Raw genomic sequence first — 439,694 nt, 5'->3', positions numbered from 1 at the left:
TCAGCTTCTACGACTAGATAGATAGATAGATAGATAGATAGATAGATAGATAGATAGATAGATAGATAGATAGATAGATAGATAGATAGATAGATAGATAGATAGATAGATAGATAGATAGATAGATAGATAGATAGATAGATAGATAGATAGATAGATAGATAGATAGATAGATAGATAGATAGATAGATAGATAGATAGATAGATAGATAGATAGATAGATAGATAGATAGATAGATCGAAACATTATGGAAATTTGCATAAAATGATTTGATCCTTGGATATCTAAAAGGTTGCTTTACATACTGAATTCAATTTTACAAGGACTTTGAACTACTTCATGAATTGAACAACAAGACAATGGAAAGATAAAGTCCAAAAGCAGTCAATTGTCTTAAGTTGTCCTTCATGATTGTTACAAGTCTCTCTATTATTGGTCTTTTCTAAGAAAACTTAGGTTTTCTAGTACTTACAATCACTCAGGGGGTCAATGTGACTTGTTCTTCAGTTGGAGGCCCATACTCTGAATTAGTTACACACATTTAAGCTCATGGAGCCCAGGTGAAAGACTGACTGTTCAAAAGTAATTGCTTCGACTAATGAAGTGCTGGTGCTTGAAGGTGCCAGCACTGAGGAGTACGCCTGCCATTCTCAGGTCAGTAAACCCTGTTTTATTCTGCCACATACTGATAAAAAAAAACAACTTGCCACTTTTAAAAGACAATGTGAACACAAGCTTGCTTAAGTCACTGAGTTAGTAAGGCAAAGTAGTGGGAATCTATCAAGAAAGCAAACATTCCTTGTGGCAAACATTTCATTTAGTCATCTATAATCATTCACTCTTTCTGGGACTTCTACGGTAAATTATTGGAGAGAAATTTCTCATTCTAAAATGGAAAGCAGTGATTGAAATAATTTGTAAACTGTGCGGATTAAAGTGTCCAGGAGAAAGATTAGCAAAAGTAAAACTAATAGGGAATTTGGATGAAGCCCCAAATGTAACCATGAAAAGACAGATTAATTAAACAAAGCTGGACGAAATGCTCTCTCCAGTCTGGCTTGTTCTATGTTGTACTTTAATCACATTGTGAGAAGACTCCCCAGGGGAGGGCTCTAACACTTTATGCCATCCCTCTGCTCATGTGAGTACCTATGCTTCCTGTGATTTACAATGACATTATCTTTTACACAACAATGGAGGAAGAGTAAAAGCATATTTTGTAGCCTACATTGTTTTTATTGTCCTAGGGAACAACAACAAAGAAAAATGTTGACACAAAAGGACTTTTAGAGTTCGATCTAGCAGTTTCTCATTGTTAGTTCCCTGTGTGTTGTGTTTCATGGCAATTAAAGCTCAGAAAAACAAAGTTAAGGATTAATGAATAAGCAGGCAATGTCTGTATTCTAGGATGATTAGTAAAACTAGGCCTGGAGAAATGCTGGGCTGAGACCCCTAATCTATAATCTGCGATCTATAATGTGCAAACCGAAAGGGTATATAGAATTCAAGCCATGACGGAGTTTAATCTTGCCATATATGTTGGCTCATCTAAAAATGAATTTATTGCATGTGTAGATATGAAAAAACAGGACCATTTTGTGAAACATCAAGGGCTGTCTGATATATGAGGTATGTATGTTGCCTTTAATGTGCCCTTGTTTTGTATATTGAGTGTATATTTAGATGAAGGCAGCAACATTGTAATTTGATGCTATTTGAAAGGACTAAACAAGTTAATTTTGTTGTGGTATGGCTTTCTCATCTTCTACTTAATACTATTGACCATCTTGGGATTAAAGTTCGATGTAGTGTAAATAATGTAGGTAAACAAAGTATTGAACACGTCAATATTTTTCTACGTTTAAATATTTTTAATAGGCCTATTGAAATGATATTCACACCAGATATCGCAAACATCCCAAGTAATCCACGAGGACGGAAGCGCACTGTTGCCTTGCAACAAGAAGGTCCTGGGTTCAACTCTTGGCCAGGGATCTTTCTGCATGGAGTTTGCATGTTCTTCCTGTGCATGTGTGTGTTCTCACCAGGTACTCTGGCTTCCTCCCACTGTCCAAAAACATGACTGTTAGGTAAATTGGTTTCTCTAAATTGCCCTTAGGTGTGAATGAGTGTGTGCATGACTGTTTGTCCTGTATGTGTCTGTGTTGCCATGCAATAGATTGACGACCTGTCCAGGGTGTGCCCTCCCTTTGGCCTGTAGACTGCTGGAGATAGGCATCAGCTTCCCTGCGACCCACTATGGAATAAGCGGTATAAAAGATGGATGAACATGGTGTTCATGATGGACAATCCGTGTCTAGCACAGAAGTCCAATAACAAAACACCACTCGGATTCAGATTGGGGAGGCCGTTCCTCCCGATCACGCCTCTCCAGGTGTCACTGTCGTTTCCCACGTGGGTGTTGAAGTCCCCCAGCAGAATAATGGAGTCCCCGGGTGGGGCACTATCCAGCACCCCCGACAGGGACACCAAGAAGGCCGGGTACTCGACAGTACCGCTCGGCCCATAGGCCGAGACGACAGTCAGAGACCTATCCCCAACCTGAAGGCGCAGGGATACGACCCTCTCATCCACTGGGGTAAACCCCAACACGAGAGGCTGAGCTGCGGGGCAACAAGCAAACCCACACCAGCCCGCTGCCTCTCCCCGTGGGCCACTCCAGAGTAGAAGAGAGTCCAACCCCTCTCAAGGAGATGGGTTCCAGAGCACACGCTGTGTGTGGAGGCGAGCCCGACTATTTCTAGTCGATATCTCTCGACCTCCTGCACAAGCTAAGGCTCCTTCCCCCCCAGCGAGGTGACATTCCATGTCCCTACAGCCAGCCTAAGCATCTGGGAATTAAGTCTCCACCTTCGTCCACCATCCAATCCTCCTTGCACCGGTCCCTCATGGTTCCCCCTGCAGGTGGTGGGCCCACTGGAGGATGGCTTCGCGTCTCTCGTTTGGGCTTGGCCCAGCCAGGTCGCGCGAGGAGCAACCCGGCCACCAGGTTCTCTCTGGCGAGTCCCGACCCCAGGCCTGGCTCCACCGTACCGGGCAACATCACGTGCCTCAATATTTTTGTCCTCATGAGGACGAAAATATCACCCTCTCTTCAGGTGAAGAGATAGCCGGACAGACTTGGCAGGCCCAAGCGCATAGTGAGGGTCTGCTGGGAACACCTGGCGGAGCCCTCGGACAGGAATGTATTCAACTCCCACCTCCGGGAGAGCTTTGACCAGATCCCGGGGGATGTTGGAGACATAGAGTCCGAGTGGACCATGTTCTCCGCATCTATCGTCGATGCTGCTGCCCGTAGCTGCGGCCGTAAGGTCTGCAGTGCCTGTCGCGGCGGCAATCGCAGAACCCGGTGGTAGACACCAGCAGTAAGGGATGCTGTCAAGCTGAAGAAGGAGTCCTATCGGCTGTGGTTGGCTTGCGGGACTCTTGAGGCGGCTGACAGGTACCGAGAGGCCAAGCGTGCTGTGGCCCGGGTGGTGGCAAAAACTCACGCATCACACATTCCATTGTGGAAACAGAGGATGGGGACTCGGGGTTGGACTCTTTCATCACCCAGGCTGAAGTCACCGAGGTGGTTAAAAAGCTCCGCGGTGGCAAGGCTTCGGGGGTGGATGAGATCCGCCCTGAGTACCTCAAATCTCTGGATGTTGTTGGGCTGTCATGGTTGACACGCCTCTTCAACATTGCGTGGCGGTCGGGGACAGTGCCTCTGGACTGGCAGACTGGGGTGGTGGTCCCCATTCATAAGAAGGGGGACCGGAGGGTTTGTTCCAACTACAGGGGGATCACACTCCTCAGCCTCCCTGGTAAGGCCTACGCCAGGGTATTGCAGACTCAGCAGAGATGATAGTCGAACCTCAGTTTCTGGAGGAGCAGTGTGGTTTTCGTCCTGGCCGTGGAGCACTGCCCAACCGGTTTACATGTGTTTTTTGGACCCGGAGAAGGCATTCGACTGTGTCCCTTGTGATGCCCTGTGGGTTGTGCTCCAGGAGTATAGAATCAGGGGCCCTTTATTAGGGGCCATCCGGTCCCTGTACGAGCGGAGCAGGAGTTTGGTCCGCATTGCCGGCACTAAGTCGGACCTGTTCCCGGTGCATGTTGGACTCCGGCAGGGCTGCCCTTTGTCACCGGTCCTGTTCATAACTTTTATGGACAGGATTTCTAGACTCAGCCAAGGGCCGGAGGGGGTCTGGTTTGGGGACTAGTGGATTTCGTCTCTTCTTTTTGCAGATTACGTGGTCCTGCTGGCCCCCTCTAGCCAAGACCTACAGCATGCGCTGGGGCGGTTCGCAGCCTAGTGTGAAGCGGCTGGGATGAACATCAGCTCCTCCAAGTCCGAGGCCATGGTACTCGACCGGAAAAGGGCGGCTTGTCCTCTTCAGGTTGGAGGGGAGTTCCTGCCTCAAGTGGAGGAGTTTAAGTATCTCGAGGTCTTGTTCATGAGTGGGGGAAAAATGGAGCGGGAGATCGACAGACTGATCGGTGCGGCTGCTGCAGTAATGGGGGCACTGTGCCGGTCCGTTGTCGTGAAGAGAGAGCTGAGCCGAAAAGCAAAGCTCTCAATTTACCGGTTGGTCTACGTTCCTACCCTCACCCATGGCCATGAACTTTGGGTCATGACCAAAAGAACGAGATCCCGGATACAAGCGGCTGAAAAGAGCTTCCTCCATAGGGTGGCTGGGCACTCCCTTAGAGATAGGGTGAGGAGCTTGGCCATCCGGGAGGGGCTCTGAGTAGAGCCGCTGCTCCTCCACATCGAGAGGAGCCAGTTGAGGTGGCTTGGGCATCTATACCGGATCCCTCCTAGACGCCTTCCTCGGGAGGTGTTCCAGGCACGTCCGACCGGGAGGAGGCCCAGGGGATGGCCCAGGACACGCTGGAGGGACTATGTCTCTCGGCTGGCCTGGGAACGCCTTGGGCTCCACCCGGAGGAGCTGGAGGAGGTGTCTGGGGAGAGGGATGTATGGGCGTCTCTGCTGAGTCTGCTGCCCCTGCGACCCGGTCCCGGATAAGCGGAAGTAGACGAGTACGAAAAGATGGATGAATGAATGGTCCACAAATGAAGTTTTTTGGTGAAGAACTTGAAAAACTATAATTTTACAATAAACCAGCTGTCCCTTGTAAGACTTCTGACAGTAGAGTCAAAGAAATACTTAAAATACTCGCAAAGACCTCTGGGAAAAATCTGGGAATAACAGATAGAATGTTTCCAGTGGTCACTATGCACCCTCACAAAAATCCACTGCTATAGAAAAAGCATGTTGAAGATTGTTTAAAGTTTGCTGCAGAGGATTTGGATGAGCCAGTGAAATATTGGGAGAAAATACTGTCATATTTAATAAATCAAACAAAATCCATTGGATGAGTGTCAATTATGAGACTACAAGTAACTTTTGAAAAAAAAACTTTTTACAGGGAACATTTCTGTATTAAAATTGTTTATATTAGTCTGTTCTAATATTATTATCTTAAATGTTGTGTTTCATTAGCTGTTAGCGAAAAACATCATATTTAGGCTTGAAAGCATCAGTCTGTGTATAATTAATCTATACAATGTTTTTACTTAGTGAAGTGAGTTACTAAAATAACTGAAGCTTTAAATAATATTCTAATTTATGGAATATGATTGTAAGCTGGTTAAATGCAGCCATGGCTAAAACCCTTTGGTTCCTATTGCACACACTATGTTTTGAGGAAGAATGAATGTGCCCCAAAAACACCATGCCAAAAGGGAAGTTGGCATGTGGGCACATCATGGTGTGGGCTATCCTACAGTTTATGGTCCTGATAGACATCATATAAATGAAGGAAGGAAGAACTAAGAAATGTATAAGGACATTCTCAATTATGAATCTCAAGATGAAATGAGTGAGGATTTCTATGCAAGGCCATAGTTCCAAGCACATACCCAAGGACGATCTTAATTGGTTTCAGAGAAAGAAACACATTTTGTATTTTAACATATTCTTTTCGAAATAACTGAATATAAGGGAGCATAGAAAGGACCCCCGAATTTTCAACGTGTGGAAAATAAGTTAAAATCAGACCTGACCGATGCAACTGACTACTTTTTCCATAAAGAGGGTGTCTTCAAGTTGTCAATACTAAAAAAGGCTTCTCCACAAAGTGTTAAAAAAATTCTTCTGAGTGTGTGGCCTTAGAGCAATTTTGGTAGGACTGCCACTCCTTGAAGTTCACCACTGTTCCATGTTTTGCCCATTTCTGGAGAAAGGCTTTCACTTTGACTCACTGGGGTACTAAAGCCTTAGAAATTGCTTTGTAACCCTTTCCAGACTAATATGTGTCAATAATTTTGTGTCTGATCGGTCCTTAAATGTTTTGAAATTGGGGCATGGTGTGTTGCCCACATAATGGTCAGTCAAGTTCTGTTTAAGTGTTTTCTTGAATCAATAGGTCTGGTAGTAAGGATGCCTACAGGGGTTGGACAATGAAACTGAAACACCTGATTTTAGACCACAATAATTTATTAGTATGGTGTAGGGCCTCCTTTTACGGCTAATAGAGCATGAGTTTGTCTTGGGAATTGCATATATAAGTCCTGCACAGTGGTCAGAGGGATTTTAAGCCATTCTTCTTGCACAATAGTGGCCAGGTCACAAGGTGATAATGGTGGAGGAAAACATTTCCGGACTCGCTCCTCCAAAACACCCCAAAGTGGCTCAATAATATTTAGATCCGGTGACTATGCAGGCCATGGGAGATGTTCAACTTCACTCTTTGAATCAAAAGTCAAATTGCAATTATTACACTTAGGAGGTGTAGCAATTTTATTTTCCCTTTGCATTTTAAACAAAATTCCCTTAAAGGTTAAGAGTAGTGTCTAATCACTAGTTCTCCCAAAGAAAGGTGAAAAATTAACTCTAAAATCACAAATATCCTTAGAGAAAGGAGTAGCATTATAACACTTGGAGCATAGTGTTATCATAAGTCACAGGTTGAATGATCAACTGGTGCACCCATTTTACAATCAAATGTTTCCAATATATGTATAGTCAGATATACATATATAGCTGGACATACATTTGTTAGATGTTGTTGCTTTTAGCAACATTCTCATAACTTTGTTGTTGTTTTGTAGTGTCTGCCAGAATAATGGAATTAAACTCCATTATGAATTCGGCAGACGTGGAGATGCAGAAGGTGGTGGCTGCTGATCTCATCCGTTTGTCTCCAGATGAGCGGGATGCTTTAAATCAGTTTGACCTTGCCACATGTGATCAGAGGATTCAGGAGTTGGTAAACTTCATTAAGTATCCGACTGGAGATGCTCTGATTTCAGATGTTCTTTGTCAGCTTACCTTGTTGTATCAGCAGAAATCACAACTGGAAGCTAAAAGATATTCTCAGTTATAGGCTGACCATCAGATGGCCCTTCAAAGAGAGAATGCTGCAAAGGTTGAGCTCTCAAAAGCTGAGGAGAGGACCAAGAAAGCTGAAGCAAAGTTAGTGGACCTGAAGGCAGATGAGCTCAAGAAAGCTTCATCCCTAAAGGGGGGACAGACCCTCACCTCTCAGGTACCCAATTTGCATTTTCACTCACAGCAGCTGCAGCAGTCACAGCAGGGGGGAGACTCAGACAGCAGGCATCCTGCACCTAGGTCAGAGTCTCCCCCTCCTAAATTCAGCCAAAGTGTCCAACTTACTTCCACAGACCTTAACCGAAATGTTGGAAGTCAGATGGTCTCCAGTGGTTTCCTGCCACACCCCAGTGCAGTGAACAACCACCAAGATGACCAAGTGCCGGACTCAGCGTGCACAAGTGGCCCGATTCAGTGGGAGGAGCACTCTTCCAGCCTGATCGGCACCCCTCTCCTTTCTGACTCAGTGTCGAACCCTAGGGACCAGGAGAGAAGCACATGGTTCTCGGGTGACTCAATCCAACCTGACCCAGCACCACTTGCACGAGTCCATTCATTACAAAGCTCTCATTTAAATCATGAGAAAATTTGTTTCCTTCCCCAGAGGTTTTGTCATGATCTTCCACCATTTCATGAACTTAACCAGCATGACTTCTCAGATGGACGTGGTCCACCTTGGGAGCATGGTGTCCGTTTCAAACAGCTTGAATCCCTTGCTAAGGACATAGAAGTTTTTGATCCAGGTAGCCAGGAGTCAAATATTGATGCTTACCTGTGTGAGGTTGAACATTGTCTTCTTGACTTGCGTTTTCCTTCTGATCGTGAGAAGCTGAGGCTTATTTGGAAAACAACAGCTAAGAGTGTTCATGCGTTCATAAAAACTCTTCCTTCAGAAATTAGTGACAGCTATCCAGCTCTCTGCCAGGCTCTTAGAGAAGAGTACTATGTTTACAGAGATGAAGCCGCTGCCACTATTAATGCTTTGACAGTTTTGCAAAAACAGTTCGAACCTCCCAGAGAATATTTCCACCGTTTGAAGACAGCTTATTTTCAGGGATGTTGTGCTCCAGGTCTTGAAGAAGACCACACGTTTAAGTCGTTGTTTCTTCACAATCTCCACGTTAGCGTGCAGTATGACGTGACTATGCAGTGCATAACAGAGAATCTCTCTATGCAGGAGACTCGTAGATATGCTCAGCTTGTGTGGGAAACACGTGTCAGTTCAGACAGAGCAGGAAAAGGCAAAGTTAGAGTGTTAAACATTCAAACTGAGAACAGGCCTAAGAAGAGGTGCAAAGTAACTTCCCAAGTGATGCAACAGAACCAGGGGGGTGGTAACTGGCGTCAGCCAAAAGACAAGCCACCAGTTAAAAGACAAACACCTTTTCACAGTGCAACATCAAACTGTAAGGTTGGTGGTACAGAGTGGAGCCACTCCAAAGATGTCATCACAGAGGAGGAGTTTGAGATGATCTGCAGGCGTGTTATAACTGAGGTAACGGCGTTGCTAAAAGACCTGGCAAGCCGTTGCAGGCCAGAATCAACCCTGTAAATCTATCGGACAAGGTATGAAGATGGTAAATAATTTCCAACACCCTATATTCTGTTTTAATCGTTTTCTTTCTTATGGTTTGAACTTCAGAAAGTAAGGTTTAAAAGCAGTATTATTATGGTGTGAAAATTATTACGTGACTTTTATTTTTGTTTTTGTTTTTTTCTTTAAAACATTTTATTAGTATTAGTCTCTGCCCAAGCCTGCCTCACTCCTGTCCAAACACTAACCTCTGAACCAAAATGAACTGTTGAACTCTGCCTTGCTACAGGAACCCAGTGACTCTTTTCACATGGCTGAGGACGGATTGTTAGCCCCAAAGACTGGATTTCGTCCCATTCTTCGGAAATAAAAGGGGGGATGTTGGGACCACACAGCCATGGGTGTTCAACACTAAAACTCTGGTACATACTTTCCTGGAACCTTTCAAAATAAAGTGCATTAACCTTCTTCCAGCACAGCCAGGAAATGGGGTAACTGCGGATTTCCTGTGGCGCCAATACCCAAATAAAAGCCCCACCTTTCCACAAGTCTTTCTCTTCCACACCGATGACCATCGGGTCAGGAGGGAACACAGCGCGCTGAATGTCTTTTGCTGGCAAAAGGACATAAATTCAACTGGATCCAAGGACCGATCATTTGCAAACGTTAAGTAGAATGAAATACTGTCTGTGTATCCGGTATTTTCATTCAAGAACAGAGAAATTAAGGTGTAAGAGTTGCTTACATTTTCTCTTCGAGGCCCCACAGAAGCAAACGGTGTTCCGAGAGAAGCTGTTTCGACAAGCCTAGTCTGGAGGAAAGACGACGGCCGCAACCGTGTTTACGGTAACGAACAGCTGGTCACCTTCTGATCGGGAGAAACTGAGGAAGTTAGCGGGAAGCTAACTCTTTGTTCACGACGGATATCTTCTTCAAACTTCGCCTTGGGACGACATTCCCTCAACAGCTTCAGAGGTTTGGTTTTGGGCAGATTAACAGATTGGTTTAGGATGAAATGATCTAAACGTTTTCATGTTATGAAGTTTGTTTTGTGGAACTCGGCTATCTTGGTGCTAGCATGCTACCTGTAGCACCCAGGCCGGTTCGGGTTCTTTGTATGTTTTAAAGCTAAGATAAACTTTATTTAAAGGGTGGTTTTAACCAGAACATTGCTCATAACGCGCCGTCAGCGCTTATGCATTTTAACCCTGGTATTTTAAAGGTACAGGTCCTTCTCAAAAAATTAGCATATAAAGTTCATTATTTTCTATAATGTAATGATGAAAATGTAATGTTCATATATTTTAGATTCATTGCACACTAACTGAAATATTTCAGGTCCTTTATTGTCTTAATACGGATGATTTTGGCATACAGCTCATGAAAACCCAAAATTCCTATCTCACAAAATTAGCATATTTCATCCGACCAATAAAAGAAAAGTGTTTTTAATACAAAAAACGTCAACCTTCAAATAATCATGTACAGTTATGCACTCAATACTTGGTCGGGAATCCTTTTGCAGAAATGACTGCTTCAATGCGGCGTGGCATGGAGGCAATCAGCCTGTGGCACTGCTGAGGTCTTATGGAGGCCCAGGATGCTTCGATAGCGGCCTTTAGCTCATCCAGAGTGTTGGGTCTTGAGTCTCTCAACGTTCTCTTCACAATATCCCACAGATTCTCTATGGGGTTCAGGTCAGGAGAGTTGGCAGGCCAATTGAGCACAGTGATACCATGGTCAGTAAACCATTTACCAGTGGTTTTGGCACTGTGAGCAGGTGTCAGGTCGTGCTGAAAAATGAAATCTTCATCTCCATAAAGCTTTTCAGCAGATGGAAGCATGAAGTGCTCCAAAATCTCCTGATAGCTAGCTGCATTGACCCTGCCCTTGATAAAACACAGTGGACCAACACCAGCAGCTGACACGGCACCCCAGACCATCATTGACTGTGGGTACTTGACACTGGACTTCTGGCATTTTGGCATTTCCTTCTCCCCAGTCTTCCTCCAGACTCTGGCACCTTGATTTCCGAATGACATGCAGAATTTGCTTTCATCGGAAAAAAGTACTTTGGACCACTGAGCAACAGTCCAGTGCTGCTTCTCTGTAGCCCAGGTCTGGGGAATGCGGCACCTGTAGCCCATTTCCTGCACACACCTGTGCACGGTGGCTCTGGATGTTTCTACTCCAGACTCAGTCCACTGCTTCCGCAGGTCCCCCAAGGTCTGGAATCGGCCCTTCTCCACAATCTTCCTCAGGGTCCGGTCACCTATTCTCGTTGTGCAGCGTTTTCTGCCACACTTTTTCCTTCCCACAGACTTCCCACTGAGGTGCCTTGATACAGCACTCTGGGAACAGCCAATTCGTTCAGAAATTTATTTCTGTGTCTTACCCTCTTGCTTGAGTGTGTCAATAGTGGCCTTCTGGACAGCAGTCAGGTCGGCAGTCTTACCCATGATTGGGGTTTTGAGTGATGAACCAGGCTGGGAGTTTTAAAGGCCTCAGGAATCTTTTGCAGGTGTTTAGAGTTAACTCGTTGATTCAGATGATTAGGTTCATAGCTCATTTAGAGACCCTTTTAATGATATGCTAATTTTGTGAGATAGGAATTTTGGGTTTTCATGAGCTGTATGCCAAAATCATCCGTATTAAGACAATAAAAGACCTGAAATATTTCCGTTAGTGTGCAATGAATCTAAAATATATGAATGTTAAATTTTCATCATGACATTATGGAAAATAATGAACTTTATCACAATATGCAAATTTTTTGAGAAGGACCTGTATGTGTTGATTCTGGCGCTAAGCTATCTCTAGCTTAGCACTTTAGCTAGCTTCTTTGTTAGCCCAACGGCCAGCCGGTAAGAACACGTGTGCTAGCATTAAGGCTAGTCAACAGAAAGGTTGTTAGTTTTCAAGCTAGTGAATAATCATCCCTGAACATCATTTACTAAAGTTGATAACTAAGTAAACACCATTAAGCCCCATTTCTCCAGAAAGATTTGGCTCTTTTCCAAAATTCTCAATAATATTTCTTCAAATATTATTTTAATAAATGAAGGCAGCTAATTAGACACCGTTGAGAATTAGTCATCCAGGAGGTTGGTTTTATTCAAAAGATCATTAATTAAAACATTATTTTATTAAAATAATATTTAATCTGATCTTGCATTGTGAAGGGTTGTCTAAAGGTTGCTGATTATTTTCTAAGTTAGTTCCAAAACTAACTTAACTTCACTTCCAGATTCTTCAAGATAATCCGTGGTTCTCAAACATAAACATTGCATGGTAATGTTGCATCACTCTTTTTGGTCATGATTTCTAATCATCTTTAATCAACTTGTTTATATTGTACATAGTCCATTAGTTGTCATTATTCTTTAATTCTGCTAGGTAGTTTAGTTGGATTGTTTTAGCATAATAAAGAGTTTGTTGAATGAAATATGTTTGACTTTGAGTTGACTTATTTTTGTTAATAAATTCTTGTATTTTAAGAAATTGTGTGAATTCATTCCATATGTGTGCAGAGTTTATGCTGTTCAATAATGCCTGAGCTCGTCTCACACCTTTCTATTCTGTCCTAATACCATCGCCGTAATGGGGCTGGTATTCACAGGACAATCCTTAACAGTGGACTCATCAGAAAACAATACATGTTTCACATTGTCCACAGCCCAAGATTTGCGCTCCTTGCACCATTGAAACCGACGTTTGGCATTGGCATGAGTGACCAAAGGTTTGGCTATAGCAGCCGGGCCGTGTATATTGACCCTGTGGAGCTCCCGACGGACAGTTCTGGTGGAAACAGGAGAGTTGAGGTACACATTTAATTCTGCCGTGATTTGGGCAGCCGAGGTTTTATGTTTTTTGGATACAATCTGGGTTAGCACCCAAACATTCCTTTCAGACAGCTTCCTCTTGCGTCCACAGTTAATCCTGTTGGATGTGGTTCGTCCTTCTTGGTGGTATGCTGACATTACCCTGGATACCGTGGCTCTTGATACATCACAAAGTCTTGGTCACAGATGCGCCAGCAAGACGTGCACCAACAATTTGTACTCTTTTGAACTCTGGTATGTTACCCATAATGTTGTATGCATTTCAATATTTTGAACAAAACTGTGCTCTTACCTTGCTAATTGAACCATCACACTCTGCTATTACTGGTGCAATGTGCAATCAATGAAGACTGGCTACCAGGCTGGTCCAATTTAGCCATGAAACCTCCCACACTAAAATGACAGGTGTTTCAGTTTCGTTGTCCAACCCCTGTAGGTGTGGCTAGTTGGATTGAACAGAGCTTTCAAAAGCTTTTTCATCTGGCCTCAGGTTTCATTGAATTGCTTTTGTTTCCTGATAATAAGATAATTTATTATTTGAACTCTATTTTCTTTTTATCAAGGTTATTTTTGACATTACCTTTTTGATGATCTGATACCATTACATGGCATAAAAATTAGGAAATCTGTAAAGTATCAAATATATATTTAAAATATTCTAGATCAGTGTGAAAAAGAAAAACATACATAAGAAAATAAAATAACATTTAAACAGGGATCTAAACACTGGAAACCATCCATCTGATGCAATGAAAACTATATAATTTTACATACAAACTTGCAATGAGTGAATCAAATTTAATAGGTCTATATCTTTACTTTTAAGGTAATCTATTTGCATGTTCAAATAAATGTAAGTTACATTCATTTGAGGTATTGCATTTGCTTACATTATGAGCCATTTTTATGGGTAAAGGCAATGAGTATAAAATCTGCATAAATCCTTCAATCCACTTCTCAATTCAATTCTCCTTGGCCCATTCATGTCCTTACAGTTTTTTTTTTCTTCTCAAAAACAAGGATTAAACGGTCAGTCTTCCAAAGAAGATTATTTTTTTCTACATTCAGCTTGAAGTGAAGTTACGTTACTGTATACCTAACTGACAGGCAGAAATGTTTTAATGCAGCTACGTTGAAGAGGTTTTTGAGTTTAAGGTCATGCTACGGTATCTGAATTGGATTTAGGTCCAGTCCTTAGCTAGGGCACTCCAAAACCTAATTTGTAAAGTCATTCAGAGGAGGCCTTCCTACCGTGCTTTGGATCTTTGTTGTGCTGCATAAACAAAGTGTGATTGGGCTTGTCCTTTATTAATGGCTGGACATTTTCCTGCAAGATTCTCTTGTAGAGAATACAATGCAGGACAATTCTGTTACGATTTCTAGATGCTTGGGTTTTGTTTTTCTTTTTGGGTTGTTTTCTGCATCTCTTTGTTATTATTTTTGGGTCATGTTTCTGATCATTATTGTTTATGTTCTCCAGGTGGTGCTTTATTAGTTCATTCCTTTGGGTTTGGTTTGTTAATTATTCTTGTTTTGTTTTATGGTGCATTTTAGATTATGCTACATCTGTTAGATTAGTTCCAGTAACTATTTTCAGCTCATTCATTTTTATTTGTTTCTGCTCTCTGCCTAAGCCGTTAGGTAATCAACTTCATTCAGTCCACTTGCATCGTGCTTATCAGCTTCCTTGTCACACCTGTGATCTGCAAAATATATACTTATAAGATTGCATTGCCCTCCGCCAGAAAATCCTGTTCTATCATGCCTAGTCTCTCCATGCCTGTTATTACTTACAATAGTAAGTTATTACTTATTCATGAAACCTTTTAACTCTGTGCTGCTTCTGTCTACCTGTCTGCATTTGGGTCCTAACTAAAGAGTCTTCCTGACAAATTCAATCAATTATAGCAATTCATCCAAGTGTTGAGGAATGAAAGCATCCTCGAACTCTTACACTGCCACCACCATTATTGACTCAGTATGATGGTCTGTTACTGAAATGCTTTGTTAGTATTTAGTCAGCTTTAACAGGCTGCACACCTCCCAAAAATCCCACAATTCTCATAAGTCCACAGAATATTTTCCAGAAGGTCTTGGGGATCATCAAGATGTTATTTGTCAAAGGTGAGACATGTCTTTGTTCTTTTTGGTCAGCAGTGGTCTTACCTTTGACAAGTGAGGTCTGTAGTGCTTTAGATGTTTGTCTGTGTTGTATTGTGACCTCCTGGTTGAATCATCAATGTGCTCTTGGACTAATTTTGGTTGACTGGTCTCTCCTTGGATGGTTCCCCACTGCTGCCTGTTTTTCAGATGATGTGTTGCTTTTGGAGATCTTTCATCCATCAGAGAGTTTCTGTTTAAAATATACATTATGCCTTTGATTCAGGTAAAAATCAGTCTTCGGTTGGCTTAATGGAGTTTAAACAAAACTTCAGCATGGAAGACTCAACATTGCCTCCAGCTTCATCTAATTCCTCCTCCATGCAGCTCTGCTCCACCAATCAGCGTCAAGTCCGCATTTATCCCTGGCCAATCATCCTTCAAGGCTCCGCCTTAAAATATCTTCATCCATGGAACCCTCCATTCTTCAGTTGAACTTTGACCCTCCTCCACTCCATCTCCACCATCTGGCTTCCAAACTCCTTCCGAATCTCCTCAGGCCTCCACTCTACTGTCAGGATTGGATCTCAGGAAGGGAAGAGACCTTTAATTTTAACCCTAAGATGTTCATTCAAGCGCATGTCATCCTCAGCATTCATGTCTTCCACTGGGGTCCAAGCGCCAAAGAAATAAACATTCAATAATAAACCTTTCTAATTGCATTCCTGTCTTCTCTTTTGAGTCTATCCAGGTTGAATAAATTGAGCTCACCTTCCTATGACAATGTGTAAGATGTAGTTTAATCAGTCACTTCATGATCTGACAAGGGAGCAATTACCTTTTTAATCATAGGACTTTTTTGTCCCATCGGCACTTCATATGCTTTTCATGGACAATTTTTGGTTTTTAACCCTCATTGGTTGCCACTGTTGCATTCAGTGCCTTGTCTAGTTAAATATTGCTTCGTTTTTTCATATATTTTGTATTTTTATTTTGACATGCTGTAAACTTAATTGCCCATTAGGACATGAATAAACATGTGAAATCTGAAACCACAGGACCCAGTTGGTTTGAATAGCTTATTTTCCTTTCATGAATGATATCATCATTTGAATACTGCTTTTTGTGTTTGCTCAGGTTATGTTTATCTAATATTGACATGCATGTAGTGATTTGTAACTTTTAAGAGGGACAAAACAGAAGAAATCTGTTTAGGGAAAAACATTTTTCACAGATGTTTTATTCTGCAGTTGAAACAAATTATATTTTTTAGCCTTACCCTTATGCATTCTTAAAATTGTGCAAAGTATTTCAAACTATGTATTGTATTCTGTGATGTAAGCACGCACGTGAATTAATAAATGTTGCATTTGAAAGAAACTCAAACAATCTCTCACAATGTTGCTACACATTCTTTAATTTGACTCTCCATTGCACAGATAAAAATTACAATTTTTTTAAATAACCTCTAAGCAAGTATAAAACATACCTTTCAAAATTAATTAAAATTCTTTCTTTTTTAATCGTATTTTCATTATTATCATATATTAGCAAATGCAGCTCCTGCCCCTATATTTATCAAAGCCTCAGAAAATTTTGTTTTAGGGCTCCAAAATACATTGTTATCCCTTCTCCTACTCAAAAGAAAGAACTGGGTTGCCCTACCCCTTAAAACCTTAGGGTTTAGGACTAAAATTAGGCTGCAAGAAGGGAAATTTGATTCAGCCTAAGTTTACCCTTAAACATATCTAAGATTTTATCTTATCTTGTTCCAATGAAACAAATATTGTATATCACCTTGAAACTTTATTATTATATCACTACTTTAATGACTATAACAAAATTTTTTCTTGAGTTTTACTTGCCTATCAATCAGTCACTTGTTAATGCATCTATTTAGCAAGCATGCTAATTTGGTCCTGTTTCCAGATAAATTTATGGACACTAAGCAGCGGCGGATGCTGGTATTCATTGAGGGTAAGCTCAATTTCAAGATCGCTGATTCGCTCATTTCGCTGTCAATCAAAAAGGGATTCCTCCTCAGACAGATCATCTATAGACCCCCAGAGACGCTGAGCGTCCAATGGGCAGGACAAAGCTCAGCATTTTTGCTACGCTATTAAACTCACTGGCCCTGTCCCAATACTCGCACTTCCACCATTGTGTCCCTGAATTGCGCCTTCCCGTTGATGGGTTCGAGTGTGTAGTATGACCCAATTCTCCAGAGTGGTCCTTAGCCCCGCCCCCTTTGTGCCCTCGATCCACACTTCGGCGAAGTCCGCTTAGATGCGGGCTTCGCCGAAGTATATTACCCACAATTCACTGCTGTAGATGACGTTCTGAGCAAAAACCAATAACAACCATCAACGTAATCAACCATCAAATCAGAATAACAAGAACTGCGTAAACTTTAGACAGCAAGCTGACAAAATTTTTATTAATGGTTTTCCAGGCTCAACATTGTAAGATACCACTGGGTTCAGAGTGAGTCTGGGCAGTTAGTAGGTCATAACATTGAAGTTACCTTTCAAACAAACACTGGCGTTGTGACTAATCTGGTGTAAGAGCCTCCTTCGCTTCCTGCTCTTTCTTCTCCTCAAAACAATTGCTTGTTGCAGTTTTATACTATATTTATACTATAATAGTTTTTTTAACAGCAAGACTGTGAAAACAGCGTTGGTTCCCGCCCTTTTTCATGTTGCAGTTACGGTGCAGAGGTGCAAGTCGATGACGTAACCCCTACTGTCCCAATTCTCCAATTTTGCACGCTTGTAACCTGCGCACTTCAACCCCTACATGCAATTGTACAAAGTACACACTTCATAGAGGGGCGTAGGGTGTAGTGTGGGTATTGGGACAGGGCCACTGTTTAAAGCACTGTGAAGCTATGGGAATGAGTGAGAGGAAAGCCGCGTCGTTACCAGTGATAAGAAGCTGATTCTGAGCAAAAGTTGAGCGCGTTGTAGTGCATATTTAGTCAATGACATGTACACACAACAGTATATATTTGATCACTTATTTTTTTATATTTTAGGGGAAGCTGAGCTCCCCTTGCAGTCTTAGAGCAATCGCCACTGACACCAAGCATATACTATAAGCAGCTCTGCAGAGTTACAGCTGTTACTGTGGCTTTCCATTGTCTTTTGTCTTCCTCGTAGCAGCAGAAAATTTGTCCCGAAGAAGACAAAACCAGAAAACTTGAGGAAAAACAAAATAATGGCATTTTTTGACAGATACTGAAGCTTGATTGTGACTGCTGGCTCTGGTTAAAATTGCAATTGTTTTGACTTCAGCCAACATGGCCCAAACATAATGGGGAGGGAGAATGTTTCTTTTAAACTTGTGTAGTCTGTTTTGACATTAATGCTGCATGGCCTGCAAAGAGAACATGGTGCTGAGAAAAAGTAACACACTGATAGTTAAACACAATTAGACTGAAGTACAAGATGTTACTTACTTCTGAGACCAATTTGTTAGATTGAAAAGGTTAATTGGGTATCTTTCTTTGTTATTTTGAAGCTTTCATATATGCCAAGTTAATCAAGAGAAAAGAAATCTATTTTATGGATGCCAATTCCATAGTTAGCTGAGGTCCTTCAAACCACACTGACTACAGAATGGGATTCACACTGATGTCAGTATTTCCTTCACAAGCTCAGGAAGGTGCTCTGAGCAGACAGAGCTGCAAAAATGAGGAAAACCAAATGCGTAGAAAAATAACATTAATTTGAATCACTAGTGATCTGAAAGACTAAGGTGAAGGTCTGCATGCTGAAATCTGGTACATAATGTTAAAACGCTGGAGGAAAAGTAATATTACATGGGAGGGAGAGTTGCTATGTTCAGCTTTTATTGGCAAAGTTGCAGCAGTTCTTATTGTTTATTTATCCCTTAAGAATCAGAATCAGAATCAGAATCAGAAAAGCTTTATTGCCAAGTACGTTTTTGGACATACAAGGAATTTGTTTTGGCGTAGTCGGTGCAATACAGTACAAATTAAACAGTATAAACATATCTACAATATAATATAAATATATGTGCACAGTTTTAAGTGAGTGAGAGTAAATATAGAGCAGTATAAGATGCAAGAGCAATACAACAGTGCAGGTGATCATTGTGCAAGTAAAGCAGTGCAAGTAAAGCAGGAGTCCAAGCTGAGCGTTAATGTAACACATAGAGTTACAAGTTACAAGTGTCCTGTCAGCAAAAAAAGGGGGGGTGTGGGGGAAAGGGACAGTGTCAGGGTGGTTTCCGGGCTTTGTTAACCAGGCTGGTGGCAGATGGGAAAAAACTGTTCTTGTGGCGTGAGGTTTTGGTCCGGATGGACCGCAGCCTCCTGCCAGAGGGGAGAGTCTCAAAGAGTCTGTGACCAGGGTGGGAGGGATCAGCCAGAATCTTCCCTGCCCGCTTCAGGGTCCTGGAGGTGTACAGTTCCTGGAGCGACAGTAGACTGCAGCCAATCACCTTCTCAGCAGACCGAATGACACGCTGCAGCCTGCCCTTGTCCTTGGCTGTAGCAGCGGCGTACCAGATGGTGATGGAGGAGGTGAGGATGGACTCAATGATGGCTGTGTAGAAGTGCACCATCATAGTCTTTGGCAGGTTGAATTTCTTCAGCTGCCGCAGGAAGAACATCCTCTGCTGGGCTTTCTTGATGAGGGAGCTGATGTTTGGCTCCCACTTGAGATCCTGGGAGATGATGGTTCCCAGGAAGCGGAAAGATTCCACAGTGTCAATTGTGGAGTCACAGAGGGTGATGGGGCAGGTGGGGCTGGGTTCTGCCTGAAGTTCACAACCATCTCCACTGTCTTTAGAGCGTTGAGCTCAAGGTTGTTCTGGCTGCACCAGTCCAACAGATGGTCCACCTCCCATCTGTACGCAGACTCATCACCATCAGAGATGAGTCCGATCAGGGTGGTGTCGTCCGCAAACTTCAGAAGCTTGACAGACTGGTGACTGGAGGTGCAGCTGTTGGTGTACAGGGAGAAGAGCAGAGGAGAGAGAACACAGCCTTGGGGGGAACCGGTGCTGATGGTCAGGGAGTCAGAGACGTGCTTCCCCAGCCTCACGTGCTGCTTCCTGTCAGACAGGAAGTCAGTGATCCACCTGCAGGTGGAGTCGGGCACACTCAGCTGGGAGAGCTTCTCCTGTAGCAGAACTGGGACGATGGTGTTGAAGGCAGAGCTGAAATCCACAAACAGGATCCTGGCGTAGGTTCCTGTGGAGTCCAGGTGCCGGAGGATGAAGAGATTTCCAGTCAAAAAAGAGCAACATTGGCCAACATTGTAATGTTAAAATTATCTACAAAGTGATTCTTGAGTAAATTACTGCATGTGTAAGGTTTCCATTTTCGTTCATGAACATTAATCAAGATATTTGCTGAGCAATAGTCAAGTTTTGACAAGTTTCGTTGAAGTACAGGGTTTATTGTTAAAAGAACCAAGTTATAAATCAGATTTTTTTTACCTTTGCATGGTCTTACTCTATGATTAATGGGTTAGTCTGCCCAGTCACAGCAATACAAAGCACCTGCTGCTGCTCTGGCATGGAGAACCAAAGGAACAACAGTTCCAACCCAGTTGTTTGCCTGCATGTTGATGGGGCTTGAATCTGCACTAGTATAATCTGTAGTACTTACTTCTGCCCTTTTTAACTTATAATAGCAACATAGTAATTGTAATGGTGGCCAACGTTTGGCATACTAAAAATTACATACAAAATCTATCAACAGGCAAAAATAAGAAGGAAATGCATTTCGAAAACATCAGCAAGGCAGTCCAACATTAAAGAGGCTTTTCTGTCATTTAATGACATATTTGAAATTTAGAACACAGCTACTTTGTGCACTTTGAATCATCACATTTGTATGCATTTGAATGGACAGTTAAAATTGCTTTAAGTGTTGGTATGTTAAAAGTCTATAACTATTTAATATGTTCAGTAGATAATACTGTCTGCATCTCTGCTATGTTGAAACACCTCCAATCTCATACATATTTCCAGTTAATACAAATGCCAGGTTATACAGTTTTAAAGTGTGAGAACACAAACAACATAAACTATCTAATAACTAAAACTAAAAAGAACGTATGTTGTTTTCACAATCTTCTACATGGGGAAAAATCCAAAAAGTGCGCACTTTGTACAACCACCTTTTGCTACAGTTACAGCTGCAAGTGTTTTGTAGTGTGTTGAGTAGTGGATTTCACCAGATTTACACAGCTAAACACTGAAATATTTGCCCACTCTTCTTTTCAAAATAGCTCAAGCTCAGTCAGATTGGACAGACAGCATGCATTTAATGTATCAAAGTTTCTAAATTTGATTTGTCTGCAAACCTTTTCATTGTAGCTTTTGATTGAATGTTCACAGTTGTTTCCCCATTCTCTGTTTAGATGGAGAAGCCCAAATCTGTTTAAGGCTTGGTAAGGCAGTTGGTTACAAATTAGTAAATCCCTAGCACAATTTTCAGATTTCTGTTTTTTAAACCTTGAATTTTATAAGTCAGTCACTATGTACCATATTATTTTTTGCTTCACAATTATGCACTTATTTGCATCAGTCTATCACAGAAAGTGCCTTTAAAGGAGACCCATTATACAAAATTCACTTTTTTATAATTTTTATACTTCCATTTGGGTCTCTAATGCATCTACAAACAGTCAAAATGCAAAAAAAACAAACAAACAAAAAAAAACATCCAGCCATTTTTTGGCTATAAATTAATGTTTTACTTTTTCTAGAAAAAGCTGTGAAATTGTGATGTCACAATTAAATTACACTTGCACCTAGCAATGTTACCTGAGTCCCACCCCTGACTAGCAACTGAAGCAGAGCTTCACCCACTTGATTTTCAGTAGTGGATCACATCTCGCCAGGTGGTTTTACCTTACACACACTTTACAATGGCTACCCTCAAAGGCAGATGTTGTGTTGTTGGCTGCAAAGAACCACATGTGTTCATCAACATTCTCTCGCTGTTGGATAACAGAGATTCACGGTTTCATTTTGTTTTTATGGGCAATGTTCTAGTCACATTGCCAAAGACAGGACTAGTTTGCGTGAATCACTTCACCACTGACTGCTTTGAGAACTCATATCAGTACACGTCAGAATTTGCAGAAAAGCAGGCTGAAAAATAAATTCAGTCCCTGCTGTTTGTGGCAAATCTGCATATGACAGAAATGTACGTACTTATTCTTGGTTTGTAATGGGGCAAAATATGAAAAGGGGTATTACTACTTTTGTAAAACACTGTATGACCTTTATTAAATTGAAGTTGTTTCAATATTGCAGAAGACCACTTGGCACCTCTCTGACAAGCCATTTGATCTAAAGCTAATCTTTGTTTCATATTGACTTCTCTTAACTCTCAACAAAACCCAATCTCAAAGAAATCCATTCAATCTATCTAGTGACCTCTTGCTGAAATTTTTTTTTTTTTTTTTTGTGAACCTTTTATTTGTTTCCTAGCAAAGGTTTATCCATGTATTCAAAATACACTTTCTTCATCCTCATAATTCTTTCATGATGCAATGCTTTTATGTTGTGTATTTGTTTAATGGAACTGTGTAGCATTTTTCATAGATTCATCAATCGTTTTCATTGTTTTATAGCTCAGTAATGAAAAAGTGAACTACAGCTGAGCTATGCAGAATTAATAGGAGCTTTTAGCAGCCTGTATACTTTCCATTTCATGTTGTAATGCTGGGTAAGAAGTTTATGTCTTTGGCATTTCCAGAAGTCAACAACCCACGAGTATAGGCCTTGAATCACAATGCCGGTTCATCCACAGATGTGCACCAGACTTCAGCTTTGTGAACACAAAACGACTTCTGATCCTGGTCCAAAACACTTTTCCAAGTACTTCATTATCACCTCCTATAATGAAGGGTTTTAGTAAATTTAGGCCCTGCTTCTCTCCTTAAGTCATATGTATTTATTGTACACTGCTCAAAAAAATAAAGGGAACACTCAAATAACACATCCTAGATCTGAATTAAGGAAATATTCTCATTGAATACTTTGTTCTGTACAAAGTTGAATGTGCATGTGGCCCTCCAAAGAAATGCCACCCCACACCATTTACTGACCCACTGCCAAACTGGTCATTCTGAAGAATGTTGCAGGCAGCAGATCGCTCTCCACGGTGTCTCCAGACTCTGTCACGTCTGTCACATGTGCTCAGTGTGAACCTGCTTTCATCTGTGAAGACCACAGGGCGCCAGTGGCAAATTTGCCAATCCTGGTGTTCTCTGGCAAATGCCAAGCGTCCTGAACGGTGTTGGGCTGTGAGCACAACCCACATTTGAGGACATCGGGCCCTAATACCATCGTCACGGAGTCGGTTTCTAACAGTTTGTGCAGACACATGCACATTTGTGGCCTGCTGGAGGTCATTTTGCAGAGCTCTGGCAGTGCTCCTCCTGTTCCTCCTTGCACAAAGGTGGAGGTAGTGGTCCTGCTGCTGGGTTGTTGCCCTCCTACGGCCTCCTCCACGTCTCTTGGTGTACTGGCCTGTCTCCTGGTAGCGCCTCCGGACTCTGGACACTACGCTGAAAGACACAGCAAACCTTCTTGCCACAGCTCGCATTGATGTGCCATCCTGGATGAGCTGCACTACCTGAGCCACTTGTGTGGGTTGTAGAGTCCGTCTCATGCTGTCACGCGTGTGAAAGCACCACCAACATTCAAAAGGGAAAAAAACATCAGCCAGAAAGCATAGGTACCTGCAGAACCACTCCTTTATTGAGTGTGTCTTGCTAATTGCCAAAGATTTCCCCCTGTTGTCTATTGCATTTGCACAACAGCATGTGAAATTGATTGTCAATCAGTGTTGCTTCCTAAGTGGACAGTTTGATTTCACAGAAGTTTGATTTACTCGGAGTTATATTGTGTTGTTTAAGTGTTCCCTTTATTTATTTATTTTTTTGAGCAGTGTATTTAAACAGGGTGAAATGACCACAGAACAAATAACTTTTCAGCTTTTAAGACAAGAATACATTAAGGATAATTATGTTGTGCATGCTGTGTTCTTTTATTTAAACATGGTTTAAAAATTATACATGCAGGGCCCTGCTTTTAGGAATAGTCCACATATGTTCAGTATAGCTGAGGTCAGGATTTTCAAAAAGCTTGAAAAGCCTGTTTTATTATATTAATAAAAGAAAAACATATGATTATTGAAAATCACCAAAATAGCAATAAGAGCTGCACAAATCAGAAAGCACTAAGATGTTTACAAGGGAATGATTCTTTATATATGTCTCTTATTATCTGCCACTCTGGGAGGAATGTACTTAAAAGAGATACATTCAAAAATCTGTCACTAGCTGGACGTCACCACCATATTTTAATATAATCAACATTTGGTATCAGACACGTCAGGGTTATTGAGCATTTCCTTCCCAGTCAATTGGCTTCAGCCATTTAAAACAAACTCACCTAGTTAAACAAAAGTGTCACTTATTGTATAGGAGTTATACTAGATTGCTTTATTTTGCTCTGAATGTTGCAGTTTTGTCCACAGTTTTATTTGTCCACTGTCACTGAGTCTGCCAATAATGTGAAAGAGTGACCAAATTATTCCTTCAGAGACCATAAAGAACGATGATTGCGTATCGATTGCTTTCTATTAAACCAATCAGTGGAGGAGCCTGCTTCTGCTATGTCTCTGGAGATAATGCAGGGCCATTTTCTGCTTCTTTGAACGAACTTTAAAATCAGAAAGGATGATGAGATCACTAGATGTTGGGCTCTAAAGCCTTATTAAAACAATGAATGGTGCCATGCATTAGAAGCTGTTTAAACAGAGGAGACTGGCATAACATCAATATACAAAGGCAGTGCTGGTTGGGAAAAGTGATCGTTCACGACAAATGGCCACATACGTCCCAGGCTCAAACAAAGAAAGGCTTGAATAATGCATCTGGGTTTTGTTGCAAAGCATTTCAAGCATTGGTTTGCACAAATAAATATCAGGCTTTGGTAAATTGTGAGCTGCTGTTGAAGTTTAGTAACACAAAAATAGTTTTTAACTGAATGGTAGGAAAATAAAAAATGAATGGATGAATGCATTGAAGCCTTTGGATTTTCAAGCAAAACATTGTTTATTTCTGTTAGGTTTTTGTTTTAAGACATAAATTATTTATTTGTAGCCTACCTTTTTCATCTTTTGGTGTCTTTGAAAAAATAAATATTTGAAGTTTATGTTTTTGTATTGTTTGGAGGCTTATTTAAATTTCAAATCATATCAAAAGAAAATATTCACATTAGAACCTGTAGAAATTAAGAAGAGCCAGTAGGCCTTTCAGATTATTAGGACTTAGAACATGAATATAGTTTTTTTCTCAGTTTGAAGCTGCCACAAGCAGACAGTTCTAATTACACTAAATATGAAGGAATCTAATAACTAAATGCATTAGAAGCCCTACATTCCGTGCTGTTTACAGCTTCAAACGTTATTTATCGTACTGTAAAGCCTTCAGATTGAATTAGTGTTTTAATTTGTTGAGTACCGTGCTATGAACACTGTTTATGGTCCCATGTCAAGGAAATGGCAGAGTTCTAATGATAGGCCATGTTCTCAGTGGAAACGTCCCTTCAACTCAAAGAGAAATGGCCATGTATTACTGTCAATTAGTACAACTGCGAAATTAGCTGTTAACAACATGTATCTTGCTTTTTAGATGTGAGGCACAGATAGGATCTTGCCTTAAATTATGGGAAGCATTTAACCTTTGAGTTTCTACAAGTGCAAGTTAAACAGGTTGCTCAGATTTTATGTTATGGTTTTCTGTTGATTTTTTTGCTTGGAGTCAGATAACTTTCTGAATGACCTCAATTTGGAGATACAGAACTTAAGAGTCAAACTAAAGGTAGAATGACCCCAGTTCCAAAGCTTGAAATTACTCAAATCCCCATGACTTCCTTCATGGAAAGACTTCAAACTGCAATCATTTCTGCAGAAGTTGTTATTCATACAGAGGTTAGGGATGAGCCACTCAGAAATATTTGTCCTTGATACCTGTCCAAGTCAAGCACTTGTACTCATACTGTTATGATTTGGGGTTGTTTGGTGTTTGGTTTCTGTTTTTTTCTTATATGTCCTCACAGTTTTTGAATCATGCTTCATTATTTTCCTGGTCATGCTTTAGTTTTTGTTTTGTATTCAAGATTCTCTGTTTTTGCTCCAGCCATGTTTTGTTCTGTCTGTCAATTAACCTTATCCGGTTCACCTGCTCCAAGCTAATCTGTCTCCTTGCTCCACCTGTTTCACACTCCATATATACACACCTGTTCAGTTATTCATCGCGGAAACATTTATCAAATCATGTCTTGTTGCCAAATCATGCACACATCTTGTTTTGTGGATCATGCCAAGCCTGTCCTGCGTGTACGTTTATTGTTTTGTTCCTGCCTCTTTTGAGAGTGAGTTTTTGTTTTTTATTAAATCGTTTTGCACTTACCGTCATGCTGCCTGCTAGTCTGCATTTCGGGGTCCTCTATCTCGTAAGCCCTAACACATACTTGTTTTCGTCGTCTTCCTCTTCATCCGGGACCGATCATGGGGGCAGCAGACTCAATAGAGACACCCAGACTTTCCTCTACCCAGACACCTCCTCTAGCTCCTCCGAAGGGAGCCCAAGGCCTTTCCAGGCCAGCCAAAGACATATTCCCTCCAGCGTGTCCTGGGCCATCCATTCTCCCCTCACTTGTGAACAAGACCCCGAGATACTTGAACTCTTCCACTTGAGGCAGAAATTCCCCTCCAACCTGAAAAGGGCAAGCCACCATGGCCTCGGAGTTGGAGAAGCTGATCCTCATCCCAACCGCTTCACACTCTGCTTCGAACCGCCCCAGTGCATGGTATAGGTCTTGGCTAGAGGGGGCCAGCAGGACCACTTCATCTGGAAAAAGAAGAGACAAAATCCACTGGTCCCCAAACCAGACCCCCTCTGGCCCTTGACTGCGCCTGAAATCCTGTCCATGAAAGTTATGAACAGGACCGGTGACAAAGGGCAGCCCCGCCGGAGTCCAACTTGGACCAGGAATAGGTCCGATTTAGAGCCAGCAATGCAGACCAGACTCCTGGTGCGCTTGTACAGAGACCGTATTGCCCCTAATAAAGGGCCCACGACCCCGTACTCCTGGAGCGCCCCACACAGGGCACTACAAGGGAGATGGTCAAATGCCTTCTCCAGGTCCACCGGTTGGGCAAACTCCCATGAACCCTTGAAAACCCTGTAGAGGTCGTAGGGCTGGTCCAGTGTTCCACAGCCAGGACAAAAACCACACTGCTCCTCCTAAAGCTAAGATTTGTCTATCAGCTGGACTCTCTTCTCTAATACCCTGGCCGTACCAGGGAGGCTAAGGACTGTGATCCCTTGTAGTTTGAACACACCCTCTGGTTCCCCTCCGGGTCCTATGGTTCTTGTGAAGGGGAACCACTACCTTGGTCTAACAGTCCAGAGGAACTGTCCCTGACCACTACTCAATGTTGAAGAGTGCATGTCAGCCACGAAAGTCCCACAAAATCCAATGACTTGAGGTACTCAAGGCAGATCTCATCCACCACCGAAGCCTTGCTACCGTGGAGCTTCTTAACCACCTCGGTGACTTCAGCCTGGGTGATGAAAGAGTAACTCCGAGTCCCCGGTCTCTGCTTCCACCAGGTCCAAGTCATGTAATATAGAGGATTTCCTGATGGGGAGTCTCAGTCTGGAATTTCCCTACATTTACTGAATGTAGGGAAAGTCAGTTTATGCCTGAAAACTGTGAATCTTTAAAGTGCTGTTAACAAATGCTCCACGTTTCATCAGTGTTACACTCAAATCACTCACCAATGTTGTTCAGCACACTGCAGTTTCTCAAGTTTTGCTCTTGCAGATAATGTTTTGACCTACTGAAATGTTTCTCTGTTTTGATATGACTCATTGATAATCCAGCTCACAATATACTGTTGTAAAAAATAGGAAACCTTACAGCAGCCTGTGTGTTTAAATATTTGAACTTATGGATATTTAATATAAATTTTTAAAATATTATTATATTGAGCTAATGCACATAAACAATATGAACCGAAATAAATACTTATTAGATCTTTCTTACAAATGTAATAAAAAAAATACATTTCTGGTAAGGAATTTGGACATGGATACCCAGAAAAATGTTTTTGGACAGATAAATTTAAAATGGAATTGTTTGGACACCAGGACAGCAAACATGTTTGGCTTAAACCAAATACCATTCCTTCTAAAGAACATCTGTAAAGGATAGAGCTGGAAGTGTTATAGTTTTGAGATGATTTGTAGCAGTAGCACCTGGCCAGCTAACCATGATAAACTCCACCATGAATTCTACCATGTATCAGAAGGTACCAAAGGAAAATGTGAAATAATTTGCATAAAACTGGACTCAGCCACATGTGAATGACCTAAAACATAACAATGAATCCACCAAAGACTGACAGAGAATGAAGAAATGGAATAACCTGGGCCAAGTCACAGCTCAGGTCTCATCGTTATGAGATGTTGTTGGATGACTTGAAACAGGCCGAGCCAACTTTCCTCAGACCAATGTCATAGACTGGTAGATGGCTACACGAAGCAATTCACTGAATTTATTTCAGCCATTTCTCATGATTCCAGTTGCTTTAAATGTTATGGTATCACTTTAGAAGTTTTCATTGAGTAGCTATTTTCTTGTAACCCTGATTTGCAAAGATCAACAAACACCTGCCTTACTTGATAAGTGTTCTCTTGTCTTTCCCATCTTGATGAGTGGCCAAGGGAAATTGTCCTTTGTGTCAAGTCATATATATACACACCAGCTGTACAAATAGTACGGATTACCATTTTGATCTTCCTGGAAACTCAATTAAAAATATAACGTATACATTACAAAACTGGTTCAGCTACATTAATTTAATAGTAATTGTTAAGAGTGCCACTTATTGTTACTTGTTTTCTTTTGCTTGAAACTGTGATTTTTGATAAGAGGATTTTTTTTTTAACACAAGGGAATCCATGTACTTTAACAAAAGGTTGACTTCTTCTGAAATTCACAGTTTGAAATTATGCTACAGCAACTATGTTTAATTTGACCCTATTTTACATGTATCGTAAATACGTTGTAGTGCCTAATGCCTAAGTAAGAGCAGTGTAAATGTTAGAAATAACAGTGTTTTTTTGAGAAATAAATAAAAACAATTTACTTGTTTTAATACCACAAGAATCCAAACTGAGCATACTCTAACAATAACTTCATTCTCCAAACATCTTTTTTTCTCAAAGCTGTTTCTCATTACTGAGTTTAATTTCAGATTTATATACTGCAGGTTAGAGGTTTACTGTCAACAAAAACTCCACAAAATCCCACATCATAAAAATTCAAACCATTACTTCAATGCTAAGAAAGGAGCATAAAACAGATTTTCATCTCCAACGTTGTATTGAATTAAATTCTGTTCAGATTCCAACAACTATTTAATCACTTTTAAAGCAGACAATAGTGTTTTACTTGAAAAATGTTGTATCTTGCATGTCAAAGATTTTGATAGACCTTTGACAAAATTTTGTAGAAAGAAGTAGAAAAATGTTGGTTTGTAAAACCAATTACAGAAAAATGCAACTCTTAAATGTCATTACCAGCGAGTCAGATTTTAGTGCGTTTATTTAACACATTATACAGGTATGGGGTGATTAAATTAAAAAGTGAATGTTTAACATATTTTTGTCTAATCTTTTTCAATAAACAAGTTTCCTAATGATGTATAGAATTGATTTAACTTTGCTCACAGACATCAATAAATGATAAAATACACTCATTAAGAAGTAATTAATAATCAGTAAAATACAGAATTATAATCTCTTAATAATTTCCACTGGTAATTGATTATGACATGTTCTAAAACATACCTGAATATAGTATCCTGCTGCCTGTAGACCAACTTCTTTTTATGGTTGATTGGAGGCTGTAGAGGCTTTTAGGATAAGTCTGGTGAGGGATTATAAAACAAAAAAAACACCCAAGAGAGGAAATTAAGAAATAAGTTAGAAAGGTTTTTATTTAATAAAAAATAAGAAAATAGCCAATTTTGTCAATACATTAGACTTGTACCATTACATTATCCCTAGTTTTACACAATGTTAATCTTTTAGCAATGGCAAAAAATGGAATAACGTGTTACATCTTCAAAAAATCCTACTGTACATTTACACAATCAGGTCTGTGACGGTGAAAAATTAAACTTAATACAACTATTTGTTTAGCCACTATTATACAGTGAGGACTGCAGGGTTAAACTGAAGAGCATACACAAGTAGACATGTTTAAATTAATATACCTGTATGTTATTCTGGTATGTTGACTAGGTGTTAATACAAATGAGTAGAAAACACAACCTTCATATGCAGGGCAACCAAGCTTGATTGCAAATCAGTTGTTGACCTATGGCATGTCTTACATTCACTAATTTTGTATATAAAAGGACCTGTTGGGATTGTGAAAACTGATCTCAGCACGTGATGCTGCAGCCCTGAGCTCTAAAGCTTGGATTACAGGGAAATCGAGTTGTACCTTTTCATGCTGTATTTGAGAACAAGTGGTTTCTGTGATTCACCTCACCGCATGAAAGAAATGTCGATAAAAGGTGGATAAACTGGCTGGAGGATGTATGCAGGAGATGTTTGGTCTCTTAATAAGTACCAACAGCAGAAATCTGACTTAGAAAACCTCTGCTGTGTTTCACAGGTTGGTGCGTTGGTTAACTGCTAAATAAATTATACAGGCAGTTAAAATGAAATGTTTATGTACACTGTGTAAAAATACACAACTTTTTTTTTTTTTAGATTTTTAGATTTGGTAGAACTGCCACTCAAACTTTATGACTTAAGTCAAATATTCTGGGTCTCCTTCCACAAGCATCTTGCCACAGTTTGCTGATATTTTGGTCCATTCCTCCTGACAGACCTGATGTAACTGAGTCAGGTATATAGGCCACCTTGCTCGTACGCACATTTACAACAGCAACCACACATTTTCTCAGGAGTGCAGGCTTCTCTTTTTTTCCTCCAAATGTAGTGACAGTATTGCAAACTTTAATCGGTTTTTTGTTATTTTGCTTTTGGAGTAATAACTTCATACTCTTTGGGTGGCCTTTTAGACCATGTCAGTACAGAACTCACTTGAAAGATAATACTATTTTTTAGTAGAACAAGGTGACTCTCAAACACTATGAGATGCAAACCTTTCATACAATAAATGATCAGCTAACAGACAATTTCAGGTTCTGTCAGGTTCTTACTGAAAATCTTTCCTGTTTCTTGAAGACATGACTTTCCCTTTACTAATTGTCATTGTTATAGGCAGCTGAAAGGACTAGATGGAAAATTTGCAAAAAAACAGAAAAACTAAGGGGTGGTTAAAAACTTTTGCAAAGTATTGCATGATGGAAATATGAAGAAACTGCTGCTGCTGAGTTAATGCCTTTCTATAGGAGGTTTATGTGCCATCACAAATGCACTCCTCATTCTGCAAACTTCTTCAACTGTGTGGCTTCAAAAAGACGGATCATGTCCCTGACTCTTCTGGTTGAAGTTGTGTTTATTGTTGAAAATGTGCAGTGCATCATAAAATATATAAAAAAAAAATTGAACAATTGACTATATGGCAGCAAAAACATTGTTTTAAACAAGAAGTGACAGAGACTGGTTCCAAGAATGCAATCGTGATCCTCAGTTCCCAAGTGATAAAACAATACAGTTGAAAGAAACAATAATGAAACAAGGAAAATAACTTTCTATTTTTGCAAATGAAGCTGGCAGCAATTACAGATTGACCAATTGTTGATTAAAGATAGCCACTGGTTGCAAACCCCTGCTCTAGCTGCATGTTTAGGGTCATTTTCCTGATGAAAGGTGAACCTCTGCTACAGTTGTAAGTCTTATATTTAATCCAATCCATCTGCCAAGTAACTCAGACCAGCTTCCCTGTCTAAGCTAAGAAGCATCCTCAAAACATGATGCTGCCACCACCATGCTACACCATGGGGATGATGTTTTTGTGTGTCAGGGTGGCGTGTAGTGTTAGTATTCTGCCACACATTTTTTCATGTTGACCCAACAGATCGGTTTGGCTCTGATTTGATCAGAGCTTCTTCTTCAATTGGCATGAGTTTAGATGGACAACCATGTCTTGGTAGTTTTGCAGTTTGCCATACTCTCCATTTTTGAATAATACATAATTTTCTAACTATGTTTTAAAGTTCTTCACATCATTCTTCCAGACTGTTTTGCTGTGTTCTTGGTCTTCATTGGGCTGTTTGTTCTCTAGTGTTCTCCAACAAACATCTAAGATCTTTATAGAAGAATCTTCATAGAATTATGCTGAGATTTATTTACACACAGGTGGACTCTATTTACAAATTTTCGGAGATAGTTGGATGCCCTGGTTTTTATTTGGGCTTATCAGAGTAAACGTGCTTAATACAAATGTATGCCACACTTCAACCTTTGTGTTGATCTGTCACATAAAAAGCTAAAAAAAAAATAATTTGAGGTTTGTTGTTGCTATGTGCCTAAATGTGAAAAAGAATCAAATATAAATTTATTCATTTTCCCTTTATTGTCCCTCAGTGGGGAAATTCAGGTGCATCAGCAAGTAAATCAAAGCATGCAGATTCACAAATAAAGTGAAACATAAAAACAGAAACTACAAGTAAGAGACTGCCTAGTAGGCATAAAGTATAAAGAACATGAATACTTTTGCAAGGCACTCTTATTATGTTGATTATTGCTATGATGCAAACTTCACCCTGAAGAGTCATCAAACCACCACAAATGTGTAAAACAAAAAAGCCAGCACACAACTTCCATTAGAACAGGTCTGTTTCTCCAAGTATTTCTCATATTTTAAACAGCAAGGCTTCAGTTGACAATGGATCTCTGAAAGTTCTGACCTTGGATTTATTTCCAAAATGCTCTCTGTTCAAAGTCTGATTGGCATTTCTAAAAACAGTTCATCTATTTGCCCAGGCTCTTTCCTCTAACATCATACACACTATCCAGCAGATAGTTGACTGGAAGCTAAGAGTTAAGTATAGCTCCATAAGCTGACTAAAAGCCTCCATCTTACAAATTAAGATGACAGATGCTGATGAACAGCTTAAAAATAATGTACAACACAAATACAGAGGGATTTCTTGTATTTAGACTCCTATTCATACCAGGTAAATCAAGTATAAAACATCAAAATCTGTAAAAGTATGAAACGGTGAAGGGGAAAATTGACCAGCACTCATTAACTGTCATACAATGATAACACAATATCTTAAATTGTCAAAAATAAAGGAAAACACAAACCACATAATTTTGGGAAACATCTTTAGTCAGGAAATTTCACTCAGGACGTTCTTTTTTTATGTTTTAATGTGTGGTTAATGTCAACATTATCCCCACTGCATTTGTGTTGGAAATTCTGCATGCAGCATGGACAAAGATACCAGGTTCATCTCTATAAAGTAAAATATTATCAGAGCGTTAATTTCAGAAATTGGATTCAAAAACTGAAACACATAGAGACTCATTATACACAGAGTAATTTATTTCAAGCATTCATTTTGATGATTATGGCTTAAGTTATCTCTTTCATTATATTCCCATTTATTGAGATACACCTGTATTTACTTGTTGTGTTTACTTGTTGAAGTTCAAAGTGAGCATCAGAATAAGGAAGAAAGGGAGATTTAAAAGACCTTCAACATGGCATGTTGTTGTGCCAGACAGGCTGATCTGAGTATTTCAGAAACTGTCGATCAACAGGGATTCTGACACACAGCCATCTCTGGTTTATAGAGAATGGTTCAAAAAGCGAGAAAGTATCCAGTGAGCAATGGATGAAATAGCGTGGTTGTCAAATGTCAGTGGAGAATGAACATGCTGGTTTGAGATGAAAAAACAACCCGTTAAAACCAAACAATGCAGAATACCATATCTGAGCACCCAACATGTCGCACCTTGAAAGCAGATGGGCTACAGAAGCATAAGACCACACTGGGAACCACTACTGTAAGTTAATAACAGGAAGCCGAGGCTACAACTCACACAGGCCCACCAAAACTGGGCAAGGGCAGGTTGGAAAATGTTGACTGGCCTGATGGGACTCAATTTTGCTGCAACATTTATGTGCTAGGGTCAGATTTTGGTGTGAACAACATAAAAGCTTGAATCCATCTTGCATTATATAATTGGAAAAAAGCTAATGCAGCATGTCAAAACTGATTTCTTAACCATTACTGTAAGGATTAAGATTATTTATTAATGTCTATGAATATCTATCAAAAATTGTAATTAAAAATCCTAATTCAGGAAAATAGTTTTCTCAACCAAAAATCATTGCTTATGAATAGATTTAATAATTACAATAGTTAATTATCATTAATAATTATTAACCAGAACCACGCTGAATGTCACTGTTTAATCAGCCGCTTCACCAATCAGTTGGGGAACATTGACCTTATTTTGACAGATAAATCACTCTTGCACAAAATAAACACAACCGCTTCTCTTTATATATATGAACAATTATTGACCATATAGCCCTGATATAATTACTACTCTGGTCCAAAAACCTTCACCTAACTAACAAGCACTATTCTACACAAAAGTAATAAAAATGACTACCTAAAAATAACAATAAAAGAAAATATATGCACATAGAGTGTCTATGAAGATCAAACCAGCAGTTTTATGGACAAAATTTGTAATTTGGGTTAACTTGGAAAGAGAAGTCCACCTGGTGTGCTGATTGTCCCAAATCTCGAACAAAGTTATTTTAAAGAAATATTATTAAGGAAATAGTAAAATAATATTTAAGGAAGTATTATTTTGAATAACAACCAAATCTTTCTGGATAAATGGGTCTTAATGGTGTTTACTCAGTTATCAAGTTTAGTAAAATAATATTTAGGGAAATATTATTTCCTAGATTGAAACTATCCAACCTTTATGGGTAAATGATCTTTAGCTGACTCATGTTTTCTTAGCCATTAGCAGTTGGGGCTAACAAAAGAAGCGTATCATCAGAATTAAACACATACCTTTAAAATAATAATAATAATAATAAAAAGGGTTAAAAATGTATAAGCATGGACGATGTGTTATAGTCGATCTTCTGTGTTTAAAATCACCCTTTAATTAAAGTTTGTCTTAACTTTAAAAACACAGAACACATAAACTGAGCACATGTGCTAAACACTAATCTGCTAGCATTAAGATAGCTGAGTTTTCAACACAAACAAAAACAAACATCATAAAATGAAAAATGTTTAGATTATTTCATTCTAAACTACTTCTCTCTGCCCAAAACACTACCTCTTACATGAACCATGCTGAGGAAAAGTTGTCCAGGGCAACAAAGTTGAGGAAAGCATCCACAGTGAACAAAGGGTTAACTTGCAGCTAACCTCCGTAGCTGTGGGGAGGGGCGGCTTGTGCTGCCGGACCGGCTGAGCTGCACGTTACTGCTATAGTCATGGTGATGTGGTCCCGTTGTCCTTCCTTCAGACCGGGAAAAACTGAGCCACTCTGCGTTGTACTGAGTTTTATTCAGTATCATATCCCTTACTCCAGCGTCTCTCTGCCAGGCTTTTTTACCATACGAGCAGACAGAGATTTAAAGAGAAGTGTGAAATGTAAAGGAGGTGAACTGGCAGTACTTGTGAACAACAGATGGTGTAACACAGGTCATGTTACTGTGAAGTGTCGTCAATGTCTGGTGATTTTAACCATGCTTCACTCTCTGCTACACTTCCAACGTTTCAACAGTTTGTCGGCTGCTCTACCAGAGAAAACAAAACATTGGATTTGTTTTATGCAAATGTCAAGGACTCATACATCTCTACAGCAAGATCTGCTCTAGGCAAATCCGATCACAATCTTGTTTTTCTCTGCTTGAAATATAAGCCCCTTGTTCAGAGACAACCTGTAATAAAGAGGACTGTGAGAAAATGGTCACAGGAAGCTGAAGAAGCCCTGCAAGGTTGCTTTGAGGCTACAGATTGGGACGTACTGTGCCAGCCACATAGAGAGGACATCAATGCCATGACTGACTGTGTAACCGACTATATAAACTTCTGTGTGGATAACATCATCCCCACCAGAACCCTGAGATGCTTCCCCAATAACAAACCCTGGATCACCGGTGACCTGAAGGACTTGCTCAAAAAGAACAAAAGAGCCTTCAGAGAGGGAGACTATTGAGGAGTATACAGAAGCAAGTTAAAGTCAAGATAAGAAACAGCAAGGAGGTGTACAAGAGGAAGCTGGAGAGCCAACTCCAGCAAAACAATATCAGAGATGTGTGGTCAGGGATGAAGAAGATCACAGGCTTTAAGCAGAAGGATGATCAGACCGATGGATGTCTGGGCAGAGCCAATGAATTGAACACATTCTTCAATAGGTTCAGTTCAGAAACAAGCTCAGCATCCTCCTCTACTGCTCATAGCCAAACAGACATCCCACCGTCCTTTTACCCCCAGGACCCACAGCTGTCCAGTAACACCTCAAATGTTTTATCTTCCACGTCAGCCATAGACCCTTCTGCTTCTACATGTTTACCTTCAGCCATATCAGAAGATGCTGATGCTCCCTTTGCTTCCCCCTTCCACCTGTGTGTCTCAAGTCAGGTGAAGATGCAACTGGACATACTGACTCAGAATAAGGCGGCAGGTCCAGATGGTGTCAGCCCTAGAGTCTTGAAGGTCTGTGCAGAGCAGCTCTGTGGGATTCTGCAGCACCTCTTGAATCTTAGCCTGGACCAGAAGAAGGTTTCAGTGTTGTGGAAGATGTCATTTCTTGTTCCGGTACCAAAGAAAACTCACCCATCAGTCCTCTATGACTTGTTGAAGTACCTCTTTAAAGAGGCCTTCTGCGCGTTCGTTTATTCACCATAACCTGGAGGAATTCACAACACATTAGAATAAATCACACGGAGACAGCTGTATGTTATTCAAAGTACCTGGACCAGGGAAGTTTATATAGTCGGTTACACAGTCAGTCATGGCATGTAACTGTCATCTGGACAAAGCCACCAGCACTGTGAGGATCATGTTCTTTGATTTCTCCAATGCATTTAACACAATCCAACCTGATTTACTTTGTCAGAAACTCCAGAAGACTCAGGTGGAGGCCTCAACAATCTACTGGATCAAAGACTGAAGGATTGTGTGTCTAACCAGGTAGTCAGCAGCACAGGAACACCACAGGGGACTGTCCTCTCACCATTCCTTTTCACTCTGTACACCTCAGACTTCCAGTACAAGCCAGACTCCTGTCATCTGCAGAAATACTCGGATGATTCCGCAGTTGTGGGGTGGATCAGAGATGGACGATGTTGGGATTATGATTATTGATTAATTAATATTTATCAAGAATTATAACTAAAAATCATAATTTGACTAAATTAATTTCTTAAACAAAATCCTGATTTATGAATCGAAACCAGAGTTGTCCTCTGGTGTTGTAATTATGGCTCAAGGCCTTTGATAATTACAATTATTAAATGTCACTGTTTAATCAACCCTTTCTACCAAAACGTGGGGAACTTTAACCTTATTTTGTCTGACAAATCACTCTTGCGCAAAATAAACACAAAATGCCTTCTCTTTATCTACGTGAAAATTTATTAAACCAATGAGCCTGATATAATCAACTCTTTGATCCAATAATCTTCACCTACTCAAACATGCAAATTTCTACACAAAAGGGTAAAATATCTAACTAAACAAAATAAAGCAAAACAGCAGTGGGTGTGTATGGAATCAACCAGCAGTTATGGCAAAAGTGATAATATGACAAGGGAATATGGTGTTGAACAGAGTTTGAGATTGCCCCTCCCAAGCTGTAACTCACTTATACTAGGTCATAAAGCATCCCTCAACTCTGCGCGAGTGTCCACACACACATAGGGTTATAAAACTTTTGGCGGCAAGCTAGTAAGACATGAAACTGAAGACAAAGAAAATGGTAGAATTTCACTATAAGGTTATTATAGCAGTCCAGTTCTACTGCGCTCAGGTGTTTGCACGGTGAAGACAAACACTTGCGTGACACGGCAGCCTCAGAAATCAACACAGCACATCAAAGTTTCAATACAATGTTGCATGCACATATAATTCAGAAACACATCAGAATATAAGTGGTGATTCTAATCGCCCTAACAATCCTACTCTACCCTGCCCACGCTATTCCTAATAAAGAAATTAAAATAAAAGGTGGATTTTACTTGTTGAAGTCTTCCTTCTGGGGCAGCGAGTGAGAGAGAGAATGGGTTTGAAGAGTTCCATGCGTCCACGGATACTCAACGAAGCAGTCCGTTTTCTTCCTTGGTGGCCTCCGTGGCAGACAGGTAGAAAAATTATGACGGACCTTCACTAGTCAACTGGTACAAAACAAGGAGGGAATGTTGCGTCTCCTTGAAACTCCGTGATTTTTTTGGTTTCGTGTTAAACTCACGTCTTCGATCGGCAAAGTGAAAGTTCTGGCCCTCTTATTCCAGAAACCTCTTTCATGAATTTTTCGTTGGCCAATGGAGAGAAATAAATGAAAATCCACGTGGGCTTTTCTTCTCCAGAGAGAGATGCTTCAGATGTTGGTCCGGTATCCAACGTGAAAGCGCTTCTTTCAAACGTTCGCCTTCCTATATTAACTCTTGTGATGTTAGACCTGGGACGGCCCCGTCATATCAGCCACAATGGCTATCCTGCGGTACAAAATGGCCGATGACGTTGGAAAGGCATAGTCGCGTCCAGCAACGTGCAAATGGTCCAATATTCAGCAAACAAGTGGTCCAACAACAAGAAGGTGAGTACAGGAAGGTGATGGACCGCTTTGTGGCATAGTGTGGAAACAATCATCTCATCTTGAATGTGGCTAAAACAAAGGAGATGATTGTAGATTTTAAGAGAAACTGGAATAAGTCAAAAACTATTTCCATCATGGGAGAAGAGGTGAAGGTGGTGATGGAGTATAAATACCTCGGTGTTCACCTGGACAACAGACTGGAGTGGAGATGCAACTGTGAAGCCGTCTACAACAAGGGACAGAGCAGACTGTACTTCTTGAGGAAGCTTAGGTCCTTATATCTTCTATAAGTCTGTTGTGGAGAGTGTGATCTCTTCTGCCATCATCTGCTGGGGTTGCAGCATTAGAGCCAGGGACTTAAAAAAGCTCAACAAGCTGATAAAGAAGGCTGGCTCTGTCCTTGGGACTCCTCTGGAACCTCTGGAGATCATTGTACAAAGACGGATTCTTCGTAAAATGAAGAACATTATGGAGACACCTGAGCATCCTCTTTATGAGACTGTCCTACAATAACAGAGTGTCTTCAGTCAAAGCCTTCTTCAGATGTGCTATAAGAGAGCGCTACGGGAGATCCTCCCTGCCCACAGCCATCAGCATCTACAACGGCTCTTTGAAGAAACCTACATAATGATCTACAACATTTAATTTCCCTTTGGGATTAATAAAGTATTTTTTAATTGAATTGGGATTAATAAAGTATTTTCTAATTGAATTGAATTGAACAATCTCACAGAGGCACAAGTTAGAGAAAGGAATCACAGGATGATCCTCTTTTCATTTACCATTAATATGCTGGTGAAGTCTGCTGAGTGGCAGTCAAGAGGGCCCCTTACGAAGTCCGGAGTCCGGCAGCCCCCCATTCTACATTTGTCCCAGGGTGTAGATGGATCCTGAGTGGTCTCGTGGAGCTAATCTTCTGGGCTCACATGAGATTTAAGCTTGCAAAGTCAAGGTCTCTGGTGCCGAAGAAAGGGAAGGTTACTGACAAATTCCATTTCTCAATCGGCACTACCAAGATACCAACGCTTACAGAGAAACATGTGAAGATTTTGGGCAATGTGTTCAACTGCAGCCTGAAGAATGTTGCCTCCATACAAGCAACTAATCAAAATTTGGAGAACTGGTTAGCTGCTGTAGACAAATCATCCTTCCTGGTAAACTCAAGGCTTGGGTTTACCAACACGGGATTCTACCACTGATTCTCTAGCCACTCCTGGACTATGAAGTTCCCATCTCTACGGTGGAAGGCTTCGAGATGAGGGTTAGCAGGTTACTGAGAAAGTGGATGGGGATACCTCATAGCCTGAGCAGTATTGCTTTGTATGGGAAAAACAACAAGTTGAAGCTTCTCCTCAGTGTTCTGAATGAAGAGTTCATAGTTACACGTTCCAGAGAGGTGTTGCAGTACTGGCAGTCCAGAGACCAGGTCAGTCTTGATTGAGATCAAGAGAAGTGGAGGGCAACTGGGCCATTGGACACAGCGGAATCCGGACTTAGGCAAAGGGCACTGTTGGGTACAATGGCACAAGGGAGATCTGTCCTGGGTTACAGCAGAGCACCTTGTTACGATAAGGCACAGGGAAAGGATAGGAGATCGCTGATCCTACAAGAGGTGAAAGCAGGAGTTGAGGAAAAGAGAGCAAGTCAGATGGTGGGGATGCGACAAGATGGGAGTATGCGGTAAAGTGCAAGATCTCAAGGACTGACCTTTGGAAAACCCAATTAAATAAAATCATTGGTCCAGGCAGTTTATGACATTTTGCCAAGTCCTTCCAATCTCTTCACTTGGGGAAAAATGGAGTCACCAGCATGCCATTTAACCCAGAAGAAAGAAACTCTTGAGCACATCCTCAGCAGTTGCCTAACAACCCTCACCGAAGGGCACTATCACTTTATGAAGTCCTCAAGGCAATAGCAGATACCATTTACAATGGGGTGAGCCACTGTAAGAGCCTTCGCCCAGTAAAGGAAACCATGTTCATCAGAGCTTGGGAAAAGGCCATGACATCTGCCCGGAATACCTCCTCTGGACTGCTGGCAATGGTTACTGGGAGTTGAAAGTGGACCTGGGAAGGCAGTTGAAATTTCCTGAAGAATGGATGGTGGGCAAGGTGTGAACGTATCTAGATAGGATGTACAGGGTTTGTGGGACAGTCCCTCTGCAGGGTTTACGGGATACTGGGCATCACAGGAGACAGGCAGCGAAGGGCCATAAAATTGGCCACTGACACAGCAGACATAGCATTAAGGTGGCTTGTGGATCAAGAGGGGAGAGGCATGGGTATGGCAGTGCTTCTTGGACACAGCCTTGGGCTTAGTCAATCCCTGTTGGGTCACCTGGATGAGGCGGTCTGATTGTTGAAAAACCTGAAACCCCCTATGATTCCAGGAGCACCACAAGATGGTATATGTTGAAAGAAATAGATGCTATTACATCCACCAGGATCAAGATCTCTAAAAAAAAAAAAAAATTCTTGCACCTTGTTGAATCAATTGTAGGAAGAAGTAAGGCAGTTCTGATGGCAAAAGGACCCAACTCAGTATTACCAAAGTGTACCTAATAAAGTGGCGTGGAGGGGTCATGGGTGCATAAATAGACAAAAGTTTCCAACCAAATAACCTTCAACATATCATCTGTTTGTTGATTATGTAGAAAATTAATTTAAAATAAATGGCTTGTTTACACAATTTAAGTTTCATAAGATGTCATGAATTTATAAAACAACATCACTGCAAAGACATGTTAAAATTGCATTCAAGGTGTTTTAAAATAAAACCTGTCTGTCCTCCTTTTGACTTACAATAACACAAACATACAGAGAAGAGACATTTACCTGCTGTTTGGCCCTCCAGGATGCCGTTTTTAAATTTAAATCCAAATCCACCCTTCAACCACATTTTGTTTTCACTATTCTGCCTATGGCCACTCTCTTTATATTGGATATGTCACCCTCCATTGCCTGTACCATGAACCAATGTCAAACCCATTTTGCTTATGGGGATTCTCTTAAGCATGAGCAACTCCATTGCTTTTTGGGGATCACAGTGTCCATGGGAAGAGTTCCACAACAAGGTAACTACACTTTTATCTGGGCCTTAAAATATTTAGTGGTGCTGTGACTTATGTAAAATTTTTTTATATGTAATGATATATAATGCATGCCCACTCTAATTTAAAATAAATTAAGAGTTTGGTGATTCACGTCTTAAAGAATAATTAAAATAGTTCCTACACATATTACCTCAGCTAACTACAGGGCTACCAGCTAAACCATAATCCATGAATGTGTTTTCTATATGTGTGTATGCACATCAAGGTGATGAAAAACAAAAAATAAGTGCATTGGTAAGACCAGAGAACTAACACGATGAAAGGACAAGAAGTGAAATTACAGCACAAATACAATGACAACCAGTTTGGCAAAATAATCACTGCCTGGCTGCTGCAATACAATATTTCACCAAGGGAGAAGAATTTTACATGAAATGTCAGGGCAAACATTGACCGTGACAGGTTGACCATTAAGAGTATCCATTACTGGGCTCTGATAAAGGTGTCGTGCATGGTGTTCTCAGAATCTGTCTGATGCTCTCTCGACAGCCTCAGGAGGGGAATTTGAGGAGGGTGGGATTACTCTGAATGATGTAAGTGATGAATGTGAAGATGCATAGCTGTTCATGGAGCAAGCTGAGCCACAGGGAGCACACAAAGTTAATATGCTGTTTGTCCTTTGTGTCAGTCACTTAAGTATGGTATGATGCCATTTGGTGTCACTCTTATAAACATCTTAACAAATATGAGCGTCAGGTTTTTTGTTTTTTTTATTGTATTAATACAAAGTATATATGCATTTGTTCCAGACTGGTGCATGCACCACAGACAGCAAACCAGAGAAATAGTAGATAATGATAACATTTATTGCACGCTACATAGAAACAATGCAAAGTGAAAGTAAAAGATGTCACACAGGTGTATGAGGACCTGCTTGATTCTCATTAATCAGAAGTGTTAAAAAACACTTTTGGCAACTGTATAGGCATTTGCTGGAAATTTGGATGGCTGTCATAATGGTGGGTGTAACTGACTCTGGAAGTGGCACAAATATGGACACAGAACAGCAGGTTTAAAAGTTTATTAGTAATTTAAACAAAATGAGACTGAGCCTGGACTGAATCTGCTGGATCTGGAATGGCACTGAGGAGGAGAGGAGAGAGGTTATTGTTGCTGGGGTTGAGTTATGGAGAAGAGAGAAGAGAAGGATTGAGATCTGCCTACTGTTGGAGGTGGATGATGGCTTGTTGGAAGAGGTATGTTGGAATTATGATTATTGATTAATTTATATTTATCACTAATTATAATTAACAGTCATAATTTGACAAAATTAATTTCTTAACCAAAATCCTCATTTATGAATTGAGACCAGAGATGTCTTCTGGTGTTGTAACTGTGGCTCAACGCCTTTGATAATTACAACCATTAAATACTCAGTAATAATTGATAACTATTACCAGAGATGTCACTGTTTAATCAACCGTTTCTGCCGAAACGTGGGGAACTTTTAACCTTATTTTGACTTACAAATCACTCTTGCACAAAATAAACACAACACGCCTTCTCTTTCTCTATGTGAATATTTATTAAATCACAGCCTGATACAATCCGCTCTTCCGATTTAATAATCTACGCCTAGTCAAACATGCAAAGTTCTACACAAAAAGGGGGTAAAATATCTAACTAAACAAAATAAAGCAAAACAGCAGTGGAATCAACCAGCAGTTATGGCAAAAGTGATAATATGACAAGGGAATATGGTGTTGAACGAAACTTTGGGAGCACAGCCCGCCAGAAAGTGTAGCTCAGTGAGATGCACAGTCATAAACCTTTCCCCCCAGCAAGGTTGTAATAAAACTTTTGGCGGCAAGCCAGTAAGCAGTAAAGTTGAAGACAAAGAAAATGGTGGATTTTCACCATAAGGTTATTACAGCAGTCCAGTTTCACAGCGCACCTGCGCGCAGGTTTTCGCACAGTAAAGACACACTTGCGAGTCACGGCGGCCTCCGAAAGTACCAGCAAGTTTCAAAACAAAGGCATGCACATACAATTCAGAACACATTAGACTGTAAATGGCAACTCTAATCGCACTAAAACCTCCTCTACCCTGCTCAGACTATTTCTAAGAAATAAATAAAAATAAAGGATGGGTTTTACTTGTCGTTGTCTCCTCTCAGCAGTGGGAGAGAGAAGGAGGGGGAAAGTTGGAAGTTAACGTGCGTCCACAGTTAACTTCAGGAAGAGCGGTCAATCTTCGTCCTATGGCCTCCTTGGCGAAAGGGGAAAATCTGATCTGACCGTCAGGAGTCGACTGGATTAAACAAGGTGGCGATCCGTCTCCTTGAAACTCTGTGGTTTTAATTTGTGGTTACGTATTGAACTCACATCTTTGATCGGCAAAGTGACATTCCTGGCGTTCTTATTCCAGAAACCTCTTTTTATGATTTCTTTTTTGGCCAACGAAGGAGAATGAATGAAATCCACTTGGGACTCTTCTCCAGAAATGATGCACTTCAGTTGCTGGTCCGGTCTCCAGTGTGAAAAGCAGCTTCTTTCAAATGTTCGCCTTCCTATATTGCCTCCTGTGACGTCAGACCTGGGACAGCCCCATCATATCAGCCGCAGTGGCCGCTGGGTTTTGTAGGACAGACTATCCTGCGGTACAAAATGGCCGATGACATTGGAAAGGCATAGTGGCGTCCAACAATGTGCAAATGGTCCAATATTCAGCAAACAAATGGTCCAACAGGTACGTCTTCTCCAATAAGGCTGAGTTTGGCAGGAGAAGTGGCACGGAGATTTACAGTGCTGGTGTTCCCTCTGTGTGATCTTGGGGTGGCTGTGTTTCAGCTGAGCAGGCGATGTAGGAGGATGGACAGGCAAGTGGACAATGGTAAGGTGTTCCCACAAGGTGATCTCAGCTGTGGGGCTGAAGGTAGATGTAGAAGGGAGACTAACAGCTGGAGCAGCTGGGAGAAGGCTCCAATGCTTGCCAGAGCATGGCACAGAGGACAGGAGCTAGGAATGCAGGGAACAGCCTCAAAGACACCAGGGGCCTTATGTATGAAAGAAAGCCAGCTTTCATACTAAAAGTTGGTGTTAGGGATAAATTCTGAAACTTGTGACGCACAAAAAAATGTAGATGTACGAAATTGTGCGTAGACATGTCACTGCACACGAAGCCTTCATACATTCCAATTTGCAGTGAATTCTGCGCAGCTGCATGGCACTTGGACCGCCCGGTCCCTGCCCATAAATACATATGCAAAGTAGTTAAAATAACCAGAAGTCACCCATCAAGTGTCCAAATAACGATGGCAACAGTGCTGTTACAGTCCAAACCGGTTGCTTTCAGCGGAAAAACACTAAGAGAGACTGTATCTACACACAATGAGGGCTATTTGTTGTCAGTTACAGCAAACCAACAACTTATTGAATGACAGCATTGACTAAAACCTGGCTGAAAATAAAACATTTGTCGGCTCAAACCAGTTTAGTTCTACAATGTTTGCATCTAATCCATAGCTCTGATTACATTCAGAAATCGGCTCTGCAATTGAGAGTCACAGTTTAGGGGAAAGTTATATATCAGAGCAACATGCAGATATCGCCTACCCATATGGCTGGCATGGTCCAACTCCGGGAGGACTGTTAAATACCTGACCTGTCAGTCAGCTCCCTCTAAAAAGCTCCGGTTAAAAGGACCGCAGCGTAGGGAGAACTGTAACTGGCACTGGCCATGCATGGTTCCTACTGGTTTCCCTCTGTAATACTGAGGCCAGCTTCATGCAGAGCGCCAAAATAATTGCCCTGGGCAATCTAAAGCGGCTGATAAGCCATGCATCATCATGTTCCAACAGATCAGGAGGATCTCTCAAAACAAAAACACTCCCTCCAACTTCTTCCATTGGCAATGTCCTCCAGCTGTGCCAAAGTTGCCAATAACGCACAACTTTACGCAGTTATTAATGGACATGTGTGATTTTCTGCAGCTTGTCCACCTTAGAAATCATCAAGCCTGACTTGTTTGGAATTAATCTGCTGATCCGACACCGTGAAAATGAAAAGTTAGATAATTCACATGAATTTTATGCTCCTCAGCATAAAATGCAGACCGCATTTGCATCTCCGGGTGACAGAAACATAGGAAGTTTCACAGTTTACATCCGAATGAAGTGGTTTCCATCATTTTCTGAGGTGTGTTACTTTATTGTATGACGAGAAATGTGATTCAGTTTCATCGCTCTGGTTTAAACCATAAAATCTTAAACTCATGACAAAATATCAGGTTTGATGCTCTATGAATTAAATAAAGCTGAATGGAGTAATATTTCAGTGCATTTAGGTGAATGTTAGTTATCTGTAATTTATTATTGTTGACTGAAAAGGTTTTAGTGGCTTCCGCACATTTTCAGGGCAAGTCAAACATTTGTGATGATTTACGCGCATTTTCACGTGACGTTCCTTTTTGTACATGCCAAGTTGTGTGTAAAACATTGTGCAAGATTTTTGTGTGTAAGTACACTTCGTACATGAGGCCCCAGATCTGCAAAGCAGAAAAAGAAACTGGGTTAGAGCAAGTTTGGAGAAATGCAGAGAACTAGAAAGCGTAGTCAGGTTACCACGCTGGCAGACACAACGAGCTGATGCCTCCTCCAGGTTCCAGCTCCTAAATAAGCCCCGGTGATTGAGCTCAATAAAACACCTGTGCAGCTGCACCTGACAATCACACCCTGCAAGAGAGAGAAGAAAACAGCACAAACACAAAACCTGCACACAGCCACTGTGGGTATGACAAAGGCCAAAGGGTTTGCAATTTCTGGGCGTTGCAAAGCTTGGTAGATTTCAATAAATGCAGTTATGAGTGCAACACAGTGCCAAATGAGAACCACCTGATATTTAAACATTCTCACATAATGGGTGCAGTGAGTATTTATTTAACATTTCAGATATTTTGTATTTTTATATTGAGAGAGGTTATTCAGTTCAAAATAATAGTCTATTTGCATAAGGATTGGAAAAAATTCTTTAAATTTTTAAGTTATTTATATTTTGTCTTTGTGTTTTAGCCTGTAGGATACTGTTTAGTGAAAATCAGATGGATTTATTTTTTTACATACACTGCTCTGCAAAAGCAGTGTAGAAATTGTTCAATATCCATTGAACAATTTTCATTTTTTCATGTTCCAAAAACAATCTTCACTATGTTCTTTGATAGACCAAAACAGAGTTAGGCGGAATTATCCATTAGAAGACATGAATTTACAAGACTTTACAAATTTAAAAAGGGAAAAAAAAATAATCTGAAGTGTGGAGCATTTTATTTGTTTTTAGCCAAATTTATTGTGATACTGCTAAACATAATCCAGCACAACCAGTTGACTTGTAGAATCAACTGATTAAGTATCACCTGAAAATGTCTGAATGCAATTACAGCTGTTCTATGAAAGCCTGACCCATCCAAAGGAATATTTCAGACGGGTCAGGGATAAATTTGGAGAAAGACAAAAAACTTAGCATCATCGGGCTGTGGTTATTTTTTTCTTCAGAAGGGAGAGGGAGGATGGTCAGAGTTCATTGGAAGATGGATGGAGGTAAATTGATGACAATCCTAGAAGTAAACCAGTGAGAGGCTGCAAAAGACTTTGGACTTTAGACAGTTCCACCATGGAAACCTCTCGGGTCTCATACATAAGTCCTTGAAGACTTTAAGATGTGTCCCTGGTCTGCAGAGGTCTCCTAAAGACCTAATTATTTGATTCAGGCGTGCTGAAGCAGGGACACATCTAAAAGATGCAGGAAACGAGTCCTTGAGCACTGGAGTTTGAGACCCCTGGCTTAAATCAAAGCATATTTATGTGTTAGAGAGGCCTTTATCTCAATTGAATTGAGAATTTGTGTCAGGATTTGAAAATTAATATTCACAGACACTGTCCATCCAATCTGATTGAGCTAAAGTCATTTCACAAATAAAATTTTTCGAAATCTTCTCTCTCTACATGTGCAAGGCTCATGGAAAGATACCAAAAAAGACTTGCAGTGTGTGAAAGGTAGTTCTACAAAGTATTGACTCACGTGAGCCTTACTATGCTGCTCCAAAACTGGTATCGTGTTTTGATGAGCAGTGGGCCCAGAATGCAAGCAGAACCCAAGCATGTTAATCAAAGTTTTTAGACCCCCTAAAATTCTGTAAAAAAGCATTAAAAGGTGGGAATATCTGTAAGAGAAACAAAAAAAGGCTTGTACACGGTGAAATGGAAGAAAACTCTAGAAAAGCTAGCAAGAAATGGGAGTAGCCAAGGTTTATATGTACAGAGGAGGATGAATTATTGAAACAAGAAACATGCAAGACTAATTAAGAGAGTGGAGGCAGCTGAGAGAGACATATGACACTAAAGCAACTGGAAAATTATAATGAAAAGAATGAATGAGACATGGAAACTGGGGGAAATAACAATAATAGGATCACATGACCCATGAAGATGAAATATTAATCTTATGAACAAAATACACGGATTAAAGGGAAAAACAATCACCAAAATAAATAAATTTACCTAGAATGTGAAGCCAAATCAAAACACAAGGCTAGGGCTGCAAAACACAGAATAAATATAAATACCAGAAAAACTATAACACAAAACACAAAATCATTAATGCCACAGAGTTAACTTGGTTAAGAAAGCTAATACGTTCTGAAAATATGTCACAAGAAATGTGCACACGCTTATCATTTGTTTCTAAAGATATATCCAACTAAACACAAACAGTTATGTTCTGTCTCCTGTTGAAATACTAGGCTACATGGCTATTATTCAGTCTACCTTGTGCACATCTGTCACTGTGTGTTTTGGCTCATGCACCAAACAGGAAAGGTCCAATCACAGTGAACAATTACATCTGCAGAGAGAATCCTCTGGACTTTCCCTCCATCCAGGACTTGTACAGGTCTAGAGTCTTGAAAAGGGCAGCTAAGATATCTGCAGATCCCACACAACCTGGACACAAACTGTTTAGACTTTTACCTCCAGGTCGACACTACAGAGCACCATTTGCAAAAACGGCCACCACATAGGCAGTTTCTACCCAGGCTGTCACTCCGATGAAAACTTTGCAGCCTAAGCTGTCAGGTACTCTGCCATTAAACAAAAAAGCATAATTGCACTACAACAACCTGCCTCTTTTCTTTATATATTAAACGTCTGTACATACACATACAGTGCCTTGCGAAAGTACTCGGCCCCCTTGAACTTTTCAACCTTTTGCCACATTTCAGGCTTCAAACATAAAAATATAAAATTCTAATTTTTTGTGAAGAATCAACAAGTGGGATACAATTGTGAAGTAGAATGAAATTTATTGGATGTGTCAAACTTTTTTAACAAATAAAAAACTGAAAAGCGGGACGTGGAATATTATTCGGCCCCTTTGCTTTCAGTGCAGCAAACTCAGTCCAGAAGTTCAGTGAGGATCTCTGAATGATCCAATGTTGTCCCAAATGACTGATGATGATAAATAGAATCCACCTGTGTGTAATCAAGTCTCCGTATAAATACACCTGCTCTGTGATAGTCTCAGGGTTCTGTTCAAAGCGCAGAGAGCATCATAAAGACCAAGGAACACACCAGGCAGGTCCGAGATACTGTCGTGGAGAAGTTTAAAGCCGGATTTGGATACAAAAAGATTTCCCAAGCTTTAAACATTCCAAGGAGCACTGTGCAAGCAATCATATTGAAATGGAAGGAGGATCAGACCACTGCAAATCTAAAAAGACCCGGCCGTCCCTCTAAACTCTCATTTCAAAAAAGGAGAAGAGATGCAGCCAAGAGGCCCATTATCACTCTGGATGAACTACAGAGATCTACATCTGAGGTGGGAGAGTCTGTCCATAGGACAACAATCAGTCGTACACTGTACAAATCTGGCCTTAAGAGTGGCAAGAAGAAAGCCATTTCTCAAAGATATCCATAAAAAGTCTCGTTTAAAATTTGCCACAAGCCACCTGGGAGACACACCAAACATGTGGAAGAAGGTGCTCTGGTCAGATGAAACCAAAATCAAACTGTTTGGCCACAATGCAAAACGATATGTTTGACGTAAAAGCAACACAACTCATCACCCTGAACACACCATCCCTACTGTCAAACATGGTGGTGGCAGCATCATGGTTTGGGCCTGCTTTTCATCAGCAGGGACAGGGAAGATGGTCAAAATTGATGGGAAGATGGATGGGGCCAAATACAGGACCATTCTGGAAGACAACCTGTTGGAGTCTGCAAGAGACCTGAGACTGGGATCGAGATTTATCTTCCAACAAGACAATGATCCAAAACATAAAGCCAAATCTACAATGGATAGGTTCACAAATAAACGTATCCAGGTGTTGGAATGGCCAAGTCAAAGTCCAGACCTGAATCCAATCGAGTATCTGTTGAAAGAGCTGAAGACTGCTGTTCATGAACGCTCTCCATCCAACCACACTGAGCTCGAGCTGTTTTGCAAGAAAAAATGGGCAAGAATTTCAGTCTCTCGATGTGCAAAACTGATAGAGACATACCCCAAGCGACTTGGAGCTGTAATTACAGCAGAGGGTGGCGCTACAAAGTATTAACGCAAGGGGGCCCAATAATATTGCACGCCCCACTTTTCAGTTTTTTATTTGTTAAAAAAGTTTGACACATCCAATAAATTTCATTCCACTTCACGATTGTGTCCCACTTGTTGTGGATTCTTCACAAGAAATTAGAATTTTATATCTTTATGTTTGAAGCCTGAAATGTGGCAAGAGGTTGAAAAGTTCAAGGGCATCGAGTACTTTCGCAAGGCACTGTACATGTACATTCTGTTTGTTTATCCTTTTTTTTATTTCCTTTAAAGTTTATATATGTATACCTTTATTTCAAATTTATTGTTTGTGCACAAAACAGTGGCTAATAAAACTAAATCTGATTTTTAATGCAGTTCAGAAGTCTTTTACAGAATAAACTTATATCTTAGATATTTAATGTGAGGTTAAAATATGTGAAAAATGCCACCTTAAATGCAACTCTGAGTTAAGTAAAAAAAAAAAGCGGAACTGTGACAACAAGAAGACAGAGATGTGCAGAGAGGACAACAAATTAAAATATAAAGGACATTTGCAGTTGTCTTAGGTAAAAGAATAAATTTGTAAAAGGGCTGTGAGACCATCTGAAAATCTTGGACAGAGCTGCCACACAAATCCATTTTCCTCCCAAAGTAAAACAGCCATTTTAGAATAAAATACTTTCCATTCCTGCACATTTTCCTGTCACGGACGGTTGGAGAGATCAGCAACCAATACATTGTAAAGTGCCACAGGAAGCTTGGATGAGGAGGGTTAATGAACCCACCTTTTCCATCATCCCAGTGGGCGTTTTTTATGGAAGGAGAAATTAATTACTTGTGACAAATACACCAGTGCTCGGATGAGCTGCCATTTCTGCCAGGCAGCCTGTGAAGAAAAACATTTTTCCAATGCGGTTATATTGGACTTGTCTAATCAACGCTGCATGCAGAAACTTGTGTCAACACACACAAAATACGTTACCAAAGCTACATCAATAGGCTCACTTGACAAAACATGACAGGACATAAAAAATGAAATGTTCACGAGCTCTGACACTGATGGCACACTGTTTCCACACTAAAACGTTGAACACACCCTGCCATTACAGCTCCACTCTCAGGGGGAAGAGCCACGTGAAATGACAGACTTTCTCTCTTTTGAGCTTAGCACTCAACAATCTCGACGCCTAAGGCAGATGGTGCTTGAGCTTTTTCTTTTTGCAATGCAGCAAAATGCTTGAGAATAGTAATGAAATAATTTGCTTCAGAACAAGCACTGCTATGATTAAAATTATATGTTTTAGCGTCCCCACGTTAGCAGCATATTGACCCCATAAATCACGTCACTAAACGCAGTTTCCTTTTCCACATCGGCCAGTTTGATGAACTGTTTTATTGGTTTCCTGCGTCGGAGCCTCGTGAGAGTCTGAACCAGAACTATTAGGCTAATAAAGAATGCAGAGTTTCAATAATTAAGATCACGCTGCCTGATGATTGCATTTGCAGTTTGCAGCACACGCCTTGGAGACATGATATCGCATATAAACGAGCTATTAGTTGTTTTAACATCAATAGATATGCAGAGCAGCAGCTACAGACCTCAAAAACAACTATCTAAAAAATCCCTAAAAAACCAAAAGGTGTCTTACAAAAGTATTCGTACCCCTTGAACCTTCCCACATTTTGCCAGGTTACAGCCACAAACTTTAATGTATTTTATCAAGATTGATGACCAACTCAATGACCAACTCAAAGTAGTGCATATTTGTAAAGTGGAAAAAAAAGAATACATGCTTTCCATAATGCTTTACAAACAAAAATCAAAATGCAAACAAAATCTGACTAAGCTTGAGTTATTTCAAAGAAAAATCTGGTCTCCGGATATTTGAAGCTGGTAGTGGAATAACCTAAAAGTTGTAATAGCAAAGGTTTGTTCTACAAAGTATGGACACAGAGAGTGAATGCAATTTCATGCCAAACTTTGCATTGAAGTTTGTGGTTGCCACACAGCGAAAACATTAAAAACTTCAAATGATGTGTCAATATACTATAAATACTTTTCCAAGGCACTGTATGTCTACCAATAACAAAAAAATAAGCACTACAATGCACATCTGACTCACCTAATACCCTTTAAACCAGCCAAAAGGAAGAATTTCATGAGGGACACGCTTCACCTTTAAGTAATCCGAAAGCCAAAAAAAAGAAAAAAAAATGGAGGTGAGGAGGGGAAAGATGCAAGGAAAGTAATTGAACAAGGCTTAAGACAATACCATCAATAGAAAGTGCTGAAGTATGGCAGCAGTCAGACAATTAAAAAGCCATCCCTTTGCTCTAATGGTTGCATTTGGTGGAGGAATGATGAATTAGAATTCAATGAAGTTGTACTTATTATAGCTGGATGCTTGCCTTGTAACTCCTTGGTGCCGAGCGACCCTGAACTCAGAAACAAATTACTTAGAGTACCATAGGAATGAATTATTCATGTATTACTAGATAATACACACCTTGAACTGAAACTTTCACACAAAAAAGAAGAAGAAAATTCTTTAAACAACTTACTCAGGGGCTCAATTATTTTTCATACTAGATAGTTATAATAAAACCACCAAACAGTACTACTCTCAATAGAGCAGAAATGATTTGTTAGTTATTTTATCCTGACATGGGTAAACATTCAAACACGATCACTGTGATTACTGGACTACTAGTACTGTAAACTATTTGATTTAGTTGAAACCTGAAAATGTATCTCTCAAACATTTCCTTTCAAGAAAAAAGTTTGACAATATTTTAAATGTATAATATGATATACACACAAATTATTATAGCTGTATGAAAAAAGTCATTGTCTTGTACAAATACCACACACTCGCTCATTTTATATGCCTGTTTAGTTCTGCTCAGGGTCTGGAGCCTACAGAGCCCATGCAGCTTACATAATGTAATCACTTGATTTGTGTTTACCTGCATAGGAGGTGAAGGATAAAACATTCTTTGTTACTGGTCCATCTTTGTGTGGTTCCGGTTAGAAGCAGTATATGTTCCACTAAAGTCCTCAAGATATCATATTATCTCAAGCTGCAAAAACAAACTTTAATGAATTTTATTGGAATGGTATGCGACAGAGGATCATAGTTGTGAAAAGAATACATGGTTTTTACTCACAATACAAATCTGAAAAAGTGTGGTTTAAAAGTGTTTTCAGTTCTCCTGAGTCAACACATCACACCTGTAGATTTCTGCATCTCCTCCAGAGTTGCCATTGGTCTCTTGGCTGCGCCTCTGATTAATCCTCATCTTGCTCGAACTGACAGTTTAGGTGGACAGGTTTTTAGTTGGTTTATATTTTCCAATGATGGATTAAACAGAGCTCAAGCTAAGTTAAAATTATTTATAAAGCCTATTTCATATGACAATCATATACTCAATGGGCTAAAATGAATCTGTTTGTTCTATAATGTTCTCTAACAATCCTCTAGGCTTTTACAGAACAGTTTTATTTATGCCGAGATTAAATCACTCTGTAATTAGGTGACTTTTAATAATGATTGGTTGCACTGAATTTTATCTAGGGGTATCAGTGATATCACACACACACACACACACACACACACACACACACATTCGTATTATGTATTTCTATCGTTACAAGGACTTTGGGTTGACTTTCATTCATTTTGCTTTCTTTTTTATGGCCTCACCTTAACCCTAAACCCAACCTAAACTCAATTGACACCTTAGTCTTGAACCTAACCCCTAACCCAAAAACAGCACTTAAGGAGCAACTGGGTCCTCACAACATAGTATATGTTGGAAAAACTGGCCTTACACTGTAACAAATGTTGAACATACACACCCACCCATAGAGGCACATTCATATTTTGTTTTCCAGTTAACTTAACATGCAGGTTTTCAGACTAAAACCGGAGTGTCTAGTAAAATAGGCAACTCCACACAAAAAGGCAACAAAACAAGTTGCAAACTAACCCTCAAAAGAAAGTAGCAAATTAATAGTAAACACACACTGTTATTTTATTGTCGTTCCATCTAACATACAATCCAAAAACAAATTCACATGTAAAATTTAATCAATCCACTTACCAGTCAGGCAAAATCTTGGGAACTGAGCTTAATTGACAGTATATGTGCCGGAATACTAAATAGGCTGTGGCATAGATTTACAGCAGGACATGTATAATTATGAAAACACAGACGCAGATGCTCTGGGTGATGTGATAGCATCAGAGGGCTGTCTTAATTTAATGCAGGCATCATGTGGCCTGTGGGATCATCGTCATCACATGAATAATGTGGATACAAATTCCGGTAGGCCCTAATTGCTTTCATAAAGGGGCAAAGCTTGAATTGAACGTAGTGTATAGGGAGTACAGGGCTGTGTTTTCTAAATATGAACGACGCTTTTCTTTCCAAAGGCTGGAGGACAAGATCTGCCTCACACAAAGAAAGGACTGAACATTCGATTTAAATCTCAAGGTCTTGTTTGAAGACTTTTTCTTCTGGAGACATAATTTCTTCATTCTCAATGATTGATTATTATTTTTGACACAAAGCCATAGGGTTGACTTGGAGAGTTGTCACAGTTAGGCTATCCTGAAAAATAAACTTTCACAACAGTCCATAGAAAGAGATATAAGTGAGGCTCTGAACTAAGATATGTCTTGGTAAGCTTTGGGGTCATTACTTTCAGTTAGATGGAAGAAAGAGGAGCTCAAAGTCATATGTCAGGTTAAAATCTAAGGTCACGGCAGTCAAACAGATGCTGCAGAAACACAGGAAGAGCAGGGTATTAAGGGATCAAGAGGGAATGGTACCAGCTATTTGATGTGTTACAAACACAGCCTAGTTGTAGAGGGGGAAAAAGACTCAATAAAATTCAGATGAAGCAGATTTTTTTTAACAATGTCTTAATGTAACCAATGTACAGTGCCTTGCAAAAGTCTATGCCCCTATCAACTTGTGATGTTACTGCACAAGCCTCGGTGTGTTTTATTGGGATTTTAAAAGATAGACCAATAATAGAGCAACACACAATCTGAAAAGTGTATCATGCATTTTTCTTGTCACTTTTACTTTGATACTCCTAAAATAAATTAAGCGCAACCAATCGACACAAAACTCTTAGTGTGGTAGAAAATTAGACTGCACATCACCTTTGATATATTTATAATTTGTTTTACCTTTTTTCACAGTACAATTATTTTTATTGCCATTGTGTGTTACAGCAAAGTCTAATTGTGCAAACAAATACCTTTCTTTTTTTCAAATTAATCTGAAAAGTGTGGTATTCATGTGTTTTTAGTCCTCTTGAGTCAATACATTGTAGAATAATATGTTGCTGTAATTACAGCTGCTAGTATTTTGGTGTCAGCTTTGTACATCTAGAGACTAAAGTTATTGCCATTCCTTCCTTCCATAGTTACAAAATGTGAAAAACCTCTAAGCATATGAGTTTTGAGAGATACTTTATTTAATAAAAACAATCTTACCTAAGAAATAAGGTTACCTGCTTTCACCAGAGATTTGACCATAAAGCATGAATATATGTAAAATATATAAAAAAATGCATGGAAAATTCAAAAGTCCAACAATTTCCCACAGATTTGAGCAGGTCTATGCTAGAATTTAAACTATTGTAATAGATTTGTGAAATTAAGTGTTATTTTTCTGACTGGCTTTGGTTTTGACACAGCTGCTTGCTCTTTCAGAGGGCAGGAAAATAGAGCAAACTCTAAATGTTGCTTTTACAACTATTGCTCTCATGAATGAACAAATATGCATCTCCACTACTGCCCTGTTCTCTCGCAATTAATGTATTCAACAATGCATTCCGCCATCATGCACAGTGAATGTATTTGTGACTGATCTCCTCATGCAAATTCTGTTTGCTATTTAAAAAATATAAGGTTGCAGTTAGCATGAATGAATTCGTGCTTCAGTTGTACCTCTGCTGTATAGAAAAATTTAACTTTTCTCAATATGGTACAAATACTACTCAGTTTGACATTTGCACAAGTATACCCCCTAGTGTAACACTCAGCCATGATATAAAGTTCCTTTTCTCGCTCTCCATCTACAGTTCATTTTTTCTGTGTTAAGGTTTATTGTGGAACATCCTATCTGTGGTGTATCTATAATTTATGTCTTATAGGATCATCCCAGCATACAGTAGAAAAGGCCACAGAGCTGATTTTCATCTCAAATGTGATTTCTTGTTTTACCCTTGTTCCACTGCAACCAGAAAGCAGACAAAAGCTTATTTGCAGAGGTCATGTTTAACTGTATCCTCATAATAGAACCTCTGTTTTTTTTTTTTCCTAATTTGGAAATTTGTATCGTAAATGTAAAGCAGAAATGGACAAAAACACAAAAAGCAACTATTAAAAATGAAATAAAAAATAGCTAAAATATTTTGAACACAATAAAAAAGTTTAAAGCGAAACGCTACATTTTGTTTTTCATCTAATACAGGTCCTTCTCAAAATATTAGCATATTGTGATAAAGTTCATTATTTTCCATAATGTCATGATGAAAATTTTACATTCATATATTTTAGATTCATTGCACACTAACTGAAATATTTCAGGTCTTTTATTGTCTTACTATGGATGATTTTGGCATACAGCTCATGAAAACCCAAAATTCCTATCTCACAAAATTAGCATATTATTAAAAGGGTCTCTAAACGAGCTATGAACCTAATCATCTGAATCAACGAGTTAACTCTAAACACCTGCAAAAGATTCATGAAGCCTTTAAAACTCCCAGCCTGGTTCATCACTCAAAACCCCAATCATGGGTAAGACTGCCGACCTGACTGCTGTCCAGAAGGCCACTATTGACACCCTCAAGCAAGAGGGTAAGACACAGAAAGAAATTTCTGAACGAATAGGCTGTTCCCAGAGTGCTGTATCAAGGCACCTCAGTGGGAAGTCTGTGGGAAGGAAAAAGTGTGGCAGAAAACGCTGCACAACGAGAAGAGGTGACCGGACCCTGAGGAAGATTGTGGAGAAGGGCCGATTCCAGACCTTGGGGGACCTGCGGAAGCAGTGGACTGAGTCTGGAGTAGAAACATCCAGAGCCACCCTGCACAGGCGTGTGCAGGAAATGGGCTACAGGTGCCGCATTCCCCAGGTCAAGCCACTTTTGAACCAGAAACAGCGGCAGAAGCGCCTGACCTGGGCTACAGAGAAGCAGCACTGGACTGTTGCTCAGTGGTCCAAAGTACTTTTTTTGGATGAAAGCAAATTCTGCATGTCATTTGGAAATCAAGGTGCCAGAGTCTGGAGGAAGACTGGGGAGAAGGAAATGCCAAAATGCCAGAAGTCCAGTGTCAAGTACCCACAGTCAGTGATGGTCTGGGGTGCCGTGTCAGCTGCTGGTGTTGGTCCACTGTGTTTTATCAAGGGCAGGGTCAATGCAGCTAGCTATCAGGAGATTTTGGAGCACTTCAGGCTTCCATCTGCTGAAAAGCTTTATGGAGATGAAGATTTCATTTTTCAGCACGACCTGGCACCTGCTCACAGTGCCAAAACCACTGGTAAATGGTTTACTGACCATGGTATCACTGTGCTCAATTGGCCTGCCAACTCTCCTGACCTGAACCCCATAGAGAATCTGTGGGATATTGTGAAGAGAACGTTGAGAGACTCAAGACCCAACACTTGGGTCAGTGGATGAGCTAAAGGCCGCTCTCAAAGCATCCTGGGCCTCCATAAGACCTCAGCAGTGCCACAGAATGATTGCCTCCATGCCACGCCGCATTGAAGCAGTCATTTCTGCCAAAGGATTCCCGACCAAGTATTGAGTGCATAACTGTACATGATTATTTGAAGGTTGACGTTTTTTGTATTTAAAAACACTTTTCTTTTATTGGTCGGATGAAATATGCTAATTTTGTGAGATAGGAATTTTGGGTTTTCTTGAGCTGTATGCCAAAATCATCCATATTAAGACAATAAAAGACCTGAAATATTTCAGTTAGTGTGCAATGAATCTAAACTATATGAATGTTAAATTTTCATCATGACATTATGGAAAATAATGAACTTTATCACAATATGCTAATATTTTGAGAAAGACTTGTACAGTGCTTTCAAGAACTATTTGCTCCTTACAGATTTCTTCTGAATAATTGTCAACTTAAAAGTTTTAAATCATGAAACTAATTAAAAAATCTGATAAAGACAAAATAAACTGTTTACACATTATAGTTTTATTTATTAATGGGAAAAAGCAATCCAAACTAACCTGTCCCTATGTGATTGCTCCCTAAACCTAATAGCTAGTTCTGCCACCTGTGGCAACAACATTAAGGATTCGGGATTACTGGTAATTAGTCTTTTACATCACGATGGAAGAATGTTGGCCTAGCCTTTTTGAGTAGAATTGTTTAAACTGAACCACTTTGAAGGGTTATCGAGATTATATGGCCTGTTTAATATCATGCCACAGTATCTCAAGCACATTTAACCCTAGACTTTAGTTTAGCTTTCAGTTCGACCCAGATGCAGGCAGAACAAGAGGCAAAAAGGTAAAGTGAAGACCTTTTAATAATGAAAAAAAAAGGCATTACAGTATTACTACAAAGGGAACAGGACAGGACCAGCGTGGGAGAAACAGTGTAACGGAGCAACAGAGATACAGGCAGTCTAATGAAGGATCCATCAATAAACAATGAGAACGAAAGAGCTTATATACTGAGGGAAGAGTGGAGCATGACACTGAAAGCAGGTGAGTTAATCAGGGGATTATGTGGAGCAGCTGAGGCAGAAGGAAATTAGATAGGCTGAAGGAGGGATTAATACAGAAGGAGCTGAACAAGTCAATTTGGTTTGGATAGCTTTTTTCCTTTACTAAACAAAATAATAATCTAAAAACTGCATTTTGTATTTATTCAGTTTCAATAAAAATGTGTTTGATGTTCTGAAATGGTTGATCTAAGTGAACAAAAGGGCAAAAACAGCTAAATGTTTGCAAGGGGACAAATACTTTTCCACATGTTGGACCATGTTTTGCTGAATATTGGACCATCTGCACATTGCTGGACGCCACCAGGCCTTCCGGCGTTTTCGGCCATTTTGTATCCCAGTATAGTCCGATACTACAAATCCCAGCGGGCACAGCAGCTGATATGACGGGGCGTCCCAAGTCTGATGTCACAGGACACTATACAGGAAGGGGGCTCCTTTAAGGAGGTGCTTTTCCAGCTGAAACCGAGACGCGGTTATCTCGCAACTGGAGCATCAATTCTGGAGAAGAAATCCCACGTGGACTTTCATTCATTCTCCCCTTTGGCCAATGAAAAAGAAACATTTATGAAAGAAGTTTCTGGAATAGGAAGGCCAGAGATTTCACTTTACCGATTGAAGACGTGAGTATAACACATAACAGAAGAAAAAACCCTCACAGAGGTGTCAAGGAGACGGATTGCCACCCTTGTTTTTTTGTTCCAGTCGACTACTGACGGTCAGATCATGTTTTCCCTTTTGCCAAGGAGGCCAGAGGATGAAGACTGACTGCTCTTCTTGGAGTTAATTGTGGACGCGCAGTAACACCCCCCCGCCCCTCTCCCTCTGCTCAGAGAAGACTTCAACAAGTAAAATCCATCCTTTTATTTTATTTCTTTATTAGGAATAGAGTGGGCAGGGTAGAGTAGGTTTTAGTGTGATTTAGAATCGCCACTTATAGTTTAATGTGTTCTGAATTGTATGTGCATGCCATACATTATTGAAACTTGATTGCTGTGCGCTGTGAAACTGGACTGCTATAATAACCTTATGGTGAAAATCAACCAATTCTTTGTCTTCAACTTCATGCTTTACTAGCTTGCTGCCGAAGGTTTTGTCATCCTTTGTACTCTGGGTTTACAACTTTGCTTGGAGGAAGTTTTATGACCGCCCATGTCCCGCTGAGCTACACTTTGGGGAGTGGCCTCCCCGAGCTTCGCTCAACCATATTTCTTTTGTAATTTTGCCATAACTGCCATAACTGCTGGTTTGATTCCATACACACCCACTGCTGTTTGTTTGTTTGGTTTAGTTTAGTTAGATATCTTATGTTAGTAGAACTTTGCATGTTTGATTAGGTGAAGATTATTGAATCGGAAGAGCGAATTAATAAATATTCACATAGATAAAGAGAAGGCATTTGTGTTTATTTTGTGCAAGAATGATTTGTCAGTCAAAATAAGGTCAAAGTTCTCCACGTTTCGGCAGAAACGCTTGATTAAACAGTGACATCTAGTACATAGTTATCAACTATTACTGACAATTTACTAATTGTAATTATCAAGGGCTTTGAGCCACAATTACAATCCCAGAGGACACCTTTGAATTCAATTCATAAATTATGATTTTCAATTATAATTATTGATAAATATTAATTAATCAATAATCATAATCCCAACACACAGCAGTGTTTAAAGAAAGAGGTAGATTTCAAAACCATAAAAATAAAGAAAAGAAACCCTCTGGAAACACATTGCTGTGTATCATAGACAGGCACACACACACACAAACATGGCATTTTATTGATTGAGGAATGCCCTTAAAGTAATTGCCTTAAGTCAATCTAGCCAGATAAACTGTTTTCTTGCTTCATTAAAGGCAAACACGAGTTCTCCTTCAGTCACTCATTGTGAAGTATTAACTCCCAGTCCAATGACATTTTGATACAAAGCAGTCCCACAGATTTTAAATAAGGAGTTTTTTCCCTGCCTTTTGTCTTGTAAGATTTTTGTTCCAAAGCTGTCTTTTTCTTGTTCCTGCTACCAAGGATAGAAAAGCTGGTCAGAGTTGATTGGAAGATGGATGGAGCTAAATAGCTAAATGCTGGCCGATCCCGGGAGAAAACCTTTTAGACGCTACAAATAACTTGAGTCATGTCCAGATTGTCCTGTGGTCACATATCACATCATAGTGTTCCTTGCTCTTTGTTGTCCTAATCAATTTATGCCATTTTATTAATGCATATCTACCAAAAAGAATCAAATGCAATGATCCGACATGAATGCTCAGTTAAGAGTTTAGAAATGTCCAGATTTCTTGATAACTCTGCATGCAGTGGTGAAAATGTGCAAATGTGTGTTGTGTCAGAGTACTACTGAACAAAGTTAGACCAATTAAAAATCTGTAAGGAGGGCTAGGCATTAATTGTTTGAATGGCTTTCTCAGATAAAACTACAGTACTTAATCTCTGCACAAATCGTCTGACTCAGACAAACCAACTTTCAATGTATTATATGCCTTTACAGATTTAGGGTATAGAACTTACCCCTTGAGAGGTATAGAAAAGCACTCCTTACATATATGGTATTAGCAAAATAAGAATGTAATTTGAAGTAAACTGAATTTTCCTATAATAGTAAAAAAAAAAAAAAAAAAAAAAACATTCAGTTAAGGACAAATAAATGCATCAAAGATTTAAAGGTTTACCAAAAAATATATATATTTGCATTACTTCAGCTTTAGTTTCAAAGAGTATATCAGGTCATCCTAAAACTCCAAAGTTAGCCTTCCTGATCAGCCACCCAATTAGAAAATACTGCATTTTACAACTCAATCATTTATATCAAACTGTGCGCCGTTACGGGTAAGCACCATCTATTGAAGCTGGCATTAGTATCCAGTTATATGGAGCCAGAGTAATGAAAACAGATGTTTACACATTAGTTAGAGCATCCCTTTAGGAGACATCATTAACATGGTGGAATATATGGGTGGTACTGTACCTTACAGCTCATATTTGGCTTTATGTTTGACCAGCTTGTTCAAACCAGGGCTAGTACACATTCTTAGAGAGTATGGAACTTGATTTAAGTATTAAGTATTTTGAAAGAACAGTGATTCTATTCAAACAAGGTCAAGAGAATAAATCGAGATTCAGTGACTTGTTCATAGTTGCTTTGTTAGCTAGTACGACGAAGATACTAGCTATGAAACTGAATCACAGAGAAAATAACTGGTTTCAGCATGCAAAGAAAAACAGAAAGAAAGAACAGAAAGAAAGTATTATAAAATGCTGGTTGAGCATCTGGGAGCAGCCACCAACCCTGCTGTGACACATCCAATCGCCACATCCAATCTACAATATGCTGATTCTATCATAATAAAGAAAATTGGCTCAATCCCTGAGGAGAAGGGCCAAAATAGAAAATAATCCTGCCCTTGAAAACACTCCGGGCCTGTCTTTGATTAGATGATGCTATCTTTGTTTAGACTTGAGCATCTGGGACAGGACCATGTGTTCATATATTTAATTAAAATACCATTGGCTACACTGACAAAGGGTACTTATCTCATCAGAGTGCTCACCCTGGATTTTTTTCTCCTAATTCAAAAGATTATCTTTGCTGATTGGCCATAGAGGTGGGATGGATGGGGGCAATATATGGAATCTATTAGCCTGTCTGGCATCCACCTTGACTGAGAGCCAGATTTCATCATGCCATCTGGATTGGAGACAGAACTGTTTCACCTTTATTGCTGCACATATTTTTTTTTTAATCTTTCATCTGGAGAGGACTAAGGACTTAATTACACGTGTTTAACTGTCCAAACTTTGGAGTAACATTTTTATTTCTGGGCTATTGCTGAGCTATGTTGTACAGGTCCTTCTCAAAATATTAGCATATTGTGATAAAGTTAATTATTTTCCATAATGTCATGATGAAAATTTAACATTCATATATTTTAGATTCATTGCACACTAACTGAAATATTTCAGGTCTTTTATTGTCTTAATACAGATGATTGTGGCATACAGCTCATGAAAACCCAAAATTCCTATCTCACAAAATTAGCATATTTCCTCCGACCAATAAAAGAAAAGTGTTTTTAATACAAAAAACGTCAACCTTCAAATAATCATGTACAGTTATGCACTCAATACTTGGTCGGGAATCCTTTTGCAGAAATGACTGCTTCAACGTGGCGTGGCATGGAGGCAATCAGCCTGTGGCACTGCTGAGGTCTTATGGAGGCCCAGGATGCTTCGATAGCGGCCTTTAGCTCATCCAGAGTGTTGGGTCTTGAGTCTCTCAACATTCTCTTCACAATATCCCACAGATTCTCTATGGGGTTCAGGTCAGGAGAGTTGGCAGGCTAATTGAGCACAGTGATACCATGGTCAGTAAACCATTTACCAGTGGTTTTGGCACTGTGAGCAGGTGCCAGGTCGTGCTGAAAAATGAAATCTTCATCTCCATAAAGCTTTTCAGCAGATGGAAGCATGAAGTGCTCCAAAATCTCCTGATAGCTAGCTGCATTGACCCTGCCCTTGATAAAACACAGTGGACCAACACCAGCAGCTGACACGGCACCCCAGACCATCACTGACTGTGGGTACTTGACACTGGACTTCTGGCATTTTGGCATTTCCTTCTCCCCAGTCTTCCTCCAGACTCTGGCACCTTGATTTCCGAATGACATGCAGAATTTGCTTTCATCCGAAAAAAGTACTTTGGACCACTGAGCAACAGTCCAATGCTGCTTCTCTGTAGCCCAGGTCAGGCGCTTCTGCCGCTGTTTCTGGTTCAAAAGTGGCTTGACCTGGCGAATGCGGCACCTGTAGCCCATTTCCTGCACACGCCTGTGCACGGTGGCTCTGGATGTTTCTACTCCAGACTCAGTCCACTGCTTCCGCAGGTCCCCCAAGGTCTGGAATCGGCCCTTCTCCACAATCTTCCTCAGGGTCCGGTCACCTCTTCTCGTTGTGCAGCGTTTTCTGCCACACTTTTTCCTTCCCACAGACTTCCCACTGAGGTGCCTTGATACAGCACTCTGGGAACAGCCTATTCGTTCAGAAATTTCTTTCTGTGTCTTACCCTCTTGCTTGAGGGTGTCAATAGTGGCCTTCTGGACAGCAGTCAGGTCGGCAGTCTTACCCATGATTGGCGTTTTGTGTGATGAACCAGGCTGGGAGTTTTAAAGGCCTCAGGAATCTTTTGCAGGTGTTTAGAGTTAACTCGTTGATTCAGATGATTAGGTTCATAGCTCGTTTAGAGACCTTTTTAATTATATGCTAATTTTGTGAGATAGGAATTTTGGGTTTTCATGAGCTGTATGCCAAAATCATCCGTATTAAGACAATAAAAGACCTGAAATATTTCAGTTAGTGTGCAATGAATCTAAAATATATGAATGTTAAATTTTCATCATGACCTTATGGAAAATAATTAACTTTATCACAATATGCTAATATTTTGAGAAGGACCTGTATTTGCTACTACAGTAAACCTCGTCTTTAACTGATGCATCATTCAGTATAAACTGTATAAACCAATGAAGACGTGGACCTCTGCCAAAAAAAGAAAGTAAAAAAATAGTTGGGCATATATTGTACAGTTCATTTATTAAGTTCATGTATTAGTAAATTTATTTTTATTTCTACACTTCTCAGGCTTGCCTTCATAGTTTCTAATTTAGATTGTGTAAAGTGTCTGATGAATGCTAACATTTTTAACCTTTGTTAAGCCTGGAGTTAGGCCTTTAACGTCTGATACCTTTCTGAGGTTACATTACATGCCACTGTAGATGGGAGTGAATTCTAATCTGATTGCCCAGTAAATATGAGATGTTTTACTGGGCAAACCTTAGGTCCTTTGTGCAAAAAAGGGGTTGCAACATGTCATGATTTAATTCAATTTAATAATACTTTATTAATCCCAAAAGGAAATTAAATGTTGTTGAAGCACATATTATGCATGTTTCTTCAAAGAGCCGTTGTAGATTCTGATGGCTGTGGGCAGGAAGGATCTCCTGTAGCAACCTGTCTTACAGCAGAACCGAAAAAGCCTCTGACAGAAGATACTCTGTTGTTGTAGGACAGTCTCATGAAGAGGATACTCAGGGTTCTAAATAATGTTCTTCATTTTATGAAGAATCCTTGTCTGCACAGTCATCACAAGAGGTCCCAGAGGAGTTCCCAGAACAGAGCCAGGTTGTTAATTAGGTTGTTGAGCTTTTCTAAGTCCCTGGCTCTGATGCTGTTGTGTTGAAAGCAACAGACAAACCCCCAACTTTTCCTCAAAGTGTCCATTTTTTTTTAATGTACATCTTGAAAATGGCTTTACATCTGCGACCAAATCAATTTCTCAACCTCGGTCAGCCATTGAAGTTACCTTGCATATTTTCCTAGCTCTAACGTTTATGTTCACTGACAATCCAATCAAAGGCTGTGAAAATGCAGATGTCATTCTATGTCTGCTCGATGGCCCTGTTGTTACCAACTCGAAATCTGATTGGTTTTTGTTTTTTTAATTTACACTACAGCGCCCACACTATTATTCTGAAGGCCTCTTGGCAGGCTTCTTTGGCCATAGTGATACCCAATGGCTGACTTATGATTGATTAAAAGCTCTAAGATAAACTTACACTATTAGCAGCACAGCCCAAATAGTAAGAAATGAAAATAAAACATATTCATAAAAATATAATGAAACTTAACTCAGTTATTGAGAGAAGGCCTTGCTGATGACCAAACCCTGTTCTACATTATTTTGGCCTCCACGTCCATCATGAGAGGATATAAACATTAAGGAGGAACTGTAACTTTAGTTAAAAAGATATACTAATAAATCCCACAGTATTACAAAACACAAATACATCTGTTTTGTCTGTTGGATAAATAATACATTTTTTTTTTGTAATTCTTTTTTTTGTATAACCTTTTTGTGCATCTCCAAACCATCTTTTTATCTACAATGTTTCTGTTGTATATTTGTTTTCCTAAAATGTTTCATATTTTTAATGTTTTTTGTTTATTTTATTCTCTAGATATGTAAAATATATAGATGCATTTTGCATATGTGCTAAATTAACAAACACAAACAAAATAAATGGAGAATTAAACCATTCTAAACTGAAAGAAAAACCAGAGAAAAAACAACAGCACTGCAAAGTTTCTGGTAATGCCTCTAAATCAATTGAACCAAAACCAACTATTCAAGATCTGGATGACACAATTTATTCAACTAATCCCAGAACAAGATTCCAGCTGAAAAACGATTAGAAATACTGAAACCTTTACAATAATAAACTCTCAACCAGCTGTAGAAGTCACCTTGATTATGAGGAACACACTCCATGCTATAACCTGCAGTGGTACAGAAATTCCCCAGATAGCCATTATGGTTTTCCCAGCAACCATGCTCCATCTCCTGTGGCCTGCGTGCCTTGAAAATTATCTTTCAAATGAACTCGCGGAGGATTCTTGTGAATGCCACGTAACCTGTTTGCCTGTGGCACAAGGGACCTATTTCCTTCTCCTGGGTTAAATAAAATGTTGCGATAGAGCCTGGCATCACAGGGATTGGTTTAGAGGCTTTGCTGCTTACCCCCTCAATCATAAAACGAAACTGACAGGAAGAGATGAAGAATATTTATGAGCAACCAGGAGTCAGGGACAGGATATGCATGTGAAAGGAATAAAAATGCATGACGTGATGTAATTTATGAAAATATAGAACCCTTAAATGATACACAAAGTTACAAAACAGTTAATGTAGAAAACATATGTAAATGTAATCACTCTGGGAACTAGATGTTCAAATTATTAGCACAATTTACTTTCAACTGAAGAGGACTATGCTTTACTTAGCTACAGTCCAGTCATCTTTCTGTTTAGTCCAGGTAAGATGTTTTCAAAGTTGTCTGTAGTTCAAAAGAAAAACAATTAATGGAGTTGTAGCTTATGTCTTGTGTGTTGCATTAACACGTTTTACAGTGAACTGTAACCACATCCCAAAGGTGCTCTGTTGGATTGAGATCTGGTGACCATGGAGGCCATTTAAGTCCAGTGAACTCATTGTCATATTCAAGAAACCAGTCTCAGATGATTTGTGCTTTATGGCATGGCGTGCTACCCTGCTGGAAGTAATCATCAGAAGATGGGTACAGTGTGGTCATAAAGGGATGGACATGGTTGGCAACAATACTCAGGGAGGCTGTGATGTTGACATGATGCTCAATTGGTACTAAGGGCCCCAAAGTGTGCCAAGAAAATATCCCCCACACCATTACACCACGACCACCAGCTTGAACCGTTGATACAAGGCAGGATGGATCCATGCTTTCATGTTGTTGACGCCAAATTCTGACCCTACCATCCGAATGTTGCAGCAGAAATCGAGACTCATCAGACCAAGCAATATTTTTCCAATCTTCTATTGTCCAATTTAGCCCATCTGCCTCAAGGTTCGACGTGTTGTGCATTCAGAGACGCTCTTCTGCATGCCTTGGTTGTAACAAGTGTTTATTTGAGTTACTGTTGTCTTTCTATCAGCTTGAACCAGTCTGGCCATTCTCCTCTGACCTCTGGCACCAACAAGGCATTTGCGCCCACAGAACTGCCACTCACTGGGTATTTTCTCTTTTTGCGACTATTCTCTGTAAATCCTACAGATGGTAGTGCGTGAAAACCCCAGTAGATCAGTGGTTTCTGAAATACTCAGACCAACCCGTCTGGCACCAACAACCATGCCACGTTCAAAATCACTTAAATCACCTTTCTTCCCCATTCTGATGCTCGGTTTGAACTGCAGCAGATCGTCTTGACCATGTCTACATGTCTAAATGCATTGAGTTGCTGCCATGTGATTAGCTGATTAAAAATGTGTGTTAACGAGCAGCTGGACAGGTGTACCTAATAATGTGGCCGGTGAGTGTATAAGTCAAATATTTTTAACTGAATTATAGAAAAACCTTAAGTTTTACATAGTCTAATTTATTGAGCTTCCCCTGTGCAGCACCCACCCATGTTAAGAAATAATTTTTTTAAATAAAATTATCATTGCTTGAACTATGGACCTCCAGATTTTTGGGGGTGTAAAGATGATGTACACAGTGGAACTTTTCTCTGAGACATTTATCAAAATGGAAAACACAAATGAACATGCTATTCAGGAAAAGCAGATGTGTGCAACTGAAAAAATCAGCATTAACACCGGCTAAGCTGTGTTAATTTTATCAGAACTGGGATCTTGGGATTGCATTCATCCCCCTCTGGTCCAATTAGCATGATAAAACATTACATCTTAGCACCAAAATGCACTCTTCTTGGAATAATTAAAACTTAAGTTGTTTAAATCCTGACTTTCATATGTAAATATTTATTTGCAAAGCTCTATGGAAAACATCTGCATATATATGGTTCATTATAATCATCCGTTCTGGGTGCCAATATCTGAGTTACATCAACACTCCGAGGGCTTAAGACTCTTAAGTGACAAATAGTGCCAAAATCCAGCTCTGTCTTAAATCAATGCTATCTATACTTAATAAAATGTGCTGGGGCTGTCCAGTTGTTTCAATACCCATAGCTGGAGATGTCATCGATTTACCTTTCATTTGGGATTCTGCCAAGGACCCTGCTATTGATTTCACATGAATGGGTGAGATATGAAATGTGGCATTTTCTATCATCACATCTCATCTACTCACACACTGCTGCTCACTTGGGATGCAGGTGTTTCTCTGGCTTCAGACACATGCAGATTACCATCCGCTCTACCCCACACACATGCAGTACCTGAACAACATATTTACAGCTGCAGGTAATGATTTGTGCCGAGATGAGAAAAAAGACATTGGTTTTCCAATATCATTTCGTCAGCCGGACAGCTCACAAATGGAGTCGGTGTCATGATTTGTGGGTGTTTTTGGGTTCTTATTATTATCATTCTTGATAGTTTTGAATCATCCTTCTGTTATTTTCCTGGTCATGCTTTAGTTTTTGTCTTCTAGTTCATGTTTTGTCAAGTTAGGTTTTTTTTGGGATCTGGTTATGCTTTAGTTTCATGGTTTACTAGTTGTGTTTAAGTTTGTATTCAAGAGTCTCTGTTTTGCTCCAGCCACATTTTGGTCTCTCCTGTCTTCAATCATCTTAATTCGGTTCACCTGCACCTAGCATTAAGTCTCCTCGTTTCACCTGGTTCTTGTTCCATATATACACATCTGTTCTGTTCATTCCTCACGGAAACATTTTGGATCACCATCTCTGTTCATGTCTGTCCTTTTTGATCATGCCAAGCCTGTTTTGCCAGCCTGCCCATGTCTGTTTTTGCCATCACCCTCTGGTAAGTTTTTGTTAATTAAATCATTTCATTTACCGTCATACTGCCTGCTCGTCTGCATTCCACGGTCCTCCGCTACACAAACCCTGACAGTCGGGTCCTTATCAGGATATCCTCAGTGTTTCGCTTTCCTTTCTATCCCTGTGTAAAACTATACACAAGGTTCCTTCTGTGGATTTTTTCAAGTAAACCACAAATAAAAAAGCACCAAGTTTAAAGAACACAAACTTTGCCCCACACCATTAATTCCTTAAAAATGACAAAACCACATAGGAATATGTATGTAAATGTGGTACACTTGTAGTCTCAATTAAATCTGACCATTGTAGCAGCAACTGTCAAGCTTGAAATTTAAAGGACATACAATTGAGTTTTTATAATACATTTCTAAATGTATGAAACAGTTTTACTAACAGTGTTCAACATTACTGCACTCATGAAAATGGTAAAAATAAATAGATAAAAAACATTTGCTATAAGCGCATGCCCAAGCTGGGCTCCTGTAACTATGCTAAAATACATTCATGTTGGTCCAATCTTAATCTAAACATGTAGAAAGATTCATTTATTCAGTTGGGAAATAAATCTCATGCTCAACTTGTTGTAAATACTCTACATACAATACATTTACAAGGTTGGAGCATATAGGGAGGGGCCTCTTACTTTTCTTATTTGCACAGTCTCTGAAGATTGTACAGATTTCTGTCTTATTCCCTCTTTAGTTCACCAAATATATCCTGCTTGAAAACCCAATAATGACTCACTCTTAGTTTACTGGTAAATTGATGATGCCATGAACCCGGACAGGTTCCACAGGTTTTTGAAAGAGAACAATAAGCCCATAGCGTCCAAGATCCTCCACCACACTTTACAGTGAGTTTCACAAAAGCTTTACACCAGACCAACCTGGAGTGTTTATTGAGATTAATTTTGCCCTGAGCTGACCAAATCTTTTGCCCCAGGATATTATTTTGTGTTGTTAGCATAGAACATTTTTTTTTTTCCTGGTTGTGACTTTCAAACAACCAGTTGGCACAAAGATAACGTAATAATCGTTAGAGAGCTCAAGCGACCGCAACACCCACCTTATTTATTTAAAAGGGACAGTGCAAAAAAACTCAACACAAAGACTTAAGTCTGTCATATAACTATAGGTTTAACCATTGAAGCTAAATTTAAAGTCAATATTTGAATAATAGTACAACACAAGACTAAAACAATAAATCCACAAGTTTTCATAAACAGCAGCTTAAAAGTACATGATCAATATGCAACAGTCCCTTACCTTGAGTAATGCGACAAAGATGCCACTCTTTCCTACAGTTATCTGAAAAGAAGGCTTAAAGGGTTGTTTTTAAACCCATATTGTCCCATTCTAAATATTCTGTGTTTGATGGCAAAATAAACTACGGGTCCTCATCCAGCCTTGCCTATCAGAGTTCCAATTGTTTTAAAGCTTCAAATCATTGTCCCGGCACTAGGGTTTGGGAGGTTTTGGTGAGTAGCCTTTTTTTGTTATGTTGGGACCCACAACCATGGATTTCCACATTAAACTCCAGTACAGACTTTTTGGAACTTTCAAAATAAAGTGCATTAACCTTCTTCTGGCACAGCCAGGAAACGGGATAACTGTGGACTTCCTGTGATGCCGCTACACATATAAAAGCACAACTGTTGCTACATCCGCCCTCTTTCCACACGGCCTTCGAGAAGGACCGGTCAGGGGAGAACCAGCGCGGTGATGTCTTTTGCTGGCAAAAATACATAAACTCTTCAACTGGATCCAAGGAAGCCATATGATCATCGATCATATGCAAATATAAGTACGGATGAAATACTGTCTGTGTATCCAGTATTTTCATTCACGAATGGGGGTAATTAAGGTACAAGCATTGCTCGACTGTCTCTCCGAGCCCCCTGCAGATGCAAACGGTGTTTGAGAGAAGCCCCTGCAAAGACGCGGTCTCCCAGCCTGGAAGGAAGACAGCAGAGACCGCAGCGGACAGGACGAGCCGCCCAGCTACAGCTCCGGAGCTAACCCTTTTGTTCATAGAACGAATGCACTTTCAACCCCCGAGAGGTTAGCTGAAAGCTAACCGCTTGTTGACTGTGGACGTTTCTTCAAGCTTCGCCCCTTGGACAACGTTTCCTCACCACGGTTCATGAGGTTAGGTGTTTTGGGCACAGACAGATTTAGGATGAAATGATCTAAACGTTTTTCATTTTATGAAGTTTGTGTGAAACTCGGCTATCTTAGTGCTAGCAGGCTATCTGCAGCACACGTGCCGGTTTGCATTCTTTGTATGTTTTAAGGTTAAGATAAACATTATTTAAAGGGTGATTTTAAACAGAATATTGCTCATAACGTGCCGTCCGCGCTTATGCATTTTAACCCTTTTATTAACCCTGGTATTTTAAAGGTATGTGTTGATTCTGGTGCTGAGCTATCCACTTCTTTGTTAGCTTAACTGCTAACCAGTAAGAACACGTGCTTGCTACTAAACAGTATTCAACAGAAAGGTTGTTGGTTTTCAAGCTAGTGAATAATAGTTCCTAAACATCATTTACTAAATTTGATATCTAAGTAAACACCATTAAGCCCAATTTCTTCAGAAAGATTTGGCTCTTTTCCAAAATACTCCCTTGATAATATTTCTTCAAATATTATTTCAATAACTAAAGGCAGCTAATTAGACACCAATGAGAAATGGTCATCCAGAAGGTTGGTTTTATAAAATAATAGTTTATCTGATCTTGCATTGTGAATGGTTGTCAACGCTTGCTGATTATTGCCTAAGTTAGTTCCAAGACTAACTTGACTTCATTTCCAGATTCTTCAAGATAATCCTTGGTTAAACATTGCATGGTAATGTTGCATCACTCTTTTTGGTCATGATTTCCAATCATCTTTAATCAACTTGTTTATATTGTACATAGCCCATTAGTCTTTGTTATTCTTTAATTCTTCTTAGTAGTTTAATTGGATTGTTTTAGCATAGTAAAGAGTTTGTTAATTGAAATATGTTTGACTTTGATTTGACTTATTTTTGTTAATAAATTCTTGTATTTTAAGAAATTGTGTGAATTCATTCCATATATGTGCAGAGTTTATGCTGTTCAATAATGTCAAAACTCGTCTCACACCTTTCTATTTTGTCCTAATACCATCGCCTTACTGGGCTGGTATTCACAGGGCAACCGTTAACAGACCGAAATATTATTTGATAAAATATTAAAATATTAATATTAAATATTAAATAATATTCTCAGATTCATAATTACAACAGTTGTATGCGAAGTTAAGGATCAGCACATTAATGCCTCATTTATCCTGCTTGTTCTCTTGTCTTTACCTTTTTGAAGCATAAGAATAATGGATCTCTGTCCATCTGTAAACATGCAGTCACTGAATATTAATTAAAACTTCAGAGACATTAGTCAACTAAAAATAAGTATTTCATTTACATTTATTTTCTATGAGATGTTGAAAGCACCTGTCATCGCAGCACCAGCATTTTGTAAACAACTATTTCTTAAACTGGGATTGTTTTTCTCTACTAGATAAATGTACTTTATTTAAATGTTGGATTTAAACATGACATTTATATTTATAAATGTGCCAATAGGTGTAGAGGGTGTTGTATATTTGTTGATGTTCGGGTATATTAAAGATTAAATCAGTCAGTTTACAGGCTATTTGAGGTTTGGAGTCTACTGCAGAAGGGGCCTGAGTAAGGCAATACCCTTAACTGTCAGCAAGAAGGATATCACCCTTCACAGGGATTGTCCAGTGAAACAACTTGCAACTCTTTGACTCTCTCTCAAGAATCAAAATGTGGTGCTTCATCCATGGCAAGCATTTCAGTTGGATAAATTTAACATATAGTTACAATGTGTTTTATATAATAAAGTGAAATTAAAACTCACAAATAAGTACTGGCATTCATCTAAAATCGAAAACATGTTATACCCTTATTTTGACCAACTGTGTGAATAAGGTACTTCAAAATGCACTCCACTGATTATGTTACAACATGGCATTGAACATCTTTTTGGCATTCTCAGTATCCCCAGCCACTGCTCTGTCAGAGTGTTTTGTGCCACGTGAGCATGTTACTGGACATCACCAGGGCCCGGGGCAGCTTATGAGCTTGTGTAAGAGCTTATTTATAAAATGAGAAGGGTGCCAGAGCCACATCTTCAGCACATTTCATGAACTCAGGTTTGCAAATGCCAGGTTTGCAAATGCCAGTCAAGGTGATATGATGTCTAGAGCACTTTCCTTCCACCAAAGTAATGTCTCTAAGTAATGAGCCATGCTTGGTGTAAGCATATGGGCCAGAGAAAGTGCTGCGGCACACACTCTTCCCCCTCTTCTTCATCCTGTGACCCAAGGTCTTGGCTGTAATGAGAGGAGCCACACATCTCTGGCAATGGTTCACAATGACAGCCATCAATGACAGCACTACCTCTGTGTAAATAGACGAGATCTTTAATATACGATTTTTTTCATGATTTATACTGCATATGTGTCCATATAAAATAAATTCCAAATTTGGGTTCTCAGATTCAATTCAATTCAGTTTTATTTATATAGCACCAATTCACAACACATGTTGTCTCAAGGCACTTCACAACATTCAGATACATACATTCCAATTAATCCTAACCATTGAACAGTGCAGTCGGAGTTAGCTTTTTATTCAAATTGGATAAAAAGTTTTTCTATCTAAGGAAACCCAGCAGATTGCATCCAGTCAGTGACTTGCAGCATTCCCTCCTCCCAGATGAGCATGTAGAGACAGTGGACAGTGACTGGCGTTGACTTTGCAGCAATCCCTCATACTGAGCATGCATGTAGCGACAGCGGAGAAGAAAAACTCCCTTTTAACAGGAAGAAACCTCCAGCAGAACCAGGCTCAGTGTGAGCGGCCATCTGCCACGACCGACTGGGGGTTTGAGAGAACAGAGCAGAGACACAAAAAGAACACAGAAGCACTGATCCAGGAGTACTTTCTATGGGAAGGAAAAGTAAATGTTGATGGATGTAGCTCCTTTAGTCGTTTCACCTAGAAATAAAGAACAGAAAAACTCTGAGCCAGTTTTCAAGGTTAGAGTCTGAAAGAGAGCACATAGAGTTTGTAACAGTTAAGCTTAGTCAATCGCCGTGTCTAGGAGAGAGAAAGTGTTAAACACTAAAGGACAGGGCTATGTGGATCATTGGTAGAGGGTGAGCATTAAGTTGTTGCCAGCAGAAGCTCGGACGATTCCCCTCTCCAGAAAGGTGTCACAGGTAGACACAGAGCCAGGCCATGTGTAGCTTCTAGGAAGAGAATAGAGAGAACAAGGTTAAAGCTGAAGTAACAGCAAATAATGCAAAATTGGAGAGTAGTGTAAGAATGTAGCGAAGAGGTGAAAGTGGTCGTTATGTCCTCCAGCCGCCTAAGCCTATAGCAGCATAACTACACAGATAGTTTCAGTTCAGATTATTTAGTTAAACGGCGCTTATTTACAACAATGTCGTCTCAAGGAACCCCACAAAGGGTCCCACTGATGGTCATTGTTATACTAAAAACCACAAAGATTGGGATACCTCTCTCTGTCAGACTGATTATAACCATTGGAAAAAAGAAGGGGTCATACAGGTAGCAGAAGTGGAGGGTGTGTTTGCACCTCAACCATAACTGAGCCGGTTTAGGCTAAACCTGACTCCCCCTTACTCCAACCAACAGGGATGGAGGAAGGCTCCCTCTCTGAAAAACTAAGCTACTCGAACTATAAGCTTTATCAAAAAGGAAAGTTTTAAGCCTAGCCTTAAAAGTAGACAGGGTGTCTGCCTCACGGACTAAAACTGGGAGCTGGTTCCACAGGAGAGGAGCCTGATAACTAAAGGATCTGCCTCCCATTCTACTTCTAGAGACTCTAGGAACCACCAGTACCCTTGCAGTCTGAGAACGAAGTGCCCTTTTAGGAACATATGGAACAATCAGATCTCTGATGTATGATGGAGCTAGATCATTAAGGGCTTTATATGTGAGGAGGAAAATTTTAAATTCTATTCTGGATTTAACAGGGAGCCAATGAAGGGAAGCTAAAATAGGAGAAATATGATCTCTCTTTTTAATTTTCATCAGAAGTCTTGCTGCAGCATTCTGAATCAGTTGAAGGCTTTTAACTGCATTTTGTGGACATCCTGATAGTAAAGAATTACAATAGTCCAGCCTTGAAGTAACAAATGCATGGACTAGTTTTTCAGCGTCACTCCTGGATAGGATATTTCTAATTTTGGCAATGTTCCGGAGGTGAAAGAAGGAAATCCTAGAAACCTGTTTAATATAGGATTTAAATGACATGTCCTGGTCAAAAATAACACCAAGGGTTTTTACTTTATTACTGGAGGTCAATTTAATGCCATCCAGGTTAAGTGATTGACTAAGCAGTTTCTTTTTTAAAGACTCCGGTCCAAAGACAACAACATCTGTCTTGTCTGAATTTAGAAGCAAAAAATGTTAAGTCATCCAAGTTTTTATATCTTCAAGACATGCTTGTAGTCTATCTAACTGGTTGGGCTCATCAGGATTTATGGATAAGTAAAGCTGAGTATCATCAGCGTAACAGTGAAAATGTATCCCTTGCTGCCTGATAATTTGACCTATTGGAAGCATATATATAGTAAAGAAAATTGGCCCAAGTACTGAACCCTGGGGTACTCCACAATTAACCCTGGAGTTTAAAGATGATCTATCATTTACATGAACAAACTGGAATATGTCAGACGGATAAGATTTAAACCAGCCTAGCGCTGTTCCCCGGATCCCTACAGCATATTCCAGCCTTTTTAAGAGAATATTATGGTCAACTGTATCAAATGCAGCACTGAGATCTAACAGAACCAGAACAGACACAAGTCCATTATCTGAGGCCATAAGAATATCATCAGTGACTTTCAGCAGAGCTGTTTCAGTGCTATGATGAGCTCTGAAACCTTACTGAAACTTTTCAAACAGGTCATTGCTGTGTAAATGCTCACACATTTGATTATCAACTATTTACTCAAGAATTTTAGATTAAATGGAAGATTGGATATAGGTTTGTAATTTTTCAAGTGATCTCGATCAAGCGAAGGTTTCTTAAGTAAAGGTTTAATTACAGCTAACTCAAAAGCCTGTGGTACATATCAATTTACTAAAGATAGATTAATCATATCTAAAATGGGGCTGGTAATCAGAGCGAACACTTCCTTAAATAATTTGGTTGGGATTGGGTCTAACATACAAGTTGAAGGTGTAGATGAAGCCAATATTTCTGATAACTCAGGAAGCTTCACATGATCAAAACAGTCCAAACAGAAATCAGGTTCTGTAGTTATTTCCAATGTTGTCTCACTTGCTGAGGATGAAGTAATCATCTTCGGGAGTATGTCAAAGATTTTATTTTTAATAGAATCAATTTTATTTAAGAAGAATCCCATAAAGTCATGGCTGCTAAGAGCTAAGGGAATGGATGGCTCAACAGAGCTATGACTCTGTGTAAGTTTAGCAACTGTACTAAAGAGAAACCTAGGATTATTCTTGTTCTCTTCTATTAATGATGAGAAATAAGCTGTTCTAGCTTGGTGAAGTGTCTTTTTATACAACAGTAGGCTGTTTTCCAGATTAAGTAGTAATCCTCTAGGTGTGTAGAACACCATTTTCTCTCCAATTTTCTAACATTGTGCTTTAAAGTATGCAGCTCTGAATTAAACCAAGGAGCTAGCCTCCTATGAATGATTACCTTCTTTTTCAGGGGGGCTGCATTGTCTAATGCATCACGCAATGATAAAGAAACACTATGAACAAAAGAATTAATTTGTGAAGGGGCAGAAACAGAATTATTGCCCTCCATTGTGCTTTTCAGTGATAATGAGGAAATTAAAAGTGGAACAGATTCTTTATAGGTTGTTACAGCATCACCTGATAATGATCTACTATAATGAAATTTTCTTTCAGGTGTGGAGTTCTCGGTTAAATTAAACTCAAAGGTTATTAAGAAATGGTCAGACAGGACAGGGTTATGAGAGAATATTGTTATGTCTTTACACTCAATGCCATATGCCAACACAAGGTCCAGAGAATGAAGACAAAGGTGGGTAGGTTTGTTAATGTTTTGAGTAAAGCCAATTGGGTCTAAGATAGCATTAAACGCTATATTTAGGCTATCACTTTCAGCATTAACATGAATGTTAAAATCCCCCCCTATAATAACTTTATCTGTATTTAACACTAAATCAGATAAAAGGTCTGAAAACTGATCTAAAAATTGAGAGTAAGGGCCTGGTGGACGGTACAAAACAACAAACAGAAGTGGTTTTAGTGCTTTGCAATTTGGATGAGAAAAACTAAGGATTAAATATTCAAAAAAGTTGTAGCTATTGATTGTTCTGGGACTAATCAATAAATCGGACTGAAAGATGGTTGCTACTCCTCCTCCTCGCCCAGTATTTTGAGGAATGTGAAAATTTAAATAATTAGTAGGAGTTGACTCATTTATAGTAACATAATCCTCTTGCTGCAGTCAGGTTTTTGTGAGGCAAAATAAATCAATCTGATTGTCACAAACCAGGTCACTAACTAGCAATGTCTTTGAAGAGAGATATCTTATGTTTAGTAGGCCACATTTAATTGTTTTATTTTTCTTTTCGGTCTGAGTTGTGTTTATTTTTATGAGATTTTCCTGATATCCTCCTTTTAGATTATTTTTTTATCTATTGAATTTTGGCCGTGGGCAAGACACTGTCTTAATAGATGATGTTAGACCAATGAAGTTATTGTTTTTTATTGCAAAAATGTTATGTTATGTCAGTGTTGACTGCTGGCTTGACTGCTGTCCAGCAAACAGTCGTCTATACATCCATCAACCAAAGCTGCTTATCCATGCATGGTCTCAGGAGGTCTTATGCCTATTTCCAGCATTTAGTGGGCGACAGGTGAATGACACCTTCGACAAGTTGCCAGTCCAACACAGGGATACTTAAGACAAACTACCATGCACACACTAGGGCTGCAGAATATATTGCAAATATGTCAGTCCAATATTCATACTGCAAAGAACTGTTTGGAGTGCAATAATTGTTGGCTAATATATTCCAAGTGTTATAAACGTACATTTTACATGCCAGCATAGCTAGTTAGGAAAGAGTCTCACTGCAGCAACTGCTTACTCTGGACACAAATGTTAAAGAACACGAGTGATGGAAGCACAGATGAGTAAGAGAGGAAAAGGTAAATGGGTATTTATCACAACTGATATTATCACACCTAAGCACAATTTAGAGTATCAATAAACCTGACAGCCTTCTTTTGGAATGTGGGAGGCAACCAGAGTTCCTGAAGAGAACCCACACATGTATAGGGAGAACATGCAAACTCCATGCAGACAGAGCCGAGGCCCAGATTCGAACCCAGGACCTTCCCTCTGCAAGGCAACTGTGCAAACCACTTCGCTTCCAAGTAGCCCCATTAATATCAATATTGTAATTAGTTGTAATGTTACTGCAGTATGTGCATGCCACTTCCATCCTTCCACGCTTACCTTTATTCCCATGTCCTTGTCCAGCACAAAATGCTCTGGTTCACTGTGGAAGCTCCTGTTCATCTTATGGTTAAAAATAAGGTATCTAAAGAATGCATTGCTTTCATCTGCAATGGCATTGGGATATGAATTACAGCTTTTGAAATCACAGCTCCTCTATGGTACAGCAGAGTAGCGCATACAGAGCATACTGACCACTGCTGGGCCTGAATTGAGTAGCTAATGTGGGATATTACAAGAAACTGAAAGAGGAGGAAATAAAAATTAATTGTTAAATCATGTCCTTTACCCTTATCCAGAAAAAAAACAACACAAAGGAAAGCAGGGCCTTCAATGTTTTTAAATTATTCTGCAATTTATTTGTTTAAAAAGTTTGGCTGTTATTAGGTTAAAGCAGTGTTTTTCAACCCTGGTCCTCAAGGCCTCAATCTAAAACATGCAGGGCAGTGCACCTTGAGGACCAGGGTTAAAAAAGACTCGGTTAAATACTTTCACCAAGATAGACTAAATTTAAAATATTATTGTGCCATTTAAACTACTACCAGCTTTTGTTTTATTACTGTTTATTTAACAAATAAATAAATGTTATTTCTTCATTTCAGAAAAATAACAGAAAACACGTCTAGTTTTTCTCACTCCAAAAGCTCTTTCTTTAATAAGTAAAACAACAAACTTTCTTTATTTGTACAAGTGCCTGGTGCACATCAAGGCTCAGTTCGTCCCGTCCTCTAGTCCGAGAACGAGAGTTTTCTGAGTGTCGATACAAACGCAGAATGCACTATAAACCTTTCCAAGGGACTTTGCAATCCCGTCTCCTTGAAGTTTTGCTATCTACACAGTAGAAGAAAAAAAGAAAGTGGGAAAAAATCTCAAACAAGAATTGAAAACTTAGCCGGAAACAAAGCGAGCACGTTTCACAGCAATGCCGGAGTGTAATTTCTTTATATTTTTTATGTTTCTATTGAGATTTCTTGGAAAGTGATACAACAGAAAACCGGAGCAGTACAGAGCAAAATTTAGAGGCCAGCACAACAGAACAAAACTGTTCCTAAACACTAAATTTACAGAGAAAAGGTTTTCCCAGAACAAATTACAACAAAACCAATCAAATAAAGGTGAAAAAGCATATTATGTGCAATGCTAGTTATCTGTACAGTCATATAGAAATGTCATAATTCTCTCAGTTTTTTTCTCCCTCTTAACAAATGTTAAAAGAAAATAAATGACATAAAAACAGCTATGTTTGAAAGCATACAATCTATAATTCTTTCATGGCAAATGTCCAACGTGTAAGTTTTTTGTTTTGTTTAAATTTTTTTCTTATTTTGGAGGAACACTTCAGCAAACAAATGTGCTGTAACTGACCAAAGAGGAAGAAAATACTTCGAAAAGTTTATATAGATACAGAAGTATAATAAAATAGTCTTTTTTTTTTATTCCCCATTTATTCTGTTGAAGTCTATAAGTTCAGACTTTGGGAGTGTCCGGTTCCTCTTAACTATATCGCTGAAATCTAAATTTTTTGTGGGTGTCTCTTATTAGATTGAGACAAAACACACCAAACCGGAGAGGGGTTCGAAACGAGGGAGGTGGCTAGGGACACAACATCAACTTCTTTGAATATCTAACCAAAGATAGTCACTTCCGCTCCCATTGTATAGCAATTCTTAACCAGTTTGTGGTCATCAACAGTGAGCAGTGAAAGGACAGCTGTCTCAGTCTTCAGGACAACATTAAAAACAATGGGTACCACTGCCGACAATGGATGGACAAGAGTGAGGGAACGGGGAAGAGGACTTTGGGAAACAAAAGGAAATACAGGTTTGATGAGGGGTTTTTGGGCCTATAGGCTAGTGACCAGGTGCATGGGTTCTGGTTGAGCCTCTTCTGCAGAAAGATCCTCTCTGTTAGGGGTTGCGATGAAACCATCGCTGCTGCCCCGTCCTAGCTGGTAGTAGGAATGCAGCTGATGGAGGTGGTTACGGGAGCCCAAGTTGGGCATGCTCTTGTAGTAAACGTCATCCAAGCTTGCCTGAGGACTTTTGGCATCCCCACTCTCTCTGGAGCCATCAGTGGATTCTGCAGACACGTCGGGCAGCCCAGGCAACATTGGCATGCTATTGTAGAGGGAGTCTCTCTGGTGGCTGTGGCTGGGCAACGAGCCCTCGTCATGGGTATGCTCGTTGTTCAGTAAGGGGAAAAAGCTTTCACTGTTCTCCTGGGGGATCCTCCTTCGAGAAGATGAGGAGCTGGAGGCAGTGGAGAAGGGATGGTGGGGAAGTGGAAGAGGTGGTGACATGGACTGTTGGAGCTGATTGTGAAGGTTGTTGACTGCCTGAAGGTTTGGCGGTGGCCTTTGTGGCAACAATGGGGCATTGGACTCCTCGCGTATCAACTCCAGACCCAGGCCTTCGTCATGGTGGGTACCAAAGGTGATGTGATCATCAAGGTTAAGTGCAACGTTCATGCCTATCCCCACTCCTAATCCCATGCTATAGCCGCCGTCTTTGCCGCCGTTGCTAACATTATTGACCAGCTTGTTCATGAGGTTCCGGTTCTGCTCATTTGAGCGCTCATGGGAATTGTTAAGGTAAGAGGGGATATAGTTGGAGGTCAGCTCTTTCAGGATCTTCTTTTCCAGGGTTGTCTCCTTGTGGTTGTAGCCCCGATCAATGATCTGGACACAGTCGCTCATGTACTCAGCGCTGGCGATGCTGTAATTGTTTCCATGATTACCATTCAGTGGTAGAGTATCCATGACACTTGTATCCCGGGCATTGTTCAGGATTCCCTCTGCAATGAGAAACAAGGGTGTGGTGGGGTAGTGGTAAGGGATGGGGGTTGTTGGCAAATGTGAAAGGTAAAATCTGGTGAGTACAAAGACATGTTATTTTTGCAAAGGCAAAATAGCAAACAGCAAAGTATTTAGTTTCCTTTAATACTAGGACTCCCAGAATTCTAACTCTACTAGAACTCCCAAGACCGTCAATTTGACGGCGAGCATTCTGGATGCAAGGGCGGTGATAACGTCATCAAATTACAAGCAGTCAGAATGCTAAAGGTTTTCTTGCACGCTATAAAATTATGGTTTTGACAAGAATTAATAATAGTATTTGATCAAAACCTATAAAATGTTATTATTATTTATAAATAGTACTGAAAAATTATACAGAGTAGCGGGTACATTTAAAAAAAAAAGCTTTACTAATCTGACCAAAAGCGGGACAGCTCCATGTTACAACCCCCTTTCACTCCACGGACATAAACTAGTGCTAAAAATGCAATCATCTCCTAAATCTCTGCGGGCCTCAGCCACAGTGCAGCCCTGAATGTGGATGAGCATTTCAGCATCCACTAAGCAGAGGAACGCGGTCTGGGCATCTTGGATCTGGCGCTCTGTCAAAGCGTTCTGTCTCTGACGCCTCCCTCTACTTTCTTCCTCTCCTACCACTGTCCACACAGTGACATCCTTTCCTATCTCCCCTCCCTCCCAGGTGAGTGCTTGTCTTGCGATAAAAACGCTGTAAAGTGCAGAATAGATTGTTGTTACTGGGCTACTATATCTATGACCTTATTGTTTATTTCTTTGTCCATTATCAGTACCTTGATTTGTAGTTTCTCTCCTGCCAGGGAGCTGGATTGCTGGGTTTATAGCTGGGCACTGGGGACCAGGCTCGTCTCCCTATCTCTGAACCTGCACTGATTGTGGCACTGTTGCTATAGTTTATATATTATTAGTTCACTAATCTGTAAACTATAGCCTAAAATGATAACATTGTTACATAGGCTAGTCTTTTACTATCTTGAAATAATGCGCCACAATCTCCTGCTAATGGGATGACTCGTGTTTTTTTTTAGACGGGGGAGGCTCACTCTCTGACCCGCTGTCACTGGAACTGAATGCTGACCAAGAGCTGTCAGAATCCCTCTCGACCCAGAATCACGATCGTCTAATTTTTGAAGCATTTCCAATGTCTCTTGAGCAGAAAATATCCTTCTAGAAGCCATTTGTAGGATGCCAACAATCTCCTTCTCACATTGCGTTCTAGAGTGGCGGTTGCTAGGCAATGCTCACGCATATACTCAGCCGCGGGAAAAAAATATCAATGTAATTAATACGGCCATCAAAATAGCGGCTGTGGTAGTTAGAGGTAGAAATACTTAGATCTTTTATTTACTTAGTTTTTTTTATTTTTATTAAAGAGACATAGGAATACACAAGGTTTAGAAAAAGTCAGGATGCCAGGAAGATAAGAGTTTTAATAAACCAGAATTATGGCATGTCAAACTTTCAAAACCGTCTAATTGACGGCCCTGGGAGTTCTAGTGTTAAGAAGGAAAAGAAGCCTTCAGTAAACTTTAAATAGAACTTAAATAGTAAATAGATCTCGCAGATTTTGGATTAAAAAAGAAATGCATTACACATACATACTTCACAGGTGCATCTCAATCAATAAGAATATCATTGTAAAGTTAATTTATTTCAGAGTCAATTTAGGTCATTCTGTTATTTCGCCTTATTCTTGACAATAACCCATAGATTCTCTATGTGGTTTAAGTCAGGCAAGTCTGCTGGACAATCAGGCACAGTGATACCATGATCATTAATTCAGCTTTGCAATCTTTTTAAGGCTGTGGTTATACCTGCTGCCTGTGTATTCTTTTCTACTACATTTTTTTCTTCCTCTCAACTTTCCATTAATATTCTTGGACGCAGCACTTTGAAAACCCAGTTTCTTTAACAATGTGTATCAACAGCTGCCAACTGAATCCCTGAATTTATGTAATGGCCCTCACATGGCCATGACATAACATTTCTGTTTTTAATGTTCTTGTGAAATATCTTAATGTCCTAAGGAACTGAATTTGGGCTTTTGTTAGCTTTAAGCCAAAATCATCAAATTTACTTTACTATAAAATCCATCAGCCCATGAGTTATAAACAGAATTAGTGAAACAATTAACTTTTGATTTACATTCTAATGTACTGAAATGCACCTGTAGCATAGACTTACCTTGTTAAAAATTTTAAACTGAGTTTTACTCAGTTCAATTTTTGAGCAGGATATTCTATAGCAAAAATAAAACATGCTGTGTAACACAACAGAATACAAACATTCATCATGGCACATCAACTCAAAGGTTATGCAGGTAAACAGACATTAAAACAAAGTAATTCATGCGATTCCATCATCTCAGAGTTGTAACTTTTAACCTCATTAAAAAAAATAAAAAATTGAGTGAAATGTAAACATTTTTTGCAATTAAATCCATGCAAAGACATGGCACCACTTGAGCATCACTTTTTTACAGTTTATTTATATGTCATCCATCAGCACTTAACCAACCATCTCTTTAAAAATGAATCTGTTTCATTAAATTTCACCACTCTGACAGTGGAAGGAGACAGTCTGTTCTATCTGTTGCACGAACATGTAGCCTTCATATTTCATCACGTTAACTACACTGTTGACATCAAAGCGAGAAAATTTTGACTATAATTCAGACTACCTCAGACAAGGCCATCCGGCTTGTTAAAAGTGTCAAGTTCTCAGTCTGACCTCTTAAAATTTTGACAAGAAACATTTATCTGGCCTTCTTGAAGTGTCACGGCTTGATCAAAGTGAATTCAAGAGTGATTTAAAAAGAAATATATGGGTCACGAACACATGCAAGTTTCTGTGAGAAGATAGCAGATCAATTTGTGCTGGTGTGCTTAAAAGATATTTGAGTTATTCCAAATGTATACTGTAATTGGATTTCTTCACTAGTTAATAAATGCATTAAAAAGCATACAAATTTGGGGTGTAATTGTAAACCTTTGTGTTGTTTTGCTTTCATAAATGGACGTAATTATTTAAAAACTGAATTACATCGTTTTCACTATCCTTTTGTCAGCATCGAGTAAAAAGAAAGTAAAGCCAAAGTCAATTACATTTGATAAGCAATGTTTAGTTTGACTCCCATACTTGTCTCTCTGTAGGGCTCTTTTGGGGACAGCATGAGGAAAAGGAAAGAAGAAAACAAAATAAGCACAGCAGTGACAAGGAAAAAGAGAAAACTACACATATGGAACACTGATGGCATTTGGAAAATTGTTTAGTTTCACCATGTGAATTTTGTGTGCTTGCAGAAAAAGTACCATAAAGACATAATAAAAAATCTCTTGACAAATATATTAAAGATGTTTTGCTGTAACACGTTGCAGAATCCTTGGGGGTAAAACATAGGCAAAGGTTCTTGGGCGTCAAATGCGCCAATAAATCTTTTGATACATTAGCATTTTCATTCCTCCAGATATTCCTATTCCATCTGTGGCGATGTAAGTGAATTATAGCCCTCCATCACCAGCTCCAATGCAAACTACTTGAATCGCATACATAAATTATCCACTTATCAAAGCTATCTGTGAGTTTTTATCTCAGCTTTACATGGGTTTCTCTACTTTTAAGGACTTTTACAGACTCACAAAGTTATAGCAATCTCATATTGACTGCAGAGAGCAGGAATAAAATAATAACAGCTCAGCAGAGAGACGAAGGGGGCTAAAATTGCACTCCAATGTTTAGTTGGAGCCAGAACATGTGAAAAAAACAACTTATTTTTGAACACAGTTATGTCCTATAATTTTTTTCTGATGTGGTATTTGATAGTTTTTAAAAACTCTTAAAAAAACATTACAAAATAAGTTTCAGTGATATGTATTCTCACTATGAAACTTATATTTTGAATATTTAAGGGAATATTCACAATTAAAAGGTTTTTACCAGACAGTTTAGTCAGGAATTTACATACACTCATCATTTGGCATAAATGTTTAATGCAAATTTTCTATTTGAATTGTTCTTTTTCCAAGGTGGAATGAACACAACAGAAATGTCAAAGATTATTCAAAACAAGAATTGGTTTGGACTTGTTCTGATCTATACATGGTGAGTATTACACATACGAGCACCTTAATATTTGGTTAAATTTTATTTGGCAAGTTGTAAGTTAGCCCTATGCTTTTTGTTACCATCAATGAGCTTCTTGCACAATTCTGTTTGGATATTTGATCACTCTTTATCACTCTTAGAATAACAATGTCTGTTATTCTAGCATTTTATGTTTGGTAATGAGCCCCAGTGGTTCGAGGTTCGAAAGCATCCTTCCCATCCCCCTAAACTTTAGTTCCCTACACAGGTTCTGTATCACATTTAAGTAGGGGCTGTTGCTAGGCTACTTCAAAATGTTAATATGATTTCCAGTGTGATCAAGCATGGTGTTAAACCAAAAATGAGTTTGGATGTAAGAATGTTGTACCATCTCTGTAGATTTGGTGATCATTATTCTGCTGAAAGACCCAGTGATGACCCATTTTCAGTTTTATGGCAAGGACCATCGCCTTTTTAAATGTTTTTAAACTGGAAGTAGTATCTGTGTAGAAGTAGAAGAAGCTGTGAATAGTGTTGAAGATTAGGGTGATGGCAAGTTGGCTTTTTGACCTCAAACACGTGGAGTTCATCACCAAAGATACATTTTCAAAAGATCATTAAAAACATTAAAGAATCTACCTCTTTTTATTATTATTAAGAGGGTTAAAATTATTATTAAAAAATATTATTATTATATATCATTTATTGTAAGAATGTAAACAAAAACAGAGAGATTTGTTTTAATTTAGCATTCTCTGAATATTTTCTGGAAGATGTGTGTCATTTCCATCAGAAACAAACATCTTGACTGAATAAAAGAAATTGCCAGGGTTATGCATAGTTTTGGGCTACACTGTATATTTGAGTGTGTATGTGTAGTGTTTACCTTGTATGGAATAGGGAAAATCCAGGATAAATGTGAACTTTTGTAACCACATCATGATCTTTTAAAATCATTAATGTGATATGATTTATAATCATTCTACCCTTGAAAACAAATAAATCATTTGAAGTTTTACATTAATAACATTCAAGCCCATAATGAGTGTATGTAAACCCCTGACTCAAGCAATATTTTTGCTTTTTTTTGCTCACTTTAGAAAAGATGAAACGCAACCATTTTGTGTTGAAAGAACAAAACTCTGAAACTAAACACACAGAAACAGCAGACGCAGCATAAGAGGTAAACCGACAGCATCGTAGCACATTTGAAATCAATGACCTGTGATGTATCTTGCTTTTTGTGGGGTCATTTCAAAGGATCTTTAGAGTTTGATTTGGCCAAAACTGCCCAGAGAAGAGCATGACTTCTGGAACCAAATGGGATGAGCCAAACAGATGCCAAAATACACCGCCAATAAAAAATCCCACAGCTGACCAGATCTGTGGGATTTTTTTGTGATTGAGCTCTTTGAAAGCTAAAACAATATAATTAGAGCAGTGTTTTTTCCATCCAATTATCAAGACCATACAGGGTATTATTTTACTTTGCTGCTAATCTGAAACATTCAACAGTCCAACTGTTACCTGACTTTTAGGGCAGGAATAACAATATACCACCAGAAAAAAGTGAATAATAAAAAAACACTGCTCTAGCCACAATGGTAAATAATGAAAAGAAGCTAGCACACCTTGAGTGTTGTACATGCCCAGGGGGTTGTTATAAACGGCAGACTCCCCAAGCAATGTATTATAGGGATTGTTAGTGCCATGAGGACGTAGGAGTGCATTAGGTATAAGATGGTTAGCCATAGCCCCTGGAGCAGCCAGAAATAGACAGGGTGAGATAGAGAGAAACAGAGATAGACAAGTTGAGATATAAATACATATATATCCATAAGAACATACATATCAGCTGAGCAGATGTGACTGAGCAATGACATCCATTAACATCCAAATGATCACATGATCATTAATTTTGAAAGGGGGGGTTTGCTGTATCAGAGCGATAGAGCTGAACCGACATGGCTAATGGGGTCGATGAAAAATGTGTTGACTGTACTGTTACTGCCAGCCATTATCCTGTGTTATTTTGTGCTCCACATTCTGGCAGCATACATGTGTTGACAGACATAAACTAAACTACAAAAAGCAGCTATATGGGAAACTGAAAACAAATAATGAGGTGTGCTAATAAAGGAAGGACGGTTGGTAAACTAATACAATTCATATGTTCCAATTCATTTTGGTTATTAATCAGAGTGGTGTTAAAATGTTTTTTATATATGCTAAAAGTACAGGGGTTGGACAATGTAACTGAAACACCTGGTTTTAGACCACAATAATTTATTAGTATGGTGTAGGGCCTCCATTTGCGGCCAATACAGCGTCAATTCGTCTTGGGAATGACATATATAAGTCCTGCACAGTGGTCAGAGGGATTGTAAGCCATTCTTCTTGAAGGATAGTGGCCAGGTCACTACGTGATACTGGTGGAGGAAAACGTTTCCTGACTCGCTCCTCCAAAACACCCCAAAGTGGCTCAATAATATTTAGATCTGGTGACTGTGCAGGCCATGGGAGATGTTCAACTTCACTTTCATGTTCATCAAACCAATCTTTCACTAGTCTTGCTGTGTGTATTGGTGCATTGTCATCCTGATACACGGCACCGCCTTCAGGATACAATGTTTGAACCATTGGATGCACATGGTCCTCAAGAATGGTTCTGTAGTCCTTGGCAGTGACGCGCCCATCTAGCACAAGTATTGGGCCAAGGGAACGCCATGATATGGCAGCCCAAACCATCACTGATCCACCCCCATGCTTCACTCTGGGCATGCAACAGTCTGGGTGGTACGCTTCTTTGGGGCTTCTCCACACCATAACTCTCCCGGATGTGGGGAGAACAGTAAAGGTGGACTCATCAGAGAACAATACATGTTTCACATTGTCCACAGCCCAAGATTTGCGCTCCTTGCACAACTGAAACCGACGTTTGGCATTGGCATGAGTGACCAAAGGTTTGGCTATAGCATCCCGGCCGTGTATATTGACCCTGTGGAGCTCCCGACGGACAGTTCTGATGGAAACAGGAGAGTTGAGGTGCACATTTAATTCTGCCGTGATTTGGGCAGCCATGGTTTTATGTTTTTTGGATACAATCCGGGTTAGCACCTGAACATCCCTTTCAGACAGCTTCCTCTTGCATCCACAGTTAATCCTGTTAGATGTGGTTCATCCTTCTTGGTGGTATGCTGACATTACCCTGGATACCGTGGCTCTTGATACATCACAAAGATGTGCTGTCTTGGTCACAGATGCGCCAGCAAGACGTGCACCAACAATTTGTCAGGTGTTTCAGTTTCATTGTCCAACCCCTGTACATATCAGGGTCCAGCCAGTAATATTATTCAGGTTGCCTCCACCATAAATCTTAGCATTATTATTATTATGATTATTATTAGTAGTAGTACTAATAGTAGTAGTAGTAGTAGTGGTGGTCTTTAATGTTATATTAGCTTAATACCATGTGACTTAGTGGCATTATCTATGTAAATAAAATGTATACAAAATCTATACTTTAGATAAATGATACTGTCAATATATGTTTTTGCTTACAATTAAGACCGTGCATCTCAGTGAGATTACCTGTATAAACTATGTTAAATTGAAAAAATATATATACATACAAATGATTAATGATATGAATAATAATACAATGATAAAAATGGATTAACTTCTAGATTTGCAAACTTTCCATATACATGTTTCAGGACAGTGATATTGATCCCAGTAAACAATAGATAGGCTTTACAAAAAAACTGATTACTTTTCTGAAATGTGATGTTTTTCCTAGGATACTTAAAGTTAAATATGTTACATAAGTTACATGTTAAATATGTAATATAAAATATAATATAACAATTTTTATTTAAGGTTTGTTTAAAGTTAGTATAGTAACTGCTTAAGGCAGAGGATTTGCTTCGTTTCCATCTGCTTGCTGTGGAGACAAAAACATGTTTAAAAAACGTTCTTACGTAGTTATAAAGTCCAAAGTACAGCTTCATTTAACACTTAATGATTCCGGTGGCTAAAATATCCCTGCTTTACTTCCTCTGCCTTCTCTGCCTACGTTTGCAATGACACATCTGAAATGATGCATTTGACAATCAAAATAACCGAGTTATTTTAACAGTCTAGTTACTGAATTAAATGTTAAAGGCAAATGCTTTTTAAAGCAGTAATACTAACCATCAGAAATGTTATCACTCTCACCATCAAGGTTGTAACTGCTGTTACATAAGAAACCATGTGCTATACCTCATTCAGCGCCTCACACTCTTTTTTGCACATGTACTAAACATATGTAAAAAGCCTTACAAAAAGTCTCTGTAATCCAGTAGCTTACTCTCATGCTGAGAAATCCACTTTTAGTCGGTAGGGTAAATAAATGCAACGGTAAGGAACAAATACTTAAAACAAAATCTTTGCCACCACATTTATGGCTACTCTCAACAATTCTATTGCAGCTTTTATTTTATTTTATACTTTAAGTTTTTAAGTTGATCAGCACGACTTCCTGTTTCCTTGGGGTATGAATATGATGTGGCACAGACGGCAATTTCTAATAGCAACTATTGATATTTGTTTTGGAAAAAGACAAAAAGACAACACATCATGTCTTTAAAGTAAGTTGAATGCATGGTAATATACTTTAAAGACAGAAAAAAATAACTACAAAAAAACAGCCACTTGCCTAAGTGCAACAATTAAAACAACTGCAACTGTAAGAAAAAAAAGCCTGGGTGGGGACTGTTTTCTGTTGTCAGCGTACACAAAGCCCAGGATTGTAATGAAGGTAAAAAAATCTCAGAAGCTTACTGTTTTTACTTCTGGAAAGAGTGACAGTAAACGGCAGCAGAAATGGTAGAATTAGGAATATTGCGTTTTTTTCTGGTTCTTCTGGTTTAAACATTTACACGAATTGATCCTCAAATATATGGTAAAAAAAGTTCTAACTACAAAGAAAACCTCACCAATCCAGGTATCAGATGCACCACTGTTATTATTACTTCCAGCTTTGCCATTCTCCTGAGCTGAAGTGGTGTATCAAATCATTTTATTTCTCAGCATTCGCTCATTCTCTGTACACCTGCTGCTGAAATACCCTTTCAATGTATTGCTGTCGTCTCTTTAGTCAAGCTGGTCATTACTTCGCTCCAGCCGCGCCTCCTTTTGCACAAGCAGATCGCCCTTCTCATTTTCTTTTTAAGCAACACTGCTTGTCTTCAGATTCCTGCTGCCCGAGTAACTCATCAGTTTCTTGTGCACATACCGCCGCACCAGAGCAGCCTTCGCTGTCTGAGCCTGGTTGATAAGTTGCAGGATCTGAAAGCTCAACACAAATGACACATATTTGGGGGTTTTTCTTTGCAGATGATAAAAAATAATTCACTTTCATGCGTTCAAAGGCATTATGCAGAATATTGAGTGTGGTGAAAATATTTGCAGGCTGCATTCATTTCCTGTTTACAAGATTTCCTTCCTGCTCCTGTCAACACAATACGACGCTATTATTGTGAAAGAAGCCAAATGCAGGACTTGTGAGGGTGATGCATGCGTGTTCTTCAGCAAGAACGGGTAAACATCCTTTATCTGAGGTGCAAGTACACAGCAATTAGATCCCCCAGCAGAAAGTACTATTGTTTCCTGTGCTCTGAATCTGTCACACAGTGTGAAAAAGGTTTTATTCTACCTTTTATATCACACAGTCATATACAGAGTCTTGCAATAGTATTCATACACCACTGAACTTTTTCTGAATTTTGTGTTTTATCACGATTTTGGATGAAAGACCAAGACAAATTACAGTGGAACTGTTAAGTGAAAGGATTAATTATAATTGTACACACTCTAACATGATTTCTTTAATCTGAAAATTGTAGCATGCATTTGTATTTAGCCATTTGGAGTCACTACTCAAAAGAACCACTTTTACCTGCAATTACCTGCAGCTGTGCATATGTAGAGGTCTTAGGAACAACAATTTTAAAAGCTTGCCACAGATTCTCAATTACATTTAGGACTGAACTTAAACTGGGCCATTCTGACACCCAACAATGAGGCTTCTGCCATCATGATTCAGTATGGTAATGGTGAGTTTGGGGTGTAGTTTCCTGCCTCATAAATATTTTGCATGCAGGCCAAACAGTTTAGTTTTGGTCTCATCTGAGAGGAAAATTATCTTTCACATGCTGTTAGGTAAAACTGCAAACTGAACTTCTTACGTCGTTCTTCAACGGCTTTTCCTGCTGTCACTCCTCCACAGTTACCATGGGCCTTTAGTCTGATTCTTCTATCTGCTGTCAATGCACAACTTGTCAGTTTAGGTGGAGAGCCATGTCTTGTTAGATTCCCTATTCTCAGATGACAGTGCTCTGTAAGAGGCATGGGCAGTTCTAGACAGGGACCAACAGGGGACCCAACCTTGTAGAACTGGTCCTGGCCCCTCTTATTGCCCCTGTACTGAAGACTAAACACTAAATCTTTTTATTGTGATGATATGTGTTGACACAGAAACCGTAACCAATTTATAACCTAACCCAGCTTTAACACCTTACTGTCTGAATTACTTTCCAAATATCTTAAAACATATCGCTTTTGTTGTCAAGCAAAAGAGACTGTTAATTTAAATATAGCACAAACAATGTCATGATCTATGGGTGTTATTGTTTTGTTTTTTTCCTTTTACTGTACTTTGTTTTGGTTTTTTCCAGTGTTTTTTCCAGTGTTTTTTCCAGTGTTTTTTCAATTCCAGTGTAATACAATGAGATGTGTAGTTGTAAAGTAACAAAATGTGTAAACGTTCAAGGGGTATGAAGACTATTGCAAAGCACTGCGACTGTTCATGGAATTATAAGTTCCCTTTTATTTTGAAAATCCTCAATATAATAATATATTTTGATATATAATATAATACATATAATACATCTCATTTAATCTCATCTTTCAGCATTATTGAGATTTCTTTTGCTTGAATTCAGTATTAATAAGACACGTTATTATTTTTGCACAACAAACTGAATGTTTTGATACGGTAACAAGTAAGGAAACACTACTTAGATGTTGCTAGTGATGCTTGCCCTTATTACAGAGCATTTCTCAAACAACTAGCCTCCCTTTTAGAATTCGTACAATGACCGATCCCCAGCTTTGTCTGTGTTGAAAATAAACAGCTTCCAAAAAGAAATCCTGAATAACGAGATAAATTAAACGTGTGATGGCATCAAGATAATTGCACAACTCTGCTCCTGAGAAGAGCACAGCAAGGAGCGTCAGCTGTGAGCTCATTCTCTCGTGTTTGGAGCAGAGGTGGGGGGGACAGGGAAAGTTTGCCAGAGCGTCAAGACTGCAGAGGCCAGATCAGCAAGAAATATTTGCTCCCCAACACATTATTCCTTAATAAGCACACAGGAAAAGCTATGCATGAGTGCAATTCTATTTGCATCTGCTCCTGATGGTGCTTGGATGGCAGAACCCGACATGCTCTACAGCTACTTTGAGGGTTTTCTCCATCACTCATAACCTCGTAAGCAGCCATAAATAATTCCTGCCTCCGCTTTTTGTCTTTATGGAAGATCTGTGTAGACTTTTTTTTTTTCCCTTTATCCTCCAACTCCTGACCTTATACCCCCATGTCCACCATCTCTCTTCAGTCTCTGTACAATTGATAACAGTCACGTCTGTTGGCGATACTGAGCTCCTAATTACAGAGATCATGACACTTCCTCACTGTGTCGAACATTAATCCATCATTGTAACTATGCATTAGCGTCTTTGCGAGCGGGTGCCCAGAGTGAATTTAGAGAGAGAGAGCAGCGTGGAACCGGAGCTTTTCAATCAAGAGATGTGATGACTGCCGAGAGTGTTAGGGAGGCAGGCCAGCGAGAGCGGAGTTTGCAGCTTGATGTCAGATGTAGTCTGGTGTCTGTTTTCCCTCTCTTAGCTCAGAAGCCCTAAAGTGAACTCTCTGACTGTCACTTTCAAACACATTGCTCTAAAATACTTTTTATCAACTTGTTTTTTTATTTTTTAACTGACAATAAATGTGAAGACGTACATTTTTAGGTTGTTATCCACCACTTTCCTCAGATGATTACTAAATTTTCTCTTGTCTTTTGAAGCACAATGCCTGGTCAAAGAAGGTCACCTGATGTATGAAGGAGCCTCAATTTCAAAAAAGGACTGCAGGGGTTGTTACAGTGACCTCCAGCAATGGCACCACTAGTAAAATTGTTTAAAAAGTCAGTCAGTCGGTCATTTTCTACCGCTTATTCCATAGTGGGTCGCGGGGAAGCTGGTGGCTATCTCCAGCAGTCTATGGGCGGGAGGCGGGGTACACCCTGGACAGGTCGCCAGTCCATCGCAGTGTTTAAACAGTCTTAAAATAAATTTGGCTTTTATTGCAGCAGAATAAACTCACACTAAAAAAGTAAAAAAAAACAACTTTGATTTTAGTACATTTATTCAGTAAAGAAAGTGTTCCATATTAGGTATTTAAAGTATATATATATTATTTTTTTAATTACATGTGGCCTAACGGGGTGGTGCGGGGTGAAGCAGTAGAGTAGGAACTGCAAATGCATGAGTCAATTAGTCATTGATGGTGTCATCTGAGGTTCAATTCCTGATTATTGTGAACAAAGGCCACTTGCACCACACAATCTTTTAATGAAAAAAAAATGTCCAAAGGATTTCTCGAAAAAAAAAATTAACTAAAGCACTTTTTAAATTAATACTTCCTGTTTTTTATCAATCAGAGTGTCTAAAGAATTTTAACTAGTAATCTTTGACTTCCCGTTTAACTGGCATATAACTATAATGCGCCATGGGGAATTTCACCTGGCAACTATTTAAAATGGGAAGACAACAGCTATTTAAATTAGGCAAATGTCTGTTGATCTTTAAAAGTCTGGAAATGGTTAAAAGAAAGCAGTTATTTACCTAAAATTGCCCATAGACAGTCACAGCAATAACTCAAAAGCGTAAACAACAGGAACTGTAACAAAACGAATACATAGGCATCTAAGTTTACCTTGCCACTATGCACAGTGGACAGCATGGTAAGGGAGGTAAAAATGGCTACAAAGCTACCAGCTACAGAACTGCAGCAAAGAGTAGTTTTTAGGGTGACCAGATCTACATAACAACCAACCAGGTTGTTTTGAAAGTTAGCCAGGAAAAAGCCATTTCTTGCCTAATTTCACAAAAGTAAACATGGAGTTTTACTAAACTACTGGGCCTTTAACTGAAACAGTGCTACCACTGAACTGTGCTATGGTCCAATGAAGATATTATATTTAATGTTTAAACTGATAAACTTTTTTGTGTTTTTGCAAATCACTCATTTTGAATTCGATGCCTGCAACATGTTCCTAAAAAAAAACGTTATCTTGAGAGATTTAGCAATAAGGGAACAGTCAAAGAGTCTTTAGCCGTTTGAAAGGTTATAGAGGAAGACTCATTTCTCTCTTTTTAGCAAAAATAAGTTAACATAGAAAATTAACAGCAGGACAGCCGCTAAGTCAGGTACCATGAAACAAATGTACTATATGTAAACAAACTAATCAACTGAGTTATCCAAAGTTTTCTGTGTGAGATCATGCTACTCCAATAAAAGATTAGCTGGTGTCAAAGAATTTAACCATGGTTTAAGTCATCCAGTGGAAAAAAAAAAAAAAAGAATATTTAATTCGTTTGAATACTGGTCTATATCAGGTTAAGAAAAACATTGTGAAAAAGATTAAAACAACTAAAACTGGGTTAAGGTTTGCCAAGAGGAATATTAAAACCTGAAACATTAGTGGTGAACTGTCATCTAAGAGAAAATGTGGCATGTGTATCTATTAAAGGTCTGCTTGAAATCCAAGCCAGTTAATAGTCAAACTAAGGGCAATATCGATAGAGAAAGGTCAAGTTTTGGGCCTCAATAGCTGTGTAGTTTTGAGAAAAGTTACTCATTAAGTAGACCAGATTAAAGAAATGAGCCTTGGTTTGCTCATGCACATAAAGACTAGACTTACATAGCAAGATCATGTGGTCTAATGAAGCTAGGATTACCCTGTCCCTTTGTGACAGGCACATCAGGATAAGTGTATTTCAGATGCACCCATAATATCATCTGGTAGTACATGCACGTAGGAGCAGGGTTATGATCTCGGGTTCCTTCAGCTCATCTGCTTGACGTTCAGCAACAAATATGTCCCAAACAAGAAAAACAACTATGTGAATATGCTGAATGAAAAAGTCTTATTTTCCATCAATATATACCTTCCTGATGGCAAAAATATAATCAAACATGACAATGCCATGCTGGATCATATCACATTGTGAAAGAACAGTTCAAGGAGCAGGAGACACAATTTTCCATACATGCATTGGTCACCACAGTGTCCAGACATCAACCCCACTGAGGGGCTACTTAAGTCCCCCCCCCATAACTAAAAGCTATGTATCTTTTTTTAATGTATTATTAGCTAGAACCTATGAATTGTTTTCTAAATGTGTAGGCCATTAATTGTAAGATACCACAAATTAGTTACTACATACTTAAAATAAAATGTAACAGGTTGTTCAGTCTCAGTCTGGCATGGACAAACCCAATTACATTAATGTTATTGTTTTATATTTTGATCTTGATCACTTGTTTTTATTTTTTTTATCCTCTATAGTTTGCCTATTATTATGAAATTTTAAAATTCCTATAGTGTTCATTTGTTTTGTCTTTTTTCCATCCCGTAGTAAGCACTTTGTTAGACTCCACAAATACATTTTGACTGATTGATTGAAATTTTAAAAGAAAATGCATGAAAGTTGATTTCATATCTTATGCATCCAGTTTCCTCACTATAAAAACTTAAGATTGGAACTGTAAGTGTTAGGTGGTCAAGTAGAACATTTATATTTTGAAAAACAGATATTTTCTGATGTAATTAAGGCAAACTACTGGGAAATTACCAAGTTGCCTTGATGTCAAATGACATGTCTAAGAATGCTGTGTCACACATTAAATTGTAAATGCTTTGAAGCTTGTGAAAACCTTGCAGGATGTTAAAAGGAAATCATTTGTATTGTTAAAAAAGGACATCACAGTTTAATATTTTTAGCAGAAATGAAAGGGTGAAGGAATCATTAATGACAGAAATTCCTCTAGGACCAAGTACCTCTGTTGAGTGACGCTGAGCTGTTGATGTCTCCGGTCATAAAAGAGGACTCAGACTGTTTTCTGACTGTGTCGTTCCACATTCGACGGATGCGGCTCTGCAGAGACAAAAAAACATGCCAGAACACATCAGGATATTCGCTCTAAGAGCTGTCAGCGATGCAAAATTAATGTCGGTGCTCATGGAGGACCAGAGGTAGTGAGATGGAAGTAAATATCTGCTAAATTCCTTAGGTTTTAACCAGGTTTCTGCAACTGTATACCTGCTAAGTACAGTTGCTTGCAAAGGTGGTCATACCCCTGAAATTGTTGTGAAGTTACAGGCAAAACATTCTCTTTGTTTCATTGGGAGTTTATGTGACAGACCAACACAAAGCAGTGCACAATTCTGAACCGGAAGTTAAATTACAAAAGTTTTTTTTTAAAGCAATTAACGCATGAAAGAATGTGGCCGGCATTTTTGTTAAGCCCAACCTGATCAATACTGGGTTGATGCTCGTCAATCTTGCAGGTCAATTCTATAGCAACCATAGCTGCAAGTATTTTGGGAAATATCTTAACCAGTTTTGCATTTGCCTTTTTTTGACCATTCTTCTCTGCAAAATGGCTCTAGCTTATTTCAAGCTCAGTCAGACTGGGTGGACAGTATCTTTGAGCGTCAGCTTTCCAATGTTGTCATTTCTGCACTACGTTGTGTTGGCTTTTCACCTAAAATCCCAGTAAAATGCAATGAATATGAGCTTTTTTTTCTGGAACAGGCAAAGTTAAAAAAAAGTAATAAGTCATCCATCTGTAGAGCAGAAGACAAAGAGGCTTGGTATGGGATTTCAGATTTGTACAAATTCATTTAGGATGAATATATATAAAAGCTTGCTGACAATAGTAAACAGGCCCATATGAATCTGTGATCAACCACTGATTTATTTTCATCTTTAGTCCTGATTTTAACATGGCAATCTTTCCTCTTTTATCTGTTTGTCTTTGCCATTTTATTAATAGACCTTCCAACACCCCACCAACAACAGCATCAAGCATCAACTTATAGCACCCTCAAGGGATCTCTTTCTATATAAGAGTTGAAGGGTCCTAGCTCCATAAATCTTCCTAATCAATATAGGTCAACTGCAATCTTTTAATTAAATAAAACTTCCTCATTTTGATGACTTAACTGGACTGGCTCTTCTTGTCCTATCAGTATTTTTATGCACTATTGATGCACCTTGTTTTAAGTTTTACTACCAGATTAAGAGGGTTTTATATGGTAATCATGAGTTACCTTTTAGTTTTATTTCAGTCCTTCTGAACAACCATGTATTTTCAGAATATTCCAACTAATACGCTGCTAACAAGAAGATAAAAAATTAAAACAGAGCTATGTTTTGGACTAAAATTCTACTTTAAAATAATTGGTTGCTTGGACCCTGAATAAATCTGACAAAACTGCCCCATCATCCAGTTGCAAATTTCTGTTAGTCTGCAAAAGACTAACAACATGAGCAACGAAAACATTTTTGTTGTTTTATAAAGTCGCTATGAACAGTAAATGTAAGCAGATCATATCGTTTAGAAGATTTTCGTTTGGGAGAAGCACTACTTATAATGAGGTCAAGCTAATCATCATTGAAACTAACAGCTGAAATGTTGATTCATAAGGTATTTTACACCATGTAAAATGATTGTAATTTATCATTTTTGCAGTGTATTCTAATTTGGATTCTCTTTGTATGCCTTGTCTAAGTTGCAAGAGGTCATCAATAAGCCTATGGCATAATTCTGGCTGGGTATGACTATGTTAGTCCTCAGTCTTCAGTCCTCAAATGTTCAATTGAGTTAAGGTCATAGTCATTCTGAAACCCTAATAATATCCTAGGTTATCTATTCCAAAACTAGTTTGTTATGGTCAAGTTTTAACTAACTGTTGACTCAAGGTTAAGAAGAATTTGGAGGTAGTGAGTATTAATTTTAAGCTCTCAGCATGATGCTGCCGCCTAAAGCTTAGTGCTGCTACAATCATGCTGGAGGGCTGTTACACAGTCATTGCTTCTGGTGCCTGTTACTGGTGGAACGGGAAGGATATCAACCATCAGAAAAGTTTGATGGTTAGAGAAAATACATTTTAACTATTTGGCCACAATGGCAAAAAGAATGTTGGAAAGAGTCTAGGTTGGGCTTTCAAACAAAAGAGCTGTACCAACTGTCAAGCATGATGGTGGTAGCATCATGCTGTGAAGCTGTTTAACAGCAAGTGGTTAAAGGTGGATGGAATAATGAATAGGGCTAACTCAACCTATCTTCACATCAACAGCTTCACTCTCAGGGCATAGACGAGTTTTCCAACAGAACAATGATCCCAAGCATACTCAGCTCATCAACAGTGGAATATCTTAGCACCTGCAGTGCATGAAATTAGCATAGTGACAAGTATTTTGAAGTTGCAAAAAAAACAAATCCCTCTTAAAAAGCAAAAAGGTTTTGTAATACTCAGAAAAGGATTTGCTTTATCTGCTGTGAAGTTTTTGAGTTGAGAAAGAAATATAGAAATACGGTCTTGCTGTTAGCTTCATTTCAGAGCAAGGGAGATACTGACTTTTCAATATTACTCCACATAATTTCACCATGAAGGAACTAAACTATCTGCTTTGTGATGTATGTTTTTCCCTGTGCACCCTTAACACTTTACAGCAGTGTCAGCTTAATTATGTCATTGCCACCTTTATGAATATGAAATCGAACTGAAGCGACTCTCGCTGTTTTTATTAGTCTTTCATATAAGACAGAATGCATTTTTCTTTTGCGAAATGAATAAATGACTCCTATGTCAACTCAAGGTGGTAGACAGCACATATATTTTAATAACAGACACTGACCCATTGGATCTTATTAACATATTACACACCTACCTATTGGGACACATTAGTTGAAAATATCTGATGTTTCACAAGAACAAAAACGTGAAGACCTTATAGCCCATAGGTCAAAACACATGTTGCTGATTCAACATTCATTTGGGAGCTTTAGCGTTTGCCTGAGCAGCCACAACTTTCAGAGAGTTTCCATGTATGCAGCAGCTGAGGATGAGGTTGGAGCTTTCTTGTTGAAGCAGTGTGTATGATTAAACGCTTTGATCTATATGTAGAATCCAGCTTATATCGCGGGATCCTACTGCATGCTTAACTCTAAGGACTATTTTGATGCACCACTGAGAGTAAATCACACTCTTTGGAAAGATGTTCAATTGTTGTGTTTCCTGGCAATTCATGCAATAGTTCATGTTAATGTGGGAGGAATCCATTAGGGATTTACTTTTCACAGAGACATACCACTTACACGCAGAAACATGTCTTGGCAAAATTTTTGTGAGATTTGACAAATTCTTTACTGAGCTGGAGGCGAAATTTCAGTTACAGTCTTCGTATCAATGTGCATTCTAGACGTGTTCCTCTGAAAATAAACATCAAGGTGGCTGGTTTTACTTACAGGGTTTGGCTTACCAAGTGCTTCTCTGCTATCGCTATGAGACATGAGCAAACACTCTATTTCATTGAAACCTGTCCTGTATATTTACAGTAAACATCCACTGTACAAATAATTCCTCTAACCATCTGTAATCAGATGTTGTTCTCTATAATATCTAAGATTAACTCTCTGCCTCTAACTCTATTATGTGATGAGAGTGCTAGTAATTTTACTGGTGATAGATTAAATTCAGGAGAATCACAAATAAGAAATAAGCTTCGATTTGTGCGAATGTGCTAAAAAATAATCATCACAGAGAAGTGTATAATAATGGATACAGACCTACAGGAATACATTAAAAACTGGAAACATAAATAACTTTTTTTTAAACCTGTGACGCAGAAGAATACCGTCCTGGAGCCCGAGAGGCACTGCCCTTTGCAGACCCAATGGAGCTGTCCACGCTTTTGCGACTGCAGCAGTGAGTGCGCAAGCACTTCCCATACTCCTTACGCACCTGCAAAAAATGATCAAAAACAGGCAGACCACATTTGCAATTCATCATGTTTTATATTAAGATCTATATTTTATGTTAAGTGTACTTATTTATTAGCAACTCTACAGTTAATGCTTTATAGGACAATATACAGCAGTTGGTCTTCGCCTAAAGTAGGAGCTGGGGCTGCACGCCATCAAAAAAACATCTAATTGTGATCCTATTGCTGAAAAATGCAACCACTGAAGATATAGTTTTAGATAATCCTTATGAGTAAAGTTCTGCAGTAAAACCTAAGGAACAATTTACTACCTTCTTCTGCAGCACACAGTGGAAGATGAAGATAAACATCCCCTGCAGGGAGTTGAAGATGGTGAAGAGGTATGCCATGACCACCGTGCTCTCATTGACGTACATCAGCCCAAAAGCCCAGGTCAGCCCGAGTAGACACAGTAAGGCAATGGCCCCAATCACCCATGATCTGGAATTGAAATAGTCAAATAACAAACCACTAGACATTTAAATAATTCAGGCATTACAACTTCAACTGCATTTAGGACTTTTACAGAAGCTTATTTTAAAATTGGAAGGAAGGTTTGCTGATGATCTACAACAACTGATATGGAATCACAAAGCAGTTGTATTAGGGGGAAGGAACTTATGGAAAACAACAATGTGGCTGACCACTTGAAAAATATGCATGGACAAAAACAATTCATATGAATGAGAGACTAATGATACAGTATTTTCAGTAGAAGATGATACCAGGGTAAGTTACATGTTGGACTTTTAATGCCTAAGGTTATTCATAGGTGTCTTGCCAATTCTTCCTCAAGCTAAAGGTTTAACTGTGATAAATGCCCATAGGAACACGCCATCCCTTGAAGAAACTCTCTCACTGTGCCTGGGTGTAGAGAAAGTGTTTTTTTTTCCTCCAGCTGCACTCTTTTAGCACTTTGGTGACACGCTGTGTGCCGCAGTAGGTGAGGCAGTCGAGAAACATATCTGACTCATGTCTCAATCTGCCATCCAGAAGAGTTTCCACATTTAAAAATATTTTCCTTTATAGCATTTCAAATTAATCTCCACTCATTGTGACTGAATGACTACAGTGCAAATAATACTACAAAGTCCACATCACTTTCAAAATTATTTGTGCATAAATCATATGTCTTGCAAGGATTCTGTCTTCCACATGTATGCAATAAAAATTAGCAAAGATTTAAGGATGTATGTAATCTCTGGATGTGCTGCATGACAACAGTATGAGGTTAATAGAAATCATAGTGGGTCAAACACTACTTCTGTTATAAAAACCTATTTATTATCAGGAAAATTATGCATTTATTTCCATTGAAAATGTGCTGAATGCTTTGCACCTTGTGGTGCCATAAGTATATAACAGATCAACTCAACAATCATTTTACACAAGAAGGAGCAATAGTATTGTTCTTTTTCATGCAAACAAAACTAGTGTCAACTGTAGCACTGTTTTAGTAAAAGATTGACAAAATATAACTTGGCTAAATTAAATTATCCACTTGGTGTTAGCCTTGCAGTGCAGCAAGTTTCTACAATAGGTTAGAAAAGCAGCAGTTCAAAAGCACTTGAGTGATTGCTTTAAATGTTGTTTATGATGTATTTTTAATTTTTTTAAAGTGACAATGATTTTGGTGCATATTATTGCAGTGTGTGTTTAGTTGTTTTAAACTTTGTCAATGTCGACTCTGCAATTGTAAAAGTTTCCTCCCTAAAGGAATGGGCCTCCAGCTTGAACTGTGACCCAACACTTTGATACACATTTTGAATAGAGCCTTTATGTGCTTATAGAAAATGACTTCCACTTGATAAATGTGAGTGCCATATCTTCATTACAGTACTAATACATCCATACAGTGCACCGTAAAAATACAGGTACCAGTAAAACATTATCTTGCTTGTCACATCTGAAGGCAGTGTATCTAAGGCTGGAGGACTGTGGGCTCACTAATGTGGCATTCAGCATGAGTGAGTCCCCCCCTATTAATCACGTTAATGATTCAGAGAGGAAGCCAGATGGATTTTTGGTTCTGATTTTGTTTCATAGATAGGTTGAAATGAGAGATGCCGTTATCGGAAAAAGAGTCCTTCATGGTTTGTCTTACTTGATTTCAGGTGCATAATCCTGATAGCTGAGCAACATTACAAAAACAGAAGCATAAAAAACAGAAATAAATCAAAACACAAAGAAAATAAGACTGTAATATGTAACATGAGACTATAAATTCAATGTACAAATAAGGACATGGAGAGGGAACAATGCAGGAAAAGCAAAGATGGCATGTTTGTTGGCTACACAAACGAAACAAATGCAAACATTGTGACCAAGAAAAGAGGATAAACAATTTTTATAAATGAAAATGTGGTATCCAAATTTTCTCAGTTCATAGAAGTACAGGATCTTACTGACCTCATAATAATTGGCAGACTTTAGCATTTAGCACATTTATAAATGGGCCAGGTGCAAAGCAAAAAAATGATTTATGAATTGAGTGGCTCGAACATTAAACATAATTTTCCCAGGGCTGCCTTAATGACCTGGTGGGGGAGGTACTTCATCAAGACGACTGCCCTCAGATTGCACTGAAAAACACATGCTGCGGGCCTAAAAGGACCGAAAATATCTTCTTCTCGCTAGTGGTGGCTTTGTTTGAAATGGTGGTTGACAACACACAAAAGAGGTCACAAAGAAGACGACAGAGAGGACAGGAAATGAAGAATCTATATGACTCATAGAAACACATGGAATTTCTTCTTCTGGAGACATCGGAAAACTCTGGGATGGTTTTGACAATGCTTGGCAGGAGCCTCGAGGCAGTACAACAGTATCTAAAACATATTTTTCTTTTATCCTGACAGGATTAACGCCATCTTTGGGGGGGTTGGGCGCCGAAGGGGAGTTTTTACCTACAAATTTGAAGGGAGATTCTCCACCAGCATATTTTCATTGTCATTCATTTGTTACATTTTTAAACCTCAGTTTTATTTTAGTGAGACAATTATATTGATGAAACCGCAATTCTGCTTTCCAATATTTACTCTCCTTAATATTACCTTTTCTCCTAAAATAATATTTGTGCTACCTCGACATACATAAATGCCTCATTCAGTTTTTCATATGCAGCATTTAATTTGAGACGTTTTGAATTAGTTATTGCAATAAACCCCTGGAAAAAATGGCACATATGAGCCAGAGTAATATTTTTGCTTTCTCTAGAATAAAGATGCATTGCACGTGTTTGTGGATATATGTAAGGAATAGCATCATAAGTGAAGCGATATCCTTTGGGTTTTTTTAAATCTGGTTCTGCGGAGTCGTTACAAGCAGTCAGTATCTGCAAATTTGTCTGTATGTCATAGTGGGTGCAGTTCAAAAGCATATGTCTGACTAATTAAAACTGGTTTTAAAGTTTTATTTTGTTAATGCTATTTCTACATCATGAATATATATACTTCATTCTCTTTTATATTTGGAGTTATTTGTGTAAAACTCTTCGTCTGCAGTTTGTTACTACTTTTGTATCATTCTCTCTGCCAGATCTCAGTTCACACATTTTATATTACAGCACATTTTATATGAAACATTGTTAGTAATGGTCCACAGACCCACTCTGTCTTTCTTGTACATAACCACACCAGGGATGTGAAGTCCTGGTGATTCTGGCAGATTGACGGACAAGCGCATGTACAACACGTCGGTAGAACAGTCATGATGAGACAGAGACAGATACAAACAAATTGCTCTTTCTCTGAGAATCAGTTTGTGGTTTTTGAAATGAAAAACAAGATATAATAAATATATGTTTCTTTCAGTTCTACCAAAATACAAGAAATGGTTCTCTGTGATGTATACGACAGAAATCAAAGTTCCTCCTAAATCCAAATATGGTGATTAAATATGACTTATATCACTTCATAAAGGCTGCAATAGTGTGCTTTCAACTGAGAATAACAATATTGTTCCAGTTGGCGAACAGCCTGACCAAAAATAAGTAAATTTAGGCAGGGGACTATTACTTTAAACTGACATTATTACCAGTTTCAAACCAAATGACCTAATTTGCAAAAGTTCTGTTCACTGCAGTGTCACACAACATTAATGTATGAGACCGCAACTGGTTAATTCGACTTGTTTTAAACAATTTCTCAGAATACAGGAAGAGCCATAATCAGTCGAACAGGGTCTCAGAGTTCACCAAAAGTATGCTAAATATACTAATCATCTAAAAGTGAGTACACTTAAATGTTTTTAAGACAACACTGAAACTTTTTCAGTCTTGATACAATGTTGTGCGAGTATTATATAGAAAACATCCTGCAGAATTCACACCTGGAAATGTTTGGTTTATCATGTTTTATATTTGCTAAATATAGAGGTATGTGAATCTCAAAAGCATAAACAGCCCTGTGAAAAAGCTGATTTATGAAATAAAAACTGAGGCTATGCCTTGCCTTGCCTTATTATAACTACAAAAAAGTAAAGCTGCAATGAAATAAATTTGTGCAATAAATTAGACTAAATTTAGGACTACCAAAAATATATGTATTTTTTGTTAAATTCCAGAAAAAGAAATGACAGACATTTTTTTAAAAACCAGGGATCACAGGAATTCTGACCTGATTAAAATCTCCCAAAACCTTGTGAGCTAACAACATATTATGGTTAAACCAAGACTGAACTTTTAACCACAATTCCAAAAAGGCTTTGTCAAGGCGGAGGAGAGTATGAACAGTTCTAAATACGAGTTTATTTTGATCAGAAATAGCAGACAGCAGAACATGAAGAAGGATTTCAATTTTCTTCACTATGAGCTAAGCTATACTGTACATGAACAAAACAGTGACTTCTCCAGAAGAAAATCTTTAGGGTCACCTGAAGAAGGCTGTGGACAAGAGACGTGGTCACAATCTGATAGATTTGTTTAACCTTTGCAAAGTAAAGGTGTGACATTTTGATAGATTCGTACCAACAAAGATTAAATGCTGGAACTGAGTCTAAAAGTGTTTCAACAAATGTCAGATTAAGGGAGTCCACAAATGCAACCAGGTCATTTGTGAATTATGGTGACCTGATGGTTTACTCTTTTCCCTCAAACAGATTTGTTTTTCCTTTTAGTTGATTTGTCCCAGATACATATCACAATAACGTGGCAAACGTTTAAAATTGTCATGGCCTCAGTTTCTTATATTCCATGAATCTGGCATTTTAACTTAGGTTTGTTCACACTTGATCCACTTTATACTTGAAATTAAATACAAAGAGAGCAAATCCCGCACTGCAGTAGATGAATACCAGGACAGTATGTGTCTCTCTAAAGGGAAGAGGAAGGGGAAAAAACATTCAGCACAGAATCACTTCTACTTTTTACCCAGTACCAAGAAATGTTGTATCTTACCAGTGCCACTCCACAATAACACATCCATCATAATAACGGTAGCTAATATGAAGAGGGAAAAGAAACGTGAAATGAAAAACAGAAAAACATTTAAAGACCGACAGGCAAAAAAAGCAGGGTGTACTGTAAGTGCTAAAAGCAGTGAAACTGGCAAGCATTAATAGAAACAGATGAAATTAGATGAAATATTCTTATTAAATGAAAAAGGCAGAATGATGAAATCAGAACAGTAAACTTGACATCAAATCATAAAGAGGAATCAAAAAGCAGACAGATGAAACTAAAGACACAAAGAAAATAAAAACTAAACTGACAGAATAAACCAGTGCTGCCACATTATTATCAAACCAGTTCAACTTGGAGAGAAAGATAAGGCAAAAAGCATTTCTGTAAAGTTAAACTATGACATGTAGAAACTGTTTATGCTCATTGCAGAATAAAACTAAAAGCTCCACTTTTTTCAGTTTATTTTTATGATAAACTACAGGCTTATACAAGACATGCAGCTGATGACATTCAGACCAGGTTTGTGAACATGTTTGTGCAGTTGTAGCTTTAGTAATACCTCAAAAACAATACCAAGATGAACGAGCACTGACACAAAGCTGTGCCCAAGGAATCAGTTTCTTAGTGGCCACATAAAACATTGGTCACTCTCTTGAAATCGGTACAACTTGGAGTCAGGAGGTCAGCTGCTTGTTACACTTAGGAGGCTGCAGAGTTATAAATCACAGAACGATAAAAACAAGGACTGTCAATATTTCTTTTGGCAACAAAATAAACTAAACTGTATATTGTCCAGAAATAGAAAAATGGGGAACCCTAGATAGAAAGCTGTCCAAAAAGATGTCCAAAAAGGCCAAAGTTTAACAAATATTTTAAATTTTTATTATGTCTTGGTTTCTTGCTGCAGCAATTTTTAAATGTATTTTATCTGTGAGCCTTAACCATCGACATGAGTGGAGCTAACACTGCACTAGTCTATCAGATCATTTTCAGAGGTTGACTTTCTGTGTCGATTTACTGCTTGTTTGGTTGTATTTGATGAGCCATAATGACAGTTTGAATGATTTCATAGTTTGCTGTTACACAGGAGCCATGAAATCATAAAATAAATGCTGAAATGAATATGAATGATCCTCATATAACATAACATTGAATTGTAAAGAATTGATCTCACAATTAATTATAAATTCATAAGTTACCAATACGTACATATTAATAGATGCATCTATTTAGTATTAAATGTATTTAATTCCAATTTTATTGCAATTATAACAGAAAAAGTATAATTATAAAAAAATATATATTCATTTATTATTTCACTGCAGCACATCTGCCACTTGATTTAGAAGAACATGAAAACTTTTAAAATATTGCATTTTGTTGTCTACTTTTTAAATGAGCAACATAGCAGTGTAAAGATGCAGAAGGGTGGTGTTTGGAACGTGTTTCCTCTACAGGATATATATTCAGCATGGGTCATTTCTGAGTGTCTGCATTTACAGTATTTGTATCTGTGGTTCTGTGCTAGAATGTTGCACAAGCACATTTATTTGATAATCTATTTGTTCAAGTCTCTTGTAAACATAAGTGCTGATGGAAACAGTTCTTACAGTTTCAACACTGTTTTTATAGAATAGCTAGAACATAGTACAGCAGGGGGCCCGGAGTTTGAGAGAGAATTTATGAGAATGAATACTTAACAGTAGGTTTTTGACTGTGTAAGTATTACATTATGTAGTCACCGCAGGAGTCAAGTCTAGTTTGAATTACCAATGCAGTAAAGTATCGCAGCTTCGGTTTTCAGTTATAATATTGTGTAATTCCCTTCAATGTAATAAGTGTAACTTGCATTCTAACCAGGGTACCATAATTGCTTAGTATGTTTAAATTATGGTCATTTATGCCTATTTTTGCCACCTTTATGGACAGTTCTGATCATTAGCTTACATACACTGATTATGGCCTTGAATTCTTTATTCATTTTTAGCTTTTAATTATTTATTTGAACTGTCCTTTTACAACTTAAAACTTTATGACAAAAAACTAGGAAGATAAAAAAGCAAGAATTGAGTGCACAAGTTTGAGTTCATGTAGACTGTCCCTGATACACATAGGCTCAAAATTATACATGCAGGCTCTAGGATATACGAAACATTTTGTACATTTACACAAGTTGGAGAAGTCTTTTGTTGCTTTTTCTAAACAACTGCCAGGATCATTTTTTCAAATAATTGTTAATACGTACAAGTTATTCAAATGTGCCACCAATTTTCCAAACTGTCACCTTCAGATGAAAAGAAATGGCTTAAACCATCCATGAACTGGAAGCTGCTAAACCTGCAGTGTCACGGACCAGAGTCATGCTTGTTTAACATTGCCATGGACTGAAAGGGTGCCAAATCAATAAAGGCATTTTCTGCTAATAATGGATGTGCAGCTGCCCACATGTAAAAGCCAAACTTTTCTCCCCACCTGTAGAAGAATTATGTGATCAGAAGAGATGAAAATTGAAGTATTTGGGATGTATGTTTTGGAGGAGACATGGTGGAGCTTTGGATCCTAATAATACTGTACTAACTGTTGAGCACTGTGGTGGGAGCATCATACTGTTGAGCTGTACCACAGAATAAAGATAAAGACAGAATAGGACTCTTTAACTACACCTCAAATGAACAGTTAGAGAGTGGAAGCCAAGACACCATAATCCCATCCACACATCAAAACTGGGTTTTGACTGGATTTAGCAACATAAATATAATGGAATGAGCAAAAACCCCTGCAGAAAATGTGTAATGGATGCTTAAAAGCCGGGCCAGTGCCAGATAACCATCTGATTTCAATTAGTTCTACTTGTATTTACAAGAAAGGTCATCAAATATTCAGTCGGAATTATAGCAGAAGCTTGTTGACGGCCACAACAAGCATGTGGTTGCTCAGGAACTTTTAACCAAATATTGGTTGGAGTGTAGATCTTTGAGCCTGTATGCATAATTTTGACAATGTGTGAATTAAATATAATCTGCAATAAATTCTAACCTTTACAGCAAATTCTTGTTTTAAAAATGGTAAAACCATTTTGCATCAATCTTTATTAACCCAGTAGCATCTTTCTGAGAGCATAGACACTCTGATGATTTCATTTAGTTGTCTTTTCCTCTTGTGTTTTTACACATGCTTGTCTGTGCATCAAAAAAGTAGAGGGCAGACAAGGGTCGCTTTTCAGAGACCCTCGCAGTGATGTGACTCCACAAAAATACAGCCACAATACCAGCCATAAGGCAGACTAATGTGTCTAAAGTGGCTTAAAAATGTGAAGCAAACATACATACAATATACAGCCGGCATCCATCAGAACATAAAGGCAGCAAAACAACACTGAAACCATCTGCAGAAAAAGCCCGGCCTGACATCAGACAGTGCAGCATCATCCTGCAACCACGATTTTTAGTACTGCTCCTTTAAAGGTTATTCTTCTCACAGAAAATTAACTTATTTCTTCCATTAAATGTGTTAAATGTATTGTAAGTACTCAAAGTTTGGGTTTTCCTGCGAATGTTGTCCCTTAAGGATGTATTTTAGCTGACAACATGCAGGGATTGATATAGAAGCTTACACGCACACAATGAATATTTATCAGCTCCATGTTAACACCTAGATAACACCAGGTTATCTGTCAGATTGTCTCCAGGCCTTGTTCCTTGAGCAGATGACTGCTTCCTATTTAGATAATGATAGAGACACAACACAATACCTGTTTGATTTTAACCTGGACTGACATAACCTTTAAACATAATAAGAGGTGCTTACCTCTGCAGAGTAAGGCTCCCTCTACCCTCAGGCTGGGTGTTCACATTTTAAGTGCTTTTAATAATGGTTTAAACACATCAAGGAGATGGAACAAGGTCCCTGCACATTATTCATGTGAATATTCTAGACTACCAGACTTAGTATTCCAGAGTTCCTAGTCTATTATGCTCAAAATATAAAATAGTAAACATTACTAAGAAAATAAGGAAGATATTCGTACAGTGGGGAGATTTTAAATATGAAACCTGCAAAAAGAGGAATTAGATGGAAAAGAAGGCAAGGAAAGACAAGGAAGGGAGGAAGGAAAGTGGTAAAGAAATAAAGGATACAAGAAAGGATGAAAACAAAGTAGGAAAGAAAATGGCAAAGTATGTGGACAGAGGGAAGGAAGGACTCAAGGAAGGATGGAATAAATAATTGAAAGACAAGACTTGGGGCACAAAAATGTATGTACTGAGAGAAAGAAGGACACAAGGAATTAAAAAAAGGAAACATGGACTAAATAAAAGATGGACACCAGGATGGAAAGTAAAGAAGCCATGAAGGAAGGACATAAAGGAAGGAAGGAAAAACAGAAATAAACATTTAGTGCACAAGGATGGATGGATAAAGGAAGGAAAGAAAAAGGTGTGAGGGAGAGACAGAGGGAGGAAAGAAAGGACACAAATAAGAAAAAAAAAAAAAAAAAAACTAATGACAGTTGGAAGAGAGGCAGGTCCCAAGGAAGAAATAAAAAAGGAAAGGAAAAAAGTAAGGAGATATAGGGGTACGACACAATAATTAAAGGAAGGACAGAAAGAAGGTAGGGGACACCTATTTAGTTCATAAGAAATAAAGTCTAAAACTAAAAATAGTTTCTAGAACTCTTGTTTTCTTTTTTGGACCTAAAAGTTCACTGAAAATCGAAGAATGTCAGCACAAGCTCAACACAATGCAGCAGTGAAAGGCAGAGTTTAGAGGGAGCAAGCTCCCATCTTCACAACGAAGCATTCTTTCAACCTGCAACAAAGGCGCACAAGCAAGGTGCTATTTCTGGGGTGACTTTAATGGATATCTGGGTGATCAGAGTGCTCTTACTTGATGTTGTCCAGGCAACCGGAGTCTGGTTTCAGAATGGCCGTGTGATGGAACATCTTGTAGAGAGCGATGCCCAGGAAGATCACGTTGAGCTGGAAGAGAAAAAGAGAAAGAGGGGGTGAACAAGGAGTGTCCCAGTCCCATCCATTTTAAATCGGGGCACTTTGTAGCACAAAGCCGGAAAATTGTAGCCAGACTCGGTTTTCCACTTTGCCAAACAGAGCGCAAAATCCTCTGAAGACCTCCGTGGAGGTAAAACAGAGAGTGCAGGGACTAGTCATACGAGTCATACTCACACTTTCTTTTTTTAAATATATAAACATACCGACTGTGGTGTATCTCATTAATCTTCTCTTTGTCAGATTGGATTACAAGAAGCAGAAAAAGAGCCAATTCCAGTCACAGCATGAGTAGGGCCTATTTAGAGGGACTCCTCGAAAATTACAGCAATTAGTCTGATGGAAGTTTCCTCTTGTAAACAGGTGACATTCAGCTCGTATGAGGCAAGATTAAACAAATGATAACTTGAAACAAAATAGGATAAACCATTACTCGTATTTTTATAGGTTGGAATTATGTAGCTATTCTTGTTTGTTAATCAGAAGGGAAGAAATAAAGGAGTGAGTGATGGGATTACTCCAAACTGGTGCTTCTAAGTGGTTTGCATGATAGTATGTGTCGAACACATCACTGCTAGGCAGTTAGATATGTATGATTGTTGATTGGATCAGCAATTATTCACTTTTTACTTTCAGAGAAACGGATACTTGCACAATTATTCATACACTCCTCCGGTCATTTTTAATGGCTCTGAATAAATTTGACCAAAAAGGACAGATAAATAAACAAGTCTTTCTTTACATTAAAGGGAAACAGAAAGGGAAGTTTTAACAGTTATTCCATTTGTTGTTATGCAATATCTGCATAAAATGAAGGACACTAATGTTGCACAGGATTTATTTGTCTTTCATTTTTTGTCATTGCCATTAGGCTGCAGAATATGTGATTTATTTGTTTTGAGCAGTTTTCATTTTCCACTGCAAGGGGAAAAGACTGTGTTGGCCTCTCTTTAGTTCAGAAGATGTATTTTTTCCCTCATTGTAAAAGTTGTTTTCTTCTTTGGTCTTTGTGGATTTCTATTTGCATAATTTACAAAAAGAAGGTATATATATATTCATAAAACTAATATGATAATTATATTTTTCCACGAGTCAAATAAAATTTATTTTAGAGTGAGGGGAATTATGGATCTTGAGATTGTAAAGAGCCAGATGCTGATTGATTTCTTGTCACAGAGCTATGATACAGCAATTCATGAAAAAGGAGCTCCATCCCATCCATAAATCTTATGTAGTATTCTGATTTTCTAAGTAACTGAATTTGGGTTTTCAAATAAATTGCGATGAAACAGTTTGATCACTGATGACAAAAAAGTAACCACAGCTTCATATGATTATTCAGCCTTGCAGCTAATTTAAAGCAGCTGGATCAATAAATGCCATTTTAGAAGGAACAAGTTGCTGTCCTACTTGAGAAAGCATGAAACGAGTGTGTGTCCTCCTTGCATAATGCATGTGTATCTGCAGCCACAGAGCGGAGATGGAGAAAGGGTAGTGAAGTACGAGTTGGAACAGGAACAAAATCAATCATAATCGCTGTGCGGATTACTCCAATACTGCGTGCAGAGCAGAGTTCGCTCTCTCTTTGCTTCTCCAGCTCCATAACGTCGCTCTTAGCTCCCCTCCAAAATTGTCTTTGCCATTGACCGCGGTGCAGTGACAAGCAATATATATCCTCTATGCCCCTCATTCATTTTTCTCGATGCCTCTGTGCCTCACGGTAGCATGTGTGCTCAACAGAGGAACCAGGAAAAAAAAGGGGATCTCTGTGGACCATTTAAGCAGCGACCCGCGGGCTAAGTAGGGTTAATGAGCAGAAGGGGAAGGGGGGGGGGGATGTGGCAGTTATTAGAAGGAGGAAGCTTACCATAATTATCAAGGTTGCCGGTCCTATGAAACTCCAGATGAAGTACGTGTCCAGGCGAAGCCAGCAACTGCAACGAGAGAGAAAGAACAAGAGGTGAAGGGGACGTTAAGTTAAGGGGACAGGATGGGCAACATTAGCAGAAAAAGTGAGGGAGGAGGATTGAGATATAATGGTATAGCTTTATACTCCAGCTCAGGGGGTTATACATCAAGTCGGAGAATGGAGTGACACAGAGAAATAGGCACTTCAAAACATGCTGGCTTAAAGTGGCTTAGAGAATTATTACCATCAGCTGGAATCTGGAGGAGACTATATTCTAACTGTCAATAACCGCCATCATGACGCATAAAAATACAAAAAAAACAAAACCCATCATATCTGCTTTGAAAAAGAAAAGACAGAGCAGAAATGAGCTCCTTTCTGTTTCGGTTTGTAGGGTTAGAGTGGCAAATTACCATTCAATTAGTCATCAATTGAATCCTAATTGTCTTACTCTAATGGAATTGGATTGACCCTGACCCTGACAGTCCTTCAAAATTCTCACAGACATGTCCTACATGTCCATGTTAACTGTGAATACTCTGTAGGAGCCTCCATTATTGCATCAATAATATAATAAAGTGCTCTCTTGACCTCACGCTTCGTACGAAAACAATACGGAAAGTCAATCTCGCCCTCTGCCGAGTGGGGCCAGTGGAAGGTAACAGTGTTCTTTTGAAATAAGGGGAGAAAAAATGTGATTCATGACCTGTGGTTGAATTATTAATCTTTTAATCTCCGCTGCTAGAGCAGATAGACGCCTCCATTTTTGGCTGCTGAAAAATTACAGTTCTTGCTGCAGTGACTGTCGCTCAGACTGACGTGGAGTGGAAGTGGCAGGGAACGAGCTGTAATCCAACAGCATTTTAAGGCAAATTAAAATGTTTGTGGAACTTTTTAAAAAGTGAATTGGAAGGATAGAGAAATATTTCTCTCAAAATGGGTAATCTCTATAAAAGCGCCTTGAAAAACAAATATTTATACTTTGAAATTTTTACCATTTTGTCTTGTTGCAACCATAGAACTCCTTTGTATTTCATTTAGACTGTATGTGATACACTGAGACAAAGTTATGCATAATTGTGAAGTCAAAGGAAAATGATACATGTTTTTTATCTTCTTTGCAAACAATAATCTATAAGCTGTGGTGTGCATTTGCATTTAGCCCCCTCTACTCAGCACTTTGTGAAACCAATCTTTTTGCTGCAACTTTTAGATGTTAATCAACCTTAAAACACATGAATCAAATAGTCAGTGAGGCATTAGCAGGACTGTATAAAACTTAATGTCTTGCTGAGGTGCATGTTGGAGCAGGGACGCCACTAAATGTTGCAGGACATGTGCGTCTGACGTCGGGAGTTTTCTTCCATCGCCATAGCATGCTTCACAGTGATTAGGGTGATGTGCAATGTTACATTTCTACCGCATGTAGGACAAAAAGTCACATTTTGTCCTTATCTGACCAGAGCAACGTCTTCCACATATTTGGTGAGTCCCCGACATGGCTTGCAGCAAACTATAATCTGAGCTTCGGATTTCTTTATTTAAACAGTGGCTTTCTTTTTGATAATTTTCCATAAAGGCCATATTTTTAGCGCACAACAAATATTTGTCTTAGCAACAGATCTCCGCCACTTCTCCAGAGTTACCATGGAGACTTTCAATTGCTTCTCTGATTAATGTTCTCCCTCCCAGGCCTGTCAGTTTAGATGGATCGCCATGTCTTGGTAGGTTTGAAGTTGGGCCATATCGTTCCCAACTTAACTGCTGTGTCCCTGATCTTCAGGGTGTTATATGTTTTCTAATGTTCTCTAAGAAACATCTGATGCCTTCACACAAAACCTGGATTTATACTGAAATAAAACTACACACAAGTGGACTCGATTTACTAATTGGGTGAGTTTTTCCTAGGGGTATCAGAGTAAAGGGGGTTAAATATAAAGGCATGTCAATGTTTTGAGCATCATTTTCCATTCACTTTACAGTTATGCACAACTTTGTTTTGGTCTATCACACATAACCCCAATAAATTAAACATAGTCATGAAAAGACAAAATATGGAATATATATGTCAATGTATATCAAAATACTTCTGAATCAATTCAAACCCAACACAATATTGTCAACAAAGAGAACTAAAACAACAAATATTATTTTGCTTCGATAGCTGTGAAGGAAAAACAAAAAATAGCATCTCCAGTATTTGGAGCAATTGGCGCTTAATTGATATAAAAAGGTTAGCTGTCAGTGTGCACATTTTTCTCGTTTGCCTCCAAAAAACTCCGCAAAGTAGCAGACGCCGCTTTGACACAAGAAAAAACTCAACATAACAAGTGACATGACAAAAGTGTTGCTTTCATTTTACTGGGATCATTATATCTCCTGCTCTCTGGTATCAATGGATAAGAAGAGACAAGAAAGAGACAAAAAAAAAAAAAAAAAGAAACAACACATGAACGCATAAAACAGCAAACATACACAAACAAAAGCGGAACAATATTCACAGAAGTCTGGCATCTCATCTGAGCTCATGTTCCAAATGTCGCCGTTATAAATTATGTTCAAGGTTCCATTGTTTGTGTTTCTCCTTCTTCCTCCTCAGATCACAGTGAGATTTAAAGAGTTGGTAGGCGGCAGGAACTAGGGGCTGTCATTTTCTCTCTGCCTCCTCTTACCTCCTTCACACCACTCTTGTCATGCTTGTCTCTGGCTTTTGGTGCAAGCACAGCCAGTTTTATCTCACCTCCTGGCATGCTCTCTTTTTTGTTTTGCTCCTACATAATCTGAGCGATAATAAATGCAAATGTCTGCCAGTTTAGACACATGCTATTCCCGTGTCAGAACCGCGTGCTCTGGTTTTCTGGGACTGCAGGAAACAAATCTGCACTGAGTGGATGCATGATATTCTCACAGTAAAGGCAATGTCTTTGCATCTCTGCAACACAAGCAACAGTTTTATTGGAAAGCTATTGATTAAAGTAATGAAGCAAATCAATATGGTTTCTGACTTCTTCGGAAACCCTTAATAGTATTTTGATTTACAGACTGATTTTAGAGAACAGTGCAGAAGGTATGATAATGTTACTTGACATACTGTCTGAGCTATGAAATTGTTTTACAGAAGGCCTCAGTCCTTCTCTGCCAGTTTTAAAATTTAACAAGACATGTTTAATGCAAATATTTGGCAGACATGTCTACAGTCAAAAGGTTTTAAAGGCAGAAAATTGAAAGAAAATATTAAAAAAACAGACCAAAAGGAAGGAAAGACAGACATATGGATGGATGCAAATTGTAGATAATTGGATAGTGAATAACATCAAGAAATATTTCCCCATAATCAATTAAGTTGTGCTATATCTAGAAACCAGAATGCCTAAATTAAATTCCATACTTTCCATTATTGTGCAGAAACCGTTTAAAAAGTATGTGGGGGGACAGAAGAGGGCCAAATCCTCAGCTACCAGAAAAGATAACTGCTATAAAAGAATATAGATAGAAATATGTTTAAGCTTAGAGAGTGAAATCGGGTCAGGAAAGCATGATGGCAGATTACTTCACAATAATAATATTAATTCAGCAAAGCCCATTCTGCATGCAACCCTCATGCTGCAGTTCCTTTAAAAAGTCCAAATGGATATAGGAACGTAAGTGTGTGTTAACTGTTTCTCCTAACCACACACACCCTTCACTGCAAATGCTCAGGTAATCAGAAACGGCTAACACATCACTGCATCACCAACTAGACAACTGAGTCAACATACAACAGGAGCTTCCAGGAAATTCTAGGAAATTCCAGCTCCTTTCATGTATAATGTAAATTTAAAGTAGCAAAGAAACACAGGATCAAATTTCTTATGCTTTACCATGAGATCATCTGCTGCAACTAGGTCACTGAAATGTGTTGGATATTTCTGGTCAAAGTGATCCCATCCATGATAATGCAGTCACAGCACCATGAATCAATTTGCAACAGGACACTCTACCATACCTCCCATTCCCATTCCCACTCCACCCAACACCACCACTACCTTTTGCTATTCACCACGTGTCATGCTTTATCTGCCGCCTCATCCTTCAATGGCAGCATATAATTGTTCCACCGGTGGCAGGCTTTAATTATTCACATGATGCCTAGGCTCAGGCGGTGGCAGCTATCACCTCATCCATCACCAAGAACTATTGCGCTGCCAATCTACAAATGCACTGTCTTTCTAGTTCTGTGGCCGGCCCATGTGTGTGTGGCATATGTGATAAACATCTCAGCAAACTGCTGATGCTGGTCTTCATTATTCCCAGATGGGCAAGAGATTAACGGAGAGCGATCCCCTACTTGGAGATGCAGTGCTTTAGAGACTGCAGTATATTTTGCAGTTTAGAAAAGGAAAAGCATTCTTCAGGAAGTAACCCTGTAAAGAAGCCTCTGTCACGTCCAACTTTACTGGTAATTTGAGATGCATTGATCATACTTTTGTAGCAGATTTCTCATCTCAAATTTTTGTATAGCTATGAGCTGCCGATGGCGGTTTTAGCCGGTTCAGATTTCATTTAAAGAACTGTATCATCATCATGAGAAATCATTCATTTTTCATTTTTTAGGAGCAGAGGTGAAATTACGCCATGGACACAATGAGCAGTCAATGTAAAACAGTGTCTTACTATTATTTGACCACAAAGACAAAATGATTATAATTTGTAGCAATTATTCTACTACCACTACTACTAATGATAGGAAGAAGGAAAAGAAGAACAAGGACAAGAAGAAAGTTGATGACCTGACTGATAATGGATTTCAGTTTAGGGATTATCGCGGTCAGTCCAGCTATCATTCCTAAAACAACAGTCTCTGTTGATATTCTCTATAGAAACAGGCTCCTTGCCATCACCCTGAAAAATCCTGCTAACGTGCAACATGCTCGGTGACAGAGTTTGAAACCTTAAAAGACAAACAAAGCAACCTTGAGGTACTCTAATCAGCCTTCTTTTTACAGGACGAAGCCTCGCTCTGTCTCACTCTTTTGCAGCCTAAATGTGTGTCTGAAAATACTGAGGCCCTTATTAACCATAATAGCCTAAAATTATGCCTGGAAAGCTACCTACTGAAATAAAAATTATTCCTTGTCTAAACAATATTTAGTCCAACAATAAGGGAATTTATTCACAAAAATTTTCCCATTAAAAGATGATTGTCAGTAACAGCTATTAGAGTATCATTAGATATATCATATTTTAGATTACTGAAGCCCTTCAAACCAACATCATAACATTTCTAATTTTATTCAGATTATCATAATCCCTTCCTTTGAAGCAGTCACTGACCCTGCATTTGTTTTGTTGAGAGTCAGATAACTTCAGAGGAGGAGTGATTTGATTCAGCATATTAATGTCAGTCTTGGACAATGACATAACCTACGGGCAGGATATGAGGCAACAACCTATTATCTGATATTATCTGATACTTTGATGTTGTTAAAAATTATATCTTGGCTGTCTTGTAGTGGAATTTTTAGCTTGCAGCTAAAAGGTATACCCATTAGTCTGATACAACAGATAGTCACTCAAAAACGTTTTAATGACTGTAAATGCAGTCGTGGGAACCAGGTTAACCCATGATTGAACAGCTTGTAGAACAACTTTTTAGCAGTATTGTCATATTAGCATTTTGTATGACGTTCTTAGTTAATTTCACATTGATGTAGTGGAATTCTTAGCATATCCATTTGTGGCCTTCTGTTCTTTATGATTTGCGAACATTCATTTTAGCATCACTAAATAATGATCTTATCACAGTAGGTGAGGTCTGGACAAAATACTGGGCCATTGCGAGAACTTAATTATTTTCTTTTTCAGCCATTCTATTGTTGATTTGCTGCTGTGTTTGACTTTGATCTAAAGTCTTCCAAGCTCTTGCAGTAAGCCAGAGTGCCTCACATTAGAATACAACCCCAATTTCAAATAAGCTGGGAGGTTGTGTAAAACGTAAATATAACTGAATAAAATGATTTTCAAATCCTATTCTATCTATATGCAATTGAATACATTACAAAGACAAGATATTTAATGTTCAAACTGATCATTTTTTTTGTTATTTGGCAAATATTAACTCATTTTGAAGTTGAAGTTCCAAAAAAACTTGAACAGGGGAAACCAGTGACTGGGAAAGTTGAGGAATGTTAAAAAACACCTGTTTGGAACATTCCACGGGTGAACAGGTTAATTGTCATGATTGGGCATAAAAGAAGCATACCTGATAAACTCAGTCATTCCCAAGCAAGGATGGGGGGAGGTTCACCACTTTGTGAACAACTGCTTGAGCATCTAAAGGTTCAAGGTAAAACTCTACCATGCAAAGCGAAAGCCAAAGATCAACAACATTCCGAAACCCCACCAGCTTTTCTGGGTTTGAGCTCATCTCAGATGGACTGATGCAAAGTGGAAAAATATGCTGTGGTCTCATGAGTCAACATTTCAAACTGTTTTTGGAAATCATGGACTTCATGTCCTCCAGGCTGAAGAGGAAAAGGACTATCCAGATTGTTATTAGAGCAACATTTAGCATCTGTTTTATCAACAGATCTCTGCAACTTCTGCAGGGTTATCATGGAGCATCTGGGATAGTATGCGGGTGTGTTAGTGCACATGGCATGGGTAACTTGCACATCTGTGAAGGCACCATTAATGCTGAAAGGTACATACAGGTTTTGGAGCAACATATGCTGCCATCCAAGCAACATCTTTTTCAGGGACATCCCTGCTCATTTCAGAAGGACAATGCCAAGCCACTTTCTGCATGTGTTACAACAGCGCGGCTTCGTAGTAAAAGAGTGCAGGCACTAGATTGGCCTGCCTGCTTTCGAGACCTGTCGCCCATTGAAAATCTTTGATGCATTGGTGTGCAAAATACAACAACGAAGACCCCAGGCTGGAGTTGTACATTAAGCAACAATAGGAAAGAAATCCACCTACAAAGCTTCAACAATTAGTGTCCTCAGTTTCCAAACACTTACTGAGTGTTGTTAAAAGGGAAGGTGATGTAACACAGTGGTAAACATGCCCCAGTCCCAGCTTTATTAAAAAAACTTGTTGCAAGCATGAAATTCAAAATAAGTGAATATTTGCAAAAAGACAACTGTTTATCAGTTTTAACATCCCAACTTCCTTGCAATTGGGGTTGTACTTATTTACAGAGGAGCTCACATTCTACACAACATCTGGAAGGTACCCAAATCCTATGGCTGCAAAACAAGCCCATTCCTTCAGCCCTTCTCCGCTATCCTTCGCAGTGTTTGATTTTCAAAAAAACTCCACCGGAAATGGTTTTCTTTATTTTTTTTTAATAACTATATTGTTAACTTCTTTTTCCCAAAGAAGTAAACAAATATACAAATGATAACAATAAGAATATGGAAAATTGCCAGATTTATTCTCTGAAAACTAATAACACCCATAATTTTAAAACCCCATGCAGTGTTATAAAACACACTGTACGCCTGGTAGTACAGTAGGTTTTTCAAGAACCTCATAGTGAGGTTAAAAAATATCATGCTAAAGAACAAAAGACATTTCAAACAGCTAAAAATGTAGGAGGATTATATTTGTAATACATTTTTCCTTTAAACAATTGCACTGTCCTGGTTATGCAATTAACAAGACATTAATTTGAATTTGTACTCACATTCTATCTGTCCCATAGCTGCGATAGTCCACTGCCGCAGAGACGGCCACAATCAGAGCTGGCACACCGTAACCCACCAGGTAGAAATATCGTCGGCGTGAGTGCTCGCTCTCAAACACCTCCACCAGCATAATGTAGAGCTGCACCCCCTCGAGGAACATCCATGTAAAGGCTGCCAGGAAGAAGAAGTGAAGCAGGGCGGCGAAAACGGCACATGCAATCTGAAAAGGTTTCATGGTCACAGAGATAATGTGGCAGAGAGGGAGGGAGATAAAACAAACAAACAAAAAAAACTAGATTTAATCATTATCATAATGAGTCTCGATCATTTTACATTTTTTTCAAAAAATTATTTTTTGCAAAATTAGTCGTTCGAGTGACTCTTAATCAGCAGCCTTTTCTGACCTCCCTGAGTCAGCATTTCTGACAATTTGAATGACAAACATTGTTTGACTGAAGCCACTGGATGCTTGCCTGTGGCGACTGGCAGTCGAACACTGCAGCCCATGAGGTTGTGTTTGCTGTAGCTGGCATGGATGTAAGAGTAATCTGAAAATGTGAAGTCTGCTGTCAAAGAGTCATTTAGGACAACAACATTAACCTGGTGCAGGCCTATAATGTGGTTACACACGTTCTGTACTTGAAAGAAATACAGCAGAGAGCCCCCTCCTCATGTCTGCTCCCGCACTTACATGGATTGATCCAATTATCGGCACAGTTGGACATAACTAGGGTATTCTGTTACTGGAATGGATTCAGTTTAATAACTAAGAGGTTGAGTGGACATTAATTGCAGTCCAGGAAAGCGATTCTACCGCTGAGTTAAACTCATAAAACGTTATGGGAGGAAAAGCTGCAGGCACCAGAGCATTGTCTTTAACTTAACAGGAAGTTAGCTTTGTGGCTAAACTATGGTCTGTAGTTTTTAACTTCTGACAGTTATGCACCGACAGGAAAATATAGATGATAAATTAGAGGTGCATCATTTCCTTTCTGTTATATTTACATTTACAATCAATTATAAACTGCAAAATGATTGACAGAAGGTAATACACAATAAAGGTTAGCCTTGCAAATTATGACAAAGACTGTTAGCTACGTGTATTCCAGAAATGCAAAGCTAAATGCATTGTCTGCCTTCCTAACATCCAGACAGGGCAGGATGCTGGAGGAGCTTCATGTGGATTAAAAGAGTAGTTCAGAATTCTTAATAAGAGGTTCTCTTAAAAGCAGTTATTATCTAATCTGCAGTAAATAATTCTCTTGGCTTCTTCAATAAGGACAAATCCAGATTAGCTGGTCCCAGAGGTCAAAGACAACGGCCAGTCCAACAGTTTCCAAGACTAACATGGACTTCTACCATCTTAAAACAACTGTAATTTTAAAAACATCAGAGCCATTTTTCTGAAACACCCTTTTCAGTGTTCTTACAAATAGGCTCAATTGAAAGTACACATCTCTGAAGGATGAATTTAATAAAAATGTAAGAAAGAATTTAAAAAAACTGCAAATCTACAAATGGACGTTGCCTATTGTGTGGAAGCTTGTTTTTTGGAGGGCAGATTTTATCCTGAATAATAAGTGAATTACAACAAAATAGATAACAAAACAGAAAATGTTACTTTAAATGTTCTACAGGTGATAAATTATATGTTAAATAAGCTTGATTTCACTCAAAAGTGTAGCTTGTACCTTTACATTTTTTTTCAGTAGCTTTCGAAAAAAAATGCTACGACAATTTGACATTGGGTTGCTTTAAAACAGCAGAAGTCCAATTTGGTCTTGGCTGCCTTTTTAACAAACTAATTTGGATATGTACTAAATGAAGAACTCAAGAGAGGTATCTATTGCAGGTAAGATATTAACTATTTCTGAGCTTTTAAGAGAACCTCATTTTAAAAACTGTCTCTTTGAAGCCTTTTGCTGATCACTTAGCATGAACTAACTTCATAATGAGTGCAGTGACAGGGTGTTTACACCTGTTACCACAGTTGAGCTCTACCATAAAATAAATATCATCCAAACTCCAGTTCTTACACAAGAAGAAGGTTTAAGGTAGTGTGGATCTAATCCAGATTAGCCCGAAGTAGCTGAAAAATTAATTTAAGATGAATGTTGCTGTGAATGTGTTCCATATAACTAGGATCTATCAGTGAGTGAGTTGGAAGTTATTATGAGAGACTTTAAGTGAACTTTGAACCATGTGCGTAGTTCTGCACATCTACAGGAGGCAGATCCTGGTTAGTAAATGCCTCTCAGTTCTTTTCTCTCAGTATTTCTTTTCAGTGAGTTGAACAGAAGCAAAATAGTCCTGGGTCACTGACACTCAGCAGGGAGCCCCACTCTCAGCACAGCACGACATCAAAAGTTATAGCTTTTCCCAAAACATTTCAGGTTGGAAGATTCAAAATGGCGGCCACACTTAAAGGAGGAGATTCATTTTGACAGACATACACTGCCTGACTAACACAGCGAACACAACTGAATAGATGTTTCAACAAGAGTCAGCTGCAAGGGCTTGTGTACATACAGGTCATATTTTACCTTTGGAAATTACATTTTATTAAATTTTTCTGCAAATCTTACTGCAGGAATTAATTCAACTTGAGCTAAAAAGACCTGAGATCTTAGAAAGATAATAAATAAAATGTTTTTTCCAGCTTTTAAACAAATTTTTCTAGACTTTTATGATCAATTCAGTTTCAATTAAATATCACAATCCAATTGGACTGTATATATAAATTACATTTAAATCTTCCTAGAATTTGTACTCTGTGGATGATCTTGAAAAGCACTGAAGAAATTTTTATTTCAAGAAGCTTTCAGAACAGCTTGGGCTTATTCCTCAGCATTGCATGTATGTCTATAAATATACATATATAGATATAGGTATATCTCTATAGAGATATTTATACCTATATACATATATATATATACATATATATATATATATACATATATATATATATATATATATATACATATATATATATATATATATATATATGTATATATAATATTCTCTTAATGGGTCTCTTTAAGTTCATGATTATTTAAATTGTAGATTCTCACCAGAGACAACCTGCAGATGAACACACATGGAATTACGTAGTAAACAAAAAGTGTGAAATAACTCTAAACATTTTAATATTTTAGATTTTTACAAAATAGCCACCCTTTGCTCTGATTACTGCTTTGCTCTCTTGGCATTCTCTCCCTGAGCTTCATAAGGCAGTCACCTGAAATGGTTTTCCAAAGAGTCTTGAAAGAACTTCCCAGATATAGGTCCTTTTTATCTTGTAAAATTTGTCGAGATTACATTTTTGAATCGGCTTTATATTAATGCTGAGAATAGAACTGTAAGACCACAATGATTGGTGGTATGATCATCTTTTCAAATTAATATGTAATTGAATATGCAAAACATCCATACCCTCACATGGACAACAGTTCTCCCTGTTATTCTTACCGGCTGGTCCCCCCGGTTGATCCCCACCAGGAACAGGGACTCGGCTATGAACAGGCTGATGCACAGGTTCTTATGGATGGTATTGCGATCGCTCTGGAGGCCTCGGAAGAAGCAGAAGGTGAAGAGGCTGATAAGCAGGCACACCAGAGAAAGCAGGATGCCCACCCAGGTAATGACGTCCAGAAGCATGTCGTGAACAGGGTCTGTGTTCTGCAAAATAAATGAGAACAGAAATCGTTCAGCACCGTCAAGAAGAAATGGAAAATACTGTTCTACTACTCTTACTCCAAATAAGATTTCTGGGGATTAAGTTAAAAAAAAAAGAAACAACAGTTTCAGGATATATCTTATATTTATGGAACAGACACAAACAAGCAACTGTAGGAGTAAAGAAATAACCCTGAAATGGAAACAACGCTGAAGCTTTTATTTTCAGGATTGGTTTCTAGCAGTAAAGGGGAGCCATTCAGCCGAGCAATAAAGCAGTACACCGAGCCACAGGTGGCAGATATGAATCATGAATTAGTCACTCTGAATCAATTTAAAATGGCCCCCTGTTGTTTCATTTTGGTCATGTAACAAAGTGAAACAAAGTGAGCTGCCCATTGGGCCACAGGTGTCTTAGACCAGCACAACACGAATCCAATCAGACTGTAACATGGGCAATATCATTCACTGTTTGGTTTTGGGTAATTTTCTCTTTTCAAAATGTCATTTGGAGCCACAGACAGTTTTGGCCACTAAAAAGATTTTTTGTTGACCATAAATATGTACCTTTCAGGGAAAAACAAGAATTCACCCTTCAAAGTGTTTATATCCATTAATGGAAGACAGATGGACTTTGAACCAGGAAAGGAAAATATTTAGAGAATAATAAAGAATAGGCAAAATAACTTTACTGACTTGGCCCTAGACATTAAAAAGTTCATTAAAAATGTGAACATGAGTTTTCATGTCCAACCTCTAAAGTTAAGTAAAAAACAAAAAACAAAAACAATAAGAAGTAAATGCCAAAACCTTCAACAGAATCAGTGCTGAGTCCAGAACAACTTCTTACTCACCTAAAAAACATTTGCTAAGAAATTTAATTAAAAGTGATATATGAGCAATTAAAAGCTTCAAAACCTACAGTTGTGATCAGAAGTTAAGAATCTCATCATGGGCCTGAATTTCTTATTAAACTTGTTTTTTTAATGATTTATTTGGACCATTCTAGTTTTCAGGGTGGGATGACGATAGTACAAATGGCTGCAATGATTTTTAAGTTCTGGCTCTTCTTGGCGGAATTGGCAAAGTTATTTTACTTTGAAGCCTAGTCCAATCCAGAAGTGCAATGCTAGCCTGCATTATACATTCTAAAACAAATTTTCATGTGTTTGGTGTCATTGTCCAGTTCAAATATCTAAATGTATCCATGTTTCAACTAACAGTTGGATATAGTGATCTTAGGTTTGATACCATACCTCTTGTCATCGCAGCCAAAGAGCACAATCTTAGTCTCAAATGACCACAAATGATAAAGTTATGACCATTTAGGCACAATTTGTGATCATGGTGGCTTAGAAAAAAATCTAAAATAAATTAAAACACTTATTTTTACAATACATTTATGATGTGTGTTGTTACCATTCCAGATTTGAAATAGAACGGTTGTATGTAAAAGTGTATGGAATCTTCTGACAGCACCTGTGCATCTATCATATTTATTATTACCAAACTAAAAGTAAAGAAAAAGGCCAAATCTGAAATTTATGTAAAAATACTCAATATACTGCTTTATTTAATGAGTTTTCATAATAAAAGGCATTCTGGAGATGAACTAACAAGGTTGGTGTGGTTTCATCTACCAAGTTAGTCAAATATCATGACTTCCATTTCATGCAGGGATTGTCTTATTTCTCAGACAGTCCTATTTTTTATAGTTTGAGGAAATGTGTAGAACTTGAAAGTTGATTATTAATATTACATGAACCAGCCAACCATCTTTTAAGTGTATGTGCAAATTAAGTTCAAACCAACATTATTTTAAATCAGGGACATAATACATGTACAACCAGGCAGAGCATACATTTATGGTGACAAGCAGTGTAAAACAGAACATAAGGGAGAGTTAAAATACCCCCCCCAATTATGTAGGCTAATTTTACTAATATAATAGGGCTGACTTAACACATGACTCTTTGAAATTTAAGGCTACGTATGCAGCTTTTGGAATAAGCAAATAATACATGAGTCGGAGCTCCAATGTTGAGAAAAAACCCTGGCAAATGTTTGCATACATTGAGGAATAGGCCTACAAGAAATGCTAATATTTCTCCACAAATAAGCATTTTTTAAAATCACATTTCAACCGCCCTCAGCATTATTTCTACCAGAAGAAAAAAGTTAGTGGGAGTTTTGCACAAAAGCCTTGTTTAGAGGGAGCTGAGATAACGCTTGCGGAGAAGGGAACAGATGCTGATCATTAACAGGCTCTAGTATAATAACAACCGCAGTGCTCCTTGAGTCTGGGGAGAGCGGTCTTCTGATTTTCCTGCCTGATGAGCCGTTGTGTATACGTCGGAGGGGTGGCAAGATGTACAGAACAGACATCTGGGAGTGAATGTGCATGGATGTCTGCACACCATACTTTAGAGGAGATGAGGTTATGCAGGAGGTGGCTCCTTTGCGGCGTGTCATGCATGTGACACATTGGTACGCTCTCAGTACGCGGCTTGATACAGACATTGATGCAGTGGGTGGTACTAGCCGTGGTACATTGTGAGGGGGACTTTGAGTCCTTCTGGGCTATTCTGTGGCTGCAGGGTCTATCCATCTCCATCTCACCACCGACTGAAGAGGGGTCAGAGAAAGACGGCGAAGGGGAAGGAGAGAAAATAAGAAACAGGAGGAGTATGACAGGGAGTGTATCTACACCTGGGTGATGGATTTACAGTGGAATGATTTCTTTGTTCTAAGAGGTGGATAATGCCTCTGCACCACCAGACACAATGTCTCAACTGAAAAGGTTCCTTTTATAAGAGGTTTTGCCCAGGCAGGATGGTAAATGATGGGATCTGTACAGCTTCTTCACCTATTTTTAAACTGACAAACCTCCGCGATGGGAATGTCTGAAAAGGGTCTCTAAAGTGGGCAGATGTAATTCACTCTACTGATTCACTCACTGTGGGGTTGTCCAATCTTACATTGATTCTGTTTGCAGAGCCTTGCATAGTGTGAAGAGGGAACCATTATACAGATTTTCAAACTGTTTTACAAGTCAAGATCTGAAAAGTAATAATTCTATTTGTATGTTACACCCTCAACTCTGAAATAAACCCTATATAAAATCAAGTGCTACATGTTGCATCATGAGTTATCTAAGGCAATCATTGTGTAATTAAATCTCAGTGTAAGCGCAGCTATTGTTTGAAGGCCTCAAAGGTTTGTTAGAGAACATCAGTGAACAGCCTCATGAAGACCAACGAACACACCAGGCAAGTCAGGGAGAAAGGGGAAAAGAATAAGGCAGGGTTAGGTTATAAAACAATAACCTAAAACTTGGGGAAAAAAGCCTTGAGGCCCATGGTAACAAGAAGATCTGCAAAGATTAATGGGGCAGGTGGAAGAATCTGTTGCTGAAACAACTATAAGTTGTGCACTTTAAAAATCAGGCCTTTATAGTAGAGTAGCAAAAAGAAAACAAATGTTAACGCCTAAGTAAGTCCAATTTGCATTTTGTCAAACATGAAAAAATGTGTTTTGATTAGATGAGACCAAAGTTAAACAGTTTTGGCCTCTGTGCAAAATGCTATGTGTAATGGAATCTACCACTACTCCCTATAAGCACCCTCCCTACAATTAAACATGGTGGGTGCAGCAATATACTGTATGGACTACTTTTTTCAGCAGGGAAAGTTAAGTTGGTCAGAGCAAATGAGAAAATTGATTGAGCTATATATAGGGGACTCCCGAAAAAAAAGAAAAGAAAAACTATTGGACACTGCACAAGACTTAAGACTTGGGCAGAGTTTCACCATCTAATAGGACAACGACCTTAAACATACAACTAGAAGTACAATGGATTTGTTCAGGTAAAAACGTATTCTTGTGCTAGAATGACCCAGTCAATGTCCAGACATAAAATGTTAATTTTTTTTGAGTATGGTAGAATTAAACCATAATTATAAGTTCAAGTTGAAAGGGTGCATGAAATAATTTTTTTGGGAGTTATTAGTGATGAACAAATATGCTGGAAATCTAACATTAGTTATATACAAGGCAAAGTGTCAAGGGGGATTGCAATACTGAATAAAGCAAACAGGTTCTGGATTACAAACCCCTTCACATTCTATGCTGTTAAATAGTTTTTTTCATATTTCAATAATTGTGCAATGGTTTGGGACAATAATTATAAAAGTGTAATGCAACTATAATTCATTCAGCAAAAGAAAGCAATAAGGATTAGTCATGATGGTTTGTACAGGAACCACACCAACACTAATACTATTCAAAACAAAAAACAAATTATTATGAGAAAATATAAAAAATATACTTGGGGTAGGATTAAATAAATACTTTATTTTGTTTCACCCTTGTTTTATGTGTTTTATGGGTATTTATTATTATTATTGGGAGATAATTTTGTTAAATAAACGGCTTAATTATCAAACAAACACACGCCACACGTTCAGATTTTTATCTGTAAAAAAAAAAAAAAAAGAAAAAGTAATGCATTCCATTTACTTTCATACTATGCACTATTTTGTGTTGTTTTATCAAGTAAAAACCCAATAAAATGAATAAAGAGTGTTGATGTACCATGGCAAAATGGAAAATAAAGGGTTAAGGGGTATGGATGTCCTTTTTCTCTTACTTAAGAAACTCATGTTTTTCATCCAACATAGAAGGTCTAATGAGATTGACTTTGCCCCTATCTCCTGGAATGCGACATAAAATAAGTTTCCCAATTACTTGTGATATATAACAAGGAAGAAAAAACTTCGCAATAAGCCTCATGTATTTTGCATTGATCATTCTGGCCAGTTCATTAATACTTGATATAGTATCATAAGCCCTTAATTATCTAAATAACCTATATCTAAAGCCGTAACCTTCTAAAAAAGTTTGAAGAAATGTAAAAAAGCTGAACACCTGAACCAAGAGTCAATCCTTTATACCTCAAAGAAGCACTCCCAGCATGGGGGCCAGAGAGCCAATCCAATTAAAATGCATAAATCTCCCTGTGTGCCTCCAGACCCGGTCTTTGACTCATGAAATATGGTCGGGGAGGGCAGACTGTTGCGCTAAAGGGTGGTGGCCCGCTGCACGGAGTCATGTGACAAATCCACCTAAGGTATGGGACCAGGGATTTATGAGCTGCATGGAGATGGGGAACAGTTGCAGAGAGGGCGCATGAATCAGAGATGCTGGCAAATTTGTCACGTTTAAAAGGGCTCGGAGAAAGACTACAGCTTGTGTGGTGGGAGTTGGCATTCAGCTCATGCACCTAAAGTCACACTGTGTTCTAAGACACTGTCTCTACCACTCTTATGCCATTGCTTTTAGATAGATTTATCTGGAACGATGGCTTTCGGCATGTGCGTACATAAACTCTTACATCATGAAATACAAAATTAACCTTGACTGCCCTCATAGTTACTGTCTGATTGAATAATGAATGTGACCCAGATATTAGCCTCTCTATCATTTGTTAGGGCATGTCAGTATTTTGTAGTTGCTAGTGCACTGAAACTGGCATCACGTAACACTACCTTAGTACCTCACTGTTATATATTTGGGAAATACCTGCAGCTTAGTGGGTGAATAAAGGTGTCTTGAAGGAAATAAAAAAGATACACAGCTTAAAAGCATCACCTTGATTCTTCCAAACATACATTTAGACGTGCAATTGTGGCCAAAAGAGCTTCATTTTTTTATCATTAACCCAGAAGGTTTTTTTTTTTTCCACAAAGTAGCCAATCCTGCCAATTTTAGTATTTGTAGGTGCCAGTTTTGGAGAAGAGGTTTCTTTCTTGAACGACACACACTCACTCCATGGCAATGTAAAACTTGGATACCCATCCAAGTCTTCCAGCAGTTTCCGGTTTATGATAGGCTTTAGCCCTGGGAGTTTTCAGTTGTGTTTAAGATTCAATCCACTGCCCAGACTGTCTCCATGAGATGAAAGGTAATTGGTTAGGATGTCAAAGAACAATCCAAAAACCACCAAAGTTCAATCAAGCCTGGCATTAGACATGAGGGAACACCAGTGTTACTGTTCACATTGAAGAGAGCTTAATATTACCAGACTGAGGAAGAGTTGATCAAGAAAGAAGTCCCTGTTCCACAACCAACACCTTCAAGCTCCACTCAAATCTGCCACAATGACAAGGTAAAAAGTTTCTGGACCAAAGTTTAATGGTGAGCAAAACAAAATTTAGCATTTGGGCCAAATTGACAGGAAGAATGTTAGAGTGAAGGTGATGGTTTCAAACCTAAAGCTTTGTACCAACTGTCTGTTTAATAATGAAGGAGAAATACGTCCAAATTCTCCTCCTTCACCTAAAATCAACAACTAGATGTTGAATGTTACAGCAGATCAATAATCCCAAGGACTATTCAAAACTGGTCTGGGAATGGATAAAGCAGAATAACACTGAGCATCTGTAGTGAACCAAAAGTTAGTCATAATAGAATAATTACATGCAATATGTGTCGCTCTGTTGGTTAATTGATGACCCAAATAGCAGCAGAGACAGTGTGTGCAGCAAATAAATGTGTTTAGCAAGAAAGAAGGGCAAAAGAAAAAAACTAATCCAGGAGCTGCAAATAAAATAAGAAAAAACATAAATACTGCACCATTGGTAAACCAGACAGAGCAACAAGCACAAAGTGTATAACAGGAGGAACTATGCTGAGAGTAAATTGTGAAGGGGAAATGATTGTTGGGATTGGAACTAGGTGAGACTAACTGACTGAGTAAAAAGCCGTTAACACAGGAAGGAACAGAGGCACTGAAGGAAACACATTAAACAGAATAAAAGGTACAGAACAAACTATGAAGAAGCTATGACAACAAAACACCAGCACCAAAATGATCCACAATCAACACATTGTTTTTTAACTAATCTCTACAGTATCTCACTAACGTGAGTACACCCCTCACATTTATGTAAATATTTTATTATTTCTTTTGATGGGACAACACTGAAGATATAACATTTTGATACAATGTAGATTACAGCTTGTATAACAGTGTGAATTTGCTTTTTCATTAAAATATCTAAATAGAGAACCATTAATGTCTAAACCGTTATCAACATTATATATATATATATATATATATATATATATATATATATATATATATATATATACAGTGCCTTGCGAAAATACTCGGCCCCTTTGAACTGGTCAACGTCTTGCCACATTTCAGGCTTATATAAAATTCAAATTTTTTGTGAACAATCAACAAGTGGGACACAATCGTGAAGTGGAATGAAATTTATTGGATGTGTCAAATTTTTTTAACAAATAAAAAAAAGTGGGGCATGCAACATGATTCGCCCCCTTGCGTTAGTACTTTGTAGCGCCAACCTTTGCAGCAATTACAGCTGCAAGTCATTTGGGGTATGTCTCTATCAGTTTTGCACATCGAGAGACTGAAATTCTTGCCCATTCTTCCTTGCAAAACAGCTCGAGCTCAGTGAGGTTGGATGGAGAGCGTTCGTGAACAGCAATCTTCAGCTCTTTCCACAGATTATCGATTGGATTCAGGTCTGGACTTTGACTTGGCCATTCCAACACCTGGATACGTTTATTTGTGAACCATTCCATTGTATATTTGGCTTTATGTTTTGGATCATTGTCTTGTTGGAAGATAAATCTCCATCCCAGTCTCAGGTCTCTTGCAGACTCCAACAGGTTTTCTTCCAGAATGGTCCTGTATTTGGCCCCATCCATCTTCCCATCAATTGTGACCATCTTCCCTGTCTCTCCTGACGAAAAGCAGGCCCAAACCATGATGCTGCCACCACCATGTTTGACAGTGGGGATGGTGTGATCAGGGTGATGAGCTCTGTTGCTTCGCTTTTGGTTTCATCTGACCAGAGCACCTTCTTCCACATGTTTGGTGTGTCTCCCAGGTGGCTTATGGCAAACTTTAAACGAGACGTTTTATGGATATCTCTGAGAAATGGCTTTCTTCTTGCCACTGTTCCATAAAGGCCAGATTTGTGCAGTGTACGACTGATTGTTGTCCTATGGACAGACTCTCCCACCTCAGCTGTAGATCTCTGCAGTTCATCCAGAGTGATCATGGGCCTCTTGGCTGCATCTCTGATCAGTCTTCTCCTTGTTTGAGATGAAGGTTTAGAGGGACGTCCGGGTCTTGGTAGATTGGCAGTAGTCTGATACTCCTTCCATTTCAATATGATTGCTTGCACAATGCTCCTTGGGTTGTTTAAAGCTTGGAAAATCTTTTTGTATCCAAATCCGGCTTTAAACTTCTCCACAACAGTATCTCGGGCCTGCCTGGTGTGTTCCTTGATCTTCATGATGCTCTCTGTGCTTTGAACAGAACCCTGAGACTATCACAGAGCAGGTGCATTTATACGGAGACTTGATTACACACAGGTGGATTCTATTTATCATCATCAGTCATTTGGGACAACATTGGATCATTCAGAGATCCTCACTGAACGTCTGGAGTGAGTTTGCTGCACTGAAAGTAAAGGGGCTGAATAATATCGCACGCCCACTTTTCAGTTTTTTATTTGTTTGACACATCCAAGAAATTTCATTCCACTTCATGATTGTGTCCCACTTGTTGTTTATTCTTCACAAAAAAATTGAATTGTATATCTTTATGTTTGAAGCCTGTCAGTGCTCGAACCATATGCCACACACTGCATAAAATTGGTCTGCATGGCTGTCATCCTAGAAAGAAGCCTTTTCTAAAGATGCTGCACATGAAAGTCGGCAAACAGTTGAATGAATAAAGCATGCAGGTATAACATGTTTGTACAAATTGGTAAAGGGATTTCACCTAGAGCTGTAAGCTAAACTATAGAATTATGTTATGATGTCAAGCGTGTGTGGCTGCAACCAGGTAAAGAGTACAAAGACAAGTGAGTCTTGCCTGCAGTCAAGCAAGGCGGTGTGAGCGTCATGGTTTGGGGGTGCATGCATGCTGTCAGCTGTGGAGAGTTACAGTTACTGATCTAAACATTTATTAAGTTTTGTGTTGTTTTCAAAGGTAAGCCTAAAAAAGGAATGGTTCAAATGCCTGCTTAAAAGTCCCAAATTAATGTCATATTTCCAGCTGTATTGCTGTGTGTAAATTTCTGACTAAGGCTGCAGTCCTTATCTGAAATGTTTAGAATCTCAGTGCCAACTAGCAGTTCTCATGACTTTCAGGGCTTCATTAGCCTTGTATAGGTACTCATTATTTAGAACTAATAAAAATGTTAAAAGCAGTTCCCACTAAAATACAAGCAACTGTGCCTGACATTCACTGAAGTAATTTAATTTCTAGAGCAAAACTAATCAACCTAATAAAGTCTAAGCAACAAAGAGCCAAAAAACGTTGAACTCATCTTTTCCATCAGTTATTATACAAAGCTTTAAAGCATTTAATTAGAAAGGTTTATGTGGGGTCCGAGTTCATCACTGTTATTAGGGGTTAGCCTCTTAATATGAGGTTGAGTGGAATTAATTTATTTTTCAAAGATTTTAACCACAATAAACGGCTCCAGGCTAAGTAATGGGACATTTTAAAGTTGTAATAATTTGCACTCTTGAAAAGTCACTTTAAAGTACACCCGCTCCCATCAGTTCCTTCGAAAAGAAGTCTGCAATCATTCTTTTACACACAGTTGTCTTCTGCAAAAATGTTTTAATTTGTTTGTGTGTCCACTTGGATCTTCCTGCTGAGACAGTGGGATCAGACAGAGCCATTTACTATTCTGGCTTGACTATCCAGCCCAGTAGTTGTAAATTCAAAAGTGAAAGCACTCTGTGTCATTGTAATGGTCCATAATAATACTGTACACTTTATGGTAGTTAAATACCTCTATTAGTAGGAGTAGCTGTTCTAAAGAGCTGACAGAAGTAAATATCACGGTTAGGTGTTTTAAGCCAAAATATTGCAAAGGCTTTTTTAGCAGAGTTTATTTTACCAATATACCAAACTCAGGGTAGAACTTTCTCCAGTTGTGCGTAAAGTAAAACTCCTATATATCATTTTGCTGCAAGCTGTAAAATAGACAGGAGACAGCTGATCTGATACACCGGTGAGTGATTTTAGTCATTTTAACTGGAATAAATGTAGAGGTGTCCTACCTTATTCCTAACCAGAAATTTCAAATTTCACATAATATTTTAAATATTATTTTCATCCTTTTTCACTGGTTATTTACAATCATATTCAATTGATTAGAATATTATTTAAAAGTTTATTTATTTAATTAACTCACTTCACTTAATGGAACACATTATATAGATTAATTGCACACAGACTGATGCTCTCAAAACTCCTTTTTTTTGCTACAATGATTTTCTGCTCATTTTCAAAAGGTACTTTTAATCAGATAAACGAATACAATAGAATACATGTTCTATTTTTTTGAATATGACTGTATATTACTTGAATTTTCCAGTTTGCTAAACATTGATATTAAATATCCATATGCCCTTAACCACCTGATCAATGGCTACTTTTGCTTTTGTTCACCCACAAATCAACTGCAATGGAATAAATAATGTATACAAAAATGACATTAGGAAGGAATAAGGCATGCCAGTATAACATGTTGGTACAAACTGGTAAAGGCATTTCATTCACAGCTGTGATATAAACTACAGAATTACAGGTCCTTCTCAAAAAATTAGCATATTGTGATAAAGTTCATTATTTTCCATAATGTAATGATGAAAATTTAACATTCATATATTTTAGATTCATTGCACACTAACTGAAATATTTCAGGTCTTTTATTGTTTTAATACAGATGATTTTGGCATACAGCTCATGAAAACCCAAAATTCCTATCTCACAAAATTAGCATATTTCATCCGACCAATAAAAGAAAAGTGTTTTTAATACAAAAAACGTCAACCTTCAAATAATCATGTACAGTTATGCACTCAATACTTGGTCGGGAATCCTTTTGCAGAAATGACTGCTTCAATGCGGCGTGGCATGGAGGCAATCAGCCTGTGGCACTGCTGAGGTCTTATGGAGGGCCAGGATGCTTCGATAGTGGCCTTTAGCTCATCCAGAGTGTTGGGTCTTGAGTCTCTCAACGTTCTCTTCACAATATCCCACAGATTCTCTATGTGGTTCAGGTCAAGAGAGTTGGCAGGCCAATTGAGCACAGTTATACCATGGTCAGTAAACCATTTACCAGTGGTTTTGGCACTGTGAGCAGGTGCCAGGTCGTGCTGAAAAATGAAATCTTCATCTCCATAAAGCTTTTCAGCAGATGGAAGCATGAAGTGCTCCAAAATCTCTTGATAGCTAGCTGCATTGACCCTGCCCTTGATAAAACACAGTGGACCAACACCAGCAGCTGACACGGCACCCCAGACCATCACTGACTGTGGGTACTTGACATTGGACTTCTGGCATTTTGGCATTTCCTTCTCCCCAGTCTTCCTCCAGACTCTGGCACCTTGATTTCCGAATGACATGCAGAATTTGCTTTCATCCGAAAAAAGTACTTTGGACCACTGAGCAACAGTCCAGTGCTGCTTCTCTGTAGCCCAGGTCTGGGGAATGCGGCACCTGTAGCCCATTTCCTGCACACGCCTGTGCACGGTGGCTCTGGATGTTTCTACTCCAGACTCAGTCCACTGCTTCCGCAGGTCCCCCAAGGTCTGGAATCGGCCCTTCTCCACAATCTTCCTCAGGGTCCGGTCACCTCTTCTCGTTGTGCAGCGTTTTCTGCCACACTTTTTCCTTCCCACAGACTTCCCACTGAGGTGCCTTGATACAGCACTCTGGGAACAGCCTATTCGTTCAGAAATTTCTTTCTGTGTCTTACCCTCTTGCTTGAGGGTGTCAATAGTGGCCTTCTGGACAGCAGTCAGGTCGGCAGTCTTACCCATGATTGGGGTTTTGAGTGATGAACCAGGCTGAGAGTTTTAAAGGCCTCAGGAATCTTTTGCAGGTGTTTAGAGTTAACTCGTTGATTTAGATGATTAGGTCCATAGCTCGTTTAGAGACCCTTTTAATGATATGCTAATTTTGTGAGATAGGAATTTTGGGTTTTCATGAGCTGTATGCTAAAATCATCCGTATTAAGACAATAAAAGACCTGAAATATTTCAGTTAGTGTGCAATTAATCTAAAATATATGACTGTTAAATTTTCATCATTACATTATGGAAAATAATGAACTTTATCACAATATGCTAATTTTTTGAGAAGGACCTGTATGTTATGATGCTTTGGCAGCAGGAAAAAGTTACATAATTTTCTTTCTAAGTTAGTTTTAATAGCCTAACACAATAAAACTATTGTATTTTTGCTCAGTACAATAGTTTTGTAGGATAGAATGTCAGTGATGACAATATTCAGATAGTTTTGAATTCTCCAGTCTCTGTGCAATACATAAAAAACACTGAATGCTGTCATAACTTGGCGTTCAAGCTGTGGCACAAAGTTCACTTTGTTCCCAAAGAAATAAACAAGGATAAAACATAATCGGTAGCTCTAAGGGTTATAAGTAATAATGCAGAGATGAGCCTTGCTGTTTCCTGCTGCCATGGATACAAAAAGATTTCTTTATCGCCACTATTTTCTAGAAACAAAGACACATACATCTATTTTCTCTACACCATGCTTTTAGATCAAGCATGTTGACAGTTTGTCAAATAAAAAGCTTTCAAAGCTCCCATTTAGTGGCATTTTCCAAGGAGCTGTCTTTTATTTCGTCAAGGTAGAAAAGATAACGAAATAGAAAAGGTAAGAAGGGAAAAATATCACTCAGAATTAGGGTGCAACCACTGTCAACTTTTGTCTGATGTATGCAGTGGCACAAGTTAGCCAGGCTTTTGAAAATATTGGGGCATTGGCTTAACTCAAAGACCCATTTTTTGTCCTGCTCTGCTTTCATTGTGGAAGGCTCTCATTCTTCATCGCTGCCTCACTCTTCAAGAGTCGACTTCACCCCTGCAGGGAGCTTAGTGGGTCCAGAAGTCATGCTGCTGAGTGACAAACAGTGGCTCTCTGCAGCTGCCCCCACCCACCAGGAGAGGAGAGAGTTGTGTGGGTGTTGGGGAGGTGGAGGGAGATAGCATGCATATTATTTTGGTTCATTGTTTCTAAGAAGAAAAAAGCTAAAACTCGATTGAAGAGCAGAGACAGGTTAAACAAACAGAGCTACTGGTTTTTTGCACTGGGGCCAGCTGGGACGGCTTTCACAGAGGGAATCTCTTTTTCTTCCCCGATTCGGAAGAGAAACCAATTGCCATAACAGATCCCATATACTGCTTTACTCTGTCAGCAGCAAGCTCTTTAAACCTCCAGTGACAGAAACAATTTAAGTCATCTGTCCATATGAGAACGAAAACTCGTTTCCCCATGACCAATGATATATTTGATTCTTTTAACCTAATATTTACTCAGATTTATTACAATCAACCTCCCTGCCTGTTTACCCTTTTCTCAGAGGGTACCTCATTCCTATTGGCTGGACATGAAAATAAGCAACAGAAAATAAGCATAGAGGTGCAACTAAAAATGTCAACTATCAATACTGACTTTATTTTTATAGCACTTTATGACACATGACGCACATAAGAGCTGCAGAACAAGATCAATAAAAGTATATACACTACTCAAAAAAATAAAGGGAACACTTAAACAACACTCCTTGAGTACCTCAAGTCTCTGGATGTTGTAGGGCTGTCATGGTTGACACGCCTCTTCAACATTGCATGGCGGTTGGGGACAGTGCCTCTGGACTGGCAGACTGGGGTGGTGGTCCCCCTTTATAAGAAGGGGGACCGGAGGGTGTGTTCCAACTACAGGGGGATCACACTCCTCAGCCTCCCTGGTAAGGCCTACGCCAGGGTATTGGAGAGGAGAGTCCGACCGATAGTCGAACCTCGGCTTCAGGAGGAGCAGTGTGGTTTTCGTCCCGGCCGTGGAACACTGGACCAGCTCTATACCCTCTACAGGGTGCTCGAGGGTTCATGGGAGTTTGCCCAACTGGTTCACATGTGTTTTGTGGACCTGGAGAAGGCATTCGACTGTGTCCCTCGTGATGCCCTGTGTGGGGTGCTCCAGGAGTATGGAATCGGGGGCCCTTTATTAGGGGCCATCCGGTCCCTGTACGAGCGGAGCAGGAGTTTGGTCCGCATTGCCAGCACTAAGTCGGACCTGTTCCCAGTGCATGTTGGACTCCGGCAGGGCTGCCCTTTGTCACCAGTCCTGTTCATAACTTTTATGGACAGGATTTCTAGACGCAGCCAAGGGCCGGAGGGGGTCTGGTTTGGGGACCAGTGGATTATGTCTCTTCTTTTTGCGGATGACGTGGTCCTGCTGGCCCCCTCTAGCCAAGACCTACAGCATGCGCTGTGGCAGTTCGCAGCCGAGTGTGAAGCGGCTGGGATGAGGATCAGCTCCTCCAAGTCCGAGGTCATGGTACTCGACCGGAAAAGGGTGGCTTGTCCTCTTCAGGTTGGAGGGGAGTTCTTGCCTCAAGTGGAGGAGTTTAAGTATCTCGGGGTCTTGTTCACGAGTGAGGGAAGAATGGAGCGGGAGATCGACAGACAGATCGGTGCGGCTGCCACAGTAATGGGGGCCCTGTGCCGGTCCGTTGTGGTGTGCGACTTTCCAAGATGGCGCCGCAGATGGTCGCCTCGGCGTGTTGGTGCGCATTGTTTTGTTTTGTTTTTTGCTTTAAAACGCTCTTCTGTGATGGTACCCGGAGCTCTCTCACCAGAGAAGAACTCATGAACATCAGGGCTACTACACCAGAGGAGTTATTTCCAACTTTTCTGCCTACTGCTCTGGAATGTTTGGACATTCTGGTCAAAGGTGCGCTCACCTTTGTTCACGCGGTGAAACGCCGGAAGAGAGGGAAACGGGCTGGGGTGCTGGTACGACTTCGCCAGCGTGGACTACAAACACCGTTACCTGCAATATTTCTCTCTAACGTGCACTCACTTCCCAACAAAATTGAGGAACTACAACTGCTGTTGGGGAAAAACAGGGACTTTTATTCATCGGCAGTTTTGTGCTTCACGGAGACGTGGCTGTGTGGATTAATACCGGACTCTGCGCTGCAGCTGGCAGGATTCCAGCTCTACAGAGCGGACAGAGACACGGAACTCTCCGGCAAAGCGAAAGGTGGAGGAATCTGTTTTTACCTCAACAGTGGTTGGTGCAACGACGTGACAGTGATTCAGCAGCACTGTTCTCCAGACCTGGAAGCCTTCATCATAAACTGTAAGCCTTTCTATTCCCCCCGTGAGTTCGCTTCGTTCATCCTGGTCGGTGTTTACATCCCGCCGCAAGCTAACGTGCAGGTCGCACAGCGCATGCTCGCCGACCAGATACTGAGTGTGGAGCGGACCAACCCGGACTCCTTAGTAATCGTCGCTGGTGACTTTAACAAAGGTAATCTGACCCACGAACTCCCCAAATATAGACAGTTTATAAAATGTCCGACCAGAGAGGACAACATTCTGGATCACTGTTACACCACCATCAGAGACGCTTATCACGCCGTCCCACGTGCTGCACTGGGCAAATCCGACCACATCATGGTCCACTTGATTCCTGCATACAGGCAGAAACTAAAGCTCTGCAAACCTGTTGTGAGGATGACAAGGAAGTGGAGCAGTGAGGCTGTGGAGAATCTCCAGGCATGTTTAGGCTGTACAGACTGGGATGTGTTCAGGACTACTACCAACAGTCTGGACGAGTACACAGAGGCTGTGACTTCCTACATCAGCTTCTGTGAGGACAGCTGTGTACCATCATGCACCAGGGTGAGTTACAACAACGACAAACCCTGGTTCACAGCTAAACTCAGAAGGTTAAGACTGGATAAGGAAGAGGCCTTCAGGAGTGGGGACAAAGACATATACAGAGAGGCAAAGTACAAGTTTGGCAAGGCAGTGAAAGAGGCCAAACGACTGTACTCTGAGAAGCTCCAAATCCAGTTCTCAGCCAACGACTCTGCGTCTGTCTGGAAAGGGCTCAAGCAAATCACCAACTACAAGCCGAAAGCCCCCCACTCCATCAACGACCGACGCCTCGCCAACGACCTGAACGAGTTCTACTGCCGCTTTGAAAGACAAAGAGACAGTCCTGCAACCATCCCCCACGACGCCCCCCAACAGCTGCAGCCACAATCCACCACCCCCACCTCCCCAACCTCAAGAGGGGCCTTGGCACCTCCAACCCCCAACCTGAAGTTCCCCCCCACCAGCCCCCTACCCACGCCGAGGACGGCTCTTTCCATCCAGGAGAGGGACGTCAACAAACTCTTCAGGAGACAGAACCCCCGGAAAGCTGCTGGTCCGGATTCTGTCTCACCAGCCAGCCTGAAGCACTGTGCTGATCAGCTGTCTCCAGTCTTCACAGACATTTTTAACACCTCACTGGAGACATGTCATGTGCCAGCCTGCTTCAAGTCCTCCACCATTGTCCCTGTTCCCAAGAAGCCAAGGACCACAGGGCTTAATGACTTCAGACCCGTCGCCCTGACCTCTGTGGTGATGAAGTCCTTTGAGCGCCTTGTGCTCTCACACCTAAAAGACATCACCGACCCCCTCCTGGACCCCCTGCAGTTTGCCTACAGAGCCAACAGGTCTGTAGATGATGCAGTCAACCTAGCCCTTCCCTTCATCCTCCGGCACCTGGACTCCACAGGAACCTATGCCAGGATCCTGTTTGTGGATTTCAGCTCTGCCTTCAACACCATCGTGCTAGTTCTGCTACAGGTGAAGCTCTCCCAGCTGAGTGTGCCCGACTCCACCTGTAGGTGGATAACTGACTTCCTGTCTGACAGGAAGCAGCGCGTGAGGCTGGGGAAGCACGTCTCTGACTCCCTGACCATCAGCACCGGTTCCCCCCAAGGTTGTGTTCTCTCTCCTCTGCTCTTCTCCCTGTACACCAACAGCTGCACCTCCAGTCACCAGTCTGTCAAACTTCTGAAGTTTGCGGACGACACCACCCTGATCGGACTCATCTCTGATGGTGACGGGTCCACGTACAGATGGGAGGTGGACCATCTGTTGGACTGGTACAGCCAGAACAACCTTGAGCTCAACGCTCTAAAGACAGTGGAGATGGTTGTGGACTTCAGGCAGAACCCAGCCCCACCTGCCCCCATCACCCTCTGTGACTCCACAATTGACATTGTGGAATCTTTCCGCTTCCTGGGAACCATCATCTCCCAGGATCTCAAGTGGGAGCCAAACATCAGCTCCCTCATCAAGAAAGCCCAGCAGAGGATGTTCTTCCTGCGGCAGCTGAAGAAATTCAACCTGCCAAAGACTATGATGGTGCACTTCTACACAGCCATCATTGAGTCCATCCTCACCTCCTCCATCACCATCTGGTACGCCGCTGCTACAGCCAAGGATAAGGGCAGGCTGCAGCGTGTCATTCGGTCTGCTGAGAAGGTGATTTGTTGCAGTCTACTGTCGCTCCAGGAACTGTACACCACCAGGACCCTGAAGCGGGCAGGGAAGATTCTGGCTGATCCCTCCCACCCCGGTCACAGACTCTTTGAAACTCTCCCCTCTGGCAGGAGGCTGCGGTCCATCCGGACCAAAACCTCACGCCACAAGAAGAGTTTTTTCCCATCTGCCACCAGCCTTGTTAACAAAGCCCGGAAACCACACTGACACTCCCCCTTTCCCCCACCCCCCCTTTTTTTTGCTGACAGGACACTTGTAAACTGTAACTCTATGCGTTACATTAACGCTCAGCTTGGACTCCTGCTTTCCTTGCACTGCCATACTTGCACAATGATCATCTGCACTGTTGTATTGCTCTTGCATCTTATACTGCTCTATACTTACTCTCACTCACTTAAAACTGTGCACATATATTTATATTATATTGTAGATATGTTTATACTGTTTAATTTGTATTGTATTGCACTGACTACGCCAAAACAAATTCCTTGTATGTCCAAAAACGTACTTGGCAATAAAGCTTTTCTGATTCTGAGAGAGCTGAGCCGAAAAGCAAAGCTCTCAATTTACCGGTCGGTCTACGTTCCTACCCTCACCTATGGCCATGAACTTTGGGTCATGACCGAAAGAACGAGATCCCGGATACAAGTGGCTGAAATGAGCTTCCTCCGTAGGGTGGCCGGGCACTCCCTTAGAGATAGGGTGAGGAGCTCGGCCATCCGGGAGGGGCTCGGAGTAGAGCCGCTGCTCCTCCACATCGAGAGGAGCCAGTTGAGGTGGCTCGGGCATCTATACCGGATGCCTCCTGGGCGCCTTCCTCGGGAGGTGTTCCAGGCACGTCCCACCGGGAGGAGGCCCAGGGGACGGCCCAGGACACGTTGGAGGGAGTATGTCTCTCGGCTGGTCTGGGAACGCCTTGGGCTCCCCCTGGAGGAACTGGAGGAGGTGTCTGGAGAGAGGGACGTCTGGGCGTCTCTGCTGAGTCTGCTGCCCCCGCGACCCGGTCCCGGATAAGCGGATGACGACGAGTACGAATACTTAAACAACACAATATAACTCCAAGTAAATGAAACCTCTGTGAAATCAAACTGTCCACTTAGGAAGCAACACTGATTGACAATCAATTTCACCTGCTGTTGTGCAAATAGAATAGACAACAGGGGGAATCTTTGGCGATTAGCAAGACGCACTCAATAAAGGGGTGGTTCTGCAGGTGGGGACCACAGACCACTTCTCAGTACCTATGCTTTCTGGCTGATGTTTTGGTCACTTTTGAATGTTGGTGGTGCTCTCACACTCGTGGTAGCAGGAGACGGACTCTACAACCCACACAAGGGGTTCCTCCTAATGCAGGACAATGCTAGACCTCATGTGGCTGGAGTGTGTCAGCAGTTCCTGCAAGATGAAGACATTGAAGCTATGGACTGGCCCGCCCGTTCCCCAGAACTGAATCCAATTGAGCAGATCTAGGACATCATGTCTCGCTCCATCCACCAACGTCACGTCGCACCACAGACTGTCCAGGAGTTGGCGGATGCTTTAGTCCAGGTCTGGGAGGAGATCCCTCAGGAGACCATCTGCCGTCTCATCAGGAGCATGCCCAGGCGTTGTAGGGAGGTCATACAGGCACGTGGAGGCCACACACAATACTGAGCCTCATTTTGACTTGTTTTAAGGACATTACATCAAAGTTGGATGAGCCTGTAGTGTGTTTTTCCACTTTAATTTTGTGTATGACTCCAAATCCAGGCCTCCATTGGTTAATAAATGTGATTTCCATTGATGATTTTTGTGTGATTTTGTTGTCAGCACATTCAACTTTGTACAGAACAAAGTATTCAATGAGAATATTTCATTCCTTCAGATCTAGGTTGTGTTATTTGAGTGTTCCTTTTATTTTTTTGAGCAGTGTATGTCAAAGAGTGCAAACAACCAAAAAGGACTTAATAAACAAAATGCAAAAAAGAAATGTAGTACAATGAAAAGGAATGCAGTAATAAAAATTACAATGTCAAACTCTTTGATTCAAAGGCCAAAGAATAAAGTTGATGCTTTAAAGGAATCTTGCTTTAAAGGAATCATAGTCTCTAGACTATGAGATAGTATCCAGACTCGACAATGGATTGGTGAAGCATTCCAAGACAGAAGATTTGTTTTTTCCCCTGAGTGCCTGTGCCGCTCTCTGATGGAAAGGTGCCCTGGGAGGCTGACAATATTATATACATGTACAGTGCTGTGCAAACGTTTTAGGCAGGTTTGAACAAATGCTGTAAACAAAGAATGCTTTCAAAAATTGAAGTATTAATCATTTATTTTTATCAATCAACTAAATGCAGTGAATGAACAAAAGAGAAATCTAAATTAAATCAATGTTTGGTGTGACCAGCCTTTGCCTTCAAAACAGTATAAATTCTTCTAGGTAAACTTGCACATAGTTTTTGAAGGAACTCGGCTGGTAGGTTGTTCCAAACATCTTAGAGAACTAACCACAGATCTTCTGTGGATGTAGGCTTTCTCACATCCTTCTGTCTCTTCATACAATCCTAGACAAGCTCAATGATGTTGAGATCAGGGCTCTGTGGGGGCCATACCATCACTTCCAGTAAGTGTTGTTTACTTTTTTACCTTTACAAGCCAGACTACTGGTGTTTGTAACTATCCAAGGCTTTGAGAAAATGTTTATTTTTCACAGGTTCGGTTACAGTTGCTTGTAAAACACTTGCAACAATGTTTAAAAACGGAGATATAAAAGTAAAACAATATGTGCAAAATGGAAAGTGGTGATGTTAACAACGCCGTCACTACTTGGCTTTTTCTGTGAGGGAGGATTGTTGTGTGTTGAAGAAGAAACAGATGTGGCACTGAACTTCCTCTGTTTAGTATGTTTGGAGTTTAACTTTGAAACAGTGGAGCCTTATATTAGACATCAGCTATTTCCCTTATTGGGACAGAATACGAGTCACTGACCTAACCTCAGTGCCTTGCTAGAAACCACTGATTCTGCAGCTGCAATCAGTTTCCAGTGAAGGTACCTACAAATTAAGATCTTTCAGGTCTTTGTCCTTTTTTAAACCCAGAAAAGTATGTTGAAAATCTTACTTTTCTCATCCATAAGTCCTGTCCAAAGTTGGTCCAAACACAGGTATCAAATGTTGTATTTACAGTACAGACCAAAATTTTGGGCACACCTTCTCATTCAGAGTTTTCTTTATTTTCATGACTATGAATATTGTAGCTTCACACTGAAGGCATCAAAACTATGAATTAACACATGTGGAATTATATACTGAACAAAAAGTGTGAAACAACTGAAAATATGTCTTATATTCTAGGTTCTTCAAAGTAGCCACCTTTTGCTTTGATTACTGCTACGCACACTCTTGGCATTCTGTTGATGAGCTTCAAGAGGTAGTCACCTGAAATGGTTTTCACTTCACAGGTGTGCCCTGTCAGGTTTAATAAGTGGGATTTCAAGCCTTGTGGCTACTTTGAAGAACCTGGAATATAAGACATATTTTCAGTTGTTTCACACTTTTTTGTTCAGTATATAATTCCACATGTGTAAATTTATAGTTTTGATGCCTTCAGTGTGAAGCTACAATATTCATAGTCATGAAAATAAAGAAAACTCTTTGAATGGGAAGGTGTGTCCAAACGTTTGGTCTGTACTGTATATGTGTCAGGGAAACAGGGATTAGTCTTACCTTATTTTCTATGCTTGTTAAGAAATGATAAATGACCTGCACTTAAGCCGCTTTATCAAGTCCAAGAATCCAAAAGCGCAAAGAAATATAGAAAAAGTTCAATGTACCCAATTGATATAAATCTACTTTAATATATTATAAACATATATTAATTATAAAAAATATAAGATTTTTGATTATGTATTGCCATAACACAAACAACAAATACACAACATGTAATATAGTTTTTATAAAAACGCTTCCATTAGGTGCACTGATCTTATGACTAGTCTGATTCTAAATGTCTAAAAGAAAACTACTACACTTCTTTTGCACTTTGTATGTTGAGAAAAAAGCAAAATGAATGACATTCTAATGGATAAAATATTTCACATTGAAAAATATTTGATATTTGTATACAATTTTAAAATTAACCATAATAAACTTACTGTCCAGATTATATCTGAAGACATTCATATAGACATGTTTATTGGTTACTGGGCGTCATAAATGTTAACCAAGAAGAAGTAATTTTTTCTTCGATTAGTGTGCATATTTGCAAGTGCAGATCCTAACTTCCCTGCAAGAGCCTTCTAAAATGTCTCCCCCCTCCCTTCTCCACAGAAACAACTGTGACACCCTACCACGTTAGAAATGTAGGCTTCAGTACCAAGAATGAGGGGCAAGGGGTTGTAGGACACAAGGAAGGATAGAAAGGAAGAAAGAACTTAAGGAAGAAATGGTGGTTGGACACAAGAACAGAAGAGAGGTTGGACACAATGATGAAAGGACATTAGAAAGGAGGAAAAATATAAGAAAAATAAGTAAGGGCCAAATGAAAAAAGGAAGAAAGGAGGGAAAAAAAAGAGAGAGGGAGGAAGAATACTATAAATGTAAGGGAGGACTCAAGAAAGGAAGTCAAGAAGGAAGGACATAAGGTAGTAAGCTCAGAATGTTTAGAAAATGTTATAGGTAATAAAGTCTGGAAATCCAAATTTATATATTTCCAAACCTACTGTCTTTCTTTATATTTGTCCAGACTTTGTAAATACTGAAATCAAAATTCACACTGTTCTAGAATAATAAGGAACCCTGTTTTATGGATAAAAGCTAAAAAAGCAAATACCCTACCTTAACATCAACATGGGCCATCAGGACTGCAAAGTTGGTGAGATGGGTGCAAGAACAGGTGGTGTGTGTCCTATTGGTGCTCAGCAAGCGGCAGTCCTGTGTCGACCAGTAACCGGTCATGGTGCGCTTGGAGTAGCTCCAGAACGAGCAGTTGGGGTTGAAGTTTTCCTTAGATTGCTGTTGGAAAAACATTTTAAAAAAAGACTGCATAAGCAGAGTAAAAATTCCCCTCTCACTGTTTGAAACGCAGGTGTCTGAAACTAATCACACCACATTCATGTTTGATTTATTTTGTTTGCACAGTAAAAATCTGCCAAAAAAAGGTTAATTTACCCCCACTGCAGTCCACATCCATTCTACGTGAATAGCAGGTGCCTTCACTGTCAGAAAGCATCAAGCGGCCTCATGCCTGTTTTTCATTGTGTTTTTTGACCTTTCTCTTTAACTCTCGCTGCATGACAATGGACTGCCCCATTGTTTAATAGGCATTGCTGCCGTCTGTGCCGGGCTGCCACCCTAATGACAAGCGAGTCTCTCTGTGATCTTGCTCGCCATTTTATAAAAGTCATCCACAACACAAAGGCTTAATAACACAACAAATTGTAAGTGCTGATAAATGGATGCACTAAAAGCCATTCCCTCTCGAGTCAAATTTTCTTTTGCACTGTAGCTGCAGAAACAAAGAAAGTACACCCACATTTTCTTTAGTGACTCTCAGCATTCTCAGTGACTCTCAGCACTATCTCCCTTTTTACTGTAAACACTGTGACGATCTGGGGTTTTATTTCCTCCTGGTTTCACTTTTGTTCTTTGGTAATTAGTCTAATAAGATTTATCCTCAGTGAATGCAGGTTTTCCACTGATTGCGTTTACCCTTCACACATTCAGAACCTACTTCACTGCAAGGAGATAGGATGACCCTCCGTCACCATTAATGGCTTTAATTGGGCCCGTTAAATGGGAAGGCAGGGAAGCGAAACAATAACTAGAGGACACATAATCATCCCAGGAGACCAGCAGACCAAAACCTCATGGTTAAACAGGGAGGCAGCCAGCAGGATACCAAACCACCCCGAGATGCCGCCATACATACTGTACATGAGTTATACTCAATAGGAACATTAATTACATCTAATTTGAGATGGAAGCCAATATTTTATATGAACAACCTGCTCTGCAACAGCAAGCCAATGCACATTAGTACCATTTAACATTCATTTATGGCTTCAATCAAATGCCTAAAGCTATTTCTACCTATTAATGAGCACATTTCTATTATTTTTTGTCAGACATAATGTTGCCTTTTAAAAGAATTAGGTTAACTCCCATTGATTAAAATTAGCACAGATTACCAAACATTCTGGGCTAAATTCACGTACCCAGTGTCAGTTAATTCAAATTCATTTACCTATATTTTGTTAAATTAAGTCTGCAAAAAAAACCTAAATAAAAAAAAAAAATATGAAGACATCAGTGAATTCCTTTTAATTCAATATATCATAATAAATTATATATTAGTTATTAAAGGTTTGTTGTGATAAATCCATGACTTCTTAACCCTTGTTTTCATCTGGCTTTTACAATACCACCAAATTTGTGACATATTATACAAACCTAATTTTATTTGTTGCCTGTTGCAAGAAACTATTCTAAACATCTCTCTGTAATAGAGAGGGGTGGGAGTTCTAATTTAGGGGGAACATTAAATCTAAAGACGCATAATATTCTGATGACAAGAAGCTGTTTCCTACATATATTTTAGGCGTAAAATTGTGAAACAGTTGAAGGGTAGAATTGAAAACCCAAAAATATCATTTAGTTTAGAAAAAATATGAGGAGGATATGAGAAGGATTCACTGGGTTGTTAATTACAGGGTGGATAACTAACACTATTGTAATGAATGGTGTTTGTTGCTGTTGTTTTCTTGGTTTGTTATGTATATGTTGCTTAATGTGAGTGTGAGCTTATGTTTAGTTAATAATGTATGACGGTTTTTTATGTCGTATTAATAATTAATTGGACATTTAATAAATAGTACTAAAGGGGGGTGTGGTAAATAAGTATACATACTTGTATCTCATTATTTTTTTCTCTTTGTATTAATTGATGAATTTGATGTTGGAAATACTCGATCAAAAATTCGGCCCTCAATAAGGTCATGTGTAATGAGATAAATTATTTTCTGAAAAAACAATAACAAAACTGTAAAAAAGCAGTATCCCACCTTTGTTGGGCTTTCAAAACGTTGCCTTTGCCGTTGCCTTCTATCGAGTGGTGAGCCCTTGATTTGACGGCCCTGTTAATCTTGTACATCAATACTGCATCCAATAAGGTTTAGTTAATAAACTAAGAAATATTTAGAAGTCATGATTATTAAGTGAAGAAGAACATAAACCCAGTGTATACACAATATCTGCCATATGTATGAACGTTTCTGTGTTCATGACATGTTTCAGTTCTAAAAAGAAAACTAGTAGCTCTCTCTGTACATTTTCATTTGACGAGCTGGGGAAGGGTTAGCAAAAGGGCAGCTTTGTATTAAAGAGTTTTTATATGAGCATGAAAAAGTACCCCAACATCAGACCAATACTAAAATTAGTCTTCGATTTACCAATTTCTTCTAGGGCTGGTGATTCAGAACAGCAGCTGCTCTGACGTCGTCCCCCTGACATTTTCCCACCATTTAGTTTTAACATCCTTGAGCTATAGTCATTTTAGTCATCATCATCTTTCTGCTCTCTTTTCATTTTTTTTTGCTGTTGTGTGCTTTCTTTGAACAGACAAAATCTACTGCAGCTCTCTTATGGCTATTCAACATCTCTGATATTTGCTGAAGGCGCTGTTTTTAGACAAAACCGGGATATTTTGAGGAAGGTAGAGTGTGAATAAGAAAATGGAGTCGGGAGGGAGAAGTCATGGCGCCCCACGATGACTAAGCACCCTCCAGTAAGGCTGACTTGAACTGATATTTGCTCAGAAGATCAAGCTGGTTTTCAGGCCAATAAACAACAATGTGCCTTCATCGTGACCAACACCGTTTGTGACAATTTAATATGTGACACCTTCCCATGAATAAGACATTTTCAAATTTAATAATTTTTGCTGTCTAAAGACAGGATTTGCACATTTATGATGCGCTTCAGGGGGAGAGAAAATTATGATGAAAGGTTCTATCAAGAAGGCGCCACAGTAAGTGTGCTCTCTGTGTAAACAAATGGGAAGAGACAAAGAGCACATTAAATGCAGCTGCGCTGACATCTAAGTACAAACAAATCCCTCTCCCCTCAGGTCCAAATACACACAGACACACAGATACAGAAAGAGAAAATGTACCTGCAGATGCCTGATGGTAAAAATGACAGGGTCAGACAGATAGACTTTGTTAGAGTCCTTGTTGATGGCAGCTGTGATAACGGGTGAGTTGACAATCACGGAGTAATTGGTTGCCACAGCTTCGCTGCCCAACTTCATGCTGGCATTCTCCGTGGAAAGATAACTGCCAATGTGTTTGTACAGGACAAACGCTATTCGAATTTCGCCTGCAAGAGAAAAGTTAGGATAAATACTTTATAAAGGATGAACTGCAGTGTGTATTTCAGTAGAAGTATTTCCTCAAGATTTCTGTCAGCTTTGTCCCCCTTTAGTTGTAGGAACATGAAGGGATGGTTAGCTCCTTGCAGGGTAGTTCGAAATTGCAAAACTAAAACCGCCTTTGGTCAGAAAACAGTTGCTGTTGCCTTAAGTTTTTTAATTTGCTGCAGCTTTGAAAATATATGGAGCGTAGCTAGTGTAAGGTGCAAAGTAAAAATAGAGCTCCGGTAAGTCTCTTCTGTCATTTTATAAACTGTACTCTAAGTTTTATAAACAGTACATTCTGATTTGCACTTTCTTGTCTCAGTCCTGTAAACCGTGATCATTAAAGCATTTCAGGTTAGGCAAAGTTCAAAAGTCAAAATGTTTTGCACTTTCAGAATTCTTAAATCCTTTAACTTTTGCATGAATGGCTGCATCAGTTCAGTGTGGCGTGAAGGAGATCAGATTGTGGCTCTGTTGAGATGTTCAGGAAGTTCAGGTTGCTTTAATAACGTCCTTCAGCTCATCTTCATTGTTGGCTCCGGTGTCTCTCATCTTCCTCATGAATATACTCCATGGATTCTTTATGGTGTTTAGGTCAGGCCAGTTCACTGGCAAGTCACGATGATATCATGGTCATTAAACCAGGTATTGGTACTTTTGACAGTGTGCGCAGAAGCCAAGTACTACTGGAAAATGAAATCAGCATCTTCATAAACCTTGTCAGGAGAAGGAAGCATGGCATGCTGACTTTGGAGCTGATGAAACACAGTGGACCAATACCAACAGGTGACACAATCCTCACAATACAGCATTTTTTTCTTGCTGCTGGTGCATGAATTTCTAGCACATATTTTCCTTCCACTCAACTTTCCATTCATATGCTTGGATACAGCACTCTGGACAACAGATAGTGAATTACCCTCCATGTGGAGCATGTCAGAGATTGTTTTCCTCATGGTTTCGTAGGCAATAACATAATATTTTTTTTTACTTTAAATGTATTTTATTATTAGTCTTATGTGAAAAAACAAACAAACAAAAAAAAAGAATCTATAAATTGTAGTTATAGAGATATAAGTTTACACCACCTCCAGTTGACATTTGTATTTTACAGATTGGAATAACACTAAGACTGAAAAAGAAACAACAGTAGAAAGAACAATTAAAAATGATTCCACATTTAAAACATTTTAAATAAGGAATTGCACAATACTTTTTAGAAAAAGAGCGAAACATTAACATGACAGTAAACATTTCCTAAACTTTAGCCTTCAAAAATGTGTCCAAACCTTACGTAATTGCATTGGCAAAGGTATTTCCTTCAAATTTTTCTTGTTAATAATTTTCTTCTCTTTCTGCCCCCGTCTCCCCCTCTTGTGATTTTCACTTTTGAGAACAGATATCAAAGAAAGTTCCCGTCTGTGATCGAGATCACTCACTCCAATGAAAAGGAAACAATTTGGGTGCTGTAGCGCTGGATGATGGTGTCCTGCTGTCCTGATGTGCCTGTGCACGGCTGGACATGGACACGGGCCTCCAGCTGAGAGACAGCCAACAATCGACGCAGTCTATCTTGATTTAAATGAGCTGGCAGTAACATCTGCACTAGAAGATGGCTTAAGTATTGTCTTTTGGCTTTAGCTTTTCAACATTTTATGCATTTAGTTCTGTGAACTTTCCTCTAGCTGCACAACAGCAATAGAGACTTCAGAACACCAGTATAAGGTCTTGACGTCTTACCGTTTCTTCCGTGCTGCTTTAGCGTGTTTGCTGACAGGTGGATTGAGCTGCCTTGCCCTCCAGTTTGTGGGAACTTCAGATCAGGCAAATTCCCATCTGTGCTCATCCTTGCGACCTCCAGCTCTGCACAAAAACAGAACAAACAGGACAAAACTTTGAGGAATCAATAAAAGCCTGAGGATACTCTGAAAACACTGAGGTCATGACCTTTCTAATTTGTTTTGTAGATTTCAATGTAAAAACTGATATTTTGAAGTAAAACTTGAAGTAAAACTCCCAAAGGTAATCTTGGCAAATATGAGCTGAAACATGCAGTCACATGTTATGTTATTTTGGGCCTTTAACCATGCATTTACTCTATTAAGTCTTAAGTTTAGATAATGATTTAGGTATAATGAAATTTCTAAAAGATAATTTGGTATAATGTCTCTTAGCAAGTTGAACTGTGATCACTTGTTTTTTTTTTTTTATAGCTATCAACAACCATCTGGCATAAAAGCACTTGGCTGGATATTGGACCACAATTTTTTTTCAGAATTGATGGATTAAATTTAAATTGGTAGGTTATCTGGCATGAACCTGGAATTTGAACATAGTCCACACATTTTCAACAGGGTTGAGGCTGGGGCTATTTCAGAAGCTTAATGTTGGCCTCCATTCATTTCAGAATTATAGTGGCAGTATTATGCTGTGGGACTGTTTAGCTGTCAGAGATACAAGTGAATTACACAAAACAGAAAGAAAAAAAAAAAAAGAAAAATAACCTTCAAATTTCTCAACTTCATTTTAAATCAGTAGAAGGATGGTTAGAACCAGGACACAAATGTGTGTTCCAGTCAGAAAATGATCCAAAACACACATCAAAAGTGGTTTTGTGGTTGAGGTGCAACCTGCTAAGGTATATTAATACAAATATTGCTGGATGTGTGTGTAAATATTTCAGCCTGTATTCACAATTCTCTATTTAGGGGTTAGAGAAAATCCACAAAAAGCTAGAAAGTGTCACAACTATGCACCCAATTCCTGTTTTAACAAAATATTGAAGTTGGATGTTGCACAATTCCACCCTAAAAAACAATGCAAATAAATCACAGAAAGCCCAAAATCAGCGTTTGTGCTGATAGCCGAATGCAAACCTCTGATAGGACCTGCTTGCATGTTACTCCATCTATATAAGAATATATATACGTCTAGGCAAAAAAAATGTATGCACAAAAGTAGCAATTGGCGAGGTTCAAACACATCTCCAGTTGTGTCATACTCGAAAAAGTCTGCATCTCCCAGGATCATACAGCACATCACTACTCTGAGTGTTGCATCTTTAAAGACCTATCAAGCTTTCAAACTAGACTACAGGGGTTGTTAGTGTTTTTCTTTAGGAAAAGAGACTTTTGAATGCAAAAATGACGCTATCGATACATTAAAAAAGAAATCCTTTATATAATTTTTCTCATTATGAACCGAGACAGGTAGAGATATAGGTAGAAGATAAAGAGCAGTCTACACAGCATCCCAATAGCTGTTGTGTCTGTAGCAAGCTCCAAATTTATGGTTCAAAGATTTCCTGTGTCACACAGGAAAGGAAAATGAGCTGCTGATAGCGGTCTAGTTGAAATAAGGAGCCCATTCCATCAAAGTTATTATATTAAGATACAATTTAATAAAGCTATAGTGTCCGCTTATGTTATGTAGCTGCCAATGATGTGAAGTTTCAGCATCCCTAAACGTCAAAATTCCTGCGAATAAAGTAAAGAAACCAGTGATTCATCTATTGGTAGAAATAACATGCCCACTGCATTATTACTCAACATTTGGTCAAGAATTATGAACACTACTGTTGAATAAACACAGTTTAAAGGTGATGGGTCATATTACAGAAAGACTGTAAGACAGACTACTGTTCAAAACAGGTGGAACATATCAAACATGGTTTTGTCTTTCGGAAGTAGATCAACCAAGAAACCTGGACTTTCGTTCAAGAAATTATGGTAGGGCGTTTTTTTTTTGTTTTTTTTTTTGTTTTAAAGGTATCTGGTACCTATTAGAAAAACAATATTCAACAGAATTCTGACCAGTGGTAGATTTGTATAGTCCATTTAAAACAATGTTTACAAAACTGCAAAAAGAAAGCTTCAGATAATTTTTTTCTGATATTCTTTTTGATTTAGGTTCATTTTTAAAACATTTTATTTGTGTGTTTTCTACAAAGTACATAACGCCCACAGTGAGTTCCACAAAGGTGGTTTAGGCTCATCTAAACACCTTGAGACTGAGACCAAAATTCACACAAAAGCATTTTCACCAACAGAAGTTCAGGCTTCCTACCTGCTACATCTACATCATAGTTTACTTTGCGCCTGCCAAGTTCCTCGTTCTGCACACATTTGGCTCTGCATTCAGTCCTCAGTTCTTGAACAATCAGCTTACCAGATTGAGAAAACAGAGACTTTTAACTCGGGTACCTTATAGAAACCAACTGTTTTAGACAGGTACTAGCACCACATAAAAAAATAAGAAAAAATAAAAAATTATTCCAAGTCTTTTAGGCGACAAAAAATTGTGTGAACTAAATCCTACTTTAAAGTCTTAATCCTAACCTTACCCTGGCCTTCAGTTTAAAGTCATAAGGATTAGTGCTTGAAATGGTCGATGAAAAAATGGGACATTCCTTTGACAAGCTCCAAAAGTTGCTCACTCCTTTCACAGTAAAAAAATAAATATAAATAGGCCACATAAAATATCCAGTACCTTATTAAGAAATCTTAACATGTTGATATCACATATTCTTATTTATCAATGGGAAATAAAGTGATTGACCTGCTAATAAACAAGAAATATATATATATATATATATATATATATATATATATATATACACACATATATCAGTGGCGGATGCAATTTCAAGATCGCTGATTCACTCATTTCGCTGTCAATCAAAAAGGGATTCAGCCTCAGACAGATCATCCATCCAATCATCATGCAGAAGCTGAGCGTCTGGGCCGGCCGAGGCCAGCCTACTGCCCCATAGACCCCCAGAGACGCTGAGCGTCCGATGGGCGGGACAAAGCCCAGCATTTTTGCTTCGCTATTGAACTCACTGTTTAACACTAGAACTCCCAGGGCCGTCAATTTGACGGTTTTGAAAGTTTGACAGGCCATAACTGGTTTATAAAAGCTGTTATCTTCCTGGCATCCTGACTTTTTCTAAACCTGTGTCTTGTGTGTTCCTATGTCTCTATTTAAAAAAAATAACAAAGCAAATAAAAGATCTAATTATTTCTACCTCTAACTACCACAGCCGCTATTTTGACGGCCCTGTTATTTACATCGATATTTATTTTCCGCGGCTGAGTATACGCGCGAGCTATGCCTAGCAACCGCCACAGTCTGAGAAGGAGATTGTTGGCGTCCTTCAAATGGCTTCTAGAAGGATATTTTCTGCTCAAGAGACATTGGAAATGCTTCAAAAATTAGATGATCGAGATTCTGGGTCAAGAGGGATTCTGACGGCTCTTGGTCAGCATTCAGTTCCACTGACAGCGGGTCAGAGAGCGACCCTCCCCCGGCCAAAAAACACGAGTCGTCCCGTTAACAGGAGGTTGTGGTGCATTATTTCAAGGAAGTAAAAGACTAGCCTATGTAACGATTTTATCATTAGTTATATATAGTTTACAGATTAGTAAACTAATAATATATAAACTATAGCAACAGTGCCACAATCAGCGCACTGTTGCTGATTCAGAGACAGGGAGACGAGCCAGGTGCCCAGTGCCCAGCTATAAACCCAGCAATCCAGCTCACTGGCAGGACAAAAACTAAAAAACAAGGTACTGATAATGGAAAAAGAAATAAACAATAAGTTAGGTCATAGATATAGTCGCCCAGTAACAACGATCTATTCTGCGCTTTACAACGTTTTCATCGCAAGACGAGCGCACACCTGGGAGGGAGGAGGTGATAGGAAGGGAAGGGACTGTGTGGACAGTGGTAGGGGGAGGAAGAAAGTAGAGGGAGGCGTCAGAGCCAGAACGCGTTGACAGAGCGCCAGATCCAAGATGCCCAGACGGCGTTGGTCTGCTTGGAGGTCGCCGAAATGCTCATCCACGTTCAGGGCAGCAGGGTGGCTGAGGCCTGCAGAGTTTTAGGAGATGATTCCTTCTCGGACATGAGTGTGGATGAGCTAAAGGCATTTTTAGCACTAGTTTATATCCGCGAAGTGAAAGGGGGGCGTAACATGGAGCTGTCCAGCCTTTGGTCAGATTAGTAAAGCTTTTTTTTTAAATGTACCCACTACTCTGTATTATTTTTCAGTACAATTTATAAATAATGATAAAACTTAATAGGTTTTGATCAAATACTATTATTAATTCTTGTCAAAAACAAAATTTTATAGCGTTAATGTGATGACGTCATCACCGCCTTCGCATCCAGAATGCTCGCCGTCAAATTGACGGGCTTGGGAGTTCTAGTGTTAAAGCACTGTGAAGCTGTAGGAATGAGTGAGAGGAAAGCTGATAAGAAGTGATAAGAAGCTGATTCTGAACAAAAGTTGAGCGTGTTGTAGCCATTTTGGTGCATCCTGTAGCAATCTACCACTGTTTCCACCACTCCTCACTCAGCTTTGAGACGAGGAACAGGTCATCTCAAGTAATCCCAAAAGACCACAATAAGATCAAGATCTGAGCTTTGACAAATTTCAGGACTTTCTGATTCTTATTTATCCACCATGGTGGATTTAGTGTTATGTTTGTCTGCACACCACGTTTTGAGTCTCCCCCAAACTCTTGAATGGGCTTTGCTTGACAATCATGTCAAGGCTGCTAGTATTCATGCCTGTGAACCTTTTTCTACCAAAGGTTTTTCTTCCACTAAACATTCTGTTAAAATACACCACGCTACCTTACATTTAATGGCTTACTTTCCTTGTGGAGGCTATTATTGGCTGTCTGTGGGACAACTGTCAAGTCAGGAATCATATGTTGGCCATAACAAAACATTTCTATAGAATTTTTTATGATCTTATTGAAAATTTACATTTCCTGAGAAGCTAAATTTGTGTTTTTATTAGCTGTAAGCTAATCTATTCTAAGTGACTGAGATGAACTAGTCTAATGGTTGCTTTGACAATAAATTACTTTCAATGAAATATTTTTCTACCTCTGTGGGACCTTTGCTGGCACACGTCATTGTTGTTGTGTTTGAAGTCAGAAAGTTAAACATTTTGTACAAAAGTGGCACCTTGTTTTATCTCTCAATGTCGCCACTGATATAACAGTAGTAAGGCTAAAGGGACAATGCACATTTGTAATGATTCAAATTGCATAGAATAAGCAGAGAACAGCCATAGGGTTACTAGCAAGGCGCTTTAATATTCTTGCTGATCTGAGCAGCAAGGACAATAAAACCAGTGCAGTAGATGCAGTCATTGTTACAGCAGCAGTAAAGCTGCCTGATTAGTCTGAAGTGGTGACTCTCATCTTGAAACACCGCCCAAACAAGAGTAAGAGAAAGAAACTTAATTAAATCTGATAACGAATTCAGTTGGTGATCGGATGTTGCAGTGACACAATGACTTTGATAAAGGTTAGAGCCATCGGAGGACTTCGGAGAGGGCACATTTAATCCTCCCTTTGTATCTGTTTTCATACCATGGCTTTCCATCGTTTCTATTTTTAAAAAATCTTTTGTATTAGTATTCTCTTGTGCTTTTCTAAAGGCCACAGGGTTTTTGATACATTCCTATTCAACTTAGCTAAGACAATACCCCAGATAATGCAGCATTCCCTGGATTCCAAGCCTGCCTTTGGAATAAAGGAAGCATTTTTCTTCTCCCTCTGTACGCTCTCTTTTTTCCCCGCGTGGCTGTGTAAAAGAGCTTACGACAGGCTTTGGGGAATTTCTTTGATGCCATAGGAGCAGCCAGACCCAAGGGCTATACCTTCAAAGCAGGGTTTGAATAACATGGCTAATCGGCAGAAATCAGTTCATGAGATTATCTAGGATGGAGCGAAGTGAACTGCACTGCAGACAAAGCCCTCCATGGGCACACACACTAGGAAATGTAAACACAAACATTGTTATAATGGCTGAAGAAATACAGTACCTTTCCAAAAATATTAACCTCTAGAAGTTTTTCATAGTATGTCACAATTCAACTACACAGTTTAATGTATTTTATGGTGATTTCATGATTTATATGCACAAAAATCAAAAGTGAAAGGAAAGTGACACAAGGTTTTCGATTTATTTTCAAATAGAAATATAAAATGGATGGTGTGTATTTTTATTCAGCCCATCCTTTACTGCAATTACAGCTCTTACAAGTCTTTTGGGTTTTGTTTCTACCACCTTTACACACAAAGACTGAAAATGCTACCCATTCCTTGTTACCAAATAGCTCAAGCTCAGTTAGATTATATGAAGTGCAAAGGTGAACATGAATTTTCAAGTGTTGCCAAAATCTCCATTGGATTCAGGTCTTTACTTTGGCTGGGCAATTCTAGCACATGAACATACTTTGATCAAAATCCACTTTCCTCCACGTTTTAGGCGTCCAGGTGTGTCTGCAACCACCTGACTTAATAGGTGATTAGGAGGCTTCTGCAGCACTTGATGGCATGCTGAGGAAGTAATGCAATCATTTGAACCAGGTGTGCCATAGCAGAGTGACATCTAAAACATAAAGGACAGTGGGACAGGAGGACCAGGATTGAAAACTACTGATCTAAACCATTCCATCATATATTTCGCTATGTGAAGGTCTTTGTTCTGCTAGAAGAAGAAGCTCTGGCTTTGTCTCAAGTCTTTTGAAGACTCTAAGAGGTTTTCCATCAGGGTTACCCTGTAATTAGCTCCATCCATCTCCTCATCAACTCTGACCATGTCCCTGCTGAAGAAACACCTCCCCACCGCATGATCAAGATCAAGAAGCTTTATTGTACTTTTTAACATACAGAGCATGTAGTTGAATGATATTTCAACCTGGAAAGACTCACATAACGGAGAAACAACAAGAAGACGGTTAAAGAATTTATGAATGAAAGATTATTTATTTGGTGCTCAGACCCCTGAGGAAGACGTAAACGCTGAAGATGAAGTAGGTTTGAATAAACATCTTAGGATTATGATTAAGTTCGTCTTCCCCCACTGGGATCCGATCCTGGTGGTGGCGTAGGCCTTAGAATGGAAGGAGTTGGGAGACTATGGTGGAGAAGGGGTGGAGGAGGGTCGAAGCTCAGCAGAAGAGAGGTGTCCTCCATGCACAGGGTCTTTCAAAGTGATGCCCTGGGAGATGATTGGCTGAGGAGGAGTGCGGACCTGCTGTTGATTGGAGCAGCCAGTGAGTAGTGATGAGTCTTCCATGTTGAATTTTCGTTTAAACTCCATGTTGTTTTCGTCTAGACTCCTACTGCACATCAATTAGTGCAAAACAATTTAGAAGACAGGCGAAATTGTGCAGACAGTAACAGTCCAGCACTGTGAATGAGCAAGTGGATAGTTTTCTTACACACATAGTATTCTTAGTAAGTGAAAATTGTGGACCCATCTGACTAGAGCACCTTCTTCCAAATCCTTGCTGTGTCCTCTATCTGCCTTGTGACAAACTACAAACAGGACTTCTTATAAATTTGCTTCAACAATGGCTGCCTCCTTGCCACTCTTCAATGAACAACAGATATATATTTTCTACTAAGTCTATGAGGCTTTCGCTGGCTGGATTCATGCCAAGTTGCATTTACACCTAGGCGTACCCTATTGACTAATTAGGAGTCCTCTGAAGGCAGTTGGTTTTGCAATTGACTTTACCTCGGGATATCAGATTAATGGGAGCTATCAGAATTCTTTTGTAAAAATGGTGAAAACCATGTATCATTTTACTTTTACATCACAGTTATGCACTACTTTGTATCAGGTTATCACAGAATAACCCAGTAGAATATATGGAAGTTTGTGGCTGCAAAAAGAGAAATAGTTCAAGGGGCACAAATGCTTTTTCAAGCCACCATACCATGTGTTTAATACATCATAATCAGCTTCAGTCTAAAATCATAAAGAGCTCTTTAAAAATCACACCCACTCTGACGATGATGTAAACATGTCAGAGATGCAGTACATCTGCACATGCTAAAGCCCTTCACATCACAGGAATCCATCCTCGTTTAACACCCCTCGGTGACATGAAGGATTACAGGAGCCGAGCGGCTGAAAAAAATTTAATAAAACAAGCCAAGCAAACAGTAAGATAAGGCCTAGTAAACATGTCACCAACACATAATTAACCAGAATACCACAACGCGCTATAAAATCTCAGCCGGGCTGCACAGGCATCGTCTCAATTTCCCCCACGTCCACCCCTCTTTCTAAACGAGCTCAGAATCTCCTTAATACCCAGATGAATTGTGTGCCAGATACAATAAAACCAGTTTTTATTAATTCTCCTAATGCCTGCTTCCTTTTAAGTAAGTAGACCTATATTTTTAGGTTGCCATGGAAGCAAGAATGTGTTAAAAAAGAAAAACAAATCAGCATGTTAGAAATAGAGGGTTGTTCATCATGATGCTATTATTTTTTTTTTATTCCCCTTGCCCCTTGCTTCAGACTGACCAAAATATTCTGCTTCCCGCTTTAAAATAGCACATATAATTCACAATTTCAACAACCTGTGCTTCTAGGTTTGGATTACGCCACTAGGGAAAACAGTAGTCACATGAGTTTCATTTCCTGGTGCTCGTCTGATATTTATACACTGAATAATGAGCACTGATCCCTGATCTTCACAAGCGGCAGTTAATTCTGCCTAATAACTGACGTAAATTTAAATGTAATCTGACATGATAAATGTCTGTTTAAGCTAAACGCTATTGGCCAGGAGAAGTCCCGCGGAACTTAACCTCCGGCTGCAGGGGAGCGTTACTCCAGTGACCTTCACACTTGATCCAGTGGCTCTGAAAGCGAAGTCCTCGATAAGAGAGCACCCCCAGATCAATAGCTGCGTGGAGAAACCCCCGGCCCGTGTATGACGAGGGAGACGGGCAAGGGCAGGGATACAGATGCACAGAGGAAAACAGAAAAAAACAAACCAGAAAGATAAAACCAAACTGTTTGCTTCTAAAATCTGACTTGTTTTTGTTTAAGTGTCATGCTTGCACTAATAAGTCATCCTTATGAATCCAACTGTGTATTTAAAATGAACTTTCTATTAATCTGTGCAACCATGTTCAGGTTAACCATTTAAAACTCATATGATGCTTTTTTGCAGGTCTGTAACTTTAGGGGTTTTACTTAAGAAAAAAGGATAAACAATGACATTCATAACATTTGCATTAATTAATGTTTGTGTTCGCATGTGCAGCAATACATCCATATTAATGTCATGGAGTGACATTTTGGACTTTACTTTGTGGTTGCTTTCTTATTACTTTTTGTGGTATTATTAGTATTATTATTATTATAATTATTATTTCACCCTTGGATTCTTATTTAGTATCTCTGTGTTTAGTTATGGATTGGTATTTGTTTCACCTGTTCCTTCTGCTTCCCTGCCTCCTTGTCGCACCTGTTCTCAGTTTCTTTGATTACCTGCCTTCTGTTCCCCTCTCTGTTCTCCAGTATATTAGTTGGTTTGGTGTCTCTGTTCGTCGCTGGTTCCTTTTCTATGTCTGTGTCCCTACCACGTCTATGCTTTGTTTTTGCTTCGCTTTGATTTATGCTACGTTTTTGCCATGAGTACCTGCAGGTTTGCGCAAGTTTTGATCTTGTCCTTGTTTCATCCCTGCAGTGTGTTTTGTTACGTTTTGGACTTTTATGAATAAACAAGGCAGTAACTATGATGCGGCTACCGAGCTCTTGTCTGCACTTTGGTCCGACCCGAGATCCTTCCACGACAATTAAACAAGTTGAGATTTACAAGAACAGCTGTGAATATCACTATGTAAACTTGATTTTTTTTATCATGTTAAGCTAATAAGATCATATTTGAAACCAGTAACAATTAAATTAATCTCTGTGAAGTATGTTGATCTTCCTTGTGTCATACAGACATGCATAGATCTTAATGAAATAATTACATCCAACTCGGGTTTTCAATATAACTTTGAAAACAGAGTTCCTAAAGTTTATAGCCTCTGTAAAAACATTGGCCTGAGACACAGCAGTAGAGCACCCATTCCACGTACGGTGGCCTCAATCCTCAACGCAGATGTCTTGGGTTCGCATCCCTCCACTGTGGCTCTTAATAACTGTTGACCAAAAATGCTAAAGAACAAAACAATGTTTTAAAGTGTAAAAGTAATTACACTAGATATGCTAGCTTTAGCAGTTTTTGTCTTAGCCATTTTAGGGCAAAACATGCATAACATTTCCACAAAGATTGACACTAATAGTATAAGGAATATTATTTTTTGATGACAGATTGCAAAAAAATGAATGTCCAACTAAAGAAAGAATACTAAATCTAAAAACAGCAATAACATTCTTTACTTTAAAAATCTAAACAAATTTGCTGTAGTAGGTATTAAATAAAAAGAGTCATGTTGCTTTTGGACCAATGGAAAAAGTGGGGCTTAGGGTTGTAAAGGTTGTTGACCCCTGAACTAGTCTGTCACTTTATTTTACATGACATACTCTTAGCATGTCCTGGGGCTTTCTGGCTACTTAAAGTAGTATTCTATTTGCACAGTGGAGTGTTTTAATCAAAGCTTAAATAAAGACTGGGCTTCGTATTTAAAAAGTTAAATCACATAGGTTGGACTTGTTTTTAGAAATCGGGTTGTTTCTTTGTTTTATACAAGCTCCAGTAGGTACATCCTGTCAAGACTGTAGGTGAAACCAACATACAACCTTAAACCTGGGGAATAAAACAGAGCAACAGAGTTTCAGACGACAAGCAGCCATGTCAGCGGCATGTTTCAAACACTGTCATACATTTAGAATAAGGTCAGCAGAGTCCTGCTGTGAATGTAAACATGTGCTTTAGCAGTAAAGGAAGAGAGTTAAATGTGCTGTTAGTTATTCTTGACTTTTGAGATAAAACCAAGCTGAAAGCTGGAGCGACAATCTGGAACAGTGACAACAATTGCTGAATTACAAGATCACACAGACTGGCTCTAAGGGGAGCTGACTGTAAGACACACTGAATGTTTATGCCAAGTGGCCATTTTTATAGGAATAAAGCAGTATTCTGTTTCTAAATTTAACTCTGAGAGGATGAGTATTACAATTTCCCCAAGTATAATAAGCCAGAGTTTGTCTAAGCACATTGAATATACACGTGTTATTTTCATGCAAAGACACAAATATCTGTTGTGCTTTTTCACATTTTGTTCCTTAACCACAATTTCCAATAATTCTTAATAAAGTTTTGTGTGATGGATCAGCACAAAGTAATGCATAAATGTGAGGTGAAAAAATGATGTTTATCAAATTCTTTTTTCAAATAAAACATTGGTGTGTAAAAGTGTGGCATGCATAAGTATTTATCCAACTGATTTAATAGTTTTTAAAAAACCCTATAACTGTCTCTGCCAGCTTTTTTACATGTGGATCATAGTTACTATTTTAAAAATATCTAAACCTTAGAATAAATGGGGAGTGCCAGTGAAAAGTAATTTTCAAGCCTTGCCACAGACCGTTTCAAATGTCTCATTGCCTTTGGCAGGTGTTCTGAAACGACTGTCCTGTACTTATCTCTGGCCATCTTATCAACAACTCGGACCAGCTTTCCTGTCACTGCTGAAGAAAAGCATTCCCCCAAGATGATTCCACCACCACCATGTTTAAAATGCAGCGCAGTGTCTTCAGGTGCTAGTTTCCCATTATACAGAGTTTTAAATGTAGGATAAAAGTTCAAATTTCTAAACCTATGTATAATTTCCGCTACACTTTACCATTATGGGCCTCTTTGGGTTGGCTTATCACATTCAATCTCAATTAAATAGAATGAGCTATTGGTTGTAATGTGGCAAAATGAGAATATATTCAAGGTTTAATTACTTTTGTAAGCCCATGTACATAAAAAGGTGAGAATGTACTTACGAATATTGTCTGTGTTTTCCTGCACAATGTCCGTCTTCAGCAGGTTGTCAGCTAGGACGAAGGCCCCCTGCTCCACCGTGTCCAGCAGCATGGTGGCAGCCCTCAGCTGCTCGCCGGTGCTTAGCGCCCTCCAAGCCGCCTGGGCCTGTGGCTGCAGCAAATTGTTGACCGTCTCCACCATGGCCTGGGGATTGCAAATGATTAATTTAATGGGAAAAAGGAAAAACTGAGAAGGCCTGGGACTGTTGCTGTTTGACATGGTGATTTGGTAAATGGTACGAGTTAAGGGAGAACAAAGAGTTCAGCAGTGAAAAACAAACCCCACAATCCTGTGGGGTTTGTGTGGGATGGATTGTTGATTGTCCTTCTTATATTTAATTTGAAAGGAAAATGTGTGAGTCATTCACAAACTATGTGTATCATGGCTGAACGGTCATCTAGTTGCAGCAACACCTAAATCTCTAATGACATTATCTTGTTTTTGTGGCCATTACCATTTATTTGTAGGAGATATTAATTATGTAAATAAATCAGAGCCAGTGGTTACAAGACTAGAGGCCAGTTCTAGCATGACCTGAGGCTAAAGTCTTTAATTGGTGTGATAAATGATCTTCTACCATGCAGACAACCCTGGTACACAAATGTGATGAAATAAATAAAGTAAAACAACAATACGGAAATCCAATGGGTGTAAAAAGAATTTGATGATAGCAGCTATCTGCAAACATTCAGTACAGTTTTTCCCTGCATAATAATAATAGCATTGGATTACTACCACCTTCTTTAATCGGCCCAAAACAAAGGTTAAGCAAGTAAGTAAAGAAGAGAGTGGCAAATGAGTGAACATCCCCAAGACAAGATGAAAAATTAAGAGCCATTAAAGATTTAAAAATGCCAATGGCAAGATTTATGAATGGAATGCTAATTGGTCAACCACAGCATTTAATTCCTGGTACCAACACTCCAAAGACCACACTCAGCTCGGTGGCCCGTGGATATGAAAATAATTCCAAGTTTTTAAAGTACAGCTGGTGGTGAAACAAATTATTATCATTAGAAATTGCATGTGCAGCCACTGATAGCAACATTCCTTTAAAGGAAACAATGAACGGGTTGCGACAGTGATGCAGGGACAAATCGCGCAACCCATATTAAGAGGCTTCGGTCCTCGATGCAACTGTCGCGGTATGATTCCTGGCCCAGGCGACCTTTTCTGCATGTCTTCCCACTCTCCACCACTTTCCTGTCAGCTTACTGTGGAAAAAACATTTTTAAATAAAGGCCACTAGTGCCACAAAAAAAAAAAAAAAACATAAAAAAAGAAAATAATGATTGAAATATCTTAAAACTGCTATTACACATTTGCCCAATTAATTTTATAAACTTGTACTTGAAGATGTAAAAAAATTGGTGTATACAAGCAACAAAAGTCACTGTTGATTCATTATGTATAGGCTCAAGTAGAGTAAAGTGGTGGCTGGATCTTTATGAGCTTCTTGAGTACAGTAATATTTCATACTTTAAATTCATTTTCAGTGAATTTTCTAAAAATTATCAAATTGTCTTGCACAGACTAAGAAAGAAGGTAAAGGTCAAGATGAGGAATTGCTTTGTCTGGGCATAGCAAAATTATAGTTTAATTATTTCTCAGCAGTTTAGTAAGTCTGTCAGTAATTTTCTACCGCTTATTCCATAGTGGGTTGCGGGGAAGCTGAAGCTCCAGCAGTCTATGGGCGACAGGCAGGGTCCACCCTGTCCATCGCAGGGCAACACACACACAACCAAGCACACACTACTTCATAAACCTAAGGGCAATTTAGAGTGACCAATTAACCTAACAGGCATGTCTTTGGACTGTTGGAGGAAGCTGGAGTACCCGGTGAGAACCCACACATTCACGGGGAGAACATGCAAACTCCATGCAGAAAGACCCCTGGCTGGGAATTGAACCTAGGACCTTCTTACTGCAAGGCAACAGTGCTACCAACTGCGCCACCGTGCACCAATTTTAGAGCCATGGTTGGTGAGGATCCAATCAATTTCCTTTGTGGCATTACAACTTTGGTAGCTTTCCATTTAATTTTTCAGACACGGAATTCAAAATGTCCAACTATTGCATACTTGAACACCAGTTATATAGCATAACAAATCTTAAAGCATTTGCTTCAGAATGCAAAAAAGTATGAGCTTGCTAAATGTCAGTCTTGACCAATGTACTCTCCACACTTTTATTTTACCTTTGAATAACTTTCTAGTGCACTACACAGTTAAGAAAAATTGCCATATATTTCTTCATGTCATTTCAAAATGGCTGACTCACTGTATAGTGATTCCATCAATTTACTGTGAATAAGTGGAGAGGATAGTTCTGTCTGGATCATACTTACAAACCTTTGGTAATTAAGTAATTATGACAGAAAATAAGATTTTGACAAAAACAGAACAGAAATAAGGAAAAAGGTTGTAACGTGTCTCAATTTAATAACAAGATCAAATAAGTGCAAATGATTCAGGTCCTGAATCACTTGAACTTGAACTTTTATAAAAGGAATTTCAGGAGTCACTTCATAGCATCAGGTTTTAGGTTTGGTTAAATCAGTGTGATTGTGGGGGAGAAAGAAGATGGGTAGTTTTTAAATTCATGGTTCACCAGCTACAATTTCAGCATTCAAAGCATGCCAGCCACACACTGAACCTCCAAAAACCACATAATCAAAATCAAACGCACACAATAGAAGAGTCTGATGCAAGACTGAGCACACACCACTCCACCTGCTAGTCCACAAGAACATACATAACGTAGCAGACTTAAAGTGCACAGCAAAACCTACTCCACATGCACGGGGGAGTCTACCATCTTAGATGTAATTATTCATTATCAGCGCCCAATCTCCAATCACACCTTTTGACATTCAGCTAGAAGCAGAGGTTGGTTCGCTCTCAATTAAGGAGCTCTTTTTCTTCAGGCACTGACATTTTTTTTCTTTCCTTTGTTCACTACTTTAAGATTCTCTTTTCCTAGTTCTAGAAAAAATGGTTCTTGACAGAGTGAGGATTGATGGACCTGCAGAGGAGCACCTTGCCTTTTTCGCATACAGAGGAGATGTATAAAAAACGAGGAAATGTGGGAATAAGACCTCACAGGACAAAGGAGAAGGTCAGAAACTGGAGAAGGAGAGACCATGTGGAGAATAAACAAATGAAGGAAGTTTATATATAGTACCAGTCAGGTTTTGACACAGCTTCTCATTCAGTAGACTGTCTTTATTTTATTCCTACCTCTGTGAACTCCTTCAAGACTGTTGGAAAACTTTGTTAGGTGACCAACCTCATCAAGCTCAAAGAGAGAATGCCAAGAGTGTGCAAAGCAGTAGTCAAAGCAATTTGACTACTACCATTTTGAAGAATCCAAAATAAATAAGATGTTTTATTTCACTCTTTTCTGTTTGCTACATGATTCTATTATACTCTTGATTTATAGTTTTAATGTCTTAACCATGTATCTGCAGTGTGGAAGGTAATAAAAATAAAGAAAAGATACTGAATGTCAAAGGTGTGTCAAAATGTTTGTGGAAAGAAAATTATACATGATTTTAATTTTTTTACAAATAAAAAACTGAAAAGGGCATTCTGCAAAAGTATTCAGCCCCCTGAGTCAATACTTTGTGGATCCGCCTTTTGGTGCAATTACAGCTGTCTTTTAGGGTATGTCTCTACCAGCTTTGCACATCTAGTGACTGAAATTTCTGCCCATTCTTCTATGCAAAACAGCTCCAGCTCAGTCAGATTAGATGGAGAGCGTTTGTGAACAGCAGTTTTCAGATCTTGCCACAGATTCCCGATTGGGTTTAGGTCTGGACTTTGACTGGGCCATTCTAACATATTAATATGTGTTGTTTTAAGCCATTCCATCGTAGCCATGGCTTTACGTTTAGGGTCATTGTTCTGCTAAAAGATAAACCTCTGCCCCAGTCTCAAGTCTTTTACAGACTCCCACAAGTTTTCTTCCCATCAGTTCTGACCACCTTCCATGCCCCAGCTGAAGAGAAGCACCACCAGAGCACGATGCTGCCACCACCATATTTGACAGTGGGGATGGTGTGTTTAGAGTGATGTGCTGTGTTAGTTCTCTGTCACATATATCATGTTGCATTTTGGCCAAAAAGTACAATTTTGGTCTTGTCCGACCAAAGCACCTTGTTCCACATGGTTGCTGTGTCCCCAACATGGCTTCTGGCAAACTGCAAATGGGAATTCTTATGGTTTTCTTTTAACAATGGCTTTCTTCTTGGCACTCTTCCATAAAGACCATATTTGTGCAGAGGACGACTAAAAGTTGTCGTGAGGACAGATTCCCCCACCTGAGCTGTGAATCTCTGCAGCTTATCTAGAGTCACCATGGGCCTCTTGGCTGCATCTCTGATCAGTACTCTCCTTGTTCAGCCTGTTGTGCCATACCATTTCCATTTCTGAATGATGGATTGAACAGTGCTCCGTGAGATGTTCAAAGCTTGGGAAATCTTTTTATAGCCTAAGCCTGCTTTAAACGTCTCCACAACTTTATCCCTGACCTGTCTGGTGTGTTCCTTGGACTTCATGATGCTGTTTGCCCCCCGATATTCTCTTAACCAACGTCTGAGGCTGTCACAGAGCAGCTGTATTTGTAGATTAGATTAAACACAGGTGGACTCTATTTAGTCATTAGCAATTATTAGGCAATGTCTGAAGGCAAGTGATTGCACTCAGAGTAAAGGGGGCTGAATACTTTTGCACACCGCACTTTTTAGTTATTTTTTTTGTAAAACATTATTTAAATCATGTATAATTTTTTTTCCACTTCACAGTTGTATACCACTTTGTGTTGGTCTTTCAAATAAAATTCCAATAAAATATATTTATGTTTGTGGTTGTAATGTGACAATATGTGGAAAAGTGCAAGGATTATGAATACAAGCCACTGTGTTGAATCATTGGGTAGACTTTTCCACAGTCTTTTTTCATTGTGTTTTAGGTTTACTTATAGAATTATGACATGGTGGAATTTTTTTTTATCTTTTCTGCACATTTGAGGACTTTTTTTTTGACATGCTGCATAGGTTTCCGGGGTCAGAACTCGAACCCAGGACGTCTGCATCGAGCATTGAGGCCTCCGCAAATGGGTCATGCAAGCAAAGTCAGAATGATGGAGAAAATGCATTTTGTTTTTTGATAAAATGCATTAACATTGCTGGGGAAGATTCTCAGTCATGCAGGACATTGCAAAGCAAAAAAAAAAAAAGTTAAAAAACAAAGCAACTGGACTTCAGTTCTTGTAGTTGAAGACGTTTTAATCTTTACATAAAGAGCTTTCTCAATTCAAAGAAAGGCCTTCGAATAAACAGTGTAAGGTCTTCACCAATAAGAACTGAAGTCCAATTGCTCTGTTGTCTAACTCTTTTTTCAGATCATTAACAACATTATACATTTTCAAAAATTAGATCAAGTCTGAAGTCTCAACTAAAATCTAAAATCTCACATCAGATGCATGGCATCTATTCTGCCTAGAACATAGAGTAGATGCATTATTCATAACAATAGAAAAATATTATAATATTTCCTACAATCAATGAAAAAAGGAACATTCAGAAACTTTAAGAAGCAGACCATCTTGGTCTGTGCAAGTAAATCAAGGAAATGTGTGGTGATGCCATTTCTCTGCTACTAGCACACTGCAAATGTAGCATCTCTCTCTGCTGCTGCAAACTCCAAACAATTTTTTTTGCTGCAAATTCTGGCGGTAGTGCAATAGCATTAAATGAGTCCCCTGTTACATAAGGGATGTTTTGGTCATTAAACCGAAGTCATTGCTGGAATGTTCCACTTGGTACAAGGATGATGACCGGCCCTGAAACGCTGCAGTGCATGGTCCATTTATACCAGCACAGGAGAGGAAGGAAGGGAGAGGTGGACATTAGAGCCTGGCAGGAGTCCAAGCCGAGCTGTGGTGTGTTCGCCTCTATCTGTGCGCTGATTGATGAAATGAACTCGGGGTCTAGGAAATTGATTCTGGCTGAGGCTGATCTCCCTCTCTGCACACCCTCTGTGCTGTATGCACACACTGTATGTCCCCTCATCTCTCCCCACTCCTGCCTTCATGTTAACCAGTGGATTTCTGTCACTTGTTTTCTTGTTACTGAAACTGAAAGGGTAAACACAAAAATATAGGAAGAAAACCCGAATTTATATTGATCTTTCTGTCCTTGTCTGTAGTATCTGGGCACAGAAGAAGTAGTTACATCATTTCTTTCAGTTACCTGCTGGCCAATTTGACTGCTTTCTTTGGGAACCAGTGAAACCTGCTGCTTCAATATTTCATGAATCCATCTCCTTGTAATACGTGGGCGGTTATTTCTGAGTAGATGAGTTTCTATGGGATCACCTCTGTTCGTTTTACTTTATTTCTCATGGTTTCATTTTAGGAATTCCCATCTACCTCCATTGTATTTAGCTGGACTGCAGAGTAAGATCTTTTTGAAACTTTTTTGTGTTCAGTTGATATTTTAGATTTTCTGGTTATTCTGTACTTATTCACCATTATATTGTTAACTATTCTACAAAAACAACTACATAATTTCTTCTCTCAGGAATGAAGCATCCCATCCCTGCTTAGGTTGTTCAAAACAACCTAAATTTTCATAACACCTTTCCTGCTATTTTAAGCTCCTGTTCATGACATGGTAATGAAAGTAAGTTGTTTAACAAATAGTAGGACTCTCCCTTTCCCATTTGTTGCTGTGAGTTGTCAGTCAGCTGTGTATGACAGCTGAAAGAGGGAACACCCCCTCAACATTTCTACTATTTAAAAAGGTCCCTTCATTTGATATGTTTGGTGACAAAATGAGAGGCACCCATCACACTTTTCAGGACTGCAATGTTGGAAAAAACACTTGGAACAACTAAGTAATGAAAAATCTACTGGTTCATTACTGGTATAGACTAGCAACCAATCAAAGTTTTAGTTTCCTAAAGATATTTTACTGACTAAGACAGCATAGAGATATAGCCTTCTGCACTATAAATTATTAAACCATTATTTAAACCATTCATATTTATATTCATCCCAATATGCATGTGCTATAAAAAACAGGGTCACATCAAAGAAGACATACATACTTCATAGCCCTGTCAGGATCTAATGTTTCACAAATCTACACCCAAGAAAGATGCTTTTTTAGATATACTAACATACATTGTACGATAAAAAAGGGTGTGACAGAACTTAAAGCAAATTGCTAATGTTTGGGTTAGTGCAAATTCAACAAATCTTGTGTTAAGGTTAAATACATTTATGTTTATACAACATAAAGTCATGTTCTGTTAATTACAGTAATTATGATGCTTTAAATAGCACAATTACCTTTTTAGATAGGTACACCAACATCTTAAACGCTATGTATGTAATTGATTTCTTTTTAATATTAGTATAACTCAACAACCCAAGACCCCTTTTTGTCATGGCGCAGCAAAAACATTTTCAGTAGCCCCAAACTAAGTTTTATATTGCTTATAAAATGAATATAAAGTTTTTAAACAAATTTGTAAGCCTAAATAATCTCAGAGATAGTAATTTCACCACTTACACCAAAATTTGATTTCAAGTGTACTGCAAAATACAGAGAAAAATCACTAACAGTAATCAACTTAAACTGTTTTGCTTTAACTTGTATAAGAGTTTAAATGTAAGATTTGTTTTTGTTTTACTCTTAGAAGTTTAAAAACTACACAAACATTTTTCCTTTTGCTTCTTGCATTTTTAGCTCATATCAAATAGAGACTGAACTAGACATTCTCCCTATTTATCTTACATTTAACGTAGCCTTCAGCCACATCCAATCAGTTAAAGTCTATTTGTTTTGCTGAAACTTTGAAAGGGGAGCCCAGATAACAAAGATGACAAAGGATGTCCCTTGATGATCTCTTGCAGTACCTGTTTTATTTTATTCTTTGTTTCTGCCACTGCAATGGACAAATCAGATTGGTAGAGTGGTCAAATTCAAAGGTGTGCACTCAAGGATGGCAAATTTATGTTCTTTGAACCGTGTAAGATTTTCCTCTGAACTGCTTAAATTTCAAGGAAAATCAAGGGTGTTCTCTAAAAACTATTACCAGTTTTTATACTTCACTGACCAGCCGAGCACTCTCCATTGTGAGTAGAACTAATCAATAGTACTCTTCCTAACTGAATTGCAATCCAAATGAGGATGTCTCTGTTTATAAGGATGAGTTTATCTTTATATTTCAAGAAAACAGGAGTTTTATCATCTTGTTAAATTCCTGAACAAGGACCCTCCCTCTGTTCTGCCTGCTTCAAGGTCATCCTGCACTGCAACATTCCCCCTGGTCGTCTTTTTGAGCCAAATAAGTTGTTTTTATGAGTGTCACAGCTTAGTGTCCTCCCTGTGTCTTAAATACTCACACGTACTTGGTTCCTACCGAGGCACAAGATGTTACATTTTATATTGTTTATATTGTTATGAAATGTACTTCAAATTGTACAGTTCATACAACAAGAACAGATGTAATCACAATAATTGGGCGACCATAATGTTGCTGCCTTTAAACAAGCTGCCGTTAAAGTGACAAAAGGGGAAGGGAGACTGGGCAGCATTTTTATTGTGTTTGTTCAAAATCAAAGGCCACAACAGAGAAACATTCCTGCAGGGGAACACAAAACATAAGAGAGTGGATCATTATGCACTTTGTTGTCGTATACAGGCCAAATCTCTTTCAGTGGAATCAAATTGGCTGTGATGTGCAGCAGATGTGACTGTTTAGAGGAATCCAGAGAAGCTGGATTCAGCATTTTATGTGCACACGCTAAACCAAGGTAGAGATCCGTATTTAAATTCTGTGCTGATGTTTAGAAATTTAAGATCTCAAGAGAAAAATAAAAAAAACGAATCCCTCTTTATATGATTTATTCATCAAACAGTGCATTTTATTTTTGGACATGTCCCTCCTTAACAACACCTGGAACTCCCAGAGTATTCCCATCAGCGTCCTCCAAGCAGAGGCAGGTGCAGCTCTCTTTTGCTTTGTATTCCTCTGCTTATCCCACTTATGACAACCACAAGGGTCCTGTATAAGCAAACATTTCCCAATTTCCCTAATCAATAAAATCTCCTACTCAGCAGGCCTCCAGCATTTGCAGTCAATGCCTGTGTTTACGTCTAGCCACAGATGTTGTTCCATTGTGATGATTTGTTAAACAAAAAACACTTCATTGTTGTTTGAATTTGTCAAGCTAGCAAAGCTACAGCTAAGCTGTGTGTGCAGCCATCTATAATACTCTTGATTAAAGCCTCTAAGTATTTATTCTGCCACAGCTCAAATGTACCCAGAAAAGAAGGTAATGTGAAGAAAGTAGTCTATGAGGGATTTCTGTGCTTTTGTTCAGCCTATGTTGATAAGCTAATGGCTCAACTAAAGTGCTGAATGAAAAATTCAAACTTTCTATTTTTAAGTAAAACCCTAGAACACAGGGAGGCAACTTCTGTAGTTTAAAACAGAGTACTAATGTAAAACAATAAAGATGAGAATCAAATGATTTATATGCATGTAAAAGAATATGTGTTTTTACACTGGTTAGCCATCTTTTGAACATTGGCAACAAGTGATTTATTTAAACATCACTTTGGCTAAAAATTGTCAATATTAAATGAAGATCTACACCAATAATAAAGCCTGACACCAGCCTTTTTTTAGTATTTATCTGACACAACAAGTCCCAATGTCATAAATGTTTTCAAGCAATGTGAGCTTTGTGGGTACTACTTCCTGAAGCATCTAGTTGTTCTCTAGTGCTAATGCTAGCTTGAACATAAGAAATACAATTGAAGATTCTGTTTTAACTGTTTAATCTTTAAGTCAAAATTGTTGTAAGAATTTCAAATTATGAAAAAGGTTTATGTTTTTGTAGCTGAATACTTAGTTAAAACAGTTGGTTCTTTAGCCCCAAGAACTGGTGTTGCAGTGATAGCACCACAAAGAGTTATAGAATACCACAGGGTTTGGTGTTTGTGAATCTTGTCTGTACTACTAATATATTTCCACTGTGTGAAAATATTGGACAGGATGAAATGAATTTCAATATTATGGTGAAGGTACACATTCATATTTATCCATAAATATAACCCATCAATCATCCAATGGACCCAGTATGTTAATTAGACTACAAACATGTCTTTGAAACATAAAAGCCTAAGTGGCTTAATATTGTGCTCATAACAGAAGATGTCGTCTTTGGAACAGACCAGCTGAATAAACAAACAACGTAGGCCTTTACTGTGTATAAATCTATCCTCCAGAACTAATGTGGAGAACCTTTGTGTTATTGTTGACAAAAACCTGATTTCTAAATGCCATTTTAAACAGGTTTCATGGATGTCAACCTTTCACTTGTGCAGTATTGCCAAAAGTAGAAATACAGTTTCTTAATACATTAAACTGGAAAAACAGTACCTTGTCCTGGAGTGGTTTAGAAACCACTTTTATCTATTAATAAAATTAGCCTCCTTACAGGAGAAGGCTCTAAATTATTTAGGTTTTATTAATCACTGAGGAGTGGAAATGGGCGGTAGGAGAAACACGAGCGGGGAACTTTTGACCTAGCAGATACCCGTCCACTTTAGATGCTAGTGTAAAACTTTTTATAATTGTCAGTTGGACTTTGGCTTTTGTTCCATTTTGTATTTTATTTTTTAGCTTCTTCCATTAAATATAATATTCTGCTAAAAATAAATATACTGGAAATATTTTGTTTTTAAAAGTTCTAATTTAAAAGTAAAGCAAATAAGCAAAATACTGCTTTGACAGTAAGTTCTCCTAGTAAATCTTACAATTTCAATGCAATTAGGTGCACTGGAATAATCATAACTGGCCATTTAATTTTAATCACTAAGTATAAATCTATGTATTTTTGATTGCTTTTATCAGGAATAATGGTCTTTCTATCTAAACCATGGTCTAATTATCTATCACAAATGATCACAACTGGCAATAGCTAATTATACATTTTAACACTTCTTTCAGTCTTATCAGCAGACAATGAGAAAAGTCTTGAATACTGCAAAAATTGATCTTAGAGTTGCTTTTATCTTCAAACACAATATACACCTAAGTGCATGCAATCACACACCAGCAAACATGGCACCTTGATGTCTAATGTGCACAATCACTACAGAACAGAAAACAAGTGCCCTACAACACGCTTGTGTTAGGCAACAAAATACATGTTGCCTAACATAAGCGGTATGGAGTATGTATATAAAACCAACATCTGGCTCTTTTGTGAGGTGTAATTTGAGCCATCTGTATGGAAGACGGGATGTCAACTTCTTTTGTTTTATTGTCAAGACAGAAATTATTCTGATGACTGCTTAAATGTCACCACTGGGATGACAATACCACTCAGTAGCCTGAGGAAAACGCTAAGAAAGGCGAGTTCTCTTTCAACATTCGTTTCGGTATCTCACTATGGGACACGCCTCCAGCGCCTGTCCCCCAGAAGCTCTATTACATTACGCCAGTCTTGACTGGCAGGCGGAAGGGACGTCCGCTCCCATGGGAGGACTTCCTCCCAGTATAAAAGTCGACATCACGTAGGTGATCTTCAGTCTAACACCTCTTCTCGCTCCCAGAAGCACCTCTCAGACGGTCATTACAGTAACTTCAGCTAGCTTAACTGTTCACAGAGCGAGCTAACAACTCGGTCGCCGAGCGCTTCTCAATAACTGTGCTCGACTGTTCTGAGTCCCTTTCAACGCTGGTCTGTCGCCAAACAGCAGCGCTGCAACTGGTCACCAAACTAGCTGCAACCTTAACGGAGCTTACGAAGTTGTGTAACTTGCACTCGTTCTCACCATGAACAGAGTCAAGCCACCATCTAGAACCTGCACATGTGGCAATCTCATAGCTGGGGCAGATACCCACTCTGTCTGCGCTTCGTGTCTGGGGCTGCAACATGCCCAGGACGCGTTGGCGTCACCGGCGAGCTGCGAGCACTGTGCACGGCTCTCCCTTAAGTCTCGTCGGCGCAGGCTTGCACGCCAAGCTAGCCTGTCGGAGGTTGATCCTATGATGGGGGTAGCCAATCCCCCGCCACCGGAGCTTCCTGGTACTGATGAGAGAGAGCCCACTTTGGCTGGAGCCAGTTGGGGTGATCAGCTCGACGCTGTTGCGCCACTGACTGACCCAGAGGAAGACGAGGCCGCACTTCCAGTTTTCAGCACTCTTGCTAATGCCGAGTCCGAATCTGAAATGGAGTCCATCAGTCTCGGGTCTGACGACAACGAGCTGGACTGCGGGCCTTATGCCATCCAGTCGTTTGCAAAGCCCTCGGTGACGGATGACACCAGCCGCTGCGGTTCCCCAAACCCGACTGCAACGGACCTGCATGATGTCTGCAGAAGGGCAGTAAAGAAGCTGGGCATCGAGTGGCCGGAAACCCTCACCGAAACTACCACATCTCGATATGAGGGGAAGCGGCTTCCGAGAGCCAAATCTTCCGGCAGACAGCTGTTGCCGGTCTTTCCCGAGTGCCTCGAGGAAGCGACCCGGTCCTGGAGCAATCCTCTCACCGCCAAGAACCCCGCCCTGGGAGGGTCGGCGCTGGACTGGACAGGCATGGAGGCCGGCGGGTTTTCACATCTGCCTCCCGTAGAACCTCTGCTGGCATCTCACCTGCACCCATCGCAAAAGTCAGCCATGACAGCGGCAGGACCCACCCTTCCCTTCAAAGCTGACTCTTTTCAGTCCACTCTGAATGAGAAAAGCTACAAGGCGGTGGCTGCATCTGTTAAAGCCTTAAACGCTTCATCTCTTCTCCTCGCTTACCAAGCGGAATTACAGGAGCAGATGACTGGCACACCGATGGCCGATTTGTGGGACGAGTTGTGCGTGGTGACAGACCTATGCCTGCGTCTCCACAGAAGTGCTGTCCAAGCATCCGGGAGAGCCATGGCCCTGATGGTCACTCAGGAGAGAGCTAGATGGCTGAACCTCTCTAGCCTGTCTCAGAGGGAAAAGAACCAGCTCCTCGACACCCCCGTGGACCCGAAGAGCTTATTCGGATCCACTGTGGCAGCCATGCAAAAACGCTGTGAGGAAAAGAAGAGGGAAGGTGAAGCGCTAAAGCTGTGTCTGCCCAGGAAAGCGCAGCCTCCTCCCCCTCCAGCACCCCATGTGCCGTTCGCTCAAGCGGCGGCTCGACCGGCCTACCGCATCCCCAAACGCCAGCCTCAGCCGCAGTCAGCGGACCGTGGGAAACAAACGGAGCTCAAAGGTGCTTGGGGAAGGAAGCCATTCGCTCCCCAGACGACGCCGGGGAACCAAGCGACCCCTTCCGCTACTGTGAGCGCAAAGAAAAAGAGGCGCGCTACCTAGGGAGCCGTCTTCGGGGTGGGAGAGCAGGATCTGCCAGACACCTGCACCCCCCCTACCAGGACACGCCCTGTCCCAGTTCGAGTTCAGAACGCCACGTTCAAGGCAAACACATGCCAGTGTCTAAAAACACAACCTTCCCCCTTCACAACATGTTCAATAAAGTTGTTTTCTGGCTTGCATCCAGGCCTGGAGCCGAGGGCGCAGCCACAACACAAAAACATGAAAAATATGTTAAAAATAACACAAGGACAGGACATGGCCGTGCAGCTGCACATGAGGCCACAAGGGGGAGCTCTCGCTCCAGCTTTGGCACAGCGGCAGGCTGGAGCTCCCGCTCCACCCTTGCCACAGCTGCACATGAGGCCACAAGCGGGAGCTCTCACCCTACCTCTAACACAGCAGGCTGTTTTTTCTGTGGAAGAAGCAGACCTGGGACGAGCGCAGCTGGCAGTTGTAGCAGAACAGCAGATCCCTCAGCCGGTGTTGCGCAGTGTTTACACGGAAGCACCTTTAGGTCCACTGGCAAACAACACTCAGCTGTGGCGAGCGTGTGGAGCGTCAGATTGGGTGATAAAGACTGTATCCAAGGGATACAGGCTCCAATTTGTGACAGCCCCACCCCGTTTCAAGGGCATAGTACAGTCATACGCCCGGGGAGAGTCCGCTCGCGTCCTGCAGGAGGAAATAATTTCCCTGCAGCACAAAAGAGCTGTCCGGCTGGTACCGCAGGAGAAAAGCAGAGACGGGTTTTACTCCAGATACTTTTTCGTGCCGAAAAGGGGCGGGGGTCTGTGACCGATATTGGATCTGCGGGCTCTGAACACATATCTGAGACGGTATTCGTTCAGGATGCTAACACACGCAGCTCTGATAAAGTTTGCGCGTCAAGGAGACTGGTTTGTCTCCATAGACTTGAAAGACGCATATTTCCATATCCCTATATACCCCCCTCACAGAAAATACCTCAGATTTGCATTTCAGGGAGAGATATACGAGTACCTGGTACTTCCTTTGGCCTCTCACTGAGCCCACGTGTGTTCGTGAAATGCACCGAGGCAGCCATCGCGCTCTGAGGGAAAGGGGGATGCGTCTGGCGACATATATAGACAATTGGCTGATTGCAGCTCAGTCTTTAGAGGAGCTCAGGACGCATGCCGAGATGCTTACTTTACATTTGACAGCCCTGGGATTCACAATAATCTGGGAAAAGAGCATTTTAACCCCAGTACAAACAATCACCTTCATTGGCCTGTCCCTGAATTCAGTCGAGTTCAGAGCGCGCCTCTCAGCGGAACGAGTAAAAGCCTTTCAGGCTTGTCTGGCACTCTTTCGCAGTGGCACACAGGTGAAATTCAGGTTATGCCTCAGACTGCTGGGTCTGATGGCGTCTGCGCTGGCGGTCATCACACTCGGCCGTCTACACATGCGCCCGTTTCAAAGGTGGGTGGCGTCACTCAGCTTGAGCCCCACACGCCATGCTCACCGCAGCGTCCTGGTTTCTCTCATATGTGCACGCGCGCTGAGCCCGTGGAAGCATCCCGGTTTTCTCAACACCGGCGTTACCATGGGAACCATCCTGACGAGGAAGGTAATTACCACAGATGCCTCGCTGACAGGCTGGGGAGCCACTCACGAGGGGATGATGGTAAACGGCGTTTGGAGTCCACAAACACAGACAGCTCACATAAATTGTCTGGAACTCCTGGCCGTGATGCTGGCACTGAGACACTTTCTTCCCTTTATTAAAGGGCACCATGTTTTGGTCAGAACGGACAACACAACAGTGGTTGCTTACATCAACAGACAGGGGGGTCTGCGCTCACGTCATTTACACGAGCTGGCATACAGACTGATAATCTGGACCAGCTCACACTTGCTGTCGCTAAGAGCGACTCACGTGCCAGGGGTAATGAACAGAGGCGCGGATCTGCTGTCAAGGGGCAATCCCCGCTACAAAGAGTGGAAACTCCACAGCTAGGTGATGACCCAGATATGGAAGAGGTACGGCCAAGCGGAAGTCGACCTCTTCGCATCAGGGGAAAATGCTCAGTGTCCGATGTTTTTCTCACTGACAGAGCAACAAGCTCCGCTTGGGCTGGATGCTCTAGCGCACAAATGGCCGCCGGCCCTACTGTACGCCTTTCCCCCGCTGGAACTGATCATTCCTACTCTCGCCAGGGTGCGAGAGGGAAAACACTCACTCATTCTGATAGCTCCCCGCTGGCCAGGGAAACATTGGCTACCGGAGATTTTTCAGATGCTACACGGCGAGCCATGGCGGCTTCCCCTCCGCAGAGATCTCCTGACGCAGGCACGCGGAGAAATATTTCATCCGCATCCAGAGCGCATGGCCCTATGGGCCTGGCCTGTGAGGGGTTAAATCTGGCTGCCAGTGGGCTTCCCCAGAGCGTTATTGACACAATTCAAAATGCAAGGGCCGTTTCCACGCGTAACGTGTATGAGGGTAAATGGCAGGCATTCGTGGGTTGTTGCGCAAAACCTATGGTGAGCGTAATGCAAAGCCCTGTGTCGGACGTTTTAACTTTTCTGCAGGCACTGTTGGATAAAGGCTTGGCTTTTTCCACTGTGAAGGTGTACCTGGCTGCTATTTCAGCCTGTCACGTTGGCTTTGGTGACAAAACAGTGGGGCAGCACCCCCTGGTGTGTCAATTCATGAAAGGTGCACGACGGCTCCGTCCAGTGTCGAGGAGCCTCACTCCTTCATGGGATTTACCTATGGTACTCGATGCGTTGTCACGTGCACCGTTCGAACCGTTGCAGCAGGTTGAGCTCAAAGTGCTTTCCTTTAAAACGGCCTTATTGATTGCTCTGGTCTCTGCTAAGCGTGTGAGTGACATTCAAGCGCTCTCAGATAACCCGTCCTGCATGCAGTTTCTGGGTGAGTCAAGGGTTTTACTGAAACCTAATCCTGCCTTTATACCTAAGGTTGCTACGGCTCTGCCATGCCATGCCCTTGAATTAATGGCTTTCTACCCACCACCATTCTCCTCTCAGGAGCATGAACGACTGCATACGCTCTGCCCAGTACGAGCTCTGCGGTTATATGTGAAAAAAACTGCAGATTTTCGTAAATCAGAGCAGCTGTTTGTGTCGTGGGCTTCATCACATAAAGGAAAGCCTCTCACAAAGCAGTGTCTTTCGCATTGGGTAGTGGGGGCTATTATTATGGCTTATGAGAGCAGAGGCCTTGCACCCCCTGCAGGTCTGCGGGCTCATTCCACTCATGGTGTGGCATCATCCTGGGCACTGTTCCAGGGTATACCTGTGGAGGAAATATGTGAGGCTGCCAACTGGGCGACCCCTCACACCTTCACTAGGTTCTATAAACTGGATGTCACCAGGCCCACACTGGCTCACACGGTTCTGGGTGTGGGTTCCACATTGCCATGAATGCAAGATGCAATCTGTTGGTCTTCGAGTGAGCTTATCTGGCAATACGGGAGCAGAAATATCCCATAGTGAGATACCGAAACGAATGTTGAAAGAGAACTTTAGGTTAAGGATTTAACCCCGGTTCTCTGAAACATGAGTGAAGTATCTCACCAGATCACCCTCCTTGCAGGGAGCGAGGAAGAGGTGTACTTATTAAACTGAAGATCACCTACGTGACGTCGACTTTTATACTGGGAGGAAGTCCTCCCATGGGAGCGGACGTCACTTCCGCCTGCCAGTCAAGACTGGCGTAATGTAATAGAGCTTCTGGGGGACAGGCGCTGGAGGCATGTCCCATAGTGAGATACCTCACTCATGTTTCAGAGGTAACCTAAAGTTACCTCCCTTTCTTTGTAAATTGGGACAAATATCTATTATGCAGCAGGGAGACTCACAGCAAGTGATGTCTTTGGTTGATTTATTAGATAGAAGCTAACTGTATTTAGGTAATTTTTTGCAAATGAAGGAATGGTTTACATGCTCTGGTTAAGAAACAGACTATCATGAAGCATGAAGGGGACCGATTCTGTGAAATAAGCATCACACAGAAAGGTGAAGCAATGAAATTTGGCTTTGATTCAGGATTTAATCATTGTGAGACTGTGACTTTTTGCATCTCATATTTTCTGTTAATAAATTATGTCCCTTAAAAAGGCTAGATTTTCAAAAACGGTGAAAACAACAATGACAATCACAATGGGGTGATGATGGATGGGCGAGGAAAATTAAATCCAAGTACCTGAACATAAAATCGGCACGAGCGCTCTCTCTTCTGCAGCTGTAATCGGAAGGAAATGCAAAGAACAGTTAGCAAAACAACTCAAAGAAATTATACTTGAGATATTCATACTTGAGTCTTTACCATTAGACCTTGGCTTTAGATGGACTGCAAAAAACAGTGTATAGAGTACCGTGATGATTACTCTGTGTCTATATATTATCTAAGTTCCATGTTTGAAATCGAATCAATAAAATTAATTCCTTTCTCAATGACATTCTTAATTTATTGAGATGCAGATGCCATCTTTAGACAGAATCTTTGGACCATAGATATAATTATGTCTGTCTACAGTGAAAGCAAAGACTTAAAGCTTAGAGCTGACTGTGATTAACGGGGGACCCTTGTACTTACACCCAGATGTGTTTAAGCGAATTGCTTTTGGAACAGTCTCACAGTGACAGTTTGCAACCATAACTAGGAGACAGATGTTAAGACTTACCTAAATAATTATTTTCATCTCTTGGGATCTAATAATCATTTCCCTTATGCTCTGAGAGTCTTTTAAACACCACTTGAGAAAGTGTAGATTGGCTCTCATGTGTCTGCTTTCTGATTGATGAACTGCTGCTGTGATCTTGGTGGCATGTTCTCACATCTCCGAGGACAATCTGGAGCTCTGCTAGAGTGCGCACTGATAAAAATCCCCGCTCGCCCTAGTTTTATTAGACAGCCAACCTGAGGAGGAGTCCTAATGTTTTAAAACTCCCTCTGTTTAGCAATCACTGAGGTCTATTTGCTCCTGGGAGTACTCAAAGGTTCCGAAATGGTCCACCTGATCTTTGCCTCACTGCAGGGTTCTTGGGAGTTGATGATTTCATGTGTTGACAGGTTCTGTGAACTACAGAGGATACAGCTACACAGGAAGGTCCAATCCAGTTTTAGATACATCTAAGAAATTAAACCTAGCATGATGTGTGTGCTTCTAATGAAAAGTAGAAAGCATTAAGCATCTCCCAAAAAATATTGAAATTTTTTTGTAAATGAGAAAACATTTTGGGCATTGGCTTTATTATTTATATGTTTCATGAATTACAATAAAAAAGAAAAACATAATTCTTCTGTTTCAACAGCATGCTTAAGGGCATCAAATACCTCTATTTGCACCATATACACTTACTCTTTAATATAGAGCTTCTATCTATTAAAGCTTTTTTCTTATCTAAAAATCTGAAAATATTTTTTGATGCCTTAATATGCATCTAAAATATATTAGATCTACTAAATTAAAACATTGGACTAGAGGTGAAACAAAAAGCTGCAAAAATAGTTTTAAATGACCTTCAATTTATCTTTGGGTTCCCAGTTATAGTGATGTGAAAAATCAAAGACAAGAGATTTTTAGTAAGAGGCAGACCCTTATAAGCACTATGAGATTATCTCTAGTTTACAATCTATACTTAGACCAATACTTGGACCAATTAAAACCGCAGTTGACAGTCATACACTAAATGAAGCCTGTTTAAAACCTGTTGGGCGGTTATTAAAACTTTTATCTACCTTTGAAAAACAAACAATTGAAGTGAATTTTAAATTGTGTTTAGGTGTTTGAATCCACTTGAAATTCGTCAACAATAAAAACTGCACTAGTCAAACCTGGACTGGAATATTTTATGCTGTTTACAGATTATTCAAAACAGAAATTGTGATCTGTGAAATCTTTCCTTTATTTGTGAAAAACAAATGTTTGTAATGAACTAAGTATTCTGTATTTGTCTTCTAAAGAGCACGATGTATACATACAGCTGTTACAGACAGTTACTCCACATCTTTCCTAATTATTCAACATGGTAAAGGACACCCTTCCTAAACATATTTTCCATTATATCATGATGGGTAACTAAAAATAGAATAACTAGGAGGAAAAAAAACAACATTTTATTTATTTAAATGTGAATTCATGACACTACAAAGTGTAAAGTAATGCTGCGAAGCAACTGTGGTTTAATTACACACCATCTTGGAGAAACATTGTAAACCGTGTTAATTAGTCCAGAAATGAGACAGAGTGCAAGCAGGGAAATGCTTCTAAGCGCTCACAAACCTGATTTTGGTATCATTTATTCCATTTCCTGTGAGAGCACCAGAGAGCTAGTTAACATCTCAGCCTTGTCCAGCACTGCCGGAGAGATAACGCCCAGAGAAATTTAGAATACCTGAGAAATTACATCTAACACAGACTCATACATTAGTTGGGGCTGCACAGGGAATGAACGATTCTAATTGAGCCCTGATACAGACAGTCACCAGAGCCACTGTGTGGTTTTAACAGCTTGGGTTTGGTACCGTGCTAAATCCCAGTCAGATTAAGTGCAAAGACAACCACTTTCTACTAAAGGAGCCAACACTACGGCCCACTCCTCTGGAAATTGTCCCGTCTCTTCCGTTAGCCAGTTACCCTTTGATCACAAAAACAACACTGATCTTGACGTTTGCCAATTCAATCCTTTCATTATCAGCTGGCAGTTTGTCGTGTTTTGCTGCCCAAAGGAAAAAAAAGGAAAAGAAAAAAGATCTTTAATTCCTTTAGCTCACTGCAGATTGTGTCAAAATGATTGAACTTGAGAGGAAAACATCAACCACTGCCAGAGCAATGAAAAAGATTGCTAAAAGAGAGCTTTGAATGGCGATGGAAGCTCAACACAAGAAAAGGCTACAGGGTCATTTTTCTCCATAGAGCCATGGTGCAGCAACCATTGACGGTATATCTGTGGGCCGAGAATAATTTATCACTGGGTCGCCTCTGACCTTTTAAATAAATTATCCTGTCTGTAAAAGCTTTTTTTTATATAATTCAACTCAATACACCTGTTTTTTTCCTCTATTTTATAACACAATGAAAACGAAAACAATCTCCAACCTAGCACCTCTAGCTAAAATGTTTAATTTTATGAGAAACTTTTTTTAAGTGGCGTTATAAACTCCTCTTGATCGTCAATGTGAATTTACCCATCTTGCTTTACAGCCTTCCCTCTCTATTTGAGAAAACTGGCACCAAAGGCTCAAAGAGAACATCTGTGTCTGTGCAGCAATGAAATAAAACAATGCCCTAAAAAATATAGAAAGAAAGCTATCTAAGAACAGGTGTTCCAGCAAATTACTGAATTAGAGTCTCAGCTTCACTAAAGTTTGCTATTATTTACTCAGTTTAGTGGACTGTTGGGAATTATGGAATAAAATATGTAGCCTTAAGCCCAACAAATAAACAAAACAAAAAAACAGTTTACCTCTATTGTTTAGATCTAGCACAATTAATGTTTTGGCACTACAAGTAAAAGTATAGCTACTGCCTGAAATTTCCACATATACCATCTTCTCATGAACCTTTTGGAAATTTGGAGGACAAAAAAAAACCCCACTTAGTAAAACAGAGACTGAAAATGGTAGATCGCCAGTTGCTACACTGATTCTCGCCTTTGTGGAACATCTTTCCAGGCAGTCAAACAGAAACATATGCTTAAATCAAACGTCCACTGTGCGAAAACCTTTGGTCACTACAGGAAATTACAAAACCATGTGAGACAGAACCTACTGGTTTGTAACATTTTATGTATCTACGTTATTTTATTTAGGAAAAATGACAATGTTAAGACTAAAAAACAAAAATTAAGAGCTGAAAGATAATGGGAGTTAATTAGAGTTTGGCGGTGCACACTCTGCTCTACATGTGGGGTGATTCAACAAAACAAACGAAAGCTCTATCATTGTATGAGACACACTAGGTTTAAACTTCAAATGATGCTTCTACTTCATGACATGAATGAGCAATGGAGCTCCAAAGTGGACTGGGTTTTCTCACTTGCTTTAGCAAAATCCCATTTAATGTATGGGTGAAGTTTTTTGCACTTAACTTAACACCATAATGTTTTATAACCAAAGTCATGGCACACTATTCCTGGTCAAGCTGCATATTTTGTATTATTCTTGTATAGGTTTTTCAAATGTTGCATAAGTGGCGAACTGGGAATTTTGACAGAAACTGAGTAGGAAAAAGAAATGTTTCAAATTGCTGCGTTTGCATTGGAACCCTTAATTAAATTAATAACTTATTATTGGCTTTTGATGAAGTTACTGTGCGTATGCCTCAATTTTGGGAAAGTGTAAAGTTATCACAGTCAGCATACATTACATTTACCTTCAAACACAAGTGTTGCAACTGAGCAAACTTTCCAAAACTGTTTAATTTATAATTCTATCTCTTGGAATACGTTGATCTGAACAGTGTTAACAATAAGTGCAGTAGGTCACTGTTTCCTGTGGGTAATGTTTATCCAGCCTGTTAGACTGTCAGGGTTTATTCAAAGGCAAAAGAAACGTAAATTAAGTGGAGCTTCATTCAAAACAGGTTCTTTCACTACCTTGTTGAGGCTTCGAGCTGCGCTGTCCTTGCCTCCCGGCGTGAGGTTCCGCAGCTGGACGTCGAGCAGATCCACCAGCTGAATCATAGCTCTCACCGTATAGGTGATGTCGCCTGCCTGAAGGTTGCTCTTGGTTTGCTCTGCCAGCTCTCGGGCGATCACTGCGGCTGTCTCTCCTGCTTTTATCTGAAAAGAGAAAGAAAAGCCACAATGAATGAAGACACTATCACACATTATTCCTTAAAAAGAAATCAAAGGTACCCTCTTAGTATTCATGACCTGCACACTAGCTAAGGGAATACATGATAAATTGGAATCTACAAGTATCTACACCATAAAATAAATGCCGTTTGACCTAAAGGTTTTTCCCCAACTGCTGTAATATTGCAGACAATTAATGGGTGTACGCTGAGCCGTGTACTCACACAGCTGAGCGTACATCAGAGCAAAATATTATATCTGCACGCAATGAAACTATTGAGGAAATTTCCCCAGGCAGCATTATATCTTTATGAAGCTAAGGCATAATATAGTCTTTTGAGATATATATATACAGGGGTTGGACAATGAAACTGAAACACCTGTCATTTTAGTGTGGGAGGTTTCATGGCTAAATTGGACCAGCCTGGTAACCAGTCTTCATTGATTGCACATTGCACCAGTAAGAGCAGAGTGTGAAGGTTCAATTAGCAGGGTAAGAGCACAGTTTTGCTTAAAAATATTGAAATGCACACAACATTATCGGTGACATACTAGAGTTCAAAAGAAGACAAATTGTTGGTGCACGTCTTGCTGGCGCATCTGTGACCAAGACAGCAAGTCTTTGTGATGTATCAAGAGCCACAGTATCCAGGGTAATGTCAGCATACCACCAAGAAGGATGAACCACATCCAACAGGATTAACTGTGGACGCAAGAGGAAGCTGTCTGAAAGGGATGTTCGGGTGCTAACCCGGATTGTATCCAAAAAACATAAAACCACGGCTGCCCAAATCACGGCAGAATTAAATGTGCACCTCAACTCTCCTGTTTCCACCAGAACTGTCCGTCGGGAGCTCCACAGGGTCAATATACACGGCCAGGCTGCTATAGCCAAACCTTTGGTCACTCATGCCAATGCCAAACGTTGGTTTCAATGGTGCAAGGAGCGCTCTAAAGTGCTCTAAAAAACTACTATACTATACTATACTATACTATACTACTTACTTTCTTACCAACTACTGTTGCCAAGCTAAAAGCAGCATGTCTGAAAAAAGCAAATGTCCAATACATGAATAAATATTAAGTTTAACTAAAAGTCAGTTTAGAAGTTTAGCTCCTAATGTGAGAACGAAAAGAAAAAAATTTCCAGAAGACTCGAGGGGTCTGAAATTGCTTCTAGGCTAAATCAGGAAGACTCAAGAAAATCTCAAGAAAAATGAAAAAAACTCATTCCCTAAACAATGCACCTACAGGCCTCCTTATGCCAAATCTTCTCCATAGAAATTTGCAAATAAACCTGTTGGGTTTGATGAGGCTGCGATAAATGCTATTTACACTCAAATGGAAGGATGATACATTCTGGTGCAAAAATGCAGTCAGTCAGTGAGTCATTTTCTACCGCTTATTCCATAGTGGGTCGCGGAGAAGCTGGTGCCTATCTCCAGCAGTCTATGGGCGAGAGGCGGGGTACACCCTGGACAGGTCGCCAGTCCGTCGCAGGGCAACACACAAACAACCAAGCACACACTCATTCATACACCTAAGGGCAATTTAGAGAGACCAATTAACCTAACTGGCATGTCTTTGGACTGTGGGAGGAAAAATGCATTTTGTTTAAATTCTTTATGCAATTAAACCAAAATGTAAAACACCATGACAACAAACTTGTGGTTAATATTGTGGCTTGTTTCGAAACAAGCAAAACCGAACATTAACAGAAACTATTACGTAGCCAGTGCAACGGACATTGACCAAAAAAAAAAAAAAAGAAAACTATCTCATGCAGAGAGAGCAAAAACGTGGGATCTTTAAGGCAGAACTGCTTTCAAGTGTGATCTCCTCTGAAAGAGAATTGGACTTTTTTTTTTTAAAAGAGCTTGCCTTTCTGAACTTTAGCCATTACTCATCATGGTTTTGTCTGTTATTTTACCTCCTGTTGTTCAGTAAATTGTTGGTCTGTCTAAAAATAAACCCAAACTTTAACGGTACACGTTTATTCAGTTATCCATATGTATTCTTCATGACATTGATAATTTGTTCATTCAGTTGATTTTAGGCTTCATCATAACAAAATGTTTGCTCACATATCAAATAAATATCACAGGACTTTACATGTATTGGCTACTCGGGTAAACCTCTAGTCGTTCTCTTTTCATTCGTCACCATTCTCCTCAGTGGGCATGGTGTAAGCATAACTTTAGGTTCCTCTTTAGGCCTTGTTTGTCACAGGCTATTGACTGTAGATAGTGTAAGTCTAGATGAGTAGCTATTCTCTTTCTCTCGTAGCTATTTACTGATTTGTGAATATCATAACACATCTGCCACACTTGCCATGCGCCCCTCTCTTTCCCATTTTAAAGAGTGACTGAAAATAATGGGCATCTTTGTCATGCCACATTAAAAATTCCAGGGAAATAGAAAGTAATTAATTACTTATTAAACGTTCCTCGACGCTGTGATCAACTTCAGAGGGTGCTGTGTTTTTTTCATGATGTAACTCAGGAACAACATATAAGAGATTCAGAAAACTAAAATGCAAGGTAAAATTGGATTGTCCTGATTTACTGTAGTGTTACCTGCTATCTCTGCCTGTGAGTTTATCAAGGAAGTAATTAGGCATCCTAAATTGGTCCTCACAGAGGTGTGTGAGTGAAGGGAACATGTCTCTGGAAGATGTTTTCGTCCTCAGCTTCCCTGCGCTCATCACCTAATGAGAAGAGCTGTGGATGCTGGATAAATAGCTCTGCTTCCTCTTTTTGTCTCCTATTCGCTCTCGCTTTATGTTTGTCTGGTGTCATTTCATTTCTTTTTTTACCTTCTACATTATCCTTTCTCATTTTGTCTACCAAACCATCTGGTAATGAGCTGTGATACTCAAAGGACAATGGATATGGATATAAAATAACGAAGTGGCAGATGGGCATTTCAAATCCCTGATGGGTTGATCTTCATTAGAGACTTCCTTCCTCCAACAAGACAGGCATCCTGCTCAACTGTCATATCCTTTAAATTATAAAAAAAATAAATCATAGCCTTTTTCCCTAAAAATACATATATTACTTTTTCAACTTAGCTTTTGTGTTGATCTGAATAATACAGCAGCAGTCTCAGTACTTTTATTGAACAGGCTATAAAAGCGAACTCAAAGCAACTCCGCTACATTTTGTTTTTTTATTTTCTAGTTTTATTGCAGTCAACAAATGAAATACACCGTGCTGCTATTTCTTCTATCACTAGGTTTCTCGAAAATAAGCTTTCTCCATTCATTTCAGCAAACTACTGTTTGATGGGCTAGGTTTCTCCTGTAGGGTAAAACAAGAGGTGTAACATGTACGCCTCAGGGTCCAGCATGTTGAAGGTGGGACATTGTTACCATTCCTTTCAGTTCATAACCTGTAACAAAGATACTCCCTTACAGTCCCCTTCACATCTTTTGCTTTTTTGATTCAATAACAGATTGTAGTATAAGAAGGTTGAAATGAGGCGTTGTATAATAGACTGCAGAGCAAGAGATATAACTCATTTGTGTTGAGCAATATGGTGAGCCAATAACCACTGTAACAGGTTGTCGAGGAGACATAGCATGGATAGAGCTTTACCCACAGGAGTCCATTACACTGTGCTGTGTTGTTGGATTGGGTTTCACTCCAATCCAAACAAAAGTGCATGCACACAAAGGTATAAGCTTTCTATGGAATACACTGCCTGGCTAATCATATACATTAATTGATCAATAATGAACAGACAAAAAATGAAATTCACAAAAAATAAAGTTGACTGAGTGCAAGAGATATATCTGGACTAAGAGCTGCTGCAAATGTTACTAAAAGAATGGTGGAAGGTCATAGTCCATCCCAAACTTATAATAGGGTTCCTAAAAAATTCTGCATTTAAAAAATACTTTATGGTCAATTTCTGACATTCAAACATCTAATTTTCAATTTTTTTCTATACACAACTAATTGAAGGTTTTAAGACTTCTTTAGTGCAATATAAGATTTATTTTACTAAACAATGTCCCCTATTAGAGTAAAAGTGCAATAAGTTACTTATTTTTTGGTCAGCAGTAATTTTGACCCAGATGTTTGTTCTGTAAATGTTCAACATTAGATAAAGTTACACACTATGTTTGAATCTTCACGTGTTTAATAAATGCGAACAAATCACATGTGATGTTTGTCAGCATCCTGTTCTATCATATCAATATGCTTTCGCTAGCTCAGATCGTAGACTACTGCAAAATGTCTTAGCAAACCTGTGCTGATGCCACAACTATATAGTTCACCCCATGTACACAGCTCCTTACATTAACTCAGCAGAGTGAGTCCATAATACCAAAGGGGGTAGACTTTATGTGACAAGTCAAAAGGCACATAAAGTCTACTCCCAGCCAAATTAGCCTATCAACATCTTAATACATTGCCACAACAAAGGGTTTGCTGATAAAACAAGACAAAGAAAATTTGGGTCATGCTTTTATTTCCAGTATGTTAATTTATTTTAATGGTGTCTTTACTGTTCTCAGTAAAATGATCAGGACAACGCAGCTCATTCTAAAGGCTGTTTCCAAAGTCCTTACCAAAACCAGGAAAATGGATCAAATTACACTAGTCCTTAAACTGCTGTTTTAGTTCCGTGTTTGTAAAAGACATTTTGAAATCTTTAACAAGGCATTGAATAGTCTTGGGGAAAAAAAGATTTTTCGAGAAGAACCATCCAGAACCATTAGATCAGAGCGTGGTCACTCAGTATTCCCAGGATCACAATTTAACAAGGAAAGGTAGCATTTAGTTTGTATGCAACTAAGATTCTAAACCAATGTAATTAAAACAAAAGGTTTGCAGTAACTGTTGCTGGGTCCTTTAAATCACAGCTAAATACATTAGTTTTCTAGAGCTTTTCCATAAAGCCCAAATATATTATCAGTTATTTGTTATCACGACATTTATTTATTTTAGATTGCATGAATTTCTTGTCATTTGTTTATTTTTAATTCCAATATGTTTAGTATATATTATTTCCTCCCTAGCACTTTGAACCAGAGTGTAATTTGTGCTATATAAATAAACCTGCCTCGCCTTGCGTTTTTTGTGGCATTAATATTAACTAGGACTATGTCCCCGTCGTACGCATAGTTAAAACAATAAGTATTATGTTTATTTTAGTAATCCATTTCAAGATGGTGCTATTCTTTTCTTTTGGAAAGGGTAATAAGGAATACATTTGTAAACAGTTTTTTCCACATATTTCTTTTTGCACACATACAAAGTTGGAAGATGCTAAAATCAAATTCAATATTATTCTATAATTTTTCCGATGGTGTACAGTGAAAGTTGTTTTTTCTTACCTTTTGGTTGATAATGTTGACCCATGGGGAGGTGCAGTTGCTGAAATCAGGCCCCTGTAGGTTCCAGTATCCCTCTGGGTCCAAGCACATGAACGAAACCACACCTTTAGACAGAAGAAAGTCACCAGTTAAGTAGTCATAAAGACTCACAGAAACATATTTTGTTCTATGTGTGTCATTCTAACCAATCTTTCTGACACAAGCCTATTAGCATTTTCCAATTTTTCCTAGAACGTTTTTCTATTATAGACTGACACACGACACAATGCTTTATGATTCTTCATCTACTGCCCGAGTCTTCTGTATGTCAAGCCTTTTTCTTGTTTGCAAAAACTTGTTCGAGGTAACAACATTTCTAAGTGATCCAATTAATGGAATTTGCAGGACTGTAATTGGATGGTTTTATCTTAAACTGGCTAAAACGAATCTGCTTCAGTGGAGGCCTGCTGCCGGACTCATCCAGACACGGTTTGTATGTAGTCATTAAAAGTCAGACAGTGTCTGCTCGTGTAGCTGTTTAAGTGTTGCATAGGAAAGCAGATACAACAAAATTGGTGCCAATTAAGTCACCCGTGGATGAAATACTGAGCAAAGGTCAATTAAGAAAGCTGGAGGAAAGACTCTTTACTGATAGATGGGCTTTGCAAATGCATTTACAAATACTTATTATAAAGTCTTATTAATCTGTTCGGTTATCTGTTCAGCCTCTCTAATCTTGCTATACCTACTGATATCTATGATGAGAGGTTTTTATTGGTTTTAAAGCAAACCAATGACATCCTTACAAATACAGGTTGAACCATGGTATGTGATTTTAGATTGTTTAGCTGTGAATTTAAACATAATTTGCTTCTTCACCTTACAAATCCATGCATGCACCTTCACTTCTTACATCCTCAAAGCTGCATCCTGACATTAAATTAGTCTTTCTTGTATACAGAGGGGTCAGTGTTGTTGCAGGGTAACACAGCCTGCATTAACAGATATAAATTTTGACTGACATATAATTTATTTTCTTTTATAAGATAAGTTACTGTGCATCTCCCCCCTATGCTGAGAGACAGGATGAAGAAGCATGAAGAGGGTGGGGGTCAGGGGAGGGTCAGGGGGGAGAGACGGAGTGACAGCGAACGGAAAGATGTAGAATGTAGGGGAGCTCGGAGAACTTTCAAAGAGTGGCAGAGAAAGCTCACGCAGTCATGTTCTGCTTGACAGTGTTGTCTGAAGTGCGATGGCTTTGAAGAGAGCGCCAAGAGGAGGAGGTGTGGGGTACCAGTTCCTCTTATCTGTGCCATGTGTTGGCTGTTAGTGAGGTCTCAATGAAGACAGCATTTATATGTGCGTTCCCCTGTCTATGCACTGATTGTGAAAGGATTGGGCCCAGAGCTGAACGTAAGCATACTACAGCAATACAGGATTTTCTCCATTGCACGTGTCTGCTGACCTCACATGAAAAGTATATACCGGCAATGTAGTTGATTAATTTCTAAATGCATCACATGCATGCAAATGCTTTGGGACGCATAAAAGATCACAACCTTTTAAAAAAAGAGGTCAGTGAAAAGATTCACTCTCTGACTTATGTTAATATTATTTAAGCTGTATCTCTTTCCTGGAGGAAACTGCTGACTAAGGTATTGCAGCAATGAACTCTGTGTACTCTCTTTGGTTTTCTATAGATAGAAACCACTCCTAGCCCAGTGCTATAATATATAGCCATCTTTGGTCAAAGGCATTAATGAGGCAGTGGCTGCCATCTCTTTGTATTTCTTCATGATAGAAAGTGGTTCTGGTTCAGAGTTTCTGTGGTTAGGTGTTTTGTTTTTCCTGGACAGTCGTTGATGGCACCATTTATTCCATTAACGTTGTGGACGCTATGTTTTTCTGATTACTAAAAGTACTAATTGAACAGGGATTCTATATTTAGTTTCTTACCTGGACACAGTCACTGAATGAGCTATTGTGCCTATTCACGTAGTGAATAGTGAATCTTTGTTTTTCTCTTCATAGAAAGTAATCCTTGCCCAATGCTTCTCTGTTTAGCTGTATCTCTTTCCTGGAAGAAACCAATAGAGCTATTGCTTCCATAACCATTGTGTACATGCATTAATTTTCTTTAAACTGAAAGTAGTCAGAGTCCCAACATTGAGCTGTGTCTTGTCCATTGATGGAGCCATTGGTCAATATCTCTATCATCTTTTTGTTTTCCTTTCTTATAGAAGTACTCCCAAACCAGCGTTTGTGTTGTTACATTTCTGACTGTATAAAACATTAATTTATATATTTTGAGTATGATTGATTTTTCTCCCACAAAAAAATTTACTTGTATTTTTGAGTCAGAATAATTGCCATAAGGTTCACAGGCATCAACAGTTGGAAATTGATATTTCTAACTGTCCACATTTCCCTGCATTACCTTTTAAAGGAAGAGACTATGTTAAGATGTTCCCTTGACATGAATTACTCACAATGGACATGAAAGTTTGACCAAAACAGCTTCTTGTCAAAATATACCAAACTCAGGATTTTCTTAACTACACTTTCAGACAGATGAACAAACACACAAGACCTGCAGTTTTCTGATTTTATCAGTGAGATGCTCTTACAATCTAAGCTGTGCGAATATTCTTAACATAACGTTTTGATAAATTACTTTTAGCCAATTTTAGAGGTGAACCGTATTATTTTCTTAATCATTTTTGACGAATCCTGGCTGACAGCAGGCTTGGTGTCTTTGTCTAAAAATGTAAATGAACTCATGATTTTCACCTTTTGGAGAGAATGCCTTGAAATGCACAGCAGTCAACATTAATTTATTCTGAAAAGACACTTGACTTTATTCTGTTAGTACAGATGCAAAAACTTCGAGAAAACATCCACAGAAACAGAGGTCTAATGCCTGATAAGGACTATTGAGGTATAAATATTCACATGTATCCCACAGTGAAACACAGAATACAACTACCGCTGTGTGGCATTTAGTAACTAGTTCTTATACAAATTTGACATCATGCTACCTTTAGCCCTGCATCAATGAGTTGGGAATAAAGAGTCAGTGGGGGAAGACAGGAAGAGACCAAATGTGGGCTGTGCAGGGAGCATAAACATAAACAAAAAGGCACACAAGCAACTCACAGCAGACCAGGTCTCCTAAGGAGAATATTGACATGCTCACAGAGAGGAAATAGAGAAACACTATTTATTTTATAGACAGAGCTTCTCTGATTTAAACAGATGAATGTTTGAGTTTGTCTGGGATTATTCATAAATCTTACAAGTCTGTGGTTTTGTTATTACTGGCCTCTCCACACCACAATTCATTGTAGAGTTTTAGTATAGAACACTTTTGAGAAGTTACAAAATACAGGTGAATTGCAGCTTTGTGGAGGGACTTACAAACAAGACTATTTTACACCTTGGTTGCCTCAAATAGATAGTTATAAAACCGGCTTGCTGCCCTTTAGGTAATCAACACATGTCGAACAGAGACAAAAACAGCACCACATGCCAGCGCAAACTTAAAAGCTTCCACACTCTTTATCAAGTCTGAAGCTAACTTGAGCTCACAGAATCAAATACCTTCTTAGTTCTCTTCAAAGATCTGGCATTGATTAACATTTGTCATACCTATGGTTCCTGATGGACAGGGCATCTTGATGACAGTGCCCTGCCTGGTCTTCGGCCAGGAGATGTCCATCAACATCAAAGGATCACAATATTCCACCCTGATATTTGGAAGTCTGGAAGAAGGCAGCGAACTGTCTTCGTCTTCGGGGTCTAAGGTGTCCACTAGCGTGTGCATGGAAGATACTGTCATGGATGTTGTCCGCGGCCACACAGCCACTGTAGCTGTTGTGGTGGGCATCCTGGTAGTGGTAGTCCTGGATGTTGTGGTTCTCAAGGTGATGGTGGTAGGTCGAGTAGTGGTCCTCATTGTTGAAGTCATGGTATCCATGTATACCATAACAGATGAGGAGGTTTCTGTTGAATACAGAAGATGCTGGGTTAGAAAAAAGAGCAAAGACCACAGTTAAAGAAAGTTAAAATTATTTCTTCCTACCCCAGCTGTGTCTGAGTAGGAAATGTATTCTTTTTAAAGCCCAAATAAGGGTAGTAGACACATGGGAGCCCTATTCTTCCCCTTTTTTTCCATGTGTCAGTTTAAGAGAAGATAGTTCAAAGAGGATCAGTTGGAGCTGGCAGGTGTGACTAAAGTGGGCATGCATGGTGTCTAGTGTGGGACCCCTGCCAGTTAAGCCAACACACATACACACACACACACACGCACACACACACACACACACCAGGAAATACAAACTTCCAGCTGTGCATTCTAAATGCAGCTGCTAGTGGGGTCATATCTCTGCAAGTCAATAGCAATTTTTTAAGTACATGCTATTTCTGGGTCAGAGAGGACAAAATGGAATACCCATTTCCTGGATGTGGATCCTCCCTGTGGTTACACTCCAGGAGCTGTTTGCTAATGATGTTGTTTACCTGAGCTCATGGGACAAACGGCTATCATAATAACACCAACACATGCGCAAGAGATGGCCCCATACACCAGCTCAGCTATCTTTCCCCTCCCACTTGAAAACACTTGCAGCTACTAGAGTCTTAGCCATCAATCATGCCTTGTGCACCTTATTCATCTTCCACCGTGCCCCTGATTGGAAGATAGAGGTCCCAAATTAATTTAGCTGCAAGTTTTTTTATGAATCTGTGAACTCAGTGAACCCATAGAGAGTCTAAGGACACACACGGGATGAAACTTCATATTACACTGCAAAAAACCCAGAAAGACGAGAGTCCTAACTTGTCTTTTAACCCAACCATTGTACATTTGCATCACCATCTTTGCTCTGTTTATCTTTGCCAACGTTTCTATACAACATGATCTAATTGCAGCTCCTGTTTTGGAAGAGAACAGCTTGCGTTGGCCCCTCTAAATGGATGAAAGAGGCCTTTCTCACAGAACACAATTTGAACCTTTGCTAAAAATATAATTTGGGACAGCTGTCATTTCCTCCAAGCACTGAGATACAATCAAAAAGACAGAAGTGACAAACGATCCTAATCTTTGTATGAAAGGAGAGCAAAACAAAATTTAATGAAGGTCAATTTAGCATTGGCGGGTTTAATGGACGTGGCGTACCCTGGTGAGCTCAGATAACAAAAAAAACATTTCTCTGAGATTCAATTTGCAATGGGACAATATCTCGGTACGGTAAATTTCCAAAGGGTAAAATGAGACGGCATATATTAGCGCAGCAGTTCGAGACACAGAGGCTGCCGCAAGCTGTAATGACACCCTGACAACTATCAGCAGTCGATGCTTTCCACGCTTAACAGTATTCAGCGACAGCCAAGGTTGATTAAACGATGTGCCACCTCAGCAAGAGCACTGGTTGATTGAGTATTTGTTTTCCTTCCACCAACAAAAAGAGATTGTCGTCTTTTAAATAGCACCAGGTGCTTAGACACTCCTATGGACAGCCACATTTTATTTCATTGAACTGTAATGTGAACAATTTCAAAAAAGCATACAAAGTTACAAAAAGAACCAGGATATGAAGAGATGGTTAAGCTCTGAAATAAATAGTTTCCTGCTAAATAAATCCATGTATATCAATACTTAAGACTTTCCTGACACATAATATGTATGTATTTTTTCCATATGTTGGTAAAGTCAGAGAAAATGTAAGCCTTATCCGTGGCAACAACCGTTGCCAGTAGGAAACTGCCTAGACTACATTTACACCGCAACATACAGGGCCAGCCTAAGGTAGTAGCAAATTGCTTAGCGCATGCAGGCCTGAGGACCTAAAGAGACATTATAATTCACAATAGGCATGTAGGCAAATGTCCAAGTTTTTCATTCATAACGGTGCATATTAGACAATTCAAATATAATTTAAAAAGTAACATTCAGTATTTCAGTAATTCAGTTCCAAAAGTGAAATTCATACAGATTCATTAAACACAGTATTTCAAGTGTTTATTTCTGTTACTTTTGATGGTTAATTTGAATATTCTATGGAACGAATAAAAAAGGCTATGAATATAACCTATTCCTTGACTTAACTTTCCAATAATATGCTTGGAATGACCTTTTAGGGCTTATCCTCCATGTGGATGGTAACTGTTTGCTGTACTACTGTACTGCTACTGTAAAGTCAGCATGACTGTGTTGATCATAACATACCATTTATCAATAAAAAAACATTTTTATTGCTCTTATGTGATATTCTTATTTCCTGAGAAACTAAATCTTATTTTTCATTACATATAAGCCAAAATCATTATAAATGATCACAGAAATGCTTGAAATATATCATTCATTGACTTGAGTTTCTGTAGTTGATTGTGAGATTTAGTTTTTGATTTGAAAGTGGGTCAAATAATGAAATTCTGTTTGGACTATTCTACCATCTTGGGCTAGTTCTGCTATCCTGTAACACATTAGAACTGGACATTACTGCAAGCGTGTTCAGAACTTTATTTAGATACATAAATGTTGGTACGTATTACTTTAACTTATTCCTCATCCCACAGATGGGTCATCCATGCCTCACCTTTCATGACCAAATTGTACTCTATCTAAGAAGTCATTTCCATTTAATGGTTTATCAACAGTCGGAAAGAAAGTGATGTCGCATCTCGGGGGCTATTTGTAAGTCCAGAATATCAAAAGCATCTGATAGTTTTAAGATATGTAGAGAAAAGAAAATACAAAAACTGACAGCAAAACAATGCCTGTGTTATGCTAGTCACACTAAATATTGTGGTGGTTACATTTACCCTTCTCCAATCAAAAGATGCATAGAGGCAAATATTCACATTATATACTGTATGTATCAGCAGTAGACCCTTTAAAATATATGCACAAAACATTTGAGTTCTATCTGTTAAGATAATTAGACCTCGCTTTTCAGAGTTGCAGGCAGAAATAAATGTTTGTGTGGCCATTGATGTTTGTTACATGACATCACAACAGTTTAGAGCGCAGAACCTATTTTTTTTGGTTTTACAACATGTATTCATTATCCAAAACAACTATTTTGTTACTGTGCTGAACTAAACACAATATGCACTTTGAAAAGATTTTGTACCCACTTTGACAGCTAATGATTTTAATGTTGTATTGTTTACACTATTATTTACACTATTTACACAAAAATGAAACATGGTAGTGGGGCTCCTATAAGTAATATCCACAGGCAGGAGGTCACGGAGAGATATTTTGCTTTTAATAATAATATAGCATATTTCATAATATTCAACATGCCCAAAGGGGGATCAGAACTACCATCAATGGAAATAGAACGCCAAAACATTATTTTGGGTCATAAATAAGTAATAATGAACTAAGAGTTTGTTCCTGGTTGTTTCCCTGTTAGTTCATATTCAATCAGTGTGACTATTTGTGGCCATTACTAGGAAGTGTTAGCATCTTAAAAATACATACAATACAATTATTTATATTTGAAAATTTTTATGATTACTCAGCTCCATAGTTTATCAAAAAAAAAAAAAAAAAACTACCCATAAAGCAAAATAAACTGATCCTCTATGTTTCGGTACATGGGTATGAAACGGTTTGTTTACATGTACAAATTGAGAGTCGGCTGGGATGAAATGGAAATGCATAGATACAAAATGAGCGTGTGAATATGAATTATTTTTACAGACGTACCCATCAGTAAGATAAAAATCAGCCGAGCACTCATGTGGTGATTGACTATTTCCACCGTCCACCTAGACACCACCATTTACATTCTCTAAACGGTAGCAAACATCATCATCAATTTGTGCCACCTTCAACAGCAACTATCATGAAAGCGGGAGAAGAAAATATCCTCAAGGACACCAGTCTCTATATTTGATTGTTTGAGAAAAACAAATTTTTGTATTTGTGGCTTAGGGGAAATAACGACAAACCCAAAATTACACCCTGGCTTTAAAAAACTGTGGGAATAATGTCACTGCATGGGAAATTGACATATAGTAGGAAGGACACCATCAGGGTGTCTGATGAAAATCTAATCTGCCTATATCAAGGTCAATACCAGCCTCACTCTGCCAACCAGCAGACAAGCTAGTGACTAAACAGGCAAGCATAGGGGCCAATTAGGAGAAATGAATCTCTGCACAGATGAAGACAACTGATTTAGGTGTGATGTTGCTGAGGAAACATATGTTAATGAGGAAACACACTTGAAAGACATGAGGGAAAATTAAAATGGAAAAGATTGCAGTTAGACAGGTCATGAATGCATTTTCTCTGCTCCTCAGTAAGATTGATCCATCACTTGGATTAAAGAGCATTAAAGTAGGAGTGTAGTACATTATTGTCTGAACATTTTCATTTTTAATATTATTTCTTTATAATTAGCAAAAATGAATAATAGCCTTAAAAATTATAGGTTGACATTTCCAGTTATTTTAGAAACTTCAATCCTTCTAAATCTTGTTAAAGCATAAATATTTTAAATGCCACCTTCAGACAGATGATCTGTAGAAAAAGATGAACAATTCATTTATGTGTAGAATACCTTGCTCTGTGAAGGTTTATTGCAACTCAATGGCACATGTTGGTAGTATCTTGTGTATTATGTGAAATCTTGTGATTTATGTTTATCATCAAGTGTAGCTGTACTTTTATTTCCTTCTCTTTTATTAGATCAGTGCCCTAAAGGGCATTAACCTCTAAGCTCTGAAATGGTAGCCCCAAATCTCTGGTAAAAGTAACCAGTATGTTCCATGAGAGTTCTAGCAAAGAACCTGATAAGCTCAGGAATATACCTGGGAAGATCTGGAAAGTATGTAGGAATATTTCAGAAAGTGCCTGATAAGCTTCAGAAAGTACCTTGTAAGATCTGGAAAATTACCTGATAAGCACAGAGAAAGTAACTAGTAAGTTCCAGGAAAGTTTACATGTCAATTCCAGGAATGTATCTGGAAAGTACCTGGTAAGATCTAGAACATAACGAAAGTATGGGCTTTGTTATTCCTCTTCATGTATATGTCCTTTTAGAATCTGTGGTTAACCTTTTCATCTGGTAATTTCTCACGCCAAGCTGAAAGACAGTGAGATCATTTTGGTTTACCTCTCCTTCTAAGTAATAAAGATAAAAAATGTTCAATGCTTAAGGCAGTATGACAGTACAGAAGAAATATGACTTAGGAATATGTCTATCACAGCAGGAGGTTAATTCAAAGTCACTAGGAATCATGTTTAGAATGTAATTCTATCCTCCTGGATGATCCAACCGAGTCCACGGGTAAATTATTTTTCAGAAGGTTCAGTGTACATACGGCATGTTAAATACACCTGCAGACACACACAGACACAAAAGAGATGGAGAAAAGGGACAAAAGGGAGGAGTGTGCCCTTGAACAGAATTAAATGTCTTTTCCATGAAATGAGCACACTCAGAGAGAAGGAAAGCCAGCAGTGGACAGCAGCTATACTCTGTATGTACTATCACCTTAGAGACAAAACAAGGACATTTTGTTTTAAATTGCCAGCTTTGCCAATCTAGACAAAAGGATAAAAAAAGGACTCAGGACACAAAGGAGGTAGACTAGTCTTTTCAGAGGCCAAAGCAACAGATTTGTGAACTTAAAATCTGACTGAATCAAAAACATATTTTGTTGTAAGTTGTATAATATTTTTTGGTAAATAACACAATAAAACTCTACTGTGTCTTGTGATGGATGGGAGGTATTATCATGCAAACAGCTTTAATTATCCCACTATGGGTCATTAGTGAGGAAAAGAGCAAAACTATGTTTAATTAAAGTTGCACCAAATGCTAAAACAGAAGCATACATATTACAGGTCCTTCTCAAAATATTAGCATATTGTGATAAAGTTCATTATTTTCCATAATGTCATGATGAAAATTTAACATTCATATATTTTAGATTCATTGCACACTAACTGAAATATTTCAGGTCTTTTATTGTCTTAATACGGATGATTTTGGCATACAGCTCATGAAAACCCAAAATTCCTATCTCACAAAATTAGCATATTTCATCCGACCAATAAAAGAAAAGTGTTTTTAATACAAAAAACGTCAACCTTCAAATAATCATGTACAGTTATGCACTCAATACTTGGTCGGGAATCCTTTGGCAGAAATGACTGCTTCAATGCGGCGTGGCATGGAGGCAATCAGCCTGTGGCACTGCTGAGGTCTTATGGAGGCCCAGGATGCTTCGATAGCGGCCTTTAGCTCATCCAGAGTGTTGGGTCTTGAGTCTCTCAATGTTCTCTTCACAATATCCCACAGATTCTCTATGGGGTTCAGGTCAGGAGAGTTGGCAGGCCAATTGAGCACAGTGATACCATGGTCAGTAAACCATTTACCAGTGGTTTTGGCACTGTGAGCAGGTGCCAGGTCATGCTGAAAAATGAAATCTTCATCTCCATAAAACTTTCCAGCAGATGGAAGCATGAAGTGCTCCAAAATCTCCTGATAGCTAGCTGCATTGACCCTGCCCTTGATAAAACACAGTGGACCAACACCAGCAGCTGACACGGCACCCCAGACTATCAATGACTGTGGGTACTTGACACTGGACTTCTGGCATTTTGGCATTTCCTTCTCCCCAGTCTTCCTCCAGACTCTGGCACATTGATTTCCGAATGACATGCAGAATTTGCTTTCATCCGAAAAAAGTAATCTGGACCACTGAGCAACAGTCCAGTGCTGCTTCTCTGTAGCCCAGGTCAGGCGCTTCTGCCGCTGTTTCTGGTTCAAAAGTGGCTTGACCTGGGGAATGCGGCACCTGTAGCCCATTTCCTGCACACGCCTGTGCACGGTGGCTCTGGATGTTTCTACTCCAGACTTAGTCCACTGCTTCCGTAGGTCCCCCAAGGTCTGGAATCGGCCCTTCTCCACAATCTTCCTCAGGGTCCGGTCACCTCTTCTCGTTGTGCAGCGTTTTCTGCCACACTTTTTCCTTCCCACAGACTTCCCACTGAGGTGCCTTGATACAGCACTCTGGGAACAGCCTATTCGTTCAGAAATTTATTTCTGTGTCTTACCCTCTTGCTTGAGGGTGTCAATAGTGGCCTTCTGGACAGCAGTCAGGTCGGCAGTCTTACCCATGATTGGGGTTTTGAGTGATGAACCAGGCTGGGAGTTTTAAAGGCCTCAGGAATCTTTTGCAGGTGTTTAGAGTTAACTCGTTGATTCAGATGATTAGGTTCATAGCTCGTTTAGAGACCCTTTTAATGATATGCTAATTTTGTGAGATAGGAATTTTGGGTTTTCATGAGCTGTATGCCAAAATCATCCGTATTAAGACAATAAAAGACCTGAAATATTTCAGTTAGTGTGCAATGAATCTAAAATATATGAATGTTAAATTTTCATCATGACATTATGGAAAATAATGAACTTTATCACAATATGCTAATATTTTGAGAAGGACTTGTACATATTAGCATCGCTGTACTTTATTTAACCTCGGAAGGCTTAAGGCCATTCTGACAGAAATCTATCAACCTGTTCATTCATAAAAGCCAGCATTAAACTCTAGTACTACACTCTCACGCTTCCTGTCTTAATGAAACACCAGAACCCTCTCATGATTCACGCTCTGTTTCAGACCATCCCCAATCTCACAGAAATCATGAAGTATGTTTCTACCACACACAGAGCTTTGTTCTTCATTTCAAGGCATTCATTTCTAACTAATTAGCCTCTCTCTCTGCATCCCAGGGTTTGTGGCTTCCACAATTAGATAAGCCTGCTCTACTCCGCTCCAGGAGAGAAAATTGCAACGCTGTTATGAAAGAGATCCGGTTTATATGACTTGCCACTTCCACATGTAGAACAGGCTCGTCAGGCTCTGGGATACTTCGGCTGACTCAAGATCAAAAGATGTGTGGAAGGGGCTTTTGGGGTGAAATGGAACAAGCATTAGACAGTGAAGTGAGTCTTCCATCCTCATGCTGAACCCGATTACCTCCTAATTTTAGTTTTTGAACCTTTAAACATGGCTACTTTATACATGGAGACTTTTCATAGATGAGAGAAAAATACTTCAATGGTTTATGTGTTATGTCACTCAACTTGCTATTCGCCCATTTAAAATCCATTAAATTGGATATATGGGAGCTGAGACAGAGTTTTAGACACTTGAAGGCAAATCCACGATCAGGATTGGTATCTGACTGATACATAGTTGTGGTCAGAAGTATACGTACATTGTCCACAGTTTTACAAAGTCTTACCAGCTGCCTGTATATTCCTGGTTACTTATAAGGATTGTCTACAGCTAGTGTTTTCTCACAGTTTTTTGACATACTCCTTAGATTTCTCACTACTTAAAACAATGTGCAATCTCATAGAACTCGCTAAAGATATAAGGAGGAGAACTTTATATTTACATAAATTGGAAAAGTCTTTTAAGTCACGTTTTAAACAACCGCAGTTTTTTCAGATCAACAGTTCAAACAACAGTACAAAAGTAAATGTGATTCAAATGTGCCATTACTTTGCTAAGGTCTGGACGCTGACCCCTTCCACACAAAAAATCACTTTAGAGCAAATAAATGTGTTCAGGATGTTCAGGGACAGCCCAGCAACCCCCATGCCTCTGATGAAGAAAGAAACCCCAGCTCCAATGCTGACAAACTTCAAACTGAAATTTGCAGCTGTCCACATGCATAAACATAATACCTGCTGGGAAAATGTTTTACAGTCACAACACACAGACTGAGCTATTAGAACACAGTGGTGAGAAGTATGTTTGGACCAGTCAAGCTGAAGCTTTCATGCCCCAGATCATTATACCAAATGCCCCACAGCCCCACAGCCCCACAGCATGATGGTGGTACCATCATGCTGTGGGGCTGTTTCTCCTTTAGTCATACTGGTGTATTGCACAAAGTGATTAGAATAAAGAAGGGGGAGGACTACCACCAAATTATATAACGTTACCTCATATCAACATCCAAACTAAAATAAAGCTTCTTAAAGTTGCAATCTTAATCATTTTGAAAATGTGTGCACAATGCACAATTTGACAGCAAGGTCCATCACCAGAAACCAGACAAAAGTGGTCAAATATCCAGGCAGAGGTGTGTCAAAAGCTTGTTATTGACTACAAAAAGCATGTGGTTAATTTGCAACTTGCTCAGGACATTTAGCCCATATCAATAGAAGTGTTTAAGGCTGCATATGCAATTTCAACCATATGTGAAGTAAAGGAATGTCACAATTAATTCCAATTTGTGCACCTAAGTGATGTTTTTAGAAATTATTGTTGTATAATCTGTCCACCCCCAAAAAAAACACATTCAAAAAAATCACAGAATGCATAATTAAATTCCCCAAATTATTAACCTTTCATTTGGCTATTTTATATAAAAATCCTGCTTCTTTTAATTTCAAACAGCAGTGATTTTTATTTGTTTTTTAACATTGTGAATAGGAGATTAAGCAACTCTCACATGCACAAACCGACTTGAACTGTTGATGCTCCAAATAAAATAAATCATTCAAATGGTGTTTTGTTTTTATATATATTTATAGCTGAATAAAAAACGAATATTTAACTTCTATTTTGTTTTCAGTTTCAGTGCATGTCTCAAGCTGTGCTGGGCTGAGTGGCTTGTTGCTGTACCTGTTGAATATCATATTTGTCAGATTTGAGAATTAAATCTTATTCAATGCTTTTACTCCATCATATGTCATCTGTGAGGCGAATGTAGCTAGTTTGGCTATGAAGCATCAGCATTTTGAGTTAGCTAGCATGTTTTGGAAGTCTCTGCCTCTTCAACTGCACTTTTTTCAGCCTCATAGTTTGATTTTCTACAGCTGACACAAATGAGATTTCTAATGGTATTAAGAAGGTTTAAAAGTCTCATGAGTTTAAAAGGAGCCAGGCGATTCACTGGATCTCCCAATTTTTGCTAAGCTAAAGCTGCTTTGAACACATGAACATCTTTGACTTCAGAGTGAAGATTTGCATAAAATTATTTTTTCCATAATTGGTCTCATCCTCATGGAATACCCAGCAAAGGGACATTGAGGGAAATGAACTGCAAATTGTTAAATTGGTTTGCTTCACAGCCAACAAACATTTAAGCATTTAGTACATATTGAGGAAATATTTTCTATTTTGTCTTTCATAGGCCATTTTAGCACTGTGAGTCTTGGGCCTTTTCTAATTTCTTCATAATCTAATTTGTTTCCAAACAGATACTTTTTGTAACATTTTAAAGGGATTTTATTTCATAGTTATTGCTCCTTTTTTTTTTTTTTTTAGCTTTTTCAACCTTTTTTGTGTTTTCTACAAGTTTTGCTATCCAATAACCTTTACCTACTCAGGATATCATATTGTGTGGCTTGTGTACTAGGAAATTAAGAGAAAGGAGTTTTGCAAGATCAGGATGAAAAGCTCCTTTTCTATTGCTTATAGAAAGCCCAGGGCACAATTTGATACAAATTTACTGTCCCGGGGCTTTACTTTGACAGGTAAAAGGTCCTGGTCTGAGGTAGGTCTTTAAATATTTACCTAGGATTTTTGAAGGGGTTGGATTGTGTGCAAGAAGTCATTGCACTGACCGCAGGAGTAATGGCGGCGGTGACCATACAAATTTATCGTTTTATACCATTAATTTGTCACAAAAAGTAGTTTTAAGATGTTTTTATGCGGGAAAGTAGACCAAAACTTCATCTGTGCAGTCAGAGGTAACGGTTATCTGCTTGGGTCAGCTGAAAGTAAATATAAAGCATTTAGTAGATGAGTGTTGAATAACTGCAAGTACCGGAATATAAAATGTAATCATGTGTTTTTTGGACATGAATTTTTTGACATTTTAAGTTAATGCAGGCATTAATTATCGCCACAGTTCTGTAAGAAAAATATTTTAATGGACTACTGATGATCAAAAAGAGCACTTACAATTTCCCTTGTACATAAAGGTACACATTTTCCTAACATTGGCTTTTCATGTAAACCTAACTTAGTGGAGTGTGAATTCTTTATTATTTTTAATGGTTTTATGCAATCAGATCTGCAGGACAAGAGGCCACAGATCCAGGCTTAGATTGATTTTTAACTTGATTCTGAGCATATGACTGGATTATGCTGAAATGAACTGAATTGGATTCTTTTTTTTTGCAACACTAGTGGCCTTTATTTTTCCAGTATTTTTTGACAATAGTTAGACAGGAAATGGGGGTGGAGAGAGAGGGCAAATGTCACCAGGGCTGGGACTCAAACCCAGGACAGCCACGTCGAGGACTGAAGCCTCCGTATATGGGTCAGGCGCTTAACCCCCTACACCACCAGTGCTGCGGTTCTATAGAACAGTATATTATTTTGACCTATGTGCCATGAGATGTCCTGAGGTGCCATTTGTTCTGAGAGGGGACCTGCAAAGCCGGCCATCAGAGAAATCAGTGAAGTCCGACGTGTAAAAAATACTGAACTGCATTGAATGGAAGGAAAACTATAGAAGGTTCAGGTCTAACAATTTTTTGCCACACATGAACAGTATCAGAGTCATGTATTTCAAAAACTGAAAAAAAGGAAAAAGAAATCCTGCAAAGATCTGACCCAGAACTTGAGAGATGCACCATTCTGCAGTTGATCACCTACTGTGAGCCATGGTGGTTTCAGCTAATAATTTGAGTTTTCCTATGTGGAACTGTTAGGGCATTCAGGGCTTTCAGACAAGAACTCAATATATCCCAGAAATCAAAAAATAAGTAGACACATTTTTTCTAAATTCTCTTTTTTTTCTCTCTCTCTCTCTCTCTCTCTCTCTCTCTATAAATATACAGGTCCTTCTCAAAATATTAGCATATTGTGATAAGGTTCATTATTTTCCATAATGTCATGATGAAAATTTAACATTCATATATTTTAGATTCATTGCACACTAACTGAAATATTTCAGGTCTTTTATTGTCTTAATACGGATGATTTTGGCATACAGCTCATGAAAACCCAAAATTCCTATATCACAAAATTAGCATATTTCATCCGACCAAAAAAAGAAAAGTGTTTTTAATACAAAAAACGTCAACCTTCAAATAATCATGTACAGTTATGCACTCAATACTTGGTCGGGAATCCTTTGGCAGAAATGACTGCTTCAATGCGGCGTGGCATGGAGGCAATCATTCTGTGGCACTGCTGAGGTCTTATGGAGGTCCAGGATGCTTCGATAGCGGCCTTTAGCTCATCCAGAGTGTTGGGTCTTGAGTCTCTCAACGTTCTCTTCACAATATCCCACAGATTCTCTATGGGGTTCAGGTCAGGAGAGTTGGCAGGCCAATTGAGCACAGTGATACCATGGTCAGTAAACCATTTACCAGTGGTTTTGGCACTGTGAGCAGGTGCCAGGTCATGCTGAAAAATGAAATATTCATCTCCATAAAACTTTCCAGCAGATGGAAGCATGAAGTGCTCCAAAATCTCCTGATAGCTAGCTGCATTGACCCTGCCCTTGATAAAACACAGTGGACCAACACCAGCAGCTGACACGGCACCCCAGACCATCACTGACTGTGGGTACTTGACACTGGACTTCTGGCATTTTGGCATTTCCTTCTCCCCAGTCTTCCTCCAGACTCTGGCACCTTGATTTCCGAATGACATGCAGAATTTGCTTTCATCCGAAAAAAGTACTTTGGACCACTGAGCAACAGTCCAGTGCTGCTTCTCTGTAGCCCAGGTCAGGCGCTTCTGCCGCTGTTTCTGGTTCAAAAGTGGCTTGACCTGGGGAATGCGGCACCTGTAGCCCATTTCCTGCACACGCCTGTGCAAGGTAGCTCTGGATGTTTCTACTCCAGACTCAGTCCACTGCTTCCGCAGGTCCCCCAAGGTCTGGAATCGGCCCTTCTCCACAATCTTCCTCAGGGTCCGGCCACCTCTTCTCATTGTGCAGCGTTTTCTGCCACACTTTTTCCTTCCCACAGACTTCCCACTGAGGTGCCTTGATACAGCACTCTGGGAACAGCCTATTCGTTCAGAAATGTCTTTCTGTGTCTTACCCTCTTGCTTGAGGTTGTCAATAGTGGCCTTCTGAACAGCAGTCAGGTCGGCAGTCTTACCCATGATTGGGGTTTTGAGTGATGAACCAGGCTGGGAGTTTTAAAGGCCTCAGGAATCTTTTGCAGGTGTTTAGAGTTAACTCGTTGATTCAGATGATTAGGTTCATAGCTCATTTAGAGACCCTTTTAATGATATGCTAATTTTGTGAGATAGGAATTTTGGGTTTTCATGAGCTGTATGCCAAAATCATCCGTATTAAGACAATAAAAGACCTGAAATATTTCAGTTAGTGTGCAATGAATCTAAAATATATGAATGTTAAATTTTCATCATGACATTATGGAAAATATTGAACTTTATCACAATATGCTAATATTTTGAGAAGGACCTGTATATATATATATATATATATATATATATATATATATATATATATATATATATATATATATATATATATATATATATATATATATATATATATATATATATATATATATATATATAAGACACTATTTATTTTACATAAATTAAAGTTAACAAATGGAAACTTTTTGCAATACAAGGTTGTAAAAGGAGTTGATTCTGAGGTTTCTGTCTATGATCTGTGCCTTACCGTGATAGTATTACAGAAAGATGCACATTAGAAGATGCACATAAACTAATTCTTGTCCGTGCTCACTAAGCAGACTTTGTCAGCTTGAGGAGTATTTTACTTCCTCATCCAAATAACTTCAGATTTAAACTATAAAACAGAGTCAGTTCGAATAGATGGTTTCAATCAAATATTGATTTTTAGTAAGTGGCCATTTTCTTGTCCCGTCTGAAATATTTGCGCTCACCCAGTGAACTCTAGGGCTCTGGCCGGTTTTAGTAGCAGGATTTCTTTTTTTTTCAGCTGTTTTCAGGTTAATACCTAGAGAGAAAGTTGCCACTGCTTAGCATGTTCTGTTGCTGGGAAAAAGTCCCTGAAATGAGGCAGCCGTGTGGCAGCTTTGAGACTCAGTTGTTTAATTAAAGCTACACCAAATGCTAAAACACATTGTTTTAACATAACCAAAATAAACTTTGGAAAGCATATGGATGGATTACTGACAGATTAATGAATATGGACAAAGTAGATTTGGTTACACCTGAGCCTCTATTATGAATAAAAAAGTCATCATACTATGGAGGTGCAGTCTGTCTCGTTTCATATATGTTCCCATTCCCAAGGCTTGTCTGCAGGTTTTTGTGTTCTGTAATTCAGGACTTGTGAGTTGGTTGACTATGCTGTGGACATGTATTAACCTGCTTGTGTGACTTTTGTTTAAATCTGAGAAACTATAGCTGGTCTTTCTGGGCGTACTTGTATAAGCTATCAGTACAGAAATTTCAGTAGTTTTGCTTGGTGGTTGTGCTGCCTGTTTACCATAGCTCTGCCACAAGCTAAGTAAAGTTAGATTATTGCTTTATTTTCAGCTTAAAACATCTGTAGTTACAACTGCAACTTGTTTTGAGTGTGTGCTTGTGTACGTGCCGGTGTTTTGTGGTAGAGGTAGGTATTGGATTTCAAGTAGAGAAGGCCCAAGTCTGAGAGGCATGGCTCATCACTGGTATTTTTATATATTTTATTAAAGAAATAAGACTAAAATGTGCTGCTGTGACAAGCTCATGGTAAAGTGCCTAAAAAGCGTTCTTTACTAACTTGTTTGCTATCTGTAGACACAACACTGCTTCACCCCTTGGGTTTAGGGGACACGTGATAGCTGAATCATTCATAGGTCAACAAGAAAACATTCATCTGTAAAATTTCAGGAACTGAAAAAGCATATTAAGTTCAACGTGAAGTTTTCCTTCAGGAGGCACAATCACTTTCATCAACACAAAATAATCATTAGCGTTATAAGCTTTATACAATGAAATACACATATAAATATAAGATCAGTCAGTTTCCATATTTTTAGGTCATACACGCTTGCCTAAACTCAGCATCAGCCCTCACATGCTGAGTGGCAAGGCTGAAAAAAAATGATGAAAGTCCTGTCGTTTAATAGTATCTCATTGTGGCGAGCCCACAAATCCATCACAATGCGCAACTGGGAAGTGGAAAGGTTGAAGAGGTGCTGGTGGTGGCGGAGAGGAGGAGCAATAAATTATGCTGCCAGGCATCCGGTAAGCTTCGATATCATCTGACATGAGAGCCATAATGGATGGCAGCTATGCATTGTTTGGCAATTAATTTCTTATTCCCGAGCTCTCTAGAATTTGAGAGGGCATCAATGGAGGTCACACAGCACGGGGAGAGGGGTATGCACTGGGCTGATATGTATGCACATATGGACACGGACCTAGAGACACCCTCACTGTGTTTGCTTTAACTGACAGAAGAGACAGGAGCTGCCACAGGCACTGCACTGAAGTACTCTGGGGTCATTTTGCTGTACAGATTTGCAAAGACACACAAATAAAAAAAGTTTTGTTTTTTTTGTCTAATGTACAGCTGATTTCATTGGAATTAATTACATTTTATGCAATCAAATCTCTCAAACTACGTCAAAGTAAACAAAAGTCTTCAAATTACTCAAAAACCATCAGGTTTGTTTAAATATTGCACGAACAGCACTGCAATCACACAGTCCACAAAGTCCTTATTTACTAACCTCCAATACTTCTCTTTTTCACCTTAGAAAATACTCTTAGAGGAGAAGAGAAATATTTAATTTAGTTTTCACTTTTTAGAGCCCAATATTGGGTCTCTCAAGCAATTGACAAGGCCAAACATACTCAAGCCTGCCCAGGAAAGTGGAGGGTGGAGAAAAACATGGACAAAGACACGGTTGGAAAAGGAGAACATGAGTAAAGAATCACCATGAGGAACAGCACACTCCTCTGAGGTCTCGCCACTTGCCAAGAAAACAGTGTGGGACTTTTCAAAAGACCATCAACCAGGGGTGGAATAAGCCAAACGGGGAGAAACTCTGACTCCGATGATGAAGATAGTTAAAGACTCTTTGGAGACCTCCGCTCAGATTGACTCGGCTGATTGGTCAAAATAAATCACTTTGACCTTGTGGGCCACAGAGCCTGTTAAAGTTAATGTGGCAGTTTTTTTGGTAGGGTAAGGTAAGGTAAGTTTATTTATATAGCACTTTTCAGTAACGAGACACTCAAAGTGCTGTACATATAATTACATTACAATCACAAAGAAAATAAACACAGATACAGACACAGAAAAACAAATCAAATGATATTACAATCCTTCTGAGAAATCTAAAAATCTCTGGCCAAAATTACAATGATACAGATTTCTACCCAGAAACAAAGTCCTCAAATGTCAGGGGTCAAAAGTAAGAAAGCAGCTTGAGTTTTTTTTTTTTTTTCATTTGCGCAATTAAGATAATTTTTTTCAATAGCTACAATATTTGAATAGAGTTGTGTGGCTATTTTGCAGGGTTTTAGAGTATAATATGGAGGGTTGGTGTGCTTCACTGATTATTGTTGAATTTTGTCAATACTTTAGCTGCTTCTCTTTAAAGTAGATCAACACAAGCCTTCTTTTATGTCGAATAAGAGAGGTAGACGTTTGCTGTTTGGGCATTCGAAGGTATAATGAGCATGGGACAAATGTACAAGTCGCATGCCTGTCAGCTCAGATGTACAAAGGTTTTTTGCAGGTTTCTTATTAAAAAGGAACTAACATCCAAAACCTTACACATATTTACAAACAAGGTCAGAATGATTAGTCATGATAATACCACATTTCAGTCTTAAAAGAGGTAATAGGGGTTAAAGAGTTGCCCGTTTCATGCTGTAAAAAAAGTCTAAAGATGCATTGCCAACAGAGACCTATTTTGTTGCATCCTTAAAGCTTTTCTCACAAAAGCACTTGTGTATGTGTATCTGTGTGTCGACTATGCCGAAGTCTCTGCATGCACAATGAATCATTCTCAACTATAATCCTAAACCTTGCACTTTCCCTCAGAGAAAATTGCCCTCTCCAAGAGGTACAGCAGGCAAGTGATAAGTGCGTAGCTTGAAAATAAGCATTTAACCTACATTCCTAAGCCTCGACATCAAAAAAGGCTTCAGACAGCATGCAACGGCCAGTTTTTTGTAGGCTAATAGTACTTAGGTTTGAATTACATGCCACCATACTCCTCCAGGCTCGGTTAACAAGACAAACCTATAGCAACTGCAGGGTGGCACTTGAATTTGTATCACAGGTTTACGATGAAAGCAATGGCGGTTAATGTGTACATGGACGGAACCAAAAGAGGGCAACAGTTTGTGCCTTTCAGAGCACCCTGAGTCATATTCAGGTTTTTTGCAGCAACTCTGCCAATGGGCATTTACTGCTCTTAATCAATTTAGCATGTGTCAGGCTCCTCCAAACTGAGCCAGGACAGGCCGGAGAATCCAAACATTGGCTGATTTCTGCATGAAGGTCATAGAGCCAGCTATGGCATCTCCCTCCAGGCTAGTGATTGCTGGCAGCAGGCCCTGAACAGATGGCAACACGTGGCAAAATTATAGCACTGCTAGACAATGAATGTATCCATGATACTAATTGTGCCTCGATCTATACACCAGTCATGAGTCAACGAAAATATGATTCTACCACAGGCATAAGGAATGCCTGCAAGGGTGCCTCAGATAAAGCATTACTCCATACTAGTCTTTCACAGACTAGGACAATACTAACACAAGCATTTCATAATCTGAAAGTCTAATGTTACCAGATATCATAATATGGTTTGGAAAAATAAAGTTGAATTAAACTGACATTTCTGCATATTGGCTGTCAGGCAGAGAGTAGGGTAAAAAACAGCTCAGATTTTCATCTTACAAAACAATATCAGTGCTTCCAAGAGCAACAAAAGGTGATAGACACTGAGGAACATCATCTCATGCAGCTGCTGATATCTTTACAATGCACCCCATGCTCACTTTGACAAGCAACACGTAGGTTATTCAAACAAAGCTAAGGCTCAGACAAAATAATCTAACCAAAGCTGAAGATAAAAAAGTGGCTCAAACGTTTTTCCATCAGTAAAGTAATTCTCTAGAATTCAATAAGAGTTCTGGCATATTGATCTCAAGCAGAATTAATTACAATCAGAACAATTCAAAGACCGTCAAACAAAAGAGCATCACAACTCAGAATGAAATTAGTTCAAGCTGTGTCACTGAAAGAGTGACGGTTTGGTGAGTATTACCTGAACATATCTGAAATAAAAACACCCTAAATCATAATGTAAGTCTTATGTTTGTGTATGTTTGTTTTGCAGTAATTCAAGCTCAGCATATTTTAAGAATTCTCGATTAGATTTAATTTGGACTTTGAGTAGGCCATTCTAACACATATGTTTTGATGAGGTGACTTTCCAACTTTGGACTTTTATTTCCCATTTTACAATTATGCTCTACTTTATGTTGAATTATCGCATATAATACCCAGAAAATCCACAAACGTTTGTGTTTTGGGGGTGAAAAGGGGTATAAATACTTTTGCAAGGCATTATAGGTCACATTTTAAACCAGGTGTGCTAAAAGCTGTGCACTTTGTAATGAATCATTTAGGAACAAATTTGTTCCAGGTCTGTATGGGGTTAAAAGAACTTTGCATGCACATAAAACTGTAACTTCTTCATCAAATGTGCCTAAATAGCTTAGTCAAACTGTTTACTGCCAACAGTGGTATTTTTTGCAAAATTATATAAACCTTCATACCATAAAGGAGGCTTGAAACTTCAAATGTCTACCATAAAACATGAGACTTTACACAGAATTTCATGTCATTAGTACATGTTCTATACAGAAATAAATACAATATTTGTAGATATTTTTTTAAATGATTATTGCACGGTGGCGCAGTTGGTAGCACTGTTGCCTTGCAGCAAGAAGGTCCTGGGTTCAATTCCCAACCAGGGGTCTTTCTGCATGGAGTTTGCATGTTCTCCCCGTGCATGCGTGGGTTCTCACCGGGTACTCCGGCTTCCTCCCACAGTCCAAAGACATGCCTGTTAGGTTAATTGGTCACTCTAAATTGCCCTTAGGTGTATGAATGAGTGTGTGCATGGTTGTTTGTGTGTTGCCCTGCGATGGACTGGCGACTTGTCCAGGGCGTACCCTGCCTTTCGCCCATAGACTGCTGGAGATAGGCACTAGCTCCCCCGCGACCCACTATGGAATAAGCGGTAGAAAATGACTGACTGACTGACTGTTATTTTTTAACATTTTAAAGGTTGATTTTTTCCAGATGATTCTTCTTGTCATTATTAATAATAATAATAATAAGGACAATATTTTCTTTAAATGTAATGAGGAAAACGTGGTATGTGAATTTTTTCACTGGGCACAGTATGCATACATACATTGACCAGAGATGCACCAGGAAATCACCGGATAAATGGAATCTACTGATTTCCAGCTTGATCTGCCCTGACCGGACACCAGCTGGTAGGAAACCCCAAAATCAGATCTATTTATCAGCGAAGTTACCATACCTAAGCACTACCAGGTTGCAGTAGCAACACATTCTGGTATGGAAGCTGTTACCAAAAAAACTGCATTTGTATTTATTCAGTGTACGCTTGTCTTATAAAAAATTGTTTGATGATCAGAAACATTTAGGTACATTTTCACAGTATGACATTGTGCTAAATAGATCATCAACTGGATGATCAAGTTCTTTTTACAGTGGATTTCTTAATATTTTATGGCTACATTGTATGTTTTATTGACTCCAAACATCATTACAGTGCTCATGCCAAATGCCCGAGCATGTGCTGTACTGTGCCTCTTATTGTAGAATGCTGGCCTCAGCTGTGGGTCTAGCCTCATCTCTGCTGCTCTGCTGATCATCCACCGCGCTCCACTGATGTTGCAGGTCAGCCATGTGCTCACGCCATATGAAGCACAAGTGGAAATGAGCTAGTGTTATCCCAATCAGAGAACAACACCTTTCTGTGAGTGTTAACAGGCACAGTGGTCGTGACACCGGATCAAATTTCCCAAGCTCGTGCTGGCAGCTAAAGGAAAACGCTACATTAACTTTGGATTCTCTGGCCCGTTGGCTCTTTCCAGCCAAGTCTAGGGCCTTGCTCAATGAAAGTAACACAGCCAAATAATCACATAAGTGCTTGTTCTAAATTCCTCTTGAATAGCAGTATGAGAATGTTGAGCCTTATCTAGTTCTCTGATTTCCTTACATCAGCGCAGCAGCAAACAAATATGACAAAGCTGCAAATACAGACTAATTTGTGAGCAGTGAAGTGGTACAACGGATGCTGCTTCTAACAATTTGGTTGTAATTGTACTGCCATTTCCAAATTAGGCAACAAAGAAGATAAGTGTGCAGATAATGTGCACGGTTAGCAACAATAAGTGTACTTAGAATAGGTCTCAAAGTGGATAAAACTAGATGGTTCGTCATATTAGAGTCCATTCAATCACTCTTTTATTCCTCGTTAATCTGTTTATCTGACATTTATAGTTGTTTTCCGACTCCATCCATCTAGTTAATGCAGCATTTTACTATCTATATTCATGCAGCTGGCTATTTGGAGGGGAGCCTATTCAGCAACAACAGCTAAACCATTTTCAACAGAATGTCTGCGTCTCTTTAAAAAAAATGTGTATTGCTGTTAAAAGGTAAAGAGTAATTCAAACTAGAAAGCACATACAATTTTCCTGTCTTTAACCACAACAAATTAAAATGCAGGAGCTGTATATCTTCAAAACCAAACACTGTGTGGACTGTTTTTGAATGAATGAATATAGTATGGGGTGTGCTAAAGAGAGACTTTGTATAAAAAAATAAAAAATAAAAAACCCTGAGCAATTTGGGGAAAAAGTTGCAGCCAGTTAAGGGAAATAAATTCACCTGCCAGTTTGCAGGTATAAAGCGCCAGACAAGGAAAACTGGAGTAGGGATTTCACAGTCAAATAACTTGTGACATTTTTGACTAGAGCTGTTGATGAGATAGCACAAAGGATTACCTTGGTGTGTCAAAACAGTTTCTTTTTTCCTGTTATAAGCCTCCCAACATGCTCTGATTTATAAAAAGAACAATAGAGTGTGGAAATTGGACTTCTCAAGAAAGTTTTAAAAACATTGCTGTGAAAAAATTGTGCAAATTTGAGGGGAGTTTTTTTCACCTTAACGCCTAGAAAGTGTTTTTTCAGGTTTTATGTGAGCAGTAAGTATGGGTTGGTAGAAGATCATGAAAGTTTGTTAATCTTGGAAGCAAAATGAATGAGAAAAATTAACAAAATTTATTATTATTATGTTTTGCTTAAAAAAGAAATTCCATATCATACCAGTACCACTGCTGCTAAAAAATCCATGTTGATTTACGTTTTTTAAGAACAATATGTGCCTTCAACTGTTGCATCAGGGAAACTTCAGTAAATAAAATATTTCTAAATGAGTGATTTTGTTTGTCAGCACTGAACTAATGTATCCCAAATAAAGTTTGATTTCACAAAATGTTTAAATTGTAAAATTGTACTAATCAAATAACAGATTCATTCATTTTAAGGCTTTTTACACATTTTCAGCACATAGGTGTTGGGACCCAGCCATGGACTTCAACATTAAACTCCGGTACAAACTCTTCTGGAACTTTTCAAAATAAAGTGCATTAACCTTCTTCCGGCACAGCCAGGAAACGGGATAATTACGGACTTCCTGTGACATCACTGCCCAAATAAAAGCACAGCTGTTGCTACATCCGCCCTCTTCCACACGGCCTTCGAGAGGGACCGGATAGGGAAGACAAGCGCGCTGATGTCTCTTTGCTGGCAAACAGACATAAACTCTTCAACTGGATCCAAGGATGTCATACGATCATCGATCATGTGCAAAGTTAAGTACGAATAAAATACTGTCTGTGTATCCGGTATTTTCCTTCATGAACGGGGAAATTAAGGTGTAAGAATTGCTTACTTTCTCTCTGAGGCCAGCAGAAGCAAACTGTCCCAGAGAAGTTCCCTACAGAGAAGCGGTCTCTACGAAGCCGAGCGGAGCGGTCTCCCAGGCTGGAAGGAAGACAGCAGAGACCCCATCACCATGGTAACGGTAACATGCAGTGTGGTTGGCGAACAGAACTGGCCGTCTTTCATCCACAGCTACAGAGGTTCGCTACAAGCTAACCGTTTGTTCACAGACCGGCCGACAGAACAGCCGCCACTCCCCACAGCTAAGGAGGTTAGCTGTAGCTAACCGTTTAAAGATTGTGGACGTTTCTTCAAACGTCTCTGCCTTGGACAACGTTCTTCACCACAGTTCATGAGGTTAAGTGTTTGGGCAGAATAATATAGAAGTGATTTAGATCGAAATGATCTAAACGTTTTTCATTTTATGAAGTTTGGTTTTGTTTGTGTTGAACTCAGCTATATTGGTGCTAGCAGAATATCTGCAGCACACGTGTTCAGTTTGTGTGTTTTTAAAGTTAAGACAAACTTTATTTAAAGGGTGATTTTAAACAGAAGATTGATCCTAACGTGCCGTCCGCGCTTATGCATTTTAACCCTTTTATTGATGGTATTTTTAAAGGTGTGGGTTTGATTTTGGTGCTAAGCTACCCGCTTCTTTGTTAGCTTCCAATGCTAAAAGCTAAGGACATGTGCCTGCTGCCAAATAATATTTACCCAGAAAGGTTTAGTTTTCAATCCAGTAAATAATGTGTCCCTAACATCATTTTACTAGATTTGATAACTAAGTAAACACTTTTAAGCCCCATTTCCCCCAGAAAGATTTGGCTCTTTCCAAAATATTCCCTTAATAATATTTCTTCAAATATTATTTCAATAAATAAAGGCCGCTAATGAGACACCGTTGAGAATTCATCCAGAAGGTTGGTTTTATTCAGAAGATCATTCGTAAAACATTATTTTATTAAAATAATATTTTATCTGATCTTGCATTGTGAAGGGTTGTCTAAAGGTAAGCTGATTATTGCCTAAGTTGGTTCCAAGACTAACTTAACTTCACTTCCAGATTCTTCAAGATAATCCTTGGTTCTCAATCATATATAACATTGCATGGTAATGTTGCATCACTCTTTTGGCCATGGTTTCCAATCATCTCTCATCAACTTGTTTATATTGTACATAGCCCATTAGTCTTCCCTATTCTTTAATTCTGTTTGGTAGTTAGTTGGATTGTTTTAGCATAGTAAAGAGTTTGTTGATTGAAATATGTTTGAGTTTGAGTTGACTTATTTTTGTTAATAAATTCTTGTATTTTAAGAAATTGTGTGAATTCATTCCATGTGTGTGCAGAGATATGCTGTTCAATAATGTCAGAGCTCATCTCACACCTTTCTATTTTGTCCTAATACAATCGCCTTTCTTGGCTGGTATTCACAGGACAACCCCTAACAGACCGAAATGTTATTTGATAAAATATAAAAATATTAAATAATATTCTCAGATTCATAATCCCAACATACGTTAAAGTAAAAACTCTCAATGCCACCTGAAACTTATGTTACCGTGGTACCATGGATCATCTCCAGCTCCTGGACACTGTAAACACTATAAACATTGCTTGGTGAATGGTAAAAAAAGAAACGTATCGCAATGTGCAACCAATTAGAAGCCTGAACAATTCTCTACTATGAAACAGAAATATATGTAAAATGCTAACTAAACTGTATGCTTGCCCGGGCAACAGCAGTTGAATGCAACATTCTCTATGTATCTATTAGCTGAAGTAGATAGACTAAATTGCATTTTTCCAACCAGTTATTGCCAGTTCACACTCACCTTGAGTGCAGTAGTTTCATTGCATTAAATCCATGTCTATAAATTAATTTGGGAAAAAAAATGTTAAGAGAGAAAAAAATGTTTTACCAGTCTCTTCTATACAAACAGCAAAGGCCAGGAGCAACTACTGAAAATTCAACACTATAAAATAACTTGGACAAAGAGCCACTGCAAGTAAAATCATTTTTCTTTTCTTTTCTAAGCTCAACTTGGCTAAACTATAACAAAGATTATTTTGTATGAGTGCTTATTGAAGGTCCAAATCACAAAGAGGTGACATTACTCGAAAACATGACGCAGTTGTTTTACTGACGCTTTCTTTTCACTGTCCATTAGACACTTAGGAAAACGAAAACAGCTGTCAGAGCAGCAAATTAATGTAAAAAAATATGTTCTGCACTATCCTGAACCCAATCAGCTGGCTGTTAAAAAAGCAAACTTATTTTAAAACAATTCAAAAAAGAGCCAGGGCATTTCCCCTCAAGGCAAGCTTCATGCCTGCTCTGTATGTGTGACTGTGCAGCAACACAGATGTGATGCTGCTGACAGTTTTGCCCTCTTTATGTGGACCTAATAATGAAGCACAGGTGCTGTCTCTAATTTGCAGGATTAAAGATTTTGTCAGCTAATCTGCTTAAACAGTGTAAGGATTTTATCAACAACAAATACTGTAGAATTTTTAAAAGTGACCGTAATAAATGCATCTTGACCATTTTTAGTCCAAATTTTACACTGACAAAAGCATTGAAACATATGAATGAATGTATAATAAAATACAGTTGATGTGAAAAAAGAAAATAGGACAGCATACAACTGATGTAGGGCAGGTTACAAATACCAGAAGATCACATAATTGATATACTAACTGCAGGATTACATTATAACATGCATATATGTTTTGAAACTTTAAAACACATGACTAATAGCACAAGCTTTTCGATATGATGTGCCCTTTAAAATGTCAACTACAATTATTTTTTGGTTTTAAAATAATGGTAAAAACCTATTTTACAGAGACTGCTCTCTAAGACTGCTGCCCTACTCCAAATTCAAATAATTAATGATGGTTCAGGGAAGAGAAGAAAAAATAAATATATGAATATCATTCTCATATCTTCCTATATTATAGTTCTAAAAGAGAAATTGGAATTGGTTATGTTGGTATCGGGTCAAAGCTTTACAAAAACATTATGTTGGAGATCTGGCACTAAACTCTGATCAGTGCATCTATACATAAATAAAATGTCAACTAGCATTGAAAATGTTTTTTTATTTTTTTTTATTTACATTAACAGTATAGGTTGTTTTAGTTTTAAATTGTGTTTCAATTCTATATATATATATATATATATATATATATATATATAATTATGTTCAGGTTTGATAAGTCACAGTATTTAAAATTTTGAACTATGATTAAACCAAGTACAGATTTCTTAAAAAAAACATTAATAACCCTTTACTTTATCACTAAAATAGAAGTTTTGAAACAGCTTTGAAACCAGCTATCTGCGTTGTATGTCCATACTACCTGATGCTTACTAAGGGCACAACATGAGGGGCACCCAATCCCCAATGACTTGCCAAGCAAATAAGCAACAGAAAACTGGTCTATACTGTAACTGATAGATAAATTCATTGTTTTTCGACTCCTTCTGGTCCCCTCAAGGCTATGCTGCCCTGGGTGGTGAGTAACAGTGTCCACATACAATCACCATATATAAAGCTTTGGCTAGTATGATATCAAGTGATAGAATAAATTATGTTTTCTTACCAAGTCTGTTGTCTAGTGCTCCGAAGTCCAACGAATACTTGACAACATGATAGTTGTTCCACACATACAGCAGATTGTCTCTGGGATTATAATCCACAGCAGCAATGTATTGGTATGAATTGGGAAAAGGTATGTCCAGAAAGCCATCTTTACTGAGCTCGGTGTTGTAGATGTAATCAATCTTGTTTCCTGTTGCTTCATTGTCATCGTCCTCATAGACAGACTTCACTACATAGAGGATCCCACAGATCATGAAAGCATTGGACGCCGAGCGCTTGTCATAAGTCGTGTCCCAGGTCCCCTCGACTCGGAGCGTGTAGGGATTTAGCTGGCTGATGACAATCCGTCCGTTGTTCTGCTCGGTGGCGTAAATCACCCAAAGTCCATTCTCATCTACAGCCAGGTCAATGTCTGACTTTCCTCCCCAACGGTAGGGAGAAGTGTCGTGGTAGTTGGCGTTCGCAATGATAGCCTCACCGCTCTTAATGCGAGTTCGCAGGTCGAACTTGACGATATTGCGTGTGCGCTCCTTGTTGAAGAACAGTGCCCCATCATAGACCACAAAGCCTGTACCGTCGACACGATGTGGCAGCTTGTAAGTTGTTGTTGGCCTTCCAGCAATAAAGTCTTCCTTGGAGGAGTACTCGGTCAGGGTGTCTGTACGGTAAGGGGTCCACGGCATATAGTAGATCTTATCAGAAGCCTGGAGGGGATCCTTGCACCAGGCTCCGGACTGGTGGTCTGACTCGAACAGGTGCTCGCTCTGGTATACCTTGCGCAGAAGCCCTGGGCACAGGAATACTGAGGAGCCAAAAATGGGGAAAGACAATCACAGAGTTACATTGGCAGGAATTACTTCAATGAATATATATATATATATATATATATATATATATATATATATATATATATATATATATATATATATATATATATATACACACACACACAACACACAAGAAGCAACCTCTCAAACATCTCCAGATTTTTTTTCATTTTAACATTGCAAGCTTCAATGTATTTTATTGAGATTACATGTGATTTTCAACGAATGCAAGATTGTTTGCAAAAATACATTTTGAAGTCTTGACTTCAAAATTGATGAAGGTCTAGACTCGGATTGTGCCAGTCTAATACCTCCATCATTTTTTTTAATGATTTGGAAAATGTTCTCTGTTTCTGCTAATAAAAAGCAACCCCCCAGCCTGATGCTGCCAACCCCTTGTTTCATGATACAGTGTAGTATTAGTTTTTCACCACACATGGCATTTTGAACATAGGACAAAAAGAACAGGTTTCGTCAGGTAATACTACCTCCTTCCTCCCTTTTTGCTTTGTCCCCTGCATGACTTGTGGCAAACGTTAAACAGGACCTATTATGGCAACTCTTCCATAAATAGCCCAGGTTATGGACAAGCATGCAGTGGTGGTTGTTGCATGTATTGCACCAATGGGCAAAACTCACCTTTTGCTTCCCCCCAACTAAACTACAACCACCACTGAGTGCATGGTTTAAAGCTGTTGTGTCAACACATCTTCCTGCCTGAGTAGTGGACGTTTGGAGTTTGGAGCATGTCCTCCAAAGTTAACTGTCTGCCTTTTTAATTATTACTCCTCTTGTCCTAATTTAGTTGAACGGCCATGTCTTCATAGGTTGCCCATGTGCCATAGCCTTTATTCCCTAACCTACTTTAAACTTGTTCACTAATGTTCTTTTGTAAAGAATGTAAAAAACATTTATTCAAACAAGGATGTCAATTATACTGGATTCCAGGATTTCATATCGGGCCTTCAATAATTTACGGCAGTTTTCTGTAGTTTACTGTTTGCAGCGTAGGGAACATTTTAGTTCAGGTTTTTCCCTGACCCTGAAATAAATAATCAACACTGTTGCTAACTTGACTTAATGTTTGCAGAGAAGGGGATAATAAACTTAGTGAAGGTTATATCTCCTGCCTTTATGAGCACAGAGAAGTCAGAGACACTGTTAAAACTAACAACATGCACCATTACTCGCCTACACATAAACAAAAAAATAATTTTCTTTCTTTCTTCATGCAATGACCTTTGCTCACAAACAAACATAAAAAAACATGGAAGCAGTAATGAATTCATTTAATTCTCTGCTTTCTTGTCAGTTGCAGTTTGAAATAGAAAGCATTAAACACACACACACACACACACACACACACACACATTCCAAATTTTGATAAATGGTTATGTGGCAATTATTGGCCGAGACAGGCTTTTTGAGAAAATGAAAATGATTCAAAAGGAAAAATAAATAAATAAAAATGACAACATTTCCATAATGACAGCTTTTCCATTATTTCATCTAAATGACAGTTTTAATCTGAGGTATGATTTACAGCCCCCCCCCCAACACACTAAACTAATTATATGTAAACTGGTTTGTGCTCCAGCAAGGCCAAGGCTGTACAGCTGAGAGTGGTCAATAGAAGGCACCATTTGCAAAAAGCCAATTTCAGTTACCCATTGATTACTGGTGGACTGAGGCAATAGTAATTTTCTCTTTTCTAAAAAGGTGACATCTGAATTCTCGGTTACAATGGCTGCAAAGTCACAGTAATTTACCCTTTAAAATTTTGATTTATAAATACAATATTCAACACAAGAAAGATGATACTATGAAATTATTATTGGGCCCAGACTGCATGTGAGCGCGATGAGGTGGCTGATTTGAGTAAAAATGCGGCTGCAGTCTGAGAGAGAGCTGACAGCTTCGAGCTCCTGCAAGCCGCCCGATCTGAAGGGGGAGAAAGAGGCAGGGAAAACATGCCTTTTTTCCCCCCTCCCTTATGTAATATCCCAAGATTAAACATGTTGTCCACCTGCGGGGTGAAAAACGCGTCGAGATGCGTCCTGGTGACACAGATCACACATCTCAGCGTTTGCACAACTAAATGCTGAGGGAGCAGTTTTCTCACCTTGGTAGAAATAAAATAGAAAAACTCAAGACGTGCTAGGTTACGAGGTCAGAGTCTGTGTGCTTTGTTCTGACAGCACTCTGGGCTCAACGTAGGTTGTGAAAAAAAAGGTGCTGTTAAGTGATGTGATTGCAGAAATGGAGGCTGAGAACGAAGAATATTAAAGAAGCAAGACAGATGTGGCGTTCATGTTTTTCTCTCTTCACAACTAATATTTGTCATCATTTTCTGCCAGTATTTTAAAAACATATTTATTTTACCCTAAAATGTACTACATAACCATTGAAGTCTGATTTCATTCTCATCTCCAGCTTCAGTCCAGTTTTCTGTTGAGATTTAGAATCTTTAGACTATATAGTCCAGCTCTATATACACTGCTGATGATGTAAGATTGCAACTACAATAATCTATCTCCTGTATTGACTGGTGAGTCCCTGAAGGTTATAGCCATCGTCACATTAGAGCTATCTGAAATATGCTGACAGCTCATCGGACAAGCTATTGATCACGCCGTATAGCTTTCTGCTTTAATCGTATGCAGCTGATAAAGCAGAGATGGAATAATTTTCCGTTATTGCAGGGAATAAAAACATGTCGGTGTTATGGGATTTTCTCAGGGAGTAGGTTTGTAGCAGCGTCTTTCACATGAAGGCGTTTTCATAAACTGTATCTAACAACGTCAAAACTACTGATGATTAAAAATTCAACATAATAGCATGAATTTTGGCAAAAATTCCTAACTTCCTCAAACAGCACTTTTCTTCATTTGAGTTACAGTTTTGGTCCGACAAACACTAATTAAGGTCATATGAGTTTTTTTTTTTTTTTAAAAGATCTTTGTACAAAAAGTTTTATTTCTTCATGATTTACTCTAATCCTTACAAGGTGAAAATCATAGCTAAAAGCTACAATATATGCTTATACCCCTACTAAACTTTGGTTAAATGTACCTTAGCAAGTTGCATTTGAACAACACACATTTTGTTTCTACCAAGCTTCTGGCATATTTCTTGCTGGATATTTGATCAATCTTTTGTTTTAATTGGTGGATCTCCTGGCAGCGACCTGACTTTTAAGCATAATCGACACATTCTCACTAGGGTTTAGGTCACAGTCAATCCAGAGGCTCAATGCTGCCCGCTTTATCCATTCCAAAGCCAGTTTTGACATGTGTATGGTATTGTTGACCTGTTGAAACATCCAGCTGTGTCCAAGTTTCAAAAATCTCATCCAATCTCTCACCCTCCAAAAAGGAGAATAGGTTAAGATGTCCTAAAACACCAAATCAAGCACTGGAAGATGCTTGAACACCTGAATAGATGTCCAGTTATCAACATGGACTTAGAGGGAGTCAAACAAAAAAAAAGGCAAATTTGACACCTCCAAGCACCACAAATTTTGCAACTGCTCACATAGACAAGGCAAAGGCATTCTGGAGAAAGGTTTGAGATTTAGAGGGAACAAATATTGAGCTGTTTGACCATAATAAGAGTTGCTGTTTAAACTTGGTTTTATGATTAGAGGGGACAGAGATTGAAGTATTTGGCCGCAATGAAAATAAATATGTTTGGTAAGATTCATGATGAGGCTTCCAGACCCATGAGCATAACCATCTGTCAAGAATGGTGGAGGCAGCATCATGCTGTGGGGGCTTTTTCTCTGCCAAAGGTATTGGTGCACTGTAATAGGATGGAGTAATGAAGACTGATTTCCAAAATGTTCCAATTTCATTTTAAGTCAAGAGCTAGACAGGTGAAACATGGACACAATTAGTATGAGGGGTCAAAGTAACATAAATTAACTTAAAATTAATTGAAGGTGTGAAATACTGAACATGGTAAAACTGAGTGCCGTAAACAACAACCTGTAATTAATATGGCCTCTGTGAAAATTAGAATTTGTGAATTTGGAGGTCATTAAAATGTTAACATGGTAAATATTAATGAAATAAATATTAAGGTTATCAAATTTAACATTGCCCGTTTTCATTCACTGCCCTGATTTTAGCGCCCCGCGTTTTTACCACCTCAGTTTGCATCATTCATCTTCCAACCAGAAGTCACAACAATTACACTTTGAATGCGATGAATGATAAAAACTGAAGCGGTAAAAACGGGGGCGCTAAAATCAAGGCAGTGAATGAAAACGGGCAACGTTAAATTTGATAACCTTAATATTTATAACATTAATATTTACCATGTTAACATTTTAATGACCTCCAAATTCACCAATTCTAATTTTCACAGAGGCACTCAGTTTTACCATGTTCAATTCTTTTCAAGTTAATTGTTGTTACTTTGGCCCCTCATAAATTATGGGCCCCAACAAGACAATAAGACCACGATACACAATTTTGGAATTGACAACAAGGCCAAAATTGACCTTTGTAATGGCCTCTATCTATAAATAAAATGAGATGTGAAATATGTCAGAAACAGGCAACAGAACACCAGAACATGCACAAGCACAGAATGGAAAAGCAGGTGAAAAAACAAAGGTTGTTGGCATTTAGTTACCTTTTTGTTCCACTTCTATTTTTAGGCATGAAGGGGGAGAAAGAAAGAGAAAAATAAAGAACAGATTAATTACTGTAAGAACTGTTTTTTTTTTCAAAGTCAAATAAAAGAACAAGAGAAGAACTGGGTTAGTGAGGCAAAAAACAATAAATATTTGATCATAAGACTGCAGAGAAGAAGCAAAATGCGACACCACACATACGCCTGCTGAAAAGTAGATATGATAATACAATTTGAAACAACTGTAAAACTGTACATTCCTTATAATATTAGTTTAAGAGTTTAAAAGAAAATAAAGGAAAACGTGACAAAACAGGAGAAGTCTGAAATTCTGACATGATTTTAAAGTAATCCGTTTAGGTTTTCTGTTGAATATGACCAGAGATTCCTGATGAGTAAAAAATAATTTATCACAACACTCCACCCTTGAACAATTGTTGCCACCCCTGGTAAAACTTTGTAAAATCAGTCTCATTGAGACTCTGTGATCGCAAAATGCCACCCCTTTTGCAGTTCTCTAACAGAGAAATAGGAGAGAAACTAAAGTCTTCAAGTTTTTCAAAGTCCCAATTATTTTAAACTATGTAAATATTACTCAAATTCTATATTTGGGTACGTTCAGTTGAGAAGCTGTTTTCTTTTACCAACAAACATAGCTCTGTCTTACATGACATGTTCACTTGTCTTTACCATTTTGCAGAGTGGCTAAGAGAAATGGGCACATCATAATTGTCTGGTAAGTAAAAAAATATTAGATTTATTTTCTAATTTGATATGAAGCACAGTGATTCAAATAATTACAGCTAAGCAGTGTTTTTGTCTCTAAATCTATTATTACTACATAGAGTCAAAAGATTGGTCTAAAAACAAAATGTACCTATTGTAAAATGTTTTTCTTCTCCACACCCGTTTCGATGCACCTTAGCTGCTGAACACTCCATAATAATGATCCAAACACCCAACATTGAACATAAAACTTGTTTTTATACTTGCTTTTATTTATAGTCGAACGTCAAACACCATCATCAGTTTTCGGGGATCATCATTAATTAGATGAACTTATATTTTATTATTATAATAATACATAACTAGCTGTTATCATTTCAAATGCTATCACTGTTTAGTGTAAATGGGACAATATTGGCTATCCTTTAATATAATCCCAGTGGAAACAACTTTCTGTATGTCTGCCAAGTGTTGTTTCCATGTGGAAATTATTGCTCTGCTAAATGAAGCAATGTGAGTCGTAGACTAAATATTTACATGCAGCAGACAATAGAAAGTGAAAGAACATTTCATTTGCTCCAAACTATTGACTGCAAATAGGCTCAATGCAAGCTTTGCAGATTAAGCTTCAACATTTTACTTTGAAAACATGTTTTTGGTACTGACACCTCAAAAGCAAAATACAAAAAACAAACCCTTTGTGGAAATAGAAGTTTTATGCTCATCAGAAGTTTCAAAATGAATTTTGGCCCAAATATGACACCTTCCAAACCTACTGGCCCCTCTGCAGATCAGTAATCTCACACCAGAATATTTGCTGCTCTATTTAGTAAGGTTTTTAGTGAGGTTTGGAGATCTGTTTGACCTCCCTCATCATCCTCTTTTCTATTTGTGGTCCTTATCCAGCCTTGTTTGTCACAGTTCCAGCTGTTATATGCTTTTTACTTTAACCGTGGATATAGACAGGTAGGTGCTTCCTTGTACCCATCTGACTTTGTTGAACATGTTTTTTCCTATTGTAAAGAGTGGCTAAAAGAAATTGTGTCATGTAAATTATATTACCTATGGAACCAGGAAGACATGGATGATTATTAGCAAGATCTGGCAGCCCAGAGATTTTTGAAAAACAATAATTTTTTAGATTAATTTTCACCAGTGAGTAATGTAGTCCAACTAAATGTCGAATTTTTCAAATGTTTTTCTGCAATAAAGGATTTATTGATATAAAGGCTTCTAACACATCTTGGTAGATTTACCTACAACCAAACGTAGAGTCCAGAATCGAACGTGTGCTAACTAAGAGGACAAAAAACATAAAACAGGAGCCACAATGATACCAGGGCAGATGCATCAGTCTGTTGCCTCTATGCATGTTTCCTCACACAATGACCTGCAACATGCTTTAATAAAAAGTCTAATCAAAGGAATCCTGAGTGTTGGACTTCTGTTTCCAGCAAATATAACATCCACTATATCAGATGTAATGATTAGCTTAACCTTCATTCAAGCTGAGTCAATGTCAAAGGAACGCCTCAAGTGGAAAGTTTTATTTTATGAAAAGAAAATTATTTATTTGGTGTGAAAGTATGTTTCTGTAAAGATGATCAAATGCATTTACTTGATGTGGAAAGGTACATGTAGAGGGGCTCCAGGAAATAAGGTTAGGAATTACTGAACTAAAACAAGATAAACTATTGAAAGTGCACAATGTTAGGATTATTTCAGCTTCAAAAGAAAAGCAATTTGAATCACACTGATTGCTGTGGGTCACTACACAGACAGTAGCCTGTTAAAGCATACACAGCCCTAGAACATTTTCACATCTTGTTATGTTACAACCATAAACTTCAGTTCAACAATAAAGCTAGAAGAAGTGCCCTTTTCAGTTTGCCACAAAATGTAGGTGACAAAACATAGAAACATTTCTTTGGTCAGATTAAATCAAAAGTGAACTTTTGGGTCTAGACGCAAAACACTAAAATAACCTAAATGTGCCTTTCCTACCATAAAGCAAGGTGATGGCATCATAATGGCGGGTGGCTTAATGGAGGTAAATTAAGGGCAATACTAAAATAATAACTGTTAGATGCTGCAAAAAAGGGTCTGGAGTAGAGGTTCACTTTCCTGCAGTACAAAATACAGCCAGAGCTATAGTAGAAGGGGTAACATAAAAGCATACTAATGTGTTTCAATTGCCCAGTCAACGTTCAAACTTAAATTCAGTTTTTTGAAAAGAACATTTTGAAATGGACAGTTGTTGTAGCTTTAGAACCACCAGGTGGTTCTTCAATATATCAACACTGGGCTGAATAGAGTTATTTGTACAATGTTTTGTAAACCATGTATTGCTTTCATATGTATGGTATTGATACTTTTGGAAGGCACTGTGGATAAAGCCAGTAAAATCTTTGTATGTTTAATAGATGCAACTCCAGAAATTGGAACAAATTTGTGACAGATTGCTGCTAACAAAGAGCCTGATCTCTGTATGTCACTTAGACAAGCCCCTTAGGTCCTTCATAGCGCTTTGTCTATCTCTCCCATTTAAAGGTTGAGGTTTGCATCCAGCCAGCATTCCACCTCCAGTCCTTTTCCCTCCAGTTATCCTGCATCTAATAAGATAGGATTAACCTCTGTTACCAGAGCTTACAGGAGTGCTCTCCTCCAGACAGTGCAACAGGGTGAGATATGGAGGTCAGCAGCTAGGTGAAGGGAGGCTGAAGTTTAAAAGATGGGAACGTTATTAGATGAGAACTATATTATTGCGAGGCTGCGAGCCAATGAAATGGAGAGAATGAGGCAGACTATGGGGAAAAAAAGAGGGAGAAATAATGGGGACAACATCTCAACAAGTTGTCTGTTAGTCAGATCATAAAGTCCTGCACCGGTACAGTGCGACACCTCATTAACGGCAAACTCGAGCTGTCACTGAAACGGCTAGCACAAGCAACAGTTGCTCAGGGCTACAAACTGATTCACAGAACACCAAACTGCATGTGGACGCCATGCATCAAATCAAAGCAAACAGCCTAAACGTGCCCTGATCGGAGCCTCCTCACCAACCAGGGGCAGCTGCTTCACAGCAAGGACCACAGGGGAGGCCAGCGTTTCACATTGAGCGATCACTAACAGTGGCAAGGGGAGAGCGGGGGTAATGATCTATTAAAAAAAAAAAAAAAGAAGGCCTTAGCGGTGGGGATGTGAGAAGTGAGTATACGATGCAATCACCGGAGGAGATGGTGTGAGAAAAGGAGTAAAGTATGTGGATGAAATCCCCAACTAGGAAGCACAGCACTCCCTGTGCTTTGGTCCAGCCGTGCAAGTTCTTCCAATGACCGAAAGATGTCGAAATGGGTTGCAGTAAGGTCAGCCATCGGTACACCCAGAGTAATTTGTTCATGTCATGTCCGCTCATGTTTTCTCCTCAGACTGAGATATAACTGAGACGTACGCCTCAGGTGTCCACGTTTTGCTCCAGCCGGAGATGCAAGAAGGGCGGCAGAGGGAGGAGAAAAATAAAAAAGCAGAGAGGCAGAATTGATTTATTTGAAAAGCTTTTTTAGCCCACCCCACCACCTCCATTGTGACTCTAATACGATTTTGGTCACGGCTGTCACTGAGTCACCGAAAGGCACTCAGCTTCCTCATCTCTTCTGTCCCCCCGTAACACTCCTCATCTTTTCTGTGCCCCCTTTCGGATGCCAAAGACACTTAAAAAACACTCATATTTTTATAAAAAGGCCACTTCAGAGATATTTCTGCATCAGTAAAAAGGGTGTTGTCCTCGTTTCAACAAAACAGGTCTTTGAGAACTAATTTCATAAAGTTTATGTAGCAGAAGATTCTTTATCTACTCTCGCACTCAAATATTTCATAAAATGTTAAAAAATATTTCATTTCAGTGTTTCAGAAATCTTATGGCATGCAAAGAGCTGTGGTTTAATTCTAGGAACCAAAAATACTTGAAATGATGAAGACACATCTCTGTAATGATAACAGATTGAGATCAAGGTTAATCACTCACTGCTCCATCATTACTCATAATTAAATTTAAAACACTTAATAGTGTTAAGGAAAATTTAGCTGAACAGCATATTGTGAGCACTGAGTGGTCATTATGTAAATTCAGACTGGTCAGGGTTGGATTTCGAGTAGCTGTAGTCTTTACTTGAACTTGCTATTATTGCAGACTGCTCCCTAATGCAAGACAATATATCATCCAGCTTCTGCGGTGGGAAAACCAGATGGGTACTGCTCCAAGCACTGAGAATGTCACTTTTGCTAGAGAGGAAGGATAACCTGCTGTGATTATCAATTCTTTAGAGCCAAAACCAACTAGGTTGAGACTTGATAATGTTTCAGCTCATGATTGGTCAAGGATGAATAACAATATCTTGCTCAAACTGGTGCAAATAGGAACCTGTTTTGTCATCTCAAAAGCTCTAGTTTGCAATCTAGAAGCTGTTTCTGAAACTTCTGAAGCCCCTTCCTAGTTTATGCATGACTTTTCTCACTGTTAGTGCATGCACAAAATCTGTCCACATTCTTTACCAGTTTGTGACCGTACAAACAATATATGCTCACCAGTGACTTTATTAAGTACACTTGTTCAATTGCTTGTTAACACAAATAGCGAATCAGTTCATCACATAGAAGCAACTCCATGCATTTAGGCCTCTAAAAGTAAAGGGGACGGATTTGCTATAGTGAAGATTTGCCTCAGAATGGGGAAGAAGAGGCTTTTACTAAACTTTGAATGTGACATGGTTGTTGATGCCAGATAGGATGAACTGAGTATTGTACTATGTATAGAAACTGATGACCAACTGAGATTTTTACACAAAACCGTCTCTCTGATTTACAGAGGATGGTCCAAAAGAGAAAAATTCCAGTGAGAAGCCCTTTTGTTGACAAACATGTCTTGTTTTTGTCAAAGGAGAAGAACAATCTGCCTAGTTTCATATATGAGAAAGGCAACCGTAGCTTTAATAATCACTCATTGTATCCAAGCAAAATTCCATCTCTGAATGCACAACGCATCTCCCCTTAAAGCAGCAGTAAAGCAAAAGTAAGTAAAGGTTTATTTGTATAACATGTTTTCACAGAGATTGCAAAGTGCCTTTGAGGAGGGGTGGCGATAACCCCTGACACCTAACCCTATACATAATTTAGGGCTCAACTGTAGTTAGGAACCATTACTCTAACTAGAAAGTTGCATTTCAGATTTAGTGTGGTCAGCTTCCTACTAAAGATCCTTAGATGCCAACCTCGTCATGTGAGCGGCAGCTGTATGGATTTTCATTTGAATAATTAATGCTTCCCAATTTCACACTAATGGTTGAGAGGTATCAGAATGGTATCATTAGCCACTAATAGAGATTCATGGCAAAACGGCAGCAATATTTTCTGCAGCACCCTCCCCTCACAGACACCCAGTTCTTTCCTCCATCTCAAAGAATGAGCTGTAGAGTGAAATCCTACCCCCCTGCCTCTTTAACTTCATCCCATCAGCTTTTTAATTAATGACACAGATTACAGGGCTTTGAATAGCATGTGCCTAAGGATGGAGGAGGACACAGCGGGCCGCCATATCTCTTCTTCTGTATTCCCACTCATTTTACCCCCCCCCCCCCCCATCTCCCTCGGTCGGCACTCGCATCTCCCAAACCATCATTACAGGTTCCATTTCTCAACAGTCCTTTTTTCCTTTCAACCACTTGTCTGCTCTCTTTGTGCTACCTTCAGACTGTCAGGTTCTGCCATTTTGGGTTCTGGTTTGTGTTTTTGTTCTGTGGGGTTTTGATAGTTTATTTTTCTTAGTCATTCCTGAATTCTAGTGTTCTTGTGTGTGCTTTATTTCAGGATCATTAGTTGTTTGGGTTTGTCTACCTTTCAGTTAGGTCTTCCTCTATGACTTCAGGTTACCTTGTTAGTTCTTATTTTCCAGGTTCTTATATCTTAGGTTGTTATAGTTTTCTTAGTTTGGTTTCCCTGAGTTTGTTATTTAGTTCCTTCTCCCATGGTTTAGTTTTGTATCAGTTCACATGTTCTTCAGCTTCCCTGCATACCCGGTCCACACCTGTCTAATTCCTGCTGATTGCCTTGCCTCTCATTCCCTTGCTCCACATTCACTTCCCTCAGTTTAAAAGCTCAGTGTTTCCCATTACTGGTCGCTGGTTCCTCCCGTTCACTACCCTCTTATGTTTTCTGCTGACTTTATGTTTCCTTGTGGGGGAACTCATGTAAGCTTTGGAATCTATTCATGTAAAGCTTTAAGAAACCTTTGATTAATGAAGCTTGCTCTCATCATGCTGCTGCCCAGTGCTTGTCTGCATATTGGTCCTCTACAGCCACAGACCGTGACAGTAGGTACCAGACATAACCAGGACCAAGCAGGCAAAGCTGAGGGGCTAAGACAATGGGTGATGCAGCAGTCTTCTTCAGTCTTCTTTCTGTCTCTGTCACTTTACTGGCCCGTCCTGTGGGGAAAGAGCCCTGCTATCTTATAACCTTGACAATGCAGGTTGCGTTCAGTGTGCAAACACGTCCTCATCCTGTGAGATTGTATGTTTGCGTTCATCTTGATTTGAAGGAGGCTTGCAGGAACTGGACGTTAGCTGAGCCTGCGTAAAACCACATAGGGGCTGACCGGCACAGGGTAAGACAACATGTGGGGTCCAAGAGTATCAAAATTAAAAATTTTTTAGACGAACATAGCAGAAGCTGGAGGAATGATAACTTAACTAGAGCACCTAGAAAATGGCTCAACTTTTAAAGACCTTGAAACTAAGAAGGGAGTTATGGAGAAAACGCCTCACATTGCATTGTAAAATTGCTCATACCCCTTGAACTTCTTCCTGTTTTCACATATGGTATTTTACTGGACTTTTATGACAACACAAAGAACTGCAAAACTGTAAATCCAAAGTGAAATGATACATGGCTTTCAATATTTTTTACAAATAATAATCTAAAACGTGTGGCCTGCAATTGCATTCACCAACCCGACTAAAAACTTTGTAAAATCATCTTTCAGTGGTATTACCGCTTTCTTACAGTTGCAAAAAGACACTGATGTTTATTCCCATTCTGCTTAGCGAAACAACACAAGTTCAGTCAGACTTGATAGAGAGCATCTTCAAACTGCTATTTTCAAGTTTTGCAACCAACTCTCAAAGACAGGACTTTGACTAGGCCATTCTACTTTGATTTAAACCAGGAGTGTCCCACGCCAGTGTCCTGGATGTTGTATATGTTCCTCAGGTTTAACACAATGTTAAATTGTGTTAAATGTTTAATTACAAGGCCTCTCCAGAACTTGATGACATGCTGAGGAGGTAATTCTAATATTATTTCACATCTAAAACATGCAGTACACTGGTTGTTAAGGACAGACTTGGCCATCCTTGATTTAAACCTTCCCATTATAGCTCTGGCTGTATGTTTAGGGTTGTTGTCCTCCTGAAAGGTGAACATCCGCCACAACCTGAAGTTCTTTGCAGATTTCAACAGGTTTTTCTTTCAGGATTATCCTGTTATTAGCCCCGTCTATCAGTCTATCAATTTTGACCAAAATCCTTGTCCCTGCTGAAAACAGGCATCACCTCTGCATAATGCTGCCACCACCTTAATTTATGGTGGGAATTGTGTGTTTAGAGTGTTTTCTGTGACACAGTATTTTTCATGTAGATCAGAAAGTTAAATGTTGGTCTCAACTCACCAGAGCATCTTCTTCAACATGTCTGCAGTGTTCCTTATATGGATTGTGACAAACTGAAAATGGGATTTATTGTGGCTTTCTTTCAAAAATCGTTATTGCCGCGCTTTCTAGTTGTCCAGTTGACAGATTCTCCAGCCTGAGCCGTAGATCTCTGCAGCTCCTCTAGTATTACCAAGGGCCTCTTGGCTGCTTCTGTGATTACAACTCTCCTTGCCCAGCCTGTCAGTTTAGGTGGATGGAGATTTTTTAGATGATGGATTTCACACATGATCAAACCTTCGGATATTGTTTTATAACCTAACCTTACTTTGAAACGTATCCACAACTATTTCCCTGACCTGTCTGCTGTGTTCCTTCATGCTGCTGTTTGTTCACTAATGTTCTCTAACAAACATCTGAGTCCCTCACAAAATAGCTGGATTTATACAGATTTAATTACACATAACTTCTCTATTATACCTTCTGTAGGCAACTGGTTGTATTGAATTTTATTGAAGGGCATCAGAATAAAACTGCCTTTTATTTCACACACTTTTCCACAAACATTTTGCTTACAAAAGAAAAAAACTTACATAGCCTCTACCTTATATTTCACCATTTTTGAACAACTTTCTGGACACAAACAGTTTGGAAACAAATTGTTTCACTTTTAGGTCAGCACCATTTGCAAAATTGAGCCACCAGTTTCTTTAACCAGGCTGCCTGATAAACACTTAACAGTCAGAGCGCCCCATTCGATAGCATGCATATATGCACTAATTCAACCTTTTCTTCCTCTTTTGTAAAAAACTTGCATATATACATATTTACAAACTTTTTTTGTCCCATTTTAAATTCTGCTTCTTTATGTTCATCTGTCACATAAAATCCCAACAAAAAACATCTGCAGTTGTAATGTGGAAACGGTCCGATGGTATGAATACCTTTTCATGTCATGTTTCGAGGATGGAAAATATTAAATAAATTAAATAAAAGAAAGACGAGGGAATAATAAAGGAGCTATGATTCACAGGGTGATCATTAAAAAAAAAGCCCAGAGGAGACCAGTCTCTAATTAGTGCTATATCCTCGACACTTGGCGCTTTCAGAGGCAAGATCCTGAACGTGTTTGTCGCCCGTGGAGAAAAACACAAAGAAAAAAGCTTTCCTCACAATGTATTCAATCCTATTATTTATAGACATTTATATAGCTTGTACGCCATTTGTTCAGATTTTAGTCCATGCAAGGAAAAAAAAAGGTGTAATCTATATTTAGATTATTAGCAAATACTGGAGCAGCTGCTAGAAAATCAAGACCTGATAGATTACAGCAGTTTATTTAGCTATTAGTGGGAGAGAATAGTTTCTGTGTGTCCGGGTTCACCCCTTTATCACAGCTATTTATCCACATTGGTAATCACTGCCTAACCATGCAATTGCACCGCCATATAGAGGTATAGAGAAATCATGCTCTATACCATTGCTTCTTGATTTAGAAAGTCACTGATGATTGCGGTGTATCACCCAGACACTGGAAATAAAAGAAGGGAGGGTTTTATCTACCAAAAGTAGTTTCTTCTGTGTTAGGAAGAACAACTGTATTTATTACTGGAAAAAAGTCACAATATCCATGGCGGTAATTGGAGAACGCATCAAACTAAATCAACGACTGGTGATTTTCTAAAGAGAATTGTAGTTTATGATCAGATATCATCATTTAGCTTTGTCATAAAACTAAAAATAATGGCTTGTGTTGATGAATTACTTAAATATCTCCTGCAATTTGTGGAACATTTAGTTGCTGTTTTATGCATTTATAACCATTTTTCTCAAGCCCACTTTCATTCAAATTGGTGATTATGACAGCAACAAAGATTATGATGATTATTGCTCCCCATTGGCAGAAACATCATTCAGCACGATAGTGCAACTGTAACAGAAACATTTACCGTCATGTGAAAAATGTTCAGTTTTGTTTTAAGAAATGTTTATCTATAAATCTTTTTTAGATCATTCTTATACTTATATGTTTTGTTTAAGTGTATCTCTGGGGAGAAAAGTGATTTGACTGCACTACAATTCAGCTTGTTTTACCCAAAAAATACAAAAAATGTGTTTTCCAGTAAGGAAAAAGTTAGGACACCCTACCAACTGATAACAATAGTTAATCCTTTTGGCTGATATAGCTTTAAAAAGAGGCTTCTTGTAGCATCTAGCAGCTGTTGACATCCTCACTTTCATTCCTGAGATGTTCAAGGGGTTTCTTTAATGTACACTCTGTTTAAGATCACTTGAGATCACTTAATTATGGTCATAATCTTTGGGACTTAATTTCTGCTTTAAGTTGCAGTCTTTAGTTATGGTTACTCTCTCTAGATCTTAGATCTATTTTTCTTCTAAACTGGTCCATTAGCTCTGTTTATTTATTTTACATTTCCTGTTGCTCCTTTTTATGAATTTGTGACCTTTTGCTTTTAATTTTGACTTATTCTTATGTTAGTTTGTGGCCTGTTTGTGCTTTGTACTATATTCTGGTTTCTGTGTCTTTGTTTCCCTGGATCTCTCTGTTTTCAGTCAGCCATTTCTCCCAATACCTCAGTTTAACTTCAATTACTTGCCTTTCCTCACAGCTGTATGCTGTCTCTAACCAAACGTCTGTCCCTTGTCCATTAATCACACTCCCCAGTATTTAAGTCTCTTAGTTTTTGTCATTCTTTGCTGGATTCTACTGTTGCTCTTTCCCTGCATCCCGTGGGGTTTTTTGTTTTGTCAGTAAACCTTCTCTGAGCCATGCATATTGCTTTGTCCTGCTGCAATTTCGGTCCTCAAAAAACAACAATAGCATCTCAATGAGATCAAGATCTGGGATTTGACTAGGCCCAGGACCTTTCCATTTCTTAATTCTCAGTCAGTCAATGGAATATTTTGAATGCTTTTCAAATACATTTTACAGAAGTAGATTTTCTGTACTTTTTATTCTTAATTGAGTGTACTTACATTTTTCAGAATTGTTTAAATTTATATACAATATCTATGTGATCAAATTTGAAAAAAAAAAAATTATTTGCATTGTGGGCCATTTTTTTCACATGGCTGTATCTGGATACACTAGATCTAAAAGGAAATATGTTTAACACAACCACATATTAAAAACCTGAGATGTCACAAGAGCATTGCTGCAAATTCAGGTCACGGCTCCACTGTTAATCTAGTGTGTCAGATGTGTGACAGGAAGTCAAAGTCATGAAAGCATGCTGTGTGGGCTGGGGGTGGTCAACTGTCACTGAGTGATGAGTAGGCATTAGAGGCCCCCTTCACACATGGGAGGAAGCTGAGCTAGTCAGTCAGGTGGGGGGAAGGTGGTGTCTGAACAAGTTGGATAATGCTCACTGGCATTTCAGATGGAAGTAAGGTGAGAGGGGTTTGCTGATGCATCTGTTGTTACAGTGTTGACTCCACCACTAGATCTTATGAACACACTTTGGATAGCTTAAGGGCAAAAGAAAAAACAAAAAAGTGAACTTCCCGACAACCTGCTTAGTAGATTTAGTGATTACATCAAACAGGGGTGATCTGCAAGAAGCTTATAAGTGCCTGGGAGATTATCCAAGGCAGAGAGGGCAGACTGTGAGCTGGGGAAGGTAGAATGCTGCTGCTGATTATGATGAATTACTGATGTTGGATTTAGCAGAAGCAAAATCTGATATCAGTGTTTCAACATACGTCAGACATGATTTATGCAAAAAACCCATTGAAGTGGTGAAGCAAACGAAGCCCACTCTTAAGGCCTCAATGATTTACACATTTTGGTTTGTGTGTTTTCTCCAATAATGGGGGGTTTGTAGCAGTTAACTGCTGTGGCATTTTTAAAGTGCCTTGGAAAAGTATTCATATCCCTTGAACATTTGACATTTCATTAAATTTACACCCAAACACTTCAAGGTATTTTCTGTGATACACTAATAACTCAATGACAGTGTAAATGTTATGTGAAGGCCTCACAGGTCTGTTAGAGAACATTAGTGAACAAACAGCCTCATGAAGACCAAGAAACACAAGGGACAAATCAGGAGTGAGGCTTTAAAATAAGTCAGTTTATAAAAAGAAATCTCAAAATTTGAACATCTCAGAGTGCTATTAAATCCATCATCTAGAGGAGCTGCAAAGATTACAGCTCAGCTAGGAGAATCTAGACACTAGATAAGTAGGACTCATACACCACAAATATAGCATTTATTAAATAGTTGCAAGCAGAAAGCCATAACCATTCACAGTTTCTCACAATTCATGCAGAGGACACAATAACCACGTGGAAGAAAGTGACATGGTCAGACAATAACTTAAACTTTGTTACCTATGTGCAAAACACAGTAAGAAGGAAAGGTAACGCTGCACACCATCCTGAACACACATCCCCACACTGACCCACGGTGGTGGCATCATGCTAATTCTGCCAATTTCAATTAAATTGAGAATTAGGGAAGTACTTGATAAATGTATGTTCACAGAAGCTCTCAATCCACTGGCAGCAGGTTAGTGAAAACAGCCTCCACTGATAATGTTGCTATAGGGCAAATATGGAAAAACTACAATGCAACCATGCTGAAAGACTGTGCCCAATTAAAAACCAGTCCATGTCTCCCAGGTGGCTAATACTTGAGGTGTGACCAGTGCAGGACAAACCCTGTTATCACCCCACAGAAGGCCTATGATTTGATGTATGTGTTAGTCATGTGCAGAGCATCATTTCCTGGTTTGATCTACCAGTGCAGAGTGGTAGCAGGTACTCGGTAAAACAAGCCTAAATAAGCTGAACCATTATTCCAACAGCAGTCCCTGGACTTTCTTCATTGTTTCTAAAATGAATTATAAAACTATTAGTCAAGCTAGAAATAAAAGGAAAACATGACAAATTACACCACAACTTTCTATGAAGCATGAACCTGTGCAGCTTTGTGCATATCCGAGAACTGAGTGCGTGATTATATATCCAGGGTTAGCTTCCAAATTGTGCGGCATAGCCGACAGGGCTTAGCTGGATCCTACTGCGAGAGAGACGATTTTATATTGTCCTTATTAGCTACAAACAGTGGGGGAACTGGTGGCTTATGTATAGCACCAGACTGCCAGCAGGTTTTTCTCCATTCATTAACTCTCTTCCTGTCTTTCCCTTTCTTTTTCCACTTTTTCTGCACTTCGCTGTTGTACACATTGATGTCTTTCTGCAAAGCATATAAAACAAAAGCAGTTATCTAATGGCATATTTAATTATTCCTCATCTCATTTTGTTTTTTTTTCTTAAATTTTGATCACCTGCCTGGACAGAAATCTGGTAATTTGCCATGGAATCCACACACTAAATGTACAACTAATTAGCAGGGGAAGAAGTTTCGGGTTACAGATAGCCACAAGCTCTCAACATCTCAAAAAAAAAAAAAAACAACTACTTGAGCAGTAGAGCATGGCAACACAGGTCCAGATGCCCGATCTTGTGTGACAGGTTGGAGAGTCTGAGGGGCCACCGAGGGAATCTGAGAGCTTCATTAATGCTGAGGAAGAATGTGGGGGCTGTGTAGGAGGAAGACACAGTTGTCCTGACCTCTTATCAACTCGACCTTTGGGAGGAGTTGTTTGAGTGAAAGTTACACTAAGAAAAGGATGGAACAAGTAAGTGAGGAAGGTTTTTAATAAGCCACTAAGAGAATAGGCTGGCATCTCATCGCTGAACCGCTGAAAGTGAAGGTGAGAGGGCGGGGAGAAGACAAAGATGTCAGCCACTGGAGCAGAGTCATGTTTATGAGTCATCATAAAGGTTGAGTTATGCAGGAAGATGGCTGTGCTGATTTGTAAAGTGTATGCAGAAGCATGTACAGTCCCACTCAGAAAATAATATACACTCTGTTTAGGTAGAAATGTCATGAATTTTGTCATTTTTAATGATGTATCTGAAATATTCTTTTTCCAGGGTGACATAATTATATGACATATACCCTCAACAAATAGTGAAATCAAGAATCAGGTGTAAATTTATTTTTAATTTTTTCAAGTCCAGACATACTCAAAATCATACATACATGTCCAAATATACACATATACCCTCAACATGCCTCAACAACTTGCTGCTCCATCACATGCTTTTGCCTCCATCAATAAGGTTCTGGTATAACTCTGAATTTATATTTTCCTACTCTTCTTGGGAGAAATGGTAGAGCTCATAGAAATTGCTTAGAGACCCACCTTTTAAATACAGGAGCCTAACATTAACCTGCTTATAGATTCCAGCACCACTCTGGGAGCAATGTCTTATTGTAACACTTAACAAGATCTAAACTGCCACCATCTAACTGTTGATTTGAAGTAGAGGTTGAATGATTTTCAGGTAGTCCCACGGCATGATACTCCCACCATTCACTTGACAGTTTGTACTGTGTCTTTAGGCTTGAAGGCCTCATCTTAACCCCTCTAACATACTTCATGTGATTGTGGCCAAATAGCTTAACCTCTGCCCCATCTGACCCTAAAACGTTTCTCTAGAAGGCATTTGGCTTGTACATGTGGACAGCTGGCAGCTTCTTTTGAGGTTGAATTTGTTGACGTTAGAGCAATTCCTTCTTCCTTAGCATCGGTTTATGGAGATGTAAAATCTGCTTCACTGGGGACAGTAACGGTGTTTTAGGAGTTTTTAGCTCATGGCAGACTTGGTGAATACTAAGATGATTACCAAGGACATTTGAAGCAATTTCCTTTGATTTTAGGGGGACATATTTGGCCAGTTAATTAAAACTTGGACATTATCAAGCATTCCAACAGGACAATGTTCCCAAACACATTAAAACCCTGACCTTAACCTCACTTAATCCAACTTGTATACTGTATTTAAAACATGTGCCAGGAAACCAACCAGTTTACATGAGCTGTACCAATTCTGAAAATAAGATTAATAAAATATCCAACTAGAATTATGCTGAGTCTTGCTAAGGGCTGTAAAAGCTTGGGGTCAAGTTATCACTTGCCAGTTACCACTAAGCCAAATATTAGTAGGGTTGTATGCATATATATGGGTCTTTATGCATACTTTTGACCATTTGTGGGATTAAAGAAAATCTACAGGATCAGACAATTATTCAGACAGCAATCCAAATGGAAGTATGATGGATTACCCCAGCTTGTGAAACTGCCACACAGACAGCGCCACTCTTAGCGGTAATTGTTATAACTTTTTTCTTCCCTCCATTACAACAAATGGAGCGGATCAAATCACAAATTAATGAAATAAATATTGTATCTACGCTATGTGTACATCGATTTAGCACACTCCCCCCTGTGCCATTGTGAACAGCAGATCTGAATCTGCAATCACGGTGCTTTATGAAGATATCGGTGGAGAGAGGTGAGCGGTACTTTATCCCTAAAATAAAAGACTCCCTAAGCGGAATACAGATATAAAGGCTGTGAAGTGGTCGAAGGGAAGAGACTACAGGTAGGGAGAATAGAGAACAAAAAAGCAAAGGGATAGTAGAGGAAGGTGTGTAGGAACAGGAAGGGTACAGATAAGGGACAGAATTTAAATGAAGTAGAGGAAGACATGTAAGAAACAAAAGTATTAGGTCCGAGACTACCCAGCTTGTCAATAAAAAGGGGTTCCTTCACAGTCTGAACAAGTATGGAAAAAAAAACTGCATATTGAAAAATGTTTAGTTTAACTAACTTTATCGCTTGCTCTATTGCCTAAAAACTGAAGAGCTTTTAATATAAATTAATGCAAATTATGTCCTTTATTTTTGGTTCTCCACATCACAACTTAATATTTTTACCCAACTCAATGATCATTTTGATATCAGAGTCTGTAACAACCCACAGATACAAGCATGTTGGGCTCTATACCTTCTAGGAGTTTTAAAGCCTGACCTGTTGATCTGGCATTGGGTTCAGTTTAGATGCCAAAGAATGTGTTGACACTCCCATTGCTGAGTAGGTACCTGGCACCCAGATGAAGCATCCCCAATGGCCGATGGCTCTCATCCGGAACAGGGCATTTCCTCTGGCTCGTACTCTAGTTAAAGTTTTGGTGTCTTATTCATGAGCGATGGCTATATGGAGCGGGAAATGCACTGGAGAAGAACTTTGCACAGATGTTTTCACATATACTCAATAGTTAACAAATACCTGAGTAAAAACTAAACTCAGGTGACTCATTCCAGACAAAGAAGGATCTGGGTGTTTCATTTGGACAGTCACACATGAATTTTCTTTTCTATCTTACCCTCAAAAACATCTATAGATTGCAAATCCAGTGGTGATTTTAGGTTGCGTTGGTACAGTTTTCAATGTGTTAAAAATGCCTGGAAGACTTTTTCATGCAAACAAAGCTGATTAAATTTTTTTATCCAACAAGAAATTCTGGCCACCATCCATAGTTATACTACTGAAATCCAAATAGAAGGCAATAAAAGTATAGCAATTACATTGCTGGACCTTTATTTTTTGACTTTTGTCTTTTTTAAATTAGTTATGTTATATTTTTTTTTCCAAAGAAATACTGAACTAAGACTGAATGTGCACGCTTTGTGTACAATGGTTCTAGCAGAAATCAATTTACCCGAAAGGGCAACTATTATTATTGTTTCAACAGGGATCTGGGAAAAATTACTCTTTCCATTGACTGGAAGCCTTTTTTTTTTAAATGTAGTCTAATAATGTCCCTAAATATAACTTAAGGAAAGGCTAGAGTAAAAAAAAAGGTTGAATAATTGGCACAAAGTGCTTTGGGACTAAATATTTTTACTATATGTGATCAGACCGAAGTAATTTAGGTATCACAAGGACCAGCCAAAATCCCATTGGAATAGGGCTAAATTACACTTAATATCTGGGATGAAAACTGGCTGTCAATCAAGCCTCTGTGTTAGACTAAGTCTGTTACTAGAGCCACAACGTGAGACCCTGTCCAACAACATCAATTGGCAACAGAACATAGAGAAGTTTGCAACACAGAGATACAGTACTATGTAAAAATCTTGAGTTCTCCTATTCAAGAGTCTTTTTGTGCTTCAAAAAGGAATCTGGACTGGTTAAAATCTTTTGAATAGATATGCTAGGGTATATATATATATATATATATATATATATATATAATGAAAAAGCTAAAAGAACAAAACAGTGAGGACATTGTAATTATTTGAAATCTGAGTAGATGGTACAAAAGTTCACGCTGGTTCCGACAGGATCTGCTACAGGATATGAAGGACAGGATATTATGGAAAGCTGAGTTGGACAAGAGCTGTTGACAGCAGCTCAGATTAAGTTTGTCTCTGTCCACTGAAGATGGCTCAGCTGGGTCAGTGTTTTACACCAAGAAAAAGACACTGGGTGGCTAAAACGACAAAATTTGCAAATAGGAAGGAGTTAGATATAAAACAGGTGTTCGCAGGCTTTAGATCACTGGTAAAAACCAGCTCTTACATCATAAGATGAAAGCTACTGTCAGTCAAACTTCTGAGGGGTCTGTGTAAAGAGCTAAAATATTAGGAAGATGGTTTTGATTTGAATTTGAATTACTACAATTCTCTTCAATCCTGCGACTGCAGTGGACCATACAGCTGAAAGCCCGCAGGCAGATATTTTCAAAAAATCTTTCCATATCAGCCCTGACAGCACATCAGGATCTTGCCAGGCAATGTGACCCAGTTTGACAATCTGCTGAAAAGTCATCCTAAAACAATACCTAGGGTTATATGGCAATTTCCATTCCATTTCCGCTGACCTCATGTAGATTTCCTCTTTATGTCCTCATCCTGTGACCCTATTCTTACCCTTCCTGCCATGCTTAAACATTTCCACTGTAGTTTGTGACCTGAGAAAGTTCTTTATCTGATACAGTTGTTAAACCTTCTTTATGAACCCCTTTGAAAAATGCTTTAGTGTCCAAACATTTGCTTGGTTCCAGTGTTAAACAGAAAAAATATTTTCTATTTATTACAATGTGTGCAGACTTGATATGTTGCAACAGCACACCTAAGGAATTCTCATACTCATACTCGTACTCGCCTCGCCGTCTTCCGCTTCATCCAGAACTGGGTCGCGGGGGCAGCAGACTCAGTAGAGACACCCAGATGTCCCTCTCCCCAGACATTTCCTCCATGTCTTCCAGGGGGAGCCCAAGGTGTTCCCAGGCCAGCCAAAAGACATAGTCCCTCCAGCGTGTCCTGGGCCATCCTCTGGGCCTCCTCCCGATGGGACATGCCTGGAACACCTCCCAAGGGAGGCGTCCAGAAGGCATACGATACAGATGCCCAAGCCACCTCAACTGACTCCTCTCGATGTGGAGGAGCAGCGGCTCTACTCAGAGCTCCTCCCGGATGGCTGATTTCCTCACCCTATTTCTAAGAGAGTGCCCGGCCACCCTGCGGAGGAAGCTCATTTCAGCCGCTTGTATCCGGGATATGGTACTTTCAGTCATGACCCAAAGTTCATGTCCATAGGTGAGGGTAGGAACGTAGACCGACTGGTAAATCAAGAGCCTTGCTTTTCGGCTCAGCTTTCTCATCACCACAATGGACCGGCACAGCATCCATTCTCACCTCACTCGTGAACAAGACCCCGAGATACTTGAACTCATCCACTTGAGGCAGGAACTCCCCTCTAACCTGAAGAGGACAAGCCACGCTTTTCTGGTCGAGAACCATGGCCTCGGACTTGGAGGAGCTGATCCTCATTGCAGCAGCTTCCCACTTCACACTAAGGAATTGTTCAAGTGCTTAAATGAAGTGTTAAAAGTAGAGTTTCTTTTTCTTTCATGCTGTGATTCTGTTAATAATATATACAATATATATAAGGAAAAGCACAGATTTGTAAGCTTCACCTCCCAGTAACATTAAAATTCCTCCGCTCTGAACATTGTATATTTTCTTTATCCACTGTGATACACAATCATCACATTATACCCACCACTGGGTCCGCTCTGCATCACACACTTAAAACATCTTTAAACTTTAGAGAAGTACTGGCAAAGTAAGGATTACGTTGTAAACAAGTCATTATTGTTAAGAAGGCATTGGTATGACTGAGAGTATTAGAAATGTACGTAAAAGTGGGAAATACATACTGTAGGGCACACATTCATATTGGACTTCCAGGTATTTGTACGTTCCCGGACATGGGTCGGGAAACACGTCTGGTCCGGCCACCACGGCACACTGGGTCCTATTGTTACATCTGCAGAAATCACAGAAGACTGTAATTATTAAAAAGTACAAACATCAATGAGGGGCCACAATACATGACAGTGAAAATGCCAAATATTAAAAATGTACTTTCTCCTAAAGACGAAAGGAACGGTCATACCGCTACAAGTAAACAAGACAAGTATAGCAGGTAGCACGTAGCAGTATTTGAGAATATAATGAGGATTTATAAGAACATTGGACAGGCAGTGATGAGAAGAATTTTCGCACAGTAGTTAGTTCACAGAAGAAGATGCACCCATATGCATGAGCCACAGGTACAGTGATGAACCTTCTAGGCTGCTGAAGTTTGTTGATGGGTAGCTTCATTGACACAAGTAATTCAGTGTGCTAGAAGATAAAGCTTGATTCACTGGCCAGCCGGTGTGCTCTGGTACATGTCTCAAAGATGTTGGATCTTTAATGGGCACTAAAACAATTCTTCCAGGGTGTATAGAGGATTAAACTAAACAGCTACACCCCTGCTACCCTTGTCATGTGTATGTCCATCCCCTGGATTACAAGATTGATTATACATACCTCCAACTCCTTCTAAAGGCAACACATAGCTTTGTTTTTTCCTGACTTGATTGCAACCTCTCACACTGTGCAATCCAGCTGGAAGTTTTAGCAGTGCAAACAATCTTCTTGTGCAACCAATAAAACTGGATTGCTGCTATGTGACCGTCTTGGTAAAAGGTAAAAAAAAAGAATCTATAACCCTCAGCAACCAATACAGGTAAATCCCAGAAAACTAGAATTTTGTGTAAAAGTGCAATATTTTTCACCAGTCATCTCAGAAAGTGAAACTCATGTTATATAAAATAATTAAACATAGAGTGAAAAAGTTTTCGATGTTTATGACCCAAAAATCAGTGTGTCAGAAAATTAGAATACTGTGAAAAAGTTCAGTATTGGACACTCATTGTGTCACACCCTAATCAGCTAATTCATTCAGAACACCTGCAAACGTTTCCTGAGCCTTTAACAGCCGTCAGTAGGCTAAACAATCATGGGGAAGACTGCTGACTGGACAGATGTCCAGAAGAAAGTGATCAACACCCTTCACTAGGAGGGTAACCCTCCTTGGGTAAGCCACAAAAGGTTATTGCTGAAGAAGCTGGTTTTTCACAGTTCTGTATCTAAGCATATTTACAGAAATTTGAGTGGAAGGAAGAAGTGTGGTAGGAAAAAGTGCAGCAGCAATAGGGAGAACCACAGCCTTAAGAGGACTGTCAAGCAAAATTCATTGAAGAATTTGGGGGAGCTTCACAAGCAGTGGACTGAGGCTGGAGTCGGTGCCTCAAGAGCCATCACACACAGACGAATACTAGACAAGGGCTACTAATGTTGCATTCCACGTGTCAAGCCACTCCTGAACCAAAGACATTGTCAGAAGCATCTCACCTGGGCTAAGGAGAAAAGGAACCTGACTGTCGCTCAATGATCCAAGTCCAGTTTTCAGATGAAAGTATAGTCTGGATTTTATTTGGAAATCAAGGTCCCATAGTCTGGAGGAAGAGTGGAGAGGCACATGTTGCGTGAAGTCCGGGGTAAAGTTTCTACAGTTAGTGATTATTTGGTGTGCCATGTCATCTGCTGGTGTTGGTCCACTGTGTTTTCTGAAGTCCACAGTCAATGCAGCTATTTACCAGAACATTTTAGAGCACCAAAAGCTGGTTCAATGACCATGGTGTTCCTGTTTTTGGCCAACAAATGTCCCTGACCTGAACCCTATAGAAAATCTATGGGCTGTAGTCAAGAGGAAGATGAGAGACACCAGATCCAACAAGGCGGATGACCTGAAGGCAGCTATCAAAGCAATCTGAGCTTCCAATATGCCTCAGCAGAGCCACAGGCTGATTGCCTCTATGCCACAGCACATTGATGCAGTAATACATGCAAGAGGAAACCCCACCAAGTATTGAGAACCTAGAAATGGGCATACTTTTCAAAAGCCTGACATTTGTGCTTAAAACATCCTTATTTCATTGGTCTAATGTGATATTCTAATTTTGTGTGACAATTAATTTTGGGTTTTCTTTTACTGTAAGCCATAATCATCAAAATTACAAGGAATAAAAGCTTGAAATATTTTACTGTCTGTGTATTGATTCTATATAATATGAGTTTCACTTTCTGAAATGACTGACAAAAAATATTGCACTTTTGCGCAATATTCTAATTTTTTGGGATGCACCTATATTACGCTAGCAAATAGTCCTGACAATAATCCTTAACGGGTCCCTACCATTACATCCCTTTTCATTTAAGGTAAAGTGAGTGTTTGAGATCTGGTTCAGAATGTGATACAAAATATAGATTCCTAAAATACTTATCCTCTTATGTAAAATGTGTTCAAATGTGTTGAACAACTTTACCTAGAAGATGATCTTAATCCCTTGATCACACATAACAGAATAGTGCAGTACTGTTTTCTGAAATGTATGAGGTTATGACGTCTACCTCTTTTTAAGGTTCATTTGGCTTTGACATGGAGGAATTTATCTTTCTGTGGAGGAATAGAGTTGAAAGTCATGGGTGTACCAACCAGACCATGCACAGGTTGGAGCGTTATTGCCGCATGATTGATGGTTGTTGTGGTACAGGGGTGGTGGTTGAGGGGTGGGGTTGTGGGGAAGGGGGTAGACACAATCAACTGACTGCACAATCATCTCCAGCCTGAAATGCAGGTCTTCATTAAAGAACACAATTATGGTGCCTGTGGTGTTTTCTTGTGCCATCTTTTTTTTTGGCAGTCATCAATCAAATCTCTGCTTCATATGCACAGAGAACCTCTCGCCTTGCAAAACAGCAGCAGCACTTATCTAACAACATTAAAACTTAAACATTTTGACAGGTTCTGTTGGGGTTTTGAATGTGTTTAGAAAATGAAAGTAGATGTGCATCTCAATAATTATTATAATAAATATGTGTATTTTACTAATAGAGTAAAGCATGCAATTCCACACAGGTTTAAATATTTCAAGCATTTATTTCTATTGTTTTTAATGATTATGGGTTAGGGATGATAAAAAAAATTAAATTCAGTTTCTACAAAAACAAAATACAATATTACATAAGACTAATTATTACAGAAATGTCATGTTAGAGCCCATACAAACATTGTAAAGACTGCAGACAGTCAGAGACATACTGCACAATAATCCTAAGCCAAAAAAGGTTAGTGCCTGGCTATTGAGAGTGCTGTTTCCTGTTTCCTGTTGCAAAGATGAGTGGAGGAAAAAGATGTGGAAGAAAAATGGAAGCGCAATAGGAACTGTTACATGGCTACATCTCACTTTGGACTTCTAACATATCACATAGTTGACCAGCACCAGCAGAAGACATGGCTCCCCAGATCATTAACTGTGTCATCACTGACTCAGAAACACTAGATCACAAGCATCCTGGATATTGTGTCTCTCCACTCCTCCAGACTATGTTACCTTAATTTTATAACAGTCTGGTTAATTTTCATCTTAGTCCTTCCCTGGATACATACTGAATGTTTTTGGTGCTCTTAAAACACTGACTCCACCTACAGCCTATGCATTTGGAATCTTCCCTAAACTCTTACATAGACTTACATAGTAGGATGGAACAGGAGATGGACAGATGGATTGGGGATGTATTCTGCAGAAATGTGGGCACAGCTACAGTGTCTTGTGGTGAAGAAAGACCAAAAGACAAGGCTCTTGGTCTACCGGTAAGACTACATCCCGGCCCTCACCTATGGTCATGAGATAGATTATGACCGACCTGTCGCAGCAGCTTCCGCCAATGGGCGGCTGAATTCAACCATAGAGATGGGGTGATGAGCTCCTTCATCCTTTCGGAGCACAAAGTAGACCTGATGCTTCTCCCCATTGAAAGGAGTCAGTGGAGGTGAATCGGGCATCTGATCAAGATGCCTTTAGGGCGCCTCGATTTGGAGGTTTTCCAGGCACGTTCCACTGGGAGGAGACCCAGAACACCCTGGACAGACTATATGTCCTATCTGGTCTTAGGATCTTGCAGAAAGAGCTGGGGGGTGTTGTCAGTGAGAGGAATGTCTGGGTTTCCCTCCTGGACTCGTTACCAGTGCAACCTAATCTTGGATAATGGGAAGACAATGGATGGATGAACGGATGCAGATATCACTGTTGCTTGCTTTCAACAACTTTTTTTCTTCCACTCAACTTTTTGTTATTATGCTAAGATGCTTCTCAGGCCCACTGTCAATGATTTAGGGAGCCATGTCAATTGCTTCTGTTGGTCCAGTGTGGTTGATCGAGTTTCAGTTGATGTTGCTTTTGCATTTTTTCTACCACATGTTTTTCTTCCACAAAACCCACAAAACCCATTAATATGCTTGGATACAGTATTTTGAAGACCCAGCTTCTTTAACAATGCCCTTTTGTGGTTTTCCCTCCTTGTGGAGGGTATCAATGACTGCTTAACAGCTGTCAAATCAGCAGTCTTTCCTCACATAACATTTCTATATTCAAAATTCCCATTCAAATTTTGAGAGAAACTAAAATCAGTTGTAATCCCTTAAAAAACAATATATCATGGTGTGTAATCGATTAATATATTTGACTTTCTTTTTTCAATTTGAAAACCAGGAATAAGTCAACTTTTTCTAATATATTGAAAAGCTTTTGCAAAATAGTATGTCATGTCTCTGCTACAATCAACAAGAGGTATACCGCTGTACATTGCAGCAGATTCAGGTTAGCCATTCATCAAATCTATGCTAATTTAAAGAGTGCCATTATCCTGCAATATACAAACAGTATTTAGACCGTTCACAGTTTAAGTCCTGTGAAGGTCAAGGCAGGGTCTGACACTGTGATTCATATGCCACAATTAAAGGATTCTCTACACCTTAATTAACATTGATTGGCTGCTGACTAATCAATTGAAGCGCTGAGGGACAGGCAAAAAAAGGGACCCATCTCATTTCAAGCCCGAGCTGGTAATGAAATATGGTCCACCGACTTTCTCCCATGTGAGCTTTATGGGTGTATGAACCCAACTAGTTATTCGTCTCCCTCGCTCAGTCACTGCAGTCAGCTGTCTGTAAGCTCAGTACCTGCCTACTAAGAGTTAATGCAAAGGCAGTAAATGACAAATAAATAAGGGGTCAAGCCGATGAAACTGGGAAACAATTATCAGGGAAGGCTTTTGGTCTCCCTATCCTCTCCTTAATGCAATTTCTCCATCAATCTGTTTGGAGCTTGGAGGTTTGTAATCAGCAGGTAAAGTCAGGCTAAATTTAGGTGTGACGTTAATGTGGATGGAAGACAGAGAGATGAAACCAGTAAAGGTTTTAAAAGAGACACAAACCCTCAGACGAAACTAATTAAAACATATACAGTTCACATTTTTTTCTGTCTGACATCAAGTGCCTCTTGACTCATTTAGCAGCATCTTCACATTTAAAGGACAAACACAGATTTGACGACACATACCCTTTGAGGTTAAGGCTAGGAATAAATCTGGAGTTTTAATCACACGTCTTTTCACTTTAACATCCTCTTGGGGGATTAAACATCAGACTGTTTATTTAACATGGATTTCAAACTTAATCTGAGCCTATCGTGACCCATTTAAAAAAAAAAATAAAGAAATAAAATCAATGTCCATTTTTACCTCTGCACGTACACAAACAAACGGCCGCAGATGCTGTCTGATTAAATATTGTCTGGACAAATTTTCAAAAAGGGTATAAAATGCTGGGAAAAGTATGAGGTTCCACTAAATTTTTCATGCCAAATTCCATTTTGTCTCAGACTCAAATTTCCAAATTTCTCTGTCCAATTTAACCCATCTTTCAGATTAGACATACAAAAGTTCACCATGAATTTATGTCACATGTTTCTGCAGTGGTCAGGGCTTAAATGTAAAACCTGCACAAATCACAGGACAAAAAGGAAGGAGAGAAGGAGGGGATAGATGGCTAGATGGACAAACGAATGGATAGATGGATATTGTAGACAATAGAGCAGGGAATAAAGTTTGGAAGCACAAATTACCCTAAAACTAGAAGTTGGGTTAAATGATTGAAGCAGAGACCTGGCTTTTATAGACCCCTTTGAACTAACAGAGAGAAGGTGGGATAGTTCAAGTCTACATGTCGTTAGCCTCATAGCTTAATTACCTAAGTCATAGTTGAAAGTTTTCTAAACAGGAAGAAAAAACAAGATTTTCAGCAAGCACAACACATTTAGTTATTGCTATTGTAACAGTAAGCCAAAATATGACTCAGGCATTTATGCTATGAAGCTAAAGATATATAGAAATGTGTGGCTTTGATCTCCAGGCACCATAGAACCAGGTGGTCTAAATCTGATTCACAAACAAAGAATGAAACAAAAAGTGGCATTAACATGATGTAACTATTGTTTCTGTTCTTTAGTGGACAATGAGGCCACCACAAGATAAAAGATTATATGAATATGATGCATATAATCATTGGTGAGGTAAGTTATTTAAAAAAAAGGTCAAAACTTATGTTATATTCAACAACTTTTTCTCTTCATTTTTCTTTTTGATAATTTTTTTCCTAGCCATGTTTCTTACATCTGCTGTTTTATAATTTGCAGATTAGAAGTCAGCCTGCCAGCTGATGAGGGAAGATACAGCACAAAGCATCAGAGCGTCATGTAAGCACCAACTGCACCTGCTGTAATCACAGGTTGATCCCTACCCTGGGTGCTTTAGAAGTTCACTCTTCCTGGCCATATTACCTCTAATGGTAGGTGCAAATAACACTAAACATGAATGAGTGAATGAATGAAAGACTGTAACATTTCAGAGCCAAACAGATTTATGTCAAGAGGAGAAAAATGGTTTTAAAAATGTTTTTTAAGTTTGAAGGTTAAACATTAATGGCAGAATAGGCCTCCATGATGACAAATTGCTTTGAACCTTTTTCCATAAAACATATCCACAAATGTATCCTGAAGAAAGCCAAATAGGCACAAAGAGCTGGAATTCAGCATTTGAAGTGTTTATGTACTGGATACATCCCTATGTCTCAGCAATGGAAACACCGACACCGGCACCAGTTCACATTTTGTGAATCTCCCCCATGCTCTACAATGGACTTTGCCTCATAATTCTCACCAGGCTGTGATTGTTTCTATTGCTGGTCAACCACCATTTTCCTTCCACTCAACTCAACTAAGCTTGGATATAGTACTCTGAACAGTCAGCTTCATTAGCACTGACATTTTGTGAGTTATCTGTTTTGTGTAGTGTCAATGACTCGCTGTAGAACCCAGAAGAGCCTTTTAGTATAAGCATTTAAATGAAAGACAGCTTAGAACCTGTTGTATGAAACAGTCAAGTGTGCAGTCTTCTCCATACTTGTTAAGGCTAAACATTGGGCATTACATAACAGTTCTGACTTTATTGGTTTTATGTGTTATTTGAATGTTCAGAGAGTTTTTATAAGCTGTACATGATCATCTAAATGAACAGAAATTAACATTTCAAAGATATCACTGTGTGTAGCAAATCAATTTGAATTTAACTTTTCAAATGCATCGTTTTTTAAGTTGTTAATGTTAATAATAATGCAGTTTTTTTTTTTGAGGAGAACAGCCTGTTTCAGTGAAAGCAAACTCCTCTATAGAAAAAAACAAAACATCCCAGGCAGGATTTTCACACCTGGCGTTAGCTCCAGTGTCAAGAAAACAAATGGTGCTCAACATGCTTAAGTAACGTACTCTTTGCCAAGAAACAGCTCATGTTTGAACTGTGTTTCATGTGTTCAGTCCTGTGTTTGGCTTATTTGCATGCTGTGTACACACTTGTGAGAGTTTGTATTTGTAAGAAAGGAGGGGAGGAAAAGGAGGGGGAAAAGCAACAAAAGGGTCAATAATCTCAACCCTCTGCTGGGACCCATTATGCTTTGGTGATGGTCTTCGACACTCACGGTAGACTTCACTCATTATCTTTCCCAGAGACAGCAAACAGCATCCATTTTTCTTATTCGTTGGGTCTTTTTTTTGTTGGGCTGAAATGAATCCAATGAAAACCTCATGGAAAACATAACAAGAGGAGCAGTGTCTCTGCCACATAACTTACAAAACCATTTCTGAAACAGTCTAGATTGCATCTGAAATATTGAGTGTAATTCTTTACCTTATGTTTATGTCCGGATGCATGAAGATGTGCATTACTATGCATGTACCCACAATCAAAAACCCTGGGTTGATTTAGATAACTTCTTAGGCTTCCTTCACACTGGATTCAGACTGACCCATCATCTCCGGGATGTCAATAATCATTTGTATGTGGCTTTTCTCGAGCATCATGCTGCCATGGTACTGACACAGATCTGCACTTCCTACGCAATCTAAGGAATTTGCCTATAAATTTTGGAGATTTCTGTGCCTCCACTATCAGGTTTCTACCTTGCCAAAGGAAGAAATCACAATTAGGACCCATAAGAGGGTGCAAGGAGACAACTTTATTTACAGAAAGGTGATCACTGCTGAGTGTGCCGTCTTGCGGGATATTTGTAACCTGGAGCAGTGCTCTTGGTCACTACCGTAAAAAATAGGAACCCGGGATTTATTTTGACAGTTTGACAAATACAATTTGCGTTGAAGCTACAGCCTAGACAAACTCACAACTTCCTTTTATTAAGCAGACCATGCGCAGTTTGGAGCTGTGCGTGTTTCACCCGAACTGGAAGCCCTGCATATACCCATCTCTCTGTGGTAAGGAGAAGATTATTGACTGATTATTGACTCTTTTCCACTGTTTGCAGAGATCTCTCAGGTGGTTAGAGCAGAAGTGGGACAAAATGCACATAGCAGTAGCGATGACAAGAACATTATATTAAATTACAGGAAGTGCCAGCAGCCTGGTATGAGACTGGAAAGGTTCTAGCTATGTACTGAAGCCAGACTTTGGGTGCTTATTTAATTTCCTCCCAAGTATATTAGTGCCAGGCAAAAAGTTAATTACAATATTTGATCAAGGAACAGAAAATGACAATAACAATGATCAAGGTAGACTTTAAAATAAGAGAACATATGTGGCCTGTCAAGCAGTGTGTGGGACCACCATCACTTAGGCATTTTTACTAAATGAAAAAGTGCATGCAACCAGTAGTGTAAACTTAATTTGCATTATTTTAGGCTTGTATTGCAAATATTTGCACATTTAAACAATAATGCAGATGGATTTTGTACAACATTATAATGCCTGTTAAGAAATGTACATGTACTTGTTCATTTGAAGCCCATATAGCAATTTTTGACAATGAATCTCATTAATTAATAATATATTTTAATTAGTTTTTTTCAGTTCGTGTTGAAATTGATGTTATCTTATCTAAAAGTAAATTGTTAACCAGAAACTACGTGATAATCATCAAAATCCATGTATACAGAAAGAAAATATTGTGATACTGTTTTGGTCCATATTGCCTAGTTCTACGTATATACTCACTAGTTTGTTTCAATTGTTTCTCAGTTTGTGTGACTAAAGCTCTGAAGGGTTGCTTCCTCTGTTTGTGGTTATGTGTCTTCGGTATAAAAAAGCTCCTGATCATCAGCTTAAATGATTAAAAGCTACTGCTTTAACCATCGTTAGAGTTGTTATTGTAACACATCTAACAGGACTTAAGATAGTGCCTTTAAAAGTCGTTTTGTGTACTTACAAGCTCAGCTAAGGATCATTAAAACGTGTTACCTAAAAATGATCACAATAACCTACCAAACTCTCACTGCTGAATCCCGCTCACAGACTGTCCCTTTATTTTAAATCTGAACACTTTGCTTCTACAGCATCAAGAGATCCGCTTAGCACAGATTAAGAGGCAGAGGAGAAAGATCGGGAATGATTGTCTACAACATAGACACAATAGCCAAGCGTGGGCACAGAGGATTTGAAGTACGCTGCAAAAGGAACTCGCTGTACTTAAATGCTTAAGCTTGCATGCTGCTGCACAAATTTATGAACACATCTTTACAGAAATGGAAGTATGAACCACAGATTTGATGAATTTGTTGAGCAACACAAGGCAGTACAAGGGTGGCATTAACAGTAAGGAGCAAAACTTAAGAGACTTATCAAGCTCTGTCAGATGTGCATCGCTATAGGCAATAAAATATCAACTATGTTAATTTGTTATTGGATTAGCAGAGTGGAACTAAGCAGAAATGAATAAAGTGTTGACGACTGTTGTGCATAAGGAAATTGGAGTATTTTTCTGTATATCAATCTGTATGAGTAACCTTTATGAAGCTTAAGTGAAGCATAGAACGTTTTATTAGGGATGGTCAAACGGAGGTCAGTATTAATCACTCCTGATGAACCCCTTCCACTGCTAACAAAAAAGGCTATTTCAAGCTGTTTTTTTTTTTTTTTTTACCCGACAAGCTTAATCCCTCACAGCCATTAATACAGATTAGTAGGTTTCATAAGATTTTACATTACTCAGTTTGCTCCCTTCTCTAATATTGTGTTTGCAGGATAAGATGCAGTTTATTCCGGTACAATAACAAGCAGGAAAAAATAGAGAAGTGCTGAAGCTGGTTGACTGGCTATGACGAGAGATGACCAACCAGGCTGTAGACTCCTCCAATATTTTAAGGCCCCTAAATTGAAGCGGAGAGTTTATAGATTCATCCAGGAAGCTCTTTACTTGGCAACAATCATGAATTATGAATCAATAAGCCAGTTTATTTAATTTTTACTCTTTTCCACACAGGCTCTCACTGTTATGACTACACATTAACAGTTTACAAACAAACAACTGAAGTGAGCAGTTGTAGCCATGGTGTGCTTAAGCTTCTAATGTAATTTATTGTTGAAAAAGGCTGTAAATTACAGTATTATCATTTGATACACTATAGGTTTTGTGGTTTAATTATAAAAAATTATTTTGGAGGTATGTTTAATATTTTCATTGTATTTAATGAAAAGTCTGGAAGTGAAGTAAAGATGCATTCCATTTGTTGTGTTTTCTTTAGGTTTTCAGACAGAAATACAACAATAGCACCTCCTGAACTTTAGCATTTTGTAACATTTTACATGTTGTTGGTATACTTTCTTTAGTTTTCCAAAAGTCTAGCTGTGATTTTGTACCCAGATTTGGCCAAGTTGAATTCTTCTACACTACAGGTCCTTCTCAAAATATTAGCATATTGTGATAAAGTTAATTATTTTCCATAATGTCATGATGAAAATTTAACATTCATATATTTTAGATTCATTGCACACTAACTGAAATATTTCAGGACTTTTATTGTCTTAATACGGATGATTTTAGCATACAGCTCAAGAAAACCCAAAATTCCTATCTCACAAAATTAGCATATCATTAAAAGGGTCTCTAAACGAGCTATGAACCTAATCATCTGAATCAACGAGTTAACTCTAAACACCTGCAAAAGATTCCTGAGGCCTTTAAGACTCCCAGCCTGGTTCATCACTCAAAACCCCAATCATGGGTAAGACTGCCGACCTGACTGCTGTCCAGAAGGCCACTATTGACACCCTCAAGCAAGAGGGTAAGACACAGAAAGAAATTTCTGAACGAATAGGCTGTTCCCAGAGTGCTGTATCAAGGCACCTCAGTGGGAAGTCTGTGGGAAGGAAAAAGTGTGGCAGAAAATGCTGCACAACGAGAAGAGGTGACCGGACCCTGAGGAAGATTGTGGCGAAGGGTCGATTCCAGACCTCGGGGGACCTGCGGAAGCAGTGGACTGAGTCTGGAGTAGAAACATCCAGAGCCACCGTGCACAGGCGTGTGCAGGAAATGGGCTACAGGTGCCGCATTCCCCAGGTCAAGCCACTTTTGAACCAGAAACAGCGGCAGAAGCGCCTGACCTGGGCTACAGAGAAGCAGCACTGGACTGTTGCTCAGTGGTCCAAAGTACTTTTTTCGGATGAAAGCAAATTCTGCATGTCATTCGGAAATCAAGGTGCCAGAGTCTGGAGGAAGACTGGGGAGAAGGAAATGCCAAAATGCCAGAAGTCCAGTGTCAAGTACCCACAGTCAGTGATGGTCTGGGGTGCCGTGTCAGCTGCTGGTGTTGGTCCACTGTGTTTTATCAAGGGCAGGGTCAATGCAGCTAGCTATCAGGAGATTTTGGAGCACTTCATGCCTCCATCTGCTGAAAAGCTTTATGGAGATGAAGATTTCATTTTTCAGCACGACCTGGCACCTGCTCACAGTGCCAAAACCACTGGTAAATGGTTTACTGACCATGGCATCATTGTGCTCAATTGGCCTGCCAGCTCTCCTGACCTGAACCCCATAGAGAATATGTGGGATATTGTGAAGAGAACGTTGAGAGACTCAAGACCCAACACTTTGGATGAGCTAAAGACCGCTATCGAAGCATCCTGGGCCTCCATAAGACCTCAGCAGTGCCACAGGCTGATTGCCTCCATGCCACGCCGCATTGAAGCAGTCATTTCTGCAAAACGATTCCCGACCAAGTATTGAGTGCATAACTGTACATGATTATTTGAAGGTTGACATTTTTTGTATTAAAAACAATTTTCTTTTATTGGTCGGATGAAATATGCTAATTTTGTGAGATAGGAATTTTGGGTTTTCATGAGCTGTATGCCAAAATCATCCGTATTAAGACAATAAAAGACCTGAAATATTTCAGTTAGTGTGCAATGAATCTAAAATATATGAATGTTAAATTTTCATCATGACATTATGGAAAATAATTAACTTTATCACAATATGCTAATATTTTGAGAAGGACCTGTATATTGTCAAAATACTGAGTCGTTTTTACCCAACCCCAATTTTTTACCCAATCTTATTCTTAATCCATAGGGTTTAATATGATGTCAGCTCACCTTTTGCAGCGATGACACCTTCAGCTCGTCTCTGAAAGTTTTATTTTCAAATAATCCATGAGCAGAAGAAAAACAATAATAATGTAATTATTATTATGTAATTGTTTTAAGAAATACATTGCTGGGAGATTTGCTCTTTTTCTCTTGAAAAAATGTGTATTTCAGTGTTCACAAAGACAAAATATGAAGTGTTTAGCAAAAACGTAAATCTGAGTGGAACCCAGTTCTTTAACTAACCCAAAAAACTATGAATATAGGAGAAAGAGTGGTAGTAAAAAGTGGCTATTAAGAGGCCCTGTGATGAACCAGCAACCTGTTAGGTCCAATGTTCGACATTTACATTTAACGGTATATCTAATTTTTCGGCATGTTGCATATTTTATTTTGCATGTATTTATTACCCCACCCAGGATGGGGTAGTTTGTTTGCTTGTCTGTATGTGTGTTACAGACAAATGCTGTGAGTCTTTTTACTGAGGTCTTTCTTAGCCCATGGAAGAATCTGTTAAATTTTGGTGATGTTCACAATCCAGATCCAGGTTTCTTTTTTTTTCTATGGCGCAAGTGGGTGGGACCTATGTTGGGTGGCAGAGATATGCAATCTCTGATTGTCTTGTTTTTCCTGTATATGGTGTGATTATTGTAGACGTTCCTATTAGCATCATAAAGTATGACTGTACAATGACAATAAAGTGTCTTTCAACTGGAACTGTGTTTAACTTTTGCCCTTAGTTGAATCTTACATCACTTTAAGCAATATTCTTGGGTCTACATCATTTAAGCATGTAATGTTATTAAGAATATATATTCCTAATAAGTCATAAAGGGTAAAACACAAGATTTACCCAGCCTCCCTCTTAGGAATTAACCCATCTGTTTATATGCCACAGCGGATATAGGGTGATGTAATTCCTCTCTCTCCTTGAGAGGTCAGCCTGTGATTCTGCACATGGTGTGGACATCAATCTAGCTGTGCACAGCAAAATTCAATTAAAGTATAAATTTGGCACCTGCTGGAGAACGCTAGGGGAGTCAGATGCTTCCAAATTCAACATCAGCGAGAAAAAAAAAGAACAGATCCAAATATGAATCCATTATAATGGCTTTTATGCAGCAGTTACAGTTTATATAGCTATGGTACTGTTTGAATTGCACAATAAAGGCCTACCTGTGAATCATAATTAAATTAGATGAGTATAAGGAGTTGCTTTTATTGCAGTTTAATTGTATTTTTTTAGATGCTGGTAATATATAGGTACAGTACACTGTGGAACAGTTGTAGCAAAGACAATAGAACCTGGGTGTAATGAATCCTCTCAGTCACAAATGCTCAGCCTTTTTCAAATATGCTCTTATATGTGCAGCTTTCTTCTGTTTTGAAGAAGGCAGGGCCACAGCAAGGAGCAGACATCAGTGTCTGTCTCTAAAGGGCAAACAGAAGCTCAGCGAAAGATCCTCAGCCCATCCCTGAGATGCCTAGAGATACAGATCTTGAAAACTGAACAGCTAAAAAGAAACCAAGTAACAGTGTTTGCTTTCAACTTGGTGGTGGTCCTCATCTTTGACAACACTGGTTTCAATTTTTCAAGAAAATAATTTCCTTTAGAAGTAGCAATAATTGGTGCATTTTCTAGAATTTGGTTTTCTTTGTTTTATCCCTATGAGTTTACTGATAAAACGCATTACTATGAGAACGACCGCTGCAATCAAATAGCAGTTGCAACAACTATGAAAGTAACTAATTAAAAGTATGCATCAGCATGCCTGTTAAATGTGACTGTGGCTCATTTAAAACAAAGCAGCAGGGATTTCTGCCACAGTGGACTAACAAGTGAACATACAGGCTGTGACAGTTCATGTGATGCCATGCATCATATCCCAGGGGGAGTTGTTTCCGTTATGAAGATTAACGGGACATTTGTTTCAGAGGATTTACATTTTGTAAAAATTATCTAAAGCCAAGGTACGTTAAAATGTGTTACACTTCTGCTTGGGGTATCTTTGGTGGTTTAAAGCTAAATAACAGCAAAAGAGATGAGTCATTCACACTCTGAACATTGGTTTAAACTTGGAAACTAGTCAAAGAAAAGTGCAGGTAAATATATATATATATAAAAATGGTTATTAACTGATAAGGACACCAAGAACATGTTCTAGTGGCAATTTATTAATCTCTAAGCTCAGTATGTGGATGGCACCAAACCCAGTTTAACCAGGTTCCAATTAAAGTCAGAGAACCCCTCTATGATAAGCTAGCTACTTTTAGCAATACAAGCTAATAATTATACATTTGTTCACTTTTATATACATTCTGACACTGAAGGAACATGTTCACTAAGGTTGTACAATTCTGTGTGTGTGACAGACATAAGATACAAGAGCAAAAAAGCTGTTTATAACTGGAGCTATTGCAACATTTATAAAATGTGGGAGCCATAACAATTTGCCAACTTCCTGTTTATTATGTGAACTTAAAGCTTAGAAATGTTGGGTTCTGTGTACAGTGCCGTAGAAAAGTATTTCTTAGCCCTGCTATGCTACAGCCACAAAACTGCATTTTACTGAGATTTTATGTGATAGATCAAAACAATGTAGCAGCTAATTTTATAGTGGATGGAAAAGATTGCATGGTTTGCAAATAGGTCAACAGAACAACTATTAAATATGGACTACCCAAATTTGCCTTTTATGGAATAAGAATTAACCAATGGCTTCTTCTACAGTTTTTAAAAGGAAAATTCCCCAATTCTCGAGACACATAATGGGTCAGAACAGTTCTAAGGAAAAACGTTTGATTTTATGTTAAGAACATATGGCCCTAAAAGCATTGAGTGCCTTACTGAATTTCAGTCTGTAGTCCAACTTTTCTTTACTTTTCTTTATCACACCACCCTATGCACGTTTTTATGTTTTTTGTCACTGCATTATACTTTTTACATCATGTAAAGCACTTGTTGCTGAAATGTGCTGTACAAGTAAACGTGCCTTGCCTTGCCTAAAAGAAACCATAAAAAATCAATTAGCCATATATCACAAGGCATGAAAGGGCACAGCAAACAGGTTGGACAAGATGCACATTACCCTGAGTACACCATTCCAATGAAACATGGTGGTGGCAGCATCATGGTTTGGGCATGCATTTTCGCTGCCCCTTTAGCAGTGAAAGAAAAACTGGTCAGGACTGATGGGAAGATGGATGGCGTTTAATACAGAGCAATCATGGACAAAAAAAAAACCCTGTTAGAGGTTGTGAGACTTGGCATTGGGGTGGAGGTTCACCTTCCATTAGGACAAGGACCTAAACCTACAGCTAAAGTTGATATGTTAGAATGGTCTAGTCTTTTTAAACCTTAGTGTTTAGAAAGGTAGTACTTACTTATTAAAATGTTAAGAGCCACTAAAATACAAGCCACTGATCAGAACTCAGACATTATGGTGAAAGTTTACCTAGAATGGCAAATGGAGGTAAAATCTGTTTCTCTGAGAAGAATATAAATTGATTGGAAAACAATTGTACTCAAAATATTTCAATACTTCTCTATTAGAAATAAATAAAAGCTTTAAATGAAGCTGAATGTCTGATCTGCATATCTCCAGCTGTCATAAACAAGCTACTAATCCTCGTCCAGCGTCATATATATAAACCTTAATGCCCACGACATCTCTTCAGGTCCCTCCAAAGACGCCGTAGAAGAGGCGGATTGAAACGTCTGCTAACCTCAAAGATCAATTTGTTTTGTGGCTGAATCCTATCCGCTCGGGCTGGTCTTTCCAATGATTTACGATTTCACAAGATTAATTTTTCTCTTCTTGCCAACAGTTGATGCTGCTCCATATCTTCCTGGTGACACTCGGTTTATCTTCCAGCGATTAGCCCCTTGGGGCTTTAAGCCTGTGAAGCCATATTTGGCAAACCCTCCTTCTTCTTAGGGAGATGTGTTAAAACAAATGTTAAATGTTAAGTTCAGGTCATTTGCAACCACAGTTGCATGGATAATAATATGTCATGTACTGAAGGAAATTATAATTATCATGAAAAATTCAAAATCAAGATTTCAGAGGGGCAAGTTTTACACAACCCTGTTAAAATGTTAGGTTGTTGTGATGTATAAAAAATAGAATTGCATACATTGTTTCAAAACCTTTTTCATATATAATTGACATATTTCATACAAGCTGCAGTTTGCTGAGAGTTTACAAATGATCTAAATGGAAAAAGGTACAAAATAATCCACAGCAATATAGGTACAGCATTGTACAGTGAAGGCAGTTATAAATAACAGGAGAAAATATGCAATAACACTGCCAAACCTTGACATTTCTTAAAATAATATGTATCTAATAGCAATGATTTTTTTCCGGATATTCTAAACTTTTGCACCATTCTGCTTATATAAAAAACAACATTTATTTTTGTAAGGGTCAGTGTTACTCTGCATTTGCACAATCAGTCTTTTAGATGCTGCAAAGCAGAGGTGACCAACTCAGGTCTTTAAGAGTTTTGTACCCTACAGGTTTTAGATGTGTCCCTACTCCATCACAGCTTATTGAAATTGCTGAAATATCTTTTAAACATGTAACTTCTCAGCAGAGGCCTGCTGATGAGCCCCTAAATTTATTCCGGTGTGCTAAATCAATTTAATGGTAACAACAAAACATGCCAAACACCAGCTATTACGGACCAACTTTGGACTCACTACTCTAAAGTAAATCCATATTTGGTAGTGCAATATTTCTTTATCAAATTTTTTTTTTTTTTTTGCTTTTGTCACATCAGAGTCCACCTCTGATTGGCTGATGAGTCTGTCATAATAATTCCTCTTATGTAGCTTTAAACGCCAAAAAGCTGTGCTTCATTCAGAGACAGAGAAACAAAACCTTAGAAACAAATCCAAACAAATACCCTGTTTGTGTGACAGTTGCCTATCATGTTGATTTGACTGTAAGCCTGGCTAAGCTTTCTGTTTGTCTGAAGCCCTAAATGAATCCATTTTGCTTTTCATATCTCAGATGTGTATTTCAGCCTTTAGTAATTCTTTTAAGTTTGTCAGCCAGTTCGGATACAAAGTGAGGAGGCTGCCCATCCAAAAGGCGATCTCCTGGCCTGCTGTTTGGAAGCGTAACAGATAGGACCCTTACATGTGGGTGGGGAACAGTACATCTGAAGAAACCAAACCAACTTCAAAAAGAGAGATGAACAACAGCAAAACTCTGAATTTGTCTTGTTTTTCTTCCACATTTATTTCCTCTTACCTCTTACATTAAAGTCAGGTTAAATCTCTGAATTAGATGATGAAAAAAAACATTATTTTGGTTTCTGAGAGACAGATAGTTTTTGATGACTTTCAGGCTCCTAATCAGCTTTAATTATTACAGCTAAAGTCAAATTAAAATCATATAACCCTTGCGTCAATCAGTAGCAAGTACATACTACAGGGGTTGGACAATGAAACTGAAACACCTGTCAATTTAGTGTCGGAGGTTTCATAGCTAAATTGGACCAGCCTGGTAGCCAGTCTTCATTGATTGCACATTGCACCAGTAAGAGCAGAGTGTGAAGGTTCAATTAGCAGGGTAAGAGCACAGTTTTGCTCAAAATATTGAAATGCACACAACATTATGGGTGACATACCAGAGTTCAAAAGAGGACAAATTGTTGGTGCACGTCTTGCTGGTGCATCTATGACCAAGACAGCAAGTCTTTGTGATGTATCAAGAGCCACGGTATCCAGGGTAATGTCAGCATACCACCAAGAAGGACGAACCACATCCAACAGAATTAACTGAGGACGCATGAGGAAGCTGTCTGAAAGGGATGTTCGGGTGCTAACCCGGATTGTATCCAAAAAACATAAAACCACGGCTGCCCAAATCACGGCAGAATTAAATGTGGACCTCAACTCTCCTGTTTCTACCAGAACTGTCCGTCGGGAGCTCCACAGGGTCAATATACACGGCCGGGCTGCTATAGCCAAACCTTTGGTCACTCATGCCAATGCCAAACGTCGGTTTCAATGGTGCAAGGAGCGCAAATCTTGGGCTGTGGACAATGTGAAACATGTATTGTTCTCTGATGAGTCCACCTTTACTGTTTTCCCCACATCTTGGACAGTTATGGTGTGGAGAAGCCCCCAAAAAGTGTACCACCCAGACTGTTGCATGCCCAGAGTGAAGCATGGGGGTGGATCAATGGTGGTTTGGGCTGCCATATCATGGCATTCCCTTGGCCCAATACTTGTGCTAGATGGGCCAAGGACTACCGAACCATTCTTGAGGACCATGTGCATCCAATGGTTCAAACATTGTATCCTGAAGGCGGTGCCGTCTATCAGGATGACAATGCACCAATACACACAGCAAGACTGGTGAAAGATTGGTTTGATGAACATGAAAGTGAAGTTGAACATCTCCCATGGCCTGCACAGTCACCAGATCTAAATATTATTGAGCCACTTTGGGGTGTTTTGGAGGAGCGAGTCAGGAAACGTTTTCCTCCACCAGTATCAACTAGTGACCTGGCCACTATCCTGCAAAAAGAATGGCTTAAAATCCCTCTGACCACTGTGCAGGACTTGTATATGTCATTCCCAAGACGACTTGACGCTATATTGGCTGCAAAAGGAGGACCTACACCATACTAATAAATTATTGTGGTCTAAAACCAGGTGTTTCAGTTTCCTTGTCCAACCCCTGTAGATGATTCATAATGATTCTTGGTTAGTGGGTTACATTAAGCTTGATTTTTCCTCTTTGTGTTAAATTTTCTATGCTCATGATTTCAATGAATACCATTTCTAAAAATATAAGCAATCTCCTGTTTTTAGGTGCACATGTTAACTACAATGAAAGGTAGATCCTTTCAAGCTACAGTTTGAATTAAGTTTATTGACAGGTTTTAAGAGTAACTAGATGTTTGATTTGATTGAACACTAGCCTCTTTCAAAGGAGCTGATAGGCAGGCAGACATTGACACAAAAATACATGCATATGCATCTGCATTCTGAAATATCCTAGTGACAGATTGATCAAGGTTAGCATTTTGAAACATCCTTGGAGAGATTTTAAGCCTATCTTAAGAGCATCGCTGCAAGAAAGAGATTCCTTATCTAAATTGTCGGCTGTGCCACTGCTGAGACGGCCTTCAGAAGGATAGACGGTGAATAAAAACAAAAAGGGCAGAAAGGGCACGAGTTTGAATTTTCAAGATATCAAGTCATGTTTGTTATGTAAAGAAAAAGACAGCTGTTGATGCTATGAGTCCAAAGAGTGCTTTGGGGAGCTTATGTGACAACAAAAAGATTCTAATCCTTCCCTTGAAATCCTATTCAGTGGGTATGGAAAAAAAAATGGAAGAAATCGTGAGGTTTGTTGGTACAAAGCATAGAAACCTCAATCAACATCCAAAAAGGAACCAGCACTCAATTCAGTGTATTTAAAAATCTACACACAGATCAATAAGCACGCTGCATCTCTGAATCCCCACCACTGCTGCCATCGCTCTCCTCACACACCGCACCGAGGCCTGCCTTTAAGCACAGATTTTTCATTTCCAGTCTCTGTCACCATGGTAACTTCCAATGTCCGACTTGGTCCAGTCTTTGCTTCCAGCACTTTCCTTCTTCAAAGGCCTCTTTTTTTTCCAAGCCTAAAACCGCATTGCTTCACTAACGGTCCCCCACAGCGTTCAGCTTCTAGAAGGTTGTTTAGTTGCTAATTACCTTGTATGACAAGAGAGCAAACTATAGGTTCCTCTAATAAACAATTCTATCTATTCACACCATATTTATATAATAAAAAGACTGAAACATGTTCAAAAGCGTCTTTGTTCATGCTCACTTCACCTTTTTTTTAACTTTACTACCTTCATACGGTGTGCTTCATTGAAGAAGAGTGTCTTGGCACAGACACCCAAGCAACAATCAAATATTCCTGTGTTGACCGATCGATGAGCACCACCCCCCTTCTGCCCTTCACCATTCACATCTCAATAATGAAAGAAGAGCAGGGGTTATGAGTAACCTCAGTGTTTGATGCAGAAGGGGTCAGGCGTCAATAGCTTGGCCGGGGTCCAAGGGTGCATTGGCATGCATGGCAAACACATAGGGTTTTAAAGACTTCGCCCCAGGGATGCATGGTTGGGATTAAAAGCTCAGGCTTGACTGAGATGTGGCATCTCCTCAGCGTCGATACGCCCAAGGTACTGTCAGTCACTGCACACAGCTTTAGTCCGAAATGTAATTCACTGACCCATGAGAGCACAGGGGTGCTAATTCACTACAAGATAGACCAATTATACTGATAGTCAAACAGCAACACAGGAGGTTCAAGAGAAACCACCTTGTGGTTTGTTTTTTCATTAAAATTCGGAAACTCTGAAATATTTAAGCAAATCAGTGCAATAACCACTCCTGGAGGATGTCATTTAGCTCTTTTTAATTTCTAGTTGTACTACTAATAGCAGGTATGACACACAAATTTCATTGAAAAGCCTCTGAAAGTGTAAAATTATGTGTCTCTTTTTATAGATCAAATAAAAATGGAAGTCGAAAATGTAATCAGTAAGAGAAAGAAAGCAAATCTCACACAAATATCTGGACAGGCCTACAGATGTAAATGAGTCAGTCCTAAAAAAAGAGGGCTTGCAGAACAAAATAAGCTGTTAAATGCATGCAACTGACAGAAATAATGGCCTCCACTAAAAAAGGTCAGTGAACACATGAGAGGGCCAATGAAAAGATGCAACTAGAAATGAAAGAGGCACCAGGAAATCTGTTTTCAGCTGTCAGCCCTGACCAATCATAAATATATTTCCAATGAGTGATCTCTCATAAGAGCAACTGAGTCAAGACTCAAACTTAGCTATTTGCAGTATCAGTGATATCTTAAAAAATATTATATATATATATGAAACATAGATCACATTAGAAGCTATGTAAAAGGAAATAGTATTTTCTATTATGTGTCAAGGCATGTCTGTGGTTCATTCAGGCTATGAGAGAGCAAGAAAGAGCAGGACTTTTAATAGATAACGGGAAGGCTGAATGGAGTACAGCAACGTCGCTCTGTATTTTCTATTTAAGATTCAGCCCTCTGTCATAGAACAGAAATGCTGGAAGTCTTTTGGAATTTCAAAATTAAGCATCCATGTTCTCTAAAATGGTCCATGGACGCTACTTTTTTACTTATACTAGCTGTGCTAGCATAACAACCCTGTTTTACAATGACAGCTCTTTTACGTACATTCTGTGATGTTGCCTCCACTCATAAAAAATATTATGACAGCATATGACCGAAAGGCTAGGAAAAAAACTTTCACATTTTGTCTTTGTATCTAATATTATAGTTCTTAAATAAAAATTGGAATCAGCTAAAAATGTGTATCACCGCAGAATTGATGGTAAGGAGAAGAAAATTTAAGATAGAATATGTCAAAAGATGGCGGTTGCTTCTAAAGTTTAAAGGTACTATTACAACAACAAGCAAATTAAAATGGTAATGTTCAGGTACACAAATACTGATAGCAATGCAATGAACAGAAAACTGACAGCAATGTGCAGTTAAAATAGATGGAATGAAATTCAATAAAAGTTCAATAAAGTTCAATAAGAACATTAAGTGTTTTTGACCAAACTGTTTGAATGTTATTGATAAAAATTTGTATTAACATACAGAAAAGCAATACCTAAGCCATAGTTATTATACAAATTCTGCCTCTGCATCTAAATCAACAAGAATACAGCATATTTGGAAACGTTTTGTCCTTTATCAATGGAAAAAAAGTTTGCAAAAAAGCTAATAAGGTCAAACCTTTTTTTTCAGGAATGACAGGTAAAAAAACAAAAATGGACCAAGGTAGATCCTTCAAAGCAATTCTGTGAACTACCACTCAAGCGTTTTTAGTCTAGCTATAGCATCATCACATATTTTTTATCTTAAGGTGGGGGTATATTTTCTTTACACAATCAAAGAAAAATAAATTCCTATCGGTTATAACCATTTGATAAAATTTTTTAAATGTCTACGTCTTTTAATGTTGTATTATTTGACTTTGAAATGAAATAGTTTAGCATTTAATAAAGAAACAATTCCTTATTATTTTGTAACTTTGTTCTTGAATAAACAGACAAAGATATCTGGAAAATGTTTCTCTGCTGGACCCTTGATATATATACATATCTAAACTGAAACTATGTTCTTCATTCTTTGCGTTTGGATTTCACCATAACATAATTAACGCTATCATCTGAAAATGTCTGGTATAGAACTAAATTCACAATCCAGCAACTTGGTACTCAATCATTAAGGCATTCATTATAAAACTCACAAAAACCAATGGAAGCTCTTGTGGAAGCTTTTATTATTTATTTACTTCATAAAATGCAAGTATACCTACCTGTGAAAAGAAATGGCTAAAACTATCTTTGGATAGTCTAACCAATAAATAATTTATTTGTATGAGAACACGATTCCATTTTAAGTGATCTTTCCTTTAATAACACCTATGTTGTGCTTCACCTCTTGAACACACAGCGTGAGCTCCTCAGCTTTATGCAGAGCTTTCCTTTAACAGAGGAAGAAGTTCAAGCAAGGTGAGCAACAAGGGAACACAGAGTACTGAGGCTGATCTAATTCTGGGCCTTTCGTCTAGGTGACAAAGTGCTCCTCTTATTTCACCCCATGCACCACCAACGTCCCACTGAATTTGTCAAAGGAAGCGGAGACATTTAGCTATTTTTTAACCTCTCCTCCATACCAACTGGTCTCCAAAGATACAACCAAAGGAGGAAAAGAGGAGTCTTTTACTTGTAAAAGCAAAGTCTGGAAAGTTTCATTTTTTCTCTTTCTGCTCTGCTTATTTTCCTGCGTTGGTTTGAGCATGATAGCTGCTAATCCCTATATAAAGAAATCTTTTCTGGGGTACATATATAGACCAGATGGCTGCTTCAAAAAGGAAAATTGCCTTAACAGGTGCCAAATGTCCCCAATGGTTTTATTCTTTTGAATTTACCTTGAAATATAAATTACAAATTGCACTTCTTTTAAATTGACTTTTTATTCATCCTTACTCTGTTTTGGCTTGCTTCTTTTTATTGTTTGTGATCTACTTGTGTACATACACAAGTTCTAGAACGCCTTTCTCATTTAATGGCTTTCTTTATGTTTATGACTATTTACATTCTATGTAGATTCTAGATAAAGGCATCTAAACAGTGAATGAACACATATACGATTATGTGGCAAACCAAAAATTGTAAAATAACTTTAAATGTTATATTTTAGATTCCTTAAAGTAGCCGCCCTTTGCTGTAATGGCTGAAATATTAACTTTTAGCCGTGTCTCAATGAACGTCTGGGAAGTTCTTTCAAGACTCTTTGGAAAACCATTTTAGGTGACCACCTCCTGATGCTCATGGAGAGAATGCCCAGAGAGCAAAGCAGTCATCAAAGCAAAGGGTGGCTATTTTGTAAAAACCTAAAATATAAAAATGTTTAGTTATTTTACACTTTTTGTTTAATACATAATTCCATGTGTGTTCATTCACAGGTTTGTAGTCTCTGGTGACAATCTACAATGTAAATAGTCATGAAAATAAAGAGACCCATTAAGTGAGAAAGGCATTTTAAAACCGGTTATTTGACCGGTAGTTTATGATGTATTTATTTTCCTTTGCTATATTTTATTATTTTCTGCACTGAAAGACTCAATTTCCCAATTGAAATCAACATTTTATCTTTAATTAAATATACTAACAGCAGGCTGAAAGAGCTTTTCAAGGACCTGACTTATTTTCCGTTAAACCTGCAGTCATGAAGAAAGACTCAGAAGTATAAAATGTAAAGGAATAACAACAGAAAGCTCAAATCCTGGTTAATACTATTTAGGTATACAGATAAGTGTCTCAGTGATCAGTACATGTATTTGTACAAAACCCTCAAAATACAGACATCACAGTCTGGGGCATGCAGTCAAATGGGCAATATGTCAGTTAGAAGAGATCACATGTATTCTTTGCTTTTTGTAAGTCCTACTTTATAAAAATGAAATAATGGTAATAATGGGGATACTATCTGAAGCACTCTACACAAAAAATAATATATTTAAAAGTGTTGTAAATTAGTTTTTTGCTTTTACGTTTAACTTTAAAATGATGTTTTCTTTAGACAAATCTAACATTTTAAACCCATATCCAGGTTTTAAATTGAATTTTTTCTTATATTGGATGTTCTGTTTTAGTAGCAGTGGAGCATGGATTGTTACACTACAAAGACACAGTTGCTCTTGTACTTCCCCACCATACACACAAAACATCAAGTTTCTCAGTGCCCCTTTAATTTGATTTTATTAGTGACTATGTAAGTTCCATTGTTTTTGTTTATGTTTTCATTTTTGTAAATTGTGCAGTTCAAACCACAGTACTATGCGCAAGTTTGAAACCAGTCCGACATGCCAGACTTTCTTTTAACCTTTTAAAGTAGCCCAGCTTAAGAATTTTTTAGGCTTTCCGAAAGTCTTTCAAAGGTAATCTTTGGACTTCAAACCAGTACCTGAGCATTTTCAAAGAACTGATTCCTATTTACTTTTTACTGACCTATTGTATTAGGAAAAGACCAATTAATCAGTCTTAACAACTTAGACTAATCGTTGATACTTCTTGGGTTGAGTTAGGAAAAAAGTAACAAGGATAACACATTTTCACAGACATTAAATAGTATTTTCGTACAAACAACATATTTGCCAAAGAGCTATAAGCAGAAAACTTGCCATGTAGCAGATGATCAGCTGAAGAATGATGAATCTCTCAGGTCTTATGTCACGTCTTGCCAGATTGTATTATGTTTCTTAACAACATGACTTTCAGATACTTTTCATCTGCTAGAGATGCTTAATAAAATTAAAAAATAAAACTTTAAAAGACTGACCAAGAATATTTGGAAACATTATAAGAATTGCTGTTTTAATCTGAAGTCTGATAAGGATGACTTCTGGCATGATATTCCACAGCAGAAAGCCAACGACAAAAGTCAGTTATCTTAATGATCACAAATATTGCTTTAGTTAGAGCTAAAAACTATGAAAATGTAATTTCTTAATATATATATATATCCTATGATTAGGCACAGGCTTATGCGCCTCAGTTCAATTTAAGCCTGAACATGATCATATTCAAAAGAAACATGTAAAAACTTTAAGTGTAGCATTTCTATTCTTATTTCTAAAAGAATTGCACAGCTAATAAACCTGGTTATGACATCACGAGGCACAAAAACCAAACCCTTGGAACCCACAAATTAAATCAAGGCGCACAGACAAACACACTTATAATCATTTGCACAACTTAAATGCATTTCATCTGATTCAACAAAGCTCAGAAATTGTATTCTGATGCTAAATCTATTTTTTGATTCCTGAAAACACCTCTTTGGTGCTCTTCACCCAACAGCAAGCTGTCTACCCCATCCTTGAAACCACTGGTGTAAGACATGAGGTCTAGGCTGGGTATATCACAAGTTCAGGTCATGGTTTAAAAAACAAAATTAATAAATTTTCACGCTTTCGTCAATACAGGGTTCTACTTTCAGTTTTTTATGTAGTAATATGGAAATGTAACAAGTTTCCAGAATACAATAAGTGCAATATTTTTATTTGTTGGAATTTCTTGGAGGCAATACACATCTTTGTGGAAACATTAATTTGAGAGTCTTACCTCTAACCTAACCCTCAACAACAAGATTTAAAAGTATGCCACCTCAACTTATTTATTTTTTTGGTGAAAAAAACATCGCTTATACAATTCTGGGTAATTTTTGTATATGTAATGTCATTGTTTAAAAATTATGCCCTGAGTATAAGAAACATTATATAAAGGACACATGCAAACATTGTTTAATAAAAAAAACTAATTTGTGTACCCAACTATTAATTAATTCTACTTTGTTTAAAAAAAAAAAAAACTGAGTAGGGGACCAAACTTGTTCTAGCCCAGGGACTCATCCTCAATCACGCCATGGGTCCATAAAACACTTTTCTGAACTGCCACACAAAGAACTCCAGAAAAAACAAATTCAAGTAATAAACTTGGATTAAAAAAAAAAATAAAACACATAAACAGATGTAGTGAACAGAATTGTAAGCAGGTCTATCAGGTCACTGCAGATCCAAAGTAAATCTCATAAACTTTCAAGGTGACATGAAAATCCGGATTGTTCAGTGGTGGTATCAGTTGAGAAAGAGGATGTAGGGGCAATTCAGAGAAAGCATATTTTATCTTCCGCTGAGCCCCTTGTCATCATTGTGCAACAACAACCTCCTTACTTTATACAGATACTGTGCATCCAATATACCATTCGGCTTCCGTGAAACACAAAACGCTCACAGATGTATCCAGTAGAGTAATAAAAAATGTCAATGTTAAAACTTTAAGAAATATTAACCATTAATGGTCTCAGGTTGATACAATCTACCTGTCGATTGAAATTACTAGAATTTACAGTGCTGTAAGAAAGTATTTTCCCCCTACATATTTCTTCTAGTTTAGCTTTTTTCAACACTTAAAGGTTTCAGATCATCAAGCATAATTTATTATGAAACAAAGTTAACCTGAGTAATTAGAACAATACGTTTCCAAGGTGATAATGTAATAAATAAAGGGAAAAAAGCTGTCCAAATCAATTTAGCATTATGCCAAAAAGCAATTGTCATGACTTCTTAAATCATGGGGGGCAATGTGTGATTAACCACATTTTTGGTTTGGTTCCTTTCACTAGCCACACACAAGCCTCAATACTGAAACACCTAGGATCATGCAATCACTGAAATAGAACCTGTTTGACAACGTGACGTAGGCTAAACATATCTCAAAAGTACACATCCATTCAGCAAATGGAAAGAGACTGGGCAACAATGGCATCCATGGGGAAGTTCCAAGGAGAAAATCACTAACAAAAAGACAAAACAGGAACTTTTCTAAAGGTGTGTGTCCCGTTACATCTGGTGTAAAACTAACACAGCATTTTAGAAACCCGGTGGACGTTGTGTGATGGTGTGAGGCTGCTTTGGACATTCAAGACCTGGCAAACTTTATGTAATTGATGGAACCATTAATTTGCTCTCTGTTAGAAAGTCCTAAGATAATATCTGTCCATCAGTGTGCCCTAACACATTGTGTTTGCACTTTTAGCAGGACAATGTCAGAATGCACACCAGCTAGTCCCCCTCTTAATTGCTCAAAATGAAAGAAATGAGATGCTCTGGCATAACCTTAACCAGGCCCTAGATGCTCAAAGACCATCCAGTATAGCTGAATTAAGAAAAACCTAAGATACATTCTGTTCATCTATACTTTGCATAAATGAAGTCAACTATTTTATAGGATGGATATTATTTTATGGTATCTCCAACTCCAATTTAATCCAAAGCCTTCAACCCCTGTCAGAACCATCAATCCACTGTAAACCATAAAAAAAGTCCATATCATCCTTTATAAAACCCATCTTTGAGCAAGTGGACTGTAAGGCACACTCCTTTGTGGAACTAGAAGTCTGAAGTCTGTGGCAGCTACATGCACTTTTCCTAAAATTACACTCTGGTAAGAAGCTACCACGGTCCAGTGGCCGAGGAGGCCATTGATGGAATTAATGCCCATGAATAAGAATACGGCGCCAGGACAAGTGAGACCTCTCCCACTGTGTAATATTGACATGCTCCCTGGTCAGAAAATAGCCTGGCATAATTAGCTTTCACGGGCGAGTCTGGAGCCAGCAGGAGAGACTACTCTAGATGCAGACAAACGCCCTCAGCAGGAGAAGTGCGAATGGCTGAAAATGAGCGAGGGGCTGATTGAGGAGGAGAGGTATTTCTCTTGGTCTGCTGCACAATCCATCTACACTGGACACTAAACGATATTGATATATTTATAAAAACCAAAAGAGAAAGAGTGTGCAACCATAGCAGTTAATCAAAGGAAGATGATATGATAAGATGTAAGACTTTCAAACAGCTACAGAATGGGAGATATGCTTGGATGTATTTAGTCAGTCAGTCAGTCATTTTCTACCGCATATTCCATAGTGGGTCACGGGGGAGCTGGTGCCTATCTCCAGCAGTCTATGGGCGAGAGGCAGGGTACACCCTGGACAGGTCGCCAGTCCATCGCAGGGCAACACACAAACAACCATGCACACACTCATTCATACACCTAAGGGCAATTTAGAGTGACCAATTAACCTAACAGGCATGTCTTTGGACTGTGGGAGGAAGCCGGAGTACCCGGTGAGAACCCACGCATGCACGGATGTATTTAGTCATTTCTAATTCCTTTTCAAGGACAAAGATTACTAACTTTTTTATCTTTAAACCATCTTAAGTAAGCTGCTTTAGGGAAGCAAAAATTGTTCACAGTGAGGTCATAAGAGGGCACATTTAATGTTATTTTTGTAAAATAGCTATAAACAACTACCCCTCTGCCCACTGTTGATGCACACTGTCAGTCTGGTGGTTGAAACACAAAACTACTAGAGCTTCCCATCTCCCACAAGAAATATAAATTAGGTAAAGTTGGTTCAAAACTATTTTACAAGCTATAAATGTCATGCTGTCAAGCAACAGATTGCAGTTTAGCTACTTGAGCAGATAGCCCAACTAACTAGCCAGGAAATATCAGGTTTTTAAATATGTGTTACGCTATCCAGAAACAATGTCAAAAGGATATGACCTTCTGTGTATTAGGACCATAAAGACATAATCAGTGTTTGTTCTATATTTCTACTTTAGCCTCTATATCAAAATGGAAATCAACATTAATAACATAAATAAATGTTAGAAACAACTTAATTGTAACCATTATCATATAGGTTCAAAGTTATCATATAGTCTCGTACCATCGGGTGCCTATTCAGAAGGAAATGTAATGACCACATGCCAGACAAAATAGAGAAACTGAAGATACATATACTCAGGGGTGAAAGTAGTTTTAAATTCTTGCCGGCACTTAGGGGAAGAGCTAGCGGGGGGGCTGGGGAGGCACTGGGGGCATATATATATATATATATATATATATATATATATATATATATATAAACTGTGTGTGTGTGTGTTGTTACTCTCATCTATGGCCCCTCAAGAACTCTCTCTTACTCGGCAAAGTCCAAACTCAAACTAATTACAATGTATCAATATTTTACTTTAATGTAGGCTGTCTGTATGAGGCTGAAATTAGAATCATTTGACAATGTAGAATATATATATATATATATATATATATATATATTTCCATTGTTAAAGAATTGCCATGTACGAAACAATGATAAACCATTTTCTGATGCATAACTTTTCATCGTCAGTTTCCGTCTTTTCTTTTGAACAAAGAAGTTATTGTTCTCTGCATTGTGGTCAAGTTTTGATTTCATTTAAATCAAAAATTTGAAAGTTCAATTGCTTTCGCGGCTTTTATTTAAAAGTCTGTAGATGGTAAGTGATTTATTGTTCGTCCTCTCCTAATGGAAGTGGCGTTTTTTTATGTCTGTGTGCCACCTGTGTAAAATCTCCCAGTCCATTAAATCAAACGCACCAATCTCCTTGGCAACCGCTCTGTTTTGGGGGTAAGCACGCATGCGCTCTCGTGTAGTATATGTGAAATCTTTGGTCATGAGAGGTGTTTTCGAGCTGTACTGTGTTGTTGTAATTCAGCAAAATAACATGAAACACAACTAGTTACTCTCCCTGTGCTTTTAACTGGAGTATTTAGCAGCGAGCAGACAGACATTAAACGTAGCGGTGCTCGTTTTAAAGGCTGGCCGTTCATTAAAGCCTGGAGCTCCGAGGGGAGAGGAGCAAAGCAAGAACATTGAGGCTCCAGCTTAGCAGAACAGTTCATAAACTATTTGGAATGGGGGGAAAAAAGCTATATTTATAAACAGATTAAGTCCTGTGTTAGACTGCCAATTGGTGGCGGATCTGATCTTCTTTGTGTGCTCGTGAGTTTTTGCAGCCGTAACTGGTTCTGGATGACGGCTTCATAGCACTCAGGCGTTCTTCCCTCTTCCCGGTACTGCGTACCGGTGCAGAATGTTTTAGTGGTACGCAGTACCGGGCCAGCTCACTTTCACCCCTGCATATACCTAAAATCACAGTTAAAAGCATGAAAAGTGAGATTTTGAGGGTGGGTTGTGGGGAACTTGATTTCTTGGCAGTATATTTCAACCAAAGGAGTGATATTAACTCACCTGTGTGTAAAATGGATAAATAAATAAGTATCTCTACCATAAATGAAAGGACATGAGTATAAAGTGGAAAAACTCAATACCTGCTGTTCTATGGGTTTGTTGGATTTTGTAACTGGCATGTTCATTGAAAAAGCAACTTGTCCAAAATGGATTAGGGAAATCCAACACATTTTACAAATTATTTTACAAATTAGTTGCTTTGCGACTTTTGACCTTTCAATTATTCAGTTATCACTTTGGTGCTTTGTCTTGTGTGGTTAAGTTACTGTTTACTCCTTTTGGTATTATCCTTGGGTTTTCTAGTCTTAGGCACTTCTCCACTCCACTCAGGTCATGCAACCCCAACAACTGTTACACATTCAGTTAGCCAAGCTGACCTGATCTTAATGCATTGCTCACTCATCCCAGTTTATACAGTCTCACTTGTATTCAGGATTCACCAGGTTTTCCTGTTGTCTCTGTTTCTTGTCCTGTTGGACTCCTGAAAGGTTCAGTGTGTTTAGTCTATCATTAAAATTCTTAATGTCATGACTTTGTCTGCCTCCTGTCTACATTTGGGTACACAACCACAACCATTCAGGACATTAACCTAAGAAATAGCTGCTTTACTGTAAGTAATAAACTCAGGATGTTTTTAAGATGTTAATACATTCTTCAAACTTGTAAAAATAAGGATGAAACAGTGTTGCATCAAAAATAGCACATTTGAATTCAGAAAGTCTTAATGTGTCTCACCCTGTTTAGTATTTTAAGCCACAATGACTTTTTAAAATCCCAACAAGAATAGCTAGAAAAATCACATAAGGCTATTAATTATGCATTACCATGTGCAGTGTTCAGAGTAATCTCGACTGTCAATCACTAAAAACATAGGGAATATCTAAATTGCTTCTTGCAACTTTACGTGAAATGTAAATTGTGCGAACATCCCTCAGGATACAGGAATCCACTGCTGAGTGTTCTGAAAATGCATGGAGTCCAAGTCGTGCAAACTTTCTGAATATTCAGCAGCTTGGTTGAGATCAAAGTGAATTATGCAATTGTGTTATGAAACATTGATTAAGAGAGAGGGTCATCTGTTTTTCAGCTTCAAGATTGATACTTTTTACCCCGCACAGATGGATCCAGTATTTAATGGCCCATGCCTAACAATCCATGGAAATAGTATTCTGTTTTCCCTGGCCTTCCCTAGATACATGCAAGCTCCATAGTGGTGAAAAATGATCCAGAAATTTGATAAATCGAAAATGGAAATCTAACTCGCTAAATGTAGGTGAATAAAAGGCAGGCTTATAAAATATGCCAGATCTGAGGTCCTAACTGTGTGCGACCATCAGAGAGTTATGAGGTAAACAAAATAAAACAGCTCCTTGCTTTGCTTCATTAAATTTCCCTCGCCAAGGTTAGAGGGCATGAGCTGAAACTGTAGATCCCACTTTCCCTGCCTTAACAACTTGCAGCAGCTGGAAACTTGGGGATTGTAAAAACTCTTTCATGCTCATCCTGAGCACCATTAAAAAAGGTGATGTAACAACGACACAAAGTAAAACTAAAACATTAAAGTGAAAATAAAGAAATGAAGCACTGAGTGAGGAGTGATAAGGAGAAAAGAGGGGATTCTGAGTTAAACGGTAATTGAGAGGACATGGAAAAAGACAGAGAGACGGGAAGATAGCGGGATTAAGGTAGGTAGAGTGTGTCTTGTAATGCTGAGCTGAGCAATGACTGGAGGCTTTCCCAGCCAAGTATTCTGAGCCACCTATCTGTTCAGAGGGACTGCACAAGTCCTTTGCAGTATAAACTCTGGAAGATGACTCATTTCCAACTGACGTTCAAGGTTGACTAAAGCAGCCGAGGAACAATCACAAAAAACATGACCACACAGGTTTTAAAGGTACAGCTGAAAAAACGTCATGCTACAGCGAAGTGGAGTTAGGCGGCTATACACTCACACCATTATAAAAATTGAAAACAAGCAAAAAAGAAAAACATTTGAATATCAACAATATCTAGAAATAGTGACAGGAATGAGGCAATTTTCAAGTTCATAGGCCATGACTCCCCAGTTGGAAACTCAAATATTCAATGTTTTTCCAATCAGTAAATACACCAATCGTGTTACTGGGTTGCTGTACCTACAGCAGTCTTCAATGTCAAAGTTGTTACTGTGTGAAGAAGACTCCAAGTTAGCTATTTTCAGATTCTGTGAGAACAAAGTTTTGTCAAATAAAAGCACATTTTAAATAATATTTCAAGACATGGTTGCAGTCCATTCAGGCAATCAAATAACAGGAAGGCAGTTATAGAACATGCTGGATTTTGAAATTTTAGCAGCATTTAAGAAATCTTAGTATTATTTCTTAAGATAATACACATGGAGACACTTTAACAGTTTAAAATTGTTTTGTTCTTTAAAATCCTGTTTTAAAGCAACTCCTCTCACACAAACAGTATATCAATAATTCAGCTCCTAGTATAAATCATTTCTCACAGCATGAGGGCATAAGGAAGATTTTGAATCTGCAAAAATCTATATTGGCAGATGAAAGCTTTACAAAAACATGAAATCGAACATTGGTAGCAAAAATATAATTGGTGCATCTCTAGACTAAAGGCCAAACAAAGTCCATCTGATAGTTCCAAAGTGGAGGAGATGAACTAAATAATAATAGACTAGACTCATCAACAAAGTGAAACTTTGTTACAGAAATGTGTTTACATGAAGCTGCACTGTCATAAGTCACTTTATCTTTTGAACAGTTATGACCCGAATCAGTGACAAATGTAAAAACTACCACCATTTATTTCAGTTTCAAAATGTGGGTTTTGAAAACACAAGGTGTGGTGATTAATCACCACTTTCCTGGCCAGACGAATTATTGGCCTCATACATTTTGAAGAGCTTTGTCTATTTAGAGTTATCCGCCTGTAAAAACAAATTTGTTCTGCTCAAGAAACTGAAGAAAAATATGAAATACATATTAAATTTTGCCAAACACAACCAAACTGTCATTGTTCGAGACAGCTTTGACCCACACACAGAAAAACACCCAGAAGTAGGAACAAAATGTAAGGTGTTTTTATTGTCAGCAAAGTAATCTGGAACGAGGACGGGAAACGCCAACTGTACGGGAAGAGAGGAGACATGACTGGTGAACAAAGGATAACGTAGGAAATGATTAAGAGATCTGAGAAATGGCTTACTAAATTGTTGCTGCTTGAACCACCAGGGGCAGAGGGATTCAGGGTCTTGGCTTGCGAGGTAGAAGTTGCTCAGCTGTTCTCTCTGGTGCTGTCTGAGAGGACTGGGTGAGAACCAGAGATAGTTCAGGAGCAGGTACTTGTGTTGGAGGGTGGAACAGGGTACGCTTATGCCTTGGTCCTGAAGTAGGAGGAAGCGGGAAGCCGACAACTTGGTCCTTGTCCAAAAAGTACAGGTGGTTGGGGAACGAAGTCCGCAAAAATGTAGATCTAATTTCCAGTAGACAATAATCTTAATTTCCCAGAAACGTCTGGAGCATAGTTGAGTCTCAGCAAGGTAAACAATGCCTTAGGTTAGAAACTTGCGAGGGAGCAAATGCAAAATTATTAGAAGCACAAAAACGAAGCAAAAATCAGTAGAGGCTGAGCTTGTTACCACTAAGGCAAACACTCTGGCATCGAAGTGCTGGCAGCCTCCCGCTTAAGTACTCCTACATGCAATCAGCAGATAGGTCGCACCTGTTACCCAGAGCACCTGAGAGCCTCCAGCACCAACTGAGAAACACTGAGACAATGATTACAAGTACACAGTACACACACACACACACAGACCCTGACATCATTCTCCCCTCAATGGCCGCCGCCTGGCGGCCCAGAAGAAGTGGAAGGCAGGGAAGCACGGTAGTCATTGATGAGAGATGGATCACAAATGAATGACCGGGGCACCCAGGAGCGGTTCTCCGGACCGTAACCCTCCCAGTCGACGAGGAACTGCCAACCACGGCCCCGCCGACGGGAGTCCACAATCCGTCAGACCGCATAGACTGGGTGCCCCTGACAGTCCCAGGTGGGTGGTGGGGGTTCGGCCGGAGGGCAGGAAGCATCTGGGACACATGGAATGTATGGTGTATGCGAAGGCTTGCAGGTAGACGAAGGCGAACTGCAGAGGGGCTGATCACGGTCTCGATCTCACATGGTGAAACAAGGTGAGAGTTTTCGGGACATAGACTTAAGAGGCACATCCCATGCTGACAACAAGACGTTTTGCCCAGGCCGATATCCTGGGGCTGGTCGGCGTCTACGGTTAGCGAAGTGCTTGTTCTGTTCTGCGGTTCGCTGGAGGGCTTGGATGGTGAAGTTCCAGATGGATTTGCATTGATGGATGTGTTGGTGGACCGAAGAAACCGTGATGTTTTTCTCGTCAGCAGAAAACAGGGGTGGCTGGTAACCAATGGATGCTTCGAAGGGAGAGCATCCAGTAGCAGAAGAAACGTGAGAGTTTAGTGCATATTCAACCCATGATAGGTATGAGCACCAGTCTGTGGGATTAGTAGATGTAAGACAGTGTAGAGTGGATTCCAGTTATTGGTTGAGTCTTCTGGTTTGGCTATTGGACTGAGGATGATAACCGGAGGTCAATGAAACTTTAGATCCCAGGGTTAAACAAAACTGCTTCCAAACCTGAGAGATGAACTGCGGGCCTCGGTTGGACAGAATGTCATGTGGGATCCCATGCAAACGGAAGACATGCTTGGTGAGAAGCCTGGCTGTCTGAAGAGCTGACAGACGTTTCCTGAGAGGAATGAGATTGCACGCCTTAGAGAAACGATCAATAATTGTGAGAATGGTAGTCATACTTGAGGAGAGGGGTAGACCGGTAACAAAGTCCAGAGCAATATGTGACCAGGGACAATTTGGAATGCTGAGAGGTTGGAGGAGACCCGCGGGTGGTGGTTGATTTCTGGATTTATTTCTGGCACACGTGGTGCAAGGCTGAACAAAGTCCTTAACATCCTTATGAACTGAAGGCCACCAAAACCTTCTCTGTATTAGGGCTATGGTTCTGCTGACTCCGGGATGAACTGAAAATTTTGCATGTGTGAAGCCAATCAATGAGTTTAAAACGAACATTAGTTGGAACATAGGTGCGATTGGGTGGTCCTGTGCCAGGGTCGGGTTCCTGTTGTTGAGCTTTGATGATCATGTCCTCCATCTCCCCCCTGAGAGCCCCTACTGTCCAACTGGGCAGTAGGATAGGAGCTGGTTCCTCCACTGAATCGTCAGAAACAAATTGCCTAGAGAGAGCATCATGCTTAGTGTTCTTAGGTCCAGGTCTGAAAGAGATGCATAGATCAAAACATGGAAAGAACAAAGACCACCGGGATTGGCGTGGGTTCAATCTCTTGGCCAACTGCAGGTCAGCCAAGTTTTTATGGTCCGTCCAGACCTGAATGGGATGCTCAGCGCCCTCAAGCCAGTGGCGCCATTCTTCAAGGGCTAACTTAATGGCTAATAACTCTCTATCTCCAACATCATAATTTCTTTCTGTGTTGTTTAACATATGGGAAAAGAAAGCACAAGGATGTAATCTTTCACCCTCAGAATTCTGAGATAACACTGCTCCAACCCCAATATCAGAAGCATCGGCCTCCAAAATAAACTGTTTCGAAGAATCTGCTTGAACTAAGATAGGAGCTTCTGAGAACTTTCTCTTTAGTGCCTGAAACGCTCCTTCGGCCTCAGGCGGTCAGGAAAATGGAACTTTGGAAGAGGTTAAAGCAGTAAGGGGTGCAGCTGTCAATGCTCCTCAATGTCCTTAGAATAAATCAAAATGTCGACCAAATGCACAAAAACAAAAACGTTCAGAGAATCTCTGAGAATGTCATTAACAAGGGCCTGGAAAACAGCAGGAGCATTGCACAGACCAAAAGGCATGACCAGGTATTCAAAATGACCGAGCGGAGTTTTGAAGGCCGTCTTCCACTCATCCCCCTGGCAGATCCTAACAAGATGATAAGCGTTTCTCAGGTCTACTTTGGGAAATACTGTGGCACCATGAACCGGTTCAAAAGCAGAGGTGATGAGGGGTAGAGGGTACTTATTTTTAACAGTGATTTGATTTAAGCCCCTATAGTCATTGCAAGGTCATAATGACCCATCCTTCTTTCCTACGAAGAAAAAACCTGCCCCAAGTGGTGAGGAGGATGGCCGAATAATCCCTGCAGACAAAGAATCACTAATATAATTCTCCAAGAACTTCTGTTCCGGACGGGAGATATTATAAAGCCTGCTAGATGGCAGGGGGGCACCGGGGAGTAGGTTGATCGTGCAGTCATAAGGCCTGTGAGGTGTTGGAGGTTCATCAACCAGAGCTAACTCATCTTTTAAAACTTTGTCTAGGGCATGAAAAAAAATGCAGACTTCAAAGCACTATTATTCCAGCCAGAAGCGGCTGCCGAAATAGGAAATTCAATAGAAAACTCGGTGAGGGGTCTATTGCTTTAAGGCCCACAATTGCCGACCCGTACCCGTCTTATCCAGTACAGGAGAAAATGTCTGCTTAAACTCTTGAATAAATTCCTCAAAGGTACAACCGAAATCGCTGCAATCTGAAAAATGGGCCTCGGCCAGTTGCAGAGCCTTGCCAGTCAATAAACCAATGATGTAAGAAATCTTAACGTCATCATGCGGGAAGGATTGTGGAGAGCGGTTGAAAACTAGGGCACACGGGAGTAAAAACCCCCTACAATTACCCACCTCTCCAGAGAATTTCTCAGGGTTAGGGGAAATGAGGTCATGAGACTGAGGAAGCTGTTGAGATAACGGAGGTGCAGCAGCACCATCTACCTGTGAGGTGGACTGGGTATTAAGGGTCTGTTGAAGCATGAAGGTAATCTGCTCTAACTGTTGGTTTATTTGACGCTGCTGCACTGTAAGAAAACGGAGAGATAAATCATGACAATTAATTTGATTAGCATGTTCTGAAAGAGTTCTTCGGAGCACTTCTGCAGGACAGCTTTTCGAGACAGCTTTGACCCACATACAGAAAAACGCCCAGAAGTAGGAACAAAATGTAATTTGTTTTTATTGTCAGCAAAGTAATCTGGAACGAGGACGGGAAACGCCAACTGTACGGGAAGAGAGGAGACATGACTGGTGAACAAAGGATAATGTAGGAAATTATTAAGAGATCTGAGAAATGGCTTACTAAATTGTTGCTGCTTGAACCACCAGGGGTAGAGGGATTCAGGGTCTTGGCTTGCGAGGTAGAAGTTGCTCAGCTGTTCTCTCTGGTGCTGTCTGAGAGGACTGGGTGAGAACCAGAGTTAGTTCAGGAGCAGGTACTTGTGTTGGAGGGTGGAACAGGGTACGCTTATGCCTTGGTCCTGAGGTAGGAGGAAGCGGGAAGCCGACAGCTTGGTCCGTGTCCAAAAAGTACAGGGGGTTGGGGAACGAAGTCCACAGAAACGTAGATCCAATTTCCAGTAGACGATAATCTTAATTCCCCAGAAACGTCTGGAGCGTTGTTGAGTCTCAGCAAGGTAAACAAAGCCTTAGGTTAGAAACCTGCGAGGGAGCAAATACAAAATTACTAATAGCACAAACACGAAGCAAAAATCAGTAGAGGCTGAGCTTGTTACCACTAAGGCAAACACTCTGGCATCGAAGTGCTGGCAGCCTCCCGCTTAAGTACTCCTCCATGCAATCAGCAGATAGGTCGCACCTGTCACCCAGTGCACCTGAGAGCCTCCAGCACCAACTGAGAAACACTGAGACAATGATTAAAAGTACACAGTACACACACACACACACAGACCCTAACACAAACATGTCTATGAGTTTAAGCAAAACACAACAATCCACAGTTGACTGTGTCATAGACTCAGATTAACTGTTACAATATTTTCTTGTTCTTCTTTCTTTCTTTCCCTTAAGTAAGTTAATGAGGTTGGCTCAAATTAGAAAATACTTACTGTTGTGTTCAACAATAACATAACTGTTGCCAAGAACACTTAAGCACTTTGCTAAAGCTGTTTATAACACTGCACAAAAACCGATGGTTCACTAAATTAAACACTAGAACTTTTCAGAGTAGGGTTTTCTTTTCTTTTCTTTAAAAAATATTATATTTTAATCCAAACCATTAAAGTCATAATATTGCAGATATTGATTAATTTTGGTTATAAATAAACTACATAGAGTGAAAGGTGTGAACCAAACAAGGTTAAAACGAGGGGTCCTAAGATCTGACAGAGATACCTTAAAATGCAGGGCTGAAAGGATTCCACGAATAATTCGAGTAACTTTATTACTAAAATTATTCGAGGCATATTATGTGCCTCAAGGCTTTGTTAAATTCTGTTTAACTATTCAGGGTAGTGTGTTCCAGCTGGGTGGTTAATTGTGTTGCACAAGGCTTGTCCGTCCGTTAATGATAGCCTACGCTGCTGATGTTGATGCCAAGTGCACTTAATTGAGTTCTGACGAAAATTCAATCTGGAAGACTCACCTCCACCACCGGCTTCGTACTATGACTCCATCATGCGTCTCCACTCCAACCAATCAGCGTCAAGTCTGCATACCTCCTCAGCCAATCACCCTTCAAGGTTTTCCTTTTAAGGACCTCCAACCACGGATCTCCCTGCTCTCCTGCCGAGCTTCGACCCTCCTCCACCCCATCACTGCAATCTGGCTTCCCTTATTATCGGGCCTCCACTCTATCACCAGTATCTGATCCCAGGGGGGAAGACATCTCTAATCCTAATCCTAAATCACTCATTCAAGCTCATGTCATTCATAGCATTTATGTCTCCGGGGTCCAAGCGCCAAAGAAATAAACATCTGCTATGTAACTTCTCTAATCGGCATCTTTGTGTTTTTATTGTCAGTCTTTACAGGATTGAATCAGCTATGGAGGGAGATGGCAAGGGCAAAAAAGAAGCACCAAAAAAAAAAAAAACGACAAAGTGTCAAAAATATGGTATAACAACAGAAAAGACAACATAGTGCATTAACTTCAAACTGAATAAGCATTACATAATAGCATGAAGTCGATGTGCAGCATCTGAGCACGAAACATCCTCTTAAGCTTAAGTAGTTAAATGAAAAGCCTACAGATTTTGCTAATTTATTATCCGATTACTCGATTAATCTTTAGAATAATCGACTGAATACTCAGTTACTAAAATAATTGTTAGCTGCAGCCCTATTTAAATGTTTTGACCATCAGGTGAAAACCAATAAGACCAACCACCTATCACTTATCTCTTTTTAAAAATAGGTTAACAAATCATGTTTAGTTTATTTAGAAAATAAATTGACAAAAAATGTTAAGTTAGTTTAGAAAGTAACAAAGTCACAACCCTAAAACAGCCAGTTTATAAAGCAACAAGCTAGTTTAGTTTGTTCAGAAAGTAACAAAGCTAGTTTACCTTAAAAAACACACATTAATGCATATAAGTCCTAACTTTACAAAAGCAAACAAAACAGATTTCTCCGAAAGTTCTGCAGATATATTTCAAAGGATATCAAAGGATGGAAGGCAAATGAAACAGACCAATGAAAAGTAAATTTTTTGGTATGGACTACATTTCAATTTGTAATTAATTTACGTTTAAAAACATGGAATGACCAGAACAATCCGGAGACCTGTGAACAGGGGAACAAGAGACAAAAGAACTTCTGGAATATTCCGTCCAAAGTGCAATATGTTGTTTTTATCTTTCAGGAGCAATAATTATTATCTCGCAAACCTATTCAACGTCAATTAAACTTGTATGTTGGGTCATTATATGTCCAGTACTTTATGTCATAAAAAGGAGTTAGTGGATGGACATGAAACGTGTGTCCTGGTTACTACAGTTAACACAAGAAAGGAGAGCCAAAATAAAGAACAAGGATGAAAGATACTATGAAGAGCAGAGAAGGCCAAATATTAGATAGAGAAGAGAAAAAACCCAGAAGGTTCATGGCTCTGTGACTAACCACCTGCCCCCAACTAAATTAGCCCTTTCTTCAGTGTTTGGAGTCATCCAAATGAAACTCAGTGCCCTGTTTGACAAATGGACTGAGCCCTCATACTTCGGTATTTCTCTAACACATTATAAACCCCTTGTTTTGAGAGGTACCACTGTGCCAGTTATTAATATAATAGAAATATTCCCTCTGAGCAGCAGAATTCAATTTAAGAAAAGTCAAAATCAGAAAACTTCCTGCAGACTTCACTGCTTGTAGGGTCACAATAAAGTCTACGGGGCATTCAGATTAGGGTCTAAAAAGGGGTACAGTTACAGCAGATTTAAGCCTCTGTCGCATGTCAACACTTCCCCCCACTTATCTCCATCTCTTGAAAGGAAGATATTCGGCCTGTAAACTGGAATCATCTCCTGACATGGGCTTTCTTTTTCCTCTTTTAATCATTGTGGTGTTTTCTACAGCCACATCTGACAGACGCTCGCTGACTTGATAGACCGCCGGCTTCAAAATTTCAACAACTAAGAGGACAAAAATTAAATGTGGCAGCTTCTAAACAAAAGATGATTGGAGGAATTTTGAAGGATGGGAAGAATGGAAAGAAACATGAGGCAGGATGATGAATTTTCAGTGATGTCATCCAAAGCAGAAAAAGAATAACGTGAGGAAAATAAAGCTCTTCTGGTTTAAAACAACTCTTTATGCAAAGAGGGTTATGCAAGGGCAAGAGGCAAGCATGCACAGATGGAAATGCAGTTTAATTTCCTGCTGTAATCCAAAGAACTTCTTAGTGTGTTTATCATTTTCATTGGAAAAAAGGGAAACCATTATGTTTTTTCTCTGTGTAAGAGCTTTCATTAATACCCTCTTTATATTTATGGTAGCTGAAAAATCTCCCACTATTTTGTTTGTTCACACCATTACAATAGGCATTTGTCCCACGCTGTGCTCATTGCTCAGATATTTGTTCTGTAATTGTCAGGTGCTCCACATGTAATTGTATCATGCAAAGCCTAAATAAACAGAAATGTGAGGATAAAGCTTTAGAAACTAAAACAGAAAATTGCAGACCAATAGATGCCACAATAATATATATATATATATATATATATATATATATATATATATATATATTCACCAAATGATGTTCTGTGAATTAATGGTTGACGTTCATACCTCCTTTATACCTGACCAGGTGTTAGGGGGTATGCAGCAGTTTGTAAAGATTCCAAAACCACATCATATGCTGCATATGCATTAAGTACTTTGTCTTATCAGCTCCATTTTAAAGCACTGGGAAAAGTCCTGACTTGCGCTAGTTGAAGTTAATCTCCAGAATCTTCCCTTGATGCAACCTGATTTAACCTCTAATCAGGTCCTCTGGGTTTTGTTTTTATTTTTCTATCTTTAGGAACAGAATAAGAAGAATATACACATACATGTATATGTTGTTCTTTTTATCTTATATTTAATGTCTGTACAGTGTGAGTGTGTGAAACTGAAGTCAAATCCTTTGTTGTTTGAGTACACAATCTTGAGCAATAAAGCTGATTCTGATTTTGGCACTTGGAATATAACAACCTACAAAATTTTGCAATGTGAATGGCCTTCAGCACTGGTTTTGTGCATGGGATTGTGTCATATTGAATAATGTATCATGTGCTGGGTAAAAAAAGTTAGAATGTAATCCTGTCAAAATAACTATAAACTGCAACTTTTGTTTGAAAAACCAAAAGCTAAGGTGCGGATTATTATTATTATTATTTTTGTTTTTTTTTGCTGTCCAAACAATTTTTCCAGTCTTGATTCCATCAATAAATGTTGCATTTAACATTTTAAAACATGATTGCACAAAATGGGGCACTGTCTAGCCGCACAGTTGCACAATTTAATGTAACAAGTCGAATATTTAATAATTGGTTTGTTTTGGTTTTAGAGCATTACTTTTTTTGAGGCAATTCCTGTATGCAGTGATACATCAATCAGGGATAACATTATGATCATGGGAGCTGATGCGAATAACCCTGATTATCTCTTCACCAAGGCCCATGTTTGATGGCTGGTGTACATTCTGCAGCAGATGAACATTTTATCCTCAAAGTTGATGTGTTAGAAGCAGTGAAAATGGGCACAAAATAGGAGAGATAAGATCAGATAAATCTTTATTGTCATTGTACCAACAAACACTGTAGTAGTGCAATAAAATTGGTCTACTGGCCCATGTAAGGTGAAAAGAGAAATGCTGTAAAATAAAACTATGTACAGAATAAAATAGTGCATAAAAAAAAACACAGTAGCACTTCTGTATTGCACATGGCCCACTTCAAAGAGTTATAGCACTATTATAAAATCTGTCCCTGAGTCTATTAATGAGTGACCTCAGCTCTGTATTTGCGACCTGAGGGCAGCAGCTCAAACACCCGGTGTCGTGGGTGTGTACAGTCCCTCAGAATGCTGCGTGTCCTCTGGAGACAGCACGTTCTGAAGAGGTCCTTCAGGGAGGGAAGAGGGTGGCCGATGAGCTTCTGGATGGTGTTGATGACCGTCTGTAGCACCTTCATGTGTGCCATGGCGCAGATTGCGAACCATACAGATGTTCAGTAAGTCAGCGCACATTCAGTGGAACATTAGCCGAAGCCACCAGCCTCGTGACCTCCTTCCTATATGATGTCTTGTCACTATGTTTGCCAAAATACAAGGACAATTGTAGATGTCTTCAGACACTGTGGGATGAAGGACTGGGACAATGATGAACTGAAGATTTTTGTGAAAACCCAGACTAGTAGGTCTCCACACCAGGACAACAATCCTAAACATACAGTCATAGCCAATCGAATGGTTTAGATCAAAGCAAATTTATGTGTTACAATGATCCAGCCCCAGTCCGTACCTAACTTCAACTGAGAATCTTTGGAAGAACCTGACAACTGAGCTTCATAGACGTTGTCCATCAAATCATACTAAGCTTATGCTATATAGCAAATAATAATCTCCTTATTTCCTAACATCTGATCTTTCTTTTGGCAGTTGCTGACAGCAAAATCGTATCAGATTTTCACATTTTAAATACAGCCCCCGATCATAAAAAAACAAGCAAACAAAAAAAAAATAGATGAATAAATAATCAGTTCTCACTCAAGCAAATCTTGCATGAACTCTCTTTAAAATGAGGTCAAAAGCTAAGATAATTAAGACTGATGCATATGGAAAGGATTATTGTCAAGAGAAGTAATCCTTCTACTCCACACTCCCCGCCACTCATTCATATGCCTCCATTATTAGCTTTCTGTCTTAACATTACTGCAGCTGTTTCCTCATGCATTTGAGCAACATCCCCATTAACAAGAGCACTGTCAAATGTCAGCCGTCATGTGACTAGTGGGTTCAAAATGCAGGTTGCTTTCAGTCTGTTTTCATCGTCCTCGTGAGAGTCTTTAAGCTGCTATATCTATTAACCTTCACCATTAGTGACGTGTGCATGGAGACAAAGAACTTGTACAGACAAATGTTTGTTTGGTTTGCTTTTGTTCCCTGAAATGACGAGTGTTGTGACACTCGGGGGGGTGTACTGGGAAAGAGAAATAAGAGCGATAAGACAGACCCTGACCCGTTTTTCTCCTTCAGGGGTCATGCACAAGCCTGCCACAATACTATCAGGTGTCCCTTAAGGTGCCTGCTAGGTTCTGAGATATAAGGTGATAAATAGTTTTGATATAGCTTGTAATTACTGGGCATGAAGGCCACATCGCCTTAGGGGGGGACAGAAAAGAGGAGCACACGAAAAGGGAGGAGAAAGACATTGTGGCTTTGATGAGAAAAGGGTTAGTCTTGTTTGATAGTGAAAATGTCTGCCACCCATCCATTCACTCTTTTGAAAGTGGGACTAGACTAGACATGTCTTGATGAGATGCAGACTCGACAGACAGCTCAGTTCCTCAACAATAACTTCTAAAAATATCCCACAAGAGACTAGGGATTGTTGCAAGACTCACAATTCACTAGCTGCAGCATGTGTGTACACACTATGCAAATGATGTCAAATTGAGCTAAATTAATCATAGGTAGCACATTTCAATTACAGCATCATTAGCCTGCACTGCCAAGAGAAGACATGTTTATCCAAAGGCTTGAGCAAAGCCATGATGTTCAGAAACACAAAGACAGAGCCAGCTGTTAAAAGGCATTCATTAATTTCACCCTGCCATGGCATCATGTGAAACAACCTTTACATATAAGCTCAGTGACTTGCCGTTTCTCAGATGAAAGATGCTTTTAGCTCACTAATGGATGCTAATAGAACCAGACACCTTATTGAATTTCTTTTGACATTTTGTCATATTACAACCATAAAATCCAATATTTTTATCAGCATATTGCATGATAGACAATGTATCGAGTATATTGGTACTGCTCTAGAAATTTGAATATTGTGAAAAAGTTCAAAATTATTTGTGACCTATTTCAGAAAATAAAACTTGTTTTATAGATTCATTGCACATACAGGTCCTTCTCAAAATATTAGCATATTGTGATAAAGTTCATTATTTTCCATAATTTCATGATGAAAATTTAACATTCATATATTTTAGATTCATTGCACACTAACTGAAATATTTCAGGTCTTTTATTGTCTTAATACGGATGATTGTGGCATACAGCTCATGAAAACCCAAAATTCCTATCTCACAAAATTAGCATATTTCATCTGACCAATAAAAGAAAAGTGTTTTTAATACAAAAAACGTCAACCTTCAAATAATCATGTACAGTTATGCACTCAATACTTGGTCGGGAATCCTTTGGCAGAAATGACTGCTTCAATGCGGCGTGGCATGGAGGCAATCAGCCTGTGGCACTGCTGAGGTCTTATGGAGGCCCAGGATGCTTCGATAGCGGCCTTTAGCTCATCCAGAGTGTTGGGTCTTGAGTCTCTCAACGTTCTCTTCACAATATCCCACAGATTCTCTATGGGGTTCAGGTCAGGAGAGTTGGCAGGCCAATTGAGCACAGTGATACCATGGTCAGTAAACCATTTACCAGTGGTTTTGGCACTGTGAGCAGGTGCCAGGTCGTGCTGAAAAATGAAATCTTCATCTCCATAAAGCTTTTCAGCAGATGGAATCATGAAGTGCTCCAAAATCTCCTGATAGCTAGCTGCATTGACCCTGCCCTTGATAAAACACAGGGGACCAACACCAGCAGCTGACACGGCACCCCAGACCATCACTGACTGTGGGTACTTGACACTGGACTTCTGGCATTTTGGCATTTCCTTCTCCCCAGTCTTCCTCCAGACTCTGGCACCTTGATTTCCGAATGACATGCAGAATTTGCTTTCATCCGAAAAAAGTACTTTGGACCACTGAGCAACAGTCCAGTGCTGCTTCTCTGTAGACCAGGTCTGGGGAATGCGGCACCTGTAGCCCATTTCCTGCACACACCTGTGCACGGTGGCTCTGGATGTTTCTACTCCACACTCAGTCCACTGCTTCCGCAGGTCCCCCAAGGTCTGGAATCGGCCCTTCTCCACAATCTTCCTCAGGGTCCGGTCACCTCTTCTCGTTGTGCACCGTTTTCTGCCACACTTTTTCCTTCCCACAGACTTCCCACTGAGGTGCCTTGATACAGCACTCTGGGAACAGCCTATTCGTTCAGAAATGTCTTTCTGTGTCTTACCCTCTTGCTTGAGGGTGTCAATAGTGGCCTTCTGGACAGCAGTCAGGTCGGCAGTCTTACCCATGATTGGGGTTTTGAGTGATGAACCAGGCTGGGAGTTTTAAAGGCCTCAGGAATCTTTTGCAGGTGTTTAGAGTTAACTCGTTGATTCAGATGATTAGGTTCATAGCTCGTTTAGAAACCCTTTTAATGATATGCTAATTTTGTGAGATAGGAATTTTGGGTTTTCATGAGCTGTATGCCAAAATCATCCGTATTAAGACAATAAAAGACCTGAAATATTTCAGTTAGTGTGCAATGAATCTAAAATATATGAATGTTAAATTTTCATCATGACATTATGGAAAATAATGAACTTTATCACAATATGCTAATATTTTGAGAAGGACCAGTAGAGTGAACTATTTCAAGCCTTTGTTTCTTGCAAATTTGATTATTATGGCTTACATATAATGAAAACCCAAAATTCAGGGCATCACAAAAGGTCTTTGGTAAAGAAGCTGGTTGTTCATGGAAAGCCGTTTCCAAGCACTTTCATAGAAAGTTGAGTTGAAGAAAATACTGTGCTAGGAAGAGGTGCAATAACAACAGGCAAAACCACAACCTTAAGAAGATTTTCAGTGAAAAGAATTGCGGAGTCCTAAAGAGAAAAATAGGCCCAGCCCATCTGAATGATGGCTAATTGGTTTTATTGCTCAGATTACAACATACATTGTTAAACTAGGGTTGTTTGTTAAATTGAAATAGATATATTTACTACATATAACTACACTGATTTAAAAGTCCTTTTACTATTTGATTATACAGATGGGCAGCTGTAAACTTTGTTTTCACGCTGTAAATTTTAAGGAGTCTGAGTCACAATTAGTCATTGCACTGTGTAGTTTGACAGTAGAACATTTCCAGAGGAAATGTTGTCACTACCTGCCACTTGAGGAATTTCACCCAGTACGGTGAAATGCATATTGCTGATGTTTGCACGGCCTGCATCAGCTTTAGACTTTAAAGCCCATATGGAATATCCATTTGGTAAGAATTTAACTATAAAAAAGAAATCTTTTTCTGGAAAATGCGAACGTTGGCAAACATTGTGTATTATGTTAATGTTGGGTATTATGCTCATATTAGCTAAAATGCTGGTATTAGATAAGAAGTAGCTAAAAGCATGATAGCTAATCGTAGGTTTCAATATGTGTGATGCCAACAGCAACTTTAAAGCTATCATTGGCTGAAATGCTCACAAACATGTCAACATTACAGCATTGACTAAAAAAAACTTTTCTATACAAGCAGAAGCCTATATTCTATAATTAGCCAAAATGCTAACATTGGCTAACATATAAAGATATCATATTGGCTAAAGCTAGCATGCTAACTAATATTACATAAAGCTTTCACATCATACAAGTCAATCTGCAGAGATCACTTGAACTAAAGGGGAGTGGCCTACAACTTGTGGCATTGACCTGAACAATATGCATGAGAAATATTTTAGGGGATTTTTCCTTAAGGCCTACATGTTTGAGCTCTGTGTCAAGATTGTTATGCAAACTGTCAAAATGGATTTAGTAATTTAAATGCAAGTAAAGTTGTGGCATCTTCAACATCAGGCTCATCAACATATTTCTGACATCAGACAAGCATGGAGTACCATTCTGTGTCTCTGTCCTGAGGACTCCCAGAATGTACTGCCACTGTATTTGCCCTGAATCATGCCACAATGCCCTCCTGTACTGCAATCCCATATTAACCTTTAAAGTGCATACTTGTTCAACACACCAATATGACACACTTATATATGTAAAGTGTGTCGATCACAGAACAAAAGTATGATCTGAAACAGGCTACTATTTACAGGTAACACCAGCATAAATCTTAAAAAGCTCACATTAGCATATTAGCTATGAATGACAATTGTTATCACCTGTGCTATAGTTAGGTAATATGCTAGAATTTGCCAATACAAGTTGTATTAACTACCTCATTTATTCTAACAGCAGCTTTTATGCCATCATTAGCTAACATGCATTAACATTTTTAGGCCCTAGCTACGACCTAATTTTGACACACTATTTGGTTAGACCATTTATGCCTTTTGTTGCACCACAGTTGCTATACACAGGACAAAGCATGACTGCAAGTTAAACCACTTCCAAGACCAGGCTGACTTGTTTTATGAAACAACTGACTAATGCGGTGATGATCCACCTTTGTTTAGTCTACAGTATGAACATTTAAATCATCCGAAAGATGTCTTTTATTGAGACAACAAAGCAAAACTAGTTTTTGGAAAGAGTTACTGTTCACCTAACCTTTCTTTGTCTATGTAGGAAACTAAAACTCCGCAGGTTTATTCTTAAAAGTGTGCTTCATACATATTATAAATTATATGTAGTATAGAAATAGAACTTAGCTTGTGGAAAAAAAAAAAGAAAAAACTCAAGTTGGCTTTAGGTTAGTCAGAGTACTCTTTGTGGATGGCCTTGTCATCACCCTGCTGTGAAAGCTTTCACTCCTGCAGTTTCTGAGCTCTGGAGCTACAGCTCAAGTGATTACAATTCCTTCAAAATACGTGTATATTTGCAGGATTCCTTACAGACTGCATCACTCTGACTGTTTGAAATTTGAACAGTGTCCATCGCCACTGCAGATGAAGAGGGCAGCCCTGGGCACTGATAATCTAGTGTGCCGTATTGGCCTTTCTGTGAGCAGATAAGTGCAAGAAGAACCCTTTTTTTTTGTAGTTCAACCAGTACAAATGTGCTAAATCATTATCAGGCACATGCAGTGCTTAGACTGGCTGATTTATTTATGTACATTTAAAAATGTATGTCTTATTGTTGGTTTTAAAGCAAATTCTTAGAACAGAAGTAAAATCCAGGTGTTTTCCAGCTGAGTTTCGTTTCATGTGGTCAGCAGAACATTCATGTACGCTTTAACCAAGTAATCAAAAAAATTTATAGCAACCACAATTAAAGAGGAAATCGGCATACTTCAAGCTATGTTGATACTTTAATCACACTAATTCACTGGCATGGTGTGTGCAAACATTAGGGATCATAAAAGTAGGTGGCAAATACAAATCTGCAACAAGAATGCTGATGAAAGAGTCTTTATAATTGGATCACAGTTGAAGGAGTTCTGGTTTTGCTAATGAAGTGAAAAAGCAAATGAGGGAAAAATTAGCGTAGAATATTTAAATAACTCACTGACAGACTTCACTGTAAAATTAATTAAACTCACCCTATTTATCATCAGTCACCTATAAAAACATCTTAGATATTTTTTATATGTTTCACTTCTAGTTGGACATTGTTAAATCTACTCGACAAACAAAAAGCTGCAACTAACATCCAAGGGGCTATGTGAGAACATTACTTTGATTTCAGGGTGATATGGCGACAGTTGAACACATGAAACCAATTGGTGATGGGAACAGGGGGACACTGGATGGCCAGCTTTCAATCTCGATCTGCAGGGATCATTTCAATCCAAGGTCTGATGAAAACCATATGGCCTGGTTAATGCGTTTCATTGCAAAGTAAAGCTGAAAGATAACAATATTTTTCTATGAACTGCGTAATCACCACATGAACTTATCATGAGTGGCTTGTTAGAGGCTCTTATTGTTTTTATTTCTCTCTAGTTTGTAATGTGCAACTGATCAAAAGTAATATAGATTGTTTAAAAGCGCTAAAAATATTGAGCCCAACCTACCAGTCAGTCCGACCCCTCACACATATGCAGAACAGCCTGTACCATCACCTTCATTTGAGTAAACACCAGAGGAAAAAAAGACCACATCACTCTGCAGCCAGAAATAGAGAAGGTATTGAGGTAAGTGTTTTCGTCCAATTTGTATATTTTTCTACCAAAGCCTTGCTTATCACTTAACTGGTCAAGGTCACAGTACAAGAAGATATTGCATTCAGGATGATGACTCCAATCAAATGGAAAAGTAACATTAATAGAGTTTTAGCATTTTATGTTCTGAATGTGATCATTGTGACCCTTTTTTTCAGCTTTCTCATCCAGTGCTGTATCCATCATTACCAGAGAGTCGTCAGAGTTAAACTCTGGCTCAGGCAAAAAATACTTTGTCAATCACAACTCAAAGACATGGTTTCATCCTTGTTGTCTTCTTCCTCCAAGTCGTAGTTCTCCGGGGAAAAATCTAATAGATGACTTGCTCTCTGAAACATGCATGGCGTGACATAACCTTTCTTCCCAATATAAATAATTATGGCTCAGGAAAGAATGCTGGAAAAGATGTAAATGTTGATTTTAATAGTTAATTTCTATTCAGTTCATTTATATAGTGCCAATTGACAGCAAATTTAGTCTAAAAGTCTTTTACAAGATAAATAGATCCAGTTCATTTCCAGAAATATATAATAAAATTTAACCAATCCAATAATGTTATAGTTTTTAAAGAGAAATCTAAATTTGATAAAATGTATATCAGCCAGTCAGAGCTTTATAAAAATGGAAATCAGAAATTGGCCACAAATCTGAGATAACTGTTTTTAATTATTCTGGAAAGTCATATTGTAAACTGTGGCCTTAATGAAGCGAATGTATCCAATGACAGAAGTGTTCAAGGTTTTTTTCAGAATGTTATTCACAAACTTTTAAAGAAATCCAGCAGTAGAAATTCATCTGTCATTACCCAGCTTTTTTTTATCACGGTGAATGGTTTTGAAAGGAAATGCAGCTCTGGCTAGTAGGTTTGATTTACAAAGAGAAGCTATCCTTGTTAAAATTATTCATCCAAAGAACTTTCACTGTTTAAATGACTTGTTTCTGTTCTTTGAACTTAATGAGCTGAGATGCCTAGCAACGGCCCTGACAGCCCAACAGTGAAAAGGTCAAGCGAGGTTGCACTCGTTTGTTGAGCTAACCTACACATGCTAATGTGTAGCAGTCACAGAGGCCATGAATATCATTGAATCCTCTCACCTGATCCCGTCTCCTCTTCCTCATCCATTTTGAATTCACAACACCCACACCCTTCATCCACTTAGTCACGTCCTCCGCCAAGAAAAAGTGCTCTGGCTCTGAATCGGCTCGTACTTATCTCTGAGCATCATTTAAACGCCCCTGCTAGCAATGAAATGCTAAAAAGACTTATTCTCTGTGTTTTATGCTCCCTTTGGACCCTTTGATTCATTCCAGCCAGGATCTTTCAGTGTGAGTGGGCAGCCAGGAAAGAAAAAGAGGGAGCAACAGGGTGCATCAATTATGTGACAACTTGCTTGAAACTACCTCCTTTAACTATCCGCTCTTTTCAACACGGGTGATTATCTGAACTCTATGGTACAAAACTGAAAACCAACGAGCAATTGTTTGATAAAGGCAAAAAGTCCATTAGTATTTTTCCTCAAAGGGGCAAGTCCAAAGTGGAACTAAAGCTTTGGAAATAAAAAGAAAGTGGACATATGTTTTGCTTTTGCAAATAAAGTGAGCTAGAAAAAGTCAATTTAGAGGAGCAATTTAGATAAAGCCTGTTCCTTCGCATTGCTCAAGGATGTTTTGGCCTCAAAGGAAGGAGTAGCCATGCTTAGAAAGATCTCAGCATGGAGCTTTCATTCTGCTCTTAATGCTGCCATACGTCAACAAAATAGCTTCTGCAGATTAAATGTACATTCAATCTGCACTCCCCCTGGAGTGCAATATTTTCTTAAATTCAAGCTTAGTTAAAACTCCAAAAACAAGTGTATGTATTACCCTAATGTTAGCAATCAATTACAAAGGAAAAGCCAACACACAGACAGGCTTCATTGTAGCAATCCAGACAAATGGGAGTGCATGTCTCAGTTTTTGCTCAAAGGGGTTATAATTCTGGAAACACAGCAAAAAAACTCTTCAAGCATGTAATTATTTTTGACAAACAATGCTAATGATTATTGATATGTGTCAAAACAATTTAAGACCAGAATAGATAAACAGGTGTAATAAGGTTTTTGTTAATAGAGGTTGCACATACATCACTGCGGTTCTTGCAGTGCACACAACATACAGGTCCTTCTCAAAATATTAGCATATTGTGATAAAGTTAATTATTTTCCATAATGTCATGATGAAAATTTAACATTCATATATGTTAGATTCATTGCACACTAACTGAAATATTTCAGGTCTTTTATTGTCTTAATACGGATGATTTTGGCATACAGCTCATGAAAACCCAAAATTCCTATCTCACAGAATTAGCATATTTCATCCGACCAATAAAAGAAAAGTGTTTTTAATACAAAAAACGTCAACCTTCAAATAATCATGTACAGTTATGCACTCAATACTTGGTCGGGAATCCTTTGGCAGAAATGACTGCTTCCATGCGGCGTGGCATGGAGGCAATCAGCCTGTGGCACTGCTGAGGTCTTATGGAGGCCCAGGATGCTTCGATAGCGGCCTTTAGCTCATCCAGAGTGTTGGGTCTTGAGTCTCTCAACGTTCTCTTCACAATATCCCACAGATTCTCCATGGGGTTCAGGTCAGGAGAGTTGGCAGGCCAATTGAGCACAGTGATACCATGGTCAGTAAACCATTTACCAGTGGTTTTGGCACTGTGAGCAGGTGCCAGGTCGTGCTGAAAAATGAAATCTTCATCTCCATAAAGCTTTTCAGCAGATGGAAGCATGAAGTGCTCCACAATTTCCTAATAGCTAACTGCATTGACCCTGCCCTTGATAAAACACAGTGGACCAACACCAGCAGCTGACACGGCACCCCAGACCATCACTGACTGTGGGTACTTGACACTGGACTTCTGGCATTTTGGCATTTCCTTCTCCCCAGTCTTCCTCCAGACTCTGGCACCTTGATTTCCGAATGACATGCAGAATTTGCTTTCATCCAAAAAAAGTACTTTGGACCACTGAGCAACAGTCCAGTGCTGCTTCTCTGTAGCCCAGGTCTGGGGAATGCGGCACCTGTAGCCCATTTCCTGCACACGCCTGTGCACGGTGGCTCTGGATGTTTCTACTCCAGACTCAGTCCACTGCTTCCGCAGGTCCCCCAAGGTCTGGAATCGGCCCTTCTCCACAATCTTCCTCAGGGTCCGGTCACCTCTTCTCGTTGTGCAGCATTTTCTGCCACACTTTTTCCTTCCCACAGACTTCCCACTGAGGTGCCTTGATACAGCACTCTGGGAACAGCCTATTCGTTCAGAAATTTCTTTCTGTTTCTTACCCTCTTGCTTGAGTGTGTCAACAGTGGCCTTCTGGACAGCAGTCAGGTCGGCAGTCTTACCCATGATTGGGGTTTTGAGTGATGAACCAGGCTGGCAGTTTTAAAGGCCTCAGGAATCTTTTGCAGGTGTTTAGAGTTAACTCGTTGATTCAGATGATTAGGTTCATAGCTCGTTTAGAGACCCTTTTAATGATATGCTAATTTTGTGAGATAGGAATTTTGGGTTTTCATGAGCTGTATGCCAAAATCATACATATTAAGACAATAAAAGACCTGAAATATTTCAGTTAGTGTGCAATGAATCTAAAATATATGAATGTTAAATTTTCATCATGACATTATGGAAAATAATGAACTTTATCACAATATGCTAATATTTTGAGAAGGACCTGTAAACAAATCCATTCTAAAACATACTGACATAAGATTAATGTATACAATGTCTTATTTTACAGCTTCCATTCTCCTCAGAAGTAAGAAAAACTTTTTATTTGAAATTTAGCACACCTCAGGTGTTATTTTGTGTTTTAACAGCTTTTTTTGACATGAAAATACCATCAAGTTCATCACTCAACAGCATGAATCTGGTTATGCACAACTGCACACACACACGCACACACACACACCCGTGTTTTACTATCTTTATGAGGACGTTTCGGTTACTTCCATTGACTTCCATTCATTTTCCTTGATTTTTAGTGCCTAACCCTGACCCTAACACTAACCCTAACAATAACTCAATTCATACCCTAGTCCTAAACCTTACCCCTGTCCCAAGAACGGAATTTGAAAAAGTGAGGACCAGAAAAATGTCCTCACTTTGTCAAAATGTTCTCACTTTGCGATAAAAATACGAAAAATGGTTCTCACTCAGCAACAAGTACAAGAACACACACACACACACACACAAGGTCAAATTCTTAATTAGTCCCAAATATCACAATGTTTTTAATCCTTATTTCTACTGCAAACACCAGAGAGACAAAGCAATATAATCTGAAACACCAAATTGTAACAATTTTCATGTTCTATGTGCATTGAACATTTAGGCAAGGATAACTGGAATAAATATAAAGAGAAGATTAATTTATTGAGGGAAAATTCTGTACACACCAACACAACTTTATGGAAGTATATAATTGCCCACACTGTTAACACATGAATTAGATTTGATTAACCACATTTTTTGGATAGCCAGGCTTAGTTTCACTAACCACACCCAGGCCTGATTACTGACAGACCTGTATAATCAAGCCTCATCACCAAAACTCCCCTAAAGCTTTCAGGTTTGTGGAATAAAAAGCAATAGCCATCATAATTTAGAGTAGGAATTTGTATTTGATTGAATTAATTTAATTGCTGTAGTCTGCAGCCCTTCAGTTTGAGTGTGACTGGAAATTCAGCCTCAGTAAGTTCAAAACTCACAAACATTATGAAAATCACTCATAGAGAACTTATTTCTTGCATATTTACACTGAAGTAGGGTAACATGTTTCTGAGGAAAACATATCTTAAGACGTAAAAATTCTTGTAGTAAACAGCTCGGGATTTCTTTTCACACCTGAGGTGTTGAGTTAATTTAAAATGAGCTCTGGTTCATGGTGTGAGCATGACCCGATCTTTGTCTGACAGTGACCGGGTGTACGCTCTGACCTTGAGCCACACGCCTTCCTGTAGCCAGGTATGCGTTGCTTTGTGGAGTAACCAAACTGACAAACAAAAGGAGTGCGTTTTGTTTTTTTTTAAAGCATAAAGGCCCATGCCCATTACCCAGAAATATAACATGATTAATTTCTTTATATCTTCATATTTTTGACAAGCTTTATATTTTGTATTCCTGTACCGTAAACATCTGACCAATGAACAGACTGGGCATTCCCGCCTTGTTTGTAGTAAAATAAAGATTAAAAAAAAGTAAAACAGTGGAAAAAATGTTAGCATTAGGCTATTCATCCTGGCCAACTCCTGTCTGTTAAAGTTGCTTGCTATGTTGTAATAGCTATAGGAAAATAAAATGCATGTGTTATTGTGCATACATGCATGTTTAAGCTAAATCATGTTTGTCTTGCTTTTTCTTTATGTGAATACAATGTTTTTATAGGGAAGAATTACTGAATTACTGTTTATCTATTAGCCAATCTGTGACAGATCATTCAGGGAGAGCAAAATAACAACCTTAGTTGTCTGTAATTATTATTTGTTTATTGTAGCTCTTTACTGTATTACTACTCATGCATAGACTATGCATTAGTAATAGTGGCATAAATAGGTATTCTAACACCCCCCCCCCCACTAGCATGCAACACCGAGTATGGGTTATTAAAGTCAATGCAATAAAATTTGCTTCTAATCAAACGTTTTTGCTGTGTTAAAAATCTTAAGTAATTTAGAATAAAGTAAAATACAGATCTCTCTTTAAAACTGAGTTCAAGCTTAACTTGACAGTTTTGACAGTTTAATTGTCAAGGTTAGCGCTTTAATTCATTTGTATGTGTGGCTACCTTTGAGACATGATCTTGTATGCATCTGGAAGATAACACCGTGTGTTCTCCATCTGCGCAGGGTCTGCGTCGCAGATCTTGTCGTCCGTGCGGCCGTAGTTGGCACTCTCAATCATGATGACGTCTGTGCCCGGGCAGCGTAGCTCGATGGGGTAACTCTCGCAGGACAGCTCCCTTCTCACCACCGCCATGGGGATGGGTGCTCTACTGAAAGCTGCAGAAAACAACAAAAAAAGTAAAACAAAATAAAAATAATAAGTTTGAGAATTTCTGCCATCTTTCTCTTCCAATACAAGCTGAAGATTTCCATATAAAATAGGAAAAAAAAAGCTAAAGCAGCTTCATCTTGGATCTGGCAGGGTTTGTTTGTGAAGACCTGAATAAAATTCTGAATATTTCAACAAGGAACAAAATGCATGAACAGATGGAAGGACCTGCAATCAAAAGGTTTGACACTGAGACATATGCAAAGAGGTTCTTCACCCTTCTCTCAAGAGTGTGGGCTGATAGGACACAAGTTATTTGGAGTGGGAGGATAAGCAACACCACAGGGGCCTTCGAGAGGCCAGGAGTTGTAGACAAGAGACTGAGTACAAGACTGACACTGATCACACATAAAGAAGCAGTGTGTTTATTGGTTTTCCTGTGAGAAAATACACCATTCATTATTTGGGCTTTAAGTTGGGAGATTAGAGTGAGAAACACGGAAAGCAGTGTATTGTGGGAACATGAGAGATGTTGTTTTTTTTTTTTGTATTTTGAGGGGGTCACACACAGGCAGGAAGTAGTGGGTTAAGAGATGTCTTCAGTTAAAGATAAGAGTCAATTTGTCATAAAAAGGATCATGTAAACTGCCAAGAACAAATAAATGGCTAGCCATGTATTTATTGGACAGAGTGACAGCCGTCTGTGGGTCACTGTTTTGCTGTTCCTCTGAGACATGAGAGCACAGAAGCAGGCCCACGAGCGTCTGCAGGCTCAGACTGCCACACCACTGAGCATGTGCATAACAAGCTGGAGAGGTTCTTTGTTTAGAGTCAGATATTTAAAAAATGAGTGGAAAGCATAAACACTGGCTGCAGTGACCGTAAGGGGAAGTGTGGAGGTTAAAGATCTTATAAACATCCTTTCAGACAAGTGTCTGGGCTACGTAAAGCAGTGAATGATGATGCTAGGTGAAAAAGGAAAGGAGCAGAGACAGGCAGAAAAAGAGGAGGTTATATTCATCTTGGTGACAAAAATAAGCATACCTTAAGTTTACTAGTGGGACAGTTTAAAAATTAACTATTAAAATTATTTAATTAGTGACTGGATCGTTTTCACCGGTTTTAGAGTAGTAGGAGCAAAGTAGTACTACCCACACCAGCTGTGTCAGTCAGCTGTGTATGATGGCTAAATGAGGGAAGATCTAAACACCAAATCTAAAGTTTTTTCTAAGTTGGGTGTGTGTGGATTTTTGTGGTAGAGAACAACAGAGAGAAGTGTTTTGGCCACCAGAGAAGCGGCACTCTCTCCTTCATGTGAACGGCATTTTGAAACAAACACTAGTAATGAGCTACTGTAAAATAATCAACATGGTGGTAAAATAAACAGACTACTGCAGACTCAAAATCAAAGCGACTAATAAAGCTACGTATCTAGCTATAATAGGTTTGTCAGGCTCAAGGGCCGGTATAACCTTCACACCAGTTTCATGGTATTTACCCAAATATATTGTATGAAAATGCATAACATGATCTAATTGCGTTACTACAAAACAGCAAAGCATTGGAATATCCCACTGCTCCTAAAATAATACAAGTTATTGATTATTTAAGTTATAATGGCATATATTGTTATTGATTTGGCTACACAGACTTCAAAACATAAACACTTGTTACATTCAGAAGTAGTTTTTAAGTGCTCAGTAAACAGATTAATTTACCTTTCATTGATTTTGCTCTTTAAGGACCTCACATTTTCTTAATCACTATGCCGTGTTATTTTAACATCAGATGGATATCTGCTTTTTTGTTTTAAATAAAAGCAATAAGATCATGATATACGTTTTTGCTTTAAATGTTGGTGTGAATACAGTGAAACCTGTAATTTTACTCAAGGTTAGCCTACCATCAGTATTTCATACCAGCCCATGTGTGGTACTGAACAAGAAATAAATGACCATTTGTTTAGGTGTTGAGTAGTTACAATGACAGCGTGCCTTTGGCACACAGTTTATAATGTATTTCAGTTTTAATTTGTATCATTGTGGTCATCAGCGCACTAAATTTCTATTTTTTAAAGTGGAAGGTTCAAGACATGTTTGAAAGATCAGGAACCACAACCAAATAGACATATTTAGCTATTTAGCTGACGTACGCCAGAATCCTGTTTGTAGACTTCAGCTCGGCCTTCAAATACATCATACCAGACATCCTCCACCAGAAGCTAACCCAGCTCAACATCCCAGCCTCCACTTTTCAGTGGATCAACAGCTTCCTGATGGGCCGACAGCACCAGGTGAAACTGGGGAGCATCTTCTCCCTCAGCAGATCTATAAGTACTGGTGCCCCCAGGGGTGTGTTCTACCCCCACTCCTCCCTGTACACAAATGACTGCACCTCATCAGACTCGTCCGTGAAACTCCTGAAGTTTGCAGATGACACCACTGTCATCGGACTGATCCAGGACGATGATGAGTCTGCCTACAGACAGGAGTTGGCTCAGCTGGTACACTGGTGTTGTCAGAACTACCTGGAACTCAACCCACTCACGACTGTGGAAATGGTGGTGGACTTTTGGAAAACACCACCCCCACACACCCCCCTCACCATCCTCAACTACACCGTGTCGGCTGTGGACCACTTCAGGTTCCTAGGAACCACCTGAGGACCTAAGATGGTCTTCACACATAAACACTGTTCGAAAGAAGGCCCAGCAGAGACTGTACTTCCTGAGGCAACTCAAGAAGTACAACCTTCCACAGGAGCTGCTGGTCATCTTCTGCACTGCCATCATTCAGTCTGTCCTGTCTTCATCCATCTCAGTGTGATTTGGCTCATCCACAAAACAGGACAGGTCCAGACTGAACGAATAATCAGGACTGCAGAGAGAATAACCAGGGCTGATCTTCCCTCCATCCAGGACTTATACAGGTCTAGGGTCAAGAAAAGAGCTGCCAAAATATCTGCAGACCCCACACACCCTTCACATAAACTGTTTAGAGTTTTACCTTCAGGACGCTGCTACACAGCACTGTTTACTAAAACTAGTCGCCACTGAGACAGTTTCTTCCCCCGGGCTGTTTCTCTGTTGAACATTCAATAGAGTACCAAACAACAGCATACAGATGTTGCAAATACACCTTTTTATTTATATACAGGGGTTGGACAATGAAACTGAAACACCTGTCATTTTAGTGTGGGAGGTTTCAGGGCTAAATTGGACCAGCCTGGTAGCCAGTCTTCATTGATTGCACATTGCACCAGTAAGAGCAGAGTGTGAAGGTTCAATTAGCAGGGTAAGAGCACAGTTTTGCTCAAAATATTGAAATGCACACAACATTATGGGTGACATACCAGAGTTCAAAAGAGGACAAATTGTTGGTGCATGTCTTGCTGGTGCATCTGTGACCAAGACAGCAAGACTTTATGAAGTATCAAGAGCCACGGTATCCAGGGTAATGTCAGCATACCACCAAGAAGGACGAACCACATCCAACAGGATTAACTGTGGGCGCAAGAGGAAGCTGTCTGAAAGGGATGTTCAGGTGCTAACCCGGATTGTATCCAAAAAACATAAAACCACAGCTGCCCAAATTATGGCAGAATTAAATGTGCACCTCAACTCTCCTGTTTCCACCAAAACTGTCCGTCGGGAGCTCCACAGGGTGAATATACACGGCCGGGCTGCTATAGCCAAACCTTTGGTCACTCATGCCAATGCCAAATGTCGGTTTCAATGGTGCAAGGAGCGCAAATCTTGGGCTGTGGACAATGTGAAACATGTATTGTTCTCTGATGAGTCCACCTTTACTGTTTTCCCCACATCCTGGAGAGTTATGGTGTGGAGAAGCCCCAAAGAAGTGTACCACCCAGACTGTTGCATGCCCAGAGTGAAGCATGGGGGTGGATCAATGATGGTTTGGGTTGCCATATCATGGCATTCCCTTGGCCCAATACTTGTGCTAGATGGGCGCGTCACTGCCAAGGACTACCGAACCATTCTTGAGGACCATGTGCATCCAATGGTTCAAACATTGTATCCTGAAGGCGGTGCCGTGTATCAGGAGGACAATGCACCAATACACACAGCAAGACTGGTGAAAGATTGGTTTGATGAACATGAAAGTGAAGTTGAACATCTGCCATGGCCTGCACAGTCACCAGATCTAAGTATTATTGAGCCACTTTGGGGTGTTTTGGAGGAGCGAGTCAGGAAACGTTTTCCTCCACCAGTATCACCTAGTGACCTGGCCAGTATCCTGCAAGAAGAATGGCTTAAAATCCCTCTGACCACTGTGCAGGACTTGTATATGTCCTTCCCTAGACGAAATGACGCTGCATTGGGCGCAAAAGGAGGCCCTACACCACACTAATAAATTATTGTGGTCTAAAACCAGGTGTTTCAGTTTCATTGTCCAACCCTTGTATGTGTATATTTGTATATGTTATATATGTATATTCTGTAATGCAAAAACAAAAACCAGAGAGCAAAGTGTACCGGAGTCAAATTCCTTGTTTGTATTTACGAACTTGCCAATAAAGCTGATTCTGATTTTCAACACAGGAACACAGACTTAAACGTCTTGCACCTTGCTAAAGAAGATGCATGTAGAAGGTGGACAAGATGCACACATGCAAGGCTTCATAAAACATAAATTGACAACATCTCTCATCTCATTTGATTTTTTTGCATCTCATGAAACAATGATCCACTCTACCTGAAAATTGTAAAGTGTGCAATTTTCTATCATTACTTCGATCATTTTCCTCAATCATATGATCACCTTATTGTATGACTGAGATTTATGTAGGTAATGAAGCAAAAATGTCTATTGAGATTCATCTCAATAGATTCATCTTGAATCTGAGATATAATGATCATTTTCTTCTTGCTGGTTTGCCTAGCCTTGTGTCGGCTCATAGAGCATCTTTCTTTTGTGCCAATCTTTTTTATTGTTACTAAAGCTTTACTCAAGTTCCAGTGGCTAGTTATGTCTAATTATACTTCTTGAAATCTATTTAGTGCAACAATGTCAAGTTGACTCTTGATGTAAAAGTCACACCAACTCCAGGATGCTGAGATGAAGGCTCCGCAGGGGGGGAACATACCATCTGTTGCAGCACTCTTTGTTCTTAAGCCTCCCTGATGGCATTGCATGATGGATAGGTTTAAAAAAAATCCTTATGTGTTTGATACCAGAACAGCAAGCCACACAATCTGTACTAATAAAAGTCAGCCAGGTAATGTTTTGTATATTCCCCTACAAATAAAACACAGCAAACACAAAGAGATGCAATAAGGTGAAGCGGCGGGAGAGGACCGTCATTATCATGCCATTTCATTTTGTCTCATAAATCATTCAAACCCTAACACACTAAAACCCACTTGCTATTGAAACATCACCGATTGGAATAATTATTTCCAATGCGGGGATGAAAGCTACCAATTATCTTCCTCTTAGTGGGAAGATTTATTCCGCCTCCTAAACAGCACTGGTGTGAATCAAACCAAAGTTTGCTGAAACAAATAACAGCATGAGGAAAGGGGAGATAATACAGGTTGACTCAGGCAGGTGCACTTAGGGAAAAAAAAAAACCGCGTAATTTAGTTTGATTAAAATGAACAAATTGTTTTTGATCCTTGTGTTTTTGTGTTTGCTCTTTAAATGAGAGCATTCAAAAAAGACCAAGAAAAAAAAAACAACAAAACTGTCAATTAAATAGCTTACACTGACAATTTTTATAATTTACAAAAAATCTCAACTCTGGATTTCATAATTGTGGGGTACACCATGTTATGGCAGATGTAATCATAGTGTACAATGTTAAAAAAATTGAGGAAAGTGAACAAGTAGAGGACAAATAAGAAATGCATAAACCATATCTGAAAGTCACATATTTGTTTTTGCCCACAGCCATGAGTTACAACGTGAAAGGCCAGTACAAACTTTCCTAGAACTTTCAAAATAAATTGCATTAACCTACTTCCGGCACAGCCAGGAAACGGGGTAACTGCGGGCTTCCTGTGACGTCACTGCCCGAATAAGAGCACAGCTTTAGCTACATCCGCCCTCTTCCATGCCGGTGTTCATCAGGATAGGAGGGGGACAAAGCGCGCTGATGTCTCTTTGCTGGCAAAAAGACATAAACTCTTCAACTGGATCCAAGGGTGTCATAAGATCACGCGATCATATGCACAAGATAAGTAGAAATAAATCGGTCCAGTGATTTTCATTCATGAACGGGGTAATCAAGGTACAAGCATTGCTTGACTGTTCTCTCTGAGATCTGCAGAAGCGAACTGTTTCCAGAGAGTTCCCAGCACAACGCCGAGTGCAGCTGTTCCCCAAGGAGGACAACGGAGGTCGCATCACCGTGGTAATATGCAGTCTGGTGGGCCCGACAGAGCGGCCGCACCTTCAAACTCCCCACAGCTAAGGAGGTTAGCTGTAGCTAACCGTTTAAAGACTGTGGAAGTTTCTTCAGACTTCGCCGCCCTGGACAGCTTTTCCTCAGCATGGTCAGAGGTTAGGTTTGGGCAGAACAATAATAGAAAGATTTAGATTGAAATGATCTAAACATTTTTCATTTTATGAAGTTTGGCTTTGTTTGTGTTGAACTCAGCTATCTGTGTGCTAGCAGAATATCTGCAGCACACGTGTTCAGGTTGTGTTCTTTGTTTGTATGTTTTTAAAGTTAAGACAAACTTTATTTAAAGGGTTATTTTAAACAGAAGATTGATCATAACGCGCCGTCCGCACTTATGCATTTTAACCCTTTTATTAACCCTGGTATTTTAAAGGTATGTGTTTGATTCTGGTGCTAAGATATCAGCTTCTTTTGTTAGCTCAACTGCTAACCAGTAAGAACACGTGCTTGCTACTAAAGAGTATCTAACAGAAAGGTTGTTAGTTTTCAAGTTAGTGAATAATAGTCCCTAAACATCATTTTACTAAATTTGATTACTAAGTAAACACCATTAAGCCCCATTTCTCCAGAAAGATTCAGCTCTTTTCCAAAATATTTCCTTAATAATATTTCTTTAAATATTATTTTAATAAATAAAGGCAGCTAATTAGACACCATTGAGAAATGGTCATCCAGAAGGTTGGTTTTATTCAGTAGATCATTATTTAAAACATTATTTTATTAAAATAATATTTTATCTGATCTTGCATTGTGAATGGTTGTCTAAGTTAGTCCCAAGACTAACTTCACATCAAAATAATCCTTGGTTCTCAAACATAAACATTGCACGGTAATGTTGCATCACTCTTTTGGCCATGGTTTTCAATCATCTTTAATCAACTTGTTCATATTGTACATAGCCCAATAGTCTTCCCTATTCTTTAATTCTGCTTGGTAGTTTAGTTGGATTGTTTTAGCATAGTAAAGAGTTTGTTGATTGAAATATGTTTGACTTTGAGTTGACTTATTTTTGTTAATAAATTCTTGTATTTTCAGAAATTGTGTGAATTCATTCTATGTGTGCGCAGAGTTTATGCTGTTCAATAATGTCGGAGCTCGTCTCATACCTTTCTATTTTGTCCTAATACTATCGCCTTACTGGGCTAGTATTCACAGGACAACCCTTAACAGACCGAAATATTATTTGGTATAATCTTAAAATATTAATGTTAAATAATATTCTCAGATTCATAATCCCAACATATTTAACAAACAAGATGCATCACTGTTCTATTGATTATTGTCATGACTGCTTAGCAATGGTATGAACAAAGTACAATTTTTTAAAATAATTTTATGGAAACTAGAAATATCAAAAACTATTGGGAGTTTAGCAAGTTCTAGAATTATTTAAATCTAACCTCAAGTGTACAAAACGGAATCGTTCGTTCGTTCGTCATCTTCCGCTTATCCAGGACCGGGTCGCGGGGGCAGCAGACTCAGCAGAGACGCCCAGACGTCCCTCTCTCCAGACACCTCCTCCAGCTCCTCCAGGGGGAGCCCAAGGCGTTCCCAGGCCAGCCGAGAGACATAGTCCCTCCAGCGTGTCCTGGGCCGTCCCTTGGGCCTCCTCCTGGTGGGACGTGCCCGGAACACCTCCCGAGGAAGGCGTCCAGGAGGCATCCGGTATTGATGCCCGAGCCACCTCAACTGGCTCCTTTCGATGTGGAGGAGCAGCGGCTCTACTCCGAGCTCCTCCCGGATGGCCGAGCTCCTCACCCTATCTCTAAGGGAGTGCCCGGCCACCCTACGGAGGAAGCTCATTTCAGCCGCTTGTATCCGTGATCTCGTTCTTTCGGTCATGACCCAAAGTTCATGGCCATAGGTGAGGGTAGGAACGTAGACCGACCAGTAAATTGAGAGCTTTGCTTTTCGGCTCAGCTCTCTCTTCACCACAATGGACCGGCACAGCGCCCCCATTACTGTGGCAGCCGCACCGATCCGTCTGTCGATCTCCCGCTCCATTCTTCCCTCACTCGTGAACAAGACCCCGAGATACTTAAACTCCTCCACTTGAGGCAGGAACTCCCCTCCAACCTGAAGAGGACAAGCCACCCTTTTCCGGTCGAGTACCATGGCCTCGGACTTGGAGGAGCTGATCCTCACCCAGCCGCTTCACACTCGGCTGCGAACCGCCACAGCGCATGCTGTAGGTCTTGGCTAGAGGGGACCAGCAGGACCACGTCATCCGCAAAAAGAAGAGACGAAATCCACTGGTCCCCAAACCAGACCCCCTCCGGCCCTTGGCTGCGTCTAGAAATCCTGTCCATAAAAGTTATGAACAGGACCGGCGACAAAGGGCAGCCCTGCCGGAGTCCAACATGCACTGGGAACAGGTCCGACTTAGTGCCGGCAATGCGGACCAAACTCCTGCTCCGCTCGTACAGTGACCGGATGGCCCCTAATAAAGGGCCCCTGATTCCATACTCCTGGAGCACCCCCCACAGGGCATCACGAGGGACACAGTCAAATGCCTTCTCCAGGTCCACAAAACACATGTGAACCGGTTGGGCAAACTCCCATGAACCCTCGAGCACCCTGTAGAGGGTATAGAGCTGGTCCAGTGTTCCACGGCTGGGACGAAAACCACACTGTTCCTCCTGAAGCCGAGGTTCGACTATCGGTCGGACTCTCCTCTCCAATACCCTGGCGTAGGCCTTACCAGGGAGGCTGAGGAGTGTGATCCCCCTGTAGTTGGAACACACCCTCCGGTCCCCCTTCTTATAAAGGGGGACCAATACCCCAGTCTGCCAGTCCAGAGGCACTGTCCCCGACCGCCACGCAATGTTGAAGAGGCGTGTCAACCATGACAGCCCTACAACATCCAGACACTTGAGGTTCTCAGGGCGGATCTCATCCACCCCCGAAGCCTTGCCACCGCGGCGCTTTTTAACCACCTCGGTGACTTCAGCCTGGGTGATGAAAGAGTCCAACCCCGAGTCCCCAGCCTCTGTTTCCACCACGGAATGCGTGATGGCAGGATTGAGGAGATCCTCGAAGTACTCCTTCCACCGCCCGATAATGTCCTCAGTCGAGGTCAGCAGTCTCCTGCCCCCACTATAAACAGTGTTGGCAAAGCACTGCTTCCCCCTCCTGAGGCGCCGGACGGTTTGCCAGAATCGCTTTGAGGCCAACCGGTAGTCCTTCTCCGTGGCCTCACCGAACTCTTCCCAGGCCCGAGTTTTTGCCTCTGCCACAGCCCGGGCCGCAGCACGCTTGGCCTCACGGTACCCGTCAGCCGCCTCGGGAGTCCCACAAGCCAACCACAGCCGATAGGACTCCTTCTTCAGCTTAACAGCATCCCTTACTGCCGGTGTCCACCACCGGGTTCTGGGATTGCCGCCACGACAGGCACCGCAGACCTTACGGCCGCAGCTATGGGCAGCAGCATCGACAATAGATGCAGAGAACATGGTCCACTCGGACTCTATGTCTCCAACATCCCCCGGGATCTGGTCGAAGCTCTCCCGGAGGTGGGAGTTGAATACATCCCTGGCCGAGGGCTCCGCCAGGCGTTCCCAGCAGACCCTCACTATGCGCTTGGGCCTGCCAAGTCTGTCTGGCTTTCTCCTCCAGCGGATCCAACTCACCACCAGGTGATGATCAGTGGACAGCTCAGCCCCTCTCTTCACCCGAGTGTCCAAAACATGCGGCCGAAGGTCTGATGATACGACAACAAAGTCGATCATCGACCTCCTGCCTTATGTTTGAACATGGTGTTCGTTATGGACAATCCGTGACTAGCACAGAAGTCCAATAACAAAACACCACTCGGATTCAGATCAGGGAGGCCATTCCTCCCGATCACGCCTCTCCAGGTGTCACTGTCGTTCCCCACGTGGGCGTTGAAGTCCCCCAGCAGAATAATGGAGTCCCCGGGAGGGGCACTATCCAGCACCCCCGACAGGGACGCCATGAAGGCAGGGTACTCTGCACTACCACTCGGCCCGTAGGCTGAAATGATAGTCAGAGACCTCTCCCCAACCCGAAGGCGCAGGGATACAACCCTCTCATCCACTGGGGTAAACCCCAACACGAGACGGCTGAGCTGGGGGGCAACAAGCAAACCCACACCAGCCCGCCGCCTCTCCCCGTGGGCCACTCCAGAGTAGAAGAGAGTCCAACCCCTCTCAAGGAAATGGGTTCCAGAGCCCACGCTGTGCGTGGAGGCGAGCCCGACTATTTCTAGTCGATATCTCTCGACCTCCCGCACAAGCTCAGGCTCCTTCCCCCCCAGCGAGGTGACATTCCACGTCCCTAGAGCCAGCCTAAGCATCCGGGGATCGGGCCGCTGAGGTCTCCACCTTCGTCCGCCACCCAATCCTCTTTGCACCGGTCCCTCACGGTTCCCCCTGCAGGTGGTGGGCCCACTGGGGGATGGCCTCGCGTCTCTCGTTCGGGCTTGGCCCGGCCGGGTCCCGCGAGGAGCAACCCGGCCACCAGGCGCTCTCCGACGAGTCCCGACCCCAGGCCTGGCTCCAGGGTGGGACCCCGGCTCCGCCGTACCGGGCGACGTCACGTGCCTCGATATTTTGTTCTTCATGAGGGGTTCTTGAACCATTCTTTGTCTGACCCATCACCTATCACCTAGAGCCTGTTTGCCATGGGAGACCCTACCAGGGGCATTTAGGCCCCAGACAACATAGCCTCTAGGATCATTTGAGCACTCAAACCCCTCCACCACGTTAAGGTGACGGTTCAAAAACAGAAATGGAAAAGCTATCTAAGCTATCTAATATATACCATTGCCATTCTTAACATCTTTGTGGATGAATTTTGTCCCACTGATCTTTTTGACATTGCTTCAGTTCATTGATATATAAGGCTATTTGTTTCTGCACAGGTCCCTAAAGGTTCCACTACAACATTTTAGTCAGGCATAGGTGAAGATTTTGACAAATCATCATACATAACATATTTACATGTATGCTGTGTTTGGTTTGGTTTTGTATTATGACCAATCATCTCTATCTGTCTCACCTGTCCAAACAACATTTTCCTAGAAGATTTGTGGTTTATTGATATGCAGTTTACAGACCTAATTCCATAATATTTTTTAGAGAAAAGACCCTTTCACACAAGCCATACCCTTCTGCAGTAGATCTAAAGAGTCTGAGATAGAGTTATTTAGTTTTTACAATTTCTTATGTTTTAGTGAATCTACCTGGACGCCCACTCCTGGGAAGAGAAGCAACTGTCTTAAATCTTTCCCAATTGTGAATAATCAACTTCTTTTTATGTTTTCAGCCAACAGGCTCTTGCTATCCTTGCCAACAGGAGCTAAAATGCTAATTTATGAGTCAAACTGACTTAGGAAGACAAGGAACTTGGAAGCTTTGCTTGATCCTTGTTAAAGTCTACCAAAGGTGCTCTATAATTTATTTAGGTATACTGATTTTTTATGCATAGGGCTTCTTATTTTCAATTAAAAAAAACTTTCAGTGGAGTAAAAAAAAACAAAACACTAAACATAAAGTTAGTGGTTGTAACATGAAGTGTGTAAAAAATACAAAAAGTTTGAATACTTTTATGCACGGTAATTTTGATTTACTAAAATGACTGGTCATACAGGGTAGCTTTAACTTAAATCCCCTAAATACATTTTTACCATATTGTAAGAGCTCACATGGAACAGCTTTACCTTACTCTCCAAAATCTCTGCAACGGACATATAAAAAAAACATAACATCAGAAAACCCAATGCACAGGCACCGGCAATCCTGTAATGCAATCGAGTAAAAGCATGCCAGTGATGCCTCGAATTACCCTGCAAGTCAACAACTGTAAGTTTAATTACATCTGAGGCCATGGGGTGGTGATTGATAGGGCTCATATTGCCCAGGTACCAGAGCCAGCATCCTGCCCCACTCTCACACACTTTGTGCATTGCTTTATACCTGCATGCATCATTGTCAGATCCACTGAAAATCGAAATTAGCCTCATAGAAAGCTTTGTCTGAGCCTGTGTGATCCATCCCTCTTCTCCCCCAGCTGTGGAAACTTTAGAGCCTTTATATGCTGCTCGTATCTCTTTTTAGCATGGCAGATTCTCTCTGGATTTTTCTTTTAATGAAGTTAAGAAAACTGAAGTGGTTACTCTGGAAACTTCCACCACTTCTAAACCACCAAATAGTCTTTTTCATCCTGACGCCTGCACATGACGTAACACGCTAATGATTATTTCACAAATACGCAATTACTCACCAAAAAGGGCAACACAAAGGTCAGAGAGAAAAATGGACATTTGGAAAATGTCGCTCCCCCGCAGAGCCGCAACAATCGCTCCAAGGACAAATTATTTGATCCACTTATTGGGTGCTTGCTAATGGCAATAGAGAATAAGGAAGGAGGAATTTTGCAGCTAAAAAGCTAATTCTTGCTTTAGTGACACAGACGTTTTACCTTTTCTTGAACCAAAAGGCTCTCAAACTCAGACAGAGAGGGGAATGACATTTAAAAGTCATCACTCGGAACAAAACAGTGGCCTTTGGGGGCTGGCTTCTTTTTCATCTCTGGTGAAAACATGTCAGGGTGGAGCTGTTAAGGTCAACCATTGCTCACATTACAGTGAACTCTGCTGAATGAGCCAAAATCAGCTGGATAACCTGCTTTTTGGGACCTGCGGTGGCTCCTAACCTAAGGGGAGATGTAGAGATTTAGTGGGGGAAAGACTTGATTAAAGTTTTCTAGGCTTATTCTAGGCTGATTTCAGAGTTCTGTGAAGCTTGCCCTTTGCTGGTTGCTGTTAATACTGGATGATTTGTCTCTAGAAATATAATTAACAATGATGATAGGTTTGCTGTATCAAGGTCTACTGTAATGAGTTTTTAAAAAGTTATGTTTTGAAGACGGCACAATTTTTCCCAACATTTAAAATAGTGTCATTACAAGAGGACGTGTCAGAGGGACCACAGTTTGCAGTGACCAGAGCCGAGAATATCCACGCAGCCCCTCCCCCACCCTTTGCTGCACACTGCCAGTAAGCTGACTGAATGAAGGCTCCCTCACTTTCCCTTGTTAACAAGAAAGATGATTTCAGCTATTTAAAATATATTTTTATCTCTTGATATTCTTTTTTTTTTTCAAAACGTAAATAAAAATAAAATTTTTGGGGTGTCATATTTGAAGGTTCTTATTTAATGTTAGATAAACTAGATAAATCACTTTATTTTACTTGAAATCACAGTTCTATTAAAAAGACTCATTGGTCCTACAGATCCTACAAACTAGTTTGCAATCCATTGAATTTGGTGGCTAAATCCCTATTGTTTTGTTTGTGGCAGGATGCATAATCCTGCTAAAAGAAGCCACAGCTGGTTTACACAGTTTGCAATAATGCTTAGGTTGGGGTTTCATGTCAAAGTAACATCCAGATAGATGTTGGAATCCAAGGTTTCTCAGGAGAACAGTGCCTCCACTGGCTTATCTTTGTTGCATAGCTCATCCTGGTGTCACGTGTTCAACAGCTAAGCAACACACATTATTTTTGACACTGTCAAAGACTGAATGGTCTGCAGCTATGCAGCCACACAAGCAACAGACTGTGATGGACTGTGTTTTCCAACAACTTTCTATTAGAACCAACCTTAACTTTTTTTTAGCAATCTGAATTACAATTGTTTGTCTGTTCACTACATCAGTTCTCCAAATGTCCTTCCTTGGATGACTTTCAAAAGATACTGACAACTTTAAACCAGAAACACCCCAACAAGAGCTGCAGTTTTGAAGATGCTTGAATAACCTAATTGCCTAGCCATAACCGTCTGGCCCATAGTCAAACTCTCAAAAATCTTTAAGCTTGCCATTTTCCTGCTTATATCACATCAAATTTGAGGACAAAATGTTCACCTGCTGCCCAGTATTTTGGACCTTCTGACAGGTGTCATAATGTCAGGATAGTTGGTGTTATTCATCATACTTGTCAGTGGCCATAGGATAAGTTAGGGTTAGGGTGAGTTTAGGGTTAAGTTACAGCTGTTTATGTTACAGCCTGTATAATAGACCTTTGTAGAAAATAGTTTCCTGTTGTGGTGAACTTCTCCATCTTTTATGCTTTGTCTGAAATTACTTTCAATCATATTACTAAAATACAATAACTTAAAGTCTTCTTTGCTTTGTAAAAACTTTCGCACTGAAGTTGTGTGCTAAGTCTGCATAACTTTGCCTACTGGCTGTGTAACGTTCACTGACTGAAAAAAAACAGATATCTGAAGATCCAAATGGACAGTTACCAATCAAGCTGACCAAGCTGAAAACTAGCTATTCTGCTCTATTTTTTAATCTGTATTAAGCTTTACAATTATACATACTCTACTCTCTACAATTATGCGCTCAGGTGGTTTTCAGATTAAAAATCAGATTAGAATTTTTTTAACCATGGTCATAATAATGCAGGTGCCACCACAGTTTTTAGTAGGTTTGGCAAACCTCCAAACATGTTCTCAATGCAGGATGCATTAGGCACTTGTTTACAAAGACCTCAATTTCATATGAAGACAATTTAATACACAAATATTCTGCATGTATGTGGGAAGAAGGGTACTTGCATTCAAATAACTTCTGACTTTATTGAATTGAACTAATGGAAGATAGATGGAAGAGGGGAGGACGGGATGGCGAGTGAGCTGATTCAACAGATCAAATGTCTCGTTTTCCTCTGAGAATTGCCGGATGGGTCCGGCCCCGAGAGCTGGTGATTTATTAGCACATGAATCTGTGAGCTGTTATTTGATTAGACCAATGGGAGCCTGTCACACCAACTTCTTAGTTTGCAACAAATGACAAACTAGGGGCGGAAGAGGGCTGGTAGAAGTTCCTTGCAAAGACCACTGTGCAACAAGAAAGATATTTTCGAGAAACGCTTTTTCAATAATACATAAGGGATTATTTATCTTGAAGTCAGAGACAGTTCACGCAAATTGTTCTCATCAAATAAATTACGTTACTCATGGCCCGGAGCTGACAAATCTCAAGGGCTTCTCTTCTTTTTTTTTTTGAGAGTGCAAAATTATCCAGGAACTGAACTGTCAAAGACCTCTGCAGATTGTGCATTTAAAAAGAAAAGCATAGATGAAAAAGTGCTTTTTGCTGCATGTGAGGAATTTGAGACTTGAGGGAGGTGAGTTATTTTCAGCTCACACTCAAAGGATGGTCAAACAACTCCCAGAAAATAAGTTTTGAAGCTTGAAAAAAATAAAAAATAAAATAAAAATGATTCATTTGATAGAAACAGGTGTAACATTGTGAATTCCCACATGGCAGACATTTCAAACATCCTTGACACTTTGACCAACGATGCTGCTGAGAACAATCAACGTTTCTTATTTTGACAGGATCCAGACATCCGTTCGACGCACCGGACAAATCGAGCCATTTGTTTGGTTTCAACGTGCATTTGCCAACACGCATTCGAATGGATTAATTGCCAGCGAGCCGCGTGCGCTTGCAAATTCCAGCGGAGGGGAGATGGAAGACTGATGGTGGGTTACTGCAGGATGGGAAAATGTACAAGAGCGAGTTTCAAACTGTCAATCAAACTGCCCGTGGTGTCTGGCGGGAAATGAGCTCGTCAGTGTTAACAAATTAGCACAGAGGGATACGGAAGCAGTGCTGTTGTAATAAACTACTGCACCTAGAAATATTAGAATCCTTGTGGTGAGAGAAGTTTTTTTTATTATATTTAGGAAAATCCACATGCAACATCCATCCTCAAGATAGAAGTCAGTACACAGAGGCAGAATATTACCTTTCCTTCCCTGCTGCTACCATGTATCAACATAGTTTAAGTTAATAACTGTGAGGGGAAATAAATTAGCCCCTATATGTGGAGGAGAACATGCATAGCCCAGCAACTTACATCCTTCTTTGAAATACTTTAACCAGGCAGATACCTAAAGTGTGCATATACACAAGTAGAAACACAGGTACTTTTCCGTAACTCCTTACAGATTCTTCAACATACTCAAAAAGAAGGGGTGAAGTGTCTCTTAATCTAGCAGCAACTTCAATTTAACCAATCATCACTTCATTTCATTAAGTGCAAACATAGCACAAGAAAAAAAGGGAAACTCTAAGGTCTAATTTTAAAAAGCCTTATATTATATTTACGTTAGATTGTTAGGTTAGAGAAAGTTGGTTTAAACTGAGATGGGGTCATGTGGAGTGCTTACTGTTTTATAAAAGAAGTTAACTTTTATGGTTAAATTCAAGAAAGAGAAAATTAGATTTTATTTTAGTAGGGTTGCACTTATTAGCTGTGAATGTCTAAAATCATAATTAACAAAACAAATGGAAGCAAGTCTCTTCTCAAGTTCTTTGAGCTGTCAGGTTATTCAAGCTGGCCTTAAGGAGTACTCCTAAGCTGTAAATATCTTCACAGGGGGATAAAAAAGTGAAAATTTGTCTCATCAAGAGAGTGTTGTCAATAATAGTGTTTTTGTGTAAACATTTGATTATTTGGGTAAAATCCTCTGAATCATAAAAAGATAGTTTGGGTATAATTAAGTAGCGACATGAGGAGCATTTTTGAGCTGCAAATCTCCTACATCAAAAGAAAAAAGTAAAAGAAAGCATTTTTCTAAACAAAGAGGATTATTTAAAATCACGTTGTTGTGTAATTTCCAACATTGGATTCTTAGATTGAATTCACTAAAGCTTGAAAAGGTAGTTTTGTCAAAGTGAGGTTGTGTGTAGTGCAAAGGAGCAAACCAATTATAAGGAAGCTGTCTTCTGTTTAAAATTGCTTTGTTTGTAAATTAGAGGGCATTCCAGTTGACTTCTCTGTGAAATAGTGACTAAACTAATACAATGAGCAGGTCATGTGGACACATAAACATTTGGTACAGAATATAATCATGAAAAGAACACAAAGATAAAGTGTAGTAACTCTATTCCTGCAATCATTGAAAACACTTGCAAAGATTTCCTTTTCAGCAGTTTTAAATGGCAAAGATTTACTGTCAAAAACTCCTTGCTCTGTGGAAATTCTCCAAACTGAGATTTGCTTTGATGTAAAATGTACAAAATCTTTGTTACTTTTGTCACGCTTCAAACTTCACTTTTATTTGCTAAAATTCTCAAAAGCAATGTAACCATTTTCATTCCACTTCACAAGAATGCACTGCTTTTTGTTGGTCTGTTATATAAAATCCTTATAATATACAGTGAAACTTTTTGTAAAAAAGGTGATAAATTGTGTAAAACATCAAGGGGTTTGAACACTTCTGAAGGAAATGTATTCTCTACAGAACGTCACATCAAAAGAAATTAGAAGACCGTTCAACTTTAATTTCGCTGAGATTATCTGGAGTCTTAATGTCTTTTCTATTTTTAGCTCTAATCAAAGGGAGATTTGGACCATTTCCCATTTCACTTAGCCATATGTAATCAAACCACAGAGATTGAGCTGCTTTCTATAAGCAAAGTGGTGCTCTGTCAGGAGGTCCACGCCAGAGGTGGATGTGTGCAGCAGGCAGCTGCTGCGCCAGCGGCTCATGACAGCGAGCAGGGCTTTGTTCAGCTCCAATCATGTCTGACATCGTTTTACTGTTCTCTCTCCTTTCAGTGCCTTACCCTTTTTTTCTAGCTCCGTCTCCCCAAACCTCTGCAAACCACCCACCCACCAACCCATGGCATCACTCGAGGGAACATCTCAGCCAAGACTAATGCACCTTGGCCCCCACCTACTGTACGGAGCCTCCTTCGGCTTAAACTAACACAATCCCCTCCACACAGTCATGAGATGTACACAACACCACACAAAGACATACAAACATGGCTCCCAGAGCAGACATGATTCAACATGCCCCTTCAGTAACACATGCCCTGGTAGTAATTGAGGTCAAAGAGAAGAAACAACAGGCTGAAATTTTGACTTGTGTGAGAGGAAAGAGGCCTTTTCCTTACTCTTCTTTGACTCCACATTACCTGATGGAATTGCCTCACAACATACCAGAGGCAAGAGCGCAGTTAGATTTAGCAAAGTAAACTGAGACAAACTGCAGTGCAGGCACGCTAATGTGAACATTTCGGGGTAAGGAGGTTCAGACAAGGATAAAACATACAGGAAAAAGAAAAGCAGAATATACAGAGCTGTGTAGAAGTATCTGCTATCTTACACATTTCATTTGGTTTTGCCTTTTTTAGGTTGCATAAAAAAATAGAATTTTTGTTGCATAGAAAAATAGAATTTCATTTAGTAAGTTAAAATCGTTATCCATGCATTATCATTTTGTATTGTTCGCCAGAAAACTATTTACTTAACCCCTTTACTTAATCATTGTGTATTTTTTTCATAAAATACAGAGTCAAATAGCCATAGAAGTGCCCAAATATAAATTGATTTAATGTCATTTTAGTTTTTGAATGATTTTGTTTTCTACTGACTGCGATTCTAATCCTCAATTGGTGCAGTTGACTCCTCCTACTGGTTGATATTATTAATCAGTCATATACCCACTTTTACTCACAGTCTATGAGCAGAGTGTGTACAAAATGTCCCCAAGGTGGAGACAAATTGACACAGGTTTTGTGGATGGCAGGTCCTTTTCGTATCTGAAAAGGTCGGGCACAAAGTATCAAATGGAGAACGATCGAAATGACCAGCAATGCCTGGTGCCAGTGAAAAATGAAAAAAGAGAGTCACTTATCAAAGCGATAGTCTATACTACAGAAAATGCTCTGTTTAATGTCAGCCTTTAATGCATGAAGCTTGTTTTATTATTGTCATAAAATATCCAGCTTCCATTCACTAAAGCTAATATTAAAAAGGTTGGGTTAAAATAATTTAAATTCTAAAGTTTAAATGTAACAAAACTCTTTAACATGTATTTAGTTTTTGACAAACCTTTTAATTTTGGTGTCATCTTTGTTGAATATTGACATTCTGGCATCTCAAATGTGTGGTTTTGTACACCTAAGGTTAGATTTAAGTATTTCTGGTACCTGACAAAGACCAGATGAATTACTTGTTTAATTAGTCAGTCATTTTCTACCGCTTACTCCATAGTGGGTCGCGGGGAAGCTGGTACCTATCTCCAGCAGTGTATGGGCGAGAGGCGGGGTACACCCTGGACAAGTCGCCAGTCCATCACAGGGCAACACACAAACAACCATTCATACACCTAAGGGCAATTTAGAGTGACCAATTAACCTAACAGGCATGTATTTGGACTGTGGGAGGAAGCCGGAGTACCCGGTGAGAACATGCAAACTCCATGCAGAAAGACCCCCGACCGGGAATCAAACCCAGGACCTTCTTGCTGCAAGGCAACAGTGCTATCAACTGCGCCACCGTGCAGCCTTGTTTAATTAATTACAGAAAAAAATAACAGGTTAAAAAAGTAACGCTTTATATAACACCTTTCCCAGTTCCCTCATTTTTGGCCCAGTGGTGATGCACACACTCCAGCCCATAAGAAGGCAATAATGTCCTTAAAGCTTGCAAGTAGGGGGTTTCACAAAGTCCCACTTCAACATTGCAGAGACCCCCTTATCCAGTTGGTGTGCTGAATGAGCTTTGTGATTTGGAAACATTAAACTACCGTCTGTAAGTTGTGGGGTAGACTGATTTAGTGTGATTGCTGGTGCATTTGACTACACTCTAGTTGTGTATCACCTTCCTGTATGATTGCAGCAGAGTTGAAGTGTGTAGCGTAGCATCGTGTTGCGTGCTGGATCACCGTTAGGCTAATGGTTAGGGCAGCAGGTGTGCTGCATTTTACTGGGAGTGGGGTGGAGAGTACCTAAATCCGACCATTGTGGTATCTTCAAACCCCACTAAAAATAGTCCACCTAACCAATCATGTCTTTCGCAAAAAACTGCTCTCACAACCAATCACAGCTTTCACGAACTCCTCCTGCAAAAGTCAATGCGACCAATCATGTCTTCCACCAATGCTTCCCACACCCAAAAACCTCTCACTTAGGCATTGCATAGGCCCCCTTTTCAAAGGTTGTCCACCAGCAGCGAAGAAGATATAGAGAATACTGAGCATCATAGCACTTCAAGCCTACAATATCACCTCAATGTAAAACATGTTACCGTGAGCATGGGCACCAAACTAGTGTTAGTTATAACCATCCTGATAAAGGTTCAGAGCCAAGATAAGCAAGTCTATGCCTGATGGGTCTATTTTTTGACTCATTTTGTCAACCAAACTTTACTTAAATAAAGAAAAAACTATTATTATATACAGTAGATATTTGATAAAAATGTGATTAATTGTGAAACACTAATTGCAAACTCTCAAAATAATTAGAATCATTTTTAACTAGTTTAAACCTAAAACAAATTGACAAAGATGTATAGCTAGATACTTGTTCATTTTGTGGTTCAACAAATCTCTGTAAAAACATTTAGATTTATCTGCTTATGTTATGAGCATAAATAAATGGTAAAGAAGGTTTAATATAAGAGTTAATATTAGGTTTGTTTGTTAACAAAATTAATAAATACAGAAAAGTTTATTTAGTGCATCAATTAACCGATTTGCATCTGTCGCTTGTCTTAAAAGGACCATATACCTTTATTTTGCACCTCAGGAAGCGCCATTCATTTGAACACTTCACCGGGCTTCTTTCATTCCCATAGCAACCTGCAGGTTTGTCGAAGGTCCTTTCACATAAAATATAGCCCAGGCTGATGACAGAATACTTAGAAAATATGTTTTCTTATAATGAAATGGAAACCAGGCAATATCACCATCTGAATGGATCCCTGGAGCTCGACTTATTATAGATGTATTAATAGAGCAAAATGCAGAGCGTAAATGGAGCTGAACTGCAACAGACTGGCCACCAGGTCAGTACCCACCTCCCCCAATCACACCCGTCAACACCACCAGCTGTCACAATAAAAACCCCTTAATAACTTCTTGCTTTTGGGTAAAGCTGATTTGTGTGTCTGTTAAATGTAGAGATAGAAAAGAAAAAAAGAGAAAGAAAGCATTTAATTTAACTTGATCCACATTGGCAATGCCATTTCGATTGTATACACAATGGTCTCTAATTTGTTTGTTGCAGCTTGACTCAAATAAAAACAAGGAGAAAGACAGCAAACGCATTTTAATGAGAGACCATAGTGTTCATTGGTTAAATCCTTTTTAAAGAAGTATGACATTTTTGGACCTATGTGGAGTTTGTGCTGCTTGGAAGCAAGGACCTTTCAATTTCTCATCATTTGTGGACTGAAACACAAAACTGAAGCTCTTCCTCTGTCACAGCATCCTTGTGTGAACTTGTTTGCATTCTGTTTAATCAAAAGTTTCCTGGTACGAACACCCTAGCTCGTTGTATTTCTTTGGGCTGATTTGTTTATCATGGACGAGCGCCTTCAGAAATAGACCAAAGCCAATTCTGTTGCTCATACTCCTGCGAGTGCAATTTAAAATTTATTTTTTTTTGGCATTGAAATATCTTAGGGCAAAAAGCATGAATTAATACCAATTAAAACTCAGTGCTGTAGTGTTTACATACATAATAAAGAACAAGAAGTTATTTAAAGGATATAATTAAAATGTAAATCCATGCATATTGTATAAATTAGTTATATTTTCCAGTTAACATCGGACACCTCATTTTCATCTAGTATAAGTGCCACTGGAGTTACTTTTATATTTTAAAGAGTTAAGGACAAATGATGTCTCTTTTGCAACTACAGTCCACAATGCAGCACTGTTCTTAACAGATTACTGATATTTTCAGACATATCATCAGGGATAAATTATATGCCATCCATCTTCATATTAGAGCTAAAAGATTATTTACTCTTCTTCACAATTTCTCACATTTACTTTATTTATTTACTTTATTTTATTAGAATTTTATGTTGAAGTCTTAAAACCAAATTTTGTAACATAAACATTTCTGTTCAGCCCTCTTGAGTCACTGCTTTATAAAACCACTATTTGCTGCATCTACAGCTGCAAGTCTCAACCAGCTTTGCACATTTAGAGACTGAAATCTTTGCTGGTTATAACTTTGCAAAATAGCTCGAGCTGGATTGGACAGAAACCATTTGTGAACATCGGTTTTAAAGTCTTGCCACAGATTCTCAACTATAGGTCTTTAAACCTCCAGCCCAGACTCAAGTCGTTTGAAGCCTCTAACAGGTTTTCTTGCTTTTTTCCTTTGTTTAGCTCCATCCATTTCCCACCAACTGTAAACAATTCCCCTGTCCCAGCTGAAGAAAAGCAATCCAACATCATGATGGTGCTACCACCATATCTCCCTTCAGAGATGGTCCATTTAGGATTATGTGCTGTTTTCTGCAACTTGTAGTGTTTTGCATCTAACCTAACAAGTCTCATTAAACCGGATAACTTTTTTTACATGTTCGCTCTATTCCCTAAAACACAAAATTTTTTACATGGGACTTTTTATGTCTGTCTTACTCAGTTTGGGATATTGTTTTACAACCTAACCCTGCTTTATGCAGAATTTTCTTTGGGGGGTTTGAGAGTAAAGAGGGCTGAACACAATACGCGTCAGATTTTTCCGATTTTTGCTTGTGAATATACATATATATGTAAATAAATATATACAGTACAGACCAAAGGTTTGGACACACCTTCTCATTCAAAGAGTTTTCTTTATTTTCATGACTATGAATATTGTAGCTTCACACTCTAAATTGTTTTCATTAGCTGTAAGCAAGAAATCATCATAATTAACAGAAATACACGCTTTAAAACCTCAGTCTGCGTAAATAGTCTACATAATGTGTTTTACTTAGTAAATTGAGTAGGTGAAATAAATGAACTTTTCAGTAATATTCCAATTCTTTGAAAATGACAATATATTTACATAGGAAATAAGAAAATTTATTTTATTTCCTTCTAATTCATAAGAATGTTGCACTTTGCAACATCATATTCAAAGTGTGAGGTTGTAACATTAGTACTGTAAATGTGCACAAGTTTATGCCCATTAACTGAAGATTCTGTAAGACATTGTAGCAAAGGGTAAAGTGTATGCCTTACACCTGCATCTTAGAGCAAAGAACAGTAAATTTTAAAGGAATCTGAGTGAGTAAAGATGCCGAATGAGAGTGAGCTGAAGCAGGTGGGGGTGGGGCGCTTGCCCTAGTTTCTATAAGACTCCAGCGGCTGGTGAAATTTGATCCACTGGATGGCAAGAGCAGATTAAAGGCTGTGCTTAATAACAGCTGGCTTCTTTTGTTTATCTCCTTTGTCATTTGTTAATTCTAACATGCATGTCTCTGCATGCAACTACGATACATTAGCCGCTGGGTGCTTTTCCCTCAGGAATATTGCTGTCTTGCAAATACGTAGTTTTTAAATCAAAACCACCGTGCTTACTGTGATCCAATCCCCCACCCTACATGCACACTGATTTAATCTTATGTCCTTTTATTCTTCAGCTCTGTGTCCAGAAGGACAGTACACAGGCTCATTTAGTGGGGTCAAAGAGCCCAAAGAGCTTGTTGTGCAATGCTGGGGTGAAGCTAAATGCCTAGCACTGATGCGCTGCAGTAGAAGACAAAGATGAGAGGTAAGAGAATCTGTGGGTGACTGCGGTTAAAGACAATCTGTGAACAAAGAAGAGATAATGGGGGGGAAGAAGGAGATAAAAATATAAAAAAAGGAGAAAAAAAAACATTAAGTGCTGGAGGTGGATGCTAAAAAATGATTCCCTCCGCCACCCACAGAGCATGAAGCAATTCCATTCCACATGTGTGCAATGAAGACATTGGTGCAGAAATTAGCATGGGTGGCTACGCTGCATCAGAGAGGCATGGCTATGATGATCTCTTTTGATTGTTTTTTCTTGCGCATTCAGGATGACGGGTATCAGACATGAGGTTATTGTGCAAAAATAATGAGCGCTGAATATGTATGAAGGAACATTATATGAACATGGTTATGAGGTATTAAGTCAACTGGCGACAACCCTTTACACGTGGCGCATTGGGCATCTGACAGCGAGAATAAGAAACATAGTGGCAGCAAATGTGGATTTTGGGGCTGAGTGACCCATGTGCTGCTTGATGCAAACAGATGTGGAAGTTAGGTACCATGACAGAGAAGAAGGCTGCCGCTTCGAAGGCTCAGATTATTTATTTTGACTTTATTATTTAACGAGAGAAACAGCTGTTATGCCTGCAAACAGCTGCTAGTTTAAGATTTTGAGTTTAATCCCAAAGTCATCAATCTTGACAGTGAGATAAACCTTGCTAAGCTAGAGTTGGATGGTGCTGCTTTTTAGCCGATACAGTATTACACCACAGAGTCTCTCAGGTAGGAGTGTCAGAAAGGCCTGCCTTCAAAATAAAAGCCTCCAGATTTTCTAGGACATGAGCAACAACAATAGGTTCAAAGAGGGTTCTTTATACCTGCTCACAAATGGGAAAATCCGTTCACAGGATACTAAAACCTGTCTCGGTGTGAAATAATATCAATGAAAATAAAATGGCCTAGCTGTGGTAAGAACTTTTACAAAAGCATACAAAAAATAATCAAAAAATACTGTATTTGCTTTGGTAATTCAGAACATTTGTCAGTACTATATTGAACCTACATGTCATATGTGGTGTTTCATCAGAAATATTAACAGCACTGGACCGATGAGGTCCTTCAAGCCTTAACAGTCTTTTGCCATGCCGCAGTTCTCCTCCCAATCAGCGGGAGTGGCAACTGACAAAAAAATACGTGTCCACTGGAATAACGGCCGTCGGTAAAGAGGCTCACGTGTTGTCCTTCTTCTGAACGAACTGGCGTTAACATATTGGAACATTTAAAAACGAGAGCAGATAGACTTAATCCAAAAACCATATCTAATCACGGCTGCTCTAAAGTAGATGTACTCACAAGTCTGAATTGGTACAAATTTAGTTATTCTTCACATCCTTCTACTAAACAGTCCATTCAGTGCGGCATGATTCATGAAGTCAACCTCAATTTTCTTAGGTTGTGTTTTGATATATTTTGACTTCAAGGTTTGCACTGCCTTTTAGGGAGGTTTTGGGGGCTCCAATAAATAAATTTCACAAATGTATTTAAGAATTGTGGAGCACAACTTTTTTATTATTATGAATCTATTTTAGTGACTCCATAACATCACCACACAAATAGCTGGGATAGTTACTAAAACATGTTGTGCCTTATTTTGTATGGATGAAGACATCTCTATAGATGGTGCTATTTATAAACAAGGACCATTTTTTAATTTGAATGCTTATTACAAAATACTGCGGTTTGGGCACCAGGCACCTGGCATCCCTGATCTTCCTAAATCTGCCCCTGCTTTTCTCATTCCTTTTCGTTCTTAACTAGTCTTTATCAAAAGTTCTCAAAGGTTTATGAAGGTTTCAAAGTGTTTCTTTGCACTTTGGTTGCTTTTCTGCTAAATTTCAGTCCAGTCCTTCCTCCAGATCAAAGCAGCACATTGTAAAGAATGTATTTACCAGGTTTGCAGCAAATAGATTGTTAAACATAATCTTGTTAGTGTTAAAACTGTAATAACAGCAAGAATAAAACTAAAACACAGATGTCCTTGTGTTTTAAGAAGTTTTAAGAAGCACATTTTAACTTAAACCAAACAATGCCCTCAGTCTCATGGGGATTTCTCTTATGAGATATGTGTCATTCGGGAGATTAGGATTTAAATCATAAGCAGCCAGTTACATGGGTGGTCCCTGTGATCCTCATGACTAAATACCCTCCATTGTGTTCCTAGAGCTAGCGTGCAGCTGAGAAACATCTGCAGTGGGCACATAAAAGCGGCATGCCATATTGCATGATGCCGCTGCCTGCTGTGGAGTGATATCGCTCAATCTGCACCTCCAGTTTCAGCCCTCTCCCAGGTCCATCTCGTGGACAAAAAAGGACTCTATTATCACAGTGAAAGAGGATACCCCCGTTAACCCTCCTCACCGTTGCCACCTCTTTCTTCCAACAAATGAGGGGTCAGTGATCAGGAAGACGGCGTGTGAGTATGAGATAATATATGAGAGGAGAATGGGAGTGCACCGTTGGGGAATGTGCACCTGCAACTTTTCTCATTTGACACAATTGGTCTTTTGTAGGGTCCAGGCTACAGGGAGTTGTCTGGGAGAAGTAATGACTCCTGTCCTCTTCCCAAACCTTCTGAAAATACCTCTCTGATATGGTATTTTACATTCCAGTAGATGATATGCTCAACTACAATCAGGGAACAGCACATTTCAAACAGCACTGCACAATAAGACCTTACAAGTCCTACTGATACGGGGCGATTACAGGTAAAAAAAAAAGCACATAACAAGCTGCTCTGCAACAAACGGCTTTAAATGTATTTGTGGGTTTAAGACAGCATCTTTAGGGCGAGGCACGTCGTGTAGCGGTAGAGCGCACAACCCATATACTGAGGCTTCAGTTCTTGACGCACCTGTCCCCGTTTCGAATCAAGGCCCCGGTGAACCAAACCTTTAGCTACACAAGCCAATATCAACAAGTTTAAAGTACTTGTGGGATACAAAAATGTACTTTGTTTTATTAAAAATGCAGGAATAATTTTTCATTTCATTTATGCTAAAAAGAAAACAAATTACTTGCAAAACAATAAACTGAGCAGAAAATACTTCAATAAAACAAACACAGTAGTCAGATCTTTGAAAAAAAAATGGGTTACACACATTTAAAGGAAAGTTATACAATTTTCAAAATTTTTGAGGTGGACTGTTTTTTATATTTTCTATAAGCCTGTTGGTATATTTGTCCATTCTTATCAACAGAAACAGGCTATATACGTATATATGATGAGGTCAAGTTAAAGAACATCTTTCCTTCTAAAGGAAAATAAAGAAGGAAAGGTTTTCTTTAACTTGACTTCTATTGATTAGTTGTCAAACTACCAGGAGAAATAGCACCCAAACAGACCCATCATTCACCCTCGGTTATGCCGAGGGTGAATGATCACCCAATAGAAATAGAAATACATGTAGCATAATAACGCTTGTATTACAAATGGATCTGCTCTTAGATATAAAAGTATATAAAGGAATAAATAAAATTAACCCTGGTCAATATGTCTGCAGGGAAAGAATCGTAACAAGCTTGCTTTTGTCGAGAATATTTTTGTAGCACTATTTAGAAGTGGATAATCGCTGGTCAGTTAGTGAGGTTCTGGTAGATCCTGCAGTCGTAACTTACCAACCTTAGTTTGAAGATGCCAAAACTTTGAACAGAGTCAAAGGTGATGCTCATTCAACCCTGTTTCTGTCCATGTTTTTTTTTATGACTGGCCATATATCCAAACAGCCAAATTGGTTTTTGAAAAATTGCAGCAGTTTAGCGAGATAATGTACAGCCAAATGAATGGTAGTGTGCAACAACAAGTGGGGGAGAGGTTAGGGTAATGCATGCTCCAAACAGCCCAAGAAAACTCACCAGCATCTCATTTAATTGTATTTTAGTGGTTTTGAAGTAATGTTTTAAAATTTTCATTGTATAACTTACTTTTTTCCTAGTAACAATTTCCTCAATCAGACACAACCACTACATTTAAAAAGAAACGATCCAACTGAACAAAAAAAAAAAAAACATCAGAAGGTAGAGGATAAAGCAAGCAATAGCCAGCTGTTGAGCCCTTCCAGATTCCTATTCTCATATCTTAGCATTTACATGGGCTCATACAGCAGATAAAGCTGCAACAATATGTGCCTTCTTGGTATCAACCAGAAGTAGGCTTAAAGAGGGTTAGGGGGTACATCGAGGAGTATGTTTGGTCAGGATATCTGTGGTCCGTGACCTATAGTGATGACTCCCCCTAATGTTAATAGCTGTGGTGCGAAGCGGAGGCCAAGCTGTGACCCCGTCTGAGCCCTGACGCTATACATCGGCCGAGGAATGGAGGGAGATTTGTGTTTCTTTTGTGTGTGGGAGAGTTTGAGAACAGGAAGATAAATGAAGGGAGTGCATGAATCTATGGTTGTATGAGTTGTTTATGTGGCACAGAAAAAAACTGCACAAGCTACACAGTCTCCGACGTGAAGTGGTGGAATCATTCTCAACCTTGGCATCTTTCCAAGCAGCGAGGCCAACACCAAACATCTACCATTACTCTCAGGCTATCCATTTCTCCCTCACTGCTTCCTTTTATTTTAATGAGAGCACAATTAATAAGGAAATGGACCAGCTTCCCAAAGGAGGCTAGTTCATCCACAATGGATGCCTTCTTTTGTCAATGGCTGTATTGAATTCCTCTAGAAGGCCACTGGGCCATGCGGAGGCCATCTCTGGTATCGCTGCACCCACCCTCCACACTCCTTCCCCTCCTGAGCTTGATCTCCATTTGCTCCTCTCCTCGAGGTCTCATCGGCTATCTGTGCCAGTGCATCATTTCATCCCCCTTGCTCCTCCTCTTACATTTGCTTTTTGTTTCAATTCCCAAACTTCCAAATTCTTAGTATTGATTCTCTCAGGCACAATCGCCAGTTACAGTGCATGCTCAGCTTATTCAGTGATAGCACTGAGAGAAGACAGAACAAGGTCCCACACCATCCTGCCCGTAATTGGGCTGCTTCATCTGAGGCACAACTTTGGTTCAATGAAAAAATGATATCCGATCTTTGTTAGCGCATTAAAAATTCACCCTGATTGCTCTTGTGCTGCATAAGGAAAGAAAGAGATCAAAAGGAACAGAAGCTAATTAATCCTTTACACAGTTTTGTTTTTCAATTACTTCCTTTGTTGAAGAAATAATGGTTCCATCCTCAGATGCACAAAGGAGGACACCTGTGTGTTTCTGCAAGCTGCCCCTGATCGCTCTCAGGACTCAAAACAACTAAAATGCTTATAACCTGCAATATACAAGAACAGCACAGAGATTTAAAAATAACAAAACAAGACTGAAAAAACTCTATGCAAAATATAAATACACCCTTGCTGCTTCAATAGGATTTAGGACTTACACTACCACATTAGTGCTGCTAAAAAGTATGCATCTGATAAACTGAAACTCAGCAAGTTTGACCACCTTTATAAATGTAGACAGTTAAGTGTTCCTAAAATGCCAAGATGGAGAGACAGCAGCAATGACCTTAGAGAAACAAGTGCCCTTCTGTCTGGGAATGGGTGTAAGGATTTTACCAAACAATATGATGGCAATTACTTTACAGTGAAAAACATTTGAGCTGAACAATATATTGAACTGCAATATATTTGCATCCAAATTTGCATCCAAGCAGTCTTGTGCAATATCGCTATAGCACAAGACTGCTTGGATGCAAATTTTAAGGAGGCTATTATATTCAGTGCCCAGTTCACTCACATTCTTCATGCCACTTATATATCTGACCTCTTCGATGGACTTTCACTGTCCTTTAGGCCAACACCTGGAAAAATGTTTACTGACTGAGATGCAAAAGCGCAAAGAGGTTTCTGGGGAAAAAAGAAAAGAGCAGAATATGAGGAATATTTGTAAATTTACAACCGATTACCTCACAGCTAAATGTATTTTCAATATTGCACTGCCCTGTTTGAGATGGTTACTAATTTTGCCAGTGGACGCCACAGAAACTTCTCCACAAAATCACAAGGTCTCTCTCTAATGATAATATGGCAGCCTGACTTTGATTTTCAAAGCTGCATCTGACATCACCACAAGACACATGAGGCAAAATTAGAGATGCTGGTCATAATGTTTGGAGAAAATCACACACAACATAGTTCAAACTAGGGTTACAGCTAACAAATATTTTAGTAAGGATTAATCAAGAAATCAGAACATTGGGACATCTTGCAGATTTTTAATTTAACTAGTTAATAGAAACACATGACAACGAAAATGGAAGTAAATACAAAATTTTATTCTTTTTAAAAAATCAAAACGTGGTCTCGTTTGGCAGACATTTGTTGTTTATAGAAGTGTTCTATCTGTAAAATGCATCTCTCAGACGTGCTTTTGAAGCAGAAGTCGATAATAAACTCACGCTTGGCCACTGCGGAGGATGTTTCCTGCTCACATGTTGCAGCGTCGATGACATGCTATTATAGAATGCTAATTCAGTTTTTGGCAGTACGCACACTGCGCTGCGTGGAGGACCAATCCTGCCATAATTAAGCAAACATACAGAAATAAATAATAAGTAATAAAGTACTCAATAAAATAACTGCTCCAAAACGTAGCTAGACATTTAAATTAGTGCGGCATTAAATGCAACAAAATGATCAAAAGAAGAGACTCATTTTCACTGCGTTTCTTTTAGCCCTTTGACGTCTCCCTCCATAGCTGAAAACCGCACTTAGCATCCACGTATCAAAGGCATAGGCTATCATTAGCATAAGTGAGAGCGTTATGCAACACTACTGACGATCCAGCCAAAACACAGCACATTGAATAGTTAAACAGAAATTAACGAAGCCTAGCTTCAAGAAATTTTAGTGATCGAGGTACTCTAATCGTCCGAGAAATCTTGTTTTATTCCTAGTTCTAACACCTTATTAACGGACAAGCACCTTAGTTGAGGGCTTGTGACGGAGGGGCGATGGTGGGGACAGTGGTAGAGGTTAATCCTGTAACCAGTGGGTTGCCTGTTTGAATCCCCACTCTGTCTGTCTCAGTCGTTGTGTCCTTGGGCAAGACACTTCACCCGCCTTACCTGCTGATAGTGGTCAGAGGACTCCGTGGTGCCAATTGTATGGCAGCCTCACTTCTGTCAGTCTGCCCCAGGGCAGCTGTGGCTACAATGTAGCTCACCACTGGTGTATGAATGGGTGGATGACTGACTGTAGTGTAAAGCGCTTTGGAGTCTCTGGGGACTTGATAGAGCGCTAGACAAGTGCAGGCCATTTACCATTTGTGATTTGGCCTTGCTGTGCCACCACAAAACCTGACCACCATGCAGACCCTGATGTTTAATTCATCTGTGTAATACATTATTGCTCCCATGGGAGGTTCTACAAGCTACTGAATCACTGAATATAGTCAGTTTTTTGCTTTATTTGAGGACTGTGAGCTCAGACCGTCTGTTGCTTGTCTTTAACCAACATGTTGCATAAGTTGAAGTCGACCTTCATAGGGACCCAGAGAACATGTCTCCAGCCACACACTACCACTCCAGAAAACAGCAAAGGTTGATCAATACTCTCCTTCATGTGAAATAGAATCAGACAGAGTAAGCGCGAGACATGCACAAGCTTCTAAAAAGACAGCCAGAAGCCTTATAAGTAGATAGAGGCTGAGCTGGTGGTCAGTTAGTTCGAGCATTGATTGTTAAAGCCTAGCTAGGGGTAGCCTTGAGCTACGTCTCACATCGTTTAACTCCTTACATACTGAACTGTTTCGATAGTCGATAAATGCAGCTCTCACACATTGAAAAAATCCATCAGAACTGTTTCTTTCAAGGGTTTAAGAACTTAACCAGCAACACAAACAGTTATGTCTAATATATTTGTTTTTATTCTAAAATAATGACTTACATTTACTTTTTTGTCAATGGCTGTATTGGTGAATATGTGATATATGGGTTAGAAAATTTAGGAGACCAAAGAAAGATCAAAACTCAAGAAAACAAATCTTGTCAAGCCAGTTTAAGATATCTAAGTCCTGATTTGTAATACCTTATCAGTAGAGTTTGTATAAACCCATTATACCACATATGTGTAAAATATAAATGTAGTCTGAAAAAGGCAAGAATATCTAAAGAACGGAATTATATATTTTTGTTAACTCATCAAAATAGATCCAAATGAGTTTTTGCTAAATTTGCTAAGGATTTGGATTGGGACATCAGGTCCAGGAGGATAACTAAGACATCTTGCCCAGTCTGAGGAATCCTAGGGCCTTCCCAAGGAAAAGGGAATATATAGTTCCTTGCAAGAGTTTTGGGTCTGCCCTAGTGTCTCCACCCAGAGAGACTTTACCAAATACCCCCCAAGTGAGGTACCTGTGGAAGGGACTTCTTATTGCCAAACCACCTCAACAGAGACCTTTTGATGCAGAAAAACAGCACATCTACCTACAGATGGAGATCCTTAGATCTAAGTGTTAGTCCAGACACTCTACAAACAAAGTTAATTTCAGCCAAGTGTATGTCAGATTTAATTTTTCAGCCACATTCCATACCACACAACCACAGGTGAAGATAACTTGCAGATTTACTGTAGATGGACGAGGAAGTTACCAGAATATTTTTAGTCACTTTTTATTCACCATGACCGTGAAGAGCACCCAAAGTACTGCAAATCAAGCCCCAATCTTCTTATCCAACTCCCCTTCCATTCTACCATCACTTGTGAATAAGGCACCAAAATACTTCAACTTGTGCACAGAATTGTCACCCTAATACGGTGTAGGGGTTTGAGTTCCCCCTGTGATCCTGGGAACTAAATTGTCTTGGTCTTCAACACACTTTTTGGGGTCCCAAATGAAATGTTTTCTGGAGAAGCGTGAGACTTAGAGCAATCTAAGTATCTTGATGAAGGAAGGCCACATTGTAAAACGTTTGGGAGACCAAGGCAACACATTAAAGCTTAGCCTACACAGGGAACTTGCTGGTACGTGGTGGTGGTCTTGGCTCCTGGGGGTTGACCTGAAAAAGCAATAGGAAGCCCTCTTTGTGTTACCAGGTGGCAGAAGAGGGTCGTTCCTAGGCATGATGATTCATGGCATTATAATTTACGATGAATTGTTCCTTAACTATGACTGCATCAGCTCATACCAAAGTCACAACTTCTACAAGGCAGGGACATTACTTATCTGTCGTTTTATGTTCCAGTATCTAAAATATTCAAGGAAATGGAAGAACAACATTTGGACAATATGGCAATAAAAACAAATCCAATATCAGGTTGATTAGAAACACATTCAATTGGCTTTGAACTGTGGCAGGCAGTTCTGCATCATGAAAACTCTTATTTCTACATCTTATCCTGGATGGTAAGATAAGATTTTCACTGAGGAAACCCCCAAAAGTCAAACACAGATCTATAGATGGATAAAGGAGCAATTCCAGGACATAAAACTATCTACAGATTAAATTGTGTTTTTAGTAACGCATGTTTTGATAGGAAGAGATTCTAATCTGAATAATTAGTAAAATGTATACAGCGTTGCCCTGAGGCATGTTTAAATGATAGCTTGTTTTAGAAGGGCTTCATTATGTCGGTGGTTGGGGCAGCCTCACCAGGCTTCACTGTGCGTAGGAGAGGGGGCGCTAATTCTTGCATGTCGGCAGATTTACACCCAACATGTTATGATCTGCCTGTTCCGTCATGGCAACAATTCTGTCATTAAAATGTATGGAAACATATGCTTTTGCATATAGGTGAGCAATGGATTTCACAGTGTGTCTCTGGGAGGAGAAAAAAAGTAATTAATTTCACAATTTGCACAAAGCAGAGGTAACTGTGTTGCCTCTCTCTGCATGGTTTCTGTTTGCCCTTCCTGCTCTTCGTAGTCCGCCTACACCCTGAATTAGTGGCCGACCCCTGCTGATACACCGTGCGGGAAAGCCTGTGGTCCTGTATGCCCTGCGTATTTTTATTTCTCAGCCTGTATAACGGAGCTCATCTGCAGGGTTACTTTGCATTTTTCTCTCCAGCCTTCCCAACACAACAGTCACACACACCCACTACACAGATACACTTTCGCATTATGCAGCCTAATGTAAACTAACATCCACTGCCACTTGACCTTGCTGTCGATATCTGTCCTCATTAAACACCGTTTGGGCAGCTGTAGGTCCACTTTAAATGGCATCATTCAGCGCTTACCAAATTATACCATTTGCATCCGCCGTCGGCCCAATTCATTTATTTGGAAGATATACACAGGTGGCAGCAGGGGCACCTATAAAACATGCAGGGGTATTTAACCCCACCTCCACTAACCTTACTCTCACTGCCATTCATTCCTCTTGATTTGCGTGTCCTGACAGCCATTTGGCATTGTGGAGCGGTCACGATTGATGCCGTGGGCAGCAAAAAGGCCATTGTTTTATTCTCCATATCAAGCAGGTATTGATTTTTAGTCATTACAGAGGGACATAAAAAGAGGAAGGGATCTTTGAACGCCAAATGTCACAGAAAATATATTACAAAAAGTGAAGTCAGCCTAATTAATATTTAAAAAACAAACTGACAGACTGCCAAGTTTTGTTTTTATAATGTGAGACTTTTTAAGATAAATTAGCAATCAGAATGGATTTTCTTCTTTCCGACAGCTATGAAGACCCCCCTAAAGGTTTAGTTAGGAGATAACAATTTTTATAACATACCTGCAAAACAATCAGCTATTTTCAGGAAGCTTAGTCTAGCTTATGGGAAAAATAATCATTTCTCAGGAAAGGGTGGAATTAAACCCAAGGACCTTTGTAATATTGTTTTAAAAATCCTTTTTAATTCTTCTTTTAAAATATGTTCAAATTAACATTAACATTTTCCTTGTACTAATATTACCTTTACCTTTTCATTTCTGGTTTTCTTTTTGGGTGTTTTTTTGTCTTTTTTTATTATGTGTCTAATATTCATTACAACATATGGTGTCAGAAGTTCAAGTCAGGAAGGTTCAGAACTTGTGTGGTCTTGCCCTTTATTACATCAGTAATTCATTCAACAGTCCAAAATAGTTTTTGAAGCATCTCTTGTGCTCTTCCAAAGCGCACACGCTCACACATTTTTCTTTTCAATATTCCTTACCTTTCTAGCCTCAAAGTCAATTCTAGACTCACTTCTAAATAAATGTAAACAGAAAAGGTCATGACATGAATCAGCCTGATCATCTTTTCCCCCGTGGAATCAGACAAATGGATGGACGGACGGACGGATGGATGGATGACTAAGTCTAAATTGCAAAATTTCTGAAGAACAAGATGACACTATGATGAACGTAGATCTAAAAGCAACAGAAATGTTCTGCCTGAAGTAACTTATTTTAAGACTTTCATTGTCTTGACAATGGGGCAGGAAATAAACTATTAAAATATAAATGTTTCCATACTTTTCCAGAACTACAAAAATAATTGGCCTAATCTGTTTTCAGTGAAGCCTGCCATCTTGCACAATTAGCCCTAAAGACTCCAACAGAATAAACTGAGGAATGAAGCAGGAGTTGTAGCCTTGGATTTATGGTGCAGATCAGGTTGGGAATGTCAGACCCATTCCCTGGTCTCGTTTTGTAGCTTTGCCTCCCACTCATGCTACAGATCAAAATATACAACACCTGCTGTCTTGTTTCTGAAGATCTGACTGCAGAAGATTTATGCTGTTTACTTTTAACCAAAGAGAAAACAGTGTGACTGTAATCATCCCCTCGCCTCAACTTGACAAAACACACACAGGGTTGGAGGTTATTTTCTATATCTGACATCTCTTTCTAATGCATATATAATTTAGCCTGCCCCAGAGTGCTGTATCTGCCCGTTGCAAATGAATGATTGGCATCCTCCCTTTTCAAAGCCCACTTATTTTTTTAGAATTTTAAGAGGCATCTCGCAGTCAACAAAACACTACACGCCTCAGTGGACTCTACAAAGAACTTTCAACCGCTTTGAAATATGAGCTCAAATAAATCATTTGTTTAATTAATTAAGCAAATTAGGCAAATCCAGGGATGCCTTGGAGCCCTGGCACTAGGAGATTAATTAAGTGAATCGGGTACAGGAACAGTGAGACCGACGTTAAAGTTTAATGTGGTTGTTTAGTGACATGCAGCTAACCTTGGCTTAAATGTGCTAATACTTCAGTGAGAGTAAAGAACAGCTGTTTGGAAGTCTCCGTGTAAGGCCTTTATAGTGATACAAAAAAGCAGAAAGTTTCTACTCTGGCTCAGTTAGATCTACTCTTCCTACATGCTTTTCATCGTAAAAATTCAATCTTCTTCAGAATTTTCTGTTGAATTTTGGCCCATTTGACAGATTTACTGCAGTTATTTTCTATTAAGGTTAGGCTTTAAATATGGAACCTGCAAAAACTAGATAATGACTGTTGGGGGATAATTTGGAGGCTTGACTGCAATGGATATCCGACTGGCAATCAGTCACTCATTACATCCCTCCATCCATCCATTTATGGATCTATACAGCCATCCAACACTTGTTCCACCCATCCATCCATCCATCCATCAAACTGTCCTAATGTCCACCCATCCATCCATTTTCCCACTTGTTCTATCCATCTGTCTTACATACATCCATCCATCCATCCATCCATCCCCCAATGGATGAACAGATGAGTGGATGGAGGGACAGATCCATGAAAGGATAGCAAGAGTAACAGAGTGATAAATGGACGGGTAAATGTTTGCCACCTTGAGAGAGTGGGATAAGAAATTAAAACTGGAAATGGAAATATTTTACCTTACTCTATTTTTTGCTAATTAACCAAAATCCCAAAATGATGCAATCAAATTTAGTTTTCCAAACTTTTCAGACTGCATAGGAACCATACGTAACTGAATTTCACCTGACACTGCTCTGTGATCTGCAACAGCGCACTGATGCTCACATACACAGTGGCAGATGTGTCAGGCAAACATCTGCCTCATTCTTTTTATCCATCCCTCATTTCGTTGCAATCCTCCCTCCCCTGAGCCGTATGGTATCTGCTTCTAGGCTTGATGTATACTTTCGTATCTGACCGTGAAAAATGCACGTCAGACTTCACGGTCTTGTCTCTTGCACTGTTTCTCGAGCCGTCATCCATTATAGCATCTGCATCTCCCAGCTCCATGGGGTGGTATTAAGCGGAATGAATATAAAATTCTTCCTGGAGCATTTTGCATGTGAAGAAACACATGATTAATGTGCTGTTCAGGCGTGGCTGCACTCTTCGAGGCATTGTGTTTTCTGTTGTTATTCAATGTTACCAAAACAAGGACGACGGTGCGTTTTACTTATTTTTCGACTTAGTGACAACTTCTGTGATGGAACTTTTTATTATTCTTCCAAGACTTCCCAGACACTCTTGCATACATTGATCGTAAGAAAGAACATACGCATACAAAGACAAACAACACATACTGCTCTTCGAGATGCATTACACAAGGGTTCTCTTCGGGTACTCCGGCTTCCTCCCACAGTCCAAAAACATGACTGTTAGGTTAATTGGTCTCTCTAAATTGCCCTTAAGTGTGACTGGGTGTGTACTAGAGGCGGGAATCCCGCAGGACGGGAGACAGCATCAGTAAAGATCACGTGATTGGGACGGTACAGGATAAAAAATGAACGGGAGCAGACGGGAGCGGGAGCTAACCAATAGGAGGGAAAATAAACTAGGATCAATTGTCTTTGGAAATGTACAACTGAGACTTTGTTATAAACTTTAAGAAACAAAAACTTGAATCGACGCCACCATTGTGTAGTTTTTTTCCAAGAAGCCTATACTATAATGCGAGTCAAACGAACTACACGACCCACAAGCCAACAGTGCATCTGATCGACGTTTTCCACCTGTGTTCAGAATGGAGGGAGCAAACACAGGTGGAGAACTGGACGTGGTAAAATTGGGTTTGCAACGTAAAGTCAGAAGTAAGGACTTATCTATTAAACTCATAGAGCTGACAGGAAAGTCGCAAATATTACCGAACTTCAGGAGAGTTGAATGTAGCGGTTTTAACACGCAATCTGCTGCTTGTAAAACGTGTTTAGTCGTAATCAAGTTCACCAGTGATTAAGGGACACTTGTAAGACAGATTCTGGATTAAATCAACCCTGCATCTCTTCATTCATCAAACCAAAAGTACCAACATGTGTCAAGTCTCATCTGACCAACAAAATTGCTGCATGTGCACTAAAGATTTAAGAGGTAAGGTACGGAAGCCCGTGAGGGGACATGGGGAAATTTATTTTCCCCACGCAATACTTTTGCGTTCGGCATTTTGGAACAGCAGCACAGATGACAAACTGCTCATAAAGCAAACAGCACTGATATGTCATTGATATGGTTTATTTGTCATATGCAGGTCAACACGCAGTAAACAATGCGTTTAAATGGTTAGGATAAGAAGAACCGTTCAAATCACGATTAAAAAAAAACACTGATGGTGTACAAAAAAAAAGTACACATCATGCAGCAGTAATAAGCAAACAAAGTGTCACAGATGTGGTTTCGTGCAGTATTATTGTTCAGTAGTTTGTTTGACAGCTTGTGGATAAAAACGGTCTTTTAGTCTGATTTGAAGATAATTTTATTTAAGGCTGATTTCAAAATAAAACTCAATAAATCTCAAAACGGGTGTAGTGTTTATTTCATTTTTGCAGTTATCTGGTTTGGAAACTATCCCACAAAGTATTGCGAAATAACGCAAAGACTATTGCGTGGGGACACAAAAAAGAAAAAAATCCCCCCTTGTCCCCTCGCGGGCTCCGTATAGAAAGGCTTCATCAAGGGAAGATATTAAATAAATATGTTGTGAAATAGAACAAAATTGAATGTACCATTAAATGTACAATTTATTTAATACATCATTAAATATTAAGTGTACCACTAATTACGTCATGTCGTCTTTAAAATTATACTTAATTATTCAGTGGCACATTTAATTGCATAATAGTCAATTTCATGATATAATGGTACATTTATTGTTTCTAATGATGTATTAAATAAATAAATGGTACCTTTAATTTAATGGCACATTTAATGTTACATTTACTTCACCTATGGGACATTCACAACATTTATTTATTTAGTGATGATTTTATTGTATTAATTTTGTCCAGTTTGACCCTCCATTCTTGATGCCTGTATAGGAGGTCATGTCAGAATTTGAGTCAGGTGTTCTGGAGCAGACACACATCTAAAACTTGCAGGGAATGGGTCCCTGAGGACCAGGGCTGTGAACCATTGAGGTACAGTTTCTAAATTATGAAGGTAATGTCTTTTTGTCCTTTTGTTCAACAAGTACAGTTCTCTTACTAGGTGCATTTTTCTTTCATTCCAGCAACTTGAAACATAAAAGTGATGTCATTGTTCAAAGGAAACGATCACTTAATAAATAAGTAAAATACAACTAGGTACATTTTGTTTATTCAACTAAGATAGGCATGGTCTGTTTCCTTGTTTGATATTTTATTATTTCTTCATTATTATTCTTTTTACTTTAACTGGTCTTTACTACAGCTAAAAACAGGGACCTAACTGGTTCTTCAAACAAAGAAATTGCCAAAAGACTAAATGAAGAAAACAAAAATGGGAGTGGCAGGTATAGAAAATTGATGGATGGACTGCTGTTCAGCTTGAGCTGCAACCTTTACATGTGTGTCCATCGATGTGTGTGCATTTGTCTGCACACATGTTATAGTTAGCATATGTTAACGTTGGCATATGTGTGAAACACAGTTTGTTTCTGTCTGACAGCAGCTATATACAGACAAAAAGAGACTGTAGAGATAACAAAAATGGGCCACCATCCCCCTAGACACATCTCCAACAACTCTTACACACACAATGACACTGTGGTAAACATTCCCACTAAAACTTCCCCAGCTGCTGTACACTTCACTGGAAACATCTGGCTTTGTCTGCTTACAGCGAATGGGGGTTAGGTGTTGAATTGCATTTTCTACTAAAGATTATTTACAATGTGTCAACCAATTCATCTTGAGCAAAACGCTTGGATCATGTTTCTTGGGAGCATTACTTGCATCCCTGCATCCACAGAAAAACAAAAGCATCAGTCAGATGTCCCCATTTCCTAAGGGGTATAAAGGACATCTAGTGACTGATAGTTGAAAATTTCAGTCGATTTATAACAGATAATACATGTATTTACCCTGGAGACGTCTGCTGTTCGCAATTTCAAAAATCTATTTCTGGTTTTAGGAAGTATTACCTGACAACTGGCTATTCTAGTCAGCTTTCTCAAATGTTCGGTAAAAAAATATTGTTACCATGGCTAGTCTTTCTTGCGTTAGTTTAAACGTACCACTAAAAATATGATTCTACTTCATTGTCTATGTAGAGATGATCCCAACATACTGTTTTATCCTATGATTACTCCAATTCATATGTCCTAAACAAAAAATAATGCTTATTATATTTGGATTTAAAAATTTTGTGTAGCTCAAATTTGGCTCTACATGAACGCTTTTTTAAATCTTGTAGAATCAAAGTTGCCGCTGCTCCTATAGGCTCAGCCAACATGCCAATAGCAAAGCTGCTAACATGAGTACCATTATATCGAGTAAATGCTCAAATTTTTATGCCTTAAACAAAATAATAATGTCGATTATATGCTCAAAGAAAAATCTAAGGATTTTTAAGATATGTGACTGATACATGGTAGTATGTAACCAGTTTTTCGGATGTGGTTGAATGAAAGTAGCTCCTTATTGAGATTATACAGATACATGCTAACATCAGTACCATTTTCTCCCGTTACTACACCAATGTATATGCCCTAAAAGAATAATAGCATTTTTATGTCCAATCCTTTTTTGAAATCAGCTAAAATCGATGGAAGAAGGGACAAATCCCCTAAAGTATTTTTACACTTTAGGTTGGGCCAAAATGCGCAAAATCACACTTTCTAATGTCAAGTGAGCTTGCTGCTGCAGGTTTTTCCACAGCTGGTAAGTTTAAGCCACCTTTCTCAGATGCTCGAGGCACTTTCTGATAAGCTAAGGCTAATTATCTTACACCAGTTGTTTGTCCAGCCAATTCAAGATCGACATGCATGTTTCTATCGGGACAGGCTTTAAAGCTTTAGCTCTAATTGTTGTGATGGATGCTGCACCCCTCTAAGTTACATGTGAAAATACTGTCTAAAAATAACAGGTACGGTTTTTAACATGTTTTATATCTTTATATGATTTCTGTTGTTTGTCTTAATAGAACAGCTTCTATTGTAAGACCATTAATACAAAAAGTATTATTCTGAATCAGCTTTTTTGTTGTTTTTAGTTTACCTTTAATTTGCTTATTGGCTTATGTCTGCATTTCACATTAAAATAAACATGTATTAGAGCCAAAAACAGGAAGCTGCAAAGCTCAGCTAATGGAGTTCAGTTTAGATTTGCATAACTGTATAGGTTTTACCAGCACTTAATCAGAGGTGGAGAAAAATTAACCGATTGCATTTTTCCACCAAAGCATATCAGGTGCCAGATCATGTTATTTTCTACAGACAATTAACATTTTTTTTTTCTCTGTCCCCATAGAGCAACATCATTTTCTCATTAAAACCTTTATGCTCCTTTAGGCTCAGAGTGCTGGATAGAAACACTGATCAATTTTCCTCAATCCTTTTATTTTTCCAAATACTCTCCATTTATGTATCATTTAAAATTACTGCTGTAATTAGTGTGTGTTATCCCTGATCCTGTGTTTAGTTTATGTGTTCTCCCATTGATGGAGCTATTTCTACCTATGCGCACTTTATTTTGCTTTGAATTGAACTGAACGGAATTAGAACATGTTTATGTCTCTTCTATTCTAACGTCTTGAAATGCAAAGAAGCAGTTTATATAAACACATTGCTGTATTTGTCTCCCTTCAAGCAAATATCTTACAATAACCAGTCTTGTTTATAAACACTGTTTTTTTGTGAATGCATTTGCAACTTCTTAGATTTCCAATGCCTTTTGCAAATGAAAACCTGACTGTGTTTTGGAACAAAGTTTATAAATTCAGTATGAACCAGCAATTGTGAATGCAGCTCAATGAAGTGCATTTTTTTATTAAATAAGATGTTTAAAACAGTGCTGGAAAGTTTTAGTGTTTGAAGTATAGGAGTATAGGAGCAACCCATCCGTTGCTGTGCACTGCCACTCAGCTAGCTGGATTTCTACACTTTTCCCTCACTTACAAGAAACACAAATAGCTGGGGAGCGGTAGTGGCGCAGGGGCAAACCGCACTGCCCATATACGGAGGCTACAGTCCTTGATACAGCCGTCACGAGTTTGATTCCCGACCTGTTGACCTTTGCTGCATGTCTGCCCTTTTCTCTTCACCCCATTTCCTGTCGGTCAACTTACAAAATAAAGGTCACTCTAGTGCCCCAAAATAAAAATAAAAAAGAGCAAAAAAGAAAGATTTTTGTTTGGAAGTATTTTGGAATATGTAAGTTTGGGTATTACCAGACAGTTATGGTATGGAAGCTAAATAAGTGCCATCCATCACTCTTATTAAGGTTGTCATGGCTGTTAAGCAGCAGATTTTAGGCTGGCTGAGCTAGCTGAACTACTTATCAAAGGCAAACAAATATGCTCAATGTATTTGATATTTATTGTTTAAGTCTTTTTATGAAAATCAAAATAACAAGAAACATAACATTATTATGACTGCAATGCTCAATATATTTTATTATTATAGCACCAATAGAAATAATTTTTGCTTTTTTGTTTTGAACAAAAACTGATCTTGCTTTAGCTTTTGGTTGACATGTTTTGTGCAAATACTATGTTAAACCTGGCCTGGGAATTGTATAATAGTGCATCACTAAGGGAAACTTGTCTTGGTAGAACTATGAGGTAAACATGCAAAATCTTCCCAATACAAGAGTTAATATTCTCAACAAACATTAATATTTGCAGATATATACAACCATTCATCTAAAGATTTAAATAATCACAATCAAAAAGTGATCCTGTTTCCAGTAGCGATTGGGATTTCACAGATATTACCACTCTGACAGGAGTATGCCGCTGTTAATCAGTAGCTAATCTAAAATATGAGTCAAAATGCTGGGAGTCAGGGTTAAATGAGGTTAAATGAGGAAACTTTTTTTCCTACATCACCACTGTTTCTCAATAGCTGTCATCATCAAGAGCTCTCCCTCGATTACAACACTGTCTTCATCCCACTTTGCTCAGAACAGGGAGTTCAAGTCAGCTTTATGAACAGCACTTTCTTATCACAAATGAATTCTCATTTTACATGCAAACGTCTAAGTGCCTCATATGCCCTACTAGTATTAAAATCCAACATTTTTTTAACAGCAATCTCTAAGGAGATGCATGACAAAGTGCTGACTTGACCTGACTATCATTAGCAATGGAGAGTGAACCCAGTCGCCACCACCCTTAAAAGGTAAAATAACAATTCAATTAGCTTGATATTTCATATTAATGGTTTCCGACATTGCAAATTACAATTTTTACACGCTATTGCCTTCCCCTAGCACTCCCTACATCTACACTGTGGCCTCATAAACATTCCAAAACCCTTAGACCGACAACATTAACCTCTTAAAATCAAGATTTTAATTAATTCAGTTAACAATCTGCACAAAGCTGAAAATAAAGGCTTTACAGACAAGGATTTTTCTTTTCTCTTGCTATGTGGGATCTTTCTAAATGAACACAGTGCCTTGCACACATATTGTCACATTTAAGCAACAAACTTCAGTGTAATTTATTAGGATTTTATGTGAGAGACCAACACAAAGACATGCATAATTATGAAGTGGGAAAAAAATGACAAATACAAATAAATATCTGAAAAGAGTGGCATACATGTAATTGACCCTCCTGAATAAATACTTTTTAGAACCACCTTTTGCTGCAATTACAGCTTCAAGTCTTCTGGAGAATGTAATGAATCTATTTTACAAACTGAAATGTTTGCCCATTCGTTTTAAATAGCTCAAGCTTAATCCAATTGGATGGAGACAATCTGTGAACATCAACTTTCAAGTCTTGCCACAAATTTCTAATTAGGTTTAGGTCTAGGTCATTCCAACACACGAACCTACCTTAATCTAAACCATTCTACTGTAGCTCTGGCTTATGTTAAGAGTTGTCGTACTGGAAGCTGAAGCTCCACCTCACTTTCCTGCAGCCTCTAACTCACTTTCTTCCAGGATTGCCCTGTATTTAGCCTTATTCATCTTCCCGTCACCTCTGTCCAGCCTTACTGTCACTGCTAAAGATAAGCACCCCCACAGCATGATACTGTCACCACCATGTCTCAATGTCCAGATGGTGTGTTCAGGGTCTTGGATAGCGTTAGTTTTCCACCACAGACAGGGTTTGCAAGCAGGCCACAAAATTCATATTTAGTGTCATCTGACCAGAGCCATTTCTCCGACGATGTTCTGGGTTCTGTTGTGACCTCCTGGTTGAATCAGGGATGCAGGCTCGCAGTAATTTTAGTAGGCTGGCCAATCCTGAGAATATTCACCACATTTCCATCTTTTCTCCATTTAAGGATTATGGCTCTCCTGCGGTTTGTTGAAGTTCTGAAGCTTTAGACCAGCGCCATTTCTCATGTCAAAACATCTCCCATCTCAGCTGTGGATCTCTGTAGCTCCTCTGAAGTTACCATGAGCCTCTTGGTGGCTTCTCTAATTAATGCCTATCTTGTCTGACCTGTCATGCTTAGGTGGACGGCTATGTCTTGGTAGTTATGGAGTTTTGTCATCCTCTTGCTATTATCAGATACTGGATTGAACAGTGCTCTGAGGGATGCTTAGAGTTTGGAATATTTATTTTATAACCTAACCCTAAGCTTCTCCACAACTTCATCCCTGATCCTTCCTGCTGTGTTTTGTCTTCATGATGCTGTTTGTTCACTAATATTGACCAACAACCTTCGGAGGCCTTTGCATAACAGCTTGATTTATACTGTGATTAAATACATATATCTGGACTGCATTTAATAATCAGTGGACATCTAAAAGGATTTGGTAGCACCAATTTTTATTTAGGGGCACCAGAGGTCTATGTATGAATACAAATGCAAGTCACACTTATGCACTACTGTGTGTCGGTCTCTCACATAAAAATCCAATAAAGCACACTGACAGCTTTAGCAAGCCACTGTATGTGAGCCCTTTCATCAGGTTAATGCATGAAACGAAGCATCACAAGTTTTTTTGCCTCTTACTGTAATCTTGAATCTGTCTCAACCTCTACGCTGCAAAGTTAAAGCAGTAAAACCATTTTTGTGAACGTAGCAGACATACCCAGATTTAAAAATATAAAAATAATTCAGAGAATTAATAAAATGAAAAAGATATGCAAAAATTTCAGGAAGCTAAGGGAAGAAAAAAGGGAAAATAACTGCTAATTAGTCAGAGATAGTGAAAACAAGACACACAAAAGCAGAGACATTTGCTGCAGATGACTGACAGAATTTGGCTCTTACATAGTGAAATTATTCTGATATGGCTTCAAACCATGGCCAATCCAAAGCAAAGCAAGGCTATGTTTTATGTCCACATGCACACACACAGACAAATACTGGATTAAAGGAGACAGACTCACCCAGTGCGGCTGGTGCGAAGAGGCTGGCGAGGACTAGCAGGCGTGCGGTCCACATGGCCTCCTTCTCTCACCGCCCGCTGCTCAGAGTCCCAGATGAGCTCAGTGCTAAGTCTTTCCCTGGCAAGTGCCTCAATTGGTTGCTTCCTTTATGGCACAGTTCCCTCCACTGCGCCACTCCTCCCACAAGGCCAAAATATCTTCTTTATCTGATCCCAGATGTTTTCCTCCGAAATCTGTCAAAGAAAAAGATGAACGGAAAGTTATTCAGGGCACACTTTGCAAACCTTGTTTCATGCGAACAATGGGAGTGTTGTCTATTCCAGTAAGAAGGAAAAAAAATAACAACAGATGGATGCACCGTGGCTTTTTATCATCCAGTCCTTATGTCACTGTGGGTTTCAAGTTGTCATCAAGAGGCACAGCGCAAGTTGCTCAATCTCCAGTCAGCCGAGCTCATGCCGGGTGTGATCAACTAAAGGCTAAGACGGTGTGAACCACAAGATATATTTTTGGGTAGTCTGTTGTTGTTTGCTCATCGGAGTGTTAACTCCCCCGCCTTACTGACAAATCACTGCCACAGAGAAACAAAGACAGGGATGGGAAGAAAAGGACAACTAGGATAGTCTACATATCATGCAGGTCTGCGCTTGTGCAGCCCTGGTGTTTATACTTGCACGGCCTGATGGTAATTGACATAAGAGATGCAGAGATGTTTTCTTTTTCCTGTGGGCATTAGCCCATAACTGCACAGTCTGAGTGTTTGCACCTGAGTGTTTTTTTTGCATAAGTACTGTGCTCTCGGGGCTTCACTTCTACATTTCAACAAACACAACAGCTGACCAGATTTACTTTGAACAGCTAAATTAACCAGGGTGCAAATTACACCAACACAATTGTAGGGTGGTGGGTGCGGTGTGTTTGTGCTTTTCCAGAACATAGATCTATTCCATGCAGGCGTAAATGGATAATCCTATTTTTCATGTCTTAACATATAGTTCTGCAAAATGTTTTTCATTGTTTGTCACACTAAAAGGTTTTAGAACACAATACAAATTTTAAAATCAGAGAAAGATAACCTGAGGAAATTTAAAATACAATTTCCAGTTCATAATGTCATTTATTATGGCACAAATATTCAAATCAACCTGTCTCTCTGTGACAAAGTAATTGCTCCCTAATTCTAAAAACTGGTGATGCAACCCTTGGTTGTGATAACTTGTGACAAGTCTTTTAAATGACTGTGAAGAGATATTGCCCCACTTTTCTTCATAAACTGTTGTATGTAATACCACCACACAGAATGGTTTTTGAACAAGCTTTTTTAAAGTCATAGTTTGGATCACTGTCCTGCTATATAGTTCAAGTGTGCCTGATCATTAGGACACAAACTGATGAACAAATATCTGCCTTCAGGATTTTCTGGTAGAGAGCAGATTTCAATGTTTCCATTAATTACACAAAGTCCTGTAGCAGCAAGCAGCCCCAGAATTTCACACTACCATGTCTGACTCTCATATGATGTTCTTTCACTGAAATTCTGTGTTAGTTTTATGTCTGATGTAACAGGATGCACACCTTCCAAAGGTTCCACTTTTGTCCCTCCAGACCAATATTTTTTCAAAGGCCTTGAGAATCATAAAGATGTTATTTTGAAAGACATGAGAGGGGCCTATGTGTTCTTTTCGTTCAGCAGCGGAGCCCTCCTTTAAAACCATGGATGTCATTTTTGCCCAGCCTTTTTCCTATTGTTGACTCATAAACACTGATCTTAACTAAGGAGAATGAGCCTCGCAGTATATTTGATGATGTTCTGGGCTCTTTTGTGACCTCCTTGATGAATCAGGGATGCACGCTTGCAGTAATTTTGGTAGGATGGCCAATCCTGAGAAAGTTCACCACAGTTCCATCTTTTCTCCATGTGTTTTTCATTGCTCTCACTCTGGTCTGTTGAAGATCTGAAGCTTTAGAAATGGCTTTATAACCCTTTCCAGATGGGTAAATATCAATGACAAGCTTAATGTGTTGCTTTTTGAGATCTTTTGGCCTCCTTCACATTGTCAGATGAGTCCTAACTAACTGATTTCCTAATTCTACAGAAATAACCACACCTAAAAATCACCCAAAAAAAAGAATCATGAATTATGCTTTCACACTTAATGCATTATGCATTATTGAACATAGGGAGCAGTTGTAGTTTTACATAGAGCCAAGTTGATTTGCAGAGCTTTTTCTCCTTAACAAATGAACTCATCATTTGAATTTGTTGTGTATTAAAAAAGTTATCTTTAATATGAAATCTTTTTGTGGAAGGAGATGTAGACAAATGCTTTTTCACAGCAGTGTCAATGTCACAATTTACCACAAACTGTTATTTTTACTTTGTATAGGGGACCCCAGCTTTCATGTGGGGAAGATGAAATTCCTCTTTCCCCCCTGTGATTCACACCGGTGATTGCTCTTCTTGACGCTCAGCTGGCGGCTACACCAATAAACTCCTCACACCGAATGAAATAATCAGTACACTAATGCTATTCAACTTAAAATGAGCTGCAAACATTGCACCTAATTTCCATGGTGTTAACTTGCGACCGTGTTAGATTAACACTTCAGAAGTATTAATATTCAAAAAAAAGTGAAGCATGAAAATGTGCAACACTGTAACTACAGGGGTTGGACAATGAAACTGAAACACCTGGTTTTAGACCACAATAATTTATTAGTATGGTGTAAGGCCTCCTTTTGCGGCCAATACAGCGTCAATTTGTCTTGGGAATAACCTATACAAGACCTGCACAGTGGTCAGAGGGATTTTAAGCCATTCTTCTTGTAGGATAGTGGCTAGGTCACTAAGTGATACTGGTGGAGGAAAACGTTTCCTGACTCGCTCCTCCAATACACCCCAAAGTGGCTCAATAATATTTAGATCTGGTGGCTGTGCAGGCCATGGGAGATGTTCAACTTCACTTTCATGTTCATCAAACCAATCTTTCACCAGTCTTGCTGTGTGTATTGGTGCATTGTCATCCTGATACATGGCACCGCCTTCAGGATACAATGTTTGAACCACTGGATGCACATGGTCCTCAAGAATGGTTCGGTAGTCCTTGGCAGTGACGCGCCCATCTAGCACAAGTATTGGGCCAAGGGAATGCCATGATATGGCAGCCCAAACCATCACTGATCCACCCCCATGCTTCACTCTGGGCATGCAACAGTCTGGGTTGTACGCTTCTTTGGGGCTTCTCCACACCATAACTCTCCCGGATGTGGGGAAAACAGTAAAGGTGGACTCATCAGAGAACAATTCATGTTTCACATTGTCCACAGCCCAAGATTTGCTCTCCTTGCACCATTGAAACCGACGTTTGGCATTGGCATGAGTGACCAAAGGTTTGGCTATAGCAGCCCGGCCGTGTATATTGACCCTGTGGAGCTCCCGACGGACAGTTCTGGTGGAAACAGGAGAGTTGAGGTCCACATTGAATTTTGCTGTGATTTGGGCAGCCGTGGTTTTATGTTTTTTGGATACAATCCGGGTTAGCACCCGAACATCCCTTTCAGACAGCTTCTTCTTGCGTCCTCAGTTAATTCTGTTGGATGTGGTTCGTCCTTCTTGGTGGTATGCTGACATTACCCTGGATACCGTGGCTCTTGATACATCACAAAGACTTGCTGTCTTGGTCACAGATGCGCCAGCAAGACGTGCACCAACAATTTGTCCTCTTTTGAACTCTGGTATGTCACCCATAATGTTGTGTGCATTTCAATATTTTGAACAAAACTGTGCTCTTACCCTGCTAATTGAACCTTCACACTCTGCTCTTACTGGTGCAATGTGCAATCAATGAAGACTGGCTACCAGGCTGGTCCAATTTAGCCATGAAACCTCCCACACTAAAATGACAGGTGTTTCAGTTTCATTGCCCAACCCCTGTAAGTGGGATGTATATATTTAGAAAAAAAACACAGTTTAAAGGTGGATAAGCATCCTGAATTCTGATTAGAGTCAAGATAATCTCTATAAATGCATTGCAGGATATTAAGGTTAAGTCAGCCTTAATGATTAGACCATCCACACCCTTCTATTATCTGTAATCAGCCATGATCTGCTGCACACATGTAATCTCTACAAAATAATTCCAGCCCACAAAAGCATTATCGCCGCACATTAGAAAACCCATATTGCATTTAATGTTACACTCCGTTAGCAATAGACCGAAACCTTAAGAAGTGTGTAAAATAACATGGCAATGCAGAAGCTGATTGGCAGCTAAAAATTTCAAGTTATGCAAACAATGCATGTTAAAGAAGATCCTTGCATTTTATCAGATTTTCCATCTATCCATCTCAATGCCGTCCTCCTCCCTGGCGTGTCTCGATGTGTTCATTGTGAGCACTGACATTTCCCTATCTTTGCCTCTACCTCTTAATCCCAATGCAAAAAAACAAAAAAAAAAACAATCCAAGATTAGAGTAATCAGACACAGAGCCAATCAGGACCAGCTATGCAAAGTCTCCATTTGGACAGTATCAGGAGGTTGGAAGTTAATGTGCTTAATCAGTTCAATCTTGGCAGATCTTTTTAATTGAAAAAAGAGCTTGAACAACACATCTAAGCCAGCATTTAATATACAGTTCATATGCAGGTTGTTAAAACAGTAATAGGGAAGAGCGTTTTTGATCAAAGCCATTTTCTTACAAGTAAACATCACTTTTAATATTATTTCTTGACAGCTGCATGAGAGCAAAATTAGACTTCACAGCAAATTAGATCCTGTGACTCTACCGACAAAGAGAGGAAAAAAAAAATCTTTTCCAATAATAATCATATAAAAGTACACAGTCGGACAAGAAGATTAAATGTCAAGTGTAAGATGATAAAAAAAAAAAACGAAAAAAGGCAGATAGGGGATTGCTAGACATATTATATATAATTTTTCATATATACAGTTGGGGAAATAAGTACTTGATCATTTACTGGTTTTGTTTCTCTTATTTTTAACAGTGGTATACATTCACAGAGAGACAAAACAAGCAAAATCAACCAAAATATCTTGCATAAAAGTAGAAATGTATATAGATGAAGGAGTTTGGTTCCCACAGATTGATTGTGTGTCCACATGGCCCACAGATCAATCAGTCAATCATTTACAGATACTCCTTACCTCAACTGTGTTTAAGGCACACCAATTGACACAATTGATTTATTTTAGTCCAACGTCTCCACCACCACGAGAAAGACCAAAGAGCTGCTTAAGGACATCAGGAAAAAGATAGTAAAAAGCCTGGAATGCGCTCTAAGAGCATCAACAAAAAGCTTGCTGACAAGGTGGCAACTGTTGGAGTGATTATTTGGAAATGTAGGAAATGTAAGCAATTTAAAATGTCCATCAACCGGTCTGAAGATCCATACAAGATCTATTCTCATGGGTGAAGATGACCGTGAGAAGATTGACCAGCTCCAGCCTATGTTCTCTAGAAGCCTTGTTAGTTAAAAAGAAAGAAAAAGTCCTTTATGTTTTTGAGTTTTGATTTAATGGGGAGAGAAAGTCAACCCAAATTCCAGAAAAAATACATAGTATAAATATAGATTATCTAATAAAATTAAGCTACAAAGTGAAGAAAAGCTGCAAAAGTGTGAAATGGTGAGGAAGCTGAATGACCAGCACCTAGTTTAACTCTGTCTTAGCAGCCTGGATAAATTGCCAGAATCCTGCAATAGAAGTTGGTTTATTTTTAAATAGTTTATTTGACTTCATTTTTTAACTCTCCACTGAAAATGTTGTTAGTGTGACCTGGTACGGTGCATTCCTGGATTGGAAAATGATCAAGATTTTCATTTTCACACCAACCGGGCATCGGTCTGGTGAAGTTAAGATAAAAATTGTCCAATTCAGTTCCCCAGTCAATTTCTCAGTGCATGTCTAGTTCTATACTTACAGGCTTATCTCAAAGCACAACTGACACCTGACCAGGCGCTACTCAAGAAATTATGTCTTAAAATCAGAAAACCAACATCAGAGATCAGAGTAGTAAATTAGCCCCCCACCCCCACATGCCCAAGAAGTGAAGCTCCATAAAACATACACAGCATTTATGGGAAAAGTTTGGACTCTTTTCAACAACAAAAAAAAACAACTATGGGAAAGATGAAAAAAGACAGCAGTTTTCTGGTACTGCCAACTTGTCTTGTACTCCAGAAGGAGTGATATATTATGGCGCTGACGTTTCAAGGGTACTTGTTCTAAGAGGGTCTTTAGGATAACACCCTCAGATAAGGCAGCCAACATTTAGCAGAACTAGCAACAAACTGCAGCGTCTCTTTTTTGCCACATCAAGGAGACTTCTTCATTACTGCCTCTATGTTCCTTAAGCGCAACTTCTTCCCAATCAGCAGTGTTGTTTGTGTTATTTTCCCAATGTGCCAAAGGGGCCAAGATGAAACATGACAGTTCTAATTAACTGACTTTTTATCTAAAGGAGCTGGATGATATAGACACTCTTTGCAGCTGTTGATGAGGGGGTAATATGTTGTTTCAATGCAATTATGAGATTGGTAGATAAATAGGAGGCAGCAAGCTGTATTTGAAATGAGACAAATAAATAAAAAATATATGTGAAAAGGTGCCTGCATTAATCATTTCAGAGACAAATATATTAATCTGTTGTAGTAAGGATGCAAAGTTGCAATTTATTTGTTGATTTGCTGCTAAACGCCCCCCCTCCCTCCCAATGCTGACATTAACAGTGTGCTCATGCTCTTCCAACTGAGTGAGACTCAAATGTGTTATCTTGTGATCAGACCTGCTGTGTGACTGCTCTGTCAATGACAAAACACCTGAACAGAAAAACAAAATGTAAAATATCACAAGACAAATCAAGTTTGAACACTACCAAATGTAGAAAACCCTGATGGCTCTGCACATGTATAACCTTCGAAGGATCATATCTTCTGTCATGCTCGATCGTTTCAGCCCCTTATTATTTTCCTGACAACATTGTCCATGTATCACTATTTACTTCCTTCTCTAACTTCTATGTGCATGACAGATAGTCATAAGTCAAATTCAGTGTACCAGTTGTTTTGCATCTTTTTTACATATAATTTACATGTTCAAACACACAATCAATAGTTTTACATGTGAGCCACAGTTCCTCCTTTTGACTGTTGAACACCATCACCAGACCATGCTGCGACTCCAAAAAAGCAAACAAACCCACTTTTGATACATCCCCAATTTATTTATTCACCTATTTATTTTTTGCTTTAAAATGAACATTATTATTCAAGAAGATCTGCTGTCGATTCATAGTGGACAATCAGAACAGGTCTTAATAGTAGCAAAGAATTAGTAACAATGCTAGGTATTTCCAACATTAATAATTGATAGTTAAATACATTATCAAGATAAACTGAAGGAAAATTAATTTTCAAAAAGGAGAGTTTTTGCGAGATAAATATTAACTAAAAATAAATTTTAACTAAGATTGTTGTTAATGCAGTTATTTTAAACAATTCCCACAAATAACCATCATTCTTTAAAGGCTAACAACTTCAAGGTCACCAGACATTTTAAAAATAAAATAAATTTATTCGACTTAATATCTTTTGTCTTTTTTTGAATCCGACATTAAAGATCATGAAATCTTCAGTCAAATATTGGTTTTTGTTCCCGCTCATACCATCACCCCTTTACCTACCTACAGCTAGGTTCCTATGACAATGATTCCACACAAAGTCCTCCCTAGTGCCCCGAATTTAACAACACATCAAGATTTTTTTTTACATACAATACATATCCACTGTCACATAGTGTAACTTTCAACCAAGAATCTGTTCTACCTGCACCAGAAGCAAGGAAATCACATCAAACTCTCCATGGAAATCCATGTAAAAATCAGAGCATATTTTCCAAGAAGTAGAAAATGGATCATTGCTTTTAAGTCACTGCTGTTTTCACATTCCTGACAGTTTTACAGTAGGTCCTACATGTCTGCATACCTTGTCGTACCAACTGCTTCAAAATCTTTGTCCCAGGGCCAACACCCCTTGAAGGAATAAACCAGTGTTAGGGCCACACCTCAGTCTTTTAATAGAGACTGGCTTCTGTCTCAGCTAATGTCTTGGTAAACATGTTTAACATAAATAATTAGGGAGGGATGCATTCCACTTTAGCAGCCCGAAAAGACATGAAAGACTTAGCATTCGCTAACTTGCTATTAGTTTTATGTTATCTAATATTAGCATGTTGATGCTAATGTACGGCATAAACTTTACATAGCAGATATGACACACCTAAAATACTAAAATAGACGATATTAGCAGACGTTTTAAGCAGTTTTCTGCTTCATGTTTAGCTTCTACTATTCACTATACTTTATCTGTACTTCTTGAACATTTTTTTCATATTTCTGCTACTCTACAACAACAGATTCTGATTTTAAACAGCTTCTTCAACAGTTCAGCTTACCCATTCAGCTCACAGCACTCTAGATTTTAAAGAAAACTGCAAATTTTTCTAGTAAATATTTGAATAACAAAATTTAAGAAAATTTAAGATTTTTTTAACCAGTAGATCAAATAATCCTGACAGTTAAATTCTGCTTTGAGAAAAATCATCCAAATATGCATGTCAATTTTAAATAATCTGTAAGTTGGATATGAAGGTCCTCCTAGCCACCCTCTCTTCTTTTGCAATATTAATAAAAAGACAGATATTGCTCTGATTCACATCATCACTTGCAGGCATTTCTCCATCTGTCACTTTCTAACCTAAGGAAACTGAAGATGATTTTCAAGAATCCAGAGGCAACAAAGAGAAACTCAATCTTCAGTATTATCTGATTGGGAGCATAGTAAGTATGATGTTTCTTGTTATGCCTACTTGAAGCCCTCCTACGTATCACTATGTAATGAAAAGGGATGCGTTGCCGGGTTAAGTGCCGTGTCTCAGATATTCAGCTGTTTTATGTCCAGATGCTTATCACAACAGCAGGGAAGGGCTCAATGATTTTTTATGAAGCAGACAGTGTGTTCATGCAAATGAAGTCTCTCTTATGAAAGGAATATTAATTTAAGCACACAGTCCGCATACATGATGATTGATGAGAGCCAGAACAGAAATCTTAGGAGATGAGCCAAGATGATTATAACTCAGGCCATCCTTTCTCTCAATCGCTAAGCTCCCAAAGCTTGCTGATCATTTGAAGATTAAGCGGTCAATCATTTAATATTAAACATTTAATTCCATTATCATCCCTTTCTAATACAGAGTGAAAAAGGAGGAGAGCTGAAGGTAGATGGAAAGTGCGCTTTTAGAGAAGCTGTGCTCATCCCTGGAGCTTCACAACAAGAGCAGGAAGGTATTCATTCATACAATTGGTCTTCCACAAGGGACCTCAACACAGCTAGCCAGTGACAGGCAGATAATAGCACTAACTTCTGCCTGCACAGTCTCTGAATGGTCCAATATGATAGGCTTGTTGAGTGTGACTGATGGCTCGGGTGAAATAATGGGGCCGTACACGTTCCCCTCAATGCACACAAAGGCAGTGTGTACCCTCCTGACAAACACAAAACACATTTCCCAACTTCTAGACAACAGGGACACTATTCATTAGTGGGAATTACTTGCACACCCAATAAGAAACCAAGATGCAAAACAAATAAAGCAAATTAGCATCCCAAATATTTAACATTGCACACGGGGATGGGCTGCGTTCCCACTTGGAAGACAAATTAAAGCACGCAGGCTTGAGCACACAGACGGGTCAGTGAATGAATACAGATAAATGCATCGTTTTAAGGCAGAGCAAATCTGCCCTGAGATAGTTCTCCATTGTGATGCAAAGCTCAGCCACTATCCATTTTCCACATATTCCTTCTTCCTATCCTGTCTGCCCTTCTCTCTCAACGTATATTCGCCTAATGCGGCACAAATGGAACTCAGACAAACGAACAGGGCAGAGAATAGGTGGGTCAATGGGCAGGGCAGGGAAAAAAAAGACAGAAATGAGGGTGTAAAGCATTGCAAGACATGATGATGGTCATTAATTGCCACTTTAATGGATACAAGTCAGACACTGTTATAGAAGCTCAGATGAGCTGCTTACTATGACAACCTTACCTGTTTGCCATCAATCATCTACCAGGGCCAAAAGGCATGCTATGCCTGGAAAGACTGCAAATCACTGCGTTTCCCGCATTTGTTTTGAATGACATGGATTACTGCATTGCTAGATTGCAACTCCGAAACTGAGAAATTCAAAACTCTATTAAATGTAATATTAATGGCTCTGAAATGTGTAAATTTATAAAAAATTATTCCCAGCATTAAATGTTTGACCAATGAATGAAACTGACAAAAAAAACAATATAGTAAATCACTATTTGTAACCACATTAAACCTTTTGTGACAACAGCACACTGGTAACACCTGCATGAATGAATGAATGAATGAATGAATGAATGATTGAATGTATCTCAATTCTTGGCTTTTTGAGTTACTGTTCTTGTTTTCAAACAATACTGCAGATAAATGAGCAATATATATGCATTAGTGGTTAAAGGAATGAAAGTAAGCAGGCTCCCTCATCATCACCCATTTACTGGAAGTGAAATCCCACTGAGTGGCTGTTCTGTTCTCTCTCAGGACCTCTTTCAGGCATTTTCTGGTTACTGTAAATAAGGTCAGCATGGGAAAAGGTGATTGATGTCAAATACCAACATTATGTCATATAAAATGTTACAATGAATTTTGGGAAATTTTAGTTTAAACATCATTGAAAATGATGTGCTGAGAGAAAAGATCACACACTGTAATCGTATGGGAACTGGCAAAAACTGACTAAGAGCGATCATGCCAACAATAATAATACACCATTAACTCACATTTTCATGTGAAAAACAAAAGCAAACCACACTATTTTTCTAATCTGGTGAACATCTGTTCATGAAATTCTCTATTTCTTATTATTTTTTTGGCTTTTACAGATCTCCATTTCCTTCCGTTTCGTGTTTCAGCTAACTATATTTGCATAATTCTCCAATAGACACTTTATTCCCTGCCAAATTTAAGAATGGGGTGAAAATCACAACACACACAGAGACATCCACAGACACGCAGAGACAACAGCAATTTCGGCTCACCCTCCGAATCAGGGGTACAGCAAACTCCAATGTCAATAACGCAGATCCCACTGGTGCATGCATTTCAATATCATTATCTGATGCTGAGCCGAGTGCACAGAATATAATGAAATCTTAAAACATGAATTGCAGAGCATCCTCAACTCGGCAAATGTGATGCACATTTTCGACAACTAAATTATGTATCATGCTGTATGCACTCAGTACAGACTTGATTTCAATGTTTTGCTTTCCATTCATCCAGTCCTGTATGTCGGCGTTAGTGTTGTTGACCAGTAATTGCAATGTATGCTTCAAGGTGGCGTAATGATTGTAGCAAAAGTGGCAAGAGTATGATGTAAATGGTCTGGAAACGAGTGGAATGACTGTGTTACGGGCAGCCACAGTGGTCAGGACCGCAGGGAATTAAAAATAGGTTCCACAGAAAATCCACTCATGACTTACTTAGACAGAAGGCAGAAGAAAAAGGGGAGGAAGGGAGTTGAAATGCAACAACAGACAGATCCAAAGGTTTAAACAGAAGGCATGTGTTGACATACGTGCTTACATGTCTGTCCTCTCAATTTATAAGTTACACATAGAGGTCAATTCTCAGAAAGGATTTGTACATAGTGTATTAGCATAATGCCTAATATTTGTAGAGAAACAGCTACAAAAGCAACATTTGAAAACAAAAATACAAGAGTAAATGCACATTTTTTATACTATTATTATTTTTAAATCATAAACTGTATACTAACGCTAACATTGGCCACAACAGGCTACTAATCATAGTACACTAAAAACAGATGTTCCGGCAAGAATTCTTATTGCTTCCCTTTCATTGCATAAGTCATGATGTAAAAGAAATCTGACTTTATCTTTATAAATGTACATAACCATTGATTATGTTACATATTCATGTATCCCACTCTTTTGTTTCATTAAATGTGTAATTTCCAAACACTACAATGAATTTAGAGAACAAGAAACAAGAAAGACTTACTGCAAACCAAAACAACTTTTACTGAAATTCCAGCCAAAAGAATATACAACTTGTACAGAATACAAACCTTGTTCTGCCTTTCACTAAGTGGAGGTCGAGTGGCTTGCCTGTATGTGCAAATATCAATACAACAGTGTGAGTTAAAAATCAATGCAGCAATGAATCGTCTTGACCATGCAATATCAAAACTCTGTGTGATTATGTGAGTTGATCTTTAGCAAACCTTCACCCTGAATTATTTGTTAATCTTACTCCTATACAAAGGGAGTCAATAGAATGTTGATTATACAATAGCTGTAACGTCTGTTTGGGTATTTTTATGGATTACTGAGAAAGGCATACATGTATTTTTATGTCATTTTGTTGAAATTGTAACAAAAACATGATTTATTTTCATCAATATCACTTGTACATTTTTATTTTTTTTTGCCTGTGTTATTTCAAATCACCAAAACCTTTCGGCTGAATAAAAATCATTCTAAATCAGCCCAGGTATGACTAAATTATGCTTAACTTTACACCTGTTCACATGTTACACAAATAGCAAGTCAACTAATCACATGGCAGCAACTCAATGCATCTGGGCATCAAGGCGCGGTAAAGGCAGCTTTCTGACGTTTAAATCAAGCATTAGACTGAAGATGAAAGTGACTTTGATAGTGATGTCATTGTTGGTGCCAGATGATCTGGTTTGAGAATTTCAGAAACAAATGATGTACTGGAATTTTTCCACACAACATATCTGTGGTTTAAATAGAATACTTCCTGTAAAATAAAATCTGCAGGAGCAGAAGTTGTTCAGATGAGAATGCCTTGTTGCTGTCAGATGTCAAAGGAGAATGGGCTGACTGGTTTGTGATGATGGGAAAACAAAAGCCATTAAAAAAACATTCATTACAACCAAGGTATGAACCAGAATCTTTGAGGAATTTGTTTTTGTTGAATCTAAGCCCCCAAAAATGTAGGATAGTTCTAAATGAAAAGAAAGGCCCAACCCAGTACTCAGTAAGTGGTTGATGAGTGCATTGACTGCAGGATTCAGGGGTTTTGTGGATTAGCATATTTTTCTTAAGACTACTCACTTAATAGCAAGACAGGTTGAAAAAATATTTACTTGAAACCTTTAAGGAATGTCAGAACACCCAAGACAAACATTCCTGCAACGACAACCCATTGACCTGATAAGTGAGACTTTATTATTTATCTGATGTTTAAGGGTAAATAATCATCTAAACATAAAGCTGACACAGAAGGTCAGGGGTCATAATGGTCAACTTCTTTATTGTTTCTTTTTTTGTGCCTTCTGGCAGCTTTCAGAAAGTGCTGTCTGAAATGTGAAAGAGCTCCTCTTGTCGAGACCTCAGTGACCTGGCTTTGGAGTGATCGGTTAGAGAGAAAGAGCAAATTTGCAAATGCCTGATGGTACCTTCAAGGACTGGCATTTTAAAACGTTTAGAGAAAAAGAAAACCAGAAAGCCGTAAAACATTTCCGTATCCTCCTAGTCTAAATCATCTGAAGAGAAAGAGAAACTCTCTAAGTTGCCAACTCTTCCTGCCTACCTCTTCTGTCTTCCCTAAGCTCAACTTATCACAATGAGCTAAGATACAATGAGTTATAATTGGTGTCTTTTTGCTTCCCAAGCTGAACAAAAATAAAGTACAAGCTGTTGGGGGATAAGTGTAGAGAACTGCTGTCTGGCAGTGGAGGATTGAAAGACTTTACTCAGACTAGTAGAGAATGGAGTTTGATGAAAGTCTGATTGGTCTGGGCAAACATCCTCGCGAGGTATGTCTCCAGACAAAAGGAGCAACACTCTCTCGTGGAAGCAAATGATCCCATGTCAAACAGATCGCGGATGTTCTCAGGGAACACGATTGCACCACCTGGATGGTATCAATTTCAATCTAAATGTCGACTGAATTTTAAGGAATTTATTTCTTCTTCTACCTCCTCTTCAGATGCCTTTTTCCCCAAGCTACTCTATATTCACCTCCTCATATATTTTATACATTACTCTGCTCGTGGTAAAAAGCGCCTCAGCATTGCATAAACTCTCACTCAAACTAATGGAGTTCTTGTGTAATTGACTGAGCAGCATGAACTCAGACGCTGCACAACTTACAAAAGAACCCATTTAGTACGTACCAGTTTAATTTCACTAGATGCTGACTAATTCTAATTAGGCCATTAAAAGACTGTGTGAAGCTCAAATCTGCAAGCACAAGGGATTCAATGAAGTGATTTGGGAGTTCTAAGAGAGGAGGACAAAATCAGCTCTGCTGATGCCATCGATGGTTGCTCTATCCGTGCTATGTGTGAAAATGAGGGGAGGTAAAGCAGTCAGATATTTCAGTTATTATTTCAGAAGAGCAGCAGCTGTATAGACCAGAGTGGATACTCTGACCTGAGTGAGTCTTTGTGTTTATTTCTGCTCAAAACTCTTCGGGTAACTGTGTGAATTCACGCAAACCCACATACGGATGACCTTGCCCTGTGCCCCTTGGCTGAGTACTAAAATATGTTTAGGCTGGTCTCAGCATGCAACCTCAAAAAATCTAAAAGTGGAGTTCTCCTGGCGTGAGGCAGCCACATTAAGGTCAGGGGGGTAGCTTGCAAATGTCAAAGTACAGGAACAGGTTGTAAACTAAGACTATGGAAACGCTGTGATTGGTGTGATCGTACCAAAGTAAAACTGAACAAATTAATAGTCTTGGTCAGAACAATTCTGTACCCAAAGACTTGAAAATGTAGATTAAAGCAATATAAAGAAGTATATAATAAAAAATAACAGATCTGAATTAAGGTCTGATTATAAATAAGCCTTGACTGCACAGCAAGAGCTGTGTTTGAATTCTCCATTCAGTCTCTACATAGTCCACTAAATAACAAGTCGGTGGCCATGTCACACGGTAAAAAAGTAAACCTCTCCTAAATACTCCTGTATAACTTCTAGTCACAAAAACTGACACCGGTGCTGTCTAGCTGCCACCTGCATCTCCTTGGCTCCCCCAGATTCAACATTTCTGATCTACTATCAATAATAATTTTCTATACACAAGGATAATGCACCTTTTTATTAAATAGTATTACTCGCACAACATTGGATTTAAGCCACACACATGCATATCAACAAATACTTACACAGCCGGCTCCTAAAAGTTCACCCTCGCCCCCCAAATGTCATGCACTCTGTGTGTCCTCCTGGTTTTGTCTGTATAAAACATGATTTAGGTGACATGGCATAGAACCAATCTGGACTTAGTGATCCTGCTCCAAGCCTTAATTGCACTCTGGTGTCATGTTTTTTGTCCAATTCTGCCAGAGCCCTAAACACAATTCAATCATAAGCAGAACAGATGAGAGCAAAGAAGTTGGTAACTACTTTTGACTTTCTAGAGTTAAGTAACCCAATATGCAGCAAATTTGTACAGGCACTCTATGCTGAGTTCTTTTAATGAGGCTGCCTTCTGTTAATACTCAACCCCCAGTTCATGGCTTTTTCCTGATCAATATTAAATGTGTCAATGCGGTCTTTGGGAGCAAGTTATGTTTGTTTTAGCCAAATATATTGCCTCCTAAGGTCTATAAGAGACAACATCCCACCAAATTATTCATGTTAAAGGGATGTTTTTTTTGCCCAATTAATACTGTTTAAAAGAGCTTTGCAGGCTCATTTGTGTCCTTAAATATCCATCCATAGGGATCATCAGTTTTATCCACTTACATTTTGTCATCAGGGTTATTTTCACAGTTAGTAATATTTATGTGTAACTCATATTAGAGTCGCTACTCTGTTATTTTTCTGATTAACTTCTTTTCTTTTAGGATGCAAATGCAACCCAGGTCGGCTAGTAGGTTCAGGCTTAAAAATTATAGATAACTGTCTCAACTAGTTATGGACTGGTATGAGATTCTAACAGAATGATACAGTTGATTAAAAATACCACACTCTGACTCTTTCAGTGTCTGACCATGTCTATTTATTTATAACATTATATAAACTGTCTGTGTTTTTAATGAGCAAAACTATTTCCAAAGAGACAAATTCATCTTTCTTGTCAGGAAAAAGACTAAAAGTGGATTCAATTCCATACAAAGCTGTATGGATATTAATTTTCTGCTATTTACGGGGATGGAATCAGAAGATCAGACAGAATGTCTAATATAAATGTATTGTCTCTCTTATTTCCCACTTGTGGTTAATTGTTGCCTGTCAGTTGAGAGTTAGGACATCCAGTTTTGTTTAAGCCAAAGGAACAAACAGGTATTTTGCTATAAAGAAGTCTGCAGAAAAAAAGCTTTGGCCATAATTCTCATCTGCAATCATATTTCCTTTAAACTTGTGTGTCAAAACAGTTTGACCACATCCAAATCACGCTGGCACCAATATTAAAGTGGGTTCTTTTTGCACCGACGATGATCCTCTTTTATCAAAAACTCTTTAAAATACAATGCTATTGACTGCATTTTGGGGGAGACCTGTCAACCAGCCACCAGCCAGTGGCAAAAGCTCGGCTGGAAGGGGATTTTCCACTCTTGTTTCCTTTCTCTTTTCATTTTCCTCATTTCATATATGTATCAAACTGACGTTGGAATGCTATTCAACCTGCACAACAGCCCATCAGGAGTGTGTGTCTGAGGGGGGACTACCATTAAAGCAAACTTGGAAACTCTATCCTACCATTTCACAACTCCTCCGAAGTCCCAACTTCCAATTAAGCTGGCCAACGAAAAGTAGTTTATTTCTTTGCTTCTGTGCCATGCCAGAGTCTTTCTTTTTGACTTGGATCAGGAGTGTCTGGGACTCGCTATGAGTCTGGCACAGAATTCCTAGACCAGTTGGTTTCAGCTCAGGAGGGGGGCTTCTGCATTGACACAGATCCAACATACACAGCTGATGCTTTAGAGTGGCAGGTCTAATAACATCATTTGTGCAAGACATTTCGGGTACATCTTCTATTTATTACCCAGTACAGCCAGCTAGAATGGTGGAAAAATAATGATCATCTTGTTCACAACATTGATCCTGTGAAGAATTTCTGAGTGCGTATTGTTGGACAACTCTTGAAAAAGCCTGGCATTCAAATCACTGCATGAAAACTGCCTCACAGCTAGCACAATTATGGTTGTCTGATTAACAGATTCAATTAGTACACCTGGAACATTAGCTGTCTTCTCTCTGAAATTCTGTTATGTGTTTGAGAAAGCCATCAAGCATGACAAATGCTTTCAAAGTAATGCAACTGACCTAGCAGTCAGGGTTAAACTGTAAAGTTTTATGCATACAGACCTAAAAGGTTAAATAACAAATCCATATTTAAAGGGAGTTTTATTAAAAGGTTATAGGCATATCTCAGCTGCAGTAGATTATTATCCACGTGTTTTGATTTAGTTTATAACAACTTAGTTGGTACCGGAGGCTGAAGTTGTATAGCGTTAAAATGCAACATTTATTTTCTTCTTTACTTTTATCTGAAAATAGTAATTTGAATGACTGAGCAACAATCCAGTCCTTTTTCTCCTTAGCCCTGGAAAGACAATTCTGACATTTACTCTCGTTCAGGAATTGTTTAACAGAAGGTGTGCTACAAGCTGTAACTCATGCCCTGGTTATATCTCTGTGTGGTGGCAGTCCACCTATTGTGATTCTAATTCAGTTCAATTCAGTTAATTTCTATAATGTCAATTCACAAGACATGCCCTCTCAAGGCACTTCACAAAAAAACGTTAATTCAATCAATCAGACAGACAGATGTCAAGTGGAATATACATTCCAAAATTGATCGATCGATCTATCTATCTATCTATCTATCTATCTATCTATCTATCTATCTATCTATCTATCTATCTATCTATCTATCTATCTATCTATCTATCTATCTATCTATCTATCTATCTATCTATCTATCTATCTATCTATCTATCTATCTATCTATCTATCTATCTATCTATCTATCTATCTATCTAATAAATAAATGTACCAGTATGTATTCAATATTCAAAGTAGCCAAATTTGGCATAATTGGATATATATCTGACCATTAGATGGTGACAAAGGCCTTCAAACATAATTCTTGATATGAGTTGAATAGGTATCTACAGGTATTAGGGCATGTATATAAGCCACATTAGCTGTGCGGTGATTGAGAAGAATGTGTGAGAATAGCCTGCAGGGGGCTAACACATCATTACATTTGCATTGGATGTTAATTCACAGAGAAGCCATTGATTGTTGACACCTGAAATGAAGATAGGAGACCACAACCAATGAGTAACTGCCCGATATAAAAGTAAAGCGGTATGAACAGCAGAAATATTAGAGTGCTTTAAGTGGACCCCATTCTATTGATTTGTATGCTCTCCTATTTCATCATTAGGTATCACTCAGACCAGGAATGATTTACATGTTACATTCTTAGTAAATGTTTCACACAGGAAGATCATTGGGGGTGCACTACCTCCTGCCTTCATTTCCATTGTAAATAATTGTCGACTTCACACTAAATGCACGATGATGGTGTAAAGAAACATAAAAGATCATTTGCATAATCTGCTAGGAAATCTTTTAAAATTACAGTTTGGTAAGATGGTAGAGGTCCGCTTTGGTCTTGGCCACTTTTGAACTAGTCATTAGCTTGAACCTCTGACATAAACTGATCTGGATTTATACTAAATAAAGATGACAAGAAGCAGATCTAGTGCATGTAAGATATTGACTTTTAGACACATTTTAACACAATCTCACCTAAAAAAATAACAGAACTGGGTCAATTTAACTTGCTAGATGTTCTTCAAAAATATGAATTTACCATTTCTAAAATCACCAGGACTCAGGAAACAAACCTGTAAAGTAATTCCATGACTTTAATTTTTTCTGCTCAGACCTATACCAATATATGTAGAAGCTTGCACTGTTATGATTTGGGGTTGTTTGGTTTTTGGTTTCGGTTTTTTTCTTATGTTTTTCACTGTTCAAGTTTTGAATCATGTTTCTGTTTATTTTCCTGGTCATGCTTTAGTTTTGTCGTCTTGTTCATGTTTTGTCAAGTTTGGTTTTCGGATCTGGTTATGCTTTTGCTTCATGTTTTTCTAGTTTCTGTTAGTTTGTGTTCAAGTCTCTGTTTTGCTCCAGCCACCTTTTGTTCTGTTAATTTGGATCACCTGCACCTATTAATCTGTCTTCTTGTTTCACCTGGTCACACTCCATAAATACACACCTGTTCTGTCATTCGGCGCAGAAATATTTCTCATATCATGTCTTGTTTTTTGATCATGCCATGCCTGTCTCGCCTGCCCATTTGTCGTTTTGTTCCTGCCTCCTGCTGTGAGTGAGTTTTTGTTATTAAACCTTTTTCACTTACCATCACGTTGCCTGCTCGTCTGCATTCTGAGGTCCTATATCTCGCAAGCCATAACATGCACAATATTTAGCTGAATTATACTGCTTATAACACCCTTTCCAGAATTTTCTTCAGCTTTTTTTTTTTTTTTAAATAAACACCTGCGTTCAAGCGATATTTCTTTAAGACTGTGCCAGAAAGCAGTTAGGCATATGAGCTCATCTTAGAAATCTGATCTGACATAATTCAAACATGTTGTAAATAAACATGATTGTAGTGCGTCCACAAAATCCATTCATAAAGTCTTATCTTTGGAGACTAACATGCAAGCAGCAAGCTCAAAAGCACTACTATAAGATTACAAATCATAAAATCTGAGTCATATGAAATAATTGAAATAAAAAGCTGAGAGCCAAGTGTGAAACACTAAAACAGAAGCATCCCCTGAAAGTAAAACCGTGTAAAAAAAAAAAAAAATGAGAGCAAGTAAAAGTGCCCATCACACATATACCTGGTTGGTTCAGCTCTAATGGTTTCTTTCATATCCTTAAGTCATTGACATCAGTTATTGAAAATACAGACTTTCAATCATATAAGGTCCACTTAGACAGTTTAAGCATATGGTGATAAAGTAAAATATTATAACTAGATATTATAAATGTCATATTTAGTATTACATGAGAATTAAATGAGACAATGAGATGGATGGAGTGGATTTTGGAAAAATTACTACACAGGGCGTTTAAGAAACTTCACACAGACTGAAAATAAAGAGGAGCAAAGTTTTAATCCATTTCAAAAACACAAGACTAGCATCTGCAAAAAAACTTTGAAAATGACCCAGATCTGTCTCTGCTAATATTCTGTTGAAACCTGTCCTTCATTGTTTTGACAAATCAAAGTGTCTGACTTTTACTGGAGACTGATCTTGGCACCCTGTGCCGCTGTGTTCCTGTTTACTGTTTTCCAAACAGGGTGAAGAGAAAGCCTACAAGCGTGAATCGCAATCATTTCTGTTCCAATCGCTGCTGCTGTCTTATCTGCATTAGAGCAGCACTTACTCTGACACTGCATGCTACCCAAAGCTGAATCAGCCATCAGCCCTAGCACATAGCCTTGTATATGTGTGTGTATATTCCCATGGCTAATGCAATTTCACGATATCAATAGGTGCACAAATTGGATACTGAGAACGAGATGGAGACAGTAATTAAACTACTTCCAAATGAAAAAAATAATACAGTAAATCCGGAGCACCATAATGGGTGAATGGAATGCAGCAGTTTTAAACTCTTGATTCAGGCAGAAACAATTTCAGTACATGCAACATCTTATTCACTTCTCACGTGCTCTTACAGTGGTGCCCTGCATCTCTGTAAGTCCTTTTCTTACCTTCCCTGCTGTGTGTATGTTAGGAGCTGCATTTAAATAATGGCATAGATACAGTTTCAGTCAGGACAGGATCACAGGTGATGCATGCAAAACTTTCTCCACAGACAACCTCTCACATCCAGAAAGCTGTCACCACCGTGGAAAGGGTGCATGTAGAGTAAAGTGACACAGAGATTTTTTTTTCTTTTTGGTCTGACTCTTCAAATCATTATGCAGACTGAAGTGCACCTCAGTGAGCCAGGCGTGTATCTGCACACTAATGCTCAAGTGGTAACAAAAAGTCAGCATATTTGATGGATTACCTTTGTGCTCCATGATGACAATTTCATCAACTATCAGCTAAAATCTCCAATGATGCTGTATGGTGCATTCAAGAGATGCATTTAAGCATTTTAGGTAATATGAGGTGAAAGTTCACTTCTTTGAGATGTTAATTCCTGTACATGCATTGGGTATTGATTATGTCAGTAGGGGTGGAAGTGACAAGAGGCAAAATTAAGGTGGATGTCTAAACTATAAAGGTAAAAGGTTTTGACACCTAGTTTTTACCTGACTATGTGGATAATGTTGGGGTCTGCTGGCTGTTGAAGCTAACTGGCTTAAACAACTTCGATTTTATTGCTTTCTAAAACAAGATGGGGTATGTTGGACTATTGTAAGCAATACATTAAGAAACATTATAAGATATATACAGTAAATTGGACTTAGAAGGCAATCCCTATAAGAAACTGCATACTATATCAAATTCCTTCTAATGAGATACCACAGGAAGTTGAGGATTGACTGGAGTTTTTTCCAGGTGTATGGTACAATGACGACATTTACACTGAGCACCTGCATCTGGAATTTAACCAGCTCAATTAGAAAGCTTGCACTCTGCTTAACTACACAAGACTTTTAGCACAACAGTTTTTATTTCAAAAGAGCATTACCAAAAATAGGGATAATTTTTTCATGGTTTTGACACTAGCTTAACTGTGGCATACCTGGAGACTGGCACCATCTCTTGACCAGGTTACGGTAATTTTAAAATGTCACATGTCAGTCATATAAATTATGAGCTTGACAGCAGTGTTTCACATGTTTACTTATTTAATTACACAGCATTCTGTGAGTGATAGAGGTGTTTAGAGTAACTAATGGCTGCAGTGGAGTTTCACAGTTAGACTCTTTAGTCTCTGTCCACTAAGCTTTGTGCAATGACACATTTATTATAAGCCTTTATTTCTTTTTTATTGCAAGTGTCAAATAATAACGTTCAATAAGAGTTATTGTATCCAAAATAATGCCTCAACACTGATAAAGTCCAAATCATAACGTACTTAAAATGATTACACGTATCTGTGATAAAACAAAAACATCAACTGGCAGCCCAATCTTTGATTTGGCTGTGTGTTTATCTTCATATAGGGTGGGTTACTGTGATTTGATCACTCAGGGTCCCAGATGTGAATGGTTGTGGTTAGAAAAGCCTACTTTTATCTGATTGTGCCAGAATGCTTTAGAATGCAATGACAAGATGTTAGATTTTTGTATTTTTTGTTCTACAATTTTGTGTACATGTCTTGAAACTGGCATTTTTATTTAATTTTATCATATAATGAGAATCTCATAGTCACTTTCCCACTCAAGTTCAAACATGAACCCAGTTATATTTAGTTAATCACATAACGTTTATTAGTTATGATATATATTTAGGTCAAAACAGGAAGCTGATTAAAAAATATCTTATGTAGGCCTTACTACATAATATGCCAACAGCACTTCAGTCAAAACAATCATATAAAATGGTCAAACTGTGTAAACTATGAGGGCTCAGTCTGTGATTAAATAACTTGATAATTTCACTGTTTTAAGAAAATGTAAGACGTTATTTTAAATTTGATGCCCATAATGAACTGCACCTAAATAATTTGATAACTAAAACAAAAATCACATTAATATAACAATATGACGATGAAAAATCTCATTCCAGTCAAATAGTATTCAGTCCAGTTTCAACATTATAGGGAATCATATTCCAACTTGTATGCATAACTGGCATAATGCTGAACAAGAACAGACTACTAGGTTTAATAACAGTAACAGGGAAAATCATTACCTCAGGGTAAGATTTTATTTCTTTCTCATCTTTCTGTAAGCATCAAGTAACTCATGTTGGAACTTCACCTATTTTTCAATTGCCATGTTTCTACAATGCAGCAAACGCAAGGTGCACTTGGGAAAGTCAAAGTCCTCGTTTACATGGAGTCTGTACACGTCGCACCCTGTCAACACCATGACCTGCACATAAAACACCAGAGCCAAGAACTAAAGATTGGCACGTGTTTCTTGCTTAAATAGAGTGTTAGAAGCATGAGTGTACATCTGTTCTCATATAGAGTTTTTGCCTAACAGGAAACAAGAGCTAACTGCAAACATCAATTCCAGACAATCATATTGACTAATGATTTCTGAGCACCGAGCTGGAGTTGCAAATTATATTTTCCAGGAAGGAAAAGAAAAAAAAAGGCAAAAGAAACACCGTTGTCTAAATTTAAATAATGTGTTAAACAGTATCTGAATGACTGAAAATAAAATTATTTAGTGCCTGCAGTCTTTCACAGTGCACCTCTGATACATCTGGCCGGCTATTTACCTGTTATTACTTTCTAACAGGGCAACATATCCTGGGTTGCGCTGTCAAACAGCGAGGGAAGAAATGAGATCATCTTAGTAAATTAGCAGAAACAATGTATTGCAGATTGGGGTGGTGTTAAATTGTTTAAATATGCATCCAGCGGTGTAAAGGTTGGCCTTCCAACACATTAATTATTAATACAAAGGGACCTTGTGCTTGTAGGAAAAGAATTAAGCAGTTTAGATGACTGTAGTGTGAGCGTTCAGTGCCATATGGCCTTCATATCAACTTTCAGTAGTTTCGTCGGTAAACTGATGGACAAAGGGATAAACCCAAGCTGTCTTTGCTAAATGAGAAAACTCATTAGAAACATAGCCTTAAGCTCTTGCTTTTACAAAGTTTAGTTTCTCCTAAATATCTCAGTAAAGGTTACCAACCCCAGCTTGTCTGTGCTTTGACAACATGAAGCATACAGCGGAGGCCAGTTGTTGTTTATCTAGTGAAAAAAAAACGCATAACTCCTACAGAAGGTCCTCTAAACATCAATAAATGGCCAGCCTTTAAATCTGCCTACACAATAAATAATATGAGGAAACTGATTAATATTCTGCAACCTAAGGTCATGGTTATCTAAGATGGACAGACTGGGGCCTTATCTGTTGTAATGCAGCGGGCTTGTCTGGTCTGATGGCATAAAAGAGAGCTGTGCCAAAAACCCAAAGCTCTTGATTTACTGTATCATCTTCGCTCTGACACCCACCTATGGTCATTAGACATGGAAAATGTCCAAAAGAACGCGAAGTAGAACCAAAGTTCCTCCACATCTAACGGTGTGAGTTGAAGTGGGTCAGACATCTGATCATGATCGGATCACCCTCATTATCTATTTCCCCTCTCTTTGGAAGGTTTCCAGGCATTCCAGGTCTTCTATTGCAAAGGAGGACACCACAGACCAAGTCCAAAGCTCACTGGTTAACTCCCTTCTGGCCTGGGAACATCTTGAGATCACCCGAAATGAACTGAGTATGTAAACAGAGACAGAGAGGCCTCCTTATACCTTGGCTATCAATATAAGCATACAATTAAATAATTAATTGAGCTAGATAGGATGAGAAGCTCTGTCATCTATTGGGGACCTCAGAGTAGAGCTCTTGCTACTTCTCATCATAAGGGGTCTCCTAAAAGAAAGTCTCCTGTCCTTCATTGGAGGGTTTCTTAGAGGAGACACCCGGCCAAGAACTTGTTGGAGATCCCTTCTGGCTGGGGAATGCCTTGGGATCACAACAAAATAAGCTGAAGAGTGTTGCTCCTCCGCATCAAAAGAAGTCAGCTAAGGTGTTTCATGCATCTTATCAGGAATCCTCAATTTTTATAGGCCTTGGGGCACGTCCCACTTGGAGGAAATCTTTGGGCATACCCAGAACTTGCTGGGGGGACTATACATCCATTTTGGCCTAGGAAGACCGATGTCTCCAGAATAAGCTAGAGAGTGTCACTGGGCAGAGGAAAGTATTTTCTTCTCAATTGTGACCCCGTCTCAGATAATATCAAAAGACAATGGCTAGCTGGTTTGATGGATGATATTCTGTTAGCATTAGCAGAGCACATAAGTCTGTTTTCTTTCATAAAGCAAAATAGTACCTAGGCAAGAAAGTTGCAGAACTTCCTAATGTATTTTGTATTTCTCATGTTCTTTGTTTATAGCAACATAAGAATGTTCACTCTGCTGCAACCTAATTAAAAAGTTCTACACTTTTGCCATCTCACCAGCGGTTGTCATGCAAATAACACACTCCGCTGGGATATTGATTGTTTGGAGAAATGCAAACAGCAGGTTCGAATGGTGACACCATGTCTGGTTCGAAGCATAGCCCATTTAATGCGTTTCTTTCCCTAAAATTACTGTTAAACTAGCATTCAGCAGATCATCGATCTAGCATTTCTTTAACTCAATATTACTGGGTCCTTGATTGTTGCATAGATGCCAATGCGTTTGACTGAAGTCTTTTCATAATACAAAGATGTTGTGCTCAGGATGTGGCTTATCCAAATAAAGCTTTTATTATTTACAAAAAAAAGACTGAAAAAAAATCCACCAGATATAGAAAATATCTAATAGCAGAGATTACATGTTTTGCAGACTAAAGGCAAAAGGAGTAACGCAAAGCATCTGATCTTAATCCAAAGACCAAAAGAACAGACTGGAGAGCCAAAATGCTTATTATTCATTCTAACAATTTAATTCAAGGATTCTTAAGGATGTCCACTAAACATTGCCTACTTTGAAAAGAAAAAGACAAACATGAAATTTTCTTTCTCTATAACATTTAAAACAAAAGATACAGAAAAAGTACATCCAAGATCCCCTGGAAAAAGGAAGCAGATTATGATGTACCAGCAAAAGCTTGTTGAAATCTAAACATTTGGACAGTGTTGAGAATAATGATTTACAACTAGGATTATGGGAAATAAAGGGATTATAATTTGTATGGACAATAGGGTTTATCTACATTGTCCTCTTCAGAAAAGTAAATATATAGATTGTTTCCGCTTGGAGTATGAAGTAAGGAGTTTTATTTTTCCTTCAGAAAATCTCCTCCTGTGAGCAATATGCTGGAAATAGCTCCTAAGTCTACAGATGAGAGCCCTCAGGGACACATCCAGAGAAACTGTGGATCTGTTATCATACACAGCTTATCCTCAATACTTTATCTGAGAAACTTGCTTCTTGAGGAGAAAAAATATCATTTTTCATTGAAATATTTTTTACATTATCCCCATTCTGTAGACCCTCCCAGTGGAAAAGAGAGAGACTGTAGTGTGACTAAAATATACATTTTATTTGAACTGGACATTTCAACCTCAATATGCTCTCCAAAGTCTGTGCCAGTTCAAAGTTTAGACAAAGATATAAATAATGTTTTCTTACCGCCCATTTCGGCCGTTTTATGTCCAGTCTGACGTGCGTTTATTTAGTTAAAAGCACAAGAAAAGGCCGGAGCCATTTTTCAGAAATTGATGACGGCCTTGCATAAATTATGCAAACGTTGTCCTTGTGCCAAGCAGTGCATCTACTGAATAATAATTACGAAAGGGACTTGGGGATATGAGCATGCAGAATATGAAGCACATGCTGATGTCCCCTGTCTTCTATGCCCCAAGCAAAGCAAAGGAGAAAATGGTGAGGAACAAATGGGAACAAATTTGACAACAATTGACTGAACTCTAGGGTCCTCTCTCTTTTGACATTTTATTTTCATATGAACATCTGCAGTTTGGTAACCGACAATTGCTCTGTGTTTTGTCTCAACTGATCTGACATTTAGCTTTTACCTTATTTATAAGGGAACAGATTTATAGTTTATCCAATGGCTGAGATCACACTTGTTATTAACGTACTCTTGATAGCTCTTAAATAAACAACCAAGTTAAACTGAATCATAACTGCAGTAATAGTAACCCAAAAAAAAAAAAAACTGTTGGAAACTGTATATACAGGGGTTGGACAATGAAACTGAAACACCTGGTTTTAGACCACAATAATTTATTAGTATGGTGTAGGGCCTCCTTTTGTGGCCAATACTGTGTCAATTTGTCTTAGGAATGACATACAAGTCCTGCACAGTGGTCAGAGGGATTTTAAACCATTCTTCTTGCAGGATAGTGGCCAGGTCACTACGTGATACTGGTGGAGGAAAATGTTTCCTGACTCGCTCCTCCAAAACACCCCAAAGTGGCTCAATAATATTTAGATCTGGTGCATTGTCATCCTGATACACGGCACCGCCTTCAGGATACAATGTTTGAACCATTGGATGCACATGGTCCTCAAGAATGGTTCGGTAGTCCTTGGCAGTGACGTGCCCATCTAGTGCAAGTATTGAGCCAAGGGAATGCCATGATATGGCAGCCCAAACCATCACTGATCCACCCCCATGCTTCACTCTGGGCATGCAACAGTCTGGGTGGTACGCTTCTGTGGAGCTTCTCCACACCGTAACTCTCCCGGATGTGGGGAAAACAGTAAAGGTGGACTCATCAGAGAACAATTCATGTTTCACATTGTCCACAGCCCAAGATTTGCACTCCTTGCACCATTGAAACCGACGTTTGGCATTGGCATGAGTGACCAAAGGTTTGGCTATAGCAGCCCGGCCGTGTATATTGACCCTGTGTAGCTCCCGATGGACAGTTCTGGTGGAAACAGGAGAGTTGAGGTGCACATTTAATTCTGCCGGGATTTGGGCAGCCGTGGTTTTATGTTTTTTGGATACAATCCGGGTTAGCACCCGAACATCCCTTTCAGACAGCTTCCTCTTGCGTCCACAGTTAATTCTGTTGGATGTGGTTCGTCCTTCTTGGTGGTATGTTGACATTACCCTGGATACCGTGGCTCTTGATACATCACAAAGACTTGCTGTCTTGGTCACAGATGCACCAGCAAGACGTGCACCAACAATTTGTCCTCTTTTGAACTCTGGTATGTCACCCATAATGTTGTGTGCATTTCAATATTTTGAGCAAAACTGTGCTCTTACCCTGCTAATTGAACCTTCACACTCTGCTCTTACTGGTGCAATGTGCAATCAATGAAGACTGGCTACCAGGCTGGTCCAATTTAGCCATGAAACCTTCCACACTAAAATGACAGGTGTTTCAGTTTCATTGTCCAACCCCTGTATCATCAGGCTTTAAAACAACTATTGAATCCTTTGAAATAATAGAAAAAAAAAAACTTTACTTATTGATTATTTGACTTTATGTCAGAGCCTCTAAGGTAAGAGGGAACACAAGGACATTCTGATGCTAAATAAAACCCTTGGGATTAACAAAGCAGCAGAAAGATAGTGTGTTTATATGCAAATGCAATTACTTTATTTGCCAATCTGCATGGTGTCCACCTTTGGCAAGACAGAAGTGTCTAATTTCAGGTGAATCGCATCCTGTTTTTGTACCAGCAGGCAGTGAGCTGTGGCTTCATTAGTTACGCAGCTTCCATTGCCTAGTTTTAAGCACTCTATAGTCTAATTGGAAAGAGACTTTAGGACTTAAATTGCTATACTTAAACTAAAAGTGACATTAAGCTAAGTCAACAAGAATCCCGTTTCCAGAACATTGTATTGAGGTCTTAATTGAAGTGGCCTTCCATAGCTAGAGTTTTAACTCTGTTTTTCTAAGCTATCCAGATTTTTAAAAATTATTAGACAACATTATTATCAAGTTTAACAATAATCTTGAGAAATGCTACTAACCTTACACACACCTTATCAATGTTACATTCCGATGAGGAAATTAGAGCTTTAACTGGTGATTCATTCTTTACTTCAGGATAATCACATCCATAGTGACAGAAAATTTGCAAATTCACAATACCACTAAATATTATATCAATATTTAACAAATAAACAATGGAGACTGACATAATTTATATGTATACGTTACCTATGAAACAAATGAGCTATTTAGCATAGTTTGGCATCCAGGCTTGAAACACATGGAAATTATTAGCCTGACCAAAATCTCTGCACCATTGTGGGTTACATAGAGAGGTGGAGCTACGATGCAAGGTTTGAATAGTTTTTTTCATTAGTTTTTATTTTTATTTAGTTTTCACTTCACACTTTCAATTCTATTTTAGTTTAATTTGTTTTTAACAGTTGTTTGCTAGCTCAGCTTAGTTATTATTTATTTAAAATGCTTAGTTTCAGTTTAGTTTTTAAAAGTTTTAGTTATAGTTTGTCTTTTTTTCTGAAATCAAATCCAGGGACATCTCCAGCACAGAGATTAAAAGAATTAAATGTTATCAAGATATAATGAAAACATTGGTAAAGTTACAGTTTCATTTATTTTAAAATATTTATAATTAAACTATAAAAATCAAGTGTAATAGAAGGAAAGTCTATCCAATAAAAAGAATAAAGTAATAGCAGTAGTAAGGTCTGTCTTCTTTCCTCTCCTCCTAATATATTTTCCTTCTCTCTATCTAACTTCCAATTGTCCTCTGTTCTTTTACTCTTTTTTGAACAGCCTTTCTATTTTCCTCCTCTCTGCTCTTCAATCAGTCTTTCAAAATTCTAAAACAGACATAATATAATCACCTCAGCCTGTGTTCACAAATCACAATAATAAATTAGCATAATAACTTATAACTAACTCAGAAAATATAAACTAAAGGTCACCAATAAATCAGGGAAATTATTTATCCCTTTCTCCCTCACTCAGCTGCAGCTACTCCCTGTGCTCCTGTCTTCCAATTTTTTGTTATCTTCATTCATAAAAGCTTAGTTTATTTGCATTTGGGTCCTCAACTTTAACAAAACAAAACACACCCAAGCCTTTTCTTTAACCTGGGTACAATGAATGTTGACAACACTAGTAAGGTTTCCTACTGCGAACCAAGCCTTTATCGCGGTCAGGATCAGCCCAGTCCAAGGCAGCGCACTCTGTTCTTCTTCGACTCTGTCTGTAGCGTTAATAGCAGCGCGACTAGCTATTGTAACAGCTGTTGTTGTGCGCAAAATGTTCACTCGCACTTTCTACCCCCGGCTACCGTAATAACAGTATACACACAACATTTTTATTCTCATTCACAAAATGCTAAAATCGGGGACATTTGTGGGGACAGCTTTAGCCAGGGACAGGTCGTCTAAAATGGGGACTGTCCCTGAAAATCAGGGACGTCTGGTCACCCTAAGACACTTGCATTTATCTAAAACGCAGTCATATTCAAAGTAATCCCAAACGGGACTCTTTATCCCAAGTTTTGCTGACATGATGCTAGGTGTGGACATACCTGTCATCTGCTGGCGTAATGCGGCACAGCAAGAAAAAAAACAACAACCGAAAACTAGACGTTATACTAATGCATGAGACACACAAACAAAAAAACCAAGAACATGATCTCTATAAATTCAGTTAATTTTGCTTAGTTTTGTGAAAACTTATTACAGTTTCAGTTAGGTTTCCATTTTTTGCAAAGTCTCCATTTATTTTTATTTCAGTTAACAAAAACGTTTTTTACTTCTAGTTTTCGTTATTTTGTTAGTTTCGGTTAACAATAACCTTGCTACATCACCGTTTTGACAATGATGTACAAGAGTTTTGCATGTACACACTGACACATATAACCGCCACTTTGTAACCTTTCCACTCTGGGATCCGTTTAAAAAAATTATCGTTTTTGTTCTCCCAAAACGATGGATATGTGTGGACGCAAAATACCTTTGCCGATACATATGCTCATCTTCGTGTGGACTGGGCCTTAGCATAGCTTTGTCCAAGCTACACCCTGTCTGTAAAGCTATTAAACACTTTTTTTAAGAATCAGTTTAATTTAGATGCTAAACTACAACCAACTCTTGACTAAGTATCAAAATGCAGATAAATACTGATACATTTTTGACAAAAATTTCAAAAAAGGACCACAAATAAAACATTTGTAGACCAAACAAAGACTGAAATCTAATAAAACAAACACACAGCGGCTGGGAACAGCAGTTAAAGACTGTCATGGCTCTTGTTCAAAGATATTACTTGTTAGAACAAAAACCCCAAATGTATGATTTTTATTAAATATAAAAATTATATCCAAATACCACAGTACAATATACAAACAAACAAAAATTCACCACACCCATCGATACTAAAGTAAAGCAGCTTCAGTTAATAGCTTAGTTATTTTCTGTAATTTCGGGCAATTTAAATGTCAGAAAGAAAACATTAATTTGCATATTTCCCAAAAATATAAAAGGATTTCTTTAGACTTACAAAATACATATCTCACAGGACCAATGTGTCTTTTCCAGACAAAGTCCCTCCATGGCCATCTAATTGAAAACCAAACATGTTTCCATAAATAAATGAATAAATTAGCCTGCACATTTTGTGAATAGCATTTTATGACTTTCCTTTGTATAATTCAACAGGCAATCTGTTTTATTGTGCAAAACAAGAGAAAAAGGGATGATTGATTTATGGAAATTTACTGTGACCGGATGACATTTGTCATATCAATAGCATTTCTGATGAAAACAATAACCTGTTTTTCATGACTGATGGAGCCCAAAGGTAATAAACACAACAAGGTATTGCCACACACAGGTAGTTTCATTATGTGAAAGAAGAGCTTTCACAGCATGCATTTAGATGTTAGGCCTCTGTAATCCAAAACCCGGATGCCTTGTCTTAATTTTCTAAACAAGATGTGATCACAAAGTAAAGAGAAAGATCGACGTGCTTAAATATTCGTGCATAGAGAGTCCTGCACACATCTGCTCGTCAGTGAGCCTGTTGGAAACTGTCACACGCCTGGAAGGTTCTGTAACTTGGGCAGATGGTGCACCGCAATTAGGTCCACCAAATCTTTCAATCAATTCCCACATAAAGAATTAGGATGTAACTTGGTCAATTCTTTTACACCAATGTGTCCACTTCATTCCCACAATCTGCAAATTATTTGTACCCCTTCCTGAAAAGAGCTGCTGCAACCCCATAAAACCAGTACTTTCATTGTTTCCCTCATTTTTAGCAAGCTACAGTACAACACCCAGTTTTTGTCTTATTTGTTGTCTGTTTTTGTGGTGTTGAGAAACTCACCACACCCAGTTTGTCTTCCTCTGCCCCTCGCTGTTGGCTCTTTTAACCACTGGTCTGAATGCAACACTGTTGACAACTGGAGACAATGGCCTAGCACAAGTGTTTCATTCGCACCCAATTACTGTGAAAGGGATTTTTCATGCCAGAAATTTGCAGAGGAGCACAATAAGGGTGTCGGAGAGGAACAAGATATCCCTGGCGTTTTACATTCTGTCCCACGTTTCCAACACAAAGAGAGATGAAAGGCGATCTGGTGTATCCAACACCGACGAGGGCCATTAGCCAGAGCCGTTTAAATAAGGATGACTCTAACAGAGGTGCTAGCAGAAACTGGAAACATCTGCTGCTCGAGCTGGGCCCTCGTTGGCCCTGCAGATTCTGCCTTTGATCAGCGGCCCCTCACTACCACCTTCCTACAACAGCTTTGATAAAACAAACTCTTGAGCATAAGCAGGGAATGTGAGGGAAGCAAGGGTGGAAGGAATGCAAGAGCAAAGAAAGAAAAACTCTGACTTCAGATGCACACATTAATGCCTTGAAATATTATATATTTTTCAACAATTTGTCTTTTTACAACAACAAACTTGAATATATTTTTATTAAGGTTATATGTCATGGACCATTACAAAGGTGTGCCTAATTGTGTGGGATTTAAATAAGCATAGCCTCCTTCACTCTGATAACCCTACGTCCATTGCAACCAGTTGCCGTCAAATAATTATTAATTTCATGTCATTATAAATCAAGTTATTCTGTGAAAGCAAAATCCTGATGACCAAGTAATGCACAAATTGATGAAAAATGAAAACAACATAAACAACTTCTTAGGTGTTAGTTCCCTTTCTAGCTATCAGCAAACTTAAACTCTATCTCTACCTGTTTTCTTTACAGCAAAGGATCATGGGAAATGCAGTCTAAAAGCAGGAATATGATGCACAAACTCATATGTACTCTTTTATTAGCAAATGAAATGTAAAACTAACAGCTTACAATATAATCACTCATATACAGCTTAAATGTTATTAAATCGAATATAAAAACAAAGAAATCAAATATACAGTACTGCAATAAACTTACAGCACAAAATGTTATGTGTGCTAGAAAGCAAACATTGCCCATCATCCTGAACCACAGGTTGAAATATCAAGTTGTGGTGATAGTTTTCTTCACCACATTGATGTGATCGAATAGTCTTCTCAAAGTCCAGACCTAAATCTGTGGCAAATCCTGAAAATTCCTGTTAACATGCGTTTTCAATCCAATCTAGAATTCTGATATTTTAAATGAAGAAAGAACAAAAATTTCTCAATGTGGAAATGTTTACAGGGTAAGCAATGGAACTGCATAGATCAAATCATGAAAATCTGCAACATCAAATAAACACTCATTACCAGATGTCGAGTTCAACAAAAAGTTGCTGGAGTACTTTCTTTCACCCGAATGGGGGAGGGTAATATGACATATCGTCATATCCAGCAGGAGAAAGCCAAACACCTCACTCACGCATGGGCCAGATGCCACCTTTGGACTGCCAATCCCTCTGTTGTATTACCTCCACCTGTGACGGGAAAATGATTCACTAGGCCTGCCAGACTGCATCTCAGGTCGGTGTGCGCTGGGGTGTGCTCACTGCCAGTACAGACAGAAGGAGGTTTTGGGGGGGGGTTCTCCTTACCTTCTCAAATGCACTGCAAAAAGCAGTCAGTAAAATAATGTGGCTTTTGAGCAGATGTATTATACTCTGTTTACTCTGTGTGTAACAATTTACCAATTCGAATCAAGGCATCGGGCCAAATGATTACGATACAGCAGACGGGGGTAGATTTGGTTCTTATACACAGGGAGAGTGAAATAAAATCACAGTCAAGCCTGCATGAGCACACCAGCTGCATCAGGAAAGCAATCAAAAAATTCTAGGTTAAATTGGATGTTCTTCTTTAAATACGCAATTTATACACTATATATGTATATATATTTTCTTTGTTTTTTAAGATGAGTATTTTTAACCATGAAACTAACGCTCTACCTGTGCTGTATTCCTCTCTGTATGCACAAACAGACCTGAGAGAGCTTTGTTATGCCGACACAAACAGAATACTAGTTATAACAAGACGAAGCAGATATCACTAGGAATTTAGAGCCGGGGCGCACTCAAAAGATCCTACATCAATAAGTGTATTTCTGCAGAAAATAACTTCTTTTCCTTCTTTTTTATCACTTTCAGTCTCACTTTTCTTACTCATTTTGCCTTTATTTAGGCTAGACTAGTATTTGACAGTGGAACGGTGCAACAAACTGATAAAAAACCTTTTTTATTACCTACAGCAAACAGAATGCGACAATGCACTTAGGTGTTCCAGAGGCAAGTGCTCTGACATGTTGATGCATTTAAGCAAAGGGTAAGGAAAGATCCATGCTGAAAAAATAAGGAAGACTGAATAGGTTTGAATTCAATTTGCACTAACTTTGCTCTTGAAACAGCAAAAAAACCTAGACAATCATTTCAAAGGACACAAGAGTTCAAAGGTCCCAATGCAATGCACATGCTCCTCACTGTTTCCAGGTGTTCATTATTCTAACCGGGAATAACGCCCTGAGGGTCATGCCATGTTCTAATTCCTAATCAACTGGTCAGGACAGAGATCGTGGTCACAGGTGACCTTGACAACGAGAAAGAACCCAGCTGATGCCTTGAGGCACTGCTCTAACTCGTGTTTTTAATGGCCCCTTTCCTGCTCCTAGATAGACAAAAACAACTTAGTGCATAACCCTGAAAGGAAAAGACTGGTAATCTGGTTCTCATACTACAACACACTACCTTTACAGGTTGCCTAATTGGTAAATAGAGTACAACAGAAAGAGTACGGCACAATTGCAAACGTATTGAGACATTACATTCCACCTAAATTGACAGGCTGCACAAGGAGAGCATTAGTCAGCTACGCAGCCAAGAGGCCCATGCAAACTCTAGAGGAGCTGCAGAGATCCACAGCTCAGTCAAGAGAGTCTGGTGAGAGGACAACTATTAGTCCTACCCTCCAGAAGTCAGGCCTTTATGGTTGAATGGCAGGAAAAAAGCCATTGTTAAAAGAAATAAGTACAATGTTTTGTTTGCAGTTTGTCAGAGCTGTTATGATACAAGACAAGAAGATGCAGTGACTAGATGAGACCAAACAGTAAGTTGCTGGCGGATGCAAGACACTGTCTGATGCATACAAATTCAACTGAGTACAACATCCCAACTGGGAAGCATGGTTGTAGAAGCATCCTGCTTTGGATTATTTTCTACAGGAGGGACATGGAAGCTGGTCAGAGTTGATAGATTGATGGTCAGAGGTAAATACAGGGCAATCCTGGAAGAAAACCTGTCAGAGGTTTCAAAAGACTTAACACCCCACGTGGAGGTCCATGTATGAGAATGTCCAGCCAAAGCCCAGGCCTAAATCCAGTTGGCTAAGTCCCCGGACTTAAGGGTTACCACAAGTAAAAAGGTATCCATTGGATTCTGTTTATCTTTCAACTGCCATTTGTCAAGAGTAAAGACAGGGGCAAATAATTCCTGAATATATGACTAATCTCGATTTAAGCCACATACCTATCTGTGGAGTGCTTTTACAACCCTCTCTGTGATTAGTTTTGTGTACACTTGCAACGAACTGGGTCATTACCAGCTCTCATTGAATACAAAAGAGGCGCTGGTGACTAAATGTCTATATTTGCTCATGATATACCAGGCCTGCCGGCCTTGTTGCAACATAGGCCCACCTGCAGTCTGGGAAATGGCTTTCTGAGGGGTGGGAATTACAGGATACCGAGGAATGAACAAGACAGACGTGAGTAACCCAGCCCAATATGCTACTTATCTATGAGATTATGTTTCACAAAGGGTGCAGATAAGCTAATACGGACCGGCACAATGATGGAATGGGGAAAGGAACAGAGAGTAGACTGGACATGGGCGAGGAAAACATACCCAGGTCAGGATCTACAGCAGAGCGATCAGTTGCAACAAAGTCTGGATGCTTTAAATCACCACAGAACAGTTAACCATTGACTAAAGCAACTCAAAACATGGCCTCCATGTCTTTCATGGTTATTCTATTCCAGGGACAAGGAGCACGAAGCAGAAAGCTATTATTAAAGCCTCTACCTGCCCAGGGCAGTAAATGCAACACTAATCAATGAAAAAGAGCAGCATTGTGGTCCGTCTTACAGGAAAGGGGGTATTACCTCTGTGTGTGTTCACGTGTGAATAAGATTATCCTATTAGCACGGTGATCTGGAGAGTAAAGGAAAGCAATATGTTATAATCATTTACCCGTGACGGTGAGGGAAGGACAAAAAAACTCAATGTCTAATGAATTTCACATTGTGTCACTGGCTCTTAGAACAATAATTAACTTTTTTAATGTTGACCAGAGCCTGTATGGGATATCAGACCCAACTTCTGAGGTTAAAGGTTTGTTACTTTTTATAGTCAAAGTTTTCCCGTGTCATTAGTGATTATTTAAAGTCATTTAAATTGTAAAATCTCTCTGAAAACTCTGAAAGTTTTACTACAGTATATTTTACTATATTTCGTTCCTGAAAAATTTGAAATTGTTACCAAAACTCTGGGTTGTGTGAAAAAGTGGCAAGAAGGAATTCACAAGAAGTCCTATTTGCAGTTTCACACAATTCATGTAAGGGGCACAGCTTTGGAGCTAAATTGGGGCCATAAAGTTTGTTCAAACGAAAAAATTGTTGAACCTGAAAAATAAAAGTTTGTTCAGAAGAAAAACATTTAAACCTGAAAAATAAAAGTTTGGTCAAAAGAAAAACATTTGAACCTGAAAAATTATTTTGAACCTCCCCCCACAAAATTTGAAAACTGGAAAAAAAGTTTTGCAACTGAAAAAAAAAACAACAGATGTGAAGCTGGAAAAAAACAAGTTCAAAACTACTTTTCAGATTCAAGTTTTTTTTTCGAACTAGCAGATTTTTTTTTTGGCTTCAAACTTTTGGCACTGTTTTAGCGTGGGGGGCGGGGCCTCAGATCATGGGGGTGCGGAATCATGACTGACAGCTCAATGCAGCGGCTGAACAACAGCTGTTGCATTCAGGGACCGTGGGAACTGGAATCATCTGTAATACATCATCGATATTCTATATATATGTGATTGGTTTTGAAAGATAACATGCTTCACCAATAGAAGCAGCTTACATGAATACACGACGCACATCTTGGAGGGGAAAATATAATCTTGACAGATTTGCACACCATTTTAAGTCTGTGTTGGAGATTTCCCATGCTCTCAACATCAAGCAAAAAAACCGCTAGACTAAGCGGCGGTATGAAACCAGATGCAAAGCGAGCCGGTATTTTCCAAATATCCTTGCATAATTAAGCCTGGACTTGTTTTCACATGGACTGGACTTGGGTTTCGGTTTCTGGTGCATTTTTGATTAAAACATGTTTGGTCTCCATTTAGTGAAGTGACTCACAGCCAGGCAAACTGGCATACGGGGCAACCGGGGAAATCCCCGCTGGCTTAGTGGGACGGTGGTTCACTTGTATATATATATATAGTTTTTAATAAGTGCCACTGTTTGTTTTAGTAGCCCGGGCTTTTTTTTTCTGATCTCCGCTCTTCATTGTAAGCTCAGCTGGCCGCCCTGCAGCGCATGTTAGTGTGTTACAGATCAGCTGTTTGCCAGCGCGCAGCAGAGCTGATCTCCCTGACTGGAGCAGAGGAGAGGTTTGTCTGAGCTACCGCACCCTGTTGGCGGTCAGACCTCTTGGAGTTTCTCCGATCCTTGGTCCCCAGAAGCGATCAGACTCTACCTAACACTGATTCTTAAATGAACGACTCTCAAACAGTTTCTAACTTTCAGCTCCTTTAATCTAAATTAGGCAGAGGAATGATTACAGAGATCAGTGCCGACGCTCGTCTCGGACCGTAGCGTCTGTGAAAGGATGAGAAAGCCTCGATAGAAGGTCACGTGTAGTTTTATATCTGGCACTCCGATGCAATGGATGTGCCCTCCCTCAGTGTTTATTAGTAGACTATGTGTCACCATTGTGGTGTCTATCTGGTAGGTTGTGTAGTAGCGGGTGTCCATCCTTAATCTAAGTGTGCTGCTGCATTCTAATCAAACCAGTTACAGCCTGCTCCACCATCAAACCCAGTCCCCCAGCCACAGGTCATTCATGACAAACCTTGGGCCACTTATCCTAGTAATGTGTGTCGATAAGCATTCTTGTCCTATTCTAACAAAAAGGAAACATTAGAACTTATGCTTTATATCATTAAGGTATAAATGGGAATAACAGCTATGAGTCATATAAATAAAGGTTATCCCTAACAGGTTGATATGGCATAGTTTAGGGCACAATGGTCCAGAAAAATATCAGCGCCCCGGAAACTGTCGCCTCTTCCGTACTTGATGTCGCGCTCACCCTGCGTCTGTGCATGGCAGTGGGCCGGTGGTTCAGTTTAGGCATTTCTTATTTTGTGAATGTTTAGTTTTTAATAACCGCCTTTCACAGACGCAGGGCGCTGGGCCGGTGATTCAGCTCGTGGGCCGGTGGTTCACTTCAGCCTGTGAACCACCGGCCCACGAGCTGAATCACCGGCCCAGCGCCCTGCGTCTGTGAAAGGCGGTTATTAAAAACTAATCATTCACAAAATAAGAAATGCCTAAGCCAGCGGTCCACTGGGGATTTTCCCGGTTGCCCCGTATGCCAGTTTGCCCCTGGCTGAGTGACTTCATTAAATGAAGACCAAACACGTTTTAATCAAAAATGCACCAGAAACCGAAACCCGAGTCCAGTCCATGTGAAAACAAGTCCAGGCTTAATTATGCAAGGATATTTGGAAAATACCGGCTCGCTTTGCATCTGGTTTCATACCGCCGCTGACTCTAGCGGTTTTTTTGCTTGATGTTGAGAGCATGGGAAATCTCCAACATGGACTTAAAATCTGTCAAGATCATATTTTCTCCTCTGAGATGCGCGTCGTGTATTCACGTAAGCTGCTTCTATCGGTGAAGCATGTTATCTTTCAAAACCAATCACATATATATAGAATATTGATGATGTATTACAGATATTTCCAGTTTCCACGGTCCCTGAATGCAACAGCTGGGAATATGTTCTTCAGCCGCTGTGTTGAGCTGTCAGTCATGATTCCGCACCCCAGCGATCTGAGGCCCCGCCCCCACACCAAAACAGGGCCAAAAGTTTGAAGCCGAAAAACAAATCTGCAAGTTCGAAAAAAAAACTTGAATCTGAAAAGTAGTTTTGAACTTGTTTTTTTTTTCCAGTTTCACATCTGTTTTTTTTTTTTTCAGTTGCAAAACTTTTTTTCCTGTTTTCAAATTTTTTGGGGGGAGGTTCAAAATAATTTTTCAGGTTCAAATGTTTTTCTTTTGACCAAACTTTTATTTTTCAGGTTCAAATTTTTTTCTTTTGAACAAACTTAATGGCCCCAATTTAGCTCCATACACAGCAAACATCTCGAAGAAGGTCTTCTGTTCAGATGAGACCAAAGTTAAACTTTTTGGCCTGCACATAAAATGCTTTGTGTTGCAGATAATCATCACTGCATATCAGGTTAAACAGTGAAACATGGGGGTGGCAGCATCCTGTTATGGAACTGCTGGTCAGAGTTGATGGGAGAATTGATGAAGCTAAATAGAGGTCAATCCTTAAAGAAAAGCTGTTACAGGACACAATAAATCTGACTGTTTATCTATATTGGCCTTTTAGAAATGTTATCTGAATAGTAGAGACGACCCATATGTTATGATACTTTGGCTGTGATGGTAAATAAAGCACCACAATTTAATGACTAATAAAATTCACATTTTTGTGCTGGTTCTTAGCATGATTATTTACTTTTGAAAATGTTGATAAGAGTGTGTAGATGCTAGATCCCAACATCAGAAGTCAAAGCTTTTTATTGCTGTAAAGCCAAAGTTGTCATTATTGTCTATTCAAAGCACAAAAAATACAAATGTTTAAAGTTGTTTTTTGGAAATGATTGTCTTAGCCATTTGTAGAGAAAACAGACATTTGAGTTTTCTGCATTGAAATTGTTATGTTTTAAGCTGTAATTCCTAAAATATAGTCAAAGTGACAACATTTAGACCCCAAGCTAATGATACCCCTGCAGATCTAGGTTTAAAGTAATCTTTTATATTTACCAACATGTTTCTTCGACTGGAATTATTAAGGTTTTAGAGTGGCCCAGCCAGACTCTAGACATGAATCTAATCGAGTATCTGTAGAGGGAGCTAAAGATTAGGGTGATGGCAAGGAGGCCTTCCAACCTCAAAGATTCGGAGCTCGTTACTAGAGAAAGATCATCTAATTACGAGTGGAAAATTACTTTCGACCTGCCATTCTTGAATAAAACAATTTTCTTTTTCAAAATTTATTATCTTTTTACATTGTTTTATTATCTTTTGACAAATATCTAATTTCTCATTAGAAATAACTTTTTTTGGTTGAATGAAAATAGTTTTCTAACCTTAATTTGCCAGGGATTTGAATAGTCTTGGGCTTGACTGTACATATAATTCATAAATGCACATTTCGGTTTAAACATTTTTTGGTATGCATAAAATGAAAAAGGAATTTTTAAAACTTGTTTTTTTTTGGGGGGGGAGTAATTGTTTAGGAAAGTTCCTGAGTTGGAAAGTTTCCAGGCTTCTGAAGAAGTGAAATATGCTGCAGATGCTAAATCTCAGCTACAAAATTGTTACTGTCTGGCAGTTTTATATAATTGAAGAAAACCAAGCTGTCCAGATACTATGGAGATTTTGTGGTTCACGGAGATGAAGGGAGGATAACAGCTTTTTTTTCTGAGCTGCACACATACTTTCAGCTTGGTTTTTCAGCTGTAAAGTGTGCAACCTCAAATCAATATTAAAATTAAAAATGTGTGAAAATGCATCCAACTGCAACAACACAAGCCTGTTCAGTAATACCAAATGTGGCACCTGCCCTCTAAAATACATACATGGCAGTCCATCCATTGGTCACATACTTGTACTGCGCTTAAACAATATTTTTCAAGCAGTTGTTCCAAATGTACACACTGTTCCTGTGTCAGATCAGCATTTATCACTGCTTGGTAAGTGGAAAAAACCCACCGAGTATAGCACGGCCCTGTTTAAGCACTTCACAATAAGCCATAAGTGATAAAATTGAACTTCAGTTGTCAAGTGTCTCCATTTCATCCTCATGTATAATACACAATTATCCAGAGCGCCAGGAAACACATCCCATCGACTTGATTCTTATTTAATTATTCTACTTGAAAATCCTCCGGCACAATTTTTTTCCCAACCAGACACACACGGAAAATGAGAAGGAAAACCATAATCATTGAAATTTCCACCTATTTGCCTGTCGGTTTCTATCACATGACCAGACTTCTGATCTTACTTCATTTAAAAGTAAGAAAAAAGGACCACGCAACAGCATTTCAGCGAGATGAGAGAAAATGACCTAAAAACAGTTGGGCAAGAGACTTCTGTTCATTTTAGAGACTAACGTTGACTGTTAAAGGAAGAAATGTTGACAAAGCAGAAGGAGACAGTAAAACGGCAGACGAAAAGGCCAATGTAGAGTTTCCATGAGCAAACAAAACACTCCATATTTCTTTAAAAGACAAAGTGTTAAGTTAGGCTACTCTGCACACTGTCAATAACAGCGTTTATCATCAGGCCAGCCACAGTCTATATATTGATTAAACCATCCATCACTTAAACTCTACAAGACATTATTTCTAATTAAAAACTAAGTCATAAATTGTGGCCTTTATTGTGAGGCTGGGGCTGTAAATAAAATTCAAGAGAGGCCAGAAACAGATTGCATGCCCCATCTACGGTTTAGAGCCACCGTAAAAAAAACAAAAAGGACAGACGAGTGCGATGGCACCTTTGGGATCCTGGAACGTCGCCGGCAAGGCTGACAGGAGGAAGGTGCTCGGCTCTGTCCCAGCTAAACAGATGCAAATCAATAATTTCTCCACTTGTGTTTTTATAGGACAGCCGCCTTCCCTTCAGAGGCGCAAAGGCACGGGCTATATACATAGGAAGAACAAATATGTAAATTACATTTTCATAAACCTCATGGGCATATTTAAAGAGACTGGCATTGGGTGTACTTAAAAATGATGTATAATCATAAAGAGTCGTGAATGTGTACGAACTGAGCCTCTGTGTCTTCCATTTTCCTCTGCCAAATACGAGGCCACGTGGACAATATTTCATTATTCCTGCAGATAAACAGGCCATTTGCACACATAGACTTTTAGCTAAAGCTCTGATGTCAGACAGGTAAACGCCAAAACAAACCCAAAAAAAAACACATATTTGAGTCAAAGCAGAGGACACTTCACGTTTGACAACTTCTGATTGCCTCAGCGTGAGCGCTAGTTGTCAGAAGGTGAACTCCCCTGTCAGGCAGCTGAGAGTGGCAGAGTGTTGGTTATTTTTTGACAGGCACACAAGGATGTCTGATTTCACAGGTAGTAGCCGAAAGGAGGGAAAGAAAATGAAGAACAGGCTTGGCAATTCACAGGCGTCCCTTCTCACAAAGCAAAGTGTGTACAATCATCGTTCATTTGCATGTTTTTTTTTCCTTATAACCGTCCAAACAGGAGTAAGTCCGACCCCACATGCTCTTCCAGGTTGTGACTTGATGATTGAAAATAAAATGTTGGACATGCACGTTTGGCTAAAATGCCTTGAAGAAGTACTCACCCCCCATAACTTTTTCATATTTTGCGACTTTACAACCACTAACTTTGAATTTTTCTGTGTATAATAGCTCAGATTAATGGAGAGGATATTTAAACATAAATTTTCAGGTCCTGCTACAAATTTGCAATTATATTTCGGTTTGGACTTTGACTAGGCCTGTCTAAAACATGGAAATACTTTGATCTAAGCTAATCATATTGTAGCACTGATGGTATGTTGAGGGTCATCCTGCTGGAAGGTGAATCTTCACCCCAGTCTCAAGTCTTTTGCAGCATTTACCAGGGTTTTTTGGTAGCTGTATCAAAGTAAGAGGGGCTAAAAAAACAAACATACACTACTCTTCAGATTAATATTTGTAAAAACAAATGTAATAAATATATGCTTATTTTGTGTTTGTCTATGACATAAAATCCCAATAAAATACATAGAGGTTTGTGGTTATAACATGGAAGAGTTCAAGGAGTATGAATGATTTTGCATGGCACTCTATATTTAGTATCCATTTGCTCTTTTTTCTTCCTTTTATCTGCCTTTGCCTATGCACTGTTCGACTCTGACTTGATGATTGAAGGCTAAAAGTTAGGGATTCATATTTGGCTAACTTATATTGAGGCACAATTCTCGCCAAAGGACCAATAGGTGGCCTTGGTATTAGCGAAAGACAAAATGAGAGAATCACCCTCAGGGAAGAAGCAAAACTAACGATTGAGCTAAAAAGAACAAGATGGAGAGATTCTCTATTTAAAGCCTAGACATAATCTCCTTCTTCTCACTGCTTCTTTTTTTCCTTAATATCCTCGGAGATCTTGGCACCTACGTAAAGCCGGCCGCCTGTGCACATCAAACAGAGCTGATTAGACCTGAACACCTTACCAAGACTTAGGCTTTTGGATCAGGTGTAGTGAAAGTTCAGGGGGAACTTGTACGACAGAATACCAAAGAGGAAAAAGAGATTGCAAGTTTGATAAAAATCTTTTTTGGTTTGGTATTTGAGCTGTTGTTCTTAAGTAGTTACTTTCTACTTCTGCTATATCCAAGAAGTCCAAATTAAATCATCACTCTTCCTTTGAATTTCTGTTCATATCAGATAGTTTCCAAATAGCCCATAAAAATCCAATCAGTGCCTTAATATCTTTTCTAAAAAAATGTATTCTCCTGATCTCAGGAAGGCAGATAATAGATTGAAAAAAATTTGATAATAGGAGATAAGTTGACAGAAAATGATGGGAGAAAAAACCTCGACTGCATTGTGAGTTTATTGTTACGGCTGTTGTTTCTTTAAGACGCCAAAACTGTCAAGAGAGTAGCTAGGCATATGCCCGAGACACTTGTACTAACACCCTGGTAACCCCTTCCCATACAGAAATAGGTCTATCTAAATGTACCATCCTCTGTCAAACCTGGGGGCTCTTACCTCTACCAATCAAAACTAGTGTAACTCCTGTAACAGTCCTGCATGGACTCGCTCAGGAGATAGCAGAGCCAAAGGAAGGGAGCAACTATGTGGGTTTCAGTGTAAAGGTGATAGATTGTGAAGGAGAAAGAGTGACTCTGAGTTGTTGTCGAAATGTGTTATTTTCTTATATCACCTTGGATCCAAGACATATTTGCACAAACAGCACCCAGAACCTAAATCCTTCTGGGTTACTGTTTAAAGAGTTTAACTGATAGGCCCTAGTAAAGATTATTGACTAACACTTTCCAATGACTACTATGCTCTCTGTTCTGTTTGTTAAATTGTGCATCTACTGTATTATGTTTATTTTTAGTTTAGCTAGTCAAACCTAGCTGGGCACCCAATATTGATCTTAGCTGCGTCGCAAAAAGTAAATCAGATAAACATGGGCAACACACACTATACTGCCAAAAGTGTTTGATCATCCCACCAAATCAATGAATTCCAGTGTTCTAATCTCCTCTATGGTTGCAGGTGTATAAAGTTTAGTGTGGAGAAACTTGACAGGCCTGCACAGAGTCCTGACCTCAGCTTTTTTGAACACCTTTGAGATGAATTAGAGCGGAGGCCACAATTCTGGTTTTCACATCTAACTATAAACGCACTCCTTAAACTTGTGGATGATGTTTACAAAATAGTTAAAAGTTGCTCTTGCTGGCAATGGTGGGTCCATCCACAATTTAACCCTTATATATTAAGATTAGGATGTCATCAAATTTCATGTACATGTAAAAGTAGACAGACATTTCTTGTCTGTTTCTGCACTAAAAAATAAGACGACTGTAACTTGGCACTTAAGTACACTATAAGGATTCCATTTCATTTGGATAACATGATGCTTTTTGATGTCCAAAATATCTCTTTAAAATCCAGAATGTAATATGCAAGCAACACTTTGGGCACTTTTTGTTTATGAACATTTTCACCAGAGAGGCAGCTAGCACTGTATTGATGTCAAGTCAACCAGAAATGGTTAAGATTTTGAAATGTTTATATTGCAAACGTTTAGTTCTAGCTACAGATACATTCTTTTCTGTTCTGCCAGCGGGCTCAAGGTGTGCCCTTAGAGTGTTTTCCTAGTGGGATATGTTCGAAAAACATTCAAAGGGAGGCGTCCAGAAGGTGTTCTGATCAGATAAATAGATCAGTTAATACTTACGGGGCAGCAAAGTTCGAGGACCATAGCTGAGGATCAGAACATAGATTAAATGGTAAACAAATAGCTTCACTGTTTGGGTCAGGTCTTTCTACACTATACTTCTATTAGAAGAGTAAAATAGCTTTATTGTTTTTCTTCCCCTTTGCCCTGCGATGGACTGGCAACTTGTCCAGGGTGTACCCTGCCTCTCGCCCATAGACTGCTGGAGATAGGCACCAGCTCCTCCGCGACCCACTATGGAATAAGCGGTAGAAAATGACTGACTGACTGACTGTTTTTCTTCCTTTTAATCAGTCCCTGACCACTGCATCCTTGGAACATCCTCTAAGAGGCGGAGTTAAGGAGAATTTATGACCTAACAGTCTCGTCATCACAATTTCGTCAATCAAATCCTTGCCCAGTCCAATTTTCTTCTACTTCTACTACACCAGCCTTAAGGAAAAATCTGTTGACTTACTACTTCACAAACCCCACCCAAGTTAATGTAATAATCAATGCTTTCCAATTCACTAGACAATGTTCATAATGATATGGCTGAGGAGTTATTTCCATCAACATCCTAAATTTTCTAATTAACTGTAGCTAAATTATTGATTTGTACAGCTAGCATGTATCTAAACCATCTGAGTTCATGCCTTTTAATATGATTCAATGAAATGCAAACGGAGAAATTAATGATTGAACACATAAAACAGAAATCACACTTTTATCTCAATAATGGAGATTGTGATTGGACAGCACGAATATACTAAATTACAAAGGGTTCCTACAAATGTTTTATGTAAAAAATACAAAATGTTTCAAGCCTCTAATTTCCAGTTCTACATCCTTAAGGTCAGTTTGAAATATAAAAGGAAAGTTCACCACGACTTTATGAAATATCTACATAGTTAGATAGAGTTATAAATTTGAAACCAGCTGAAACAAGAAAGTAGAGAAGAAATGGAAGAAGGACACAAAGAAGAAAGAAATGAAGGACGAAGAAAGGAAGCAAGAAAGAAAAAGATGAACAACAGGATGATGGAAAGAGGAATGGCAATAGAGATGAAGGAGAGGAAGAAGATGGAATGGACACAAGGAAAGGAGGAAGGAGTAAGGGAAAGAAAGAAAGAAAAAGAGGAAGGAAAGACACACGAAGGAAAGGAGGAAGGAAGGAAATGAGAAAGGGAGAGAAAAAGGAAGGAAAGCCACAAAAAGGAAAGGACGCTAGAAAGAAGGGACACAAAGAAGCCAGGATAAAATTAATGACATACCTTTTAGATAGATAATGAGAAAGGGATTGAGGCCTTGAAATACAACTATTTCTTTTCTATACTTCATTTTGCTTTACAATACAAATCCACACCTGGAAATTAATAAAATCAAATGGCACAGTTTTCCAGGCTTTTCACAGACTGTGTAGGAATCCTGAACACATTACACAATATGCACAAACCTAACAACACACGTGATTCTGATTCAGCATGACCAAAACATATATATTAATATTACATTTCTTCTAAAAAGGTTAAATGGAGAGACAAAGGCAACAATGTAAATAATTAAGTTTACAAATGCTGGAAGTTCTGGCCCCAGCAGGAGTTGAGCATTTCTAAAGGGTTGCTCTGCACATCCAGGGTCCATTTTCTTAAAATAAAAGGAAGGCAAAAAGCATCTATACTGCCATTTCTAATGGTTCACACTGCTCATAAATGAATCTACGTGAATTTGCTTGCGGATAAAATCAATATCAGTCAGGCAATTTGGCAAATGTTGCACATAAATGCTGAGATAAAGTGACATGCAGCCGCAGGACTGTTCTCAAATCAGCCTTAACCGGTTATTGGAGAAAATGACAAAGACGTTAGGGCAAATACATTTTTAGCAGGTCAACGTTGTCAAGACAGCAGCACTCACTGCAGAGGCTTCACATTATTTCATTATCATCCAGAAAAACAACATAAAGCAATGTGTGCCATTTAAAGTAATGTTGTTTAAAGGGTTTCTGAGCTTTGCCTGGTATCTCTGAAACCAGGGCTGCTTACCGGGAAGACCGGAGTTGCCTCAGTAACCGGACACACCGACAATGATGTGCAAAGTCAACTACTTCTGGACCAAATTCAAATCTGAGAGCACTGCTGACATAGGCTCAAAGCAGTTCACCCCTTTTCCCATTCAAATGACCTGTTTTGCATTATTTTAAGAATCCTTGGAACAGGATCACACTATGAAAACAAACGCTGGGCTTTAAGATAACAGAACCAAAACTTAACCGGGCTGCTGCCGCAGATCATTATGGTCAAACTAACCTGAATGGATGCTGCTATAGGAAACCATACTGGCTATGCAAATCATTGTTCACTGAGGTTCATGCTATCAAATGATGCTGAAGTTAAGTTTTGTGGTTAATATACAGAGCTTTTACAAAGGTATTCACAGCCCACTGAAATTTAAGATTGTAGGGCATGATTGAGAAGTGGCAGGAAAATGATACATGGTTTTCAACATTTTTAACAAATATAAATATGAAAAACATTTTATTGATTTTTTTCTATTCTTTATTTTTTCTATTCTTTACTCTGATAACCCTAAGTAGCAACAGGCATCTGTTCTTTCAAAGTAAACATCTTTTTGTTAGATCAATGTGTTTTGTGAAAGGACCGATGTGGAGAGGGGGTTGAAATCAACCCACCTCTGTTACGCCCCTGACTTGGCGAGCGAGGTGGTCACAGGCCACATCAGCCTTGTACATCAACCTGACTTGTATAGAAGCAAGCCGACCGAGTAGAGGGAGTGATGTGGTGACATATGGTTTCTGCGACCAGCCAGTATTTAGACTCAAAAATAATTCCTGACGAGAAGTTCAAGAAGGTGAGATATATTTGAAGCATTTGCTCAGCTAACAACAGGTTTGTGACAGTTTGTCCACCATTACTGTTTGGAAAACAATGGTACGGGGAGACTTATGACACAAGTTTCATGCATTGTGCTGATGTCAATGCCACAACACAGATCCTGTTGTCTCACACTGCTTGTATCATTTCTAAGAGCTCACAGCTTTCTGGGATATTGCCGTCTCCACTTCTGATTTTATGATACAAACATTTCACACACTGGTGAAAGCCTTATCGTCTTAGATTAATTTTCTTCAGATGGAACATGGACACAGCAGCAACAACAATAATTAAACATTTTGGTATTCATACAGAAGTGCTGTTTTGGGAGATGAACTAGAACTACAAATCACCCTGAGCATAATCAGAGCTACACTAAAACCATGTACATTCAAAATGTACAGCATATTCATGAACGGCCAGTAAAAATCCACACAAAAATCCAACTTAGAGTGAGTAGAAAATTGCTGTTCACAGGATGCCCTCCATCCAGTGTGACTAAGCTTAAGCCATTTTGCAAAGAAGAATTGCCCAAAGATGTGCAAAGCTGGTAAATACATACCCCAAAATACTTGCAGCCGCATTGCAGTGACAAATGCTTTACAAAGTAATGACTCAGGGGACTGAATACAAGTGCATATCACAATTATCAGATTTTTCTTTGTGAACATTTGTGAAACTTTGTGTTGCTCTATTACTAAAATAACTAATAAACAGAGGTTTGTGGTTGCAAAATGAGAAAATGTAAAAATGTTCAAGACAGGCGACCTGTCCAGGGTGTACCCTGCCTCTCGCCCATAGACTGCTGGAGATAGGCACCAGCTCCCCCGCGACGTACTATGGAATAAGCGGTAGAAAATGACTGACTGACTGACTGACTGTTCAAGACAGGGCACCAAATGCATGATCTATTATCTTGAATAATACCACATCGTCCTGTGCTTATAAATCAAATAGGATTTCTGCATTCTTCAGCCAAAACAAGAGTGAAGTTCTTGAAGTTAATTAGGCTAAACCAAAAGTGACGATAAATAAGGGAAGATGCAACAAATGAAAGTCGTAATTCAGAGTCAGAGTGCATCAGGGTATTCATCTTTCTTTTGTTTTAATTAATTTGACATCTTTCAGCACTAATACAGTATCTGATTTCTAAGCGGCACCGGCACACAGTCGAGCAGCATGACAGCTGAAGGAAAGCAGAAGGCTGCTGGACCAGCCGCTGTAATGTGTTCCTACACACAATCGAGGCCATTATGTGTAAAAAGCACAAGCTCACAGCACATATGCCGCCCTCAATATTGTTCAAACGACAGCCGCGGTTCTATTTTCACCTTTGCAACTAATGTGTCCATTACTCCTACGTCAGCAACATTTACCATCCTGTCTTTGGCTGCTGATATGTCGGTGAATAAACTAATTGTAAAAATGGATTTTTCCTGGAACATGTGCGCGGCTGCTGGGATTGGATTCAAATATTGGACCCAATTATTCACCTGTGAAAAAAAATCATCTATGCAACTATGCTGAGGCTCGGCGCATAGAGAAGGTGAGGTGATATAACTCATACCCTAATCTCGTTAAATGCTAATACCGGAAATAACATAAAAATAAAGCAAAGAAGATGCAGAATATGTGTGTGTTTGTGTAGATCTGAGGGACATTAAACAGTGGTGTAAGCAGGGGGGCATTAGCTGGGACACCCAGCCCACCAGTAGATTCTGGAGGACAAACAATCTCGCTAATTGAATTCAATCCCACCTCACTGCAGGAGGCACCAAGGAAAGTGGATCCATTCATTCCGGAGAGCTAGGAAGTGCACATGTTTGTGTGTTTTCGCAACGATGGATTGAGGAGGGAAAGGGCTTCTGCTGTCATGACGGGTAAATGTGGAAAGGCATGGAAGATGAGTACAGGAAGCTGCTGAGAGCAAACACTGGGACAGTTACGATGAGTGGGAGGGAGGGGGATGTCTCAGATTTGACATGTGAAGAAACGCAAACCAGCTGCGCTTTTGCTTGATTACACCAAAAACCGTAATTTGCATCAGGGAATGAAATCCAAACATGCTCTTCACATACAAAGAAAAAAAGTCCTTGTGGCTGTCCCAGAAATTAAAGGCTCATCAAAGGTGTCCCAAAGATTTGCATACGGAGATGAGCACCCATCATAAATCATTTCAGTAAACACCCTACTGCACACAAGGAACAAAGCCCAATTGGCTCACATGAATGCTTTTCATCACTGCACCGTGTTTGGGGAGGTAATGGTGACAGGGCACATCTTGTACGTTTAATCTCGGATCGATTTCGTATTCATGAATCGCAATCAAACATTTTCAGCTGTGTTTATGAAGTCTGAAAAATGGTACAATACCTCAGCCTGAGACGGAGAGCGGCTCTTGAGTGCTGCTGATTACAAATCCTGCATATCACATTCCAGGTAATAAAGGCATGTTCTGTCCTGGAAAGAAACAGAGAGAAAGGAGTTTAGAAAACCCAGCAGGATAACCTTACAGCAAAACATGATAATGGGTATTTTTTTTTAAAACAGAGGACAGGAAACATAATTTAAAGTTAAATGACACCTTGGCTTAAAAATTAAGTCCTATGATAAGTCCTTTTGTAGGGCAGTAGTTGCTAAACTTTTCAGCTTCTGACCCACAAAACAACGTTTAACTAAAGAAGCAATACAAATTGGTTAATTAAACATAACCACAACACAAACAGCATTAGGAGGTAATAATATTATTTTTATCTATTTCAAAGTACAGTTTCTTAACATTTATAACATAAATACGCTTTGGTGTTTTTATAATTGGTTTTAAGTTTAATTTCTGAAAATGATCTGAAGACCTCCAATTGGTCGCTTTGCAAAAACTAGTGTGATTAAAGTCGAGTTCACTTCTTCTCTTTGGCCATGTGTTTGGTCAGCTGCAAAGTCCACGACTTTATGCAATTAGCTAAGCCTCCTTGCATAGATCGTTTATTGCCAGTATAATATAAATTAGACTGGACTATGTGTCTATGTGTCCAGTATGACTGGACACACAGTCCATTCTAATCCACATAGTCCAGTCTAATCAAATCGCACTATCTGATGGACAGATGATTGCCTTGGTGTAAATTGTATTTATTGTGTATTACTTTAAAATTGGAAATGAATAGGAACCATTTGTATTCTGTAAAGTGCCTAGATTTGACATTTTATGTCAACTGGTGCAGTACAGTGGTGTGGGATATTAAGAAAACATGCAATGTGCAATGCTTCTCTATGAATATGAAGATAACTATGATTTTGGATAAACAAACAAATAATTCATAATCATTAATGACCTTCTGCCTTGGGTTCATAGCCAACATAGACACCAAAAATAATAGGTTATCCAACTACTGGGAGAAAACAAAACAGTCTGCTGTTTTGGCACTGAAACAGCTTAATAGTCGTTTTTTAATGACTAGATCGCCTTATCACGTTTTATGTTGCCTCAAGCAACCAGTGTCATCAGATATGTTACAGGCAAAATGAGCCTGCATGGATGGTACTTGAAACAACAGTTAACACACGTAGATCACAATGAAAATACATTCTTGTGTTTTTATCCTCTGTGATGACACTTGACTGTGGTCATGAAGTGCTAATGTTTTGCTAAATTTTGCTATCACCAAATAAATTCAGTTCAATTTTATGCAGTCCAGGAGTTCCTTACAATATGCATACTGCATACAATGATAATGTATTAACGATATATTTGCTACACAGGGTGCATCCCTAGTGCTATATAAACAAATGGAATTGAGCTGAATTAAACTGAACTGAATTTAATTTAATTTATTGTGATAAAAAAATGTAATTGCGACATAATCATGAGACAATCCCTTGTTGTGTGCTTAAATCAGCATTCTGTGATCATTCCATGTGACAGACGCGCCAACTGCTGATTTAGTACTCTCACCTCCAAAGACGGTAAATCTTAGGCTGTCTCGACAACTGATACTGTGAAAGATGTCTGATTATTGTCCTCTTTTGCCCAAACTCTAACAGGGATCATTTTCTGAAAGCTTTATTAACCAATACCTCCTTGAATAGTAATTATGTTTTACTATATAAAACAATGCTAAAACTGGCCTCTGATTTTTGGAGTGTAAAGTCGGGTCATTTCACTGCTTTTTTTGGCGTCTGGACTCTGGAAGTCAGGAAAACTTGCACTTGTAAGAACTTGTAATTAAGGAGTGGAGTATCCTACACTGAATTATTTAGTGTATTAGTGTATCAACTTCTTCAAATGGGGTCTCCTGTCATAGTTGAATATTTTAACCATCACATCTTTGATTTCAAACTGAACGACCAAAAGGGGATTTGAAACATAAGGATAGGGAGTAGAAAGAAAAACAGTAATGGGAATAATAATTCAAAGTCTGCTACTCTGACTTTAAGCCATCTTAAAGACGCCTTTGCAAAAAATAAAACAATTACCTTTCAGTATCACAATTATTACCTTCTTACAGCCACATCACAGACCTCTTTATTTATGCTTTCTTCTAGGTCAACCATTATTAAACGACATCTTCATAAATTTTTCAGCCAGTTTTCTGCATCTTCTTTCTGGCAATGAGGCTGACTGCCATGCTATTCAGGTCACATCAGCTTTTAATGGCTGATTTATTAGAGCCCAACAGGGGTTTGGTGATGGGCTACAGGACAAAGAGCCTGTTTTAAACTGCATTAAGCCTCTGCAGTAAATATCCCATTCAACATTAGCATTTTGATGACTGCACCCCCCACCTGACAACCTTTTGTGGGCCCTCCACCAGACGCACACGTCTGCTCTTCTTCTCTGCTTCTTTTCTCACATATCAGTTCAGTTTTTTAACATGCTTTCCTCCGATTCTAGTCATTAAGCTGAATGTTTTTCACTCAACATATTACAGCGATCTTCGCTGAGCTGACACGAGTACCTGAAGACCAAGTAGTTGCGTTTAATTACAAATATATTAATAAAGTGAGAAACTGTAACAGCATTCAGAGACACTGGATGTATTATTTCAAGTTCACCCCTACAATTATAGTGCCTTTACATGATTTCTAATCCTATCTCACATGCAATCGAAAAACTGATGAGCACTAAAGCTTCTGTTATTAAGGTGTCCAAGGCAGGTTAATAAACAAATTAAACTAAAAAGACCCTTTGTTACCTCCAAACTACAAGTGCATCTTAATAAATAAGAATCTCGACAGTTAATTTATTTCAGTAATTCCTATTAAGAAGTGATAATCATATATGCACAGAGTGGTATATTTAAAGGATTTATTTAATTTTGATCAACATGGCTTATTGATAATAAAAACGCAAAATCATCTCTAAAATGTTCTCACCAAATTTTGACATTGCATACGACTAATAAAAGTAGGATTTTTAATACAGAAATGTTCAAGCCTACACAAATACAAGGAAGACTGCTTACTTGAAAGTGTATTAAGGAAAAGTGGAATGGCAGGAAAATGGGTGATAGAAAATGGTGCACGCCTGCAGCTTTAAGGAGCAAAGCCTATTTAAAGAGTTTGGGGAAAATTCACAAGACGTGGACTACGGCTGGAACAAGTGCTTCTGGAGTTGCCACGCCTGAACCAGAAACAACGTCAGAAGAGTCCCACCTTCGCCATGTCATCTGCTATTAATTCGTCTGCTGTGTTTAATTAAGTCCAACGTTAGCACATCTGTCAACTAGTTCCTGTTGCCTGTGTACCTATCTCTACCACACTCTTTCCTTCCACTCAGCTTTTCATTTATCTATCTATCTATCTATCTATCTATCTATCTATCTATCTATCTATCTATCTATCAGGTCAGCAGTCTTCCCCATGATTGCATCAATCATAACATAACATTTTTGTATTAAAAGTCTAATCTTTTTATTGGTTATATGTGATATTCCAATTTTCTGGGAAACATAATTTAGGGTTTTCATGAGCTTATAGCAATAATCATCTAAATGAACAGAAATAGAAACTTCAAATTCAGCCTGTGTGTAATAAATCTATATCAGTGCCATGTTTTCAGGCATTTTAAAGTTATTTAGATACACCTGTATTTGGGATGTCTGAAACAAAATGTTGCAATATTACAAGATAATTGAAAAGGTTTGGTGGATTTCAACAATTTCTGTCATTTAGTAGCAGGACTGAAATTGCACATGAGTCATTTATCAAAAACAGGAAAATATTATTATTTGTCTTCCTAAACCGAGTGGGGATGCTACCAAAAAATAAGAAAAAAAAACATCAGAATCTTTATGCCAATTTTTAAATATCATCTGGGCAAAATGACCAACCAATAGTGGCTTCCAATTGTGCTGCCAAGGCCGTGATTCACCAAATCTGCTCTTCATTATGCTTGATCAAATGTAAGATTCTGGCAGCGGATGCAGATGTTATAGGTCAACTTAGCTCAAAATGCTGAAGCTGGTTTGGTCAACTGAGCATCTGCCAAGTATTTTGCAGGCTTGCGATTACTTGGAAAGGAACCCGCCCGCACCATATTGCAACAATTCCAACCGCAAACTGTCACACAAACAAAAAGACTTCCATACAACAGGAAATAAAATCATAAACTGGACATTATTGGCCTTTATTGCTTTTTTGAAGCAGTTGAAGAGATGGTGCAAATGTTTAATTTTGCACATTTATCTTTTACTCTCTACTGGATTTCCTCACTTAGCAGAAGAGCAATGCATGGATTTGAATGCTGCCTTTTAGGATTCACATTAAAGGGACATTCCAGTATTTTATTTTTGAAGTTGGATTGTGTGTGGTACTGATAAGTAATAAATATAGCTGATGAAACCAAATCCTCCAGAGTTTTTGTCTAAACGAGAGTTTAACAATTAGGCACAAGATTCTCACACCATAATAATCTTGAGTAAAAATGGTGTTCCAACTCTACCAAAAACATCTAAAACATCATCTAACTCTTATTTAAACTGGAGAAGAAAAAATATTCCCACTCCGGTAGAAATAATATAGCACAGTGATTGTTACAGTTACAATGTCATTTCTAATATTCAGTTCTTTATGTTGACTCTGATAACAATAAACAATAAAAATCCACTAAATTTATTAATAGTTTTCAAGTGCCTGTTGCACAGAATTGTATGGCATTATTTCTTACCCAATAACAGCTGGCAATGGGAACCAGCCGCTCGCTGTTCTGCTCTTTATAGAATGGGTAATGTTTAATAAACTGGTCTGTGTTGGTTAATTAGTTAGGCTGTCTGCTCCAATAGCCAGCCTGCAGTCTGCTGCTGAACAGACATGGGGCTGCAGTTGGAAATATGTACAAAGAACCAGATTAGTTTTTCTTGTATGTGAGGGAAATGTGTAGCAGTCTTTCTTCAGCCAGCTGAGTGACAAGAAAGAAGTGGGGGAGGGGTAGCAATCCTTTACTCTGCAACATACAGACAACACTGGTTACGCCGACACTTTCTTTGGTAATAGCAGTTTTGAAACTGTGACTTTATAAAACTTTCATCCAAAATGATAACTACAACTGGGCTATGCATGATAAGAAGCATACCACTTATTTGCTCAAAATTAGGAAAATCTTTTAAATTTGATTTTGTCATTCAAAAATCTTTTAAGACTACTTTTCTTATTTTGCTGTTCCTGAAGAACCAAAGGAACATCGGTTACCTTATCACTAAATTAAAGCAAATGAATGAAAATACTAAAGAGTGGAAAAACAGACAAGCAGCCTGCAAGATGTGAATTTACCACCTTAATTGTTTTTGTTAAAAATGCCCATTTTACTGGGCCTTTATAGAAAGCATAAGAAGTTGCCTTATTTGCACGCCTCAACATACAGACATTTCAGAGTTTTAAATTAAACTCCCACTCCAAAAGGCCACTCTAAATTGTAGAAAGAAAAAGCGTGCATGTTAAGTACAGGCCGTCTGAGATTTCATTACAAAGCAAAACTGAGAGTGGGATTAATTTTACATCATCTCATTAACTTTTCATTGCCTGTTAAAGATATGCGACCATTTAAATTAGAATGTGAGTTTTCTTTCTTTGTGGAGGTGTGTTGGACCACTAAGGAAGCTACCCAGGATCACTAGAAAGCCAAAGTGAACAATTGTCCCCCTGCTGAAAAGCAGGAGCACAAGAGCCGGCACCATGTGTTGCAACACAGAAAATTGGCTCCTTTCCTTTGTCACATTATCCACTCCACTCAGTTTTTCAGCTCCCTTGTCGAAAGAAGTGCGTTCTAAATTACAAAGTGATGAAACATAGCATGACTCTCCAGCATTCACTGCCACAATCTTACACCCAAATTTTATTTCACACTCCAAATGTGATTTATTGTGGTTCTAGTGAGCTGGATAGTCCTTTAGTGTGTGTGGTTAAGCTGTAGAGGACACTATTTCTGACAATGCCTGACCATAATGTAGCATGTGGTAATGTTTTTCTTCCATGGAAGATTTAGGATTTCATCATCATTAAGTATGTTAATTCCAGAAAAACTGTAGAAAAACTCAGAAGCTTGAGAAGAATCATGTGCTTGTCTCAACTATATGTATATAATGTTGCTGTTCTCCTTTACTGTAAGAAACTTTTTTTCAGAATCTTTCACACAAATAAAATGCTACGCACTTTAATTATCTCCAAGGCTGTGTTTACATGACAACTTAGTTAAAAGATAATTGAGCAAGAACTCGAGGGCTTATCAATTAATGTACCGTCAAACAAATACATGTAAAACACTTTGAAAAATTAGATATTGTTTATCCTAAACAGCAGTTACACAACAGCATAAAATGATACTGTATTATAGAAGCGAAGTGTTTTTACCTGCTAAAAAAGAAAACAAAAAGAGGACATAAGAAAAAGCACCAGCAGATCATAAGCACAAGGTCAAGAATGAGAAACTCCTACTTTTATTGCTTGAAATTAGTCACAATCTTTTTCAGTTTCTGCTGATGAATATCTATTAACTTTGGGTTAGTGCTGATAAATATGCCCACTTGAAACAGCTACATATTTAATTAACACAAGACATAGGGCTGTTACCAGTATCAAGGTAAATCAAGGTTTTCAAAAGTTACCATTTAAAAATCGCTAAAAGTTTTACCTCCTTTTATCAAACAGATAAATTGCTGGAGTGACCAGTTTTATGTGACTGTTTGGGCCACAGAGTAGCACTGTGTTCCCCTCTCCCACCTGTTCCTACTCACTGACAGTCACTATTTGTTAGCTAGATGCAGTAGGCAATTTTCATAGAGCTAAAAAATCAGTAATTTGTTGTGTCTCATGTTGTCACCATTTCTTCTTTTCTACTGACCATCTAAAATGCTGACACACAATAGTCTCAAAGTAAGTGGAGGCTTCTTTGGGTGCTTTTATTGTCAGCTAACCCAGCTGGACAGCGCTTTGGCGAGCCACCTATAGGGCTTTTACTTGAAAACTTTTATTAAATTTAGCGGGTGTTTATTGAAACTTTTCCTTCAGTGTTTTCATATTAACTAACTGTTTGAAGTGAAGGTACGGGCGGACCACTGCAGGGGCTTTCACATCCAGAGATGGGGCCATAAAAAAAAGGGTACACCCAGTCCAAATGAGCCAGCTAACCAGAGCCAACAAATTCCAATCTTAAACCCACGAACCTCTCACCCCCATGAACCCCAACCTGAACTTCCCCAAAGGACCAGCCCCAACCAGGACACAGCTACCAAACATACCCAAACACAAAGAATCTCCTTGCAAAAGAGCTCTACCCCCAGAAAGCCGATAACTACACATCCACACTCGCTCCGAGCAACCTCTGCCACATCCCACCCCCCACCACACAGAGCGCCATGATACCAAGGCAACAACTCTGCCATGTTTTTTTCAAATTGTGAAGTTCAGATTTCTGTGTTACATGCAGCGAGGTTTTGATTTTGGCTCTGGATCAGCCTCTCATTTCCTTCTGTATATTTTTCACTTCAACGTGAAGCAGTCTCTCAAAGTCAAGTCAAAGCATAACAGTAAAGAACTTCAGGCCACCGCACCTCAGTGTGGCTTAGTCTTAACCCCATTTGGGGCGTTTACAATTGACACTGACCAATATCATTTTAAAGTGACACTTGATAACCAATGGCTATCACTGATTGATGATATCAAGTTCAACAGATTTTCTACATTAAAAAAATAACCAATTATATCAGTGTAAAGACACATTTTCTTGAAATGTGTAGGTATTTACCTCTCTGCCACACAATGACCACTATTTTGATATCATTTTCCTACAAATGTTTTCTAAAAACCCACCAAATGTTGTGAAAAGCAGCCCAAATTTTAGCAACCCGCCCAAAGCAATTTTTTTAACCACATTTTCCAAAAAAGCCCAATTAGTGCGGAAACTCGCCCATCTGGCAACACTGCTTGTTTCTGAAGTTTGTGTACCAGTGTATCAAAATCAAAAGTAAAGTAAGTAAATCTAACAAAGATTATTATAGCTGCAATTATTAATATGTTTTTATATACTTCTGCTATTACTGCAAAAGTGTGGTATATTACTCCATGTTACCTTACAGTGCAACTCTTATACCAGCCTATACCTATTTAAAGCCATTATGGTGCATTATATTTGCAGTACAAGAAAATAAATTCAGCTTCATAGAAATGCACTACTTAATGTAGCAGCTGGAATGGGAAAATGGGACCAAAGCAAACTCCAAAGCTATTTATGCAGTACATAGGATTAAATCAAAAACGAACTCTCCGTCTCCAGACTGGCAGCACTCACCATCTGCTTCTCTGCAGCCTATGTTTGCTTTGCAGCTGTTAGTTACCTCTGCCCTGGGCTATTTTACTGTTTTTAAGTGGATCACAAATCTTTAAAAAAAAAACTCTGCGATGAATTTGGCAAACTGACAATGAACAGGTTTGGATTAATAATATTTTTCCTGCTTTCATATGAAGAAGTGTCTTGAAATAAACAAAACTTTTATCTGAACATCCTGCCGTTAGGAGACAATAGCACATACTGTATGAGAAAGCAACGGACGAACGCTGCCACTGTATGACTGATCCGAGTTGACAGCCTGTGGTGTGTCTTTATAAAAGCATTTACCGAGGCAGAGCGCCGTAGCCCGCTGAAAGCTCATCAAAGAGTGGCTTATTTTATCAGCCAAGTGGAAAATGTGCTGAGAAAGAGAGGGAGAGGCAATAGTGAGGAAGTCAGCGAGAGTAACAAAGCCATTGTGCCCGTTGCTGACCCAAACACCCGCATTACAGTAGTTGCAGCCACTCACAAAAAAAGCCCTAATCGGCGGAGCGGGGCTCTAAATTAAATGACCCTGTAGTTGTGACACTGTAACTGACAAGTCGGCACGTTCACGCCAAGGCCAAAGGCAAAAGAGATATGGCTAATGAACAGAAAACCCACTGAAATTGGTGGCAGACATCAGTAACCTACAGTTTACAACATGACACCGCACTACAATGATCACTCAGTAATCAGAGGCACTCAGAGATCTCTCTCACGAACTAAAGTCAAGGAGCAGCAATTATAATGCAGTAGCATCCCTACACCCAAGGGTCACATTAAATACAGAGAAGCTAATAATTGAGTGAGCTTGGTGGCAACTGCTTGAAGATGATGTATGTTACGCATCTTCCTCGTTCTTAAGTCTCACTTATTCATAGACTTTTTATTGCAGTAGATTTGAAAATGTTCGTGCATTAAAAGAGCCCTACAAGATTTTCTAATGCAGCAATTATTTATCATGCCTGAATAAGAAAGGCATAACCTCTGGGATGTGTTTAGGTTTTTGTCCATTGTAGATTTGTATATGCAGGTGGGAATACACGACATTGAAGATGTACTTGTGTAATTTCCAAAAACACATAGCCAAAGAGGTATGAAATATTCACATTGTTGAATTGTCACAGATAAATACATGTAAGATCAAGGGTTTGAATATGTATTTAAATATCATATTTGTGTATTCTCTTGGGAGTAAATTGTTTCCAAGCCAAAGTGAGCCGATGTTTTAAAGCCTTAATGCTCATAATGACTAACACTATACTCACTGACAAAAACGGTCCCTGAAATAATGGTCCAATTTGGATGCAATTTGATACACATAAGTACTAGCTAACAGACATGTAAAATATTTTTATTTGTAAGGAGCTAGGACATCTAGAACAAAAAACCGCAGTGTATACGTGTTGCCATCATGATAGTAATGATATTGTTACAGGCAGTTGCTAGAGCATCCAACACTCAACCCTAACATTTGGCCCAAAAGAACTGGTACTGTCTACCTGGTCATAACAATAAGTGAAGGTCACTAGACATAGAGGTTGTCTCGTATACACATAAAGTCACCAGGTCTCAGGCAAACCTACAATGCAATGCCTGTTGATGTGTCAAGTGCTTCAAATACTATCTAATCCATGTATAATGAATCCTCTAAACTGCTCGAAAAGGGAGAGAATTTTTCTTTATAATAGGACCATCATGTAAATCATCCTTATTTGAAACATCCTCATTGAAAAAACAATGACCGTCCATGCACGAGGGCCTATCAGTCTTAGGAGACATTGTATGGCTGAAACCATAGCATAGGTCCTTCAACCGCATGCATAACACACCGATGTGCAAATGGTCATTCAGCATGTTACTTGATGATAAAGCCTCATGTAGAGGCTCATTATGTGAAGGGCTCTCAGCGCAAGGCCAAAGGGTAACACTCAAAGGCAATGAGAAGATGTACTCGAGTGCTGCAAGAAATCAATGAAAATGCCTGCTTTTTTCATTGAGTCAAGGGGAACGTTTGTAAACTTTCATGCAAAATAAATTTGAATAATATGATGACAAACTACTTTTTTATTCAAACCCAATCAATAGGTCAAGGAGTACAGATTAGAAATAGCAACATTGTCAAAAGCAAGTACTAGATTTAAATGTGTTTTCTTTTCATAACCTTCAACTAAAAAGTACATTACAGAGACCTGAACCACAAATATTTAATTTTCCAACTGAAATGATGCAGGGCTGCAGATACTTTTTGTAATGACCAATCTGTAACTCATTATTTTTAACTTATCGGTCTGCAAAACAAGACAAAATTATGACAAATTTTCCTGAACCAAAAGTGACATCTCTAAATCTGTTTGAGCTCCACTGAACTGATCAATCACAAAAACAGTTGTTGAAAAATGTCCTCTTAGCTGGGTCTAATTGTGTGGGACTAACTATGCCATTCAAAAGGCCTCCTCTGCTCCAAAAATCTGTAACTGATTGAGAGCATGTATCAAGTTACCGGTAGTCTACTCCTGAATCCCATTCCCATGTGCTAGCATATGCACCCCAGCCAACCTTTGGTGCCCTTGCCCCCTCCCCACCCGTCAAGTATGGAACTTGACCCTCTCTGTGCGCTGAATATTACTTTGGCATCAGCAAAAGCATAGAGATGTGTTTCCAATGAACCTCAGTCTTTGTGTGTGAGTATCTACATGTGTTTATGTAAGATTCAGTTGTGTACTTCTTGTGTACACACATCTGTGTCTTTGCATCTGGTCCATGTAACCGAGCATTTGTTTGTTCATATCAGACTGCTTTTAGGTGTGTGTGTATGTGTGTAGAGGCTCTGGAGTATCTCAGCACCCAAGGCACTGGGAACATGGCTTGACAGGTGTGTGCAGCGGTCTGCAGAACAGCAGCAGGCAGGCAGCGGCACAATGTGCCTATTCAGGCCTGGAAGGAGACAACCGAGGTATCACAGGACCCCTGTGAGGAGGGGCCGGTCATCTCAGGGCACATCAACCTTTCACGGTGACTACAAAGAAAGACATAACCATGACTGCTCCAACAGTAACAGACTGCGTGACCTTGTGATAGGTAGCCATCAACCAGTGTTGTCAACAGCTTCCACTGCACACAGATTCGGTTGAGATAACTTGGACCAAATTAGGTTTACTGTGGACCTACGGGTCTTAATAGCTGGGTAGTCAAAATAGGTGAGAGATAATGTAGGACAAGATTGGCTACACTTGGCACAGGGATCCTACATATGTCATGTTAAAACTCCATAGTTTTCCAGGCTCCAGTTTGCAGAGTTCTCTGTATGTGTATTAAAGTATAAATACAAAGGAAATTTCAAGATGGATGGATGGATGGATGGATGGATGGATGGATGGATGGATGGCTCAGTATCTGAACAATGGAGCAAGTGGAGAAGCTGCTCCCCCTTTTGGAAAGTAGGGGGTGCAAACCTCTGGTTTTGCTCCCATATTTTTTGACCCAAAGAATCTAATCTAATCTCTCCCTTCAGTTTGACAAATTTACAAAGCCTTTGATAATTCTCGTTATACTTTTGTAAACTAGCAAGGCAAAACTAAATATTAGAAATATTTGCTCAATTTTAGTCCTTACCTCAAATTTGGTTCATTCCAACTCACCACATTAAATTCACATTGTCTCAACGTGGTTTCTTCAGCTGGAAAGTTTACAGCAAGAGAAAAGAAAAAGAAAATTAACTTATCAGAGCTAATCTGCTTAGTACTACTGCCTATAACGTTTTACTTTTCGTCACATATAAAGTACTCCCAGATCAGTACTTCTGTGTTGGTTATATGTTTTTTTTTTTTTGTATGCTCGATTCTCTCAAACCCCAAGTTGGTCATGGCAGATGGCTGCTCACATTGACCCTGGTTCTGCTGGAGATTTCTTCCTATTAAAGGGGATTTTTCCTTTCTATTATCGCAGCAAGCATTCTCGGTATGAAGGATTGCTGTGAAGTCAACGACACAATGCAAATGACTGTCCACCGTCGCTACATGCTCATCCAGGAAGTGAGTGCTGCAAGTCAATGACTAGATGTAATGTGCTTCCTTAAACAAAAACGTTTTTGACCAGTTTGAATGATAAGCTAAATTTGACTGTGTTGGATATTGTTGATCATTTGGTATGTATGTACTTGACTCTGTCTGTATGATTTAATTAAACTGACTTCGTAAAGAGCCTAGAGATGACATGCGTTGTAAATTGGCATCGTATAAATTGAATTGAACTGAAATGAATGAATGGGTTAACGGATTGACTGATGGATGGATGGACAGATGGAACACTGGAATGATGGGATAAGGAGTAAATTCTGTAAACACAAATATTTTTCTATACCATATTTTCTTCTTCCGTATTTATGCAAAACCTGAAATTAAATTCCATACTTTTCCAGACTGTGCAGGAATCCTGCTAGTTGACAGTCAAAATGCAGTCTTGTGTTGCACTGGATTAAACTATTATTTTCCAAATCCACCCACTTTTCCCCAATCAAACATCTTAAAAAAAAAAGAAAAACTGTAAATTAGACGGGTTTTATTAAGTTCCTTAACCACACCAGACCAGCAAAGTATCCATTTAAATTATTATTCTTTCCATTATCACTTAAATTAATAACCTTTCCTCTGGCATGTTTCTGTAATTTACCTACTACGACAATGCCTGCTGACAGCCACTGAGTTATCATCTCAAAAACAGACCTATAATGAGCAAATACCAAGAAACTCCTCATGACAAACCACAGCCACACAAAAGCTAGTGAAAGGCCTCAACAAAAGTGGTCAGTAACTGGAACAAAACACCCAGTATGTGCAATACATCTTTAGCGCACATCTGACATACACAATGCCACCAATACTGCTTTTCATGCAGAAAATTGCACAGGCATCATTCAGCTATGACATAAATATATGGGGTACAATAACGTACCATTGGAGAGCAACATGGCTCAGAAACGAGTCTCGGCTGAATCTAAAGAGGTAATTGAATCCAGGATGAACATAGTCTGGGTGGATATGAGGGCTGACAAAACAAAAACCCCACCTCCTTTAAATCAGCTGCAGTAGCACAGGAAAGATGCACAAAATGTCAAATGCATTGCAGAGTAAAATTTCTTGTGAAATGATCATAAAATTATAAATGTTTTTCACATCTTGACTTTTCAAAGCTTAAACCCTTGAATCCACACCCTTCCTGCAGAAGCTTCCCTTACATCAGCTCAGTAACCTTAACCTACATATGCTGTTGCCACACACACTACACACCAAGGTCTCATCTACAGCGACCTCAAATCACATTGGTAGAAGAATATTTAAACACATAGCCCCAAGCAGAAGAAAAAGAAAACTCAGGGAAGGATGATAGGCATCTTTCTATCTTTGAAAAGCATGGGCATGTCAGTGGCCTCTGTGGCAGTATGTGACAATCTACTGCATTCTTATGGGCTTTTTAAATTCTTCAGCTCAGCGGGAGATAAGGGCCATGTTCTCATCAGGTCACCGCCAATGAGCAAACGTGACTGAACTGAACAGGGAAGGAAAAAATGGCAGAATCAGAAAAGAATTAAAGAGAAGCTTGAATGGGTGGAAAGGCCTGTGCACTGAACAAGGTATCTATAAAATTCAACACAGAATTGTATTTCTAAAGCCGACCAGATCCCACCTCTAACATGTGGCAGTCACTGTCTTAGCAGAGATGCAACTGCTACGTTGCGGGGGTGGTTTGCAGCAGAGTGCAGCACTTGCTTTTGAACTAGTGACATACGCAGCGCCCTCCAGATTTGAGATCTAGTGAAGATGTCTTAAAGCCTTAAGAAAATTTATCTTTTGTTGTAGTTGCATTTATTCGCACTGAGAATTTATTCAGTTAAGGAAAAATACATTTCTTTAAAAAACTCCAGATATCATTTATTGGCAATCCTGATAATTTCTATTAAATGTAACTGATATATTGTTTTTTAATTTGTTCTTTACTTTTTAAAAGTTAAACTGTCTATTTTTTAATGTCTTCACGTTCCCTCCAATAACTAGTAGTACAGACACAAGACAATTGTGACTCACCTAAACTTGCACAGATCGACAGCTGGAGCAATAAAACTTCTAAAACAACTGGAACACAAGTTCTTTTATGCAAATATTATTGTGCATATTTACATTTTTTATATGTTTATATTTCTTTTTTTTTTTTCTTTTAGTCGATGGTAAAAAAATGCATTGTAATTTCATTCTGGTTTGTGCTTAATAGTGTTTGTTTTTAAATGACAAACTGGCTATTCTACTCTATTATCCCATCACATATGGCAAGGAGGATAGTATGTGGTATTGCAATAACAGATACATTTATTTTATTTATTTGTTCAGGGGGTAAAAAAAATCATGTTAAGAACTGTTAGTTTCTGACTCTGTGTTGCCACAATTATTGGTATGTCTAACAATCCTATTAAAATAAATGTAATTATAACAGGTTTTATATTTAGACATTACTTTACAGAGTTTCTAGGAACTTCCAATTACTAATCGATGACTTTCTGCCACAAAGTCCAGGCTGGATGAGGACCCATATCTATCTTGCCACCACACTGTGAAGAGGATGGTGAGTAACGTAGAAAAAACAAGCCGCAGCAACGAGGACCCATATCTTGGGGTCAACAAGTTCCCATAACAACCATCAGATTCTTTTTACGTACCCACCGGTTGTTTTGGAGGCAAGGAGGAAAAAGCATTTTCTCGCCTACAGTTACAAACATAAACACGTGGTTGAAACAAGCATCTGGGACTTTAATTGGAGCTCTGCGCTTTGGTAAAATTTAACTGGGATTAAGCTTTTGGCAACAAAATGGTCAAGGATCTGTCATGCTGTTGGCTGGTTTCTCTTCCAAACGCCCAGGGAACCTTCTTAGAGTGCATGGCACCCAGAACTCAGGTCATTTTCAATGCAAATCTGGTGAGCAATGCAATCTAGAAAATCTATCATCTACCAATCAGGTGAATACCAAAATGAAAACAGGTAATCTTTCACTCTTTTCCAAGGGCAATGTTCCAAAACATATGGCCAAATCGACATAGAAATTATTTACCAGGCAAAAAATCAACCTTTTTCTATGATCATCTGAGTCCCCAAAACTAAACATCTGGAGGTTTAATTTTTTAATTATCTTAGACTTGACTTGATGAAATTATAAAATACTTTGGACTTGACTTGGACTTTTACACCAATGACTTATGACTTCACTTGTACTTTGACCCTCTGACTTGAAAAGACTTTCTTACATCTAACAGAAAGTGTGTTGCAATGGAAAAGCACCGGGGATGCAACCATGGTTCCGTGCCATGCCCGCCATTTGCCAATATTTCCTCCTCATGTTGCTACAACAAACACGCTGCATCTAATATGCTGTTTACCTGCTTTTCTTCTGCCTCCTATGATGATAGCAATGTCCGATGGTGGTAGAAAGATACTGTGTCCCAGCGCTATTAGAGAGGTATGTGAAAATTTAGGAAAAAGGCCTGCACCTGGCATCACCTAAACAACAGGTAGACGGCTGCACTGCATAAATTTGTACCATTATGTCAATTTGCTTTCAGTAAGATTTTAAATTCAGACTGAAGCACTCAGACTGATTTTTAATAGCAGGCATGGAGAAAGTGCTGCCAGCGGCATCGACAACAAGTAGTGGCTGCCAGAGTTGCCATAAAACGTTGGCCATTTTTGGGTGATGGACCCAGTATGTATGTAAGTTTTAATATACCATCCTCCCCTTCATGTCAAACAGGTGGGTTACCCACAAAAAATTTGTTCTTTGCCCAAAATGCAGTGTTAGCAATACTTCAGTGTTATAGTTTAATAATGCTCTTATGCTAAAAAAAATATTTTTATGAATTTATATGTTTTTATTTATTTTCCCACATGCAAATTTGTATTTTGAATTGCCAGTTTAAGTTAAATTATGTATAACTTAATTTGCCTGCACAAATTACAAGGTGATCAAAAAAAGAAATCTGAGTTAGGAAAACATGTGGGCTGAAAACTAAATAAGAGTTATTGTTTCAATAATCTGATGTTACTCATTCAATATTGCAGTTGTTTTCATTTTTATAAATGTCCGATTGTTCTTTATTATGGATCAGTTTGCTCATGTATTATTTACCGGATTTTATTTTTTGTATGGTTAATATTTGCTGTAAAGCAACATCAGCATTAAAATACATTTAAAAAATAAATAATTTTATTTATTTATGTCAAATTTCTTATTTAAGACTCAAAATTAAAAGTTTAGAACTGCAACTGGAATGACTTGCATGCCTAGACCTGACTGGACTCGCCCTTGGACTTGACTCGAGACGTGGGTGAAAAGACTTGAGACTTAATTGTGTCTTGCAAAATACGGACTTGGTCCCACCTCCGCTAAATACTAAAAAACATACAGAGAAGTGAGCAGAAGGGACGACCCAGTACTCAGGATGGATCTCTGTGTGTTCCAGTCTTGTAAACTATAATAGGTGAAGACTAAGTGTGGCTCTATCTATCTATTTCAATTTAAATTCTACATTTTCCAGTTTGAACTTATACTATTGCAAAAGTTGAATTTATGTTAAGGCTCTTCTCAGATCTTAACCATGGGAGCCAACAGGGGCTCCTGTTGTTGTCATATGACTTTGAGAATCTATTTCATATTAATTCTTAAACCTAATTTTGTTTTTCTGCTGATGCTGAGAAATGAAGAAATTGCTCCTAAGTTTGTTATCGGCTCCCAGAGCAGGTAAACTGATTCCTGTGACCTTCTTGGCTTCTACCAACTTGGGGGTCCAGTTCATTTTAACCGAGCATAATAACTCATTCTGGCTATCCAGCTGAGGTAACAGTATAGCAGGATTCTCAATAGTAAACCTTTCAGTAACTGCTACAAAATATATTGATAGTCTGCACTGCACATTTTCTGGTTTCTGTTACACAGGTCATTTGCAAGTCAGCACTAGGATTTCGAGCATATATATTGCCTTGCAAAAGTATACACACCTCTTGAGCTGTTTCACAGTGCTTTATTTGGATTGTATTCCAACACAAATTAGTGTATATTTGTGAAGTCGAAGGGAAATGATGTGTGGTTTCCAGTTCTTCATTTAGAATGGCTCAAACTCAACCAGATTGTACAGTGAGTGAACATAGGTTAAAGTCTTCCACAGATTCTCAATTGGATTCACCTCTGAGTCTGCCATTCCAACACAGGAATCTGCATTTATCAAAACCATTACACTGCAGCTCTGGCAGTCTTATTAGAGTCATTGTCCTGTTGAAGAGGGAAACTTAAAACCTCGAGGCAAGTCTCCTGGAGATTTTAGAAATGACCGTGCTTCAACAACCAAATAATTAGATCACTGACGTGGCTCTGCAGGACTTTATTGCTTGCTGAGAATTCACCTATTAGATTCAGGTGTGCAGGACCAGGGACACGATTATACAACACAGACCCTCGAGGACAGGAGTTTCAGACACAGGTTCTCTTCCAGGACTGCCCTATATTGAGCTCCCTCCATCATCCTGTCAACTTTGACCAGCTTTCTTGTCCCTGCTGGAAAAAAAAGCATCCCCATAGTATAATGCTGCCACCCCCATAAGTCACTGTGGCGATGATGTGTTAGTTTTCTGCTACACAGTGTTTTACATGTAGGAGAAAGATTCAACTTCTGACCAGAGCACCTTCTTCCACATGCGTGCTGTGTCCCCCTGCATGGCTTATGGCAAACTTGCTCATCATGATGCTATTTTTTGACTAATGTTCTAAGAAACCTCTGAGACCTTCAGAGAACAGCTGCATCCATACTGTGTCTAAATTACACATAGGTGGATTCTATATTCCAAACTGGTTGACTTCTGAAAGCAGTTGGTTGGATAATATGTAGAGATATCAAAGTAAAGGGGGCATGCCTCGTCAGATGTTTATTCATAAAACTTCTTGAAATCATGCATCACTTTTCTGTTCAGTTCACAATTACGTACTACTTTGTGTTTAAGTCAAACACACAAATTCACATTAAGCATATTGAAGTTTTTGGTTACAACATGAAAAAATGTGAAAACGTTTAGATGCTTTTGCAAGGCATTCTTTTATTGGGTCAGGCTATTTCAAATGTCATTGCTGACATGTATGGATAAAACACCTCAAACTGTTATAGTACAGTGGCAGACACACAGAGACATATAGTTGGCAGAGTGCAGTTTCTTGTGCATGACAAATTTTTGCATCTGCTGGTGTGATTGGGAGACAAAAGATGGCGGTTGTTTCATAAGTAACTGATCTTTTTCTTTGTAGTGTGGAGTCATCCACATGAGCAGACAGATCTCCTGTAGGTAATCGAGGTGACAGCCATTCTATAAAACCCAGGTGAAGGTGACATTTTGCCAGATTAACAGCAAAACAGGAATTGGTACGAATCAACAGCTCAGACCTGCAGGATAAGAACAGGATGATCTTTTCCCATGTGTTTTCTCACACATCCTCACCCACATCATAGGATGCCCCAAGGATGACTGCCCAAAGTTACTCCGATGTCATAACAAATAACAAAAACCATCAAAACTCCATCAAAACAAAGTGCTTGCGTGGCCCCTTTCCAGACCTGGCCCAGCTCCATTTTAATTTTTAGTGGCATTTACTAATTAGATGAGAAACATGGTTTGATATAGATGCCCTCATTGTATTAAACGGTAAACAGACCGGGAAAAATAAAAATGGAAAAAAGCCTGTATTTCCCTGCAATGCAGCAAAAAAAAAAGAAGTTAGCGTCCGTCTCTTCCTCTTTTCCAGGCATCCATAGATGCAAAGAAAAATCGATCCATTAAAAGCACTTCATTCCTGCTCAGTTTCAACCTTCGCTGCCAGTGTAATTAAAAGTGGCTTCAACGGACTTTCCAATCCCAATTTTCCTCGTCAGCTTGAGGAAAAGGGCTTCTCTTGGGATTGTTATGAAATCCCTTAAGCAGGTCTCAGGCTCTCTAAATAAAAGATTGGTTTACTCACAACTATACGGTTACATAAGAAAACTTTTTGCTGCGAACAGACGCTAGACAGCTGAAAACAAACCAAATGATGGGGAACGTAGTGGTAATGTTTTAATTGTTGTGAAATCCCAACTCAATTTGGCAACACAAACAGAAAGTCAAACAAAGCCTGTTTCTTCTTGCCTACAGGTGGATCAAAATACGTTAGAAAATCATTGAAAGGTTAATTTATTTTAGTAATTCAATTTAAAAAAGTGTAATTCACACATTTTATAGTCATTACACATGAGTCACCTGTTTAACACATTTATTTTAGATAAATTGAATGAGTAAGGCTTACAGAGGCAAAAGTACCGATATGTGATTTAATGACCATGGTGTCACTGTGCTGGACTGCCCAATAAACTGGTCTGTACAAATCCCCATACAGGACGTACAGAATATTGTAAAAAAAAGAAGATAAAAAACACCAGATCCAACATGGCAGATGTCCTGAAGGCTGCTATTAAGGCAACCTAGGCTTCCTCAACAACATCTGCAGATCTACAGGCTGATCATCCCCGTGCCAGGCTGCATTAACGCAAAAATTCATGATAAAAAAAGACGACCTATTGAAAGCATACAGAATACAGAATTTTCAGTGGGTACTTTGTTATTAAAAATCTTGTTTTATTAGGCTTTTGTTGGTTTTTATTAGCTGTAAGCCATAATCATCAAAATGAACAGAAATAAATGTTTAAAATAATATCACAATGTGTGTAATCAATCTATATAATATCTAAGATTTATTTTTGGAATTAAATTTGGTTTTTATGACATTGTAATCCGTTAAGGTAGCTCTGTGTTTTCTAACATAGCAAGATGAAGGGTGCAAATCACTTTTACACACCTGAAAACTGTGGCGTCCAACAATTGCTAACACCAGCTGAGAAGACAGAAATTAACAAATTACCTGTGAGACACGGCTGCATCCGAGCTGCTGAACCCATTATATCTGCTCCACTGCGACTGTAAGGGAATATCCAGGTGTGTTTTAAAACAGCTCTAGCTTAGGGGGACACTCGGGAATGTCAGAAAAACATAAATAAGAAAACAAAAGTCAAGTCCTTTACAGAGTTCACGGGTGACGACAGGACTCCTTCTGCCAAATGTTGGGAGCTGGGAAACCGGGAAAGTTTCTTCCCAATCTGTACCAGGAAGAAAAGACGAAACTGCTGGAGCAGGTGTTATAAAACTGGATTACAGATAACTGCCTCACTCCTGCATTCCACTGATATGTTGCAAGGCAATGACTACACCAACCTTATTAATCATTATGGGCAGGAATTCCATAAAGTGTCGACCTACGGTGACCTGTATGAGCTCATAGTCCAGTGTCATGCTGCACTTTCATATTTTCCCAACTACAAAAGCATGCTATCTTGTTAAGCTATTTGCTCTTTGTGAACCTGACTTTTAGCTGCATTTATTATGTATGAGAGGGTTAAAAGGGGTCTATGAGAAGATTATAAAAGCTTAACATTTTGATGAGATTAATCTAGCTATCAATCTGTGCATGCATGGAGTAGTCAGCCAATTATAATAACGCTGTAAATGATTAAATACCATTTATATCTCTACGGCGGTTTGCTCCAAAAGCATTAAATGGAAGCAAAGTTATGCCCTTACCATCCTCCATGGGGTAATTTATTTTACAACGGTGTCACTAGTTGATGCTGGTGAGTTCTGGGAGTGGGCAGAGCCGCAACTATCAATGCAGTCTCAGTCAGATGGGGTGTCACTGTGGGGAACAGGAAGGGAGTGGATGTCAGGAGCCTGAAGAGAGAGATCTGACATCTCAGCTCCCACTGTCTGTCACTCTGTCTTCCAGATGATGTATGGATGTTGTATGGCACCACTCAACCAGCAGAGCCAGTCAATACCACCATGCTGAAGAGAGACAATAGGAAGCTCTGACTGTTGTTATGGAATGACAAACCTCTGTGAGATAGGTGGGTGGAAGGCACGGAACTAAACAAATTTGGTTTTATGTCATTTGTAAATAAATTACTTAGGTTGAAATTATACACCCAACTTCTGAAAGAAGGTGAAACTGTGTTGACAAGAATGAGGTTAAGATAAGATTTTAGCAATATGATAGGGAAAACCAAGAATCCTCCGTTATGTTTTTAAAGAATCTGCAATGAGTTCAGGTTTGGCTAGATCATATATTTAGGTTTCTATGCTTGTCTAATTTCTAAGGTGGTCCAAATGCCTTTTTGTGGTTTCACAACCAGAACAAAGGTTAGCATAAAAGCTGCACAATATGTTGCAAATGTATCAGTATAACAATGTCACTGTATGGAAAATACATATTATGAAGAACTGCCTAGACTGCAATAAGTGTTATCTATTCTTTAAATAACATGAATTCAACCTCTCTATGCCTGTAATATACTTGGTGACACTTGTTCAGTGCAGCAAAAATGGTTTTAGAAGGTTAAGAGGTGGTAAGGTGGAGCAGTCATTAAGAAACTACAGCTAAGTTGTTTCAGTGCTAAAGCAAAAGATGGCAGCCGGAAAGCTTTTAGTAAAACTTTGTTGAGAAGGAAAACCAACTTATTTTTCTAGTAGCTGGAAAGACCACTCATTTTCTGAGGTGTATGTTTGCTCTGAACCCAAAGTGGAAAACCATCAACATTTTTTTATAATTTATTTATTGCAAGTCATATCGCTATTGCAACATTCAACAGTATAATAGCATATCATATGTTCGTATCCTCGTATAGTACTAGTACTCATCATCTTCCGCTTTATCCGGGACCGGGTCGCGGGGGCAGCAGTCTCAGCAGAGACACCCAGACGTCCCTCTCCCTAGATACCTCCTCCAGCTCCTCCGAGGGGAGCCCAAGGCATTTCCAGGCCAGCCAAGAGACAGTCCCTCCAGCGTCTCCTGGGCCGTCCCCTGGGCCTCCTCCCGGTGGGACGTGCCTGGATCACCTCCTGAGGAAGGCGTCCAGGAGGCATCCAGTATAGACTGGATCAACTGGCTTCTCTCGATGTGGAGGAGCAGTGGCTCTACTCCGAGCACCTCCAGGATGGCCGAACTCCTCACCCTATCTCTAAGGGAGCACCCGGCCACTCGACAGAGGAAGCTCAATTCAGCCGCTTGTATCCAGGATCTCGTTTTTTCACTCATGACCAAAAGTTCATGGCCATAGGTGAGTGTAGGAACATAAACTGACCGGTAAATCTGGAGCTTTGCTTTACGGCTTAGCTATCTCTTCACCACAATGGACCGGCACAGAGCCCCCATTACTGCGGCAGCCGCACTGATCAGTCTGTCGATATCCCGCTCCATTCTTCCCTCACTCGTGAACAAGACCCCGCGATACTTGAACTCCCCAGTGCCGCCCCATTGCATGCTGTAGGTCTTGGATAGAGGGGGCCAGCAGGACCACGTCATCTACAAAAAGAAGAGACAAAATCCACTCGTCCCCAAACCAGACACCCTCCGTCCCATGGCTGCGCCTAGAAATCCTGTTAATAACTTGTTCATTATGGACAGGATTTCGGTGACAAAGGGCAGCCCTGCCGGAGTCCAACATGCACCGGGAACAGGTCCGGCAATGCGGACCAAACTCCTGCTCCGCTTCTACAGAGACCGGATGGCCCCTAATAAAGGGCCCCCAATTCCATACTCCTGGAGCACCCCCACAGGGCACCACAAGGGACACAGTCGAATGCCTTCTCCAGGTCCACAAAAGACATGTGGACTGGTTGGGCAAACTCCCATGAACCCTTGAGCTTTTTAACCACCTCTGTGACTTCAGCCTGCGCGATGAAAGAGTCCAACCCCGAGTCCCCCGCCTCTGCTTCCACCAGGGAATGCGTGATGGCAGGATAGAGGAGATCCTTGAAGTACTCCTTCCACCGCCCGATATTGTTCCCAGTCGAGGTCAGCAGCTTCCCACCCCCACAGTAAACAGCGTTGGCGAAGCACTGCTTTCCCCTCCTGAGGCACAGGACGGTTTGCCAGAATCGCTTCGAGGCCAACCGGTGGTCCTTCTCCATGGCCTCACCGAACTCCTCCCAGGCCTGAGTTTTTGCCTCTGCCACAGCCCGGGCTGCGGCACCCTTGGCCTCACGGTACCCGTCAGCCGCCTCAGGAGTCCCACAAGCCAACCACAGCTGACAGGACTCCTTCTTCAGCTTGACAGCGTCCCTTACTGCCGGTGTCCACCACCGGGTTCTGGGATTTCCTCCGCGACAGGCACCTGCAGACCTTATGGCCGCAGCTATGGGCAACAGCATCAACAATAGATGTGAAGAACACGGTCCACTCAGACTCTATGTCTCCAACATCTGCCGGAATCTGGTCAAAGTTCTCCCGGAGGTGGCAGTTGAATACATCCCTGGTCGAGGGCTCTGCCAGACGTTCCCAGCAGACCCTCATTATGCACTTGGGCCTGCCAAATCTGTCCGGCTTTCTCCTCTTCCAGAGGATCCAACTCACCACCAGGTGGTGATCAGAGGACAGCTCAGCCACTCTCTTCACTTAAACCCCTCCACCATGTTAAGTTGGTGGTTCAATGAGGGTTTTCCTCGTATAATGCAGCTTTAGTTGCATACATTGAATAAAAATCCACATAACCTTCTCCTCACTGCCTGGCATAAAATCAATAAAACTTTCTTTTTTAGGTCTGTTACTATTACTTTATTATTTTGTTATAGTAAATGCGGAAATAATGGGAGAACATTTTCAACAGAATTTCTATAACTTTCTTCAAATTCAGACATTTGCATACAGATTACTGCCACCAAGAGCTGAAAGGCCACTCAGAGAAGAAGAAGCCATTACTCCAAAAGAACATAAAAAGCTGGGTTACAGTATACAAATGCACTTGGGGACAAAGACATTAACTGTTAGAGACATTGCTGTGGTTATAAGAAACTAAAATTAGAGTAATTTGCTATAATCACCATTGAGAAATTCCAAGGAAGAAAGGGGAACTTGCAAGCCTGTGAACATCCTCCCAAATGGGGAAGTACAGAGGTGGCAGCATCATGTTGTGGGATGTTGTGCAGCAGGAAGGACTGATGGAAAAAAATAATAAGTGGATATGCTGCAGCAACACCTCAAGATGTCAGTGAGAAAGCTTGGGCACAAATGGGTCTTTCAAATGGTCAATGACTCTAAATATACTGCCAGATCTGTTACAAAGAGGCTTATGGACAACAAAGTCAATGTTTTGGAGTGGGCTTCAAAAACTCCTGACTTCAATTGCATAGAATATTTATGGGCAGAGTTGAAAATGTGTTTACAAGCAAGGTGGGCTACGAACCTGGCCTAGTTATACCAGTTCTGTCATGAGAAATGGGCCACAATTCCAGCAAACTGTTGTAAGAAAATTGTGAGAAGATACCCAAAACATTTGACACAAGTCATGCTGTTTAAATGGCAATTTTACCAAATGAAAATATATGTAAAGTTGAGAATTTGAAGAAAGTAAAACAACCAAAAGCTCAAAACCTGTCTCCCATTTTTCTAGCATTTAGCAAATAGAGATAATATTAGTAATACCAAATGACCCAATACAGGAATAGTTTAGTCTGATTTAATATCAGACATTGAGAAAAAAGGCTACATGTCCTTTTATATAGTGTATGGAAATATCTGATTGATGAAGATTGGGCATTGTGTTCAAGGTTATAATACAGTTTGAGCATCACACTGGTCCCTGCCTTTTGTTCCTCAACAGAACATCATCTGATATCCACATGCACAAAGGAATGCTTGGATGCTTTCTATCCTATCTGCAGTTCTTCAAAGTACCAAATGCTGTAAGAGCAGGAGAACCGTTCTCTCGTCATGGAATCTAAGACACTTCCCCTCCTAACAAATAATAACTGATAAAACATAAAACCAGTACTCAATTTAAACAACTGCACCTTTTTTTAAATTTAAATGATATAAATAGATTTAATCTGTAAATTCATCATATAAGACCATCCCTGAGTATGCACATAAGATGAAAAAAACGCTCCCCCTTCTCCATTTGTTGGTTTCCTGATATTTACCCGCGGGGGCTCCACTGCAGCCTGCATGCCAGTGCCGTTATCTGCTGCTTATTATTTGGCTGAATGAGTTGGAGCGGGGCTCACGGGCTCGTCTCTGACATAATGACTGATTACAGTCTTGCGGCTCATATCAAAGAAATCCCACAGTTGCCACCGCTGCATCATCGCAGCTCAGCGTCACAGGCCAGATTTCTGTAAAAGTAAGAAGTCAGCGTGGAGGATGGCGGAACAGGGTAAAATTGGGGGTGGGGGGGACAGACAGTGTAACTACCACCCAGCTCTCAAGCTGTCATGAGGCACCTGAGCCATCAACCTCTTTGTAATGTTATTTGGTAACAAGCACTCCCTAAATGGGAAAGCTTTATATAGTTCAACACAATGCAAGAAATCCGTTCATTGGCTATACCTGCTTATCCCTGTAGGGGTATGGTGCCCATTTCCAGTGGTTTTTGGGCATGATGCAGGGTACACCCTGGACAGATTGCCAGTCCACAAGAGACACACAGAACAAACGAAGAAATGTGACTAAATATTAGAACAGAAATATATTATCACTCCCTGATAAAAAAGAAACCTTAAAATTATATTTTTTTTGTTTCAGCAGCATAATCTCACACCAAAACATTAGGAAAAAGTCCAACTCTAATGTAAACTGATTTACTGAGTCTTGACAAAATGAATAATGAAGATAAAGAAAAATAATTATTTTAAACAACATCTGTAGTGAAAAATGTACTGGCATCCCTTCAAAATATCTTTAAAGCAAATGAAGTTTGAACTCCTTTTTCTTTCTGATGAATGTAACTGTTGATATTTTGAGTTTTATAGGAAACTTTACACACTAATCCATGATTTTCTGTTTCCCTGAGGTTAAAATACAACATTACAGGGACCCCAACCTATCCATCTATCACAACCATTACCATGTGGAAATTACAAATGTTACTGCGACTCAAAACTGATACTGTGGTCTGATGAGAATAAGGCTTGAACAGCAAAACCTTTTTTAAGAAGTCTCCACATTGTTAAATGTGAATGTGATTCAAGGTCTAAATACAGTACAAGGTAGCCAGTGTTTGCAGCACACTCTGTCAGCACTTTCCAAACCCTAGCTTTCAGGCAGTCAATTAGGTTCAAGGTGAGACAAAAATGGGTTGTCATTTAAACATGTTTGCTCCGCCGGGACACTGCATCAATTCAGTCATTTCCACTTCAGAGGCAACAACAGCCTGGCAGAAAAGTTTATATACACCACTGGAAGCATAGATCTGCTGCCGCGTTACCGGCGTGAGATGAAGTGCAATAGTGGTGCACGCATTTGAATTGCATCGTCTCTCTGAAAGTGACGACAACAGAATCTTGAAAAGGCAGCCCTGCAAGATCACATCCCACATGCCTAAACCCAATCCTATATCATTGATTAGATTGGTCTAAGTCGCAAGTATAAGTGAAGACGTTAAACTTCTGCACCTAATTTTGGAGATCCTGTGAGTTTAATGCAAGATGAGTGTGCTCTCTTTACAGTACCAAAAACAAAATAAATGCAAGGTTAACACCAGTTTTCATAAGGAACCGATAAAACTGTCATTGTTAGTAAATCCATCTATTTGAAAACATATTAATCAGCTGCCTAAAGTAATAGTACAGTCTCCGCTTCCCCTCCTTTCTTTCTCCACTGTCAACTCACTGTCCAAAGTTTAGCAAAATTAACTTCTGACTCGAGGATCAGTCACTTGTGACGACTCCCCTCCTTGAAGTTTTGGGCTTCTTACAGAAGGGGTGTTCGAAGGGCGGCCAGGGGGCCATTTGAGGCCAACTGGAATGATTTTATGTGGCCCTGACAGCAATTACAATATGATACAAATTTGGCCCACCAGCACAGGTGGTTTATGCAGATTAGAGTTTTAATTTTTAACTAGGGACAACATTATTATGGACAAATTAACAGGGCAGGTCCAAACAGCAAAGAACAGTTAGATCTGCAAAGAGGATCATCAGGGCTGACATTCCCTCCATCCAGGACTTGTACAGCTCTAAGATCAGGAAAAGGGCATCTAACATCTCTGCAGATCCCTCACATCCTGGTCACAAACTATTTAGACTTTTGCCTTCGGGTGGCGCAACAGAGTTCTTTAACACCTGACACAGAGACAGTTTCTTTCCCCAGGCTGTCTCTCTGTTGACACCAATGAACACCTTACAGCCAGAGTAGACAGTTACTCTGCTGGAAAAAAAATAATCATACTTGCATTATCACAACCTGTCTTCCACATTTTATACACATTAAAAAAACACACATACACTTGTACATACTGTTCCTTGTCCTGTTTATTTGGTTTTACACAATGTGGTTGTTGTTTGGACTGATGTTGACACACGATTAATGTGATGAAAACCAAAGTCAAACTCCTTGTTTGTGCTCAATAACTTGGCCAATAAAGTTGATTCAGATTCTATAAAATAAATTTACTTTTGGTTTGTCACAGAATGATAATCTTTTAACAACTTTTAGGTTTCTAATCTGATTTATCTACTTTCGATTAAGTTCTCTTTTAAAGAATAGTAATAAATAGCCAGATAGATTTTATCTGGAGTTTATGTTTAATTTTTATTTAGCTAATCAGTAGCCAGTTAACGTTAATCGATTCAATTTGGACTTAATTTTTGCTAATTGGTTCTGTTTGGATTTGATTTGTCTTCTGCAATCTTTAGTCAAGGTGTTAATTTTCCATGTTGATTTTTTCCCTCCATTGTTTACCCCTGCAACGTTAACTCAACGCAGGGGTAAACAATTCATCCAGTAGATAGGTTCAATAGATTATGAGTTATTTAATTATGTACTTTCATAAAAATTCAATGTCTGTCAATACCACACGACTTTAAGAATGTTTTACATATCTTAACTCAAAAACGACAAGCATGATACTGTGATCAACATTTCTGCAAGGCACTCATCCTTTTTGTTCCTGTAGAAGCTCCTCTGAAATTGAAGGTTAAAGAATGGTGGAAAGAAGTGTGCATCAGTTTTTCTTTATACATACAAATAATACTAAAACATCCTCAGAACTATCTGGTTTTTAGATTATGCACTTCTTTAAAAGGCTTCCAATGAAATAGCAGGGGTGGAAGACCCTTAGGTCCCTCGGGTGGATTAGTTAGTGCCAAATACCAAACTTTCTTGATAAAAAGCTGAAAAATGGCTATGCATGGATATTAAATCACAATGAAAAATGCAGTAGAAAAATAACTTGAAGTCATTTTGTGACCCCAAATTGGTTCATGCTCAAAAGAGGTACAGTGATTATCAGACCAACAAATCCCGGTGACGGGAAAATAAAACATCACAAAGACAGAGGGTGCAAAAAATGCTACGCACCTGAAACCTGCAGCCTGAAAACAAGAAAGTTATCTTTATTTCTCTTTGCTGGCAAATTAGCGGTCAGATCAGGAGGTCCCAGTGGTTGGGAGGCGTAAATACTAACCGTCATTTCCATTCATTTGTATGCGGCTGCAGGTGCACCTCCTTATTAAGTATTCAAGCCAAAACCTGCCTCCCAAACAGGCCATAAATTAACTTCTTTTAGAGCTGTGCCTCAGAGAAGCACTGCATCTTTGTTTGAATTCTCTTCACTGGACTAAAGTTCACGAATAAGCAGAAGAAAAAAGGCCTTTTAATACAAAAGAAAGCCATGAATAAAAAGCAAAAAAAAAGTGAAATAAATATTGGCAGTATATTGTAAGTTGCAGATAGACAAATGTAAATGATTTTACAGTGTTGTAAAGAGATTGATGTACTGCGGCTCCGTCGGGCTGTGTCAGTTTGATAGCTTTTGGTCAGCTTTTAACACCATCAATGGGGTTGTAAGAGCGGCTGTTCTTGCTCTAAATGCTAAGTTGACATTTTTGAGTCCATATCTGCACTCCGGGCGAGACTTTGTCTTTTTTTTTCTACTCTTAGACATGCAATTCCCCAAGCCATTTGTAAGAGCAGTGTTAACAATATTCTACAGAATGCTTCTTTGGCATTCAGATATAATCTTAAAGAATAGCTGTAGTGATTTGGAGGGCAACAGACTAGGTGGCTTTACTGTACACTTGTCATTATCTGCAATCATCATTGCTTCTGAACTATGCAATTACATCTGCAGACGCTTGTTAATGCTTTGCACTCATGCAGACTTTTTATCACTGCCTGAAGAGGTTGCATTAAAATCTTAGCTGCTAAATGGTTTGACCCCCCAAAGGACAGTTTAAGTGCCAAATCAAGGGTGGAAGGGTGTCTCACAGATAATTAAGAGTGCAGTCTAAAACAGAACAATTTCTTAAAGCAATGGTAGAAGTCATGATAATGCATGCACTTGAGTTTGACAATAAACCAGCCTTGCAGGCGCTTGCTGAAATTAAAAGCATAAATGAATCTGACATGCCACTACAGTTTCTCAATACAGCTAGACTGCCAATTCAGCTGCAAAAGAATGGCAACAAAAACGAAATGGAAATCACAAGCAACCAATAAATTTTCTTCTGCACAATTTAAAACAACTATTTACATCTTTTTCCATACCTTTCCACTATCCTCAGAAATCCAGAGAAAAAAGTAATTATAATCAAATATTATACCCATATTATATTATAGCCATAAGCAGGGCTAAATTGGAAATCTCTTTCATAAATATTACTATCCTAATTATTATATACAGATTTAAGCACTTCTCATTTCTCCCAGAACCTTTCTTGTGGGTTTTCTTTGCTGAGGACAAACTCTAAAAGATTTATGATTGCATTTGCTCTTTTAAGTAAGAAATGCAGAATCAGATTTATCTTCAATTGTGACATACAGCTTTAGCATTAATTAGCTGTATCTGCACTCAAAACCTAAATTCACCTAATCTACCAGCTTTCCATCAAAAACAAACAAAAAATGTTAACTTATTTAAGCTTAAAAATAAACAGACATGTTACATTTCAGCTAAGATTAAAACAATTAAGGAGTTAAAGGCGTGAATGCTTAAGAAACCAATCAAACCCACACCATTTATTGCTCTATAACAAAGTTTCAAGCGTTTTTAATGATATGCAATATGGCTTTCTGTCAAGTGCAACACACCACAGGGGGCACCACTAGGAATGATAATAATAATCAGAAAATAGGTAATCAGACCCTATACACCAAACATGTTTTCTTTCTCTCTCATTTGTATATTCAATAAATTGCAACAGTCACCCCACCGTAATATAAAAACTATAAGAAATGATTGCACTGTGGCACTAAAATTGGTTTCTTACTCATACTTTATGATTTGTTGCAGCAATAAAGGGCTTTTTTCTACTTCTTTGTTACACAAGTCCTCACTGCAATTGACCATCTCTAGTTTAAAATGTTTAATATTTAGACTGGTCAAACATCATTTCGATTATTCTACTCTTAAAGACGCATTAAAACACAATTTATGACACACAAAGAAGAGCATTTCCTTTGCTCTTTTGGCATTAGAATGACCTTATATTGATAGAAATGTGAAAAGCACATTATTTAGACTGATCAAACATGGACAAAATGATTATACAGTGATTTCTGATTTTTGTTTTGTGTGTGTGTGTGTGTGGGGAGGCCCAAGAAGAATTCATGCAAGAACTGGCACTGCTATCCAAAATTTGAGTTGCACCTTAAAAAAATGACCAGTTGCGCCGTATTTCTTTTGTCATAAATCTGTAGGAATCATTACAGGTATACTTCTGGAACCAAATATTAAGTTTACTCAACGTCAGACAAACAGACACCATTGATTTTTCTCACTATTTCGCAAAAAGCACGAATTGCCTCATGCACAGGTTTTTACAACCTCTGACATTAGTGCATCTGTAGAAAATTCTCTTCACTCATGTCAGTTGCATTTTTACAGCCCATTTCACACATTTTTCAAATAGCTCTTTTTATGATTCAAGGCTCTGACAAAAAAACATGTGTCAATCACCTTTCTATAAAAGAAGCTGTACTCAAACTGTGCCAGCATACACTACACTCCATTTTTTTATCTTCTTACAGCAGCATTTGTTGTGTTTTGTTTTTGCTTTTTCTAGATTTTTACACATTAATGGCTTACAAACATTTAGGTCAGTGAAGAGACCCGTAACCCCCTTCAAAAAAAAAATTGCCTGTTCTTCTTATCAAATCTTCATCTAAAGTGTAACCCCATTTCCTACAATTTAACGCTCAGAGTGTTGTGTAACCGCGTGTCAGAACCTTTGTGTCTAAGCTCTTTATGAGACAGGGCAGGCAAAGTGTTGAGAGTCTTGCACCTTGAGGACCTTTTCTTGGCCACAAGCCTTCTTTTTCTTTCCTTTCTCAAGCTCTTGCTTCTCTTTTTGTGTGACATTCCTGCCAGAATGAGGGCCCCAGCTGAGTGACCTGCCTTACGCCTAACAGCATGACAGCTGCAGTCACGGAAAGACCAGGGGCCTCAGGTTAGCAGTGGGTGACATTTACCTAAAAGGAAAGGGAATACACTGTACCAAGCGACCTCCCTCTGTTATTTTTTTAAGAGGCAAACATTACAAGTTCATAAGTTATGTATGGAACCGCATAAACTGGAATATTTCAGTCATTCCATCACCTTCCTGTCATTTTAAAGCTCACAGGAACAAAGTCGGCCAGCAGTATAAGCTGTCATCTCCCCCTCTCTGAAGATATCTGTATGATGCTTAGCATGTCAGCATCCAGCCGCAGGGATAAACAACCATTCAACTGTCAAATAAGTTTTAAAAATCCATCATTTAGACAGCACATCTGAATCCGGACCGCTTCTCTTCTGAACCGGACGCATTTTCTAATTTGTCAAGCATCTCAGACTGTGCCACCAGTGATAAGTGTAAAAAAATAAAAAATAAAAGGAAAAGAAGAGAGGACTTTTTTCTAAGAACAGTAATGTACTGTTCTGGGAGACTTCAAGGATTTTATGTACTGAAAGAGACAGCTGGCTGCAGGGAAAATAAATGCTGAAATGTGCAAGTGGACAGTTCTGTAAATTCCAGCGGTTTTGAGCTTGCAATCACAAGGAACACTTGCATTGAATAAATAGCAGTCTGTGTGTGTGTCAATACATTTTCTGTCCATGACCATTTTTCTTTAAATCCACTATTGCAGTTGAAAGAAATTCCAGTTTATACAAAGCAGACCAGTACACCAAGTACTGACTGCCTGTTATTGAATGAACTGTATTGTATGAAAGCAGGCAATGCTGCAGTTTCCACATGTAAGAAAGTGCCTGCTGAATGGTAGCCATAGAGACCAACAATGTTTACAAGAATTGCTGCACTTCATCTCATTTTGAAGTAATTGCCAGCTGGTAATAAAAAAGAAGGCAAAAAACAAAAAATGGGGAGTTTGAACATCATTTTTTGCTATCTCCGACTCAAATCAAATATTTAAATTAGAATATCATGCAAAGGTTTATTTATTAGTTTAACTCATAAATTAATTCGGGTGACATATTTCAGTGGTTTATTTCTGTCAATTTAGGTGATTATGACTTACAGCTAATGAAACCTCAAAATTCAGCTTCACCAAAAACGTACATTTTGTATAAGACTAATAAATATTTTTAATACAGAAAAGTTGGCCTACTGAAAAGCATGTCCATGCACTGCATTAGAATATGCACACATTTTCTGGCCAGACCTCCTTTTCATGAATCACTGCATCAGTGCAGCGTGGCATACAAGAAATCATCCTGTTACTCTGCTGGGGTTTTAAGGAGGCACAAATTCCCCTAATTACAGCTTTCATCTCATGTGCATTGTTGGCTCTTGTGTCTCTCATCTACAAAGCTCTGTGGAGTGTCAATGTGGTTTAGGTCAGGCCAGTTTGCTTGCCAATCCAGTAAAGTAATACCATGGTCATTAAAGTAGGTTTTGGTTCTTTTGGTAGTGTAGGCAGGTGTCAAGTCCAGCTGGAAAATGAATTCAGCATCTCCATACATTGTCAGCAGAGGGAAGCATGAAGAAGCTCTGACTCCAGTCACAGACCATGCCAAAAGAATCTCCTCCATTACTCCTGAATGAGCTTTGCTTTACAATCCTTAAAGGTGTCAGTTATTTCCATTGCTTGTGCACCTTTTTCTGCTACCTTCCACTCAACTTTTCGTTGAAATTGTCGGAAACTCTGTCCAGCCAGCTTCTTAGCTATGACCTTTTATGCCTTGTAGTGACTGTCTGCTGGACACCTTTCAGGCCAAAAGTCTTCTCTGTTAAGGAGGCCATAACATAGCATTTCTGTATTAAAAATCATTTTAATAAAGAAATTCATTTTTAACAGTTCTATTTAATCTTCAAATTTTTGGAGAAATTGAATGTTTTTTTGTTTTTTTTTATAAATTAACTTTTTGATAATATTCTAATTAATAGAAATTCAATGTTATTGCCTGGTTTAAATTCTAGTTGTTAGCACCACAACCATGAGCAAATCCCATTGGTTTATCTACTCTCAACTTGGGTGTGATGTAATTCCTAGATCCAAGTTCCAACTTCCAAGTCAAATCAACACAGCATTAAACCTATGGTGGCAATCTTCATCACAGTATTACCAACTGAGTTTGAACAAAGCATTTTCAAAGATGTCCACAGTACAATGAAAGCATCCTGAGAGACTCAGTGGAAAAAAGCAATTATGCAAATGTATATGTAAAGCTATATCGTATAAACCATAAAGCTCAAGCCCAATCCTAACCTAATAAAATCTGTGTGAGAGCCCCTGTTTCTTTTCACATGGCGACCACAAATTTGAGTGCTTCTTTCTTGTCTAAAATAACACAAATCAAAACAATGGCAAGAGATTTAGAGAGTGGAAGGAAGACGCTATCTCTCCAATCCAGGGAAGAAAAATATCTTTTTTCAGAGGCCAACAAGATTAACCTGCATTATTGTAATGCACAATTGAGCAGGAATATAAAAGTCACAGTAAAAACAAAAGACAGCCTAATGACGTTTATTACACCATGTCTTATTAGGAGAAAGGATTTTTTTTGAATTTGAGGTTAAGAGTTTAGATAATTTTTAAATTAAAAAAAAAGACAGCTTTTACAGTGAATTAAAAAAAAACTTGTAGAAACAGGGAAGAAGTGATGTGTTTGATTTTACTCAAACATTCACACTTTTAAGTGCCAGCTTCAACTAACGTGCCTCTGCAGAAAATGCAGCGTCCTTTCGAGAAACTTCCTTTGACTTCATTTTTAAAAACCTCACTGATACTTTAAGTTTTCCTCTCTTAGTGACAACCGTCACGACGAAAAGCGTTGCTGTCAGTTATACCTGCTGGTGCTCACTCACTAAATTGGAAAACAAAATCAAGTAACAATAACATTGTGTGGTGTGTCCCACAACACACACCCTGTTGATCTATGATTAAGCTAAATTAATTTTAAAATGTATGTTATAATAGAATTTTTAGCTTTTATCTGTCCTTTTTTACTTTATTTCTACCTGAAGCAAAGTGACTGTTTTTACTGTCAATCTGATGACATAAATTTGCTTAAAGGTCAAAATATTTTTAAGCAAACAGTACAAAGATCCTCTACTGATTAGCAGTGTTTCCATTAATAATGGTCAAGAAATTGGTAATATCGTATCATCTGTTGTTATTGAGGATAGAAATATTGTAATAATGATTTTGATTTATCCTGATAACAATAAGCTACTTGGAATTGTTACTTTTACTATTTTTCCACTGTTGGTTTCATGAGAGCATAAATAAACATCGATATATTTGAAAAGTGATTAAAAGCAGGTATTATGAAGTAGCTGGCCCTAATAAATGGGTAGGTTCTATCTTTTAAAGTAGTGTGTGTGAGTACATTGCCAAAACAAAGTGTTTTTTTTTATTTTTTATTTTACTTTAGGTTTTGAGTGTCATATTTATTGTTTTCACCATAAATACCAAGAAATACCGAGATAGAACATTAGTCCATATCATCCATCCCTACTGTGGCAGTTATGTTTAACCTTTTCAAGCTTCTGCTACTGTACATACATTTTCCAGGAAACATACGTCCTTAAGATGCCCAATTCACTGAATACAGTGCAGCTCATATTTAACTAACCTTAAGAAAAAAAGCGAGGATGCAATTATTTTTATTTTTTTGTTGTTCTTTTCCCATCAGGTATCGCACCCGTTTCTGGGTTCAGTCGCTGTTAGATTAAATACAACCCAGATTATATTCCTCAAGGAGCAGCACTTAAAGCTGAGTCAAAACGGATGAGACAAAACAAAGTGCAGGTTGGCTTAACAGTTTAGTCAGAGAGCATCAAATGTCCCCTTGAGTTTCCCCCAAGAGGGTTGGGGAGAAGTCAAGGTTTTTCACTGCCGGTGGAGAGGCAAGCCGTGTATGTGTGTGTGTGTGTGTGTGAAGGCTGTGCGAATGTGTATCATCTGCTTGAGGGAAAATCCACCTATATGCAATATATGACAGATGGTGCAGCAGTCCTGTATATCATAGTCATAATTGTCAGATAAGGATGCAACCAGGAACTGCATCCATAATTGGCAGAAAAGAAGGAAAACGACACCCAAGTGATCATCTTGATGACCCCTATTTCTTTGATATTGAAAGAAACAAGGGTAGAAGGATCTGGAACAGTGGGGTCTCATAAAGTTGAAGTCCCCCCCCCTCCAGTATGTCACTAAACATAGAGCCATTTGCAACTATTTCTGTTTGTGCATTAAATAATGATGCGTGCTGTGCAGTATTCATGCTTCTTTGACTGTAGCGGATATTTCCTGCTAAAAGCAGGCGGATGTAAACAACTCAACAGTGACGAGTCGTGCATTTAGTGGAAATATGTCGATTCTGCATGCCGAATGCACTGCAGGCCAGTTTTTATACTTAACACTCTTAGCCTTTAATAAAAAATCCAGACGCTGCTGCACAGCTCAGGCCTGCATTTTCTTCGAGCACCTTTTTGCAAAGACACAAAGCCTTTCAGAGTCAGGTGCATCTCACAGAACTGAAGGCAAAAAAAAAAAAACTTCCCTCCTATGCATCCGGCTTTCAAACTTCTTTGTACAGTAGCATTTGTTTTTGTGTGAATTGCGAAGACAGAACAGCAACATTTCTGATTGATTGGATTCGAATCAGGCGCTGAAAGAGAGGTCGGGTGAATTGGTCCGAGACTGAAATTGAAATCCCTTTATTGGTTCTGATCAATAGCCATCCTGCGCGCTGATCGGCTCTGATTTTCTCCACAAAAAAGAAACACGCGCAGATGTCCCAGTTTGAAGTAATTGATAGTCGAGTTTAACATTACAGACCGCCTCTGACGCCGCTGCAGGCTTTCATTCGTGGACATCATTATCGCCCTAAGCTGAATCTGCAGGATAATAGTGGATGCGCGCACCAGCAAAATGCAGAGGAACGCCACACTTACCGCGCTGTGTTTGGAGATTACCGGTGAACATGAAGGGCTCACACGCTCGGATTTAAAGCGTGCGTTAATTTCTCCCCCGACCAAAAAAAAAGTGTCCTCATCAGGCGTTGCGCACCGTGCGTGGAGACTTCATGGGGTCGAGGAGACAGAACAGCGAATCCAGCCGCTCGGTTTAGTATCCTATGAATTAGTCTGGTTGTGGCTCCAGAATCCGGGGAGCGGGAGGGACGGAGAGGGGTGTGGGAAGGGGGGGGGGGGGACACAACAAGCAGGCTTTTTCCTTCGGGTTGCATCCACGAACACTGTCCCCACTTCTCTCTTTTACATCCCTGAATGCAAATCGTCCCTCCTGTACTGGGGCTACATCACGTCCCGTGAAACCTGGAAGAGCGGCACCTCACCGGTCATAATAAAAGAGAAACAACAACAAAAAGAGTATCCAGAAGACTCTTAAAAGCACAAGGGGAAAGAGGCTTTGTTTTTTCTTTCAGGAAAAAAAAATGTTCCAAGTCTGGTGATTTCGGTCCGATGAAAACTGCGCTCTCGGCGACTATGACAAACCCATTGTGCGCGCTGGCTGGGAGTAAATCTGTATGAAAAGCAAAGGCGGTTTTGGAGCGCCAGTGAAAAGGTGAGGGGAGAGCATGGATGTGCACTGCCGCTCTCACCGTATACTCGGGCTCCACCTAGCAGCAATCCCTAGACAACATGCTGCTGCAAAGGCTCCAGTACTTCAGTATATTGCGTATTTTTTGCCCGAAGCTGGCGAGGAGACCTGTGATATTACATTCTGTGTGAGCCCTGTGACTACAATATTTAACAGAAATTCTTTTTTTTTTTTTCCATTATAAAGGGTTCACTACTCCTTAAAAAAAGTCAGCCTAGCTGAGAAATATTCGGTTAAATCAAGGAAATATAGACTACTTATGTTTTTTTTTTTTTTTGTTAGCAAATTAATGTCATTAGGTGTGGCAGGTAAAAAAAAAAACAGTCTAATTAGACATGTCCGCCATATAGACCATACAATTTAATTTTGATCTTATCTGACTAGAGCACCTTCTTTCACATGTTTCTAAATAAAACAGCAAATGAGACATATTTCAAGAATGATTCACTTCTTTCTGCTCCTCCATAAATATTCTCCCACCTGAGCTGCAGCTCCTCCAATTCAATTCAGTTTATTTATTTATTTCCTTCAGAGCTACCATGGGCCTACCTTGGTAGATTTGTAGTGTGCCATTTTCAGATGGTGGATTGAACAGTGCTCTGTGAGATCAATGCTTTGGATGTTGTTTTATAACCTAACAGCACATTAAACTTCTTCACAACTTTATCCCTGACCTGTCTGCTACTCATAAGAAGTACTTTGAGTCCTTATTTTAATACCTTTTTTGTTGTTCTCAGGGTTTTGCCTATTTAGTCCTTGCTGTATCTTGTATCTTGGTTCCACATTTTGAGTAAATTCTTGTCAATATTAAACTATCAGTGTTTACATTGTTCTTAAGATTAGTGTATTTCCTCACTATCTTCACGGTGCATGTTATTTATGGAGAGTTTATTACCAGTCAAGCCATCCATTTCCTTAATTTCCCAAAGTTGCTCCAGTTTCTTAGATCCCTCTCAGCTGCTTCCTTACTGTTAATAAACTTTTTGTGTTCCATTAATTATCCACCATGTATTTATACATCTCACTTAGAGCCTTTGCTGTTGTCAACTTTTATTATGTTTTTGCAACTTGTTCTTGAATTTGTATTTTGGCTTTGGATTCTGGTTCCTTTAAGCTTGGGCCTTTGCTTTAAAGATTTCTCAGTTTTCGAGCATACTTCTGCATTTTGGGTCCACTTTGTTTCTATATTAAAACAGTTCTCAGAACATCTTTTTTTATACTGAGAATAAATGTCAAATTGTTGAAGTCTATTTGCAATCTAGATTACTTATAGCAGCAATTAGTTGCACTGTATTTTATTTAGGAGTATTAGAGTAAAGGGGCTGAATACAAAAGACAGCACACTTCTTAGCTTTAAAAAAAAGTAATTAAAAGCTATCTGTTTCCTTTTACTTCCCAATTATGTTTTACTTTGCGTTGATCTGTATAATAAAGTCTCTGTAAAATATATTGATGTTTGTTGTTGCAAAATTGCAAAATATGAATATATTTAAGAGGCATAAATCCCTTTGCTAGGTAGCTAATCCGTTTCTTCCTGGAGCCATATTTAGTATAAACAACAAACAAGAGAATTTTGTTTAAAGCTGTGACATATTTATCTTATCCTACCAGAGTTGTCCCATCTGCATCTTGCTTCAGACTAGGGTGTTACAATGAGTTTAAGGTGATCTCAGCTCAAAGGAATTACACCCAAGCTCGGCCACAATCTTCAAACTCATCTGATGACCTCAGAGATCTCTACCAGCTGCACCGCATCTCCAGCTGGATCCAGCCAGCGTTCATCCCCTCAATCATCCCTGTGGCCTATTAATCACTTCAGTAATTCTAATTACATTTAAACAATACATAATCACATCCAATCACTCATCCTGTGTGCTCCACTAATGAGCTCAAAACACAAAGATTGAAACCCACGTTTATTTACACTTTTTCTATCAAAAAAAAAAAAAAACAGAACCACCCTACTCTCCAATTTTGCATTTGTTGCTGTTATTTTAGTTTTTAACTTTATGTTCTCTCCCTTTTCTCTTCCTAGAAACTACACCTGGCCTGACTCTGTTTCTACCTGTGACACCTTTCTGGAGAGGGGAATCGTCCGAGCTTCTGTTGGCAACAACTTAATGCTCACCCTCTACCGATGATCCACATGGCCCTGTCTTTTAGTGTTTAACCCTTTCTCTCTCCTAGACATGGAAATTGACTGAGCTTTTACTGTAACTAATTATATGTGCTCTCTTTCAGACTCTAACCTTGAAAACTGGCTCAGAGTTTATCTGTTCTTTCTTTCTAGGTGAAATGACTAAAGGAGCTACATCCATTAACATTTACTTTTCCTTCCCATAGAAAGGACTCCTGGATCAGTGCTTCTTTGTTCTTTTTGTGTCTCTGCTCTGTTCTCTCTCTCCAATTTGAATAAATAACTAACTCTGACTGCACTGTTCAATGATTAGGATTAATTGGAATGTATGAACCTGACTGTTGTGAAGTGCCTTGAGACAACATGTGTTGTGAATTGGCGCTATATAAATAAACTGAATTGAATTGAATTGCATAGCTTGACTACTTCCTGTTTTATATTGCCCACACTTGGTCATTTTTACATTTACTATATAA

The 439,694-nt window shown here is 39.1% G+C and overlaps 1 protein-coding gene across 15 annotated transcripts; it reads right to left on the bottom strand.

The window, feature by feature from the left end:
• Nucleotides 1-79,660: 79,660 nt before the first annotated feature.
• Nucleotides 79,661-436,999, bottom strand: LOC124880236 (adhesion G protein-coupled receptor L3-like). Of its 15 annotated transcripts, none has more exons than XM_047385204.1 (25): nt 436,415-436,992; nt 399,487-399,573; nt 348,789-349,021; nt 302,975-303,188; nt 246,480-246,589; nt 226,951-226,965; nt 221,487-222,287; nt 195,554-195,907; nt 191,927-192,030; nt 186,379-186,564; nt 181,982-182,020; nt 164,368-164,551; nt 152,332-152,454; nt 150,349-150,554; nt 147,015-147,191; nt 124,558-124,767; nt 121,089-121,309; nt 113,378-113,444; nt 111,392-111,483; nt 101,379-101,547; nt 100,962-101,087; nt 97,116-97,212; nt 87,582-87,707; nt 85,006-85,023; nt 79,661-81,830 (listed from the first exon to the last, which is right to left on the bottom strand). In XM_047385204.1, the coding sequence occupies exons 3-25, from the start codon at nt 348,841-348,843 to the stop codon at nt 80,881-80,883; spliced, it is 4,644 nt and encodes a 1,547-aa protein (XP_047241160.1). In that variant the 5' UTR covers nt 348,844-349,021; nt 399,487-399,573; nt 436,415-436,992; the 3' UTR covers nt 79,661-80,880. The 15 variants fall into 15 exon arrangements, with proteins under 15 accessions (XP_047241160.1, XP_047241161.1, XP_047241164.1 ...); XM_047385205.1 differs by lacking the exon at nt 436,415-436,992 and adding an exon at nt 419,889-420,135; XM_047385213.1 differs by having other exon boundaries at nt 81,620-81,830; nt 84,972-85,023; nt 436,415-436,998.
• Between the last annotated feature and the right edge of the window lie 2,695 nt (nt 437,000-439,694).

Source organism: Girardinichthys multiradiatus, chromosome 14 (assembly GCF_021462225.1).
Source record: "Girardinichthys multiradiatus isolate DD_20200921_A chromosome 14, DD_fGirMul_XY1, whole genome shotgun sequence".
NCBI classification, from domain to species: domain Eukaryota; kingdom Metazoa; phylum Chordata; class Actinopteri; order Cyprinodontiformes; family Goodeidae; genus Girardinichthys; species Girardinichthys multiradiatus.
This window is presented reverse-complemented; position numbering and strand designations above follow the sequence as displayed.

Coding starts and splice junctions, on each gene's coding strand:
- LOC124880236 (XM_047385204.1), bottom strand. CDS start 348,843: ATGTGGACCGCACGCCTGCTAGTCCTCGCCAGCCTCTTCGCACCAGCC. Junction 186,565..191,926: donor TCAACATTATCAACCAAAAG/GTAAGAAAAAAC, acceptor TTCTCTTTTCAG/ATAAAAGCAGGAGAGACAGC. Junction 111,484..113,377: donor CGGCAACCTTGATAATTATG/GTAAGCTTCCTC, acceptor TTTCTCTTCCAG/CTCAACGTGATCTTCCTGGG.